We start from the raw sequence: 576,716 nt of genomic DNA, 5'->3' as shown, positions 1-576,716 counted from the left end.
GTATTCATGGCTATTGTGACTACAATTCTTGGAAATACTCCCATAGCAAAGTGCTTCTTCAAAGGAATGTGAAAGGAAGAAATTTAGTCCAATTGTCCAGAAACTGCTCCGTGACTGAGGGAGGCACTGTTCGTGTGGCCTTTTAATGTTCAGGATGCAAGCAACTGCTCCTTTGGGGCTGTGTTTTTCCATTAGCAAACACCACTCTTCTACCTCCAAGAACTTGAAACCAATGTGTTCAGTTATTTTTCTTTTTCTCCTTTGTGAAGCATCACATCTGCTGGAATCCTATATTAGTGTCCCAGGCAAGGTCATGTGACTAAATGTCTTTTGTACATGTTTATGATAGTTGATTTTTTCTAGACTAAAGGAGTTAAATAAAGGATACCATGTCTCCAAATCCCTTCAACAAGGAGGTTGCTTGGATGGAAATGAACTATACATTTCTTATTTTTCTTTTTGAAGTAAATTTTTTATTCAACTATGACATATGCTGAAATGTTTACAAATTGTAAGTGCACATCTCAGTAAAATTTCATAGAACAAATGCACACATATAATATTGCCTATATTAAGAGACAGACCACCACTCCAGCAGCCCTCTTACACAGCAACGTAAATTTGCAACGTTTTTATCATTTATGTGCCAATGCTGCATTTTGCAATCTACCTCATACCACTACTGGGATAAAATTCCTTAGTAATATGTTCTTCCCAGCAGTGGCACTGGGAATAGTGGTGCTGGGAACAGCAACACTGGCATCATTGGGGATATTTATCAGAAATGAAAATTCTCCGGTCTCCTCCCTAACCTACTGAATCAGAAACCCTGGGGGGCAAAGTTGAGCTATATTTTACCACAACATCCTGGTGATATGGATGCATCTAAAACTTTAGAAGCCTTTTTTTTTTTTTTTTTTTTTTTTACTAGAGCAATGCTTGTCTTTTAGACTTTCTAAAAGAAATAGAAATATGTTGGAACAATGTTTTGTTTATTATTGCATTGGTGAAAGACCTAATTGCTTATTTCCTTTTTTACTCACTGTTAAAATTTATTGACTGGCTTTATTGAATATTGTCCCTATCCTATAAATGAGCAAATAGACACTGTTAAAGGTGCAAGTGAATTATTTGGGTTCACAATACCTTATTCTAGGTTTGCCAGTTTTTAACGTGCACTTCAATGGGTTCTGACAGACGTTTGTATTTGTCTCCCATCCCTCATTTCCACTGTAGAGTCTCCCCAAACTCTATCAAATTGTTGGCCTGCTTAGGTCTCCCTTACTAACATGGAGCAGAATTCCCAAACACAAATAAGAAACTTCACAAATATTTGCTGAAGAAATGAATCCAGTTAGATAAATAAAAATCAATGCACTGACGAGACTGAGAGTTGTAGGATGTGGAAAATAGGTGGGTCCAAGAATCTGGTACCAACTCCTTGCCGGACATGGAAACAGACTACTGGTTATAATAATGCCCTGGCAGCTTTGGGCTCTGCTCTACTGCACGCCTGCATGTGTGTGCAGACATTGCCCTGGCCACGTTCCCTCAGCCTACCCAGGAGGTTACTTTGATCAGTTCCCTTTTAGGCTGAACTACTTCCTATGTCTCCACTTCAGAGTCATTTCTGGACATGAGTTTCTTGGTCCACAGGTGGGGCCAGTCAGAAGTTTGGGGAGGCTAAAACTCTAGGAGCAATCCCAGCCAGTAGAGGGCGCCTGGTGGACATAACCAGCTTCCTCCTCCATCTGGGATGGGATCTGGTTCTGAGGTGCTCTCCAGCCACCTTTTCAGGGGTCCAGGGGGTTGTGCCCAGTTCCTGGGATGACCTCTTCAAAAACCAGTGCACCCAAATCTTAGACCTAGGATCTACTTTTGAAAAATCCCAGAGTATGCAATGAGATGAATAAATTTTCTTCTCTTGCTTTGTGATCTCAATGTACTTCTACCTTTGACAGGGTCTACCTGTCATTTATAGAACAGGGATACTATTACTAGTTTTAAGGATTGTTATGTGAAAATCTTATTTAGTACTTTTTATAGGACATTAGGAAACAACAGTTATTTCTAAGGATTATGCACATCTGGTAGACTTTACATCCCTGCTGAAATTTCCAGAAATAATTGACCCCACAGAGGTGACCCTGTATCAGTGCAATCCATAAAGCAGTAGAGGGTTAGAAGGATGAAAGAATGTATAGGAGCCAGCTCTCCCACCTCTTCTAATGTGATTCTGGTCTTACATGCTCTGCAAACCCCATTTCCTTTCTAAGAAGACCCAGGACTCCACAGAAAAACAGGAAGAGATTTTGTTGCCTTAGGTCTGCTCAATGTCTCTGCCTTTAAGGAACTTACATTCTAGGTGTAAGGATTTATATTATTAAGAAAAAATGAAATAAATATATGATATAAGAAAAAGAATTTGAAAAAAAAGGCAGAATACAGAGGACAGAGATTGGGGCACAGAAAAACTATATGTGTCATCCCTGAGAAGAGTAATTTTTGAATGAAGAGTTGATGTTGGTATGGGAGCCAGTCATAGGATGTCTCCAGGAAGACCCAAATAGGTAAGAAGAAAATTCTTCATGTGCTCTGGGAATAGCATGGAGGTCAGTAAGACAAAATGGAGATGCAAGGGAGAGAATGGGACTAGACTGTTTTCCTCCTATGGCAGCTAGGACAGGATGATTTGTAGGTCATAGCATGGGATTTGGGTTCTGTACTTACAGATGGAGAGTGCTGAGCAGAGAAGTAACATGATCTGAATTATATTTAGAAGAATCACCTGGCTATTATGTGGGAGATAGGTTGAAGGGACAAGAGTGGAACCTTGTACACTAGGTAGGAGGTCAGAGGAGAGGTGCTGTGGCTTGGTCCAAGTAGCCATGGAGGCAGTGAGAAAGTGTTTCACCCAGAAGGATTTGCTGCTGATGTACTGAAAATGGGCTCAAAGAGAATGAAAAGGCCCCGAGACGAGCCAGCACTATGGAATACAGGACTGAAAGACTGACAACGTCATCTATGCATCTGAGGAAGATTAGGAAGAGGAAGAGGCTTTAGCTCTAAAGCCACGGATGAGTTTTGGATATGTTAAATTTATAATGTCTATCGTCCATCTCTGCACAGAACAACAGAGTGTTAGTTAAGAGAACAGATTCTAAAGCTCAACTGCCTGGTTCAAATGCAGTTTGATTCATCCTTGTGTGACCTTGGGATATTTTACCAATCTGTCCTCAGTTTCCTTATCTGCAATATGGAAATAATGATAAGTTGCTATGAGAATAAAATGAAAGCACATAAGACGCTTGTGACCATGCATGGTACAGAACATGCACAAGGTAACAATGATTTAGGTAAGTTATTGAATAGTTGCATGAGTTTGGAGTTCAGGATAGAGGTCTGGGCTTTAGGTAGAAATTTGGAGTCATCAGAGCAGAGCTGCTGTTTCAAGCCAGCGGACTGGACTAGACTAGGAAGAAAATAGGGGTCGAAAAGATGAGGTCTCCAGAGATTGAGTCCTGGGGCAACCCAGGGTTGAGAGGTAGAGAAAAGATAAAGATCTACAAGTTGTTAATTCATTTTGAAGAACTTTACATTTCTTGTGAGCTTTCATATTCCTACTTGAAAATTCAGCTGAGTGGTTCACAAAGAGCAGCCTTTACTTGGAAATGTGTCTACAGTGGGCCCTGCAGCAGAGCCTATCTCGAAATAACACTTGTCATTCTAGGAAGACGGCTGGGTGTCAGGAGCTGCCAGCCATGCATTACACATTCTATTCCATGAAAAGCAGGGGTAGAGCAGTGAGACATGATCATTTTTCAAGAAGACTGGGGTGGCTAAAAGAGTGTTAGCCTGCAAGATATTCCCTTAGGGGAAAACATACAAACATACATATTTACCACTTATTTCAGTGTGTTGTTTTCTCATGGACTATTGTAGAAATCCTTATCAGAACAACTAAAAATTATAAAAACATAATTTCTGTCTTTTATGGGTGTTACTTTTTAAATTATATATATATATATATGTATATACATATATATATATACACATACACACACACATATATACAAACATATATTATAAAATTTATAATTCAAACATTTTTAAGTGTATAATTCAATGGCATTGATCCCATTCACAAAGTTGTGGAACCATCACCACTATCCAGTTCCAAAATGATTGCATTATTTCATTACCCCCAAGCTAAAACTCTGTACCCATTAAACAATAATATGCTATTCCTCCTTTACCCTGTCCCTGGTTACTTTTAGTCTACTTTCTCTATTTATTTTGTTATTCTTTTTTTTTAAATTAATTTTTATTGTAGGTTGTTCAAAACATTACATAGTTCTTGATATATCATATTTCACACTTTGATTCAAGTGGGATATGAGCTCCCATTTTTACCCCATATACAGATTGCAGAATCACATCAGTTGCACAACCATTGATTTACATATTGCCATTCTGGTGTCTGTTGTATTCGGCTGCCTTTTATTTTGTTATTCTAGATGAATCATGTAAATGGCAGATATAATATTCGTCCTTTTATATCTGGCTTATTTCACTTGGCATATAATATTCTCAGGGTTTATCAGTATATAGCTTGTATCCAAACACTTCTTTTTATACCTTGATAATATTCCATTGTATGTATATACTACATGTAATCCCAGCAGCTCAGGAGGTGGAGGCAGGAGGATCTGGAGTTCAAAGCCAGCCCCAGCAATGTAGAAAGGTGCTAAGCAACTCAGTGAGATCCTGTCTCTAATAAAATACAAAATAGGGCTAGGGATGTAGTTCAGTGGTCCAGTGCCCCTGAGTTCAATCCCTCATACCCAAAACCAAAAGTTAAAAAAAAAAATCCATTTCTCTGTTGATGAACAATTACATTGTTTCCACTTTTGGGCGACAGTGAGTAATGTAACAGTGAACACTTGCTTGTAAGTACCTGCTTGTGTTCCTGTTTTCCATTCTACTCTAGGACTAGGATTGCTAAAATCATGTGATACTACTATATTTAGCTTTTTAAAGAATATCCAAATTATTTTCCATAGCAGATGCACCACTTTCCCTCCTCCCAGAAATGCTATGAAGGTTTTTGATCTTTCTTCCACATCCTAATCAACACTATTTTCCTTAAAAGAAAAATGTTTTTTAAATCATAGACATCCTAGTGGATGTGAATCATATATCATTGTGATTTTGATTTACATTTCACTATTAATGATGTTGAACATCTTTTCATGTACCTTTTGGCAATTTGTATGACACTTTTTTGAGAAATGTCTGTTCAAGTCCTTTGCCCATTTCTTATTGGGCTCTTTGTCCTTTTGTTAAGTTGTAAGAGGTTTTTTTTTTATATATTCTGGTCATTAATCCTTCATCAGATATGTGACTCCAAATATTTTCTCCCATTATGTAGGTTATCTTTTTCACTTTCATTTGATATCCTTTAATTCACAAAAGTTTTAATTTTGATAAAATTTAGTTTATCTATTTTTCTTTTGTTGCTCATGCTTTTTGTGTTGTATGTAAAGGTTTGTGATCAAATACAAAGTTTTGAAGCTATATCCACTTTTTTCTAAGAATTTTATGGGTTCAGATTTCATATTTGTGTTATCAATTCTGAGTTAATTATGTATGGTGTGAGGTAGGGGTTAAGCTGCAATTTTTAATTTTTTTTTTAAGTTGTAGATGGATACAATATCTTTATTTATTTATTTTTATGTGGTGCTAAGGATCAAATTCAGTGCCTTAAACATGCAAGATAGGAGAAAACTGCATTCTTTTGCAGTGGAAATCTAACTGTTCCAGCACCATCTGTTGGAGAGACAAATTCTTTCTTCATTGTTTGGATTTGACACTCTTGTCAAAAATCAATTGTTCATTGATACATAGGTTTCTCTTTGGACTCTCATTCTGTTCTGTTGACTGATATGTCAATTTCCATGTCAGTACACCAACTGGATTATTGTAGCTTTGTAGTAAGTTTGGAATCAGAAAGTATGAGTCCCCCAATTTTGTTCTTTCTTGCAATGGCGTGAATATTTGAATCTCAGTGATTCATATGTTAGAATTCATATGTTAGAATTCTAACCCCAAAGTGATGGTATTAGGAAAAGTAGTTTTTCCATGGTGATTGCGTGGTGATGTCCATACTCAGAGCAGTAAAATACTGAGTTATCTAAGTCACACATTCTCAGCCCAGATTAGACAAGGCAATGCTTGCCTTCTTGCTTTAGTTCTCATACAATAAACAGGAGTCCTTTTTGTAGTCTATTCAGGGCCATATTTTTCACATTGTTGTGCTTGTTATTGGTGATTTTGGTCTTCAAAATGGCCTGCAAACATACTTTTCTAAGTCCAAGAAAGTTATGGCAAGTCTTACAGAGAAGATATGTGTGTGAGATCATCTTTATTTAGGTTTAAGTTATAATTCTGATGGCTGTGATTTCAATGCTAATGAGTCAACAATATGTTTAAGGTGTCTGTAAACAGGAACATACATAAAACAAGTTTATATGTTGATCAGCTGATGAAAATGTTGCTAGAGGCATTCATGAACCAACTCTGTATTCCTCCTAAAAACAGTGATTCAATATTTTCTGTAAAGTTCTTGGTAATATTATGGAACAGAACTCCTGCAAATAATAACAACTATGTTTTGTTGGGTCTAGTTCATTTATATTGTTGTTCAGCTCCTCCATATCTGTACTAATTTCTGTATAGATGTTCTATCCATTATTAAAATTGCTATTAAAATCTCCATTATTATATAACTGTTTCTCCCTTCAATTCTGTCAATGTTTGCTTCATATATTTGGAAGCTCTGTTGTTTGGTGCATACATATTTATAACTGTATATCTTCTTGAGGAATTGAGTTTTTATCACTATATAATGTCTTTCAATCTCATAATAAAATTTGCCTTCAATCTATTTTCTCTAATATTTCTATAGACACCCAGCTTCCCTTTTGGCTGCTATTTGCATGGAAAATCTTTTTTTCATCCATCCTCTGTTCACCTACTTGTATCTTTGAATTTAAAGTGAGCCTCTTGTACACAGTATGCAGTTCCATCAGGGTTTTGTTTTGTTGCCAATCTGCCTTCTTACTGGGGAATTTAATTCATTATATATGAAAGAACTACTGGTAAAAAGGACTTTCTTGTATCATTGCTCTTGTTTTCTGTATACTTTGTAGCCTTTTTGATTGGTATAAATGAATTTGTGAACTCAACAAAGAAAAAACCAAATAACAAAAAAGGCTTATTGGCTGTTCCAAATAAAAAGTATTGTTCTGTCTTTACCATTCTTATGAGAATACTCTGTTTAACCTTTAAGTAAAACTTGTTCAGAAGGATCCCCTTTGTGAACTTCAGGACTGTGACTTACTATCTCATTACTCATCAGTCCTAGAAGACAAAGCCAGGAGTAAAATTGTAATTCAGCAGCACCCACTCCTGTAACTTTCAAATATCCTATCCCTTAAAGAGAAAATAACCTATGGGGAAACTTCTAGAGAGCTGTGTGAGAGACTTTTTCATTTTCTAATTTTGATGGAAACTTGCACTCAACAGGTAACAGCTATTAACAAGTTAATTCATTTCATTTTCTAAAAAGCATTCTACCACTTTTCTTCATCTACATCTGTAAGTCCTTCAGCTTTTTGAGAAGTGTCAAAGAGTCTTCAGTATTCCTGAGAAGCTTCTATATTCCTTTTCCGATGATGATGATTATTATTTTTTTTTAAATTACTCTGTAGTGTTGAGGATAGAATAGTCCCCTGAGATCTCCCAGAATAAAACAGCTGTCACTCAACTTCTCTTCCTTGTACTTAATTTTCTATGGTATTAAGAATAAAACTAGCAAAACAACTCAAGCACTTTCTTTTTGATCTATAAATGAAACTAGCCTGGAGAGGAGGAATGAGAATTAGCTTTCTGTATTAGAACAGTTGTTTCCAAACTTTCTTTTGAGAAAAATCAATTACCAATAAAAGAAGAAGAAAAAAAGAAAAAAAAAAAAAGACTCCCAAGATATAAAAACATGGAGACTCAGAACTACCCTGTCTGAGGTTACAATAAATAGTCAGCAGGTGGGTGTGTCTGGAGCTGTGGCCTTGCTCCTTAGGCTTCCTCATTGTAGACACAGGAGTTCTCAACCTGAACTGTACATTAGAATCACCAGAGGGCTTTAAAAATTCTGGTTGCAGGTCCTCTTCATACTGATTAAATTAATGTTGTCCATCTGGGGGATAGGATAAAGGTTTTAAAATTTCCCAAGTGAGTCGAAAGTATAGACAAGACTGAAACAATTGTGAGGAAGATCTGAAGCCACTGCAACAGAGCCTATTCTTTATTTGCCTGTAGCTATAGACTTTTTTCTCACCAGGCAGAATAGCCAGAAGAGGTAGGAGTAGCTAGATCAGTATAATTCCTTTCGCTTTGCTGTCATTTTCACAGATAACAGGGTTAGAATACAAAGTGAGTTTTTTTAGGCCATGAAAATGTTAGCAGAACTTTAAAGAATAAGACAGCCAGTATGTTGTTTGGAACTTAGCAACTTGCTCTTCTATAACTTGATTCCCGAAGACAATGTTTTTTTTTTTTTTTTTTTTTCCCAGAGGGAATTATGCCAGAGGTCAAAGGAAAGAGGAAAATAAAAATCATCCCGTGTTCTCTACTTTGAAAAGTTCAATGATTACAGCAATATCTGTGAGGAATATTATTCCCCTCATTTTCTCTCTCATCCATTACATCAGGAGAACAAAGGGAATTAATTTAGAGGCTCTCCATAGCATCATTAACAGAGAACTCCTCTTTGTCCAGTTATGATTCCAAGAGATCAAAATGTTGGTACTCATGAAGATCAGAATTGTAAAGCACTTTTTTTTTTCCTATTCAACTTCAGGGAGCTAATGTCATCCTTATTGGGTGTGTTTGAATGGAAACAATTTAATGATTTAGATACTAAAAATCAAATGTAAAGTCAAAATTTTATAGAAACTGTCAGGGTATAAGCTGGTAATAAATACATTTTGGAAAGAAAAGTCCAAAATTGGCACATAAAGGTATGAAGGAGTCAGGTCGTGAATGAATAGACTGAATAAAAATAGAGAACTTTCCAGAGGAGATGTAGGCCCACTCTCATTTTTAAGGTTCCTCACATTTAAACAAATTTCAACTCCTCCAAGCTGATCCTTTTTTTTTTTTTTTAAAGAGTGAGAGAGAGTGAGGAAAGAGGGAGAGAGAGAGAGAATTTTAATATTTATTTTTTAGTATTTGGCAGACACAACATCTTTGTCTGTATGTGGTGCTGAGGAACGAACCCAGGCCACACGCATGCCAGGCAAGTGAGCTACCGCTTGAGCCACATCCCCAGACCTTCCAAGCTGATCCTTTTAAGGAAATCTCCTCTCGTCCTTTTCTGCATGCAGCCAGTAAGTAGAGAATGAACTGAGGCTGTGCTGTGGTGTGAGTTTTGTTCCCACTCAGTGAATTCACCTGGCCCAGGGGCTAATGACTGTTTGCTTCCAGCTCCCTCAGAGAACACCTTGAACCCAGGGTCTGATGAAGGGAAGCTGGACGACTCTTCCAGCACTGATTTCCACTTTCACATGTAGGCGTCTGGTAGAAATGTTTATATTCCCCGGCCCTCCCATTTCTAGCTTTGTCATATTGTAAAAATTGAATTGACATCAGTGCTGTTTCTTGCAGGTTTTCTGTTGTTTAAGCTGTTTGCAGATTGACCTTTGAAACACGTCCTCAGAGGTCTGAAACCACTACATTGGGCAAACACCTGGCCTATCCACAGACCTAGCTTACATGGTTAGGTTTTGGGTTTCTAGAAAAAGAGAGTTCTTTAAGGCCATAGCTGCAAACTATATCACAAGGAAAGGAAGGAGGAACTAAGGGGAGTGGGAGGGAAAGAGGAAGAGAACTAATGATTGGTGCGTTTTTTTTTATATCTGAGGTCTGATGTGATTGTTCTTGTGTTTGTCATACAGTGAAGACATGGAGTGTCTTGCCTGAATCTGGTCTGCTACAAAATAGGGCAACTGTGATTATACCATGCTCTCCTGGGTTCCAGGTACTATTGATTGCATTATTCTACCCACAGAAAAATTACAAAACAAATGAAACAAAGGTGATATAAAAAGGGAAGTATAAAATGTCACCACCCTTGTTCATTCCTACTACACTGTGGTCCTTCTCATTGTCCTGATGGGCTATGACAAGGACATACCACAAATGGCCAAATGGGCGAATGCGTCTGTCCAGCCATCCTGCCACCACAACCTGCCATGTTAACACAGTCCCTTGGCAAACAGAACCTCTCACTATTGTCACTGTCTGTAGGCTGCTGGTCTCCCAAGGCTGGAAACCTGCTCTGGGATGCTATAGGGACTGTCCTATTGCTGATAATTCTGCTCAAATACCTCTGATGCTCTGGGATACCCAAATTTGGGTAGCTTAGAGTAGAACTTCAGGGTGCTAGAGCCAAGAGTTCAGAAAAAATGAGATGAGGACTTAGCCCCAAGTGTTGGAGCTGCTCAGATAAAAATCATCTTTGACCCTACTAAAAACAACAGCAAAAAAATTAGAGTGGCCTTTTATTCTATGAGAACTATTTTATTTACATTAAAATACTAATGTTATGCATGGCAATTTTTAAAAAACTTCTAAATTTATATATATGTAAATAAATATATATAAAATCTTCATTATGACTCTATGAAGAAATTTTAGCCCCATTTTTATCTGGAAAAAAAAAGTTCAAAGAGGCTAGGCAATTTGTTCAAATACACATAAACCTGGAATCCTAATCCAAGTCTGTCTGTTTCCAGGATCAGTGCTATGCAACTACTCCTTAAATAAGGGGCAAGGTTTGTTTGGGCAAAGCTGGCAACCTAACAACAGATCAACTTTTAATTTTTTTTCTATGTATTTAAGCAAATGAGATCAGAGTGTACCTGTACTTTTGAATATAACATCCCCACATATCTTGAAAATCTTCCAGCATTAGTACATGTTTTCAAGGTTCACCCATGTCATAGCATGAATTAGTACTTTCTTTGTGTGGTCGTGTAGATATACAACCATTTGTTTATTCATCAATAGATGGGCATTTGGATTATATATATTTTCTGTTATGAATAACATTATTGTGAGAATTCACATCCAAATTTTTGTGTGAATGTAAGTTTTCAGTTCACTTTGGGTACATAACTAGGAGTAGAATTGTTGGGCCAATAGAATAAATTGTTGGTTAAAGTCTACATTTAATGTTCTGTAGAACATCCAAGCTATTCTACAGACATGGCTCTACTATTTTACAATCCCACTGAAAATGTACATAGATTTCAATTTCTTTATGTTCTTACCCATATTTGTTATCATTTGTCTTTTTGACAATAGCCATCTTAGTGTGTGTGAAGTGGCATCTGAAGATATTTTTTTCCAGTTTTTTAAATTAATTTTTTAATATATGACAGCAGAATGCATTACAATTCATATTACACATATAAAGCACAATTTTTCATATCCCTGGTTGTATACAAAGTATATTCACACCAATTTGTGTCTTCATACATGCACTTTGGATAATGATGTCCATCTCATTCCACCATCATTTCTAACCCCATGCCCCCTCCTTCCCATCCCACCCCTCTGCCCTATCTAAAGTTCATCTATTCTTCCCATGCTTCCCCTCCCTATCCCACTATGAATCAGTCTCCTTGTATCAGAGAAAACATTCATTTGGCATTTGTTTTTTTGGGGGGATTGGCTAACTTCACTAAGTATTATCTTCTCCAACTCCTGAAGATGTTTTTGACTTGCATTTCCCTAATGAATAATTATCTCAAGAATCTTTTCATGTGCTTATTTCCACTTGCACATCTTCTTTGAAGAAATGTCCATTTGAATCCTTTGTATTTTCTACGTTTATTATTGGGTTGTGTTTTAATTGTCAATTCTAAGAGTTGTCTTATATTTTGGATACCATGTCCTTATCAGATATATGATTTGCAAATATTCTTTCATATTTTGAGGAATGTCTTTTCACTTCCTTGAGAGTATGCTTTGAAGCACGATAGTGGTCAATTTTGATTAAGTCCAATTTATCTATTCTTTTCTTTTGGTTGTTTGTACTTTAAGTGTCATAACTAAGAAACCATTGACCAATCTAAAACCACAAAGATTTCATCCAGAAGTTCAATAGTTTTAGATGTTACATTTAGATTTGTGTTTATCATTCTGAGTTAATATTTGTGTCATGTGAGTTAGTGTGCCAACTTCTTTTTTTTGCATGTGGATATCCATTTATCATAGCATAATCCACAGAGAAGATTTTTTATTGTCTTGACACTATTGTTGAAAATCAATTACCTCTGTATTTATGGCTTTATTTTTAGTCTTTCAATTCTAGTCCATCGATCTACATATCTATCCTTATACCAGCACCACACACTCTTGATTATTATAGTTTTATAGTAAGTTTTGACATTAATGAATATGAACTTTTCAACTTTGCTCTTCTTTTTCAAGAATTTTTGGCTACTCTGGGTCCATATGAATTTTAGGCCCAGTTTGTCAAAGAAATCATGTACAATTTTTGTGTTACATTGAAACTGGATTGGCTTGGAAGAACTGCTATTTTAGCAGTATCAAGTCATTCAATCTCTGAACATGAGCCATCTTTCCCCTTATTCATACTTCATACTTGCACTTCTTTTCTTATTTATTCCTGAGTATTTTATTATTTTGATGCTACTATAAATGGGATTGTTTTCTTGATTTTATTTTCAGATTACACCTTTCCATATTGAATACAACTGATTTTTTTTTGTACCGATGATGTATCCTGTAATTGCTGAACTCAATTGCTGTGGTAAATTTTTTTTTTTTAACTCAAGATTATCTACAAATGAGATCATGTCAAACAGAGGCAGTTTTACATCTTTTCCTTTCTAATCTGAATGCTTTTTTTTTTGTTGTGGTGGTGGCAAAACAACAAATAACAACCAAACAAACACATGAGATCTCTGAAATCTACCCTATTAACAAACTGTTTTAGCAAAGAGTACACCATTGTTAGCTATAAGCATAATGTTATATAACAGATCTCTCAGTCAGGCTAAATAAAAACAGCCTGGTGTATGGGGGCTGTGGGATCCACCAGTAGGTCACATCATGAAAATTCTCAGAAATGAAGCTTTAAGGTGCTCCGGTTCTGCCTTTCCCACTGACGGCAGGGCTGCTAGTTTTCATCATGATGGTGGGCTGTTGGTTTTTAATTTTCTCCAAGAGGCTGGGGGTCAAATCCAGGGCCTGGACCCTGCTAAACACATGAGTGGCCTACATACGCAGGCTGGATTTTAAGGCTACCACGGAGCTGGAGAGAGAACGATGGAAGCCTGGCAAGTTAAAATGCAACAAGGCTTCCTAATCTTTCTAAGATTCTGATGTCTTCTCCTTAGTTTGCAGAATGGCTTTTGTTAATTTCTGGTTTCCTGGAAAAGTAGATTTTTAGAATTTTTTTGTGAGTTTACCCATTACTTTTTTAGAGGAGAGAATTTTCAGAGGTCCTCAGTTCACCATTTTTACTGATGTCACTTTTGCTTTTTTTTTTTGGTACTGGGGTTTGAATTCAGAGGCACTCGATCACTGAGCCACATCCCCAGCCCTATTTTGTACTTTATTTAGATACAGGGTCTCACTGAGTTGCTTAGTGCCTCGCTTTTGCTGAGGCTGGCTTTGAACTCACAATTCTCCTGCCTCAGTCTCCTGAGCCACAGGGATTACAGGCGTGGGGCACTGAGCCCGGCTCACTTTGGCTTTTTTTTATTTCTTTAAAAATATCAATTCTTATTTCCAAACAATTATTTTGCAAATGTATTTGTGGATATTTTTTTCTATTGTGGAGGCCCTAAATCTCATCATCCTTAATAACACAGAGCTAGGTCACAATCACAGAAGTGCCCCTTCTCCATGCTATGTAATCTAAGGGGTGCTGGCAGGTTCTTCCATGTCCAAACCTCTATCTTGGCAGCTTGATCCATTAAACTTTTCACCATGACATGATGAACAAGATCTAAGCATTGCCTAGAAGATTTCCACTAGAAATTCACTGTATCATGAAGCATTCCTAAAATCACTCATTCCTTATAAGATGAACTATTGACTAACATCTTCATCTATGAGTTGATAAAACATCAAACAAATATCAAGATGCAGGAGGGAGTAATAATGCATTGCATGTCCGAATTTGGAGAGCCCCAGCGGTGGGGAGGTAGAATAGAGGTAGCAATAAGTTGGAAAAACAGTGGATATGTCTTGCATTTAAAAAACCTAGCCTCAAATCTACCTACCTAGCTTTTTAACCTTAATTAAATTGCATATCTCATCCAGGCTCGTGGTCTTTATTAGTAAAATGCATAAACTAGTTTTTGCCATGGAGGGTTGTTGTGGGATGAAATGTATGTGGTATTTTCTAATGCAGTAGTTGGCACAGAGGAGACACAGTTAGTGTTATATGAACCTGAGATTCATATCTGATGAGTAAATCAGGGCACAGTGAATAGGCTGAGAATGAGGAAAGTGGCCTACGAATGAGGAAAGTCTGAAATTTTCTTGGAACGTAATCTTCTGTTTTGCCAGAACCTTGCCTTCTAGTTCATCACTGAATCACAGTGTGTAATGCAGAAACTGACACACAGTAGGTGTAGGTGTCTTTTTGAAATATTTGGCATCTTTTCTGTTTCCAAAACCTCCAGCGAAAAAAAGATTCCACCACCTCCATCAGTAATCATTTAGGCATTTAATGATGCTGCTAGGGGTTGCCCCTCAACAGCTTTTCTAACTCCCTCTTGTTGCAGCTAGAAGCCATTTCATCTTACTCAATTCTCAGAGCAGCATTTTCAGTTCCTGTTGTGCTTGAAAGGTGCACTTCTTCTGGCTTAGCTGTCGTTAATTTCAGGTCCTTTTAATAATTAATACCAGATCTCACTCCAGCCAAGCTGACAGACAGGCTCCTCTGCCTCTCCTCTTGCTTTTTAATTGGCACCTTGTGAGCTGCAAACTGAACAGTGCAAATGAGTTAAATACCAGGCTCTGGCTGACATTTCCTTGTTGACAAAATTCAGCAATATCAGCCTCAGGAATGTTCCAGGAAGAACTGCCGAAATAGCTCTGAATGAAGGGATGCAAATGTGCTCAGGATTTTTTTCTTTCTAATGTCTTTGCAATTGCACATCCATGGGGATAAAATGTATGTCAGGGTAGTGATTCCAAATGAAAATACTGAGGGTTGTGATTAGTGCAAATAGTCAAGATGGCGCACTTATAAGTCAAGTCCAGCACAGTCCCCTCAGAGCTACAGCAAATTGTGATAAAAATCAGGTTTACAAGGATCAGTCAAATATTAAATTACTATTAATCTGAGTACTATATCCAGCCATGTCACCTCCTGGAAGCAGTATTGGATGAAGACTGAATAAACTGAGGGGATTGTGGCAATAATATGTCAACAATAAAATGCTCCAGACATAGCCAAGAAGGAGGGGGTGTACTAGAAGGAAAAAGGTTCTGAAGCAGAAACTTGTCGTGTGAGTGCCTATCTATGACGCTAAATTTCATCAATTCTATGCTGAGAGAACTGGGTGAAGACTGGTAAAAGTTCAAAGTTGAGTGCATACTTAAATGAATTTTTAAAAAGCCACTAAAAGTAATCTCACCTTTGATTTTTCAAAAATATATATGTTAGGTGATTGAGTTAAACATGGCTTTTTCAAAATGAGCAGTATAAGTTTTCCTGTGGTTTCAATTAAAAGAAAATAGGCCAATGATTCATATTGAAAATAGGATTTGTTACAAAGAAAGTATTTGTGGAGAATAAGCATTTTTGGTCAACCTGTAAATTATATAAGTTGTCAATTATGTCAACCTATACAAAGATTGAAAGATATATGCTCCCAAAGATGTCCCCTCCCCAATAAAATTGATTAAATGAAATTTTTACTCTGAAATTGAAAGGAAAATTCAATTGACAGTTTTGTGCAATGTTACAAGCAGGGAAAAACCTTTAGACTTTTCGAGTTAGGGAAAGGCCACTTTTATACTCATGTACTCGTGGCTTATATTTTTCTCAGAAGTTGTTCTTGGCATCTGTGTCAGTAAATTTTTCTGTGATAATCCAGGACTTCAAAATCTTTCAGTCCCAAGCACTCGTTTCTCTCATGTGCCACACAGGTGGCTGCAAGTACTTGTGTCTCCTTGTAGTGAGACTAAAGGCTGAAGGCCGTCCCAATTGGGGACACATTATTTTTGTGTGTGTGTGTGGCAGAAGGAGACAGAAAGGAAGCTCCTCGTGTCTTTTAAACAATTCTGCTCAGAAATGGCATGTGTCACGTCCACTCTCATCCCTGTGGTCGAGCATGTCATGCCCCTAAGACCAAATTCAATAAAGTGGTAACTTACACTCCCTCGTGGCAGGCACAGAAGTCCCAGGGCCAGGGCAGGGGCTAGAATCATAAGGGAAAATGCTGGCTCTCCAGTTGAATCTCAGTAACCAATGAAATACATTTTTAGTATAAGTATACTATCTGTACCATAATCATACTAAAATAATAGTTGCCTATCTAAATATAAGCATCCAGGCTTTTCATTTGCTAAATCTTGCAACCTTCTCAGGAATAGCTAATCCTCCTGGAGAGAAGAGAGTAGGGAATCACTGGGGAAAATAATACAATCTAACACTACACCCCTCTACTCTACATTTTTATAATTACATAGCTCAAGGAGTCTGATTGCTTGCTGCTCTCTGCTCCATGAACTTTCCTCTTTGCTGAATTAATCTAATGCCACCTGGCTTCACATTGGGGCTGAAATTACAGTAACTCCAGGCCTCAATCCAAGAACTCAGCTTCCCTAGAAATGTTTCTACTTATTATCAACTGGGAGAGGAGATTCTCACTGCCCATGTCTTAGATTTGTCACTTGTGGACATGGGCAGCATCCTCCGTATTCTTTGCCTCTTCTGCAGCTGCTGCTTGCTGACCTACACTGTTCCAGAGCCATGTGAAGGGTTTCCCCACTGCTGCTCCACCGGGGCCTAGTCTAAGAGCAAGGATGCTGGTTCCAGGAGTCCTCAGAGCTGTGAGGTCCTGGGCCACGCAGCTGGGCTTCTAGGAAGATGGAAGACTTGTCCTTTCTCCACTCTCTGTTATTGGTGCTGGGCCCAGGAGCAGCTCTCAGTATGCCCCAAGTCCCACAGAGCCTTTCTCACCTGCCAGCTTCTGACCTTCACCCTTCTAACTGTATCAGCTCAAGCTTGATTCCAGGGACTTTAGGTTTATGCATCTGTATTAGGGATGTTGGGAATAAAAGTCACCAGATTCTTTGTATGGGCTATTGTACCCACAATGATGCGCTCACTCTGCCTGTGTCCAGTGCCCTAGGACAGTAACCTACTGCCTTCTGCTTCTTCATACACCTTGTGCCTCTGTTTGTCTTTCCCACACTCTCTTTACCCCTGGGAGTTCAAATATATTGATTCCTTTTCCTGGCATGTCTGACTCTACCTCCTACCTTGTAGTAGACTTTGTGGATGATTCTTTAATATCGATTTTATTTGTTCCTCATTGAGGAGCAGCAATGTGTTGGGAGAATTGACCTAAGGATAATCTAATCTCTACTGCCTGTGGTTGGTTTATAGGACCCCACTCTGGGAAACATGACATAGGAGAGGTTTGCAGGAAGTTGCTGGGAAAGGTCTTTTTGCTCTTAAGAGAGAACGATGGGAAGTTATTTTTTCTCACCTTTCAATTTGAACATAAAAGCACACAGTGATGAATGCTATGGTGACAATCCTAGAGCCAAGCGGGGAACCAGAGATCAGATTGAACCGACGCTGGTTCATGGAGCAGAGGGAGGCCAGACATCTGTGTGACATCACTTAACCTATAGCCCAGTCAGCTCTGAGGTCCACCCTACCTCTAGATCCACTCTGTCTTCTAACAAAGGTACTGGTTCAAGCCAGTTGTGGTTTTCTGTTCCTCCCACAGCTGAAGCCATCTGATTAGTACACTCCCATCCCTGTCTCCTCTCCTGGTGACTCCTAGGACTTCAGGATTAAGTGTAAAATGTAATTTTCTTGGGATTGCCTGAGTCTGGGTTAGGTAAACTGTGTTTCTGATTACACGGTCCTTAAGATGCTTTGTCACCGCTTGTGAAATAGTCTGCTTCACTTGCTAGAATATAATTTAAAAAGGAGGAGCTGTATTTGTCCTCCTATGATATCATTGTTACAATGCCAGTCACACAGTAGATGCCTACTAAAGGATCACTTGTTCTGTGATGTACAGTATGGTGACATTCATGCACTCAGACTCAGCTTTCCCACGCTGCCTGGGTCCTGCTCCAGTTGGTTATGGCCAGGCTGCTTGGCCTCCTGATTTAATCCATTTTGATTTCTGGTTTCTGTTTGAAGCCATGCCCCTCACCCTCCACCCAACCAGGCCTTCTGCTTTCTCAGGCTGTCTACTTGCCTTACCTTCTAACTGCCCCTGGGACATAGGGCCAGCTGAGCACCCATATCCTGCCTCCAGTTTCCATCCTCCCTGATCAGCTTTGTCTTTCAATGTTATCCTTTCTCCACATCCCCTAAAAAGGACAAGGTAATTGCCCTGTTTCTCACTTCTGAAGTATTTACAAAACATGAAATAACAAAATTCATATGGGTGCTTTATTGCTTCCTTAAAGCTAACTGATAGGCAGCAAATCAATGGGATAAACGAGGCTCAGATCCAGGGACAGGGAAGTTTGAACGTGTTATCAAGAAATAGTGTTTTTTTTTTTTTTTTTTTTTTTTTAATGTACCTCAAATGGCAGAGTTGGAGACATATTTGAAAACACTAAAACAAAAACCAGAAGCTATCCTGGATCTTTCTCTGACACATAGAAATTAAAAGGCAGCTGCACTGTGACAGACTGCCAGACAATCTTAGGTGACACAAATAGCATGAAGAATTCTCCATTTTTTATGAGCTCACTCTAGGATGGCTGTAATAGAGTTACCAGAAAGGTATTGTGAGAACAAATCTCCACTGGGTTCCACTTCTGCATTTATCTTAGAATAAAATCACATGTGAAAATATTTGTAATTCCTGCAAAGCAAGGAGACTTAAATAATAATATCCAGAGCTTGACTTTCAGGAGGAAAACCAAAGTTTTTCTTTTTACCATGCATTCATTTATGTCAGTAATAATGTGTTCCTTCTATCTGTTTGATTTAACTTAATTACATATATATTTGTGTTAGTTAGCTTTCCATCACTATAACAAATACCTGAGATGAGCAATTTATAAAGAGAAAAGATTTTGGCTCATGGTTTTAGAGGTTTCAGTCAATGATCAGGCAGTTCCATTATTTTTAGACTGTTATTGGGAATGCTAGATGGAAATTTGGGGAAGCATCGGTGAAGCAAAACCATTTATCTTGTGGCCAGGAAGCAAGAGAGAGAGTCGGGGGAGGGTACTGGGGTCCCACAATCTATTTTGAGGGCAAATCACTAATGACCTAAAAACCTCTAATAGGCCACTTTTTTTTTTCTTTAAAGCACTGAACATTGAAGCTAGGGTGCTCTACAATTGAGCTACACATCCAGCCATTTTTGTCTTTTTATATTGAGACAGGGTCTCACTAACTTGCTGAGGCTGGCCTTGAACTTGTGATCCTCCTGCCACAGTCTCCCAGGTGACTCTGATTAAAGGCATGCACCATCGAACTTGGCTAAGCCCTATGTCTTAAAGTTTCCACCACCTCCTTAAATGTTTGGTGTCCAAACATTTAACCCAAACCTCTGGGAGACATTTATCTCAAACCATAGGAATATTTTTAATTTAACTTTTTATAAGATAATGCAAACACATATGAGAAGTAGAGGGAATTGTACAGTGAACCTCCAATATCTATTGCTCAACTTCAATAACAAGCAAAATATTATCAATCCTGTGTCATTAACATCCCATCTACCACAATGTCCTTATTTAGTTCTTTCATTCATAGCTTATACTTCTTCTCAGCAGAGAAACCAGATACATATTCAATCACCAACAATTTACCAAGTCTCGGATGAATGAATGAATCAATTAATTAATCAACTAATACTTCTTGAACCCTGATTTTATACCCACTCTGTACTAGCTACAACATAGACAAAGTTTAAAAAATGGATTATATAGAAAGTGGGTCCCATGATAGCAGTAATTTTTAAACAGCTTTATGGAGGTCTAATTTAAGTACCATAAAGTTCACTATTTTAAATGTATGATTCAATGAAATGTAAGGTGCTTCCAGAGTTGTTCCACCTTCAGTGGCAATAATTTTCGACTGTTTAAATATAATTTAAACCTAATGCCTAGAAGTAGTGCCTGGACTATTATGTGTTCAATAAATATTTATTGAATAGGTGAATTAAAAATATTTATGTCCTCAAGGAGTTTGCCTAATAGTTGGTTAGATGACATATACATATACAAAGAGAAAGTAACATAGTTTAAATAACAAACTTTATTCAGTTATTTATTCAGAAGACAGTGATTGTATATTCTATGCCACATGAAATTTTTTATTGAAAATTTCATTCTAATTTTGGAAATAACGAATTTAAAAATAGTGGCTTATGTGCTTTGTTATTATTGAATACACTTGTCCAAATGAGAAATGTCAGTATTGTTTGACTTTACAAAAAGTTCCTGCTTTTAGGGGAAAAAAAAAAAAAAAACAGAGAACACTGGATGCACATTTGTAGCATCTAGTCTGGACTCTCTACTCTAGATATGCTAATGAAATATTATCTGAAAGAAGACGGCATTCTGGATGTTGGGTCAATGTGGAACAATGCTTCTAGGAATAGTAATCATTTGAAATTTTGGATCATGTGATATGAATTCTAAGTCAGACCCAGAGCCAGGGTTTTCAAATGTAACTTTGACTGTTCAAAGAAATAAATATGGAAAACTTCTCAGTAAATACATTATGGAAGCATTTATTGAACTTCTTAAAGAGAAAGTAATTTTCAAATTGGAGGATAATAATTTCAAAAAAATGTAAGTTTATAATAAATCAGTTCTTTCCAAAACATTTGAATTAAATTTTAAATTTTATTAATTAAATTTTATTGATCTTTGACATCTGACAAAAAGAGTTCTGACAAACTGGAAGTGTTCTAACTTTGTATTTTATCCTCTTAAATGTGGAGTAATGGTTGTAATACAAAGCAGCTTCATCCAAAAGACAGAAAAGGAAGAGAAAAAAAGAAGAAAATTAAAATAAAAGGAAGAGAAATCACACACTTTTTGACTTTGCAAAGTCTGAAATTCATTTAGGTCAGACTTTTGGTGATGGTCTATATCCATTGAGGAAGAGGTAAGGTGGCCCACCATGTGCACCTATATCCTAAACCCCTCAGAATAATCTCCCAATGATCAAAATGTGCCTTTCTGTGGACTTTTAAATGGATCTATTTACTAGAGAAATGATCGTGGCTAATATTTTTCAGTCTTTCTCTCTGTTTCTAAGAAGCACCAAATGTCTCAATACATTGTCTGTGTTCATCTGTGCTCGTTGGTTTTAAATTTCCAGGATGGCGTCCAAATCCTATTTGAGTTTCAGCAATGAAAAGAGCTCTGTCTGAGGGAAAGACAGGAGAAACAAGCTCTCTCTGGGCTGAAGAACTCTCTCTCTATTTGTGTCATTAAGCACAGCAGCAGATGCTCTGAAGAGCCTCAGTGATGGCAACACAAGGAAGCAGTTGTGGGTATTTGATTATCTGGGTTCCTGAATTACTGGCCACGGGAGCAATGCCATAGTCGGGAAAGGTCAGGTACCTGGGGAAGTTGGTAATGGCACATCTTGAAATTGCTAGGCTGTGAACACTCTTTTTACCCCCAGCTAAATTTTTGCTAACTGAGCACATTTATGTGAACTTTGGGGACTAGCTCTTCTTTTCACCCTCAGCTTCTAAAGTCTTGCCTTATTACCAAAAGTGACCATAGAACATCGTGGGACAGAGCACTGACTTGGGGCCAGACAGACCTGGATTTGAAATATAGCTCCACAACTTGTGAGTTTGGGGTTTTAGTGAAATTCCTCAACCTATATTAAACAGGAATGATAACAGTACCTACTCCCCAGGATTATAAAGATCATAAATGAGATGATAAGGATGGTGCTGAATCATGGGCTAGCATGGGATGAGCACGTAACAAGTGAAGCTGCCATGTCATTGTTGCAAAATAGTGTCCAGCTCACAAAGGTAAGTGATAACACAGAGTCCTCAATGTTCTGATCAGCATCTAGGTGATGTCAATCAAGTCATTTTTAAAATAACACAGGATTAAAGGCTAAAGAAGTGAATAAGACTATTTCTGATGTGAAAAACAAGCAAATACTTTGCTCAGAAGACCAATATCCCTATACCTAGCCATGTTACTAATAAGAATGTAATTAAGAGGGGGACCAAAGTCTTGCTAAAGTATGGTCTATGGAACCCCTTGAGTAAGTCTGTGGGCCCACTCCAAGCCTTCCAAATGAGAATCTGCATTTTAACAAGATCCTCATTTGACTTATAGGCACACAGAAGTTTGGCCCAAAGTATTAAAAACAATAGTTGTGTCATGGTAAGAGGTATTGGAGGTAGAGATTAGAAGACTTGCTGATGAGGTTTAGTAAATGCTGAACTTTCAGGATAACTGAGGTTTCAGAGAATCATCCAAAGGACACTACCTCATTCTAGACAAAGGCATCAAAAACATACATTGAAGAAAAGATAGTCTCTTTAACAGATGGAGCTGGGAAAACTGGAAATCCATATGTAATAGAATGAAATTAGACTCTTATCTCTCACCCTACACAAAAATCAACTCTAAGTGGACTGAAGACCTAGGAATTAGACCAGAAACCCTGCACCTACTAGAAGAAAATATAGGCCCAACATGTTGGCTTAGGAACTGACTTCCTCAACAAGACTCCTAAAGTGCAAGAAATAAAATTTAAAAAATCAATAAATGGGATGGTATCAAGCTAAAAGTCTTCTAAACAGCAAATAAAACAATCAAGAACATTAAGAGATAGCCTACAAAATGGGAGAAAAATCACTGTGACTTGCATTTCAGGTAGGATATTAATTTTCAGGATATACAAAGAACTCAAGAAACTTAACATCCAAAAAAAAAAAAAAAAAAAACCAAGTAACCCAATCAACAAATGGGCAAAGGAACTGAACAGACCCTTCTTAAAGGAATAAATCTGAATAATCAGCAAATATATAAAAATATTCTCCAGCTCTAACAATTGGAGAAATGCAAATTAAACCTCCATTCTAATCAGAATGATAACTACCAAGAAACAAGTACCAACAAATATTGTCAAGGATGTGGGGAAAAGAGTATGCTCATACTTTGTTGGTGGTACAGCAAATTGGTGCAATTACTCTGGAAAGCAGTATGGAGTTTCCTCAAAAAACTGGGAATTAAACTACAATTTGGCCCAGTTATCCTTCTTCTCAGCATATATCCAAAGGATTTAAAATTAACATACTACACTGACACAGCCACACCAGGGTTTTTAGCAGCACAATTCAAAAAATAGCTAAGCTATGGTGCCAACATGTGTTCCCTTCAATAGATGAATGGATAGAGAAATTGTTATACATATATAAAGTGAAATATTACTCAGCCATAAAGAAGAATGACATTTATCATGCATGTATCTGGAGACTATCATGCTAAGTGAAATATGCCAATCTCAAAGAACCACAAGTACAAAGTTTTAACTGATATGTGGAAGCTAAACTATAATAAAGGGTGCAGTGTGGGAGAATAGAAGTTCAGCAGATTAGACAAAGGGGAATGAATGAAATGGAGGGGGGATAGGAGTAGGAAAGACAGCAGACTGAATATAACATAATTTTGCTATGCTCATTTATGAAAATGCTTAATGAATCTCATTATCATATACACCCACAAGAAAGTGGTCCTAATCAGAATAAGATATATTCCACGTTTGAATAATTTTATTAAAATGGCTTCTACTGTTATATATTACTAAAAAGAACCAATACAGAACCAATATAAAATAATAATAATTGCTGGAAAAAAAGGGACATTCTAGTCAGAGAAAATGATGATGCTTAGAGAGAAACCATTGGTAGTTCATGAACTGGATTATAGAGAATATGGGATAAAGTAGGAGGGGTTGGGGCTAAAAAAAGTCACTGACAGCACATGGTGACATGTCAGTACCATGGTGCAATCAATACATGGGTACCCTACATAAAATGAGGAGAACTCAGAGATTTGGGGTTGGAGGGACATCATCATGATTTATTTGGATAGTTCATGAAGAGATACATGGAAGATTGACTGGCGTCCATAGCATAGCCAGAAAAGAGACTGTACAGGCAACTCCTTCAAGGATTCAATGAATGAAGAAAGCTTATAACACCAGGTGCAAGAGAAAGGAGAAACAGCACCGGGGACATTTCTGAGGTAGAAACTCTGGGTGTATGTGAATGGTTTTGAACGGAATCAGGGATGATGGAGTCTATAGCTGAGGGGATGAGGTGAGAAACTGAGAGATCAACCAAGATTAGACCACAGAGAAATGGCAGGATTACAAAGAAGATAACTAGTTCAGTTTGGAGCAGATTTGACTTGAAGCTTCTCACAGACATCCATGTAGAGATGCTCAAATAAGGTTGTTTGGGCTGAGAGGAAGGGTCACGGCAGACAGGTAGATTTGAGAGGCATCACTATGTAGATGTGAGTTAAAATTATAACAGTACATTAAATTAGCCAAATAGTGAGTACAGTGTGAGGAAAGAAGAAACAGGCATAAGAACTTGGAGATCATCTAAACATGGATGATAAAAGAAATGACCACATGCTGCTTATGGACACTGAGGACACACTGCCCTCTCCGTACAATAGGACTTTTCCTCTTTGCAGTTGCATTTGATAATAATGGTAAAACGATTCTAAATCCCTGGAGTTTTCCCTAGACCTTGAACCTTGCTAGTAATGGTTCCAAGCCCCTCTTACTTCTGTCGGGAAGGGCACAGGGGGCTACATCACACTCAAAGAACCACAGTAGCCAGCCACAGCTCCTCAGTGACGGGGAACCACTTCGGGCAACAACAAACAATCCAGAAGCTTAGTACAGGATGATTATTACTTTCATTTCTTTTAGAGACCCTCACATGCCAGGTCTACCTCCTGAAAGCTCCAGTATGTTAACTTGTGTTTAGTTTTGGTGCTTTTCTTCACATGATTTCTCATTAATTATTTCCTTTATTTCTGAAAGTAATCTGATGAGCAAAACATTGTTTTAACCTGATTTACAGAGAAGGCACCTAAGGCTCACAGTAATTTTTTGATGTTGCTTTTCCTATTCTATGTTCTTGTCCCGACACTGTTAAGAAATCATCCATATAGGCAAGCTCAATTAGGGGGGCTATTTCTTTCAGAGAAAATGTAATGGTCCACATTATGCTAAGGGAAATAATCCAGGTACAGAAAGCTGACACAATCTCCCTTTTATAGGTGAATCTAAGAAGCAAAACTACTGGCAGCTGAAGATGGAATGGTGGCTGCCAGGAGCTTAGGATGGGGTTGGGGAGGGGAGATGCTGGTCAAAGCGTGCAAAGGTTCAGTAAGATGGAAAGAATAAGCTTTGAAGATCCATTGCACAGTGGTGAGTATAATTAATCCTAATGTATGTTTCAAAGTTGCCACAAGATGAACATCACATTCCATCACATACACTCTATGATTACTTGCCAATTAAAATATAATGATCCAGCCATCTTCTCTACTAGAAACTAAATAATGAATGTATCAATTTCTCTGCTGATTGGGGAAGAAGATGGTACATCTTTATTTAGAAGCTCTCACTGCTGTTAACTGTACTCTTTGTCCTTGAGGCTCCATCAAGGGCATCCTCTATTGATTAGCATATGATAACCACATAAGGTAAGTTGCTAATTGGAATCAGAAGTACATATAAAGTTATTTTTATTCCCAAAGTATACTATAGTAAAAAAGAGAACTTTGTTTCTCAGGATGCTAGAGTTTGGCTTGCCTCTCGCTATAAGTCATGCATTTTTTGTTTTGTTTTTAAAATTATGTTTATTTAGTGTATGGACACATAAAAGAAAAATCAACTTGTGATCCCACCTAGCAGAAAACATGCGCAAACCCAAGGTATATGTGGAGAGGAGGGACCCTGACCTCAAGTTAGCGGTTGGGATGGTGCAAGCATTTTTTTTTACTAGGGAAACATTCTGAAGGCTTGGGAGTTGCTCAAGACCTGGGTGAGGTCTTAAATACTTTTCATGCCAGTAAGAATCTTCATACTAGTGGTGGGGCGGCCAAAAGTCTGCTTATTAAGAGAGGAAAAAGCAATTTGGTAAGAGGTTATTTTGAAGCACACTGTGGCATGTAACACAACCTTTTTATATTATCTTTTTAAAATCAAAACAGTTTTTCCACATCTTACTTTTAGATGATTATAGAAGAACAAATTCCCATGTGTAAAGCTATATCTTTTATATTTAAAAAATGTAATGCACACATACACATGTGAGATGAATTTTATGGAAAGGCATATAGTTTTATATAAAGTCACATGGACTTTTTATACCAATTCTTCGATGATAAGTGATCTTCTGGTGAGGATGAAACTGGATGGAATGAATACGATTTGTTTTAGTCAGCTTTCTCACTGTGGTGACCAAAAGACCTGAAAAGAACAACTGAGGGAAGGAAAGTTTATTTGGGGGCTCATGGTTTCAGAGGTCTCAGTCCATAGACAGCAGGTTCCATTCCTTGGTGACCAACATTATGGCAGAAGGGTGTGGAGGAGGAAAACACCTGGGAACATGTCACCAGGAGGCCAGGAGAGAGGAATTGCTCTGCTCACCAAGGACAAAATATAAATCCCAAAGACACACACTGGAGACCCACCTCCTCTAGCCACACCCTATTTGCCTGGAGTTGCCACTCAGTTAATCCCTATCAGAGAATTAATGCTCCCATAATTTTAAACTTTAAACCATCTTGCATTGTCCTGCACATGAACTTTTGGGGGGCACCTCATATCTAAACCAGAACACAGTTTAAACACTCATTACGGTTCAAGAATTAGTTTAAATTTTTTAAACCCTAATAATATTCTTTCTTGACCTGAGAGTTTACAACTTCGTCATATTATCTTACTACACACGACCATCGCAGCAAGGCTGTACGGCAGGCATTATTCTCTCTTCTCTGAGGGTAGGTGCAGAGATATTGAGGAACTTGCCTCAGATCACAAAGCCAGGAAGAGGAAGCACTGGAACTGGAACCACAAGGAGTCTTCCCTCAAACCAAGATTCCTGCTGCCTTGCTCAAGATCCGGTCATGCCAGCCAGACCCAGAACAGACACTGGGGTCTGCTCCCTCCTTCCTCAGAGCTCTTCTGTTTCACTGTTTTCACGTGGGTAAACTGAACCCGGGGTTAGGGTTAGATTCCAGACACCTAGGCAAATGTTCCAAAGTTTCCTCTCACAAGTTACAGGCTTGGACTTCTAAAATGTGCTTGTCCCTTGGCAGCACAGAGCACTCCTCTTCCTATAATTTCAAACACCACTGGACTTTCAGGAGCAGTGTCACGACAAGGTCAAGGTTGAGTGCAAGTGGCCACGAGCCTTTGACAAAGCTGAAAAAGGGCAGCTGGGCACAGTTCAGGGAGTGCAAACACCCTCATGAGAGAGACCTGGCAAGGGCATTAATGAAGCTGGGTGATTCTCCCAATGTGCTTGCATCGTTAAGGCTGCAACAGCTGAACAAAGAAACAGGGAAAACAATCCTGGCCTCAAATGGCCAACAATTAAACTCACCCATACAGATGGGGGCCAGAGTCACTGAGCCATCTCATCGACACCCAAAGGGAGGAAGGGATGTGGCTGGAGAGTCACAGGAAGCAGCCTGGTGGCCCAGTTACCATCTCTGGAATTAGGGCCTCCATTCATAGGTTAGCCACAGAGTAAATCATAAATCCTGAAGCACGTGTCACATATATATTACATATGTGGTACAAGTATATATTTGAATATGTATTTTTATGAGTCATTTCCTGCTTCATGTTTCTTAATTAAGATAGAAATGTGTATTGCAAATAAATGCACATAAATATGTAAAAATACTCTCTCACTCATTATACATGCCTTGACTGGACAAAATCTTAGAAACCAGTCCATTTCTTTGCATTTACTCTTAAATAAACTAGATCCTTAAAAGGGTAATTTGCCAAAATTACACAGATGTAGATATTTCCAGCAGTACGTGGAGTTTCTATGAGTTAATTCTTTTCACATTACATTGATGCCCACCCTGTTTTCAAAATAATTTGAAGCAACCGGTTGGATAGATAGAGATGGATTTAGAGTATCACCGAGGAAACGGCTCTAACCTAGAATGAACCCAGACTTTGGGCTGTCTATATCACTTTTAGTCCCACAGGCTCCCTAAGGCTGCAATCTGTAGGTCCTGTATTATCTATGAATCAGCACTGTGTTTCCTAGTTCAGCCATACAAAGATCAGTACTGCCGTGCGAAAAACAACTCAAAGAATGCAATTCTCATTTGTTTCTTTGAAACCCTGTTTTCAGGATTTTACTTTGCTGAACCTAGAGCTCTAAATCTGCACTGATATTTTATCTCCACATTTCAAAGACTATAAAGCACAAATAAATATTTCTATTGGTTGTACAATCTCACAAGTTTACTTAAGGATGAAGGGGTGGATCCTTTTAAAATCTAATTTTCCTGGTACTCAGCTAGGGAATTTTAAATCAGACGACTCTTCATAAAGAAGGGTGTTTACTTTTTCCTTGCTTCTTGCTTCAGTATGAATTCCTGAAAGCAGTGATAGTGAATACATGTGCATATCGATTGACCCTAGACACAAATAACTGGTCTCCCAGGGTAAAGTCAAAAAACTAGCAGGTGACAGGGAAAACGTGTGGATAGGGACTCCACATGGTATTCTGTTTGAATTAATCTTTGTGCTCCATTTCTGAGTAGTTTTTGCTGTTGTCTTGTTTATGGTTTGAATATGTTTCCTTCCAAGATTCATATGTTAAAGCTTTATCACTCATGTGATAGTATTAAGAGGTAGAGTCTTCAGAAAGTAATCAAGTCATTAGTGGGATTAGTGCCCTTATAAAAGAAGTGCAAGGCGGCTAACTGTTCACCTTCTACCCTGTGAAGATACAATGAGAGGTGCCATCTTGGAAGCAGAGAACAGCCTCACCGGACCAGATGTGCCAGCACCTTGATCTTAGTGCTAGTCCTCAGAACTATGAGAAAACTAATTTATACACTTTATAAATTCCACAGTCTCAGGTATTACGTTACAGCAGTATGGATAGATTAAAATAGCAATACACTTTTTTTAAAAAAAATTTTAGCTTGGATTATTCTCTATATCAGGTACTGTGCTAGTCACAACAGATATAGATTTCCCAGGTTTCAAAATATCACAGGCCAGCAGGAGAGAGAAAAATTACATAACCATAAACCAAAATGGCAAATTCATTCTTGTCTCACAAAACAAACTGCTGATAATTTTTTAAATTTTTTTTTTTAAGATATAACTTGTGGTGAAAAGAGACTATAATAACCAGTTGACAGAAATTGTTCTGGCTTCCTTGATAATTATATTTCTCATGTAAATGAGCAAACTGTCATTTTGGTTTCTAAATAAGTTTTTGGGAGTTTGGAAAGTTGTTTCTCAAGATCCAAGTGACATGGGGGGAATGTTACCACAATAGGGCTGACTCTGCCTTGCTAAAAAAGTCCTCTAAGCACTCGGTTCCCATGTAGGGTCCACCATGAGACTGATGGGTGTCCACTTATAATTCTACTCCCCAGCAGCTAAACCAGATAAGTGGTCTTTCAGACTCTCAAGAGTGCTTTGACGTAAGTCTCTCAGAGTAAAAGGGAGCAAACATTCACAAAGTCTCTGTTGCATTGCTTTACGTGCTCAGCTTAGAACAGTTTTTAGTGGTCTCTAATCACACATTCAATGAGTAGCATAGTACTTCCCTGTCAAAGTATTCCAAGGACCTCATGATAGATGCACACACAAAAAATGAAGCATGTTCAGGTAGGTGCCATTTATATTATTCAAAACTGGAACTAGAAAGGGAAATGTGGACAAATGAATTAGAGCACAGTTTGATGATGGAACATTATAGATAAAAATTAAAAAATAAATTTTAATGATAGAAAACATTTTACTATGTAAAGTTAAAAAGTAAAAGCAAAACACAAAATTGTAAAGTCTATGATTGCACTATTATTTGAAATTGCACAGAAAAACTACTAGGGGGCTCAGTTCTGGGTGATGAACATATAAGGTGATTTAATTTCTTTTTACATTTCAGAAAATTTTAGATTTTCTAAATTTAAACATGAAATTTGTTTTATAATGATAAAATGTTCTTTGAATAATTTTCTTCATCAAGGCTCTTCATGCAGTGGTTTTGAGGTTTTTAGTCACGTAAAATAATCTAAAGTGCTATTATTCATCTTTACAGATGAGGAAACTGTGGCTCAAAGAATCTAAAAAGCAATTTGACTGAGCTGACACAGTGAGGGTTGACACTTGAACTCTCCTCGTCTACTCTTTCCTGTCTCTTTTTAAGACCCTACATGATTGAAAGACTGATTTAGAATTTCCTACATTCTCTCATTTCTTATCCTCTCCTCTGCCTATACCTCTACCTTTTTGTTTGTTCCTAAAGAAATATTCAAAGCATGTGAGAACTGGTTCCCCATTCCTATCTATATTCACCCATTTATTTTCTCTACTGAACCATCCTCTTCCAACATGTGGACCCACGTAAGGACAAACAATAAATAACACCCCTCTAATTTTGGTTACACATCTCGATTTGTGATTTTCATACATAAATCTCTGAGACTTCACCGTAAGGTCTTTAGAGTATAATGAAGTTGCCCTGCAAATTTTCTAATGTTCAAAGTCCAGAGTGCTGAATTGACAGCTTGAATTGCCTTCTCTTTCCAAGGCATATCTTATTATTATAAAGTTAATCTGTTTTAAGAGAAGTTTTTAATTTGATCTAAGAGCTAAGGTTTAATGTCTTTAGATATATTCCAACAAACTAGTTGAATGATAGTCACTATTCTATTGTACAAAGGACCAAAGCGATTAGTGGCCTGTTGAAGAACAGTAATTACTAGGACTTATAGCTCACTCTTTTTTCAAACCAAGAGATAAGGAAACAGTGCTCCAGACTTCTCCCAACTGATGGGAGATTAAGCAAAGCTACCTGATTAAGATCAATGCTAGTCAAAAGTAGGATTCTTATGGTATCCAAATATCTAAGAGTCTAAGCTGGCTTTCTAAGGATTAATTGAGCAATTATTTGGACTCCAAATTCTGCATCAAAAGTAGAAAGGAAAATTCAACAAAGAGGTGGTGGTTTGGGGGGGGAAATACCATGAAATTTCTGCAATTCCCTCCCATTCAAAACTTGTGTGATAAAATGGATCATTACAAATGTAGTAAATATGCTCAAAATTATTGTTCTTGTGAAAAGCATGGTGAAAAATGAAAATAGGAACTATCCTTGATAACCAAGATCTTTAGGTTAAGAGATCTGAATTTTGGAAAGAACTCGTGTCTTAGCTCAGTTGCTATAACAAAATGCCAAAGTTAATTTCTCACAGTTCTTGGGACTGTGAAGTCCAAGATCAAGGTTCTGAGAGGGTTTGGCTTCTGGTGAAGACTTTCTTCCTGGCTTGCCAATGGCTAACTTCTCACTTTGTCTTCACATGGCCTTTCCTCTGATAATGCACGTGGAGAGACAGGGCATTCTCTCCCCCCTCTCCTCTTTCTCCCCCTATCTCTCCATCTCTATCTCTCTTTCTCTGTCTTTTCTTCTTACAAAACTACAATCCAGTCATGAGATCTCTAACCTTACGATGTAATCTAATCCTAAATAATTTCCAAAGCCCCTACTTCTAAATACCATCACATGGCTGGAGTGCTTAGGGTTTCAGTATATAAGTTTTGGGGAGATTCAAACATTCAGTCCATATCAATTGGTATGGATTCTGACAAGCTGATCAGATTTCCAGTAAGATGTTTCTTTCACTTGAATAGAGATGAAGACAGTCTCTGCCTCCTATTCTGCTGCCAGCTGGAAGAAAATAAAGTGTTCTTGTTTTACGAAGAGAGTTATGCTTGCTGCAACTTTGCTTTCCAGCTCAGAGATTTGCTTTCTGGAGCCAGCTGAGTCCTGTGGCCTTTAGTGCCTGTCAAAAGATGGTACCTAGATCTTGACAAAGGGGCAGGAAAGCAAGGGAAAGGAGGACAACCACAAAGTGAATTGTCAAGAATAAATTAAGATCTGTTGTCAGCCCCAGAACTAATTCCTAGGTGTCCTTTATCCTTGAATAAATCATAAATGATATTCATTTGTATTCTGTGTAGCAACAGTTATAGTTCTACCATTACAGGAATTTGGAACAGCATTCTGAAGTTTAACTTTTGAGAATTTCACATCTTTCTTTTTATTTGAAAGCATCTTATAATTGTAGTTAGTTGAAACAGTTTGCACTTTTCCTTACCTGAAAGAAGCAAACAATAGCATTTGTACTAGCAAACAACATTTCAGTTGTTTTTTTCATGCATCTTATTTAGGAAAGAAAGGCAATGAGAATTATCTCTAGCTGGTTAATTCACTCTTTGAATGGATTAAGTCTGTTCAAGAATATTTTACCTCATGGCAAGTAAACCTGGCTTGCTTTTACTTCTAAAGAAACTGAGAACTCATGTATGCTTTGCAAATCTTCGAAACAATTGAAAGGAAGGCTAGAAAATAAGTATTGATCTTCTATGTTCTCAACATTCACCTATAGATACTCTGCCTATGATTACAAGTTAAAGTATTGTAAATTAACAGATTTTATGACTATTGAATATTTTTAGGGTCAAGCATTCAGAAGTGTTAGAAATCAGATCAGTCTAAGATGATATGAATTATATACTTTATGAGAGAAGAGATAGGAGAAGAGTCCACATATAAACAATATCATCTTTAGTCACAAAAACTTCCTGGATTTGGAAGAATGCTTGGAGATGCCATGGTGACTAAGACTAAGTGTCAACAGTTAGAGAGCTTGATATTCAACTTGGAAGAGATGGCAAATTGTCAGTGTCCCTAGTTTGCTACCTGGCATACTATCCAGCTTCTTGTACAATGACTCTCAAAATATACCATGCATGGGGGTATATCTAATCTTGAAAGAATAATGTTTGCCCATTATAGGTGAATGAAAACTGTAAGGAATTTCTTCTCTGCTTTTGGAATAGAAAATGTAGCCTCTATGAGTAAGCAATCTTATTAACAAGTCTGACCTGCTACAGATTTGCTTGTATTTATGTCAAGAGAGTTATTCAATTTACCTACGCACCATGACATGTGCCTTTTTTGAGTGCAAAAGAGTGCTCAACAAAATGTTTATTGTGGCATGAAGTCTGGATCTAGCCCCAAAATGCACTATGAGAGGAATGTGTGGGGTGAAACATAACCCAGGGTGATACTTCAAAACCTTTTATGATCTTAATGAGATTGTGGTCAGTTCACTCCCACCTTGCTAGCCCTCAAATTTTGAGATGATGGGTTTTGAGTTTTTATATAATAAGTAGTACCTTGTCAAGGGCCCACCCAAATCTGCAGACTATGTCTAACCAAATATACAAAAAGACACTCCTTTACTCAGTAAAGGAGGCCATTGAGTTATCAGCAATATAACATATTCTTGTGTGTTTGTCAGTGCTTCCCATGTTTGTACCAATGATAGGAGCCTAACTACACTGAAGAATAGTCAATCAAAGAAAAACTAATCCAGTTTAAAAGCTAGAAATAATTCAAAGTAACAGGAAATTAAAAAAAAATCTCTCAATAACATTAAATGTAAATGCTCTAAACTCATCAATCAAAAGACATAGGTTTTCAGATTGGATTAAAATACAAGATCCAAAAATATGCTGTCTCCAAGATACTTATAGGCAAAGATATCCATGAACTGAAGGTGAAAGGATGGGAATAAACATCATTCACATGGATCTTGTAAGAAAGCAGGGGTTTCTATTCTTCTATCAGATAAAGTGGACTTCAAAGTTAATCAGAAGACACATACACAGATGGCCACTTCATACTGCTTAAGGGAATCATACTACAAGAAACAATAGTCCTAAATATTTATACCCCAAATAATGAAGCATCTATGTACATCAAATAAACCCTGCTCAATATCAAGAAATCAAATAGACTGCAACACAATAATACTGGGCGATTTTCACATGCCTCTCTCAACACTAGATAAATCATCCAAACAAAAGCTAAATAAAGGACTGACAGCATTAAATATATATAATTAATAATCTAGACTTTATATATATAATTAATAATCTAGACTCTCTCTCTGTATATATAATATTTTATCCATAATTAACTGAATATACTTTCTTCTCAGCAGCACATGGAACATCTTCTAAAACAGACCACATCTTGGGCCACAAAGCAACTCTTAGCAAATACAAAAATATAGAGATAATATCTTGCATTCTATCAGACCATAATAGATTGAAATTAGAAATCAATGATAAGACAAAAAGTACAAATTATTCTAACACCTGGAGACTAAATAATTCATTATTAAATGATGAATGGATATCAAAACAAATCAGAGTGACATAAAGAAATACTTAGAAGTGAATTAGAATAGTGAAACAATATATTTAATCTCTGAGACACTGTGAAGGTGGTTCTAAGAGGAAAACTTGTAGAATTGAGCTCATTAATTAAAAGAACAGGAAGATACCAAATAAATAATTTAACATTACATCTCAAGGCCCTAGAAAAAGAAGAAAAAATCAACACTAAAATCAATAGAAAACAGGGAATAATTAAAATCAGAGCTGATCTCAATTAAACTGAGATAAAAAGCAATTAAAATCAATGAAACAAAAAGTTGGTTTTTTGAATATATAAAAAAACTGATAAAACCTTAGCCAACTAACTAAAATAAAGAGAGAAATTATTGAAATAAATGTTGAAATTAGAAATATCACCACAGACACTGCTGAAATATAGAAGATAATCAGAAACTATTTTGAAAATTTATACTCTTATAAGCTAGAAAATCCTGAAGATATCAACAAATTCCTAGAGACATATTAGCAACCCATATTGGATGAGGAGGATATAGAAAATTTAAACAAATCAATTAAAAGCAATGAAATTGAAGAAGCTATCATCAAGTCTACCAAACAAAGAAAATACCAGGACTGGATGAATTCTCATTGAAGTTCTACCAGGCCTTTAAAGAAGAACTAATGCCAATCCTACTCAAATTATTCCATGAGATAGGAAAGGAGAGAACTCTTTCAAACTCATTCTATGAAGCTGATATCACCCTAATACCAAAATCAGACAAAGACACATCACGAAAACTTCAGACTAATATCCTTGGTGAACATTGATGCAAAAATTCTTAGTAAATTTCATATAAAATCACTTTTAAAAGACAGTGCATGATGATCAAGTGGGTTTCATTCTAGGGATGTGTGGTTCACTCAATACAGAAATCATTTAATGCATTACATTACATAAATAGAATTTAAGACAAAAAACACATGACTACTCAATAGATTCAGAAAAAGCATTTGACAAAATACAGTATCCATTCATGTACAGAACACTGGAAAAAACAGGGATAAAAGGAACACAACTCAACATTGTAAAACCTATATATGATAAACTCAAGGCTGCCATTATTATATTTTTATAAACAGAGAAAAATCTGAAAGCATTTCCTCTGAAAACAGGACCAAGAAAGGGATTCCCTCTTTTGCCACTTCTATTTAACATAGTCCTTGAAACTCTAGCCAGAGCAATTAGGTGAAAGAAATTTAAAAAATTCAAAGTAGAAAACAAGAGCTGAAATCATCTCTATTTGCTGGTGACATAATTCTATGTAGAAGACCCAAATGCCACCAGTACAGTTTTATAACTCATAAATGAATTCACCAAAGTAGTAGGATATGAAGTTAATACCCAGATCATTGCATATCTATATTCTATCAATAAATCAGCTGAAAGAAAAATTAAGAAAACCATCCCATTCACAATAGCCTCAATAAAAACCCCCTTAGGAATCAATCTAAAAAAGAGGTGCAGGACCTTTATAATGAAAACTACAGGACAGTAAAGAAAGAAATTGAGGAAGCCCTTAGGAGATGGGAAGACCAAAGACCTCTTACGTTCTTGGGTAGGAGATATAATATGGTCAAAATGGCCACACTACCAAAGTGCTATACAGATTTCATGCAGTTCCCATCAAAATTCCAAAGACATTCTTCACAGAAATAAACAAAGCTGTCATGACATTCATTTGGAAATATAAGAAGTCCAGAATAGCCAAAGCAATCCTTAGTGAGAAAAGTGAAGCAGGTGGCATCACTATACTAGACCTTAGATTACACCACAGGGCTATAGTTACAAAAACTTCATGGCATTTGCACAAAAACAGACAAGAAGACCAATGGACAGAAAAGAAAACACAGAGAAAAAAACACAGAAACATAGTTCTCATACTAAACAAAGGCACAGAAAACATGCATTGGAGAAAAGATAAGTCTCTTCAACAAATGTTGCTGGGAAAACTGGAAATCCAAATGTAATAGAATGAAAGTTAACACCTATCTTTCATCCAAAGAAATCAACTCAAGTGGATCAAAGACCTAGGAATTAGACCAGAAACCCTGCACAGACTAGAAGAAAATGTAGGGCTAACACTTCAGCATATTGACTCAGGAACTGACTTTCTTAACAAGGCTCCTAAAGTTTAAGAAGTAAAATGAAAATTTAGTAAATGGGATGGTATCAAACTAAAAAGATTCTTCCCGGTAAAGAAAAACTCAAGAATGTGAAGAGGGAGCTCAAAGAATGAGAGAAAATCATTGTCACCTGCACTTCAGATAGGGCATTAATATACAGGGTATACAAAACAATTCAAAAATCTTAGCACCAAAAAAGCAAATAACCCGATCAATAAATGGGCAAGGGAACTGAACAGGCACTTAACAGAAGAAGAAATATGAATGGTTAACAAATATGTGAAAAAATATTCAATGCCTCAGGCAATTAGAGAATTGTGAATTAAAACTACAATGAGATTTCATCTGAATCCAGTCTGAATGGCAACTCTCAAGAATACAAGTAATAATAAATGTTGGTGAAATGAATGGATAAAGAAAAAATGGTATATTTACACAATGGAATACTATTCATCCATAAAGAGAAATGAAATTATGGTATTTGCAAGTAAATGAATGGAATTAGAGACTATCATGTTAAGTGAAATAATCCAGTCCAGAAAACCAAAGCCCAAGTGTTCTCTCTGCTATTCAATGCTAACTAAGAATAAGGAGGGTGGGATTGGAAAGAATAGAAGTAGTTTGGATTAGACAAAGGGGAATGAAGGGCAGGGAGGGGAATGGGAATAGGAAAGACAGTAAAATGACTGGGACATTACTTAATTATGTGCATACACGAATACACAACCAATGTAATTTCACATCCTGTACAACCAGTAGAATGGAAAATTATACTCTACATATGTATCATATGTCAAAATACATTCTACTGTGAGGTATAACTAATAAAAACAAATAAACTAAATAAATACTAGAAAATGTTTGAAAATTAAAAAAATAAATTTGGTTGAGGATGTGGGGAAAATAGTTCACTCATACATTGCTTGTGGGACTGAAAATTGGTATAATCACTCTGGAAAGCAGTATGGAGTTTCCTCAAAAAACTAAGAATTGAACAACCATTTGACCCAGTTATCTCATTCCTTGGCATATATCCAAAGGATTTAAAATCAGCATACTATAGTTATGCAATTATATCAGTGTTTATAAGCAGCACAATTCACAATAGCTAATCTATGGAGCCAACATCGGTGCCCTTCGACAGATGAATGGATAAAAGAACCATGGTATATATACCCAATGGAATATTACTTAGCCATAAAGAAGAATGGCTTTATGACATTTACCATGGATGGATCTGGAGACTAACATGCTAAGTAAATAAACCAATCCCAAAGAACTAAACGCCCAATGTTTCCACTGGTATGTGAAAGCTAAACCACAATAAAGAGGGAGAGGGGAAGAAGAGAAGTTCAGTAGATTAGGCAAAGGGGAACAAAGGGAAGGGTGTGGGGATAGGAATAATAAGGACAGTAGACTGAATCTAACATGATTTTCCTATGTACTTATAGAAAAATAATCTAAGTGAATTTAACCATCAGGTATTCAACCCACAAAATGAATTCAACCCACAAAAATGGCATTCTAATTAAGATACAGTATATTCTATGCTTGTGTGATTATATTATAATGGTTTCTATCGTCATATATAACTAAAAGAATCAATAAAAAAGGAGACTTGGGTAGTTATAGGTATTAGGGAAACATTCTAAAACAATTATTAGAATTTGTAAAATGGTCATTTAGTCAAGTGAAACATATATTTAAGTATCAGAGTGACCAAACTGTTCCCGCTTGCCTGAAAGTTAGATATTTCCAGGAGCTTGAGACTTTCTGTACTAAAACCAGGACAAGCTGGTCCCCCACTCATTATCCACCATGGATTGTGGAATATGTGTTCTTTGAGTTCATACTCTTATTTCAGGAGACAAAAGTAGCATATACACACAGACACACACACAAAAAAAATTGAAAAAGATTTCTGTGTTAAATTGGGTGCTACTACCTCCTAATACAACAGGAATTCTGAGAAAGAAGGTAGTCAGTGTGGGCTGCACATACTGAAGAATTTTATCAATTAGGTGGGACTGGATCCAAGTTTTTCGACTTCCTCCTTTACAAGTAATGTTCTCATACTTTTTGCATTGATGAAATGTGAAAATGATAGGCCATATATTTCAAACTTGTTGGGAAGGGGCAAGGAATAATGTAAGTTTAAATCTAAGTTAACTTTCAAACTTTGATTTGTCCATCATTTAACCAATTACACTGATTTATTTTTTTCTTGCAGTGAAAGACACAGGATGCAAAAGTGAATAAAATAGTTTCTGCCCTTGACATCCTTACAGTCTTGTGAGGTGTATGTGCATCAATATATGAAAAAATAAGTTCCAGCCTATGTGAGGAGGCATGGTAGAAATAGTGGCAGAGAGTTATGGATGCCCCAAAGAGAGACATGAGAGAGAAGAAATTGGGAGTCAATAAGTAAACTTATTTTCTTTGTATTTAATGTCAAAATATGGTTTTGGATATATTTAGCTTTAGAGCAGACAAATGAAGTAACTTGATTAAAGATATGTTGCAGTAAGATAGTTACTTAACGTGAAAATAGATCACGCCACATAATTTGAAGTTCTAATTATTTGAGTCTTAGTTTGTTAGATGCACCCACTGGGCCTACATTAGAACACAATTTAATAAAGTCAGACAAACTGAACAAAGGACAGTGCAGTGGTGTGACTGCAGCAAGTATGTGAGCAAACGCACAGGATGGACATTTGGCAAAACTCAGTGCTGAGCCAGGAATCTGGGCTTTGGAATTCCTGATTTTTGTGGGACTCTGTAGGTAGAAGTTAAGTAGGTAGTGAAGCAAATTTTGAGATTCACAGAAAGTAACTCTTAAAAATGGTGCAAGGTGCTAGAATCTTATAAAAAATGAGTAAGATTTAAGAACTGGTTAGGTTCAACATATGAATTCACTGCCTAGTATGCAAAAATAAATACCACATTACTGATAATAAATGGAGGTAAGAAAGGAAGATAAAGGGTGAAGTTAATATTGAATACGGAAAAAACTAGCCTCATATTTGAAAATATAAAATGGGCAATTGCATTTGGGGGCCCTAGAGTATGGTGAATAGAAAGACTATGAAAACTAAATCCCTTCTTCATTGGCATGGACAATATTTTTCAGAGTGAATTGTTGTCACAGTGATATTATCTCTAGATAGGTATCAAAAACAAGCATACCAAAGAAAAAATCAGACTGGATCAGGGAGCAGCCAATCGACAATTTAAGACTGTTCACTATGAAAGAGTGGAGAGAATTCAGTCCTCTTATCTTAAAGTGAGGTTTATTTCACTAAGGTACCCAACAGAACCAAGATGGCACCCTGATTCCATCTCTAGTATAGACTGCCCACTTGACAGTCAAGTTTTTTGTCTTTTTGTATCTTAAAGGTCTGTACTGTTTGGATCATGGGGAAAGACCAAGAAAAGAAGGAGTGGAGATCATCTTTCTCAGTTGCTCCAAAAGCTTGTGAAATGAGAATCTACCAGCCTGGGAGGTGTAACTTAATGGTGGAGAATTTAACCAAAGTACTCAAGACTCTGGGTTCAATCCCCAGCACTGCAGAAAAAAGAAGTCTGTCTGTCTCTCTTTGAGGAAACCTGAGGACATGTGTCCTGCTTATGTGAATTGTGGGTTCTTTACTGAAAGGCCAACATGCACACCCACAGGCTGACTTTTGTACACACGGTAACATGCATAAGACCACAAAGTGGACACAAGCTTCCTGAGGTTTGTCTGAAAACCACAAGGCAAACTTAACAAGTTGTTTTCATGGGTTTCTAATCTACATTTGTCTTCATGGTGAATGGTAGAACTTTAATTTTATTGCTTTTTTATATGTGCTTTTAGCAGTCAACTTTGAAAAATACAATCATCAAAGGAAAGATGTTATTGCATTAAGCATTTAAATCACATTTCTTGAAAGCGTGCATTTTGGATCTGTCCCTTCCTGATTCAGGCTTCCATGTATCTTGGTCTATGACCTGCAGCATGAGTCATCCTGCTCTCTAGATGCCCTTTCTCTTCTTTATATCTAGATGTGATATCTGGGAGTGGTATTCTGTGCTTTGCACTCTGAAGGTTCTGACAGTGCAGGGTCAAATCCTGCCTCTGCCACTTAAGAGCTCTGTCACTCAGGACAACTTACTTAACCTTTCTAACTATGTTTTCTCTTAGGTATGTTAACAAGAATACACATCACAGAGGATTGAAGAAGCTTATGTATGCAAAGCACTTAGCACATTGCCTGACCTATATGCAGTACTCAATAATGCTATTTTTACATGACCCTAGCACAGGCACCCCTGACTTACAAATATCTGATTTACTGTGCCCTGTACATGTGAAGAGGACAAAGCCATTAGGAAGGCACTTCCAGAGCCTGCTGCCAAGGCCAGAAACCCCACTGTTCTACCTAAACCCTTGACTGCTTCTAAACCAATTACTCAGCAGATGCACAATCCAGTTAGCACAACAGACACATATTTCACCAGTCCTGTCTGCCTACTTCAACTTCATACAATTGACACTCTAGATTAGGGCTTCTGGAGTCCATGTTTCTGGAGATCTGCCCTAGAATAAGGTTTTCTGGTGTAGATGCCAGGGGACAAATGTGCAAATTAGGAAGAGGGACCTAGATAGACCTATTTATGGTACAGTGGGTCAGAGTAAATCAACAGGTTGTCTTATAATAACAACTTAATTAAGTCCCAATAAGCGCTTCCCAAATCCAAAGGGTACATACAAGGCAGACTATCTTGCCTGGAACTGGAAAGGCAGGCTCTCAGAGCTGAAGTTTTATCAGTATTTCTTCTGTATTTTCTATTTATTTAGGGGGAAAATATCCCAAACTATAAAATATCACTGTTAGTGTGTTCCCCTGGCTTGTTATATTTGCATAAACATGCCAATCAGTTCAAAATCCTCTCTTTAGACCTTTCATTTGGTCAAAAAGATAGAGACTATAAAGCAAGCCTCCCTCCCCTGTCTCCCAACCATCTCAGCCTGAGTTCCAAGGCACATCATCTGACAATGGGGAATTTTATCCATTCTAGTTGTTTTCTCTTTGTGGATCTAAAATAGTTTAAGTTATAACAGCATTCCCTAGGCCTTATGCACAAATAATTCACATTTGCAACCAAACCACAGCCACTGCAGCATGGTATCGTAAAGACTTCAATTTTGCAAAAGGCACTAAATTTAATACCAGCCCTTCAGGGGCCGGAAGCCATTGCTTAATCCTTTGCAGAGTCTGATTTAATTAAGATGTTTTATGTCCACTTTTGCACTTTTAAAAGTAGAAATTTAAACATCTATAATATTAAATAATTCTGTCTTTTAAAAGCATATTTTCCTGAAAAAAGCCAAACTGGCAGGTTTTCATTTACACAAAATACTCTAGCATCCAGAGCCAGCTCGTTAGCTGCCAGGCTTCACTTTGTCTCAGTAAATTAGCAGAATGTAAATGAGTCGAGGTCCATGAAAAATCTCCTCATTGATTGCTTCTCCTGGTTTGGCTTCAAACCCTTCAGGGCTCAAATATTCGATGCTACGGTTTCGACTTATGCATTATTTGCATGGAAATGACAGATTTTTTTTTTTTTTTCAATCAGAGTGTCTAGAAAATGCTCAAAAGGTATTTTCGTAGGTCATTAGCTCATCTTTTGTCCGGAACATGTGCCTTGAAATGGTAAAAATTAGGAAGATGCTATCTAAAGTAAGGGCTGGCCACTTAGGGCTTGGGAGCGGTTGGCAGGCCCTGGCAGTCTCTGTCGATGCTACAAAAAAACTTTCTGGAAGTGTGGCCAAAAAATACAGGTTGGCTCATCCTGGCTTAATTTGGCTTTGGTTCTACCCTGCCAAAACCAGGTTTCTGGGCCGTCTCCAATAGGCAGAGCTGAGGTAGGAAGGGGACAGGATGTCATGAAGGGTGGAAGGAAGAAAACAATAGTCTAGGGAATTAGGACCTGGTTTCCTGGCTTCTAGTCCTGGTTCTGACACTGCGTGACCTCAGACAAGTCACCATTCCTGACAGCAGCTTTCCTTGGACTGTGGCCTGGAAAGATTTCAAGTTGGAGCAATTCCTAGCACCCACCAGCGCTGTTCTCTATACTTCTACTGAAAAAAAAAAAAAAAAAACCAACACCAAAAAAACAAAGTCCAAATAAAAGCTGGGTTCTTATAGAGTTAACCTTGAACCCATTTTTTTTTTTTAAGTAAAATTACTTGCAGACTTTGGTACTTTGTTATTACTATCCTACTATGTGCAACACCGCCACAACCCTGTGGTCAAGAATGGTGAGGGTGGCCATCCTCATGGCTGGGCTTTCTCCCTGGTGCTGGCTGCCACCTTTTAGGAGAAAATTCTCTGAGAGAGACTTTGATGGAGAAGCTTGACTACAAAGGTAAATGTTGAACTGTCCTGTCTGTAGAGGGGAATGTTCCCTCCTATATGGTTTGTTGTGAGGAGCATTTAGTTCTACTAAACATAAAATGCTTTGTGGAAGCTGAAGAGAGGTCTCCAAATTTTCAGGGACCTGCTCTCACACAGATGCCAGGACTGGTCTGCTCAGGGCTGGAGATACCGCAGAGAGACCATGAAGGTGGACAGGATAATGAGACGCCTCTGCAGTGGCCCAGGGCCCACTATTGCTGGCAGAACCCCTAGCAGAGAGCTTGACACACAGTAAATGATCCAAAAGTATTAGTAGAACGAATGAATGAATACTTGAATGACCACGTGAGTCAATCAAATGAGTCAAAGGTGGAACACAACCACAATGAAGGAATTCTGGATTATGTGATACAAAACAGTGGGTTGCACTGACTAGTCCAGCTCAGAGCTGTCATGTAGGTTGGTGCGAGGTATTAGAGGGGACAAGTCCAGTGAGTGGGATGCTGCTGCTGAACCCTTTCAATGATAAGAAACATAGAGAGATTAGGGGCAGGGCTCTTATGTCAGACTACCTGGGTCCAAATTCCAGCTCTCCCATGAGCTAGCTGAGATGTTTATCAGTAACACTTTAGTACCTCGGTTGCTTCGTCTGTAATATGTGGTAGAGGATGATAATGAAGATGATGTCATTAAATGGGTCAGTGTACACACTTGGGCAGTGCGTGGTCCACAGTAAATTCTCAATAAAGACTAGACATACATTTGGACAATGAAGGAAACTTTGACACCTGATATGATTTGGATCTTAAATGTTCCACAAAAGCTCATGTGTTGAAGGCTTGGTCCACAGCTGTTAGCACTACTGGGAGGTGACAGAACCATTAGGAGGTGGGGCCTAGCTGGAGGAACTTAGGTAATTGGAGACTTGCTTTGAAGAGGATATTGTGACCCCAGCCACTTCCTTTCTCTTGTTTTCCAACCACCAGGATATGAGCGGCATGGCCACACCATGTGCTCCCTTCCGTGATGCTAGAAATGTCCACAGGCCCAAAGTAAAATGGGGCTAAGCAATCATGTGAAACCTCTGAAAATGTAGACCAGAATACATTTTTCATCTTAAAAAAAAAAAAAAAACCTTAGGTATTTTGTCATAGCAATTTTGTCATAGCAGTGGAAAGCTAACACAAGGATCTAATTGTGTGCACTGTATGTGCGTGTTTGTGTATAATTTACACATAGTTTTCCTAGAATAGGGGACCCCTAACATAAAAATGCTTAGTATTTAAAGTCAGAAACACATAAGGCTTGAAACTTTGCTTGGCTTCTCACTGAGTAAACTCTGACAACTAATTTTTTCCTTTTTGAGGCCCAATTCACAATACCTAAAATGAGAAAAATAATAAGAATACCTCAAAGGGTTGTTATCTGGTTTAAATAGTATATATAAAAGATTTGAAAATCTTAAAGACCACCCCCAAATTATTGTAGTTTTAAAAATTTGCTTTACATTATATAATGTTGAAATTTTTAAAAGCATTTTCACATGTATTGTTTTGGATATACCTGTTTCTATTTCTTCTATATATTTCTGTATTATTTTCCTGATTATGTATTTTCACTTAATGAATTACCTTAACATTCCTATTATTCTGTAAGTTGATGAGGTTCAGCCAGGAGGATCTTCTCGGAGTCTCTTAAATGGTACAGTTGGGTCTCAGCTGTCTTGAGGCCTCCAAATATCCTAAGATGGAAGGTCCAAGATGAGTTCTTCGTCATGGCTTGGCACCTGGGCTGGGATGCCTGGAGCAGCTGGTGGCTTGACAAGCCTCTGTCTCTGTGCTCTCTCCAAGTGGCCAGCTGTGTTTTCATCTGCAGGACAATGTGAATGCAATCGGGCTTCACACCTGAGGGCTCTCTGCCAACAGAATGAATGTTCCAAGTTACCAAGGCAGGAATAGCAAAGATTCTTCTATTCTTACCTCAACATCAGTTTTCTCATATTATATTGGTCATAAGTGGATCACAGGGCCAGCCTGGATTCATGGAAAGGAGATCATTTAAATTCATGAATACAAGGAAACAGGGACCAGGGAATGATGGGAAGCCATCTTTGGAGATTATTATTTGTTATTCTATCACTTGGCATATGACTCACAAATTCAGGAACCTATTCTATACAAAGGTCATTCTTTTCTCTTTTTTTTGTATTTCAGTATGTTGATAAGACTGAAGAACATTATATAATAATAATCTTTAAAAATATTATAGAAAGGCTAAAAAATTTCTTTAAAGAATTCTTAATTGCTTTGTAAGCAAGAATACTGACAGTAGGTGAAATTGATATAAAAGAAAAAAATCCAATTGAACATATAATTTCTTCTTTCATTTAGATCAACAGTTTTCATATCTTAGTGGTTTGGCATCATGTAGCATGAACCTCTCTCTTTTTGTGTATGTGTGTGTGTGTGTGTGTGTGTGTGTGTGTATGTATGTATGTATCATAAGTATGTTTGTGCATGTTAATCTCTTAAGAATGGTTTTCAGAAAAAAAGATAAGTTTATTAGCATGACTAAGTTTCTAACCTTGTGATGCTTGTACCATACAAATTTTCTATTGCAGTCACATTAACTTTCTCCTCTCCAGTCTCCATGTCATAATGCATACCTTACTTCAAAGTCTAGTTCAAGGTATGCTTCTCTGGTGGAGTCTTGGGTATTATAACTTTCAGGGATTTTTCCCTTCTGTTATTCTCATAGTAATGTTCATCTTACTTCATAACATTTACCTGTGCTTCTTGCCCAGACTTGAGTTCCCACATGGATTGACACTTCACTATTAATACCTAAAAAAACTCCCTTTATCATTCTTTAATATTTTATTATGGTTCGGTTTTGTTTCCTGGATTTACAGCTACCTAACAGTTATTGTATCTTTATTTGCTTACTTGGGTTTTATATATTTCACTCAATAGTTTGTAAGCATCATAAAACCAGCAATTTTGCATGTTTTGTTTTATTCCCTGATATTATATTCAGCACCAACAAAAACTTTTGACACAGTTGATAATAAATCTCTGTTGAATGAACTCTAGTGTAACTTAGTCTTTGAGGCCTGTGCATGCCCTTCGAATTCATACCCAGCAGCTTGCTGGTGGGTAAATTGGAATATCTCTCATATCTCAGCTTTTCTGTGTGCCGAATGGATGGCAGGTTACAGCCATCTTATCTTGCAGAGATGTTAGGAAGATGACTGAGTGGTGTCCTAATTTACTGATTAATAGTTCACGTGTTCCCAGAGTGCAGTCACAGTTTCAGTTTGTAAATTGTTCTGTGGTGACTTAGATTGAAAAAAGGGGCATATAATCAGAAGCTGCTTCATTCAAATGTAACAGTGTGAACTCTGTCAGCTTAATTACCCCCTGTAACAGACAGAACAAATTAACCTTCATTATTATCATTCCCCAGTGATCCTATTCCTTCTCACAGCACATTGCTCCATCTAAGCCTTAAAAAAATCTGGGCCTGGGGAACATAGCATACTCCAAATTCAACCAGGACCACTGGTGTTGATTTTTTCGTCTTTGTAATATGGAGTGGCATTATTGCTCCTCAGCCCTGAACCTCGTGTAGGGCAGAAATGGGAGGAGGCTGAGCTGGGTCCAGAGCGCTGGTCAGAGCACCATTTGCAGCACCTGGGGCATCCTGAGCCCTCTAGGTCATGCAGACCCAGCAGGCTATTGAGCTGAAATTGTTCCATTCAGGTATTTTATGTACACTTCAATAAACAGGGCTCACTTTCTTAGGTACAACATTAGGTTTTCCCATCAGCTCTATGGTGAGCAGGGGAAGGGACAGAAGGAAAATTGGGAGCAGAGGAAATTTCTGAAAGACTCTCTTTCTCTTTATAGCCTCGAGCTCTTTTCTCTTTTGAGACTCTCTTCTAGTAAGTCTCCACATCTATTTTTCACATTTAATTATTCATCTATTATTAATTCATTTCTGCAGTTGACATGCATTGAAAGGAAGTCTCCCAGCTGCCAGGCACCAAGATAAATGAAAATATCTAAAGATCAGGTAAGACATAACCTGATTCCTCAAGAGTTCAGAGCATAAAAAGGAGGTTCTTTGTGATATTCCATTTTCCAAGATCCTATTTTCCTCCAGTACTAAGTCATTCAGTTTGCCTCATGTGATCTGAGGATCAGCTCTGTGCAGAGAAGGGCTGCCGTGGTGAATGGAATGGGGAACAGAAATAAAATAACATGTCTTTTTTCTCAAGATGCTCACAGTCTACGGGAAAAGAGCTACTAACAACAACAACAAACTAGTAAAATAGATGGAAGTTTAGTTAAGAGAAAAAGCCAAAACAAAACAAAACAAAACCCCCAAACCAGAAATGCTGTAGATCTTCAGAGGAAGGAGAGTTTACATTCAGGAGGTGGGAACAGAGAAGAAATGGCCAGGGTATGTTTCTTGAAGGAGGAGCTAGTTTCTTTTGGAGACTGAAGGATTGCTGGAACTTTCCAGGCTGACAAGGAGACTTCCAGGCCTAGGAAAAAGCCTGGCAGAGAAAGCAAAGAATCTGTTTTCCAAAGATGACCTTAAATGTTCAAGTAAGGAATTAATGCTTCATTGACTCACAGAGTAAAGTCCCTGGTGACCTTTGAACTGATTGATGATGAATTCTTGGACCATCTCTTAAGGAAGAACTCTCTTTAATCATGTGTAGGCTGGGCTGGTTCAAATGATGAGCCTGGGGACAGTGAGTAGGGAGGAGAAGTGATGAGATGGTGGCAACGGGACCTATGCAAAGACCCAGTACTCAAGTTATGCTTATGGCATTAGCATTTCCAACCTGAGGAGCCTGAGGTGTAGAGAAGTTGAGGAGGCAAAGGCAGAGCTGCAAGAATACTTCTTAACGTCAAAGGGCTTGCCTTCCCCACACTGAATGACTTCGCATCTTCTAAGAGTCTCCTTTAATGCTGCTAATCCTGGTTAATACTACACTCTGCTATTGGACACTAAAAAACAGCAACAACAACAACAACAACAACCACAAACCCATTTAAACCAGTTCAATGGCTTAGATTTATTCACTGCTTAAGTTCTGCCAGAGCTTCTTCACATTAATTTTTGTTGTACTCTTAGACCTTTTGCTCTTGAACTGCTTACACATTTGCTCCAATCTCATCTGTCCAGGCTGTGCACTGCCTAATTGCATGCTGTGGTCCCTCTCTGACCCTCAGCTTCATTTTCCTCAACCATGTTGAAAGCCATCACTTATTTTCATGCTATTCTGTCCAATTGGATAGTGTGTGCCACTTGGATTTCCAGTAGCAGTTGGTGGATTTCTCCTGGTCCCTGAGTTCCTTTTATACTGTCCTTTCTCTGATCATAAGTGTGTGGGGTAAGCCTGGCCAGATAGGACCAATGGTCCTCCAAATCCACAGAGCATAAAAGCTTCCCTGGGTGGACCACCATGTGATTTGTAGCTGACATAGATAGCCCCTTCATGGGGCAATTTGAGGAGCAACGATAGGTCTCTATAGCTCCACATCCTCCCCATAACCTTTAAATGAGAAAAAAAACCTATTATTTGTTATTTAATTTATTAATACACTCAAAAATGTTTATCTCCTTCCAAGTTGATACTTATTCACTCCCAACATTGCAGTTATTAAACCTTACAAATTCTTCCTTGCTGGTTTGTAAACAGCCCTTGCCTAAAATCCTCCTGAGTACCCACCTTGTTCCTCAGGAAGCCCCAAAGGTCTCAGACCCCCTTGGGGAGGGGACCTTACCCCAAGACCCCCTTAACTTCCCTGGAATTCCACATAAAGTCTTAGCCCCTGGCCCAACCTACAGCCAGCATCTATTACAATTGATTGGTGTCCACACTGTACCTGTGGCTAAATACTTCAGATAGCATCCCTGACTTTATCCCCTATCAGGTACAAAATGAGATGCCAGAACCTTTGAAAGAGCTGGACTATGATCTTGCTTTGAGTAACTTCAAGTCCTTATGCAGCTGAAGAAAGTGTGTGAGTGATTGGTATATATACAGGGAAGGTAGGGTAGGCTGAATAATGAACCCTCCAGAGTTAGGTGCCTCAGAAAGACAGAAAGTTCTATGGGCAGCAGGGAAGAGAGAATTTAGTTCTCTTGGAAGCACCAAAGAAAGCTTAAGGGGGCAGGTGGCACTGGTGCAAAATCTAATCCCCAAAGTCTGTAAATGTTTCCTCACATGGTGAAACCTTTGAGATGTGATTAATCATCAGACAGATTATCCCAGATTACCGAGGTGGGACTTGCATGCCATTATGTGTCTGTGAGTAAGAGGCAGAAGGAGATCACCAACAGGCAGAGGAAGAGGAGGAGGTATGACCACAGGCAGAGACTGGAGTGATAAAGCTACAAAGCCCAGGAATGCTGGGAGCTACCAGAAGCTGGAAGGAGCAAAAATGCTTTCTCCACAGAGCCTCTGTTGGGATGTGACCCTGCCAACACCTTGGCCTTGAATTGGTGGCACCGAAATAGGACTTCTGGCCTCGAGAGCTGTGAGAGAATAAATTCCTGTGGTTTTCAGCTTCTAGCAGATTGTATCCCAGGAAACTCATAAAGATCGAGTGCTGTCAGAAGGTTCCATTGCCAGCAGGGGAGGGAGAATTTAGTTCTCCTGGAAGCATCAAAAAATTTTTCTGAAAGCTGATGGAAATGATGCAGGGCCCCAAATAATGAGCATGAATTGGGCACACAGAGATGTTTGGCCAGAAAGATTGTGAGGAATGACGTGCTCTCTCCATCTGCCTGGAAGGCAGCTTGTTTGGACAACCGAAGAAGACCTCAGGGAATGGTGGGCCATACTGAAGAGAGGGTAGGAACACCATGTCTGGAGGTTAAAGTCCAGTTAAAACACACAGGTCTGTGTCCCTATGCTAAGTAGACATGCAGATCCGTGAACTGGGCCAAACTTTCCTGTGTTTGTTTGTTTGTTTTACCTCTGGGTGGGTAAAGGAGAGGTTGGTGACTAGGTTTACACAGGAGTTTGAAGGCAGAACATGGAGAGCCTTGCTGTCAGGGTGAGCAGTTTGATTTGATTGCAGGTGATGGTGAAATTAATCAGTTGGAGACTGAAACGAAAAGAACAGGGCTTCAAGGGAGTCACTTCCTTGACCTAGACAAACATATAGGTATGTAATTTCAAGAAGCTCACTTTAAAAGAGTACATATAAGCTGGAAAAGAAAGGAGACCGTGATGTGGGAAAGAAAGCTTTTCATACAAACACAGAGTCATTTAATGACTACTGAAGTGTCACCTTAAAAGCCCCAAAGGCTGTGCCTAGGAGCAAGTGAGAGTTGACTAGTGTCTGTGAAGCAGAGGCAGTCTCTCAGCAGGCACGATTCTTTGTTCTGAGGGTAGATGAGCCCTTGGGGAGGAAATACTGAGGCTAAATTTCACCCCCCCCAAAAAAAAATTGTTACTGGGGCACTCCACAGACCACTCACAGCCTCATAAACCCCTGATCTACTCACCTGAGCTAAGCTCCACAGAGTCCATTCTACACTTGTCCAAGGCCGGGAGAAATTTATCTCAGACAATTAGAAATTCATGATTGTTTTTATTTTCCAAAACAATGAGAAGAGAAATGGGGCTAACTCCACCTATCTAGGTAAATTTTAAACATTGATTTTAGAGTTCTACCTTAAAAATTACACATCACCCAAGTGATTAAAATCAGCAGAAAGATAGTACCTTTCTCACCCACTTCAGATTGCAATTATTATTATTAGTTGGATTTGGAAGTTCTTCGAACTCAAAATTGACTTTTAATTAAGTGCCAAACTGTTTCCAACTCCCTGACATCCCTTAAGGATTTCTGCACACTTCTAATTTGTTTAGATGCCTTCTAGTACATGAAGTGGCGGTGACACAGAATGCACTTACTATAAAGCTGCTTCAATAACATTGTCAAGCTCTTTTTTTTAGTTTTTTTATTTTATTTTATTTTATTTTACTTTTTATTGTCAAGCTCTTAAAAAAGAGTTGCCATGAGGTCTTGGCCTGATGTCTGTGATGTTCACAGTTACCCACAAATTAATTGAAAGGTTTGGTTTGCAAGTTGGCTCTTAAAATTGTGTGTAAACAAAATTACCCTTGGTGTTTCTTGATATTGTCCTGAACTATACTGTAATATAAATAATACTGACAAATAAATACATGTGTTTTACTATACCGCATATAATTAAATATGAATATGCAAAATATGATTCTATAGTATCCATGTGGTTAAAAGAAGGAAGATGACGGATCAACCGATAAGACACCCAACCATGAGAATGAAGACAGGGAAGGGGGCACAGATTGGCACCGTCAGGCCTTCGTGTCTTCAAAGAAGACACATGCACATTCCCACCTCCAGGCCGTGGTGTTAGAAAAGCTCTTCCCTATTCTGTGCACTCTGTTTAATCTTCCATCGGAAATATGCAAAGAACAGAAATGTGGAGAGAATAGGAAATATGAGAAATCATCAGAGGGGTCTTATCATTCTATACAGAATCAGCCATTTCACTTTTCCTCATTAATTGAGATGATTAATAACTAAAGAGTGCATGCTCGTAGAACGAATAAATGATATTTTCTAAAAGCATGATTCAAATTAGCATGCATTGGCCAAGAGAATATCAATTTCTAAGTATCACAAATTCAAATTTAGCATACTTCTGACTTGTTCATTTACATATCCTGTATTCATTCAATGAGTATTTATTAAAACCCACTTTGACCCAGGCATTTTTCTAAACAAGCAGAATAAAATGAAAAAATAAATAAATAAGCAAAAACCCAAGATCCTTGACCTTCTGAAACTTACTTTGAATGAGGAAGACAGAAAACAAACAAGCAAACAGAGAAATTTATTATGTATTGCCAAGCAGTGGAGTTATTAAAAGAAGATAAATCAGAGTATGATTGTACCGGATGCTTGTCTGTTGGGTCCAAACATCTTTCTGGAGGTACAGATAGTATCTGTCTGTCTAGGGCACAGAATGAATTTAAAGACTCAGTCAGGGAGATATCTGCAGGAAGAGTTTTCCAGACAGAGGAACAAACCTAAAGGCTTGGTCCCTTTGAGTAGAGCGGTCTTACATGGAGGAGGGGGATGATAAACAAGATTGAGGAGGGCCAGGTGGTGGGGGCAGGATGAATAAGGTCATGGTGAAGACTCTATTTTCTTCTCAGAGAGATGGGACAACATTGGAAGGTTTGAACAGTAGTAAGGTGATCTGATTCACAATTGTAAAAGATCACTCAGGTTCAAGGTGGGCACAAACCCTTGCAGGAGAAGCAGTGAGACCAGTTAGGAGGTGAGCTTCTCAACAGAGCTGATGGTGGCTTTGAGTAGGGCGGCAGGAGTGGAGATGGTGAGGTGACTGGGTGTAGGCTATTTCCTGAAGGCAGTAACACTAGAAATTTTTGTTGGGTTAATTTTGAGTATGAAATAAAGGGATAAATAAAAATAAAATGATTCCTAGATTTTTTCACCTAATGAATTAAGTGACTAGTATACAATTAATGAGCTGGAAAGGTTTGGGTAAGTGCAGGCAGGGAGGGGTGAAGTTAGATATCAGTCGTTCCATTTGTGCTATGCTGTATTTGAGATGTCAATGAATATCCAGGTGAAAGGTTGGATAAGCAATTGGAAATACAATGCCAGAGCCTACATTAATTAGATTAATAATATCAATAAGCCTCAAATACATTGTTCTTAAATGATGCTTTATTGTATTTTAAGTCCTATATCTGGAATTGTGACCCTTTCACTATATTCCAAATTCCTACTGAAAATACAAGGACATTAATACTTTTAGTCTTAAGTGCTACTGGACCCTGTTACACATCACCTATCTGGCAGTATCTATGTGCCTCCCCTATACTTTAGAGCCTTGCTGGGTAAGTTGTTAGTTTTGAGTAACTCTTCCTCAGCTGTACTTTCCAAGTTAGATGCTTCTTTCAACATACCTCAGCCATCATCTCCACCATTTAGCATCTTCTGATTATCTCAACTATTCCATGATTGCTCATCTTTAAATTTCTAATGGGCAATGCTTTTATCTGTCCAGTAGTCCTCTTCCACATCTGGGCTTTTCTTAGAGTTGTTTTTAATTCATATTTCATCTTCCCAAATGTTTTGCCTTTGCAACTTTACCACATGATTGTACTATAGTCTTGTCTACCACTAGGTCCTACCTCATTTGCCAATATTCACATATATATACATGCATATGTATGAATATTAACCCATTAGAAGTCTCCTTCAAATATCGTGGAGCCCTTAAATGGCTTTTCTAACAGATTGCAGTTCACAAATGGCTATTACCCATGCTTACTGTTCACCAAACAGTGCAACTCATTAAACCTCATGATTCCACATAAGGTATCTGAATACCCTGAGGATAGCTTATAATAAAAGTATTATATTGATAAAATATTAAATTCTCTTGCGGAATGATTGCATGAGCAAACGTATCATCTGGAGCCTGCCAAATGACAAGCAGTTTTCATATAAATTTCTAAAAATGTTTACCTATTAGAAATTTGCTATCTGGCCAGATGTGATAGCACACACTTGGAATCCCAGTAGTGCAGGAGGCTGAGGCAGGAGGATCATGAGTTCAAAGCCAGCTTCATCAACTTAGTGAGTCCCTAAGCAATTTAGTCAGACCCTGCCTCAAAATAAAATATAAAACGGCTGGGATGTGGGTCAGGGATTGAGTAGACCTGGGTTCAATTCCTGGTACCAAAAACAAACAAACAAACAAATAAAAGTAATTTGCTACCTATAGTTGAATGTGTAGTTGAAGTTATTAGGAAAGGAAAAAAAAAAACTCATAGATTTAGAAAAATTTCATAGATTGCTCTTGTTGCATTTGGACTCTTGTTATGGCAGGGACAGTAGAATTCACATATTTATGGAGTTTCCATTTGTAGCAATTTTAAAATTGAGAAAGTTTGGCTGTATTTCTCTGTATTTTTCTTTTAGCCTATTATAGATTGAACAGCAGGTTAGCCAGGTGAATATTAAGTTTGTACTTTAGACTGAACATTTAAACTTGAACCTGTATTTGTGCCTTTAAAGTACTGTGGAATTTGCAAAGTGTTTCAGTATCATTTCATATCATCCCATTTTCCTGAAATTTTGACATTTCTTAGTTTACCTAAAGAGAACTGAGTATCAAAGAGGTCGCATGTATTCACCCACAATGAGCTCCATGTTCCCTGAGTCCCAGTCCAGTACTCTTTGTCCTGCACCACAGCTGTCCTTGTGTGCACTAAATAGATAAGAGCCCAAATTTTATGTAAAATTTACACTTTAAAAATTGCCCCTATATTTACATTTTAAGTATTTTTTAAAAAGCCATTCATGAACCTGATTAAAGAAAATCCCATTTCAAATGATATACATACAGTGACAAAAGTCTTTCCACACCTGACCTACTAACTTATCTTCCTGGTAGTCACTATGATGGAACTGGTTCTTAAGAATTTTTCCATAATGGGGTGGTGCTTCTTACTGAAATATATACATATCTTGAACTTTACATGTTGGGTTTTATGTTTATTGGTTGTTCAGTACTCAACGGGTCAATCAGCTCTGCAAGATTTGTTTTGAAAAGAAAAATCCACAGCTTTCCCTCCCCGGTTGTTTACCTCTTCCCAGGGGCAATCACTTTCTTCCCTTTCAGCTGATTTTGTTTCTTAAAAACATGTCTTTGTTTTGCTGCTTCATTTCCCTAACACCTTTTCTTTTCCCTTGAGTTAATGATTTTTTTTTGTCATTTTTTGTTTATTTTTCTACTCACTAGTTACTCATCCAACCTGAAACTCTTTGCCAAGTGTCTAAATCTCTCATGATGTTCAGAGATGTCAAGCTTTTTATTAAATTTTCCATTCCAAATGAGTCTCTCCTGACCTGCTTCAACCTGATCTGGTTTTTCTCTGGACTTCACGCTCAACTGTCATTCTGGGGCTCATCTTTGTATTAATCCAGAACATTCTTTGCCTTCATGCCTATGTGGTATTTTCTCTTTCCTATATCCTTAACTTTCCCTCCTCGTTGTCTTTATCTTTTATTTTCTGAGATGGAGCATTTTCTCTGTTAAACTTCACGAGACAGGATTCAGGAAGGCAATTCTTTTTTTAGGCTTTACATTCCTTAAAAATTTTGTATTCCACTCTTCAACTTGATTCAAAATTTGACTGGCTATAGAGTTCTAGGTTGGAAATTTCCTTCAGAATTTGAAGGCATCTCTCTATTACTTTTTCGTGTTTTGGAGTGCTGTTTGGAAGTCTGAAATCATTCTGACTTCTAATCTTTTGCATAGGGTCTCTGTTTTGCTCTTTGAAAGCTTGAAAAATCTTTTTTTTAATTTTTGTTTTGTTTTCCTTGACGTTTGAAAACTTTTTGATGATGTATCACAGTAATGAGTTATGTTTTTCCATTGATCTGGGCAAACAACAGAGTCCTTTAATCTGGAAGAACTTGTCATTTAGTTTGGGAAAGTTTCCCCTTAAATTTTTTGTTTTACATAAAATGAAAGTATTTATTATTTTTCTCTGGTGATATCGTTATTCCCATTCATTGTAGCATGGTTTTAGAAGGGAAATTGAATGCTGTATTTAATCTTCTTTCTTTACCCCAAAGTTGCATTCAACTTTTACATATATATTTTTTGCCATTGTGATAAAATCTCTTGGTGGATAAATAATTCAAATATAATTTGATAAATGTCATGTCTACTTACATTATTGCTTTATTTTACAATTTCCTATGAAGAGCAAAATTTGATATATAAAGATAGAAGTTTGAAGGAGTACTAGCATACTGATAATTAGATGACTCTAGAACACCCACACCTTGTCTTGGTTTAACTCTCCCTCCTCCATAAGGAAATAAAAACATGCACAGGGAAGAAAAAGAAGGTGAATGTAACATTTTATTATTTATTGGTACTTAATCCTGGAATTTGAAGATAACTTTAATAAGAGAGGCTGGAATATAGGGAAGTCTCAATCTTTCATATTTAACTGGGACAAACTATCTACAAGCAAAGAAGAACATGGTTCTCTTCTTTATTAATTACATGTTCACACTGAAATCTGAGATATTCATTGACAAGCACACCCTGAATGCATCTGCAACAGCAGTGGAAAGGAACAAGACAGATGAACCTCAAGGGAGGAAGTTTTCCAGGACCTAAATCACAGCTAGATAGGAGAGCAGTCCCAAGAGAGGTGCTTTATGGGTGTGCAACAAAGGATGAATGGAAAGGCGACAAAGTTGCTTCTGGCGTCCCTGGCTACCACTTGGGCCACTTTGCTTTACAAAGAAGAGACAGAGAATATAGAAATGTTTTAATATCTCATTTTGTTCAAATATAAATGAATCTCCCAGAGGCAGAAACCATTCCTAGCAACATCACCTACTTCCACTCGCCGAAGCCTGATGGTGATCCACATGTGCATGTCATAGTTGGTGACTGGGAACATGGGCCTTTGATGTTTGTCCCTAGCTGCCAACATTGCAATTACCATTATGACCCAGTAAATTGCATTCTGAGTCTTTCTGAACTCTCTTTCTACTCAGTTATCTCTTTCTTCTCTACCTCTTCCCTCAAACCTATTGTGACTCAATGTTTGGTCAGTGCTTAATGTGTGTAGCTATCATGGTAATACTTATGTTTAAAAAAACAAACTCAAGAAGAAGAGAGAAAGAAAGAAGAAAGAAGGAAGGCAAGCCAGTAAATGTTTAGTATCGACTACACACCAGGCACAGTTGTCTTGGTTTCATGCATTTCCCCAGTTACTCTCATAACGTTGGTGCAAGACATTTTTGTGAGTGAGGTAACTTACCACCGGCCAAGGATCAAATGACTTGCTTGAGGACCTATAGTGAACAAGCAGCAGGAGAGCCAGATGAACACCCAGGCCTATCAGACTTCTTCCATTTCAGAAGGGCAGTGCCACAGTGGGTCCTCTTTTCCTTTACATTCTCCCCAAGGAATTCCTACTCTTGGAACTTATGTGTGTATTCTTTCTAAAAGCACTAAGCAACTGTGAGGAAATTACTAGGCCAATATCCAAAGGAATCCCAACAGACATTTTCAAGAAAAACAAAAGCAATTACCTAAATAGGAAAGTTTTCCATTCTCAAATAATTATGTATTTATAAGTATCTACATTTAATTAGCTTTGATGTTAAACTAAAGTGTATTTTATTATTTATTGTAGCTATGGAGTAAAATTATATGATTCCTCTTCCTAATTAATTTTTTTTCCCTTAAGAAATCTTAAAATTTATCTTGACACTTAAATTGCTAAGCCAGCTAGAAAATATTAATAACTGGAATGGTTTTCTCTCTTAAACACATATACCTCTGGGTAGATTGCTGAACTTAAAAACAAAGTGCATGACTATATTCTCATGGTGAAGGTGAACCTAGCTAAATTTTCATTCAGTTGGAGTGTCTGGTGTGTGGTGCATATGGGAATGTGAAAGGACTTAAGCTGAGCTGTCCCTGAGCTTGATTGATCTGCCTTCAGGCACCAATTATGCTTCAATCACCTCACTTTATTCTTTTAAAATGATCCCATCTCCCCCTTTAGGAAAACTTGCCCAATTCACCTTGCAAACCAAAATAGCCCAGCATCCCTCAAGATGTAGGAGCAGAAAGAAGAACACATGCTTTGCTTTTCTTTAAGAAACTTCAGTGAGTGCACTCAGGAGCACTAGCACATAGTAGGTTCTCGATTTGTGTTGCTTTATTTATTTTTTCTGCAAGTTCACTACAGAGAGGCAGAATGGCTATTTCTCATCATGTTGCTGCTATATTATCAGGCTTAGAAAAATCCCTCAATATTTCTTTAACTATTAGTTTGAAGCTTGAACCACTCTTACAGAGAACCCCCAAATGCAGTGTCTCCAAGCATACAGAAATGCATTTCTTTCTCCTCTACTAGTTCTAAAGCAAGCAGTCCAAATTGGCAGGGAGGCTTTCTTTCTTGAGGTTATCCTGGGATCCAGGTTCTCTTTGACATACTGTTGAGCCAACCCCCTAGAGCAATTTTATATTGCTTTATCGCATGGATGAAGCTGAGTAGAGCTGAAGAGTAGTGAAAGAGCATGTGAAAGAGGTGCAAAAACATTTGACATCCTTTGGTTTATAGTCCTTTGGCAAGAATTTAGTCAAAGTTGACAATTAACTGCACAAGAGAGTGAGAAGTTGTCAAATACTTGGGCAACTCTGTGCCTGGCTTCGGTGAAAGAATCATAAAATGGATTTGTATACAGCTAGAAGTCTCAGCTCCATAATTTCATATTACGTTTCCATTTCTACCAAACAACTCATTCTTTGGTACTAGTCATCATGGTAGCCTATGATAGGAGATTATTTTAAGATTATCGTAGGCTAGCCTCTGCTTCGTGAAAATATATCTCTATAACAATTTACTTTAAGGGAGAGAGCCCTGTTAACTTTGTTGTGTGGCTAAAGCTAATGCCAAGCACAACCTTTAAGTATGTACAAGTGCATAGATGAGTGTAGAAAAATTTCCAAGGTAAGCACTTGATGTAGAGAGACGCCTTCCTCAAATTAATTCTAAGGCAAGAAGAATTGGAGTGAGCAGGTGCCAAGGCCAGGACTGCATCCCACAATAGGAAGGGAAGAACCACTGTGGTGACAGGCAGAAAACCTGTGGGGACCGGGAGCAGACCCAGTAGCCAAGCATGACTCAGGAAGAATGCCTCTCTGGGATATTCCAGGCTAAAGTGATGGTCAGGGATACATGATCTGCTTTTCTCTGATCAAGGACTTTGTTGCTACAGGAGAGGGAGACCCAGGACAGAAACAGAGGGTGATTATTGACAGTTCTACTGTCAAAAAGAATTATACAAAAAGGAGAGTTAAAAAGGTAAGGAAGCCTTTGTCCAAGAACATTGCCATGGGAGTCAAAATTTCTCTAATATGAAGAAAAATGAACTCCACTCCATTGAGACAAAGTGGAGTGCAGGTGGAAAAATTAGTGGAGGACATTGTAGGGGAGGCTGGTCAGTGTGATTAGGCATCTGTGTTTGCTAATTGGTGCTGATTGAAGTCAGACTCTCACCTTCCCACAGAGACTGGGAGATAGGAGCCCTGCCCCCTTGATGATTACATCTCAAAGGGATGGTTCCCAGGTCCTTGGGGGAAGGTTTCTGAGAGTGCCACAGGCAAGATGACTGGGACCCAATGTACATGTCAAAGGGGCAGAGAAAGAATTTACAATTAAAATGTCTAATTTATATTGTCTAAGAAAAGAGAACCCAGTAGCTTACGCAGTCTGGAAGAACTCTGTCCAAGGCTTTGTCAAGCTGAGGGGAATATTGAGGTTACTTTGGTTGCTGCCAGGTGGATCTTCTGCTCCCTTGGGCACAGCATCTGCCTATGCACAAGTAGGGGCTGCACCTTGAGCTCACCTCTCCCAAGATTCTACCAACAGACTCTACCAGCTGCTGTCTATCTGCCAGCAATTAATAACTGTGGAATTTTTACCTTTACCTTTAAAAGATAGAAATGGATCCTTAAAAGAGGAATTATTACATATATTTAGCAAATTAAAACGGAAGTCTTCAGATATTAGCATTGTAATGTCTAAAAAAATTGCTAATTTCTTCACTTATGCCTTCCAATAGAGCTACGTGGTAAGATTATATATATATTATATATGCTTACATGTACACATAAGTTCTTTAAATTTTTCCATAGGAATCAGTAAAGCTGGTTTATTACAATTTCAGTTAAGAATATGCAATTTGTAAATATGTTTTATTTTTGGCCATTATGGATAAAAGTACTATTCTTTGCTACAGTTGATTTATTTCTTGGATAGTCTCAGTTGTTGGAAAGTTTTTCCCTATTCTAGATCAAGGTATTCTTTTATATAAAAATTCAGAGGACTTATCTTTGCCCTCTGAAATAAGAATTATTATTTTACTTCTGAGAACTAATCCTGTTGCATCAATGGGCTCCAGGATAAAAGATTAAAAGTACCCACAAGGGAATTCAGGGACCTAGACAATTGTTTTTGATATGCAAAGAGGAAACTGAGGCAGGTGTTCCTATATAGGAAGAGGACCAAAATAAGGGTTATAGGAAACTCCACTTTATTAGCTGGATGGATCTACCATGACTCTTTAATACAATCTTTCAGCTCATCAGGTGTGTCTCCAGGCATGCAGATTCCAGAGTAACAAAGCACCCTCCATTCACAGGTGGAATGAGAGATCTCAGTGATAGATCAGGATTAGATCAGGATTTTAAACCAAGTGCAATTCAAAGTCCTCAGAGATGACTGTTCAGCAAAGCTAGAGAGTCAGATCTAGAGAGTTTGTAATTGAAGAGTTTTAAAATGGAATATTTCAAGAGAGGAAAAGATACAGGCTGTGTTCATGATATTTTATTTCTAAATTTAAGAAGGCAAAAATAAAATCAGTGAACTAAGGTTCCTCTGGATGCATCATTTATTCATTCAGCTAGTTCAATCTACATCTGGTGAGCCCCTCTGGTACAACAGAATTATGCCCGACCCTAAGAGACATGAAGGTAAGGAAGTCTTCTTGCCCTCAAAGAGTTCAGGCCAGTCTGGGTGCTGTTTCCTAAATCTGAGAAGCAGAATCACCTAAGAAGCATCTTTAAAACGTATATCCCAGGAAATTCTCATAATTTTTTAGGGGTGGGGGGTGGGGGTGTGGATCAGGGAATTTTGCATTTTACACCTACCAGGGTGATTCTTATGTACTTCATGCATAATCTGGCCCATAGGAAGAATTTGGATAGAACTGATCTCCAGGTGAACTGAGACACTCTAGGATGATAAAATTACTGAGCCAAGGGTCCAGTTCCTGAATGCACATGGGGAGTCTGTGAGCTCAACAGCAGACTTGGAACAAAATGTGCTGGGAGATCATTGACTGGTCTCTAAAGGGGATGCAAGGATGATGGTCTGGAAGTCACAGTGAGATTCCGGGATAGACCCCAAGATTGGCAAGTATTGCAACTGAAGACTGAAACAGCAATCGAAACCACTGTGCACCTTTGAGATGGCTGCAAGGAGAGCATCCTCATCAGAAGGAACCAGCTTCCTGTGGAGACAAGGAAGATGGTAGAAGCAGCAATGTAGGAATTACATTGAAAGGAAATTTTAAGGTGAGTGTCAAGAAGAAAGGGTGAGAAATGGAAATTAGCAGGCATGAGGTAGACAAGGGGTGGTGACAGCCTGATTGGACAGAGAATGAGTTTGGGAGAGAATAATTCTGGCTGTGGAACACTGAGCTGAGGGAAGAGAGTGTTTGCAGGCACAGAAAATGATTCATCTACTTGTCTGAACTCTTTCTTTGCCACTACATGCAAGCTTTTCCTGGGGGAGGCCACCTTTGTCCTCTATTGTAGCAGTAATGATGCTTTCTTGAAGGAACTCTTGCTATTTCAGTCCATGCCTCATTCTTCTCTCCATAAGTAGAGTGGGATTTCTATCCCTTTCCAGAAGTAGCCATCAGATGTCCCACCCTATATTCACATCACATAAATCACAATTTATGGTTGATATTCACATTGTGGCATGGTACACTGGTTAAGGACATGGGATTGGAATCAGAGGCCTAAGCTTGTATTTGAGGTCCATCACTTGTAGTCACATTTCCTAGATTAAGTTCCCTAACCTCCGTGGGCCTCATGTTGTTGATGAAAGTGTCATTGGACCTACTTTTAGGTCACTGTGAGGATTAAATGGCATGATGCATGCAAAATGCTTAGCAAAGTACAATAGTGCCCTAAAACTTATAGCATGTCTCAGCTGTACAATTATTATCTTATGCAGTTACTTTATTATTATCTAAATTAGCCTCATGAAAACCCCATGAGGTAAGCGTGGTAACTCTAATTTGTGGATTGCTACTAGCAGAGGCAGAGACCTATATGAAAAAGAGTGTGTAAGTGAGTGGATATATGTGTATTAAAACCTCTTATTTCCTATTTTACTTAGGAATGAGGAGGTGAAGAACTAAGGAACTAGGCTAAGGTCTCCAACAACTGTTTACCTCTGTAACCCCTGTATATCTAATTATTTCCTCACTTTCTCTATCCCCTGGGATAGAGAATCCACTTCTATTCTCAGCTTGGAAAATGAGTCACAGTTCAAATCTGGCTTGTTGCCTGTATATATATTTTTTTTACCTACCCCAAGTAAGAATGGCTTTCTCCATTTTTAAATACTTGAAGAAATCAAGAGATTATTTTGTGACACAAAATTTACGTGAAATTCAAATTTCAGTGTTCATAAATCAGGTTTTATTAGAGCACAGCCACATCCGTTTGCTCACATATTGTCTATGGCTGCTTTTATGAGTCAATGGCACAGTTTAGTGGTTTTAACAGACTGGTTAGCCTGCAAAGCCTAAAATATGCACGTCTGGTTTTTGCTTAAAAAAATGAAAAAAGTTTGCCAGCCACTCTCCTAGGGTTGGGGCAGATAATAAATAGGTAATCAAATTAATAAGATAATTATGGATTCTGATGAGGGCTCTGAAGTTAACACACAGGGTGGTAAAATCTCCTACTTTGCATCGGGTGGGAAGGGAGTTAACAGTGGAGCTGAGTCCTGAAGGATGATCGCCCTCCAGGCATACAGAGAGCTGGATGAAATGCATTCCAGGTAGAGGCAGGAACAGGATGAGTGGCGGGAGATGGGAAAGAAGCTGGCACGGCCTCCAAATAAAACAAGGTTAACATGGCTGGAGCACCTGAGTAGGTCGCAGAGAGGACACGGCGAGGTGGAGAGGTGGGCAGGAACGATACCAGAGGACCTCCTGGACCTTGATAAAAAGTGGGGGCTTTATTCTGAGAGCAAAGAGAAGCTGTTAAGGATTTTTAAAGAATGAGATGTGATCAGATCTACATATTTTTTTTTTGTGGAAAGATTTCTCTGGTTGTACAGAGAATGGATTTTAGGGAAGATAAGACTGGAAACAAGGAGACAAAACAGGGCACTATTATAGTCCAGGCAAGAGGGGGAAGCAGATTGGATTCAGGTGGATTTACTGCAGTTGGAGATGTATTTTGAAGGTAACACCAATCCAACTTAGAGACAGACAGGTCTTGGAGGTGAAGGAAAGGAGACTTTAAGACTATTTCTTCAACTTCTCATTTCAACCACCAGGGATAAGGTGCCAGCCATTGCCCAGAATTAATTCATTCAACAAATATTTATTGAATGACTGCTACATTACAGTCACTAATATAGGTTGTAGGAAACAGAACCGAACATAACAAATGTGGTTGATAATCAAATAGACACATAATCTATACAAAATGTCAGGTGAGGATAAATGCAGTGGAGAAAACAAAAGCAGAGTAAGAGGGACAAGGAACAGTGGCATGAGGGTGATTGTTGTCATTATTATTATTTTAAAACACTCAGGGAGGAATTTACTCCTAAGATGTAATTTCACCAATGACTAGAAGGAAAACAGAGGAGGAATTAGTGAATTAACTATGCACATCTAGGGAAAAAGCCTTTCAGGCAAGTGGAGCATCACGAGCAAAGGTCCTGGGGAAGGCATGTGCTTCATCTTTTTAAGGGTCAGCAAAGAGAGAAGAGTATGTAAACAAGGAGATGAAGGTGATAGAAAAATCACTGAAGGGCTCTGAGGGCCATGGAAAGGTCAAGTTTTTATTTACCATGAGATAAAATGCCTCTGAAGGTTTTGAGCCCTGAGGAGTGACAATGGCTAAAATACATTGTACAAGGATTTGACTGGTTGCCATGTGAGGAAAAAGTGCTAGGTCAGCCAGGGCAGGCACAGAGGGACCCATTAGAAAGACTTGGAGAGGAGCAGGATGCAATGATTGGGGCTCAAGTTTAAACAGGTTAGTTTTAACACACTTGTCAATTTTCCAGGTGGAAATGGTGAGTAGGTGATTGGATTATATACTTAAAGAATGGAGGAAGACTCTGGGTAAGAGACAGGTTTGGGGGATCCTGGGCACCATGTGGGTGGTGTTTGCACCACAGGATTGCTGAAATCATTGAGTAGAGAGTCAGATACAGAAGAGAAGTATTAAGGTTGGGCCCCAACACAGGCCAGCAGTTAAAGGGGCAGGTGGGAGGGTGACCCAGCAAAGGACACCAAGGAAGAAGTGTGAGGCAGCAAGAAGTTGGGAAAGTTTGGTGCCATGGGAACAAAGACAGAAGGGTGTGACTAACTGTGTCAAATACTGCTAGAGGTCAAGGAAGGCGAGGTCTGAGAGTGGATGGCTGTGTTGGAGGATACGGAGGTCACCTGCTGTCCCACAAGAGAGGTTTCCAGTGGATCGGAGTGGAGTCGAGGGGTTGTGGAGGAAAAAACAGGCTGATCAGAGTGTTGTTGGAGAGGGAAACGCATCGACAACTCATACTAGAACAAAGCAGAAAGAACTTGACACAGATTTGAGGTGAGGAAAGTGAGGGCAAATACGTTAAACAAGAATCACTTCCAGGAGAAGCAGAGGAATGGTGCGTTAACTGCTAAATACCACTGCTGTGGGAGGCCATGGGAGTGACTGAGTGGGAGAAGAAGGTGATGGTTTAGATATGGGGTCCCCCAAAAGCTCATGTGAGAAACAATGCAAGAATGTTTAGAGGTGAAGTAATGAGAGCTCCAGCCTCTCATAAACTCTCTCTGATGTGGGCTAACTGGGTGGTGAGTGGAGGCAGGCTGGGTGCGGCTCAAGGAAGTAAGTCACTGGGAGTGTGTTTGGGGGATGATTTATTTATTTATTTAGCCTCTGGTTCGTGGAGCTCGCTCTCTCCTCTGCTTCCTGGCTGTCACGTCCTGAATTTCTTTCCTCCTCCCTGCCCTTCCACCATGATGTTCTGTCCCTCTCTGGCCTGGAGGAATGGAGCTGGCCACCAATGGACTGAACCTCTGAAACTATGAGCCAGATTAAACTCTCCTTCCTTTGAGTTGTCCTTGTCAGGTCTTTGGTCACAGTCACACAAAGCTGACTAAAACCGAGGGTTTTGCTGAGATAAGAAAGTTGACACCCCGGGGAGTAGAGTCATTTAGAAGATCAGGAGATGGGTCCTACGGCGCGTTTGTTGGGATGCACCATCTGAAGGAGCAGGAAAGAAAGGCAAAGACAACTGGCCCAGGTGGGGCGGTGGGAAATGTGGGTGATTTCTATCTTTACATTGTGAGTTGGACAGGAGGCGAGGGTCCACAGGAGGCTGGAGAAGGTAGGAGGACATATGGGATGCTGTTTATGTCTGACTCTAGAGCTATTTTAGATAGAACACAACTCCAAATAAAAGACGATATTTCCATTTTCTATTTAGAATATCCATTCTCCTCACAAGATGTTTTTGGACAATTTGTCTACTCATACTATACAATTTAAATACATATATTTAGAGTCTTATATTACATAAGGTATTTAAAATAGAAAGTATAATTTTAAGATAAATTACATAAAATTGACCAATTCCTTCACTATCCATGTCTGATTTTTCTAATGTTACAGAATCAAAAATTTTAATGTACAGTAGCTTTATCATTAGAAATTTGCTTTGAGACCCAAATATAAAGCAATTTTTTCCCTAAAGTATGATTTTGAGTAATAACTAAATGAACCAATAAATAAGAATTTCCTTGTCACATTCAGGTTCATACACTACTCATTTAGGAGTATGGAAAAGGTAAGTTTTTTAGAAGAGTAGAGGAGGAAGGACCCCAGGTAGAAGTCAACACAGGTATGCAGTTATGAATTAAAAGGAAGCCACTAAACCCGGTATTCAGTCTTAGGTGCACAGTTTAGTGTTCAGTGTTAATTTTTCCAAGAGGTCTTAGCCCATTTTTTTGTTGCCATAACAAATTACCTGAGACTAGGAACTTTCTAAAGAAAAAAAGAGCTTTGTGGAACTCATAATTCTGGAGGTTCAAGAACATAGCACTGACATCTGCTCAGCTCTGGTGAGGGCCTCATGGCAGCATTACAGCGGTGGGAGCATGTGCAGAAGGAAGGAAGAGGTCCCATGGGCAGATAAATCCAAGCGACTGGGGAGGGGCCGGCCTTCTCTCTTTTATAACAACTCACTCTTCCAGGAATAAATCCACCCCGACTAGACCTGCCCCAATTCCTCAAAACAGCATTTGTCGATCCACGAATGTGTAGCCCTTTGACCTGAGCACCTTCAGCAAGGCCTTGTCTCTTCCAGGTCCCACCATCTCAACTCCACCAGGCTGGGGACCAAGCCTCCAGCACATGAACCTTCGGGAAGCAGACCATATTCAGAACAGAGCAATAGCAGAGATGAGAAGGGGTCAAAACTTAGTGAGCTTGCAAGGGGGTAGTTTTGGATGATGAAAGACCAAATGACTAATGGCAGAAAGAGGGAAATCCAAAGTGATTTGACTTTTCTTTCTGTGGGTCAGAGGCTCAGGGAAGCTTTGGGGGCGTTGATAAGTCAGTCTTTCAACAAGACAAGGCACAGCAATTCCATCAGCAGAGACTCACTTGAGTGATAGAACTGGAGCGAATCCAATCTGTTCTTTTATTGCCCGATTTAGATTGGGCCTGTGGCAAGGAGGCTTCACCAGCTTGTCAGATTTCCATTGTTTCTGGACTCTCAGTGAGGAATAGAATACAGAATAATGAAATCAGCTCTCTACCATAGGTCAAAGGAAGTGAATTATAATACTAGCTCTGCCATTAGTTAGCTTTGTAACATTGAGCAAACTCTTCAACTTGTGCGAGACACATTTTACTCACCTCTGAAAAGGGGAAGGAAGTAACAAGTGTATCTTCCCAAATTTGGAAGAGTTCTTGGTTCTCCCCCCCCCCCCGGGCACCTGAGACCAGCTCTGGGAAAGGTTCTGAGAGGGTGTCCAGGTGATGAGGCTGGACACTGCTGCCTGACAGTCCTGGCCAGTCCTTCAGGCGGCCTCTGTGAGTCATGGTAATTTCTGGAGGCCGTCCTCTGCGTGCTGAGCACTTTGTATTCTATCGTGTTAGCCTTGTGGGTGCGCTTTTGTATCCATGACTACACTCAGAATCCTTAGCTACAGGGACAGTATCTTCATTTCCTTTTCTTAAAAGATCAAAGGGAGACCGAGACAGAGGTGGGGTGGTGGCATTAGTGAGAGAGTCTTAAAATACATTGGAATACTTAAGAACGTACTAGGAAGATGACATGTTTCCTATTTAAGATGTTTTCCTGTTTTCTGGAAACACAATGTCTAACACTATTTTTATCATATTCAAAAAAATGTTATTTTTAATGGTCATATAGTTTTCCATCTTGTAATTTATTTCATAAACCTTCTAATGTTCAATATCACTCTATCCCTTTTATATGTTCTGAAATCCAAGCAGGAAAGGACAGATATAGGAAGTGCTTCCTGGGACTCTCTACTGAGAAGGGACCATGTGTTTACAGAGTTACTGTGACAGTGAAGAAATGTAAAGAAGGGGCCTGGCTCCTAGTTAGTGCTCCATAGTGGGTAACCGGTCAGAGGAGATTATGTGATCAAAAAAGCAGAGCATGGCCCTTGGGGGATGGCCAGAGCTTGGTTCAAGTCTAACACCATTCCTTGCCACATGACCTTGGTCAATTTAGTTAATTTCTCTGCTTTTTTTTTTCTGAGTTATGCTTTTTATTTTTTTTATTTATTTATTTTTATTGATTGATTGTTCAAAACATTACAGAGCTCATGATATATCATGTTTCATACATTTGACTCAATTGGGTTATGAACTCCCATTTTTACCCCAAATACAAATTGCAGAATCACATCGGTTGCACACTCACATTTTTACATAATGGCATATTAGTGACTGTTGTATTCTGCTACCATTCCTATCCTCTACTATCCCCCCTCCCCTCCCCTCCCCTCCCATCTTCCCTCTCTACCTCCTCTGCTGCTTTTCATGAAAATTCCATAGCTTCTATGTGGAGTGGACCAATGGTAGCTCATACACCAAACTTGGTTTTGGTCCATGGGTGGAGTAGGTGTGGGCGAGGGCAGCAGGAGATGGGAATTAACTTTCAACAGCCACTTGTACCTTTTGGAAGAACAGGTTATGGAAAGTTGAGAAAACAAATGCTTCCCCTGAGCCATTTTTTTTTTTTTTTTTAATTTGAGAAGGTGTCAGTCATTTTTCAGAAAAGGTTAAAAAGCTGGGCAAATCTGAGTTAGGAGACAGGGAGCAGGAGAGGTATGATGAGATTGCTGGGCCAGAGAAACAGGTATCGGAGTCACTAAAGCATTCCTGTGCTCCCTTCCTGTTCATAATGAAATCTATGGTCTCCTTCCTGATGAATCATTTGCTTTATTAATTCTCAAGTTCCGCGTGGTAGAGGCAGCAGCAAGCAATATTGGTTCGTTTCATATTTACAGACATCATCAATCCTCTGGTGGCTTTAATCTTATCTGGGTAATGCAACTTTTCCTGTTATTTTTCATTGAAGTCTGAAAAAAGCAAACTAAGTTATGCCAACCTCTGTGTAGGAAAGAAGATGATATTTTACAAGTAAGCAATCATTTTACCACATTATGACTTGGCAGTAATCCTTTTTAGGAGCAGATATTTATATTTGTCTAATCAGAGAGACAGTATTACACTCCACTGACTGATATGTAAAAATTACCTATAACCTCTACCTTTTCCATATAGACATCGACATACTGGATGAAGCCAGGGTTCAGTGACAGTCTTGACAGATGAATCATGTTTTGCAATGTGTGAGAGAGACCAAAAGAAAAAAAAAAAAAAAAAAGAATAGGCATTAAGATTAGCAGGACTAATCTCTTCAATTCTGCTTCTATCATTTACTAACCTTATTTACCAGCCTTCTGATCTGAGGCTCCGTTTCTCATCTCTAAAATGGAGTCATAGTTAACGGTTTCTCACTAGTCTGTTGTGAGGTTAGAGAATGTTAAATGAGATTATACAGAGAGCACTTAGCACAGTGGGGAAACGTTATAATTGCTCAGCAAGTGTTGACTTCTCATATCCTTCCTCCTTCCCTCCCTTCCTTGCTCAAGGTCATTGAGACAGAAGACAGAGAGGAACAGCAGCGGTAAACCCCAGGACAGCAGACAACTTGGCCATGCATCCCTCCTGGGTTTGGGTCAATGAGTCACCCCTCTTAATTTTTCTGTTTCTCAACAGTGGGGGTGATGCAGTGTGAGTGAAGTACCAGTGGATCCAAAGAAGAAAAGAGTGAGAAAGCTGAGCAGTGGCCGGGCCCTGAATCCTGTGCCTCTTTGAGTAAACATGAAGAGACAGAAAATAGCTTATCTTGGAAATTATCTTGAGGGCAACACTGCATGGTTAAAATCCCGGAGGGCACCATTTTATCCATTTTATATTCCACCAGGAGTGTACAAGGGTTCCAGTTTCTCCACACCCTCAACAACACATTGTCTTTTGTTTTTCTGATAATAACCATCTTAACACGGGTGAGTGGATATCTCATTGTGGTTTCAATTTGCATTTCCTTGATGATTAGTGATGTTGAGTATTTTCTCACCTATTTGTTGGCTATTTGTATGTTTTCTTTGAAGAAACGGCTTTTCAAGTCCTTCGCTCATTTTCAAATTTTGTTTTGTTCTTGTTTTGTTGCAATTAAGCTGAAGGAGTTCCTTATATATTTTGCATATCAGTCCCTTATCAGATATATAGTTTGCAAATATTCTCTCCCATTCTGTAGGTTGCCCTTTTTCACTCTGCTCTTTCTGTTCTGTGCAGAAGCTTTTTTGATTAATGCGATCTGGCCTACCCATTTTTTTTTTTTTTTGCTTTTGTTGCCTGTGCTTTTGATATTATTTTCAAGACCAATGCCATGAAGTTTTTTTTCCCCTGTTTTCTTCTAAGAGTTTTACAACTTTAAGTCTTACATTTAAGCCTGTACTCCATTTTGAGTTGATTTGTGTAAAACAAGGTAAGATGAAACGGTACAGCTGCTATGGAAAATAGTATGACTTTTCTTCAAAAAATTAAAAATAGAAATGCAATTTGATCCAGTAATCACACTTCCAGGCATTTGTCCAAAAGAATTGAAATTAGGATCTTAGATGTTCTCACCACCATATTCATTGCAGCCTTATTTACAATAAGCAAGATGTAGAAATAACCTGTGTGTCTGCTGTGGTACATACATTTGATAGAATATAATTAAGCCTCTAAAAGAAGGATATCATGCATGAGCATGATGAACCCTGAGGACACTATGCTAAGGGAAATAAGCCAGTGAGAGAAGGAAAAGTACTGTGTGATATCACTCTGTGAGGAATATAAAATAGTCAAACTCATAGAAGCAGAGAGTAAAATGATGGTTTCTAGGAGCTAGGAAGAGGAGGAAATGGTAGGTTGCTATAAGAGGTATAAAGTCTCATTTATGCAGGATGATTAAGGTCTACATACCTGCTGTATATTACCCATGTGGTAGATCACATAATTTTAACACTATTAAAAAATGTCTAAGTATACAATATAATAATAACCACATTTTAAAAAATAATCTCTAGAGCAATTTTTAAATTTATTTATTTATTTATTTTTGCATTACAATTCTTATTACACCTTTATACCACAACTTATCGTATCTCTGATTGTATATAAGGTATGTTGACACCAAATTCACATCTTCATACATGTATTTTGTATAGTGATGAGGGTCTCCTTTCACCATCCTTGCTATTCCCCTTCTCCCTCCCTTTCCCTCCCACCCCTATTCCCTATCTATAGGTAATCTTCCTCCCTTGCTCTCCCTCCCAACCCCATTTTGAGTCACCCCCCTCATATCAGAGAAGACATTGGGCATTTGTTTTTTGGTGGATTGGCTAACTTCACTTAGCATAATCTGCTCTAGAGCAATTTTCTTGCTGCATTTTCTGAGGCTATAACAAATTACCAAAAACTAGGTGATATATATATATATATATATATATATATATATATATATATATATATATATATATATATATATAATAGAAGTCTACTTGGTTCATAGTTCTGTGGGTTGGAAGTTTAAAAGCATAGCATCTGTATCTGGTGAGGGCTTCCACACTGCACCAGAATATGGTAGAAGGGCAAGTAAGCACACACAAGACAGAGGAGATCAGACCAAGCTCATTCTTTCTGTTTGGAACCCACTCCCATGATAATTAAACTGTTCCTGCAATTATGCATTAATCCATTCATGAAGGCAGAGCCCTAATGACCTAATTACTTCTTAAAGTCCCACTTTTAATACCATTACCATGGTAATTAAATTTCAATGTGAGTTTTGAAGAGGTCATCTATACCATAGCAGTAGTTGTTCTCAACTTTGAGGGCACTTTGAAAACACTACAGCACCTTTAAAAAAAGTAAAAAGGCCTACATCTCAGACCTGGTGTTTCTGATTTAATTGGTCCAGAGTGTATTCTTGGCATGGGGTGGTTTAAGATTTCCCCAGATGATTCTAGTGTGCAACAAGTCTGGGAAGCACTATTCTAGGACAATCTCAACTGCTGCTTTTAGAAGAGTGTTTCTCAAACTTTTAATGTGTGTTATCAAATTACCGGGAGGCTTAAAATTCTGATATACAATGTTTGCTGTGGAGTCTGGGAGTCCAGATTTCTAATAAGTGACCAGGTAATGCCAATGCCACTAGTCTGTGGATCATACTTTGAGTAGCAAGTATTCAGCAGGAATTGCTATTGTGATCCACAGGCTAAATTCAGCCTGCCACTGTTTTTAGGTGGCTTAAGAATTAAGAATTGTTTTCATTTTGTACAATGACTTTCCAAAAACCAAAATAATAATAATTCTCAACACATGAAAATTGTATGCAATTAAAATAGTCTCCATAAATAAAGTTTTATTGAACCATTATATAACTCATTAAGTTTTATAGCTGGCTGCTTTCATGCTACAAGGTAGACCTGAATAATTGCAACAGAGACTATATGATATGAAAAGTCTGAAATATTTGGCCTTTTTTTAAAGAAAGTTAGCTCTTTATTTGTCAACTCCTGGAGTAGAGGATGACTTGGTTCTCAGATAAATAAATATCCTTCCATTTACTTTTTCTTCATTGTTATTAATTCACAGTAGCAACCTTCTGCCTGATGGCACATCTTGCCAGAACCAAAGATTTTGGCCCCTTTTCCTAAGGCACTGTACTGGGCCTATCAGATCTACAATGCTAGGTAAGTCAGGGCTTCTTCAAAGGCTCCTCTATGAGAATAACTGTCAGACTGAAGCATCCTCTCTTCTCTCATACAGCCTACCTTGTCATTCTTTTAAGGTGTTCGCATACTCAATGGGGGTTGTATTACATGCATGGGGAAAATTGTGATTTAACTCTTCAAAAAATAAAAACAAAGCATTCTCTTTATCCATTGGTGATCCTTTGAAAGTGGACATTAAAAATCTATGTCTTTGAACCTAAAAACAGATTAATCTTTTTAAAATAAGGTGTTAAAACAGGTGTGGTGATCTTTCATCAGCATGGAAGATTGGTACACTCAGATGGTACCTGCTATGGTTGGAATCTCAAATGTCTCCCAAAGGTCCATCTGTTAAAGGCTTTTCTAGCCTGTGGACCCTATTGGATGGCAACAGAATCTTTAGGAGGTGGGGCCTGGCTGGAGGGAGACCCTTGAAGGGGATATTGGGACCCCAGCCCCTTCTCTCTCTCCTTTCTAGCTGCCGTGAAAAGAACAGACTCCTCTGTCACACGCTCCTACCATAGAGCCAAAGCAAGGGCCGAGTAACCAGGACCTGAAACTTCTGAAGTCGTGAGCCAAAATAATCATTTCCTCCTTACGAGTTGTCACATTGACACAAAGCAGGTTAACCCAGGCCCTTAGATCCAATTCTTCTCCCCCCCCCCCTTAGTCATGGCATCCCAATTTTACCTCCATCATGAAAGAAAATGATTTTAGGTTTCTACTTACCTATCTCACTAATATCTTAAAATTGAAAATGTTTAGAGGCATTTGCAAGCGAAATGCAAAAGAGCAGATGACTGTTAACAAATGGGGGGAAAAAAAAAGCTGTGAGGTGGAAGTGAGAAAAACAAGTGCACACCAAGCTCTGGAAATCTGTGCTCCTGAGGCTTCACAGAGCCAGCTGCTGTTCCCCACTAGAGAACAGCTTCCTTCCTTTCCTGCCTCAAGGGGACAACAAACGCTATTGCTTTCAGGGTAGTTATCTTGAAAACACCTTAAAAATTTTAATTTATGAGTCATCCTGAATCCCACCTACGTAAATAAACCTGATTTAGTGTTTCTTCCTAATGGTTCTAGGTCAAGGCTATTCCTCATAGTCGTGTCTTGTTGTGGGACCATCCTGTCAGGAAACCATGGCTGCTGGTGCAAACGATGAGTTCTCTGTTATTTTTGGCTCTCACCAACCATAACTGGTCCAGACGTGTTGACCCAAGACAGCCAAAATAGGTCAGCTTCCGACCAGCTCAGCCACTGGAGAAATTAACGTGTCAAGAAGGATTTAGGAACCCATACTTTTCTGTGAGCTCTTGTTTTCGTGGGCACACACTGTTCTTTCTTTGTTTCAGATACCAGTAGTCAGTAAAAAATATTATTTTAAGATAAACAGAAAAAAAATCTGACTCATTCCTTAGGTCGTTCAGGTGTTTATCTATCATAAATCCTGTGAAATAAGTGAGATTATTCTCCTAATATGTCAATGACTTGCCCAGGGGAATGCAGTTAGTACATGGAAGAGTAGAATTCCAACCCCAGACTCAATGACTCTGGAAGTGACATCTTTCATTTGAAACACAGGTTTAGTCTTTCTCACAGAGCAACTCTGAAGTCTATTGTTAGAGTCTGTTGTCACCTAGACTTGGGAAATTGTACCGGCTGTCCTCTCTTCCAGAAGATTCATGATTACCTTAGCTTAGTTAACAGTTCCAAGTTTATTAATGACCTCTCTCTATAAAGCTACTTATCGTTGTTTAACTCTGCATTTCTCAAATTGTTTTTTCCATGGTCTCTCATCCCCACCTCTCCTGACCTTCTTTCACGTGATTCCCAACAATCTGTATCACACATTTGGAAAATGTGGCACTGAGTCATTCAGGTCCTGGGCATTTGAAATCAACTGAGAAAATATTCCAGGACCCCAAAGAAGAGGAGGATGCAGAGAGGCAGAGAGATTGGGGAAAAGGAGAGGGAGGAGCATCAGGGGCAAACAGGAGAAGGAGGAAAAGAAAAGAAAAAAGGGAAAAATAAAAGGTATAACTTGAATGAATTACAATGTAGGAAGAGAAGCGAAGGATATGTTTTGTCCAAAGACATTCTCTGGCAGATCATTCATAGATTTAAAAGTTTCTGAACATAAATTTATATTTTCTAATATACCAATCATCTAAATAAATTTTTTTTTAAAGTTTTGATAAGTCTCCTTTTCAAATATGCTGAAAGAAATACCATCTTTTAACATGTTTTGAGTTCCTGGTAGGGGGACAACAAGATTCCCCAGGGGATCATAACACATTCAGGCATAAAAGATAAGGACATGGTTCATATCAATAGCATAGAGTGCCCCTGGAAATATACAGGAAGCAAATGTGGTAGTTTAGGGAAGACTTTTTTAGATATGTGACTATGTAGGCCCACACCAGAAGGCCTTATCAGGATTCAGGCTCTTAGACAATTACTGCCGAGAGCTAGACTTCCAGGGTTCAACATAACGCCATTAATTTTCAGCTGTGTGTCCTTAGGCAACCAAACCTATCTGTGCCTCAGTGTCCTTATGGGTAAGATGATGATACTAAGTGAACCTATCTTGCAGGGCAGTTGTAAAGATTAAAATACCTTGAATATTCCTGACACACAGTATGCTTTATGAATGATTATTATGTTATAAGTTACTGTTTGGAATTAATCGATGAAAAGATAATAGATCTGGGAAACGGAGAAAAGTTGTAGGAATTCCATGACAGGCCACAATGCACAAAGTTCTCAGATTTAACTTGAACTGTGTGCAGAAAAGAGGGAAGGAGGAATTCCCAGGTCTGGTGGTGGAACAAATTCTAGAATTGGGATTGGGCAACACAAAGAAGGTAACCAGGATGACCGAGAATCTCAAGGATTGTGTTTAGAGTGAAGAGCAGGCTGACATGAAGGTAAAATGGAGAGAAACATCAGGTTTACCGTAGCCAAAGATACTGGATTCACCTACTCTGGACTATCATCCAACAACAGCTTTGTGGTATCTCATTACACCTGTAAAAGAAAAGATTTAGGAATAATGTAGAAGAAAAAGACCGTTGACAAAGGGCAAAACCTTGGAAGGGAATCAGTCCCCTATGGAGTAGAGGACTGGTCTTGATTTCATCTAAACACACAGGAATTATGTGCAACTAAATTGAAATTATTCTGTTTTTGTTGTTGTTGTTGTTGGCAGGGGGTGGCTTATCATTGTTTGTCCCACAGATGCGTTTGGAAATTGTCAACCAAATTAAAATGCTCAAAGTTAGCAAATCGGTTACTCATTTTCCCAAAAATGTATGCTGAATGTGCTGTAAATGAGCTTGCTTTAGAAAGTTCACTGAAGTATACAGATTCCAGTTACTGGTAATGACTTAAAATAAAGGCAATAAAAATGCCACAGCTGAGTGTGGTTTTCACCCTTTACTTTTAGTTCTTGATGTGGCTCACTGAAAACTATAATTGAAATGACTGGTTGAGTTATGACTGCCAAACTCCGTCTTTGTTAACGTGGAAGGAAGAGAAGGTATGGAAGTAGGGGAAAATGCTAGGGGGACAGGACAGGCTGCCATGGATGAAAGAGACAATTCACTTGTTTCTGGATTCCTCATCATCATTAGTGATGGGTAAATCCCTGAGGTTTCTTCACAATCTGTCTGTTTAATAAAGACTGAGATTAGAGTCTTTCTAATATCAGCTAGTTCACACTGTAATTGCATTCCATTTAAAAATATCTCCACTTGAGCAATGTTACCAAACCTTGCAGCACCAAATTTATAATAATTGCAAGAAAAATTTTGAGTGCTCCTCTATCTTTGCATGGGTCCATATATCCAGAGAACAAATTAAAGGGAAATTCATCCCAGGGGATTTTAAAATAAATTACCAGAGAAAACTGAAACAGAAGGTTGAAAGTAAGGCAACAGGAAACTCCACAAAATGATACTTCAAGAAGCCTGCTCTAAAAAACACAGAATGTAAAAGGTACTGTCTCTGAGTGTTGATTCCTTTAAGTCAGTGGTTCTTAACTGGTAGTCACAACTGGGGGGAGGGAGTGTTACTGGCATCTTGTGGGTAGAGGCCAGGGAAGTTTACATCCTGTGGCAGATGGAATAGTCCTCCACAACAAAAAAAATTATCCAGCTAGAATGTCAGCAGTGTCAGAGTTGAGAATCACTGCTTTATATTAAATGTTTTCTCCAAAATGTCTCTCTAGCTGAAGAAAATGGTTCTGATAATATTAGCCAGGCCCTTTACAGACTTTTTTCCTTTTAAACAGTACTAGGTAACATGACATTATTTAGAAATTGCATTTAGCATGAATGTACAGATGAATGGATTACTAGGTAGTGGACTTGGTCCCTAGGTTTCCTTTGTAAATTACTACCCGAACGTTCACCCTCTAAACACTTCAATTTCTTTTTTTTTTAAATTTTTTATTAGTTGCTCAAAACATTACAAAGAACTTGACAAATCTTACATTTGATTCAAATGGGGTACGTTATCTTATTTTTCCACGTGTACAGATTGCAGGATCACATTGGTTATACAGCCACTTTTATACCTAGGGCCATACTAGTGTCTATTGTATTGTGCTGCCCTTCTTATCCCCCCTCCCCTTCCCTCCCCTCCCATCACCTCTTTCTACCCAATCTACTGTGACAGGTTTCTCTATTTCTCTTTTTTCTTCCCCCTCACACCATCTTATATGTAATTTTGCATAACAATGAGGGTCTCCTGCCATCTTCCATGCAATTCCCCTTCTCTCTCCCATTCCCACACACCTCTCGTCCCTATTTAGTGGTAATCTTCTTCTCATGCTCTTCCTCCCTGCTCTGTTTTGAGTCACCCCCCCCCTTATATCAAAGAAGGCATACTGCATTTGTTTTTTAGGGATTGGCTAGCTTCACTTAGCATAATCTGCTCTAATGCCATCCATTTCCCTGCAAATGCCATGATTTTGTTATTTTTTAGAGCTGAGTAATATTCCATCGTGTATAAATGCCACATTTTTTAAAATCCATTCATCTATTGAAGGGCATCTGGGTTGGTTCCACAGTCTAGCTATTGTGAATTGTGCTGCTATGAACATTGATGTAGCTGTGTCCCTGTTGTATGCTCTTTTTAGGTCTTTTGGGTATAGTCTGAGAAGGGGAATAGCTGGATCAAATGGTGGTTCCATTCCCAGCTTTCCAAGGAATCTCCATACTGCTTTCCAAATTGGCTGAACCAATTTGCAGTCCCACCAGCAATGTACAAGTGTACCCTTCTCCCCACATCCTTGCCAGCACTTGTTATTGTTTGACTTTGTAATGGCTGCCATTCTTACTGGAGTGAGAACACTTCAGTTTCACCCATTTTTCGAACTTGCATGTGGAGTCATGCAAGATGTGTTCTGTTGTGTCTGTCTTTTCTCATCTTAGTGGGTTTCATCCATGATATAATAGTAATACGTACACTTTTAATGCTATCTGTGTATTTTGTTGCTTTATCATCATTTCTCCGCTTGCTGCTGATGGGCATCTGGGTTGCTTTCAGTGTGGAATACTGCAACTCATATTGCTATGAACATTCTTGTATAAGTACTCTGACACAGATGTGCAACTATTCTGCTGGGTTTGTACATAGGAGTAGAACTTCAGAACCACAGGGAATAAGGATCTTCATCATTAGGAGATAGTGTCTAATTCTTTTCAAAAGTGGTTTTGAAAACGTATGTTTCCACATGAAGTATTTAAGAGTATGAGCTGTCCCAATACTGGAGGGGGAGAGGAGCTGAAACATGCTTTTCAAATCTTGCTGTTGTCAGTCCTTTTCATCTTAGCCATTCTGGTTCTATGTAGTGGTATCATATTGTGGCTGCAATTCGCACTTCTCTGATTACGAGGAGGGTTGAGAACCTTTTCATTTGTCTATTGTTTGTTCAGATATCCTCTTTTGTGAAGTGTCTCTTCAGATTTCTTGCCCAGTTTCCTACAGGGATATCTTTCGCTTAATGATTCATAGTTCTTTATGTTTCTCAACACAAAACTTTGTTGCTTATTAAGCTTCACATATGTTTCCTCCTTCTGTGACTTGCCTGTTTACCCTCTTAAGCATGTCTTTAATGAACAGAAGTTCTTAATTGTAATGTGATCAGTCAAAAGCAAGAACCTTTTTACATCTCATTTAAGATGTGCTGATTTTGATGTATGGTGTGAGGTAGGAATCTATCTTTCTGTCTTTTTCTTGTTTGCATAGTCTCAGCAACATTAGCTGAAATAATTGTCCTTTCCCCACTGCTTTTCAGTGACACAGTTATCATAAATCAAATGTCCATGTAAATGTATGTCTCTTTATTTTACTCTTCAATTCTGTTTCAGTAGGATGTCAGTTTTTGAGCCAATACCATGTTGTTTGAATTCCTACAGCTTCACAGCAACCTTAGTATCTGGAAAGCAAGTCTTGATACCTTTTTCTTCTTCAAGAATGTCTCAGTTCTGGGGGCTGGGATTGTGGCTTATTATTAGAGTGCTTGCCTACTATGTGTGGGGCACTGGGTTTGATTCTCAGCACCACATATAAATAAATAAAGGTCCATTGATAATTAATAAATATTAAAAGAAAAAAGTCAACAAAGAGTATTCAAGAAAGAATGTCTCAGTTCTTCATGACCTTTATATTCTCATCTGAAATTTAAAATTAGCTTTTCAGTTTTTTCCAAACACACACACACAATACACATTTTAGAAATATTTATTCTGTTGCACTGAATCTGTAGCTTTTCAGTACTGACTTTTACAATTCAAAACTTATAGCTCTCCATTTAGGAAAGTTTTTCTCAACAATGGTTTGTTTTATAGATGCCCGAGTTAGCACAAAGAGAAGAACTGTCAACTTAGACTCGCTTAAATCATAGATCTTCTTCAACAGCAAACATTACTAATAATTCAAAGGATACAGGATAAAGGATACAAGACACAGGCAAAGTATTCTTATACCACTGCCCCAAGATTCTTCTTCCTCTGTTTTAGGACATATTTTGGTTCAGATTTAGTGTTCAATGTTTAAACAACATGTGTGGAATATTGCTTATGCAGAGGAAAAAATTTTGGTTAGAGATCATCTCCATTTTACACTCAACAAATTATTTAGCTTGTGGAATATTTTCCATCCAGGTATGTCTTAAAAGGTCACACATTTCTAGTTTTTTTTTTTTATACCTGGTTAAAAAAAATGCTACAAGGACTGAATTAGAGACTTACTCTCATTATCTTTCTAACAATACGCACCATTAGCATGAGTACTAGGAGATGGATCATTAGCATGGTTTCAAGGGAATTGATCACAGTCATTGCTTTCTTTCTTTCTTTTTTTTTTTTTCCTGGACATATCCAGGAAAAGAAAGGGAAGTGTATATAAGCCAGCTATTATCATTTTCTACCCAAAGTCTCATTATCTCTTGTTATGTATACTTTTACCTTTTGATGGTATTGGTGCTATTTTAAAAGATATATTTTATTAGGTATCATTTCTAATTGGTAATTACTGGAATGTAGAAATATAATTAATTTTTATATTTACTGTGTTTAGTAATTAAAAATACTTATTAATTCTAATAATTTATCTGTTGATCATGTTGAATTTTGTACTACCTTCCTATGTTATTTGCTGTAATATGAGCTTTCTTCCTTTTCAGTTATTACTTTTTTAATTTATTTTTTCTTATCTTGTTTTATTGATGTAAGCCTCCAGTAAAATAATGAATAAAAGTGGTTTTGCAATCAGATAGAAAGCAAGGATCCCTTTAAAGAAAAATATTTTAATATTTTACATTAAACATGGTGCTTACTAAAGGTTTTTATAGATAACTTTCATCAAAAAAGGAAGTTATCTTCTGTTCCAAATTTGTGAAGCATTTTTATAGTGAATAGATGTTGAATTTAATTAATTTTTTATTCTTTATTTTAGTTATGTGACAAATCTCATTGATAGATTTTTGAATATTTAAAAGAATTTACATTTCTGAAATAAATCCAACTTGGCCACAATATTATATTCTTTTTATATATTTCTGTACTCAATTTACTAATATTTTGATTAGCATTTTTGCATCTGTATGGGTTTTCTTATACTATTCCTTATGAGGGCATGACACCTCATAAAATGAGGTGGTATTCTTCTTATTTTATGGAAAAATATGTGCACTATAGTATTATTTCTTTCTTAGATGTTTGAAAAAAATTTAATTTTTAAATTTATTTTTGGTGCTAGGGATTGAACCCAGATATGTTTTATCACTTACCCACATCCCCAGCCCTTTTAATTTTTTTATTTTAAGTCACTAAATTGCCTTGGCTGATGCTGGTCTTGAACTTTCCATCCTTCTGCCTTAGCCCCCCTACGTTTCTGGTATATGCCACCGCCCCTGCCACAAAACAGTTTTTTTAAATGATCTTAAATAAGCCATCTGTGTTTCACAGACTCTTTAATTCAGGTTTTCTAATGTTGCTTCAGGGCTTAAGTGTTAACGTGACTATATAAAGCAGCAGAAAATAAAGTAGAAATGGTGATTACAATGGTTAATTGGAAAGTGTTCAGTGCATTAAAGAACATATAAACACACACGTATGCACACACACCCTTACACATAAACTTGGACAAGCATTTGATGACAGCCACATTTTCTAGTACCTATCTTAAAGTTTCATCATAAAATAAGTACTATAAAATATTGGGCCTTCAACCTTTTACTATCTGTAGTCTTGATCCTGAATCATTTCTTTTATTTCACTCTAGATAACACATGCCAACTTGTTCTCACACCTAGAAATTTTCGAAGAAATTCCATTCTGAGTGGTGGTGGTGTCTGTCAGACTGAAGCTGCTGTGGATGGGATCTTCTGGAACTTCTTTACGCGTTGTGCCCTTCTAAGAGGATAGAATCAAAATCAAATAGATCAGAACTCTTGGCTTTTCCATTTTAGATTAGCCTTTAAGAATGTTTTGATGGCCTTCAGTAAACCAGTTGAGGAGTTGCAGTGTAGAATCAAAGGCTGATGCTTACTTTGTTCAGGGTTGTTAATAAAAACATCTCTAATAAATGGGTTTTACTTAGTACCTAATGCACACAGGGAAAAATAATTGAGAAAGAAAATAGAATATTTAAATCACTATAATTATTTGCTGATCATGTATCTCTTACACTAGAATCTTTCCTTTATTACTGGCCTCATATTCTAAAATATTCTCACTGAATATAAATCCTCACAACTGGCTCTGATGTGAGGTTCAAGGGAGGTATATACAGTGAGGAATGGGAGAGGAATCCTTGTGTTTGGGTATAAGTTAAGTTACACATATCCTACAGATTCTGTTCAAATTATTTTTCTTTCATGAAAACTTTCTAGACTGTCAGTTTCATGATTTCTTCTGAATGTACCATCTTTGCTAGTCCTAATAGTTCCCATACTATGGAGATGTTCATTTCTCTGGGACTACCTATCAAGATTTAACAGCAAATAAGGAGCAGGCATGGCTAGAATCCAAAGCTTTTGACTCAGCCCAACAGTATTTCCAATAACACCCTACTGTTTCAGTGATGTTCTCCACATTTATTATATATTCAGGGGCCATCAACTGGCCTAAGGGAAAAAAAGCTCTGACATGAGGTTTAAGGGAAATAAGCACAGTGAAGAATGAGAGAAGAGTTCTTGAATTTTTGCATCAGGTTTACATTTTATGTCTTCAATACTACCAAAAATAAAAAATAAATAAAAATCTGAGAAGAAAGCAATTTTTCTTCTTGTCTCTAAGGAATACATTTTCCTACTTGTTCTGGGAAGGAAAGGGTTGATCATTTCCTCACTAGCAGCAAATTATAAAACCCAAAGGAAACCAATCACTTCTTAGTATTGAAGATAATCCTTTTCGTTTTGATAAGCACCTGGTCTTTAGCTGCAGAATTCTGTCTTTTACTCTCTTATTAAACAAATTTTAAAATAAAATCATATTATCCTAATAGGCGGATGGCTCAACTCTCCATGGTAAGCTGACTTCTGCAGCTTCCGTTTTAAGAATCGTTGTCAGTGATTGGAAAAGGAAGTAGAGTACAGAGGCATCTTATAGGTGTGCTGATACACCTTTTATAAATGGTGGCGTAATCAAGACTTAATCACAAAATATCTATAATGAAGGCTTTAAAGAGCCTATTCGTGAATTTGAATCTTTCTTCACTAGAGTTTCTTACCAAATGCTGCAGGAGGCAAAAAGGAGACTATATTTATGGCTCATTAATAAAGATTGCTTTCTAAAAAGCATGTCTTTTACATAATCATGAAGATGAGGGAATTTTAAAAGGAACTATATCATTGAAAAAGAGATTGATGTGTCTGATCAGCAATGATTTCATTCTTAACTGAGATTTTATATTTGAATAATTCCTGCAAGTGTATCTTCTCTGCAAATCCATTTTGGGTTGGTAATAAAAGATGCTACATATTTAGTTTTCAGCCTACAGATTGATCTGATATGATCCTCTGTCTTTTACATGTGCCCTTGATTGGCATTCAAAAAATTCATATTGGAAGACTGCAAAGGAAATTGTCTGACATGCCACCTGAGGGGATAATGTGAAGAAGCTGCAGACAGTGGATACAACAGTCACTCCAGCAATTATGGGATGTGAGAAAAATATGCTTCTTCCCTGAGTTTGGGAGCAGTGAGAGGAATTTCTATTTTCTACATCATTTATCAAAAACTGATCCAAGAAACTTTCAAAAAACACCTATTTACCAGTTTGTAAAATGGTACCATCTAAAAATCTTCATAAATATTTCCAAAGGTGCGCAAGTTTCTAAAGAATATTTCCAGGTTCAAAATCTTGCCATTTGACTATCAGGCTGTCAGGTAATTAATGTTCATCTTAGTGTTCTTATAAACCCTGTCACAATTGCTGCTGTTGCCAGCACCTACATGCAATTACCAGCTGATATTTTTGAGGATTCACCCTGTACCCATGAGGCAATTACATGTATTACCTCAGTAGTTAATCACCGTTATACATGGAACAGGCATTTTCTGGTTCTTTGATTTGTAAGAAATCTAAGATTTAGATAAATTAAGGTAACCCAGGCAAAAAGTGGCAGTGTCAGAGTTTGAACCAAGGCATCCTGATGTCAAAATCCAAGGTTTTTAGCCATTAAGATGTTCTTCTGTTCTGATAGAGGGTAAAAGATAAGTGGTTAAGCTTTTTAGAACTGTGTCTAAATGGAAAACATATAAATGCTGTATTAGGTTTAAGAAATTCTCCTGGAAGCAACATTTCTAAGCTTCAGGGCAGCAGTTTCTAACCTATGTTGGAGAAGCTACAATTATTAGGTCTATAAAACTATATATAAAATAGTTAATAATAGGTTACTGCTAGTCAGATGTACATGCTTTAAGACACCAATTGATTTAAACACAAATGATTTCATTGTCTGTTTTATTGATTAATAGAATAATGTACAACATGACCATATGGTTAAGTATACAGATTCCAAAGCCAAATTGTCTATGTTCAAATACCAGGTCTGTCACTTTCCAGCTTCGTGGCCTTGGAAAAACTACCTAATCTCATGGTATCTTATTTCTGTCATATACCCAATAAGTTTATCAATAGTAAATACTTCATAGGACAATCAAGATATCATGAATTAAAAATTTTGTATCATTTAAAATATTTCCCTGTTCTCATAGGAATCCCTGTGTATTTCCCTGGGTGCCAAATACACAAGAAACTATCCTTATGAGGTTACCCACTTTTTGGAGGGGGTTAATCTGACAATGTTAAGAACCACTGCTCTAGAATAGATGTACTGAGATGTCTTGTTTGGTTGTTTCAGAGACCTGTTTTGTATTCTTCAAGATTATTATTGTTTCCTAGTTCAGTGTGCTAATGAGAGGCTACTCTGTAGTGTTAGGAATTCATGTGCATAGGTTATATAATTAGATGCTAAATCAAAATCAATAGACACCATCTCTGATAATTAACATTTAATGTAAAGGCAACATGGTAGACATAATTTAAATATAATGGACAAAGAAAAATACAAGGAAATATTTTCATTACTGTTTCATTTGTGTATTTAGAGAAATAGACTGTTATCTCCCTCTTTTTATTTTTTGTTTCATTAACCCAGTTTATGCAATATACTTCTCCCCTGCCCACACATATGAATAAATAATTCTTTCATCAAGTGAATTTTGAATACAGATTCTGCATTAATTGCTATTTTTCTCCTCAAAGGGAAACTAGTCCAGGTTCTGAATGTTCTTTGATAAACCCCTCTATTTATTTGTATTCAGAGATTCTGCTGCAGTCTACTGAAAGTCATTTCTTGGCAGCCTGGGGTAATTGCAGATGAAAAGGCTTCGAGAGTAATTTTTCCCCTTTGGGAAAGTGACGAAGTATACTGCTAAAGCTGGCTAGAAGGATTCTATCCCAAGCAAATAAGGAAATAATGAAGGGCAGGAAAACGATGTGGTTATATCACATCTCATGCAAGTTAGAGGATCCTAGGATTTTCTAAGAAAATCTTCATTACTCTGCCCCACCCCCATTCACATACCAGCCTCAATTGGAGAGGAAAAATCAAGGTGGCAGGTTATACAAACATTAGCATCCTGAAGCCTGAGAACCAAAGCACCATTTTGTATATAAGCCTCTCCTGGAAGAACTGAGAGCCAGCCTCCTAAGGGATTTATTCATGGACCATAAGCAGGAACCCTGTGAGGTGATACAAAGAAAATGCTAAGCATTTCCTTCTTACATTTCCTCTGACATGAAAACACAATAAACTCATCTTTAATACAAGAATGGAAAACAAAAATATGTTTGTCTGACGCACATTCTAGAAGAATATTCTGCCTGTGTGTGGCATCAAAGGGGACAGTACCAACACCTGTGTTGTCTTCTGCAATACGCTTTGTGGTTACAAGGTTGAAATTCTCAGCACCCAGAGAACATTTACCTCTCCACATTTCATTTACTACCAGGAAATGGGAAATGTTGGACTACTTCCAAATATTTTAGGATACCACCAAAAAGCCCTCTTTTTTTAGAACAGTGGTTCTCTAAATTGAGTGTACGCACACCACCTGGAAGTCTTTGCTAGAGTATAACTGTTGAGTCTCATCCCTAGAGTGTCTGGTGCGGTAGGTCTGGCTGGGGTCTGAGAATTTGCACTTTTAACAGTTCCCAGGTGTTGCCAATACTGCTGGTTGTGGAGCTGCACTTGGAAAACTCTGGTGCAGAGCCCTGTGATAAGGGCCCAAGGGTTTGTCAACCTTTTTGCACTTTGGAATCGGCTGGAACTAACATCTAGCAAAATCATCATCAAATATCTTTAATGTCCTTGTTCCCTTACCCATTTGTTTCACCTATCTGGGAAACATTTAAAGCTTGAATTAGTCCATTATTATTATTAGTCCATTTTCCATTCTTTGTCTATGTTTCTGTGCATTTATGGAGAAAATAATGTAATCAGATATGCCTATCCATTGGTGCACTACAAATTCTCTGTCTTATACGTTAGCTGGGCCCTCAAGCATTTCTAATTGTCATTATACAAGACCTGATTCAGTTCATTTATTGTCACACTCACTTTCTCCCTCACATGTGGCCTCTTTTACTTAGTGTCATTCCTCATGTTTTTCAAGATCTCTCAATATCTTCAAATCTATCTCAGTAGTGCTCAACCTGGGGCAATCTTGCTCCACAGGGTACACTTGGAAATGTCTGAAAAAAAATTGTTGTCACATCTACAGGCAGATAGCTGTGCTACTGACCTGTAAGTATAGGCCCCAGGGATGTTGTTCAACATCTTCTATGTGCAGGAAAGCACCCACAATAAAGAATCATCCAGGTCAAAATGTCAATAGTGTCATGATTGAGAAACCCTGAAATCTCTGCACCACTTTCCCTTAACTCTCAGCAAATGATCATCACTTGAACTTCATACAGAAAATAGAGCCTACCGTCCTCTCCACCTTCACAGTCACATATACAACCATATTCTTCGCTATTTGGCTTAATTTCCATGGATGAGTCCTAACTATTGCACAAATGTTCCTTTTCCAATTCTTCTATCACAACTGGAAGCTAAAATATCTAAAAATGAGTATTCATTGATTCATTGATTTAAAATATTTATTCTCTGCAATGTGCCAGATACTAGCAACGTGCTAGGCATGTAAAGTTGACCAAACTAGACATAGTCCCTGCCTTAATATATCTTAATTTTAATAAAGGAGATGCAAGTTAATTAAATAATTCCTTAATGAAAACTGATTGTGTAGTGTGGTCCGTACTAAGCAAGCCTCTCACTGGTGAATTTAACCTCGTGCAGGGCCAGAAGAAGCCTCTAGGATAGCAGTGCATCCTGGTTGAGTTTGGTTAGCTGGGCAGCAGGATGCAAATGATGGGAAGAAGGACTTCAGGCAGAGAGAGCACCATGCACTGAGGCCTAAGTCATGGTGACACAGTTTGAATAGTCTCACTAATGGCATGAAAGAAGGTCAGTGCTACTGAAGAATAGTCCAGAGGAAAGAATGCTCAGCTAGAATTAGAGAGAAAACAGGGGGCCAGTTATTTAGTTATTTCATTCAACAAACTAAAACTGAGTACCTCCTGTGAGCCAGCTCCTGTTCTGGACACTGGGGATTTAGCAGTGGAATTAATATTCTTGTGGATGATATGGGCAGCCAATAAAAGAAATCAGAAAAATGTATTGAGAAGTTTTTATCTTAACACTGGTGCTGGCATTTGACTAAGGCCAAGGAGAATGAGGGAGCAGCCTATCTAAATGGAAACACAATTTCTGGAGAGGGGCCAACAAAAACCAAAGCCTGAGGTTCAGGTTGAAAAGAGCAGTGAGTTCTGTAAATTGGGAGCAGAATGACAGAAGGAGAGAAGAGGAGGAGGAAAGGTCGAAATGGAAAGTAAAAGATTGACAGAGCACATTTCAAACATGACCAACTGTCTGCTGTTTACAAATTGCCTTTAAATGTAATGATGTAGGCAGGTTGCTAGTAAAAGGACAGGAAAAAAATACATAATAAAAACATTAATTAAAGGAAGTATAAGTAGCCATATTAAATATCAAATATGGTCTACTTTAGAGTAAAGAAAACTACTAGAGACAAAAAAAGAATATTATAAAATAATAAAAGAATCAATACAGGGAATCCTAGATGTACATTCACTAAATTGCAGAACTGTAAAATATACGAAGCAAAAGCTAATAGAACTAAAAGGAGAAACAGGCATATATACAATTATAGGTGAAGACTTCAAACCTCTCTGAATAAATAAGAGAATTAGAAAACCAAAAAATAAATAAATAAAAATAAAAGAATTCAATAATATTATCAATTAACAAGATCTTATTGAATCCACTTAATGACAAAATACACATTTTTTTTTCAGGTGTACATGAGTGTGAACTAAGATAAACCATATATGGCGCCATAAAGCAAACCTTAATACATTTAGAAAAATCTTTGCTCTTTGGTCACAGTAGGATTAAACTACAAATGACTATAGGAAGATAACAGGAAAAACTCTAAATACTTGTAAACTAAAAAAACATATTTCTCACTAATCCATGGGTCAGAGGCGGTCTCAGAGAAATTTTAAAAGTTTATGCAACTGAACATAAAAATACAAGATATTACAATTCCTGGGACATAGATAATGGATTTCTGAAATGGAATTTTATAGCATTATAAGCATATATTAGAAGATAGAAAAGGTCTCAGTAGTATGAACTCCCATATCAAGAGCTTAGAAACAGGGGTGATATTAGCAAGATGGCAGAACAGGAAGTCACACACTTAAAACCCCCACAATAACAAAAATTCTGCACCCATTTATGGGCAACAGTCTCTTTATGGGAGTGTTGGGATTCAGTTGAAGGGAAATAAAACTCTAGTGAAGCCTAAGAGCTAGGAGGGTTGTTTAGGAAATGAACACTTGTATCCAGGTGACAGACCCATGAACTGTGATCCAAGGTTCAGACTCAAAATGGTTCCATTCCTTAAAGGACTTGACTACAAACCTGTTTAACCTGAGCCTAATATCAAAGTCATTTGCATAAGAGTTCAGGAGGAAACACACACTGGTGCTTCAGCAAATGGCTCATCTGCCCACTCACATCAATCTTTGGCAGTGAACTTGTAACTTGAATTCAGTCTTTCTCAGCTACGGTTCCAATTTGGTACTGCTCACAAAAGGACTCAGCAGAAGACATGCCCATCTTGGCCAAGGCCTGCCAGTCTCCATCCCATAGCATATTCTAAAGGGGCCCCATCTTAGCTCCAGCCCCTCTCTGCTATTGTCAAATGAATATCTTGCATGGACAGGGAACTACTGGGAGATTCACAAATTTGGGCTTTTGTGACAGGCACAAGACACAATAGAACCTAAAGCAGCCTTGAAGCTTGATTCCAGTCACTCTTGGGTATGAGATGAATCTAATTACACTGAGAACTACTGGGAGCCACACCCATCTGTGCCAACTGGCAATGCTAGCTTCTATCCCACAGCAAATACCAAAGGAGTCTTGTCTTGGCTCCAGTTCATCTTAGGAAGCAGCCTTGGAATTATCCTCCTTGTACAGGGAACTCCTGATCAGAGTACATGGACAGGTTCTCTGGCCTGAATTCCATACAAGTTTCTACGGGGTCCCCGAATCTTAGTTCCAGCTTGTCTCAGCTGTGACCTGCAAGCAACACTGCCAGGAAACTGCTGAAATCTCACCAACTAGTGTCACTGATTTTGGTTTACTAATATCAGACCCATAGAAGATTCAGAATTAGCCATAATGCTTAGTTGCAGCCCCTCCTAACTATGGTTGGGAGCAATCCAATTCAGCCAGGGTCCTACTGGGAGACGTACCTATTTGAGTCCTCAGGGCAGGCTTTCCAACCACTGTTTTGTAGCAGATACACAAGTAGCCTTGAATCTTGGTCCTGGCCTTTACTTTCTATAAACTGAGAGTAGTTTTGCCTGATTGGGGATCTGGAAGGAGGCATGCCCAGGAATATGTCTTCAGAAAGATGCCCTGATTTTGGTTCCATTGTATATCTTGATATAGCCCTATAAATTGCCTCCCTCCCTTCTTGACTGTAGTTTGAAAGTACGCTTGTTCACCAAAATTTTTCTATAAGACAAGCCCATCTGTATCTGCAGACCTGAAAACTTGGTTTTAATTGTGGAAAAAATCCTGTCTCAGTGCCAGCCCATCTCACCCACAGACCATAGCAGTACAGCTAACTCAGGGACTTACCTAGCAATCCTTTGAATGGAAAGTTTCCCAGAATCCCAGAAGTCACACTCATGAGTACACCTGGTCACAAACCTACTATCTGCAAACACTGAAGTAGACTATTGTTACAGCATCAAACTCACAGAGTAAGGTTCTGGAGATAGCCAAGTCCATCCAGGGACTAGATAAAACCCACAACACTAAAGTTTGTGGGAACAGGTACAATGATTGTGGTCTCCACTGTGGACCCTGAATCAATGATATGAATCAGATTCTACCTCACTCAACTATGATCAGAGGCAATGCCATCATCTCAGAGTCATAAGAGGAAAAGACTAACTTTCCCAAATCAGGCTTTAAAGACTTAATGAGTGGTCTATGCCATCAAATGCACAGAAGTCATTGTAAGGGTACATGTATAACAATGAATCAGATAAATGTGATACCACCAAAAGAAAATCATAAAGCTCTAATCAACCCTTTAAAAATGAAAGATACAATTTCCTGAAAAGTATTCAAAATAATCATCTTACAGCACTTGATGACATGCAAGAAAATACAGATAAACAACTCAATAGAATTAGAAAAATAATACAGTAACAAAATTAGTGTTTAATACATAGATGAAACTATTAAAATAACCAAAAGAAATCTTAGGATGAAGAACAGTATAACAGAAATGAAAATTAAATAGGGTCAGCAGTAGACTTTATCATGCAGGATAAAGAATTAGCAAATTCAAAGGCAAGTAATTGGAAATTAGTCAATTAGAAGAACAAAAAGGAAAAAAAGGAAAAAGAAAAGAAAAAGTGTGAAGAATAATAAGGTGTGTATAAGACACCATGAAATATGTAAATATACAAATTATTATTAGAGTACTTGAAAGAGAAAGAGAAAAAAATATAAAGTTTTTTTTTTTAAGAAATACTGAAATCTTGGGAACATAGACATATGGGTTAGGGAAGCTCAAAGGACCCCAACCAAGATAAATTGAAATAAGAATACTCCAAGACACATTGTAATCAAATTTTCAAGAGTCAAAAAGATAGATGTATTCCATGCTTATATAATTATATCAAAACATACACTACATACATTAGTCACGTGAACTAAAACAGAATTACAGTTTATGCGTCATCATAATATCACTGTGTGCATTTTTTATCTCTGTAATGTAATGTTATACTGATGTTAGTTACATTAGAAATGCCAAAGGAAAGGTGCTTTTACTTGAAAAAAAATAAAAGCATTGAAGAGAAGAAATTCATCACATATGAAAGACTTCTCCTGAGTGATTGGACTTCTCAGTGGAAACTTTGCTGGCCAGGAGGGAGTGGAATGACATGTTCAAAGTGCTAAATGAAAAAACTGCAAAACAAGAATATTACATTTTACATAATGCCCTATTAGTAACTGTTGTATTCTGCTACCTTTCCTATCCTCTACTATCCTTATGTAAAAATATGGTTGTGTAACCGATGTGATTCTGCAATCTGTATTTGGGGTAAAAATGGGAGTTCATAATCCACTTGAATCTAATATATGAAATATGATATGTCAAGAGCTTTGTAATATTTTGAACAACCAATAAAAAAAAAAAGAATATTACACCTGACAAAGCTTCCCTTCAGAAATAGAGAAAAGACATCCCAAGACAAAGTCTGAGGGAGTTCATCACTATAAGATGGGCTTCACAATAAATGCTACAGGGAGTTCTTCAAGTTGAAACAAAAGAATGATAAATAACAAATATTAAAATATATCAAAGTATAAAAGTTACTGGTAAAAATAAATAAAATATAGTCAAATTTGGAATATTTTAATATTGTAAAGGTGGTGTGTAAATCACTTTTTAAAGAGTTAAATAATAAAAAAGCATTAGAACAACTATAGCTATAAACAATTGGTTAGCAGATATATAATATAAATAAATGCAAAGCATGACATCACTAGCATAAAGTGTGGAAGGGAGGGATAAAGTGTAGAGTATTTATATGTGATTGAACTTAAAGAACCATCAGCTTAAGTTATAATATCATTATTATGTTTTATATAAGCCTCAGGGTAGCCACAAAGAAAAATCTCTAGTAGACAAAAAAAAAAAAAAAAAAAAAAAGCTAAAGAAAAAAGGATCAAAGAATGCCACTACAAAAAATAAAACAAATCACAAAGAAAATCAGCGATGTTGGAAGAAAGAAACAAAAGAACTACAATACTCAGAAAAGAATTAATAAACTATCAGTAGTAAGTCCTTGTCTACCAATAAATACTATAAATATAAATAGATTAAATATTCAAATCAAAATACACAGAGTAGAAATATGGATGTTTAAAACACATTTAACAGTATTCCTTTACAAGGGACTCACTTTAGTCAGAAGGATACACTTAGAGTGAAGGGATGGAATAAGATAGTTTAGACAAATGATAGCCAAAAGAGAACAGTGATATCTTTATAATGTATCAGGCAAAATACACAAATAAAAAACTGTGAAAAGAGACTAACAAGGTAATTTTATTATGACTCAAGGTTCAAATTATGAAGAGGATATACTAATCTTAAATGTATACACATACAAACTCAGAATAAATATATATCATACATAATTATTAACATATTATTGATATATAATTAACTGTTAATTAATTATTAATCAATATAAAAATGAGATAGACTACAATACAATAATACTAGGGAACTTCCATACTGCCTATATTCAATAATTTATTGATTGTCCAGACAAATCAGTAGGGAACAGTGGTCATGGACAATATCTTAGAACAAATGGACTCAACAAAGATATAAAATATTCCATCCAAAAGCAACAGAATATATTTTTTCTCAAGTGCACATGGAATATTATACAGATTAGGTTGAATCATATGAAACCACAAAACATGTCTTGACAGCTTTAAGATTAAAACTATAGTGAGTATCTTTTTGTCCATAATGGGATAAAACTAGAAATCAATAATGAGGAATTTTGAAAAATTCACAAATACATGAAAATTAAACAATATGCTTCTGGATAACCAATAGGCCAAAGAATAAATTTAAAAACATTTTTGATATGTCTTCAGATAAATTAAAATGAAAACAAAGCTTATAAAAACATACGATTCAACAAAAGTAGTTCTAAGAGGAAATTTTATAGCAATAAATAATTACATCAAAATAGAAGGATGATCTCAAATAAACATCTTAATATTCTTCTTGGAGAATAAGAAAAAGAGAAACTAAACCCAAAATCAGAAGGAAGGAAATGATAGACATTAAAGCAGAAATAAATACAGTAAAAACTAGAAAATACTAGAAAAGATCAGCAAAACTAAGAACTGGTTCTGTGAAAAGTTAAAAAGTCAACAAACATTAACTAGACTAAGTTAAAAAAAAGAGAATCTCAAAATTAGAAAGAGGAGCTATTTCGATGAGTATTATAGTAATATAAAGGATCATAACAGACTATTAAGAATAGTTACATGACCATATATTGGATGACTTAGAAGAAATGGATAAATTCCGAGAAATGTACAACCTATCAAGACCGAATCAGGAAGAAATAGAAAATCTGAATAGACTAATTATAAGGAAGGTAATTAAATCAATAATTTTTTAAAAAAATCTCCCAGCAAAGAAAAGCACAGACCCAAATTACTTGATTTTCTCTCTGTATGATCTATCCATTATTGAAAGTGGTGTGTTTAAGTCTCCAACTATTAACAAACTGGATCCTATGTCTCCCTTTAGGCCCATTTGTATATTTACGTGCTCCAATAGTGAGTGTATGTATATTTAGAATTGTTCTTTCTTCCTGCTGGATTATCTTTCATCTGTGCAAGATAAAGTCACCAAGTCAATTTAAGAGAACACCCAATAGATTAACCGCAGACTTCTCAACAGAAAACTTTCATTCCAGGAGGGAACAGAATGACAGTCCAAGTTCTGAAAAAAAAAAAAAAAAAAATAGCTGTCAAGTAGGAACACTATACCCAGTAAATCCCTCAGAAATAATGAAGAAATTAAGACCTTTCAAGACAAAGCCAGAGAATTTATAACCACTGACTTTACAAAACCAGACTGACTTTACAAAAGATGGCTAAGGAAATCCTACATCCAGAAGCAAAATAAAGATAATTACTATCATGAAAGCACATGAAAGCATAAAGTCCACTGGGAATATTCATATATGAGAAATAAAAAATAATTAAATCTTATCACTATAATAAACCACAAAGATGACCAATAAAAGAGGAAGAATAGAAAAAAAATGATATTAAAAAAAAATTTAAAGCCACAAAAGTCTATATATATGGATGGATATGAGTGTGTGTGTGGTTGGGGGAAGAAGCCTTCGATGTAAATGCATTAAATCCTCCAAGATAATTACTATCAGATACTATAGATTGGAAGGGGAGAACACTTTCAAATTATTTTACAAGGTCATGATTACTGTGAATACCAAAATCTGACAAAGACAACCAACAGAGAAAAGTGAAGACCAATATCCCTGATGCACATGGAAGCAGAAATTCTCAAGAAAATGCTAACAATGGTACACCAGAAAGATCACTCCACAGGATCAAGTTAGACTTATCCCAGAGATGCCAGAATAGGTCAAAGGTGAGAGACAGTAAATGAAATACGTCATATCACTGAGGTGTTAATTAACTTGCAGAAATTCCACATTGTAAACACATATAAAAACATCATGTTGTATCCCATAAATTCATACAATCATGTTTTGTCAATTCAAAATAAAATCCAAACAGAGAAAAACAGCTTAGAAAAAAACAAGTGCAAAAATAAATCCAAAACCAATAGAAGGAAATAATTAAGAGAATTTAATCAAAATGAAAACCTAAGAACGAGAGAGAAAACCCATGACACAGAGATGGTTCTTTGAAAAGGCGACAAAATCAACAAAGTTCCAGAAAGATGAATAAAGAAAAATGGACACAGTTTATAAATATCAGAATGAGACAAAATACTTCTATAGATCCTTCAGACGTTGAAAAGAACATAAGGGAATACTGTGAATAACTATGTGCATAGATTTGACAGTTTAGATGTGTGGACCAATTCCTTGAAAACAAAAACTAGTTCTTTCCCCCCCAATATGAAGAATATAATTTGAGTATCCCTCTAAATACTAAGGAAGTCAAATTCTTGTTTTTCCTTTTCACATTTTTATTAGTACGCTATTACAGTTGAACATAATGATGGGATTTGTTATTACGTATTCACACACGCACACAATATAACAATATACATTAGCCAATATCACTTTCCAATACTTCCCTCCTTCCTTTCTGCTTCCCATTCCCCTGGTCCTATTCTTCTACTGATCTCATTTTAATTTTTATTAGATCCCCATCCCCATCTGTCTTTTCCTTTTTCCTCTCTAGCTTTCACATATGAGAGAAAATACACAACACTGACCTTCTGAGTTTGGCTTTTTTCACTGATTTTGGTCTCTAGTTGTTCCATCCATTTATCTACAAAAGACATAATTTCATTTTTCTTTATGGATGAATAAAACTGCATTATGTGTATATAGTATATTTTCTTTATCCATTCGTCTTTTGATGGACACCTAGGATGGTTACATGGTTTGGCTATTGGGAATTGTACTGCAATAAACATGAGCATACACGTATCGCTAAAGTACATAAGGATATAATTGAGTCATATGGTGAGTCCATGCCTAGTTTTTAGAGGAGACTCCATACTGATTTCCATAGTGGTCATAGTAATTTACAATCCTACCAATAACATAAAAGTAGTTTTTTTCCCCTTCACATCCTCTCCAGCATTTGTATTGTTTGTATTCTTGATGACTCCCATTTTGACTGATGTGAAATAAAATCTCAGTGTAATTTTTTTTGAGAGAGAGAGAGAATTTTTTAATATTTATTTTTCAGTTTTCGGTGGGCACAACATCTTTATTTTATGTGGTGCTGAGGATCCAACCCAGCGCCCCACGCATGCCAGGTGAGCGCGTTACTGCTTGAGCCACATCCTAGCCCCTCACTGTAATTTTGATTTACATTTCCCTAACTGATAATGATGGTGAATATCTTTTCATATATTTATTGGCCATTTGTATTTCTTCTTTGGGAAGTGTGTGTTTAATTAATTTACCCTTTAATTAATTGGGTTATTTGATTTTTTGGTGTTTAGTTTTTTAGGTCCTTTATGTATTCTAGATATTATTAATCCTCTGTCAGAAGAATAGCTACCAAAGAATTTCTCCCATTCTATAGTTTTTCCTCTTTACATTCCTAATTGTTTCCTTAGCTGGGCAGAAGCTTTTTAATTTGATGCCATCCTATTTATTAATTCTTGGTGATAGATGTGTGCTTAGCTTTCAGGGTCCCATTGAGAAGTCATTGCCTGTGCCGAGATGCTGGAGTGTTGACCCCATGTTTTCTTTTAAGAGTTGCAGAGTTTCTGGTTTAATTACTAGGTCTTTGATCCATTTTGAGTTGATTTTTGTGCAGAGTGGGAGATGAGAGTTTCTCATTTTTCTATACATGGATAACCAGTATTTCTAGCACCATTTGTTTAAAAAAGGCTGTCTTTTCTTCAAAGTAGGTTTTTGGCAGCTTTGTCAAGCATCAGATGACTGTAGATGTGTGGATTTTTCTCTGTGTCCTCTATTAAGCATCATTATTCTATGTGTCTGTTTTTATGCCAATACCATGCAATTTTTGTTACTATATCACTGTAGTATAATTTGAAGTTGGATATTGGGATGCCTCCAGCATTGCTTTCTTGCCTTGGAATTGCTTTGGTTATTCTAGGTCTTTTATTCTAAGGAAGTTGAATTCTCAATTTTAAAACTGAAAAAGAAATTTCTAGGCAAGGATCATTTCACTGCAACCTTTAAAAAAATATCTCCAAGGAAATAGAGAAAGAAAATAGTACTTTTCAATTCATTTGATGATGATATTATTACCCTGATACCAAAATCAGATAAAGATTCCCCCCTCCCCCCAAAAAAAAGAAGATAGAAGGAATGTTACAAACCACTATCCTGTATGTATATGTGTATGGAAATTCTTAACAAAGTATTAGCAAAAATAATTCAGCAACAACAATAACAAAAACACACTTCATGACTAACTGGGGACCATTACAAGTACACAATGCTGGTTCAATAGTTGAAAAAGTAATCAATGTAATCCACCATATTGATAGGTTCAAGCAAAAAACAAATCACAGGATTTCATTAATCTAAAAAGACCATCAGACAAAAATATAAATCCCATTCATGATAAAAACTCAGAAAACTAGGAATAATAGCAAATATTTAAATTCTCAGCATACTTAATAGTACAAAATTGGATGCTTTCCTCCTAAGATTAGGAAAAATAACAATATAGCTCTCATCACTCTTATTCATACTAATACCAGACATTGTAGTCAGCACAATAAGTCAACAAAAGGAAAAAGGTATTCGGAAAGAAAGAAATAAACAGTTACTACTTACAGAAAACTCCACTGTCTATGTAGAAAATCCCAAGCTATCTATAAAATATCTTTAAGAACTAATACTTAAGTTCAGCAGGGTCGCAAGATAGAAGAGCAATATGCAAAATCAAGAACACTTCTATCTATGAGCAATAAACATGTGGACAACAAAATTTAAAATTATAGTAACATTCCTAATTACACAAAGATAAAATATTTTTATGTGTGTCTAACAAAATATGCAAAGAGTTTATTTGCTGAAAATTACAAACACTGATGAAAGAAATCAAAGGACCTAAATAGCGTTACTGGATTGGTAGAATCTACATAGTAAAAATGCTTTTCACCAAATTGGTATATAGCTTTAACATAATTCATGTAAAAACTCTAGCATGACTTTTTATATAAATAGACAATATTATTTTAAAATTCATTTGGAAATTCATATGAACTAGAATTAAAAAAAACTGATAAAGGCAAGAATACAAGCAACAATAAGTGTTGGCAAGAATATGGGGGAAATATAAACTTATACATTGCTGGTGGAACTGTAAATTAGTGCAATCACTCTGGAAAGCAGTATGAAGATTCCTCAGAAAACTTGGAATGAAACCACCAGTTGACCCAGTTATCCATCCCACTTCTCAGTTTATTCCTAAAGGACTTAAAATCCAGCACACTACAGTGACACGGCCACATCAATATTTATAACAGCTCAATTCACAATAGTTAATGTAGGGAACCAAACTAGGTGTCTTTCAACAGACGAATGGATAAAGAAAATGTGGTATATATATAAACAACAAAATATTACTCAGTCTTAAAGAAGAATAAAATTATTGCATTTGTGGGTAAATGGATGGAGCTGGAGAATATCATGCTAAGCAAAATAAGGCAATCCCCAAAAACCAAAGTCCAAATGTTTTCTCTGATATGTAGATGCTGATCCATAATGACAGGAGTGGCTAGGGAAGAATGGAGGAACTTTGGATAAGGCAGAGGGGAGTAAGGGGAAGGGAGGGGGTGGAGGGTGGGAAGGATGGTGGAATGAGATGGATATCATTACCATAGGTACATGTATGCTTGCATGAATGGTGTGATTCTGCATCATGTACAGCCAGAGGAATAAGAAGCTGTGCTCCATTTGAATACAATATGTCAAAATGCATTCTGTCAGCATTTGTAACTAATTAGAACAAATTTAAAAATATAAATAAATAAATAGAATGTCAACAAGGAAAAAACTGATAAAGGGGGATGAATAAGTCTATATGATTACAAGGCTTATTATATAGCTATAATAATCAAAATTATCTGATCAGGGTGGGGATGTGGCTCCGTGGTAAAGTACTTACCTTAACAAAAAACAAGTAATCCAACTAAAAATGGGCAAATGATCTTCTCAACACAAATGGCCAAATATATATTTTTAAATATTCAATAACATTAACCATCAGGGAACTGTAAATCAAAACTAAAATAAGACAACCATCTAATCCCAGTTAGAATGGTTATAATTACATGAATTATTAAATGTTCTAAAGGATGTGGAGATAAAGGGACCTTTTTCTGCGGTTGGTGGGAATGCATATTAGTATAGCCACTTTCGAAAACAGCATGGAGTTTCTTCAAAAGACTAAAAATAGAATTGCCATATGACCCAGCTATACCATTCCTGTATAAATTCAAAGAAATGAAGTCAGCATACAAAGGAATAACCTTCATACCCATGTTTATTGCATCACTACTCACTACAGTTAAGATATAGATTCTGATTCAGCTTGGGTGCCCATTGACACAGGAATGGATAAAGGTAATTTTGTGTGTATGTGTATGTGTGTGTGTATATATATTCTCTGTGTATATTGTGTGTGATTCTGCATCATGTACAGCCAGAGGAATGAGAAGCTGTGTGTATATACATGGAGAATATACAAGTATACACAGAGAATATAATAATATTCAGCTATAAAGAATGAAATCCTGCTATTGGCAGAAAAACATGGATGGAATTGGAAGATATCGTGTTCAGTGAAATAGGCCAGACACAGAAAGACAAGTATCTTATGTTTTCTCTCACAGGTGTAAACTGAAAAACAAATAGTCATCCTGAAAGTAAAAGAGGGATTACTAGGGACTTTGGAAATGGGGAAGGGAGGGACAAGAGTAGGAGAAGAGCAGATGCTCATGATCAATGATTGATGTATGCATGTATAAAAATATCACAATGAGGGGCTGGGATTGTGGCTTAGCAGTACAGCGCTCGCCTAGCACGGAAAGGACCTGGGTTCGATTCTCAGCACCACATAAAAATAATAAAGGCATTGCGTTGTGTCCATCTACAAAAAAGATTCTCTCTTTCTCTCTCTCTCCTTTCTAAAAAAAATGTTTAAAAAATATCACAATTAATCCTATTAATTTGTATAATTAATATATGTTAATAAGAAAAAAATTTATTTGAGCCAGTGTAGAGGTTTTGTTTTTAAAGAAAAGACTATCATGGTTGTTTGGTTAAGACTGGGTTGTCTAGAACAAGGTTCTAGACAGTATTAGAATAGGGTTCTTAAGCTCTTAAGCGGTGGAAACTCACTGTAGATCAAGCTGGTAGGTGCGTCATTATTAAAGACAGTTTGAAATGGTTCATCCAGGCAAACCATCACTGTTACCGCTTTCGTCATCAAATACTTGTGGAAAAGTTCACGACCTGCATGGCTTTCACAGCAATGCAAGAAATTCTTACAGGGCCATGCAACTCTCTGCACACAAGAGAAAATGCCATTTGTCTATGAAGTATCTATGTAGCCTATTAATGTAACCTATTAAAGGATATACTCACAAATAGAAGATGGCGTTAAAAGTGGCATCTCTGATATTTTTTAAAGAGCTTATCAAAAATGTTCATAGCCAAGGGATTTTTTATATGTTGTTTATAGAAAAGTGTATTAAAGTCATGAACCTTAACATGGCAATTAATTTAAAATGACTGAAAAGTAAATTAATTTCTAGAAGCAATTAAAGTTACATCTTACTAGTAGGAAAAAGAAATGTATGATACATATATTTTATATAACCATAGTGAAACACAATAAAAAATCCAAATAGCATGTGAGTCAGTTGTAGTCTATGAAAGAAAGTCAACCTTGAGACTTTAGATTCAGAAACATGCGCGCGCGCTCACACACACACACACACACACACACACACACATATTAAAAAGCAGACCAAGTAATAGGAATAAAGGTCTTTTATCTTGAGTTTCTTTAGTTTGTAAAATGTACTTTATCTTTTCTCACCTGGGTATTAAGTCTTAATAATAAGCTGGCTGGCTATTAGAAGAAAGCAAAGAAACCTGTTTTGAAAAAGAGTAAGTTTATTGTGTATCTGAACACTATCTTGTAGGTGCCAAATTACAACTACAGCATATAAAAGTAACCCTTCAAAAAGCATGAACTTTTCCCAACCCTCAAATCTTCAGGAAAATTGATGTGTTTTCACATTAAGTACTGAAAACAAGTTCTCATTCTTTTTCCTCTCTGTCCCTCACATGTTCACATCTGTCACCCACCACTGTGGTGGCTGATGGAATCTCTTGAGCTGCTGCTGTGTCCTGTAGGCCACTATTTTCTACTTGTGCAGGGTCACAATGGGGTTAAAATAGTCAATTTACACTTTCCATTTAAAGACATCTAATACATTTTGAAGATGTCAGATGTATATTTTATTTAAGACTTATAGCATGTTTTATCATAAGGCTAAAGATGCAGAATTAGTTCATGAATGTCACCAAAAGAAGGAAAGTGCACTGTGGCTCTCACAAAAAAAAAAAAAAAAAAAAAAAAAAAAGAAAGGCTCTTCCACAGGATCACATAAGTAAAAGAAAAAACTACATTTGGGATTCACCTCTATGGAGAGGATACTCAGGTTCCCACCCTAAGTCCCGTTTCTGACTCCATGAGAGGCCTGTCTTTCGAAATGTTCTTCTGGTAGCTCCATCTGCATATTTGATTTGCACTGGACCTGTGTATCTACACCTCCATTAACCTCCCTTCCCCTCTGCTTTAGCACTGTGTTAATTCATGGCACCTTTGTCTACAGCTCAGATGGGAAACTCAGACCCTTGGGCTGCCACTTTCTACAGTTTCATACCTTGTTCAGTCAGTTGCGCAGTCCTGCCGATCTATTCTCCGCCTGCAACACACTCTGACATGCTTTCCTGTTGCCATTCGCACTGCTACCTCCTGCCACCCAGGCCTGGGTTGCTCTCCTGCTACGAGCAGTCTCCTCCTCCCTGTTTCAGGACATCTGCATGTGCTTGGTCATGCTCCTAGTCTTTGTCTCCAGCTTCTTTCCATCCACCCCTGAGCGAAGCACAAATGGATCATCCTCCTGGGCAATACCGTAGTTGATCTTTTCTTCAGACCAAACTACACATACCCTGCCAGACAGTAATCTCCTGCCAGACAGTAATCTTCACTTTTCTAAAAATATACTCTGAGAAGCTTTCTTACCTACTGTTTCTGCTCTATTTGTAAATTAACCTGCCAAATTCTACTGCTCAACTACTCCTGCTGAAATCCATTCCAGCCTCAAGGACCAGTTTTAAACTGCAGACCCTTCAGGAAGCCTCATCCTACCTCCATGTGGACCTCAGGCAGGGTCAACTCTTCTCTAATTATAGCTTCCCTCATGTTATAGCCGGGTGTGTGGATGGCTTTCCCTTCTCTCCAGATATTAAGCTTCTAGAGAACAGAAACTTAATTTGTCATTGTATTTTCTCAGATGTTCAGGATTGAAAAATTCAACGAAACAGAGATTGTGTATTCATTTGATTAAAGTAATGTGAATTAAAATGTAGGTAAAATTGAAGATTTCTATTTCCAGTTTAACAAATACAGTTACCTTTTTCTTGTTCAACTTTCAAAAATTGTCTTAAAAAAAAGTCTTGCTTAACTGGCACAAAAATACATTTGTAGTTTTCAGAGAAGGTTATTTCATATTACATAGCTGTATTATATATGTAAAGGTAGTTAAAGCTGAGATATCAGTGTCTTAAAACAGCAGGAAATCATGACAAGTTCACATACTAGTTTGAATAATCAACAAATATTTTTAATCCAGACTATCTAATAAAAATTAATAGTTGGTTTGAGACTAGAATTAAATAAAGAAATAAAATTTAATCAATCATCAATTTTTTCCATTACCATGCTGTTAGTCAGATTTCTGTTACTATAACAAATACCTAAGATTAAAAAAATAAAAAACTTATGAAGGGAAAACATTTATTTTAGGTCATAGTTTCAGAGTTTCAGTCAATGGTTGATCCTGTTGCTTAATGGTGGGACTGTATGGCAAACAATGTTCACCTCAAGTTCAGGATATGAAAAAAAAGAGGAAAGGACTGGAATTCTACTATCCCGTTTCAGGGTATTCCCCCAGTGATCAGAAGACCTATTAGGCTTTACTTCTTAAAGGTTCTACCACCTCCCAATAGCACCCCAGGTTTGGAACCAAGTTCTTAACACAGGCTTTTGGGGGCCACTTATATACCATAGACTTCTCTCCCTGGCTCCCAAAGGCTCATTGCCCATCTCATGAAAAACAAATTCAATCCATCTCTAAGAATCCCCAAAGTCTTAACTGTTTCCAAAATTGCTCAGAAGACCCAGTTCAAAGTTTCCTTTCAGTCTCAAAGACAGACTTAGTTGTAAGCTCCTGCAAAATTCAAAAAAGAAATTACATATTTCTGAGATAAAATGGCACAGTGTAAATATTCCCAGAAGGGAGTGAAAGGGATATAATAAGGAAGGATCAGATCAAACAAGACCAAACTCTGCAGGGAAAACATTTAATTTTAAGTCTCCATATCCAGCATTCTGGCTACACTTTGGAGGGTTGTAGGCTCTCAGGTCCTTGGGCAGCCTCATCCCTAGGGTTTCATGTGGCCTCATTTGGCAGGAATTCCATGTTCCTAGCATCTCCAGCTTCCTGGGGTCTCCACTGCATCTTTGGCTTCCTAGGACCATTTATCACCCTGACTGGGCTGCTTGTCGGGACTTGATCCTATCACATACTGCCCGAACTCCCAGGCTTTCCTTGAAGTTTTGTTGGGACCTTCCATTACCCATAACTCTTACATTACGCATGCCTTCAAATCCAGCATGATCTGGATGATACAAAGGTTTGCCACTGGTGGTAATTGTGCCTGAACCTAGTCAGCAGGGCTAAGCAGCTAAGCAGGCCCTGAATGGCTCAGTAGCTGAAGATGGGGAAATAATTTCCTAGGTAGTCCTGGGCAAACAGGGGACCCCTGGGCTCTCTTTTCAAAAGACTGTGACTTGAGAATTCTTTGAAATCAATTTGCATTTCTACATTTCCAAGCCTGCAATGGTGAAGTTTTGCTTATTCCTGAGATCCCTTCAAGACATCTATCTTACTGTCCTGGTGCAAAGTGCTTGGCTTCTTTTTAATGGTATTAACAACCTCAACCACACCCTCCTTACCTGGAACTTTTCACATGCTTTTCTTTTCTAATGGAACTTCAAGTTCCCCAAAGTTTTCTGCTCTGCTCTTCTTTTGCTTTCCAGTTGCCATGAGGTGAGCAGTTTGCTCTATCAGGTGCTTCTTGCCATGATGTGCTACCTTATCATATGCCCCAAAGCAAGAGGGACAATTAATTATGCACTGGAACTGTGAACCAGTCTAAACCTTTTCTCTTTTAAGTTTCCTTATATCAGGTATTTGTTACAGTAACAAAAAGCTGACTAACACATGTACTAAAATTTTAGTTTTTACCTATGGTAACAACTTCTACCCTTCATGCTAGAGCATACTCTCACAATTATTTACATATCATTCATTTTTTAATTCTTCTTATTTAACAATATTGGGAAATTGGGAATAAGGGATGAAAAACTATCCTTACTTTTACTCTTAAGTCTACTACAATTTCATGTGAAAACAGACTCAAAGCTCACAATAATGCATGCCAAATTCTCTATGGATGAAGAAGAGTTAAAGGGACTATAGTTTATAAGGGATTGAGAACATTAATTTCTTTAGGAAAGACAGAAAACCTTAAGGAAATGCTGAAACATTTGAGTAAGGCACCAAAGAATTTCTAGTTTGCCATCCTGACAAGGGAGGTAATAGCACTCTGAGAGAGAGATGGATGTGGAAAGGCATAGGATTGTGAGGTGCAATGCCACAGTTGGAAACTATGGTTCTGTGCCTCTGGGACACAAGCAAGGAAGAAGGGCAGAAAATGACTGTCAGCAGGCAGATGCAGCCAGTTTGGTGAAAGCCTGGTCCTCCCTACTATGATCTTTGGATTTTATCAAGGCCTAAAGTTATGGGAAGATCTTGAGCAAGGGGATGCCTCTGATTTTATTATAAAAACAGCACTTATTATATTTGGGTGATGAGGGGTGTGAGTGAATGAGCACACATTTTAGCGATACATGAATGAAGAGTCCATTGCCACTAATGACGGGTTGGTAGCATCAAAGATCACTCTTTAGAGTATAGGAATGATTTCCAGCCAGCGCAGAGTTTTAAGGCAAAAGAGAGTGAGTTAAATCAAAGTGACATTAGTGACAGTCAATCATTTTCTGAAATGTGAGAAGACAAACTTATCCCATCTTGGCTACGTAGAATTCAGCCCAGATGGGTAAACGCCTATCTGTGTCCTAGATGAGGTCAGAGGAGGAAATGCCATAACCACGCAGGGTTTATAACATTACACAGACCTCGGTCTGGAAATCCCTTTAGTCTAACCTAAATATATTTTCTTGAAATTTAAGCTCATTTCCTCTTTTCCATCCTTGGGGAAGGTAAAGAACAGATGGTCATAAGCCACTAGATAATGACCCTTTATGGACTGGAGATGCATAGTAAATCATCTCTCAAACATTGCTTTCCTGGATTGAATAATAGAAACTACCTATCCATTTTAATCTTAGATCTGTTGTTAAATCTGTATGTTTTCATCTAGTGATTAGCTAGATCTTTCTCACATTGCTTAGATGTCTAACTTACAAATAGGATGAATGAGACTCTTCAACAAATACATAATTATTTCCAAGTACATTGGAAACATTTCTTCTGAGATCATTGAATCCATAAATAGAGCTGAACACCATGTTACTTTTTTTTTAAAGCAGCACGAAACTACCATTTGAGAGCAATAAAATTTCAACATACTTTATGTGAAACTAATTTATCACCTTGTGTTTATCAATGCAAAGCTGTTCCATTTTTGCAAATTTTAGTTTTTTGCTTCCCTTCTTTAAACCTCTCTGCCCCAACTCACTGAACTTGATTTTGTTCACTTTCCTCCTTGCTTGACTTTGCTGGATAATTATTATTTATTCTACTTCCAGTTACAGTCAGAAATTATTCAGATTTCTACACCTTTGTACATCTAAAGATCTTATAACTCTTATTTTCCCTTTTGAAATTATCATGGATTTCCTTTGTTCTAGGCTTCTCTGGTACAGGTGGAGATATCTGGGGAGGGCTAACTTCTGCATTTCTCCACACACTCACCTCTGAGCTTCCTAAAAGAAAGAAGAGGTTCAAATAACGGCATTTATTAAATGCTCACTTTGGACCAGACACTGGAATGGGCAGAAACTGAATGGTCCCATTTCTGCTCTCCAGTAACTCAGAACTTGTGATTAGAGGGACTCCCAAGGGCGTGGGTGCAGCAGAATATCTCTGCAATTTAAAATTTAGATAATTACCTAAAACAATGTATTATTTTTGAAGTATTCTCTTTCCCCAAATTATTGTTAAGTGACATATTTAAAACAGGAGGACAGGTCTGGAACATTGAAAACATTAAAAACAAAAACAATTTTAAAAATCCTGCCCTTTTCTTTGATCCCTTCAACCCTTGCAACCTCTCAGGATTCTTATAGGTTCAGACATCTGAGAAGGCCATTGGTCTGTTGGGAGAGAGGATTTTCCTTGGTCTTTCATGTGCATGACCACCATTTCCAGGTGGACAGTGAGATCCACAGCATCTCTTTCCTGAGTATTTACTATGATAGGTAGAACTAGTGCGAAAGACTTTGCAACTAAAGCCAAGATTTATGCCTGAAGGAACACCATTTATAGGAGGGACTGGGCATTGCTGATCTAGGTCTCATTCTACGGAAGATAAAGGCAGACACCCGAGTTTTGATCTGGTAACCAAATGGTGTTGGGGCTGAAGGAGAGAGTGGTAATTTAAAGTGCAGAGGAGCCAGATGTGGTGGTGTATGTGTATAATCCCAGTGGCTCAGGAGGCTGAGGCAGGAGGATTATAAATTCAAAGCCAGCCTCAGCAACTTAGCAAGGTTTTAAGCATCTTAGCAAGAACCTGTCTCTAAATAAAATATATATATTTTAAAAAAAATGGCTGCAGATGTAGCTCAGTAGTTAAGAGCCCCTGGGTTCAATCCTCAGAACCTAAATAAATAAAGTACAGAATAGTTGTTCTTGACCCACAGCAGTTTCTAGTCTTATCTGATGGAACCACATCTGGATTCTAGGAAAGTAGAGAATAGGAAATAAAATTATAAAAAATTAAATCAATCAAAAAATCTCCAAAAATTCCAATGCCAGCAGCCTCAGTCATTCTCTGACAAGGTATAGTACAAAGGGGAGAGACAAAGAAACCTTTATTGTAGTCTTGTTTGGACCAGAAGTTAGTGAGCCCTGGAGAAATTGGGTAATACATAATCAAGTCCTTGAATGTGAGGCAGGTATGATTAATTTCACTTTATGCACGAGGCTGGTGTGTGATTAATAGTGTGGTGTGCCACTCCAGGGGGAGCCCTTTCTTTATATTCTGCGAGAATGGTGCCCCCTAGAGCATGATTGGCAGCTCTAGACTGGGAGTCTAGGCCTGGCTAAGTGTATCCTGTTAAGCAGACAGTCTGTCTGGATTTAAGCCACCTCACTCTTCAGGAGCTAATAGACCCAGAGACCCAAATGAGGCTTCACAATCAATGAGTCTATAGGATATTTTTCAAGTTAATGCTACGACGGAAGTTCTCTATTTCCTCTGGTCTTGGTGAGGAGATTTTTATCCTTCCCTAGAAATGACTTTGGTGCTGGGCTTTTGTTCTTTGAGAACTCAGCCTTGAGCTTTGTTTGCTTGTTTACTTCCTCTCCTGCATCCTTGTTTAGGTTCCCAGCAATATTTTTCTCCTCTGCTTATTTGTTCAAGAGCAACCGCCTGTGTCATTTCCTTCACCTCTGCCATGTCCCTTGGTTTTGTTTTATTTTTATTGTAGTTTTATTTTTATGGCTTGGGGCACTAACAGGCTGTGTTGTACAGGCCTGTGATCAACTTGGGACATTGTGGTATACAGTGGGTTGACAATGGGAGGGGGGGTGGTCAGCCCAGGACAGTGGGACATGCTCCATTCCTGAACAAAAATAGGCCCGAGTTTCTGCTACAGACAGCCAAGATCATGCCCGTCTCAGTGAGAGGGAACAGACTCCTCACATCCCCTTATGCTTGAGTATTTGGCGTCTTCACTGACTTGTTCACATCCCTCCGGGTCACTTTTCACCCACGCTGATGTCACTGCTGCTGCTGCTGCTATTGTGCATGTTTTCTTTTTAATAAAGGTCACATTTTATCGAGACAAGAATAACTTGAGGTTATTGAGTCCCTTGGCCTACTATTTCAGTCCTGTTGTGTTTTTGCTTAATATCTTCTAAATATAAACTTTAATTATATTTTGCTATAAAAATTACAACATATTAGTTTTGAAAGCTTTGGAAGAAAAATAGAGAAGTTTAAAGAAAAAAAAAAAAGACCAACTCTAAACCTACCACTCATACTTAGCCACCATTATATTTATATGCTACCAGTTTCTTTGAAAATGTGCAGGAACTTCTATTTATTTATTATTTATTTCAGACAAAGCCTCAGTAAGTCACTCAGGCTGGTTTCAAACTTGCAATCCTCCTGCCTCAGCCTCACTGGGATTACATGTATGAGACACCACAACCAGCTCCAGAGACATATTTGTTAAAAAAAGAAAAAAAGGAATGATATTTCTCTTTTACTCAACATAATGCTCACATTTACGGTCATCTATGATTATGTGTATCTGTGTATATTTTAAAGGTGCTTTCCTTTGTTTCACAAATATGTCATGAACATTTTCTGTGTCATTATGTAATCTCTTAAAATTTAATTTGCAATGACAACAGAGTATTCTGTTTTATAGATCTACCTTAATTTATCTCATAAATAAGGTCTTATTTCTAAGTTTGTTATCTCAATGATGTGAAAACATATTTGTGTGCCTTACCCAATTTCTTTGAGAGACATTTCTGTAACAAGACTTAGTAAGTTAAAGGACAGGCAATTTTTTAAGGTATTCAATATATACTTAAACTCCCACCAGCAACATATAAAAATATCTGAGGAAAAATAATATTTCAAAGCTGAGGGAGAATCTCAGGAAAAATCTTGTTCGGTGATCCTTAACCAGTGGGGTAGACGCACCTATGAAGGGCTTTTAAAATGTACCTACATTCCTTCTAATTTATTTACGAAGCTCAAGTACCTGTTTTGTTTTCAGTCCTGCAGATGATTTTTGGTGCCCACTCCATGGTGAGAATCACCTCATTTTACTGATGAAGAAACTGAAGCCAGGAAGGCTCATGAAAGCCTTCTGGTTTCCTATAGTCCTGTCCCTTCACCAGGTGACCTCTTTGCACATTGATTGCCCATTGTCTGGAAAGCCACAATGAGGACAATAACAACAATCACTGCCACTCTCCACCCGCCTCCCAGTAATCACAACCAACCATTAGGTCCTTCCTTGGTGGGCCCAGGACTAACACAGCACTTTAAAGTGAACAACGAGATAAAAGTGCCAGGACCACTTTAGACAACTCTTTAGTGAAAGGGGCCCCAAACAACCTGAAAAAAAGGAATAATTGAATAACCTACTTTGAAGGTACTGCCCAAATCAGAAATAAACTCACCTTTCCCAGGCTACAGCAACCTGAGAATAAAAACTAATTTACAGTAATATTAAACACCACACACGCACTCACAGACACACACACACACACACACGCACACACACACGCACTCACAGACACACACGCACACACACACTCACACACACTCACACACACACACTCACTCACAGACACACACGCACACACACACACACACACTCACACACACGCACACACACACTCACACACACACACGCACACGCACGCACACACACACACTCACACACACGCTACTTCCTTGACTTTGTCCCCTCTCCAATCCCCAACTCCATCTCTTCTTATTCCCCTCATAGGAGACTGAGAAGCAAAGAACTCTCACTCAAGCGTGGTCTGGAGAGCCCTTTACCTCCTGGACCAGGTCTGACTGGTGTCAATCTGTGATATCTACGGTTTCTGCCATCTTCTCCCAGGGCCATAGAGAAGGTGCTGAAGCAAGATATCTTCCATGGCTTCTTCTTTCCAGACCTTGACGGCAGCAGGACAGAACTGCTCTTTGGGCCATCAAGTCCATTTCTTAACTTCTGGGCTCCCACCAGTCATCCTGGGGTAGGCAACTGCCTTTCTTCCAGTTGCCGTCAAGGGCACTGCCAGTCATTTGTCCACAGAGCTCTCAGGGTCTGACAGAGTTTAGTGACTCCATTTTCTGAGATTTCATCCACTTTTGGTTATGGTGCCTTACTCTGTGACGCAGATATGGGTCTGTAGGACAATCTTGTGAATCTGTGCTTTTTTCCTTTAGAGTAAATTCTTCCTGAGGAGCCCTGATGTAAAATTTCCTTCCGTTAAACAGACAGTTGGTTCACTGTCCTGGAGAGTTTTCTGAGCACGCCGGCCTCCTGGGGGGAACCCAGTGTGACTGTCAAGGGTGGACTCTATTTACACCTACCTGGGAATTCTAGGCATATACGTGGATACACTATTAATTCCCCAGGCATAGCATTTGATTTGCAAGGAATCAAGATTTCATATGTAAATCATAAAACCAAAAAAAATAAACTTGCCTAGAGAGGACCTCGAAAACATTGGCAAATAAGAAATTACAAAAAGAAATCCTATAATAGAGACAGATTTTTCCCCACACAAGAATCCCCAGAAATTAGTTGTTAAAAGAAAACATCTTCATGAAATTGCATAAGAAAGAATTAATTGCACCAACAATACCTCAGGGGAAAATCCCCCTGGGGTGGAAACATTGGTCTCTTCTTCCTGTGGCTCTTTCATTGCTGCTCACCCTAGGTCTTTACATATTTATAACTATATGCCCTTTCACAAATCAATATAGAAGAGGTCCTGATAACCATAGTCCTTTCTGATTAATGGCATTTTAGCTAGAACCTTGTTGTCTAGTTACTCAAGGCCCTGTTTGTAGAATGAAATACATTTAATCACTTTTTTAAAAATTGAGAGCATAAAAAAAGAGATGGAGAAATCTTTTGGCTTTGGATGCCCAGAGTCACATATATGACCATGTGGCTGATGCAACTTTCTCAAATCACAAATTCTCACATGTAAACCAGGGACTTTCTGTGTTTTCCCAAAAGTGCTTTAATCTTACCTTGAGCCCTATTTCTGTAGGTTTCTGTAAGGTGACTCAAGGTAGATCAGTGATTTCTCTGTCATTTAAAATTTAAACTCATCAAATTAAAGGGCTGTTTGGCCCAGTAGGAGACCTAAACTAAACCATTTTGGCATTGGTGAGAAGAAGAAATCAATTTATCAAATATTTGTCAAATATTTTATTCCAAAATATTTTATTCCAAAATATTTCTTTCACTTAAGATCAAAGTTTTTGAGTTCTAGTTCCCTCTCCACTGCCACTGGACAAAGTCCACCTTGTCTCCCAATTAAGGCAAATGTAAAATGCAGACCACATTGTATTGTGTTTTTTAGCTAAGCCTGATCAGGGTTTAGGAAGGCAAGCCAACAAAAAGAAAGACCCTGGGAGGCACCCATGGCCCTCCCCACAGTGGGCCCCAGATCACCTCCTCCTGTGATCCCCTGGGAAGGAGATAGAGGATTCCACAGGCTTTCTTTGAGGTGAGGTTGGCAGGAATGGAAGCATTTGTGCTGTGCTGTCAACTTCCTCTAGGAGCTGAAGCCATTTGTCTAGCGTAGGCTGGAAGGCAAGTTCCCTGGACTCCCTTCCCCACCTCTTCTCCCTGTACCTGCTCTCACCGGCCAGGCCCCAGTCTCTCACTACCTCTAATCTAGCCTCACTCCACATCTTGGCCTCACTTTCTTCTGCATCAGGATTTCCATATATAGATTCTGCATTTTCTAAATGTTATTAGTAGAGTTTTATTCTGTAACTTTTTTCATCTGACTTTTGAGTATACTGCTATTTCCACATTATTTCTTCTGATTATGATATCTCTTGACAGACAGCCATAGGCAGGCCCACTGCAATGAAGTGTTGATGTATCTTTCTATTTCTGAAGATGTTAAGTTCCTTAAAGGTAGGGACCATGTCTGATTCACCTCAGCATCCTACACTGAGCCTGACATATGGAGGTGCCCAATGCCTATTTGGAGCATACTTAATGAATGCATCCTCTCTGTTATCAAAGAAAGCCAAATAACCTTTTAAAAGAATTATCTGCTTATCATTCATAAACTCAATGTGAAAGCCAATGGAAATCTGCAGTCACATAAATAATTTATCACTAATCAACGATTTGCTGGTAAATGGAGATATTCTTTAATCTTCTTCTAAGCAATGACTCAAAGACAGCAGATTGAGATTTCAGACTCCTGCAATAAGAGTCAGCTTCCTGCTTGAATTTGTCAAAAGTTACTGATTTATTAATATGACAATGCAATCACCACAACAATATTGGATTCTAAGCTGCTCTCCTGTATTTTTTCCTAAGTCATCTGCAATTGAACTACATTGCAGGTATTATGAATTAAATTCTCTGCTTGCCTCGCCTCTATTATCATGCCACACAGCAATCAAGATGGAGAAAAGAGCAGCATGTCAGCCTCTCTGTTCTCTCCCCAATCTTTACATTGTGACTGGATAAGAGGAATTCCCAACACTTTACAAATTTACAAATCCTTTTAAAATTCTTTGAGTTATGTAATTTCAATAAATACCGGTGAGGAATTTAGCCAAAGTTATATGTGATAGTAGAGGAAAAAGAGAGAATCTTAACTATTTGACTTGCAACCAACCTAAAACATTCTTTGTTTGATTATGTTGTCTCTTGGAAGGTACTCATAGTGTTAATAAGCTTGCGGCGATATTTACCAAATAAATTAAAAACAGATTTAGGCCTAGGTTCTAAATATAGTTCATTCTAGAAGACAGAAGAATTACTAGATCTCAAGCTTCATAATTGTAAAAAACTGCAAGAGTTATTGCAAATACTTAGAAGTCCTGTTTTTATTTTCACATTTAAATATTCACTGAACACTACAGATTTATTTATTTTTATTCCCTGAAATAACAAAAAAGTGACCAATTCCAAAGAAAATGAATGTGAACATTAACTGATTAAGTTTTGTTAAATAAACTTAGCAAAAATATCATTCATAATTCAAATGTTAATAAGTACCAACCAGCCTTTACTAGGGTGAACTTAGAGATAATAATGTTACATATTAATGATTTTCTTCCACTAATGAATAGGGGATGGTTCTCACTGACTAAATAATATTACTCAGAGTTGGAACTTTGGTTGCATGTTTAATGATTTCAAAACTATGTCAAGAAAACAAGCAGAAATAATTGGTATTTGTGTGGCCATCAATGATTTTGAAGTTTTCCCAATAGTCAACCCTCAAAAATGCAGTCTCATTATTCACTGTATCTGACTTGACTGTTAAGACTTGTCTAATTAGATCATGCCAGCTGGCAAAGACATTCAGTCTCTTCCAGAACATCCCAAGCCACTTGGCTATAGTGGAGTTCAGTAGTTTGGAGCCTGGGATTAATCCTAGCTTATTACTTTATTAGCTATGTGGTCCTCAACAACTAAGCATCATTTTTCAGAGCCCTAGTTTCCTAACTAATAAAATGTGGTAAGAATCTTTGTTTTTCTGTGAGAATTAAATACACTAATGTAACTGAAATGCTTGGAACAGAGACAATTTGTGCTCAATAAATGCTATTTAGTAAGAAATTTTTATTGACAGCAAATTCTCAGAATGTGATTCTCATTCTGCATTATCTAGAGCTGAATGTGGCAGTGTTTGTGGTCGGCATGAGAAATCAAGAATAGGGAAAACATTCAACCAATGATTTGAGTAATAGTTATGGCTGAGTAGACAAGGCCAGTGTCAGAAGATGGATAACAGGCATGGAAAGCTACAAGGGGAAAGTGTTTTATAAATATCCAGGAAGATTTAACCTAAACATTTTTATTAAGAGACAGTCTTATTGTGCCAGAAGAACAAATATTTATTTGGAACCTCTATACACAAGGCCAGACACTGTAAGAGACATGCTGGAATGAGTTCGGTAAATATTAATCATGTCTAATCATGCATCAGGCCCTGCTCTATGTGCTGAAGTAGGAGTGGTGAGTAACAGTCCAATCTTCTGCTCTTGGGGAGTTTACATTCTAGTGTAAGAAATATAAAGACATGATTTCTTTCTTGAAAGTTTTTTCTATTTATTTAAGAACACATGAAAGTTTGCATTAAAAAGTACAAAACAGCAAAAACAAACAATCAGAAAGGATTTAAAAAATGTCACTAGGAGACTGAGCAAAGGAGTGGAAGGAACTCACGGTGACCCAGAGACCTGAGTTCAAATCCAGATTTGAAATCCAAGGCACCTTTGGGCCTTGTGACCAATCAAACATTTTATTAGATTCTCATATTCTCATCCATAAAGTAAGAATAATATCAGTTACTTTATAAGGTTGTTATAATGACTGAGATTTTATGTGTTAATCCCTTTGTAGAGTGAGATGGATACATGAATATCTTAATTAAGGAGGAGACTTGGCCAGTGCCTCAAAGGACAGTAATCTCTGGCAAGACAGAGACAAAAAAGTAGATTCTAGGCCAAGGAAAGTGTGTGATAGAAGACATGAATTTGGATCAGCATAAGGAGAATTTGAAAGTAAGTGGAACAATTTGGCTGTAGCAGAAAGTTCATGTAGATAAGAAGAGAAACAACTTAGATGATAGGTGGTCCTTGGATGAGTCTCAGAAATTTCTGAAAGTTACAATAGCTCTCACACATATGGAGACATTGAAACACAGCATAATTAGGTACATTACCCAAGGTTACATCACTAACAGTGAAAGCAGAATCCCAGTGTCCATCTGGCACTGGGTCTCCTTGATGGCCTAGCCAGTGGTTAAGACAATATCTTATCATCCTCCTCGTCAATTCATATCTGAACATTTACAGCCTGTTAGACATTTTCCATAATATATAGCAGATATCATACCCAGCCCTCTAGTTTAAGTGTTACATTTATGGCAAGAAAAAGCAATTCTAAAACAACCAAGGGGAATGAAAAATAAGGGGCTATTTCTCAAAAATGAGATGGTGCTTTGTAAAAATGAACTGGCTTTATGATGCCATCTGGAAAATGCTTTTGTATTCCCGATACAGTGCACTGAGCATAACTTAAAGTTGACTAACCAGCTCTGAAATGCTCTCTTCTGCTTCTTCACATATGGACATAGCCTACAGGAATAAATGTTATTAGTCCTTGGACAGGACATCTGGTGTGAGTTCTCAGCAGAAAAAATAAAAAGGTGTACATTTTTGGGTGAATTTCATCTGAACACATCAGCATAACTTTGGAAACTTTTCAGAGTTGAGCTGGTCCCTAGTGATTGAGCTTGTTGAGAAAGAATCTAGAGTTTCCTATCCAACCTCTAATTAATGAGTTCCTGTTCTCCCTCCTTCCTCTTTTTTTCTCTCTCTCCCTTCCTTCCTTCTTTTGTTCCTTTCTTCCAACATTTAATGTCTGTGAAGTACAATGCACAGACAGAATTAAGAATTTCAAATTGATTTGAACCCTAAAACGTTATGTGGTAGTCAGACCTCTTGCTGCTTATGGTAGCAGATGTTCCTCACAGTTTCTTCCAAAGTAACAATAGTCTTTTTACATAATTTATTGTAATTGGATATTGGAATTATGGACAGAGAAATTCTTCTCTTTTCTAAAATTTTGTGATAGAACCTAATTTTAACACCAGTAGAAAAGATTTAGCGTCTCATAAACGAAAGAGACTTTCATTAATTTAGATAGGAATTAAGCTCACACTAGTTTTGTTTTATAAAAAAAAAGTCACCAATAAAAAGTCTAATGCTTGTATATAGGAACATTTAATTTACTGAAGAGAATTAATTGCTCTAAAACAATTTAAAACACCAATTTATGGACAAACAACTGATATGTTAAATACAAATCATTCTTCTCAATTTATTGAAGAAGCTTCCCAACTCTTTTGCTTGACAACATGTAATTAGCCCAACTTGAATTGCTTTATTTGATTGAAATTAATAGAACTAGGTTTCCTTTTAAAATCATTTTACTGAAATTGACTCTCCCATTTCATCTAAAAATAGTGATGATTAATAAAATATGCTCTTGAAAAGTATATCTGACATGTTGATGGTGAGTATGGTAGGCTTTCAGATGAGAACTGACGATTCGGTTTGTTAGTTTTATGGGCATTTTTGCTTCTTTTTGATTCTGCCCCTTTTTTTGCATGGAAAAGTATCCTTTGCCACTTCACAGACAAGCTAGAAGTAAACATTGTGAGTTTGGCTAGTATCTCAGCATATCTTATAGAAACGTTTGATTGGGGAGAAGAAGATTGAAATGCATATCTGAAATGAAATATTTGTTTTCTGCACTGTGGCACTATGGCTGACAAAGTGATGTCCAGTTTATTAATATTCTAAGGGGCCTAAATAAATGGAAAGTAGAAATACTACAGCTTTTGGATCAGAGTCATTTTAACCCTGGCTTTCCCATATACTCCATCTGTGACACTCAAGCATACCAACTTTTCTAAACCCCATCTGAGTGTTAGGTGCAGATGATTACAGTTATTTAGCAATTGCCAAATCATATTTGTGGAGTGATTCATAGGTGTCAGGCACTGTTTCAGGGTTTTTATATAAATTCTTTCACTTCACCCACCTACCAAGCCCATGAGGTAGATATTTCTATGACTCTATTTTACAGATGAGGAAACTGAGTTACAGGGAGGTTAATGTCTTGCCCAAGGTCACACGCTGGCAAATAGTAGGGCATGGGTTACCGCAGGGGCAGCCTAGTGTCAGACTTCATTTTCCAGTTGGTTCTGGGAGTTGAAGTGAAGACCAAAGTGTTTAAACCGTATAGAAGACTAGCATAGAACCTCACACAGGGTAAAGACTTATTAAGTGGATTTCTCCTACATTACTAATCACTAGTAGCTTCATTTTAAAGCTCTTTTTCCTCTCCTATGCTTCAAGACATTGGAGTGCCTCAAGAGTCTCTCCTGGCCCCTTGTCCTCTCCATTCACACTCTTTCACATCACCTCCTCCATCCCCAAGCCTGTAAACACTGTCTCTGTGCTATTAACTCCCAATTCTCATCTCTAACCCTGACTCTCCCAGCACTTCTGACTTATATTCCTATTTTCTACTTGTCATTTTATACCATGTCTAACAGACTAACTCGAACGTAGGCAGTCCAAAATGGCACACCTGATTTTTCTCTGTCAAGACTACTTTTTCTTTTGTTCTTCCAAATTCTCAGAAAATGGCACCATGATCAGCTCTTTTGCTTTAGATAAAAATCTAAGAGTCATACTTCTTTATCAAATCCTTCAGTAAGTCCCCCAGGTTCTACCTGTACCTCTCTCCATTTGCACTTACACGGTCTAGTCCACACCACTGTCCCCCTTGTTTAGCTCTTCCAAGAATCTCTTATGGATCTCAAGCTTCCTCCCTGGCTTTCTACATAAATCCACTATCTGCACAAAGCAGTGTGTTCATTGTGGAATACAACTGAGATTAGTTACTCTTTTCCTTAACACCACAAATATCTTCCCACTGTATCTAAATTGAATTCAAACTCTTTATCATAGTTCACAAAAACACACAAGATCTGGCCTCTGCCAGTGTTGCTTAGCTCATTCCAACTATTTTCCCCCCACCCATTGTCTCCAGGAACTTTGAGCATCTACCTAGGTTCCCAGATTTTCAGGCTCATGCTGTTTCAGACCTTTGCCCAGCTATCCCCTCTTCAGAGAGATCATCTAATAGTTGGCTTTTTTAAATATCAGAATCCATTTAAAATGTTGCTACCACAGAAAGTCTTCCCAACCACCCAATTTGAAGTAGCTCTGTCACTTTCCTCCTTTAATTCTCTATACCCTCATATTAGTTTTTATTGTCTTCTAACCTCATATTATAACCTCATATTAGTTTTTGTTGTCTGCACCTCTGCTATAGTGTGTTAAATGTCTCCAAAGACCCATGTGTTACAGGTTTGGTCTCTAGTTCATGTCACTATTGGGAGGGGGTAGAAACTAGGAGGTGGGGCCTTGTAGAGGTTTTTAGTCACTGGGGATTTTGGAAATTCCATCTCCTTCTCCTCCTCCTTGCTTCCCAGCCACCCTGAGGTAAGCAATTTGCTCTGCCACATGTTCCCTGCTGTGAAGTACTTAGGGCCTCACCATAGGACCAAAAGCAACAGAGCTGACTGACCTTGAACTAAAAGCTCCAGAACCAAGAGCAAAAGTAAACCTATTCTTTTAATTGGCTGATTAATTATCTTAGGTACAGTAGCAGAAAACTCACAGCCTCTCATTCCAACTTCTGTAACACCTCACGTGTGTACACACTGAAGAATGTAAGTTCCGCTGCAGAATCTCATGCTAAGTGAAATAAGTCAAGGATCACATGTTTTCTTTCATATGTGGAAGCTAGAGATAAAATGGAGGAAAGAAAAGGATCTCAAGAAAATAGAAGGGAAACCAATAGAGTATGGGGTGGAAATACGGGGAAGGAGAACGGGGAGGAAATGGGCAGTACTAGATGTGAAATTGACCAAATTCTGCTATGTGCAGGTATGAATATATCACCATAAAACCTATTAGTATGTATAATTATAATTCACGAATAAAAAAATTTTTTTAAATAATGTAAGTTCCAGTGGTGACAGCAGAGTAAGACCCTCCCGTGGTCTTCTTCTCACAGACATCCCAATTTAAATAGCTATTTATGGAGCAAACTATCTTCACAAAAATTAAGGAAGTCATGTGAGACAGACCATAGTGCATGGTTTCAACATAATAAAGAAGGAAAATGTTGCCTGTGTGGACTCTTCCCCAACTCCAAGCAGCTCAGCATGGTATGATGAGACTTCCCACTTAGTAGAAGGAGAGAAAATTAAGACTACACCTTAGACTTGACCCTATTGCAAATTCCTCTTCAATGAAACTCTATGCCAAGCAAAGCCCCATGACCCCCATTTCCAGGCCCCAGAACTGTGTGAGTCAGGTGACTTTCTCCACTACCCCTCTTCCAACCTCTAGCAGTATAGTAGGTTGCAAGACTCCACCTGCTGGGGAACAGTGTTTAAAAGCCAGCACAGAACTGCTTTGGAACTCAGCATTTGGCCTGCTGCTGTGAGACCCAACACTAGGTATAAACTGAAGGGCCTATAAGCAGGTCAGAGGCTCTAGACCAGGTCTAGCACCAGGCAGAGTGCCAGTGGGATGGATTAGTGTTTTAGCTTGCATGGTTGTCAGTTCTGGTGTGGGCTTTGGTGCATGTGAGACAGTGCAGTTTCCTGTGGCTATGAGACTCAGCTATACTAGTTTTGCATAGGTTATGGTTGCCAAGGGACTGTTTTCGTGAATACTATTGGAACTTTGGGCAGCAAATTTAGAGAAAGACTCCAATTTCTAAGAGTAAGACAAGAAATTTATCCCAGGACTATGCTTTGAAACTCAGTGTGGGGCTGGTGAAACTTAACTCTGAGAAAACCCTAATGGCCTCCAACCCCAAGGAAGTGCACCTAGACAGAGCCTCTGAAACATCCCCAGGGCCAGGTGGAGACATTCAGCCCCAGTCTATTGGACTTCTATTCCAGCTAGTATCACCTGTGGCTAGTTGCAGTGGCCTTGGGCCAAAAGTTTACCTTAGTAGTCATCATTCCACAGTAGTTTGGGCTCTGGTCCACTCAAATGCTGTTCCTGTTTTGATGAGCTGTAAACTCAGGGTATGATACAACTTTGTGGCATTTGTGTGACATAAGAGCTTGGAGCTGGTCCTTCAATGGTGATTCTGCCCAGAGCTTGTCAGAGTCCTATAGTGCCAGACCTCAAGTCAGTGAATGTGGATAAAGCAACTGGGCTGACTCCAGGCCCAAGGAGAAGCTTGGGGAAATGGACTACTATTCTCCTGGTTTATGCTAAACATCACATCAACTGCATATTTTGAATAAATCTGGGCTTGGATCCCCCTTGAGTGTTGAAATAATGACAATATACTAATAGTAGACTCAGAACAAACCTGGACATAGGGCATAACCTAATGCTAAAATAGTGAAAATGAATACAATCTCAGAGAAAATAAGTAGTTGGCTTAGATTTTCTGGAAAGACAGGCACAAGCCAGATTACAGACTAGAATAAATACTGAATCTTTCAATGCCAGGATAACTGTTGCATACCAAGCATCAAGAGCTTACAGGAAGCCATGGTCTCACCTAATGATCAAAATAAGGTTCTGAAGAATGAGTATATAGTAAATAAAATGGGCAGACTTTTGAGCGGGGAATTTAAAACAGTTGTTTTAAGAAAATTCAACAAGATTCAAGAAAACAGAGAATGATTCAATTCTCATACTTAACAAGCTAAGTGTGGTGGTGCATGTCCATAATCCCAGCATCTCAAGAGACTGAGGCAATAGGAGGGCAAGTTCAAGCCCAGCCTCGGTAACATAGTGAGGCCTGAATTAACTTAGCAAGAGCCTGTCTCAAAATAAAAAATTTTCAAAAAGGACTGGGGATATGGCTCAGTGGTTAATCACCCCTAGGTTAATCCCAGTTGCTTTATATTTAAAAATCAAGTAGAAATTCTTAAGCTGAAGAATGTACTAAGCAAAATTAGAAACATGACAGAAGGCATCAACAGTAAGATAGATCAAAGAGAAAGAGTGAGTGAACTTGAAGACAGACTATTTGAAAATGCACAGTTGAAGGAGAAAAAAGAATGAAGAAAGCCTATGGAAACTGTGGGCTAGCACGACAAGAACAAATATTCTGATTAATGGGATTTAAGAGGATCTTGAGAATCCCAAAGCTGTAGAAAGCTTATTTAGGGAAATAATAACAGAAAACTTCCCAAGCCTAGAGAAGGATACAGATATCTAAGTACAGGAGGGTAAAAGATCACAAGTAGGATTCAACTCAGCCAAGTTTTCAAAGATGAAAGATAAGGAAAAAATTCTCAAGACTCAAGAGAAAAGACACAAACATGTAAGGGCAGCCTCACCACCGGACAGTAGTCTTCTCCGACGAAACCTTACAGGCCAGGAGAGAGGCTGGAGAAAAATGCCTGAGGAGAAACAGATCACCATTACCTGAGTGGTTGCCACCAGTGTGAACAGCATCCCAGTCTGCTCAGTTACACCAGTGGCACTACAGAATCCTCTTTCTTAAGGCACTTTGCATTGTAGGATGCTCCTGGATGCTCATATCATATGTTTGAAGGGGAGGACTTAAACTGGTCCTGTGCATAGAAGATTTGTTTAACCCAGAAGAAAAATTAGCTCAGGAAGATTGTTGTTCAAGTTGATTTGAAACCAAAAGATGACCTTTAGTTGTTTGTGTGACACATTCATTGGATTATCACTGTTGTTCATAGAATATCATCAAGCCCATGTACTGAACAATATGAAGGTTCTTTTTTTTTTTTTGGCCTTTATTTTTTCCTGTGGATAATGTCATATATGATAATTATCAGAATCACACCCACTTTAAAACAGATTTTTTTCAGTTTCTAAGGTTCATAATTTAGCCTTTTGTTTTATGTGGTTTTACTCATGCGTGTCCTCCGTATTTTCTTAACATACAGCATCAGATTAAACATGTTTGTCACTCAAATATAGGAGATGCTACAGTTTCAAGTCAATTTGTACCACTTTCTTTTATCTTTCCTTGCTTAGCAGTGAAAAATAGGGTTTTCCCCCTTCAGCAAGCTATTTGGAGGGTATTATTTTTATTCTGTTGCATATAGTGTTTATAATAGACTCATGCATGCAGCCTTTCCTTCTCTTTCTTCCTCCATTCATTCTTTTTTTTTTAAATTTTATTTTTTGGTCTTTATTGACCTTACAAGCTTTTAAAATATTTTTGACCAAGGAGCTCTGTTGCTAAACTCTGAGTCCCTACCCACTTATTCTCATGATAATATCACTGATGTTTAACTCGTTCTTGTGTGGTTTTCTGTGCTAGAGTCTGGCTTAGTCCTTTAATTCTATTAGTCAAAATGTTTTTTTCTGATTTCATGGGAAACAGTGAAGCTACTGTCAGTAAAAAAGAACTAGGTTAATTTAACTTTTAAGGTTTTTATTGATGTATCCTCACCTGAGAATTTCAAAAGAATACTTTATAAGCTTAACAGTTTGCTTGAGCTCTAAGAACTGCCATTGAAAAAAAATAATGGAATGGTAGCTAGTTTATTGTTTAATATACCTATGAAATTCATACAAACGGGATCTACAAATATATTTTAAACTAGGCCAGGTTAGGTATCAATGTGACCCATCAAAATGCTCTACAGTGATTCTGCTTAATGTTAAAATTCAGTTACTAAAATGTATGTTTTATGTGCTGCTTGCAAAGCAACAGGCAGGGCTTTGTGTGTTCACAGAGAGGTACTGATCTGTGCAGTATCTATGTCTGACTGAGAAGGATTGAACCTGGGCTGATTTTTTTCTTGCCAAAGCCTTTTTCTGGGAATTTGCTTTGTATTTTTGTCTTAAAAAGTAGTTTTCTGAATGTATCATGTCTTCATTAACAATAGAAAATTATGGTGTTTACTAAACTTGTTTATTAAAGTTTCCTGGTTGTTGTTGTTGTTTTTTTTTTTTTTGGTAGCCCAATTTCAACAGTTTTTCAAGATAGATTTTTTTTTCTTAGCTGAGATACAGTTGCAGGAAGGAAAGTTAATTAAGCCAGAATTTTGTGTGGAAAAAAGACAGGTTCCTGTCTGGGTCTTTTGGTGTCTGTCAGAGGTGGTGGGAATGTGGTCCAAATAAATCCCCTAGGTTCCTCCTGCAGCATGTGCTTTTAGCTTCTCTCATCACCAAGGATCAAATATCCCTATGTGAGCTGGCCTCCATTCCTTTGATTATGTGTATAAACTTCAGATGATACTATATTTTATATCTACTAGAGCTATTCAAGCAATAGTATTTGAACCACTGGTCTTTTAAATAAAATTCTGCTCTATTGCTAATGTCCAAAAAAAAAAGAAAGAAAGAAAAAAGAATAATAAACATTGACAGGTATAAAACACATTGGAAAGAGTATCTATATAAAATTAGAATGATCTAGTACTGTCAACATGGAACATAAACCATTCATATCTTTAGTATGAAGACTAAAAAAAGAAGTAAAATAACTGCACTGATAAGTGATAAGCAATATAGAAAGGTAAAATGAGATGAAAAATTCAAAATGCAAGGCAGAATAGAGTTATATATTAAGAAGTATAGCATTTATTAGTATAAATTCTTTCTGTTTTTAATCTTCTTATGTTTATAATCATGTTAAGTTGCTATTGTTTCAAACCAGCATGTTGTGATGGAAGATATTTCTGTAAGACTCATGGTAATCACAAAGTAAAAACCTATGGAAAATTCAAATATCACGAGCAAGGAATCAAAACACAGTACTAGAGAAGTTACCTACCCACAAAGAAATACTACAAAATAGTGAGAAAGAAAGAAACTGCAATGAAATTAGAAAGCAAAATGATTGTATTAAAACCGTACCTATCAGTAATTACCTTACATTTAAATGGATTTAATTCTCTAACTAAAAAACAAACAGTGACTGAACAGATTGAATAAAAAAGACCTTACTACATGTTGTTTAAAGAAATTCACTTTATCTATAAAGGATGCACATGGAATAAAATTGAAGGAATGAAATAAATATTCCATGCAAATGAAATTCAAAAGAAAGCAGGGATAGCCATAGTTAGAAAATAGAGACTTTAAATCAAAAGCAATAAAAACAGACAATGAAGGTCATCATATAATGATACAGGGTCAAATGAGCAATAAGAAATAACTCTAAATATATATGCCCCCAATATAAGAGCATTCAAATATATAAAGCAAATATTAATAAATTTAAAGGAAGAAATAAATTCTAGTACAATCATAGTTGGGGATTACATATATAACTTTCAGTAATGAAAAGATCATCCAGACAAAAAACTAAAAAAGAAACAGTAAAATTATACCCTAGATCAAATGTACTTAGCAGATTTCTACAGAACATTTCAACAAATGGCTGCAAAATATACATTCTTCTTATCAGCACATAGAACAGTTTCCAAGATAGAGCATATAACAGATCACAAAACAAGTCTCAACAAATCTAAAACACTTAAGTCATATTGAATATCTTTTCTAAATATAATGCAATAAAACTAGAAATTAATAACATGAAAATCTTTGGAAACTATACAAATATGTGGAAATTAAAGAACTTATACTTGAATAACCAATGGATCAAGGAAAAAACCAAGAAGGAAATTTTAAAAATTCTTGCAACAAATGAAAACGGAGATTTTACATAACAAAACCTGTGGAATACAGCCAAACCAGTCCACATATAGAAGTTTGTGGCAATTGATGCCTACATCAAAAGATCTCAAAATAATGACCAATTGCTGCATTTCAAGGAATAAGAAAACAAACCCAAAACTAAATAGAAAGAAAAATAAAGAGAAGAAATAAATGAAATAGAGACACAAAAATAATACCAATAACCAGCAAGACAAAGAGCTGTTTCTTCAAAAAGAGTTTAAAAAAATGTTTTGACAAACACCTGAGCTAGACTAATAATAAGAGATTGACAGAGGGGCTGGGGATGTGGCTCAAGCGGTAGCGCGATCGCCTGGCATGCGTGCGGCCCGGGTTCGATCCTCAGCACCACATACAAACAAAGATGTTGTGTTTGCCAAAAACTGAAAAATAAATATTAAAAAAAAATTCTCTCTCTCTCTCTCTCTCTCTCTCTCTCTCTCTCTCTCTGTCTGTCTTAAAAAAAAAAAGAGATTGACAGAAAACCAGAGACAAACAGGAAGCATTCAACTGACACCACAAAAAGACAAAGGATCACTTGAAATTATTATGAACTATATATCAACAAATTTGATAACCTAGAAGAAATGGACAAATTCTTGTATACATATACCATGCCAAGATTGTATCATGATGAAATAGAAAACCCAAACACATCAATAGCAAAGTGATAGATTAATTCAATAAAAAGTCTCCTATAATATAAAAGCCCAGTGCCAGGTGGCTGCTGAGTTCTTCTAAACATTTAAAGAAGACCTAATACCAATTCTTGAATTATTCCAAAATATTGAAGAGGAAAGAATTCTTCTAAACACATTTTACAAGGCCAGCGTTACTCTTCTACCAAAACCAGTCAGCATCTCAATTACAAAGAAAACTGTACACCAATATTCTTGATGAAAATAGTTGCAAAAGTTAGCAAAATACTAGCAAACTGAATCCAACAGCACATTCAATAGATCATTCATCTGTTCAAGCAGGATTCATTCCAGGGGCCCCAGGGAGGATGCCTTAACACATATGAAATAGTGAATGTGATGTACCACATCAGAATGAAGGACTAAAATCATATGATCATCTCAATAAAGAGAAGACATTTTGTAAAATTCAACATCCCTCCATGATAAAAATGTTGAACAAATTAGGCATAGAAGGACTATATCTCAATATGTCGAAGAGATATCTGCACTCCCATGTTTATTGCAGTACTATTTACAGTAGCCAAGAAATGGAAACTACTTAAATGTCCCTCAGCTGAAGACTAGTATTCCATTCACAATGGAATACTATTCAGTCATAGAAAAAATGAAATCCTATTGTGACAAATGGATAGAACTGAAGATTGTTGAGTGAAATAAGCCAGATGTAGAAAGACAAATGCCACACAATTTCACTCATATAATAAAGTCCATATCAAAAAAGCTAACATGTAACATTTTATTGAAGGAAAAAAGTGAAATAATCCAAATGTAGAAAGACAAATGCCACACAGTTTCACTCATATAATAAAGTCCATATCAAACAAGCTAACATGTAACATTTTATCGAAGGAGAAAAAGTTAAAAGATTTCTCTTTAAGATCTTGAAAAGGACTAGGATACACACTTTCACCAATTTTATTCAAAATAATACTGAGAGTCCTCATGAGGTCAATCAGACAAAAGAAAGAAATTAAGGGCATCAAACTGGGAATGAGGAAGTCAAAGTATCACTATCTTCAGATGTTATATATAAGAACATTGAAAGACTTCATCAAAATTGGATTACAATTAATAGAAAAATTTAGTAAAGTCACATGATACAAAATCAACATAAAGAAATCAGTAGCATATTATTTGAAATAGAAATCAAGAAAACAATCTCATTCATAATAGCTAACAACAAAAACAAACTCTAGTAATAAGTTTAACCAAAGAAAGAACTCTATAATAAAATTATAATACAATGATGAAAAATGGAAGAGGTCACACAAAAATGGAAAGGTATTCTATGTTCACAAGTTGGAAGAATCAATATTGTTTAAATGTACTACACAAAGAAATTTACAGATTCAATGTAATTTTTATTGACATATCAGTGACATTCTTCACAGAACTAGGAATCCTGAAATTTGCATGGAAGTACAAAAATACTAAATAATCAAAGAAACTTTAAGCCAAAATCAGAAAACATGAGGAATTATATTATCTGACTTCAAAACATATTACAGAGCTAGAGTAATCAAAACAGCATGGTATTGACATAAAAACAGACCTATAGACCAACGGAACAGAATAGAAAATATAGAAGTAAAACCGTGCATTTATAACCAACTGATATTCAATAAAGATGTTAAGACGATACATTGGATGGAATAAGGTTGCACAAAAGAAAAAACAATAAACGGTGCCAGAAAAATTATGGGCCTCGTTTCATTTTGCATGTGGAAAATCATTTTTTTCAGTTACAAAAATCAACTCAAAGTAAATTTAAGAATTAAATGTAAGACCTGAAACAATAAAAAAACTAGGATAAAAACCCAGGATAAATGCTTCAGAACACTGGAAAGGGAAGGACTTTTTTGGACAAGAACCCCAAACCTCAGGAAAAAAAAGCAAAAATTGACAAATGGGATTTCATCAAATTAAAAAAGCTTCTATACAGCAAAGGAAACAATTAAAGTGAAGAGGCAATCCAGAGAATGAGAAAATATTTGCAAACTATACATCTGACAAGAGGTTAATATTCTGAATATATGAAACTAAAACAATAGGAAAAAAGAAGTAAACAATAAGAAAAACCAATTACGAATGGGCAATATATATAAATAAATATTTCTCAAAATAAGACATCCAAATGGCCAACAGTACATGAAAAAATTCTCAACATTAGTAATTATTATAGAAATGGAAATCAAAACTACAATGAGATCATCCTCACTCTAATAAGAATGGTTATCATCTACAGACATCATTATCCAAAGTACATTATGAAGACATGAATTGGTGTGAACATACTTTATATAGAGAGATATGAAAAATTGTGCTCTATATGTGTAATAAGAAGTGTAATGCATTCCACTGTCATGTATTTAAAAAATAAAATCAATTTAAAAAAGAATTAGGGACTGAGGTTATGGCTTAGCGGTAGAGTACTCTCCTAGCAAGTGTGAGGCCCTGGGTTCGATCCTCAACACCACATCAAAATAAAAACAAATAAAAATAAAGGTATTGTGTCCAACTACAACTAAAAAATATTTTTAAAAATAATTAAAAAAGAATGGTTATTATCTAAAAGACTAAAAACAACAAGTACTGACAAGGATATGGAGAAAAGGGAAAATTTGTATACTGTTGGTGGAAATATAAATTAGTACAGACATTATGGCAAACCAAATGGAGGTTCCTTAACATATTAAAAACAGAACTATCATCTGATCCAGCAACCCTGCTACAGAATATATATCCAAAAGAAATGAAATCAGTATGTCAAAGAGATATCTGCACTCCCATGTTTATTGCAGTACTATTTACAGTAGCCAAGAAATGGAAACTACTTAAATGTCCTTCAGCTGAAGACTGCTATTCCATTCACAATGGAATACTATTCAGTCATAGAAAAAATGAAATCCTATTGTGACAAATGGATGGAACTGAAGATTGTTAAGTGAAATAAGACAGATGTAGAAAGACAAATGCCACACAATTTCACTCATGTGAAACCTAAAAATGCTGATTTCATAAAAGTTGCGAGTAAAATGTTTACCAGAAGCTGGGTAAATTGCATAGTGCAGAACAGGGAGAGGTTGATCAATGAGTACTAAGTTATACTTATAGAAGAGCAAGAAGTTCAGTTGTGTTATTGTACAGTAGGGTGGCTATGAATAATAATCATGTGATATGTTTAAAAAGCTGGAAGCAAGGATTTTGAAGATTTCAACCACAAGGAAATAATGTTTGAGGAAATGATATGTTTAGCCTTATTAAATATTATACAATGTATATGTGCTTAACAAATATATGAAAAAATGTTCAACATCTCTAGTAATTAGAGAAATGCAAATCAAAACTACTCTAAGATTTCATCTCATTCCAGTCAGAATGGCAGTTATAAAGAATACAGACAACAATAAATGTTGGTGAGGATGTGGGGGGAAAGGCACACTCATACATTGCTCGTGGGACTGCAAATTGGTGCAATCACTCTGGAAAGCAGTATGGAGATTCCTTAGAAAACTTGGAATAGAACCACCGTTTGACCAGCTATCCCACTCCTCAGTCTTTACCCAAAGGAATTAAAATCAGCATACTGTAATAACGCAGCCACATCAATGTTTATAGCAGGTCAATTCACAATAGCCAAATTGTGGAATCAACCTAGATGCCCTTCAATAGATATATGAATAAAGAAACTGTGATATATATACACAATGGACTATTACTCAGCATTAAAAGAGAATAAAATTATGGCATTTGCAGGTAAATGGATGAAATTGAAGAATATCATGCTAAGAAAAGTAAGCCAATCCCAAAAAGACAAAGGCTGAATGTTCCCTCTGATAAGTGGATGCTGATCCATAACAGGGAGAGGGAAAGAATGGGAAATATGGAGGAACTTTGACTGGGCAAAAGGGAGGGAAGGTAGGAAGGATGCATGGGGTCAGGAAAGATGGTGAAATGAGATGGACATCATTATCCTAGGTACATGTATGACTGCACAGATGGTGTAAATGCTACTTCATGTACAACCATAAAAAAATGTGAAGTTTTGCTGCAATTGTATACAATAAATCAAAATGCGTTCTGTTGTCATATATACCTAATTAAAGTAAATTAATTAATTTTGAAAAAAATCACATGGCACCCCATTAATATATATATATATATATATTTCTAATGTATCAGTTTAAAAAACAATGTTTAAAAATTTTAAGGTCTTTTTGGAGATTAGTGAAAAATAAAAGTTCCATGAGAATGGTAATCTTGTCTATTTTGTTGTTGTTCTGATTCTAACAACATGCAGTGGCCAATAAAAGATATTCATTGAATAAATGTATTCAATTATAGTTGCTATTATTAATGGTCTTTCTGAAGGTCAAGAACAAGCTTGCCTCTCTTACATCTCTTACATATTTTATGACAGGGCTTGCTGGCAAACAATACCAGTTTCCCAGTTCACTGAAGTTTGCACAAAAGAAAAACAACCTATTTGCAGAAACTGTGCAGTCATCTAAACCACTACAAAGAATCCAGAATCTGGGAAAGCAGCCTTAATCTATAAGTGATATTAGCTAAACAATAATCTTCTGTATTTCACCTTAAAATAACTGTAGTCATCAAACCGGGGGCCAGAACTTAAGTGATGAAGAATTAGCAACCGGTGGCACTGAAGTGCATGCCTAGAGGCAGGCAGGAATGAGAGTCTCCCAGGAGGAGCCTAGCCACCTGACTGGCACTCGGAGGTCAGCTTTCAAGCCAAGGCAGGAAATAAAGAATGACAGACACTAAGGGCAGAGCCTCATTTCTAGAAAGAATAAATATTAAATTTGCTAACAAATTTGAGAAACTCAAGCTCAAAGAACATAGTTCTTTATCATGGCGTCATGGCCTAGTTCTATATCATAGCATCACATATAAAGAAAAGAGGTGGCCTTGGGAGTCACATAGAAGCCCATCCCAGGGCTTGCACAGGCTGTGGTGACTCGATGCTGAGGCCCAGGCTAAAGTGGGTTGAGGGAGGTCAGGACACAAGGCCGTGCTCTTAGCAGAGGGCAGTGCGTCAGGTAAGAGGGCTTTATCGATTGCCTTTCACTGCATCATAATGCTGTCAGACATGAGACCTGAGAGCCCATCTTTCTGCCTGCTGCTCTCGATCAATATGATAGATCTTTCCCTCAGAGGCCTGTCTGAATCCTATTATTCTGCCTACACGCATGTGGAGCTAAATTAATGATGATGACTCATGGGCTTCGGAGCCTCTGTAAACTGTTATTATCACCATCCACACCAGCACTGTATTGATCTCCTCTACCAGGAATTGACTCAGTTTATGACTATCCTTTTATACAAAGTCAAAGAGTTAACCTCCTCTTTCCTCTCCACCAATAGGAGTCCCAAGACAGGAGCAGTGGTCTCTGCCCAGCACTGGACACATGACAGCAATAATCAGAGCTGCATATACAGTATAAGCACATAGCTAACATAAACAGAAGCACACTTCTCCTTGATGTTCTTTCCTTTAGGCTCATGGTGAAATGAGTTTCTTAGAGATGAGCTGTCCATCAAACTGGTATATACACTAACTTTGTCAGTCAAATGAAATATTACAGGTGATTATGAATATGCAAGTGTGAATCTAGGCTTGACCACTGATCAACCTTTGTGCACAGATGGCTTAACATGGCTTAATAAAGCTTGATAAAGAAAATATTTCATCCTGTTATTTTGATCTGCTGTAATCTTTAGTTTATTTGTTTATTTTTGTGGGTTTGGCAGGGAGCTGTCCGACACTGTGGTGACTCAGTGTCTCGTCATTAAAGGTTTCATTAGGCTGCCGATGCTTTCTTTGTAGACTTGAATGTCCTCTTCCATTTGGGGCTCTTCAGGGCCTCAGTTAATATCTGGCACAGTGAGCACTCAATCAACAAACATGGAATGAGGCAATGAGTGTTCTTCCCTTGGGAGTGATAATCCTCTGCAACTCATACATGGGTTTTACATGATCATGGCTGTGGCCCAGAAGAAGGTCTGCTACCCTATGAAGGAACTTCAACAAGCAAACCTTTAATAACCATTGGTTAAAACACAATTTCATTAATTCTCTGAGGCAAGACACATACCATAGATAAATGCACAGATGGACATGGAAGCGTGGGTTGTGAATGCATTTCATGCACATACAGTATAAGCACATAGCTAACATAAACAGAGAGGTAGTACAGTATGAGGTTTATTCCTATTATATTCTTGTCCTCTTTTCCACATAGTAAAGAATCTTTGGTTATAACTCAATTCATTGGCCATGCCCTAGGGAAGGCAAAATATTGTTTAACTTGCTGTTCTTCTTACCTACATCTCACTTTACATTTTCAAACACCAAAATTCTGATCTATTCTTAAACATTCAATATTTGTCCAAAATTTTTTGGAGGAGAACAAACTAGAAAAATTTAAAGTATATTTGAAGATGAGAGAAGCATATAGGGTGCTTCCCCATTAGAGCAAATGGAAGGATTTGAAATGGATGCACGCCATCTCAGGGAGAATGGCTGGAGTGAATGCAACGCCATCAGCAAACAAAGGGACCCTGAGGGACATGGAAACTGTCTTTCAAGCCATACTTGATGAAGCATCTTTATCTAGTCAATGTGTCATTAAAACATCACTTCTTTAATAGGTCACTTAAATATTTCCTACTTTTTAAAAGAGCTCCAATGCATATGATAGATTATACCAAAATGTTCCTTTCCTCTGGAGGCTTCTTTATAAATTTGAGTTGTGAATGATAAGGAGGGACTTCAGATGCTACTTCTACTTAAGCATCTGTTCAGCCAATATGTAATTACACATTATAATCTGCTTCAACTACATTTGGTTCACCATTAAACAAAACCTAAAAATCCTGCCTTGCACGGTAGCTTTCACTCTGTTGTTTCCCTAGTTTGAATCTAAGAAAGCACATTTAAATAATTGTTAGTTGATAAGTCCTTTATGATTTTGCTGTGGCATATCCATTTTATAAAGTTTTATGATTAAATGTTATTAATCATTGCAAAAGTAACCTGAAAATCTAGAACTAGAAATCTTAGTTGATGTAATAATTTATCTGTTTTGGGGGAGAATAATGGGGAGTGATAATGGGCAAACTATATTACTGTGTTGTGTGCATGTTTGAATATTTAAGAACAAATCCCATCTAGATACAAGTATATTGTACCAATTAAAAACATGGGGAAAAAGAAGCTTCTAAAACAAGCAAAGAATATATTAAAATATAAAAAAATTATTTTCCCTCTTACTCAGTATATTAAAAATGAAGTTCTATATTACAAGGATGATTGGATAAAAATAAGCAGAATACATTTACATCTTTCTCTATTTCAATTTTTTACAACATAAGATTGAAAATGTTTTCCTTAAATCTATACACCTAAAGTTTATATCTCCATTCTGTATTGTTTTGAAGAAAGTAAATTAGCAGAATCCCAATCTATGGGGTTTGCTGGTTGTATTTACTAGTCAACATTGGCATCAATAATGTCTCACAGATAAACCTAAATGAAAGCCTCTATATCAAGGTCCATCAACCCTTTGTCAATCAACAGTTTCAAATTGTTTTTATTAATTAATAAAAAGATGTTTTTATTTTTATCACTTGGGTTTGCTCCTTTGGTTAATTTCAGCAAAAATAATTAGAACTTTTCTTGTTACTCTTCTAAATAAGTTTTTCTAGTCACTTCTTACAGAAGGGGATTATGTTATGTTGGAGTTCTCTGATCTCTCAGAGGAAGTGTGACAGTAAAATGGATGTGACAGAAGCCTGTTCCAGTGAGAAGTGCCTTTATGCTGATAGTTGAACCTGTTAGCATGAAGGGATGTAAGCTCTTTAACAAAGAAACACAAATGATCCCAACAAGTGAAAATCAAGCTAAAAGAAAATGTTTTTATCAAACTTGCATTAAAAAGAGTGTGTGGTTTTGTATCTGTTTGTAGCACATTTTTAGAGTCAAAGAAACCATGGACTTTATTTCTATTAAAGATGATTGAGGACTGGGAACAAATCATCTTTAGACGGAGTCCTTTCTTTTCTTCCCTACCTGTGAAAAAAGGATGATGTGCATTTGTTATGAAGGGTCTCAATGTTTATTGAGCTCCATAAAGTTTGCTCAATTAAAGCTCAAATTATCCTGAATTTACTTTTAATCAAGGCTCATTGAAGGAATCATTTTCTCATAAGTGGAAAATAAATTGCATATAGCATTAATAAATACTGCTCTTCTCCCAAGCTCCTTCTTGCCTAAGGAACTGTATAGTTTCTCAAGCATGAGGTGGATTATTGATTAATTTCCACAAAAAAATGAAGGGAAGAAATGAGAAGAAATTTATAGACACACACACAAATACACCCCTTGGGTATATATACTAAGGAGGAAAGGATATTTTGTTGTGCATGTATAACCCATTTAATGAATAATCAAAACTTGCTCAGATGCAAGAAGAGAGCTACTTTATTATTTTTCACAGCTTTTGCTTTTAACCAGTCTGTAAAGCTCTTCCTTATCATTTTCTGAATAGAGCTTTCTACCATGTATAGATCTGAACAAATCATATTAAAATCAGATGAAAAGAAAAAAGGCATTTATACTTGAGTATCATCAACATTATCACATGTAATTTCATCTAATGCTTTCTGTCTTTACATTGGTCTATGTTGTGAAATGGACATTGAATTTCATGGATATCCAGTTATCTAAACACAGATTACTCAATAATCTTTCTCTCATGAGCTTAGTGCCATATTTAGCTTATATGGAGTTTTACTATAAACAAAAAAGTATGCTTCTAGACTCTAAAAATGAAGTCATCCCTGGAAACTTCTTACCACCCCCCCACACCTCATTTCTGAGAGTGGAGGAGGTGTGTATTCTCTCCTCCTCAGACTGGCTCTTCCACTTCTGTTCACTAACTGCCTGTGACTTCATAGTTTCACAGAGGAAAGACAAGAGTCAGAGAGCCTACTTCCCTCTGTGTGTCTGACTCTAAAGCCTTCTGCATATAGCAGGGCTCCAGATACTGACTTTTCCTCTTAAATGCTTTGGTGAATTTTTAGAACTATGACCACCAAGGATTTTGTCCAGAAAGTTCCAAGGATTCTTCTCACAACTTCCCCCTCCGACTCTAGCTTCAGCCAGCATATTCCACATAGAATCCCTCTCCTGGGACCATCTTTTGCCTCTTGCCTCTTGGGGCAAGCCAACTCCAATCCTACGTTTGTCAATAGGAGTGTAGATCCCTCCCTCCAGGCCAATTCCAGGGAATACATGTGAGCTCTAAGTGATTTTTTGAAGTCCAACTCTCTTGACTTGAGGGAAAAGGAAAACATCCCCCATTCCTGAAGGATAAGATGGGAAATATACTCCAATAACACATTCTATCTTTGTCTCTCTCTACAAAAGAACTCTCTGCCAGTCTTCCACAACAATTATATTAATGCTTAACTTCCTCTTCTAGATCTTCAAGATGGGTAATGTACTGGTGATGACAGAACCTATTTTAGGCTACCTGATTTGGAAATCTTGTTTGTGCTGGGACAAAAATTGTGAAGGATCAGTCCTCCAATTCTTTCTGTTTTATATATATATTGGATTTGGGGAGGGGCCTTTGCAAAAGAAAGAGGTTACCCAGTTTGCAGGCTCCCTAGAAAAGATATTTACTGGTTGGAAGGCCTTTTTTTTTAGAGTGGGAAGTTGAAATTTTATTAAAGGATAGCAGAAAAGACTTCTCCCTGCAGGAAATAGAGGAGGCCATTATTTTTTTTAAATATTTTTTTAGTTATAGATGAACACGATACTTTTATTTTATTTATTAGAAATGGTGCTGAGGATCGAACCCGGGGCCTCAGAAATGCCAGGTAACTGTTCTACCACTGAGCTACAACCCCAGGCCCAACAACCAGTATTAATATAAGACTTTTATCAAGTTATATCTGACCTTTCTTTTGGAAAACAAACCTGAATCCATGCATGTATCAGCATAGTTCCCTAGAAAATATCACATGAGTTAAATAATGATCTGAATGTAACACAGATGGTTATGACTGACATTATCTAGAAGAAATATCTCTGTACATATTACATGGACATATCATAAGGTAACCTTGGCCAAAGTATATCTTCATGCAATAAGATGGGGACTGGGGAACTGGCTGGCAGTCCTGAATCTCTCTCTACTTTGACTGCCTAAGGATTATTGGTGTATTTGAATTACCATTATAGCTTGAATCTGCTAAGTATCTCTGACTCAGGAGAGTTTTAACTGACTGTGCAGCCTTCTGTATTATGCAGATAACCTAACTCCTCATTTTACAGTGTACAGTTAGTTTAAATTTATAACTTTAGATTACACATCTAAAAAACAAAAATTTTTCTCTATTTTGTAGGTCATAAAAGGGTAATAAAACTTATTAGCTTTCTTTGGTTTTGTTTGGGGCTTCAAATCCAGTATTCGGTTTCTCCTGATCCTAATGTATAGTATGACAGACCTTAAAGGTGGCCTCTAACCGATTTCTATTAGGTGATGAGTTCCTTAAAGGGAGGAAATATGTAGGATTCAGCTTAGGATCACTGGTACTTAGAATAAAGCCCATGTTCAAATAAATAAGTGTGGTGATCTCAGAGTTTAAAGCCTGTTCTTTGTCAGAGTTTATGAATGAAGAATGGACTTCAGATCATATTAAATTTTGTCTCAGGGACCTTATTATAAGGAGCCCAAGCTTAGGGGTTAAAAAAAAAAACAGAGGATACCATAGAATCGTTGACATATGTCTCCCCACTAGACTCCATACACATGTTTTATGCTTTTACAGAAGGGACCTATTTTTGGAAAGTTATAGTGAGACCTGAGACATAAAGTTATTTTGTTTCGGTCACAAATCATACCACAGATTCGGGGAGAAGACACTGTCTCATTTATTCTTTAAGCAATATTGACCAGAAAGTGGACATTAAAGGGAAGATATATATTGCAGAGTACAGTCACTTTGAGGGTTTGACTACTGTGTAAGCACATGGGAACCCCAACCTTGGCAGGAATAAAGTGGAAATCAGTGGTCCTGAGGAAGCTGTTAACCTCAAGTAGCATGTAAGACAGAGGTGTTAACAAACAGAGCACGTTGCTTTGTCTATACCAGATGGAAGAAACCCTTAGGGTTCAAAACATAAACAACAAACTAGTGGAAGTTTTGATTTGGGCAGAGGTGGGAGAAGTTGGGCAACAGGTTCTGTGTTAAGCAGGTTTGAGCAATGAAATATCGTAGTGGACATATTCACTTCCAGGTGTCCTTTGTTATACTCAGAGACTGTTGGGCTCTGGGGAAATAAGGATGACAAATATTGATTGAATAGATAGAAAGGTCCAATTATTCATTTTCTAAGTCCACTCAAACAATGAAAAACGTGTCAGACCCTATTATACAAGAAAAAAATGAAAATGGGCATGGAGTGATGAAAGGAAATGAAAGGGTCAGACTTCAATAGGGATGCCACAGTGAAGTTAGGTAACAGACAGCAAATAAAGTAAAAATAGGTTTAGCATCCTGTATTGAGTGACTTAAGAGACCATCAGAAAGGTTAAAGAAGCAGATTCCAGCCTCAGCTTCCGGGAATTTCTAGAGTGATTGGAAAGCTTCTACCCCAACTTGCAGCAAGCCATCTCATTAGGAAGCCAGAAACCATAGCTTTGCACTGCTTCTCACAATCTGACCAGCAAAATGAGCGCCTTGGGCCCTGCCTTCTTCCCACTTAACTCAGCTTTACATCCAAACCTGGTGTGAGTGCACCAGCTTGGTAGAACTGAAACCACCTCTATAGCTCCAGTGGCAGGGAAATCTGGGATACAAAGCTTTCAGCTTTCTTTCCACTTTCTTTGGAAAACACAATGGAATGAGGTTGGAATGGACGCCCAGAACCATCATGATGAGCATTTAGAAAACCTTCCTCATCCCCTAGTTCACTTTGTTTACTTACTCATGTAAGAAGTGTTTATCGAATGTCTGTCATGTTTTTGACATTATTCCCTGGCTTCAGCCATAAACAAAACAGTCCTTTTCCTCATTTTACTTCTTTCTGTTTCAGAAGTAAAATTTGGCCCTGTGTGATTTGGGGCCAGGTGCACCTTCAGTAGAGATGGCTTTGTCTCTGGCTGCTGTTGGTTAGAATTGGCTGCATTCTCAGCCTCTAGGGAAGAGGAAGATTGGAATCCGGAGGCTGCTGAATACCTCAGCTCTGGGTATCAGGTGGAGAGTAGAAAGGGATTGGGATACAACACTGCCAGGATAGAATTTATTTGGCTATAATGTCCCTTTCATCTTTTCTCAGAAACTAAGCCTGACCCTAACAGCTAAAAGGAAGAAGCTGAAACACTTGGCCAAGAAGAAATGCAAACACAAAACCTCATTTAGCTGGGTACATATCTGCAGCAAATGGACAGTAGTGAACAGAAGGACGTGGACCTCATGCTGGTTAGAATAGCTGAGGCAGTGAGGAAAAGCATGGGGTGCATGTAATTCATGGATATATTCAGAGTCTCAAAAGGTAATGAGACAACCACTTTATAGGAAGATTATTTCCATAAACGTTCCAATTTTTTAGTTCTTGGTTTGCACCATAAATACTGTGAAGAAAACTGGATACCACATCTGCCAAAATTTTAAAGAAAATGTCACAAAGAATTGGGTAGTGTTTTAAGATTTGGATGAAACAAATTATTATTTAAAGGTGAATAGCTTATCTGCTAGTATCTAAATTGATTTTTTTTTTTTTGCCTAGATTGTGAAAGAACTCTGTTATATGGAGTTGTCCAAAATGTCATCGAAGTGCTGAGGCTCATTTAGACTGAATTACCTTGACAGCCCTTTTGTGAGATAAATAAAAGGGATAAAATTTTCCCCCATTTTATAGGTTAGAAGATTATAGAGAAATGGTAAGTAATAATTGCTATTTACTGAGGAACTGCCACAAAGTGAGGGTTCCTTTCATTACAGCAAACCCTCCCAATGCTGTCACGGTAGATATGTTAGTTGCCTTTTACAAATTGTGAAACTAAGGCAGAAAGAGGCAAACTTAATTAACTGCAGGTGCAAAGCTGACAAGAAGCAGGCATCGGCATTTCAACCTATGATTGCCTGATGTCAACACCCATGGTTTTCTAGTCTGTCTTACGGCTGAATCAGGGCACAACACAATTTTTAGCAGTGTGTGTTTTGCTAGCACCAGTTCACTACTCTGCTCTCACAGGTGCTAATAGGCTCAAGATATTAACTCAAGAAAGCTCTTTAATAACTTTACCAATAAATAATAAGTCTATAGATACATAAACACATAAGTGGATAACATTCTTTTGGAACTGAGATGCCATCACCTACTCCTTATAATCTTTTCTTGGAGCTTCTTCTCACATTCTTTATCTTGTTTTTTTTTCAATCACAAAGTAAACTGCAAGGCTATACCTTGCCTTAGAGTAATATACTGCAGCTATTTGGTGACTGTAAATGTCCTCTCAGAATACTAAACTGACCTGTTGCCCATTAATGTTCGAGTCATGTCTTTGTGCATTACAGCTTCAGGAACCAAGATTTTGGTAAGGGCCACGAACTTAACCTTCCAGAACAGAAAGTTACCAAATAAATAGCCAAACATTACATCTCAAAGTCCTAAAAAAAAAAAAAATAGACACCAAAAGCAGTAGAAGACAGGAAATGATTAAAATCAGAACCAAAATCAATGAGATTGAAACAACAACAAAAAATAATTCAAAAAAAAGTTGGTTCTGTGAAAAAAATAAATATAATTGATAAACACTTAGCCAAGAAGAGAAAGAGAAAAAGTTCAAATTACTAAAATTTATAAGGAAAATAAAAGGAGACACAGAGACAAGATGCAGAGTCAGGAAAGGGGAAAAAAAGAGTGGCTGCCCCTCAAAGCAACCACATTTATTTATATATCAAAAGTTAATTAGGTCATTAGTTCCATGACTACATTATTATTTAGTATTTCTTTAATCCCAGGTGCTAGATAACTGAAGTCAAAGTCCAGGCTAATCAAGACACAAGAGCCCTTTTCTCCGAGGATATTACCATAGTAACTAGTTATGCACTTATATAGTTATCTTACTAGCTTCAAGGAGAAACTGCTGGGCATTCCAAGGGTGGGAATCAGAGTGCCTATTTCCATCCCCCAGGAGTTTGCTCACTAAAGGAACAGTTCCCGATACATTTCCACAGTCAGAATAGGTTCAACGATTTATGATGGAAAAGGAAATATCTCAACGGACACTACTGAAATACAGATGATAATCAGTATGAAAATCTATACTCCAATAAAGTAGAAAAAACTTGAAGACATTGAGAAATTTCTAGAGGCATAATACCTATGCAAATTGAGCCAGGAGGAAATAGAATATTTAAATAGATCAATTTTAAGCAATAAAATTGAAGGCACCATCAAAAGCCTATCAAGAAAAAAAAAAAAATCCCAGGATGAGACAGTTTTTACCTTCAAAGAAAAACCAACACCAATACTCCTCAAATTATTCCATGAAATAGAAAAGGAGGAAACCCTTACAAACTCATTCTACCAAGCTAGAATCTCCCTGACACCCAAACCAGACAAAGTCACACAAAGAAAAAAACTTCAGACTAATATCCCTGATGAACATAGATGCAAAAATTCTTAATAAAATCCTGGCAAATTGCATACAAAAACATATTAAAAAGATAACAAAACATGATCAAATGGGGTTCATTCCAGGGATGCAAGATTAGTTCAAAATATGGAAATCAATAAATGTAATTCGTCACATCAATAGACTTAAAGACAAGAATCACATGATTATCTCAATAGTTGCAAAAAAAGCATTTGATAAAATACAGCATTCATTCATGTCCAAAACACTAGAAGAACTAGGGAAAATAGGAACATACCACATTGTAAAAGCTATCTATGCTAAAGCCAAGGCCAACATCATTCCAAATGGAGAAAAATTGAAAGCATTCCCTCTAAAAATTGGAATAAGACAGGGATAGCTTTGTTCACCACTCCTATTCAACGTAGTCCTTGAAACCCTAGCCAGAGCAATTAGCAAAAGAAAGAAATTAAGGGGATTAAAGAGGAAAAGAAGAGCTCAAATTATCTCTATTTGCCAATGACCTGATTCTATATGTAGAAGACCCAAAAACTCCACCAGAAAAATTCTATAACTCATAAATGAATTCAGCAAAAGAGCAGGATATAAAATCAACACCCTTATCCAATTATGTTTCTATACTCAAATGATGACTTCACTGAAAGAAAAATTAGGAGAACTAACCCATTTACAATAGCCTAAAAAACAAAACAAAACAAAACAAAAAAACCAACTTTGGAATCAATCTAACAGAAGGGGTGAAAGACCTCTACAATGAAAACTATAGAACACTAAAGAAAGAAATTGAAGAAGACCTTAAAAAATGTAAAGATCTTCCATGTTCTTGGATAGGCAGAATTACTATTGTCAAAGTGGCCATATTACCCAAAGTGCTATACTTTAATAGATTTAACAGATTTAATGCAATTCCTATTAAAATTCCAATCATGTTCTTCCTAGAAATAGAAAAAGTTGTCATGAAATTCATTTGGAAAAATAAGCAGTCCAGAATAGCCTTATTCTTATTTTTTTATAAGAAAAGTAAAGCTGGATGCATCAAAATATCAGACTTTAAATTATACTACAGAGCTATAGTAACAAAATCAATATGATATTTGCACAAAAACAGGCATGAAGACTAATGAAACAGAATAGAAGTTACAGAGATAAACCCACATAAATACAATTATTTCATACTAGCCAAAGGTGCCAAAAACATGAACTGGAGAAAATATAGCCTTGTTAACAAATGGTGCTGAGGAAACTGGCTATCCATATGTAGCAGAGTGAAATTTAACCCCTCTCACTCAACTCAAGTGGATCATGGACCTAGGTATTAGACCAGAGACCCTGTGCATACTAGAAGGAAATGTAGGTCCAACTCTCTATCATGTCGGCCTAGGAACTGACTTCCTCAATAATACTCCCAAATTGCAAGAGGTAAAATCAAGAATCAGTAATTAGGTTGGTATCAAACTAAAAAGCATCTTTACAACAAAGTAAACATTCAAGAACAAAAACAGAGATCCTAAAGAGTGGAAGAAAATCTTTGCCACCTGAACCTCAGATACAGCATTACTCTCCAGGATATATAAAGAACTCAAAAAACTTAACACCAGGAAAATAACAAGAACAAATAACCCAATCAATATATGGGCAAAGGAACTGAACAGGAGAAGAAATATGAATGGTCAACAAATACATGAACAAGTGTTTAACATCTCTAGCAATTAGAGAAATACAAATTAAAACTACACTGAGATTCTGTCTCACTCCAGTCAGAATGGCAATTATCAAGAATACAAGTGAAATTAAATGTTGGTGAGGATGTGGGGGAGGGGGAAGTACACTTATACATTGCTGGTGGGATTGCAAATTGGTGTAAACTCTCTGGAAAGCAGTATGGAGATTCCTCAGAAAACTTGGAAATGGAACCACCATTTGACTTTGTTATCCCATGCCTCAGTATATACCCCAAAACTTAAAATCAGCATACTATAGGGACACAGCCACATTGATATTTATAGGAGTTTAACTCACAATAGCTAAGCTATGGAATCAACCTAGGTGCCCTTCTACTAATGAATGGATAAGAAATATGCTGATATACACAATGGAATGTTAGCAATAAAGAAGAATGGAATTATGGAATTTTCTCTTAAATGAATGGAACTGGAGACTATCATGCTATGTGAAATAAGCCAATCTCCAAAATCCAAAGGTGAATGTTCTGATATGTGGATACTTACACATAATAAGGGAGTGGGTGGCAAGAATAGAAGTACTTTGGATTAGACAAAGGGAAAAGAAGGGAAAACAGGAGTGGGAATAGGAAACACAGTTGAATGAATTGGACATAACTTTCCATTGTTCATATATGAATAAACAACCAGTGTAACTTGCATCATGTACAACCACAAAAATGGGAAGTTATATTCCATATATGTATGATATGTCAAAATACACTCTACCATCATGTATATCTATAAAGGACAAATAAAAAAAAGAAAATATCAAAAAAGGAATAAAAATTATGATGTCACACATGTGTTCAATCAAGACTGGTCTCTAGAAGGCTCTAACTACTAGATCTTTTAGAAATCAATAAGACTGTCATCTCAATAGATGATATGGACAATAAAAGGAACATTTGAATAAAATGTCAATTTCATTACTAATCACAGAAATGAATAATAAAACAATGTGTTGCCATTTCAAACTGATACAAAATTAAATTATTTAAAAAAACATTTAGTCTGAGAGAAAAACTTTAATCAAAAACAATAATACATTTCTGATGGAGGAGGAAGTGGTTTAGTTACTTTGGAGAAGTTCACAATAATATGTAAAGTTGAACATTTACCTACTCTATGCTTTACCAATTTTACTATTAGATATATACCTTAGAGATATTCTTGTAATGTCAATCAGGAATCATCTACAAGAAACTTCCTTGTTATACTGTTAACAAAAGCAAAATCTATAATCAGAACAAATGTCCACTGATTGGAAAATGGATAATCAGATTTAAAATGTGTAGCCACACAATGGGATTTTACATTGCTGTATCTACCAACACTAATGATTCTTACAAAGCTAATTCTGACTGGAGACAAAAAATCAAGTCCCTGAAAACCACAAACAGATATTCAATAGTACACACAAAAAAGAAAATCTAAATCATCCATTGTTCAGTATAAAGACATATATGGCCAAAAATTTTCTAAAGGAAGAGATTGATATACACAAAATATAGGGTGATTGTTACTCCAAGTGGAGGGAGAAGAATGCTTCTGGGTATAAGAAACCTCAAGGCAACTCTTAACGTTCATTTCCTCTTGCTGACTGGTGAGTACAAAAGTGTTTTAATGTTATTTTCTAAATTATACATGCGTTTTTATGCATGCTTTCTTTTCAGTAAGATATATTCTAAAATAAAGAAAAGTGTTCTCATAACAATTAAAATGATTAAATGTAGCTAATTTTCATAATAATGAACAAATCTCTAGAACAAAGAACTACATTATGAATGAGGAAATTTCTATGTCTCTATTGTCTCATTTATTTTGTACCACTACTGCATTTTGACTTATATTTTAAGGTTTTGCTTTTCATTTTTCCTTCTAAAATTCATTAATCCTTTAATGTTCTGACACTTATAATTATTGCCTGAGACATATTTAGTTTACAAATTATTATTCTTTGTAATAGAAATATATATATGAAAATTGTCTTTCGAATTACTATTCGGACATTTTCCATAATTGACTAATTTTGAATCTCACACTACTTAAGTGCCTTAAGCGAAAGAAATTTATTTGGCAAAGGCTTTCATAACCAAAGGTAGTTTCATCAACAAAAACAATTACAAGAGTCCCAAGGCCCAAAGGCATCATCAGACGAGTCTGTTGATGTCATTTCAGTGTGGCCTCCCAAGATAATGCCCCACATCAGATAGTAGGTGGCCCTGAGCATTATTTCCAAACTCCCTCCTACATGACAGGATTTGCTCCTTTGGCAAGGAGATAGGTGGTAAAATACTGGAGTGACATGGATGCATTTAGTTTCTGAGATTACTGAATAGAACACACACATAAATCTAGCTGACTCAGTGGTTTCCCTTCTCTGCAGCATAAGGCAGGAAAGATATTTTAAAGCGATATTCACAAAAAGATTTCATTATAATGTTTCCCAAAGGATCTGGAAAAGAAAGGGATTTTTTTTTTTTTAAGAGTGGTCTGGGAAGCTCTGCTTCTCACCAAGAACACCTGTGTTGGTGACACAGATTCCACTTTCTTGATGGCTCTCTAATTGGATGCTGAAGTTGCAGAAGCCAGTCAGCAGATACATTGACTCTCAAGGTTTTTGAAAGAACAGAGTTCAGACATTTGTCCTTCTTTGAATGACTGTCTTATTCTCCATGCTTATTTAGCAAAATCTTTAGGGGACTGTAATATCCCAATATTTAGCTCTCTAGGAGGACATAAAGAAGTGCACCAGAGATACTAAAGAGCACATTATCAGGGAATTATGACAATTTAACCCTCACATTTGAAGGTACAAATTTAGATAATCTTTTAAGGAATTAAAATCATCTTTGCAATAAAAGAAATAAAGACATTATTGAAGAATCGTCACATTTGAATACTTAACTTCAGGCTTTGGATAAATTTTATATCCAACCTCCATGGGGTTGTGTTCCCAGACCTCTTAAGATATCTTTATATGGTTATAAGTGGGGGTGGGGGGTGGTGACGAACAACTTGCGTACGTTGATACAGCATACAGCAGGAGTGGAAGCCGTTTATTGTAGGACAGGAGTGGTATTTATACATTCCACACAGCTTATCTTAATTAACATAAACTAGATACATCAGTCAACCAATAAGGAATCTCCACACTTAATGGCTCGCTGGCATTACTTTACAAACCACTCCCTCTGGCATTTTGCCAGGCGCCATCCAGACTTGTTTACAGACTCTAACATTCCTCAGCTTTGATGAAAAAAGTTGGAGACACACCATCCTCACTTATTCCAGGATTAGAAGAAACTAGGTCTCCCTCAAGGACAAATCTGTGTTAAAATGTAAGGGAACACACCAGGGTGCTCCTCTGGGGCCATCTGGGTTTAAAGAGATGAAGTCATCTGGGATAATATCTGCTATAAAGCATACATTTCATTGATGGCAGTAACTATTATTATCATTCCATTGTAACAAAAACTCATAAAGGCTTATGTATGGCAAAACAAACCCAAGTATTTACTGATGCATGCAAAAACTTTGTGGAACATTCTCTACATACATCAAAAAATGTGTCAACATCTAATGAGACACCTGCTGTGAATCACCAGGATAACTTTGTGAAACCTACCATAATACAAGCCAATTTACCATTTACATGGCCCAGTCTGCCGCCACAAATACACTATGAGATGTGTTTGTCTCCTTTCTTTTTTCCATGCTCAATCCTCAAGTAGCTTCTGGTAACCACCTCTACTAAACCTCAGTGCATTTGGTGTTCTTTAAAATTTCCTGATGTCTGACCATGGTTTTATTTACAGTGAAGTTTCCTTTTTTACTAAAGATAATTACCCATCAATTATAAAGGTCCCTGTAAATTCCTTGCTGAGCTGAAGGACTGCTAAATTTTTAAAACTTGCTTTGCACTTGCTTCCAGTTTCAGGTCAATATGCCACGCATATTATTTCCTCTGGCTTGTAAGGATGGCTTTGAAAGTCCAGGTTTGTGGCACAATGTTCTTAGGCCAGCACTTCTCCAACCTTAATGTGTGTAAGAATTGGAGATCTAGTTTAAATGCAGATTACATTGCAAGAGACATAGGATGGGGCCCGGGAGTTTGCGATCCTGGATTGCCCAGGTGTGCCAATACTGAGCTCACATGGAAGGGCAAAGCCCTAGCCTTTAAGAAGTCAGGGTGAGCCATGCTTCAGGCTCATTAACTTCTCAATTCTTGCATTTAATGTCATCAATGAGCAGTTCAGCAAAGCTCTTCCATTGGCTTCCAAGAGACCTACCTCTGGCAATGTTTAATGAATAAAGACTAAAAAGCTGTAGCCGATTCAGGCTGCAGGGATTTCTGGATGCACCCTGGGCCGACGAAGTCATTGAGGATGAGGATTTTGCTAATGAGCAAGGGAAGCCTGTCACACCTGCTTACTGGAAAAATGGCATGGATATTTTATCAAAGTACATTGAACTAGGTATCTGTGATGGCAAGTGATTAAGGAGAAAGTCAACTCCAAAGAAAATTGTCTTTATTAGCGACGAAGAATTTAGCTGACTCATTTCTTTATTCTTCATCTCTTTTATCTTTCTAAAAATCTTGCTTGGCTCAACACCAAATGGCTCTGGGATACTCAGCTCTCAGTGGGGTGAGGAGACAAGCATTCATTCTCCTCTGTACAAAAAAATGCCTTTTCTCCCAAAGGAATTTATTTGAAAGTTCTCTCTGCTGTTTTCACACCAGCCCTGAAGTTATCTTCCAGAAGCGGGTATATACATTTTAATCAGCATTATCCCTAGAGAAAACACTATACTCTAATTAATGGCTCCAACAATTGTGCTGTAACAGTTGCCTGGCCTCCACTGCCTGTGTTAACTATATGGTTGCCATTTGTTTAGTCAGAAGTCCTGCTGGTATCTTCTCTAGGTAAGCAGCATTTCCTTCCAGAGCATCAGCAGTACTAGGTACATTGCAGCCCCTTAGCCTCCAGTGCAGGGAGGTCCTGGTCTTGCCTGCTTGGCACCACCATGTCATGGAGATTATGATAGTGACAGGTTACGTTTTTTTGAGGCTTTAGGGAATTGTAACAAATTAAAGGAAAATCACCATGCCCAATATATTCCCCAACACACAATACCTGTTCTGTCTTGGTTCTCATTCTCCCTACATTTCAGCTTCATACAAGAGAAGCCAACCACCTCTAGCATGTACAGAATACAATAAGCAGAAAGAGTGTTGGAGCATAAAACATGAGCAGGCAATAGCATTTACCAGTGCTGTGCTAAGCCATATTGGAGCCCAAGGCAAAAAGATCCATCAGTAATTACGTGTTTATTTGAAGTTGTAATATTTTGTTCACTAAGGATTTTCTTGGCATTAATTTTTATTTTTCACACATTAAAATGTTATTTATCTTGATCACTGAGTTTTTCTTTAATGTCCCCTAAACTTTGTGTCCAAAATAAGTGTTTCAAGATAGACTTGGCCTTCTTAGAGAGGCAATGATCTATTTAATGGCCAAGAAAATAGGAAAACAAAGAAAAAGCTGAGTTAATGTCGTTACATACTGAGGGGAATAAAAAAAAACCTGATGGGTTATGTTTTCATGAATTGGACATCAAAGCTGATAGGACTGGATGTTTGCACTCAATCTTGCCACTGCAGCAAGGAGAAACAGCACACTGAGCCCTTTCTTGAAAGGCTCTTCAGTGTTTTAACTTTTAACCTGAAGTCATTTCTTAAAAAATATCTTTGTTGTGTTTTATTGGGGTCCCCTTTGCTTTGATAGGTCTTATATATAGTAATTTGAAGCATTTTTCAAAGTTGAACTTTTAGTGCACCTGTTATAAACAGTGAGATCCAACTGGGCTAGTTACAGGAGGCAGGCAACTCCCCAGACACCCTGCAATGGGATGGGTTCATGCTGTCCTGCAAAAAACAGTCTTTTCTTGGAAGTGGCAACCTCTATTCTCATTTTCATCTTAAGGTATTCCTTGGCATGAGCTTGGTTAGAAAATTAAGCTCCATGGAGAAGGCACAGATTTCCAGCTCACAATTCATGTGACACTGGTCAAGTTAAACTATGTTCATTCAGTGTTAGTTTTTACTTAGTTAAGTGGCAGATGTAATATCTACCACAAATACCTTCTTAGGGCATTTTCAAAGTAATAGAAAGGAAGTTGCTTTGTGAAATATGTACCACCATATACATTACTATGAGTTGACCATGTATTTACTAAGGTGTATGTAGAATACATGCATTCAGATATATGCATATGTAATAAATTGTAACTGGGGTATACCTAGAGTTGCAATAAATGTATAGGACTTTATGTACCATCACTCACTACCTCCTTTATTTAGTATAAATTTAGATGGGTCCAATCAAATATGGTCAATCACACATCTGTTTAGTGATTGAGATGAGACCCCCACCCACCCATTCGCAATATTGTAGTGACCTCTGCCTGGTCTGCTCAGCTCCCTCCTGATATAGATTCTCCCAGCCCTTCACTCTACTTATGATCCTTCTCAAACTAGAAGCTGAAAGAGTTATTTTAAAATATCAGTCAAATCTCATCACTCTTTAGCTCAAAATTTTCCTGTGGTTTACCATCTCACACAGCATAAGAGCAAAATCTCTTACAGTGGCTCTGACAACTTCCAAAGCCTTGCCTTTCTCATTACTGCTCCACATTCATTTTTCACTGTCTTCTGCTATTTCCTACATTTCTGCAACACCGGCCCCTTCAGTATTCCTTGCCCCCATCCTGCTTTTGCATAAATTATTTAAATTCCCAGTACCTCAGTTTACTCACAAAAGATGGGCCTAATAATCGTAATAACTTCAGAGAACTTTTGTCAGAAACTAAAATGAAAATACTTAGAATAGGAATCACACATAGTATCAAAATGTAAAAATAATTTTATTACCTTCATCTGATTTTATTTCAGTCTTCAATTTGACTTCTGGATTGATAATTAACCTCAGAAAATGTGACATTCCTTTGTTGTATATTCATACACAGCATCTTGAAGACCCTAACTGTGGAGAAACAAAACTCGTAAGCTTCAAATGCTAGGGTTTCTATGTCCCTTGTGACTATTTCTTAGCTTACAGTTTTCTCTCAATTCTTCTTTGAGTTTTTCCTTTGGGGGAAGTTGTTTTAAGGTTTTTTTCTTCTATTCCCTCGCATGTTCTTCCTCTTCATTTCCATTTAATGTGGTTTTTCCTTTTCGCCTTCATAGTCATAATCCAGTTCCCCCCACTCTTGGCACCCTGCCTTCTGCCCTCTGTCTTCAGTGCTTTCCACAATGTTCACTCTTCCTTCTTAGCTCTCGTGTGGGAGCAAGGGCACATTTACTTAACCTCTCTGGAAATTCTGTGTTTTGGCTTTCTGCAAGTGCTAAAAATAGAGTCATTCCTTGAAGGAATGTGTGGTGGGGGCAGAGAGGAAACTGATAAATGGGACCTGGATCCAAGGCAGAGAGATGTGGCAACAGAGAATACAAAGGGTTCCCCACCTGGGCAGGCATTGGATCAGCAAGGCTGTCTGTGATTATAAGCTCAAAACCAGGGGCTTCATTATCTCAGCCTGGGAGGCAGGAGCTGAGCTTGATAGTGGCAATAAGGCATCCCCAAGAGTGGGTCAGGAGGTGAGGAAAGCTGTACATCTGGTTAGGACAGGAGGGGGCAATGAGCCCATACATTCAGCTGTTATGTGTCAGTGTGACAGTGTCAAATGTCAAAAGCCTATTTGTTTCCCTTCTAAAGAGAAAGGCAGGCCTTTTATATTCAATTTGCATTTTGTGAAAGAGTTTAAACATAATAATTTTAATACTCAAATCTGCATTTGATTTTTCAAAAACACAATTAAATAGAAAATACCTCCTTTAGTGGTTCATACCTACAAGAAGACAAAAGTTTGGATCAAAATACAATTTTTTTTTTTTTTTTTGGTACTAGGGATTGAACCCATTCAAACCCTAAGCTATATCCCCAGCCCCTTTTTAGCATTTTATTTAGAGATAGGGTCTCACTGAGTTGCTTTGTGCTTCACTAAATTGCTGAGGCTGGCTCTGAACACATGATCCTTCTTCCTCAGTCCCCCAAGCTTCTGGGATTTATGGGTGTGCACCACCACACCAGCAAAATATTACTTCTGATTCACCAGCATCAACCTATATCAATAAAATTATAAGAACAGGCCAAGTAATTTGGAGGAAAAAAGAACTTTGCTTGGGGTTAGGTCTTACAAATTCAAATAAAATGAGTGAAATTCATAGTATTTAAGGAACCAGTGCTTGATGTTTCTGTTCATTGAGCCAAACTTCAGGTATTTTGTTGTTGTTGTTGTTGTTCTGACAATGGACATAATGATTACCTCAAGGTTTGCTGTAGGAATTAGATGACATAATATAGGGAAATGTTTAAAACAACAAATATTGATCATTTTGCTGTTCTATCAGAGGTCCTGGCACTGAGTGATTAATTTCTCTGCCCAGGCTCTTGCAAGCCTAGTTGCACTGGATACTTGCCTAGGGAAAGACTCCTTTCTAAACCCATTCAAGTTGTTGGCAAATTCAGTTTCTTACTAGCTTTAGCTAGGATTATTCTCAGTTCCTTGCAAGTCCATATTAGGTGGCCCCTTTTATATTCAAAGCCAGAAAGAGAGAACCCTCACATACCCAAGTCCCTTTCATATGGTTAGTCTCTATGACTTTAGAAAGGTCAGACCTGATTATATCAGGCCTACCTGACTTCTCTAGCTCAGAGCCAACTGATTAGAAACCTCATCACTGTACTGGTATCCCATCATATGCACACATCTGCCTCCACTCAAAGCAAGGACGCCATGGGAGCAGGAATCATGAAAGCCATCTATGTACAACTGTTTACATGAGGTGATTATTATTAGTGGCGGGGAAACACTTCTGGCCAATATAAATTTCAAGGGGTACGGTGAGGTATCCTATAGAAGTAAAACACGTATATAAGACTCCTACAGGACAGGACCTCTGGAAAACGTAAGGGGATCAGGACTCCTTAACTGAGGGGGAGACCTCAGGAGGCTTCATGATGACCCAGTAACCCATGTGGAAATGGTGTTCTGGCATCCAGTGCACAGTGGGCAGAAAAGAACAAACACTTCAGCCAGAGCACACAGTGACAAGACTGTATGCAGGGGAGGACGAAGCTAGGCATAAAGATGGTTAAACTAAAATAAATGGCCTGAGAGACTCTTCAATCGGTATGTCTGGAAATCTTCTCCACTGGGTAAGTTGTCCCATCCCTGAGATGTTTTGAGCACAGTCCTGCCTGAAACCAAGGAGTCAGTGTTGAAGCCGTGTCTTCCTGCCTGTGATCCGTGCCTCCCGAGGTGGCCTGCCTGCTAAAGCCAGCGCTCGCTCGCCACAGGTCCATTGCAATGTTGTGCTGGGTCTGAGAAAGAGTAAGATTAAGTCAGAATTCCTTGATTAAGTCCAGTTAATATGAACATGAGAAGCCTGTGTGCTGCCATCACAGTGTTTGGCAGCAACAAGAGAAAGAAGAAAGAACTGTAATAAAATAACAACCGATGACTTCTGGTCAGCTCATGCCCTCCACCCGCCACATCCCATTTGGAGCCACAAGGCTCTGAACTGTGTACAACTTGGACTTCTCGCTCTAGCAGGTCATGGCTCTGCTGAACCTTCCCAGGGGAGCATGAAGCTCATTGCTCAGGAGATTAACTTTCCAAAGCCAAAATGCTTGACCAACTTGAAATCCATTTGTGGAATTTGTTATTTTCATCACTGAACTGTGAAAAATAAATTCAACAAATAGAGTCCTAATTCTCTTGCCCATCATGAAATATCTCTAATTGCTTGAAGTGTCCAAGAGTTAAGAGGCCTGAGAGAGATATTGTGCATGCTTCCCCACCTTTCTCTCTCTCTCTCTCCCCATCTCTCTCTCTCTCTCTCTCTCTCTCTCACACACACACACACACACACACACACACAACACACACACACACAGATGGGTAGATATAACACATATACATAAAAACACTTTCCTCTTGCTTTTTTTAATGTCTGGAGTTTTTTGTTTGAGGGAGGAGTTGTTCTGATTACTGTCAGTTTCTCCAATTAATGTGGTTTTCTCATTAGAGGCCTTGAACATTTTGTCACCTGAACTTGATAACAAAGAGAAATTACAATAGCTTCCTTTGATATCACTTTAAACCAAACCAAAATTTGATACTAATAGAAAAATGAGGCACAGCATGTGTAATGGTTAATTTGAAATGTCAACTTGATTGGATTAAGATATATCAAGAATTAAGAGGCTTATGGGTGTATCAATGAAGGTGTGTCTAGGAATGATTGGCATGTGGGATAGCCAACTGAAATGGAGACCCTCCCTAAGCATGGGCAGCACCATCCAATAGGATGATGGTTTGGATGGAATAAAAGTTGGAAGAACAAGGGAGCAGCAGATACAAGCTGGATTCTTCTTGAAGGGGTTCTTGATAGCTGCTGCAATCCTCTGAGAATATCAGACTCTGGGTTCTTCACTCTTCCAAAGCAGACTCTGCCAGTGATTCTCCAGAAGCCTTTGGTTTTGGACTAGGTTAGCACCATTGATCCCTCTTGTTCTGGGCTTTAGCCTCTTGGACTGCACAGCTACTGGTTCTCCCTGCTCTCCAGCCTGCAAACAGCCCTTGTGGACTATCCAGCTTCTGGTCTTGTAAGCCAACCTAAGAAATCCCCTTTTGAGACTTATACTTCCCACTGATTCTGTTCATCTAGAGAACCCTGACTATTAAAATGTGTAAGGAAGAGAACAACTATGTTCTTACTTCTAATGAAGAACATAATTTTATTCTATCACCGAAAATTCAAATATCTGGTTTGAATTTCAGTAAGCATTTATGACTTGTTGCTACTTAGAGAACTAAAAGATTATTCCATCAAATATTGTGTCTGCCTTTAAGTAACTCATTAAAGATTAAAGAAAATGGAACATTAATATAAATAGGACAGGCACTAAGAATTACAGACACTGGAGAAAAGGCTCTGGATAAATGACCCAACTGAAAGGTTATGAGTATACTTCAGATTAGTGGTTGGGTATTCTGGGAGTATATATGTTGGACAGTGAGTCTAAGAGGGAAATAATAAATATTAGCAAATATCTTAGAGTTTATAAAATCTTCCTTACTTAGATTATCTCATTTATGGGAGGAAGGTAAGGTAAAGAATATTTATTGAAAGTTGGTGGTGTATAGGTACACTGTGAGGCACTTTTGGGGTACCATCTCATTAATTTCACACATTGATTCTGCAAGGAGAGATGTTACCTGGATTTTACAGAGAATCTCCAGGAGCCTCAAAGTTTTAAGTGCCTGTTACTCTGCATAAGAATTTGCTCCCAATTTTAGGAATTTAAATAACTTTCTTTTCTCTAATATTTTGGTCAGGATGTTTGAAAAGAGTATGAATGGACTGTTCTCATCTAGAATCATCTTGGACAAAAATAGTCAAATATCAGTGGGGCTTCAGTTCTTTTTGCAAACTAGGAGGGGCCAGACTTCTAAGCTGGTTCCTTTGCATAACTGACAAATGCTTTGGCTGCTGGCTGGGAGTTTTGCAGGGTCAGTTGCCCAGAATCTGAGAATGGGCAGACTTCAGATTTAATGGCTTGGCTTCCCCCAGTGCGGATCTTGCAGGGGGCCATGTAGAAACTGCAGGGTCCTCCAGACTAGCCGCAGGACTCATATAGCTTCACTTCTGCCACACTACCCTGGTTGAAGTGAGCAGAAGCCTGACAGACTGCAAGACTCCAGGAGAGATGATGTGATCCTACCCTTTGGTAAGAATATTTGGGGACAATATTTAAAATTACCACACTTGTTCAAAATAAAACTGCAAATAAAAGCCCAGTGAAATGTATAATAACAAAATCTCCAGTAACAACTCTGGGTGTATCATGAAGGATTTTTTTAAATTTGCAAATGAAAGAAACTTAACACAAGTGAGGTTAAAAGAATTTATAGGTTAGTGAATTATATCACAAGAAAGGCAGCATGAATCTGCTAACTCCTGTGGGAGCTTTGTCCTTAAACTGCAACTGTTTCTCTGCATGTTGGCTGCTTTCCATCCCTTGTAGTCAGTCCACTGCCTCACCATCCTCCTGGCATCAACCAAAAGAAAGAGTCTCCTACTCCTTGGTTCAAATTTCACATATTGCAGGGAATTATTCTGGTACCCAGTTTTTGTCACATAGACACACAAGTTCAATCCTGATGGCAGATCCTATATGAGCCTTGGGCATAAAGCAATCATTCTTAGAAGATTGAGATTTGGGAGGAATGGGAGGGAAAATAGTGAAATATGTTCACTGTGTAGAAATAAAGGGAATTTATTATAAATAATAAACTGCCAATTTTTTTCTTTTCTGAGAACTGCCTTGGAAAATTTCTATAAGCTTTGCACAGGAAGGAATCAGTTTTTGTCTTGCAGTGAACCTTTTGTTGTTCAGAGAATCCATGAGAAAATGAAAGGGTATTAATCTGATAGAGTAATGAGATAAATTAGAGTGTGTGCACACACACCTTCATCTACACATTGCTTAACAAGTATTTTCAAGTGATTATTTCACTTAACATTTCACAACAACTAAGAGTTATGAGGACAAGTTTTATTGTCATTTTTCAGGTAAGAAATGAGACCCAGAGAATTTACATGGTTTCATCCCAGTCACATAAGAAAATAAATGTAAATGTGAAGACTTTAACTCAGATTCTTTCTGCTAGTCCAGTACACTTCACTAAGCTGGAGTTTCTTCTGATGGAAAACTTTAGTTGACCTGACAACATGATATATGGGAAAGATCTCCTCTATGGAAGGGTCCATACTGTGGCTTCTGTAGACTAAATTGAATCTGTATTTCGTAGATGGAATTTACAAAATTTTTCTTGCAAAAATTATCCTTCTCAAATATGACATCTCCTTTCACAGAAACTGGTATGGCCTCTCATCAGATGAAGGAAAGGTTTACAAAGCCCTTCATCGTGTCATTACAGCCAATTGGTAAGTCTGCTCTCTAATCTCCACATTACCAGCTCTGACAGGTCTAACTTACCACGGGAATCTCAAGGATTCCTCTGCATACCTGTTCACCTTGTCACTCTTCCTGTCTATCAGAAAGCCTGTATATAAATCAAGGCTGGAAGAGAATACCAGGAACAACACTGAACACTGAAATTTGGGAGAAATCTTCCAGGAGGAGGAATAAGAACTTCATTATTCTAACTAAAGTAAATCATTTGACTTATCTTTTCATCTCCTCCTCCTCCTCCTCCTTCTCCTCCTCCTCCTCTTCCTATATATTTGACTGAGGTGGTAAAATATGCATTGATAGATACCTTCTGCCTAGAAAGGGCCAATGGGAAGGACTAATAGGACCAGAATAGAATCTAATCAGAAGTCACAGGGAATGCATCTTAGGCCAGTCTTTGTCCAGATTGCAGAAAGGGAATAAGGGAAGAAATGCAGCAGGAAGGCAGGCAGGTTAACTGGCCTTACTTTTTCCTATTTCTTCTACTTGGTGAGGTCTAGGAGACCAAGACAGGTGGTGGTAAACCTGAAGAGTTCATGTTGAAGTTATTTACTCATAATCTTCACTAAGGGGTCAAAAGAGTCCTGTATACCATTTACAAATAGAAAAGCTTACAAGATTTGGAAGCTTTATGGGAAAAATATAGAGCTAGAAATAAAATAAGTTTTTTTAAAAATTTTTTAATGACCAGTGTGCAAACATTTCTCTAGAAGACTGTAAGCAGATCTAGACAAAATGTAAGAGGGACACAGCATTTTTGACCCAGGAAGCTTTTATGACTGTAGACACCGAGTACTTTAGTGGGGAGTGCTGAATGTACTACAAACTCACAGAAATCACTTTTACATGTGTGGCTTCTAAATAGTTGTTGAATATATGAATCAACTGGTATGAAATACAGAAAACACACCAGATTCAACTTCCCTTTGCCTGATTCTCAAGAGGAGGGGATTTGGTCAAATGTGTTTCATGGGAAGGTGAGAAACCGACCTTGGATGGGCTTCACAAATTAACTATAGCTCCGGAATTCAAATTTTTCTGATTCAAGGCTGTTGAGAGCCACAGCCGAAGGGGCCCCAGCAAACTTTGAGACTGCCAGCTGATGATTGGCTCACAGCGGCCCCAGCAACATCTAGCTGATTGGCTCCTCTGCGGTGATGCTCATTGGGCTGTTTTCCTGCCCTTTCAGGCCATGGAGCTGCTCATTGAGGAACTTTTTTGGCTCCGCCCATGCGACCCAGCCAATCGGCCTCAAGAGCAGGAGGATTGTGGGAGGTGAGAGGCTGGTGGGTGGGGAGTGGCTTGTGGGAAGCCGGTGGTGGCAGTTGGGCTCTGAGGGTTTTTCCTGAGGAGCTGTTTTGTTTGGCGTGTGTGGTTCTAAAAATAAAGTTAGTTTCTTTTGACAAGTGGCTCCTGAATTGTGCCCAGCCAGACTGCGGCACAAGGCCATCCTTGAATGTTCCCAGATTTTTAGTTAAAAGTAAAACCTGTAGACTAAACTGGGAAACTAAGATCAAAACTGGGAAACCCAACTCTAAAAACAGTATTTGCTTATAAAACACAGTATTTGCTTCCACAGACAATATAATATAGCTTATGCATTGTTTTTCTTTTGAAAGGTTTCTTTAAAAAAAATTAAGTGATCAGAAAGTGATTGGATGTGACCTTTATATAAACATCCCTGCTATGGAGGATTTCTTTAATTCACAGAGGCTTGTAAGAGTTTTGGCTTGGTTAACGTAAGCTAGATTGATCATGTACCACACCAGAAAGTATGAAAATTTCTTCCTTTCATGCTGCAAATCTGAGCTTCCCTTTCTGTATCCACTTTCCTTCATCTGTTATTATGTTCCTCCCTCCACTGAGAGGAAAGTATTCCAGTAAAACTCATGGACAGAAGTGATGAAGATAAGTGCCTCTTCCTTATTAACGTTTAATATTTACAAGTCACTTGGTGCTTATTTTGGAGGTCAGATCAGGCTTTAAATGTATTATTCTTATTTGCCCTGTGAGAGTGATACTGCCATTTCCCCATTTTACAATTGATAAACTCACACTTCCTGTTGGAGATAACTTGTAAAATGTCCCACAGCTGGTAAACGGTAGAGCTTAATTCCAGTTTCTTATTTGTTGAATTCCTAAGTCTGTTTCCATTGTTATTCCAACACATGTTAAAAAATGGACTGCTAAATTAATGTACTACCTGTCCTTACAATACTTGCATTTTTAAAAGACAATATTTCTATTGAATAATAGAAAATAGTGCTGAATAGAAAGTTGAGGATTAGAGCTGGTGCGATTCCTACCGTGATTAAAAGACTAGTACAGAGAATACTTTCAAGTTGCTCAGAAAGTTCCTAGAATCTTCCAAGTTACAAATCACACCACATCGAGAAATTTCCCTCTGATTTCTGTGACTGAAATGGGGATTAGAAGACTCAAATAACAGCACCAGTTATTCTATGACCTAGATCCTGGTTTGCCTCTGTAAAATGAAGAAGGGAATATGAGCACGCACAGGGATTTTCCCAGTCCCCTCACCCCAGTTTTGATGGTCTCATTACATAATAAGTTAGCATAGTAAATGATCTTAAGGCTCTTTGGGAAACCTAAAATCCTTCTTTTTTTTTTTTCCTCCCATCACAACGCCAGTATTTTGAGCTTCAAGTAAAGTCTTCTCTGAAGTGAAAGATATCCTGTAAAACACTGTAGGCAATTTTTCAGTGAGTGTCATTACAACCCTGCAGCCCTGACAATAATTCATCTCCCAACCTACTTTCCCAGGACTTGGTAGTACAACTTAATGCTGTTCCCAGGCCTTTTCATCTTCAAAGCTCTTGCTAAAACATCTAATTAATCTTCAAAATGTCACTAAGGTAGGCACAATCTAAGTGCTGTCACTCCTCTTGCCTTCCCTTCATCTTTGCTTGTCAGTCATACTCTTAGAATGATGGTATTAGAGGTGACCTGCAAGGCTTGTTCAGTTGAAAATCACATTTGGTGCTTGATTCTCATAATCATGCTAGGGTTCATCTAGCAGAGGAGATAATGCTAAAGTGTCTTCTCAGGCCAAGGGAAAAGAACTTCCCTGCTTGTTTTGAAAGTGTTATGCCATCCAATCAGAATCCAAAGCAGCAAGGTGAATTCAGCGTGAACTCCTATACAGTGGCTGATTGAACACAAGCAAGCTGGGCCAATCACAGTGTCCTCTTCCAAAATGAAGAACTGGATTGAAACTACTGAAGTCTCAGGCTGGACTGTTTTCTTGAATAGAATTGATTATCTGGAAAATAGTAGTGGATCTAATTTTCTTTGTGTGGACCAGTCATTAAAAATAGAAATATGAAGCAGATATGAAGCAAGGAATAGAGACATGATAAGGAGGAGAGTACTCACTGAATTTCCAATCGCTTTTTCACTCACTGGTTCTAATATCCAGTCACACCTCTGCAAACTAGTATCTTCATTAATATTTCCAGTTTACTCTTGAGCAAATCTAGTAATGAACAACTTATTTTTTAATCATCTCATAATTTATCTATTCTTCTCTTTGAGTCCAAAAAAAAAAAAGAGAAGTTGCTGGCTATTTTTGGAATAATTTCTGGCTGATTCCATCTTCTTCTTCTTCTTCTTTTTTTTTTAACCTTCTTTCCAGGATGACTGTTACAGAATTCTGTCAATGTCTTGCAGTGTTGTAATAGAAAAGGTATGTATGTAAACCCACAGCCTAATTGATGTGCATTCATTTATATAAACTGAAAGAATGGAAATTTCAAAATAGAAATGAATGCTAATATTTTTTCATACTTTTAGATTTATGGTTTGAGCTTTCTCCCTAATTACATCAATTCTTTAGGTTTATAGATTATTTCAAGCCATGCTTTAACATCATGGGCTGTCAGGCTAAATCAAAACGTTATTTAAATTATATACAACTTTAAATAATCCCTTCCTGAGTCCCTTATTTGATGCAATTGGAAATGGCTGTCAATAGAGTCTAAAGAGTGTATTTTCAATTGGTACCAACAATACCTTAAAATAGTATGAAAATTTAGAGCTTAACCCAAGGTTAGATTTTAAGTGCTCTTTTGCCTTACCTGAAGCAAACTGTCTCCTGCATATCCACTCTGGAACTTTCGTGCCCACCTGTTTTCTGAATGTAACATAAGAGACCAAGTCTGGGTGGTGCCTTTGTAGCAAAGAACAGTATAGCATGTGGATAAAGGATGTCATAAAAAACGAGCAACAGATGGAGGGAACTCTGAGGAATATAGTTCCCTAACCAAACTGTAATTCAACCTCTACCTAGGTGGTGTCCCATCCTAGAAAATGAAGCATCATAACACCTGCCTTCAGACCCCCAAGTCTTATAATGTGTCATCTTTTAATGAAGCAGAGAAATGAGCTTATCCAGTGTGAATAATGGTGTTCCCTTTAAGAAGAAAAAGAAAGGGAAATAGATCCAAGATGACTGCAAAGAAGTGCCCTGCTCCTGACTATACCAGAGGAAAACTAGGGTTAAAAAGGAAAAACTGTATTTTGAGAAGAGTAAGAACTTAAAATCAGCAAGAAAGTGACAGGAAACCCCTAAACAGCATAGAGAGCTGGAAGGTGACCAAGAGAAAAGAACAAAGCAAACTGCAACTTCAGCTTTAGCTCCCTGGCCAGGGGTGACCTTTACATTGCCAGGAAAAGGTAACTGGGAAAGTACCAGCAACCCCTTTCATAGCAGCAGACTGACACTACTAACTGCAAAATTCCACAGCCCTCAAAGACTTTAAATCCATTTTGGGGAGTAGAGAGTTCAAGAGCAACTTTTGGTCTACAAATAAGGAACTCACATTGAATCCCCTTGTTCTCAGAAATGAAGTGGCTATAACAGTCCCTACTATATGCCATCCTGACTCGGGGTAGCAGAAGCCAGAAGACTTGGGCAGAAGTACACGTTTGACTACAAATGAAGTCTCAATAATTGTTAAACTGAAACCATATCATGTATCTTCTCAAAACACAACTGAATAAAACTATAAATTAATAAGAGGAATACAAAATATGCAAACAAATAAAAATTAAATAGCATGCTCCTAAATGACCAATGGTTAATTAAAAATATTAAAAGGGAAATTAAAAATTCTTGAAGCAAATGAAAATCAAAGTACAATATATCAAAATCTATGGGCTATAGAAAAAACTGTACTAAGAGGGAAGTTTGTAGCAATAAATGCCAGAAAAAAATAGAAAATTTTCAAATTAAACAACCTAACAATGAATCTCAAGGAATGAGTAAAGATCAAAGAAGAAATAAATGAAAGATCTGTATAGATACTCTCAACAGATGACATACAATGACCAGCAAATTTATGAAAAAATGGTCAATAATAATAATCAGAGAAATGCAAATGAAAACCACCAGATGTCATCTCATCCCAGTTAGAATGGCTACTTAAAAAAATGCTGGCATGGATGTGGGAGAAGGGAAACTCTTAAATTCTGTTAGTGGAAATGTAAATTAGAACAGCCATTATGGAAAACAGTATGAAGGTTCCTTAAAAACCTAAAAATAGAACTACCACAAGATCAACAATCCCACATCCACAAAGGAGATGAAATCTTTACACTAAAGAGATATTCTCATTCCTAGGTTTATTATAGCACTGTTCACAATAGACAAGATATGGAATTAATCCAGATGCCCTTCAGTGGATAATGGATGGAGAAAATGTGGCATTTATACACAATATATTATTCAGTCTTAAAAAATGAAATATCATCATTTGCATCAACATTATGGAACTAAAGATTATTATGTTAAGTGAAATAAGCCCCCAATACAGACTTATCTGTCTCATTTGTAAAAATTAAAAAGCCGATCTCCTGGAGGAACAGTGTGGAATAATGGTCATTAGGGATTAGCAAGGGCAGGGGAGAAGGTACAGAAAGAAGTTTAATAAGGGGTACCAAACACAGAGGAGGGGTTACATCTGGTTTTCTATAGCACAGTAGGGTAACTATTGGTTAAAGCAACACAATGTGTTTCAATATAACAAAGACAAAATTTCCAACACATTAAAAATGATCAATATTTGAAGAGACAGAAATGCTTAATGCCCTGATTTGATTTTGCATTGTGTGTATAAAGTTATAATGTACCCCATAAAGAAGTATAAATATGTCTCAGTAAAAAACAGAATCAGAAATTCACTTTCAACTTCCCTCTCAGAATACCCTACCAGATCATCTCAGCATCATAACCTTTCACTCAACTCATCAAAACCATTTTCTGATTCAGTTCTTGCTATGGACACTGTTGCATTAATATTTATATAGCTGTCCCTACAGTGGTTCTTAAATCGTGGTCCCTAAATATCTTGGTTCATGTGGGCTGCTATAGCAAAATATCTTAGATGGGGTAATTTGTGAATAATAGAAATTTATTTCTCGCAATTGTGGAGGCTGAGAAGTCCAAGACAAGGCACCAGCAGATCTGGCATCTGGTGAAGCCTCGCTCTGCTGGTAGACAGTACCTCTTGCTGCATCCTCACATGGTGGAAAAGGCAGAGCAGCTCCTTTCGACCTCTTTCAGGACAGCAGAGCCCTCATGACTTAGTTATTTTCTAAAGTCTTACCTTTAACTACTGTTGCATTGAGAATTAGTCTTTAACATATGAATTTGGCAGAGGTGTCCATATTCAGAGAGTATGGCATCAACAGCAGCCTCCTTACCTTGAACTTGCTAGAAATTTCAATTCTTAAGCCCCATCTAAGAGTTAATAAAATTAGAAATTCTGAGTTTGAAGTTGAGCAATCGGTTTAAACAAAATCTCCAGGTTCACTCTGATGTCCTCTAGAGGTACAGACCATTGCTGTAGAGAATGTCGCTTCAGGCAGAGATCTGTCTAATGTGATCCTTCTTATTTATATACTCTACCTTGATGAGTACAGTGATGAACTGTATCAGAACTTAAGGCAAAAGTTAAAACCAATAAACTTAATATTGCTTACAAATTTTAAACATTTTATTCACATATCTTTTGACTTTTCGTTATTAAAATATTTGTCTTTATCTATCCATCTATCTATTTATCTGTCTATCTATCTTTAGCTGGCTGACAATTTTGGGGAATGATCCCTTAAATTTTGCATCTGAAATGAATACTTTACTTGCACTTTTTGGGCCATTCACCCTGAGACTAAGGCAGGTCATTCTGGAGGTGGGTTGAGAGAAACCTCCTCAGCTGCATAGCATAAAACCAAGGGCACAGAGACCTCAGCTGGCCCTTAGCTGTGGGTGATCAGGATGGAAATGCAAGGTCTAGGGATAATTTTTCAATTTCAGGTATTTAAACAATAATTTCTAGAGCAGTCATCACATTCTTGAGGTCTCTCTTCTTTTGAGCACACTTTCAACCAGAGATGATTACTAATTTGTTTATGTGAAACCTTGTTCATGAAGATGAACTAGCTTGATTTAATATAAGTATCATGTGTATTCACAGTTACTTTCCATTTTATCCTGCAGCCATGATTGATCAGTCACAAAATTATGACAAGAGGGTGGTAATTTCCACTGGAGAGCTGAAATTTATCTCCACCTTTAATTTTATTTAGAAAAGGGCAGAACTGCCAATGCTAAGACGCTGGTGTGGTCGATAAACCAACCATCTTCCTTCCTGTCTTTTTTTCATTCCTTCTTCATTTCAAATTACAGAAACAAAAAGAACACACAAGCCATTAATCTAAAAATTACAATCTACAATTATGTACAACTATAACACACCAATAAAAATGTGGGAAAAGAAACAGGTAAGGAAGAAACATAAACTAATAAAATAAGAAAATTTTTAAAGACACATGCACACAAATTATAATTTAAGTGAACTAAAGTGACTCTTTCTAAGTAAGTTTTTTATTTTGGCATAGATGAAGTCTGTGAATCTCTTCTTTGCCCAGCTAAGCTAGTGGGCTCTGAGGACAATTAAACTGCCGACTTGTTCTGGAACCAACTCTGACTCAGGCTAGCAACATATTAGCAGGCTCTGACTCACTAGCTATTAGAGTGGTAAATACTGAGGGGCACCACCCAGATCCTCTCCTTACATCTTATTTACCCAACCCCTGACTTACAGGATGGTCAACTCCTGATGTCTCACAGCTGCGTTCCTCCCTGCCTTCAGTCTCAGATCTGCCTTACTAAAGTTACAACCCCTCCAAAAATGGCAACCCAGAGTCAACAATGTGCTGAAGTGGGGAGATAAGTTCAAGGTCCTCTGGGAGTGAATTTGTAAAGGACATTCCACTCCAAAACTCTTGATAGGATCAGTAAAAGCCTCAGCTGTAAATCAGCTTCTCTTTCTTCCACTTGTGCCTTCCTCATTTCCTTAATGTTATATTTCCTGAAAGCTCACCTGCCACCCTTAATATCCAACTATTCATCTTGGTATCTGATGCCAGAAAACTCAATCTAACTATGGTCGGTAGGTCTTGAATACCAAGTGCTAAGGTCCATGTTGATTTGTTCCACTTGGGATAGAGTAGCAGCAGTAAGAGGAGCCAGAATTTGAGTGACTTTATAATAGTCTTGGTCATTCCCAAATGGGCTTTTGAAGACAGATGATTCTCTAGCTGACTGACAATGAGGATCCCATTAGGATGGAGAATGAGCAGCCTCCAGAATGTTGTCATGGTACAACTGTTAAAACTATCACTGGTGAACTAGGTTAGGGTTTGGGTGGAAGAAGATGTATCGGCTGGTGAATATTTATGGTGCTTGAGGCATATGAAGGAAATGATAACCATAAGAACTATAGAATTTCGTGTTTGATGTTGAGAACCAATGATTAATTGAACAGATAATAAGCTTCAGTTGATAAATCACTGATTCAAATCACAATGTGAAGACAGGAGAAGACTCCTTTAAAATGTTTGCTATCTCTTGAGGCTAGAGGATCTAACCCAACATCAGGCTCAGGGTTTATTTTCACTTAGCAATGGAACTTAGGAGAAGACTGAATTTTCTGCCACATTAGTCTTCCTATGCCAAAATTAGGAGACTAAAAAGGGAAGAGTGGAGTGCTTAGACTTGGTGCAGAGTCACCTGTGTAGATGCATTTTAGAACTTGCATTTCCAGGTTCCTGAGTATACTGGTTATATAGAAGTGACCCACTCACACTTGTTAGAAGATGAAGGTCACTTCCTCATTTAAAGATAATGAAGAAGCACTCATTTGAGGTACTTGCCTTAAAAGAAAAAGATCACTTTGCCTTATCAGAAGCCATACTAACAAAATGGATCCAATGGGTCAAATCTCAGCATATTGCCATAGATGTAGGGTATTATCGTGATGTTTTCTGGAATAAGGTAATTGAGATCTCCAAAGGCTATATTGTCTCTTAGAGAAGAACTGATGGAGCCCTGATACAGGATTCTAAGGGTAGATAGTTTTCTCTGCCAGGCAAAATTCATCTTGTGTTCCTTACAAATTGGTATGGAGAAAAAGGCATTGGCCAGATCAATAGCTGAATACCAAGTGCTAAGGTTCGTGTTGATTTGTTCCAGTAGTGATAATACAATTGGAGAAGCAGCAGTAGCAGGAGCCAGAATTTGAGTGACTTTATAATAGTCTTGGTCATTCTCCAAGATCTATCTAACTTCATCACAGGTCTAAATGCTGAGTTAATGGGAATGTGATAGATATCACCATCTCTGCTATTTTCAAATCTTTGATGGTAGCATCAATCTTTGCATTTTTTCTAGGAATATCATTTCTAGTTTAGTATTCTGATAGTGAAGGGATATTCCAGGTGCTTTTATTCAGTTATTCCTACCATAATGACTATGATCAGAGAACCAATGTTGGGACAAAAGGAGGCCCAATGTAGGTCATATTTGAAGGAAGACTCCATCTCTTATTTGATTGTTCTTATTTGGATCTGGAATGTTCCCAAAGTCTCCTGTATTGAAGGCTTGGTCTTCAATGCAGCAATTTCCTGAGGTGGGATCTTTAAAGTGATTGTATCATGAGGGTACTGACCTCATCAATTGATGTATCTACTGACAGATGAAGAGCTCAAAGGGCTACTGGAGGTAGTGGAAACTGGAAGTGGGATCTAGCTGAAGGAACTGGGTCCTTGGGGGCATGCCCTTGGGAACTCTATCTATTCCTGGTTCCTTTCCTTACCTCTCTACTTCCTGGCCGTTGTGAGGTGAGAAGTTTTGTTCCACCACTCTCTTCTGCTGTGATGCACTGCCTCTCTGCAGACCCAGAAACAATAAAGCCAGCTAGCCATGGAGCAAAACCTCTGAAACTGTGAGCCAAAATAAGTTTTTTCTTCTTTATTTTTCTCAGGTGTTCTGTTATAGTGACAAGAAACTGACTAACACAATTGCTATAAACCTCACTTTGGTGGTCAGGCCACAGTGACATTTTGAGTCCCCAGGAATTCAACATCGGGTTCAGAACTATTATCTAATAATACCCCTAAGGTCTGGCCTACTTCCTAGTGCATTCTCAGTCTAATAATGGCCATCAATTCTGTTTACAGTAAGTACTTGAAATGATAGTATTAGGTTCTTTCTTAAGGGTACTTGGCCTGTCCTTTAATCAAAGGATTCAGGATCTGTGAGTGAACTAAGATCTGAAAAACCAAGAGGCTATGACCTTTCACTGTGGTGACAAGTTCAGTTTTTGACTTCAGAACTAGAGTTCATTATATCCATCAAGAAGCACTCTAGTTGGTTCCCAAACTCTTTAATTCCCTGGGACACTGTAATCATTAGCCAACTACTGAATATCCTTGTAGGTCAAAGCATTTTGATTTCTAGTACATCACTGCAGTGCTGTGTGGTAAACATTTCCACTTTTTTTTTTTTTTTCTGGCTAAGAATCACTATTTGGTCTGATGCCCTTAGAATTCCTCCTATACAGGTTTTCTGAGTTGATGCCCATGTGCAAAAGCAAAGTCTTGCACTTCTTTTGTATAATTTATGTAAGCTATTTTCTCCTGTTATAGCGTGTCCTTGGCTCTTGGCCTGATGGTGCTATCTGACCTTACGGGTCAGATGCCAACAGAGTGTAATTGTCATGTCTTGAGGGGAATGAACATTCATTTTCAAGGCTTCTGCCTCTGGTGAGGTTATCACAGGATTTAAAAAAAAAAAAAAAAAAAAAAGGCAGTTTAGCTCCTCCACACCAGGGGAAATCTAATTTTCTTGGTGACCACTTGAAATGGTCATTCAAAATTATAAGGATCATCTGGATAAAAGCAGATATCCCTATTTTAAGTTTCAGATTCCATTCTTTCCTCATCAATGTCCTAAATGTCATATGAGGAAGTTGATAGGACTGTGAATTGAACTGCTGGAATTCAGCAACCCGTATGATTCAATGGCTGCATTTTATTTACAGCAATATTAGCTCTATGGTGACAAGAAAATGGAAATCTTTTCAAGGTGGTTATGGAAGCCTCCTAGTTCTCATACAGTGACTTAAACTAAAAGTTAAAGGAGATGATCATGTCATTTTAAGCACTCAAGTACACTTTAAGAAAAATCAATGCTAAATCATAGTTCTTATAGTCATCATTCATCCTGTAGAAGTCAAGTACATCAAGCACTTGGGATCCCAAGTATTCACTTGTTTCAGTTGGCACTTTCTCAAAATCAGGTTGTAGTGTGATCAGTTATAACACCACTGGATGCTATAGATTACTAGCTTCCTTGCCTATTGTCAAGGAGTTGAGCGTCACACAATCCAGCCCAAGGGCATTATCTAATCAATTCCCAAATTCCATTTTTATGGGACTACTACCACAACTAATTCTTTCATCAATTGGCTTCCAGGGAGGAGAAAGAAACCACACAGGGAAAGTTTAATATAAAGCATCATTCACTATTGATGATAGTTATAGGGGAGTAACTATATGAAGCTATAAATATGTAAAGAGGACTCTGAAGAATTCCTAGGGCTGAGGGAGAGAACGTGAAGAAGGAACAGACATGGAAGGGATGTCTCTCCCTAGGTATATCCCTTGGATTTAGACCTCATTGGAGGTATGCTTTCCATCTACTCATTTGAGAAGCTCCCTGAAGTGCACAGTACAAGGCAAGCAGGAGATGACCTCAAGGATGGTGGCTGGCTGAGGCCAGTGGGTGGGTGAGACAAAGCCGCTGTCCACATCAAGAGGGCGTGGCAAGGGACCACCTGGCTAGAGTCAGGGCTGGGGCTGCAAGCTTGCCTAGAGACTGAGAGCTCCAGGAAAGTGGCTGGGGAAGAAAGCCACCCCAGTTTCCTTATACACATCACTGGCAGCCATATGGTAGAAGCAAGATGGAAACTAAACAGCAAAGCTGGAGAACTAGAAAGAGAAACTCTACCTCCGCAGTATCTCCCTATGCCCAGTTCCTTCTGTCAACAACATTTAATTCATGCTTTGTGCAAAAAGGAAATATTTAATAACTGGTCCATTTTCCATCATTATAGAAGCTGATCCATGGTGGATTTAAAGCTGAAGGTCAATTGATAACTGACAGATCCCTGCCTTGGATTCTCTCTGCTGCTTTGAACTTGACCTTCAAACCTCCCTTGTTGCCTTCCTTCCTCCACTGTGACCTTAGTCCAGCCACATACACAAAACTATATGCAATGACTGCTCTAAGTCAATAAGCAACATGATTTTTTAGCTACAGAAACCCTGCTCTTGGACTACCAGGATGTACCCCTACCATTTGTGTGTGAATCGTTTGGTGATTTCCCAGCTTTGCTTATTCAGTAGATGGCATATTCTCAATTAGATGGTACAAACACCTGAAAGGGGAGGTTAGCAAGGAAGCAAATGGAAGGAGGAGCAACACATTTAGCTTTTTAAATATATATAATTTCATTAAGTTATATTGAGGCTAAATCTGGTGGTAGCAATGTGATTGTGATCTTAATTCTTTTTCTTACTCCTTTAAAGTAGCCCAAATCAAATACTTTTAAAAGAAGCTGAAGGTATCTTTTCCATTTCTTCTGATTTGCAGTAGCAATGATTGGAATTTATCCCAGAAATATTGTTACAATTACCTGGTTTCCTGGTGGCCTGTGGTGTGTTATCAATTTAACAAGAGGGATTCTCCTAATGCTGGTTGCCTGTTTATGTAGGTCCCAGAGGATAGATGAGACTATTTGCTCCCACAAAATCTGCACATGAACTTTCCCTAACTCAAATCACTCAATAAACTTTAAAGGAATTGTTCATGGGAGATCATCATTGAGATTAATAAGTCTTTTCTGTTAAACTATGCTCTAATTTCAATTGCAAATAAACATTTTCCAATTTCTAAGTCAATAAGCAACATAATTTTTTAGCAACAGAAACCCTGTTCTTGGACTACCAGGCTGAACCCTTGCCATTTGTGTGTGAATCGTTTGGTGATTTCCCAGATTTGCTTATTCAGTAGATGGCATGTGGCAGAGCTGATACAGTAGGTGAAAAATAATAATGGACCCTGGCTTCAATACTATAGATTTTTTTGGCTTTGGAACCCAGTGAGTGTGAATACATAAATACATTTCTCCTCCCACATTCTTTACAAATTTCTCACATGATTTGAATCAGTCAGCATTCTTGATTGCAATCCAATGGCAATGTCTGACAAGATAATCTTATGCCCAAAAGAGAATATACTGGAAGGTAACAAGGACTCAGAACTAAGAGGAGACTGGAAGCCCAGGGTGATGACCTGGGTAGATACCAAGCATGCTCAGGAAGTTGGCAGCAGACACACTTGATCTGTGGCTGTAAAGATGGTCTCTCCTGCTGTGAGACTCATATCATTGTCAATCAGGGTTCCAGGACAGTGAGCCTCAAAGGGTGAACCTAAGATGACTTCTTTCTTAGGATGGTCACATGTTTATCCTGATCCTGCCTATACTGTGGGGATTCCTAATAGATATCAGGTGCTAATAACAATGGAGGATTTGATACTAGACTATCAAAAACCGACAAAGTCCCCTCACACAGCTCCTGTTTACTATCCCCCCTTTGGGGTGACTGGGAAATAAATTTTCTAGGAGTTAAGTCAAGCTATAGCATATGTGCAAAAAATCAGTTGAAGTGAAACAATTTCTAATTCTTCCTTCAGTCATCTATTTATCAAACATGCATCCACTGTGTACAAAGTGCAGGATCCTGTTCTGCATCAAGCAAACCCCATTACCATCCATTCGCATCCACACCTGCCCTTCTCCCCTCATTCCTGTCATTCTTGCCCTTAGATTTTTTAAAAAATTATATAATGGAACCAGTAAATCTCTAGGTGTTTTGCTGCTTGTTTTATTTTTGTGTGGTGCTGGGGATGGAACTCAGGGCCTCATACACACTAAGCAAGCATGTGGACTCTGAATTAACATAGAACTTGGCTTGAAATCTGGCTTCACCACTTAACTACCTGGGCAACTTTGGGCAAGTTGCTTACCTTCTTTGAATATTAATTTCTACAGATATAAAATAAAGAATCATTGTAGTGCTTATTTCATGAGTTTTTTTTACAAGAATATAAAGATATACATGTGGGCTGGGGTTGTAGCTCAGTGGCAGAGCACTTGCCTAGCATGTGTGAGGCACTGGGTTCAATTCTCAGCACCACTTAAAAACAATTAAATAAAATAAAGATATTGTGTAAAAAAAAAAAAAGATATGCATGTAATGCTCTTACTAAGTGGTTGGCATAAACCAGGCACTGTTAATAAGCAGTAGCTATTAGATGCATACACACATACCTACATCCTTGAATTATTAGTTTTGTAACCTTAAACATTCTTGTTAACCTCTCTGACCTGCTATTGTAATTTGACATTAATAACTACCTCCTAGGTTTGTTATTAGGATTAAAGAAAAAGTGCAGTTAACATGTATTGAGCCCTAACTCTTGTATAGGAAACAGCTTCATACAATAGAAAGTTCTAGTCAGTATGAGATTATTGTACATTGCAGCCAGTTAGAGAAATCTCAAAAGAACAAAATTCACATTCATTTCACAATCACCTCTGATTAAAATGCCACTTGGGAAGTACAGACCTTTCATTCTGAAATGATCCACATTCCAAACAAAAGGTTAAATAGCGAGTCACCACTCTGACTTGGCAATCAAAGGTAAGTTCAACCTGTCAGCCTGTATTTATGGGAGAGAGAGGGAGCAATGACAATACCCTGAAATGAACTTCACCTTGTTCAAGAGACACTTTTCTATGGAACATTGAAAACCAATACTCTGAAGATTCTGACACATTTGAACTCTCCCTCCATTTGAAAGAGGGCACAGACCCCGTGTGGATGTTTGTGTAGAGGAAAAGAGATAGAGGTAGGGGAGGGGTGGAGAGAGAGAAGGCTCCCATGTTTGTGGGTCTGGAAAGTGAAATTTAGAGGGAAGGATGTTAGTCTGGAAACTCCAGATCTATGTGTTGTAGTCTGGAGGTAGAATTCTTTCTTTAGGAAACCTCAGTTTTTGCTCTAAAGGCCTTCACCTGAGTGGATGAGGCCTACCCACATAATGGAGGGTCTGCTTTACTTAAAGCTAACTAATTATAACTGTTAATGACGAATACCTTCACAGCATCTAGATGCCAGCAACACCTCGCACCATAACCTTGCTGAGTCGACATACAAAATTTATCATTGCAGTGGAGAATAGTGCTTAATTTTGAGCTTAAAAAAAAAAAAACTCAGAGAATATGATATATGAGTTTTAGACCTTAAAAAGTATTGTAGTGTAGAATGAAGTTTATTTTTTGAGAAAATAAAGAAATATATATATTTTTTTATTTTATATATTTGGGGGGTGGATGAGAAGAGCTATGAGCTATAGTGTCATGTGCTCTAGGAAGAGGTGATTTCTCACCAAAACCGAGCAGTGTGACCCACACTCAGGGAGAAAAAGGAGTCTGGGGCACCTTTTTGAGTGACCTAGAAGGCCACTTTCACCCCAGTCTAGAGTTCCTTTACAGACAACTGAAACCCTTTTAAAAATCTTTAAGCATCAGAGTGACACGGTAAAATCGAAGTTCTAGAATAGTGGTTCTCATACCTGCGTGCACCCAAGAACCACCTTAGAGTTGATAAAAATGTCAATCCCAGGACATTCACCTAGGTTTTACTATCTGATAGGCCTATTTGAGATAGAACGTGGAAGAGATTTTGAATAAGCACCTAACAAATTCCATGCAGGTGTTTTGGAGACTACACTTTGAGAAGCACTGTACCAGGAGGATAACTCCAGCTGCAAAGTGTGATGAGCCGGGGGGCCAGGTGGGCTGTGGTCATAGAGGATGGGCTTTTTCATAGTGGGCATGACTCTCTCATGGGCTTCGTCCTCCAGGGCATGTGGGAGAGATGGCATTCCAGAGACAGAAGGCATCCCAGGCTTATGGCTGTCTCTTCTTGCTCGGATGTCCTTTTATTACAAGTCTAAACTGGCATTTCATTTTTGATGTCTTACGGTAACAATTTCTTGGATTTGCCTAGAACCTGTCCCCTCAGACATGAGTTTTCAGAAGGACAAAGATGGGAGGAAATCTGAGTGGCTTCTAGAAGTCACACTGGAAGTTAAATCCCTACACTCCCCCATCCAATTCTATTTAGGGATTCTATAGAAGGGGCAAAATTAAAAGCCTCAGTTGTCTTTTTATAAACTGAGCTTACTCCCAGATTCCTTGGCTCCTGATACAAAAAAAAGTTCCTGATGGCATTTTTCCACCAGCTCATTCAAAATCACTAAAAATTTCTGTATCCCATTGGGAAACATGGCTTAGGCTTTGGTGGGAACCACAAACCCACATAAATGCCAGTTATTCTGCATAGTGCATCTGCCCCCCGTCTTCCCCTATCTGGTATCCAAGCTAATCTGGTCTAAGCACAAATCTGAGGCCTCAGACCCACCACCAAAGTCAATCCTGCTACTCATGTCTCCAGGTTAGGCCCCCAGTACAGGTACACTGACAACTCTCAGAGTTCCTCTTATCCCCACCATGGTTGCCCAATGGTTGCTCAGGCCTTGGTTTGCTGATAGACACTTCAGTATTTTCCTTGAGGCTGACACTCTATCCTGAACTACATTCTCTCTCAAACTCCCTCCCTGACAAGCCAAGAGGGTCATCAGAGTCTCTATGCTGTAACATGCCTCACTGTGTTCCTGGAACCTGTGGAACTGCACCAGATTAGAACTCCTAGGTGGTGAGAGATACTGGCCAGGATTAAAGCATTTATTTTGTTCCTTAGGGATGTTATAGTTTGCCTTTCTGATCTACACTTCATAGTCACTAGTCCCTCGTTCAAATTCTGTCTTTTCCAAGCTCTATCCCCTACAGGTCTATGAAGAAGAAACTAATAAGTGTTCTTAGTCCAAAGAGGAAGTGTCAATGTGAGTAATCAAAATGCTATGACAGTTCAAAGAGATTAAAGTATAACACTATATTTTAAGTAGACTCACTATGATAAGTCACAAAAATGGTCATAATTATACAAAATACATATATGAAGATTTGAATTTGGTGCCAATATACCTTACATACAAACAGAAAAATTGTGGTATATATGTGTATTAAGAATTGTAATGCAAAAAAAAGAGTACATGTATAATGGCATAAATTGGCATGAACATACTTTATATACAGATATATGAAAAATGTGCTCTATATGTATAATAAGGATTGTAATGCATTCCACTATTGTCGTGTACTTAAAAAATTAATTAATTAATTAAACAATTTAGTAATGTCTTAAAGAAAATCCAAATTTGTGTATTGTCTTTCTGGGAAAACCCAGAAAGCAACCTCCATTCCTATTTCTCCCCCTGAAGCTGGGAAGCCTTGTCAGATGAGAATCTGCTCTGCAAACTAGCCATCTTAAATTCAAGGAAGGAGAATAAGTCTCTCCATCAGACTCCCTGGTGTAGATCATGTACTCAGCACAAATTTTGTTAATAAAATGGCAATCTCCTTTCTATTTGGTGATTTTTCCTTGTGTGTCCAGCTCTTTGAGTTAGGATCCCCCAGGGAGAGAGAGTCAGTGATAGGATCTGGGTATCAAAACCCAACTCTGAATGCTATGATCATGAATGTGAATGTAATTTGTAAACACCAGAGCACTTTTTAAACTGTGATGCCCCAATTGTTTCAGATTCCATATAAATAAATCAAGAATGGTCAATTTGTCTTGGTAAATAGCTTTTTCATTGTCACTCTGTGAGGTTTTTAGATGTGCCCTTCAACTTGATCCTCAGAGGCAAGAGAAGATTGTTACTTTCTACAGTCATAGAGTCGGTATAGATCAAAGGTACAGAGTGAGGGGACATGGTTAATAAATGCTATGAACTTTTCAGCAGTTCAGCAGGTATGTGAATACCGAGTTTCATTATCACTTTACAATGTGCACAAAGGGAACACATTTGCACTGTCACCTTAGAGACCAGGATAAGCACCTGGGATGCTCTGCTGCAGACTCTCCAGAAAAGCTGTTGCATTTTGATAGATCATCAATCTCAGCTCTTGGGCAATTGGCTTCCACCTACGCTGATGTGAAAAATCAATCTTGATTCCCAGAAGGCAGAGCAACTGTTACCAAAGGTCACACACAACAATTGCTGTTGCTTTTCTTCAGGAGTGCAGAGGACTTCTCCCAGCCTTGGATGGATTTATCTCTTTACTCTGCCTTCAGCTCCTCTCCTGGCCAATTTAGGTGAAGAAATAATAGAGTCCAAGTCATTGATGGTAGGAAAGTTAAACAAAAGGGCTATCAATTTTTAAAAACTATAACCGAGGTTAAACTGAACTTAGAAATATGAAAAATAATGCTATTTCAACTTTCTTACATATCTGCCATGGATTCAGCCTAAAGCAAAATTCAGTACATTTCAGCTCCCTTGCACACTCTGATTTCTAACAATAGACCATAGCATTCCATCACAGCACTTACAATCAACTGAGCTTCATCTCAATACTTCCTTTATGCAATCCAACAGACTGAGAATTTCTGTCATTTTTCCCCTTCAGAACATCTCTGCCACCTACCCCTATGTTCCCTTTTTCTCTGGTGAAATAATAATCCAGAATTATATCTAGGTTATTGAAATAATTTGCTTAAAGAATCCCTCTTCCAAGACCATTCCCCTCTAGTCCATAGCTCACAATTGTAGGTCTGCTTTAATCCAGGCATTTCTCTTTTTTTAAATTTTTATTGTTGGTTGTTCAAAACATTACATAGTTCTTGATATATCATATTTCACACTTTGATTCAAGTGGGTTATGAACTCCCATTTTTACCCCGTATACAGATTGCAGACTCACATCAGTTACACATCCATTGATTTACATATTGCCATACTAGTGTCTGTTGTATTCTGCTGCCTTTCCTATCCTCTACTATCCCCCTTCCCCTCCCCTCCCCTCCCCTCTTCTCTCTCTACCCCATCTACTGTAATTCATTTCTCCCCCTTGTATTATTTTTCCCTTTCCCCTCACTTCCTCTTGTATGTAATTTTGTATAACCCTGAGGGTCTCCTTCCATTTCCATGCAATTTCCCTTCTCTCTCCCTTTCCCTCCCACCTCTCATCCCTGTTTAATGTTAATCTTCTTCTCATGCTCTTCGTCCCTACTCTGTTCTTAGTTACTCTCCTTATATCAAAGAAAACATTTGGCATTTGTTTTTTAGGGATTGGCTAGCTTCACTTAGCATAATCTGCTCTAATGCCATCCATTTCCCTGCAAATTCTATGATTTTGTCATTTTTTAACGCAGAGTAATACTCCATTGTGTATAAATGCCACATTTTTTAAATCCATTCGTCTATTGAAGGGCTTCTAGGTTGGTTCCACAGTCTTGCTATTGTGAATTGTGCTGCTATGAACATCGATGTAGCAGTGTCCCTGTAGCATGCTCTTTTTAGGTCTTTAGGGAATAGACCAAGAAGGGGAATAGCTGGGTCAAATGGTGGTTCCATTGCAAGCTTTCCAAGAAATCTCCATACTGCTTTCCAGATTGGCTGCACCAATTTGCAGTCCCACCAGCAATGTACAAGTGTACCCTTTTCCCCACATCCTCGCCAGCACTTGTTGTTGTTTGACTTCATAATGGCTGCCAATCTTACTGGAGTGAGATGGTATCTTAGGGTGGTTTTGATTTGCATTTCTCTGACTGCTAGAGATGGTGAGCATTTTTTCATGTATTTGTTGATTGATTGTATGTCCTCCTCTGAGAAGTGTCTGTTCAGGTCCTTGGCCCATTTGTTGATTGGGTTATTTGTTATCTTATTGTCTAATTTTTTGAGTTCTTTGTATACTCTGGATATTAGGGCACTATCTGAAGTGTGAGGAGTAAAGATTTGTTCCCAGGATGTAGGCTCCCTATTTACCTCTCTTATTGTTTCTTTTGCTGAGAAAAAACTTTTTAGTTTGAGTAAGTCCAATTTGTTGATTCTAGTTATTAACTCTTGTGCTATAGGTGTCCTATTGAGGAATTTGGAGCCCGACCCCACAGTATGTAGATCATAGCCAACTTTTTCTTCTATCAGACGCCATGTCTCTGATTTGATATCAAGCTCCTTGATCCATTTTGAGTTAACTTTTGTGCATGGCGAGAGAAAGGGATTCAGTTTCATTTTGTTGCATATGGATTTCCATCACCAGCACCATTTGTTGAAGATGCTATCCTTCCTCCATTGCATGCTTTTAGCCCCTTTATCAAATATAAGATAGTTGTAGTTTTGTGGATTGGTTTCTGTGTCCTCTGTTCTGTACCATTGGTCCACCCGCCTGTTTTGGTACCAGTACCATGCTGTTTTTGTTACTATTGCTCTGTAGTATAGTTTGAAGTCTGGTATCGCTATATCGCCTGATTCACACTTCCTGCTTAGCATTGTTTTTGCTATTCTGGATCTTTTATTTTTCCATATGAATTTCATGATTGCTTTCTCTATTTCTACAAGAAATGCGGCTGGAATTTTGATTGGCATTGCATTAAACCTATAGAGAACTTTTGGTAATATCGCCATTTTGATGATGTTAGTTCTGCCTATCCATGATCAGGGTATATTTTTCCATCTTCTAAGATCTTCTTTTATTTCTCTCTTTAGGGTTCTGTAGTTTTCATTGTATAAGTCTTTCACCTCTTTTGTTAGGTTGATTCCCAAGTATTTTATTTTTTTTGAGGATATTGTGAATGGAGTGGTTGTCCTCATTTCCATTTCAGAGGATTTGTCGCTGATATACAGGAATGCCTTTGATTTATGCGTGTTGATTTTATATCCTGCCACTTTGCTGAATTCATTTATTAGCTCTAATAGTTTCTTAGAACTTAAATTATCACTATTTGCAGATGACATGATTCTATACCTAGCAGGCATTTCTTTCTACATCTCTGGAGGTAATTATTCTTCATTTTACTGACAAAGTTCTCAAGGCCCCAGAAGGTTGTATTGAACAAAGTTTCTCACCTAATTTGGGAAGGTAAGAACTTGAACCTGGGTCTGCAGATGCCAGTTTCACTATTTTCCATTCTATTACAACTGTGTCCCTTCTGAATTTCCAATGATTCTAAGAATACATGATTTTATACCCCTCTCAAAAATCTGCAATGGCTCACCCATTACTAAACTCCTCTGTCTGCCATTAACTTGGTGCCAAAATTTATGTTATACTCTGATTAGACTGCTGTAACAAAATTGTCCAGACAGCTTCATGGTTCTTAAGATAATGTGGACTAGTTATTTCCTAAACCCTACTTTCTGTGTTTTTGCAACTTGCTCCTTTTCTTGCGGCATATATTTTACTAGTTTTCATGAGGCTAACATTAAATCTCATGACACCCTCTTTCTTCTTTGTTCCTACAGCTAATTCATCTTTAAATTTCTTTCTTTCCCTATGCTTAGTCAACTTGTTTCTCCTCCCCTTTCCCAAAGCCACCATTATAATTTATGTCCTTTTTACCTCACCTAGCTTCAGTATCCAATCTCTAAGGTATTCAACTGATACCAGCCAAATAAGTCTCCCTCCAGGATGCCTTGTTCTATTATAGCCTTTAATGCATAGGTTAGCTCTTTATTTCATAACATTTGGTTCACCAGTTGGGGTGTGTGTGGAAGCCTCATTTGATCTCACTAGATCATAAATTCCATATGACCTTTTGTGCTTTTGTTATCACATGGCTCATGATTCACAGAAACTTGTTGCTTGGTTGAACATCGTCCTCATCTCCAAGTCCTCCAAAATACACACTACCCATTTTAATATCACATTTCTACTTGCTCAGGCTCGTTGCTAAAATTTAAAATCAATTGTTTTTGTGTTTCAGTCATACAAACGCCAACATTTTAAATTTTTTCTACCATAGTCCCATTGCTCCAAACAAGTGAATCTGTACATTCTTACTTGCCCTATTTTTCCCCTAAGGAGTCCCACATTGCTTTTTAACCTGGGTGTGTGAATCCTTGCTGTGTCAGGCAGAATGGCTGAGAGCAGTTGTATGCATGTATGCAGTACAATAAAACAATCACAACACAGTGAGGCGTGAGAATGCAAAGCATGCACCAAAAAGCAGGAAGCAACAGGATATGCTTTGTGTACATTTCCTGAAATCTCAATTAGCCCATATCCAAACTGAAATTTGGCTCATGAATCCAATCCTCATACCAGGCAGAGCAGAGTCACATTTTACATAGGAGTTCCGTTTCAAAGACAGCATGTAAGATGGAAACTATGCAGAGCATTCCTTGGAGAATGTTAGAGTGACACACAATCCCCCAGCAAGTTTCTCCTGTTTAATTTTGTTCTTTAATTGAAAACCAAATGAAATAGTTGGCTGGACTTTAGGACACATGTTGCACACACACAAAAAAGCAACTTTAGCATCGTTCAACTCAGAAGAAAAAAGTTTCCATTATTAAAGTCACATGAAAAATGAGGTAGACCTTGAGAACAGCAAATTTACATTCTAATTTTAGGGTATAAATTCATTGTCAGCAAGGGCAAGCTTGTACTACTTTGCACAAATACTTGGCTGTTGGTTTTCCCAAAGCACAATTTAGAGCATATCACAGGTACTTAATAAATACTCTAAATTTGGGCTATGGCTGTGGCTGTGGCTCAGCAGTAGTGCCCTTGCCTGAGGCACTGGGTTCGATTCTCAGCACCACATGAAATAAATAAAGGACTATTAACAACTAAAAAAAAAATGCTCTAAATTTATTAGTATCATTCTTGCAGTTGAAAAATTAGACCCCTCTGAGGGCTCTCCTTTTTCCCATTTCACCACCTTTGCAGCTTCACTAGAGTACAGATGGGACCTCACATGGCCACTGCTTGCACAGCTTATCAGAGCACCCAGTCATACCAGTCAGGAGTATTTCCTGTGCCTTCTGGGGAGATGTGATATTCATACTCATTTTCTTTATTTGAAGCCAGGAAAAAGAACTGAAGTGTTACCCAGTTAAACTCATTGAAAGCGCTTGTGAAGGAGAGAGTAATTTATGGAGATGTTGCTTATGACAAAGCTCTTTAATAATATTACTATTTTGTATGTCTTAGAAAAACCATACTACCCTCAGGTGAGTGATAAAAACCCATTGAATCTTTAAATTTCCTACCTCTGAGCAGTATTCATGTAGTTATCCTCCCCTTAAATTTTCATTAAGGTAGGAAGAATGTATGCTCTTGTCATGACTATAAAGGCTATCTTCAATTTATGAGTGGGGATATCCCAAAAATTTACTTGCAGTTTACTTCTTTGGAGTTTGAAAGCATTTCCCCATAGAAAAATTGTAGTTCAAGATATCCCATGATGAGCTTTATAACCCACAGTGCAAGTGAATTGAACATATAAAAGCTCTAAGGCTTGAGTAGGGACAGACCCCAGCCTCAGTTGGGTACACAGACTTGGTGCTCATGTTTTGCCATGAATCCCAAGGAGGCTAATATTATAGGATCATTAGAGGGTCCTCAGATCTCAAGGCAGCAAGAGACAAGGCTCAAAAGGTAGAGGGTTTCACAAGCAGCTAGGAAGATTTGATATAATGGGAGCTGTCTTTTGCATGTACCAAATACTTAAAATTGCACAATGGGAAGGAATCTACCATCATTTCTTTTCCTACCATTCTTTTTCCTTTTCTTGAAAAAATAGTGTCTTTCAAATATTCCCTTTCTATCTGGGTGACCTTAGATAACTTTTTGGTGGTTGTGTTCTTTTATGTGATAATAGATATAACATCTAACTTGCAAGTGGTAATAAATATCATTGAGTTGGCACATAGTAACATTTTAATACATTATAGCTAATGTTATTACAATGCTGCCTTACCTACCAAATTGTGTAAGAATTGAAGACCTAGGCAGATTTTACAGCAGGTAGCTTCACTACTGTAGTATTTCTTTAAGTTTAGTACATTAGGTACTAAATGAAAGTACAGGCAGCCCCAGAGAGGAAAGAACAGAAAGAATCATTTTGAATGTAAAATGTTGTACTGAGGACAACTATGACTTTGTGTTTTGAGAGTCCTCAGTTAAATTGGGGTTCAAGTACCAGAGCATCTAGGAGCCCTGTCCTATTTGGGAATGAAACAGACCTGGATGTGGGTGTTTTCAGTGTGCCTTTCCCAGGGTGCTTTTACCTGGTGGGTAGACTAACTCCTAGTTCTCAGCCTGCAAGCAGGTGGTCCCTAACACAGATGCCTTTGTGGCTCTTGTCTGACTCATGCACAGTTGATGCCTACCTGACCATCCCTCTGTGCTGGAAGCCCAACATGTGTTCTCCCAGGTTTCCTGAGAAAAACATGGCAGGGGAAAACCACTGATTCTTCAGATGGGAGGCACAAATCCAATACAGCACCACAAAAAAAAAAAAAGCAAAAAAAGTTCAAAGATTGTACTTATAGATCCTGAGCAGGGACAATCTCCTGAGCAGGGAAAGGAGTCTCCACGCCAGATCATTCCAGGAAGGAGTGAAGAGTCAGGTGGTGAGGGCGAGGGCCAGAGCTTGAGTCTGTGGTGGCCAGCAGTAATGTGCAGGAATGGAGGGTGGTTACTTTAAGGGCAAATACCTGAAAGGTCCAATTAAAGGAAGCAGCTGAAAAGCTGGGAGCCTGATCTGCTAGGGAGAAGAGATGCCTCTGAGTTCTTATCTCTGACCACAAACTGATTTGGTATAGGACTAGAAATTGTGTCAAGGGCGACTGAGCCCTGTTTCTGGTAGAATACCATTAAACCAGTGTCCAAAATGGAAGCCAAGGCAGCATCAAATTAAAAATAATTCACTATATCCACGGAATGATGTGGATGTCCAAAATGGAAGCCAAGGCAGCATCAAATTAAAATAATTCACTACATCCACCATGGAGGATGCTGCCCAGACCTGTCTTTCATATTGCTAAATCTATTGCTAAAACTCTCCTATAAAGAAAACCATCTGCTTCTGATGGTCCTATGCCAGGGAGGTCTGGAGGCTACGACTAATTCCTGTCTTGCACTGATTTTTGTTGATCAAGGTTATTGGTTAACTATGGATCCTTAGTCCTCTATCCATCTGACCTCAGACATGGGACCACTGTAGGAACAGGAAGAGCCTTCCAGTATAACTGAAATGGGTGCCAGCAAACCAGTTGACCTCCACGGAATGTCTTCCTAAGATTTTACTGTTGATGACTGAGAATTCTAAAAGTCACATGGGTGATAGAGATGACATGTCCAAGTCATTAGATGGCACACAGGATCACACAGCCACTGCCTAGGGGAAAGGGTGCTACGTTTCTAAATAGGAAAACTGGGCTCGAATTCTGCTATTATTTTAAGTGTGGCCTTGAGCAAACACCTGGTCTCACTGGACTTCGGCTTCATTACCTGAAATAGAAATCATAACACCTGCTCCAACTACCTCTGCCTTGTCTTCCAGATCAAATTAGATGACAGGGAAGAATGGATTCTGAAAATATAAGCCCACATAAGGAATCACAACGTTGTTCATCACCATCACTGTAAAGCTAAAAGTGAGCCTTTTGGCTCTCTTGGAAGGCAAATGCCGTGCTGACCTCCGTGGAATGTCAGTTACTTTCCCAAAGGACGTGCTGACCTTTTTGATATGGTTTTCTATTTCTTGGTCTATTGCATTCCCTGCATATTGGTCTGTGTCCTGCCTTAACTCAGTAATCAGCTTCCAGCTTTGTTTATAAACTCCCAGCTGTACTTTTTTTTTTTTGACCATATATTGGTATCAATAAACGTTCACTGAATCCCTACTTTATGTACTAGACATTTTAGTAGTTCTTGGGAATGCAAAGATGACTAAGGCACAGTCCCCAGACTTCAGGAATTTACAACTGAGCTTAGGTTCCCATGATAAGGGAAGAAAGAATAGAAGATTCTCAAGGAATGTTCTCAAGGGCTCTGACTGGGAATAGCTTTCATCACTTCCATTTACACTCTATTGAGTAGAAGCCAGAACACATCCCCAGTACAGCAGTAAACCAAGGCAGGAAATGTGCTCTTCCTGTGTGTCTAGAAAAAGAAAAACGAAACAATGTGCTGACCAAGCACTGTTCTGCTGTGTAATGTTCTAAGAAAATATGTTGTTGTCTATGGTATATTCACGCCACTAAGGGTGCATTCATTTTAGTCGGCTGAAGGTTTGTGGAAACTGACATAGAAGTGGAACCTTTAAAGATGAGTATCCTAGAAGGAAAATGCTATTATATGAAGAACAACTTCCACAGGGGAACACCATAGGACAAGCATCAAGATACTAAAATGCAGGCCTGGGAGGCTGATACAGGAGGATCACGAGTTCAAAGCCAGCCTCAGCAAAAGTGAGGTGTTAAGCAACTCAGTGAGACCTTATCTCTAAATAAAATACAAAATAAGGCTGGGGATGAGGCTTAGTGGTTGTGTGCCCCTGAGTTCAATCCCTGGCACCCCACTCCCCCAAGAAAAAAGATACTTAAATGCGCATGCTTTTTTGGAAGAAGAGTAGTTTTATTAAGCTGAATTCCATAATGTCATGGGAAATGGCAAAATAAAAAACTGGAAAGATAGATAGGGGGTAGGTTTCTAAGGTCCTTGAATGCCATGTTAGAATTTAAATTCATTTTACTATGCCATGGAAAGCTATTAAAGACTTTTAATGAGAAACTTTGACATGATTGGAAGAAAAGATTCCTCTGGTGGCAGAGTACAGAGGAAATTTTAGAGTGAGCAACTAATGAGAAATGAGCAATATCAATGGACTCCAAACAGAGTTATGAGCTAGAATTTCCTGAGGAACTTCAAAATTCAGAGGTGAGGGCCCTTCACGAGACCAATTCAATCAGAATTTGGGGGCAAATACTGTATTTTCCAAAACTCACTAGTGATTATCATATAGAGGCATTGCTGAGAGCCACTGATCTGTACCAACGAAATTACAAATGTGTACTTCAGAGCAAACCTGTTTTCTAGACATTTTAAAATGCTGAATTTGTCAATTAGAAAACATGATAGTTTAATAGTTTGATGCCTGCTTCTGGTCATGATTAGGGTTTTTCTAGTGCTGGCTTAAACCCTTGGTTTGAGCTCTGTTGATAGGAATGAATTCCTCTGCATAGCACTGTACATGGGGTAGAAGAAGAAAGCACCACGTCAGACGTTGTCCCCGGAATTCTCAGACTAGAGATGTCATTCTCTAATGCTCTGTGTGTATCACTAGATGTACGTAAGTGAAAAATGCATCAACAACATTCAAACACCTTCTACAGTTGCATCTGAGTTGAAGTATCTACTTCAATATCATAAAAAGTGATTCATTGATCCTCATATTGACACTATCAATTTTTATACGTTCTCTCCTCTAAGGATTTCATGGGTGTTGTAGTTCACATTCTTTATCACTTGCCCAGATTCTTGTCTTCCCCCTCTTCCTATTCTCCTTCTTCTTTTTCCTGAGAGCACAGTTGCTACCTTTCCTCAAGGTGTTCACAATCAAGAAGAGATGATATGCATTTTCCCCTTAAGAATGGAGGTCCTCTAAGCCTGGGGCCCTTTTGGGGAAGGCTTGGAGCAGATGGGGTCCAGATGTTCTTGACATGTGCCTTTTCTCTTGGATATGTGCTAATGTCTTGAACTTGTCTGCTTGGGTGTTTCTTGCTACACTGTTCTACAGGCTGCTCCATAATGTCTCCTGGGCTCCTGTGCAGTTTACCATCTGGTCCTGGAAGCCTCTTATCAGCAACTGGACCCATTTATGATTAGGCTCCTGTCTTACTCTCTCCAGAGCAGTATCTCCAAGTAGTCCTGGAGGAGAATTGCAGAGCTACACAGCTTTAAAACTAGTGAAATCCTCCCCAGCCTTTATACTTTGATCATGAAATTCCAGCCTGCCTGTGTCCCATGGTCTTCTATTCTGCACTGTTCCCTCAGCTCCAGGATGCTGTGCCCTGGCGAGGTACCAGAGACTTCTTTACTTCTTCAGTGCCTTCAGTCAAATATAGAAGTGCCACATTCCTTTTTATACTCTCTCTGCTGATTGAAAAATACATGCATCCCCCTGGCTGCCTGGAACAGCAGTAGGCATCTCTAGATTCCCCACAGTAAATAGGTACATTAAAATTCAACAATGCCCCTGGTTATGGCTGCATTTCTCTATTAACACACCAGCCTCTTTCATGGCAGTTGTATATTTTAGATTATGTACTATATTTGAAAAGTATGAAGATTTTAATGAAACATTAAATAAGAACATGGTCACTAAATTCTTACCTAAATTTTTGTCATCAATGCCCAGAAAACTAGGTTTACTTTATAAAAATTATCTCTTTATGAAGGATAGTGCCAGATGTTGCTTAGGCTGCAGAATTTGCAGCTGTGTGTTAGTGTTCAATAGCTTGTGACTGGTTTGTCACTTTTCTATGGCTTTTTTCTCCTCTTGGGAGCATGAGAGGTGGGGAGAATTGCAGCTGTTACATCTCCAGCTCTCTGCAGAGGTAACTCAATGACTGCCGCTGTACTCAGAGGCTGCATATCAGCTGCACTGCTGAGCAGCTGGAAATGAAGCTGAGGGGAAATTTTGACTATGGTGATTCAACACGTTACGGGTCTTCAAGTCCCGAGTCTTTTGAGAAAACATGAGTGGAATACAAATAGTTGACATCACACTTACATCTCTTGCAATCTTTCAACACTGCTTTCAAAGCAAAAAAATTCCACTTCACAGGAATATGAAGCTGCCAAGTGTGAAGTCTGGTGTTCACATTTGCATATCAGTCCCAGAATGCTTTTCCAGCCTCAGCTCTTCTGAGCTTGCTGTTGTAGGCAGAATAAAGAAAAGGCTGAGTTATCCCTGTGCTTTTCCAGTGTTGTATACTCCAGTGTTGTTTGATATGCAAACAAAAGAAGGAGAACATTTTTTTCCTCTCCCTTAAGTTTAGTGTGACTTCAGATGAAAAAGTAAGAGTTTGGAACAAGCAGAAGTGGCAACATATTCACTTATCCGCCCTCAAAGTAATATTCAAGAACTTGGATTCTAGTTGCATCCAATTTGTTTTTCTCTCTCACTGCAGCTTCACATGTTATAGATTCAGAGTTGTTAAGAAATAGAACTTCATAGATATTGTAATCTGGGGCATCCCCAGTACAGGAAGCACAATCATTTGTGAGACCGCTAAGTCAATTACTGTTGCCATCTCCACTGTCCGTTAAGCACCCTTATTGACATTTGTCTCCAATGTCAGCGGGAGTGAAAACACAGTTACCAGGGGCCACCTCTCGGTGACCCTTCTGCCACCACAACCTGCTTCATGAATGCATAGCTTATGAAATGTCTACATCTTTGATAAAAGTGAAGTGTACACTTTTCTTTACCTTGATTGCTACTCAGAGGGAAGAAAACTAAGGCCAGAGTGGGTTCCCAAACTTTTAGGGAAAGTTGGCAGCATAGCAGTGTCAAGACATAAACCTAGGTCTCTGACTTGTAGTTCAGTGTTCACCCTTCCCTCCACAGAAAGTGGCCATGAGCACCTACCACATGCCAGTCCCTGCCCCAGGCCTGAGAATACAACAGTGACCCTGAAAGAGAAAAAGAGGGTCCAGCCTTCAGAGCACTTAACTCTCCAACCGCAGATAGAGACACAGTTATGAGTAATTGTGACCAATGGCAAAGAGTGTGACCATGGTTGACGTACATTGTTTTTTGTTGTTTTACTGCTGTTCTCTGATTTTCAGGTGGGAAAGGAAGATGTCCCCTCACTTTATTCTTCTTATGGACATCCACAGAAAGCATCCCATTCTTGACAACCCCAGTGTCAAGAAAGGCAATGATATACCGACTCCTTAATCAACTCTGGTGGAGATTTGGGGATGTAATTAGGTCCTATGGATAATTAGGTCCTTGTGAATGGGAATACTGCCCCTTTAAGAAGACAAAGGAGAGATGAACTCTCTCTCCACCATGTGAGAACACAGCAAGATGTCCATCAGTAAGCCAGGAAGAAGATCCCCACCAGAAACTGAATCGATACCTTGATCTTGGACTTCTCAGCCTTAAAAAAAATGTGAGAAATAAATTTGTTTTTGTTTTATTGCCACACACTGTATTATGCAGTAGGAATTCCAAGAGAAGCAGGATAGGATCTCTACCCTAGAAGGCACAGAGTGGAGAGACACACGACTGAATGGATACATAGGATGAAATGTCCTGAATGCCATAGGATGTAAAGGTTTGTAGAGCACATGATGTCGGGGAGTGGCATGCATTTGGACTTTGAAAGATATAAAATGGGGTAGTGTGTGTGGTCTGGACTTAAAATCAGAAAAGCAGCCTGGGCAAATTCCAGACACATCAGGTATCTTCATGGCACTCAATTTTGGTCTGCAGTCTATGTTACTATATCCAATTGTTCACATCACCCAAGAGAGAACCAGAACCTAGAGAAACGGTCTCTTCTCAAAGGTCTATGTAGCATGGGAGTCAGAAGCACATATCCTGAAGCTACACTTCCTGGGTTTAAGTTCCAGTATCGAGTCTTTTTAGCTTCGTAGTCTAAAATTTTGTGTCTCCTAGTTTTCTCATCTTTAAAAAATGGGTGTAGTGAAAGAAGAAAGTCTCTGTAGGAGCTAAATGAATCAATAATATGAGGTTCTTAGAACATTTCCTGCACATACTCAATACATGTTAGTTATTATTGTCTAGACCATGCTGAGAATTACTAGTATGAAATGCTTTGGGAGCCACTCAAAGCAGGTATTTATCACAGTATCTCCTCCTAGAATCCGTGAGAAAAAGCATTGCTATGGAGATAAGCAGTCAGGCAGTCCACTCTGTAGAAGAAATGAGAGGAAAGATTCTTATTACTGAAAGCCTATGTGCTTCTTCGGGGCTGGCATGGGTGGGAATGTGTTTTCTCCTTTCCCATTTCTAACTTAGTTCACTTAGTTCACCTTTTCTTCGAGATCTATTTACAATGCACAAAATATACCACTAAGAATTGTGGGCAGGTCAGGGTGTCCACCAGAGGAAAATCTGGTCAGTGACATTTCTATGTTCAGCTTCAGGTGGCACGCTGAGGCTTCCCCACTTTCTCCCTTTATTCCCTTCAAAGTAAGTTTTTGTTTGGTTTGATTTGGGTTGGACTGTGGTATTCTTATCCCAGTTTTTACCATCTTTGCTCCACAAAAAGTGAGATGCTTTATGTCATTCTGTCAGAGTCCTGGAATCCTACTTGGGTTAACAACAAAACTTTCCCCTTCCAAGATGCTGTTCAAGCCTAACTCGGGGCATAATTTCATTTCAGGAAGCTGGCAGAATACCATAGATGGACTGGCTTATTTCTCACAGTTCTGGAGACCGGAAAGTCCAAGTCAGAGTGATGGTTGACTTGGTGCCTAGTGAGGGCTCTCTTCTTGTTGTAGATAGACAACTTCTTGCTGTATGTTCACACTGCTCTCCTCTGAGAGAGAGAGAGAGAGAGAGAGAGAGAGAGAGAGAGAGACTCACATCTCTTATTGGGTGTTTTAGACCAAATTTCTGTATGCCCCCACAATTTATAGGTTGAAGCCTAATCCTCAATATGATAGCATTTAGAGGTGGAGGTTTGGGGAGGTAATTAGGTTCTATGGATAATTAGGTCCTTGTGAATGGGAGTACTGCTCCTTTAAGAAGACAAATGAGAGATGAACTGTCTCTCCACCATGTGAGATGTCCATCAGCAAGATGTCCATCAGTAAGCCAGGAAGAAGATCCCCAACAGAAACTAAATTGATACCTTGCCTCCAAAAATGTGAGAATAAATTTGTTATATAAGTAACCTGATCTGTGGTGCCATTATAGCAAATCAAACTGACACAGACAGAAGGGCACTAACCCTATTGATAAGACTCCAATCTCATGACCCAGTTACTTCCCAAAGCCCCCCATTCTTCCAAACACTATCACACTGGGGAGTAGGACTCCTGCAGATGAACCTCGATGTTCAATCCAAAGCCAGGGGGGCTTCCCTGAATGTCTCCTCCTGTAGGGGCACAAAGTTTCTCACTCAGTTCCCTATTTAATTCCCCTTCCTTAGAACATCTTCTGTCCTCCTCCCATACTCTCTCAACATTACCATCCAATGTCTCCATTCAAATTTTCACCTGGCCAAAAAGCACTCATAGATAATGTTCTCTTTATATCTTATCATTTACATTAAATGGGGCTACTTTCTCCTTGATTAATTTTTAAGCTTCTCATAAACCCATCTACAACAAAAGGCGTACAAATTAATGCTTCACCTGTAATAAATTCCTTCTCCAGACAGGATAACCCAATACCTGACAACCCAACTCTCCCTGATGGATTGTCAAACTCCGCCACACCCTGCGTCTCTAGCTGCTGACTCTACTCAGATAAATTTTAACACAACCGTAGCCTTTTTACAAATCAAATGCTAGGACTTGGCCATTTGAGGAATGATTCCAGATATATTTATAATTTGGGGAGATTGAATATTTATTGAATCATAAGGATTCAAAGCTCTTGATGCAAGAAGATTGGCTGACTGTGAAAATGCTGACAGTTTAACAGCCATGTTTCATCAGCAATACAGAAGCACAGCATTCCTAAGAATGTATTCTGCCAGGAGAGATAACCTTGCTTTGTGCTTCACTGAAAGGTGACTCGTCTAATTTCCTTAAAATGGTGAGTACTATCTCACAGAAAAATTGCATCTGTGTGTACAAGATGAGTTTTAAAGAGGGAGCTTCTGTGAAACAGTGATGAATCACATAACAGGTAGGAAAAATGATTAAAGGACTCAAAAATATATTTTTTAAAACTCCTTGAGTTTGGTATTTCTCGAGAGAGGTTTGAAATCATGTTTTGTTGAACAGTCAACCTCAGCATTCAGAGCTGTCCTCCCATTTTGCGAAGGCGACTTTGACCACTTACCTTAACAGCTTTCCCAAGTGGATTTGAGACTCACCCTAGACCTAAAATCAGAGCTCAGTCTTTCTCTCTTTCTCTCTCCCACAGACACACACTCACAGAGGGATGTGGACACACTTTAAAAGAAACCAGATAAATAAGTCCAGCACATAAGCCATCAGATTCCCAAGGCTTGACATCTGCTACTTGACTCACTTTGGAGAGTTCCCTGTCCTGATCTTTAGATCTGACACTTCACGAGGTCGCTGGCACAGGATTTTCCACAAGCTCTCTGGCTTTCGTGCCTCCAGTTCTGATGTGAACTTACAGTCAAGGCACATGCTCAGGCAGTGAATTCACCTTGTAAATTTAAAAATCGGTCTGGAGAATAGGGATGTCTGATAGCCACACGTCCACCAGTGCTGAGGAAGTGGGCTGTGCCCCAGGTCCCACTCTGTCCTTTATTTCTTACCCATGTTTACATTCAACATTTACTCTCTCTGTTAAATGTGATTTTCGTTCAGTGCAAACTAGAGAAAAATTCAGCATCCCCAACTGGCAAGGGCAATTCCCCCATGAACCAGTGAGCACCTGACTTTTATGAATTGTCAAATATTATAATGGAGCCACCATTGGGTTATGGTGTGGTGTATCATGTATACTCAAGTAGAGTCAGGGATTTTTTTTTTTTTTGGTGAGTTTATAAACTTCAGAAATTATGGCTATTTAAAAGTTTGATTTTTATTTATTTATGTCAAAGCTATTGCAATATGAAAAGAAAAAAACAACAAGGGATTATATCACAGAATTTATAGATTTAGCCAAATTGAATCCTGAATACAGCATATCTATATTAATCTTTGACAGGAAATTATTGAGAATTTGTAAAGTTTCTAAACTAAATTTATTCACACCTCTTTAATTTTTATTAACCCAATGACTTTATTAGCTTACTGAAATATCAGTTAATCAGGGAATATATTGTTATGGTTCATTGACTTTTCTGGTTCATTGCAGGTTAACTAGAAAACAGTTTGTGCTTCAAATCTCATTGAAATTCTTACTCTCTGGTCACTTTTTATCTTCCCTGCCATTATCACAGTGTTCTAAGTCACCATCTTATCTTACCTGTATTATTGTTGCAATAATCACCTTCTAACTTGTCTTCTAATCTCTGCATCTACCCACTTGAGTCTATTATCAACATTGAAGGAAATCATGTCAATTATATTGGTCAAATCATGTCAATTCTCATTTTAAAATGCTATAGAGACTTCCTGTATTAGCCAAAGTAGGTTATACTGCAGTATCAGACAGAGATGCATCACCTAGCACTACATATTTTATGTCTTTCTCAAGCTACATGTCTTGTGAGAATCATAGGGACTTCTGCTCCACAAAGTCATTCTGGGTACTAGGGAGGTAGAGGCTCTGCCTTGACAGGTACTCCCATTCTTACTGCAGCAGGGGGAAGGAACAGAGAAGCCTGGTACTTTTTAAAGATTTCTTTTTGTACAACAAATTGCCACAAAGTCTCATTGGAATGCAACAAACTTTTTCTTTCTTTTTTTCCTTTTCTGTTTTGTCATATATCTACCCTCCACTGGAGGTCAGCTGACCCAGGCTGAGATAGGCTGGCTGGTCTGCTGAAGTTGCAAGTCCTCTGACTAACAAGTTTCAGGTCCTCCTTCTTGGGTCAGTGGGGAACCAGGGCATGTTGTTTTCAAAGTGATGGCAGAGGCTCAGGAGGACAAGCCACATGTCTATTTATATCCTGTTATCCAAAGCAAGTCACGTGTACAAAACCACAGTAGAGGAGAGCAAAGAGGTTCCTCCCTACAGCGTGCTATGGATGCAAAGAAAGGGTGAAGAATCTGGACAAATAATCCAATCTACCACACATAGACATACCTAGGTTTAGTGGGCAAGGAAATAAAATCCTTCTATGTGCCTGGAAGAGAGTTGGAAATATTTGTTGACTATCACTAAAGATCTTTAGTGGTCAAAGCCAAAGTCCTTTTTAGTCAAAGCCTAAAAAGTTAACTAAAATATGACTTCCATGAAGTTCCTAATTTTATCTTTTACCACTCAACCAAATTCATCCCATTCCATTCCCACACCAACCAAGCTCCTACCTCAGGGACCCTGCACTTGCTTCCTTTCTCTGTACTGCTCTTTTATTGTATATTTGTATGACTTTCTCTCTTAAGTCCTTTAGGCCTTTACTATAGATAACCATCTGTTACGGTTTAAATGTGAGGTATCCCCCAAAAGCTCATGTGTGAGACAATGCAAGAAGGTTCAGAGGAGAAATGATTGGGTTATCCTTAACCCAATCAGTGAATTGATCCCCTGATGAGATTAACTGAATGGCAACTGAAGGTGGTAGTGTGTGGCTGGAGGAGGTGGGTCATGGGAGGGTGACTTTGGAGTATATATTCTGTATCAGGAGAGTAGAGTCTCCCTCTGCTTCCTGATCATCAAATGAGCCCTTCCCTCCTCCCCTCTTCTGCCATGATGTTCTGCCTCATCTTGAGCCCTGAAGAATGGAGCTGGCCTTCTATGGATTGAGACCTCTAAAACTGTGAGCCCTCAAAGAAACTCTCCCTCCTCAAAGGTAGTTCTTGTCAGTTCCTCCAATCACAGCAGTGAAAAAGCTTACCAAAACAACCATCTTATCTAAAATTGAATTTCTTTCCATTACTGATCCTCTTTCCCCTGCTTTTCTTTGTCTATAACCAGCTGTAAATTTTCTTCTCACATATTACATAAATGTTACTTATTTGTCTTCCTCTTCTCACTATAAGCTACACAAGAATAGGAGTTTTGATCTGTTTTGCCCACTGTTCCCAGCATCCATAATTGTTCCTGATAGAAGGCAGGTATTTAATATATTGAATAAATAAATATCTTGGAAGTGGATATTACTGTCATCTGAAATAGTTATTGCATTTGTATTTTTGAAATAAGTCTTAGGGATTCTGATGTCTCCAAGCCTAATTTAATACAATCTGACTGGGTGCCTTCCCCTGCCCCATTAACCTTAATCTCCTCTCTAGGAAACATCACTGGACCAAGGAACCCTTATAGAACAAATGGGGACACCTCAGAGAAAGACAGAGTATTATTGCTAATATCACCTTATGAAATGAGTCGTCCTCACAGGAAGAAGCATTTCTCCTTCAGAGGGCACTTGACAACATGCAGACACACCTTGATCATCCCTCAGGGGAGAAAGGGTGCCGCTGGCATCTAGTAAGTAGAGACCATGGATGCTGCTAAATATCCTACGATACACAGGACAGCCCCCACAACAAAGAACTATGCAGCCCCAAATGCCAAAGCTCTGAGCGTGAGACGTTGTGTCTGAAGGGGAAGGCAGAGGCCCTGGTCTCTGTGGTTCTGAAAGTTGCTTTGTATAAGGGAGGATTTACTACCTATCAGTGTTAGGCTATAAGCACTGTCAGAGCAAGATCCAAGATAGTGTCATGCATGGTGCATTCTGGGCGGTTGGATGGTGCCTGAAACATAGTAGGAACTCAAAAATAATTGTTGAACGCATTAAAAAAGATGCTACCATTTTCAAACAGCTAAACGTGCTCTGTGCACAGTACTATGCAGATGATTAAGTTTGTCTCACTTCCTTTGTTCTATTTTAAGATCAAACTCAGACCTGTACTAGTCACAGTTGTGTCTTTTAGTCTGTTTTCGATTTCTGTGAGAAGAAAAATGAAAGTCACATACCAGTCCCCGTCTTATGCAGAGGCTCATACGGTTCGTTGAGATGTCTGCTGGAGAAATTTCCTCTGACAGATCAAACGGGAAATGATTTCAGTTCCTATAGGACCCAATGTGCTGCTGAAGGTATTGGAACTCAGGGAATTGTCTTAAGCTTGATTTTGAATCACATTTTTTGGTAAATAGTTGACTGAAATATTTCCTTTCCCTTCCCCAGTTACTACTCTTGCTGATTTGATCTGGGCTTTTCTCTACTGCAAGCTCTGGGTGAATGCATGCTGCATTTCTCAGCAAAATTAATTTGTTTAGCATTTATTGTCAGTGCTTTATATTACACTCAAGCGTCTTGATTTAGCCATGTGTATACATGAGGAAATTCAAAATGTCACATAAACCTTCAGCTTTTATGTATATGATAACCAAGATCAGCAATAGCTGACCTTGAGCAAGTCATTTATGTATTTGTTATTCAGATACAGTTTAACTGGGGAGAAAAATATCAGATTTGGGGGAGGACATACTTAGGATGGAATCCAGGACCTTGTGCATGGTAGGCAAGTACTCTGCCACTGACCTACACCTCTAACCCCCTTTCTATTTTATTTTGAGACAAGGTCTTGCTAAACTGCCCAGGCTGGCCTCAAACTTGTGATCCTCCAGCCTCAGCCTCCAGAGTCACTGGAATTAAAGGCGTGCACCTCTGTATCCAGCAGTTCTTTTTTTTTTTTTTTAATTGAAACAAGAGCTTCAGTGAATAACTAAGGTGATTTTTCCTTTATGCTGAGGGCAAACTTTCCAGGAGAAGGAGCTATCAATTTTTAAAAGGTTTGTAGTATTTAGTAAATAGATTATGAAAGCCTAAAGAAAACTCTAGTTTCTCCTCTTCCCCAGCCACCTCCTGTCACTGTCTCCCACTGAGGCAGAGAACTGCTGTACTTGCCAGGAGTCCAGGGCTGCCCTTGGAGGCCATCCTGACCCCTCTCCCTGACATGCCACAGGTAAAGCTTCGCTTCTCAGCTGTATCCTGAGATGGTTGCTTCTCAGTTCCTCACTGTGGCCTCCCCGAGGAAGCACCTCTCCCCCTGAACCTGTATTGGTCTCTCGGCTTCTACTCTTGCTCCCCTGAAGTCACTTCTGCACACACCAATATACCTTGCACAAATATCACTTCCCTATTCCCTTGCTCAAAACTCTCCAAGGGCCTCCCAACATTCTCAGAATCCAAACTCCTCATTATGCAGCCAGATGAGCTGGTGCTGCCTACTTCTTTCACGTCTGTCCTTTCCACCAGCTTCCTCGCCCCTCATTCCGGCCCCTTGCTGCTTCTCATGTCATGCCCAGCTTGTTTCTGCTTCTGCTTCTGCAGGTCCCTTTGCCCAGAGTGCTCCTTCCTGAGATATTTCCACCTGTCATTTCCTCACTTGCTTTAAGTATCAACAAAAAATAAGGCCTCCCCAGAGAGGCCTTCCTTTGACTTTCTAACTTGTTTTTGTTTCAGATCTCATCATTATATCAAATATATTTGTGTTTACTTTTTGATTATGGATTGATATAAATTTAATGATGGTAAGAGTGTGGTGTTTTTTAATTATCTTTTTTATCTTATTTTATCAAGAGCATAGTATTCTGTCTTCCACATAATAGATGCTCAGCTACTATCCGTTAAATGAAGTTGGACTAGAATCATCAGTGTTGACCTCAGGGTCCCTACTTGGGATTGTCTTGTGGATGTGAAGACTTTTTGAAGAAACTCTTCTGTTCTGCCTCCTGTAGGATGATTGAAACAAATGGTGTTAGGATATGATTAGGGATGTGGGTTCCATAGGCATTGTTTGGAGCAATAGCTGGTCTTGAGCAAGTCATTTGAACTCTCTGTGCTTAACTTTTTAACCTTTGCAAAACATAATAATTATAGTGTTGCTTTATAATAAAAACTTTGTGCATATTAATTTATTTCATTTTCATAAGCCCATTTACCATTGGATTATTATTAAAATTAAGTGAATATGTACAAGCTTCAGAAAAATTTTGGCACATCACAAGCATTCAATAAACAGCACTATTATTATAGTCAATATCCACCATTCATAGATTCTGTATTTGCAAATTTGCATATTCAAAACCAAATCAGTATGCAGTGTTTGTGTAGTCATTCACAGATCTGCAGAGCTGTGAAAAATTTGAAATACACATGTTCCCAGCTGAGGTCAAACACTCTCTTATTTCAGCTCTCACACCATAAACAAGTGTCCTTTTCATGATCTATTTAATGTTGTGCTATTCACATTTTTCTGCTTTCTGTTGGTGATTTTGCTATTTAAATGGATCCTCAAGCAAGGTCCAGTCCCACAGCTGAAGTGTTCTCTGGCATTTTTAAGTGCAAGAAACTTGTGCTATCCCTTACACTGAAAATGCATAAGCTTCATTCAGGTATGAGTCGTAGTCCTTACTGACAGTAAATTTAATGTTAATGGCTCAACAGCATATACTAAATAAGATATTTTTCATCAGAAATACCCATAATACAAAGTTATGTATTGATCATTTGACCAAAAATGTAACCAGAGACTCAAAGGAACCTAACCCTGCACTTCCCCTAGGAGCAATAGTGCAATATTGCTAATTCCGAGGTCAGGGAAACTATAGAACCAAGTGTTGCAGATAATGAGAACTTTCCACATGCTAATCAACTTTTCCAGAAAGTTATTCTCACTCCGTTTCCATTCCACTCTCATCACAGATCTTTCCTCTACAAAATCTCTTTATCTTACACCTTCACCACTTGACATTCCTAGACAACCTAATAAAGGGATCTGGCTGGACATTAGGACCAAAGGGAATCAGGGACTGCTTCAAGTCTTGCAGCTACTTTCTGGATATCAGTGTTATTCTTCCCCCCTCTCTTTGCCTTTTGAATTTCCCTGTATTTTGTATTTTATTTCATTTTTGGTTAACATGACAGAAAGCATGGGTGCCAATCACCATTGATTTTCAGAGCCTACCATCTAAAGCCAAAGAGAGATGATCTGAATCTTTTCTCAGGTCCATTTATCTCAAGAAAGCTTGAGTCAGGTGCCCTCCCCTAGATGTTCAGCTGCAGCGTGTGTGTGTGTGTGTGTGTGTGCGCGCGCATGCACATGCAGTATTGGGTGTGGGTATTAGGACTATAATTCTGTGGGTAGTGGCTAGAACCCAGTGCTGCAATGGCTGATAGAGTAACCACTAGTCACATGCGACTATTTACATTTAAATCTGAATTAATTAAAAGTAAATAAAATTTAAAATATCACTAGTCACACTAGTCACATTTCCAGTGTTCAGCAGCCAACTGTGTTCAACATAGCCAGTGCAGCGCAGTGCAGATACAGAACACTTCCATCACCACAAAAGGTTCTAATGGACGACAGTACTATAGGTGAAGAGGAGCTCACAGAGAGGGTTGATGGTGGGGGTTGGAGGAATGTGTCTCAGTAGATAAATCAGGAGATGTCTCCTTCATCTTCTCCACAACGGTTGAGAAAATGACCAGTCCCCTTGAGATAATTTCTTCTCTAGCACTCAGAATCTTTTTATATACTTTGTATTGTTCTGTGATCCTCTCCCCCCTCAATCTTTGTCCTCTTTTAAGGGTGTTAGTGACCATTTCTGTGGCTTTTAACAGTCATGTGTATGACTCCAAAGTTATACCTCATCCTCAGACCCCTCTTTTGAGCTCCAGCCCCACAGACACAACTGTCCTCTTAACATCTCCCTTGGGTATGTCAAAAGTGACTTGGCATTAATAGCTCATGGTGAAATCTTAATCTACCCCACTTCTTTTCCCATGACCCCCATATCAGCACACAGCACTTTCACACGCTTAGTTGGTCTTACCAGAATCCTTGAAAAGCCCTGACATCTTCCTTTACCTCCCTCCAACCCATCATCAACTGTTCCATTCAAAATATTCATTAAATCTAGCCAATTTCTTTTTCATTTGTAACACCACTCTCTCTTCTTCCATTCTTCCTAATATTGATCCAACTCTGTTCCTGCTCCAGTGTCATCTTCTCAAGGAATTTACCCCCACCTTTGATCCAGAGTCACCTATTACTGTCATCCCACATCATGCTTTTTCTCTTTGCCAATATAAACAGATCATTTATGTAATTATTTGTTTAATATCTAACCTCCCTACTCTGGGTTGATAAGGGCAAGACACATGCTCATTTTATCATGTGGTCAATCTGCTGTGTCTACCAAAGCCTGGACACTTGGCCCTCAGTGGGCACTTACTAACATTTTAGACTCATTTTTTTTGGAGCTTTGTGAACGTACACTTTTCCTCTCTTTTCTTTGCTTATGGATGTCCTTCTGGTTCTATTCCTTTATCTTCTAACGGTTGCAGTTCTACCACTATTAAGTCTGACTGCCAGTCAACATTATAAGCTCTGGCCACTTTTCTGAGAGATGGGCTTTCAAAGTTGGCTTCTCCTTCTCATCTCTAGAGATTTCTCAAAAGAATGCTCCTGAATTCTCTCTCACATGGCTCCTTTCTTTGGGATACCCCCAACCCTTCACTCCGCTACTCATTCTATCACTAAGACCTTTGTCTTCTGTTAACCTTTCTTGCAGTCCTAGTTGATACAAATAGCACCCATGGAGAGGTGCAGTGCACTGCCTGCGCAGCCACAAGGTGCACACATCCCTATATGCTTTCCTGTCTCAAACGTCTCCATTTGTCTTTACTGTCTCATCCTAGAACTTCGAGGAGCCCTATCACTTACATTCCTACTTTGATTCTTCTTGTAGACTGCTATTTTCCAAAATGTGGAATAACAGAATTATTCCACTGGGAGGGACCAAAAGAACATCTTACATATCCAGTTTTGTAAATGAGGAAACACGGGTCCAGAAAATGGCAGATTAGTTCAGATGCCCAAGGCCTTCTATGTTTCTGTCTAGCTTTCTAAGGCACTTACAGCCCCCATGGCTTCCTCTCCTAAGTGTTAAGAGCCTAAACTCTTCTGCCATCCATGCAGGCAAGACTTTGCATGATTAGGTAGGTACTTATCTACCATTTCTAAATTACCACCAATTGTTCTACTACAAATTCATTTCCTTTCCTTTCCGCCACTTTTCTCTGCATTCTTTGAACTGAAACTCTCTGAATTTATTCTCTGTACGCTTTGTATTTGCCTTATGCATTTCTTTTTCTTGCTGGAGGAAATCTTTGTTTTCTGTTTATTCTACCTAGAATATCCTTCTCTAGTTTTATACTCTGTTGTAGATCTCACTTGTGTTTTAAACCCCAAAGTATGTCTGATAGATGGTGGGCTTTAATGCATTTATTCTTGAAGGAATGAATGCAATATTTAACTAGTCAGTTTTGCCCATGTTGACTCTGGCTGAATTCCCTTTGATACATATCAATAAATGTCCACTAACTATGATACTCTGAAGTTTGCACCAAAATGAACAACATTGGAAAATATTTACATGATGTCTTTGACTGTCAAGCAGCAGTGGTTTCTTAAACTACCTGGCAATTTCTCCTCGTCAGTTGCTCATCTGGGACACTGTGCACCTGATCTCCTGAAAGGATCCCCACCTCCTCTGCCTCCTAAGAGTGAGCAGCAATCCTGAATTTGTCTGACTGGAAGCGTGGTGGATGGAGGCAGGTGGGAAGGGGTAGGGTATGAGACCAGAGAGAAAAGGAAGCCCTGAAGTGGCTAAGGTGAAAGAGGAGACCTTTGTCATACGGTCTTCACCAAGGAAATGGGTTAGGAAGCCTAACCAGAAACTTCAGTTCTTAAGAGAGACTTTGTACTGCAGGCATTATTTAAAATGTAAATGGAATCCAAGAATGATTTTTAAATTTAGCTTCTGGCCACCAAATCTAACAACCAGTATCCAACGGTTTAGATAATTATAAAGTCGCATGATTTTGTAAGAAAATGAAGATTTTTTTGGCCTATAGCTTGCTGTGTTGAATTCATGATGGACTCAGCTCCTTGACTGTCTTCCAAAGTGATCTGCTCAAGAGGTTTTAGGCTTCTATAGGGAAAGAAAATTCATTTTTTAAAAGGTACAGATTAATTTACAAATTCGGAAATAAAATTTGAACACAAGAAGACGTCTTAACTTAAGCAGTTAGTGCCTTATCTATTAATGTCTAACTATTTTATTTGAAATATCCTAGTGTGCTATGTTAAGTTTTCAGGGCCTATGTAGTCTTTAACTTGATCTTTAAAAACAACAGAATTTGAGTGAAATGTCAATAAAAACCAGAGAATTATAAATATTTTATCTTCTAGAATATTTGATCAGGGCTGTCAATAAACAAAAATGAATTTCCTAGGATTTTAGGCATGAATACTAATCTATGAATTATAATTTAATGTTCTACCAGAGGACCCTAGGAACATATAAACCATTTGGACATCTGTTGAATTATTCTTAGAGTAAAACTGGACACATGCACATTTTAGGAAATTTAATAAAATTCTTAATATATTTGTGCTAAAATATTGTTTAAATATACAGTTATGACTTTTACATGAAAAAACAAGTTATCTGAATTAACTATTATGCACAGAATTATTTGATCCCTCCCCATCTTTCCTCCACACTGTGACTTAAATATTAGCTGGTATTTCTGATGGTGGTCAACTGATTCTTGCCTCAGAATATACATACCCCAGCCAGGCACGGTGGCACACACCTGTAATCCCAGCAGCTCAGAGGCTGAGGCAGGAGGATCACTAGTTCAAAGTCAACCTCAGGAAAAGCGAGGCGCTAAGCAACTCAGTGAGACCCTATCTCTAAATAAAATACAAAATAGGACTGGGAATGTCGTGGTTCGGTAGTTGAGTACCTCTGAGTTCAATCCGCAGTATCAAAAAAAAAAAAAAAAAGATATATATCTCCCTAAATACATTCCCCAAACAATCCGAAACCCTTAAAGTGGCAGAATTTCACCTAACATGGTGCAGATGCTACACTGTCTCCAATAAGATAATACAGACTAAGCTACAAGCAAAAACAAAAGATATTTGCAGCCAGAAGACTCTCTTTATGTTCTTCGCTCCTTCATAAACCATAAACTAAATGCTGTAGGGGAACAGTGCTAACTAATGTCCCTGAAGCCTATCACTGACCCACTGAACCACTAGCTGACCTGGATGGGGAAGGGTGGGGGCTGTGAGCAAAACGGAAACAGGCTGTGAGGTTGTGGATTTCAGGCCCCAAGGAAGAGCATGGGAATCAGGCAATGTCAAAAGACAGTGTCATCCATCAGAAGGCCTGTGGGAGAAAAGACAAGCAAGAAGCCAAGGACAGCAACAACAAGACCATGAAGCCCAAGTCCCATCTCACTATGTGGTGGCAGGATGCGGGACCGAGTGGACGCTTGTTGTCTGGGAGCAGGTTCATTCTTTTAGCTCTTATAAATTGCCCTCAGATATCACCCAATTTTATTGTCATTCCCAACAGCTGGATCCATTTGTGAAAGTATGTTTGTAATATTGTATACCCTTTAAATCTGCAATTGAGTACTAAATAATGGAGTGGTTTTGTTCAAAAGCAATATTTATTTTTCATGAAGATAAGAGGCATATTACATTTGCTATAGAAAATGCTGTGAGAAGAAAAAGCTGCATGTTACCGATATGACAAAAAAACATAAAACATTCTACTTACGAAAGTGTTCTGCTTTATAAGAACATATTGAATGAAAGGCATTATTCCAGGTGAGTGAGCCATGCAGCAATGTGGATTTATTAGGGTGTGTTTTGAAATGTAATTTGTACAGTGAACTTTTTATTCCTTTGATGGCAATGGAACAGATTTATTGGCTACACGTTGGAAGTGCGATAGGTAACAGATAACCAAGGGAGAAGTTTTAATAAACATGCAGGAAAGAAAAGGATAAGTGAGTGAATACGTCTGCTTACATTTCAGCTAATAAATAAAAAGTACAGATAGGGCTTTAACTGAAAACCATCCTGGTTATTGCAGCCTGGGAGGGTTATTGAAAATTGGGTTAGAACACGGAGGATTTTCATATTTACAGCTAAAATGTGAGCTGTACAAGCTAAAGTGAGTGATGTTAACACACATTTTGATTTTGGAACAGGAAGCTGATGTTTTCCCAGGAAAATATGCAAGTAGTCCTGAAAGGGAAGTGGCTCCTAATTATTACTGTCTGCCTGGGCTATTTCTGACTGTGCTCTGGGATTTTAGGAGAACTGAACAACAGAGTACTTTATTTCACCACTTATTCCCTGAGTAAAAACACTGACCACTTTTAGGGGAGTTTTAGAAAGTACATCATCAATAATCGTAGGTCTTATTTCAAAGAGTCAAGAAGAAATAAGCTACTTGAGGACAGCTGACAACTTGGGTCTGAGAGCACTGTACATAAAAGTCCAAATATATATAGGCCATTCATCTGACACCAGGACCTAAACAGTGGGGGCACGTCTCCCTCACCCTAACTGGTTATGGTCAGTAGGACCCTGGACTCATAAAAGAAAATCAGCTCTCCTTTAACTCTCAAGACTGGAGGAAAAATGTGGTCCTCTGTGAGCAACCCTTGAGCTATGTTGATCTCAGTGTTCCCTCTTAAGTGTCTTGCTTTGAGAATGATGAATCATTTCCTACTCCTGAAGTCAGTCTCTTTAAAATAGACACAAAGGAGTCAGAGAGAAAATTTTACTCCAAATATCAATAACAAATGCAAAACAGTTTTCAAGTGAGACAGTAGGGCAAAACTTATACTCCCATAATTCACAGGGGGCTCCCTAGATTTGGAAAGAACAGAAGACTCCAGATCTGACTTCACTTGGTTCAGAAATAGAAATTCAGAATGTTAAGTGAAGATATAATTAGGGATTTAAATCAATAAAATTTGCTTACTTTATTAATATACAAAAGTTTTCAGGTTATAAATAATCCACGATGGCTCACCAAATATAAAATGCCATTGTAAATCCATATGCATATATTGAAGAGACAGGAACACAAAAGCAAAATACATAAAATTATTGGCACAGTTTGGATAGTTTGAATCCATTATTAAATATGGATCCTATCAAATATTCCATCTAATTTCCAGTTATGTCAATATTTCAATGCTTAGGTTTTTGACTTTCAACTGCCCAAATTTTTCAATGAACACCATTTGAAAGGTTCATAATAACCTCCATGCCATTTATTAAAGGATTTGTTATTTTGGAGGAATTTTTGCAGAGAAAAAAATTCAAAATTCTGCTAAAACTTATAAGTTGTTTTTTGAAGGATCATAATAATAATCCTTCATATAATAATCATATAATAATAATAAGGATCATATAATAATAATATGAGCAATATTTTTTGAGATGAGTATTAAATGAATTAGAATGTCTCAGAAAATACATAAAAAGAGAACTTAGTGACTTAATTTCTAAATTTCCTATATTGTTATGGCATGGTTTTGGAGAAAGGCAACTATAGTCCACATTACCAAGCATGTAGTGCATCTCATGGAAAAAATGGTTAGGTAGTTGTCTTTGGCCCACAAACCATATTTTTCCTTTTTTATAATTAAGGCAGATATCTAAGAAAAGCCTATGTGTTCGTGTTTAATATACAAGATGCTTTCTTTAAGAGCTCAAGATCCAAAATGGTTTGTGATTCAAAATTCAACAAAATAAAAAGTTCATCTTCTGAATTTCCTACAGATGTGTGTTATATATTTGACATATCCCTTACCCTTATTTTGGAAAAATATTAAGGGTCTAAATTATTCAGCCATATGTAAGCTCTGGTGTACCTGGTTATACCTACTGAATAAACCATGTATCTATTTACACATATCCTGGACATATGTATATATTTGTGTGTATACATATATATCCTCACATACTACTATAAAATGCAGTCTTACATTCTTGGATATAGAAATTGATGATGCACCTTTCTACTTGCCACAGAACTAACAAAGCTAGGTCGTCTCAGCAATCACTGTATCATTGTATTTCAGGCTAGTAGCAAATTCGGTTGCTGGGGGTGGGGAAAGGGTCCCTTACCATATCCTTCTTAAACTAAAGGTTCTTTTATGCTCAATGTAAGTTTATGCACATTCTTTTATCGAGGTGGTCTTGAGCTGCAGGTACAATCACACCGTTCATGGTGATCCAACTGGATGTCAACAAGAGCCATGTTCTTAGCCAGGCCCCTCCTCTTGATATTGCCAGGTTCAAACTTCAGTACCTAAGAAAAGAAGCATATTTTCTGTTAGAAATCTCTTGGAGTTTAATTGATCCAGATACCATTTACTCATTCCTTTAATAATTGTTTCTTAATTATTTTGAGAATCCAATGAAAACGATTGGCTTACTATTAGAATGTATACATGTAAGCATTTTTGTAATCACTGAAGTTCAAGATTCCACTGATCTCAGAGTAATGCTCCTGTATTATCTACTTGTGGTACCAAGATGACCTCAGGTGTCTTAGTAGGTGTTTAATGATAGCTTTCTAAGGGCCTGATTCATGCTAAGTGCTGGCCCAAATATATTGTTCTTCTGACCAAAGCACAGGTAATCAATAAACACAATACTGAGTATAGTATCAACATAGAAGGGCAATTAACAAAGTTGTGAACATAATAGCCAGTGTGACTCAATGCTGAATTGAAGTAAACAGTCTGGCCTGAGAGGTCATTAGCGGTCTTAAATTACACCATGTTCACGGTCTAACATATTTGTGAAGACACAATACTTTTTACAATTTGAAACATATCAGGTTCCACTATAATTTTTGTATGATAATACATGTGTATCAAAACAGCATTTCTTCAACTAATAAGTATATCCTCGATTTTTAAATCAGTAAGTTTAAACATAACTTCTTAAATTGGTAATTTAGAAACTAACTCTTCTCTGTTGTGACCTTCAATTAGTCAAACATGACCAGATGAATAGAGATTTTGGAATGTTACCTGCTTTTTCAGGCCATTCAGCTGCTTATTTTCTCTATGTTCTTAGGTTCCTATTGGTCTTTTACATCTATTTTGTTCTATTTTCCTGTTAGACTCTAAACTTGATATGGCACCACCAAACAATTGAGCAGCATCTTACAATTTTCAAAGAACTCGCATAACATTATATTTTTGCCATCTGGCAAATATTAAGTGTTACCTAGTGAAGAAGGTATCATTATGCCTAGTTTATATATTAGACAGTTGAGGTTCTAATTGAGAAGCATCACGTGCAGGGTCTTCCAGGCCCCTGGACCAGGGATCAGTTCCTCAGGCTCCTAATGCACTTTGACCCAGTGTTTCTGTAATGTGTCTATAACTTCCTCTTGTGTTTCAAAGGTATGTCTGGCCGTACATGTGAAGCACAGTGGGAACCTGCCTTGCTGTGTTTAGTATACTTCTGTCAGAGACGAAGGCTAGACGCAGGAAAATCACAGTTTAATGTCTTTATAACTTGTCATAGAATCCCCACAATTCTTTTATGAATTATATTCCCAGCCATTTTCTTATCTCATATTAAATATTTAAGGTCTTAAACAAAACTAAAGCCATCTACTAGAAATAACAGGCCCAGAGTACTCAGCACTATATTTTCCAGGCTGCATACTCCTTCCATTGAGCATTTAGCTGTGTTGTTCCACAGGAGTTCTGGGGTGTCAGAGAATAAATCACTGCATTTTTTTTTTTTAATTTAAGCTAGATTTTGATTGAAAAGAATGGTGAGTATAAACTGGGAGAACAAAAGACCATGTGAGAGAGTTCATGAAGGACGCACAAGACACTCAACAGTGGTTGTTATTGGTAAAGCTAGTTCAAGTGCCAGTTTTCCAACTAATTCTATTTTTAATCATTTTCTCCTATTATTCTACTGCAGTTGAAAGATGTATCATACAATTCCACATGATTTATTATATGTTATCTCTCTTGATTTGATTATAATAGCTTTAGGGGCTAGAATAGTAAAAATAATCACTAATATTGAGCACAGACTAGATGGCAGGCACCATTGCAGGAGGCTCTGAGAATATTAAATTATTTGGCTCTTTCTACAAAACTAGGAAATAGAACTTTTCTAATTTAGTTTATAGACTAGGAGAGAGATTGAGTTACATGGAGCTAATAGGTGGTAGAACTGGTCTGGCTTGCCATGGCCTAAGCCATGTCCTTAGTCCTGTATTTAGTATGCACATCTCAACAGCATGTTGGGCACATAGTAGCTACTTCAAGAAATGCATCTGGGTGAACCTGACGGTGATGCGACCAATGCAGAAGACTAGGGAAAGCTTCATATTCTCTCCGTTTTGCCCTCTTCTAGTGTCCCTTCTATTCCAACTGTAAACAAACAGGAGGCAAAACAAGGGGACAGAACAGGGCACAAAACAAAGTGGTCCACATTTTGGACCAGTTTGAATCCTTTTGTGACTTTGATATAAAATTTAAAGTACTAAGTCCAGAGTTACAATGACATTTGCTTTTTCCTTCCATGGGAGAAAATGATATTGCTTCTCAATGAAAAAAAAAAATTAGTAGAATGATAAGAAAAAATAAGTTAGAAATAATAAAGCAATGAGTAAAGAATGTGTTATCTTTTGGGGTATCAAACAGTCCTGCTCATGATAGATATAAAAACCCTACAGCACCATATTTGGTAGGAGTGTTTTGGAGGGGCTTGGGAGGTTGCACCTCTATGGCTTTGTCAAGTATTTCTTCAATATAAATGAGTCACTATTGTCCAAGATTATCTGCATGTAAATCAGGCGTGGGAGCTGGGAGATGCAGGGGAGGGAAATGGTTCCTAAGAAACTGAGCATGTGATAAATATTCTTTGTTTAAGAGAAGACCATCATTGAGGCCTGACACTTTGCAGTGACTACCATCTGTAAAATCAGTGCTCTGTCAATTTGCTTTCTCATTTGACAACAAACAAAAGTGAGAGCTTTGGGATGAGAGCAAAAACCTGAGCAGGTTTTCTAACTTGTCTTCTGATTGTTCAGGGATTTTCTCTGTGTTGTATATTAAGCAACACAAGCACAGTATATATGTGTTTTGCTGATAAGAAGAGAAAAATGAATTGGCAGACACTTTTCCCAGACAAGACAGGAAAGTACTGTTTGAACAAAGTGGAAATTGGACTGCTTTACTGACTGATCACAGCCCTGATGTTCAAAGCTTTCAGACCATGTAATAGTCTTAGGTTCAGGTACACAGCATTGAAAGGAGGAAAAAAGCAAAGCTGATTTGAGGGAGCATGGAAAGTTAAAAGAAAAATGAAAAGCTTTTATCGAGAAAGCAAACTGGTGGGCTACAGGTTATCTGGTCACCTTTAAAGGGAAGGAAGCATTGAATTAATTATAGTAGCTGAAGGAAACTTGCTAATAAGTACCATCACAAAGTGCCTCCCTATTTTCCAAGCTATGAGTCACAGCTGCAAGCACACACATGGAAATAAAAATCCACTGAGGGGTAACCAGGCTTTTCTTAGCACCTATGGGTGAAAACGGAAATCTTGACTCCCCTCTACCCCCTGGAAAACTACCTGAAGCTAGACAAAGTTGACGTCTACTAAATGGAGAGTGACTGAGCCAGTCAGTGGCTTTTATATCACTATACAAAATCAAAGATGCTCGGTTTTGCAAATTACCACATCATGAAAGATATTTAACTACAGTTACTAGCCTTGTTGCCAATAAACCACTGAATGAATCATTGCCATAAAGCCATTATATTAATAAAACAATACCGGGCAGAAAAGCTATCTGCTGAGTTGGGTTCTTGTTTATTGGGAATATAAAAAAAGGTTGTTAAGGCCTTGTAACAGTTCCCAAATTAATGGCTGACATAGGAACACAAGTACATATTTCAGCACAAATGCATTGTATAAACCTGAATCATTAAGAGTTTATTTAAGATTCTACTGAACTTCTAGAGCAGGTAGCATTCAACACACACACACAATCACACAGTTTCTTAAAAGAAAAGAAATTTCATTTTTGCTTCTAATTTGACTTCTTTCAGGTGCATAGAATCAAAATTTTTACGGGTTGACAGTGAATTATTCCAAAACCTAAGTGACTTCAAGCCAAAACATTCGGAGAAGGGATAACATTTTCTTTTTTTTTTTTTGGAGAGAGAGAGAGAGAGAGAATTTTAATATTTATTTTTTAGTTTTCGACAGACACAACATCTTTGTTTGTATGTGGTGCTGAGGATCGAACCCGGGTCGCACGCATGCCAGGCGAGCGCGCTACCGCTTGAGCCACATCCCCAGCCCAAGAAGAGGTAACATTTTCTACCTGAGCAATCACTCAACGTGCAGGCAACAGTTGTAGCTGAGGCTGAGCATTATCACAGAAGGACTGATTTCAAATCATAAGACACAGCACTCAATAAGAAAGATCTGAATGACAAACAGTTCAGCAACATTACACTGAGAAGTTTGAAGGTGACGAAAGGCTGGGTCAGGTAGTGTTTATAAAATGCTCATGAATTTTGAAAATGCAGTCTTAATATCTGTGAATATTCACTTCTAACCAGAAGTTTTATATGAGCACTGTGGGGTTATTATGGGGAATATCTTGTCGATAGTTCCGACCTTTATAGAAAAAAATAATCAAATGATCTTCATAGCACTTTAGAGAATCAATGCCTACGCGTTTAGCCTGTCCGCTGCGGAGGACATGATGGGAGCCTGGCTGAGCAACTAATTCCAGAGCATGACATTAGCACAGGGTCTCATTCATGGTACCGATGGGCCTGGTCTGCTGGGAAGTAGCTTGCCCAGGTCAGGCTTGCCAAGCTCTGGCAAGAAGGCCTGATGGAAGCTGGGTCAGATGGGAAAGGCTGTGCACACTCCGTAGCGCTCCAATGGAGGGTCTTTCCCTTGGCAAGGAAATCATCAGGGCTGAAAGGTAATCAGAACTGAGAAAGTCAGACCAAACACTTCCACGCATGCTTGTCTTGAGCTTTACAGTGTCTGTTCTCATTCACCTCCATCCTCACGTGGCGAGGAAAACAGGTGTTGTCATCACCATTGAAAAGACGGGTGAATTAACTTGTTATAAGCAGCCTGTAAACATTAACTGTGCCACATCATACCTCTGTTCTTTTGTATTTATCCAGCACTTCCACCACCGACCTGTTTATATTCCTTATACAATTTCAGTAGGATGAGATCTTGAAGGGAGAGTACAGTTGTAACAGCTAATGGATTTCATGTAACTTAAGTGCTTCCTGGGAACCTGAAATTGTAGGTTTTTGTGGGGATTAAGAGAGAAAAGCGGCAGTCTGCAGGGCTTTGGTGGCTGAACCTGTGTGGCCTCCTCATTCGGCACAGCCTGAGCCAGAATCATCTCGTCCTCCTCTTTTCCCACTCTGTTGCCCTCTTTCTCAGTAGGAAAACACAGGAAAGGCGTGAGTTGTGGTCTCATTCAAAGGCACAGAAAGGGAAAGGAGCAGGAAGACTCCCTACAAGCTCTCAAAATGCCATTCCCACAAAAATAGTTGAAAAGCTTTTCTTGACTTATGTTTGGTTACAATCATGACCCACAAACTTTAGCCAGAGAGTAGAAATTTCTGGAACAAAATTTTCGTCTCTTTGGTCCCATTTTGCAATGTTAGATAAGCGTGTTTCAATAACAGATGTTTCAACAGATAATGTATAAGTACTATTTTTTTTTTATCTCAAGTTTGTAGCTCAAAATTAATTTCTCAGCGTAACACAGATGAGTGACTTGTCATTTGTCTTTCCAATTGAGGACCAGGTCTTAGGACTTGATACCAGTCCTTCCATTGTCTACACTGTATTACTCTAATGTTCTGTTTCTCCTAGGTCTCTAACTATAATAGAATGCAAATTTTAGTGCAAAATTCTACATTAAAATAAAAGGAGTCCTCTATTTATTTTTATTTTCTAGAGAAAGAATGATTCTAGAGGCTGTAAATGAATAAGTAAAAAAGAACTTTTAGACTTGTGCTGTCCAACACAGTAGCTACTGACCATATGTAGCTATTTACATTTCAATCAAATTAAATACACTTTAAAAAAATCAGTTTCTCATTGTGTTATGCACATTTCAGGAGCTCAGCGTCCACCTGTAACAGTGATGACCATGTGGGACAGAACACGCATCAGTGTAGACAGTTCCATTAGACCGTGCAGGCAGTTGGCATTGTGACAAAAGCAAGAGAGGAAGGATTCCTATCTTTCTCCCTCCCTGCTTTCTAACCTGACTGAAGAGTCATTGTAGCCTGGGTAGCGAATAATGAAAAACCATAGGTATTAATTTAAAAGGTCACCGTATTTCTAGGGGATATCCTGTTCCTATTCCAGGGAAGAAGAGAACTGAAATGATAGGATCCTGTTATGTCTACACAATATGTTTTATTGAACCCTCCCTTTCATAAAAATCACTACCCAAAGTACCTTTCAAATCAGCAAAAGCTGTCTTAAAGGCCACTCTCATCTTCCCCTTGTCCTTCTCCTCGGAGGAAGGAGGCTCCGACTTTGCCCCGAAGCAGGACAGAAGGCCCTCATGTGAGCAGAGCTCTCCCTATTGCCACAGAAAAGGAGTACTGTTGTCTTTGAAGACAAAGGAAAACGAGGACTCCCAGCAAAGCCCCCCCCACCCCGTTTATTCCCACTAGATTGCATTTGTTATCTATCATTTCTCCACGACCATCCACCCTTCAGCATACCCATTACAGGAAAGCCATTCAGGTCTTCATTTCCTTATGAAGTTTCCTGCATCCTTGAACACTTATATTAAATAAATTTACATACTTTTGTCAGTCTGCTTTTTGTTATAGTGTTCTCAGCCATGAGCCCAGAATGAATAGAAGGAAAGATGGTTTCCCATCCTTACTCCTAGACATTCCAGGAGGCATAGAACAACTGTTAGGATGGAGGAAAAGTACTCCACAGGGAGCCCACAAACTTTTGAGAGGAGATAATACTGTACGGTAGTGCACACTGTTCAAACCCCCACAAGAAAAGAAGTGTGACCTGGGCCATGATATCAGCTTCATGAGGAGCGTTCTAATTTTGCATATTTTAATTCCTTAATGTTGAGCATTGAAGTATTTGTGGAGAATCGCATAGGCTTGCTCTGTGACAAGTTCTCATTATTCCCTTAAGGGTGTCATCTCTCATAGAAACTCATTTCACATCTCATCAGTTGCAACCATGAGCTGGGGAAACTGCGTTTTCATTTCTCAGAGGCAAGAATAAAGAAAGAGGACTAATAGAGAAATGGACTAGAATTTTCCCTTAATGAGACGAAGCTCAAGCAAACCCCCGTTTCTGGAAATGGAGTAAGCTTTCTGCTGCTTTCTGCAGGGCACTTGACGGTGATAACTGTGACACATTCCAAGGGTATTTTAGGAGTCGAGAGGAAATATGACAGTGTTTGTTCCAGGTATGCAGCTGCTGACTGAGTGATTGATGCTGTTTTGTCTTTTTGTCTAGCACTTGGCAGAGTGAATTCATATAGAGCTCTGCAGTCCTGGAAGTGAAGATATTAGGACACATTTTAAAGAGATGCTTTAGAGTGTACTTTCAAAAGGATGCCAACATTGTAGACTCACTCATGACAAAGAGATCAGAGGTTTCCCCCTCTAGATATTAACTGTGAACAGAAACTTATAGGTGACCATTATTGTGTGCCGAAGAGAAAGGAGCTAAGAGGAGGAGGGTAACAGGGCTCTTCAGACTTCTCAGAGGTAACTTTCAGGGGGATGGGGGAGTGGGGGCCCGGTGAGAGTCCTTCTGGTGTATGATCAACTCTGCCATTTCTACAATGAGAAATTTAAAAAAACTAAGCTGAAACTTTTATCTGAGCAGAGAGTCAAGATAAAAATAAAGCATCAATACATCAAAGCCCTAAACTTGAATGCTTTTCCTCACAGTTATTACTAGGTAGAGATCTTGTCACTTCCTAGATTATTTTAACTCTAACCTGATTGTTGCATTCTGCATTTATCCTCGGGGTATGACTAAACATTACAAAACTCAGGTTTTTAAATGTGAAGGGCAACAGCCAATCTAGAGTTCATCAGTTCAGACAAAAATAAAACACAATGAATACAGACCATGGCATTCTCTAGGTATGAGAACATTTTTGTTTTCCTTTGAAATCAGTGGGGTGGAATAAGCAATTCTTCTGACTAAGAATATATGTTCTATGTAGGTCTGAAATAGTGTTTCCACTGCTTAAGGTGGGCCTGGATACTGTGACAGGACCTCCCACATTTCCTAGGCTATAAACATCAGTTATGACATGTCATTTCATCCAACCCAGAAATTACCTCTTATTAGTATTGTATTATTTTCAGGATAAAAATCAAAGAAACTCGGGCTCAGAGTATAGCTTGGTAGTACAGTGTATAGCTCTAGTACAGAAGAGAAGTAGCATGTATCAATGCCTTGGGTTTCCGAGCACCATAAGGGAAAAAAAAAAAAAAGGTCCATCCACAAAAGTCAGTTTTTCAAAACTGGAGATCTTATTTAGAGAAAATCATCTATATATTCCTTTACTTTGTTGAATATTGCTGGAAAGCAATGCAAATGATATCTCCTAAAAATAATGTTTTCTTCATATTTCAACTTACATATTTAAACATTTCTACGTGATGTTTTATACATTGCAAAATGCATTTCATGGTTACTGTTTTATTGGGTTATCTGGTATGACTTCTCAGTTTATTACACATATGTGAAAACCAAGTCTCTAAACTTGAGCAGCTGACAATCAAGAATCAATTAGAGCTACTCTCAAAGTCAGGGGCAGCTCTAACACCCTTAATTCTATTCTTTTATGTTTAATACGGTGCCATATGTTTTAATAGAGAAAGCACATTACTAGCAATAAGAACACAGACACACCAATCAGGATGGCAATTATCAAGAATACAAGTAACAAAAATGTTGGCAAGGACGTGGGGGAAATGGAACACTCATTCATATATCACTGGTGGAACTGCAAATTGGTGCAACCACTCTAGAAAGCAGTGTGGAGATTCCTCAAAAAACTAGGAATGGAACCACCATTTGACTCAGTTATTCCCACTCCTTAGTTTATACCCAAAGGACTTAAAATCAGTGTATTATAGTGACACAGCCACATCAATGTTTATAGCAGCACAATACACAGTAGCTAAGCTAAGGAATGAACCTAGATGCCCATCAACAGATGAATGAATAAAGAAATAATGGTATACATACACAATGAAATATTAGTCATAAAGAATGACTTTATAACATTTGCCAGTAAATGGATGGATTTGGAGACTAACATGCTAAGTGAAATAAGCCAATCCCCAAAAAACAAAGATTGAATGTTTTAACTGATATGTGGAAGCTAAACCAGAATAAATGAGGGAAGGGAGAGGAAGAAGAGAAGTTCAGTAGATTAGACAAAGGGTTAGGAAAGGAAGAAACAGGAGATAGGAAGAGGAAGGACAGTAGAATAAATCTAACATAATTTTCCTATGTATACATATAAAAATACCTAAGTGAATCCCACCATTGTGCTCACCCACAGAATGGGTCCTAATTAGACTAATATTCTGTGCTTGGATAATTTAATAAAAATGGAATATACTTTAAAACTAAGAATTAATTAAAAAAAAAAAAACACAGACTCTGGAACCAGTTGATGGGGGTTCATATCCTGGCTTTATGATTTGCTGACTATTTTATGCTGGTCAACTTACAGATCCTCATAGGCCTTGGTTTACTCACTCATAAGGAGAACAAAAATAGCACCCCCTTTACAACATGGTAGACAAGCTCTGAAGCATACCTTGTAAGTGCTCATAGAGATTTGTTACCAGTATTATTAAAGGTTACTACTCTCCTTCAATTGCTTTCCTTCTCCTTGTTTATTTTTGTATGATCCAAGAACTAATTCCCAGGCAGGGCTAACCAGTATTTAGCATTTCAGAAAAATAATCATTTTAGAAAAAAGTACTTTCATATTTAAAGAATGAAAAGGTCTCTGATAATTTATATTTTGCCATTGTTGTTATGCTTCCTTTTTGTAAATAATTAAATTAAAGTTTGGTCCTTACCATTTTCTTACTGAAACCTAAATTTTCAGTTGTCCTGTATCTGAACTGCATCATCTTTCCCAAAAGGAGTCCAGCTAAGCTGTGAAATTATTGTACCATATATTATATGGTATTATATATTCTAACCAGGCTATTATTGACCACATGGTACATTTTGAAAATTAGAAAACAAAGTCCCTTTTTCAGAATAGATTAGCCTTTCGCCAGGATACTGGCTTGCAAGACTAGCTGGGGTAGAATTTCAGCTCTCAATCATCCTGGTGGCTGGGTGAATTACCTGAACAACCACATTCAGCAGCACTGTCTCCATTTGCCCCAAGGTTACAGAGCTGATGTAGTTAGAAAAGAACTCAATGTAGCATCAGAACAAGAAACTGGCGAGTGACATACCTCGTGATACTTTTTCACAGTTTTCCCTGAATTGCACCTGCAGGACTTCGAGTTGGCAGTTCCACAGCCACAATTTCCTCCACAGCGCTGCACGAGGAGGCAACGTGGAAAGAAGACCGCGTTGGTCAACTGCAGCTCCTGTCTTAAATTGACCGAGTAATTCCTGGGAGTGCAACTGTAACGCTTGACATCATCGTTGAGCCTGTCCAGGTCAACTGTGGGCAAACGCACACACTGTGTGAGCAAACACACACTCATAAGCACAAATGATCAGCATGTGTTTTGGGAATAGAGTGGGAAGATTGTGCAAAAGACAACCCAAACTGAGGGATTAAACCTGTCCTTGGCTTCTCAATTGCAGGGCTCCTCAGGTAGAATAACTATTTGTCTTTTGATCCTATCTGCCCTTCAAAAATAACTACAAAAACAAAACAAAACAGTCTGTATCTGGGCTCAAATTTTCTGGTAGCTTTTTGTATGCAAAAAAAAAAGAGTTCTAAGGAAAGAAAATGTAATAGTTGGCAATTTAAAATAATCGCCTTTATCTTCAAGAAACACAAATAAATTGCTTCTTGCTTCTAAATAAATCCTGACTCAAAGTCATTACTCAAATACAATTTTAATTATATCAATGACATATTAGGGACAATCACTCCAACATACGTATGTGGCAATGAAGTTTCTACCAGGAAGCATGAGGAGAGAAAAGGTTTTAGTTTTATTTTAACCCCCAAGTTAACCAAAATGTTAAAGGAAATGGTCTTCTGTTGTGGGCATGATGCATGTCTGTGCCCTGGGTCCTCGATGGCAGTCCTCCATGGTGGGAGTGCCTGAGCTCTGCAGGGAAATGACAGACAGCTTTACACCGTTGTGCCTCCTTTTAGTGGGAAAGTTGTTTATTGACTCAGACCTCTGTTTCCTCATCTATAATATGTAAACATTTGAAGGGGTAAATACAGAGTGTGCCTGGTACTCATTTAATACCAGCCTTTTTTCATTCATCTTGATTTATTTGATTGCCTCTACCCTCGTTTTTTCCTTTTAAAATATGGCTGACATTTAAAAAAAAAATCAAATCATTTCTCCCTCTTTCTCTCATTTGGTGATGACTTCATGCAAATGATTGTCAAGGACTGTGGTTGATGGGACTACAATGAATTAACAGTGTCATTCGAAAGTTTCAAATCTAAGTTGTAAATCTTTTCTTGAATTAAATTTGTTGTTGTGTCCCATAAAGTGTATTTTAAGTGGTGTTCTCAAATCCATCCCACCATCCATCGTTTGCCATTCAAATCCTCTGTCTGGCGCGCACATACACAAGTGTCTTCTCACAAGGATGCGGTTGGAAGGAAGCCCTTTTGTCTGCACAGGTTCCACCACCACTTCCCTGCCACAGGAAGAAGACCACATATGCTGGGCAGGTTTCATCATGCTGACCCTGGATCTAGCCCCGGAAAGTACCTTAGTCTTAACCAAAACTGCTTGAGGAGCAGCAAGGAGGTGACTTTGGGGCCAGAGGTCAGAAACCTAGGATGTGGTCAGTAGAATGCATCCGAGGGGTTGAAGGACATGAAGGTACATGGTAGGCTGAGTCCATGAACTCCACATAGTCAGCAAATTTCACTGAGAATAAGAAAGAGACCAACCATATGGCTAGATGACCCCTTGAATAGGAAATTAAATGGCAGCTGGATTAATGTCCTGCCCCGTGTGCTTTTCAGATGTGCAACTGTGCTTCGATTCTCAAGGGCATGGATTTTTCTCCAACTGATATATGCTGAGTCCAGGACACTGTGGGGACTGAATAAATGCTAAATAATCACTGTGCATAATTTATTGCTGTTTTTTTTTTCTTTCTTTGTAAAGACATGTCATAAGTTTAGCTATAATCAATCCAGATTTAAATTGAATGAACTCTGTCTTGGGAAAGGAACCATTTTATTGCTGCTAAAGCCCTGGAAATAACTGCAAGCAAAGCAGGAAGGATTACATAAATGGATTAAGAAGTGCAGCAATCATCCATTACAAGTGTCACCTTGAGATAAATACTGTTGCTGGCCTGTGCAATATTGGGCTTGTGGACAGGGCTGGTGCAGAGGGCCAAATCTGTTGGCTGTGATAATGAAAATGTATTTGTCTAACAGGGAGGAGTAAAGAGGTGCAATTAGCAAGAAGGGATCTTGATGCATGTGAAGGCAGAGAAGGACAGGAGGGAAGAATCAGAAGAGTTTCTACTTTAGTTCAGTTCCCTGCTGGGCGCCTTACCCATTAATCTACTTTTAATGTGGTCCCCACCCTTTCAAGGTGGGTGCTATTTAACCAAGGTGAATAATAAATGATAAAATTGAAGTTAAATCCTTTCTTCCTTTTTCTCCATATGCTCTTTCACACCAAGCACAGCAGGGATGGGGTCATAGGTAACCCACTGCTTGAAGGAAGAAGACTGCATCACTAGGCAAACACCTGGCTTTGCTGTAGGATGTTGAACTGGAGTTGGGGCAGTGAGTGGCTACATCCTTGGCTCCAGGAGATCCAAGCCAAATTCTAGCATGCCTCTCCTCTAGGAATTTAGCCAAACCCCAAGGTGCCCTTACCAATAAGGATAAGGCACACGCGCCTTATTCCCCTAAAAATCAAACTCCTCACATTGTAGAATGTAATGCCCAGCGCTGGTTACTGTGTTTCTTACCTGCATGAAGAGATTTACAGTGCTGTCAGTTTTATGCATCAATTCACTGATGTGACTAAGGACTGTGGCCTCCTGTGACTGCTATAGAATTCAGCTGCCCTACATCTTAGGGGATTGAAACCACCTAGGAACTCAATTTAGAACTAGAACTAAAAGGTGCTTCTGACTGGATGCAAATAACTTCAAAGCATGATTGCAGGCTTTCTGTGGGGGATATTGAGTTTCCAGCCAAAGAAGACTGATTAGGCAGCATGGCACAGCAGGGAGCCAGAGGAGGCTGAGCAGCAATTAAGGCTTCTGGCTCTCCTGTCAGAAGGAGGCTTCTGGTGTGTACCTGCTTGCAGGGAGGCAGGGCAAGTGGTACAAATCCAGGAAGAAGGATTGCCCTTTCCATTTCTGCTTCAATCTGTGTGGTTGAACATGGTTGAACGTTACAGAGTAGCAAGGATATACCAAATTTAATTGAAAATCCCATTAATTTCACCTGTCTTCCTTATTTCACCCAGGTATAAAGAATGCCTTAATATCTCTGTTACTCTTCTCTTGAATTTGAGTCTTGCTTTTTCATGGATCCTCAAAATAAGTTTTGTTTGTTTGTTTTGGATTTTTTTGGGGGGGCGGGGGGAGCTGTGTATCAGCAATCTTTCAGAAGGACTAAGAAGGTTCCACTGTCTCCGAAGACTTCCTCTAGATGGGCACTGCACAGTGCACTAAGGAGCACCCCTCCTTCTGCAGCCATGGCCTCAAGGTGCTTCCCAGTTACAGGGATTCTTTGGGTTGCAGTAAGAATTCTGGGCTAGGAGCACTGTGTGGAGATGTGAAAGCACACCCTTGATCAGTTCCTAATAGATGAGGGTTTAGGAGTGGAAGAAGGGAGAGTCAGCCTGGTCTTTTTGATGCTGGCCATTAGATAGCTAGTGCAGGATCCCTGAAAAGCTCCTCACATATGAATGTGTGAAATCCACAGAAATGCTATGAACTGTAGACCATCATCACTCTTAAAGTTGAGGAACTTAAACCTTTGGAAAATTAAGAAAAAATTTTGTGCACATCTTCTCTTGGAATTGTAAGGTTGCCAAGCGGACTTCACCATCTTTTACCCCTCCTCTCCTAGTGGTTGGCCCACACCAGAAGGTCCAAATGCAACCCATTTAAGCTCATTTTTTTTTTTCTAAAATCATGTGGTTTCAACATTTAGGAGCAAGTTACTGCCAAAGGAAAAATGACATCATTGTTGTGCCAGATTTCTTTGTAAACAATAGGTATCTTTACAAATGAATCCAACAAACCATTTTTTTAATTTAATTTTTATAGTCATCAAGAAAGGAAGAAACTATTCAAACTTCTTTTAGGGACCATGTATAGTACCATCTTGTATATTGAATGGCTCTTTTCTCTAACCTAATTTGGAGTGGAGTGGAGTGCAAAGGTGTTAGGCTAAGGTTGAAAAACTAAGGTTCTAGAATCAGCTCTACCAAGGAGCCACCGTGATGCACAAAGATGAGGGCACTAAGACCAATGGGATCTACAAGCAGTGCACAGAGGGGTAGAGCCTGGTGCCAAAAAGGCTGGCTCTCAGATATCTAGCCCAAGGTTCTAAGGAACACGTCCTTCACCAAATGGGAACTAGCACCACAATCTGTTATGCAAATTGCAAAACACTTCACTTTGATGTCACAACACTATATTTATGAAGCTTGGTGTGGGGGTGAGAGGTGAGAGGAATATATGAATAACTGTACTTCTACGACACACAACCAGGGGCTCTCCACCTTTTTCAAGGTTCATAAATTCCCCAGGAGGAGTCTGTTCATCTTTATGGATTTTACAATCTCACTGTGATTTTCAGATTCCCTCGTCTATAAATCAGACATAATTGTGAAAATTGTTTTCACATTTCGACCTCAATTTGGTAGAGCAAATAAATCTGGAAAGAACAGTTTATACTTTCTAATGAAGGAACATCAGGATATTTTAAACTTAAAATCATAAAATACAATAAATTTCATAAATATTTCACAAATATCTTCAATATTACTATTCCCACTTTACAGCCTAAAGTCAATGATCGTATAGTAAACATTCAATAAATATGTACTAGGAAATGTGTGGATGACTAAATGAATATCTGAAGACATTAAGCATGAAGTTGAAACCATCTTTTTTTAAATATATGTACCTTTATTTTATTTATTTATATGTGGTGTTGAGGATCGAACATGGTGCCTCAAAATGCTAGGTGAGCCCTCTACTGCTGAGCTGAAACCCCAGCCCAGTTGATACCATCTTGTGGAGATTTGGGGAACCCTAGCAACTCATGAACTGGGGAGATGTATGCAACACATCTATGAAATGAAAAATGAGAAAAAAAGTTAGGAGATGATAAGGAGTCAAGGAAGTCTGTAGACCCCTTTTTCTCTCCTTAAAGACTGGGAGTAGCTAAGTTTTAGACACCATGGAGTTCCCCACAGCCTGGGCTTTGCAGCTAATTGGGCCAGGTTCATGCCATGGCTCTCTACTCTCAGGATGCCACAGAACATTTCTGAATTTATTTCTTTTACTACATAAAATGAGAATAATAATACTTTCCTGTCAAGAAATTTAAGCACAGGTCCAAACCCTAGCTCTCAGGAGGTATGCCCAATGTTATTGTTACAGTGAGTAAAACAGATGAAGTCATCATTCTGCAGTTGGTGATGATCAAGGGAAGGAAGGTCATGGCCACCTTGATTTACATCACAACGTGATAATATGGGTGTTCACGTAAATTTCATGGGACTTAACACTGTTCTTTGCATGTAAAGATACTTGAGCCAGATTTCTCAACCCCAGCAGTTCTTGCATGTGTGTGCACTGTAGGACCAGGGCAGTGTCCTTCACTCAGTGGGTCACAGAGCAAAAGGATTTTATACTGGTATCCCCTTGCTTCACAGAAAACCTGGTTACAGAAGATACAAGGCACACGCATTCACTTTTAATAAGAACTGCTGTTCTCCCACACACTAAAAGTGACCTACGTCTTCCCTCTGCCAAGTGATATTTCCCATCAATCTACATGTGGACATAGATATGCCTAGATGGGAAGGAGAACTCTGATGAAATGTTGGGTTAGGATAGTCCCAAAGATGGACAATCTCCTCAAGGAGAAAAGAGAGGAGACACTCAGAATAGAAGGGAAATGGCCTTGTACCTTTGGTGAGATTTTCTTCAAATACTGTGAGTGTGTGCCTTCCTAGACACATGCAACATCATAAAAACAAGATGGTTTTATTAATGTTTACTTGGACACTGAGTGAGTGGGGAATCTAGATACTTAAAAATCATATGGGTCATAAATACTGGCTAAAGAATAAGGGGAAAAACGGATGCCAGAAAGTTTCTGTGTAAATAATATCCCAGAAAAGTTTAGTACTTGGCAATAATTTTGTAAACTTTTAATGAGTGTACTGATTATGCAGATACTTAAAAATGACAAAATTTGGATACAATGTATGAGGTTCCCCAGATTACTGATGATTATCTTAAAGCCTTAAACAGAAGAGAGCAGAGGAGTTCAGAGAAATATCTTGGTTCTCTGCAGAGTTTTGCAAGCAAATAATAATAATAGTAGCTGTCATTTATCAAGGTCCCATCAAGTGTGAGATATTCTGTTATTATCTACTCCTAACACAATTTTGTAAAGTGTTTATGATTATAGCCATTTTTTAAAATGCAGAAAACAAAGGAGGTCTGTGACTTCTACAAAGCTACTACTTTAGGATTTGCGTTAGAATTTTATTACAAGTTTGCTTGACTTTCAAGTCCATGATCTTTGCACCACAGCATTCTTCTTTCTTTTGCTCCATTTATGTCAAATTTATGTAAACAACTCTAATATTCCTAAAACTTGATGCATAACACATGGGTTCAGGAAACCCCATGAAGCTAACCCTATTTCAATAATAAAAATTAGAAATATAAATCCACTGTGATTTGGTGTCCCCAATACCTCTGCCTGTTTAATTTAAAGAGAGGCAGCTGCAGAGGGCTGACATCTCAAGACTGATTTAGCCAATTCATAACTGGTATCAGTCAAGGGATTTTGGAAAGTTCTCATGCATGTATCAAATAAGAAGAGAAAGTTATAAGAATTCAATTTCTTTTTTTCCTCAATATCTTTTTAGTTGTAGGTGGACACAATGCCTTTATTTTTATTTATTTATTTCTATGTGGTGCTGAGGATCGAACTCAGTAAGGCTACCTGTGCTAGGTGAGCACTCTATCACTGATCCACAACCCCAGCCCCAAGCAACCAATTTCTAAAACATATATATGCCTTAATATATTTTGAAATGATTTTCTATATTCTAAATCATTTTTAAAAAGCAAAACTTGTATTCATGTGGTAATCATGCAATGGCAAGAAAAAGAAACAACAGTACATTATTTTCTTTCTTCTTTTTCTTCTTCTTTTTTTTAAAGTATTCTGACCTAAAAGAATTCAGAAGCAATTTAAATCATATCTTGATATGAAACATATTTATGTCACTTATTCCTCAGCTTCTTATGTCAGTTATTGTTATTTACTTATAAATAATTTGCAAATTAGAGTCAAATGTTTTTGATCTTAGACCAAACTGTCATATGAAAAATAGCAGAATTGGTATTAGATCCTCAGAAATAGGGTAGTAACTGGAAACATCTAACCATTTAGAGTGCAAAATTCATACATCTCAGACCTCATTCATTGTTATTAATTGAATATCTAGAAGTCTACTACAATTAATATTAAAATATTGACTTTTTTAAAGAGTGGTGTACATCAATTTTAGCATTATACCTAAAAATGAAAATTATTTGAGAAATAATGCATGTCACTAATAACAATTTTGTTCATATTTTAATCACTACCTCTAAACTTGCTCCCCCCCTTGCCATTGTGTGTTGGATTTTCAATGGCAAACACACTTTCCATTCTAGAAAGCCAAGTTCTGGAATAAGCAAAGGAATAGGTTTCACACTGTTATCTACATAAATCACCTCCCAGTTACTGTCCACTCTAGTAAAGCTCAGGGCTGATTACTTCTTAATTTAGAAACATTGAAATTTTTGCAATGAGCTTGATGAAATATACACCGCCCCCAAGTTCATGTGTAGAGCTTCTAAGTGAATCATAGTTTAGCTTCAGTTCGAACTACAGGGCTCATGCCATGGCTTAGGTGGTAATTATACAGCTTCTAGAAAGAACATCCATATAATTTTACCTAATTTTGTGCAAATTTGCTATACTCATTAGCATACCCATTAGAAAAAGTAAATGAAACTTGAACTTCAAAAAGGATTTTTTTAAAAACTTTTGAGCATCTTTGATGTTAAAGCAGTAGGTTGAAATTATTGGCAAAAATTGGGTTTTGCAACTCAGTTATCTATAGATTGCAATTACATTTGCTGCCCTTCCCTCCATTACCCCCTAGGAAACTGAAAGCTGGATATATTAACTTGTTATATTATCTTCAGTCCAGAAGGTTTTATAGTCAAGTTTGAGCTTATCTGTTACTTGAGAATTTTATAAAATAGACCTTATGCATCAAATTTCTAGCTTAACATTGTTTTCTCTCTCCTCCCCAAACTCTTACTCTCCTCTTGTTTCTCATTTTCAACTCTCAAAGAGAACTAAAACCTATCATTAATGCTCTCTTCTATCAAGGGAAAAAACCAGAAGCAAAATACAAAATTTAATTTCAAAACATTAACTCTTTCTGGTTATTGTGCAAGTTCTTTACCCAATGTGATCTTATTTCATGGTTTATAAATCTCTGTGTTTTATATATTCACATTCAAGTGTCTTAGAATCCTGCTCTTCAGAATTATGAAAAAAATGCCAGTTTTGATCTGTCTGGGCAAATCAAAATAAAAAACGCTCACCAGATTAATAAATGACAAGCGTGTTTCTGCACGACATCACTAAGCCGTGATATTAACAGCAGGGAAGGTTTGGAGATCCTATGCGGCTCGTGTTGTAGCTGACATCTGATGGGTTCCCATTATTCATAGCTGTTTTTCTGTTTCACTTTATTCACTGTTCCCTTCTTCAAATATTAGGACACAAGCCATAAAGTTTGTATTTTTAAGTTCTAAAAGCAGAAAAGACTAGCTGAAATATTAAACCTGGCTTCCCTGGCTTTTGTGATACACACAGGTGGTTCATCATTAGAAGAATGATAAACAAATCAGCACATTTATACAAATGCAGAAACTTGGCAGGATTAAATGAAATGGTACAAATCTGCCTTCAGGGCATTTTAAACAAATGATTAAGAAGTGAAACCTAAGCCAACTGGGGAGAGAGATGATATTTACTCTATCACAAACATCAAGTCGAATGTCACCTTGAATGTTCTTACAAGGTTATTTCAATAACCAAAGGTATTCTTAATGAAACTACATTCCTTGGCCTATGGGGTGGATTCCTGTAAACTTTAGAAATACACTGGGTTGATGGTAGAGTTCAGTGGTGGAGCACTAGTTTGGCCTGAACAAGGTCCTGGGTTTGATCCCTACTGTCTCTTGTCTCTGTCTCTCTGTCTCTCTCTCTCTCTCTCTCTCACACACACACACACACACACACTATATATATATATGTGTGTGTGTGTGTATATACATATTATATATATGTATATACATACACACATACATTTTATATATATGATGTTAATTATATATAAATATATATATTATATATATTAATTCTATTATATATATATATTAATTCTATTTATTAATTTCTAAAATACCGGGTCTCTTAATACTGGATGCCTCAAAATATTTATAAATAGAATTAACATTCCTGCCCCAACTTCCAGAGAGTCTTGAGTTCTTGTGCCTGAGGTGAGCAGGTATCTGTATCTCTTTAGTGTTCCTTATATGATTGAAGTATTCAGTCAGAGTTAAGACCCATAGGAGGTCCTGGGATCACATATTCCCTTAGAGAAAATGCAAAGGTAGAATAACAAGGCAGCAATAGGATATAGAGGGTGGTGTGTCACAGAGCTCCTAACTGTCTGGGCAGGGTAGAGGAGCATCAGAAAGACAGGAGAGATAAGGAGGGTTTCCTCAAGAAAATGCAGTGGTTAAGATGCTTAAAGAAAGAGTTGGATCTCATTATTGTTGAATAACCTTTTTTTTTTTGGATACTGGAGATTGAACCTAGAGGTGCTTAACCATTGAACCACATCCTCAGCCTTTTTTAAAAAAATTTTTTGTAGTTGTATATGGACAGAATGCTTTTATTTTATTTTTTATTTTTATGTGGCGCTAAGGCTTAAACCTAGTGCCTTACATGTGCTAGGCAAATGCTGTTCCACTGAGCTACAGCCTCAGCACCTCTCAGCCTTTTTGCATTTTATTTAGAGATGGGGTCTCACTGAGTTGCTTAAGGCCTTGGTAAGATGTTGAGGCTTGCTTTGAACTCTCAAATCCTCCTGCCTCAGCCTCCCGAGCCACTGAATTACAGGCGTGCGCCACCGTGCCTGGCTGTCCAATAACATTTTAAATATTTTTCCTGGGGTTTTCAAAACATGAGAATATTTTACTTTCCTTCAAGTTGACATAGTAGAGGCCCCAATATACCATGCCTTACAGAGAAACAATTTTTGCTTTGAATTGAATCCAATCTGAGCTCTGAGGAGGTTCATTTTGAGGGTCACAGTGATCTGCACATGGCATATCTCCATAACATCAGGGCCCCTGCGACTCTTTTGTCCCCTTTAACTGTGGATTTTAAGTATAAAGGATTTATAACCTAAGTTATGAACAGAAAGCCCTGGCAGGAGTTTACTGGTCATATTGGCTCAAATGTTCTTATTGGTTACGTTAAAGCAACCCAGGTTCAGTTCTTAAAAGTACCCTTGATATTACAAAGTATGGGAAATAAGCCATATCTTAGCTAAACATCTTCACATCTAATGATGCAAGCCAGCCTTGTGAGACTCGTTAGTTTAAATTTTAATAACAAATTTTATCAAATAAAGCAAAGATAGAACAGACTAGAAATTAGAGTTTTATTCAGCCAGAGGTCATTTATGTCATTTCTATATTAATTTGAGTAATACATTCAAATAAACATTCTTTTCCTAAGATCATATCACTTAGACATTTATTTTTAGAGTTCTAGTATTATTGTTTTAACTCAAGATGTTTTCTCTGCCTGAATGTTTCCCTCTCTTTTCTCTTCATTCTATTTTGCTGAAACTTCCCATTGAACATATGCTCCTCCAAACTATCCCATGCCTTCTTTTCCTTTCACTTGGGACATTTACCTTTCATGTATGTGAACTACCTTGGTACTAAGAACACAGTAGATCTTGACTAAATAAATAAATAAAATGTTTGGAATGGACCCCACATATATCACATGCATAAAGTTAAAATTTTTCCAACTGAGCTTTGGCCAGGGTTTTAACAGGTTACTCCCCTGCCAATGACGACAGTTCTGGATAATGCCAACCCTCATCTCTGACAGAAGGGCACAGTACGTTATTGCAGAAGCACAGCCAAGTGGGGAAGAGACCAGGATGCTCACTTTTCTTCCCGATGTTAACTAGCCATGCATGCAATCTTGACAAGTTATTTGCTTCCCCTGACTCTGGTTGCCTCAATTGTAAAATCAGGGCTAGTAATGCCTTATTTATCAAGAAGCAAGAAGCCTAAATGTTTTTCATAAGGACTCCAAACTATTACAGATCTTTGAATCAAACCAGTTTTATCATATACAAATACAATTTGAGCATAATACAGAACTTCATTTGAAAAACATATGTGTGATAATGAATTGACTGCAATCATGTATTTAAAATGAATTAAATATGTCACATCACTAATTCTCACTTATTGTTAACACTTCTATCCCCCCTTAGGAAGAACCCCCAAGCCTCTGTTTCTTACCTTTTGATTTCCGTTCATGGTATGACCTGCCTCGATAATGAGAAGTGTCCAAATACAAATTCTCAAGATCGTCTTGCCATGACTCTGGATTAAAGTGCTTGAGCAGATCTTCCACAGTATCAAATTCTGCAACTTTTTTGTCCAAAGCCTCCACAGTGAGAGCAGAGTCCTTTACAGATGAAGAGCGATAGGATACCCCCTAAGAGTGACACACAGTTCAGTGTACTCAGAAAAAGTCCAATGATGTGAAATTCAACACTTATACAGCTATATGGAAGGAACATATACAGGCTCATGGTTATAATACATCATTTGTATAAATAACATGCAAAAGCAATCTGGCACCATCATGTCTACTCTAAAATAAGAGCAATTAATTGGTAAAAGACAGTCATTCAATTTTTGGAAATCAGAGCTAAGCTGATCATAGAACTTCTAGTTCATTTGAACTGTAATCACTTACAAAGATATAGGCTGTGTGGAAATATAAAAGTTAAGTCATCAAACTTCTTGGTTCAAGGTCCCTAGTCATCCATATATCAACTAATAATGGTGAGAATTATAATTCTGAACTCCATCCAAGCAAGTTTTCTTAATTCATTCTATTCTCCCACACTTAGCCTCTGCCCCAGGTCACCTAGCTTTACAGATATTGTGTGAGCATTGTTTCACTAGACTCTAGGGATATTTTGATAAAATTTTTCACTTTAACCAATTTATTTACTGTCAACAGGATAATTAGCCATGCAACTCTCTTGACTGACAAGTGCAAGATTCACAGGGAAAACTTATTAAAAGGGGAAAAAAAGTGCTGTGGCTTGCTAGTGATCTCAGTTGTCATTAAAAAATTCCTGAATATTCTTTAAATGAGGAATATAGCACCACTGGAAGACTGGAAAGGATTATATATTTTGCCATGGAAATAAAACATCCCCACATAAGGTTTCCAAGCACTTACTTCACTAACCCTTGTACAATCTGGAGGTAAATGAGCCATGATTCAAACATCTCTGTAAAAATTCATGACCCATTAACAGGGAAATAGAAAGCACACAGCCTCAAATGATTTCTAAATGTCTTTAAAGAAACTGCCAAACAAATAAGATCCCCTAAGGGCAAATAGCTCTTATCACTAAGGGAGAATGGAAATTAATGAAAACTTGCTTTCCTGAAACTTAACTGCAGTGTCCTATCAAGAAATAATATGCACTATAGAGTCTCAGATAGCCAACCTCTCAAATTATATTCTCACTCTCAGGCCACGTTTCCTTTCTTTAACCACTCAAAGTCCAAAGGCTGATAAGTGATTTGACGAACCTGAAAGCATTAATCTACCATGAGTATAACACAAAAGCAGTTTTTAAAGATGCCCTGCAGGTAAAAGGAAGTGGGGGCAGAACTGGGGAGTAGGATAGAAGGCATGAGATGGTTTGGTGACTGTGTTGGCCAGATTGGGACAGTCTTGATGGTGGTGGTTGTTTTTTACTTAGAGAAAGCATATATCTGACGACTTTCAGTAAGCCCTGTCACAGTAACTAGACATTCTAATCCTAGACCAACTTTTTCTGCCATGCTACTTTCATTACTTGCATATGAGTCCACTCTATATTCTGCCCAGGCATGTTCAGATAATCACTTATCTTTGTCATAAGTTACTGAAGAGTTTAGAGATTTGTTAATAGTTCTACCCAAGATAAAGACACCTTCTATAGTCATCTTGTTGATATGACTCTCATCTGGGTGCCACCATATTTGTTCCTTCTGTTTTTGATAGGTGGTTCTGTTCTTAACTCTTTAATCTAGCGCTCTCTCTCTCTCTCTCTGTTTGTGTGTGTGTGGTATGTGTGTGTGTGTGGGGGGGGTTAGCCTTGATGGAAGCACCTAATTTCTGTCTTTCCAACTCTCTTGATACTACATGCTAAGGGTAGATAACACTTACAATGCCGAGGAGTCCTCATCCAACTCATGTTGTTCTAGATAATTTAGTCTATTTGATTCATACTTAACAGATGATTTATAATTAGCCTTGTATGAAAAAATTCGAGTGTAGGAGTCCAAAACTCAAAATGAGCTGACCAAAATTAGGAGCATGATAACACACAAAAGCTTTGAAATTAAAATGCTTTCCTCTGTTTTGAAATAAAAGTTGGGATACAAATCAAGTCATTTCCACAAATGTGAAAGCTTCTTGTAACAGCTCTGGGGAAAACAGCTGCAAGGAGTATTCTGGGACAGCCCTTAATAGTGCCTGCAGTATAGTGTGCACCTAGATATTGAAGAGAAAACTCCGAAGTTACTCTCAGTCCCTGAGGGGGAGAGGGAAGTCTAATCTCTTCTAATATTAACCTGAAGAGCAAATCCACACCATAGGTAAAATACAAATTTGTCCTTATAGATGAGATGTTTTCAAGTTTTAACTTGGGGTAGTTGATGGACACCGTGATGATAGTTAAGAAAATATTTATGAGTCATTAGGGGAGCTAATGAACACACAAGAATATTTGTTTCTGAAGTAAATATTTAAAAACTATTTTTGAGATAAAGAGCCAATTGGGTGTGCCTCCTTCAGCTGCACTATACATTTAATCTCATTCAGTGTTCGTTATATATTAAAAAAAAATCCTTTCTAAAGTTAATCAAATTCCTTTAAAATTATAACAATTTGTGAAGAATACTCTGTAAACTCTTTTAAACAAAAACAAAGTTGGTTTATATAAAACTTAATGAGAGGTCTAATAACCCTTGATCCTACTCCAGGAGGTTCTTGAAAACTAGGTTATTAAAAAAACAAAAAAGCTATTTCTTTTTTGATCTTCCAACAGGGCCAAGCAACACCCTGATTTATAGTTCAAGCCAGAAATTTCCACTGGATAGGGGCTCAGGGATAAACTTTCTCAGATATTCAAACAGAGGAGCAACCCCTCTTTCTGAGTACCTGTGCTACAGTTTGGATCTTGAATGTTCCTATTATGGTTTAGATATTAGATGTCCCCCAAAAGCTCACATGTGAGACAATGCAAGAATGTCTGTAGGTGAAATGATTGGATTATAAGAACCTTAACCTAATCAGTGCATTAATCTGCAGACAAGGATTAAATGAGTGAAAACTGTAGGTGAGTAGGGTGTGACTGGAGGAGGTGGGTCACTGGGGACATGTCCCTAGGGTTCATATTTTATTCATGGTGAGGGAAACACTCTGCTTCCTGCTGGCCATGTTCGGAGACACTTTCCTCTACCACACTCTTTCTCCTTGATGCTCTTCTTCATCTCACGCCCCAAGGATTGGAGTCAGCTCTCTATGGTGAGACCTCTGAAACCATGAGCCCCCAAATAAACTTTTCCTCCTCTAAAATTATTCTCATCAGGTGTTTTGGTCCGCAGTGAAAAAGCTGGACTAGAATAGTTCCCCATATGTTAAAGGTGGCCCCCAAGGGTGGTGCTGTTGGGAAATGGTGGAGTCTTTAGGAACTGAGGTCCTTAGATTGTTGGAGATCTGCCCCTGAAGGGGACCGTGGAAATCCAACTCCTCCTCTTCCCTTCTTTTGCTTCCTGGCTATGAGGTGAGTGGTTTTACTCTGTCATGAGCTCCACCATGATGCTTGCTCCAGGCTCAAAGCAGTAGAGACAAATGATCAAAGACTAGGACCTCCAAAACTGAGAGCCAGGCATTTTATTACAGTGCTGAGAAAAACGACTACCACAACCTGGATTATCCTTAATTAGTTAAACCTCCTTTAAAGTGTAATTCTGCACGTGGTAGAGGAATAATTGGAAAACTCTGAGCTATTATGCATAAGATGCTTGAGAAGCTGGAAGATCCCTTGATACTCAACTTCGTTGTTAAAGCTGATGCTGGCATTTACCTTGAGTTATCAGCCTCAGGCTGCCACTGCCCAGCCCTTCTGCTTAGCTTTATTCTATTCTGATTTTCACCCATCTGACAATGATCACATACTCTGAACTAGGTTCAGATCATACATTCCGGAATGTTCAAAGCAAACTAATAAAACATTCAGACCACCATCTGAGACCTCACTGATCTCTTGAACAGATGATGTTCTATCTAGTTCAGCAGCCAAACCGGGTGAACTAGAGTCACAGAATCCATAGCTGAAGAAATCCTGCCACATGAGTGAATTTAAGAAAATCCTCAAAAGAGAGTATATCAGTGTTGAAAAACAAATCAAGCCTGATTTGGCCACATGGACCCACTTCCTTTCTCCATGTTCCTGACCTTTATATGAACAACTGCATTTATTACATTGTGTTTTGTTGGTACATAGGTACTACATGTAAGATCGGTGAAAACAAGTTCTGCTTTTTCTGTGCAGAGTAGATAAGGATACAGAAAACTGAGAAATGACTAAATTTGGAGGAAAAAGAAAAGAGGTGTGAACCATTTTACAGCCTCGGGGTGAGTTACGTTTTATATCCAAGTCAAATAGAATACTGTATGCAGCTGATTTGTGAAACTACTCACCTGCTTACAGTTATCTTACTGTAAACACTGGGATTTTTCAAGCCTGAAATGACCCTTGAAGTACAAAGGTTAACAGCTTCTCCTAAAATATTCAGAAAGCCATTTCAAAATTACCCACTTGAACTGGGGCCACAAATCACTTGGAGAAGTCTGAACAGTCATTTTGTTGAAATGCTATTCTTTGAAATGGACAAATATTTAAGTCATTGTCTATTCCAAGTTCCTACAATGGTATATTGGCAATTCCTGAAAGTCTTTGTAAAAGCCCCAAAGCGGTGTCTGACAGAATGCATTCTAACCTGATCAAAATGGAAGAATATACCCTGCCTGAGATGCGATGTAGGGTCAAGCAACAGGTCCTTAATGCAGCTGGAGTCCTTCTGGACTTGACTTTAGCTGTTGCATCAGTTTCTTTCACTGGCAATGGATTAATAAATTACTTACCGAGTTCGAACTTGTGACCGATTCCCAGTTGGTGTCTGAGGCTTCTGCAGGTTGGAAATCTTTCTAGAAGGCAAAGGAGCATTCATGTGCATCAGTCAATCCTCTGTATAACTCATTATGTGCAGGGTTTCAACAACTTAGCATTCTGAATCTTCTTCCAAATAAGTGACAGCAGAAAAAGAACTACATTCTTAGTGAACAGGTCACAATTTTTCATCTGCTCACAAGAACCCTCCTCATTTAAGACATGAACAACTGTATCAACATTCTCTTGTAAGTATTAGTGAAAAAGAAAATGGTGCACACAAAAGCTCATATTTTTACTGGACCATCCACTGGTATGTGACCTCAGGTGACTTCCTTAACCTCTCTATCCTCCCCTTCTTCCTTTACAAAGGGTTGGTATGAAATGCTTAAACTTCAGGATTGTTTTGAGAATTGAATGTATTAATTATGCAATTATAGCTGGCACCTAATGAAGTGCCTAATAAAGAGTAATAATAATAATTATCATTATTGATGCTTGCTTGGTTTAAACTAGATTCTGCATCATGTTTAATCCTGCCTGCTGAGATAATCCACAATATGTCTGATATTTTCAAAGATAAACTAACTTCCATAAGCTATTCCTGACTCTTATAACCAAAGTAAGGAAGAAAGGAAGGGGGAAGAAAATGACTATGGGAGTGACCAAGTACTACCCACTGAAGGAAAGATAATCAACAACAGTTCTGAGAGGGTTGTCTCAGACAAGTCTGAATAAATTCAAGAGAGCAATGGATCTCTAAGTCAGAAGTTTCTCCCCAAAGGCAATCTTGTCTCCCATTTGTATGTAACTTTCATGAGAATTATTCAAGCACCAGTAAATTAAAAAAAAAAAAAACAACATATAAGAAGAACTGATTCTACCACCAGTCTGACCAGGGAGTTGGAAGAATTCAGAGATGATGCTGAGAAATACTCAGCCACTCAAATATGACAGCTTATTTACCTAAGTTTACTTACTAAGTGAGAGCAAAGTACCAGGTCTAAATTTCATTAACATTTTGAGAAGTTGGAAGTGCATTTGTTAATTGCTTATGATGAGACTGGTTTATATATAAATGTCTATGTCATAGAAAATTTTAGCTGCTTACCAACAGAGAACTGAGTCAAATATGGGGTTTGAGGAATGACTATACATTGAAAACTGACTAGATACTCGATATCATTATAAATAATCTCAACCTCAGGGAAATATGTCTCTGCACTCTGAAAAACATAATACATATTAAATGAACACTAAATTCTCATAGTGGAAGGATGTATATAAACAAACGAAGGTTAGCATTGATGAGTTTTCATAGTTAGGTGAGACTGAGAAGAAGAGCAAGCAGTCAATGGCTTTTCTATGTCTTGACAAGACTATATGAGGTAAGGATATATGCCAGGTAAATGAATTCATTTTTCATTATTATAACAAAAGATCTGAGGTATTTTATAAAGAAAAAAGGCTTATTTAATTCACAGCTCTGGATGCTAAAAGTCCAAGATTGGATAACTCCTTCTATTTGGCCTCCTGTGAAGGTCAAATGGCATATGGCATCATAATGGACACCTGTGCGTGAGAGAAATCACATGGCAAGACAGAAGACAGAGAAACTGAAGTCCCAAGAGAAATACATTATTCCCCCAGTGACATGAGGACCTCATAGTAGGCCCCAACTTTTAAAGGACTCACAACCTCTGGATACCACCACATTGAAGACCAAGTTTCCAACACTTGAGCCCTGGGGGGTCATATTCAAAACATGTTCAAGCCATAATACCAGTTGAGATAATGACATAAGCAATTCTTAAATCATATAATTTTCATTTTCACTGGATCATTTAATATTTGTTAATCATGTCCCATGTACTAGTGTGCTTTCTAAGCTAAGGTTGAATAATAAGGAAATAAGCAATTTCTGCCCAGAAGGAGTTAAAAATGTAAATATATGAACAGGTACAATAAGCTCATGCTCTGATACCAGTCTAATCCATATAATACAAAAGATCCACAGTTGTACTTCCATGAGGTGAGTTTGAAGACTTCACATACCAAACTGACTCTTTGAGTGGAGGCTTAAAAGGTATTAATAGATGAAATAAACAGGGGATAGAAAACTCAAAGAGAGAGAAATGTTAGATACTGTGAGAAATATATAAAGAAAAAGGAGCAAGTTCCTGGGGAAAGTTAATAATAGACTTGGAATGTTTCAGGTGTCTGTAGGATATTTAGGTAGAGATTCTCAGAAGGAGTTTTTTTTTTTTTTTTTTTTAATGAGGATTAACCGAATGAGAGAGAGATTTGAACTAGAGATCTGTAGATTAATTATCAACACAAAAATGACAAAGCAAGTAATGGATTGTGTTGACTACATGTGAAAATCAGAAGCATGACATTTTTAAAAATCTTGGATCTGGAAATAGGTGTAGGGCTATCTAGTCCAATCTCCTCATTTTAACAATAAGAAATTGGGTTCTCAGGTAGATGGCATGTTCTCATCATGTAGCCATCCTCTGGTCAAGCTAGAACCATCAATAGAAACTGTGTGGTGATTTTTCACATCCTTGCAGCTAGCATTGGAAACATTCTGGAGAAGGAATAATGGAACTGTATCCAAAGGAGGAGTCAACACAAGCACAGAAAAGCTATGAAGCAGAGGATTGGTGAATATTCTGTAAGGACATCATTTGAGATCTCAAAAGTAACTATGTTCTGTGACTCCGTTTTTTTTTTTTTTTTTTTGCATAGACACATGGTAAAACTATTTTGTTAAACTTTTTTTTTTCAAGTGTAAAAGGTCTTTCATATTCAAGTTCCTAGACAAATATTACAAAACAACTTTTAGCTTCTTTACTGTCTGGGTTATAAGGTTTCAGCCAGAAACTTTAATAGGAACAAATGATAAAGGATTTCATTAAATCCCACATAAAATTTAACTTTATCTTCTCCTAGTAACATGAATATTAGACATTTAAAAGCAACCAACTTTCTTTTATGTTACTTCAAAAGTTTGCCATCATTTATAAGTGACATATTTGAAATGGGCTTGTAAAAGGGAACTATGTCCCATAAAAAATGTGATTTGAAACCTCCAAGATTTTAGCCCTAAAAGCAGAATCTCAGCACAGGGAGGAATATAATGATTTTACTTTCTAAATATATCCTCAATGTGGTCATTTCTCGTCTCTTCCATCACAACCTCCTAAGTCTATGATATCGGCAAGAATCCCAAAACCCTGTTAGCTTTTGCCATAAGTCCATACTCCTCATAGCAGCCAGAATAATCTTCTTGAATGCTAAATCAATCATATCTGTCTTCTGCTTAAAACCCTCAAGTAGCTTTCCATTGTACGTAGTATCTGTCCTTGTAAGATCTGACCACTGCTTGCTTCTCTGGCCTCATCTCTAGTGTCCCACTATGATCTGATGTCCTACATCTCCCACTAATTCCACTCTGCTTACACTGGCCTTCCTAGAGTCCTTCATAGTGCTCCAAGCTTCCACTCCCCTTGGTTTTAATCTGCTGTTGTTCCCTCTGCCTGGATGTGCTTTCCCCCAAATGTTCCAAGGGTTGTCTCCTCATCATTTAACTATCTGCTCAAAATTTGTTCTCACATCTTTAGAGAATGTCCTTGAGCATTCCACTTAAAATACCCTCACCCTTGATCACTCTATCTACTTAACCTGCTTAAGTAGATTTCATTTAAACTATGGCTACCCATACTTTAAATGGTTTTATGTTTCCTTGTTGATTATCTCTTTCCCTATCTGGAATGGCAGAGACCTTATTCATTTATTTTCGACTTTAATCTCTATTTTCCTAGCTGAGTTTTGGGTATACTCTGTAATTCTTCTGGCTTACAGTGGTCACTTAGAATGGTCAGTAGTTCATAGACAGAGACCATTCTATGTCATGCTGTTTGTTATACATTTTAGGCATCATTCTGGTTAGATTGCTTGCTTTTTCAAGTTCTAAGCTAATAGAAGACTAACTTTTTCCCCCCATGGATGTTTTTAGCAAAGCATGTTCTTCTATCACGTTAAGAAATGCTAAAATAGAACAGTGAATAATCATTAAAAATGTGTCATAACAGCTCATCTTATAAAGAACACACTTCTGTTATTTGTTAAAGCAAACTCACATAAGTGCTTTAAAAGCCATGGCCTGCTCTTCTTAGGAGATAACTATTTGCTAAGAATTTGCTGTACATTGGCACTTGATTTCTTTATCCCCAGCTCTGGAATTACAGTATCTTCCATCTTAAAATTAAGGACCTGATAATTTGATTATTTTTTCCCCTGAGTCCATGTAGGAAATCTTAACACTTTGATGCTATGCATACCTTACTTTACCTTATGGATATCATCTAAGGAGTCCAGTGACCTCCTTAGAAAGATGAGCAGACTGAAGCTCAGAGATCAAATGAACTGCCCAGGATTCCCAAACGAATTACTACCAGAGTCAGGACTAGACTTTGCTATTGTGTACCTCGCAGTCCCATGCTCTTTCTAACTCAGCTAGCAACATAACATATCATTCTATAATTGCAGGTTTCTTAATCAGCTTTGCCTTAATCTAATAAGAATTAATTTACATCATTAAACATAATAATTTATCTTTAGTTTATGTCCTCACCTTAAAATGGCTCATAATTATATTTTGGCAGTGAAACTCATCATTTGGCAGTTGAAATGAGATTCACTCCCCCATTCTCTGCACTGTTATATTTGGAGTAGTTTTGAAACCATAGATATTATTCTCAGATATTTGCTTTTTAAATAGCTTAGTGTGCAGAGTTTGGCTTGTATGAAAAAAGGTTTTATGGACTAGAAAGTTGGGGAGGTATGTAAAAATAAAATCTTAAAATGCTGCATGAAAATACAGATAAATATTTATATAAATGTAGTTGGGAGGAAGAATTTCTAAGCAGCAATGTTAAAGTCAGAAAACACAAACATTGATACAACTTGCATATACAAAAGGTTGTATAAATCCAAAGGATATAAAAAATAAGATTAAAAGCATAATGACAAACCAATTCATAATGACAAAATAACATAGAGTCAATATCCTTAAAATAAAAGGAACTCTGATAAATCAAAAGGTGGTAACAGAGTATGTTCCATTTTGTACAACTTTACTAGGAAAATATATAGATAACTGATTGAAGCAGGACTGAAAACCTATGTACAAAAAATTGATATTAGTTAGACCTGAATGGTATGTAATTTTTATTTTCTTATTTTCATTTATGTGTTCTAAAGTTGTTATAATAAACATTTAGTTTTAATAAGAAACCAGTAAACTATTAAAACAACAATGAAAAAGAAACTGTGTCATCATTTACCCCTCAAAACCGTATCTCTTATATTATTATAACATCTATTGAGTGGTATCACCCATGTATTCCCTGCTAAAAAATAAAAGCCTTCTCTTAGAAATGCTTTTCACCAATTACTAAATGCAGTATCCAAAAACTTCAATGTAAATGGTTCTAGAATAAACAAAATTGGCTCCACCTAATGCAACACAAACTTTTAATGTCTTTAAAAACAGCTATGAAAATAAGTAATTAACTATCAACTGAGGGTTAGATAGGTATTTATTTGTCAGGCTGACAGAAAACAGTTGACCTACAGACTGAAATCAAATACAGCTGGGGATAAAATAACTGCAGGTAATTCATGTTTTCCATAACAATCCTTGCTCTTAAAGACTAAGATTCAAGTGGGAATTTCAATTTTCAGAGAGGATATTTTCAGGTAACCCTTCCTTGCTGCTGGTTACAATAGGCCCATCTCAGAAAAAGCAGGTGGTATATTACAAGCTAAGAAAAACACTCCATTCATTCCTTCACCAGTTCACACTGGCAAACATTCATTCATTAAGTGCCTGCAATGGATGTTCAAAGGAATCCCTCTTCTGTCCCTTCATAGTGGAGCTGGGGATGCTTGTCTTTGGAGACAGCTGTTGCTGGGCCAGTATTCCAAACATTTGGGATGATTAGTTGTACCACCTGTTCCTGGATCTCCCTGAGGACGGTTGTTCATTTTTATCCTAGGTGATTATGCTGCATGTGAGTAGATGAGCCATAAACTATTCATTGCAACAGAGATGTATTTCACCATAACTTAAAGAATATGCAGTTACGGGGAGGTTTTTAAAGTTCTCAAACAAAATAATCCTTAACCTACTAAGGACAACTTATTTTGAGAGAGTTTAAAAAGACATCTGTCAAGTGTGTTTTTCCTTATATTGAAAATTTTTCTCATTTGCATTTTATATGCATTTCTCAGAGACAGAAAAGAAATCTCTCTCCAAAATGTGTCTTTGCTTCTTGATTAAACTAATGCTTAGAGGTATTTCTTTTGGAATCTGAAAATACACATGGTGCGACCTGGTTTCATAGGACAATAATTAACAAACATCTACCAACATCTATTTTTTAAAAGAATTCTTTGTTCATGACATCCTGCTCTGTTTTTGACCCACTAAGGGAAATTAAAATAATGGTAAATTTGGAATCCTGTGTCCTGAGACAGCTCCACAGGGAGATCTTTTAGAACAAAAGCTTTTGAACTTCAGTACCTGAATTTCTGGCATGCAGTTCAAACAATATATGCAGAAATGATCATACATCAATGTCCTAATGTCTATATGGGTGGAATAAAGCAAATCAATCAGATTCTATGATCCAACCAAGCCTTTACAAGTATACTTTGTACAGAATCATCATAAAACCAGCTCTTCTATAAATGGTAAGGAAAAGGCCTTGGCAGGAGGCCAAGTGTTGTTGGTAAGAATATTTAATACAAAGATACCAAGAGTCCCAGAATCAATAACTAAAAAGAAATCAAAGAGCATCTTTCTAAGTCAGAGAATCTGCCTATAAATTTTAGTAAACTTTGATTCTTAGAGTTACTAGAAACCCAGGATATGAGGCTTCTGTGATTGGAAAAATGTCATTAATTAAATAAATATGGCTTTAATTATAAGTATCTTACAGAGATAAGACATGTTTTGAGATTTATAGTGATTTAAGAGTTAATTTCACAACTTTTCATTTATCTTTAGTGACAATGAAGTACCTCATTTCAAGCTAGAACTCTGATTCAACTAATCATTCATATAATCTTGATGCTAATGCCAAGCTATTTTTTAAAATTTTATTTTTAATCTTATTTTATGAGACAGGAACTTTATATTTGCTAGTTTCTGATTTTTTCAGACTGAACATAGTCTGGGGAGTTGCTCTCAATAATACTAAATGAATAAAGCAAACCCCAGCTTAGTGGATAAAGAAGAAAGTTTCTCCAGGGAGTCGAAAAGGGGTAATTAACCTGGAGGAGGTATGGGCACAATTCTCAAAGAAGAATCAAGGTGCACTTGCAGATAGAGGCATATCAGATAGAGACAGGGTGAACCATTGGCAAGCATTGTGTGTGTACCATAACTTGAGGACAACATGATGATCATGGAGAGAAGACATAAATGGTCAAGAAAGTTGTTTAAAGCCAATTTTTACCACATATAGCGAAGTCTTAGCAAGAGGCTGGACATAAAACTGTAGACTGCAAAATATGACTTTGTCAAAAGCTTCCATCAGGATCCAATAACAAAGATCAAATAAGAAGTGAACATTTTATGTACATTCTAGGAAATACTATCAAAGGTCGTCTCTTTACAATATGTTACTTAGAAGCTAGACACGAGTTTAAATTTTGTGAATGTTTCCTTAGTCTTTAAGAGAACTCTGTAATTATTTTGCAGTAATGTCTGTCATTCATTTGGCATAGATTTTGTACTGGGTACCACGTGAAAGACTTTCTGTACATTATCTAAGCCATGATTCTTAAACAGCTTTTAGAGACAAGGAAGCTCAGAGACAGGATGCTTAAGTAATTTGTCCTCAAGGAAGCATGCCTGGTTATTAAGAGGCCCTGCAGATACTCAAACCTGAGGCTGACTTTCTGTATTCTTTCATACTTGCTGAACTATTCCCCTCTTCATTTGTAAGGAATCGTTTTTATGAAGCAAACAACCCCCTTTGATTTGTGCTAAGTAAAGGTTTTCATAGATTTCTCAAATACATTTCAAAGAGAACATTTGGTTCAGTTCAACATGAGCCTGAGAATTATTAAAGATTATACTTTTGATATCATAAAGCTAATAGTCAAGACCATTTACACTACTAAGCTAAAATAGATGGCTAAGGAAATTAATCTGCTACCTTAGGAAAATTACAAGTTTAAAATGGAAAAAAGAAACACTGGCCTGATTTTATTTGCATTTTCATTTCCTTGTACTTAGCACAATGTCTGGTACATAATGAGTACTCTTTTTGTCTGTCTGTTTTATTTTTGTTATTTTAGTTGAAAAAGGAAATCTTGTTTCATTTTCAAAATTGAATGAAATTCAGAATTTATGATTCTGTGCTACAATTCATATTCTCAAGAACAGGTAATCTTTCTTTGTTCTTAACTGACATTATATAAATAGATTTTCTATGTCATGGCCAAAAACTAGTTGCATTGTTAAAACAAATATTACAGAAAATGGGAATTATAAACAGTATGTCACTAAAATCCCTTAGCTAAAATCGTTATCTCCATTAACTCAAATTATTCCATTGCTAATTAAAACTTGTAAGATCTAACTTGAGAGAGAAAATATCGTTTAGAGTCCAAAAAGACAAAACCACAGTAAACACAGCCTGCACTGAATCAGGAAGAAAAGGACTCATTAAACATTATTCAGCAAATGATAGATTTATAAAATAATGGGGGAAATGTAGTAAGAAAATCAATCATAAAGCATACAAGGAGCTGCTCATTCTTTTTAAAAATATGAATGTTGCTTAGGGGTCTGACTTGTGTTGTCTGACACATTTTTCCTCTACAAATTCATGATAATCTTTACACGACTAGTATACATTCATCAGAGGTGCTACCCACCCTAATTATTATTTGACATTATGGGTTACCCTGGCGGTAAAATATTTAATATCCAGGTTAATATTATAGTACTATGTAAATGAAGTAACAGTTAATTCAAAGTACCTTTTTCTTGCTCTGATCCTTGTCTTAGGGAATTTCCACTCAATTATGTGGCTAAACCAGAGAGACTATTAATATAAAGTTTGAAACAAATGTGCAGTACTCAGACCCTTTCAAAACTCTTCTGACAAAAGGTGATGCTAGTATATTCTTGACCTTGCAGTTCCTCTTTCCACTTCCCCCTCAACTAGCCACTAATCAAAACAGTTTGCATGTTTCAGATCTCAAAAGCAGACCTGCTGTCTGCGCCCATTAGCTGAGCTTGCTGGAGTCAAGTGTCAAGTACACAGGTCATGGGATACATTGTGATGAGGGCTGGTAAAGCTTGGCACAGAGGCAAACTCAGTAACATTGCCAAACTCTGTGGTTAATGCCAGTGAAAGAGACCTGGGAACAAATGTATAACTCAAATCGAGGCCTTCATCATCACTCCTGGGTGAAAAACCTAAAGTCCTCTACTGGCAGGGATTATCTTTTCTGAACAGGACAAATGGTATCTCAGTGAGTGAGCCTACTATTGACTCTTGTTACTTTGTGTTTATGGGCTTTATCATTCCTTTTTGCTTTTGGTTATCACCAGTTAAATCAGCTTCCTTATGTTTACCTGTCACTACTTGAGCAATATTATTCAGCAGTGTGATGAGTGAAAACATTAGGCTTTGCACAGCAAAATTTTAATCCTAGATTGGCTCTCCTTTACTTCTTGCTATACTTTTTTGAACAATTACATGCTGTGAACTTAGAGAATGCAAATTAATTTCTGCATTCATCTAAGCCAACTATAATTACAAAGGCCATATTTGCTGCCAAGAAAGAAAAGTACAATGCACTCCAAAGTTAAAGGGAAAATATTCTAGGGATTGGGGAAACCATTGCTTCTCTTCTCCTAGGCCAGGAAAATTTCAGAGCTCAGTATGTTGTCACCCAGGCCCATGGGTTAGCTCTATACTCCTTGGACATAGATTTTTTGCAGGCCTCATGTCTCATGCTTACATGTTAGACTCATTTCTTTATGCTTAGCAGCACAGCCTGTGTTAAAGAGAACAGAAATTGATTTCTCACAGTTCTGAAGACTAGGTCCAAGATCACAATGCCAGTATGGCTAAGTTTGCATGAGGACTCTCTTCCTGGTTTGCAGATGGGCAACTGCTATGTCCTCACATGGTACAGAGATGATTTCTCTCATGTCTTTTCTTAAAAGAGCACTAAACTAACCCCCTCACGAGGGTTCCACCTTCACGTCTTAATTGCCTCTTGAAAGCCCCACCTGTAAATAACACCATATTCAGTCCATAGCATCGTGTTCATTTATTTAACAAGTTTGTGTCAATTCATTAGAATACTAAGCCCCTTCAGGATAGTATGTTTTCTAATTTTCTCACAGTTCTATTCCTATTACCTACAACAGGGTCTGTTAACTAATATACAGTCAATAAATGGTTAAATGAAACAGTGAAGATTAGACTGCCATGAGGATCAAATGACATGATTCATGGAAAGCCATAGCTCATTGCTACACAGTTGGTGTAGATAAACATCCGTGGAATAAATAAATGAATAATATAAGACCCAGAGAAATAAGTGCTCTATCAGGGTTACAAGTAAAGTCAAGTAGATCTAACAGAGGAAAGAATGATTTAAGTCCATTTTGGGGGACTGGGGGAAGGTTTGAGAAGTAGTGTTGGAGTTGCTCTTTCAATGATAATCAAGGCTTTTGACAGTCTGGGAATAGGAAGGTGGAGACTAGAGGATGCACAAAGACAGAGAGCTTCATGATCTTGGACAAGTGTGTCCTCTGCCCAAAGGACAGGAAAGGAAATGAGGCTGAATAGGAAGGGGCAGCACAAACCAGAGGATGTTAAATACTAGGCTTAGAATTGTTTTTCTTTGGTGAGGGACAGGGCATTTAATCATTCATTTGACTGGTATTATTGGACTTCCACTATTGCTGATTACATGGTTCAGGTGTTGGAGAAAAAACAATGAGAAGAATGTCAAAACTCTCAAGGAGAGTTTTTCACCCTGCTTATCCTCTGCCTGCATACAGAAAACCAGGTCCCCAAAGGATTACATGTCAGTGTTACTGGCAGATCTGGTGCCTGGATCCGAGGTCTCCTGACGTACTATATTTCAATGCATTAGCACGTAGGGAGCTGGTTCTTAATACAGTCACATCTCCCACCCATGCTCATGTGCCCCACTTACAGTGTATATTAAATAAAGAAAAGAAAACAAAGAAGACTTTCTCTTCTTGAATTCAGTGGACTTAGGTAACATTGGATTTCCTAGAAAACAAACAAGAAAAAACAGATAGCTATTTTAAGAGGTGAGTAGTAGGAAAAAAAAATTGAAGGAAAGAAATTCAATGTTGTTGGTTGGGAAAAACTTTTTGAAATATCCATAATCTTCTTAGGCAATCTTAGAATTAGGAGTCATTCTTTATTTTAGTAATCAAACTCCTAAAATGATAATAGCATTCTCCACTCAAATACAATTTAGTCCCATCTTATCCCTCAGCAGGGTACAGAATTACCTTTCTTCTTCAAATAAGAGTTAAAATGTTTGCCTGATCAGAAAATGCAGCAGATGAGAATTCCTTAAGTACTTTAGGATGACCCCTGAGGTTGGTCAGCAGGAATTGATTTGGTGGGATTACTAAAAGCTATCTCTCACCCCAGCAGGGATCATGGGATCATAAAGATGCTTGAATACAAATGGCCCTGGATGACTTCATCAGAGGATCTTTCTAAGTACAAACAAAATAAAAGCAAACCCCATGCCTTTAAATGAAGAGCAGAAAAGTTGAAAAACTCCTTTGCTACTCACCTTGCTGGATAAGGACTGCAGTCATTTTGGTTTGTAGAAAAGATTTGATAATCAGTGTGTTAAAGCATTTTTTAAAAAGTGGTTTTGGAGACAGAACATTCAGAATTGAATTCCATAAGGAATATTGTGTGACTTTACCCAAGTCACACTGTATACATAAGATTGCTGATTTGCGAAATGCGAATAATAACCCCCACCATACACATACAGGCTGCATTTTAGGATTAAGTTAGATAAAGCATGTGAAACTAACTAACCCAGGTGGATGTCTGTTGCACTCTTTCCAACTTTTATGTCTTTCTAACACATTACCTTTCTCTTTGAGAGACAGCTATATTAACACATCCTCAAGGGCAGGAAGCACCTGATATACATTCTAAAGTCAGACTATCTGGATTCAAATTCCATCTTTACCACTTACCAGAGTCCTTGTGAGGTAGAATGGAAGGAATAAAAAACAGGTAGAATGGAGACATAAAGAAACAATAAGGGAAAAAGATTTTAAATCAGAAGTTCTCCATACCTTTCCAGGCCTCTCTACTCCGCAAGTCAGTCTTTCTTCCAGGCCTGTTACTCCAAAAGTTCCTGGGAAATCAGTAAATCTACTTGTGCACAGTTAGTTAACACCCTCCCCCCTCAAATCTATTGCAAATAGATCAAGCAAAGAGATGTAATATCTTGAAGAATCTATAATTTGGGGGACATTTCAACACTATCTGCTGATCAGATAATGAAAACCACATCAGCTTACGGAGATCACCAGATTGATATCACTACTATAAGCCACACGAAATTTTCTCTAAAAGAAGAGCCTGGAACCCCGGAAGTAATCTTCCCTTGAATGTGTATTTCTTACTTTACCCCACAAAGTGTCTCTTTCTTGAGACTGTCCACATTATCCCTTGAATATGTATCTACTCTTCTAAACACACCTCTATCTATGCCTGTAACGAAGATGTGCTGACATTCTTTTTCAGTTTGCAAGGTAAGAACCCCACTGGTCCTAAGCTAGGTTCCCCTTTCTCTCTGGGAACTCTCTGCAGCCTTCTTCAGACATGCCTTCTTCCATGACACTTACACCATCACTTAAGATCTTTGTCTTCTATTTTTTATTTTTGGATTGAACCGAGAGGCACTTTATATATGTGTGCCTCTATATTCTTATCTGAAAATGGATATAATTCCTAGTTCAAAGGGATATTTTAGGGATTAAAAAGATCCCTACGCATAAAGCTCTTAGTTTCTGTCACACAGAAACTCCTTAGCTTTGACACACACTTTCATATTTCTTTCTTTGGAAGAAATGTTGGGTACTTCATCTCACTTATGGTGACCTGATGCACTGCCACATTAAATGTGCATTGAGATTTTCATGTTTTCTGAAAGCTTTAACATCTCTTACTTTATTTTACTGTCCACCTTACCATGTGAACTGGGTACAGGCATAGATACATTGGATAAATTATTTGGGCCTACTCAAAGAGAAGATTTCTGGGTTTTCTGTATAGTGCTTTCTACCACCATTAGACAAGATGATGTTTAATCTCTACAAAAATATTTCCTGTCTACTCTCCATCAAATTATCAAGGGCCACTTTTTGCTAGGTACTGTCCTAGGCATGGGAAATATTTGGTAAACAATCTATACATGGTCTGTTTGGTCTTGTGAGATAGGTACATAAAAGTACTAATTAGCTATAAATGACCATATATATGAAAATACTATTATTTATATAATCTTCAAAATACCAAACAAAAAAAATTTAAGAGGGTGAGATAAAAATATTGCTTTACATATATTTGATGGAATTTCAAGTTAAAAACCACCTACTCATATGCAAACAGATTTATATAGGAGTTCAAGTAGTTCTTTGACGTGGTCATTGTTTTAGTCAGCTTTTTTTTTTTTTTTTTTTGCTGTAACTAAAAGACTCAACCAGAACAATTGTAGACGAGGAAAATTTATTTCGAGATCACAGTTTCAGAGGTCTCAATCCCTAGACAGAAGGCTCTATTCCTCAGGATTCAAGGTTAAGGCAGAATATCATGGCAGAAGAGTATGGTAGAGGAAAACACCTCAAAGAATGATCAGAAAGTAGAAAGACACCAATTTCCAGATAACAAATATATACCACAAAGGCATGTCTCCAGGCACCCACTTCCTCCAGCCACACCCTACTGGCACTCAGTTAATCCCATCAGGGGATTAATTGACTGATTAGGTTAGAACTCTCATAACCCAATGTTTCTCCTCTGATCCATCTTGCATTGTGTCACACATGAGCTTTTGGGGGACACCTAATAGCTAACCCATAACAGTCATCTTCTAAGTATCCCCCAATCTCTTGATAAAACATTTTCACAATCAAACATGGCTATTTCTAACTCATTCATTAAATTTTGCAGTTTTGAAGTTGGAAGAAACTTCACCAATCATTTATCAGAGCTTTCAGTGTACAGTATTGTGCTGCCTTACTCTCCTGGGTCTGTCTTTCTCTGTCTTCTTTCTGGTGCCACCCTTGTGAGAAGGGTATATGTTCTGTCTCTCTGATTGCAGGCTTGACCTGTGACTTATTTTAACCACTGGAATATAAGGGGAACTGATCAAAGTCATAACTGACCAGAAACTTTAAAATACATTATGGAGTTCTACTATTGCTCTTTTCCCTCTTTTGTAATAATAGAATATTATAGAAGGGGAAAGATCCTTCAGCCAGGATCCACAAACGAAGAAGTACATGGGTCATAGCTGCAGGTGATCAGTAGCTGGCATGTATCATGGGTGAGAAGCAAACTTGCTTTTGTAAGCTATTGACTCTTTGTTTTTTTTTTTGTTTGTTTGTTTTGTTGTTTTTGTTGTTAATGCAGCATGACTTGACAAACCTTAACTATTTCAGGAATCAGAGTCCAGAGTTATTACTTTTCAATGAAAATGCATCTAACTCATGCAAGAGCCAAAACTCAATCCATCTCTTCTGCATTAGTCCAGGATTAAAAAAAAAACAAACAAACCCTGCATTTTCCCATTGTAGCACGTTTTAAGAAAATGAGGTCTTTATATTACTCAGCCTTAAAGAAGAATGAAATTATGGCATTTGTAGATAAATGGATGGAACTAGAGAATATCATACTAAGTGAAATAAGCCAATCCCCCAAAACCAAAAGCTGAATGTTTTCTCTGATAAGTGGAAGCTGATTCATACTGGGGTGGGGAGGGGGTGGGATAGGAAAAAAGGAAGGAACTTTGATTTGTGTAAAGGGGAGTCAGGGGAGGAGGGTTTGTGGGAATGGGAAGGAATGAGACAGATATTATTACCCAATATACATGTATGATTATACTCCTGGAGTGACTGTGCACCATGTACAGCCAGAGGAATGAGAAGTTGTGCTCCATTTGTGTATAATATGTCAAAATGCATTCCAGTGTAAAATTAATTAATTAATTAAAAACAAAAGTTCGTTTTTCAGCCTTACATTTTTTTCTTCCCCATAAACACTGCCCTTCCTAGTGGTATCCTCTCAGTTGATGCCTGTTTTGGTTAAGATATGACTTTACGGTTTTCAAAAGCACACTTGTAAAAACGTTGAAAGTAAGTTTAGAGATGAAAATGGCTAGAGTATGAGAGCCTTAACCTAATCAGGACACTAATCCACTAAAATGGATTAAGTGGGTGGTTAACTGTAGGCAGGTAGGGTGTGGCTAGATGAGGTGGCTCATTCAGGGCTTGTCTTTGGGTATATACTCTGTCCCTGATGAATGGTGCTCACTCTTTCTGCTTCCCCATGCCAAGTCTTGAGCTGCTTTCCTCCCCCACATCCTTCTGCTCACCTTGGGCCCGGAACAACAGGGTTGGATGTTTCTGGACAGAGAACTCTGAAACTGTGAACTCCAGATAAATTTTTCCATCTCTAAAATTTTTCTTGCTAGGTCTTTTGGTCATAGCAGTGAAAAAGGTGACTAAAATACTATCCAGCCCTGCTCATAACCTATCAGGGTTGCAGCATAAACAAGGGAAAACCATGTTGGTTCTAAAGATAATTAATAATTCTGCAAAGATCAGCTGCTATCCTCTATGAAGTACACAAGGAGCAGTGAGGTCTAGGTGGAAGAGAGAAGAGGCAATAGTACTGTTGGTCCAGGGCAAGGTCACAACAACACTGAACCCAAGCGCTACTTCAAGATTTCTCCTAAGCTTTGTGCTCTGCTAGTTGCAATACAAAGCAAACTTCTCATAATATTCAAAAAATATCACCTTAAGTAATGTTTATATTTATGTTTTCAAAGTAGGAATAGTCTACAGGGTGATAGAGTGGGGGGAGTCAACAACATGTATGTAAGTTCCCTCAAGGAAGCACCACTGGCACTTCAAATAAATCCTCTGCAAAAGAAATCTTTGCTCTATATAAAATGATAACACAGGGCTTGACATACAGACACTAAACCACATTCACTATGTTTTCTCTGCATGTGACATGCGAAAAGCCCCCAGGGGAAATGTCTTTCAGTTAAGATGACTATTTAACAGCCATATTCAAAGAAATACTTTGAAGCTACAAAAAACACATACTATATAACCACATTATCTTTCCTTTACATAAAACATCAAAAAGGATGTTAAAGGTCACCTAGTTCATAGTCCTACAAAGTGCAACAATTGTTTATTGTCATCAGAGGTGGCCAGCCAGATGCTGTGTCTTTGCTTTCAGCCACGTGAGCTCTGTTTTAAAATAAGTCCAACAGTAGTAAAATTTTCTGTTGCTTTCATTTGAATTGGATGCCACATTTTGCACAATAGTGCGTGCACTGCTATATTGATGAGATACTTTTGGACAGAAATGATACAATTGAAATTGAAAACTCTTAGCTACCTGCAGTAAAGAATCTGGTACCCACGGGAGTGGATGGAGGGTTTGGGAGTGGATAGAGTTAATGGTCGTGCTCACACCACCCATTGTGTTCAACTGCTGACAACAGTAGTCTCAATCTTAATGTGAAATTCATTGTCCTTGAGAGGTCTTTGGTGAACTCCTGTCATTCTCATCGACAGGTCTAGAGGCGCATTCCTTAGTAATAAGAACACCTGTGCTAAGCAAAATGGAAAACCCTGACACTTCAACAGCTTCTGTCTATCCAGGTCAGGGAGGAAAAGGAAGGTGGGAAGTAGTGGCTGCTCTCAGGTTCCCTGTCATAGACCTTGATACAGCAAATTACAGTACTGAGTGTTCCTTCCTTCGACACTCACTTATCCTCAAGGAGAAGAAGGAAAGGCTGGTGACCCTTTTTGTGTCCCTTAATGATGCAGGGAGAGAAATGCATAGTGATATTTCACACAGAAAAGCCCAAAATGACTTAGGTCAGATAAAAACCATCTAATTAGAATCACTGTATCCTTGGCTCTATTCAAGATGCTTCCTGTTGAGTTATGGAGGAGAGAATGAAGGACCGAATAAGCAAGGAGGGAAGGAAGAGAGTTCAATGCAAAACAAGATTGTATTAAGTCAAAGTGTCAAATGATATTGGGTTAGGGAAGCTTGATATTTGATGTTTTCTGTGGCTCCATTAATATTTGCTCTTTTCTTCCTCAGATAGATCTAGTCAACTACTGCAGTTATCTTCAGCCAATGCATATATTAGATTTTATCAGGATAAATAAAAAAGAAAAACATCCCCAATAACCCTATGTGGAGAGTGGAAGATACTATCTTTTTAAGAGCAACACCACCAACAAAACACCATAAACTTTTATAGAAGATAAGAATATAAGGGAACGAAGATCTCTGCTCTCAAGAGAACACTGCATTATCTTCTGCCAACTTCTTAGTTTACTGATGAAATCAGAAGCTGATGATTTATTGTAAATGGTAAAGAATATTGCTTTTGGGAGCTGTTTTATCCTGGACTCTATATTCTCTTCAAAAATAAAAGAGAAACTTTAAATTGGATTTCTGACAGTGCTTGAGTGTTTTCAGTCTAAAATCTATTAAGTAGATTAATTTTAAAATGGGGCACCATAAGCACAATCTTACTTCTGAGAGGCTACCGCTTCCTTCGCGATGCCCTCTAGACCCCAAAATCATTGCGCACATAACCCGGACACCCTAGAAGCCAGCACTGAGAGCTCATCCTTCTCTGCTGTAAGCAAGGCTTCACTTCCCTCAGGAGACTGGTGCTCCCCGTAGGCCTGTCAGTCAGAGCTCTTCCCTGAACCCCCTGCAAGCAGGGAAACGTGGGTGTGGAGTGCCTCTCTCCCAGCTCCATTATGGGAAACCTCTGAAATTGTTAGTATAATATATTCATAAGTTACCAAATCTAAAAGTTATGAGTGGACTGCCACTCAGAGGCAGTCAGCATTATCTTTCTCTTATGTATTCCTTTAAAGATATTGCAGGCACATACAGGCAAATGCATATATATATATATTACATGTAGTCTGCCTCTGAAACTCAGGCCTCTCATCTATTATTCTCTGCTTTCACCTTCTATGTTGTGGCCTCTACTGAGTTACTTCCTCATATCCACTAAGGATCATGATGTGAGTCAGCATTTCATCTCTGTGACCAAAATACTCGACAAGAACAAGCTAAAGTAAGGAAATGGTTTCAGTCCATGGTCAGTTTCAGTCCACTTCTCTGAGTCTGAGATGAGATCGAACACCATGGCAGACAGGCATGGCAGCTGGCAAGCAGAGAATGGGCCAGGGATAAGATATAGTCCCTGAAAATATACCCTCAAAGACCCACTTCCTTTAACCAGATCCCCACTTCCTACACTTTCCACCATCTCCCAAGAGTCCATTCAGATGATGACTCCCTCCATGGATTAATCCACTGATGAGGTCAGTGTCCTCATGATCCAATCACTTTGCAAGGACCCCACCACTGGATACTGCTACACTGGGAACAAAGCCTCTAATACACAAGTCTTTGGGGGCACGTCACATCCAAATCATAACACTTGGCATCTGCATTCCTGTATTCATCTCCAACTCTTATTGCCACCATTCTGGACAGTGTCAGAGACCATGTAATTAGCACAGAGGAATACTTCTGGTTAGTAGTCCTTTGATTCTTTCAACTCTAATGTAGCTTCCTATGTATCCCATTGCAGCAACTCCCTCTTAGTCTGAGATCTTAGATGCTTAGGGTGCTCTCTGATTATGCCATCCATGTCCTTGCTTGCTCTTGAATTCTCTGCCACACCTTTCCTCTTCAGCCTCATTGAGCTGTCCAGACACTTAAACCCCTTATATTCCCAGTTAGCAGCTTTCTATTAATCTTAGAGATCTCACAATCCATCGCTTCAAGCCCTCTCTTATAAATACTCCCTTACCACCTAGCTGTACAGTGGTATCCACCCTGCAAAAGGCTACCGTAATCCAGTCAACATCTGGACTCCTTTATCTGGATTTCTACTGGAGAAAAATTACACAGCACACTGTGTTGCTTTTCTTTCTCCTGTGTCTTTAACCTTTCTTGTTTGTTTTCCCCTGGCAACTTACAGAAAGTTTGTCTCTAGCATCTTGAAAAACATTTCTTCAATTTTAATCTCTTCTCTCGGTATCATTTCTGTATATCAGTGAGTTTTACACACAAGCATCTTGAAATACTTTACTCTTGTTGATTCACTCTTTATGGGTATTCTCTCCCAGCCATATATATAGAAGAATTTTTTTTCATATTTTCAACAGCTTCTGAATTGCCAAACACAATGACTCTTTTCGAGCCATTGCTATTCCTGATCTTTTTCTCCTATGTAATGCAACTGCTGACTCTTTTCTTAATACTCCTTCCTTGCCTTTTGTGATAACATGCTCTGATGTTCTGTTGTTTCTTTCTCTATTTCTTCTCTGTATTCTCTCTCTTTTTTTTATAACTTTATTTTATTTTATGTGGTGCTAAGGATCCAACCCAGTGCCTCACGCATGCCAGACGAGCGCTCTGCCTCTGAGCCCCAGCCCCAGCCCCTGTATTCTCTCTTTTTAATATCTCCTCAAGTGTCAATGTTTCTCAGGATTCTGAAGCTCAAGGCTTGGCATCTGAGTAAACTCAATGAACTCTCTGACATCTGTAATTATTTATACATGAATAATATCTGACTCCATATTCCAGGCCAGAGAATCTTTGCTGAGAATCAAATCATTCTGCCAAATTATATCTGGCTACTTCCCATCAGATGCCCCATAAGCTCCTCAGATTCAAGATGTCCAAAATGTTACTACTCGTCAAATTCCCCACAAAACCTGTGTTTCCTTTCCTAGAAAAATACCATCCCCTTCACCTAATAGTGCATCTTATACCAGAAATCATGTTGAAATACTCTCAAATTAGCCACTAAATCCTTATGATTACACTATCTTAATCTTTCAAAACTATGTCTTTAAACTTGCACTCTGATTCCAGTTTGTTCCAACTCTGGATTGCTGTGATAACCTTCTAAGCAATCTTCATTCATTTTTGCCCCACTGCAATCTGTTCTCCACTGGCCTTCAAGTGCAAAATCAAAATAGAGAGCAAAAAGCCATCTGTACAACTTCCAAGCTCCAAATGTCTCAGAGGTTCTGAAGAGCGTGCAGTCCTTTGATAAATACATCAATTCATTATCTCAGTCATCTTCCTCTTTAACATCTTTCTAGCCAGTTATTCATACCCCTGGCTTTCAGAATTATGTCATGCTTTATCAGTTCTTTTCAGCCTTTGTAGGTGATTGCCTTTACTTGCAAGGTTCTTCCAACTCTTTCCCATTCAGCTAACCCCACTTTGTGTCATTTAGAACACAGATGAAATTGAATGTCCTTCGAAAGCATCATTAGATCTAATGTGGCTGCTCCCTCTTCTCTGTTCCCAAAGTAACAGAAACTTTTGCTTTCTCGTTAACTTCCGGCTTCCATAGCAGCCCATCCTAGGCTCTCAATAAAGACTTGAAGGATGAAGGGCTTCTAGGATGTGATGTGATACTTATCCTCCTCAAATTCTTAATACTGATCCACTATCTAGCAGCTGAAAATTTAATTAGTAAAGTAAAGCCTATATTTCCAGGTGTTTAACTCAACTCATTTTGAAGTTAAAGGTGGGCTTAAGGTTTAATATTATTTCTATTCTTACACATTACTAAATGTGTGACAACTAAAGGTTCTGTGAAGCCACGTTCTCACAGCAAAACCACAGTTAACATTTAGTTTTATCTCAAAGGTGTTTCTCTTCTTGGTAAACTGTTGCGGTATCATTCTAACAAGAATGTTAAGCAGGTCAGGTAGCAGATGAATAATTCAATTATTTAAAGGCTGCGTGAAAAGAATATTTTCTCTATATTTCTGAGTTTCTCCTCCAGGGTTTTTTTAGTATTGACATTTAAGATACTGCCATGATTCCTGTAGACTCATCTCTGCTAACAGGCTCAAGGTTTTAAAAGACTTATTCATTACCCACATTTTAGATTAAAATATAGATTTTAGTAGAAATAAAATTCTCAGACAAAACAATGGTGGTTTTGGCAATAACATCAATTCTGGAGACTGGGAACTTTAAAACATGAAAGTTATGGAAACAAAGGGTCATCTTAGCAGACAGAAAATATTTATGTTTAAAAATAAAGAAAGGAATTTAAAAGTTTTCCTGACAGATGATCATGACTAATCAATCTGAAGAAAAAAGGGAATGTATCTGTGTCATCTATGCACACTATTCACTTCATGTGTGGTGAATTACTTGCCTGACAAAGGTCCTTCAGTGACTTCAATAACTTGTCCATACACAGGTCTTTGTGGGGGCAGATAAGTGGAGTATTTTAGATATTTTTTTACATGCAGATATTGATATTACATTAGAAAAATGAAGAGTTGGGAGAACACAGAAGTTAGCAAAACTACTTCTCTAAGTATAAATAATAGATGCAAAATGGCTGTTACAATATATCGATATACTATGGTGGGAAGTAAATAAGTTTTAATACAAAGTTGTTTTGACTTCTCGGTATCATTAAATCTAGAAATTTTAATTTTTACCTGAAATTTCAAAAGAGAAAGTTATTCTCTGAAATCTAGCATGTGAAAAAAAGCTATGAGGAAAATGTTGAGAAACCTCCAAGGTACCAAAAAAAAAAAAAAAAAAAAAAAAGCACTCTAGTCTGAAAGTAGGAATCAATTATTATCTGTGCAGTGCATTGATAAGATGGGAATCACATTACCAAATCATTTCACAAGTACTTTAATATAAGATGTTGGCAAACCTGAGAGAATTTAAAGAAGAGCTGATTGATCAACAGGCTGGGAAATGACTTATGAGACAAGATTATGAAAACTAAATATACTGTTCATTGACTAAAGAATTAAGTACTTGATGTACAGTACATGCAACATTGTTCAGAAAGTGACTTAGGAGATATGATACAAATTTCCAGGAATTCAAAATGCCTCGCAAAAATGGAAAGAATTGTTAGTGAGGCTCCCTTGGGGGGTAACTGGAAGTCAGGGCATGAAATTGAATAGAGAAAATGTAGGCTCTGTATCTACAAAGTTTTCCCAATAGTGATATCTATTAAATTGTGGAATGGCCTCACAATGGAAGCAGTGGAAAAGCCATCCTGTAAGTCATTTCACACAAGAGTGGACAAAGTATTCAAAGATATACCTGTGGAAAGAAATCTGCCCACTGCTGTGATGGAAAATATAATGAATGACTCACTAGAGCGTCCCATTTCTGCCTTTAGGAGTGTTCTGCATTTTAACTGAGCATCTGTCTTCTATTGTGAACATAATTCATGGCACAGCTTTGATTTTACGTTCATCATTTCAATCTTTTTTTTTTTTTTTTGCTTTTATTTTTCAAAAAGTTTGTAAATCTGTTTTTTGCCTACTGTATTTATACTTCAGTATCATGAATTCTGCTAAGGTAACTGTTCAAAGGAAAAGGCAATAAAAGCAGTAAATATTTTAACCCATTTTTTGACTCATCTTAGAATGTATACATCCAATTCCAAACTCTTGCCCTTGAGAGCTGATAAGAGACCAGAAAGAAACTGCTATATTCTCTTTATTGCTATAAATTCCACATTGGAAATCTTCTCATTGAACCACTCATAAATATGAAATTTCTCTATATTTAATGAAACAATTATATTGCTTTATGGGCACTTACTAATACTAATTTTATCTTACATGACAATTTGTGAGAAATGGATTAGAAGCAATGCTTATAAAGAAATAGTTGAGGCCCTGTACATTGAAAATAGCTGCTTAATTATTTAAAATAATCTTAGATCACACATAGTTTATACATACACAAACACACAGAGCTCATAAAATAAAAAAACTTAGCTAGGTGAGAATTCATTGTAAATTTCAAACAATTGCCCCTAAACAAGAACCTAGGACATTATCCTTGTATAAATGTTAACATTTCATCTCATGTATATGATCCTTTTAAACCAAACTAGGAATTTTCCTACTATAGAGCTGCTTCTTACTTCACATTTGCAATATCAGCAAAAGGACTCTTTTCATGTAAAATGGAACACACACCATATCAACTATATTATAATTTGACATAATTAATGATATCAATTTCACATTGCTCACTTTGGGAATATTCATGGCATGATTGCATAGCATACAGCATGCTTATAGTGAGTCCTAAAATAGGGTAAAAGAATGACCCTCTTGTAGAGAGGGATGGTGGTTTGCACAGACTTTCATCAAATTTCTCCCACATTACATAATCCTGTTCCTTCCCTCCTGTTTAAGTGGAATGGGTCCATTTTTGTCTGTATTTCCCCTAAAGCCTGTGTCTCGAAAATACTCCAGGAAATCACAAGGTTAACTTTGGGCAGTTAAACAAGCACAAATGGCTTAGAGTAAGGCTTCTCAAACTCAGTACTTGGGCTGGAAAATTCTTTGATGAGATGGTGGATGGGATGTCCTGAGCAGTGGAGAACACTGACTGGCATTCCTGACTAGATACCCTTCTCCCCAGTTGTTATGACCAAAAAAAAAAAAAAAAAAAAAAAAATGTTTCCAGATATTGCCCAAGATCTTGGGCCAAGGAGGTATAAAATCATCACTGGTTAAGACCCCTGATAGAGCAAAGGGCAGAGAAGAGGAGGAGCCACTTATCTCCCTCTCCCTTTTGCTCTTCCTATTTTACCTCTCCAAGGTTCTATGGAGAATGTAGTTGTCAGAAGGATGAATTAGGGTTCCTTGCAGAAAACAATAGCAGTCAATATGCTGGCCACAAGACATTAGGGAACAGGATTTTGAAGCTCAGTTTTGTGAAAACTCAACAGGAGGTACAGATAAGTAAATATATTGTTTCCCCAACAGGAGACATCCCATATCTACTTATCAAGAATGTGCTGATAATGGCAGGTTCACATCTAATTATGTGACAGAATGATGGGAGGTAACATGAGATGGTGTAAATGTCAATACTTATTGATACTAGTGAGAAAAACCATTTACCTAGACGTCACTACTTAGTGACACACGTGTTTCTTTTGGGGGTATTTTCAGTGTTCTGAGCTGCAACACAGGGATGTTTTTGAATGGAAAATTCTTGTTTCCAGTTTTTGTCTGTCTGGCTTCCCTGAACAGCCAATATCAAAACAAATGTCTACGTAAGTCTGTTGAGAACAATTCCTTCGTTTGACCAATATGCATAGTATTGAGTGTCAATTCTGTGCAAGGATCTTCATCAGAGGCTAGAAAGATGGAAACAAGTAAGATAGGACCCTTGTGGAATTTGAGGGTTAAAACTAACAAGTAAGTATTGTAAATTACTATTTGAGGGTTAAAACTAACAAGTAAGTATCGTAAATTACTACAGATGCTTAGTAGAAGAATGCATGTGTGGTATACAGAGGAGGAGATAGTCAGTTCTAATTGGGGCTTCAGAAGAGATCCCAATTTAAGAGGTGAGGCTTGGAAAGAATTTTGAAAGATCCGAAATAGATGATAATCCTGCACACCTGTGATCTGCTCACCTCTGTACCAGGACGTATTATCTCTGTCTTAAGGACTCTGTTGGTCACTCTTATTTTTTTTTTTTTTTTTTTTTTTTTTTTTTGCAGTTTAACTACGGCAAGACTCAGACTAGCTCAAGGCTCTTCAGTTAGTAAGTAGCACAGCCCAGATGCAAATTCCAGATTGTTTATGGAGACTCTTCTAAGCAAAGAAAGTAATATAATTTGCAAAGCCTGTGAATACCCCACACGTATTCTTGGAAATATGTGATGCACATGTGTTTGGAGTCAGGTGAAGGTTGGGATAGGGAAAAAGAGCTAAAGAGCTGACAGGAATAGATCAGAGAATACTCTGCTACCACGCTAGTGTTTGGATTTCATCACAGCCAATGGAGAGCCACTGAAGGGTTTAAGGAGTTGAAGGGCACTTGTTGGGATTGAGCCTGAGAAACATCCTTGGGCTGCTGTGGTTAAAAGGAGCAGAAGGGCACTCCTGTAGGCAGAGAAACAAGGCAGTAGCAGATTCTTGGTTATTTTCCGGAGAAGGGATTATGGTCGTCATATCCAGAATAGAAGAAAAGGGAGAAAAAGTGCTTATTGAGAAAACACATTAAGGAAGTAAAAAGTTACTCACTGATGAAGAAAAATCTCAGCACTTTTCCAACAGTAATAGAAAAGACAATTGCCTGTGGCCTCATTTCCAAGTTGTCTTCTACTGCCCAAATTGTAGCAGATGGGATAGAGACTAATGGTGGTGGGATGTCAAAGTCCCATGAAGCAGTACTCCCTTCTCCTGAAGTACTGTCACCTCCTTCAGTGCAGTGAATTCTGTTCACCCCAGTGAGTGACTAAATAGCATTTCCCCACACTTCTTTCATAACCTGTCCCCATCTTAACCATTGCTACTGTTAAGTAATGTCTTAACTCTCCTTGGAAGGTGGGCTAGGTCCCTGAATTTCCCCCTTCTGAGCCTACAGTAGGTATGCATAGTTATTTATTGAATCAGCCACTTTAAACCCACTTTTAATTGTTACAGTATATGAGTGTAAACAGATAAATCAAGTACTACACATATTTCTTTATTCAGTTTTGTTTAAAATATACCATGTGTGTTTAGGATGACCTTTCTTCACCTATAAAAGGAGGGGAGGATGAGAAGGAACCCCGATTACTTATGTTTTTTCTGAAAATAATGGTATTTGTTTTGTATGGAGATGTTTTTCTTTCCTTTAAAAATATGTTGCTAAGGCCAACAGTCCCAATAATAAGATAAGGCATGCGTCATCCAAACTGGAATGGGATGAGGAGCCATTAAAGCAGAAATTATGAAATTATTAGAAGAGGGGAAAAGAAGGCTGACACTGTACAGCTGCTTGGAAAAACCAGCTCACACCAGCCCACAGCAGGGGAGAGCCAGGGGTGGCACTGCTGTAGCTCCCCACCAGGCTCCTCAGCACAGAAGTCCTCATTCCCTCTGCAGACAGCAGAGAAAACAGGCAGCGGGTGGTGTGTTTTCCTCTGCAAGTAAACCTCTTTATAATAGTGAAAACGAATAACTTTTCTCTCAATTGAAGGTAGGTGAGGTGAGGTGGTGTCCTAAAAATGAAATACAGTTTCCAAAGGGAAGAATGTGTTTTTAAGGCAATGGGCTGCTTTGTTTTCTTTTTTTGTGAACATAACAGAACACAAATATTGCCCTTCAAAGTGGATGACTGGGGTACATGATAGCTCTTCACCGACAATTAACTAATAACACGTGTGAACCAGAATGCTGTTTGAGTTGTAGATGGTATGGAATTAAGAGGAAGAATCACGAGATCTCTTTTAATGGGACTTAAATATGTTTAAATTAATGTAAAAGTGTGAACTCAAGAGAGAAACACTGGGCTTTCAGAAGGGATATTTCAGAAACACTCCCATAATTTGCAGTGATATCTCAAAAATACGTGGGGTTATTATGATTTGGACCTTTAAAGTCTTCCCTAAAAGCTCCTGTATTAATATAGAAATGTTCAAAGATGAAATGATCAGATTATGGGAGGTGTAATGTGGATTAATCCATTTAATGGATTAATAGTTTGAATGGACTACTGAGTGGTAACTGCAGGCAGGTGGGTATGACTGGAGGAAGTAGGTGACTGGGGGCATGCCCTTGGACTCTCTCGTTCTGGCTCCTTACTCTCTTTCTTTGCTTCCCAGCTTCTATGGGAAGCAGCTTTTCTCTACCCTACCCTTTCCCCATGACCTTCTGCCTTGTCCCAGGCCCAGAGCAACTGAGTCTGCTGATCATGAACCCAACCTCCGGATCTATGGGCCCAAAATAAACTTTTCGTACTCTAAGTTGTTCTTGTTAGATATTTTAATAGCAATGAAAAGCTGACTAATAAAGGAGCATTTACAGTTTACAAAGTGATTCTCCATATCTCACTTACTTTAATTCTATTGTGTGCTTGGTACATAGCAGGTATTTTAGAAATGTTCACAGATTTTTTTTTTCCAAAAGGCTTCTGAACCAAAACATGAATTCAAGTAGGACATGTACCAAGGAACTAACTTGTGCCCTGTACTAAATCCTGTAATTGTCTCTGAAGTGTCTAATGACAAAACTCATGCCAGAAAGCGAGTCCAGTGAGCTCCATGCGGTGGAAGCAGTAAATGAAGACCATGTGAACTTGGAGATAGTAGCATCAGACAAGGCGGTGAATTTTCAGGCTCTTTTCTGCTTTAGAAATGTCTATCAAGGAAAATAATTCTTAATGGGCTAGCACATCAGAATCAACTTTAGACTTATTTTTAAAATTAAGTTTTTCATAAAATATAGTGTTTCAGTAAATCTAGGCTCAGTCTTGGGTATCTATATTTAAGAAAGAAAAAAATTCTTAGATGATATTAAATAGGTTACAGATCATTCTCACGGAATTGTGATGATTTCTGCTGGCTGAATTAAACTCAATAGTTTAAGCCTGAACCGCCTTTGGCCAACTTTCTTCCCTTTAGCTTTTAGGCTTTATTGCTTTTAAATGCAAATAACTTGGGATGGGTAAGGCTTCAAACTGTTATCAGCCAGTGACTCATTTTTGTTCTCTGGGCTTACACTGAAGGATGCCCCACCTCTTCCTTGGGTCAGCTACTGCTTTCTCTGTTAATCATTTCCTGACCACCTTCTCTTTCCTTGGGACACAATTACTTTCTCTTTTCTCCCCTCTTAGGAAACCCCTCAGTTTGTATTACAGCGATGACTTATCCGACATCTACCTCACCTGACTGTCTGGAAGTGGGGCAGGTTTCATTGCTTATCAGCAACCCCAGGACTAGGGAGGAACCTGGCATAGCAGCTGAGACCACAAAAAAATGTTTGCAGAATAAGTGACTGAATTAATTAGAAAATCAACGTACAGCCTAGTCTACATGCAAGGTCTGCTAGTAATTTTTATTTGCAAGGAGACATCTTTCAGGCATTTGATGAGGATGGAATGGGAGCCACACAGATCTGTAGATAATGGCAAGAGGAACTTGGGGCCATGAAAGTGAACCTGTTTTGCCATTCTGCTGGCAACTGGCCTCAGCAATATCATTTTATTTCAATATTGATGCATAGCACATAAGTTTTTGTTACACAAGGGTCATTCTTACAAAAGGCTCAGAAGAAAATGGAATCATTCACAGTTGTTTATACTAATTGTAACATTAAATCAAAACGAGGTACTGGCCTGAAATTTTAAATCAGATCTCTGCCTTTATAATTCTGATATTCTTTCAGAAATAATTTCTTGGTTAGGTCTCTGTATTCATAGTTTTATTTTATAATAGTTAAGTATCTCTTCCCAAGCTTGGTGATCTATCAAAGCTAAATGAAATCATTCTTAATTAATTATTCATATTCCATTTTTACCTGTTATAGAGATTGTTTATTGTAGAGATTAAAATTGTAGGGGTTTTAGTGTCCTTTGTTTTCTTGTACAAATACCTGGTTTTAGCTTTTCAGCAAAAAGAAAATTCCAGAAAATCACATGGAGTACTTGTGGACTTGAACAACTATTCACTTCAGAGACCTGTCTAGTTTTGGGGCCAAAAGAACATATTAAGTGCTATTTGCACATATTTGCATAATGTTTTGAAGAATTATATGGGGAGTGAAAGCCTTTCTAGAGCTATGACATCAAGGAACTTTTCAAATCCCAAGCTACTATTAAAATTGGAATCTTAATCTTAAAGGTCTATTTCAGGATTATTTTCATTAACAGTTCAAAAAGGATTCACCAATGGAAGGCACATTTAATGTAGCATAGCTGAATGGAGCTTTATTTTGGTTTCTGGTCCTTCTCACACTGCCTCAGGGTTGTGTGTTGCTTAACTACAAAGTAGGTTGACACTGCATAGCTGCTCTTGGGTAAAATCCTACTCTAATGGTCTTCCCTGTGTTTATCTGGTCCCATGACCTCTTAAGGAAACTTAGATATGTTACTGTCTCTATTTCCATGCCCCCCCCACTCATTCCCCACCCCTGCTCATGTTCATACAATGATACCCTAATCCTCACTGTGATATGCTGGGAGATGGTATGTTGGGGAGTTAAGTCAGAACATGGATCCATCATTAATGATTAGTGTTCTTAGAAAACATGGGGAACTCTCTCATAGTGTCCTGTGAAGATACAAGAAGGCAAATTACAACCCAGAAGGTGGCTCTCACCAGAACAATACCAGTACTTTGACCTACATTTCTTGTCTCCAGAAATGTGGGAAATAAATTTTGTCATTTTAAGTCATTGGCTTTATGGCACTTTAATTGTAGTCTGAACTAAAACAGACATAATTTGATTCTAACACTCCAAAGACATTTAATAAAAGCACTAACACTAGCTCTCTCTTTTGTCCAGACTCCCTACCAAACCCATGGAATTTACAAATGATCCTCTAGCAGCCTTATGATGCAGGTGGACCCACCACATCTTACATATGGAGAAACAGCAGCTCGGGCAGTTGAAACAACAGGTCCCAGGTCATCAGTGCTTCTGACTCCTACATTATCTACCCTGTACACAAAAATGTCAAAAAAATAAAATGAACGTCATTGGAGTCCCTTAAAATTCTGGAAAGCTCTTGACGGTTCAGCAAAACCCTCTGGAATGGTAGACTTTGAGGACTCCAGAGACGTTTCATAATTGTTCAGGATCCCTGAGTCTTTCCAGATTGCGAATGCTGTTCATGAAGAAGGCTGGCTCAATGCCATGTCCACGAAGGACCTGAATCGAGTCTGCTCTGATGTCACACTGGCACAGCCTGACGTAAGGCCAGGCTGTTCTTGATGTACCTGCCTGCATGTCTCCTTGAGGTGCACAGGTTGTGGAGACAGATTTCACCATCACAATGGTTGGTTAGGGTGACATTTCCACTTCACAGTTCCTCTGACTGACATCTGCTGCTCCTCATCCTCCCTCCTATGCCACCTCTCCCCTCCACCTCCTCCAACGTCCAGTTAGTTCTGAGGCAAAGCCACATGAGACAGGCAGCAAGACTTTCAGGTTCCTGCAAACCTGGTCCACGGTTTATTAGGATTTTTCTCTTTATACATCATTGAAGATTTTTTTTTTATTGCTTTTACTTCAAACTATTAGATGAATCTTAGCTACTCAATGAATGCATGTTGATTCAACTCAAACATGGTAACCCTGTTCAGAGCAATGCCCCGTGGTAGACCCTGTAGGAGTAAGCCACCCTGACCTTCAAAGAGCCCTCACTGAGGGAGAGGCAGTAAGACATACTCATGGGCTTTTATGGGTTGAAAAGACTGGAGAGAAATGTGCCAACGTATTCATGATGGTTCTGTTTGAACAATGAGAACTGCAGGTTCCTTCATTTTTTTTTTCTATTTCTTTTTTTCTTTTTCTACATGTCTTAAAAATGTATTTGGGCTATGTGTATATTTTTTTTTCTTTGAAAGTCCAAAATGTTGATAAAGAATAGCAAGCTGGGTGTTTAACAGAAGGAAAGAGTTTATGTGGTTGAGGAGCTAAGGACAAGCAATGTTTCTGACATGAGCTTGACTTTGACAGGTAAAAAAGGGCTTGAATATTTTTAGAAATATATATGGGAAATTTAACTGCCTGGAATGACAGGTGGGAAGTCACGAGGTGGTGGAACATCAGGGAACAAGGCCTTTTGTCTAGACTGAAAAATATATACAGAAAGAAAGGAGAATTGTAGCTGGAATGTTAGGTTGAGGACAGAACATGGAAGGCTCTGCTTTGAGTAACAGAGCGAAGCATCCGGAGAGTTCTCTGTGGGAAACTGGAGTGGTTCATGAGTTGATTTTTCACCTGGAAAATAATGTGATCACTGCTCTACTTTAGCTGGCAACCATGCACAGGATGGATTGAGGGTAGGGAAGATTAAAAAGCTAGGCAGAACAATCAGGAAGCGATTAGCAGGACCCAGGCAAGAAGCCATGATTACTTGATTATTTATTCCTATAGTTCTCTTTTGTAGAGGTGGCTCCATGCCTTTCAATCTTTCTTTTTGATTTTTTTTTCCCTGTCTGGCTCCAATTTTCAATTGCAAAACAAGGGAAGAGTCACTTTGAATCAGTAGCTCAATTTTCTTACAGGTGAAAGCAACACTCTTGAATGGAGGTCAGCTTAATCTGTCACATTCCCACTGATAAAGGGAACGTTAAGGAGAGCTGTTTTCAAGGCTGGAGGAGTCCCACCTCCATGATTGATTTCTAATTCCTATGTCCACCTGGGAGAAGACTGATGTCTCTCCACAGTTCCTGACAGACTGGGGGGGATCCCTCTAGGGAATGGAACAGGTCAGAGAGGTCTCCTTAGAACCAGAGTGGGTAGAATTGAGTTTCTGAGGACTTTTACCAAAGACAACAGCTTGAAAAGCTAAAATGTAAAGAACCCTTTGGGTTTACATAGCCATTTGCTCTTCCATAGAGGAAACCTTTCTTTCCATATCACCGCTCCCACCCACAGGTATAGAGACACCAACCATCATTTTTGTCTCTTTAAGTAACTCTTCCCTTCACCACTTCTTCCATTTCCCTCCCTTTCCCGAAGCCCACCACTTCCACATCGTCCTCTTGGGCAGCCGACTTTTGGCACTGACCAATGGGAAGGGTCGCCTCACTCTCCTCCACTTCCTGAGTCCACCTGCTAAGCTCACCTGTGCTGGGCATCTACCTGCCTTGTCAGACCTCCTGCCTGTTTGTGACTGTCTATCACCATTTGTGACCAAGCTAGTGGTTTCCTCCGTAGTGGGAGTAGTGTGTGTACCCATCTTTTATTGACCTCAGAGCCTTTACAAATATCCTTGGGTCTGAATTTGTATCGCAGTTAGTACATTCCCACTTGGACTTTTTAGTCCAGACAGTTCTCAGTTGTAGTTTTACCAGGGAGTCCTGAGCTTTGGCATTCCTTGAAACCCAGAGATTAAAAACCATCATCTTGATGTCCTTTTGGCTTCCTGTTTCTCTTTTCTACGGGCAGATGGTAAGTGGTTAGCTACTCCAGCAACACTTTGAATGGACTCCTCAGGGTATTCTGAAATATTTCCCTTTTTCTTCTTTTTTGCCCTCATTAAAGCAACACACTCTTCCTGGGATGCTCTCCCCTCCCTGGCTCAGCTGAATAATCCCCATTTTTATGAAGGTAATTACTCCTCTTCCTGTGTGCTGTAAGCATTTTATCATAGCTACTCACACTGTCTTATAATTGTGCACCTTTCTCCCCCATAGGACTCTTATTTCTTTCTTCTTATACACAGTGAGTTTTCAGAAATATTTGTTAAATTTATAAGAAAATATTAGGAGGAGTTGTTTTTTAACTGAGATTCCCGTCAACACTTTTTCACAAAGAAATACTGCTCTGTCTTAAGTGTGTCTTAAATATGCAAGTCATTTTCTAATGTAGTTGAGTAGCTTTTATCTTCATTTTTCTCATTTTCTTCATCTTCCAAAATAACAATACACCAAAGGCACAGTTACAGAGAAAAGGTTCTCTGTATATAAGGAAGTATAGTCATCTAAAACAACTACATCTTTCTGGTTTTCAAGGATGAAAGTTCACTTGTAACATGTCCATATAATTAAATACTAGATAAACAGGATACTGGACTTTGCAAGTGTCATTACACAGCATCCCTCTCAAAGCTGGAAATGTGTTTACTCAGCACCTGGGGGAGTCATTTGCTCATGTGATTAACAAATGGAGTTTATGAGGAAAATTAATTATAGCAGTAAAGTATTATTTCAAACAAAAGGACTGCTCAACATGCAAGAAAACATTCCCAAATTCAGATAATACAGAGGCAAGATGTGTGTATGTGGGGGTGTTGAACAGCATCTGTGGATCCATGAGACATGGATTAGATTCAGGGCTCCCTAAAATTTTGTGCACACGTGGGGATATATTTATTTTTATTTGAAGTACATCCATAGCTTTTGTATCTCAGGGGTAGCACTTATGTATGATCTCTGACCACAGGCAACCATCTAAACTGTGTGCTTACTAATTTGTAAAATTATCTAACCTGTATTCATTGCTTCACTTGTAAAGTGAAAGGCTTGGCACAGGCATAGATCTCTGCAATGCTGGTTCTAAATTCTACATTTTTCCTAAGCCGGTCTTCCTGGGAATACGTAATTCATGGCTTAATAGCAGTAGGTTATTTATGGCATATGAGGCGCTGTATTAAGCACCTTACATACAATGCCTCATGTATTTAGTTCTGACAATAATCCAAAATGTTAGATTCTATTATTATTCTTTTATAAAATGTTTGTTATTAGTAGTATCAGGGCTGTATCTACTAAGTTATAAGTTATACAAAGACAGGAACTTAGTCTGTTTGTTTTTCACTACTCTCTACCCAGTACTTATCTTAAGGTATAGCACATAATAGGTGCTCAGTAAAAATACTGTTTAATAATACATTGAAACAAATGAATGATTAGGCAAGGCCAAGCAATACTACTCTGAGATTTTAGATCTTGCTCCACCTAATTTTTATCTCTTCCCATTCTCTCTCTCTCTCTCTCTCTCCCTCCCTCCCTCCCTCTCACCCTCACCATGGATTGAATCTCAGGGCGCTTAATCACTAAGCCACATCCCCAACCCAATTTTTATATTTTATTTTGAGACAGGGTTTTACTAAGTCGCAGACAGTCTCGCTAAATTGCTAAGGCTGGCTTTGAACTTGTGATCCTTGTGCCTTAGGGATTCGAGCCTCTGGGATTGCAGGAGTGTGCCACTGAGCCTAGATCTCTTCTCATTCTCTCAACACTTCCTCCTCTGCTGCTGCCTTCCCCTACAAAAGCCCAATTTTCCCTTCATTCTCCTTACCCATTACCATTTGTTTATAGACCTAGGTATGTCTTTGTCGAATTATCCTTTGCTCCAGGGTTATATTAAATTTTGCTCTTTACTCTCCCATGAACTTTATTACAGTTCTGATTATGTATGTTTAAGGAGAGTAATCTATTAAAATAACTCAACCATCCCCAACAGAACACTAGTTCATCAAAATGGTGAAATTTAAGACTATTATTGAAATATTAAATAAGAACTCTTTCCTACCCTTGCCCATAAAATGCTGCAACAATGAAACTCTCTTCATAAGAAAACGTGCTTCCACCAGTATCCACGAAGCTCCCAGCCTTGCCAGACCTCTGCAACAACCACTCTGCAGCTTGAGCAGAAATTTGGCCCTTGTGGTCTGCGGTCCTCCTGTCTGACCCTGACCACTTCCAGGGTTTAATTTATTTCAGTACATTGTTGAGTGTCTTCTTGATAAGACTGAGTGTGCTGTGTCTTATTTCCAGCATCTGACCTTAGCTGACCTTTTGGCTTTAGCTATCTTATCCCAGCCAAGTACTGAAAAAGTTACCTGATATGTAAAATAGGTTGAACTGAGATAAGGAGGTGAAACACCCCTCCTTACTCTTACCTGAGGGAGGAGTTAGCTACAGTTCTGTTTCCCTCTCTTCTGTTTACTTCCTTCTAACTGAATGACAAGGTGCCAAGGGAACCACTTAGGAACCAAAGAAAAGAAAAGATGCCTTCTGCTATTGTTGCAGCCTTTTCAGTTTCAGTGCTTGCTCTTCTTTTCCTACAGCTTCCCATGATTGCCTCCTTTGATATTTCTGTTGCCAGTTTATACCCATTGATGTTCCTTGACCCCTGGCTGGATGGAGACCCTTTCCAGTCACTCATCAAGTTGCTCTCTTTTATCTGCCTTTATTGAACTTCAAATAATCTGTTTCACTAATGTGCTTATTTCCCTGCTTACAGTTGAGTGTCTGTTTCCTCTCACTGTCATGAGAGTTCCTGAGGGCAGTGACTCTGCCTATCTTCCTCCAAGCTGTATCTCCAGGCCCTTGGACATGCCTTGCCTGGCTTCTGGTGGGCATTTATGAAACGATGTCGTGGCTCTTGTGGCTCCAACACCTCCAGTAGGAGACAACTGAGGGGTAAGAATGGAGATAAGCAGAATCTGCTGTGGGCATCACCACCTATGCCTTGACAGTTCCAGGCTCTACATACACTCCTGGCTGAAGTGGCCAGAACACCTGTGGATTTTCAGAACATTTTTATCTGGCTCTGCAAATGAAGATGGAATTTGCACACATTTTTGCAGTTGAGGAATTCCTTTAATCTCTAGCTATTTTTTTTAAAAAGGATTTAACTTAGAATGAGCATGAGTTGCATACTTTTATTTTGTTGTTGATGAATTTGTTTTTGTTTCACTAACTGTTGAGTTTTAGGTGAGGAAAAATTAGAATCTGTAAAAGTTATTATAATCACTCTTGTTCAACTCCTAGGTTTTCCTATTCTTCCTCCTCCATCTTCTCATTTTCTTCTTTTCCATCTGCTCCCTTTTCTTCTTTTTCTATTTTAAATAATCATATTTGTGCAAGATCATCATTCACTTCAATTTTATTCTCAATGGAATTTTTAAAATTTTTGTACTGGGAACTGAACATAAGGACACTAACCTACCGAACCACATCCACATCCCCAGCCCTTTTTACACTTTATTTTGAGACAGGGTCTTGCAAAGATGCTGAGGCCTCAAACTTGTGATTCTCCTGCCTCAGCCTCCTGAGCTTCTGGGATTATAGGCATGTGCTACTGTGCCTGGGCTCAATGGAAATCTTAACTGAACCACTTAATTAACTCACTGCAGAGACATTTAAGTAACTGGCCTGGTAAAACTGCATTTTTCTTTTAGAAAGTATTAACAGTGAATATTAGCAAACTACAACTTATGAAATAAACTAGACTTAATAAAATGAAAAATTTTGAACAGCTTTCCATTAGCTTATTTTTGAATTTTAAAAAGTACTTCCTTATTAAATGCATACATGCCCATATACATAAGCACGCTGGATTGCAAAATGAAGTTTTCATGCTTGTTACAATGTACAATGTTTCTGCCATGGATAAGGAAAGTGAATTATTATCACAGGGCACACACACACACACACACACACACACACACACTTAAACATACTAATAACTAGGAGATTAGAATAGGATTTCTAAGCTTACCTGTCACCCGATATGTTAATTATACCAATAATAACTATAACAGCAATGTTATTTATACCAATGTTAATTATACCAATAATAACTATAACAGCAATGAGTAATTACTAAATTCCAGGAAGAGTCATTTATAAAAGTTATCTAATTTAATTCTCACAACTACCTAATGTCAGATAGCATTATCCCCATTTGTAGATGAGGAAACCAAACCAGTAAGAAGCAGAGCTGAAGTTCATAATCATGTCTGTTCACTCTCTGCACAGTACCCACAGGCGCATTATAATTGGACACCTTTCCAATAACACACTTAGTCATCCTCAAGAAAAAGAAAAGATTGTGCAATGATTCTTTTATTTCCCCAACCAACTAGATTTATAGAGGAAGATCCTAATATATTTAGATAATTATATCAAGCAAGTGTTTTATAACATTATCTATTCTGCTTAATTATGCATTCTGAAACCATCTACTCTTTTCAGTGAAGTGAAATTAGAAACAAAGGCTGAACAGGAGAGAAAATGAAATTAGGCAGTTCTTATGAATCATATTTTCTCAGGAAAGTGTCAATTCACACACATAATCTAGTATAGCCACTGTGTAGAATCCATATGAGAATAAGATATTTCTCCTACCCTCAGAAAGTTCATTGCCATTTATCTATATATGTATATACACATAATGTATAATCCTCATTACTAATTATGTAGTCAGATCTGTATACATGTAGATATGTACAAGTGTGTTTATATGAAAACATATACACACATTCACAGACACACATATAAACATGCAAATATTTACGTACATATATACATATATGCATATATGTGCCCATTATTAGTAATGGTAAGGGTAGGATCATGATTACATTTATTGAGCACTAACTCTATCCTAGGTACTGTGCTAATAATTCCTATCATTTTTAAATCTCATACCAATTCCAATTATAAAAAGTGTTTAAATGGTAAGAAAGTGGTTCAGTATCATACCATTAGTAGCTGGTGACCTCTGCTTTCAATGTTAAGTATGCTTTATAGCACAGCTCTGGGAGGAGACTATGACAAGTCTATTTCTACTTTCTGAAAAAGGTAAAAGATTGAATTTCAAATACATCAAACAAAGTTGGAATATAGGAATCATTCTCAACCAAAAATAAGTCATCTTAATGTTATCCATTAGTCTCCCATGGTTTGCTACAGTGAAAAATTGACTAAAACTGTATACTGGGTTGTTTTAAAAGCATTGGTCACAGACCATACATACTTTATTGAAGGGCAGTAGATCTTGAGGTCCTGGGCACCTGTTTGCATACAGCCTCAGAAGTCCCTATGCACTGGACAGTTATTGAGGTGGGAAAAACAGAGAAGCATGGAAGGAAGAGGAGGCAAGGAAGTGGAAAGGGAGACAAGAAGAGAGATGATCTTGACCTCTCCTTATAGCTATTTGCCATTTCCCAAGGGAACTTGGCCTTGCCAGAAATTATTCTTAAGGCTCAAATTTTCCTAGTACCTACCATTCCTTAAAGTAGGGTTACCAAGAAGCTGTGTCCAGTTCTGAAGATGTTTAGCATTCTAAAAACCATCATTTAAATGCATTTGATAAGGGCTTGCCATTTCTAATTTCACTGCCTTACTATTTATTTCTCTCTCATCCACTTTCAGTTTTGAGCTTTGGTTATTGAATCTATAAACCCTGCTTTTAAAGTTTCTTCAAGTAAAATATTAACATGAAATAAAAAAAAGATTTTTCCCAAAACAGTGGTCAAGACATATGTGATATCGTCTGTGCCTATCCATGAAGAATCAAACAGAAGAGTTGTATCCAAAAGCCACATGCCCAAGGTCTCTATATATCAGAAGATGATTTTTGCCTCTTGGGATAAGTGGCCAAACACGTTAGGCCAAATTGACCATATTTGGTGCCAGAAGCCTAGTAGGAGGGGAAACAGATATACCTCTGTAGAGCAGACCAAGAGGCCAATAGGAAAATACACAAAAATGTTCTAACTATTGCCATTTAGTTACAGCACAATTGAATGTATGGGTGGAAGCAAATGTCTGAGGAAAGTGACCTTGAACAATTTCCATCCAAACTACAGAGCCTCTACAATATTCCAGTTAACACTGGCTGGGGAAATTAGTGATAAGTTCTCACCATAACCTTAGACACCAAAAGCAAGAACATTCATTCCTCCCCTAGCCCATGTTTGTACTGCTCTCCATAAAAGGAGTGGTGTGGCCTTAAAGATGTTATGTTAAGAGTCAAGGTGTTTCTAATTGACATTTAGTTTAGTCATAAGCCAAGCATCACAGAAAGCACATACATTAGTACTGATGGTGCTTCATACTTTGTGGGACATAAAGGTCTTTTCATCATTCTAACATGCCAAGCCTGATTTTTCCATGAGCAACTGAGAACGGACACATCACTGAACACATTAAAAGGGAAAGAAATGTAGAAACCAAGCGTTGACACTTAAATTTTAATGCTAAGCAGCATTGCATGATTCTGCAATAATGTAAACCATGCTTGATGGATTATTTTCGAATTAAAACCGGAAGAGGTGCCACATGCTATTTTTTCATTTATAATGTTCTGATGTGGAACTCACATAGTGTTTCACAGCTCACCATCATGCAAGAGACTTTAAGATTACAACAGTAGCATTTTTTTTCCTATTCTAAATTTAATTCTTAAGAGGAAAAAATCCAACATATTGATGCCATTTACAGTACTGTGTTCTATTTTGAATCTTTTCTTGATGCCAAATGAATGAATGAATAAAAATACATGCTTTGAGTGATCTAACAAGTAGAATTAACTGTTGTCAACATGTTGGCTAAACATGAGGCTGAACATGTTCTAACAGTCAAAACCTTCCCCCAATCCATGTCTGTACTGCCCTCCACACAAGAAGTGGTCCTGGAAAAGGCTGCTGAGTGTTTTAAGTAAAATCGAGTGTAGTCAAGCAGGCTCAGACTTTCAGGTCCGGTGTGATCTAATGATCTTGCAGACATGTGTCAACCCTGAGGCTCTGTGTTACAGCATGGGCTCTTCCCAAATCTGGGTTGTCACTTAAACTAAAATCATCAGGACCTTTTTTTTTCTGTGATGAAATTTATGGTCAACTTTTCAAACAAAAAGGGGAAATATTTTCTTTAGTTTTAATTCTTAAAACCTGTCCAAGGCTCACATACCTTCTTATTTAACTGTACCTTGCTTCAGTTGAATCAAATGTAATTTTGTATCACTTCACTATAATTTTACTTTTTTTATTTACTATGCTTTCTTTCAAAAATGCATGGCCTAAATATTTATGTACTAGATCCAAAATGGCATTCATTACAAAAAAGCCTTTAGAGTTTTGACCACAGGATAGGAACAAAACACACCATAAGGAATTAATAAAGTTCGTTCACCCTCACACCACTGTATTTAATCTCAGAAAATGATCTCTATCCTTCATGAAACCAGTGTCTGCTTTTAATCATAGGGTGGTTTAGCTACTTACCACAAAAGAATAATAAATCCTGAATCCAGGTTTTGCCACAAAGTAGTCATCAGACTTGAATGTTATTTTAATTTGGTTTGTTCTTGATGTTATCCTTGGAGGAACTTCCTTGTGTCCACACCATCGTCCTCTAATAACGGTACTGGTTTCAGATACATCTTCGACTTCCACAAAATCGTACCTAGGATCAATTTGACATGAATAAATATGTTTTGATTAAAGTAGATTTTGAAATTCATAATTACACTGAGAAATTAGAACCAACAAAAGTGATTTATTGTTATTTTTACCAATTGAGATGACTAGCGTACCTACAGAATTATTAAAAGGAAAGCTGGTTAGGGACAAGGTTTTCCAAACTCAAACTTTGGTAATCTAGTCTAAGAAAATCTGTACATGCATTCAGTTACTGTTTTTAGATCACCAATAATCCAAATGGGCTACTTTCTGAGCGTCTAGCTTAGAGATTCCTTAGAAAAACTAACAACTGCAATCTGTTTGCAAATTTTAGGTGTAGCTCAAATTATCTGCCCAAATGTTTATTTTATAAGTCTTTAAAACAAATTTACTGTTTGAATTAATTTAACACATTCAGTTCTTCCTTGAGGACATGATTGATATATATGTAGCTTATAAAATCAGTATTCTCATTGCAGAAAATAAACAAATATGGGCACAATTTGTTTCTATTCTCTTCATGGAAACCATATTATGGAAGGATCACATCATAAAGTATGACATTTGTTATAAGGGAAAGCATTTAACTTTGAGGAAACGTATGTGCAACTCCTCCTGGACCAGTCTGGCTGGTTAAACCGTGTGAACTGAGGACCCTGGGCTCACCTTGAACACTGGGCAGAGAAACATGGGATCCAGGATGGAGGAAAATAGCCAAGGCCTGTTTAGTTATCCCATGTGACCATTCAATCCTTGAAGTTCCTCTATACAATCCTATCACAGTAGGATATCTTCAGTGATACAGTTTCCATCTTCCAGTGGTCATTTATTTTATTTCCAGAGCCCTGAGATCTGCTTATTTGGCTGAACTATCTGACTTTCAGTTCTGGTCATTACTATCTCGTTCCTGAGCTCTGCCTTTCTCAAATAACTTCAGATGTCAAAGTCATAAGCATAGGGTGGGCATTCAGGGTGAACAGTGGCAGAAAAGTCTGATGCATCTTATATTTTTCTGTCATGGTTACCAGAAGGAATCTGCATAAGAAGCATCAGAGCTAAATATGAATAAAACTGGTAAGTATGGTTTACCAGTTTTACCCATGAGCCTCTTACTTGATTGAGAAGGGTAATCTAGGGAGTAGGTGAAAAATATTAACATTGTGACTATAATTTCTTTGACAGTGATTTATGAGGCCCTTATGTCCTTTGCCTCAGTTTCCTTATGGGCAAAATAAGAAGGCTTATATAATTTTACCAGCTGGATATCTCTTGGGTGCTGTGTAAATTAATTACTTAACATTTATATGGTGTTTGGAAGGTAAAAAGCACTAACAAAACATCATTATTTAGGCAATAAAATATTACAATGTAAACATCACAGAGGCTTTGGAACAGATGGTAGGAAATCAATTGCATTTCATTTTATATACAGTGTATGTAAATCATATTTACTGCTCAAAGCGTAACTATACTTGAAACTTTGTTAATAACACTACAGGTCACTTTTGTTTACAAAAAACAACATCAGTTTAATTTTACTCAGAGTCCAAAGTGAAGAGGGTACCATGTTTTTTCTTAGGGAGGATTTTGAGACAAGTAAATGATCTGCTTTTTCCCCTTTCTCTTGCTTCTTTAACTCATTCTGTATATTTTGAGACCCAGTGAGATATGAGGAAAGGTCCATAAAGAAAACCATCCTAACAGTTAATCTCCTATTTTCAATACCAGGATGCCCAAAGGGCTCACTACTAGGACTAAAAGTTCATTAGTGGCTTCCTTTCTGTGGAGCTGTGCGTGGTTCCTATCCAAAATCCCTTGGAATTTGAGTGATGGATGAGAAGATCATCTTTTATTATTCATAGTAAGCCCCTTTCAGTCACAACTGAATTTATCCTGATGTGATGACATTTGGCAGGCCCCTAGATAGCTTCAGGATGGAAGATGGTCACCCGAAAGACCAAGCTATGATCAGAGGGTCGGAACTTTCAGCCCCACCCTGAACCTCTTAGCTTAATCACCAATAGCCAATGATTCAATAACCCTTGCTTCCATAATGAAACCTCCACAAGCCCTCCAACCATGGGTACAGAGAGCTTCTGGGTTGGTGAATACGTCAAGTGTTTAGACAGTGATGCACCTGGAGACGGTGCCCTTCCATATACTTGCTCTGGAGAGCTGTAGGACCCCTGATTGACCAGTTGTTCCGTTAGAAATGGGGGAGGCCTGGGATCTGCAACTGAATTTAATGTAGGGAAGGCTGTGGGATAGATAGCTAACTCTAAGCAGATGGTGGCAGAGTTCATTTGAATTGTGGGATACCCAGATGGTGGTAGAGAATTGGTTGATGTGTCGGGGGGTAACCCTACACGTTTGGTGTCAGAAGTGTTCTGTGGGTAGAAACGGATCATGGTATCTTCTGTTTCTCACCTTTAACAATCTCACCTTCTGTCCTCACCTTTTAATAGTGTTTTTCCCCCTAGGATTTTTTTTTTTTTTTTTTTTTGGTGCATGTCAGTACAGAAAATTAGTTCTCTTTCAAGGTTGAAAAGACACAAGATCAGCTTTAGTTTATTCTCTTTGTAAATATTAACTGGCTCTCCTTGCATGTATTAGTCTCTGTTTTCTGGCATACATTACCCTCTGTGGTCCTAGAAAGTAATAGTCACTGCTGTTATTCTTGGGAAAGTAGCAACATAATAAAAGCTGTCAGCATAATAAACATGCAACAAAGGACGTTCAAATTTGAGACACCTCTTTTTTATTATTCAAAGGAAAATAAACCTGCTGAAAGGATTTAGCAGTTCAGTAGTTCATTGGCAATGCAGAACAAGTGCATGCAGTAAAGTATGAAAAGGAAAGAAAAATCCCTCCCAAGCCTAACACATGATAATTAAGTGAGTAAGATGCTGTGGGAGGACAATTCAAAGAACAACAGCCTGGACTTTCTCTGAAATGTGCTAAGAAGGGAGAAGATTATCAGGTACAACTTTCATCTTCCATCCCTGGCCCAGAAACCACAGGAAACACGTGCTGTAGGAGCACTGATGCTGTGGTTGCTTTCTCTTCCTTCCCATACATATCTGAATTCTTAGAAGTATGAATTCAGACTAAGGTCCTGACCAGAACCTCAACTTCCATCTTCTCTCAGCTTTGGGAAAGTCATGACTACAATTGTCTTGGGTCAATTCCTGATGTTGAGTTGAGGGTTATGCTCCCTAACCCATGGCAGGTTCCCACACTCTTACCAGGTACAGCTGTTGCAGGTGACTGAAATATTGGATGCATCTACCTGCTCACAATGCCTATTCTCTGCTTGGAAGGTCATGGACCTCCAGATTGCACTCTTCTTTGGAAGTCAGAGTCCTAACAGTTGCCAGAGTTAACATGGCAGGCTAACAGGCCCTCGGTGGTAGCATATCTACACTTTTTGTCTGTAGGGCTAATAAACAGCTTTTTGGGAAAAGAAGGGATACATCTTAGGTAGGTCTAAAGGGCTCAAAATGAATGCTGATGTAATGTTTTAAATTCATCTTTTTTCTATACTTTGTACCCTATAATAAATATTTTCCCCACACTTACCTACAGATATCATTTTCTGCTTCCTCTAATCCAAATTGATTGTCAAATGCCAGCTGTATCCTGGTTTTGTCTTGGGAATGGAGCCGCCATGTCAGAAGCAGGTTCCTGGGGTAGCTATTCGGGAAGCGTGGACTCTGTACATGACCGTTTCCTGTCACTTGGATGGTTTCTTCTTTTCGGTACAAGTCTGTGAGGTGATTGCTCTCTGTTAGTAGTCACAACTTGTATAAATTAGTAGGTTGCTCCAATTACAGGAAAGCAAAAAAAGAACAATTTATAATACAACATGATATTTCAAAGCACTTTGTGATTTTCTTTACAAACATGAGACCAAATAGTAGTATTCAGATTAAACTAGCAATATTTATTTCTATTATCTCCACCTCCCCAAATTCTTCACAAAGTTTAATGCCCCAAACTTCCTGGTTTGGGGCCTCTCTTACCTCATTCCTGACAAACAAAAATTAACAACTATTTCAAAACTCAGGTTCATTTTGATTAGAATTAAAATCATCAAATAATTCCAAATAGTTCAACCTTTCTCTTTTCTATGTAATTCAAATAAATAAATTTTATCATGCTGACAATGTAACAGTATATTTCCAGTGGCTAACATAGTAGGTACCTGATCAATATTGTTGATAAATAAATAACTAAAAACAAATTAAAAGACTCTAGTAGTGTTCAGTGGCCATTTATTTTCTGTGCATATTGCATTTTTTCCAGTGAGTTTCTCTACCATAAAACTACAACACATATATAGTTTTATGGTAGAAAAACTACATACATATGTAGTTCTATGGTAGAAAAATACATTTTTTTTTTTGGCCGTGGTTTTCTGTTACTTAAAATAGATCTGATTTTTGTGTAGCATTTTGTGCATTTTATAATAAAGAATTTATGAGGTCTTTGTCCTGGGTTTAAGGAATGAATCAAACCCTTGGAATTTCCCAGGTGGCAGGACTACCTTTGCTTTTCATGGTGGGTCCCTGAGATTTCATGTACTGTGGGTGTCTACATGGTTTCAGGATTGGGGCTGGCCATGCCAAGAAGACCAACATGGAATTGAAGGAGGCGTCCAGCCCCTTGAAACCAGCCTGACCTGACAAACTTCAGGACAGATGTAGGGTTGGAGGCTGATGGTCATGTTGCTGATTATTCAGTCAATCATGCCTTCATAATGAAACCTCATTAGAAACTCTGGATTGCAGGGCCAGGAAAAAGCTTACTGGTTTGTGATACACATTAAGGTACCAAGAAGGTGATGTAACCTGAGGACAGAGAAACTTCACTCATGGAATCCTCCCACACCTCACCCGATGTGTCTTTTTATCTCACTGGTTCTAATATCTGTCTTTGATAATAAAATTGTAAGTATAGGGTTCTCCTGAGTTCTGGGAGCGATTCTAGGAAATTATCAAAACTTAGGGGCTTTGGGATCACTGAATTTGAACCAGTTGGTCAGAAGTACATGTGGTCTGGGTCCTCCAAACCTACAGCTGGTTCTTCAGTGAGGGCAGTTGCATGGGGTTTGTACTCTTAACTGATGAAATGGGACTTTAAGGAGTTTAAATCAACATGGGATCTCGTTTTCATATCACCCAGTATTCAGAGTTTTTTTCCATTTTAGAGGTTGGCTTTTTAGGCCTCACCACAAATAGACCTCAAGCCACAGTCTATTTGTGTTTTCCTGCAGAGCATTTACTTTGAGGTCTATAATTCATTGAGCCTGGGCAGTGAGACTAAACTAGCTGGTGGAAAGTACTATAAAGTCAGGCTGCTGAGAGTGGCTATTACAGTTTCCAAAATAAGAGAGGGAGAACACACAGAAATTGACATGCCAAATACAAAAGCCTGTCTACTTTACATGATTTTGTGCACATAGAAATTTATTTATTTATTTAACTTTAGCTTGATCAGGGTTTCATCTGCAGCAGCTTGCTCAGCCAGACTTTGTGTATGAGTGAGAGACCCAGGAGGTGCATTGGTAGGAGAGAGATGCCCCACTCTCTGCCTCAGGATGACAGCACTGGATATGTAGTAATATTACCATCTCCAGTGAATCTGGCAACTGGACAACCTCAGAAGAACCAAGAAACATTTCTACCCATTGATCTACCAATTGATTCTTCTCTTCCCTTGACCTTTTGCTGAAAATGTAACTATGAAAATTATTATCTGCTCATTTCATCGTAGGGGGTTTAGGAAATGGGTCTGAAGACTATTTTCTAGGTTGTAGGATGTGAGTCCTCAATCACTCAACAATGATGGAGTAAATGCAAACTCTGACCATATGTACGGCAGTATTTTTGAGGCTTATTTGAGGATTGCTTTCTTAATTCTTTCCATATTTTCTTAGCTCTTAACTTTTCTTTCTAAATAGTGTTTTTAATCAAAACCAAATTTGATTTGCTAAAACAAAACTTTATATCAATAACATCCATGGCAACTGGATCCCACATGCCATGAATAGAAGGACATTATATCTAAATATATAGCTATTATGTTTAAAAATATCCATCTAGGTGATCAGATTATTCCTTTGTATAATAAGGGAGGGGGATGACCAGATGGCACATTTCTCTTAGATTTCTTTCAGGGTTAACATTCAGTGGTTCTGTGTGTGCTCATTTCCTGTTTCAAGTGCTACTCTAGATTCAGGTATAACTTAAGAACATTTAAAGAATGATTCCTGTCTTCCTACACCTGGAAAGAAAGTGAATGCATACCAGGCACAAATGCTAAGTGCTGAATGTAAATGCAGTTGCAGACCTAGATAGTGGTGAGTATAAGGGGTGTTCATGGCATCATCGTCAGAGGCCTGTCCAGAGGGGTCAACCTGGCCCAAGGGAGACAGGGGGAGGAAACAAGCTTTAAATGCAAACTACAGAAATACCTAAAGGCCAGGCAGAAGCCATGCAGAAGTGTCTGCACTTGATGTAATTGAAAACCTGAAAGCTGTGGAATGGGAAAAGAGCTTGTTAAAAGTGGTTCAGAAGTAATTCCTGTTTCCTGAGAGGTAGCTACTAGGGTGATAATATTCTAACCTAAAGAAGGGCAGTTGGCCATGAAGCTGCATCAGGGAAAAAGTCAAAAGGAACATGTAGTTAAGAAAGGAATGCAAAGGGATGGGTCAGAGTCAGTGGCAACATGTTAAGCCCAGGAACTGGGTCCAGCATGGTATTTTTATACTCAGGGGCATTGCAAAGAGAAAAGGTTTTAAAGACATACAAGTTCAATTTTGATCTGGTGGTGAAGAATTCAAGTGGAAATGTTAATAGGCTTTGTGGATATGGGCAAAGGCTTGAGCTGAGAGAATGGAACAGATGTGAGGCCTAAAGGAAGTCTTAGGAATCTTTCAGAGAGGAAATATACCCTGAGTAGGGATGGCTATGCCTGGTGCCTAGGAGTGGTAGCTGATGAAAAAAAGAGTTGGGGACGTTAAAAGTGATGGCTGGGAGTGAAGCCAAGTCTAAGTTAGACTAAGAAAAGGAATGATTTCACCATTACTGATACAGTGGTCAACAGAGTCAAATGCAGAAGCAAAACTAGGGAATTTTTTAAGTATAAAAGGGATTTGTCTCTTTTTTGTTTTAGGATGTCAATCAAGTCTAGATTATCTTAAAGATACTAACTCTGGTTATAAGTGAAAGGCTAATTATAATTTGATGATGATAAAGCAGGTAGAAAGAAGTATTTTCATAAACAAGTGTTTATGACAGCACTTGTTTCTAATTTTGTAAATACCTCACAGATCTATGCTCTACTATTAATTTTTCTGATTTATTTTTCTTTAGAAATAAAATTTTGCAAATATATACACACAGTAAATATGAATAACAAAAAGCTATATAAATATTTATTTTGAACCAGGCATTGTTGTAAGCATTTTTCTCATTTCATTTACAGGGTATAATCACTTTATATATGCTCTCCTGTGTGTGTATGCTTGCACAAGCATGCACATATATGACCATATGCACTTATAACAATTCTCTGAAATGTGTGTTATTATTGCCACTATTTGACATGTGATGATTCTGGAGAGGTCACAGAGCTAGTTAAAGGTGGAATCAGAATACAAACCCAGACAACCTGGTCACATAGTTCTTGACTACTGAGCTATATAAAGTGTTCTTCCCTCTTAATCTGAAATTTGCTATGTGCAGTTTTAGATTCTTGACTATCTGGAACACATTTTAACTTCTGAATCACACTGTTTACATATAATTTATAACTTCATGCCAACTCATGCCTAATCTTAGCATAGGACTTACAGAGAATTATAGGTACAGAGAACAACTTATCAGGTTAAAACTGAGATCACTACCAAAATACTTTAGGCCAAGTCACATTCCTGAAAACATACATTTACTCCAGTGTTCCAATAGCAGCTAACATTAATGGAGCAATTATTATATGCTACGCACTCCGATATGTGGTCTAAAGCCACTACTTCACTTAATCCTCCCAACAGCCCTGTGCAGTTGATACTATCCTCACTATACAAAGGAGGCTCTTAGAGTTTAAAGGATTTGTGACCTCAAGGCCCAAAGCCAGTGGTAGAATAAAGATCTGACTGTAAGCTGTCTACTTTCAAAGTATACATGCTTACCACAGTAAGCACTGTATATTAGTCGTTAAGCCACAAAAATAGGAAACAAATCACTTTTCATTGACAGGGAATAATTTCTGAATATGTTTTTATAGCAAGAACATAAAGTCTTACTTTGCATCTTAAATACAGAAAGAAGTTCATATTCTCATAAACTCTGAACTATTCATTTGACTTACAAAATGAAATTTTTCAAAAAACCAAAATATTATACTTATATCCAGTCATCCCCAATCTTCTAAAAAGTATTCCAGATGAAACGTCTCCATAGGCGCTATCACATATCTTTGAAGTTCATTTAGATTAATGGTTCTCAGTGTGGCTCCCAGACCAGCATCTTGGGCATCACCCAGGAACTGTTAGAAATGCCCGTTCTCAGGCTGCACCACAGGCCTACTAAAAGAGGTGCCAGGAAGGGAGTCCACCACAGGCATTAGTAAGTCCCCCGGCAATCTTGCACCCTAAAGTTGAGAACCACTGAACATTCAAAATTTCTACTACCTTGCTTCTTATTCTCAATTTCTCTGGTTCCTCCAGCTCCTTGCTTTGATTCTGTACCTCACATCTGGCTTTTGGTCTCACCTCCTTGGCTGATGACCTTTCCTGGACTCACCGTCCTGTATTTGACATTGGAACGTCCTTCAGGACATCATATCTGGTATACAATAAGGGGGTACGAGGCTACCTATCTCTTTGTTCTTGACACTAATCAGCTGGATCTTGTGCCTTATCTCAGTTATCCGTGTTCATGAAAAAGTCATGACTGATCCCAACAAATACATATAATCCATCACATATAATAGTGTTTAATAAGAAATGAAACTATGAATAATGGCAATACATTCTACCCTCTGCTAGAACACAATACTGTCTATGACAATGCAAGATGCAAAGGGCAAATTCTAAATTGTAGAAGTAAGGATTAAAATACCTGATCAATGTTTCCATAGGAACAACAATGATATAGTTTGCAGCTGTGCCACCTCACACAAATTCAATGCAATAGTACAGACATATCCCATTTGCCTCATTTTTCTGTCCCCATAAGACAGCCAGGAGGCAACAGCATGAACTCACAAAACTTATGACTACAGCTATAAGCCCAAAACAAAGAATAGTCAAGAGTCAGGAAATTTCCAACTTGCAAAGGGATTATTAACAAATTTCATTTGTAAATCGACTGTGTCATTATCCAACAATATGTCAAAGCAGCACTATCCAGCATGCAGTTAAATGATATGTAAAACATACAGCCCAACTTCTGCTAGTAAACAACCACAGGGAAGCTCCATTTGTATGGGGTGAAATATAGTTCATTCAGAAGCATTTTATAAGTTTAACATAAAAATAAATTGACCAAAAAATGGGACATAAATATCATTGCTTTCATCCTTTTTTTTTTTTTTTTTTTTTTTAAAGAATCTTTGTTGTTGTTTTTGTTGTTACTTTAACAGGTAACAAAACCAACAGAGAAAAATTAAAATGATTCATTGCAAGTCAAAAATAATGAAAGTCTGGTATAGTATGTTCAAGCACTGAACCCTGAATTCAGCTTTACCATGTTCTAGTCTTGGTAACTTTCCCCAGAACTACAAATAGCGGCACTAGACACATCATGTCATCTTTCTGGTTTCTGTTTCCTAATTGATGGATCTGGACAAAGTAGCATATATGATTTTGTGTTTTTTCAGGTCCATGATGATGTGACACTCAGAAGTTTTTTTTTTTTTTTTCCCAAGGGGACAAAATTGTCAGTGGTTTGACGAGGCTAACAGGCAAAATGAAGCAACAGTGGGACAGTGGAATCTGAAACTCCAAATTTTTAGTGGGAAAAATCATTACACCTTTTACACCTAAAAATGATATTGTATACAGTCTTATGCTATCATTTATAGTAACAGTATAAATTGATGATTTCAACAAGTTAACCAACACAATTTTTAGAAAAATCTTTGCCTGTCACCAATTTGAAGAAAAGTGTCCCTTGACATAATTATCCACTCAGCACATTAATTTTTATAGAATATGTTATGAAGGAATTAAAATAAATCTTTTAATTAGATATAATGTATTTTTTATGTTTTCAAAACTAAGGAAAGATTTCTCTCTGAAGCTGGCTAGGCACATGAGATAAAAACAAATACTCAAAGTTGCCTTATAATTTCTTGGAAAGTTTAATTGGAAAGTAAAAAAACATTGTATTGCAGAATATTAAATTCCTTATGGAAAAGCCTTCATCTTGTTTATGAAGGTAACCTCGATGCCTTGCCTGTTTGGTTATATGGAGACACTCCAAATTTTCTGTTACATACTACATGGATGAATGGCTACAGCACATAGTTTTTTAAAACTGAAAGGCAGATAACAGCAAGTAAGATAACAAATAAAAGACAATTTAATAAAAAATAAAGTTGTAAAATGACTCAAATATTGGAAATTCAATTCCAATGTAGCTGGTGGCTCTGACACTTGTAGGAGCACATTTAGTATGAACATTAAAGGATTATTTTTTGAGAGAGTTTCACTCAAATCATCCTGTTTGCTATCTGGCTTAGATATTAATTCTGAAATGACTGCTTCCTACTCCAGACTATTTCAATCAAGTAGTCCACTTACTGTACCATAGCCAGGTCCTACTACACTTGAAATTTGTAACCAGAAAGGAAAGGACAGCAAGATGGAGTGATGGTGGGAGAGTTTGCTGTTATATTTGTGGTCTGTTCTCAAATTTTTACTATTAAGCAATATATTAAATCAGGTGACTAGTTCCTACAGACTCTCATCCTAGGCAAGCATCCAATTTAGAATAGCAAGCTTGGCAGAGTGAATCAAAAATCGGTTTTGTGTTTTAGAAATGTATCATCATTATTACTATCCAGCTGTTTCTGATGATTTCTGCATTGTCTTTTGACAAATAAAAACTCAATACAGAAAAGTGTCCTAGGATGAACAACCTTAGTTGGTGAGACCTGCGCAATATATTGTTTTAGCAGTGCATGCTCGCACGCGCGCGCACACACACACGATGGAGTAAAAGGAGAGTAGGCAAGTCCCTAAATTAAGAATGAATAAGTGAATTTGTTTTATTCCCCACTGTTTTTTTTTTCCTTGTGCTGGAGACAGAACGAGGGCCTTTCACATTCCAGGCAAGTCCTCTACCTCTGACCCACCCTCAGCCCTGAACAGGTCACCTTATAGAACAGACCTTAAAATACCCATTTGCAAGAAACTGAATTTAATTAGATTATATTCCTTGAATTATTTTCTAACTTAAAAAGTATAGGGCTGGAGTCTCACCATGAGAACTGGTAAAGGTGAAAATTAAACTTTAACAATATTAGCTTGAAAATCAGCATGTAGGCTTAATGCCCCCTCAGTGTTTGCTAAGGCACCGAAGCTTACAATCAATGGACTGAATTCCCTCTGGGACCATTAATGGGACAATTTTCATTAAGGAATTGTCTGTTAACACCTTGCATATGTTCCTAGTGAGAACCAGTTTTCCAGTAGCCCACATCAGCTTTGTTAAAACAACATTCACCTCTGCTCAATCTATGGCCTACTTTTAAGCACTCCAGAGTAAAGCTGATTAATTACCAGTAAGCTATTTAGAATTCTCCATCAAAAGTTTTTCTGAGAAATCAGTAGTGATACAAAACCTTTCTCTTTATGATGATTTGGCAAAGAGTTGATTGTTTGCCAGTTATATATTATTGTGTATACATTTTAAATTACAGCTTTTTGGCACCAACTCTTGTGTTAATGTTTTATAGACAAACTTGTTCCTAGTAGCAATTTGGAGACAATGTTTTTAGAGAGTATATCTTGATTATTTCCTGAGCCAAAAATTATCCAAGTATCTTAACTCACCAAAAAAGTAAAAAAGTTTTGAATATTTGCCAGAAATAGTTCCCAGGAATATAGTAGTTCCTGAACATTCTGCTGATAATCACAACCCTTCACCCCATCAGGGGTTTTAATATAAAATCATTTGTTTTAATGGGACTTACTTAAACTAAAAAGTTTTTTCTCAGCAAGAGAAACAATAAGAGAGGTAAATAGGGAGCCTACATCCTGGGAACAAATTTTTACCCCTCACACTTCAGATAGAGCCCTAATATCCAGAGTATACAAAGAACTCAAAAAATTAAACAATAAGATAACAAATAACCCAATCAACAAATGCGACAAGGACCTGAACAGACACTTCTCAGAGAAGGATATATAATCAATCAACAAGTATATGAAAAAATGCTCACCATCTCTAGCAGTCAGAGAAATGCAAATCAAAACCACCCTAAGATACCATCTCACTCCAGTAAGATTGGCAGCCATTAGGAAGTCAAACAACAACAAGTGCTGGCGAGGATGTGGGGAAAAGGGTACTCTTGTACACTGCTGGTGGGACTGCAAATTGGTGAGGCCAATTTGGAAAGCAGTATGGAGATTCCTGGGAAAGCTGGGAATGGAACCACCATTTGACCCAGCTATCGCCCTTCTCGGACTATTCCCTGAGGATCTTAAAAGAACGTACTATAGGGATACTGCCACATCAATGATCATAGCGGCACAATTCACAATAGCTAGACTGTGGAACCAACCTAGATGCCCTTCAATAGATGAATGGATTAAAAAAAAATGTGGCATCTATACACAATGGAGTATTACGCAGCACTAAAAAAGGACAAAATCATAGAATTTGCAGGGAAATGGATGGCATTAGAGCAGATTATGCTAAGCGAAGCTAGCCAATCCTTAAAAAACAAATGCCAAATGTCTTCTTTGATATAAAGAGAGTAACTAAGAACAGAACAGGGAGGAAGAACATGAGGAAAAGATTAACATTAAACAGAGTCATGAAGTGGGAGAGAAAGGGAGAGAGAAGGGAAAGCATATGGAAATGGTAGGGGACCCTCAATGTTACACAAAATTACATATAAGAGGTTGTGAGGAGAAAGGGGGGTAACTAGGGAGAGAATTGAAAAACAGCAGATGAGGTAGAGAGGGAAGATGGGAGGGGAGGGGGGATAGTAAGGGATAGGAAAGGTAGCAGAATACAACAGTCACTAATATGCCATTATGTAAAAATGTGAGTGTGTAACCGATGTGATTCTGCAATTTGTATTTGGGGTAAAAATGGGAGTTCATAACCCAATTGAGTCAAATGTATGAAAGATGATATATCATGAGCTTTGCAATGTTTTGAACAACCAGTAAAAAAAAATAAAAAAAATAAAAATTTTAGCTCAAATTCACAAAACAACACAAAAATAAATAAATAAATAAATAAATAAATAAATAAATAAAAATAAAATCATTTGTTTTATTCTTGTATGCTAGTGAGCAATCACATTCTTTCCTTCAAAACTGCTTGCATTTTATAGGTGGATTATAGAAGTGAATGTATGAGTATATTAAAATGGAAATCATTTATCTTTCTGAAATGATTTTTAATCTGTTTCTTGAAAATTAAAATCTAGTTAAAGAGCTATATTTTATCACATTGTGGTAGTTGATATTAGTTTATTCTCTGATATTTCCTTTCTTTCACTGTAATCTATGCTGTGATATTGTTCACATGTGAAAGATGTGAAAATAAGAAATAATTACACTCAGAATTGTGGCAGATGGGAAAGAAAATGTTGAATGACCTGACAAAGTACACTAGAATCAAAGACTTCTGGATAGAGATACTCTTTTCCTTTTGGTACTGAGGATTAACCCAGGGGCACTTAACCACTGCGTCACATCCCCAGCACCCCCCCCCCCTTTTTTGAGACAGGGTCTCAGTATATTGCTTAAGGCCTTGCCTACTGCTGGGGCTAGACTGGAACCTGCAATCCTCCTGCCTCAGCCTCCAGAGTCGCTGGGATTAGAGGCCTGAGCTATCATACCTGGCAAGAGATCTTTTTAATTATACTAACTTGCCCAGAAAACAAGACAACTCCTGCCAACAGAGCTTGGGAACACAGACGGATAACAGGCAAAATAGAATGAAAAGTACACTCAGGAATAACTAGAGTTAGCATGTAGTCTACAGAACATTTAGTATAGGAAAAGCAACTGTCTTAGCCTGTTTTCTGTTGCTAGAAATACCTGAGACTAGGTGAGTTATAAAGAACAGAAGTTTATTTTGGCTTTGTCTCTGGAGGCTGGGACATCCAAGAGAATGGTGCTAGCACCTGCTTGGCTTCAGTCGCTTTCAAGAGAATTCTTTAGTCAAGCTGCTCCAGTTTACAGCAGAAAGTAGAAGGGCAGATGGGCTCATTCTAAAGAGAGGGAACATGAGGGGCAGCCTTATGCAGTAACTAATCTGGTCCCATGAAGGCAAGAACCCACTCAAGCAAGAAAGGCATTAACGACCTACTTACCTTTACAGGCCCTACCTTCCAACACTGCCACAATATAATCAAATTCCAGCATGAGTTTTGGAAGGAGAAACCAGATTCAAATCACAGCACCAAATTTTTATAAATATTGTCAAGAAAAACTATATGTTTCAAGTGTGAAATTTAAGCATTCACAGAGAAGAAGGATGTTCTAAAATCAAGAGGGAGTAAGTAATCAAGCTAATATAAATGGTAAATGGATTAGACAGTGTGGAACAGAGAAGATGATCATAGTATACCCTAATGATAAAAAAATTGATCTCCATGGACCCAGATAAAGGCAATTTCTTAGTCTCTTCTGACTACAGGGCTCACTAATTCCTAGAAGAAAACTAACTAGGAGTTAATATAAGAACCACATCATTTATTATTTATGGTATGGTTATATCTATGTCTATATTAAATAATTACATATGAGTTACACATCATATAATGAGCATATTATATATATTTATAATTGTACTTAAATATTTATTAAATTATGGCTTGAGTGCTGTGTATGAATTTAGTTGTTTTAACACCAAATTTTACTGGAATTCTAAAATATTTTTGTAACATTTTTTAATATTTCAAAATAGAGAAATATGATTAGTGTTAAAAGTTATTATCTAGCTATTAGGGAAGAGAAGCTGGGAAATAATTATTATAGTTTGTGGTCTATAAATTTAGTCACGCTAAAGAGATGATTACTCATCTTCTTTCAATCTCAGGTATTTCTTTAATAGTTCCCAATATGGATGAAGTAGAACTATTTGGATATTTAAGTTTAGAAAGTTTTATAAAGTCATTTGTAATGCCTTTATAAAGACTACACTATGATAGGATGCAGCACAAAAGTCAAAAACATGTTATGTGCAGATAAATGTAAAATGAGACAAAATGTAAATATACTAAAAGATGGAGAAATGACATAATCAAATACTTTATGGGACCAAAGCTGGGAAGATACATATAAGTAAAAACTATATTTTGATTTGTCATTGCTGCTCTAGGAAATAAATTCACGGCCCACCTCAGACAATAAAATTAAAAGAACTAGAAATTATAAAATATCTCAGAGTAAGTCAAAGAATTGTCAAAGCTATGAGAGATTAATGTAAATAATTCATGCATTATGATGGTGCTAAATATTTACCTGTCAAAACTGGTCGTTTTCAAGAGAATTATTTAGTCTAGTGATATGTAATGCAAGAATGCTAAAAATTGCATAATTAAATAGAAAACACAGGCATAGTCACAGCATTTCTCTGTATTCTTCAAAATTCTTTGATCCTAAAAATGGCCACTAAGCAAATCAAGATAACATATACTGGTTATGAAAAAGATCCTATTACCTTGAAGCTATCAATACCAAAGGACAGTAATGATTTAAAAGACTTTTGAGAGAAAAAGGCTCGAATTTGGGTGTTATTGAAATAATAAGAGATCATACTTTTCTGGATAAATGTATGTGCAACTATCATTTTATTAAAAAGACTCCTGTGTGCTTTTAATGCAGATCTCTTTTTCTCCCTAATGTAATTACTCGATCAGTGCAAGATGGTGTCTTAGAATGGAACAAGCTTTTTGTTTCCTTGTCAAGTATGATGCCAATGTATCTCTTTAAATATTGTTATGTGGACTGGTGAGCTTCCCGCAGGGACTTTGTCCTGCACTAGGTATACTCAAGGAAGAGTATCAGTCAAGATCTAGTCAGCCTAGATCCCAGCGGTGTCTACAAAAAGTTTATTTTATTTTTTTCGCATTACATACTCACTTGGGATTGGTGGGATTTTGCTTCATGTTTTATAACTCTAAAACTTATTAATGAGGTTTCATCCTTACATTAAGCATCATGGAGGGGAGGGGGATGCCAGGAGATGAAGACTTTCCCACTCATTGTTTTTCCGTTGTTGTTGTTTTGTAGAGTTGGGGAATGAACCCAGGGCCTTGTGCATGTCAGATAAATGTTCTGTCTCTAGTTACACCCCCAGACCTGCCCATTAGTTTTTAAATGCTTGCGGTCACTTTTATTGGTCTAAGAAAACCACGTGACCAGACCTAACTTTCAACAAAGAAAGGGAAATGGTGCTGCTGTGTTAGGAAAATATGTTTGAGTAAGTGGTCCTGAGTTTTTTCAGAATTTTTGTCTTGCTAGAGATGGCAATAAAGTAAACTTGGATGCTGATGGCTTCTCTCTCATAGTACCATCTTAAGAAGGAATCTCAACTCAAAGTGGACCAAGGACCTAGGCATTAGACCAGAAACCTTGACTAGAAGACTAATGGAATAAAATAGAGGACACACAAAAACCCAAATAAATGTAGTGACCTCATATTAGACAAAGTTGCCAGAAACATACATTAGAGAAAAGACAGCCTCTTCAACAAATGGTGCTAGAAAAACTGGAAATCCATTTGTATTAGAATGAAATTTAACCTCTCTCTCTCCCCCTAGGTGTGCTTTTAATACAGTGTAATTACTTGATCCGTGCAAGGTTATACATAGATGGTGTCTTACTTTTCAAAAAGTATCATGTCAATGGATCTTTAAATATTGTTATGTAGACTCAACTCAAAGTGGATTGAAGACCTAGAAATTAGACCAGAAATCCTGCATACACTAGGAGAAAATGTAGGCCCAACACTCCAACATATTGGCTCAGGAACTGACTTCCTTAATAATACTCCTAAAACACAAGAAGTAAAATCAATCATCAATAAATGTGATGACATAAAACTAAAAATCTTCACAGCAAATAATCAAGAGTATGAAGTCGGAGCCTATAAAATGGGACAATATCTTTGCTACCTGCATCTCAGATAGAACATTAATTTCCAGGATACATAAAGAAATCAAAAAACTTAACACCAGAAAAAAAAAACTCATAAATAACCCAGTCAATAAATGGGCAAAGGAAATGAACAGACACTTCTCAGAAGAAGCAATATGAATGGTCAGAGAATATATAAAAAATGTTAACACCTCTACCAATTAGAGAAATGGAAATTAAAACTACACTGAAATTCCATCTTACTCAAGTGAGAATGGCAATTATCAAGAATACAACTAACAATAAATGTTGGCAAGGATGGAGGGGGGGGAGGGTATATTCATACATTGCTGGTAGGACTGCAAATTGGTGCAACCACTCTGGAAAGCAGTATGGAGGAGATTCCTCAGAAAACTTGGGATGGAACCACCATTTTCCCCAGCTATCCACTCCTTGGCTTATACCCAAAGGGACTTAAAATCAGCATACTATAGTGATGCAGCTACATCAATGTTTATAGCAGCTCAATTCACAATAGCTAAGCTATGGAATCAACCTGTATGCCCTTCAATAGATGAATGGATGAAGAAAATGTGGTATGTATACACAATGGAGTCATATTCAGCCATAAAGAAGAATGACTTTATGATATTCACCAGCAAACAAGTGGATCTGAGGACTATAATGCTAAATGAAGTAGGCCAATCCCCCACACAACAAAGGTCAAATGTTTTCTTGATATGTAGAAGCTGACCTACAATAAGGGATGGGGGGAAAATAGAAATGCAGGAGATTAGACAATGGTTAGTGAAGGGAAGGGAGGGGGAAAAGACAATGAATCTGACATAATTTTCTCATGTACATATGTGAAAAGAACAAAGTAAATCCCATCACCATGTACATCCATTAGAGTGGAACTCTAACTAGAATAAGATATATTTGATACATTCTATGTATGTATAATTATATCAAAATGGATTCTGTTGTCATGTATAACCCAAAAGAACCAAAAAAAATTTAAAAAATAAAAGAAGTCTGAGCCTATGTCTACATTATGGAACAATCTAACAAAGAACAAACAAAGCAAAAGGCTAATTAATAATGTCTGGCATGTGCCCAGAAAGAGAATCAGAAATACATTTTTGTCATCTTTTATATCACTAGTGAGTCATATTTCATATCTCCTGATTACTCTATAATTTTCCTTTTCTCTAGCCTGTTCAACAAGATTATACGTTTCCAGATAGAAGTACTATTCATTGTAGGTATCTAAATATTACTTCTTGGATGAATATTTGTTTGGAAGTAACAGAATAAGTGGTGATATATTTAACTAAAAGCAAATAAATCTCTGGGAAAAATTACATTTATGTAGCAATTCATACACTCTTCAGAATCTCCAGGAATGTCAAATTAATACTTTTCACAAAAGTTAATATTGCTAAATATGAGCTAGGTACCACAGTGTTTAATCGTTATTGGTTCATTTAAAGCTCAAATCAACCCTATCCATTAGTTCTCATTATTATCAATTTTTCTGAAACACTAAGTAACTTGTACAAAACAATTAAGATTTCTATAACCAGTTAAGCATATCATGTAGGAAGAATGAAACAAATGAGGCTAATATTCTCTGGGTTTAATTCTTCTCTTCATCTCAGTACTGCATGTGTGTAGCTCTGCTGGTGATGCCACACACGACAGCCTGGTACTATAATCCTAGTACCATGCGTAGTCTCTCTCACTTAACAGCTGTCAATTTAAGAGTTTGCTGCATGAGGGCTGGGGATGTGGCTCATGCGTGTGGCCCGGGTTTGATCCTCAGCATCACATACAAAAACAAAGATGTTGTGTCTGCCGAAAACTAAAAAAAAAAAAAAAATATATTAAAATTCTCTCTCTCTCTCTCTCTCTCTCTCTCAAAAAAAAAAAAAAAAAAAAAAGTTTGCTGCATGAATAAATGAAGGAACTGCATGAAACTGGTGTTACATCAGAGGAGACTGTTTTCCATCTCAAGATTATACTGTTTAATCTCTGTAACCATCAATTTTAAGAAAAAATTTGATAGTAAATAACATTGTCTTTGGCAGGAAAAATTAGGTTAAATGACTCAGACAGGGTCATATAATATTCAGAATGTAAATGCCAGATAGAGTCACACTGTCAGATAAGGAACTTACAAATATTCTAATACATAGTATTCTTCAGAAATTATTCTAAATTCTCACCACATATCCTTAACCTATGAAATATACATTAGTATAAGGGAAAGTTGCTTTTTTGTTGAGCTGCTCCATGGTAACCTAGATTAATTTTTCAGATCACTTGGAAGTAACAGGTGTAATATTTAATAAAGGACAATATAAACTATCACTTAATTAATTTTGAGAAGAATGGGATTGTGTGTAATGTATTGGTAAAAGTAACCTATTTGTGAACCTAAACAGCCATCTTAGAGATCTACTGTGGTTTGTGCTAGAAAACTGGAAGGCTTTAAGGAAAAAAAAAATGGCTGATAATATACCAGCATCTGCCTTGTTTCTCCAGGAGCCCACATATTAATAATAATCAGATAATCTCTTACATGAGCAGAAAAAAAAAAAGGCTAATTTCTGGAACAAGATCCCAAGTAATCCATCACTCTGTCAGCATTTACTGAGATCTTATAGCATGCGGGTGAGAACAGGAGCTTCATTAGATAGTGGAAAAAATTCATGCTTTCATCCTATGTGTGATACCACCAAGTGGAACAGGCAAGCTCTTGTTTCTTCTCTAATATTTTTGCAAATGAAAAAATAAATAAAACTTCCTATTTCCATCATCTGAAAACTTCAAGGATATTGCCAGTGTATCTGTTGTTCCAAACTCTGTCAATTAGCTCTTTATTTAAATTTAATTCATAAACCCAGGTTTAAACTATGCTTTTAAACTTTACTGGATTTATTCTGGAGCACATTTAATAAGGTTCTAAGTTTTAAATTGTGTTAGAGTTACTAATCTTCTGTGAGATTTTCACAGATGCCATGCTGTGAGAAACCAGCACCTGAACAATATTCTCTTTTTCAATTTAGATTGACAGGCTACTACTTGAGAAAGAAATGCAGATGTTGCTTATTCTTAAGGGGGTCTCAGGTGTGAAAAAAGCTACATTTTAAGTTAATCAGAGAAAAAGATCAATTTCAGAATTGAAGAAGTACAGGCCATCTCTTTTGGTATTTCACAAGTAAAAAAGAAAAGACAGCATTGCCTTTGCACTCAAAATTTTTTAAAAAAAGCATTTTAAAGCACCTGTGCACATAAGAAAATTACCTATTTAACATTTTCCATAAATAAAACAGCATATCCAGAAACAATCATTTTCTAAGTTGCATATGTCTCTACATTAGACCTCAAAACTATATACTGAACAAAATAGGGTTTTGATAAGTGTGAAAATGGAATGAATTTATAAGTACCAGAATATTAGTATACATGAAACTCTCCAGAATGGCACATTTCACCAAATGATGATACAATATGATAGTTTTGCATGGTTGTCCAATTTAGCGATTCACATATTTTACATTTCTATTTTCACTTTTAGTTAAAAACAGGACATGGTCCTTTCATGCATATATAGAGCTCACATGGCAGCACTGCATTGAATACCAGCTGCTTTTCACTATTAATTTCATGTTCGTGCTACAAAGTCCAAAATCTCAATAGGAAAAAAAAAATCTCTCTGGGTTTATTAATTTTCTAAGAGTAGTAAGCTCTCATGGACTGCCTGTGTATAAATCTGACTGAAATTCTGCATGCAGGGAGGAGCCTTTTGTTTTATTTGTAGGGCACTGTGTGTTTAGTCAGACCACTGATCTTATAGACTGATTTTGGCTGCCAAGTAACAGATGACCAAACTGCAAGTGACTTAAACAATAAGGGAAACAGGCCAACTCACGTAGGCAATCAGGAGGTGGACACTTCCAGGTCTTGTAAGTGCAGAGTTGGCTGGGCAGTCATGGGCCTTTCCACCTCTCTGTTCTGCCTTCCTGGGGGTGTTGGCTGCTGTCTCAAAACCAGAGAGTGGCTCCAGTGTTCTCCCCTTGACAGGGTTGGACTCAGAAGCTAAATAAAAGGCTTTTTTTTTTCCATTTGGATCTCAAAAAGCAGAACCTTTCTAGAACCTCCACCCTCATCTCCAAGTCCACTTTCCCTCTGCCTCACTGAGTATATTCCCATGTCTGTGTTAGTTCAGGCAAGAGGAATGGAATTACCAAGGATATCCTGGGGTGCGGGTAATGACACCTCCCACAAAGATCAGTCCACCCATCAGAATTCTGTTAGTAAGGAACAAAGGGCAAGAGGGGCATTTGGGATGGCAACCAAGGAGAGTGATTTAACAACTGGCAGGTAAGTCTGTATTTTTATCAAGGTTTAAAAGGCCACTTGGAAGTGAATGTTGCTTCAACATGGACAGGGCATTATGACCACTGTGGGAATGAAGAAAAGTAACGTCACATAGTTCTTTCTCTGACAAGGGTATTTATAACCTGCTTAGTACAAAGACAGTTTAGTAGAAAAGACTTTCCTTTAAGTTCACCATGTAACGCCACTAAAGAAATGTTAGTCCTTTTGAATTAAGATTTGTAAGAAATCTTCCCTGATTTTTTGTCCCTCAGACATCTCTTTGCTATAGCTGAATGTATGTGCCCTCTCCAAATTTATATGTTGAAATCCTAACTCCCAAGGTGATCCTATCAGGAGGTATGCCTTTGGGGAGGTACTTAGATCATAAGAGAACAGCCCTCATGAACAGGATGTCTCTCACCCCTTCTGCCAAGTGAGGACACAGTGAAAAGGTGCCTCTCTGAACCAGAAAAGGGAGACCTTCACCAGACATGAATCTTCTGGTACCTTGATTTTGAACTTCCCAACCTCCAAAACTGTGAGAAATAATCTTGTTTATAAGCAACCCAGTATGGCATTTTGTTATAGCAGCCCAATTGGACTACTTAGATCTGTTAACAGTCCTTGGGCTGTTAACAGATATAAACAAATACAAAGGCATTAGATGTGAACATTAAAACTCTATCATAAACTGAGTCCCAGTCCTTGTGAGACAAACTTTAGTCTTCATTCCTACTTTCTTCAGTTCAAATTTCTAGTATAGCAGTAAACATATTCTTGATCACTGTTCTGTCAAATTCTATACTTATATCCATTACAAAAAATACTCCTTCCAAGTAGTGATTTTTATAAACCCAAAATACTCATACATGAAAGTGTTCAATAAACAATAATTGAATTGTGGAAGTCTAAATCTTTTTATCCACCTGCGAGAATCTCTGTAGATGCCTGACTTATTCTTTCCAAAGGCTTACACTGGGGACATTGCCTGGGTCTTAATCTTATATACTGGGATGCTAACTTTTGGTGGGGGAGGTATGTGGACATCTTAAATCTGTACGTGCCATAGAGACTTACACAAAGTCACTGCACAATGTATGTTATGTCATAGATAAGACCCTTGGTATCGCTTAATGTAGTGTTTGATGAAGGTACTTCACTGCTATTTCTTTCTCCAGAGAGATGTGAAAGTCTAGTACAGTGACTTGCCGTTCTCACTGGTAATTATGAGATGAGGATTTTTAGATGAAAGCAAATAAGAGTATCATGATATGGTAAGTGATGAAGGGAAAAGGGGAAAAAAAAACATTTCTTATACATTGTGACAAGAAACTTATGTGGTCCTTTATTGATACTTCCTGAAACATTCATCCTATGCCTAGGCCATGTCTGCATTTCCCAGACTGAAAGCTTCTGCAAAATAAAACCTTCACAGGTTCTCCTTCACTGTCAGATCAGGAGCTTATGGGAGGTAACAGGAACTTTTCATAAGAATCTATTGAACAAATGCATAGAATCCAGAATATTCTTGAGGCAAGATATTTCTGTGCATGTACACAAGGAAACAGTACTGGGAAGATAAACAGTCAGTACATTTGTTAGCTGTGTAGGGTCATTTGCAGTCTGGAAACTAGAATTCACAAATCCTGCAGCCAAACTCATGACATGTGATCCTGCTGGACTAAACTGAGATGTCTCCTGAGAGATTTGCCCAAGTCATGCGACTCCCCATCTCTGAACGGAAATCCAGGAGTTCCTCAGCAACCCCTATTCCTCAGGATGAGCTCCAGCCAGCAATGTTTGCCACCTTTCCATCAGTTTGCTATCCTATGTCCTTTTCTGTGTGCCTTTCAAGCCCCATGTATGGTTTCCCTGATAACTCTTTGTCTCTTAAGCATATCCAACCCTGACTCTTGTTCTCAGATTGTTTCATTTTTTTTTCATGCAATATATTGTATAGTATTATTGTTTTTGCTAATTATCATCCCTTTCCCCTACTGGACACTGTAGTTCTTTGAGGGAAAGAGGTGTGGCTCTCGCCCTTGTTTCCTCTCCTTTAGTAACAATGGTCTTCCATATCCTCCACTGTTCAAAGCTCTTCTGTCTTAGGATATCTTCACAGGTCCCCTGTGAAGAGCTCTCACCTTTCAGTTCCTCACCACTAAGCAAATGTCTACTTTGGCTTTTGTGTGTATCATTTTTTGCTTTCATCATATCCTTCTCTTTTCCTAAGATACTTTGTATTAGCTATGTGGATATCACTGTTTCATAGCTGATTCTTCTAGCAGTTCTTAAGCTCAGCAAGGTGAAGGATTATACTTGTTTTATTCAATATTGTATATCGAGTACCTAGCACAGGGTTGGCATGGAAAAAATGCTCAAAAATGTTCATTAATAAGTTAATCCTTGAGTCCCAAATATATAAAAGAGTGGCTGGCACAGATGAATCAAATAACTTCAGACAAAGAAATTATACAATAATGATTAAAAAAACCCAACTTCTTTATGGTCTGCCACATCATGACTTCCACCTAGTTAACCATACATTATTAATATTTATTTATCATTTTTTTGGTGAAAAGTACAATAGTATCTGTTGCAGGAGCAGAGATATGAAAGTAATAAATCCTAGCAAAACATAGATCTGGAAAAAGTCAAATATATATAATCCTGAATGTCTAAGCCAAAAGATTATAATAGTCTTCCTGAAGTAGTGTGTTGGAAGAGTGTCATGTGTAACTATTAATATCTGTCCTGAGCATGGAAGGGAAATAAATGGCTGAACACATGTTATATTTGTCACCCTAATGTAGAACTAACATGTAGAATTAACGTACTTTAAAAGAAAATGTGTTTGGAGTGTTCTCCATTACTCTGAAGCTTTGTAGCTTTGGTAAAAATTACCCAAGCTAGTGTGGGTTTCTTCATTTCCAAAATAGGGATAACATTTACTTCTCTATGAAGGTGCTAAAAGGACCCCCCAGTGTAGAAATGTTTTATCAAATCTAAAGCAGTCTGAAAATGTCATTAAGCTAAACAGATATATAGAAAATAGCACAGAGGAATAAATAAACACCAAATGAATTGCTAGGCAGCAAACATTTTAGGATTTCTGAGGATGGAGAAGCAGTTTCTTAGGATAATTTATTCCTTCAGAGAACAAGAGTAAAATAGATAATCAAATGTAGAGATGGAGACATGTACTTAATATTTTAAATTTGTCTTTCTTTGACTCCATTTCCAGAAATGTTAGTCCCTGAAGTTTTCATTATTTTTTTCTAATAAGTTTAGGATGACAGTGAGTATGTCGATATAATACACTGAAAATATAAACTCCATAGAGTATGATATGATTCTTCTATTCTTTTATCCATTTAATTTCTCCCAAAGATATTACAAATGATTTATTAATAGCTTCTAAATGAAAATAAAAAATTTAAAAGTTCTAATCTAACAAGAATGAGGTAATATCTATGGCAAAGCATATAGTTATTAATAGTAGCAATAATTTATTATATCACATATGTATTTTGAATAGGTACTTCACAGACATCAAGGGACACGATAAATGTTTCCAGAATGTTTTGAAAGAGGCAATGAAAATTGTATTTGTATTTTTAATAAAACATTATAGTCATACATATTAGTTGGATTCATTTTAATGGAAAATGTAATTTTTCTATTTAGAATAAAGAAAATGTGTATAGGAATATTGGATTGAGGGAATAGTCATATTTTACACTCCAATTTTATATGTATGCTAACATTGTGCTTTTCCCTGAATAAGTTTGTATCACTAATGAAATGGATTTCAAACAGACGTAAATGTCAATATAAAGCTACTAAATTAATTATGTTTTAACATCAATTCTGGGGATTTGTGTGATCTATAGTTAGTGAAAAAAAAAAAATTCTGGGTTAAGTCATGTATTTTTCCAGTAATCAAAGTGCTGGTCTGCTGTGTTGAGCCTGGGAAAAACCAAAGGAACTGTTTCTCTCACGGACAACTTCTTGCTGCATAAAATAATTTTAGCAAACTCAACAAGCATTTAGGGTCATAGTTCATGTACATTTGGTATGAGTTCTTTATCTTGTTCTCGACTAAAAGCAATGGGTTCGTATAGTGGCAGCTGATCCAGGGATCACATTTGAGCTGCAAATGGTCTCAGGATAACTAGCTATGAATTGATTCTCTCCAGTATGACCTACTGAATCACCACTTTTATCAGCTGGAGAATCATTCTGGGCTGCCTTGCTCAGCATTGTTTTGAGAGAGAAAAGGGACTTGGGCCAATTCTTAGGAGCATGCTATGGTAGATTGCATCATGGCTTTCATTCTTCATCTTTCTGTGGTTTTCATTTTCTTTGCTAAGTGACTTTGTAGTACTCTCTCTCAAGTCAGCCATTTTATTTTTCTGCCCCTTTAATATTGGGGTTGATAATGTGACCTGACTGATAACAAAATGCAGGCAGAAGTATTGGTATGCTAATTCTGAGCCTAAAACTTAGGAGTCATCCAGTGTTTCTACTTAACCCCCTTGTGCTTCTGCTACCACCATGAGAAGCACATAGACTGGGTAGCTGATGAGGCCAAGGATGAGAGACACATGGAGAGGATCTGATACAACCCGGAACTAGGAAGCAGCACCACCCAAACCCAGTCTAGATCTGTGAAACCCCACTTGGCTCCAGACACAAGAGAGAGAATTAACCATTCCTATTTTAAGCCACTGAGTTTTGGGCTGATCATTATACAGCTCATCCCATTAAAAGCTAACTAACAGCACATAACAATACTTTCCAAAATTCAAGGTAGAAAGGGCTGCTAAGATGCATAGTGTTGGGAGGGGCATATGCTCATGTTGCTATAAGCACAGTAGAAGCGTAGATGATTGAGGTTTGTGAGTAGCACACTCAGGCAAGTGTTAAAACTCCACAAGTTCTGAAAATCCTCTTCAGGGCTCTGACAGAAAGAAACAACCATCTTTCCTTATTTTCTATCCCAGTTAGTGTAGCAAAGAACAAAAACAGATGGCAATGCACAAAGACCAATGCTTAATTAATGGAAGAAGAATGTTTCAAACTGGAATATCAGACTTTAATTACTTACTAAAGAGTAGGAATTTTAAACTAATAGTACAAGACATGTAGACTAAAATATATTAAAATATGCTATTTATTTTGCTTTGTTAATGTAGTTTTGCTAAAGTAAAAATAGTGTTTACATTCCATAGTATGGACTCAATTGATCTCCTACTATTTTTTGTGTTTTCCTTTTAAGTTCTAACCTAATGGATCCCATCAGGATATTGTTTAAGATAGTGATTGGACTCCGCATCCTTAAAAAAGACAACTGCATTAACTTGTACAGCCTCTGTGAGTAGACTGGACAAACAACTTCTAGAAAACTGTTTTTATAATTACTGTCTAGAAGTGTGATATTACGATAACCTCTACCTTCTTTAGTACTGATAAGTAACAAAGTTTACCACTCCAATTTCCTAAGGTCTACTTCTAAAATATTTGTTCCTAACCACACTGCAAGAATGGAAAATTCTGACCTTAAAACTTACAAAAAGAAAAGCAATGGAATATTTTATCTTAGTTTCCATTTCTGCTATGTGAAGCCAAAATTTAGTGTATATATCTGAGCCATAACAAACACTTCAATTTAGGTATATATGCAAACACACACTAAATTTATAGCCCATTTCTGTTGTTGTTAAAGTTTCCTGAATACTATGTGGGGAACAACTATATAGAAATGTAAAAACTGTGTTTTTTTTCCTTAAAGGTTTATTGTTTTATACTTTAAGATAGTCAAAAATGAAAACTACGGAACAACTATTGCCCAAAGGAACAGAATACATACACAAACCTTTGATTTAGCAACCATAGCCAAACTCTGAGGTGGTTCACTTAATAAAATGGCTACAGTCATTCAGGGGCTCCCCAGGGTGAAACGTTCTACTTTCTATAGCTTTGTATATAATTAAAAATCTGCTGCAACTATGACCTTGAGTATCTTCTGGAAAAAGGTATAATTAAATAACCAAAATCTCTAGTAAATAAGAGCTGCAAGATAAGCAACAAAAATGCCTTCTGAGCAGTGTTTTATTTACATCTTTCTGAATTACAAACTGCTTTGCTCCAATGTATTTCAAATAGAATGTCAGCCATCCTGTCTTTTCAGGGAGTGCTTTATTTCTAAAGCATCAATGGTCTTTTTTTTTTGTAATTAAGGTGAAGTTTCTTCCATCTCACTCAATTTACCAAAGACAGACTTAGATAATCATTCTAGAAATGCTCCTACGGAGCAACATTTAAGAAGTGTTGATTTTGAGTATGGGGAAAAGGATGTCATTGACTACTCTTACATCAATAGTTCTGACTTCAGTATACAAAAGCACATTATTGACCCATTCTTAGTAAATTGCACAATTTCTCCTTCTGTCCAGCCTTAATATCATGCAAGGACAATCCATTGTTAAAAAAAAAGTTATATCTTTTTCAAGAGACATATTATATAGCCATAAAGTTAAGTAAATACAATGTAGAGATCTTTGGAGACACAGATGCTTAGCATTTTTTTCTGTGACAATGTACTTCTCTTTCAGCCAACTTGCAAATGGAATTTTACAGGTTGGCCAAAACCCTATTATATCTTGAATATATTGTGAGCTATTTCCCCGTCTTAAAGTCAAATTCAGAATAAAATTATCACCACCTATATCTGTTACACTGGCCACATATTAATATATAAGCATTGCTAATATAAAGAAAAGAAGGTGTACAAACTTCAGACACAGTGTCTAGTGTTAATCCTACACAATTCTTCAATACCTCTGCTTTTGACAACCTTTTACATACTTAAATACATGTGTCATCTATACAACACTGACTAATCCTTGGAGGAAAAAGTCACATGACTGAAGAGGTGTTTTCCTCTGGAACAGAATGGACAAAGTTCCCATAAAATACACAGACTAGTATTTAGTGTCAAGAAGAAGTTCTTATTTTGGCTATAAATGAGGAATACCAAATAATTAAGTCAAAGAAGTATCTCCAAGCATATGCTTCAAGAATACATTGGAATGTGATGACAGGGTTCAAAGAAAACTGAAACACCACTTTTGCTCATTGGTTATCATGTTTCTATTCACATTGCACCTGTAAAGCAAATGGTCAGAGAATGTGAATTTTATTCAAAGAGCCATAGTAAGTTGACTGAATTGCATACAAATAACTGATACTTAAGTCAGTGTCTCTCTAATGTTTGCTAATATTGTCAAAACAGTGAGAAAGAAACTTTGGCCTCTGTCAAAAATCTACATACAAATTACCTATTTTCACACATAAGTGTCAAATCTGTATAATCTATACTGAAGAATGAATCTCAAGAAGTTGTGGGCAGAATATGGAACATGTCTTTACCAAGTTACACTGCTCAATTTAATTTTGTATCATAAGTGATGGATGCTTTAAAATAAGCCCTCAAATCAATGTCAGGTGGATTTCCAATGTGTCAACAAAATATCAACATTAAGATTTTCTTTAAAATGGAAAGGAATTTATGCACAAAACTGAAAATTTCAAAGTTAGGTATTAAACCTTGTTATATCCAAAGTCTATGACCTTAAAACTTATGCCAAACTATTTGCCTGTTATGTTTGACTATATGTTATAATTATCAGATAAACATATAAAACTCCGAGATTTACTGAGAGGCCACTTTTAAATCTGAACCGGCCAATTTAGAGAAACAGTTGAGGACAACATATGGAATAATTATAATTAATAAAAAGATGCATAATCATGAACCCTGATCCAGGCACCAAGATTTTGACCAGATGGTATGAGTTGCAAATCCATTGTGTTTATTGTTCTGTAAAACCTCCTAAATTAATTGAAACTCTAGAAGAAATGACATGAAACAAACAAACACAACACAATGAATAAAATAAGTTAAACTGCTAAGTTCAGTGATGGCTTATTTCTCCTCAGAAGCTTAACTGGGGCAAGGATATAGATGTGCAGGGATGTCTTTCTCCGGGAGGTCATCCCAGGGGGTACAAGTGGGAAAGAGAATAGACTGAGATAAGAATTAGAGTTGTCCCTGTCAACATGAAAGCCCCACTTCTTTCCAAGCTGAGGTCTGAGCAAGCTCTCAGGGCACAGAAACAGGAAGCTGTCAGCATGTATAGGGACATAACATGGGCTCAGGGAGAGGAGGTGGGGCAGTAGCTGTGTCTGCTTTGAAAGTATAAGCATCACAAAGTCACAGGGCTCTATTTTTTTTTTTTTTTTTTTTGCTCACTAGTACTATTTTTCTAAAGTACAGGTCAAATTCCTCCTACTGAAGAGCAGAGGCTCATCTCCCACTTTGCTCCTGGACCTACCCATGTCATCTGACCCCTGGGTACCAGATGAACTCTCTCCAGAGGATGTCAAATGCTGGGTGCATTTTTGTCTCATGTGCCAGGCTGGGGAAGGCGGAGTTGTGACCCTGGTGCGCCTGCCATTGTTACCTTTACTCCCAACTCTGGCTATGGCTGTCACACCTTTTCCTGACCTGATGAATACTCTATTGAGAGAGTCTGAGAGGAGCCTAAGAATGTGCCATTATATTCATGGTGCTCTGCAATGCCTCTCAAGGATATGCTTTCTCTGCCTTCCTATTTTGATCCTAATCCATACCATTTTATGAAAGTAAGTTTGCTTCTTGGCTATAACCTCAAAGTGTCAGACATTAATTATCCTCTAGTAGTCTCAAAAGTGAGGTTCTTATACATTGTAACCCATTGGTGAAAGCAGGGAAAATAGTAGAAAGTCTATTTGCATTTATTTTAATTGACCCATTTACAATTTCCATTATTTTATATCCTATGTTATATGATACTACATGTAATTCACAAACATACATACCTTGATTGTGATAAAAACTATTTTTAACTAATAAGGTTCATCATCAAAAAAGATGGAAGGTCCATTTGAAAACACTCCATCCAATGCCCTGGCCTCAGGATTGAAGACCCCTGCCCAAATCCTAGGTCTTTCAGGAAACTCCTAGACATCAGCTATTAGTCGTCTAGAGGATTACCCTAGGTTTTCAAGCCCTCATGACCTCGTGGTTACACTGTATAGTCCCCTAAGGACTACGGACATCCACTTTAAGTACTGGATCTGCTCATCTCTGTAATTTGCTTGGAGGGCTTGTTGGAAAAACTAACAAAGGAAAAAATCTTTGAGGAAAGTGGCCTAGGGAATGAGGCTCTCTCTGTGTCCATCTAACAATCATCTACAATAGTGATACCATACCATAATTTATTATTATGATTTATAATATTCTTTTTTGGAGGGGTACTAGGGATTGGACCCAAAGGCACTTTATCATAGAGCTACATTCCCAGCCTTTTTTTCAAGCTTCTTAAAATTTTGGGCCAAGGTATAACCAAACTACTAAGGCTGACCTTGAACTTACAATTCTTCTGCCTCAGCCTGCTGAATTGCTGGGATTACAGGCATGCACTCCTGCATGCAGCCATGTTTTATGATATTCCTGACGTCAGTCTAAAGAGTTTGGTGGCACATAACATCAGCAATACTAACCTGACTTAATATACAATTCTTTCATTTTAAATTGTGGTGAATGCATTATCTTTTTTGCTGTATTCTCTCTGCTCAATAATTATGTAAGCACCTTATAAATAGAGACTTTGTTGTCTACTTTTTCTTTAACCTCCAAGAACACCATGTAGACTGCTATGTTAAATATGACCTTCCATAACTTGTTGAAATAATGCACTAATTCAACTCTTAAAGGATACTTTCTGGTTTTAAAACAAGATTGGTAACCAAATCTTGCTACTAACTATCCAGGGCATCTAGGAAGGCAATGTCGAAGGGAGCAGAGATGACTCTTAAAAACCAACAGCATCCAGTCCAAGTCAGCAAGGAGGTAAGTACTAATCTACACACCTTCTTTGAGATTTATAAATGTCACTCTCCAGGTTACTTTTTACTTTTCCAGGTTATTAATTATCACTTTATACTCATGTGAGAAAAAAATAACTTTGGTAGAGGGCTTTTCTACTTATAAGACAAATTCAAATTATTCATTGAGTCCACATCCAAATCCCATGGACGAGATTATTGTAATCATCACCATTTCACAGAAGAGCATAATGAGGCTAAAAGAAATTGATGCTTTGTCCACAGACATTTAAGTAAGTAGTGACAAAGGCAGGGAACTAAAACTCCACTCTTCTGACTACAAAGCTCATTAGCTGTTCATACCACAGACCTATGTATTTTATCCAATTCTCCTATAAGTGCCTGGGTGTAGTAAGGATTGTCTTTTCAGAACTGCAGATACAGAAAACTGTCATTTTATACAAAGATAGGTTAACATATCACAATCAGTAATTTTTTCCTAATTTTGAAAGATACCTGTATTTTGTCAACCATTTTTGGTCACAATAGCAGACAACATCAGAGTGGGTATTTTCTTCTTAATTATTTATTTATTTTTGAGTGGGTATTTTCTTTTTTTTTTTTTTTTAAGAGAGAGTGAGAGGGGAGAGAGAGAGAGAGAGAGAGAGAGAGAGAGAGAGAGAGAGAGAATTTTTTAATATTTATTTTTCAGTTATCGGCGGACACAACATCTTTGTTTGTACGTGGTGCTGAGAATCAAACCCGGGCCGCATGCATGCCAGGCGAGCGCGCTACCACTTGAGCCACATCCCCAGCCCGTTGAGTGGGTATTTTCAAAAAATTAATCTCTTAGTATTCTTTGTAGGAAGTGGTTAGCTTAAAGCTTATGATATTAAAAGTACAGAAAGAAATCTTTTTTTTTCTAATTGAAATATCTTGTATCGAGGATGAACCTAGTTATTCTAGATAAAGATTTTAACACCATAAATGAATGACTTACCTAGGTCTTTAATAAGGAGGGTAGAGACCTGAGATTAAATGCTAAATCAATTTGTTATATATCTACCCCTCCAAACACAAATTCTACCTCATACTTGATTTTGTTATTGTTGTCTTGCTGCAAGTTTAGTAGCTGATGATCCTGCTTCATTTACACTTCGTATTAAAAAATGATCTCAGAGCCCAATTTTAACATCAGATCTCTTGACTTTAGTAGGACTTCACTTTTTGAAGTCAATTTGATGCTACTCTATTTCATGCAGTGTAAACAGTAATTTACAATTATCTTGAGAACACTGGGTCCAGTGTTACTTAACCACAGGCATGCAGGCCTCACCACAACTCTACATTCTAGATGAAAACACTGCAGTAAGTGCATGAAATAAAACCAAGTCTTTGTTTAAACTTAATAATGTTTCAAGTTGTTTTGAAGTTCAAACAATGCAGAAAAATAAAAAGAACTCAAAAAGAGTTTTCTTATCGTTGCTTGAGACATTTTGTTCCATTTCACTTAAAGTTTGTAAAGAAAAAAAAAATCAATGATGCTATATTCTCCTCGATATCATAAATCGGGGCTTTGCTTTTGAAAGCTGTGGTACATGTTTACTCTGATTAGTTCTCTCCCTCAGCAGGCCTCCAAAGAGAGATTTCAGTGAATAAGCAGCACTGAAATATTTTACCAATATAAAGTGAACAAAAGCACATCAGCGGTTAAGCACATGTTATGAGAAGAACTAAGTTACAAAAAATATCACTAAGTGAAATGGAAATGACAATGGAACAGAGAACGGGTGTGAGGGTTCCACAGAAGAGAAGCCCACAGAGAAGTGCAAGCTCCTAAACGATTCTGATAACAAAAAGGAAAATGCTCCAGACCCCTCATCACTTAGAGGGTCTGAAAATTCTCCTTATATTGAGGATGCTAACTTTAATTTTTCTGAGAAAAATAGAAGGTAAATTGATTTATGTTTTACCTGTTATCTTATAAAATAAAGCTTTTCTTTGTCAGACTTTGTTTTCCACTTTCGTGGTTGTAATGCAATTAAATTCTATAGACAGATGGGTGTTAGCCATGTTAATTACCACAACAATCAATTAACTTGGATGCTGTTTGGAATAGAGAAAGCCTTATAAATGAACATCTGAAAATTCTGTCTGTTATAAGATCATTGTAGAAATATCATTTATCATGCATAGAATTCATAAAAAATCCAAAGGACCATCATGTTGAGATACAATGGAATTTTTATTCATTTAAGGCTTTTGAATAACCTGCTAGAGAACTAATATATAGCTATTATACAAAAACAGACCCAATAGATCACCATACATGAAGTGATTTGCCATATAACTACATTTTGAAGTATCTCTGGCTAGTGGCTGGAGGCATCAGACTCTTCCTGTTAGGGTAGACTTCATTCAATTACTATATCCCCTAAGGATAGGACTCTCATGTTTCAGAGGTGAAAATGTATGGATTGTATGAAAACTGGTTACTTCAAGTCAGTTTTGTACTATGTCCTTGATAAGAGTGTAGCACAATTAACACTTTTAAGATTAAAAGTAAGGGTTCTAGTAATCATTACATTCACATTAAAAGCACCCACCAAGACTTTGCAAATTCCTGATGAAGGCTCTACCTATTTTGCAATAAAATTATCTCCATAGTCTAGGAGATATCAGAGGCTAATACTGCTGGGCAATATAGGTCAAAGTCAGGAAGGGATCTTCACTAATTCTAAAGCAGGTGAAGGTGAACTGAGGACAAGACCTATTCAGGTTTCAGTTCAGGATGTTGCACAGGGGCTGGGGATGTGGCTCAAGCGGTAGCACGCTCGCCTGGCATGGGTGCGGCCCGGGTTCAATCCTCAGCACCACATACAAACAAAAATGTTGTGTCCGCCAAAAACTAAAAAATAAATATTAAAATTCTCTCTCTTTCTCCCTCTCTCTCACTCTCTCTTTAAAAAAAAAAAAAAAAAAAAAAAAAAAAAAAAAAAAAAGGATGTTGCTCAGGCTTTTTCTCATAAAATAAAGACTACCTTTTAGCCCAACCAACAGAAAGAAACTTTTGTCTGTGTGGGTGAATGTTGGCATGAAAGGGACTGGTTTTTTTTTTTTTTTTGAGAAGTCTGACAATTATTCCTCCCATATACATATCCTGCCATCTTAATGCATCCAGGTAGGTATAGCATCTACTAGGAAAAACATGAGCAAGGAAGTATACACTCCAGTGAGGAGAAGGAGAAAGTGATACAATACATCAAGGAGAGAATTCCTCCTGGGAACCCAGGTAGGAACAACTTAACCAGGGCTATGACATAGTCATTCTTCCAGGCCCACTTCAGTGACACTTCCTCTGGAAGGATTTCAGATTTTTACTTGCTAAAGGCAATCAAAACATTTAATTTACACATCTATCATGACTTGTTAATTTCTGTTACATAAAATAATTCAAAGTGCATAGTTTTATATTCCTTGGTAGATTACCTGTTCTATAAAGGGGGAAACTCATTCCTATTCATTCTTCTGTCCTCAAAACCCCAGATGGATGCCTTATTCATGGGAAGTGGTCATCAAATATTTACCATGAGAAATTATTATGCTATACCTACCTAAGTTTTTCTGAACTCATCTCCAAATGGTGGAAAACAACCAGTTTATACATACTAAGCACATCTATAATTTACTCATTACATGTATTTCTGGGTAATTAATGGGACCAAGCCAAGATGCTTCCAAATAATGATGCTGCCTTCTACTTGTTTTCTACTAGGACAGACTATTTGGGAAAGACAGTGAACACACACACACACAAATAGAACTAAATAGAAAACAAAAACAAATAGTAGTTTTGAAGCCTAGCCACTTCCTCTTACAGCAGTGAGAAAGGACTCACTGTAGGTAGATGAACAATTTTAGTTATGGGTAGACTCTGGTCCAGGGTGTAGGTCTGTGGTTATTTTTATATTCATTCAAACATGAGCATACATTATGATCAAGATCAACGTTAAGAACTTCAGAGGTTTCAAGTTTGAGTAATATTGAAGCCAGATTTAAAATTAGGTAGTCAGTGTAGTTAAGTAAATGGGGTCTAATATCATATGGAGTGAAATCTAAAATGGAGGCCATGCTGATAATGATTCTGGGAAACGCAGGACAACTCATGGAATGTTAATGAAGTCCCGAAAGGCCCTAGGCCAAAGTCCACCCCAAAGAAATGTTAATGGAACCCAGCAAACAGCCCCCAACAGATTTGGAGATAGCCCATCCCAAGAAGTGATAATGAAGTCCTTCCTGCCCAGATTACTTGTTTGGCCCACCTGTGTCCCACCCCTCGGGCCTTCCAACCTACATTCCATCACCAAAACTATAAAAGGGGAGACAACTGCACTTCCATGGATTCCACCTCTCTGGTCCCCTTCTTCCTCCGGGAGAAGTCTTTTCTGCTGTCTCAATATACTTCTAATTTCTACTCTGACCTTGCCTCTGCGTGCTTCTTTGGTGTTATTCTTCAACATTGGGGAAGCAAGGACTCCTCACCAGCCAATAGCGGTAACAATATGAGATATATGCATCAAAAAGAAAAGAAAGAGGAAGAAAGGAAGGAAGGAAGGTAGAAAAAACTAAAGGAGGAAACATCTCATGAAATAGTTTTAATGAAATATAAAGATAAAAATTTCTAAAAGCATAATAAAGATTAAATGAAGGTGCTGACTTATAAACCTCTTCACATTGTCCTCTCACCGATGTTTTAGCCTTATGTATACTACTGATTGAAGATTAAAGAACATGCTCAAATACACATATTCCCTATCAACTATCTTAGAAGAGACAGGCACTTAGAAGGTTCTCAAAAGGTAATATTTTGCTCATTGAATATTAATACCACATGAGAGGGAGCTAGCTCATTTCCACATCTTCAGGATAATATATAATAACCTAAATGCAAAGGCAAATTCATGTAGATACTAGCATTAATATACTGATAAACAAAATCTTTGACGAAGTTATTACAGTGTATCTGAATTTACAAATATAGACCATGTTGTTATTTCTAAACTATAGTGACAGTGATTTTTAAATGAGATGATTACATATCATTACAAAGCATAAACAAACAATGGTTCTAATGATTTTTCTCAAGCACAGCTAAATTCAAAACTTCAGGCCCTATTATCAGTATAACTATTTTTGTATTACATGGTTATTTTTCACAGAGTCATCACAGGAATATGTGAACATTCCTTTTCTAAGGTATATTGAAAGTCAAGAAACAAAATGTCAATCCACTAAGTCATAAATCCTTATTATACTGCTTTTAATTTGTTTATTAAATTTATTTAATCTGTAAATGCTTACCACACAAATTAGAAATATTCTTCAAGTCTTTAAGGCATAAGCCCTAGAGATCAGACTGATTTTTATTCTACAATGGAGACATCAGAAGGAACCCTAAGAACAAAATCATGGCACGAAAGTTTCTTTTACACACATACATACACACACACAAACATACACACACACACAGACTTAGGTACATATTTTGAAAATGCCAAAAGTTCTCAAGAGATTAAATTTATATATTATCTCTACATGAAGTATGTAACTTACAATGAATCTCTTTTCATGATACATAAAAACAAATAATTTATATAATGCATCAATAAAGTGTGCCATGAAAATATTTCTTGCAGGAAAATGACATAACCTTTTAATTGTACTTTTAATGTATTCAAAACTATGTTCTGCAACTGGTGACCTCTGTGTTTCTCTTTTTCTGTGTTTCTGTGTACATATGTGAGTTCATTTGTGTTTATCCTCTATTCAAGTTTTGTATTATAGTGAAGAGACACCATTTGCTGAGCTCTTAACAGATTGACAAAACTAAATTCACAGGTCTCATGAGTTCCTTCAATCATATATGTTTATATGTTTATTTTACAGGTCTTATTATGACATTTAAACTTCAAAGACAGGTAATAGTAAGATTTTTCATGTTTTAATATATCTATTAAATAATTAACTATCTGATGCAATAATGTTATTCATTCATGACTGTTTTACACAACTTATTGTATTATTGTAAAACAAATGGAAGAACAGTGGAAAAATTAGTTGTTTAACCTAAGGCTACAGCTTTGAAAATTCTACCTCTTTCCTAAATTGCATTGAAAATATAAAATGATAATTTTCATGCCTTAATAAGTCTTGGTTACACTTTAAAAATAATACCATGCACATATTTAAAGGAAAGAATCCCAATAGAACAAGAGTGTGTGTGTACATATATACATGTGTGTATACATATATATATAGTTTTTATTGTATTTATTTCATAATGACTTTTATTCAAATACTCAATTTTTCATCAAAAACCCACATTTATTTTACTTTGTAAAGCAATAGGCAGTGCTTTAAACATCGACTGATTATACTAAATGGGACCATCAATTGATATTTTTGCTGCATTAAGTTTTTAGAAAGAGGCAAATTATAAAACGTATTACTGTAGGTTTACTCCAAAAAATAACTTTAGGGTTATTTACTGAGCTAGTATAAAAATCACTGCTGTCTCTTCTATTTTCCGCGTATTTAGGCTATACAATGAGAATTGATTTTCTGAGTGATAGCCCTGAGACCTTGCAGGAGTCTCACTTATCAAAGAAAGATTCAATTATGTTCTTATACTGCACTTGCCAAGGAAGAAAAGCCAGTGAAAATACTTAAAGAACTCCTTGAGAAAAGTTGTAATAGCCTTCAGTTACCAAGATTAATAAGCCTGGATAATTCAGAGCAGCCACTCCTAAGGAGTGTGTGCAATAGGGATTTATGGTTTTACCATGTTACACAGCATTTCATATTTAGGAGTATTTATATATACTCCCAAGGATTTTCAAATTTATTACATAATCAGATGGGGTTTTTAATTAAAATGTGAGTTAAGAGAATTACACATGTGCTATCACCAATAGTGCTGAGTAAAATGAAAGAATAAAGCACTGCATAACACAGAAATATGAAACATCCCAGGAGACTGCTTATCTCTTTAGAATTCAGCTGTTTTGCAACAGAGGTTTAAAGCCTGACTGGGTGGCTGGACCAGAGGACCTAAAGGATTCCTGCCAATCCCGACATCCTGTGATTTATGAAATAATGTTAATTGGCCAGACATTGAAGCTTTTTACTTTTCAGTGTGTGTTCTCAATAAAAGGTAAAGTATTAAAAATAACATAACAGTAAAAGGCCACCAGAAGTAAAGAGTTACAGCAAGATAATATGCACACTGCCAGGCGCAGTGGTGCATACCTGTAATCCCAGTGGTTTGAGAGGGTGAGACAGGAGGATTGCTAGTTCAAAGCCAGCCTCAGCAAAAGTGAGGCACTAAGCAACTCAATGAGACCCTGTCTCTAAGTAAAATTCAAAATAGGGCTGGGGATGTGGCTCGGTGGTGGAGTACCCCTGTGTTCAATCCCGGTACCAAAAAAAAAAAAAGATAATATGTGCATTAAGTATAATTATGTTTGGTATGGTAATATGGAAGAAAAAGGTATTTGTTTCTTTTATGGACCCTCATTTTTGCTTTACAAAAGGAAAATTATCCTATAAAAATAATTTCACTTGTTTGAAAAAACAAAGCCCTAGTAGTAATCTATTTAACTGAAGACAAATCTGCTTGGGGAATTAAAAAGAAGAAAACTGAAACTAAGTTTTGCTAGCTTCTCGGTCTGTTCTTGAGTAGTTTGCTTGTGCTGTCTGATTGACCATATCTGCTCCCACACTCAGGAGAAATCACACTGGTCTCTGATGACCTCATCAGGATGCTAAGAACCACAGAAGAAACTGAAAAACATGATGTTACTGGGTCAAAGTTCTATTCACCTTTAAAACCAGTGTAAAATGTCTCTAAATAACTCAATATTCTATAGGACATTATAATGTTATATTTTTTACCCTAAATTTTTTTATAAAATATTCATGTTTCAAGGTGCTGCCTTTCTACTAAAGCCTGCAAACAAGGCCAGCCTCTTCCGGAGCCTTGATTTCTCCACCCCCTCTCATCTGTGCATGGTTGACTCCTTGTCATCTTTCTAAGCCCCGTCCTCCCAGCAAGCCTTCCAGACAGCCCTCTGCAGCTTCCAGATATTGATTTCTCCCACACTGTGCTGGCTTCTATCATGCTATTGTTTTACCTCCCAAATGTGTGTGTGTCCTCTTCTCAAGAGCGAACTCCTTTAAGAACCAACCTGGATTTGACATTCATGTCAGTCTCCCCAGGATCCAGCACATGCTGCACATACCCTGACATTTAATCGATATTTCTAATGAGAACAAATGTATGGCAACATTATGATAATTAGAGAAATAGATGAGACACAGTCTTTCATTTGAAACAAACAGATGAAAGAGAACCAATGATGATGATGATGATGATGATGATGATGATGATAATCATCTTTTGGCCTGAGCAATACCCTTCTCTATATAATGGTGCAGGCCTTCTGACAAAACATGAAATGAAGAAAGAGGTCTAGGCAGAGGATGTTGACTATCTTTTGGTTCATAAGTACGCATACTGGGGAGGAACGAGCTCATGTGAGAAATAATCCACAAGATATGGAGAAAATACTGTACCATCTACATAGAAGGATATTATACCTTCATCCTGAGAGCCTTTACTGTGTGTGTGTGTGTGTGTGTGTGTGTGTGTGTGTGTGTGTGCCCACGCACGTGCATGCATTTGCTTGTGCTATGTGAGGTATGGAGGTGGTAGTTTTGCCTTAGGGTCGAGAGAGGCATATCTGACCTTGAAGGAGGTATGCATTTTACTACAGAATCAATGTGAAATTAGTCATCTCAAAGTTCTCACCTGTCCCTTCAAGGGAATGGCTTATTTGTACTCAGTCTCCTATTTTGGAGACCCTCTGTTATCCACATTCTCTGTCTGACAGTTTTCCCATCCAAAGGATAAAGATGTCCTTGTCCACTCTGCTCAAGAAGCCCATTTCTTCTCCACTGCTTGGACTTCAGTTTCCTTGGGTCTTCAGGTGCTATCAACAGTTCTCTCCTTGAATGATTGAAAAAGCCTCCTAATGGGCTCTTCTGCCATGCTATGTCCTCTATATGTTGCAAGAAGCCTCTTTATTTAGTCGATTAAATGAAAAAAACACAAATACCAGCCTCAATTTTTTCCACACTTTTTCTTTCTCCCTTCCTTTCTTCCATCTCTCCTCCTCCTCCTTCTTCTAGTGGTGATTCTTGATAATTGATAACTTTTAAATTCCTTGGCTTCAATATATGACTTTATAAATTGGTCCAATGGTCTTCTTCAGCTTCATGAGCTACCACTAAAACTCAGACCTGAATTTCTCCAATTACATTGAGCATCTCACCTTTCTTTCTCAATAACAGACCTTGTCATGAAATCTTAGTGTCGTACATGCAGCTCCTTTTGTGTGGAGTGACTTGCTACTTTTCACCAGGAAAATGCCCATCCTTCAACATGCAGGGGGAACATCCTCCTTTCTACTGGTAGTACTAGAGTACTGAACAAGTCTTAGTAAAAGTACTTACCTCCAGGATTATGATTTGGCGATTTACCCATCCACCCTTTTCCAGAATGTAAACTTTTCAAGAGTAGGCACCACACCTGACCTATCTGACTAAGTACATAGCATGGTTCTTGCCATGTAGGACACAAGCCCTCACTGTTTGGGGGAATAAATAAAAGTACAAAGAATATAAATCCATTATGAACAAAGTCAACTTTAATATGCTGTTCAGGAAGACTTGAAGTGATCTTTTCATATCATGCATTAAGTAGAGTTTGAAGGGCTTGGGCTTGGAATCTAATGGCCTTGGGTTTCTTTGTATCTATGGAAATAGGCATTCTAAGTTCCAGTGGCACATATAAAAGTGAGCTTGTTGCCTCAGGGCTCCATGGGGCCCAGTGGCTGGCACTGAGGCTGGGAGGCAGCCCCCAGACTGGTGAGTGGCTGTACCTCTTTGAGAGGTGAATGAGTCTGAGCAACACACCAAGTCGTGAGGAGCAGCCGTGTCATCAACAGAAACCAGCTCCAGTCAGCCAGTGAACCATCTGATGCTTTCTACCCATCTGGCCTCCCTGGGCCCATGCCATGCTGATCACTGTGTACTGTGTGCGAAGGGACCTCTCTGAGGCAACCTTCTCCCTCCAGGTCAGCCCTGACTTTGAGCTTTGCAACTTTCGGGTCCTTTGTGAGCTTGAGTCTGGAGTCCCCGTCGACGAGATCCAGATTTTCCACATGGAGCGAATCTTGGCAGACGACCACTATTCCCTGGGCTCCTATGGACTCAAAGACGGCGATGTTGTTGTTTTACTTCAAAAGGATAATGTGGGATCTCGGCCTGTAGGACGGACCCCAAACCAGCCCCGAGTAGATTTTGGTGGGACTGCAGTGCCTGGGACTTCAAACTCTAGGCAACAGCACCAACACCAACACCAGCACCAGCACCAGCACCAGCACCAACACCAGCACCAGAAACGTGCATCATCTGTACAGCAGTCCCATGGCCTGGCCTCTGGAGAGAAGATGACTTCTTCTTCTCAAGGTCTGGACAGCCCCACTTTAATCCGCAGTATGCTGCTTTCCAGTCCTCACGATCTGTCCCTGCTGAAGGAACGCAACCCAACCTTGGCGGAAGCACTGCTCAGCGGAAACCTTGAGACATTTTCTCAGGTCTTGATGGAGCAGCAAAGGGAAAGATCCTTGAGAGAGCAAGAGAGACTTCGCCTCTATTCTTCGGATCCATTTGATCTGGATGCTCAAGCCAGAATAGAAGAAGAGATTCGGCAGCAGAACATCGAAGAAAACATGAACATAGCAATGGAAGAGGCCCCCGAGAGTTTCGGACAAGTGGCAATGCTCTATGTCAACTGCAAAGTGAATGGATATCCTTTGAAGGCTTTTGTTGACTCAGGAGCCCAGATGACCATCATGAGTCAAGCTTGTGCTGAGAGATGTAACATAATTAGGCTGGTGGACCGACGATGGGCCGGAGTTGCTAAGGGAGTGGGCACACAGAGGATTATTGGCCGCATTCATCTGTCTCAGATTCAAATTGAAGGTGACTTCTTACAATGCTCTTTTTCCATTCTCGAGGAGCAGCCCATGGACATACTTCTAGGACTAGATATGCTCAGGAGACATCAGTGTTCCATTGATTTGAAGAAAAATGTGCTGGTGATTGGAACCACTGGCACACAGACTCACTTCCTTCCCGAGGGAGAGTTACCCCCCTGTGCTAGGCTGGTAAGTGGAACTGGGCAAGAGGAGTCTTCAAATAAGGAAGCACCAGATAAAATGAAACGTTCAGTCATGGATTCAGGACGCAAAAAGCATTGAAGCAGGTTATAAATATGCTACCATCTTAAGGGAGCCTCAGGTCCTGGGAGATTATAAACATGAGCTCACTGGCAATGCAATCATTAAAAACATCAGTAACAACTAAACCCGGCCTCAGATTAAGTTTTCAGATGGGTAAATGTAAATCATAGCTTGATCCTGCCCCTCTCTTCATTTCCCTTACTCAGAATCAATGAAGCTCATCCTGGAAAAGCCCTGGAGGTTCCTGGTGGTTTCAGATAATCCATGAAAAGGAAAACCAGCCTCTTCTGTCAAATATAGGGTGGCCTGTCCAAATGAACTGCTATTTTGCAGAAGTCTCTAAGAAAGTCACTATTAGGCATTTACACAAAACTATTTCATGTCGGCACTAGTCATTATTTTATATTCAGAGAAATATGTCTATTTTAACAGATCTTGTTTGGGAAAGGTATGAGAAATGGTAGAAATTATGCTCTTGAGTTGCTTAATATTGATAAATGTCTATTTGGGGCAGCAGGAAGGCCAATTAACTTACAATTTATATCTTCCCTTCCTCTGGATTCCCCTGGAGTCATGCTTACTAAAATCCACTCCTAAAGGCTATTTTTGACACACTTAAAAGCGGAGTTTTCTGATATCCTAGAATAATTTTCTTTTTCCTGCACTCAAGGAAAATGCAGTTGTAAAACAATTAATGAATTATTATTTTTAATTATGGTATTACTTAGTAGCTTAGTGGTTGCATAGTGGTTAAAATGAGAGATAGGGCCAGGAAAGGTCTAGAGTCCTAATACTTATTTCAATATTTGAACTAGATCATCTAGTTTAAAATCTGGTTCATACAAAGGGTTTCAGTGTTAAAATAACATTTTGGAGATTTCTGAGTAAGAAGACCTCTTAGGCCTCGTTCGGTTCTATGATCCATTCTGAAAAACCTACTATACATTGATCCTATTGATACTGGAAATTACAATATTATAGACTAAGTTGTGATCCTTGGCTAAAATACCTGAAGGAAAGGTTCGGTTGCCTGTGTGGCCATCAGATGTAGGGGAAAATATTTGTGGACAATTATTTATCATTAGAAAAACAGATTCAAAGTCAAGAGCTTACTTTCTGATCCTAGCTCTTTATTACTTATACAATCACCTATTTAACAACTCAATTCCCCATCTATGAATTGGTTAAGAGCATGCAGATACTTTTCAAGTGTTAAAACTGCATTATGATCTAGAGTATTCTTTGAGTCATTTGACTTTACCGAGAAGATGTAAAACTACTTGAAGCAATCCCTAAAAGGCATAGGAAAAAAATCCTCTCCTATAATCACCATAACCCCTTTTTGATTTAATTCTTGGGGATACTGTCATCTTCCTTTAGAATTAGCACGTTCCTTCCAGAAGCCACTGGTTCCCCCTGTCCCCTGCTTTCTTCCTTGGAGGTATTCCATGCATACAACCTTCAATCCTGTCTACACTTGCTTCAAAACTCACACCAGTAGAACTGCTAAAAATGACCAGATGGACAGACTTCTTGTGTACTTATGTTTGTAATTAAGTACTCAAAACAAATGAAATTAATAACAAATGGAAGATGCTCAGAGGAACATCAGGGGTAAGCAAAGTGGTTATAAGTTTATGAAAATATGACCTGAAAAAATCAGGGATTCTTTTTTTAATTTTTTTTTAGTTATAGATGAACACAATACCTTTCTTTTATTTATATTTATGTAGTGCTGAGGATCGAACCTAGTGCCTCACATGTTCTAGGCGAGCACTCTACCACTGAGCCACAACACTAGTCCCAAGGATTCTTTTATAGATGAAAACATGCAAAATCTTTAGCCTTTCATTTTGGATTTAATTTTTTGTTCCACTTGTGCAAAACATACCTGATTTGCATATGTTACAATATCAAATAAAAGATTAGTATATGGCCTATCAGGATGTGTGGCCTATAAAAGCCAGTCTAATAGTCACAAAATCCTTAAGGTAAAAGACAGTTTAGATGACATGCAGTCTGACCACATGCTGCGGGTCATCTCAGAGAAACATCATTCTGAGGTAGTTATAATGATTCAGGACAAGTGTCAAGTTTAATTCTGTCCAGTTTTGAGCTGAATTCTATTATCTCATAACTTTCAATAAATTGATATTCATTCTTCCTTCTGCCAAGAATACATTTAATTTTTCTGGCATGAGGCAACCTTTTCCATGTATGAAATTAGTATTATCCTACATAGGATTTTTTGTATGCTTTCTCCAGATTCTTTAACTGCTCTTCATAGAAAAAGTTTCTTCTCTTCAAAAATCTCTTGGTCTTTCTATTTCACTTTTTAAAATATTACTTGAGTGAACAGATGATTAAATTAAAAACACTTTTATTGAATTGAAAAGCAAGGACCTCAAAGAAAAAAATCAATAAACAGTGAATTAATTAAGCAATGCTTTTAAAAAAATCATTCTCTTATGAAATCATTCTCTTACAAATGAGAAAGTATTCTAAAAATTTGTTTCTTGAATTTAAAATCTTAATGCATTTCTATGCACATTTGAAAGAGTCTTAATCAAATAAATTTTAAATGTATTAGGTCTGATAAAAAAATGGAAGCTTTTGCTTGTATTCTACATAAAATAGGTACTCTGCAAGTACTTTATATATATTACTATTATTAATCTTCAAGATAAACTCCCAAAATAGTTACCATTAACTCCATTTTGTGGATGGGGAATTCCATGCTCAAAATTGTTCAAAACATTCAAATGCCCCAAAATCTGTTTTATAAACATTTCTTTTACAACAGCCTAAATTTTGCATTGCTACTCAATTAAACACAAACATACACACACACACACATTCACTCATTCATATATTTATTCATTTTGCAGGGGAGGGCCAGTGATTGAACTCAGGGGCACTCGACCACTGAGTCATATCCCCAGCCCTATTTTATTTCATTTAGAGACGGGGTCTCACCGAGTTGCTTAGTGCCTCACTGTTGATAAGGCCGGCTTCTAACTCACGATCCTCCTGCCTCTGCCTCCCAAGCCGCTGGGATTACAGGCATGCATCACTGCACCTGGCTATTTCATACATTTATATATAAAGAACTAAAATTTTAAAAAATTCTAGAAATAATATGAAATATTTTATCCTTTCCTAATCTCTTTACTTAAAAAATTATATCCTACCAAGATATCTGCAGCACAATTTATAAAACACTGACTGACCTACTACATTGCCCAATTCAATCTTTCTGATTTTAAATTCTAAATTCTTTCCACTAGGTAAATTTTTTGCTTCAGTCTTATTATTTATAAAAGGTAAAAATTTCTTATGAAATCTAATTTTGTGGAAACCAGTAAGCTACTAGCAATAAAAATGACAATGGAGTAGCAGTCAGAATAAATTCCACAATTATTTACTGAATACTCATGAAATAAGCCCTGTGATATGATTTTATAAATATGGAAGCACAGGAAGTTACAGGTTTAGACCTCAAGGCAATTATAACCTAGTGAGAACAGGAGATAGACTTGTAACCAACAGAACAAAAGGCATGGGCATGAAATTATTCATATGCTGGTACAAAAATAATAATTTTATTTTAGGGTTATTTTTAAAATAAGCAAGCCAGTAAATGCACTTCCAATATGTGTAAAATGTACATCACTAACACTAAAAGAAAACTTATTCTCCTCTTAAAATTTTAGGCTGCTAACATACAACTTGTAAATATCTACAACTGGAAATTTACTACCCAGAAAAACAAATTGTCATTTTCTTTCTTCTTCTTAGAAGTTACAGTAAAGTTGGTCATATGATGAAATAGATCTACCTTTTTAAAATAACAAGCCATTTTTTAAAAATCCATTGAAACATTGGTTTCACTTAATGCCCCCTTAATCACCTATTTTTACCCAAAAGAAAAATCACTTTTGGGATAAGCATGTGTGTCAATACTACAGCAATGTTTTCTACTGCAGTTGGGTTAGAAGACTCGTATTATTAAAATTAAGTAGAACATATATATAATCTTAATCTCCTTCTTAAAATATTAGGTCACAAAAGTTCTTGTTTCTAAGTGTAATTCACTCCCCAAAGAGAAAACATAAATGGATGATTGCATGTATGAATTCATCTTCATCGTGGGTACAAAACCTTGTCCTTTTAGTTAAGAGAATATTGTATTTCCTTTGGAATGTCAATTGTAAGAAGGTCATTTGCTGACATCAACATTCCATAAAGAAACCTTTGAGTAAATGATTAGAGTGCTCTGGGATTCGCACCAGGAAACTGTTAGTGAAGATATTAATCAATGCTAACATTCCTAGTTGTGCTTTGAAGTTAGCAAGAGTCTGAAAAACCCATGAAGAGGCACAAAGTTAAAGATGGGTAGAGGAATAAGAAAGAAAGAAAAAAGGAAAAGGGAGAAAAATTGTGGTTGATTTTAATGGGTTCTTAGTTTAAATACTGTTTTATATGGAGGGTGGGTGGGCCAAGGGTAAAACCACAGGTTATCAACCATGGGTCAGCTATCATTCCACCACACTTTATTATTTTATCCCACAATAGAAAACTGTATAAAAACAAAAATATTTTTATTACTTTTATACCAGAGTCTGAGTCAACCTTACTTTTGAACCCCAGCTTGTTTCTTCGCCTGGGACCACCTGTTAGAATCTCAGAATTTCTAAGACTCTCTTTAACAGGGAAAAGGAGAAGAGCCTTTCTGTGCATTCCTCATGTTCCTCACAGGATCCATTCCTTGGGCTGCAGAGGTGGGTACTCCTGGGATGGCTTTGTCTCCTAGTACGGCAGTAAATGTGTTCCAGTGACTATTTCCCTTCTTCCATCCTTGCTTCTTTCATTTTTTTTTCTTTTTCTGAAGATGTTTATGAATCCAGTTTTTCTATATTTCTAACTAGTAAATATTATTTTAAGAACATCCTCAAGAAAAAAATCACAAGGTAATTTCCTCCTACATTAAGGTCCATAGAGGGCAATGTGGCTATGCTTCAGGTGAAGATGAATGGTACATTTTTCTCCTGTTAATTGATGTATTGATGATGCATCCAAATAAAATAGACAACAAGTACCAATGTGGGCACATTCCAGCTGAATAATCACTTAACCCCATCAAATTCTTCCCATACAACATCAATCACCATCCTGAAATCCCTATCAGAGCTAAACTATAGGTATGAAAGGTACCATTTTTGGTACTGAGCTTTCTCAGTAAAGCAACCAATTTCTGGTATCAACTGGTACTTTGAGCTATAACCAGGTATATCAGAGAACTTATCATTTCATCAAAACTTGACCTGATTTTTATATAAAAAACATGCAACTACATCACACAGCGATAATAGGATCATCTTCATAAAATTGGAATATGTTCTAGGTTAACAATATATTTACATGTATAGATTTGAATATAAGTAATCTTTTAAAAATCCTTGAAAATCCCTTTAATAAAGTTGTCAAATATTCTTATTGTATAATATCAGTCACCATTCTGAAATTGTAGTCTATCAGAACTTTATTACAAGGATCCCTTGGGATAAAGAGGAAAATCAAAATTATATCAATTCACATAGTTTCCCTTCAAACTCAACATATGTCTAGGAATGACATGTCTAAAGTCGTCAAATATTCTCTCTAAGGGTGATTTAACTAATGTTTACAGGGGCCAACTTTTCCCAGTTTGCCTGGGACTATCTGGTTTAAAACAGATATTCCTGTTTTCTGGTAAATCCCTCAGTCCTGGGCAAAACAGAATGGTTGCCTATTCTACAAATTTTGAAAACAAATTTTAATTTAGATGTTCACAAGCATGCTATGTACCTCTAAAAAAGGAAGCAAATTTAATAGGCCCGAATGATCAATGATTCACATGATTGGTATATATCCAAATATTGAAAGTAGAATGTCCTAATGATGTATTTGTATAGAAGAGAGAACCTTATTTAAACTCATTCATCACTCATTTCTAGACTGGAAAGCTAATCATTTTAAACATTATAAGGGGGAAACATTTTAAAGGAAATACTGAAAAAATTTAATCAAAGTACTGTATATTTTTTTTAAGAAAGTTCACACTATAGCTGAAGCTGAAGAATCTAATTTTGAAAACTTCTTGGAAATGGCATATATTTATTCAACTAAAAATGATAAGAGTAGAAAATGAAAATCAGAAAGTGGGGACAGAATATACCAAAAATAAACACAGTATTTAAATAATCTATGAACTTGGATTATCCTGGAAAAGCACTGATAGAATTATTTGATATGCCCCAATGGATAGGGATAGACTGAATTTGTCTCAAACCTGTTGTCCTAGGAATTTCCAAGGAATTTGTCCTAGGTTTTGGGTTTTTCCAAGGAAATATCTGAACAATAGAGTACAAATTTCAGAAAAAAAAAATGAGCCGGTTTTTGATAAACAGATGTACTTATGAACAACACATGATGCTTAGAAGCATCAGCTTTTCTGAGTGAGAAGGAGAAGCACAGAGGCTGATGATTCTACAGATCTGTCAGGAGTCTAGGAACTGTGAGCAGGGAGGGGAAATTGTAAACAGACTGTCACGTTGCCATGGAAGCAGGGGTCCAAGAGCATCCTAAGGAAAAACAAGTCAGCCAACAACATCCAGTTTGCCAAACAATATAAGAAAAGCAAAATGGCAAAGTCAGACCTGTACTCTGCCACTGGAAGGGCAACAAACCAGGGAGAAGGGGTAGTTCTCAGGGAATTGGAGAAGAGTGGCACAGAGAAGCAGAAGACATCATGGGAACGTCTTTTGTTACTATAGTTGAGCCAGGTCTACAATTAAGTTTAATAACTTCATTGGTAGTCTACCTCATCATGAGTTTAGAATTAAACGGTATTAAGAAAAACTTATATAAATATTCTGGAGCCAGGGCTGTAGGCTTTATTTGATCAGAAATAACTGCATAAATTAAAACAACAGATGAGCAGTTGGGGTGAAACAGAAACAAAGATATTCTCGGTTCAAACACTGCCAACTACCATCACTTAGACTCCCAAAGCAATAATTGACAGAAAACAATCTCACTGACGATGCCATAGCTATAGGAGTCTAGGTCCCCATATGGCAAGGTCTGTGCTGTCAAAGTCTCACCACGTGACCACTCCTAAGTGTCTGGTCTGAAAATGTCTTCACGAGCACAAGAAACCAAAGCAGTGCATGCTCTATTTTAGTGAAGTGTTCAATAACAAATCTGTTCAAACTTTATGTATGAAAATTATAAAAACTCTTCTCAGTGATTTGGCAAAAATTCCAAGTAAGAATTATGAGAATGTACTTTTGAATTTTCCATGTGAAAACTTTCAAAACCTGTTTCATATTATGAAGAAGTGCTATAAAGGTACATGTTGAAATTCCAAATTTCTGTTACTTTATAACTTTCAATAGTTTTGTGAAGGTGTGAAAACTTGGCAGTAACAAAATGGGTGTATTAAAATCGGTTCTAAGAGTAAGTTCTTCATTCATTCATTCTTCAGTGGACATGACAGAATGGGTCAAGGTGACTGAAACAGACTAAATGTATTATGTTCATTCATAGATGGCCAAATCATTAGAGTCCTTAGCAAAGGGTAAATATGTTATATATATTTGATAGTAAATGAGAAGCCATTGCTACCAAAATACAAGTGAATAATCTAGTAAACATTTTTGAGGGGACCACTGAGACTCCTGTACTCTCTATATACCACCTCATCTCTACAAGCTGAAAGGAATTCTCCTGTGGGGACATTTTCTATATTACAGTTTTCTGTATTGTGGTAAATTTACTTGATCCTCTAAAAAAGCACAGATATTCAAAAACCCTGTTCTTTGGAGATCATGACTTCAGGTAGCTGGTAATATTGTGGACTCAGATAAATCTGATCTACTAAGTATAAATGAACATTCAATTACAAACAGAAAATATTCAAACATTTAATTTCCTAAGAACACATAAATGACCATAAAAGCAAACAGATAAAGCTAAATATTATAATCACAATTCTAATTCTGCCATTCATTCTTCTGCTCTCTTCTTCCATTTATAGCAAAGTGAGTTCTTTGAACTTGCTCCTGTTCTGTGTCCTAATTCACCTGAAACATTCTGCACCTTTCTGTTCCTTCCATGGTGTCCATTTGAGTGGAAAGGGATTTACACAAACCAAAATCAGTGGAAAGTTACCAAACCCTAGATAACTAGAGTAGACCTGGATGTTTTACTTTACAAGTATTCTAAGTCACTTCTGGTCGACAAATAAACCTTTATCATTCCCAAAGATACCTTGTTTTCAGGACACAACACAGTTTGAGAATACACTGAGACATCAGTCCAATCAGTGGCAAGTCACACATTTGCTCACTTTTTAACTAGATACCGAGTTACACTGCATAAGGCACTGCTGCAGGGATTGCAAAAACAGCACTGCTCAAGGATGACAAAGAAGTCATTCTCCCAAAGTTTATTTCCCAATGAAAGTTTCAAAATATTTAAAAATAATAATGATAATACCTACCACTCATGTAGCACTTAGCAGGTGAGTTGTTTATTTTAAGCATGTTATACATTTTAACTCATATCTATAACAACGTAAGTGTTAAAGGGCATCTTCATTTTAAAGATGAGGGCACTGAACAATGGAGGTTAAGTGACATGTCTCAGGTCACACAACTAGTAAGTGGCTGGCTGCGTTCTGGAATTTGGCATCTAGCATCTAGGTGCTTTATCACTCTATTATATTACCTCTCAATGAGAGTACGTAAATCGATGTTTAATGTGAAGTACAGATATGTTCTAAGGTTAATAGTAAAGCAATATAATGTAAAATAAAGTGACAGAAACAGGAAAGACACCAATCAGATAAGAGAGTCAGGGAAGGATGCTCTGAGGAGAAACATGGATGATGAGAAACAGAATTCTTGGGGAGATGTAGGCCAAGAGCATTTCCTACAGAAGGAGAAACCACTGTAGCAGGAGTCAGCAAGGAGTGACAAGGAAGAGCAAGAAGGCCAGCAGTTAGGGTGAAGTAAAGAATAATCTAGAAGACGCTTGATTACGTAAGGGCAGTTGTAAATGAGGGGTTGGATTTCATTCCAAGTGTTCTGGGAAGCTATTTGAGGGCTGTAAGAAAGGCAGAATCATTTTTTATTTCTTTTTTAAAAGCTTTCTCTGGTTGCTTGGCTAAAACTGGAAGGGCAGAGGACTGGACCCGATATCTAGTATCTGTAGGTTGTGCAGAGAAAGAGGAATGAGAAAAGGAGTCAAGAAAGAGTAACCAATGAGATAGGAGGGAATTTTAAAAGCATGCCAGAGAAGCCTAGTGAAGAAAACGTTTCCCCAAGAATGTTGCGGGTACCACATCAAACAGGTTGGGACATTAGGACAGAAAGGAGCACAGATGGCAGGCAGAGGCCATTGGGTACTTTGGCAAGAGTGGCTTGTGAGGATGGTGGGGGACCCTATGGTCCAAAGTGGGTTCAGGAGCCAACTGAATTATAGGAGGTGGGACAGCAAGCACTAACATTCTCTAAGAAAGAGTTCTCTCAGGAAACCACAGAACATCATGGCAGATGAAGCGGCCAAATGGGCCATGAGAGAATTTCTGTTGAGACAAAGGTAGCTCAGTATGTAAAAATGTTAATGGTGAAGATCCAGTGGGGAGGGAGAGACTGAAGCTGCAAGAGAAACCAAAACAACTCAAGTAGCACTCCTTGCACAGGAGGGAGGAACTGCATTGCAGATAGGAATGAGAAGCCTTGGTTGCTAAGAGGAAGGCGGACAGAGCACCCGGTGCAAGTGTGGGCAGGCTGGCAGGTTTGGTAGTGTGCGGATGAGATTGTCTTCTGTCTTCACTGTACAGGAAGAAGCAGGGAGTGAGGAGATGTGGGCAGTACTGGGGACTGAGGAGTAACAGAAGGTACCCGACAGCCCTTACAGAGCACAAGAAACCAAGTAGGAAATGGTAATTGAATATTAGACCAATCCTGAGGGTTCGTTTGAGATTCTAGTCCAAAATGTGTAATTGAAACTAGCTCTGCTGACAGAAGGAGCATTGGATGAGTTCTGGTACTGATTTACCACTTCCTGGACATGTGCTTTAGGCAAGGCCCTGACCTCTCCAGCCTCATTTTGTTCATCAAGTAAAGTGAGAGCTGCCACACTTGAGATGCCTAGAAATGTGTGGGGAACTCTGGGCTGCCCTGGGACTGCCAGCTTTCAGTGCTCCAAATACAGAGGTTCTCGATGGCCTTTAGTGGATTGAAGAATCCTGGAGACAAATAACTACCCCTCCCAAATCTCCATGGTCCCCACCCTTGTCAAGAAAGACAGGATCACAGCATCATACCCAGGGCCTCCCAACTCTTAGACACTGATTATAACCTTAGGTGCATATTTTGGGGGAAAGTACTTATGCTCATATAAACCATGCATCCACTTAATTCACCACTATTAATCCTCACTCTTGTCTCCCAAAGTATTTTTTTAGACTAAAAAGAGGTTGTTTGTCAGACAAAATGAACAGAAGTTGAGTATACCCTTGTTATTTCCTCAGGCCTTAGAGATACTAATGAGCCGTGGTACACTCCACAGATTACAAACAATGAAAGGAAGAGCTGGCATGGGGTAATCCAGAAATAAAAACTTAGCCCTCTATTACTATGGAAATCATTGTCATTATCTATTAAACATAAGTGCTGCCAGCAATAACAACCAAATGTAGAAAGAAAGTTTGGGTCTCAGGTGTCACCAATATGGTGTTAGATAATATCTTACTACCATAAAATGAGAAAAATTAATCATAATTGTATTGACCACAAGGCCTCCAACATGAATTGAGAATTAGTTGACAAGGACAGGGCAATTATTAAAGGCAATATATCAAATTCGACTCAAATGATCAGTGGGGTGCAGCAAGCATTGCTGTTAGTGACCTTTCTGGTTGACACCTTCATTAATGATGTGTAAGAGGAAGCATGTGAATAGATTTTCAAAAATGACTCTTCCCTGGAAGCTGCTCCAAGAGCGAGCTTCCAATGTCACAGTAACACTGTAAGTGGAAACAAATCTAGAGGTTCCTGGGAAGAAACAAAATCCTAGGAAGGCAACAGTATGGTGAGATAACCAGACAGACAAATGGACACAATTCTAGATGAAAATCCTTAGTAATAAGATGGTGAGTTCTGACAAACAAAATCAGCAATTAAGCACTTCTCTAACAGTTTTATTATTGACATTTATTGGATAAAAATGCCTGCCAGATATTAGAAACTACTGTTTCATTTGTAGAATATAAACAAATATATTGGTACAAATATGTAACCAGTGTGTGTTTTTTTTTTTAATTTTCAGTAAAAAATTAAAAACAAAACAAAACGTTTTTCTGGTACAATTTTAAAATTGAGGTTAAATTTACCTAACATAAAATTAACCATTTACAAGTGAACAATTCTGTAGAGGTTAATATATTCATGATGTTTTGCAATTACCTCCTCTACCTAGTTTCAAAATATTTACAGGGCTCCAAAAGGAAATCCAGTGCACATCAAGCAATGGCTTCATACTCTCCTCTGCTCCTTGCCATCAACCTGCATTTTCTCTCTATGGGTTTATGTATTTTGGATATTTCATTTCATAGGATCATACGATCTGTGACTTTTTGTATTTGGCTTCTTTCACTTAACATAATGTTTTCCAGACTCAGCCCTGTCATAGCAAGAATCAGTACTTTAATCTATTTTGTGGCTAAAGCCCATGAGCTTTTCAAATGTAATATTAATTTCAAATCATGACATGAACTGGCATTCCAGTTCTGAGTGGCAGCAACAAATAAAGTCCATAGAAATTTAGCTAAATAGATCCAAAGCTGACTAATAGAAATCTTAAGGAAAGAAGAGCAAAAAACACCTCATTTAATCAATTTTATAACCAGGATTTCTTCAGGAAACTGAACATGCTATTGTTGGAAAGCCCTGTTTTTAAAAGTGACATTTAGATCTTTACTAATAAGACAATAAGTAAAATACATTAGTTATTAATGAGCTGAAAGTTTTGGAATTTCCTGGCATGCTATCTATGATGTAGGAGATACTCAGTAAATGTCTGTTGAATAAGTGCACACATAAGAAAAAAAAACTGTAGAATTTCAGAATTGCAAGACTCTGTGGGTTTTGTTTGTTTATGTTCAGTTGAGGCTAATATAATGTGATTGACACAGATGCAGGTAGTTGTTTCTGGTTTTAGTATCAATTTTATTGACTCTTGGAGTTATCATGAATTTGTTTCTAAACTGATAGCTGTTAGGTCCGTGGTGGTGACTTTGGGGTAACTTAGTGGCAACTTAGAACAAAGCAGCCTGCGCCGAAAAGAACGTCAATCAGATGCCAGCAGAAATGCCTGTCAATCAGCCAGATCTCCTAACTAACACCTGTCAATCAGCAGGACCTCCTGGCCAATCCTGGAGTTCAGCCAACTCCCCTGACCAACTCCAAGGGAGCAAGGGACCCTAAAAACACCTTTTCCTGTCCCAAGCCCTTCCCTTCCTGCTGTAAGCCCCATAAAAGTCCGGTCGAGCTTCCACACGGTTTCTCCTCAGACCCTTCCCTTGTCCCCTCTGTGGGTCTGATCGAGTTCTGCCCGGGAGTGATATCTCAATAAAGCCTGTTCAGCTGCCTTTTTAAATCTGCTTCCTTTGGTGGCTGCCTGCCTCGCCTGATCTGACAATAGCCTCTCACTCCCATCAATACCAGGGCTTGTAGGACTGGTTGCTTTTGCATGAAATGCCTTGAATAGGCTCTAGAAAAATTCAGAGAAGATCTTTCTTCTTCCTTTTCCAATTTATAGCTTCACCAAAACTTTCTTCCTTCCCTGATAGCTTATCATCAGGAAGACCCTGTGGGGTCTTTAATCTAACGATAGCTAGTATGGAATGTCTGTATTTTATTCAATGTCAGAAGCACAGTGAAGTCCTTTATGTGATAAAATATTAGACTGAAGTGTTACTTTTTATCCTATGGTTTATAAGTTATGCTTTTCCTATTTGGTTCATGGGCTCATGACTTAATTGAACAAATACTTTCTTATTATGAAGCCTGGAATGGTGTGCTCCCCTGAAGAACTGCAGTCTATTGAGCTGAAGTGGAGTAGCAATCTAACTTGATTTCCTAATAATACCTCTGAGGGGAAAAAAACAGGCCCATTTTATACTGCAAGAGTTTGAATACAAAGAAAGAATACTAAGAAGCTTGGAGTCCATTTGCAATGTATAAAGTTTCCTCCAAGGAGGCATTATTTTGTTCTCTTTTGTATTTTAGCAAGTTGGGCAAAGGCACTATGCAAAATAAATGAAACTCAACTCTTTTTTTGTGCCTGTCTTTTCATAGATTGGACTGCAATGCAGTGTGGTCATATTACTTACTTAATTCAAGTGAGATGGCATTAATTACTGCAGAAATTAAGGTTTCTTAAAGAGTTTCTAGAACATAATGCTTCAGACTGATAAACTGTCATGGTTTGAGTGTGTCCCCCAAAACTTTATGTGCTGAAATATAACTCCCACTGTGAGGCATTAAGGAGGGAATTTCAACCTGATCATGGTAGTCAGAGGTGGTGCTTTGGGGAATTAGAGGAAGTCATTAGGGCAAAACCCCCATGATTGAATCTTGGTGGCTTTATAAGAAGGCAGAGAGAGACCAAAAGAGACATATGAATGTTCCCCAGCTCTTGCCATGTAATGTCCTGCATCCATTTGGAACATTACGAACAAAAAGATCACCACCAGATGTATCCCCTTCAATCTTTCATCTTCAGAACTGAAAGACAAAATAAACTAATTTTCCTTATAACTAACTTAATCTGTGGTATTGTCTCAATAGTAACCAAAAAGAGACTAATATATATACTGCTCTTATAAAAATGTGTTAAACAGCTGTAATAGGTTTAAATTAAAGATCAATTATAAATATATGTGTGTGTATATGTGTGTGTACATATATATGTGTGTGTGTGTGTGCATGTGTATATATAATATATAGTATATATAGTATATGTGTGTGTGTGTATATATATATAGATATATATAAAGTCCTTTACTGTAAATTCAGTCATCTGTAAGACCAAATTGCATTCACACAAAAATGCATTTGTGGGGCCAAGTCAACTCTTTGAAATATGGTTCATTGTATTTGTTACACAAAGTACAGAACAAGAGCCTATATATTCAATAGAGTGGGATTTTATAAACATTTGCATAACACAAAGAAATCAAACCAGACATAATGCTGAGACACAAAACAACACATGCTCACTGTAAAATCTGATGAATCTATAAAATTGGATGGAACAATGCCCCAAACTCCTGAGGCTTCCAAAATTCAGGGCAGTCTTCGTCATGATGCTACTTTGCCACAAACCACACATAAAAGAGATTTACAGTCTAGCAAAAAGCAGAACAGAGACATTTATGAAGGTAGAAGATTCATGAATTATAGAAAAAGTAAAAAAGGCCAGCAAAAAAGGAGGCATGATGTTTTCACAAGATAAACTGCTGAAGCCCACAGCAACCATCATTCCAGCACAACACTGTTAGACACACCGGTCAGTTTCCAGAGAGCAAATGCTGACAAACCAAATCACATGTTTACTTCATCACTGGATTTTGACTCTCAGGAACTGATTTCCACAAAGAAGGAAAACTTCATGTTTCTGGTAAATAAAGTTTTGGTAAAATTACAACTGCGTATTTACACAATATCTTTAATAGTTTGCTCAATGTTTTCATCTACACATACCCTGATGACCTTGACTCATGATCATGTATTAGCTACTTAAGTCTGCCCAATGTTGATCAAAGTGATGAAATCTTCTATTTCCCCATTAAACATGTGATCATTTAAGAGAAATAAAGCTATTACAACAAATAAATCAGAAAAAATACTCGCAAAAGCAACACAACACACAGAGAATGAATGGGTAAAGGATACAAAATAATGTTCAACCATACTAGAAATAAAAACAACATGTAGGCAATAGGGTGTCATTTTTAGCATCAGACTGGCAAAATGTTTGCAAAAGATGATAAATAGCAAGGGAGAAAATAAGATAGAGATGGTGGGAAATAAAAGAGGAGAAAAGGAGTGATGCCAAATACAGCTTTCAAATGATTTTGTTTCAGAGGAAGAGAAATAGAACATTAGCCGGTGAGAAATAGAAGAGTAAAGGGAAAAGTATTTACTTGGTTTTAGATGGGAGATACTTGTGTAAGCTGAAATGCCTAAGAAGCTGCTAGGTAATGGGAAACAGAGTAGAGACAAGGAAACAGAGGAGTACCAGATTAAGAACCCTGGGACAGGAGATGACAAACCATCCACATGTGCAGGGAAATGTCTTGGGCAAGAGGAGGGACCACTTCACAAGGAGCAAGGATCAATATTTCAAAGGCTTTGAGCAGGTTCCTTAATGTTTTTAAACCTAATTTCTTTCCTTTAAACTAAGAATAACAATGCCTATCACTTACAATATATAATGCAAATAGCATCATTGTTTTCAATTTACAATTTTAAATACAATGTGTATCTATTCCTCAAGAGGCTTTTACACAGGGGTCTTGCATATTCAAAAGCGAATTTCCAGGGTCAGAGGTGTAGCTCAAAGGTGGGTGCTTGCCTAGCATGCCTGAGGCCCTGGGTTCCATCCCTACCACCTCAGAAACAAAAACAAAAAAACAAAACAAAAAAAGGAATCTCCCTGGCAGAGAATAGGATATGCCACTCCACTGTACCACAAAACACTTGTTCATTTCAAATGATTCATTTATAAGATATTAGCATGACAAAAAGACCAAAATGACAAAAAGAAACAGAATTAGCAGTAGCTAATTCTCAGAAAGAATATTGAGTTTAGAATCACATGGACTGCATTTGAATTCTGACCCTGTGTGTTTCTAAGTCAGTCTTATTCACCTCCACATGTTTGATAGAAAAATATATTTGTTGAGTGAGTAAATAAGTAAAATTTTCTTAACTTTGTTGATTTTCTTAAGGGATTAAGGTGTCAGAGCAGTCCATGAGCTGGGTGTGGACTGTTGCACACAGTAGCCTCCTGAGGGCATAGGTCTGGCATTGGGAACTCCTTGTAGCACTCCTTCAGGGATTGATCACCTGATGCAGGTGAACCTTCCCCTCAAGCTCTGCCTAAGATGCCACACAGCACTTGAGATAAGATTCCACCCTTGAAACCTTACCCCTGCCTTTGATGTACCCTCTTAAATACAGCTCAGGAGCCATTTCGTCTTTGTCTAGTTCAGGAACCCATGTGGACTAGATCTATCCAGGACTTCACTTTTGAAAATATATTTCTAAGTGTTTGTGTTTTATTTTTTGTTAATTATTTGAGATATTAAGATTTCGAGTGGTATTTAGTGTGGCTTGGATTTGTAAGACTAGAAAAACACCGCACCACACGACACAGACCACCAAAGAGGTTTCCGCTTTATTACAAAAGGCTGTGTGTTTATATAGGTCTAAGAGAGGTAGCAGGGGCTGAGGTAGATAACAGGTCGCCCGTTTATTGGCAAGCTCTTCTATATGTCAGTTCCGGAGCCCAAGAAGTTAATTCTAATTGGGGCTAAGGCTTCCCACCAGCAGGATTTGAATGTTGGCCCCAGTGGGAATGTTTCCCGCCAGTGAAAGAAACAAAGAGGAGAAAGAGGGTCGTTAGACGCCACGCTGGGGTTTTTCTCTGGGGTGCATCTGCCGTTATGTTTTCCCAACAGGATTCCTCTGGGCAGAAGAACCCTCCAATGAGACTCTGGTCATCTTCCCCTCAAAACTAAGGTAATTCAAACTCCACTGTTTTACAAGAAACAGAAAGAAATATTGAAGTCAAAATACAGTATATACATAGTTGGATCTATGTAGTAAGTATCACTTTTGGGTAGTAATAGAAAAAAAATATTTCAAGAATTAACAGAAATGTCAAATATTGATTATAATTTTATTATTTAAAAAATCTGATATGTACTATTAAGTTGATCAACTTAAAATATTTCTTACTTGGGAAAACCTCTGTAGGATTTGTGCTACCATGACATAATAGATGCTGGTGTGTTGTCTTTTGGAGGTGACAACTCCAGTGGTACAACATGCAAGAGAAAATACTACTGAAACACAAGCATGGTGGAATTATTGCCATAAAAAGGTTATTTTGAGACTCTCTTCATTCGGATGTACTTTCTTGATGTAAGGGTAAAAAAAAGAATGCCCCCCCCACACACACACTCCGAGTATGTTCTTTTTCACTAACATTTTTTTCTTTCCTTTTAAAATAATTTGCCTAATAATGAGCAAAATCAACAAGCAAACTCAGAATATTCATCCCAAACTCAAAATTAAAAGGTTAATCTATAATCCATGACATAAAATTGCTAAAAATCCCTACTCCAAAACCTATATCTGTTTTAACTTATATAAAACCTATTAAACATAAAATATTTTAAAAATATAAATAAAAAGAGGGACATAATAATCAGCATTCATTTCATATTATGTACAAATATAAATGCATCATATGTCCAAGTTATAGCTTCTCTGTCCTTTAATGTTTGCTGAAAAATGACAGAATATTTAACATGGAGTAGTGTCTTTATATTCAGTTATTCTTTATCTGAACATTTTTAGTGATTTAAGTAGTGTCCCCCCAAAAGATATGTCTAAGTCTTAATCCTTGGTACCTATGTGACTTTATTTGGAAACCTTTACAGACTTAATTAATTAATTAAACCTTTACAGACTTAATTAATTAAAGATCTTGGAATGAGATCATTCTGTTTTTAAGATAGGCCCTGAATCCAAACCAGTCCTTGTTAGAGAAAGGAGAAAGTGATTTGGGACACCGAGACACAAAGGAGAATGGCACGTGAAGACGGAGGCAGAGATGTAATGTAGCTACAAGCCAAGGGGTGCCGAGGATTGTCAGGAGCCTCTAGAACAAGGGGAGGCATGGAGTAGACTGACCCTCAGAGGCCTCCCTCCCCCGCAAGAAGCCAATTCTGCCAACACCTTGCAAACAGCCCCCAGAACTATGAGAGAACACAATTCTGTTGTTTTAAGCCACTTAAGTTTGTGGTAACTTGTTTTAGCAGTTCTAGAATCCAATGCAGCAGTCAAGAAGGAAATAGAATAGAAGCTAACTATTATTGAACCCTAATAATGTGCCAGAAAACATGCAAATTCCTTTGCATTTATTACCTTGTTTAACCTCAGAAAACCTTGGGAAGAAAGTATTATCATTTTTTAACAGAGAAAGAATTAAAGACTTAGAGAAGGGACTTAATTAATTTAAGGTCATCCAGTAATCTGAGGTAAGAGCTGAGATTCAGCTCCCAGAACTGCTTGGCTTCTGAGTTTATTTCCTTTGCTCCAAGCTGCCCTTTCTAAGGTCACCTTACTTTTAACAAGGGATTTTCCACCTTTCACAAAGATTTCTGATGGGGACAGGGTTAGGAGAGTAATTGGAGAAAGGTAATTGGAGAAAATATGTGTCTTGTTTTGCTCATGATCTAGAAATTTAAAAAAACAAAATTTTAAAAATCATCTCATATCACTTTTAGATTCTAACACTAATTATAATTATGGATTAAAGTAAAAAGACTTTTTATTTGAGTGTTACCCAAACCATCATGGCTTAAAGACAAATTCTCCCTTTACAGTATAACAGTGGCATCTAAGAAAAAATACATCATAAAAGTTGCATTTTAAAACAATTATATATTTTCATATTTGTATTTTGATAAAAAGTTTAAGCCAATCATTTCATTCAAAAATTAACTGCATTCTTATTTACTAGCAATGAATACTTTAAAATAAATTTTAAAATTTTTTCTCTAAAACAACATTCTTAAAGTTGAATCTAACAAAATATGTGCAACATTTGTGAGCAGAAAACTACACAGCATTGATATGAAAATTTAACACTGAATTGTAAGATCTAGTATTGTTAAAACACCAATCCTTCATAATTTGATATACAGAAGCAAAAGTCATCCTAATTAAAACCCAACGGGAATTTCTTTTCGGTAAAAATTGACAACATGACTCTATCACTTACACATAAAACAAAGAGCCTGGAAAAGTTAAAATGATTTTTTTTTTTTGTACTAAGGAGTGAACCCAGGGGTGCTTAACTACTGAGCCACATCCTCAGCCCTTTTTTATTTTGAGGCAGGGTCTCGCTTAGTTGCTGAGGCTGGCTTTGAACTTACTATACTCCTGCTTCAGCCTCCTGAGCTGCTGAGATTGATTACAGGCATGTGCCACTATACCCAGTTAAAATGATTTTGAAAGAGAAAATCAAATTTAGAAGTCTGAAACTGATTTCAAAACTCAATATAAAACTGCAGTAACCAAGATACTTTGATTTTAGCAAAGATTCAGCTATATGTATCTGTAGACTACAATAGACTTAAAAAACAGACCCTTAGGTAGGTGGTCAGTTGATTCTTAACAAAGATATAAAAATAATTCAATAAAGACTTTTCCTAAAAAATTTTGAAACAGCATGTGCAAAACTTGAGCCCTTAGAGCCTCACCTTGTACCCAACCAATCATCATCATCATCATCATCATCATCATCATCTCAAAATGGATCATAGACTTAAATGTAAAGCCTATAAAACTTTCAGAAGAAAGCATGGGAAAATATTGTTGTTACAAAGATTAGCCAATATACAAAGTAAAAGATTATTAGAACACAAAAAACAGGAGTCATATAGAAAAGAAATTGAGAAAATATTCTCATCGAATGAAAACTTTTAAAATAATTTCTACAATTCAATGACAAAATAAAAAAATGATCCAATATGAGTAAAAGATCTGAAGATAGTTCATTAAGGAAGAGATTTGAGTGTAACGTAAATACAAGATGCTCAATATCAATCATAGTAAAGGGCAAATTTAAAAAGCAACAATGATATATCAAGATACATCTACTAAATTGACTAAAATGAAACAATTGCACCAACGTAGATAACTGACAAGAAAGAGTGCTAGCAAAGTTCTGGACACCTGGAACTCTCTTACATTGTTGGCATGAATGCAAAAAATCAGTCAATGGAAAATGGTTAGGAAATTTCATGAGGTTAACACATACTTAGCATACCTGCAGAAAGAAATGGCAACAACCAACCTGGACAATAATGTTCATAGTAGCTTCATTCATTATAGCCAAAAGCTGGAAAACCCCAAATGTTCATGGGCATTTGAATAGATAAATGTAATTACAGGTGATTGCCATTCAGTGGAAAAATCACTCAACAGTAGTAAAGGAATATAAATACACATGCCAACATAGATAAATCTGCAAAGTGTTCTGCTAAATAAAGAAGTCAGACACACAGGCTAAACAACGCATGGTCCTGTTTATGTGACACTCATGAAAATGCAAAACAAAAAGACCAGTGTCTTCCAGAGCACGGGGGTGGGTACCCACTTTAAAAAAGCAGCTAGAGACATTTGCAGGTAATAAAAATCTTTTAAATCTTTACTGTGGTGGTGGCTATACAACAGTTCGTATTTATCAACACTTGACCTATATACCCCCAAATGATGAATTTTATTATGGGTAAGTTATACTTCAATAAAGCTGTTTAAAAAAAAATCAATATCCAAAGGGAGTATATTTGTCCGACTGAAGCTTTTTTACTAGAGTAGGGGCGGTTGTTATGTTATTTGATTATGTTGCTGGGACCTGAATCCAGGGCCTCACCCATGCTATTTTCTGAAGTTTTATGAACATTGGTGTGTCTGTGTGTCCTTCAAAAGTCTGAAATCCCTGGGAAAAATGAATATTAAACATTCCTAATGAATGCAATCTAAATATGTATCTTTCGCTGAAATAATAAAGACCTTTTTCTTTTACTGTCAGCACGATCATTAACATATAATTCTTAAACATCTTTATACTTTGATCAGCCATTGTTTTGATAAAATAGACACAAAACACCTCTTTACAAGTGAGATTCCTTTTTCCCCAGATGAACATTCCTCATAAACATTTAGATTGCTACGGTATTATTATTTTGAGATCAGTTACTGCAGATTCAATTCTTTAATTTATTGACCTTTCTCAATTTACATTATGAAAGCTCCCACTTAATATCACTTTTCATATTTTTTGCCCACCCCTTCTTCTCCTCTTTAGAAGCCTGTCTGCCTAAGGAACTTCAACTCACCCTTCAAGACAGCTTGGGCAACCCTCCTTCCTGAATATTCTGCTCCTATATGGCATTGATTTAATAATTTCTCCCCTGTATTCCAGAGAACTTCATCCATTTCCAGGATAGTACCACTATGGCATTTATTTGTCTCTTCTATTAAAATGAGAATGAGGATTCTAGCTTATATATCTTCATTTTCCTAACCCTCAGCAAAGTGCCTTACACCTAGATGTTTCTAAATGTAAGTTTGCTTTGAAATATATCATTTTAAATATCAGTTTTGATTTCACTATATAGAAGATGTGGCCTCCGCAATAGATTGACTTGAATGGGTGATGACCTAAGGAGAGACTTCAGAATAAAATGTCATTTGAAAGACAATATACTAAACCTTACTTGGATTTTTGCTTGCTTGCTATTTATAATGTCAGAATGCCATCCCCAAAACCCAACTAATGGGGGTTTGCATCAAAAGTAGGTGCTATCAGAGCTGTAAAGGACTGTACTGATCCATTACGCTATGAATCACATTTTGAATGTGTCCTGGAACCTTCACATCTAGATCTGGGTTTTGTCCAGATCAGCAACCCACAGAGGATCCAGGCATCCAGGCCTATTTGGGTATAGCTGCACTTTTCCGACCTTGACTCCATTCTGATCCATGTGACCTCCTCCTTCCTGTGCTTTACCAGTCCCTTACACCAGGGAAGCACAGTTTTCTCTATCAGGAAGCTGCCCAGAAGTCTGAAGGAACACAGTCGATAGTGAACCTGGGCACCCATCAGGGGGTTAAGCATGGAGAAGGTATCACTTATTCCCTCTCAACATAGAATGGGGAAGAGCTATAAGATTGCCTCTGAGTTGCTAATTCAGTGTAATTATTCTGCCCATGGTAAAATCCTGCTGAGGATGGCAGCCAAGGGGAAGTCCAACTGGTTCACTAGTAATACTTCTATACACATTTTTGCATGTTCAGCTTATTAGCAGAGTAATACATGCTTAATACCCCCTTTATTAGATGAATGAATGAACCTATTATATATGTGGGCTTTTAAAAACATACTTTGAGATATTAACATACCACAGAATTCACTGACCGAAAGTGTACAATTCAATAGTTTTTCACATTTTATACTACTAATTTTTAAAAATTGTGGTGAAATACGTTTAATATAAAATTTTACCAATTTTAGTGCACACTTCAGTGTGTAATCAACACTAGCTATTTCCACAATTTTTTATCACTTCAAACAGAAACCATATAACTTCCTATTTCCTATTTTCCCCACTCCCTGTTTAACCTCTGACCTACTTTCTATATCTATGAATTTCGGGTATTCTAAGTCCTTCATATAAGTGGAACTATACAATATCTGTCCTTTAGTATCTTGGTAATTTCACTTAGCATAATGTTTTCAGGTTTCATCCACGCCATAGCATTTATCAGAATTTCATTTCCCTTTATGGCTGAAAAATAATAGGTCAAAATATAAAAGATCAAACTGTACAACCTATAAAACAGAGAATTTCTTTATGATGTGTGGATAGGCTAAAAATTATTATTAAAAGTACCAATCAAAAAGGTTGAAAAGAGATAAAACTGAACCAATTAAGAGACACCAAAGTAAGAAAGTGAAAAGTCTAGGCAGAGCAGGAGAGGATATTGCAACATACATAACTAACAATGTGATAGTATCCTGACAAGCATTTTATTACCCATATAAGACAGGGAGGAAAAAAAAAACATGGATGCCTTAATTTTTTAAACTGACAGAAGCCCCAAGTGTCCATCAACAGATGAATAGTTCAACAAAAGGTGGTACAGATCACAATGAAATACAGTGTGTGGACTTCCATTACATTTTACATTAATGTTCTGTGGCATTTTTGCTGTTTTGAGTAGTTGCAATGTGAAAACTCACATGTTCCAGATCAGGCAGGCACTGACCTTTCCAACCCTAGTATAATTCAGGCTTGTCTCTGTCCCTGCTCTCTGTTCCCATTCTTGGCGGTGTTTCATAGAATGTTTTGCAATAGAGACACCATCCCTTCTAGTCAAAGCTAAGATTTCTAAGGCAGGGGAGGCACCAGAAGCTTTTCTTTGAAATTTTCTTTGGAACTGGGGGCGTAGGGTGGTGTCAGTGATTGTCCCCCAAAGTTACCATTACTCAAATCCTAGACAGTACCTAGTTTGTTTGTTTGTTTTTCTGCCACACAAAAATGATTCCTTAACCAGCATTCCACTTACCACCCTGGACCAATTCTTCCTGGCATATTTCTTCTTATCCCTGTTCTTCTGGGCCACAGAAAAGGCCAACTCCTCCATATGTCCCTTCCCAGTCTGCCATGGAATCTGGCTTGAAGTAACCTTCTTCTCTGACTCCATCTAATAAGATTTTTTTTTCTGAATCCAAATAAAGTATGTGAAACTATCTGACTGACATTATCAACTGATATGAAATAGCCCATTTGGGTTGAGAATTAAATTAATTTTTATTAGTTTTCAAAAATATCCAGGTGGTGGCTCACTATCCCAGAATTTGTTAGAAATTATTACTTATATTAATTAAATATGCCATCCACCCACGAACATCCTTATTTTATTGCAGCATTAACCAATTGAGAATTGCCACAAACATCCTCTAAATGTCTGTAGTTAAAAAAAAAAAAAAGTCAGTTCAAAGCCACTGCACTGTGAAAAGAGATATGTTTGAAACTTCATGTTAAGGGTAGAAAACAAAATGTCTTCAATCAGATTAATCACTACTATTCACAACAGATAAGCTAATGAGTTCACTATCAGATATGTAGCCTCATTTAGAGGCACAGATATAGAGTGTCAGTGCTATCAATTTTATCTCCCACATATTCTTATAAAACTTTGTGAACCTCTATCTTCCTGAACAACAAGAACAGCAATAAGAACAAGAAGTCTCTAACTTTGGACATTCCCATTTTGAGGTTATATAAACACTTTGAGGCACTTCCCTTGATATTCAGTAAACTAAGGCAACTGTTCCAAGCTTTGGAAAGGTTGGATATCTCTAACATATATCTATTCAATAATGCTTCTCAGTATTACAGAATGAGGACGGGTTTGGGGTCTAACAAAGGTAGTTTTCTTTAGGTGTAAAGTAAAAGGTCTAAAGAAAAAGACCTTGAGGATTTTCTACAAATACACATACTGAAGCAACACACACCCACATCAGCATCAATATGAAGGCAAAACAGAAAACCTCTCAAAGAATCCATCAGTGATTCTTCATCTTCCATGATGATGTTTTGAAGCCAGGAAGAGAAAGACAGAGAGAATAACTTAGTATAATAAAGTCAACATGAAGAGGGGGAAGAGCAATGAGTCTGGGTTCTGCAATAGACATGTGGTACTGGGAACACCATTGCATCAGACTCTGCATCCTTACAATGAACAGATCTTTTAAAAATCATTAAATCTATCCCTATAAAAAATTCCAAGCTGCCTCAATAGGCAGTGAAAGAGGAAGACCTATGGAAAAAAAGGAAAGAACGAACAACTGAATTCAGAAAATATGAGTAACTTGTTCAGGGTGTTATGGTCAATAGTAGAGCCAAATTTGAAGTAACAGCCCTCAGGGCTTCACAGCCTTCACTCTGAACCTACCCATGCAGACCTTGACTCTGATCTCCCACCTGAGCTGTGAAGTAAGTACAAGAATATTTAGGTCATGCAAAATCTTTCCTTGGTGGTCTACTTTACACATTAGTTAGAAAATAGAGTAGTGCTGCCTTTAGGATGTGTCTTTTCCAACTGAGCTCAAGTACTTAATGGAAATTGCCTAAAATTGCTAATGCTAATGTGGGTTCATTCACTAAACTGTCACACGATACATACCATCCATGGGCTCACAGGGCAACCCAGTAGAGGTGCTGACAAGTGTCCTATATACAGAAATATACTTCCAGAGTATTCTTCAGGAGTATGCCAAAGCCTCTTCAGCCCGTGAGAACAGTCACACCACTGTCTGGCCTGCAGGTCAGGATGAAATTTTTGCAACACCCTCACAGACAGAAATGCAGGCAATGATGATGTTCAGAAGGCCAGCGTGGTGCACAGTGAGACAGTTAAATCTCATTCCATAACTGGCATTTCCATTACAAAAAGGATTGAATTTGAATTGTGTTCAATTTAGTATACTGTATTCATAAAGTAAAAGAGACCATAAAAAGTGAGTAAATGAGGTAAAAGAAGTAAAATGAAGGAAGAAAATAATAAGGAAGGCCTTACTTATAAGGAAGTAGGGAGGCCCTATTCTGGACCAGTGGACACATTTACTTCACACTCTGCTTTCAAATTTAATCCTGTATATTGTCTCCTTTTAGATTGTATATTCCGATTTCAACTTCAAATTGAGGTAATATATAATCGTTCATGCTACATATTAACAGAACCTAAAGTTAATATGAGATAAAATTACTGGTGCACCATTTCTATCCTAAACCTCAAACACACCTTTTTTTAGCTTATGAAACGTTTGGGTTTTGTGGTGAGTTTTCAGCATAAAAATTCTCATTATGAAGCATGAGATTTTAAACTATTATAAATATTTTTGTCTTATAAAAAAACTGGCTTAAGGGTTACTGGTAAAGAAGTATCAATAACAGAATACACAAATTCTTAAAACTGGCTTTTAAAAAAAATATCCAAAAATCAAATGTTAATAGAGAATACTTCCTTGTAATTCACTATTGAATTAAATTCAATATGGTAGTGAATATTCAAAATGCAAACTTTACATAAAGCCATTTTAAATATGTGTGTAATTCTTTGTTCCACCTTTTTTCACGAAGTTGTTGTGGACAGCTACTCTCAAATCATTTGAAAATGTAAAACATCAACTCCTCTAGTATTATGCCCTATCTATTTACCAGGGCACTTGTTGTTGTTGTTGTTGTTGTTAAAGTGTTACAGATCATTTATTCTGTCCTAAGGTATCTCTAGCATATATTTAATAGAGTCTAAAGAGATGAGAACAATCAATTAACCAACTTTAACCAGTAAATGAAGGAATGAAAATGTAAATATCTGAATTGTTCAAACCATTATAAATAAAATATCTGGCTGGTTACTTAAACTATTTTCATTTTTATTTGGAAAAATCTCATGTCATATATATAAATTTTTACAAACCAATAAGATTCAAAGTATAAAAGTATGTTTATTGTTGAAACATAAGCAGCAGCAATACAGCTGCTGTTTTGGACGGGAGAAAAACAGTTTTTATAGTGGAATGTCATGCCTTACTTATCAGCTAGAGCTTTTGATATACCCTGACAGGAATTACAGTCATGATTTGTTAGGATCACCAAAAATCCTTTCTCTGGGGTTTTATAACAAAAGCATAAAAATAAATTTTAAAAACACTGGAAAACCCCAGTTGAATTGAATTGGATGTAATGCTTTATCATGTACAGTCATAGAGGTTAGAAATGTTCAGATACTTCAATAGATAGAGAAGTGCTAACAGTGAATTTTAGATGCTGGGTCAGGTCTCATTACTGTAGAATCTGAAGAATGAAATCACAGTAAAATCACTAAGTGAAATGATACAAACACCACTTGGATAAGTTTCTGACAAGCTATGACAAATATCCCTTTACATAGTAAGAGAAGTTAGGGTTGTCCAACACCCAGACATAATACAGTGTAAACAAAGTATTTGGATAAATTAATACCTGTTACAGTTTTTGAAGTGTATAAAGGAATGCTGAGGGTATTCTGAGCATTTTCTTCAACGTATCTCAGAGTGTAGTGATATAAAAGTCCCTAGTGTTATTGTGTAAAACTCTAGGTTTGATTAGCATCATTGCTGTTATGAGGTGTCCCTCAAAAGTTCCTGTTAATTAATATGGAAATGTCTGAACGTAACATGATTGGATTATGAGAGTTGTGAAGTAATCAGTAAACCCTAGTTTGAATGGACTGACAGGGTGTTAACTCTAGTCAGGAGGGGGATGGCTGGAGGAGGTAGTCACTCTGGGTGTGCATCTTTCCTGTGGCTCCTTAACCCCCACCATCTCTGCTGAGGGAGCTGAACAGCTTTCCTCTGCGGGGGTTGGACACTTCCCCCATGATGGCCTACCTCACTTGAGCCAAGAGCAATGGAGGCACCATCTATGAACTGAGATTTCTAAAACCATGAGCCCACAATACACATCTCCTCCTCTAAGTTGTTTTTGGGTATTTTAGCCAGCTTTTACTGATGAAAACAATTGCTTTATGCCAGATGCTGGCAACATTCACATGATCAAATCTTCCTTGCTTCAATATTCCCTTTTCTTTAAGTCTTACAAATTCCAGCAGAATTTATTTTGCCCATCTTCAAACACTTACTCTTCCACTCTGAGTCATATATTCCAATTATTCCCACAATTACTGATGATCAAATATGGGCTGTGCATTGTGCCAGGTGCTTGCGGGCAAAGGAGAGTGTGGTGCAAACACCACATATCTCATCTCATGACTTGAATGTGAGGATTCTGTCATTCATCTACTTTTCTCCATAGAGTACAAGATGAAAACTATATATATAAAAGATATGCATTAGTGCCATATCCGCTCTTATGATTATGTACATGCTTTCAAATATATGTTTAGAACAAAATGTCTAGAGATATTTCTGTATGTAGACATTCTGGGAAATGTAACAGATTTTGTGAGGCAGAATCAAACAAGGCTGTGATGTTTCTCAATTACACTTTGTAATTACTTCTTTTCAAGTAGTAGGTATCTGCTAATTTTTTATTAATGGACTGAATAACTGTTCTGGGAATATTAGTCATTTGAAAAGAATATAGAATCATTTTTTCTTATTCCATAAATACTAAAGAAAGAAGTATTTTTCATGTACTTGTTGACTGATTGTATATCCTCCTCTGAGAAGTGTCTGTTCAGGTCCTTGACTCATTTGTTGATTGGGTTATTTGTTTTCTTATTATTTCTTAATTTTTTGAGTTCTTTGTATACTCTGGATATTAAGGCTCTATCTGAAGTGTGAGGAGTAAAGATTTGTTCCCAGGATGTAGGCTCCCTATTTACCTCTCTTATTGTTTCTTTTGCTGAGAAAAAACTTTTTAGTTTGAATAAGTCCCATGTGTTGATTCTAGTTATTAACTCTTGTGCTATGTGTGTCCTATTAAGGAATTTGGAGCCCGACCCCACAGTATGTAGATCGGAGCCAACTTTTTCTTCTATCAGATGCAGAGTCTCTGATTTGATATCAAGCTCCTTCATCCATTTTGAGTTAACTTTTGTGCATGGCGAGAGAAAGGGATTCAGTTTCATTTTGTTGCATATGGATTTCCAGTTTTCGCAGCACTATTTGTTGAAGATGCTATCCTTCCTCCATTGCATGCTTTTAGACCCTTTATCGAATATAAGATAGTTGTAATTTTGTGGATTGGTCTCTGTGTCCTCTATTCTGTACCATTGGTCCACCTGACTGTTTTGGTACCAGTACCATGCTGTTTTTGTTACTATTGCTCTGTAGTACAGTTTGAAATCTGGTATCGCTATACCTCCTGATTCACACTTCCTGCTTAGAATTGTTTTTGCTATTCTGGGTCTTTTATTTTTCCATATGAATTTCATGATTGCTTTATCTATTTCTACAAGAAATGCCGTTGGGATTTTGATTGGCATTGCATTGAACCTATAGAGAACTTTTGGTAATATCGCCATTTTGATGATGTTAGTTCTGCCTATCCATGAACAGGGTATATTTTTCCATCTTCTAAGATCTTCTTCAATTTCTCTCTTTAGGGTTCTGTAGTTTTCATTGTATAAGTCTTTCACCTCTTTTGTTAGGTTGATTCCCAAGTATTTTATTTTTTTTTGAGGATATTGTGAATGGGGTGGTTTTCCTCATTTCCAGTTCAGAAGATTTGTTGCTGATATACAGGAATGCCTTTGATTTATGTGTGTTGAGTTTATATCCTGCTACTTTGCTGAATTCATTTATTAGCTCTATTAGTTTTAAAGAAAAAAGTAAAGGTACTTTGTGTTGGGATTTCATCCGGTGTCTGCACGTGCATGCATGCACATGCAAGCACATGCACATGCACACACACAAACACACACACACACACACTCACAATTTAAAGGCCACTCAAAATATTACAAGTGTACCATAAGAGATGTCCTGATCTGTTATTAAGATTCGAGACTAGAAGAAAGCAAGGTCAGTTGGGTGCATTTTTTGTTGTTGTTGTTGTTTAGTAAATCAGGATAATTCTTAAGAAAATTTGATTTAAGTAGGACAACAAACATCTTAAGATATTTTGAAGAAAAAAAATGGCCTCTGTTCATGCCTGTGGCCTAGCTAGAACTAAATGAATTTCTCACCTTGAATTTCCTGTAGATGCCTTTCTTTGATCAACTAGAAGATTTTGAATACAGAAAGCAGTTTTGCTCATCTGGTATCTGCAGCAATGGCTGATAAGGAAAATGCATTAAACCTGAGTTAATTAAAATGCTTTTGCTTTACTTCTATGGCTGTTTCATGGGAATAAATGCTAATAAGATTGCAGGGGAAAGAGAATTATATGTGTGAAACTGCCACAAAAATTTCAGTTAAGAGAAAGAGAATAGTGTGCTGTTACACACTTAAATGTGAAAACATTAGAGAGTAAGTTTCTTTTCCATGTAATTGGTTTCAACATATGAGATCAGAAAGCAGCTGGTTCAATTTTATCACTTCTCTATTTAGAAAACTGAAGCAATAACAGTCCTGCAACCCTACGCTTCCTCAGGTTAGCTTATTAAACTATACCCACATCTTATGTGGTAGAGATCACTGTCCCTGTTTCAGAGATGAAGTATGGAACTGGAATTTTTCTGTCTTCAGAGTTCTTCAACCAACCACCAAACTGCTTTGTTTCTGACTACCTTCTTCAGACAGTGGGCAAATACTTAACCCCAAATGAAGAAATATATTTTCATTACAGATAATCAAACACTAATGGCTATTTTCATCCTTTGCTGTGACTATCTCTTCATATAGCATTTTCAATATGGAAATTATGTTGGAATATTGATGAACTTATTAAAAGTTTAATAAGCAATAGATATTTATATATGTGTGTATCCTTTTACAATATTGAGATTTAATTTCAAAATTGTAAGAATAGTATAAAGAATTTATGAATATCTTTCATGAAGATTTTGACATCTTATGGTGTCTGTTTTTATCCTTTCTTTTTTCCTCTTCATCTCATTATGTGTGTGTTGTACCTAAACTTTTTCAGGGTAAACCAAATACATGATATTCTTTTACCCTTAAGTATTTAAATGTGTATTTTCCAAAAGCAAGGAAAACTCTTACATAACAGTGCAATCATAAAAATCAAGAAATTGACATTGATACAATACTGTTCCCTAATTTACAGATGGTGCAAACCTCGTTCAGTTTCACATTGTTCCAACATCACACTGTTCTTAAAAGCAAAAGAAAATCCAAGATCATGTATCTAATTGTCATGTCTCTTCAGCCCTTTTAATTCTGAAATAGTTTTGAGTCTTTCTCTTTCATCACACTGACAGCTTTGAAGAGCACAGGCCAATTATTTGGTAGAATAACCATCAATTTGGGTTTGTCTGATGTTTCTTCATGGTTAGATTCAGTCTGTTCACTTTTGTAGGAATACCACAGAAATGCTGTCACATCTTCTTCGACACATCACTATGAGGAATAACTTGTTGTCAATTACACTCATAATGGAAAATAGTATTTTTGATTATTTGGTTAAGTTGGCATCTTCTGTGTTTTGTCACGTTAAGGTTATAATTTCACCATTTGTAATTAATAAGTAGCATGTGTTATGGTTTGGATGTGAGGTGTGTCCCCCAAAAGCTCAAGAATAAGACAATGCAAGAAGGTTTAGAGAAATGAGAGTATTAACACAATCAGTGAATTAAAACCCTGATGGGATTAACTGAGTGATAACTGAAGGTGGGTAGGGTGTGGCTGGAGGAGATGGGTCCCTGGGGGTGTGCCTTTGGGGGCATGTATTTTGTATCTGGTGTGTGGAGTCTCTCTACTTTCTGGACATCATGTGAGCCACTTCCTGATGCCTCTCTCTTCTCCATGATGTTCAGCCTTACCTCAAGCTCCGAGGACTGGAGCCAGTGTCTATGGACTGAGATGTCTGAAACCATGAGCCCTTAAGTAAACTTTTCCTCCTCTACAATTACTCTTGTAAGGTCTTTTAGTCACAACAGGAAAAAGCTATCTCATGTTATGGGATATTTTGAAAAATGTATTCTTTTACTTCTTAACCTTATTTCTTTTACATTGATGTTGCTTGCTTGAATCAATTATTACTATGACTGAGAAAAGGGATAATTCTTTGAATATTTCCTTATCTTTTGGCACAAAGGCTGATCTAGGACTTTCCCAGCCTTAACCCTGGAATCAATCTTTGGTTCTTTAGTAGAGAATGGATTTATAGAAACCAAAATCTAGGTAGTGGGTCTATTACGACTGTTAGTGTCCCACATTCCCTGTCTTCTCAGAGAACACAGCTAGGGAGCAGATGTGTCAACAGTGTGTACTTCAACCTATTATACTCATAACTCAAACACAAATCTGTTATTATATTCATAACTCAAACACAAATCTAACACCACTGTTTTTTCTGTCCTCCTCTGTGTTTGTGTTTATAACTACCTTGTCTAATAATGAGAAATGAGGCTCCCATTATCCACCATATATTTACCTATACTTGCTAAATCACAGACAATAGCAGGATGTTGTTGCAGAATTGTTAACCCATGTCTCTAAATAAAGAAAATGCTAGAGTGTAATGTGTGTTTAGATTTACTTTTGCCTTTAGACCAAGGGGAATTATTGGGTTCTAAATTAACTTGGATTAGTCTTTTAATTTCCCCATTCAGTGAAATCATTTTATTCATTTGTGAAATGATTTCATTGGTTTTTGCTTGTATTCGATGAGGTTTTCCTCCATCCTTTTTTTTTCATTTATTTTTATTTTTGAGTATATGAGATATTACCATGGTTCTAAAAGTCAGGACTCCACACGACTCATATACAAGGAAGAGATAATCCCCTTCATTTTAAACTTGCTATGTGTTCTTTAGGTCACCTATCTCAGTAGTGTCTGGTATTTCCTATGTTTCATTTTAGTTTATAAGGAAATGTTTGCATATTTACTTATTTTTCCTTCTTCACACAAAAGGTAGTGTATTATAGATATTATTTTGTATCTCACTTTTTATATAACAATATATTTGAAAATAACTCCACATCAATTTATATAGATCTTCCTTATTTATTTATTTATTTACTTACTTTTTTTTTTACAAATACACAAAAGTCTACCATGTGGAAGTGTTATAGTCTATTCAACCATTCTCCTGTTTATGAACATTCCAAATGTCTGACATCTGTAATTAAGGAATTACAAAATCTGTTAAATGAATACTTTGGTGAATTTTCATTTTAATTATGTGTGGAGGTACATTTTCAGAATAAAATCCTATAAGAGGACATGCTGGGTGAAAAGGTAATTCCAATGCAGATAATGTTAGATATTGCTAAACTGCCCTCTGTAAGAGTTGCACTAACTTGGTCTTTCCCAGTAGTGCACAAGAATGCTTCTTTCTCATAGTCTCAAGTTGTAGACCATGTTTTCATTCTTTTTTAAAGTTGTTGTTAAAGGCCTCGGGATATGGCTTAGTGGTAGAGCATTGCTTGGCATGCTCTGCATCACAAAAAATTAATAAATAAGAGAAAAAAACAGTTGTTAAAGAAAATTAAACAATATAGCATGATATCTACTCTCTTAAAATTGTAAGTGTGTAGTATTGACTACAAACACACTGTTGATCAGCAGATCTTCCTAACTTTTTCATCTCTCATGATTGAAATTTAACACCCATAAGTAAAATGGTATGTCTAAAAAATTTTAACTTGTTACTCTTCATGAGTTAACTTGAACACCTTTACATGTTTAAGAAATACATGTAAATACTGTAAATATAGTCTTATGTGTTATTGTTGGAATATTTTAGAATATTGATTATGGTAATTTTGTAAGCCTGCTTACTTATTGAAATCTTATATTACTTGAGTTAGTTTTATCACTGATTCTCTAAAGTTTTCCAGATACACAATCACATCATTATAGAGACAGTTTTATTTCCTCTTTTCAACTTTGAGTACCTCCAAAGTGAGTTATCTTTTCAAATTGCATTAAAGGATACCTCTGGTACAATGCTGAAGGGTAGCAAAAACAATAAGATATCTTGGCTAATTTCTAATACAAGTGAGAAACAACTTGTGTGTTTCCCCCTTAAGTAAAATTTTGGTTTTAAGGTTGTGTGTGGGGGATAGAGGAAGGGAAGAAGGGAAGGAGGCAGGGAGGGAGATAGAGATCATATTATTAGGTTGACCACTACTTTCTATTTAAAATTTTCCTGGAATGGATGATAAATTTTGCCAAAAGCTTTGTTCAGTATCTTTGAATTTTAAAAACAAATGTTTGCTTTTGCAGCACTGTGAAAGACTGGATGAGAAGTGTACACAAATAACTAATAGTGAAGCATCTTTGAAATTCACTTGACATTTTCTCCACAAGTTGGATAATACACAGAAATCAAAAAATCTATTCTTTAAAGTTACAAGTCTTTATTCTCTAATCAAGGAATAAACATACATATAAAAAAGTTATGGATAGATATCATTATACAAAGTACATGTATGAAGACTTGAATTGGGTGTCAACATACTATATAGAGAGAGATATGAAAAACAGTGGTATATATGTGTATTAAGAATTGTAATGTAAAAAAAATACAAAGTACATGTATAAAGGCATAAATGGGTATGAACATACTTTATATTCAGAGATATGAAAAAAATGTGTTCTTTATGTATAATAAGAATTCTAACGCATTCCACTGCTGTCATGCATTTTTAAAAAATAAAATCAATAAAAGATAAAAAGAAATTGCCACAGGGGGTGGAAACAAAATAAAATATGTGATAAAAATAAATAAATAAATATAAAAAAAGAAGTTATATGACAAGATTGGCTTTTATAAATATTTGAAAATTCTATATATGAAATCATGTTTGGGGAAGGATAATTATATAATGTGATCATCCTATAATGCAGTCATTAGTTTTGTCCTCCAAATAGCACACAAAGAGATTCTATTATATAAGCCACAGTTGAAGATAATTTATGATACCAATTTTCTAGGGTTACAAGATAACTGCAATTTAAAAACACATGATTTCAATGAAGTATAATTAAAAACACTATGTAAATGAACAGGATTCCAGTTAACCCAAACGACAACACACTTCCCAGCACAGCTGGACTGACTCAGTTGCACACAAACAACCATGGCATGGTGGTAGGGTGAACTCCAAGACACTGATAGCAGCCAGTGTAAATGAACAACAGCAATAGGCACCAATATGGATGAATTGCAGCAAGATAAGTAAAGAATAAGACCAGAAAGATACCCACAGAGTGATATCTACTTGACACTTAGAATCTGCAACTAAACTGTTTAAAAAGAAAAGCTGGGCAATTATGAGCAGAATTCACGATGCTGATTACCTTGGGATGGAGCAAGCAGAAGAGAAAGGCAATAATACAGTGAAAGTTAGAACTTGTAAAAATAGTTTTTGTTGTGCAATATGTTCATAAATTCCTAACACATTATTTACAATTTAAGTAAATTAATTCAAAATAAATCACTAAGTAAAAGCAGGCCATATATGCACAAAAAGTAATGTTCTGCTATCTGAGAAGTGTATCTGAGAAGTGTATTACAAAATGAAATGGTATGACAAAAGTCACATGGCTACCATATAGCTTACTCTTACTGATCCCCCCAATGTTCTGCAATGCATTAACGTGAAAATGTTATCCTTGCAGACATGGCTAGGATAAAAATGGTCACCCATCACAAGAAGGGCCTGTAGTTTGCTCTCCTAAAAGAGTCCACATATTTAAGCCATTACTTTCTGATACACAAATAATTAGGTGAAGTGTGCTACTGATAAATATGCAAATCTCATTGCTCTAACTATATTTGGCTATATATGCAGAGGAGTTTAGCAAAATACATAAAGTCTATTTGGACCTTTCAGCTTTTTAATTTTAATTGGTACTAAGTCAAAGGGACAGATATTCTCTTTCTTCCCTGTTGTTAATATGAGATTTACTTATGTAGTAGATTAATTTTTATACTTTCAAAAGCTGGGTAGTTGTCTCCAAGTTGAACTGTCTGCCACTTGTTCTTCTCTGTTGTGTTGTCATTACACCTGGTATATATCTCTCTCATGCCCACTGCCAGGCACTTTGGTTGTCTCTCCTCTCTTAGACTAGTTTCAAGGAGATTTTTCCATGCCTTTTCTATCACACTTTAAGTAGTGTTTCACACCTGAATTATTGCAATGTTCTCTTACCAGTAATTCCTCCTAATAGGTCTAGGTTCTACCATTTAAACTATTCCCAGAGATGTTTATTATTACAATATTATTAATTTTTAGTGTGACCTTCAGGTTGCAAACCATCAGATGCTTTCAGTTAGGCCATAGAGCAATGTTTCACCTGCTGTTGCAGAGGCAGTCTCAGAGGTCTGCAAGTTTATATGAAAACTTTTTGAATTCTGTTTTCACTTCAGATTCATCTTTTAAAAATCAATATAAATTCATACTGGAATTTTTAGATCAGTTTTTCTTAACTTTGCAATATACTGGAATCTGTAAGGAAGCTTCAAAAATATCAATTCAGGAAGCTCTCACATCCAGATAGTATATCTGTTCTGAAAGATTGGCTAAACACCTTCAGGAACTTGGACTATATTCACTAGGCATTGGGTTTCTGTAGAAGCAGGAAGAATGAAGAATTCTTTTAAGAATGGGGAAAGACAGGGGAGATTTATATTTGAAAAAGCATTTACAGCAGCTCTGTGGCTTAAATGCCTGGTAATGATCCTGTAGTCAGGGAGGTCAAGACGAAGGCACTGAGGTCATCCAGGTTAAAGACGAGGAGGGCCAGAATTAAGGCAGTGGGTACAAAAAGTAAATATGAAAGAGAGAGATGTTATGGAGTCAAGGAAATATAGTTAGGCAAACTCTGGCTTGGACTGCCCCTCCCACATACACCAAAACAAAACAAACAAACAAACAAATAAAAACAGGGAACAGTAGGATAAGTGAGGATTTGGAGAGAGATAAGTGGGAGATAATGAGTTCAATGTTAGATGCAGATTTTCTGACATGCTTGAGGGATGTCCAGGTGCAGAAGTCATGAGGAAAATTAAAATTAAAAATGAATAGAAGAGTGAAACTTTGTCAGTGTGCATGATTGTGCAAAATATCATAGCTTCTTTCATTGTTTGATATCACTCCAAGATCTCCCATTCCAAGGGATAACTGGGGGAAAATATCATGCTAATTGAATACATTTCAGTGTTTTCAGTCGGAGTGTTGTTTTGTTATAATCAAGCTTTTACAGATAAGTATTCAATCAATTCAAAATTCAGATTCAGATTCCCTAACTTTTTTTTTTTTTTTTTTTCACTCTGTCTTTCAAAATGGCATCTGGGTGAAGTAGAACCTTATGGGGCTTAGGAAGTTGTTGTGGGAGCTGTGAAGCTGTTCTGTGGTCTCTGCAGGCATGTCCCCTGGCCTCTCTTGTCTCAGAGTACTGATCACAGGGAATGTGGGGTGCTGCTGTTGGTCCTCTGATCTTTGAAGTGGATTTTCATTTGTTAGGGGACTTTGGACCTTGCTATTGTCTCTCAAGTCCTGCAGTCTCAGTGTCCACTTCTGACCACTGGTCGGCACTAGTCAGCCAGCCTACTAAGCACATTCTTGACCAATGAATGGGTGGGCTGGAGGGCTGTGCTGTGGGGAATTCTCCATGGAGCGCTCAGCTCTTGTGACCATATAACCAGAAGCACTAATTCAGGCTGATTTTATGGGCATCTTATTTAATTAGGGCTTCCCTATTGTTTTTGAGACCAGTTGGACAAGGACCTCACAGATCCCACCAACTCTATGTCCTAGGAAACCAGCCACTAGCTACCCAGTTCTCAGATTCCTCTTTTTCTAGTACAATCTATTTGTAAACTGAATTTCCCCCTCCCTCCTTTCTCTCTCCCTCCCTCCCTCCCATCTCTTCTTCATTCACACATTCTTTTACCCGTTCCTTACATCTGGTAGGGATCTCCGAGATTTACTTCCTCCCCAAGGTAGTGCTTTTCTTTCTCCCTACTTGGACCATATTGCATAGGAGGAACACATTGGGGAGTGGGGGGAAGGAAAGAAAGAAATTCATAAAGGGAGATGTCTCAAGAAGTATTCCAAAAATTAAAAATATCTTTACTTTCCTCAAAATAACTTCATAAGCATTTTAACCTTCATTTTAATGATTAAGAAACTGAGACTCAACGAGATTTAGAAACTTCCCACTCTAACAGCACAGCAGCCAGAAGTTAAACCAGTTACAGAGGACTTCAAAGGTGATGTATTTCCACTGCTCCAAGCTGATTTGGAGGGCCACCAAGGTAGGACACAGGTGGCAGTGCGGATCTCAGCTCTACCTCTGAGCATGTACAGAGGGAGATTTCACAACTTCAAAAGGCCCCCTCATTGCCCTACTGTTGCCCAAAGGCAGAGTAAAGATGGCTCAGTGCCTTGGTGGCCTTGGCATTTTAGTGAGCATCTGCTCTCTTTTTGATCTACTAATCTCTACTTTGAAAGGATTTATTTCTATTTTTCTTGTCATTGTCTGTTTGCTTTTCAGTGCTGGCGATCAGACCAGGGCCTCATGCATGCTAAGCTTGCACTCTACCACTGACATACATCTCCCACCCAAAAGCATCGACTTATTTTTCCGAATAGCTTATTATTTAGTCCATGTGGTTTAGCTCCTCATTCTGAAAGTCCAACAAAATGTCATCTAAAATTCTTATGTGTTAATGTCAATCAATGTGCAATTAATGTTGACTTCAGAAGCCATCCACCACATATCATTTCATCTTTTTTGAGGGGGGGGGGTAGGGTGCTTACCAGGGATTGAACTCAGGGACACTCAAATACTGAGCCATATCCTCAGCTCTATTTTGATTTTTTTTTTTTTTTTTTTTTAAGAGATAGGGTCTCACTGAGTTGCTTAGCAACTTGCTGTTGCTGAGGCTGGCTTTGAACTCACAATCCTCCTGCCTTAGCCTCCTGAGCCTCTGGGATTACAGGCATAAGCCACCAAGCCTGGAAAAATATTATTTCATCTTAATAAGCAGATTATATTTCCACCAAAAACTAGTCTTAATTATCCCCACAGTGTTAGAGTCTGTAAACAAGTCAGGATGGCACCTGGCATTTTGCCAGAGGGAGTGGTTTGTGAAGTAACGCCAGCAAGGCATTAAGTGTGGAGATTCCTTATTGGTTGACTGCTGTATCTAGTTTATGTTAATTAAGATAAGCTGTGTGTAATGTATATATACCCCTCCTGTCCTACAATAAACGGCTCCCACTCCTGGTGTATCAATGTACACAAGTTGTTCGTTACCCCCCGGTTATTTTGCTGCAGCCGGACTTCGGCACCACAGTATAAAATATTTAATGTTATATATTTAGCTGTTGACAAAGGAGGGAAGAAATACTATTTTGGGTTATTCTATACATTGTATATATGTTTCCTAAATATCAACATTTTATAATGTGCAGGCATAAAATCAACATTGTGTAGGTCTATTTGTACTTAAAGCTTCCATTTATCCCTGGCAGTCTAAGCAGTGTATTTTTCCTTGTGATGCTCCTTAAACTGTCCCTTGAGTATGCCTTTAAAACAATTGGTTAAGTTGCTATTTTTACTACAATAGATAGTGTTAATTTTTTCTAATTCTGAAAATCTAAAGGACAGACAAGGAAATATTTTTAAAAACCCTCATCCAGTGAGTTCAAACCAATGTAGATGTATTAGCTTAATAATTCAGGCTCCGCTCTCTTGTCAAGTGTGGGGAAGAGTCTGCCATACTAACTTAGTGAGCTCATCATGAAGTATAGGTGACAGTATTTACTCAAGATAGACATATGAAATTGTAATAAGCCCCTAAACCACCTGACCCTCTTCCAAAAATGATATAAGTAATTATAAAATTATTAGTACCCTGGATTTCTCGAATGGATATGCTAATTCTAGACTAAGGGCCACCTTGATCCCTTTAACTCATGCTTTGTCCATCCTTACCAGCATGCACAGGGTCAGAGTACTTCTAATCTGAAAAATTAACCTTTACATAAATACCTATGTGTCACCACATCTATAAATAAATTTTTATGGCAAAGATAAAAAGAAGGCTCAAATATGATTTAACCCCATTTGTGCATAAGTCTCTTAGCAGAGCAACGGACCTTCATAAATTTATGTTTTGTACATGCTCTGAAGCATATGCCACGCTCTTTGAATTAAAAGATAATAGTGAATTACACAAAGGGGAATAAAGAGAAGAGAGGGTGATAGGAATGGAAAAGAGAGAGGAATGAATCAGACCTAACTTTCCTACGTACACATTGAATATACCATAGTGAATATCAACGTCATGTATATCCACAAAACTGGGATCCTAATTAGAATAAGATATACTCATTATTTGTATAAATATGTCAAAACAGACTCTACTGTCATGTATTATTAAGCAAACAAATAAAATGGTAATAGTGCTGATAGTTTCTTTCATTTTCCTACAAGTGTGGCTGAAGAGCTTGATGAGTTACTTAGTCCCAGTCACTAATTCCATGCTACATGGCACTAAATGAAGTAAAAAGAAGATTGTTGTAGTGTACCCTCTTTAGAGAAAAGAAAGGAGTTTTATGTCTGCTTCATTACAATCAGTTGTTAACATTGTCCTGATCTCAAGACAGGATCTCCAAATACAACAATTCATTACCTCTTTGGTTTTTTAGCACTTCAGTCTTTCAGTGGTACCAACAAGAGAATAAATGGTTTGATATACATGTGTATCAGCAGTGGATAAATGATGTTAAGTTGAAAAAAAAATATTCCAAGTAATGTCAACCTTCATCAGATCTGAAGAAGAGGCTAAAATTTCAAGTACTTTGAAACCATGCAGGCAATTTAGTTATTATGTATGATCCATCTTGTCCATTGATTCACTAAGCAAATATTTATCAACAGTCACTCTACTGAAGCATGGTATTAGATGTTAGGAATATCATAGTGAACTAGGTATAGTGCTTGTCCTAATAAAGCCAGGAGACTGGTGGGCTTTCAAAATTGAAGCAAGTTCTCTGCCACAAAGGGGCAATTATGACTGTGTTGTTCACCTTTAAAGGAAGAGAGGGAGCAAAAGCATGGACAGAAGGTTGTTTGAATGAAACCACTGAAACAAAATAAAAACAAGCTTCTAGTACTAGAAATAAACTATTTTAGAGTACTTCACATTCCATGCAATCAAATTTACCAACAAAATGTCTTGTACTTGGTGCTACAGGGAGTCCAAAGAATAACCTTGTCTTACAACATTTTATTGTTTAATTAGGAAACCATGAATTATTCAAGGCAGGATTCAATTTAATTGTTAAATGGGTGGTACAAGCAATAAAGCACTACAGAAAATAACTGAAAGAGTGATCACTGGTGTTCTTTTTTTCATAATAAGTACAACAGTATGACTAATATTTCTGTCGATAAAAGCAATCATGCTAAGGATTATATGAGAATGAAGAACCAAAGTAGCAAATCTTTAATGTATTAAAACCAATTACACTCTAAACTGAGATCAATGAATGACAAATTACAGAGCTGAACTTTTTATTTTATGAGTTTTATCTTCACTCAAAGAAAATATGGAAAAGCATGGACATGAAATGCCTACCTTTCATATCATGATAGCTTATCATAAGAAAACAACCGTGTAGGTTTTGTACTGACTACAGATTACACCACAGACATCCAACAAATCATTACTGAGTCTCCTAAGTGTGACTGTGTAATCACAAGATGGGAATTGTAGCTACATGAAAGAATCAAAATAAATGCTACAGGGATTTCAGACAAGCCTGCTACTGCAGACACATCACCAACCTCCCCTTCTCTTCCCAACCCCTTCCATCACAGAGCCCCCACTCCACTCTATGGACACAGGAATCAGCAAGCAATTATGAAGGGCAAGAAAAGTATCTGTGGAAAACAAAGCATTTAATCTTGATTTCGAAATATGAAGAAGTTAGACCCATGCAGATGGTAGTGATTTGGGGTAAATTTAAAAACAAAACAAAACACGAGGCTCGACAGAAAAGCAATTAAAATAAAAAGAATGAAGATTTATAGGAAACATATTCAAGACTTATGTACCAACAAAGAGTAGCATGACTTTGGACTTAACTTCCAGATATTCAGAATTAGTTAGGCAGTCAAATTTCCTAAAATAAAGGGTTATCTAAAAGATAACTTCTTATCTTATCTGCTTCTTAAATTTTCTTATTAAATAGAAACTAGAATTTCTTTCCCAATTCTCTAGGCATTGAACCTAAATGTGACTGCTTTTACAAATTCCATGAAAAGTTAATCAAAATTTGAATTTTTAAAATCAAGGATGCATTAATATTAACATGATAGTTTATAATACCTTTCAGGAAACAAATAGAAATTTTGGTTAAACAAAATATACTTGTAATGAGTCTGAAATGTCTCAAAAAAAGGGCTGAATTGATGAGATTTGGCATTCACTGAATATCTGTTTAATTACCTAGAAAATGTATTGGTTCCCTATCAGCCTTACATGAATATACACTGACATATATTGAAAAAAAAAACAGCTTCTAGGATGCCCTTTATTTGTGATCCTTGTTATAGTTCCTTTTGTTATTTGTTTGGTACTGAGGATTGAACCCAGGATTATTTTACCAGTGAGCTACATCCCCAGTCTTTTTTTTTAGTTTTTAGTTTGTGATAGGGACTCGCTAGGTGGTTAAGAGACTTCTAATTTCCTGAGGCTGCCTTTGAACTTGGAATCCTCCTGCCTCAGCCTCCTGAATCACCGGGATTAGTTTATTGCTGTTGTATAGCATTTTCACATGTTGGTGACCAGTATGACCAACAGATATTGAAGAAGTGACTGTGCACAGCTTCTGAGAATGTGCCTTGAAAGATATGCCAGTTTCCATGCTAGCCTCTTAGGTGGCTCTCTTTAGTCTGCAACCAGCTGCCTTGTTATAAGGGGACTCAAGCATGCCTATGGAAAAGACCATATGGGGAAAAGATGAGGTTACCAGTCAACTACCAGCACTAACCTGCCAGCTACATGGGTAACCAATGTGGAGACAGATTCTCCAGACTCAGGTAAATTTGCAGACAACTGTAGCCTCCACTGACAGCTTAACTGCAATTTCTGAAAAGAACCAGAGTGAGAACTGCCCAGAAACCATCCTAAATTCCTGACCTATAAAAACTGTAAAAGATAATACATCATGCTAAGTGAAATAAGCCAATCCCAAAAAACCAAAGGCCGAATGTTTTCTCTAATATGTGGATGCTAATTCACAGTAAGACAGGGGAGGGGGGTACTAGAGAAGAATAGTGTTACCTTAGATTAGGTAGAGGGAAGTGAAGGGTGGGGAAGGGATGTGGAAATAGAAAAGATAGAAGAATGAAACAGACATAATTACTTTAAGTGTATATGCGGCTGCATGACCAATATAATTCTATAACATGTACACTCAGAAAAATGAGAAATTATATCACATCTGAGTATGATATATCAAAGTATATAAATGCATAACTAATTAAAACAAATTTTTAAAAAACATAATACATGGGGCTGGGGATGTGGCTCAAGCGGTAGCGCGCCCGCCTGGCATGCGTGCAGCCCAGGTTCGATCCTCAGCACCACATACAAAAATACAAAGATGTTGTGTCCGCCGATAACTGAAAAAAATAAATATTAAAATTAAAAAATAAAATAATAATACATGTTTCTTCTTTTTGTTTTTTCATTTTATAAAGACTTTTTTTAAAGAGAGAGAGAATTTTTTAATATTTATTTTTTAGTTTTCGGTGGACACAACATCTTTATTTTATTTTTATGTGGTGCTGAGGATCGAACCCAGCGCCCCGCACATGCCAGGCAAACATGTTACCGCTTGAGCCACATCCCCAGCCCAATAAAAACATTTTTTTAAAATCAGTTTTAGGTGTACAGCAAAACAGAGAAAAAAGTACAGATATTTCCCATCTATCCCCTACTCCCACATAGGCATACTCCCCTGTTATCAATATTCCCCACCACAATGGTACATTTGTTACAACTGGTGAACCTATACTGATGCATTGTTGTCACCCAAAGACCTCAGTTTACATTATAATTCTCTATTAGTGTTGTATATTTTATAAGTCTGTACAAATGCCTATGATGCCTATGGATACATATCCATAAGTATAGTATTTTTTAGTATACTTTTTTATTGGTTTTATTTTTTTAAATACATGACAGTGGAATGCATCACAATTCTTATTACACATACAGAACAATTTTTCATACCTCTGTTTGTATATAAAGTATGTTCACATCAATTCATGTCTTCATACATGTACTTTGGATAATGATGTCTATCACATTCCACCATCCTTGCTAATCCCCTGCCCCTCCTTTTCTCTCCCACCCCTCTTCCCTATCTAGAATTCATCTATTCCTTCCATATTCTCCCTCCCTACCCCACTATGAATCAGCCTCCTTGTATCAGAGAAAATATTTGTCATTTGTTTTGGGGGATTGGCTAACTTCACTTAGCATTATCTTCTCCAATGCTATCCATTTACCTGCAAATGCCATGATTCTATTCTCTTTTATTGCTGAGTAAAATTCTATTGTGTATATATGCCACATTTTTTTTTATCCATTCATCCACTGAAGGTCATCTAGGTTGGCTCCACAGTTTATCTATTGTGAACTATGCTGCTATAAACATTGATGTGGCTGTGTCCCTATAGCATCAAAAAAAATAATAATAATAAAATAAAATACTTGGGAATCAATTTAACAAAAGAGGTGAAAGATCTTTATAATGAAAACTTCAGAACCCTAAAGAAAGAAATCAAAGAAGACCTTAGAAGGGGGAAAGATCTACCTTGCTCTTGGATAGGCAGAATTAATATTATCAAAATTACCATACTTCCAAAAGCACTATACAGATTTAATGCAATTCCGATCAAAATCCCAATGGCATTCCTCATAGAAATAGAAAAAGCAATCATGCAATTCATCTGGAAAAATAAGAGACACAGAATAGCTAAAGCAATCCTTAGCAGGAAGAGTGAAGCAAGTGGCATCACTATACCAGACCTTAAACTATACTCAGAGCAATAGTAACATAAATATAGTATTATACTGAATGCTTTCACCATCTAAAAATCCTATGTGGTTGACGTATTTATCCCTTCTTCCTGCTAAGCCCTGATAAAAACTCATCATTTTACAGTCTGCATAGTTTTGCCTTTTCCAGAATGTCAGATACTTGGAATTATATAGTATGTAGTATTTTCAGAATAGCTTCTTTTACTTAGTAATATGCACTTAAATTTCTATCATGTCTAGTCATAGCTTGACAGTTTATTTCTTTTTATGCTGATCATCACTAATCCAGCATTGTCTGGATATAAAAAAATTATCTATTCACCCACTGAAGGGCATCTTGGTCACGTCCCAGTTTTGACATTGTGAATAAAGCTGCTAAATATCCACCTTCAGGTTTTTGTCTGGACACGAATTTTCAACTCCTTTTGGGAATTACCTAAGAGTTTCTAATTTTCTTATGCCATTAACTTTTAGGACAGATTGTTATGCACAATAGATAAGTAATGCATAAGTGATACAGATGACAAATTGTTTTTTGCTTCTTTATGAACTATGTCAAGGCAATACCTGAAAAAGCACTGTGTATAATCCTCACAATATGCAGATGGAGCTATGTTTTTCAGTCTACTGCTGATAGAAAATTCATTGTTAATCTTCTTGGTAAGAGGTGAAGTTGCTTGTTTTATGTGACAGATTGAAAAATTCTCTGTATCACTGTTCAGTTTGTTTTTTAATGTCTTGGAAAAAATAAGCCATCAAAAGTTATTTTTCTTTCACTAAGAAACCTATAATTTCTATCAAATCCAAATGAACTAAGAACCATAAGGATACATAGTCCCTATCATCAGCTCTCTTCATCCAACTATAAAATTTCAGTTTTATTGTAGTAATGTTGATATAAACAGTAAAAAACAGTTCAGTTTTGCAATTGCAGCTGTGGATAAGACTATTTAGCTATAAAAATATGCACAATAAACCAAGTTTATGAGAACAAGGAGATCAGCCATTTATATAGAACTTTGCTTTTTGTCATCATATCCCATATTTTCCTTTTCAGAGAAAAACAACACTTCAAATCCAAATTTGAGCATTTTAACCACTTCTCTTACCTCAATATATATGTTCCTAAAATGTTTCAGAATTCATATCAAAATTCATTAAAATTCATATAAAAAATAAGATATTTATATTGTGTTTAAATGTTCCATTGAAGACACTAAGAGAACCACAGCTGAATTTTTTAAGGGAGACAGGTCTCAATCAATGTAGCATTGGACTTGATGGAGTCTATTGAGTTTCCAAATATTTGCTGTTTATGGAGCTATTAATTATTGCCAAACTTTCTCCGAGTTGCTTATGAATCATAAAATACAAAGTTTAATGTATCTTCGCTAATGTCATTCCATATATTAAGAAATTAAAATGTTAACTTTGAGATCACCCAAATCAAATAAGTACACGGGCACAAACTGAAGCTCTCAACTAGCTGTTTAGGTACATATTCTCTGCTGGTATTAGAGGAGGGTGTTTTCCTTTCTGAGTAGCTACCTCTTTTTGATTCAGAAGAGTTCAACCTTTCCCATTATTTTCACCAGATTTCTTCCCATATATGAAAATCACTAATTTTCAAAAGTCTTTCTGAAAATGCCCTTAAATTAAAAGGAACGCATTATTTTCTGGGTTTGGTTATATCTTTCAACATATAGATTAATATTTTTCTTTCAGTTACTAAAAATTCTAGTGCTTTTTACTCGAAATTTGGATTTTCAGTTTGTCTGTCTGAAAGATCAGTACAAACCACTAGCATTAAGGCTTATTATATCAACTGCCACCAAAATATGAATGTGAAACAACTTAATAGGTATATATAAGACATAGAGACATCAATTTTGAAAGAAAAATGGCATAAGATAACCTAGTATCCTCTGGGAAATGTTTCAGATAATGAACATAGAAAAGTTCATTCTGAAGGTGCTGAAGGTTAAAATCCCATCCACAGGTTCCAACACAGCCATGTAACTGCAGATTCAAACTTTGATGTGACACTAAAGAAGGATATGTATGGATGAAAGCATTCATGCCACAAATATGCACTCAGTTCCTGGGCTCTCTCCAGTACTCTTCTACTCTATAAAAGCAGCAGCGAGTGCACAGGGCTGTCTGCACCTCTCGAGCTCACAGCCTCACCCACAGGTGATGCTCCAACACAGAAACAGCAGATGTGCACTGGTAGCAAGTGTTCAGATGAAAACCAAGCAGTAGAGAACCCAGAACATGACCAAGAAGCAGTTTCATACACATGGTCAGGGAAGCGCTCTAAGGAAATGCTGTTTAATCTAAGATTAAATGAGATGACAATTGAAGAAATCTAAGGATATGATTTCCAGGAAAAAGAGAAAGTTGGTACAAAGGCTCCAAGTTCAGTATAATGAAGAAATAGAAAGAAGAAGAGTGTAGTCAAAACATAATAAGGAGAGGGCGGTGAGCCTGAAATGCAGGTGGTACCAAATTTATTTATGGCAATGTTTACCAAACGTATTTTCTGAACCATTTACAATCTTTTACAAAATTAGATTCATATATATGCATATAATTTATACATACAAATTTTATTATTATATAATACTTTTATATAATATATGGTATATCTATACAAGATATTTATTTACACACAACAGTAGAAAGTTACTACATATTATATCATTTCCATTATAATACCTTACATACCAATATACCTTTCAAAATAAAGAAACTGAGTTAATAGACTACTACTAACTCAGATGTAATTGATAAAATAAACTAGATCTTATTAAAATTCATCAGTTTGCAGTTCAGGAGGCTGAGGCAGGAGGATCACAAGTTCAAAGCCAGCCTCAATAAAAGTAAGGTGCTAAGCAACTCAGTGAGACCCTGTCTCTAACTAAAATACAAAATAAGGCTGAGGATGTGGCTCAGTGGCTGAGTGACCCTGATTTCAGTCCCCAGTACCCGCCCCCCAAATTCAACAGTTTGTACTTGTTTTGGAATAAATGTCTATTAAATTGCCTCCCTCGTGTAGATCTGTATAACCACATTACAGTGTTCCATCACCACAAAGAAGATCCCTGTGTTACTCCCTGCCTGCAGCCTTAGCTGCTGTCAACTACTGATGTTGTCCTCCATTTTCCACTTTGCGAATGTTATATAAATGAGGTTTTCTTTCAATCAGCACAATGCCCTTGAGATCCACTCAAGCTGCTGCATGTATCAATTGTTCATCCCTTTAATTGCTGAGTAGTGTCCTGGGTAGGCATGAAGCACAGTTTTCTTATCCATTCACCCACTGAAGGACATTTATTTATCTTTATAGTCCTAAAAATTATTGAAAACTCCCAAGTAGCTTTTGTTTATGATGCTAGAAATTGAGAGAAATTTTAAAATCTTAGTTTTAATTAGCTTAAAGTAGCAATAACAAAACTCATTACAAAATACCTATATTTTTCAAAATGAAAGAAATTGATAAAAAGAATAGCATTATTTTACATGTTTAAGATGTACTTGCTGTCTGGCTCGGCAGAAGGCTTCTGGATTCTCACATCTCCTTCTGCATTAAATGTGTTAGACTATCACATGTCATGTGAGCTCTGTGGTTACAGAGATGTGTATATGTGAAGCAACTTAATAGACATATATTCCACATGTTCATGAGAGAATGAGACAGGAGAAATAATGTCCTAGTATTAAGCTTAGTATTATAATGAGAAATGTTTTGACCTCATAGAACTCCCTGTAAAAGCCTCAGGGACTCCAGGGAACTCCCGAGTCACTGAGAACCACTGAGTTAGGTCTTGAATAACCAAGAGTTTGGATTTAAAGGGAAAGGAGGTCCACTGTAGAGTCTTAAGCCAGAAGGAAAAGGCTTTGATTCATCTTTTGAAAGAGCACTGTTTTGGATTCATCCTGCAGAATGAAAGTAAAGGCTAGTGACAGCAAAGGATGAGGCAGAAGAGGGTGGTCTAAGGGCAGGGGTGGCATTGACCAGGGGACTAGATGCTCCCCTAGAAAATGACAAGTAGTTTGGACTACAGGGTTAATAGCAAAAATAGCACTATGTGTAGTGATTTAGTACATCTTCAGTAAGTAGAGTCTATACACCTTCCTGATTGAAGCAGATGTGGGAGATGAAAGAAGGAGAAGAAATAAGGATAATTCGTATATTTTGTACCTGGGTTGTACTGTATGGAGAAATCCTGGATGAACGTCAAGTTTTAGGAAAATTTTGCAAAAAATAGAAAAGTGTGTACATTGAATGAGATGTGTATTTCCTCCCTCTCCCTTGCCCTCCCTTCCTTCTTTTCTTGCTTCGTCAAGGCTACTAATAAATTGATGGTGCATCTTGTCATCAATGACATCTCATATTTAAGGGATCACATTATTTTTTATTCCAGTATAGTCTAAAAACAGATTAGCACGAAGTATAGACTTCAAGAGCAGTTTTACAAGTAGGAATGCACAAATGTTTAATGATTCCATTTTTCCTCTCAGTGTTGTTGGTATCTTAGTTAGAAATAAACATAGCATCAAGATTTCAAAGTTAAGACCAAAGGATATTAACATTAGGTAAACACATCACCCAAACACTATAATAATACTCATTTTTTTCCAGATACCTATCTTATTCAATTCCCTTAGAGGATGTTATGCAAACAAAATTATCTTATTGAAGTGAAAAGAGAGGCAAACAGTTTGACCCAGATGTAAACAGAGAAGACTCAGCATTGGCAACATAATTAGTGTCCCTGTTGCCAAGTAGATCAGATAACAGATCCAAGTCATGGCAGAAGTAGAGTCCACATCCTTCAAGAATAAATTATAAGCACAGAAGTAGAATTAGTGGTCTTTATAATGCAGTGCCTGTTACTCCACTGATTGAGAGTGAAAGAACAGTTCCCTCTTGTAACTAGGTTCTTAGGGCTTTTATTTTTCATCTTTTCAATGTACCTGACACAAGGTCTTAAGAAACAAAATCTATCCCTAAATTACCTTAATTATGATCATGCAGAATCCAATATCGAGCCATTTTCCCACAAACTTCTGTTTACTCATCCCTTCCTTGTCTTCCCCTAAATCAGTAGTGAGTAGTAGAATCTAAGATTCAGGATTCCCAAGGGGCAAGTTTTGAAACATTTTACCTTCAACACAATAAAACCCTGAAATATGAGAATAATTTGAATAGATGATAAATGCTGAAAGCCAGAGAATAAATTCATGCTGGATTTGGAGCCACAGTCGTAAGGCAGGAGAATCAGGAGAACATCTTCCCCTCTCTGAAGCACAGAGATAGAACATTGGGGAGGCAGTGATAGTAAGGTTGGAGCCAGACTTGTCAAAGTGACACTGTCAAGCAAGGATTCATAGTTAACCATGATGTGTTCAGTTTTCTACATACCTTGGTATCTTTTTATGTGAGACTGATGTTAGAAATCCCAATTTTATAGAAAATAATAATTCACTTGTAAGACTGATATAACAACATACAGAACTTCAATTGTATCAGGTCATTCTTGCTCTTGTAAGAATTACATCAATTGATGTTCAGCCACCCTCATGGAAGCTATTCTCTTCACCCTATGGATGAAGCCATGGGTCACAGCAAGACTAAGAGGCTCTTCCATGATTGGCCAGGTAGTAAGAGGACCTAGACCTGCAATTGTATGCACTTTTGATCTTATGGTGAAGCCTTCTCCACATGAAAAATTTATCAATTTAAATAAAACAGCTTTCTAGATACATGTGAAGCATAATCAATTTGTCATAACAAATTTAACACAACTTATCACTAACATACCTATCACAATATTGTAAAGGAAACATAATTGCACAGATTCAGCTAAAACTGACCACTGCTCTCTAGATACAGGCTTTTCGGTTCACTTGTCTCAGAACCAGAGAGAAGAGTAGAATATACAACTCCCTCCTGCCAGTTAATGAAGACCAACAATGAGATACATTAATGTACCTATCAATCAAATCTATAAGTTTTAGAAGATTGATTAGAGTGTCATCATTTTCTTGAAGAATGGCGGTGGAAGGTAGACAAAAAAGATTTTAATTATAAATCCTTTTTCTTTTCCTCAAAACACTTCTTAGAATTATATTAAAATATTGACAATAAAGCAAAAAACTATGCATTTTCCAGAAATAGATTTTTGACATTTTATGTTTGTGGCCTTCAAGCCTGTACAAAAATTACCAACTACATTTCAGCATTTATAAACTCATTTTGAGTGCTAAAAAAATGTTTAACACCAAGGTAGAGCATAAAAAAGGGGCTATGGAAAATCTGACTTTAATTGAAAATAAAAACCAACAGTTTCTCAAAATATCATTTTCCAGCAACATTTACCTATGATGGAAAAAGACAGTGAAATTCAATAAATGACTCTTTATCTTCTGTGGTTCTACATCCCAAACAGTCCCAGCACTGAGAAGTGCCTTCCCCCAATTCTGCCTGGAATGTGCTACACTATTGATCTCCTGGGTCCTCCCAGAGGCAGTGCACACAGATGTTGCAGTAGTCATTGTGTCTATGATGCAGTTTATATTATGGCTCTGAACAGATGTAGTAACTTGGCCTGCAACTAGTGTCTCAAAAGCCCCTCAGGCAAACTATCAGGTCTAGTGTTGAAATCCTAAAGCATTCCCCAAGGCCTCTAAGTCAGTGAAAGTGATGTAATTTACACAGCTATACAGCTGATGCCTTAGGTGTGAAAAGCAAGAAGCATTGTAAATTGTAGAGTCTCTCTAACAGTTTTGGACAAAACCATGCTTGTGTATATGTGCATAAGCACACTGCAGAAATAGTTTTACAAATGGCTATTCAGTTAAACATATTTAGAAATAAAAATAAAATTGATAATTTATTTTTCCTTTCTTAAAAATGAAATGCTTAATACTATAGACTCAACTACAAAATATTTTCTTCGATTTGATGGGATAGATACCATTAGGTTTCTAAGGAAGAGATGCCTCCTTCATTCAATACTGTAGGTCCCTCAGCCCTGCTCTGCTTCTGCTTGAATCAGACAGAGCTACTATCGCAGCAAAAACTTGACCCAATGAGATTAAGCTAATGGCCCCTGGAGCATGTATTCCCAATCTAACTCACATTTTATTCAGTGCAGCAATAATGCTTTGAGATATGCATGGCATACTTGCAGGGAAAAGACTGACAAGCCTGGTTTTATGAATCAGTTCATGCAGTTTTCTGCAATGGTTCCCTCACTATGTCCTATACAGAGGCCTACTCCTTAGGAGTTAGGTTCCATGTACTGAGAACAGAGCTTGCACTATTTACATGATCAATAATCATGGTGATCATTATAAAACTAATGACTTCATAATCTTAATCTTGACTTGCTTCAAAATCTACATCTCATTGAGAAAATGACCTAATATTCAGGGACTTGCAGGTGCATCAGACCATGGAGATACAGTAAGCTATCAGAAATAACTGTAATCACATCTCTGAGAATGGAAACACGTCTGGCTATCAATAAAGGAAAGGCTGACATTATGAAAGTGTCCCTGGTAAATGTTAATCCAACATTATATATACTGCTTTCCCATATATTTTCTATATATGAATACCTGAAATTGTAATAACCAGCCCTTTGAAGTCTCCAAGCCTGTAAGTTTAGTAAACCAAGGCTTAGAGACTACAGTGATGTTCCTAAGCACATACCTATTATATATTGGCATCAGAATTTGAATCTCTAGACATATGCCTCCAAAGACAAAGATTTTTCAACTACTTCCTGTGGCCTCCTAATCAGTTCTGTAGTTTCTTCATATGTTTAAACTGGCTTATGATTACTTCCCACCAGCAGTAGCCTGTTTCTCTGAGTTTATCAATTCATTAAATGCTTGGGAAAACCTCATGAAAGTGGTCATTTGATTATACTCAATTGAAAGAAGAGGAAAGGAAAGACCACCTCTTTTGAGAGCTCACTGAACACAGAGCCCACCCCCAATCCAACCTTCATACTCCTCCAAATCTCTAGGTACAAAAGTAGCAACAAATTAGGAACTGGACCTATCACTTTTTAAGATTTTAAAATAAACTTGAATGATATTCTGAGATTAGAAAATATCTCAAAGGATAAGATTTTATAATTAAATCATAAAATCATGCTCCTAATTCTGGTCATCTTTAAATATATATTTATTATGTGGAGTTATATCCCTAATAAACAAATAAGAAATTATTAAAATTTTGAGAAACATAATCCTCTTTTTAAAAAAGGTACATCTATGATGTTGAATTTCCTGACATGAGTCAATATGCCGAATAACATAAAAAAGTAGAAAAGTTAGAAAAGAAGAGAAAAAAAAAGAAAAGAAAAATAAAAAATAAAAAACAAAATATAATCATCTTAGGTTTTTAAAAACTTGTCCTGCAGTCTCATTCTTTGGCATGTTTTCATAATTGACCCAAGCAGAGAATGAGTCATTCCACACATGGCGTGGGCTGAGAACATTCCATGTCCAAGGTTTTCTTGTGACATTAAACAATTGCTTAGAAAAGCACACTCACTCCACTACACAATTGTAAAGCGGAGAGCGTCTGTGGTGCTTCTTTTCCCACGTGTTCTCTCAGAGTGTGAATTTTCTGCTCTTGTGGTTCCTCAGGTACTAGGTACAGGCATTTATGTAGCTAAAACCCCAGTTTCTCAGGCTAGTTGGCCTTCAAAGAGAATTCGACTTTTCACTGAGAATTCTGGATGCCTTCAAGACAAAAAGACAAATTTTACTGATAAAATTTTAGGGGAAAGTGGTGTGGGGAGGCAGTGATAGGGAATTTGAATCAGCTTACAGAGGTCAGCCCTGGAAGTGCAGGCATGAACAAGCACTCAGACACAACTGTGGCAACTGACTATAAACCTCTGATGAGAACACAGACACATTTTCCCTGATTAGGTATCTTCAAACTGAATGCTTTGGTTGCAACTGGGCTCCTTTGGGGCCATCCTAATAGTGAGGAGAAAACTGAGTAGGCAAAACTCTGCTCTTCTCTCTCACGTTCAACATTTTTACTTCTTTGGTAAGTTTATGTACCAAGGTTTCACTTAGTATCCTCCTAGTAAGTTTGCATTTTCTCCCACAAGCCTCTCAAACCCTCTATTTGCTTCACTCTATCACTTTCAGTAAGTGGAACTTCTCTGTTCACTGAAAAAAAAAAATAAATTTCATGAGGTTACACTTCTCTCATCAAATTACATCACCAGATTACAAAATACTATGGGCATCTACCTAACTCCATCTTCCCTTGCAAAGGCCAAAGCCTCCTATTCTTCTGAATCTTATTGTTCTATTGTCTTTTGGCAAAGTCTTTGGTCTTCAGGTTACCTTCTCTCTTTCTAGCCTGGTATCTTCTATCTTAAAAAATAAATAAATAAAAAAGAACAACAACAACAAAACAAATACTTTCTTCTTAATTTTACAATATTCTCCAGTTTTTGCCCACTTTTTTGACTTCTTGTTAGAGAAAAAACCCCAAACCATGAAATTGTCTACACATGCTGCCCTTGTTCAGTCCCTCCCCATGCTTTCTTCTCATGTCAGTCTTACTTAAGCCTTTACTCCATCAACTCTTATTTTAAACAGTTTCTTAAATCTAACTGGATGTGTAACTGATTCCTACATGACCAGCCCTCTCAACAGCATTGAGCAAGTTAGCCTCCCCTCTATCTTCATAGCTCTTTACTGGACACTGTATCAGTTCAACTTGTTGGTTTTCCACTCTGCTCCTCTAGCGCACCAACCCCCACCTCTTTTAATGGCACTCCCCATGTTCCCTTCTCCAACCCAACTTTAAACATTGGAATTCCTTGGCAACCAGTTCTGACCTCTTCTTCTCTTTTCTTTCTGTGCAGTCTCCCTAGGTTGTCTTATTCATATATCTATACCAAAACTTCCAATATTTATAAAAATACATCAAAATCATGTATTTGAAGGCCTACTTGAGATGCACACTTCTCACACTTACCTTTTCAGTAATTAAACTCTTCACCTATTACCTCAAAGCTTGTCTTCCCAGTCAGGTAAACAGCATTGTCATGTACCAAATTATTCATAAGTTACCTACAGGTTACCTTTAAAATCTCTTGCTCTCTCATCAGTTTCACTGAACCATGTGCCAAGTCCCATTCATTTTATCAGCCTTAACTACATTTATATAGGCAGTTTTTTAGTTTTTGGTTCAATTGCATTGCCAAATCCTTCATCATGACATCATCTATTACATGGTCTCCTAGCTAGTTCCCCATCCACATTTTACCCCCCGATCCATACTGTCAAGGGATATTCCTAAAATGTACACCAGATCTTGGAGGTCTCATTTTTAAAGCCCTTTCTTGGCTTTCTAGGAAGTTGAAAACAAAAATAAAACTCCTAAATATGTTCACAAAACTTTCCATGACCTGACACCTCTCAGTTCACAGTACACCAACCAGACTGGTATTCTGGATACTCAGATGCATCAATATCTTTCCTTCCTTTTCTTTTTTCCTGTAGGTTTCTCTATCTGGGAATCTCTTTAATTTACTTTTTTTCTCAATGACTTCTACTTACCCTTCAGATTTCAGTTTTAATATTACATTCTCAGATGCCTTCTCTGACCACCTTTCTAACCTCAGTTAGAATCCTCAGTATTCTCTCACTCCAATACCTTTATTTATTTATTTATTTATTTATTTATTTATTCATTCTCTCTTTACTCTTTTGTGACATTCAACTAAACTATAATCTCCATGATGATAATAATTAGATCTTTACTTAATGTTTTATATCTAACACTTAGCACAGTGTACACAGGCTATGCCTCCAAATTATGTATAAATTAATAAAAGACTTTGCTTATTGAAAATCACTGACCCCACTAATGTGAGCAGCACTTTCAACTACAGCTGGACCGAATAAGGAGGATGTAGGTGAGATTTACAAGCTCCTGCTTTCAGTCACAGTAAGATTCTGCCATTCATGCCTAAAATTCCCATTATAACATCTGCTTCCTGTTACAGTCACTGACTACCTTCAAGACATTTTTTTTTTAAAGGGAAAAAGAAAATGAGAGGAGGAGAAAGAAAAGGGAAAAGAAGAAATCAAGAAAGATTTAATTTTTTGCAGTTGAAGCACATTTGATATGTAAGGAATATTCTCACCATTTTCCTTTTTAAAATTTGGTCTATAAAACATATCCCACAGAAAAACCTATCATCTCTCTAATGAATACTTGCACATGCAATCTTCATTACTGTTAGCATTTGGAAAGGCCAAATATACAGCTCCAATCTCTAGAAGGAAGCATTCTATAAACTCTAGTATCATATTTATCTCTTCATATTTCACACTAGAAATGAAATTCATTCTACTGATAGATGAGGAGATAAAACTATGAGTTAGCCATATTAGTTCTGAAGCAGATTATTCCACAGCCCCTACTTTGAAACCATAATTTGTTCAATACTCCCCCAGTGGCCTGAAGGAATTAATGCAATCTGCAGATGTGCCTAAACATTACTGTTATTATAGCAAATTTCTCCACAGGGTGCTCCTTGAAGAGACAATAATTGAAGTTTATAAAATAAGCAATAATTTGACTTTTCTCTAAGCAATTGTTTAAGTATCCAAATGTCAAATAGCTGTTTTGTTTTTCCTTAAAAAAAGAATGCAAAAGAAGCTTTCTATGTATAGATACCAATTCTTACCCACAGTTACCATGATGTTGGTAAAATCTAGGTATTGGTATGAATATTGGGAATGCTGACAATCAGCAAATGAAGAGCACTACATTTATTGTGTAAAGTCAAACGGTCACACAAAAATAAAAAACATCTATGGTGTGTTTATTCAAATCTTGATTTCATTTTAGAATGAAAAAAGAAGTAATGAACTAATTATAATTATCAATAGTCCTTAAATCCATTTGTAGCAAATATTTGCTAGTTTGAACAAATATTTGCTTCATGTAGCAAATATTTTTAGACTCCACTAAACATCAGGCACTACCCTTGGGTGGGAAGGGATGCACAGAAGAGTCACAGTCCTTTTATTCAATGTGTCATGCATGCAGTCATTCATAGACTCTGTTAGTAACGCCTGTTTTGTATAGGTTTCTGGGATCATGAATTATGTTGCCTTATTCAATCCAGACAACAATTCAAGCTACCGCTTATTTATTTATTTTTAATTTTTTATATTGATTTTATTTTTTTAAATACACGACAGTGGAATGTATTACAATTCTTATTACACATATAGAGCACAATTTTTCATATCTTTCTATATAAAGTATGTTCCCGCCAATTCATGTTTTTATACATGTACTTTGTGGGTTTTTTGCATTACAATTCTTTTTTTTTTTTTTTTTTTACTTTTTCTTTCTTTCTCTTTTTTTTGTGGGGGCGGGTACCGGGATTTCACTCTGGGGTACTCAACCACTGAGCCACATCCCCAGCCTTATTTTGTATTTTATTTAGAGACAGGATCTCACTGAGTTGCTTAGCACCTCATTTTTTGCTGAGACTGGCTTTGAACCTGCAATCCCTCTGCCTCAGCCTCCGTAGCTGCTGGGATTACAGGCATGTGCCACCGCTCCAGGCAGTAATGGTCTTCTTCTGCAGAGAACTCAAGTTTATCCAAGGAGGTCTTATGGCTCTCATTCACCACCTGCTTTATTTTCAAGTGTACAGGAGAAGCATTACAATCTTATTACACATATATACCACAATTTTTCATATCTCTGTTTGTATATAAAGTAGGTTGACACCCAATTCATGTCTTCATACATGTACTTTGGATAATGATGTCCATCACATTCCACCAACCTTGCTATTCTCCTGTCTCCTCCCTATCCCTCCCTCCCCTCTTCCCTATCTAGAATTCATCTATTCCTCCCATGTCCCTCCTCCCTACCCCACTATGACTCAGCCTCCTTATATCAGAGAAAAAACTTGGCATTTGTGTTTTTGGGATTGGCTTACTTCAGTTTCAAGCTACCATTTATAATAAGCACATACTTGTATATGGAACTGTGTAGAATGTACAAGTGGTAGAAAATATGAATGGAGTAGTTTTATCCAATGGCTTAAAGCTCCTTCTCCAAAAGCTAGAAAACTTCAGTTGTGCTAAAGAGTAGTGTGTGGCCAGATTAGTTAAAAAATTAATTATATGATTCAGGCTTGAATAATCACAAGTTGACTCAAGTGAGGTCATGATTTATTACCTCTTATCTCAACACAGCTTTTCATACTAAATAGCTTTGTTGTCCAACAAGTGAGGCCTTACAGTACTCCTGGAAGCCATCACTTCTGTACTCTTGAAAGAGAGGGTAAACGAGGTCAAGAGGTTTGCCCCTGACCTCTGCAAGAACCACACACTCAACAGAGCTGCTGATCTTGGTGCAGAGCTGAGAAGATAAGCTCATGTGGTTTCAAAACAGTCATCAGCACACCAGGTTATCCACCTCTACCAAACACTCTGTGTGTACTTGGACATTTGTTAGGGCTTTAGCATATCAATAGTTTTTACACCACAGTAATTACAAAGAAAATTTTATCATGCTCTTTCAAGAAACATGCCTGTCATATGCAGAAATTTCTAACCCTTAAAAATGCAGCAGTCATTCATGAACATTTTCGTATTAACCAGAAACTGAGACTGCATTCCTCTATTCTGACAGTCCATCTGTGGCAAGGATACAATGACAACTGCAGGTTAGGGTTGCTGATAAAATAACATGAACATCTAAAACAATGCCTGGCATCTACAAGGTGCTCAGGAAATGGTTAGGATGCAGGCCCCAAACACTTACAGACGTTAATATTACATTGGGAGTATATTGATACTTCATTAGCAACAATGGTAACAATAATACATCTGTAGATCAGTAATTGTGTTCTATTGTGCTACGTGCATCACACAGATATTTCTAACAATCTCCAAAACAACTCAGTGAGGAAGATACTACTGTTATTCTCATTTTACAACAGAAGAAACTGAAACTTAGTGATAAATTTGAGAGTCCTTAATCTGAAAATCTGAAAAGCTCCAAAATCTGAAACTTCTTGAAGGCTGACATGACACAAATGGAGAATTCGACTCCTGCCTTCATGTGATAGGCCGACCTGCACCAGGTTTGTCTGAATCCCTTGTTACTTCAAACATAAAGTTGCTTTCCTTTCCAAGATCTGTCATAAGGAAGCATTTTACCAAAAAGGAAAAGAAAAATGCACACAAATAATGTGATCCCCTAGGCTTTAAACTCTCAAAAACTAGGTATTTGAAACATTCCTGCCCTGCCCCCAACATGAGTACAAATGCAAGCTGACACAGCACGTCTCCAAATTTCAAAGTTTAAATCAAGAAACTTGTTTGGTGAAATATATTTCATCTTCCTACCTTGAAAATACCTTCAATAGGTTTACTGTTTTGAAAGTTTGATTAAATTGTGTTGTCTTTGTAATTATTGTATAAATAAAAATACTTGAAATTCTAGCATAAACGCCCATCTAGTCACCAATGTGTCATACTTCATGTATTTTATACCTTAGCTCACGTATGTATTTTTAAGAATAACATGGACTGGTTTATTTTTCAAAATGCTAATTAGTATATTTTGAATCCCATGCTAATTCATTAAGGCCTCTGAAACCACAAACTGGATCATGCAGAGAAGAAGGAAAATGGATGCTCATTACCAATGGAGAGAAATGCTTTAATGCAAAGTACACCGCATATAGGACACCTGATAAGGTTTTAGACAGTTAATCTTTTTTCCTAACTGAAGCACCTCTGCTACTTGTATCCTTAGAAAGAGTGTTCCGGTGCCAGTGGTAGCCACATACCTCTGGACTTTCAGACACAAGATGCTCTGCTGAGGACTCAAGACAAGACACGCACAGAAACACAAGTGATTCCTGGAGTCTGAGCTGCTACAGGTGACAGTGCCCCAGAACAGGGCAGAAGCTTTTAAGGTACCAGATGCTCAAGAGCTGTTTAAATGTTCTTTAATGTAGGTGGCCCAGTAAGACAAGGTGCTGGGGCAGGAGTCTCTCTTGCTTGGCTCTGAAAGGGGTACTGTTTTGTTGTATGAAAAGCACTTAAATGGCTGCTGCTTCTCCTTGAATCAGCATGCTGGCAAGCAGCAAAGGCTCTGGAGCTATTCTACAAAGCTACAAATCCCTGTTCCCCCATATGTTGGCCCTGTGACCATAGACAAGTCACTGGATCTTTTCTGGGTCTTAGTTTCCTCACTGCTAACCTGGCAACATTAACAATGTCTATCTCATAAAGTTGTGTTATGAGGACTTAGTGAATTACTATACTTGAAATATTGGAACAAATGCTGGCATATAAGAATGGTGTTATGGTTTAGATTATGAGGTATCCCCCCAAAAAACTCGTTTTTGAGACAATGCAAGCAAGTTTAGAGGTGAAACGATTAGGTTATGAGAGCCTTGACTTAACCAGTGCATTAATCCACTGACATGGATCAAGTAGGTGGTAACTAGGCAAGTGGGATGTGGCTGGAGGAAGTGGGTAACTGGAATGTGATTTGGGGGTTTATATTTTATCCCTGGTGAGTGGTGCTCTCTCTGTCTTTGCTTCCTGGTGACCATGTGCTGAGCTGCTCTCCTCTTCCACTCTCTGTGGAATGAGACCTCGGAAACCATGAACACCAAACTCTACTTCCTCTAAAATTGTTCTTGTTGGGTCTTTTGGTCACAGTAATGAAAAATATGACTAAAATAAATGTTTACCTAAATGTTCACTTTTTAGTTCTATAAATAACCAGGGTCCCTTTTGTTTTTTTCTATTCACATTATAGTTTTACAAAACCCTAGTGTGTGTCCATTTGTAGCTAAGTCTTTTGACAGAACAGATTTATTTCCCTTTCTTACTGGACAAAATATCCAAATAAAACATATAATTATGTGTGTGTGTGTATGTGTATACATATTAAATATTTGTATACCTATATATGCATTATGCATATATATGAAAGAATTAGCTAAAACTCTGAAAATATTCTGTTAATGATTTCCCACACATATACAAACAAACTTCTCCAGGGAAGGAATGCCCTAAGTTTCTGAAAGATATGCATTATCAGGAAAAAAAAAAAAAGAAAGAAATAGGTGTAAATATTCAAAAGTATCTGTAAAACAGCTGTTTGTTACTTTAAATTCCGATAAAGTATGCGAATTCATATCTATGTACGAGAACAATACATAGAAAAACTTGTTTTTCACTAATAAGGTCTTCCCTCTTGCCACTTACCATATATACTATTATCATAAATGATAATAGTTAAGTTTAAGTGAAACTTATGTGCCAGTCACTGGTAGGCATAACTCATATATAGCGTACAGCAATCATGACAAGGGGAGGTCCATGACCATCATTTTACAGGATGAAGAAACAGGTTAAGATCAACCAGATGGCAACCTGTCTGAAATCACACAGTCGTCAGCTGATCTGAGGCCTATGTTCTTCCATGTGTAGCTACAGCAAAACAGAGGAAGACAATATCATGTCTAAAACTTTTAGTCCTCATTATGATCATGGTATCATTTTTTGTTAGCAATGGTTTTCTTAAAGTATTAGCTAACTAACCAGTTGTAGGTCTTTATAAAATGACTGCTAGATATAGTCACCTCACTCAGACTAAGGGATCAGGGCTAGGAAGAACCACAAAAAGATGAAAAATAAACCATGTTTACATGGGTAAAGGAAAGTATTCAGTCAGTTCTCTATCTAGTCCAGATAAAACTATTTCTGTAAAAGAGAAAAGATTGTATCTCCAATAATTCAAACTGTCTGGTTGTGAATGTTTTCCTATTTTCCAATGCTTATTCAGCTTTACGTGCTATTTTTCTCCATGTGGAGTCTGATATTCTGACAGCTCATGTAATTCATCTGTACAAGCCTATAATTTCCAAAATGACAGTAGGAAAATAACATCCCTCAGAAGATGCAGGAGATGGACAGCAGAAGCAGATGAAGTACAAAAACTACTATGTGAAAGAATTCCTAGAAATTCTTCTTAGAGTTTTGCTGGAGAAGTCCTTCTACTTATTCAGAGGAAAACTAGGCTTCTCAGTTTGTTATGTGAGCAGATGTTAGTACTATCATGAACTAGAAGAAAAAGAACTTGAATTGGAGGGAGGACTGTAAAGACATACAGAAAGGTACACGCAGATGTCAGAAATTCCTATTGTGGTGATATTTTTTTTTTTTAAGTTTAATGTTTACAAAAAGAGTTACTGTACAAGTATTGTTAAATATTCACTTAAAAACTTAGGCCAGACCCAAAATTATACATTTATTAGAAACATACATTTGTACTAAGAATGAGAATAAATCACTGGCAGATCATTTAAATGCATTCTGACAATGTGCCTTAGTAAGCTCTGTAATCTCAAAGCTTCATGCAGGGCAGTTGTAAACAAGATGAGGTAATTCCGATTTTTCAGCACTTTGGCACTATTTATTTGCAAAGTTCCTCATGAGCCCACTAATTGATAGCACATGTTTACATTTTTTAGCTCTGAAGAATGTGAGTGATCACCAAGAAGCACAGCCAAACTTTTACCATAACAAATGGTTGTTACTGACTTCCCCCATCCCCTGGAACAAAATCATTAGCTCTGCTTCAGCACAACTTCCAACAGTAATAGCAGAGACTGCTGTTTCTGTTTCTAAAAATAGACATAATTGTTATCCATACAGATCATATGTTAATAAGGACTCTGGGTGAGAGGCTGAAATTGAGACAAAAGACAAAAAAGGACACACTCATACAGTCACTCAGAAAGGCATTTTGTTATATGCAGCAGGCAAAACAAAGATGGATAGTTGTAGGTAGGCCTTTCCCACACTCAAGGTACAGAAGTGCAGGTGAAGCAAATCCTCTAGTAAATTGTGGTAACTAACCATAATTCTAAGATGATTCCCAGTGACTCAGATTATTATAAAATCCCTTCCTCTGTGAGGATGAGGGTTATTATTCTCACGAGTCAGTTATAAAATATGGCAAACATTAAAAAAAAAGTTGCAGATGTAATTAAAGTCACTAATCAGTTGGCTGAGTTAATCAAAATGGAGAATAAACTCCAAAGGATTAAATAAAAGAGGGTTTTCCTATAGGTAAGAGACATGAAGTAGCAGGGATACCATCTTGTTGGTCTTAAAGAAGCAAACTGCCATGTTAGGAAGAAGATTATGTGTCAGGGAATATTAGATGGCCTCTGGGAACTGAGGATAACACTCCTACAACCACAAAGAGCTGGATTCTGCTGACTAGCTTGGAAGCCGAGACCAGGCTTCAGAGGAGATTGTAGCTCCTGTTCACATCTTGATCTGTACCTGCAGAGAAGACCCAGATAAGCTGTGCCTGGACTCTGGAGCCACTAAAACTGTGAGATAACAGATAAATGATGTTTTAAGGTGCTAAATTTGTGATAATCAATGACAGCAAATAAATAAATTAATACAAAATCAATGCCAATTAAAATTCCACAGAAATATCAAGTTTTCTGAGTTTCAGAAAGAATGTTTCTTCCCTATTCACTACTACTAGAGGAAGAAACTCAAGAGTCAGACTTAATAGCTGTGCAACCTTTGATGAACTACTCAACTTCTTTGTGCCTCAGCTTCTTCACTTATAAAATGGAAATGATGATAGGTGCCTGTGAGGGACCACAGTTCTAATACTAAGTCAAACTTCTGTCACAGAGTAAGCTCCATAAAATGCTATAATTTATGTTATTGCTTTGCTATTATTATTATGATCATTATTAATTAAGGAAGCATATCTGTATGTCTGCTCTATTCCTAATACTATGTGGGGGGGAGTGAATGAATGAATAAATCCAATAGAATTATGAAATAGCTTTACAAAGATTATAGATGAAGCTCTCGTGTTATTGTCAGCAATACTTATATATCCTTCGCTAATTAAAAAATAAATATTGGTCTATTCTAAAATCCTCATCATCAATGATGCCAATGGCAGATACTTTTAAGTAAGAGGTGTAGGCACTGGAAACAAAACCTACATGTCATATGGGAGCTAGAGGCTAGGTAGAGACAGAAACCTAAAAGTACTCAAAACCTTATAAAGAGTGCCCAGCAATTTGGTGAGCACAGGAGACTAAATCAGATCTTCTGTGCTGTGTCTTCCACTCAAGCTCCTACCTATAATTCTAGGTTCACCACAGTAATGTTTGAGAGCTCTGATCATGCTTGGTAATAGCAGCATCTGGAGTTTCATGTTGGGTCTATTTGCATTTTTGTCCCCCTTCTCAATGATAAAGAGAGTATGAGAATTTTAGGAAAGTATCCAAGAAAAACTAAAATCTCAGGATAAAATATTTTAAAAGCAACTAGAATAGAAGGTATAAAATTTTAAAAATTTATATTCAACCATTATATACGTTACCAAAAATGCTTCTTAATCCTAGTGCAAACAGTTTCAAGAAATATATGACTTCTGTTTATCGAGTGAAATTCTACAGAAGACAAATGTTCCCACAGTGGTTATTATTTCAAAGTACAAGAATTTTAGGTATTTGTTAATATAACAACAACATTGACTATTACTACACAAATAACATGTGTTCACATAGATTCAAGATTTATTTTCTACCTTTCTCCAATTCTTAAAAATGTCATTTTGGAAAAACTAAAATATTTTATCTAAGGAGTCTGAGTAGCAACTATATCAGATATAATCTGTTTAAATTATTTTTTTCTGTGAAAAATTAAACCCCATTCCATGTTCTATATATCTTAGGTAGCATTCTACTCAGAGATACTCAAGCTGGGCAGAAATGTGAAGATGAAAAGGAAAGGGCAAATTTTAGGCATATACACACTCTACAGTTTAGATAAAATAGTCATTTTAGAAAAGTAGGGTAAACAATAGAAGATTGCTTGAAACATAAAATTCATAATTAAGTGCATATAAAACTAAGCATGATTTATAAATCATGGCAAAACAGCTCAACATTTAAATATATCACTGCATCTATACCTACTCCAAGGAGTAACTTGTAATCTGTACCACTTGCTATAGAACCACACATCTGTAAATTTCAGGTCTTCAGGAAAAGTGTTTTATTGGCTATATGCTAATTGTACTTCAGACTCAAATCAGTGCTTGTTCAAAGAATTTTGTCATTTCTGTGATGTCTGTAACTTGATAAAATTATAAATGCAAAAATATTTATTACATTTACTAATTCAGTTAATGAAAGAAACTGTCAAGAATAATTAGTAAGATTAAGTCAATGGTGTGATTTTGCAAGTTAAGTATAGGACCTATAAATGAAAAAGGGCACACTTTGTTCATAATGTTTGGCTGGCATTTAAATCACATTTTAGGATAGGAATTTGAAAAGTTAATTCCATGGAGGAAATAGTCTATACAGTTGCATAACTTCTATGGAAATCAAGAAGGTACTGTTAATTCATTTTTAGACAATGATTGAGCGCCTATTTCTTGCTGGATACCTTAGTGGGTTCTGGAGATCTGAGCATGTCCAAATCAAAGCTCCTGCCCAGAGAGCTTCCTTGTACTGAGGGAAGAAACAAACCTGCAGCCCAAGAGCAGAGTGTCAGAGGGGCTCAGGAAAGATAGAAGAGTGGCACAGGGCAAGGGGGTAGAGAATGGAGTGGTTGAAGGAGGTATTAAAACCCAGACACAGCTAAATTATATGTTACCCTGTAGGTCAGTCAACCTATTTGTAGAATTCTACAAAAATCTTTTGACAAACCATGAATATGAACCTTATAGCACTGTATCAACTGATGCTAGTTAGTAAGAATTAATAACGTGATTTATCAAAAACTAGACAAATGAGACTATTTGTTTTCAAATTGAGGAATGCACCAAATATTTAAGAATAAAATACAAGTATAATTCAATTTGACTAATTTAAGTTCCCTTAGGGAAGATATTATTGTTAGTTTGGTTCACTTCTATGTCTCAAATGCTTAGAATAGTGCTTGGCAAACAGAAGGTCTTTAATAACCATTTGTTGAATCAATATATCAACAAACCAATACAACAAACAAAAACTGAGCAGCTCATATTTATAAACAGCATTAAGGATAAAGCAAAATCATATAGAAAATTATTCCTTCCATCATATAACTGAGAAGCCAGTCAGGGGAAGCATAACTACTGATAAAACAAGGCAGAATGTAAGGACAGCTCTTTGAAAGCACAGTGAGAGAAGGGCAAGGAAGGAAGGAAGGCCGATTCATTGACTGATTCAAAGGGGGACATGGAGAATGAATTCAGAAAGGCAGGAAGTGGGCATTTGTATGAGCAGGTTCAGTAAAGAAGCCAGGGAAAGGCAAAGGTGGAGAGTGTTACACACAAAAAGACAGGATGTTTAAAAGCACACAAAGTGACAAGGACTATTCTGGGAAGAGCTATTAGCTCATAGCTGAATAACACCACTCCATTCTTTTTGCTTTCATTAAAAAACCTGCCACATTTCTCCACCCCACATTCCAGGTAATATTGTTATCCACTTTTCCTTCACATGACTTTCAATTATTTCTATATTTGGAAATTCAGGATCATGGTTACAAAATTTTAAAGTAAAGAGAATTATGGAATCTTGCCAGTGGATGGAATCCTATCCTATCTCAGCGTGAAGTTTCAGGGTCCCTCTCTTGCACAAGCTCTATTGAAGGACTCAAGAGAAACCTTAGCAATGAGGTCAACACAGTCAACACAGTATTAGTAAAATTTGCAAAAAGGATATTTTAATATAATCCACAACTGCTGACTCCTTCCATTCTTTTTGATGTTGTACCATGTGTTATGTAGTGATGGAGTGTGTGTAGGCATGTAAGATCCTACTATGGGAACTTTGAGTTGGGGATACATTTAGCTTGGGTTAAAAGGGCAATACGGTTCACAGCCACATCCTTGTAAAGCCATGTTGTCGATAACAGGCCTGTGATAGGCATGGCTTCCAGAAATGTTTCTACAACCTACTGATCCAAATCACCACACACCTAGTTTTAGGACATGGACTTGCAAATCCACAGATTCTATAGGCATATTAGAAAGGTCATCTTATGCCTTTTGGAGAAAGAACAGAAGTAGTGGAGAACAAAGTGTTCAATGTATGGAGCCAGCAGCTGTAACATGGAGTAATCTTCCTTGCAGCTCACACGTGAAACACATTCAATGAAGGTGTGCAACAATCTTAAAAATCTACAGGGTATTGCTGATAAAAACTAGGACATCCAGAGAAACATTCCCAAACATCCAGTAAGTTAAAAGAAAGAAAGAAAAAAAGAAGTTTAAAATTTTGATTAGCTCTGCTAAAAGAAAAACTGCATGATCATTCTGTTTTCTTCACAGAATATGAAATGACACAATCATGGTCATATGAGGAAATGATCCAAGAACATGTGATATAAATAATAGAAAAGGCATATCATTTTAGTTAATTTAAAAATATATCAATTTTCTGGATTTTTCTATATTAGTGGTATTTTTAAGCATCTTAAAATTTGTAACTTGTTATTAACTTGCTCATAGTCACTTTTTTTTAGTTGTTGATAGACCTTTACTCTCTTTATTTATATGTGGTGCTGAGAATCGAACCTGTTGGCCTCACACATGCCAGGCAAGTGTGCTACCACTGAGCCCCAGCCCCAGCCCCTCATAGTCATTTTTTAAAACTACACTTCTATTCTTTCGTTCAAATAGAATGCCACAAATTATACAAGCTTGAAACAAGACAAAATCAGGATCGCTGCTCACTCTGAGGCCTGATTTACGATTCATATCTCTTGAAGATTTCATATGAGAAACTCTGAAGGTAACTCTTTAATAGCTGCTTTTTTTTTTTCTTAAGTTTTAGGTTTACAGTAAAACTAACCAGAAGGTACAGATATTTATCTTATATTCCCTGACCCTACAAATACCTTGCTTCCCTGATTATCAATATTCCTTCCCACGGTGGGACATTGGTTACAATTGATGAACCTATGTTTGATACATTTTCATCACCTAAAGTCCACAGTTTACATTAGAGTTCACTTTTGTTTTTTCTACAGGTTTAGACGAATGTTATGATGAAGGGTTTCAATCATTACATAATTGTACAGAGTATTTTCATTGCCCTTAAAATCCTCTGTGTTTTTCCTAATCATCCTTTTCCACTCCCGACCACTGACAACCACTAGGCTTTTTGCTGTCACCATAATTCTGTCTTTTTCATATAGCTGTACTAATATAGTATGTAGCCTTTTCAGATTGGCTTCTTTCTTAATGCATATTAATATATTTAAGTTTTCCTCCATATCTTTTCATGGCTTGATAGCTTCTTTCTTTTGAGCACTGAATAATATTCCCTTATCAGTATGTGCCCTGCTTATCTATTCACCTACTGAAAATCATCATGGTTGCTTCTAAATTTTGACATTTATGAATAAAACTGTGAACATCTAGGTGCAGGTGTGTGTGTGTGTGTGTGTGTGTGTGTGTGTGTGTGCGTGCGTGCATGCGCGTGTATAATATTCAACTTGGGGTATACACTAATACGCATGATTGCTACTTTATATGGTTAGAACATGCTTTCATAAGAAAAAATGTCCTCCAAAGTGACTATACCATTTTGTATTTCCACCAGCAATTCATGGCCTCCCTGTGATTCTATATTTTAAGAGTGATTGTACAAAATTAATCAAAGTTAATATAACTTATTCATAAACATTTTGGTGGAATTCCACCTGGTGCTTTTTCTTTTTCTTTTTTTTTTTTTTGAAGCTTTTAAATCATTGATTTAATTTTTTTTTTAATATGTAAAGGCCATTAATGACTTTACATTTCTTCTTGTTTAAATTTTGGCAGATTGTGTCTTTCAAGGGATTGGTTGATTTGTTCTTTCATCTAGGGTATCAAATTTGTGGACCTAACATTGCGCATAATATTTTTCTATTATCCTTTTAATAACCATAGGATCTGTAGTGATATATTTCCTCAATTTCATCACTTGATGCCTAAATCACTATAGTTGCCAAGTATCTGGTTTCCAGTTATCCTCATGGTCTAGTTTATTTTTATTGTGCCTCTGGATGAATTTTTCCCAACCCTTTTTAAATTGTCACTCCTGGTTTTGTAATGAATCTCTATTACTTATAGGACAGAATAATTTCAAATTTTTAATTTAGTATCCAAGGCCTTCAGCCATTTATCCCCTCGCTAATTTTTCAATGCAGTTCAGCATCCCTTACCCAAGATGCATGACACAAAACTGTTTCAATTTTTAAATTTTTTATTATTTTGGAATATTCACATATATGTCATTAGATCTTGGGGATGGATATGGGTAGTGTGCCAGCATCTTGACTGCAGCCTGCCAAAGGAGGTTCACATGTGGCATCTTTACTTGTGACATCAAGTTGACACTTCAAAATTTTAGATTTTGAAATATTTGGAATTTTGGATTTTCAAATTAGAAATATTCAACCTGAATTTCCTTTTACCATTTTCCCAACAAACTTTGCAGCCACCAAACTGTATGCAAAGATAATTTTATGTGCATTTACTGTCAAGGGAACTTCAGGTTGCTCTTTTCTCCACATGGCAAGCTCTCTTCTTCTTATCCTCTTATTCTTCTCTCATTAGAGTCATTCCTACAGGGGGCTCTGCATTGCTCTTGAAGGATCTTTATTTCTTTGGAACTCCTTGGCTTTTACAACTATCTTCTCACAGGAAGCAGCAACTGGGACTCTTCCTGTGTCCATTCCTTACTCCCTAACTAGATTAGAAGTCCCCTGAAAGAAAGACTCATATTTTGTCTGTGTTTTCCAGAGCCCAAATGCAAAACAGACTTTGGAACACAGGGAGCCAACAATAGCACGGTATGGACTAACTTGACCACCCACTGCAGGTACATTTAAATGACAGGAAGCAGCGTTCTGGAGAGGAGAATGATTTCCTTTTTTAATCTAACAAAAGCACCTGGAGATACAAAGTGACAGCACACTTCACCTTCCTTTTGTGGTCTCCCACTGCTTTGCATTAACAACAGATCTTTGAATCCAAATAAATTAGATTTTAAAGAACAAATTGAAGTTTAATTTGATTGTCCACAATGCAGACACATAGTTTTCCTCAGGCACCTGTAACATCGCTTTTAATCCAGGTAACAATGTGAATAAATGGAAGATATATATGTTTGAAATTTTAATTTAGTGAAACAATTTTCTCTTAAAAATATCTGTATCTGTTGAGTATACTTCATAGTACTCTAAAAAAAAGTGTACAGATTATCCAGAATTAAAGAAATTTAAAACTAGAAAGAATATTTTAGAGATCATTTAGTGCAGTAATACTAAACTATCTATGGGAATTGACTAGCATTTATTTTTATGTTACTGATCTGCAGTCTGCTACAGATGAATAATTTTGTAAAAGATAGTAAAATAAATTATTAAAAGTGAAATAATTAAAAATACAAAGCCTTTAGGAATACAGATCCATTTTTTTATCATTAGATTCAACAGATATAAAATTATTATGACAAATTAAGTAAAATTGTTGTGTGGTTGCTCTCAATCTCTGTGCTTAACACATCTAATACCAGTTAGTTTATGGTCTGTTACTAGTTCTCAAATCATACTTGGAGTAGTACTTATATAGTGCCCTTGTTTGACAGATAATGAAAATGAGACTCATAATAATTTCCAATTGATTTTGAGATCTGACTATGTATCACACATTCATGTAGGCTTTTCATGTGTATTTTTTATTCTAGTCCTCAAAAGATCCTTTCTCCATAAACACAGTTGTGGAAACTGAAGCTTGTAAACTATGACACACCTGATGACAAAGCAGCAAACCTGAAGATAACCAAGCATCTTTATTCTGGTCCTATAATAACATTTAAAATAACAACTTGCAATGTGTAAAGGTCCATCCTTGGGCTAATGAAAAGTCTTGTGAAAGGAGAAACAAACTTGCCCTTGATTTCAATTTTGAGTCTTTGAGTTTGCACAGCTGGCCTCCATCCTGAAAACTGTGTGTGTGTAAGAAGAACAAGGAAGAAAAGAACAGGTGGAGAGAAAGCTGACACAAGAAGGAAATGTCTTCTAATCCAGATGAGGACTCATAAGGACAGGGATCATTGATGCAGGACCCTGGGTCTCCCACCCACGACATGCAGCTGTGTTTGTATTTCATTCTCCCCTACTAATGCTAATCCCAACAATTTAAACCATTAGGGAACGTGGGGAGTTTGTTATTTCTCTCTTTTTTTTTAAAAAAAAGATTTTCTTTTCCAGGGATCTTCCATGGGAGTAAATATTTATTAAATGTTGTATCTTATTTGGGAAATAATCTCCTTTTGTTTCATAAAAATAAATAAATAAATAAATAAATAACTCTAAGTAAAAGACCAGCAGCATTGCATTTAGCTGGGAATCTGCTATTGACCAATGATGGCTTTTCCTATGTAAGAGGGTCTGGAATAAACAAAACTTCACCTACTAACTCTTTGAATATAAAAAGCAGAAAAGGTACCTATCAGGGCAATTGTTTAGACATTTCAAGTAAAAAGTTTTTAAAGTGTCTAGCTATTGTCTCAAATCACTGCTTTATTGGTTGCTAGTGAATGGTAAATAATGAGTACATGCATGTATTATTCATAAGCAGTCTATTAATTTTTAAACCTGGTAAACTATGAGACAATATTATCCTGAAGCTATAAATTCAACTAATTAAATATGTTTAAAGTGGCATTCTTTTGTCTTTATTCTGGACTCATGAAAAAGAGGTAATAAAGTAACTTCTTAGCAAAGCTTACAATTTTGATGCAAACTTTGAAAGATTTTTCAAATGCCCTTTGGGCTGTCCATAATACCTGTATTCCTCAGTCTTAAATTCCTCATCAGATTTGGTATTTCTTTAATGTGACTTTGCCTTTGTTTGTTTTAGTATCTACTGTAGTCATTGGGTGCTGATTCCAGATAACTGAGAAAAGTAATAAATATTTGTTTCTAGTTGTCAAAGCCCCAAGTACCACAGTCCTTCTGAGGCTATTCATTAAGTTACAGGACCCAGATGAAAGATCACATTTGGCAGGGGGCTGAAAAATAACTGTTTTAGTCATGTGGAATTTATGTGACATGGTGAAAGTTCATGATATTGGTGAATTATGGAAGTAGAGATGTCCAGTAAGCAGTCATACTAAGAGTTGCTATGACTGCCCCTAAAGAATGTGTGGGAAGAGAAGAGGGCCTAAACAGAATCCTAGAGAACAGTTCCCTTAAATCTATCAAGGCTTTCTTTTAACCTTCCTCTAACAATGCCTTCAAGTGCACTGTGCCAAGCTCCAAATACTGGTGTCCCAGGTGTTTTGTTTACAGACCCAAAGCCAACTCAAGTCCTCTTCCTCCTCCCCTTCCATCTCAAAGCAACAGAGAACCTTTGTACCAGTCTCCTCTAACACAAATATAACAAGGACAGAGGGCAAAGAGCAAAATGAATGCCAGTATTTTTTTTTTAAGCATTGTCAGATAGGAGGAAAGAAAGGTTCATTTTGCATATGTGGCTGTTGAAATAGAAATCAGAGTAATCTGTGGGCAATTTCAAGAGCTATATTCCACTTTAGAACACAAAAGAACTTTGTTATTATTGAGGTACCAACTGTGTTTGGGCTGTATAATAGGTGTTGGGTTGTTTTGCATCAACATCCATTAGAATGGTCAGATTCCTATGGGTAGATGACTAACAGACATTTAGCTCCTCATCTCCACTAAGTGTAAATATTACAAATGTTTACATTAATTAAACCGACTCTGTTCACATATTTCTTGTTTATTCAGACCAAGTTCGTAAAATTGATTTTATTTATCAAAGTGGCTAGAAAAAGTTTAGATGCTTTTTACTGGTTTACAGTGAAGCAAAGTCTTGCAGACAAATGCAACTGTTTTAATAACTTAATAAACTATTTTTTTTCAGTATTGACTCCAGTCCAAACCATTGTGTGTCCAAAGACTCTACGAAAATGAAGTTTTCCCTCCCTGGAAAAGTTGCCCTCCACAGGCAGGCTTTTTGTGCACATAAGCTGTGGAATCAGTTTCGACAAACGGCTTTTGCAGTCCAGAGCAGTTAGCAAAATCACTTTTTGTTCATCTTCCAGTAGAACACATTAAAAAAATCACCATTTGGCTAGCATTTGTTTTAAATCAAATCAGTCAGAAATACTATTTTTTAGACTTCCTTCTTTTACTGTTGAAATTGCTATAATAAAGAAGTACTCCAGTGGTCTTTAAAACTAAGCTTACTCTTTTTCCTAAAGACTTCCAGCATCACCCTTGGGCCTTCTGCTACATTTCAGGAATAGCGAAAGCTTGGCAGCTCCTTCCGTTAACCAGAAGTGGGAGAGGAAGAGTTACAAGAATAGTAGATTTGCCATGGGCAACAATGATGCTGGAATGGGTTAGAATGGAGTCTACTGCACAGGTACCTTAGAGCAGAAATCTCTGAGAAGCATGTCCTTCACAGGCTGAGCTTCCTGCTTGCAGCTATTTGACCTTGAACAAGTTACTGAACCTCTCTAAATTTTAGTATCTTTATCTGATAGTAGGGCTAAATATATACCTCATAGGATTGTTTCTAGATCAAAAGAATTAATAAATAAGAGAGCTTTATGTAACAAGAACATGGTTATGCACCCTCTTCCTTTTTACTTTTTTTAAAGAGGTAACATTTTTAAATTTTTTTTTTTTTAGTTGTCGATGGACCTTTATTTTATTTATTTATATGCAATGCTGAGAATCAAATCCATTGGCTCACACAGGTTGAGCAAGCACTCTACCACTGCGCTACAAACCTAGCCTCCCTCTCTCTTCCTTTTTATCATTACCATGCATTATTCTGAGAGGGTTTCTACTTTAAATAATGTACTTGTGATAAATCTTAGCTTCAGACTTTAAAATTGCTTATAAAGTTCAAATGAAACCACATGACATTACACCAAAGTTTCTTGTTTATAGACTCATGAAAATGTTCCACTATTAGGAACAAAATGTTCCTAATTACTATCAAATTACATGTTATTATTTTACTGAGTATTTACCAATGTGTCTTCATAAGTCCACAAAATATTCTTATGATATTTATTTGTGAAAATATCAAACTTCCTATAATCCTATTAGCTAGAACATGTATAAGTACCCCTGAGGCTGAAATTGGGCAGTGGGTAAAGCTGTTCATACCAAGGCAGACAGTGCAACATGTTCATTTCAGGATACTAGCACAATGGTGACACCATCGAATAAAGCAAGTACCAATCATCCCTCATGGATCACACCAGGAAGACCAAAGCTCACTTGGAGCTGCAGCACCACAGAGAGACCCCCTGTGGCCACAATGGTGGTGGGGAGGAGGGAGAATGCCTTTCAGCCAATCCTGCTATTTCTTTCCCTGTGGAGAGAACTCCACAGCCTCAAGCCCCAGCCTCCCACTGCTCCCTTACTCATTCCCAAAGAAAAGTAACTTGGTTTTTACACAGTAAGTTTGGGATAAGAAACTGAGCATGCGTAGTTCTCAATGTTTCTCTCCCCAGCACGCACACACACACACACACACACACACACACACACACACCTTAGATGCAAGTAGCCTGCAAGCAGGAGGCACAAGATCAGCTGGACTCCCTTTTAGAGTTCACTGGAACAGATGCACTGGGAGGCAGTCCCCACTCCAATATCCTGGCACCTAAGACTCTCCTCCCATGAGCATCCTCAACACCAGTTTTCCTAGTGTCATCTGCCTTGCCCTTTTGCCTGTTTCTCAGTGGTTTCAGAAACTAGATGCAAAGATAAGTATTATTCAGTAGATCTGATTAAAGTCCAACAAGATACAACTGTTATTCAGGTGCTTTTTTTAGGTAAGGGGAAACTTTGTTGGGCACTTATATGCCAGGCATTGCACTGGAGGCTAAAGATGTTTAAGATATAATTTCTGTTCTTAAGGAGATTAAAGGCTAGCGAGATGCATAAACAGAGCATATCAAAACAATGTGGCAGGTGCTATACGACTAGCACACATGCAAATCATTTGTACAATGCTCTGCTAACAGAGGCAAAGAGAAGTGCTCATTCACAGGTACCAGCTACAATTCTACAATATCCCTCCTACACAGCAACACAAACTGCAAGTAAAAGAAGTTATAGGAGCCAGGCGCCATGGCACTCACCTGTAATCCCAGGAGGCTGAGGCAGGAGGATCGTGAGTTTAAAGCCAACCTCAGCAAATGTGAGGCAGTAAGCAACTCAACGAGACCCTGTCTCAAAACAAAATACAAAATAGGGCTGGGGATGTGGCTCAGTGGTTGAGTGCCTCTGAGGTCAATCCCTGGAACCTCCCCCCGCCCCCAAAAAAGTAGAAATTATAGAAATAGCTGTGAAAACACTCTAGGGGAGGGGAATTAATTTGCAAATTATTGTTACTTCTCTTGGAGTAACATTATGTGGGCTCTCAACTGCATATAAAGCTTTGGGCTACAGCAGTAGCATTTAACTTCTACCTCTGGAGAAAATGGGGAAGAGGGGAAACACACAGAGGCTTTCAGAGACTCGAGGTCCTCTAGCAACATGAATCCCTTGCCCACTCCCACCCTAGCTCTGCTTTTTCTTATTTTATTCTACAAAAGAGTTCTTTTTTAATAGGTTCTTTTTTAGATATGCATGACAGTAGAGTGTATTTTGACACATTATATGTACATGGAGTATAATTTATTCTAATAAGGATCCCATGCTCGTGGATGTACATGATGTGGAGTTTCACTGGTCGTGTATTCATATATGAACACAGGAAAGTTATGTCCGATTCATTCCACTGTCTTTCCTATTCTTATCCCTCTCCACTCCCTTCATTCTCCTTACAAAGGAATACTTCAAAAGAAAAAAGTTAAAGAAAGAGAAAAGCTATTATAGATGAACTTTAACCTGTGAGGTAGGAAGTGGCCAGAGCCAAGGACTGCCTGGGAGCTGCAGGCCAGGCCACACAGCCCACTGTCTTTCAAGCCAGCGAGTCCCCATTTTGTAGTACATTAGACTTGCCTGGGTGTTGTCAAAAACACGATGTGATGTCTAGATCCCACCCTCACACCTTCTGATTTAATTAGCATGGGGTGTGATCTGAACATAGAGATTTTTTTAGTTTCCAGATGATTCTAATATGCAGCAATTTAGAAAACTGCTGCCATAGACAAAATTCTATTCACTTTCCAAAGGCTCAAACATGTGTCATGGGAAAGTCTGAACTCTAATCTGGTTCTAACAAGCATTTAACTCCACACACTTAGTAAATTCTAAACTTTGCAGAGGTAACTGCACAGAGCAGCTTTTGACAGTCCTGGTACATGGATACCCTAGTCAAGGGTTTTTTCTTTTTTTTTCAAGCAAAAAAAAAATGATGCTGGATTCAATTTTGAAAATTCATGTGTCTGTATGTGATGACAAAGAGCTCCAAAATTTAAAGAAGACTATGAACAAACAACCAGCAGTAAAAAGGAAAGGACTAGGAAAGCTCAGAGAACGTCAGCACAGAAATTCAGGGACCTTCTCCTGGTTTCCAGCACAGCCACTTACTCATAGTGTTTCCTAGTATTATTAGCATTTAGTGCTTCCAGATATTTAGTGTCTGTGCTTCATTACATCCCTGTTATAAACTCTGAGGAGAAAACTATTAGCCCAGAATCCTAGCTTCCCGTTTCTCTCCAGTACATTTTGTTAACTGTTAAGTTACCTTGTTCCACCTAGAAGGGAAGGAGAAGGAGAGATTGAATGGTGCACTACATAAAAAATGGATTAATCTATCAAAGATGCTGTGTAGTTTAAAACATGTGCCCACACAGCTTCATCCAGAGAGAAGATGCCCTTATTCTCTGGCCTATGTCCACTGAAAGTCATTCATGATAGCAACCACAACACCTTTCACACTTACCAACACCTCAAGGGTATCAGTGTCATCCCAGCTGAGATGCTTCGGATACATTGTAAAAAGGGCACAAGTGGGAAATTCCATGCATGACTGCATGCATGTTTCTCCTTTCCTTTCTATGCCCACCATAAACAATGAATAATAGATGTTGATGACATAAAGAAAAAAATTACTGATTAATAAGCATCAGTGTAGAATTTTTTTCTGAATGAGAAGGATCTGATTTAAAGTTCCAGCTTTTTGTTTTGGAAATTTACCATAACTCACTAGGTTCCAATTTATTGAATTTTAAAATGATGATAAAAATTGTATCTTCCTGGAAGATTTATTCCGAAAATTAAATGAGATAATGCATATGAAGTTCTTGGCAGTATACACATACAATTATTTTTTATTATTATTTTTACTATTGCTGGTCCTATTGCTGCTCATAATTCTTTTTTTTTTTTTTTTTTTTTGCTTCTATTGATCTTCATCTTCTATAATGGCAAATATTATTTGTACCAAAAGAAAGAAACAATAAAGGGTGTTTAATTATAATATTGGATTTAGAAATCAAATTACCCTCATGGTGACCTAGAAATGCCAACCTCATACATCTAGTGAGGCAGCAGCATGTTCAAATCAATAGTGTGACCACAAGTCTTAGAGAAAACATTGCAAATGTTCTGCAAGTGTATCTTGAAGTTTTTAGAATCAACTAGAAATCTATATGACAGAAAACTGAAAGGAAATTGGCAGAATACACAGAATCCTGCTTCCAACTCAAGCTCTGCATTTTCATGTCAACTAAGGACTCACTTTGTCACTGTCATCTCTGTTGTTTTTCCTTTCTCCTTTCTGCAGGAAACATCTTCCAGGTATCACTATGTGGCAGCTATTTCACACCCTGCAGACTGGTTTAATGATGAGGAAACCCTGGCCCATCATGCAACACGAAGATTGTACAGCACTTCCCAACAACTCTCTCCTTAATCTGAAACATTTCTTCTTGTGGCCATCTTGAATCATGAACAGACACACAGGAACAAACACATGCTTTCTAGTCATGTCTCTAGGAATATCTTCTTTTGCTTTTCTAGTTATAACACTGAGGAACAAGAAAAAACAGGAGAATAAAACCTTGCTGAGAGGGTTACAGGGGCAAGTGTGCACCAACATCAGCTCCTACTTGGCAGCAGCAGCATGCAAAAAGTAGCATCTTAAAAGTTGGCACCGAACATGTAATCAATGGAATATTATTCAGCTACAAAAAATTAAACCCTATGATTTGCAGTAAAATGCTTTTAATTGGAAGATATATTAAATGAAATAAGTCAGACATAGATAGACAAAGGCTGCATGTTCTCATATGTGAAAACTAAAAAGTTTATCTGAATGTAGAATAGTGATTTCTAAAGGCTGTGAAGGGTGGAAATAGAGGAGAGAGAGGGAGATTAGATAACAAGTTCTAAAATGTAGTTATATAAAAGTAATAAGATCTAGCCATCTATAGCATGTAGAGTGCTTTCAGTTCATAATAACCTATTATACATTGTGAATAACTACAACAGAGGAGCTTGAAGACTGCAAATATAAAGTAACAATAAGGAGCTAGGAATATTCATTACCTACATTTGATCAGTATAAATTGTATACATGTATCTAATTATCACACTGCATCCAGTAAATAAGTACAACTAAAATTATAATTTAAAATGTTGATACCAGAGTTTCTCTTAAAGCAAAAATTTCAAGTTAAGTAAGGATAGTTCCTACTTAGGATGGTCTGACTTAATGATTTTTCAGTTTTACAATGGTGAGAAAGCAATAAGCATTTAGCAGAAGCCATACTTTGAACTTTTAATTTTGGGCCTTTCTTGGGTCAGTGATATGCAGTATGACACTCTCTTGTGACATTGGCAGAGGTGAGCTATAGCTCAAAGTCAGCACATGATCAGTATCACAAAGGTAAATAACTGATAATGCACGTAAAGTATACTGTGTTCAGTGATTACATGGGGTAGTCAACACTCCGTGATCAAAAGAGCCTTGGTTAGATGATTTTTCCCAGCTGTAGACTAGTGTGTTTTGATCACATTTAAGCAGGTTAGCTAAGCTATGATGTTTGGTAAGTTAGGTATGCATGTGAAATGCATTTTTACTTACACGCATAGCCTATGATGGACTTATCGGAATGTAATCCCATCGTAAATTGAGGAGTCCCTGAACCATGATCAGTTTCTTGGAGGTGGAAAGTGAGATATGAAGGCAAGAGTTGAAAAGAGATATTAAAAGCAAGAATGATCCATGGCTTTGAGTTAAAACAATCTTCAAGAAAACAGTTCAATTTTAATCCCCCATTTTGTCCTGCAACTTCAAGTGGAGCTGAAGTTTTCGTTCTGGTGATCCCATACTCCTTGACATCATGTGAGACTGTACTGTAAAGAGGCACCGGCATCACCAAGAAGCAGTGGGTGTATTACAAAGAGAGGGGCAGATGTTTGGGCTTCTCATGGTGACCTCCCCCAGAGTGAATGAGGAATGGCCCTCACAGGGCGGGCCATGGTACAGAAAAAAGCAATTGAACTGGCTTTGGTGGGCATGGGGGTAGCCCACTCCTCCAAATGGCTGAGAGGTGATCTTGGCTACAGGTAGGGTAACGTCAGAGTTTCCTAAGTCAATGCCTCTGGCTGTCATAGGACAGAACATAAAAATGCCCTCACATCAGTCTTTTGTACAACCAACTCTACCAGCCTTCCTTACTGCTTGAATGAATTACATGTGGTCCTGCAGGGCTACTGACCCTACTGTCCCTCTTCTTGAACACCCTTCTTGGAGGATGGCTCATTTTTGTCATTCCAGTTTTGGCTCAAACAACCCTAAACAGACCTTCTCAGATCACTTGTCTAAAGTATCTCCCTCCCTTGGCTCCCGCAATTTTCTCCCACTTCACCATGTTTTTTTTTTTCTTTTCTTAACTTCCAACAACTTCATTTTCTTTTATTAAACTAGTTTATTGAATCCAAAAGGTCATTCAATATAAATTTTTCCATCCTGTACAATCTCAACCAAGTTACATCTGTCAGTTACACTGTAACATATTTCCTTACCATTTTGATTGTATACATAATCAATTTTCTTACAACCCTAATTTTCTGTATTTTTAATTGGAAGAACTCTTGTAGACACATATAGACATGATTTTTATCACATGTCACTTTTGTACATACACAATAACAAAATATAAATGAGATGTGTTTTCATTTTGCAATAAAATGTAAACTTGCAGTAATTCTTTCAAAAATGAATACTGTTATCACCAATGTGAAATTTAGGTCCCACTGCTCTGTTTCGTAACTTTTTTTTTGTTAAATCATAATGTAAGCCCAAAGACATCTTCAATGGCACTGAAACTCAATGTATGTAATGCAACCAATGCACATAATGCAACTGAAGTGGCCATCAATCTGCCCCTCTTTGAACAAGTCTGGGTATAAGCCCCAGATGACAGCTATAGGCCAATGATGAGAAAGACACCTTTCGTTGTGAGCTCCATATGACTTCAAAATAGGAAAAAGTGTGTATCTTAGAATCATTGCAATAAGCTAATTGGTTGTTTACCATCTTCCTCACTTGTTTCTCCATCACTAAAGCATAAGGTCTGTGAGAACAGGGAACTTGCCTACGTTTTTCTAGAACCTAGAAAATAGTAGGTACTCAAAAAATATGTATTCAGAGAATGAAAATGTGCTCTCTCTTAAAGCTGGTTCTTTTCCACCCAGAGTGATGTAGCATGGGACGACAATTAAATGTAATTTCTCTGTCAACTTACAACAAGTGGTTTTTCTGGTTTAGTAATTTTGCCTTGAAGGTTTGCTGTCACCAATGAGGAGAAATGCTACCTAATCTGCCAAGACAGAGACATTGTTTCAGTGTTTTCCTTCAAATATCCTAGATGGCAATGAACTGTAAAAAAGTAAAATAAAATAAAATAAAAATGGGATGCTTGGTGATCCACTCTCTGATGTGATAACCTCTAGGCTGAAATTCTCATTTGCAGAAGCCTGCTAAAACGGAGATAAAAGTGACAAGTGGCACCACAATGAATCTTTGGATACATGCACTGAGAGGTTCCATTAAAAAACACATACTATCCCTTTCAGGTTCAGGAAGTCTAGAGATATAAATACCTGCTGACAGGTCAAGCACGCCAAAGGCCAGGAAAGAACCAGAAATCCAGGTAGTATTATATAAAACTCAGCTTTTTATCCAACTGTATGAAATTCATATCACTTATTCTTAAATCAATTTTCATTGTTTCCTCTGACTTGATACTCTCTTGGCATGTTCCCTCTTTATAGTTGGCTAGGTAAAATTGTACTTAATAGATAAATAAGAACTCTAATAAAATTCATTTGAAGCCATTCATCCTTTCAAAAGTTCTACACAAGTAGTATAATCTTGACATGTACATATCCAGTTAAATTTCAGATATCACTGTAAGAGTTTTTTTTTTTTTTCTTTCTTAATACATGCAGCCAAAGATCTATCGTGGTAGCACCTGTCAGTTTTATCTCCACTTTCCCAGGCTTCTGCAAATGAGAATTTCAGCTTTGAGGTTATCACTTCAGACAGCAGATCACCAAACATCGCATTTTTTTTTTTTTAACAGTTCATTGCCATCTAGGATATTTAAAGGAAAACACTGGGATGATGTCTCTGTCTTGGGAGATTAGGTAGCATTTCTCCTCATTGGTGGCAGCAAACCTGCAAGGCACAATTACTAGACCAGAAAAACCACTTGTTGTAAGTTGATGAAAAAATTGCATTTAGTTGTTGTCCAGCATTACATCACTCTGGATGCTAAAGCACCAGCTTTAAGAGAGAGCACATCTCATTCTTTGAATGGATTTTTTTCTCTTTTTTTTTTTTTTAGTACCTACTATGTTCTAGGCCCTAGAGGTACATAAGCCCTATGCAGAGATGTAATGATGTAGTCATCTACTTTTCTACAGACAGACATAAAATGCTCAAAGACCTCAGTTTAGATTCCTTGTAGCTTCTTTTCTAATCTCTTTACCTGAGACTCTTGTTTTGCGTTGATTTTTCTTGATGTCTACTAAGTATCTTTCTAATTCTCCTGTGTTCCTTATGTTCTCTAACATAAATAAGGCAGCCTTATAAAACCATTCTGCAAAGAAAGTAATCAACGAATTACTACAGATTATATATATATATATATATATATATATATATATATATATATATATATTTTAAAAAATAATTTTTTTACTTGTCATTGGACCTTTATTTTATTTATTTATATGCATGCTGATAATCGGACCCAGTGCCTCACACTTGCTAGGCAGGTGCTTTACCACTGAGCCATCACCCCAGTCCCAAGTAATATATATCTTGACATCATCATTTTGAGGAATTGTCCATGCTGAATTTTTATGTGCTCATCAAGACCATTTTTCTCTCCTTATCTACCCATGTCACTCCCCAGTACTAAACCTACCTTTTTGTGATACTCTGAGAAGATAACAAGTTAACAATGTGATGGTGGGACAAGCTATGCAGTGACTGTATCAGGACAGGATAGTCTATGCTGTAGTCACAGAATCACCATAGCTTGATTCAAAGCATCGATTGCTCACATAAATTCAAACAAATTTGGGTTACCCTCTCCCAGCTTAACATTTGGAACTCCAAGGTTCTGTAGTAAATGAAGAGACTGTGGAAGAGGCACAAGTCTTAGCTGCCTCAGCCCAGAATGTTACTTGACTAATGTTACTTCTACTACTATCCACCAGCTATAATTAGTGGATATATATTAATAAAGGATAATTCATAAAGTAATGCCTACTTTACAGCAGTAATTAATAAGGTTTATTTATTATATTCAAATATTATTTAAATTGTTTCTATATTAATATAAAATCAAAATATTATCACTATGAGAATTATCATGTTATTATATTTAAATAACAGTTTAGTTTTATGCATTGGTTAGTATTTATAGTCATTTTATAAAACTATTTTCCTAAATAATGAGAATTGAACAATATGAGAAAATTTTTCCATATCCTACTTGGACAATTAAACAATTCACATAATTTTTCCAATTTTATCCTTTATTTGTAAATTACAACTGGAAATAAATAGGTAAGCTACAAATATTCAGTTTTAATCAATCACTTTAAGCATAATCCTGTTACCTCCAATCACATGAAAATGGATTTAACTTGGTTCTTATAATATTTACAGTATACATACACGGAGCCCTGAGTAGCTATGGAATTTCCAAGCACCTTGAGAAGAGGAACTGTGCTAAAATACTTAAAGGAGGCATGCATGAATTTGTACATTCCTTAGGATCCTCAATACATTCCTTCAAAATCTAGCATAAGAAATTGTACACTGCCCCACACACTTAATCACAAAAAGCTCAGTCTTCTTCCAATTGTAATTGAGCTGAAGATATTTAAAATATTTTAGAAAAATAGAGCTGGGGATACAGCTTATTGGTAGATCACTTGTTTAGCATGCAAGAAGCCTTGGGTTCTATCTCCTACACTGCAAAAAATAATAATAAATCAATAAATGAACAAAAATGTATCTTAGAAAAATGCCTTGAGGAGACTCCATAAACAATTTAATTTGTTTATAAAAGGAAAGAATTATCATTTTTCCATACTCCATTGTTACCAGGATAAACACAAATGGGTATTTTACATCTAATTTTATAACTTTACTTACACTCTTATTAGGATACCACAGTCCTTAGGTCTCATATCCAAGTCCATTAGCAAGTTTTATTCAATGTTTCTCGAAAACATTATGTGAATTCATCTACTGCACTCCATCTCTCTGTTCCCATCCTAGATTGAGTCAACATTATTTCTTACTTGAACTGCTTCAACTGACCTCTAAATAGTTTTTATCCCACCCTTGACTCATCCTTATATCCTCCCCATCATAATCTATTTCTCTCTGATACCTGACAACCAAACTGATTTAAGATTCTCCAATGTAATATCTTTCCATTTCATTTCAAATAAATGTCAGTTCTGTCCATAAAACTGCTAAAAGATCTTCTCATCTACTGTCACTCTGGTTCTTACTCATTGTGCATATTTGTTCCCTAAGGCTATTGCAACCCATTATCCCAAACTTCATGGCCTAAAACAATAGTAATTTATTCTGTCACAGTTCTAGAGGCCAAAAGCCTGACATCAAGGTGTTGACAGGGCCACCCTCCCCCGAGAAGGCCAGAGGAGGCTCTATGTTCCTTGTCTTTTTAGCTTCCAGGTGTTGCCAGCTTCCCCTACTTGTGACTGCATCACGCCAATCTGCCTCCATCTTCACATCTCTTCCTCCTTTTCTGGGGGGTCTCCCCTCTTCTGTATCTGTGTAGTTCCCTTCTGCCTCTCTCTTATAAGAACATAAGTGATGGGATTTAAGCCAAGCCTGGATAATTAAGAATAATCACTTCATCTCAAAATCTTTAATTGAATCACATCTGCAAAAACTTTACCTTGAAAAATAACATCCATAGGTTGCAGGAATTAGGACCAGATTCCATCTAATACAAGATGTTTCAGCAGGCTGGCCTTCTTTCTGTTCTCCAGCCTTTGGGTATTTGTACTTGTTCCCACTTCCTGGAAATATTCCTGCTTCTAGCATTCACAAAGCCTCCTTTTTACTATTCATTTCAGATGACACCTCCAGAGTTTGTTATTCCATCACCCACCTAACATTGGCTTCTCCACCCCATCCACTGTCACAATGCCCTGTTTATTTTCCCTCTAGTACTTCTGGAAATCATCTTGCTTCTTTTTTAGTGTCTTTTGCTTCCCCACCCCTAGTAGAAAGCTAGTTCCATGGAAGCCTGTAATTTGTCTCCCTTGGCTGCTATTGCACATTGAGGACCTAAAACATTGCCTAGTATGATGGTAAACATTCCAGTGTTTGTTAGATAAATGAAAGATTAAATGACTGCCAGCAACTAATAAAATGCCATCCAATAAAGTCATTTCTCCAGTCTCAATTATCATCTGGAATCTAGAAATCATGAATAATGAAATAGGAATCATGAATAATTTTACCAAGATGTTTTTAATCATGATTTTATAAGCTAATGAAGTTTTACAAAGCTCAAGGAACTTCTGTAGCTGAACTTCAGCCATAGTGATAGGCATAGTTTTAAAGCTCTCAGTATATTTCCAGTTTCTATATTGAGGAGCATAGAGCAAAGATGCCCAAACATTTACATATTTGGAGCTATCTAGTGTCTGCGATACTCGATATTCAAGTGTATGTTTTAGTAGTAACAAATGTTCAAGTTCTCTGCAAATGCTGTCCTAATATAGGACCTTATTGACATGTTTCACTATGTGTATGTTATTTTTAATTCACAGAAATTACATATCACTGTTTGAATAAACAGCAATAAGAATTACAAGCATTTACTAAGATATATATTGAGATACTGCTATGTGTAATATAATGTATCACACAAGTTCAAAAATACAAAAGTTGTGTTATGAGTTCCATTACATGCATCAGAAAGAAAGAAAGAAAGAAAAAACAGAAAGAAAGGCAAGCAAGCAAGCAAGAATGAAAGCCCCAAAAGAGAATACAGCATGCTAATATGTGGCAATGCTATGGGTCCTGGTGTGCCTTACATCTGGGATCCAAGCATCTTATTTTCTAGGGACACAATCTGGTAACAAGAAAGTTTTTCTAACAGTCACAAAAATGAGAACCTCTTAAATGATGACATGGCCCCATGTCAAGGTAGATATCTGTGTGGATCCACATCTGTGTGGCACATAGCTGTATTTATCCTTGTTTCACCTAATGAATTTCTAAGAACCACATGCATTTCTATAGCATTAATCTTTCCCATCAGACAGTACTAAAATAGGAATCATAAGAGTAGCAATTACAGTTTTTTGAAATTTCTGTTTCCTCTACCCTTTCCAAGTCTAAATGTAATTGTGCATATATCCCTGTATGTTTAGGGATCACACCTACACACATATATATACCCTCAAATGAGTGCAACATCACTTTTGGAGTACTACATACTAGGTAAGTGCTGAAAAATCAAGTAATGGATTACATACACTAAACATCAGCCTTATTTTTTTCATATGCTAAGCATCTCTAAAGAAATACTTCTCATTAATCATAATTAGAACTTCCTAAGTACACTATTAAAAGAAATGATTGTGTTGAATTAGAAAATTTATCACATATGCAAAATGTAATTCCAAATTGGAATAAGATAGCCTAGGAACATCAGGTAGAAGTCACACTGTGGTTTTGAATGTCTGAAGGTAGCAAGCCCACAGGAGAGATTGTTGCATCATTAACCCATTCATTCATTTATTGAGCCCCCCAGTGTATCAGATCATGTGCTAAGCTCTCAGATGTCATACTCCATTTATTCAAGAAATTATCAATCAGTATTTTGATTAAGATCAATATCTTAATTAAAAATAATTTGGTTCAAGCAGTAGAACCCACTCATTTTGCTCAGGTAAAAGGGAACTTTGGGACAGACACAAAGAACCCCAGGCAGTATGTTTATTTACTTAGGTCTCTTGAGGGGCTGAAGCCCCTTTATCAAATTGAAACAGAGCTCTGTTGAACTGAAACCTCATGTCCTTTGTCTCTTCTGACTGGCTTTTCTTGTGTGTGCCCCAAATGGAAAGTGGTATATTCCTCCCAGCTTAGCCTTTGCTGACCACATATCTCACTAGAGTCCACTGAATTAGAACAAACTGGCCTAAATCAAAATGCATACTTGGATGGTGAGTTGACCCAAAGGGACTCTAGAGGTTGTGAACAAAAATGGAGCTTGATATTACAAGCAGACTGGAACTAACCTTGAATATATACTCTTGTAGCTAAGTAACTAAGCCTCCGCCAATCACAATGGCTGACCCTTAGCCAATCACAGGCTGAAGGCTGCCAAATTGTGTCCAAATAAGGAAAATGCCTACTGTATCAATCAAGTAATCTCTGTATGTCATTTCCTGTCCTTCTGGTTATAAAAGTAGCTCAACACATTATAAGAGGGGGCATTTAGAACCATCTTTGATCTGGAATGCTGACCAGCTTTAGAACTTTTTTCATGCTCAAGTAAACTTTGTTAAATTAAACTGATCTCAGTTTTTCTTTTAACTAGTCTCTGAGCCTAAATTCAAGCTTTCTATGAGAAGGAATCTGGTTAACTCAGTCTGAATCAAACATCTGTCCCTGTTCAATGTCTTAAGGCTAGGATGACAGGACAGAGGTTCTACTACACTGTCAGCAGGGCTGTCATTAATCTCCAGAGGACAATAAGGGGTATAAAGGTACTAAAAAGACTACCATAACTGTTATATTAGCAATTCAGTTGAAAATCACATTTAGAAGACATAGTATCTATAAAACAGCACATTACCTGGCACAAAATCAATCCTAAATAAATGGCAACAGTGGTGTGTGTGTGTGTGTGTGTGTGTGTGTGTGTGTGTGTGTGTTTCTTTTTTTTGACATTACTTATCTTTTTACACTGAAGAGATGATGACTTGTTGGTCTGGGGAAGAAAAAAAAGGTAAATATGCTTGCTCACTCTTTAATGCTTAACTGGAAGCCTACAAATGAGATCTGAGAGAGCTTTTATTTTTGTTGTTATAGAATCTTTATAGACAGCAGTTAGTACATTAAGTCATAAATGCTACCATATTGGATGTTATAGTGAAGGAAAGCCTAAACCTCTGGACAGTCCAATGCAGAAATACCTGTCTGTTTTAAGGAAATCTAGAAAGGCTTTCAGAATGACCTAGTTAAAGATGAGAAGGAAATGCATATAATGATGTTTGTGTGGAAGGTAGGGAAATAAGGTAGTCCAAAATGGTGATTTATGTGTGTGTGTGTGTGTGTGTGTGTGTGTGTGTGTGTGTTTTCTAAAGGTGAGAAAAAACATGTTCTTTTCAGAAAAAAATTAAGTGGCCTGGTATAATAGAAACTCAGAGTATATATTTGTGCAAAAGCTAAGTCAGAATGAGGCTTGAGTTTGAGGAAATCAGATTTTGTGACTTACTCAGAAGGCTATTAGGTGGCACTGAAGGACTTTAAAAAGAGAAGTGATCTGATCTGATCTTATCTTCACCTGATCATTACAGTATGGGAAATGGTGGATCAGAGGTCAATGAGAGGTAAGATGCCTCAGTTGATGAGTTTCATTTACCAAGAGAGAATAGTGAAGGGACAACTACTTTATAAAAGGTTGGGGTGAGCTGAGTTCTGCACTTGAGGAATTTGAGGTACTTGAAACATAGTAATAAGACATCTATATGGGAACTGCATGTAACTCAAGAGAGAAAGGTCAACAAAAGTGGTAGAGAGCTAATGAGAAAACATAAAAATAGTTACCAAGATCCGGGAGAATACAGAAGTGGTGGCAGCAATGTTCTGGAAGCCAGGGGAAGAATTCTCAAAGAAAGTAATTCTGCATTGGAGTGTAGGAGGAGAGTAACTCTAGGCAGACAGGTGAGATGGGATGGGAAGAGGAAGAAGGATATGCTTAGCATAGGAAATAAATGCAGAAAGAACTCAACAACCCAGTAAATCTTAGCTTTGGAATCTGAGAAAGGAGGACATCAGACATTACTCAGCTCCCTTTCTACAGAAAAAAAGACCTGAAATTGTCTTTGTGATTCAATCTTTAGAGATCGGATGGGCAAGACAGCCAAGGCTACCTATGACTTAATTATCTAGCTACTGTCCTATAAGGAGTCCACAGAAACAAATATAAAACACCTCTAAAATCACATTTTCAGTTCTCCAGTTAAGCATGACAGATTGAACAGTGTGTTTACCTTCCTTTCCTCACAAAACCCACAAATCACATCTCTGAGTACAAAAAGATAATAAATTGACAAATCTAGGAACAATAGTCTATGGGAAGAAATAACAAAACAAAGACCAATTAAGGAAAAAATACCCAGTCCTCTGGGAATTGGGACTTGTACATATGAAGGGATTAGAAGGATCACTGCTCATTATTATAAAACCTAAGGGACGATTTTATTATTCTAACTATGTACAAGTATTACTATGGAAAAACATATTTTAAGGTGGGGGGGTGACTCAAAAATGGGATAGGGAGGAAGAGCATGAGAAGAAGATTACCAATAAATAGGGAAGAGAGGTGGGAGAGAAAGGGAGGGAGAAGGGGAATTGCACGGAAGATGGAAGGAGACCCTCATCGTTATACAGAATACATGAATGATGATGTGAGGGGGAAAAAAAAGAAGTGTGCCATATTAGATTGGGTAGAGAGAAGTGATGGGATGGGAGGGGAGGGGTGGGGGGATAGGAAGGACAGCAGAATAAAACAGACACTAGTATTGCTGTAGGTATATACGTGACTGTATGACCAATGAGATTCTGTAACCTGTACACTCAGAAAAATGAGAAATTATACCCCATTTGATTCAAATGTATGATGTGTCAAGATCATTGTACTGTCATGTGTAACTAATAAAAAAATAAACTACAATATCAATAAAATGAGGATAAGATTCAGCTTGAAAGTAACTGTTCATAAATACACCTTTTCCAATAGCAAAGAACATGAAAAGCATGATTATGCCATACTAAATCTACTAAATCATCAGGACCCTAGACAGCACTTTATTCAATTTCATCCAATGGTAACATCTTACACAACTGTTGTACAATATCACAACCAGGATATTGAAATTAACTGTATTGTCAATTTGAGTGAGTTTTAAAAAAATGTCTATTGTTTAGAATTTCAGTAACCAAAGAAGATTCTTAAACACTGGGCCCATACAGGACTGCATCCTAAATGCAGACAGTTCTTTGGCATTCCCCTGATGACATGGCCATGAACAAGAGAGATTCAATACTTGCCCTTCTATTACTTATCAACACACATTCCAATGGGAAAACAGGAAAATTCAATAAAAATATGGAATAGAGCAAGATGATTGTCACTAAGAAGAACTTCATGAGGACTGAAATATATTGCAAAAACCTGAAATCACATGTATGTCTATTGATAGAAATTTGCAACAGTGTTTTTAGAATAAAAGAAATAAAGAATATTTGTTAAATGTTATGATTAGTACAAGACAAAGCTACAATGCTCAGAGGTTCTGAGTCTCTTTAGTATTCCATACTTTATAAAGTTATAGTGAAGTTGATAGATATCACTTTGTTGCCATGGACCATTTATTTATAAAATTACTGTTTGATATACTATTGACTTCTATATAACAAATTCTATGCTATTTGATTATAATCTTCATTATACCTAAAATTATTCTGTGGCTATGCATGACACCTTTTTGTGCCTTCTTATCTACTGAATGTCTAGACTTCTCTGCCTGGAAATCTGTCTATCACTCTGGGACTACCTACCAGGCTCCCTTAAAACCCAGGATCAAGCTGTTTCTGCAGCCTTTGCAGACACACCCCTCAACATTCTCCCAGACCCACCCTCATACAAAGCCCAAGCTGTCCCTCTGCAGGGAAATGCCAGGATTTTCCATTGCTTGCATAAAAGTCTGCCTCCACAGCAGAAAATGAGCTTCTGAAATCAGAAACTATACCTGTTTATCTTTATCTTCTACATTTAGCCAACACTTGCTGAACTATGGGTACATAAGCTGACATAGAGTATGGATATGAATGTTGCCTGAGTATTAAGAATTGTAATGCAAAAAAAATACAAATTACATGTATAAAGGCATAAATTGGTGTGAACATACTTTATATAGAGAGATCCGAAAAACTGTGCTCTATATGTGTAATAAGAATTGTAATGCATCCCATTGTTGTCATGTATTTAAAAAAAATAATAAAATCAATAAAAAAAGAACAAATGGTACCAGGAGTGGTGGCATACACCTGTAATCCCAGAACCTCAGGAAGCTGTGAGTTCAAAGTCAACCTCAGGAACTTAACAAGACCCTAAGCAACTCAGTGAGACCCTATATCTAAATAAAACACAAAATAGGGCTGAGGAATGTGGCAAAGTAGTTGAATGCCCTTGAGTTCAATACCCAGTACCAAAAAATAAAAAAAAAAAACAAATAAAACAAACAAACCAAAAAGAACAAATGGTATAAATTCATAAATTGTGATGGCTATTGTACCATGAGTTAAAAAACAAAATAAATTTATGTTTATTACCTGAAATTACCATTTGTACTGAATGGAGAAAACATTGACAACTAATTCTAATTTATAACTTAACTTTTATTACATTAAAATTCCACTTTTAGAAACCTCAATATGGAAATATGCATTATAAAGATTTATTTTATACAAAAATTGCATTTTAAAAGGTTTCATTATGGAGCTCATAGGGAATACAGCAAACTCTCTGGTTAGATAAGTTTTGTTTCCTGGTTATTTAGCCTATCTAATATTTAACCTATTTAGATAGGATAAATAACATCTCATAGATCCTATGCGTATTACAGTAAAGCACCAGTTCCTTCATGTCTTGCTACTAAAGTGCAATCCTCAAAGGAGCCTCATGGACCTCATCTGGGAATGGGCTAGATGCAGAATCTTAAGTCTTCCACAGACCACCTCATTCCTCAAGCAGTCTGGATTTTAACATGATCCTGGAGGAATTCCATTGCACAACAAAAATTGAGATGCACAACAAAAATTGAGATGCACAACTTTAGTCCATCTGCCTTTCCTTTTTTGTGGTCTGACTATGTCATTTCAAAGTAAGATGACTTGAATACCTATCATATTAAACATACAATTTTATGCCATACATTGTATGGTGTTTAAATTATTTTACATTATCTACTCTAATGACATTGCACAATGATATTCTTTTCAGTTTACAGATGACACAGAACCATTATGTAGACAGTGAAATGGTAGATAACGGAGCATAGGATTCCTTAGGCAGGAATCTGCTGCCCTATTCTGCACCCTCAGAGCCTCACAGCACGTAATAAGGGACTAAAGGAGAAAATACAACTTCTAATAGAGAAGGCTGAAAGGTGCAATAAGTAAAAGTAATAGACAATAAATGGGAAAAGGTGAGCACCAGGTGCTCTAGGAGAAATTGCTTTCTGACAAGTGTTGAATGAACAGGTTTATATGGATCTGGATAAGCTCCTGGGACAACAACCCAATCACAAACACTAAAGACTAAAGACTAACACAAAAGTTAGATATAGAAGCTATGCTTTCAACTGGATGTAAGATAATCCAGTGATTTTTTTCACCTGAAACAACAAAACTTCACACACAATGACATTACTGGAGTAAAATATATATTTTCCTTGGTTAGTAAACAACATTTTCTTCCCAGAAAAATCACCAGTAACACTACACAAAATGGCAAAGCTTTGGGCTCTTGTCATGCCTTAACAAATAACTTTCTCCAAACCAAAAAAGCCAAAGGAAATATCAGTATAGACAACTACTCAGGCTGGTGTGCAAATTAAATCCTAATTAAACCATTTTGAATATCAGAATAAATATAGCACAAAATTGTAATGCCAATTAGCATTTTGTTTATCAGTCATTACCATAAAACAAAAAGCAAATATAACCATGTTACTTTAATAAGGTCATAATTAGAGAAAATTACTTTAGCACAAAATGCAAAGAATCAAAGTGCGATTCACACATCAGCATTTAGGCAGAGACAACATACAGAGATTGAGCCCTTGTGTAAGCATTCAATGCATGAAAAATCCTGTAAATCCAACAATCCTCTGTGTCCATGGATTAAGTTGTGTCAAGAAGTGCCCAGAATGCACTTTTTCGAAACATAGGAAACATAAGAATGTGGCTTCTCCTTTTTCGTCACTTAAAATGTAAAGGAAACAGCCCTTAGGACAGTCCCTTGAAAGACATTCTCTTCTTCCTCTTCTCTCTCTCCTCTGGAGCCTTATACTTCAGAACAGATAACTGTAGCATCAGGCTCTCCTCTGGAAACCAACTCCACATTTCTAAAAGCGTCTGAATCTTCTGGATGTCACACTGGCAACAGAAGCAACCCATCAAACCTAAGTCTTCTCAGTTATCCCTGCATCTGGAAATATCTTCAGTGTCTTCTAAAGCATATCAGTTACAAATTCCATTTGTTGGTTTGACTTCAGAACTCTTTCCTTCCTTTACAATCTCATAGCTAATAGATGCAGGTAGACTTTGGGGAGGTCTCCAATGAGCTGTTAATAGACTTCCATCTCTTGCTCACTAGTTCTCCAGTTCATTTCACTGTGGCTTCCCTGGAGGAAAGAACTTCCATGGCCCGGCCCCAACTTACCTTTGCTAGCTCCTCCCTCTCCTCCAAACACAACTCATCCTGCTTCCTGGAGGCATGCCTCCTTGTTACCCAGCATGTTTTGTCTTTCCTGCCTCTGTTGAGCCTAGTTTCTCAGCCCATAATGCACACCCCAAATTCAGTTCTCTAAATGGTTCTCATCTGTAGGGAGCTGAAAGTTGTCTTCCTCACCCAACTCACACATGCACACAAAAGGTGTGATTAAATTCAGTATCTTGAGAAGAGAGCTTATTCTGGACGATACAGGTGAGCTTTCAATGCAATCTCAATTATCCTTATAAAACAAAGGTCAAGGGCTATTGGGCACACACAGAAGAGAAAAAGACAAAGTGACCATGAAGGAATGTGGCCAAAGGAAAGGAATGCTAGCAGCCAACAGTGAAGGAACAGATTCTCCTACACAGCCTCCCTAGGGTATACGACCCTGCCAACACCTCATTTATGGACTTCTTGTCCTCAGAACTGTGAGAGAATAAATTTCTGTAGTTTTAATCCATGGAAGTTGTGGGAGTTTGATACAGCACCTTAGGCAACTAATATACCATTTTTATAGTCTGGTTCACACACCACTTTTTTTTTTTTTTTAAAGAATGCTTAACTTTCTGGGGTTAATGGCCCTACCTAGTTGAACTGCAGCCGCCTCATGTTTTAAAACTTAGCATACCAATTACTACCATATTAATGGCACCACATGGGCATCTTTATAATATATGTAACACATGACACATCCAATTTCATAAACGTGTGCCTGTATATATACATCAAAAATTATCATGCACCTGGGAATATGTATGTACTTGTGAATATACATGTGTATGTATGTAGAGAGATATAGATTCACATGAAGAGAGAGATGATTTGACATATTTTTAAAATCTCTGTTATCTGTCTGACATCGTGCTTTGTTGCTGATGATCAAACCCAGTGCCTTATATATCACACATGCTAGGTAAGTGCCCTGCCCCTATCCACTACATTCCCAACCCAAGAATAGATTTCATCCTGATCTCCAAGTGTATGTATGTTATTGTGTTTATACATAAAAAATAGATGGCTAAACAGTTTAGTCTGCATGCATAGGCTGCACAGTTGCATGACCCTGACTTTGGTTGAACACACTCCGGCAAGTGGACACTGGAAGTTAGGCTTATAAATAAGAAACAACAAAAAAGGATAAACCACAAATTCTCAATTTGTATAACTACCCTTTGATTAAATTTTCTAAAAAAAAAAAAATAGCCATTATGTTTACCACATAAAAATCCAAACTGAACATAACGTTGTAGGGAAAGGTAGACATACTAAAACCTCCACCAATAAGGGGATGGTGAAGCCACTTTTACTTTTCCCATTCATCTTCACCAAGATCGGCAATTGTCATATCTACTAACAGACAGGAACATCTGAAATACTGTAGAAAGATGAGAGGACAGAAAACTTGTATTTAATTCCTGACCCTGCCAGTGTGTGACATCAGGCAAGACACTGCTCCTTTCTGTTTATCAACCACAGGAAGGAAGGAAGGAAAGGAAGGAGGGAGGGAGGGAGGGAGGGAGGGAGGAAGGAAGGAAGGAAGGAAAGACTATCTCTAAGTAGCTTTCCGGTGATAAAATTTGGTGAGTCCAAGAAGCCCTCATATACATGCGCTGTAGTCATAGCTGTTAGTACCACTTGTACTAAGATAGAACTTTAATCATTTATGGTTTAATCCCAAAAATGTGGGAATGTGAACATATCACTTACCCAACATATGACTAAATATGGGCATCTGAATGCCCTGTGATTTATTAAATGCTATTTCTCTGACACTGCTAAATGTTTTACATACACTAACTGTTTAATCTTCACATTCATTTCATAATAGACGTGGCTGTATCACTAATTTCTTCAGAGGTCTTATTACCCTTAATCATTATTCCATATGGTCTTTCATCAGGGTAGATTTTCTCTTCAGGTTAATGAATTTCATTAACCTCTGCTGGTACAAACTAGATGAAACATGATACAATACAAGCATCTCTTCAAGACACTTTTTTTTCCATACACACAATGGAAACCCTTTTGTTTAACATAGTTGATACAGTATTGGATTAATTTCAAATGCAAGTTGAAATGGGGAGTTTCACATTTTACTTTAGTTCAAGACTTATAAATGTGCATTCCTGTGACACTTCTGATGAGATACACAGGCCTGTCTTCTGAGTATGTCTTAATGCTGCTAAAATTCTTTGTAATCATTCTTGAATAAGCCATTTTCATACCTTACCTATGCATTTCAATTTCTCTTTCTTAAAAATAGAGAAAAAGGTAAAGATGCCTGTAAAGCAATTTACATATAATGCCTTTTGGCCTTTTTAAGTATTTTATTTTATTTTCCAACTAGGCAGAACAGTTATCTAACACATTCTTAATCGTTAGGGATCCCCCAACAATCACATGCTGAAATCCTGATCTCCCACTGTAACTGTATTTATGGACAGGACCCTTCGAGAGGCAATTAAAGTTAAAGGAGGATCCTAAGGGTGAGATTCTCGTTATGTAGGAGAAGCATCCTTATAAAAAAAAACAAGACACCAGAGCTTTCACCCTCTGCACGTGGAAGAGAAAAGACCATGTGAGGTTACAGCATGAATGTGACCATCTGCTCATCAGGAATGGCAGCCTCACCAGAAAATGAATTTACTGGCACCTATATCTTGAACTTCCTAGCTCGTGAACTGTGAGAAATAAATATTTGCTGTTTAAGCCACCACATCTGTGGCATTTTGCTATGGAAGTTCAAGCCGACAAATTCAGTAAAGCAATAATCTTTTAACCAACTCACCATTGATGTTTGGGTAAAGCATCCTATTACATATTTATAGAGATAAAACTCCTTTTTACCTTCATACTTTGCTATATCACATGATACTTAATTAAGTTATGTAACTGTACAACTGGAAGACATATGTTTGGGAACATATACAACAGACCTCTGGGATATGCAGGTCTCAGTGGTGGGAGCAGAAATGTGTGACAGAGAAGTAACACAAGAGCATCTCAATCACTGTGGGCACTGGTCACTTAGCATGTTTTGTATTAAACCAAACAATGTGGTTAATCCAGATTTGGAAGTAACAGAGCTTCTGCTGCATTAATTTTTTCACCAGATAGAACATAGTTTCAATTGTTTCCACATTTCTTCAGAGCAAATTTTAAATGACAAGGCAGATAACAATACCCAGGAATTACCCAAATTTTTGTGGAGTCTGACACTTTTACAATGAATACACAATCTGGTAGTAGGGCCTAAATGCAGTAACCCAGACAGGAGGCCTAAAAGTTCAGCCTCATCAGCATCAGTTAGGTATCTCTCTCTCCCCAGACATCTCCAGTAAGCTTTGAGTTTGGACTTTAGCTGCATTGCACCCCGATATTGCTTCAATCATCCAGCAAATATTGACTAAATCCCTCTCTCCCCTAGCCACACTCCAGGAGCTAGGAAATAAAAGGCAAAATCTTTATCCTTATACAGTTTACATCCTTGAGAGAAAACAGAACATAAACAAATAAAACTAAATGATCTAATTTCAGGTAGAGATAGGTGAGAATGGTGCACACCAGGCACCAGGGAATACTAAAACTGTTTAAAAAAAATCACTTCTTTGCTGAAAAATGAAAAGTGCCTTCCAAATGAAATGTTTTCAACAACATAAGAGTCATGCTGTGTCCTGACACACATAGAATTGCTGAAGAGATTCTGAGCTTGTGAAGGAGTTTCTTCCTTAGAACGAGACTTTTCAATCCCATGTGGTTATTCTGAAAACTAGGTACATGGTGTGTGGTCCTTCATGTGAAGAGACATCAAAATGGGCGACTTAGATTGAGTTTTCCATATACAGAAGAGATAAATTTTACAGCAATGGAAGTTTTACAGGGCACCATTATATATGAGTCTTTCATGGAACGAGAATCCAACAAGATGTTTCTAAAGTCAATTAAGGAAAAACAAGTCAGCCCTACAAGCCATTTTATTAAATAGAATATTTTTGCTTGCCCAAATTGTAAGTAAATTAAAGGCCATGTCAACAAAGACCCAACCAAAAGCTTGCTTGAGATATGACACTTAACAAAAGCAGGAATTATCTATATTTCTATAATAATCCTTTTTTTTTCTTTTGGTACTGGGATTGAATCCAGGGGTACTTATCCACTGAGTCACATCTTCAGCCCTTTTTATTTTTTACTTGTGACAGGGTCTCCATAAGTTGCTTAGGGCATTGCTAAGTTACTGAGGCTGGATCTGAACTTGCAAATCTCCTGCCTCAGCCTCCCCAGCTGCTGGAATTACAGATGTGTGTCATCAGGCCTGGCAACTTTGTATAATAATGTTTATTAATCACTTTTAAATTTTGGGCCACATATTATATAGGTGATCTGAAAAATGAAAATGCCTAACAGTTTTCACAATACTCAGTTTTGCTAAAAATACATACTCCAAATACGTGTTGTCCAAGACCTCTAAATCCAAGGAAACATAGTTCCTTTGTTAAAATCTTTATCAAATATCAGATAGAGTCTGGGGTTGTGGCTCAGTGGTAGAACACTCGCCTTGCAAGTGCGAGACCCTGGGTTCGATCCTCAGCACCACATAAAGATAAATAAGTGAAACAAAGGTATTGTGTCCAACTACAACTAAAAAATAAATATTTAAAAACAAATATCAGATAGTTAACTCTCCAACAGATATCAGGATTCTGCTGTCCACAAATCATTTACTAACTAGTCAGAAAGAACAGCTCTTTAAAATGGTCAAATGATAAAACTCATTATCATTTTTGAATCAAATTAAGTTGGTAATGAAAAGGCAAGGTCAGTGCTAGTTAAGCACAGTTTTCCCCAATCAGAGAAGAAATACGAAGTGTCAGCTTCTGTCAGCCTAAGAAATTTCTCAAATATCAGAAATTTTGCACCTGCCATAAAAACCAAGTATCCTAATAGACTAAGTTTATTTGAAAAAATGTGAGTTACTTTTAAAGAAAATATGAAAGCAAACAGAAATGTCAATTGTACCAATGTTGATATAATAATAAAACACACTATAAACCACACACTTTTTGCCCATACAGAATTGCTAATTTTCCTAAAAAGTGACTCATTTGACTGTGACATATGGCAAATAAGCTTTCATAAATTAATTTTTATACTGGAAATTAACCAATCATAATGTGGGTTGGTCTAAGTAAATAACCTCAATATTCTGGAGCTGTGCCATCTAAATTGGTAATGACTAACCACATACACCATTGATTATTTGAAATGTAAGTAGCCTGAAATCAGATGTGTTAAGTATGAAATTCATGCCACATTCTAAAAACTTACTATGATCAAAAAATCCTAAAAGAAATCTCAATAATTTAAAAATACTGGATACTGAAATAATATTTATACATATAGAAAATAATATTTTATACATATAAAGCATAAAAATTAATTTCCTGAATTTTTAAATATTTATTTCTTTTAGTTGTACACAACACCTTTGTTTTTATTAATTTAGTTTTATGTGGTGCTGAGGATTGAACCCAGGGCCTCGCATGCACTAAGTGAGCACTCTACTGCTGAGCCACAACCCCAGCCCAATTTCCTGCATTTTTTAAATATATTTTTACTTTTTTATTTTATTTTTTTTAATTAGCACTTTATAGTTATACATAGTAGTTGGATTCATCACAACACATTATATTATTTTCATGTCACTGATAAATATTTTTTAGTAAATGTGGCTTGTGTTACATTTTTCTTGGATAATGATCACTTAAGAAGAGCAGCAACAGTTGGGTTCAATTACAGCTAAGAGCCTTGGGCTCAGAAATTCAACTTCAGTTCTCTGTTTCCATCCTGTACTTCAAATTACCAATAATTTAATATTACCAAATATTTCATCTAGATATAGATCTTCTTTGTTTCCATTTCCTAATATATACTTTTGTCATTGTGCTTAAATATTTAATATACATCAACATTCTCTAATAGTAAGTACTTTGTAGATGATGGCTATTATTACATGATTATCACAGAATTAATTAACAAAGTAACTATCACATAATTTTCAACACTAAGTCTCAGACAGAAATGTACAGTGGGCTCATAACAAAAATTCATAAGTAAATAACCATAACAGCCAACAATGAAATAAATGACATATTGGGTTAAAAGAAAGTTTTAAAAATCAACTATAATATAAAACATAGGAGTATTGCCCCTTTCATCAACTGCATAAGGTAAGATTTGGAGTCAAAATTTTCAAAACTTTACTAGGGAGGTAGAGCAGAAATTAGGCTTGTCTTACTACAATATTCTCAAGGGAAGAGATCTGAACTGATCTAAACCATTGAACTGTCAAAATCAATTTACTGGGCCATGAAGTTTTATAAAGAGCTGAGAAGTTGGGCTCAAAAAATTAGGCAGTTCATCTATTCATTTTTCATATTAAAGACCCTGTATTAGTTTATTGGGCTGCAATAACAACACAATGCACTTGTATTCTTTTACAGTTTTGGAGGCTGAAAGTCTGAGATAAGCTTGAATAAACCCAAACCTAGCTGTTGGCAGGGCTATGCTCCCTCAGGAGCTTCTAGGGAAGCTTGCCTCATCTAACTTCTGCTGACTGCTCGCATTCCTTGGCTTGTGGGACCATAACTTAAATCTCTGTCTCTGTGGTCACTCCGCCATCTCTTCCTCTACCTGAGTCAAATCTCTCCTTCAACTCTCACATATAGACCCTTGTGATTCCATTTAGGACCCACCCAGATAGCCAAGATCATTTCTCCATCTCAGAATCCTTAATCTTCAAAATCTTTACCATATAAGGCAACACTGAGAGGTTCCAGAATTACAGTGTCAGTCTTTGTACTCATTATTCAGCTTAGTATAGACTTTAGTACATGTGTTTCCAATCTGCTTTAAAACAGTCACTAGAAATAATCAGCTCTGCATATCACTTTAAATTTGAACATAACCAGGTTTCTTTTTTTCTTATGTGTAGCAATCTTGGCAATTGTACACCCACAAGTGATTACTATTCAACAACTTGGTAGTGAGCTTCAGGGCTTAACCATTCTGTTCTTACACCTTATTTCATTTTTCACCACTCTGCCCCACATTTTCATAGGATCTTAAAAATCACAACATGAGGAGATGATTATTTCTCACTTCTGATATTACAACCATGCTTTAGTCCACCAAAGTCAGTCATTTTTGATAAACCATTCATCTGGCAAGTAACGCGGAATGGTCAACTAGCTAGTCATGTGTCCAAAAAAAACTTGTCAGTCAATGACTACATACATGCATTCATTGTTTAGAAAACTATTTTCAACTAATCAGTGTTTCTAAACTGAATTTTTTTTATCTTTACACACACATACAGCTGGACACATAAAGGATGCAAAGCAGTAAAACAGTTATCTAAACTGATTCAGTATGCGTTAATTTATTTTGAGAGTTTACTGATATCATACAGAATAGAATAGTTGCATATTAATGATAGATTCCCATTATTCTTGATTTTTAAAAAAATGTATTTAGAAAACATGAGAGTTCCTTAGTTTACAAAGACAACCAAGATAGGGAGGAAAAGAAAATATGATGCACAAAGCTACCTTTGTCTACTGCCATCCAGTGGTCAAATAATCTTACTGCATATCACACATTACAAAGTACTACTGGGTTACTTACTGAATCCTTATGTTCACTTTTATGATTCATGAATATTTAGCCCAAGAATTGAAAAGACAGGAGACAAAAGTTAAGATAGTATTTAAGAAAATACAATTAAAAGTTATTTTTCTATTCAAGTTTTTATCAATATAATAATAGTGATTACTAAGAGATTTCCCTTTCATTTTCAAATAATATTGTGTTTAATAACAGCTTAATCATTATTTTCTTTTTCTGAACCCACATATTAGGATAGATGATTTGTGGTTATAATTTGATCAACAGGACACAATCTTAATACTGATATTCTTAAAATAACCCAACAAAACATCAACTGCCAAAAAAATAATAAAATACCCTAGGTCACAAAATGTTGACACTCATGTTGTGCCGTCTTGCCTTGTATTTAATCATAAGTGCATTTTCCCTGTTCAGCCAAAGTAGAAGCTTTAAGTGAGCAAAGACCAAACCTTAGGTTTAACTATTGCTGCTCTACAGTTCTTCATGTAGAGCTCTGCATTTAGTCAGTACTCAAAGAACATTTGTTGAATGAATGAATAGCATTTTTTATTACATCTGGGCTCAGAATCAAAACATTATAATGCCACAGTAGCTTTTTTTTTTTTTTTGGAGCTATTTAAATAGTATTTACTCTAGTTTTTTCTTAAAAGAGAGAGAGAGAGAGAGAGAGAGAGAGAGAGAATTTTTTATTAGTTGTTCAAAATATTACATAGCTCTTGACATATCATATTTCATACATTTGATTCAAGTGGGTTATGAACTCCCATTTTTTCCCTCTATACAAATTGCAGAATCACATCGGTTACGCATCTACGTTTTTACATACTGCCATACTAATGTCTGTTGTATTCTGCTGCCTTTCCTATCCTCTACTATCCTCCCTCCCCTCCCCTCCCCTCCTGAGAATTTTTTTTTAATATTTACTTTTTATTTTTCGGCGGACATAACATCTTTATTTTTATGTGGTGCTGAGGATCGAACCCAGCGCTGCAGTGCATGCCAGGCAAGCGCACTACCGCTTGAGCCACATCCCCAGCCCCTCTAGTGTTTTTTTTTTTTTTGTTTTTTGTTTTTTACATTATTTTGTTAAATCCTTTAATTTTACGCTTAGTAACTTTATCAATAAAGTTTTGTGATTATAAAAATTGTACACCTTCTTCCATCAACAACTCTCGTTTTATCCTCTGTAAAATAACATATATTGTGAATATCCTTCTCCATAGAAAACTCAATATGAAAAGAAGATGCATTAATCTTTCCTCACCTTTCTAAAGTTTGCCATCCAGATTGACTTGCTCTTTGATAGATATTTTCACCTCTTTCTTTTAAGCCCTTTTATTAAGTAGCAAAAATTTCATGTGAAAGTATTCAAATAATAGTGGTAAGATGTACCAAAAAGGATCAGTTTCATTAGTATTATGTGTATGGTATTTTGACTTTTGTTGTTGATTCTATTGAGAGAGTTGAGAATACTCTATATTTCATTGTTATTTGAATTAACCCAAGATGTCAGGCTTTCACCTAAGGTAGCAGTCCAAAAAAAGTAATCTTGGAATTATGAACCAAATTCTTTGGATATCAAAGTACTTTGTCATGTTAAAAATCCTTCAGAAATATGAGGTATTATTATCATAGAGCATTTACTTTAAAGACTTAACAATATATTCGGTTATTTCATGAGCATTATGAAAGCGTTCAATGCAAATATGTATTTCTCTCTTGATTTTCTGCCTCTAGGTTTTTCCACATGGATGTGTACAAAAATTAATTTCCTATTGCTATGACCTTCTCTCTTTCTTGCCCTTATGTTCTCTCTCCTGGTCAATGATATAACAAACACCAGATAATTAAGAAACCCAGCAGTCAGCCTAGATTCAGAATATTTAAGCCCAAGCATTGAAAAGACAGGATTGAAAGAGAAACACCTTTTCTCCTTCAATCTGATAGTGAAAGGGCTCGTATGATCCAATCATTTGTCATAAAAAGAGAGCACCCGCTAGTAAATTCACACATTCATCAAACCTTCATAAGCTTCTCCTATGTGCCAGCCAGTAAAGAGGAAAAGGAGAATGTTTGGCTGCGTTGAGTCCATTGGCACACACAAATAAGCAGATATTAAGTATACAAATAAATAAGTCACACTTCAAGCATTATTATAGAAATGCTGGATAAAGGAGTAAACAATTCCACCTGGGGAGAAGTGAGAGTCAGGAGAGACTACCCAGTGTGGGGCATTTCCTCTATTCAAAACGTGACATCTGATCTGTGCCTTCACTGAACAGTTCACACAAAAATGATTATGACTGGCTGGACACACAACAGCGGCAACAAAAGGATTCATAATGTTAAGGAATCTGCCACTGGATAAATAGTCTAATATTTAAAAAATGATTTCACATTATTATTTACTGAATTGGAGGATTTACATTAGGTACCAGTGGGATCACTCATTATAGACCTCAAGCAGTGAAATAAAAAGACAAGTCTACGGCCCAGTAAAGAGGTCAAAGCAGAAAGTAGAGACTCATGAGTCATTTGCATGTTAAGTAGCCATTAATACTTTGGACAAAGTAAGACTCTCCAGAGAGAGGATCAGTGAAAAAAGTGAGAAAATAAAGTTAAGGTTAGTGCCTAATAAATAAGGTAAATCCTATACAGATCAGAAGACCAACCAAAGAGATCTGGGCAAGGTACAGAAATAAAAGTACTCAATAATATTAGGGAGAGCTGGGGTTGTGGCTCAGTGGTAGAGCACTTGCCTTGAATGTATGAGGCACTGGGGTCAATTCTCAGCACCGCATATAAATAAAAATAATAAAAGTCCATCAACAACTAAAATAAATAAATAAATAAAACTTTTTTAGAGAATAATAATGTTAGGGAAAAATATATATGTGTGTTCAATGTCTATTTTTAAAACATTTTTGTGTTTTAGCCACAAAAATGCTACTGTTGTAGAACTTGATAGATTATAATGTGGCATGACTTTTAACTTACAATGTTCTTTCTTTTTATATTAATAAGATCCCTTAACATTCAAAAATCTCTCCTACTCCTTTCACTATTTCTATCAGTTACAGGGAAAGAAAATAACATAAAATTACACATTTTCAGGCCTTCTCTAATCTTGCTTTTCCAAAGAACCTAAAATGAGTACTGTGGTAGTTTTGGCTTTGTTTCTACCACCACTTCAAACCCGTCATTTGATAGCACAAAGAAAGAGCAGCCTCCAGTCAGGGAAAGAGAATGTTTCAAGAAGAGACTAGGAATCATGGTGACCTAACCCAAGACGGTTCCCTGGAACAGTGGGAATGATTTCAGATCCCAAGGGATGTGTTATGGTGAGTCTAAGGAAGTCTATATGGTGTTAAAATGAAGAGTTTGTTGTGGAATGGTACAGAGAGATGCAACATATTTGTTGGCTAAAGTGATGGAGCCAATAAGAATATTTCAGACAGAAGAGTAGGGAACCTTATAGTTTCATGTCAGAAGCCGATGGAGCCCCAAAGAGATGGAATTGTTTAGAGGGGAAGGACCAAGAGCACATCACACTCGGACTCATACTGTGCAGGAGAAAGTCCGATGTCTAAGAGTATTGCTGCCCCCAGATTCTGACAATGTGGTAAAGCTAATACCAGATGTACATTGTTGTTGAGCAGTTACATCATTTGTTGAAGCAAAAGATTTGTTCAACTAAACCAGTTGGGAGATAAATACAGTTATTGACATCTATCCATATATGCTACCTACAGGGGACTCATTTGATAAGAAAAGACATACACAGACTGAAGGTGAAAGGTTGGAAAAAATCATACCACTCACATAGACCTCGGAAGCAAGCAGGGATGTCCATACTCATATTAAATAAAATAGACTTCAAGCCAAAGTTAACCAAAAGGGATAAAGAAGGACACTAAAGGGAAACATTCACCAACAAGACATAACAATCATTAATATATATGCAGCTATGTTCATCAATCAAACTCTTCTCAAGTTCATGAGACAAATAGACCACAACATAATAATCGTGGGTGATTTTAACACACCTCTCTCACCACTGGACAGATCTTCCAAACAAAAGTTGAATAAAGAGACTACAGAACTCAATAACACAATTAATAACTTAGACTTAATTGACATATATAGAATATATCAAGCAGATCTACTTTTTTCTCAGCAGCACATGGATTCTTCTCAAAAATAGACCATATATTATGCCATAGGGCAACTCTTAGCAAATACAAAGGAGTAGAGATATTACCATGCATTTTATCCAATCATAATGGAATGAAAATGGAAATCAGCGATAAAATAAGGAAGATAAATTCCTACATCACATGGAGAATGAACAATAGGTTACTGAATGATCAATGGGTTACAGAAGACATCAAGGAGGAAATTTAAAAATTCTTAGAGGTAAATAAAAACACAGACACAACATATTGAAATCTCTGGGACACTATGAAATCAATCTATCAATCATAGTAAGCTGATGCTAAAATTTTGCAGCTGTTTTTATTTTCTAGACAAAGAGATAGACTTTGCATTTGTCCCTGTGAAATTTCATACTGAGAAGATGAGTACATCATTCCAACTCAAGAACATGTGGATTGTCTGCAAACTGGCCTATAGCCAAACTGTCCATTTTTGTAAGTAAAGTCGTAAAAACATTTATTAACATTTTGCAAATTTTTAAAAGTTTTACAGCCCTCCCATTCATTTATGCAATTTCTATGTCTGCTTTTATGCTACAGTGGTAGAACTGAGTAGGTACAACAGAGACCATATGGCATGAAAAGCCTAAATATTTACATTCTGGGCCTTTACAAAATGTCTGCCAATTCAATCCATTCATCTGGTCCAAACTATTAACTTCCCAACTAACATATGAAGGCTTGGTAGATGTGCTTCCTATGCTCATCATCAAGTTATTAAGGATTCTGAACCCAACAGGTCTAATCCAAAGGGCCAATAAAATCCTTACTCACCTCCCTCTTGATAATACAAATCTTTTAGTTACCATTAAAAGAATGATAATTATAGTTTGTTATCATCCTGGCTCCAATTGTTCTTTTCCACAGGGTTTCCATAGTAAACACTGTCAATTTTCTGGTTGAACTTCATATTTTCTGAAGTTGATACCTGGTAAATCTATCAGTCATATAATGTGAACTTTCCTTTCTGGCTCAAAGATATCATTTTAAAAATCAACTACTTCACTGGGTTGTAATATAGTAATTTCCTATTGACATATGGAAATAGGTTGGAACTGTTTTCACTTAATTCAATTAGGAACCTAAGCCAGCTGTGCTTGCTTAGGTCTCATGAAAAGTTTCCAAGGCCTGGAAACCTAAGAGGAGGCAGGAAAATCACTGGCTGTCACTGTTCCATGCTAGTAGTGTGAATAACCAGAACCAGTCCTCATCCTTCTTCTAATACCACACTCCCATTCTATGTGGATATGGAAACCATGAAAGTGAAGAAAAATGGTCATTTAGTATCCACTCCACTAATCTATGAACTCACTTATACACAGTTATCACTGCTTTTAACTTATAAGTGAATTTGCTGACTATTCATTGGTTCAGTCAATTTTGTTTTCTATAACTAAGGTTACTGAATAGCTAAATTCCATAAACCGGGTGGCTGCCATGTGGCTTATTTAATCTTTCACAAGATGCAGAACTTGTTAGGATCTTCTCCCTTTGGGTCTGAAAAGACTTGCACAGAACCAACATAAAAACTTTAACCCTCACTCATAACCCATACCAGCCACTGCCCCTGAGATCCTTCTGCCCAGAGAAACCATGCTGGATTTCAAATTTTAAAAATCAAGAATGTCAGTATAGATAACATGATGACTACAGTTAATAACAATGAAATATATCCCTGAAAACTGCCACAAGAGTAGATTTTAAACATTCTCTCCACACACATAAAAAGGATGAGCTAATTCATATATGCTAATTAGCTTGATAGCCATTCCACCCTACATATTTCAAACATGTTATACTCCATAAATACACAAATATACATAATTTTTTGTTAAATAAAGATAAACATTAAAATAAACTTTCTTTAAAAAGAATTCTAATATATGAGGTTTCAAATCATGTTTGATTTGCTTTTAAGACAATGCATTACCTTTAAAACTATTCAACCTCATAAGCACACTCCATAAAAAAGGGCTCAAGTTTAAAGAAATCGGAGGAAAAACCACTCCTCATGATGAAAGACCACTCCTCATGATGAAAGGCAGTTCAGGTACCTGTATTATGGTGCTTCCAAAGACTTTCCTACCTTGCAAGTATACAAAAACTCCACAAATCACAAAAATGCACAGCATTAATCTCTCAATATTAAATATACAGATGTCAGCACACAAGGTGAAGATAGGGAAGAGATATATTACTATATGCATCATCAGTGCTTGTGAGAAACAAAGCATGCTTCATTCTTGCCCTGGAAAAAAAATTCTCAGAAGAAAATATTTCTTCCCGCACGTCCACCCGTGCACTGTCGGTCCCATAGGCTTACTCCTTTATTTATGACTTACATTTGGTCCTGAAATACTGTATGGGGATACAGAACATTTTGCGGCAGCATTTTTGTTGGATTCTTTTCTTTTTGGCATCTATTACCCCTGTAGATTCTTGCTGAAACTGTCCTTCATACAAAAGTTAATGTGAACATGGTCCCTTTTAAATTACACTAATTCTGAAGTGTATGTATTTGCAGTACTACATGGACAAACACTAGGCAGGTCACTTGCACCCTTTACCTTACTTTATTGAGACCTCAAATAGTGTTAAAAAAAATAACATCTGCTGTGCTGATCTCCAGAGAGGCATCTTGGGTAAGGAACACCAGGAATGTCATAAGGCCTAGGCCACTAAGTTTTGGAGATTTGGGACGAGGAAAGACATTCATGTCTTCTATTACCATACTTCAAATGAAATATTCCAGTGTGTGTAGCTGTTCACAGTGGGTATGCAGGGAGACCAGTCTTCATTACAGCTGGCCTGGCTACTCCTCAGGAACACTGTCAGTGTTTTCAAACCCAGAAAGGGGCCATGCATGTCCCAATTAAATCCTTCAATGACTTCCCATTGCACTTAGCACTCTGGCCAAACTCCCTCACATTATTTCCCAGGATTTTCACTACTGCACACTTGCTTATTTGAATTTTTCACTTCCATATCTTGGCAAATGTTCTCTCCACAAGGAAACTCCACGTGCATTCCCCATGGCTCCTGCCTCCTGAACTCCATTCATCCTTCACGCCTATGTTGAAGTGCTTCTTTCTCCAGAAAGTCTTTCTCAGTCTCTTCTGACTGCATTAAATGCTCCTTGTAGATTCTTGTGACTGAATGCACTTCCCCCACAAAAGCACCTATCACACTATATAGTGCTTTTACACTCTTAAGTGTGAAATAAATTTTTCAAACAAAAATTTTATGATGAACTCGAAGACAGTATGTAAATCAAAAGTGTGGAGATATATGTGGAATTGTTCTGTTGAAGAAGCAGTAGAAAATCTGAAGCTAACGTGTTCTGAGGTCCCCTTGCAGGGACCTCTGAGGCACTTGGCCCTCTTCAGAATACATCAGAAAGTTAAGAGCAACACTTGGAACTGACTAGTTATTTGTCCATTTTGTTCACTAGATTGCAGATTCCAGGATGGCAGGATCATGTATGCTTCATTCATATTGTGCTAAACAACTGAACATCTAGGACAAGACATGGCAGATATGACGGAAGCAAGAAATAACCATCGAATAAATAAATAACAGTGACAGCAGGACTTAGCAGCAGAGTGCAGGATAAAAAACTATTTGTTTACCATTTGTCTTTGGAAAATAGATTAAGTAAAGAGTCACTTGAAAAGAGATAACTTTGAAAGAGAATAGGCAACTTAGCTACTAACTCAATTCTACTCTAAAACCATCTTGTTCCCTTGAGAAAGATCAGTGCAATACCCAAATGTCAAGGCATAGATGAGTTAGAAACATCCTACCTCTGGTTCACCTAAAAGACTTTCCTGTCTTAATAAAAGGAAGGCTTTTATTAAGGTATTCAGGAACTAGCTTTTTACACTAATGAGATCATTTCAAAAAAGAGAATTCAAGAGTAAGTTCCAAAAGGAAGATGATTTGCACTATGACTCAGCTCTCAAGGGCATATCCTTCCAGACTCAGGATGATGGGGCTTTGAGACCAAATATGCTCACAGTCTTGCGTGACAGAGACAGCATGCTTATGTTTCTTGCCGGTCAGAAAAGGTGGATGGCCCTGTGAGCTCTGCTCCATTGTTTGACTCTATTGTTCTGAAACAATACAGTTTTACTCTTATGCACTGAAAGGGAAAATCCTGTAGAAAAATCCACTGACATTCAGGGACTTCACAATGCCATTACTGGCATCCTCCACTTGCATGGCATCCAAACACCTGGCTAAACTGTACTCTTTAAAAGAATCTTAATTAAATATTATTACCCCTGGTGGCAATTCAAAGTTGTTGAATTTACAATATGTAATCTCCACTATGCTTCATAAGATTGGGAGTCTTAAATACTATTAGAGTATTTAAAGTATTTATATTTAAAGTATATAAAAGAAATTATAAATTCAGAAGAGCAGAGAATTTAGACACTAATCTGATTCTATTAAAACACTTAAAAAATAATTTGTTTATATTTTCCTCTGTTTTGTTGCCTTCCCTTAAACTCTAGTTTGTTTGTTTGTTTGTTTGTTTTTTAAATTGGTATCAGGGACTGAACCCAGAGACACTTAACTACTGAGCCTCATCCTCAGCTCAGCTCTTTTAGTTTTTATTTTGAGACAGGGTCTAAGTTGTTGAGGCTAGCATCCTCCCAACTCAGCCTCCCAAGTCACTAGGATTACAGGCATGCACCACCACACCTGGTTTAATCTCTAATCTTTGCACCAAAGTCAGTATACTTCCATTGATGACAATAGAAAGCCGCATTTAAAAAAAAAGCTTGACTACTTTAAAATATAAGCACAATTACTAAAACTGCAAGCCTATCATTAGCTAATGATAATGTAATAGACAATTCAAGTTCTGGTATATTTACCAAGCGTAACTAAATCATTCATCACTGCTTACCAGCAACACCTTACTTTCAGAAATCAACAAAAGGTCAAGAAAGTATATTCTTAAATCCATAGGCAGAAAGTTAGATTTTTAAGTAAGTAAGTGTCAGTTAATTGCTACTTTTACACTTCTTGATACACACTCTGAGCAATACACACTTGTGACCAGTTATTATCACAAAGGCATGGACCGTATAGGCACTAAAACAAGAGTGCTATGGTTAAATTGGGATTTTTTGTCTGTGTTCAAAAAAAATCTTGGTCTGAGCAAGAACAATAAAAACTCTGATATAAGAATAAACACTCAATAATTACCATTAATTATTATGTTTTAGCATACAGCCTAATTTCCTCCTAGAAAGAGGAACCAAATTCAACCACACTTCTCCACAGGGGCACTTATAATCATTCTGCAAATGGAAGGGTTCTGGTGATGTCTCTTTAGAACAAGAATAGATTATGATGGAGATTTCCAGAAGCCAGAAGATGAAAGCCAGCCAGCCTCCTATAATGACTGAGAAAGACTATCATTTACAACCCTAGCACTACATATTTGCATATCATTTCTTAGCTATCCCAGTTATCTGGACCTATTAGGCACAATAGATCACATGTGAGTTTCTGTATCAAGCCAGACAGAATGCAATACACCTGATGCCCTTCTTACAGGACATCTGCTCTTGTTGTTCCTTTTTGACCACAACTGGAGGCAGCACCTATTCAGCCTGGCAGGAACAAATGAATGACATTCACATGTGAAGATAGTTCCATCATCAGGTGATGGTTTCTACCATCCCTCCCAAGAATCATGGCCAATTTATTTTTTCTTGTGATATCCTATGCTTTTTAATCTAAGGGCTAGATTTCCTAAAGGCCCTAAATTGGTATTTGAAACTTCCTTATCTACATCTCCCTGAAGTTTACATCCTACCTTAATTTTATATCCAAAATAAAAAGAATATTTTGTTCTTCAAAGGGCCATGAAGAAGATTTGAGAAAGCAAGCTGAGAAAGCTTGGAGTCAATTTAACAAGTTATTACTTTCTGACAGCTCAAATATGGCCATTAGAGTTTTCTAGATGACGTCTAGACCTCTTCAAAGATTCTTTAATTTTGCACTCTCACCAAAATTCTCCAACAGTGTTTTTCAACCTTCTCTTCACCATTACCAACCTCTGTCAGTCTTTTTGAACAATTTTTTTCTATTCACCTTCCTTCCCCATGAAATGTTAACACCACTGATATACTCTATATCTGTTTTTATATTGTAGCCCCTTAGAGCAACAGAAATCATTGTAATAGCTAAGAGTTTTCACCCCTAAAGCCCAATCTCACCCCCTTAGGGGAATCATATGCACTTAAGAAAAAGCTGCCATTTGAAAATTTAACTAAAACCTCATTAGAGTGTTAATATTTTTACTCCCTATAAAATGATTTTCTGTGTCTAGCTTTTCTTCCTTCACAGCATTGTTTATAAGATGAAACTGATATGGAGGAAAATATTTAGCAATCTGAGCTAATTAAAGTGTGTGTGTGTGTGTGTGTGTACTGTTAAACTGTGTGAGTAACTGTTAAATAGACCTGGCTACACTATAAAGAAATTAAAAACCCATGGTAGTTTTCAAAATTTTGCTAGAACAAAATATTTACCAAATAGATTAGACATATGGAGTTTTAGCAATAAAAAATAAAATAAGAGTATTCCCTACCCCAAAAAATAATTTTTAAAAAATTCTGAGCTGCAGCTGCATAACTTGGTTTTAGACAGAATCTTGGGCTAATGGAAAATGGTTACATACTTTTCATTTTCTGTCCTTGACTTCTTGTAACTGATACTTGGGAGGCTAAGGATTACAAAATTTTGGCTATGAAGTCATGCAAATCATAAGTGGCATTTTACTCTATGAAGTTAAAAGGGCATATAAAGTACAAACATGAACAAACTTAAAAAATCAAGTAGGAGAAGATATGTCTCTAGTGGAAACCTTAAAGAGTAAAACTATAACATCTTGGTCTTGGGCCTAAATGGTTTGTTAATTTTACTAAGAAACTTTTGTGCTTTATCTAAGATAGCAGATTATTAAAAATGCACTGCTGGAATATTTCATATGAAATACTGTAATAAAGTAAGGTGACTGGGGCTTCCCCCACAACATACCTTACCACTTCAAATGACTTGAACATACTGAAATCCACAGTCTTTTTGTTATCAGAAATATAGTAAAGTTTATACTTTCCCTTCAAAGTCCAAAAGTCTTTCAGTGAAGTCCAAAATAAGAACACACCAAGAATGAAAGTGATATGGGTATAAAATAATTAATATGAATTTACAAGTAAGACAGTCAAATGTCACCAGCTCAAACAGGGATGCTATAAGATTAGGCTGGTAATCTTCCTGGGCGGGGGGTGGGGGGTGGGGGGGGTTAGAACTTGAAGAAAGCAGGAGAGATGATACTGACTCAGGGGAAAACAAAACCTCAAAACCTGAGGGTCTGTCTAGGTGCATACCAGAAACAGCTGCAGATGACCGGAACATTAGCTACAGCTGGGAACTGAAGAATAAACCAACTTCAGATTGTCCGTGGAAGCTCCAGAAAGTAAATAATCTGAAGTTAGAGTCTCTGAGACCCAATGACCCAGGTGTCCTCCAGAGCAAAGGAAAACAAACAAGCTGCTTCAGGAGTTTTCTCCTTCCAAATAGTGTGGAAGCCTCCCACACAAGAGCACTAACAGCAGAAGCCAGGTCCCCCTGTGGTGACAGAGGAAGCCCCAGAAACCCTATCTCCTAGACTGCTTTTCTGAGCCAGACATAAGTTCCAAGAGAAAGTCACTTAAGGGGTCTGGAAGGGGCAACATTGAACTTCTCCTAATAAATAACTAATATATAAATAAATTGTCACCTTGCTCCAGATAAAATTGCAGTACTGAAACGCACTAAAAATACATGCATAATTAAGTTAAAAAATCACCCAGAGAAGGTCACTCTTGACTCCACCTATCACAAATGCCTGGTCTTTGCTAGTTATAAGTCCAAAAGGTTAAGAGCCTCACCAAGGGGTGGCGTAGTCTACAACTTTCTCCAACTCCAGGATGAGGCACAGCATCCTGGTGTCAGACTTCTGGACACCAAAATGACTTTTCCAGGGTGCAGCAAGATGAGCCACCTGATCCATACTATGCCCTCCTGCTGGCGTCCCACACCCGTCAGCCCCATTCTGGAAGGAGGGGCTGAAGGAACTACAGACAAGCAGAACAACTCCGTAGCCAAACAATGCATTCAGTCCAAATTCATGTGAAGGATTTGGGGAGGTGGGCAGAAAGAACAATGACATCAAACGTGACTGTTTTAATTAAAAATTAGTAAATAAAATGAGCCCCTTACCATCTCGCCTCAGGTTGGCGTTGCGCAAAGCTTTGATGGATGCGCTTTGCGGAGTTGCATAAGTGTCCCGATAGCTGCAGAAGTTTGCGCAGGCCAGGGTGTAGACGAAGATGAGCCGGTGCATTTGGGATTAGCGACTTCGGGACAGCTTCGCTCCAAGACAAAAACCGGGATCTGCTCGGGACGGACGCCGCGCCTCCCTGCGCTCTCGCCGCCTGCGCTCCCCAGCGCTGGCCCGGCCCGCTGAGCTAATCGCCGAGCTCTCCCTAAACTTCCTGCACGCTGAACTTTCTGAGCGCGTGTGGGTGCCGCACTTCCTTGTGGTGCTGAGAGTTGATAAAGGGTGACTGGACAAACAACAGGTTGACGTTTGTTCGCCCCCTCCTGTGGCCGGCAGCAGCAGCACAAGCTGCAGGGGGCAGGCGGCGTCGTGTCCGGCCAGGCCCGGGTGGCAGCGCCCCCTGAGCTGCGCGCACACAGCTCAAAGCGGCGGCGCGAGCACCCTGGCTCCCTGGGCCAAACCTGCACTGCCACTGAGCATGCCCAGTTTGACAGTGGAACAGGACTCTTTTTACTATCCTGGGCTTTATGTTTGTCGGACCAAAAAGGGTGCAGGGAACAAGGTGGCCACAGTTCTAGCCTTGGTGATGGTGGGATTTGGGAAGAATGATTGGAGTTGGGAGTGGTTTTTTGTTGTTGTTGTTGTTGTTGTTGTTGTTGTTGTTGTTGTTTTGTTTTGTTTTTTACTGTAACCAAAATCAGATTGTATTGAGTCAAGATTTTACTATATGTACAATGGAAAAGTGCAAGGCAAAATGAGCTGATTCTGAGTTTTATTTACTTTGGACCCCAGTTACTGTGACCTTAGTTGAGTCAAGGGTAGTTTCTCAGGGGAATAAACAGCCTGCCCTTCTCATTTCACAGAGATGTAGTTGTGATGGACTCAGGTGGTAAAATGTATAAGTGCAACAACCAGTTGCTAAGAGCGCTTTCCTGTGTCCTACCTCTGTCCCCTGCACAGTAGAAGGGCTTAGAGGACAGGGTGGATTAATGATAGAATGGGCAGAGTGAAGAAATTGCGTGAGAACATAAGGTTCCTTTGCCTTCATAGTCCCTTAGGAAGAGGCGGGGGTAGGGGCCATTCAGGCCTTGGGGAATCCTCCTTTTTGTGGGTGCCTGGAAACTCAGCACTGCAGAGGAGCTGCCTTTATTTCAAGGAACTTCTGCACTACGCATCCTCATCCTGTCTCCCTAGGAAAAGCATTGTGTGTAGAAAATGAGTGAGTCAAGACTGTCTGTTTACTAGTGTGTCATCTGAACAAATCACTTCACCTCTTGAGACTCAGTCATTTTACTTACAAAATAAGGACAGCAATCTTAGTTTGTATGATTGTGGGGGAAATTATATGACAGAATTTTAATATATTGTTTTGTTTGCAGTTGAATCCAAATCTAAATTTACATAATTTCTCAACTTCTGACCAATGACATCTAGAAGACAAAATTTCCAACTTCTTGTAGGCCTTCCAGCTCCCAAGAGCTATGGTATAGGGAATAAGTGATAACCATCTATAGGGAATTAGATGCTGCTGCATAGGTTAGGAAGGTCAGCAAATTATAGACTTGACAAGTAATTAGCTATCCAAAACCACCTAGGATACATGTGTTCCTTCAAGGTACCCAAACATTAACATGATTCACCACTATTAGCATTATGACCTAAAACAGTGTTTTTGCAAAATGCAGGTTTGTGGGTCATGAAATAAATTTCAATACCTGCATTATTTTTAACTAAATAGGATGGATTCAAGAGCTTAGAAATATAAAGACTGGGTTTTTTGAAGATCATAATTTGGTTTCATGAATATTTTGTTGTATACTTGTGCAGGTGCACACACACACAGAGGGTAATATAGAAGATAATTCTATGGGGGGTATGATCAAAAAGTTTGAAATCCACTGGAAAGTAATCTGTTTCTAAATATAATCAACTCCTGGAAGAGGCAATGAGGAGAGAGGCATAGAATCTGTGTTTGCATTTAATCATTCATTCATTCAACAAGTATAAATTAAGCATTAACATTTTTCTTTTTCCTACTCTGTAAGCATCTTGAGGATGAAATAATGAACAAGAGAGACAAAGTTCCTAATCCCATGGAATTTAGAGTCTAATGAATCAGAGGAAACCATAGAAAGTAAAAGTAAATAGGATTTTTTAATAAAATTATTTGAGAGTGTGAAAGATCTGTTTCAAAGATAAGCAATACTATTGCTTCAATTTATTTTTCACATCTATGTCAAGCTAATTTACCAAACATTAAATTAACCACTACATTTTAAATGATTATAGGTGAAAAGAACATGAATCAATACAATGAAAATTGACTTATAAATATTTATTACTATTCCAATGAATGTAAATTAACTAGTATATATGAAGCCATTGTTCAATGATATTCATATAATAAAAGTATATCTATTATTCAGAAAAATTTAAAAGAGTAACTTTTAATAGGTCCAGGTATAATGGTATTTGTCCCAAACAAATACTCTAGCAGTAAAGATTCAATAAAAGGGTAGGCCAGAATGTGACACTATTTTTATCAGGTACTCTTTTCCTTAAATGAATTGAACCCACGAATGGTATTTTCCACTCCATTTTCAAATCTTCTTGGATTTTTTACTACTTACAAAAGCCACAATAGAAAAGGAATGAAAGGTAGTGTGAACTTTTCAAAGTCTTTTCATCTCTGGAAGTGGTTCGACTGGTGTTATTCTTATTTTTTTTTTTTTTAAATTAAACTTCAACCAGTCTTAACTAGCAACTCATACAGGATCGCTCTCTTGACAATAGTTGTCATTTTTTTTTGAAGCCTATTTTATTCAAAGCAGATATTCCTTTGTTGTTCATCCTTTTTTCTCTAGATCTCAGAAAACCAAAGTACTATACCGGGACATCCTAATTTCTGATCTGCCTCAAGGCTACCGAGCTTGTTGAATACCAAACTTTCATGGAACTTCAATACTTCCCTACAAAATGGGAATATTGCACTGGATTATTTTAAAGAACTATTTTAGAATTCTCAGTATTTTATTTAAAAAATTGTGCCTTCACTATGTGCTACATGTATAGCTTTATCAGGTCCAAAGATACTTTAAACCATTTTTTATTTAAAATGGCTAAGTATTTGATATATAGTTTATTAAAATTATGATGTAAATTTAGAAAAAAGACAAAATTGGCTCTGATGCTTTAAGACAATTAATGATCAGATTTTGATCAATGATTTGGCCCAGGAGAATTGGATTAAATTTAGTTTATATTTGAAATTAAAAATAAGATAATGTATGAGTATTCTGGATGCCAAAGAATGAAATGAAATATTCATAAAATGACAGATTATGGTAAAATTTCAATAGTATCAAATGACTTGAAATACCTAAAATATTGACATCATTGTGAAGTGTTTTATATGAAGTATCTGCAAAATACATTATTGTATTGTTTTATCAACAAATAGCATGCATTTATTATCACCCATTCCATGATTTTCTCTTTACAATTACACTTATCCTATATTAAGTTCTTTTCTTTTCTTAACTGACTGCTTTTATGGGTGTTTAAAACCTTAATTTCAATGGCACATAATAATTCAATGCAATTGGTAGGGATGTTTCCTTCTGCTTTACAGATTCAAATGCAGACCTAGTCCTATCTCTGGTCCTAACTTGAGGAAAACCATAGTCATGTCAAGTAGTCATTAGGCTGGTTGATTTCCAATTTATCCCCCACACTTATACTTTATCTATAGGCATTGTTGGTATACAGCCCCACATATTGTTTGGAATTCTACATAATAATGTCAAATACAGTTCACCAAGCTATAGCACTGACACATGGTAAACAATATCTTCCAGATATGATCATTTGAAGTTGGTTGTGGTTAAAACTATCAGCTTGACCATTGACAAGTAGTTGGTCCCATCAGTCAACCAGGTAGTCTGTTCCTTTACTGTGCTGAATGAACTACTGATACACTTAATCAAATGAGTCATTGAGTTATTTATTATGTAGAAGAACCCCTAAATCTATATTTTCTTCTTTACCTCCATATATTTTTCATCTCCATTTACCCATTCTTGAGCTGCATTATCTAAATTTAAGGTTTCAAAGATGAATATGTTGCCTATTCTGCAGGATTTCTTCCTTAATTGATCTGGGATGTCTGCCAGTCTTCTTTAGAATTTTGCACTTTTATCTTTATAAGACTGGATGCTATCCAGTTGCTTTCACATTTCAAGTTCTTTCTTACTTTGCCATTTTTTAAGCAAGAAATTGATATTGAGATCTTTACAGGTTCCTTTCCTTGAGTAAGAATTTTAATTCAATAAAGAAAAACTTTTCTTATATTTATGTCCCTTGGAATTTTATATTACACATTTATTCTCTTTTTCAGTTGAGCCCACACTGAATTTATTAGCAAGTCAATATTTAAAACTGAATTGGTAATATTTAATTACTGATTCTCTTTTCTCTAACTCTTCCAATATGAATTCCCCACTCACATAATTGCCCCTAAGAGTTTGAGAGTGGATCTATCCTTTGTGTTATAAAATCTTGGTTATCTTTTCTAACTACCTTCTTTGCCATTAGTCTTTAAAAGAAAACAAATGGTATTGTGGAGGAGAAAGAAGTATTAAAAGTGCTGTACAAAATCAATAGTATAGTGTACCTTTAAAAACCTAACTTGTGGTAGAAATAAATTGCATCATTCGATATTTTTATTGGTTCTTCTTAGTTATACATCACAGTAGATTCCATTGTGATATAATAATAAAAGCACGGAGTAGATCATGTTCTAGTTCAGACCCCAGTGCCTCTCCTTTTTACCTTCCCTCTGTCCACCCACTGTACATCATTAGATATTGGCCCTGATTCTTTGATTTTTTACTTTTTACTTTTGTTTCCTAAGACTGGAAGTGTCCCTCATTTGAAATTTTTAAACTTCCTTAAAAAAGGGAAACTGCTTAGATTATGCTAGACAATATTGACTAGTCACATCAGGATAATCCTATGAGTATTTTTCAGTAATCATATACTGATTAATTAAAAAATGTTTCAAGCAACTCTAAAGTGTAATTCAATTTCGTATCTTTGAAAGGTCATAACACACATTTTATAATTGTGAGCTTTATGTTTCAGCAGAGGCCTGTGGTTCAAACCATTTCTTGGCCATTTAGGAGTTTGGAGGGAAGCTCTATAGCTCTCAGGAAGTTTGAAAATATATGCAAACTTATTGACTTTGTGTTAAATAATCAATGAGACGCAGCCTCAAGAATGGACTAGACAAAATAGGAAACAATTAAAATATGGCAAAGAAAGAATGTGGGGAACTATAGGGAAGAAGTAGGCTATTTCAAGGCCATGGATGTGAAAAAAAAATCTTTTAATTCCTTCAACTAAAGTTTCCAAAACATTTATCTTTAACATCTGTCTCAGTGACATATATAAAAGAGGATATGGAAAATCTAATATGCATGCTGAGGAAACCACAAGAACAGAGAATTATGTGAGTATAAACCATATTTTAAGAATGATGAAGATAAAAGCTTGAGATGGGTGGACATAGAGGAATTGGAGGTAGTGATGACAGGTGCAGAGAGACAGAAAAGTCATGTTAAATACTTGAAGGTTGTGAAGATCCATCACGTGGCAGAGTAAATAAGCTCCCCATCCTCTATAATGCATATAGATCTAATGGCTGGGATTTACAGGAGGTACATTCCAACTAATACACTCTTTTTAAAAAAAAAAAACTTTTTAAATTAAATTATTTATTTATTCTAGTTTGTTACACATGATGGCAGAATGGAATTCATTTTATATTACACATATAGAGCACAATTTTTCAAGTCACTGATTGTACAAAAGTATTTTCACATACTTTGTGAAAATTCGTGTCTTCATACATGTACTTAGGGTAATGATGTCTAACTCATTCCACCATCATTCCTACCCCCCAGCCCCCTCGCTTCCCCTCCCTCCCCTTTGCCCTATCTAAAGTTCCTCCATTCCTCCCATGCTCCCCCCACCATTGCCATTATGAGTCAGCATCCTCATATCAAAGTAAACATTTGGCCTTTGCTTAATTCTCTGGAAGTCAACTGAGTGGGCTCTCTCTTGTCCAGCAAGGAGGTCCACGGGTTAATACAATCTTTAATAAAGAAAAAAAATGACTGGAGCTGTTTATTGGAATGAATTGTATTTGAAGATGGAAGATTTCTTTGAGCTACTAAAAGCATTAAAACGGGAACTTCATGAATAGTGAGAGACTTGAAAATAAAGTTCCTTCACTCAGGTAGAATTTTTAAAGGCCATAAAAGTTTTCTTTCATTCTAGGATTTTTGTGATTCTATAGTCATATCTCCCTAAGATAATTTAGTTTTTGAACAGCAATCCTATCATACAGTGCAGCTGGGAATTTGAAATCGTTCTCTTTCAGACCCTTTTCAAGCATTTTAGTTATTGGAAGTGTTGTCTAGCCCATAAAAGAACAGTAGCAATCTTAATTACTTCAGGCAAATACAGGATAATCTAATATGGAGAATGAAAACTATGCAAAATCATTTTCTTCTTAAACTGGCCAACATCTTGAATTGTGCTATGACTACACATCATGTTTTTCCCCAATGCATTAAAGTTGATATAATTGTTTTTCTGACACAATATTAATTTTAAAAAACTTGGGAAAATGGTTGGCTCCATTTTTAAAGCCAAAAACAAACATAAAAGATTTTAGTACAGAAAATATGAAAACATTGAGGCCAATAATGTCTGGTATGACTTTTTAAATGTTGTTTCAAAAGTAATTTATTCAGCATTTATAATAAAGAAAGAACTATAGTAAAACTGAGGCACAGTCTCTGCTCAGCCAAAGTCCATGTTCTGAAGAATGATTAGTTTGAAAATCTATATACTTTACTATGTATGAAATTTTTAGGCTTTCATTCAGAGACAACTTGGTTACTTTTTTTATAATTTAACCAACTCAAATATCTGATTTTTCCTTTGAATAGTAAATTGAGGTGGAGGGAAGATTTGTTGATAATGTATAAGAAGAAAAATATTCAATATGATAACCTGGATTCTATAAAGCTTATAAACAACCTTATATATTTTATATCTCTTTGGACTCATGGATATTTATAGAATTTGTTTATTTTAATGTTTTTTTCATGGTGCTAAATTATCATAATTTTTTTCAATTATATTGGTTATATTTTACTTACTATGGCAGAGTTTTGAATTGCTGATATGGAAATTTAGTTTAAAAACATTTGGATATTAACTTTGTGATATAGATGTATGTATGTACAAGTTAGCTACCATTTAAAATTTTTGAAAAAAAATAAGTTAGAGACTCTAAAAGTTGAGTGCATAAAGTCTCATGTATCTTTATCCAAATATACACAAAAGATTTTTGTTAATTTATATAAGCAATAACCAAAATGAATGATTTACTATATGTGATTGGTAGAAAATTTTGATTAGTCCCCTACTCTTGAATAAATGAGGTAAAAGAATGCAGCAAAGCCACCAATTAGTTACCATTGGTGTAAAGAAAAGTCAGACCAGAGCTTTCCTGGACTTGCATACCCCACCTTCACATTTGTCAGCTGACACAATTACAAAGTTAACTAATACTAGTGCCAGCATGTCTCTATGTCCCACTGAGAGTGAACCTGTCATGCAAGGTACTGGTTGGAAAACCTCGGCAGTCTTAGGCTTGCCCCCCAGGTGCCAGAGACGCTGTAAGAACTGGATATTTATTTTGTCCTTGTTCACTAATGATATTTACATGTTTGTCTTATACATGCTTCCATTATTATGTTCCAAGCTTGTAGTAATGTTGGGAATGAAATAACATTTAGCCTATACAATATTTACCCCAGAGAACAATATTTACCAGAGAACAATATTTACCCCCAAATTCTATCATTTGCTCATGGTTTAGATCAATAGTTCACAACATGCAAATATATGTGATAGAGATGTGCAACCACACTGAACAATAGAAGGCAAGCAAAATTGTGCTTAAATCAGACTCCATCACCTTCATTTTTATCAGGACTATTTCCTTTGATAGTGTTGGATAATAAGTAGGGAATTATCTGTATTAAAGTCATATTTAACCCCAGATTTCCAGAAATTTAGAGTGCCACTTAGCAAAATGAACAAAGTACAAAAGAATATATTAACTAAAAGAATCCTACCCCAAAGGGTATTCTTCAAAACACAAGCTTATGTTAAAAAGTTTCTGTGGTCTAATAATTTTCAGAAACATTTTATAATTTTTCATTGTTGAAAAGTCACAATGTAATCAATATAGTACATAAAATGAGAAAATTGCATTTAAGAATCTTGTTAACTTTGCTTAGTCATCATTTCTACATTATATGAAACATCAGCTTCAGAAATGGTCAACTAGAAAGAAGCCCCACTTGAACTCTTCTTTAAACTGAATCTACAATCAATATCTGGGATGGACACTAATAAAACTAACCTGCATTTAAGATGACGACTGGAAAGGTAACTAGGAAAGAATATTGAAACACTAAAATACATGACAATGTAGGATACAGATAAAAATAAACTTTTTGTACAGAAATTATTGTCCTGGATAGGCAAAACAAATACCGCTCAAGTATCTTTGACAAATAGTATATCATATATCACCAGTTATATACCTCATTTTTTCACTCATGATAAGTCTAAAATAAAGATAAGTCTTAAAATTAATTGTTCTCAAATGCTATTGGCCAAGTGGCAACTCATAACATGTTTGATATCATTTGAGATCTCCAGTAGAATAAAAAAAATCCTAGGAATTAAAATTTGCAGGGTGGATGTTATTGAATGAGGAGAAAAGTACAATATAATAGAGGATCACTCTTAATAGATGCTGTATTATCACTTCTCTCCATGGTTCAGAAAATGGCATTATATGGAAAAATAGCCAAAATATTGATTTAAGAGTTGCATTCTACATCAGAAGAAATTTCATGAATACTGAAACTTGGTTGTTTCAGTATTATTATTCATTTTGTCACTTTCCATGGCTATATCAAAATACCTTACATAATTAACTTATAAGAAAAAAGACATATTTTGGCTCATGTTTTCAGAGGTTCTAGTATATAACTGGGATGACAACGTTTTTAAGCCTGTGGCAAGGCAGCAAATCATAGTATAAGTGCATGACAAAGCAAAACTGCTTACCTCATGGCCAGAAAGCAAAAGAGGAAGATGATGGGACTGGAATCCCATAACCCTTTTCAAGGGCATGCCCCTAATGACCTAAAGATCTCCTAAATAGGCCCTGCCTCTCAGAGTTTCCAACACCTCTCAAAAGCTGAACCTGCAAACAAAATTTTTAACATATGGACCTCTGGGTTACCTTAAAGATCCAAACTATAGCATCAATATATTTTATCTATATTTTCTTTTTATTTATGCATAGCAATGATTTTTAATATTGTAAATGAATAATTTTGCAATAGTTCTTTTGAACTATACTGTAAGTATAGCATTTCTAAAGATAGCCCAGCTTTGATTAGTGTGACAGATTTTGTTTGTTTCTCCAGAGTACACAAAATAAGGACATAACTAAAGACTATATTATAGCTTTGTATGACTGTTGATTTTCAATGGATGCTAGACTTTTAAAATATCCATATTGGAATCAAATTTCATAAAGGAATTTAGTAACACTTTTACTAAATCATCTTTATTTTTTTGTCACACAGACAGGTGTGTTCAAACTAACCATTTGTAGAAGTCATAGAGACCTTGACAGGGATGAAAGATGTCTATAGAGTGAATAAAATAGTTTATGTTCTCAAATATTTGAACTCTAACTGATTGTTTTTTAGTATGTTGGCTGACATTGCTACTACTGATATTGAAAACAGAAAAGCTGACAAAAATGCATTAAAGAATTACTGCCACATGAATCTGAAATTGTATAATAAATTATTTTTTGAAAATTCTGTTACATGAGTTTCCTTTCTAAAATCTGTAGTGAGATCTTTGTCTATTTGGGGTCATCAACTGACTGAAACTCTCTGTAGACATTTCATTTCTTTATCCCTCTTTATCACTGACTGTTGGTTATGTTATAGCTCAGTGTATTTCATATTCAATAGTAGAAAAATTATAACCTCAAGAATATATACATTCTTTTCAAATTTATTATATGTGTTTTCCTCTTACAAATCAGGAACTTTAACATTTTTCCTTTTACAGGGAGTTATTATAAATGAAAATCTTACCATACATTAAAGAAGTTATGCTTCAGTGCAATATTACTATAAAATCCATCTTCATCTCCAGGGAAGGTAATGAATTAACACAAATGCCTTCGTAATCCAGTTTCTTATCCTTCCCCCTCTTCTAATAAATATGCAAAGATATAAGCTCAAGATGCCTCAAAAGAAAGTAGGACTTTATAGAATTTATTCTCATCAGTTTTGTTGGTGAATAATGAAGAAAGACATTTATTTTGAGAATCAAAAATTAAAATATTTATTGAGAGAATTTTGATCTGTAAATGTGCTATAGGTTATTGTTGGTTAGGAATGTCTGAATTCAGTCAATCTCAGAAAGAATATCATGATTAACTTGTAAAATACTAAATATCATGATTCTCTCTTTTTTTTTTTTTTTTACTTTTCCTGGCTTTTTTACATTAATGCCAGGTAGTTTATCTTTAGCCTTTATGTTTAAAATGGGCCAAACATATCATAATGGAAATGCAAATATCAGTGTCCTTTAAAGTTTGTATCATTTTAAACTTTGTATTTATTGTTCTATTTAATAAGTACATATACCTAACAAAAATTTGCGGGGAATGCCTGGAACATATGTTAGTGTCTTCCCATTATGAAAATAACTTTGCCAGATTAATGAGCCAATAATTCCATTTTGAAACAATGTGTTTCTACAATTTTATGTTGACATTGGCTGTAACTACTAATGCTGACTTACCTGTTACTTCTTAAAAGTGAAGTTGGGATTTGGAGTTTCTTTAACTGTCAAGCCAAGTATTTTGAGTGAGAAAAAAAGAGAGAGATTTTTGAAATCAAATGACATTAAGAACTACACAAATAAATAAAATATTCCTGTCACTGGGAATATTTTAAGACAAATGTAAATGTAGGTTGAGTTTTGAAATTAGTACTGCTAAATGAAAGAACAAAGGTAGATGTATATGAAGAAAATCTTGGGAGGATAGTGCATCAGAACTAAGGTCTTGAAATGTTTCAAAGATGGGACAATTTCACATAAAGCTATCTGATATAGTGTTGGTAGGAGAGGGTTGAACACTGTTTATGCAAAATGTGCAGCTCTGCAAGCAGATTGAGGAGGATTCAGGAAACTCACTCAGTAATTGTTTTCTTCATCTATAAAATGGAAAAATAGCATTCCATTTGAGTTTAGTTGTCTTAGTACTTATCTCACAGATGACACTGAAAATGAAAGTCATCATTTTAGCTACAAAAGGTGCTAATAATTCAAACACTATCAGAGTAGTAAACAGAGCACTTCATTTGGTCAATTAGAGTTAGTTGGCACGTATTCATCTAGAGGGAAAAGAGACTAAAAAGTGTAAAGGAGACACCTGGAGAAAATATTAGAAGAAAATTGAGTGGATTAGAGAACCCTGGGAATTAAATTTTGTACATTCTGTCATTCAATCAGTATTAATTGAATGCCTGTTATGTGTTACTTGTTCCAAATAAGCAAAATGCTCATAGAACTAGCATTCACATGTGGCAGATAAAGCACATAAGAAAAAGAAAAGATGAGGACAGAAAAGGAAGGAGTAGAATTATGAACTGCTAGTAGCTAAGGGAAGGGGCTGCAATGTTGAGATTTTAGACAGATGGCCTAAGAAAGGTTTTTCTGAGAAATTGACTTTAAATAAAGAACTTAAGGAAGTAAGAGCAAGCCATGCACATATCTGAGAGAAGAATGTTACAGACAGAATAACAATTGCAAAGCCCTGGGGTGAGATTGTGCCAACATGTTCCATGAAGAGTGGGGAGGATTGGGGAGGGGGCACTAAGGACTGAAGGGTGGAGAAGTGAAATAATAGTAGAAAAAGCAGTCAGAGGGGTAACTGGTGCCCAGATTACAGTAAGGCCTTACTTTTGCTCTGAGATGAGAACTGAGTTTTGAGGAATAACATGACCTTGACTTATATTTTCACAAGGTCACTCCAGTTGTTGTAGCAAGAATACCATAAAGAGGGAGAGTGAGTAGAAAGAAGATGATCATGCTAAGTGAAGTTAGCCAGTCCCAAAAAACCAAATGCTGAATGTTTTCTTTGATGTATGGAGACTGACTCATAGTGGAATAAGGAGCAGCAGCATGGGAAGAATAGATGAACTCTAGATAGGGCAGAGGGGTAGGAGGGGAAGGGAGGGAGCATGGGGTTATTAATGATGATGGAATGTGATGATCATTATTATTTAAAGTACAGATATGAAGACATGAATTGGTGTGAATATACTATGTATACAACCAGAGATATGAAAAATTGTGCTCTATATGTATAATAATAATTGTAATGCATTCCACTGTCATATATAAATAAGAAAGAAAGAAAGAAGATCAGTGAGGAAGATTCAGATCATCTAGTTGAGAAATGTGGGTGGCCTCCACCAGAGTGGTGAAGTTAAAGTGGTAGAGAGTGTTCCGATTATATATAAAAATTGAAGAAGTGTCAATAGGATTTGCTAATGGATTAGATCCAGGGTAAAATCAAAAACTAAGGATTTTGTCTAAAGAACTGGAAAGATGAAGGAGACTAAAGGAGAATTGGGTTTGGAAGTGTTATAACATTTACCATTTTGGGGCTGAAAAGTTTGAGGAGATGTTCTCCCTGAGGATAACAAGCAGAAACTTATATACATAAGTCATGAGATAGATAAGACTAGTTGAATACTGATATGCAAGGACTGAGCCCTGTGCACACCAGTGTTGAGAGATGGGGGAGATAAAGAGGAACCAGTAAAGGCTGCTAGTGGGAGGGTATGGTCTGAAATATGAGAGGAAAAGCAGAAAACTGTGTGTTCTGGAAGCCAAATGAAAATGGTTCATATTAGCTATAAGAATAAGAAAAGAGGGACTAGGGTTGTGGCTCACTGCATGGCTTGCTTTCTTACTTCAGTGCCTGGCATGTGTAAGGCCCTGGGTTCGATCCTCAGCACCACATATAAATAAACAAATAAAGTGAAAAATCCATTGGCAACTAAAAAATATTTTAAAAAGTAAGAAAAGAAAAATTGTAGGGAAAAGGGATAGCTGAGACATATAAGCACTATTTAAAAACTTAGGGAAAATAATGAATTTTAATAAAAGCAATAATAGAGGGAAAGATGATTCAAATAATGCCCTCCTTAATTAGACAGAAGAAAGAAAGAACAGTAGAGCTGTAATGGTGCCTCAGAATGTTCCAGTGCTGTCCATGTGCATCAGAATCACTTGAGATTTTCATTAACTCATGTAGATTCTGGAATCAGATATTCTTAATGGCAGACCCAGGAGCATGCATTTTTTTTAAAAAAAAAACACTGCAGATTATTCTTATGCACATTCTGAAGTATTTTTTTCTATAGTGAAATAGGGAAATACACTTATGCACAGTGGAAAACATTCCATGTATATGTGTAGCTGCAGGTTGTAAATTGGGATAGATCAGTAGCTTGTGATCTGTATTTTCATAGAAGAACAGGATTGAATTATAGCTGTGCAGAGAAGGGATGAATTTGCTTTATTTTCAAACTTAATATCCATCTCTGCCAAATATATTAGAAATCTCAAATTGACGTTTATTTTTCCATTTCACTCATATGCTCTGTGGGGGGAGGAATCGAAAATTGAAATTTGCAAGGCTTCCCGTAGGCTTGCCTCAGCCTCTAAGGCACACTTAGTCAACAAGTGCAGTAGAATCCAACTTCACATTGTTCATTATTCCAATGATTCCGTGATTTTGCATGTCAAAAAAGATCTCCTTCTCTCTAACAATCACCTGTCCATGCTTCTGACATTTGAGCAGTGTCTGAAAAATCCTATGGTAGGATTTATGTTGGGCCTGTGGAAATCCATTCCAGTGGTTCATGGGCAATTTAAATTTCTCATATGTCAGACTGAGCTTTTACCTTATCTTTGGGGTTTTGGGAGATCTCTGCTATATGGTATCAATCAACAAACTGATAGCCTGTAATACTGCAGTTATACAGAAGGAACACTAAAACCCATAAAGTAAGTTCTAATTTAGTGAGTTCTATATGGAAAGAATGGAACAGATGAAGAGGTGGTAGTGTATACATTAGAAAATAAGGTCTATGGAAAGGACCACAAATAATTATTTTTCACTTTCTTATCCAAATATTGCTCTCAGTACATTTGCCATCACATTATATCCTCTCAATTTTGGTAGGTAGATGTTATTTGTTCATTTTGTAGATGAAGAAACTGAAGCTCATTGGCCTAGTGTGAAGAGATAACAAAATTAGGGTTTCTGTGTAAGATGGAGTTTTCTATGGTTTGTCTTTTCCACTGTACCATGCAAGCTAGTTTGCAATTCAGTGCTACTACTGAAACTTCTGAATTAACCTACAGATCTTGCATTACATTTATACATATCACGACTATTTGTGTTACATCATGAAGATGCTAGCACATCAAGCATGCTGGAAACATGAGTGAAGTAAATTATCAGAAATAATGATGATAAGCTACTAATCCATTTTAAAAAACAAAAATAGCCTACTGCTGCAAGAAAAAAACCTTGATGAAGACAATATTAATCATCTCAAAGATTATAATTACTATATTTTCTAGGATATTAGAAACAGCAAAGACAACAACAACAATAACAACAACAACAACAAAAACACACCAGATACATTCGTTCCCTCTTTATTAGAAGGGAATACTTTCCAAGACCACCAGTGGATGCCTGAACTGAGAACAGTACCAAACCCCATATAAACTGTGTGCTTTTTTCCTGTATGTAATAAATACAATGATAAGGTTTAATTTATAAACTGGCACATTAAGAGATTAAAACAACTAATAATAAAATGTAACTCCTTTAACAAAATATAGTACTAACAAAGAATAATCCTTATATACAAAACCACAGGGAAATGAGAGGCATGATGTCCTTATAGACATTTTCTCTAGGCTCCAGATGGTTTGATCTTCTTGCAGACAGTGGAGGAGTTCTAATTACACTCCTGCAGATATATTCTGTGGATGAATTTGCATGAATACACTTAAGAGCTGCTCCTCCAGCCAGTATCATTTAAATTTTCAATGAGTCTTTCTTCTTGGCACTAATATCTAATAGCCCACAAAGGGTTACATTGTGATTGTTTACCTTTTCATCATCTTTAAATCTCCTTCAATAAAAGCAAATATCTTCTCATATATTAGAAGTTTCTCCCAACCATTTATTCCATCTTTTTCTAACATAGCCCTTGCCCAGATGTTGGCCATGCTGCTGTTAGGTAGGGAGGAGACATTCTGGGATTCTGCAAAATGGCCCCAGAAGCAAGAGATGAAGATTTTAGTCCAGTTCTCACCCTGAGCTTATTGTTGGGTCCTTGGAAGGTGTCATGTCTTTCTCAGATCCTTATAATAAGGTATTTTGTCTGAATTCTTCTCATAGTCCTTACACAATATATTGTCTATAGTTTTGTTATGAATTTTTGTAAAATGCAAAAAACTATTGTATCTTCCTTGCCTAGTTCTGTCTACAGCCAAACAAGTTGTACCTACAATTCATCATGCAGACAATCCATTATAGGCCATATTTATAAAAAGCAATAAATTGTTAGATGCAAACTTTCTTAACATTGTATGTTTCTCTCACTCAAAAAACTGGAACATGCAGAGCATATAAAGAAGAGTATAAATTCTTCAACCTCATACTATTATTGATTATGTTTTAATTTTCTTGTTTGTTTGCTTCAAATTTTTCATTTTTTAAAAAAATAGATTTGGGACCATGTTATTTTGTATACTAACTGCTTTTTGCCCTTTGACATATTATCCTGAGTATTTCCTGTCTCATTAAGAAATCTTTGAATACATTGTTTTATTTATGCATATCATCCCATATGATATTGGTATCATACTAATGCAATAACGTCTATGATTGTACATTCAATTTAACATTGTGTCATTTTAAATAATAGATGACTGTATGAATGTCTGTCACAGGTGTACATTTTTTCAATTATTTCATTCACACAAAGTCCTGAAATTGGAATTGCCTGGTCAACTATTATAAATATGTATTCAGCCTCTAGTTATGATTTTTATCTTGCTCCCCAGAAAAGTAGTACCTATTTTCACTCCTACCAAAATTGAAAACATCAGTCCATTGCTGTTTTCTCCAACGTGTGTATTGTCATTAGTCCTTTGCCAATTTGATAGGTTAAATGATTTCTAATTATATTTTTAATCCTTATGTATGTCATTATTGGTGAAGTGAGATTATTTTAATTACATTTATTGCCTCAGTTACCTCCAGGCACAATAGGCTCTAAATCATCTTCATTTCCAACCATCTTTTCTACATTTCCTCACTGTAGTCATATGGACCTTACTGCTCTTAAACTCTCCTGGTCTGAATGTCACGTTTTTATGTTTAAATGCGATCTAGTATATGTTACTAGTTTTGTATCTGTTTTCTCACTTAGGTCTCCTAGGAACAAAGGCAGTAAAGTAGTAGTTACATTTTATAGATGAAGAAACTGATGCTTTAAGAGGTTAAGAACACTCAACAATTGTGTAGATAGTGAAATAATTCTGATATGTGGGCTCTCAAAGACTATGATAAAAAATGTAATTGAAATGGTTGAGTGACTGTTGTGGCTTTGTTCTGAACCAAGTGTGTTGTACAGTTTGTTTCATTGTACATTTCCAGAAATTTATTATACCTGTTTGACAGATAAGATAATTAAGATTTAGAGACTTGCTCAAGGTCACACAACTACTATACTACACTGCTTCTAATAATACTGCTTCACAATGATTTAATCCTTCAGATAAAAGTGATTTCAATTGGGCTGGGGTTGTAGTTCAGTGGTGAAGCATATGCCTTGCAAGTGTGAGAGGCACTGGGTTCTATCTTCAGCACCACATTCAAATAAATAAATAAAGGCATTGTGTCCATATACAACTAAATAATAAAAATTTTTAAAAAGTGATTTCAATTAAAGATCTGTATAAACTAGAGTAGACTCACTCTTATAACATTAAAATCCAAAAATACATAAAGGTTAAAACTCAATTAGGTGCTTTAATGAAAACTCAATGCATTCATTCCTAAAAAAAAAAAAATCTATTCTACAAAATTTCCATGTTGATATAATATGATTTTTTTTAATGGAAAAGCTAGAATTGAAGAAGACAGCTCCAAAACTATAAAACTTTGTAATCTTAATACTAAAAAAGAAGAAAGAAACAAAAATGCATTAGGATATTAAAATAAAAATAGTCTTCTTGTTAAATGACATTATGGAAAAGGCCAAATTTGGAGAAAATAGAGATACCAGGGATTTGTAGTGTTGAGGAGTGACAGAGGGATGAATAGATAGAGAACAGAGGGTATAGAGCACAGGGGTAGTATTTGAAATGATGCTGTAATGTTGGATGCATGGCATACATTTGTCAAAACCCAAAACTTTAACCCAAGATAGAACCCTAATGTAATGAATAGACAGACGTGAGGGGTAATTATGAGTCAATTAAGGTTCACAGTTTGTAACAAATGTGCCATTTTTATGGGGCTTAGGCTGTCCACTTGTGGAATATGGAGTGAAAAGGATCTATTATAGTTTGATTTGCATGTGTTCTGTACCACAAAAGCTCATGTGTGAGACATATGCAAAAAAAATTCAGAGAAAATGATTGAGTTATGAGACTCTTAACCTAATAAGTTCATTTGTCCCCTAATATGGATCAACTAGGGGGTAACTGTAGGCAGCTAGGGTGTGGCTGGAAGAAGTAGGTCTTTGGGGTGAGACTTTGGAGGTTACATTTATGCCTGGGGAATACAGCGGGCTGTCTCTGCTCAGTGGTTGCCATGTCAGGAGCTCTTTCCTCGGTGGTCATGCCCTTCTACCACCATGTTCTGCCATGCCTCGGGCCCAGGGTTTTAGATTCAGCCATCTATGAACTGATACCTCTGAAACCACGAGTCCCAAATAAAATTTCCCTTCTCTTTGTTGTTCTTCTCAGGTCTTTTTGCCTTGACACATGACTAAATCAGTCGGAGTCACTCTAGGTGAATTGGGCTGGCGAGAAATAATCACACAGAGAAAATACCTTTTTCTTGGGGCTCAGTGTCAGCTCCTTGGCCCCAGCTCCCACAGGGGAAGAAAGAGAGACAGACAACACACACACACACACACACACACACACACACAGAGAGAGAGAGAGAGAGAGAGAGAGAGAGAGAGAGAGAGAGAGAGATTGCCTGAAGCCCTATTTATTGAGGGGAAGACACTCGAGAAAAGAGAAAGATCCACCTAAATAAGGCAAGAGATTGGATTTCAGGGGGGTATAGTGCAGTCTCATTGGGTAACACCCACTCCCAGAGCTTCATTCCCCTTCTGAATGGAAGTGAGATCCACCTGTTTCCATGTGCAGCCACAACCAGTCTCATACCTCAGTCGCTCAAGGATAAGGGTCCATGCTCGCTCCTTACGTGGCAGCTCCCGACACTTTTGGCCAAAGCAATGCAAAAGCTGACTTTAACAGGATTTTTCTATATTTTCTGTCCACTTTTTCCATAATTTCAGAACTTCCTTTTAGAATACATATTAATTTCCTAATTAGTAAAACCACTTGGAAGCTACTTTTAAAAAAAAGTAGAATAAGCATAATGGAAGGTGTATAAAGAATAATTGATCTTTAGTTAGGAAAACAGAGGCTACCAAGAGACCATCCAAAGATGATGATGACACAGAAAAAGTGACCAAGCTGGACTTGGAGTAAACTTTGGAAAGGATTTTCCTGGACCAGTCTTTGAAAAGCTATTTATCACTTCCTCTTACATTATGTCAGCTGTGACTTAAATGATGATGTGGCACGATGAATGGAAAGAACATGGTTAGGTCCCAGAAAGTGGAATTCAAATTCTTGAATTCCATCTGTGTGATTTGAGGCTAAACATTGACTATTCATAGCCTAAGATTTCTCATCATCATAGAGATGATGGTACTTAACTCCATGGGGCTGTTGTGCAAATAAAATGAAATTGCTTTATAAATTAAGGATTTGATTAAAAGGCCAAGAGCTTTGGAATCAGGACAAGTGATGGTTTTAATCCTGGATATACCATTTATTCGTTATGCCATATTATACAAAATATCTCACCTCTCCAAGTTTCAGTTTCCTAATTTATAAATCAAAGTGGGTGTATATCATCTAATAACACACCTGGTGCATAGATATTTTTTGAGAAGTATGAAATAGTTGCCTGTGATGTGACCATTGTTATGGATCTTTGTGGGACAGCACTTTTAAAAAGAACAATGCCCATGTCTTTTACCTTCTATAAAGGATTGAGGGGAAGGAGAAGACATAAAATAAGCAAATAAACAAACACATAAAAAAGAAAGATTCCAATAACAACCAAGGATTAAAAAAAAACTTGAGTAAGCAGGAACTTACTTGGGGAGGATACCTTTATTTTCTTGTGTGAATATTTATGTTTCCCTCAAAATTATTAGCTGAAATTGCAAGTACCAAAAACTGATATTAGGAAATGAGGTTTGGGGAAATAATTAGGACAGGAAGGTAGAAATGGGATTAGTGTCCTTATTTTTAAAAAGGCAGAGAAAGGTCTTTATTCCCTTCCATTATACGAAGACACAAAAAGAAAGTACCATCTGCAAACCCAGAAATGGACCGTTACCAGACACTGCATATGCTGGCACATTGATATTGGATCTTCCAGCCTCCAGAACTGTGAAAAATGCATTTTTATTGCATGTAAGACACCGAGTTTCTGGTATTTTGCAATACCAAGCTGAACTGACTAAGATAAGCTACTTTCCTTTGGGTAGTGATAGAAATCATCTTCAAGGAGGGAGGTAATACTTGAGCTGAGAACTGAAAGACATAAAAGAGTAAAAAAGTGACCATCAAAAGAGTCTTACCCAAAGAGAGAATGGTTGATGCCAAGGCCTTGTGGTTGACAGGAAAATGCCGATATGACAGATGTCTTTCAACCAAGGCAGCAGAGAAATGGGAAAGGTGGCTGCCTCTGCAGGCCAGGTGAGAGGACTTGTTGCTTTGGACCAGAGAAGTAGGAGGGGGGAGATGTGAGGAAGTGTTTTGAGGTATTGCTAGTGAAGTATAAGTGGGATCTAAATAAAATCAATGATGAACATGTAATTTTTGATGTGAACAATGTGGAATAATAGTAGTTTACAAATGGTAGAGGAGTTTTAAGTGGTAGTTTTCATATAAAAATTACATAGCAAAGTGGTTTTCCTTAAATTAATACTTGATTAATCAGATAAGTCATTTCCCTTATCCCATCTCCCTTCATCTCTCTTTCAGCTATTCAGTCAGTGTCTTTGGTAGTTGATGTGGTCAAATGTTTGGTTTCCCTTTTCATGCTACTTCTTATGAAAAACTATAGACATTGTGAAATAGACGAGGAGAATGTGGAAAGGATTGAAAGAAAACAAACAAACAAAAATGACAAGAAGGGTCTTCCAAAAACAATGATGTAGCATCTAGAAGTACTGAAGGTAAGGTTCTCAACTCCCTGCCCCTGAAGTTAAAAGTAAGAAAGGTAAAGGTATAGTAATTCTTGAATTTTCTCTCATGTCTTAAAATTATGCTTCCATTGTGCAATATAACAGTGTTCTAACCTAAAAGATTTTCATGTCCTAGTGAACTCTTTCCCTCCCCCTTTTTGATAATATTGTGATACTAAAAGGAAAAGCATTCCTCTCAATGTGTAGAAATACAAAGTTAAAAACGTGCCAGTTTTAATGATTTGTTTTCCTTCTGCAATATTGCTGTGTGTTTCCATAAGGGAAAAAGTGATTTCAAGTGAGGCATAATGAAAAGCAACATTCATGTCCACAAAGAATTTAATTTGAAAAGCAGAATTCTTGACTTTTGCTACACATTTTATGATCATGTTATTTCCTTTATTGTGCTATTTTCTTCTTCTCAAAAGAAATGTTCTAGTGGTCAGATACATGCAATTATAGTTGAATGTAAGGGTAAAAGAGAAAAAAAAGAGTACTTCATTATGCAAAATAGAATTTCCTTGTGACCTGAATTCTCCTCCCCATAGTCTACCGGGATAAAATAAATCATAAACATATCAACATAATTCATTATGACCCTTCATGATTAATATAAATTTCAATATAGCAAAACATTAAGTTGACTTCTTTTAGCAAGTTTAAATGGAGAAGGAGCAAACCCATTGTAAGCAATCATGCAGAAATATCCACAGATATATTCAACCATAAAAAATATCACTCTGGAAAATGAAAATGAAGCACTTGTCTGGTCCTGATAATTGTAGCACTTAACATGCCAGAGAGTCAGGCATTCAACTTAGATGAATATAAATTATTTATGCTTAACTTGGCTAGGGTCTCCAGACTACAAGCTTCATCTTTAAAATTATAGTTTCTCAGTAGGAGGAAAAAGTGTATCAGTTTCAAAGCTATGTGCCTCTTAATGATTTTTAATAGACTTCCATGTCTGTATTTTGCATAAATAGCTCTGCTATTTTACCCTAAGGTAATTCTGAAGCTTCCCAGAATTTACTATAAAGTTGCTAAGCATGAAGCTTAGCAATTGCTGTTTACTTCACAGAAGTTTATTCTTCCATATCAAATCACAAAAACAAATGTATCTTTCAGCAAAAGTTATACAATTATATACAATACTTTGGATAAGTTGAAAATCTGTCATAAATTTTAAATAATTTAAGTTTATAAAATATATATAGACTATCAGAAAGTGTGTTATAAAAGTATCTTGTCAACCTCTTTGCTGTGATTTTTATTGTACTGCCTAAAATTCCTTTAAAAATGACAGAGAAATTGGAATGAATGGATTCTGGGTTCCAGAATCAACAAATGGACAATGAAAGCACCCAGGAGAAGATAGTCAATTTATGACGTAGGTCCTGCCAGTAAGGTCCTAGAAAACAAGCACAGCTCTAGTGATGGTCAGGGCATTTCTTAATAGAATTAGTTTTCTAACATATGAATAGGTTTTCAGAAATCTCCTCATATTATTTCGTGTAACTATAGCTCAGAATATTTTGATATGGGCAGTGTTGGGCAAAGTGATTAATTTCTGATGATTTTGAGGTTGAATAGTAGAATTGATAGCTCTACAAGTACCTAATGTAAGAAAAGGCCCACAATTCACACAATGATTTGTGGTATAAATATGAATGCTCATCTCCTAACAACTCCCAGGCAACCGTTCCTCCACAAATTCCTTTATAAATAAAAAATTTTGAGGTTTTCTGATTTGAAATGCAAAACCTGCAGTTCAGTTCTCTTGTCCATATTAATATTATTCTTTTGTGCGTTAGACTCTTATTCAGATTTGGTGCTTTTTTCCACTTGTTCTTGAGCACAGCATGAATATTCACAGTATATGACATCTACTCTAAAACATGCACACAGGGTGCAGTCTTTCCATTCCAAATATGAATTGAGCGTATGGATGAGCTTAGTTCTAGATCATTTCTGTTAATTTTTCTGTCTCCATCTGTTTTGTGCTGCTGTAAGAGAATATTGGAGACTGAGATTAGGTAATTTATAAAGAACAGAAATTTATTTCTCACAGTTCTGAATGCTGGGAAGTACAAAATGATGGTGCCCGCAGGTTTGATTGTTGCTAAATGTTCATTCTCTCCTTCCAAGATGGTTTTTTGTATGCTGCATGCACTGGAAAGGAGGAACATCATTCCCCACAGGGGAAAAACAGAAAAGCGAGAACCCACTCTCAAAAACCCTTATATAGTAACACTATCCCATCCATGAGGGCAAAACCCTTCTGAGCATTGCCATGCTGGGAATTAAATTTTAACATGAGTCTTGCAGGATACAAAACATTCAAAACAACAATTTTAGAGCATGATGTCTTTATAAATGGCATGCTCATGAGTTTCGAGTACAAATTAATTACTGACTACTATATTCTAGTAGACTATTAAAAGCCTCTCCCATTTCTTTCTTTCCTGAAACTGTAATCTAAAAAATCAAAATGTATTATTTGTTCTATGTTTTTGTTTATGGGTATAAATAATAACCTGAAGGACTACCCATCATACGACACCCCTAATAAATACCTAGGTTCTCAAAAGCTAATGTAGTTATTTACATCTAAGGCCATTTTTTCAGCTGCAATCTCATTCAAGCTTGCTCACAAAGATGAAAATTTATTTTAAGGAATCATAAGAGCTCCTTGATATCCAGGATTGAAAGTAAAGTGAAGTCAGGCCTCCCTAACTGGAGGCCAGGACCTGGGAGTTGAGGGACAGGGAATGCTGGTTTCTTGGTAGCCAAGGACCTAATATCCTGCTTCTGTCCAGGTTTTGACTTCTTTCTCTTCTGTCTTCCAGTCACTTCCCTCTGAAATTCTCTTCTTGTGATGCTCAAATGCTTGCAGTCTTTCATCATTCCACAGATTCAGTTCTACAAACTTTTTAGAGCAAGTGTTCTTTGCTGACAAGATCTTCCCCCGTTATGACATGGCTCAGATTGCTGTGAGGTAATCTGATTGGTGCATCTTTTGGAACTAAGTCTCACAAGTGACAAATGCTAACATTTGTAGATGGGATAGGTTTGTCACAGTCTTTAGTTTTATTCAGTCAGCTGCCGCAGAAATACTTGGGGAGGGACGTAGAGTGGGGTTATGAGGACATTTGACCTGATGACTGTTGGCTGAACAGAGGTTTGGTAATATCTCAGAATGAGAAGAACAGATAATGAGTGGCTTTTCTAAATGGTTTTTAAATTTAGACACTCAAAAGTACATCTTTATTTTTAAAGAGAGAGAGAGAGAGACAGAATTTTAATATTTATTTTTTAGTTATCGGCGGACACAACATCTTTGTTTGTATGTGGTGCTGAGGATCGAATCCGGGGTCGCATGCATGCCAGGTGAGCGCGCTAACGCTTGAGCCACATCCCCAGCCCCTCAAAAGTACATCTTATAGCAATTATGCCATTTCATGTTCTGTTTGATATACTCATTGATAGTTTAAGGCTCATCCATACTCAAGAATACATTTTTTGGGGAATAGTAATAATGTTTTTTTCTCCAAGTTTTTATTAAAAACCATGCTAAACTGGGATAGATGTCATACCAATTGCCAACATTTACAAATAATATTTACAACCAATGTCAGCCTGGAAAATAACAAGAAAAATCTCTTCATATGCTTGTTAATTTGGAAAATGAAATATTTTATATGTTCTAATGAATAAATAGATGATATGAGAATAGTCCATGCAGTATGAGATTAAATATTTATTGTACAAAGTGCAATGTGTTCTTATACAATGATGTCGGCAGACTATACTCATTAAAGTATTGATAGACTATACTCAAACACCAGTCAACAAAAAATTATGGTCCCATAAAAATGTTTAAAATTGTTTCTTGTTCTAATGTGATGGGCTATACAAGGCAGAGCATCTATTTGGTATGGCGTATTCTCAACTATAAGGGGTGCCATAACCACTGAGTTGGGTATTTCTCTATATGATAGAAAGAGGCAATAGGTACCATATTCCTTTACTCTTTTCAGACTTGTAAATTTACTGTAGTTGACTTATTAGCCACCTTGGGAATAATTTGTGAACTGAGTCGAAACTGTTATATTTATCACCATAACCCTCACACTGAGACTCTGGACTGGCATGATACAGTTACTTAATATTTAATTTTCTAAAAAAAGCATGCAAAGAATCCCTGGAAGTATTTCATTCCATTCCATCTCTCTCTGCTTTTAACAGTCGTCGTGTCAGAAGTGATTCCATTTTTGTTTATACTCTGATATGCATTTTCTACTTGGGACAGATCACTAAAGAAGCACATTTAAAAATTTTCTTTTAAAGGTATAATAATTCATTTCTGAAAATATAAGCAAGAAAACTATGGACTGGGGAAAAATACTAGCTGAATGCTTTATTTCATTTATAAAATGGAGATTTATAAAAATATGAACCTATGGTTGACCTTTTAATTTTAAAGTGCTTCATTGTTGGTTAGCTATTCAAATATGTGAGTGATAGTGTGGGTGGTAGAGTAATATTTTTATTGGCATGAAAACTGACAACATTCTGAGATATGTTTAGTACTGTATGGCTGCTTATTATTTCTGGGTTGCCTGCCTTCCCTCTGTAACAATAAAAAAGCAACGAAACGGAAAAGTGCCTCCTCTACTGATATTGTTAAAAACAGCCAATTTGACTGTAACTTTTATTCACAAACCAACAGGCATAGTGCACTAATGTGGAAAAAACAGAAGACATGAAAAGCATAGAAACCATGGTCTCAGTTTAAAATGCTTCAGTGACTCCCCTTCTTGCTTATAACAAAATTGAAATGTGTTAATGTGGCCCAATACATTGCACCATCTGGATCCTGACTTTCTCTCCAACAATAAATATCTCCTCTCTTTCTTGCCCTGGCTTTCAACATGCAACACACACTGCCTTCCTTTTCTTTGTGTGAACACGTTTGACTCTAACACAACCTGGAATTTCTCATATAATGGTTCTTCTTGTGTGATTATTTCCTATGCTCTTGTATACCTGGCTTCCAATCATTTTGATCTCAATATTTTGTTGTGGTGGTGATGGCCATGGTACAAGGAATTGAACCCAGGAGTGCTCTATCACTGGCCTTCCTTCACAGATCTTTTTACTGTGAGACTGGGTCTTGCTAAACCGCTGAGATTGGTCTCAAACTCGGGGTCCTCCTTGGGGACCTCCTGCCTCAACCTCTAGACTAGCTGGGAGTAGAAGTGTTCTCAACATTGTTACAATGGAGGGAAATTCCCTTTAACATCAGAATACTTCCCACTTTTCTCTTTGGTGAATTTTAACTCTATTTCCATTATAGCACTGTCATGATTTTCACTTATTTTATTATTTGATTGTCATCTTTGCTGCAGATAATTTCATAGCACAGTTAATATAGGCCAAGATTTTAAATGGCCTTTCACATGCCACAAAATCTCAATAGATTGGGACTATTATTATCAGGATATTGGCTACTTCAGAGCATGATTTCCAAACCTTGTATAATGTTCAGCACATACACTTGAAAAAAAGCCTTCAGCATTGTCCTAAGAATTAAGGTGTAAAGATGAAAATGAATGAAAATAATCAATATTTTCCAAATGATTGTTATATTTCCATTTGTAGTCAGGGTCCCTTGAACATATGGCATCTTTTAATGCTACATCCATACAATATGGGTATTTTTATCTCCATTTTACATACGATGAAACTGAAAAATGGATCAAGTAACTTGTAAAGCTAGTAAGTATCTGACTTTTAAAGTCTGTGCTTTTGAATGAACAAGTGATTGACAAAAGAAAGGCATAAGGCATGGATTAAAGCACCTCACCTGATGAAAGTAAATTTCCAAAGGGAAAGAACTTTGCATTGAGTGATGACTCTTGGGCATCCTTTCTTCACTTCATAGCAGGTATACCCATCATGTTGAGATGAATCTTAGAACTCATACAAGATTTTCTATATCAGAATTCTGGAAGTGAAGCACTAGGACTGTAGTTTTAATAAACACATTCAATGATTCTTGGGCACATTGTAGATTGAGATCCATTACTCTATTTATTTTCTTACTTTCTTCATTTTCCACTATAATTTCCCTTCCCATCTAGCCTCTTATGGTTTAGATATGAGATATTCCCCAAAAGCTCATGTGCAAGCCAATATAAGAAGGTTTAAGAGGTGAAATGATTGGGTTATGAGAGTCTTATCCTAATCAGTGCTTTAATCCCCTATTAGGGAATAACTGATCAGTAACTGTAGGCAGGTAGGGTCGGTTGGAGGAGATGGGTCACTGGGGGCATGCCATAGACATATATATTTTATCCTTATTGAGCAGAGTGCCCTCTCTCTCTCTTCACACCTCTCTCTCTCTCTCTCTCTCTCTCTCTCTCTCCCTCTCCCCTTCTTGGTGCCATGTCTGGAGTTGCTTTCCTCTGCCCTGTTCTTCTGCCAAAACATTCTGCCTCACCTCTGGCCCAGAGAATGGAGTTGGTTGCCGCAGTCTGGCTGGGCAAAATAACCAGGAGGTGACAAGCAACTTGAAGGTTGAAGTGGGAACTGCTTTATTACGGAACAACAGGGTATATATACCTAACTAATTACACACAGCTTGACTCAATTAGCATCATCCAGATACAGCAGTCAGCCAATAAGGAATCCTCATCATCTTAATGGCTCGGTGGTGTTGCCTCACAAACCACTCCTCCTGGCAAACTGCCAGGCGCCATCTTGACTTGATTTGCGGTCCCCAACAGTTGGTCATTTATGGACTGAGACCTCTGAAACTGTGAGCCCCAAATAAACTTTTCTTCCTCTAAAATTGTTCTTGTCAGATCTTTTGGTCACAGTAGCAAAAATGCTGGTTAAAATATAGTCTGATTCTACTTCTCTATTGACCCAACATTGAAGAAATATTTCATGGTATTAGAAACTCTTGCATTCAAGAGTTCAATGCATTCAATGTTTTGTCCTTTGGTTACATCCTCTTGTAAAAAATGTTGAGTCAGTGTCTCCAGTCTTGTCCTGCTTTTATACCTGATATCATGGATATCATTTAAAGCATTCCCAGTTGGGCAGATGAACCCAACTAAAAATCTGTGGTCACTAATTCACCTAGATGCTAGGAAGTCCTTTCATGCATGCTTAATAATTCTGCTCCATTGTACATAAAATTTTAATTTAAAAAATCCATTTTTAATCTTCCTTCACCTCTGCCATCCTCTTTTTTCTTTGAAAGTGTTTTGCTTGCTCATATCCCTGAAACTCTGCTCACAGTGTTCCCTCTACTTGAAGTCCCCAACCTTGTTTTTACTTTTCTGGTTCATAGCTACTTAAGTTTCATATTCACTTCACATATTTCTTTCATATAAAATCTTTCCTGACCTCCTCAGGTAGACTTAACTGCTCTGTCCTTTGAGATTCCATTAATATTTCTGGCATACCACTGTGTTTATCATCCAACCGAGGATAGTTTAGGAAGCCAAAGGATGCTAGCAAAAATTATATTGATTCAATAGGTTTAAATTGTAATTTTTTTCTGAGAAAGTTGGAAATGGTTATTGCTCTATTTGTGACTAGTACTTATGTGTTCAATATGAACTTTCTTCTCCTATAAAGGTCCTGATTAACAGTCCCATGTTTACCTTTTTATCTACAATTTTTAGCAGAGTCCCTGGTAGGTTAAATAATGAATGAATGCATCGGATATATATGAACAATGACCAGTATCAAAAGGATACAAGAAGAATCACAGGTGCCCAGGCAGCCAGTGAACAAGCTGGTGAAGGTTTTTAGTTCTGACCGTCCACTTTCTTGACCTTCTTCTCTGTCTGGCACATTACTCATTCCATTCATTGTTTATCATTCTGTTTTGCTATTTGCTCTTAAGCTGGAGATCAGGAGTTGAAAAAGATATAACCGGAGATAGCTCTTAAATGTCAAATAAAAATGTCCTTCTCCTGAGGTTTTTCATAACATTGAATACTTTCTTATTTTTATTCTTCCTTGCCAAATAGTTTAGAAGACCAAAGTTTTTTTTCCCTTAAAATTGCTGTACCTGAACATATTTATTTCTTTGTTTGCTTTGAAGCAAAATTGTACAAAGTATGCTATTGATTCTTGGTCTCCTAATGCACCAAGCATTAGGGCAAGCTCAGTGAATAATTTTGAAATAACTGAAATTGCTGAACTTTTCTGTTTTTTTTTTTTTTATGTTTCTGTACCCTCATTCACTTATCATCTCACTTGCATTGAGGGTCCACTGGGGATAAAATACCCATGCAAGAACTGGGTTTTCAGGTTGAATGAGGTAGAGGATCTGCCCTCATTGAGTCTACAATCAAGCAAATCATTGCTCTGGATATATTAAACCACTAACTCCAAAATACTACTTTAATCTACGTTAGTGGATTATGTTTCACATATTTCTTTCTTTTTCCCTCCCCAACCCACCACCACCACATTAAAACATATGCATCACTTGGACCATTTACCAGAAATTTCCATGTGAACTGACACAAAACTCATGGTAAAAACTAAGAATACCATTAGATTAGAAGAAGGCTAAGGTACTCTGACCAAAAGACCACATAATATAGTGGTGGCCTGGTAATTGAGGAGTAAAGGGGAGGGACAAGAAGAAGGGATCCATGAGGGATTCAAGGAAACTTTGAGGATAATATATTTATTATTCATTGTTGTGATTGTGCTGATTGTTTCAAAGGCATATACTTAAGTCAAACTATAACAATTTTGGGTGGGGGGCTACCCGGAATTGAACTCAACCACTGTGTCACATCCCCAGCCCTATTTTATAGTTTTTTTTTAAATTTAGAGACAGGGTCTCACTGAGTTGCTTAGCGCCTCGCTGTTGCTGAGACTGGCTTTGAACTCACAATCCTACTGTCTCAGCCTCTCAAACCGCTGGTATTACAGGCATGCACCACTGTGCCTGGCAAAATGTAACAATTTTTCAGTTGAAATATCTGCAGGTTATTGTATGTCAAATATGTATCAATAAAGCTATTAACATATGTAGCTCAAATAAGATGAGTTTATTCCTCTATCATGTAAAAATTTGTTCTGTATAATATGACTTGAAAGTTCCATTCCTTAGATGATTCAGGGATTCAGCTTCTGCCAATGTTTGTCTTTTCGTCTGGCTAGGTTGTTGTCTTCATCTGCAGAGTCAATATTGGTTTTCTGACTGTCCTTCTGGTATAACTCCATGAGAAGGAGAAAAAGCCAAACTCTAGAAAGGGCGAGTTATCTCCAAGGAGAAATGATGTGGAAGTTCAATTTATCTCTTCTATTCATTGTCCTTTCACAAACTTAAATATATAGTCACACCTATTCCCATGGAAAATTAGAATATAGGGATCATTGTCAGATGGATTTTTTTGTTCAACTAAAACTATTTTAGAAAGGAAGAAGGAGAGATGCCGTTTTGAGAGGTAACTAAACATCTGCTGAAGCAACTTCATTTGCTGAATTCAAAATCTGTGCTAGGCCCTGTGATAATTACTTTAGTATATTATGTAATTTGTTCTTCCCAAGCCTCCTATGAGCAAGATGCTATTGTTGGCTTTATTTAACAGATGCATGAACCACACGAGCCACACAGGTTCCATATTATATCATTCTATAGTTTTAATTCATACAATCTGTGTAATGAATGGTGCCTCTAGAACTGTGCAACAAATGGTCTTCACAACTGAACTCTTGGACCCTGTCTAAGACTTAGTAGCATTATGAACCTCTCCTAGTTACTCGCTCAGTAGGTAAGTGGCAGAGCTGGGATTTGAGCCCAAGCATGATGGTTCCAGAGCTTAAATTCTTACCACACTAAATTCTTAGCACACTAAATGTGCTAATGGACTAGGAAGTGACTGTAGCTTAATGCATTAATCCTCTCAACTAATGAATTTTCATCTTAATTGGAATTTTTTTTTCTTCTTTAATAATTGGAACTTTATAGAGAAAACTCTGCTTCTTAGCTAGATCAGTGGTTAGCAGTTCCCCATCCCCCTCTCCCCCTTTCCTGTAAAGGATCAGATAGTAAATACTTTAGGTTTGTAACCATATGGTTTCTGTCACAAATGTTTAACTCCACAATTGTAATATGAAAGCATCCATAGACAATATGTAAATGAACTAGAATGGCTGTGATTCAGTGAGAATTTATTTTCAAAGACAGGTGCTGGGTCAAAATTGGCTCATCAGCAGCAGACTACTAATTCCAGATTAGATAGTAATTTTAAGCCAATGCATTGTACATTATGGCAGGTTGATATTTTGGGCACTCCTCACATAAAACTCAAATGACTTTTATCTAGATGTTCTGCTGGGATTTACTGTTAACTCCTACAAAAATAGCAGCTGTGGCCTGGCATGTTAACTGCCCTAAGTTATTCTACTTGCCCACAAACAGCTTAACTCTCCAATTTTAAAACTTAATTTCTAGAATTGAAACATAACCATGTGAAATCTGTTGTCCTCTTTTAAACATCAAAACATTATTGTATGAAATTAAAGCTCTAAGAGACAGAAATAATGTAAATTATTTTTTAATTGAAATTTATTTTACTGATGTTTACAAATATAACATGGGATAACGTGGTGATGTTTCAATACATGTATACATTTTATAATGTCTATATCAAGGTGACATATCTATCTCTTCCAACATTGTTTTTTTACAGTGATGCTTTTCTGTTTTTTTTATTGATGTGCATTAATTGTACATATTAGTGGGATTCAGTGTGATATTTGAACATTATACATGTAGCATACACTTCACTGATGGATCATAGCATTTTTGTTGCTTATCATTTCATTATGTTTGGAGCTTCAAACTCCTCTCTTTTAGATATTCATTAAACCACTGAATAGGTTCTTGTGAATGATAGATATCCCTCTGTGCTACAGAACAACAGAACTTGTTCCTTCTGTCTAACTATGTTTCAGTATCTGTTACCAAACCATCCTTTATCCATAGTTTCCTTTTTTATGATGCCCTGTCCCTTCTTGCACACTTTGTGCTCTGTGTCACAACTGCTCATCATGTCTTCAAAAGAGGATGCCTCTCATGTTTCCTCCAAGCCACTACTGTTGCCATGCCTACAAGATTAGAAGACTGGGGGCAGGGTGCTGGGGTTGTGGCTCAGTGGTAGAGCACTCACCTCGCATGTGTGAGGTCCTGGGTTCGATCCTCAGCGCCACATAAAAATAAATAGATAAAATAAAGATCATGTTCAACTAGCACTGAAAAATAAATATTAAAAAAATATTATAAGGCTCTTCCTTTCCTCTCTACTTGGTCAATCCTTAACCATCTTTTCAGGCCTGGAGCAAATGGCACTTATACTCTGAAGCTTCTACTACTGGCCTTCCCTTGACTCCAAAAGCGAATAATTCTTCCCTTATCATTACTTCTAAAGTATTTCTTATTCTCTCCTTGAACCAGTTGCACACTAGTCTGTCCTGATGAAGGGTGAACATCTGACAAGTAGATCTGTGTTTTAGTCAGCCTTTTCACTGACGTGACTAAAAGACCCAACCAGAACAACTACAGAGGAGGAAAAACATATTTGAAGGCTCAGGTTTCAGAGGTCTCAATCCATGGAAATCCATTCTTCCGTGCTTGAGGGGAGACAGAACATCATGACAGAATAGTGGAGCAGAGGAAAGTGGCTCACATGATGGTCAGAAAGCAGAGAGAGACTTCACTCACTGGATACAAAATACATATCCCAAATACCTTCCCCTAATGATCCACACCCCACCTGCCTACAGTTTCCAGTTAATCCCATCATTCACTGGTTGGGTTAAGACCCTCATAACCCAATCATTTCTCCTTTAAACCTCCTTTTTTTAAAGTTTTATTTTAATTGATGCATAATAATTATACATGTCTCTGGGTCACATTGTAATGTTTTAATATGTCTACATGTGCAATGATCAAGTTATATTAATTGGCATATCTATCACCTCAAATATTTATCATATTTTCATGGCATGAACAAAGTTCTCTCGTGTAGCTATTTTGAAATATACAACACATTATTGTCAACTACTGTCACCTATAGTGCAATAAAACACTAGAACTTGTTCCTCCTGTCTAGGAACTTGATGCTCACTGATCAACTTTTTCCCATATTCCACACCCTCTCAAGCCTCTGGGAAATACTACTATTCTACTCTACTGCTATGTCATCAACTGTTAAAGATTCCACATGGGTGGAATTATTGTCTTTCTGTGCCTGGCTTATTTCACTTAACACAATATCTTCCAGCTTTATCCATATTGCCACAAATGACAGGATTCCTTCTTTATAATGGCTGACTAGTATTTAATTATGTTCATATACATTTTCTTTATCCATTCATCCACTGATGGATATCTTGGTCGATTCCATATCTTGGCCATTGTGAATAGTGCTCCAATTAACATGGGAGTGCAGATTCCTCTTTGACATACTGATTTCATTTCTTTTAGATGTTTGTCCCGTAGTGGAATAGCTAGAACATATGATAGTTCTATTTGGGTTTTTTAAGAAACTTCCATACTGTTTTTAATAATAGCTGTACTAATTTATATTTCTACCAACAGTCTGTAAGAGTTTTGTTTTCTCTGTGCCCTAGTCAGCATTGATTATTTCTTCATTTATTGACCTTTTTGATAATTGTTATTCTAACTAGGATAAAATGGTATCTCCTTGTTTTGAGTTGTGTTTCCCTGATAGATCTGTTGGCCATTTGTGTGTCTTCTTCTAAATATGTATTAGGTCTACTGACGATTTCTTAAATTGGATTGTTAGGGTTTATTTTGTTTTTGCTCTGAATATTAACCCCTTGCCAGATATACAATTTGCAAATATTTCCCCCCATTGTGTGAGTTGTTTCATTGTTGTCTGATTCCTTTGTGTAGAAGCTTTTTAGTTTTATATAATCTCATATGTCTCTTTTTTGCTTTCTTGCTGTGCTTTTTAGGTCATAGCCACAAAATCCTGTCCAGATGAATGCTATGAAGCATTATTTATGTTTTTTTTTCTAGTAGTTTTATAGTTTCAAGAATTATATTTAAGTCTTTAATGCATTTTGACTTAATTGTAAACGTGGTGTAAGACAAGAGTCCAGTTTTAATCTTGTGTATGTAGATATACATTTTCCCAGCACTATTCAAAAAACTGTCCTTTCCTGAATGTGTGTTTTTGGTGTCCTTGTCAAAATATTTGACAGTAAATGTGTGGATTTATTTCTGTGTTCTGTGTAGTGTTCTGTTGGTCTGTTCTGTTCATTCTGTTTTTTTTCTTTATTACTCTCTATGATAATTCATCAACCTCACTTTAAGCTCTGATATTCTCTCTTCCACTTGATCTAGTCTATTGGTGAGTCTTTTAACTGATTATTTTATTTGAATTGTAAACATTCGCACATTCAGGATATCTGTTTTGCTCTTTTTCAGAATTTCTCTTTATTAAATTGATCTTTCATCTCCTGCATTGTCTTCTGTAATACATTCAGCAGTATATTTATTTATATTCTTTTGTAATTCATTGATCATTTTAATATCATTATTTTTGAATTCCATTTCCATGTTTTTGGAACTTTATCTTCTTCCATATTTTTGGAATCAGTTATTAGAGAGTTTTGAACTTCTGGCAGAATCCTAATGCTTTGTTTTTGCATATTTCTTGTATTTATTTTTTGACATTCATGGCTTCTCTGGCTGTAATTGGTGCATGTGATGAACACAGTGCATACTTACTTGAAGCTGGAGATACCCACTTTCTACACAGGTCTTCCAAGAGTTGGATTTCTCTCTGGGCAGTGTGTTATAAATAGCAGAGTGTATGGGATGCACTCTCTGTTGTTACTCCTCCAGTCTTGTCAACAACATGCTGCCTGTCCTGAGGTCCCTCATAGGCGCAGTGTTCACAACAGTTTTTGTTATTTCTCTTTGCTTTCACTATGGATGTGAATATCCAGGAATGGGACCTCAGGCTTTCCCTAGCCTTGCCTACTTGGGTACAAGACACTGGCTTTGGGCTTTTGTCTCCACTGTCCTTTAAACTGATGTATCCATTAAGATTGGAGTTGGACTAGGTCACGCCAGGAGCAAGGTGCAATTCCTCTCAACCTGGCTGTGGGTATAGCTCAGCAGCAAAACCCCCACCAGTGTGTTCAAGGTGCTTAGATTAATCCCCAGGTGCACTCAGATCAAAAACAACAATAACAATTGCAACATAGAAACAAACCAGATGTAGAAGTAGAGTAACAATACATCACAAATGACAACAACCACAACACCAATAGCAGAGAAAGGAACAAAAATGTCATAAAATAAACTAAAAAGTTGAAAATTTGTAAAAACTAAGTTTAAAAAGAGAAAGGGGAAATGAGATTGTAAAGAGAACGATATAGAAAATCTTACTAAAGGATAATGGAAAAATAAGATACAAATAAGAATAAAAGAGTTAAAAAATAAATAAATGTAACCAAAAGTAGAATGGACATAGGAAAGAAGGGGGGAATGGGAAAATGAATAAAATATTCCTCCTAGTGAAGGTACTTGAATTAGAAATGCTTCTTTTTGTGTATTCTAAAATCAGAATCCACCAGGTGTGGATGGTTGGTGGAGATCTATTGGAATTCCTCTTAGTTCCCACCACACAGGTTGGTGCCATATATAGGATGAGCCCTGCCCTGCATCTCCCATTCAGTGGTTTAAGGTGATGTCCTCTGTGGTGAGGATGGATTCACTCCAGAGCTTCTATGCTCTGTGGGTGGGTAGAGCTCACTCGCGCTGGATGCTGTTTGATGGTGCAGGCCAGGTTGTGGCGAGATTGCTGTGAGCCTAGAGGAGCTTTGGGGTACGTGAGCCAGTCAGATGCTCCATTGGCTCTCAGACTGTGCATGTGGAGTGTGGCGAGAACTGGAGCTGCTGCGAGTCCCTAGGGGATTCCCTGTCCTGAGGGTTGGCCAGGTGCTCACTTGCTCCAGTTATGTTCCACTGTGCACTGGAGCTTGTGGAGAATTGGAGCCACGGTACAGTCTGATGAGCTTTGATGGTAGGTGGGCCATGTAAGTGTTCACCCACTCCAGAGATTCTCAGTCTGCATCTCTGGAGCCATGGCAAAAGTCCCAGCTGCCAGCTGCGGTGTATCCCCAAATGCCTCAGGCAGGGAAAGTAGACAGACCACTGAGTTCTGTGTTGGCTGGAGGCAGGGTTTGTGGGAACCATGCAATCCTCTGGCTGCTGTCTCCGGCTTTTAGCTTGCCCCCTCTCTCACCCCCACACCTGTTAAACTTCTCAGCAGTTTGGTGACAGACACTCCCCTTCACTACTGTTTCTATTGGTCATCATTCACCCAGTTACTATGACAGGTGACCCCAGAGACCATGATTTATGAAGGCCATGTTTTTCGATTCCCAGAGAGTTAGTTCCTAACAGCAGGGTCCCTTATCAAGATGGCACTCTGAGAAATGGAGAATGAGATACTGGTTTTTCTCTTGAAAGCAAAAAAAAAAAAAAAAAAAAAAAAAAAAGGCTGGCACGTAATACAGAAGTGATTTTCAGACCATAACCCATTAGTAAATTTAAAGTTTGTGAGAACTGGGATTCTTCTGTGGCTTGGACTGCTTGTCTGTGAGCACTGGAGTTGCCTTGTCCTCTCCCAGCCTACCTTGAGCTTGTGGCATTAGGTTCTCCTCTTCTGTCTGGGAGCTGGAGTTGGAGTTTCTGCTTGCTTCATGTTTTTATGAGTTCTCTTTCTGCTTCTCAATGTTTTTTTAGTTTTCCCATCACTTCTTTCTTGATTCCCAGAACTGTTTCTCCTTTGTGGCTCTGAATATTCTTACCCAAATAATTGTGTGATGGATAACTGTATTCTGCCCCTCTACCTTGTTACCTTCAGTACCTTTTTAAATGTAATTTTTAAAGTCTAATACAAGTTTTGTATAAGGGGTAACTTGGTTGTTTAAACCCATTAATAGTTCATTCCCTCTCAGAATGAAGTCCAAACTCTTTAATGGTTCTCAGCATTGGTTGCACATAAGTATCAATGGGAACTATTAGAAGACGCCCATTTAGAGCCCCAGCCCAGACTGATTCAATCAGAAACTCTGGGAGGGGCACTCAGACATCAGAATGGTTTGATGCTCCCCAGGATTCCAATAAGCAGCCCAGGCTGAGAACCACTCAGAATGACCTACAGATACAATTCTCACCTTGGTAAAAACTGAAATTCTAACTTGAACATATTAGGAAGCACCCTGATCTGCCTCACATTTTAAAAGTATCATTGGTTGTTATGAGGCAGTGCAGATAGTACAGAGGCAGCGGTGGAAGATAAGTGAATCAGTTAGGTTATTGATATAGTATGCTATAATTGTAGCTGAAAATGATAGTAAACAATTTTTTTTTCTGCTTAATGCTCAGTTACTCACATAATTCAATTAGTGAGACATTTTTGGAGCATTACAGTGAATTGTAGTTTTATTGTACATATATGTCACATTTGTGATACCATATGTTCCTTTTTAATTATTGAAGGACCTTATACACACTAAGTATTAAAAGCTTTATGTAATTATATCTGACTTGTAAACATCTCACATGTGTAATATGAGATAGCCACTAACATAAACTTTTATGGTGCATTTTCAAGCATGTAAAATTTAATATGTTTTAAAATAATCACTTTCATTTAAAATTTCAGTAGTTACTAGGCATGCACATTTAAATTTAATAAGAAGGTAAATGCCTAATGTATAGGAGGGCAAAAGATTGCTGAATTAAGAAAGAAGCATTTTTATCACACATTTCATTATGTTTCAGTACTGTTGTGTGACTTTTGGATATTGATGCTTCCAGCTGGTCCTCCTGTTTCTAAACACACCAAGATGTGTGCACTATAGCTGCCTCTGGTCCTTCCATCCCAACCCAATGAGACTTCCTCTAACTGAAACACCACAAAGGTCATATAGATGTGCTACCTACTTATTCATTGAAAAAATATCTATTGAGCACCTACTTTGTTTACTATACTGTATTAAGTCCTGTCATTGGCAAATTTAGCATAATCTTTCAATGATTGCAAAAACAGGATCTGGAAGTTATGCAATCTGATAAATTCATGTAGTCAACAAACATTTATTGGGCCTCTACAAGATTTAAAGAATATTACTAAGAGTTTGGAGATTTTCAATAATTCAATAATTAATTGAAGACAGAATGAAAATAAAAACCTGTCAAATAACGTGTAATAAAGAAATTAACGTCAGAATGTGAATCAGTGGCTCATAAAATCCAAAGTGTTATTTGTCATAAGGCATGGGCAGATCAAGTGCTATTGGAATACAAGGGAGGGAGAGATTGTAACAACTGGAGTGTTGAGGGAATTGAGGAGAACTTCATGAAGCTGAAGGCATTTGGTCATAGACCCTGAAGGATGAGAAAAATTATGCATCCAGAAACAAGTGGGAAAATGTTACATCTAAAATACTTACATGAGCGAAAGCAAGGAGGTAAAAAAGTACAATAAAGTTGAATTGTGCAAAATTTTTTAAAAAATGTATAACTTAATTTGCAATTTTTCCCTAACTTGAGAAATAAGAACAAGTGACAGTTTTTTTAGAAGGTTTGACTGTCAAGAAAAGTGACTCTTGATTGCAAAACAGCCATTCTCCAAAATGAGACATGTTCAGAATTAGAATAAGTCACTTCTCAAGTTTGTCCCAAGTTTTCAGTTGAAAAATCTGGGTTTGATTCATGTTGAGTTATTGACTATAATCTAATAATTCTCATGCAGTTAGAATCACTTTTTTGGCATAATAAGTTCATTTTTTGGTTTCTGAGTATCCTTAAATATTGCATTTACACATAAGGCAAAGTAGTCTTTTATGTGCTATTGTACTATAAAGTTAGTCCTACAGTAGCCGTAACCTAGATTGTGGTATTGGGTTAACTGCAGCATGCAGTACAAAGCTGATGACTGGAACATGTTACACTTCCTGGTAGTCATAATAGCTACATTTTTGTAGATTTTTCTGTGTGTCAGGCACTCTTCAGAGAACTTGACATTCATGACTTAACATATTTCTCACTTCAGCCAGATGGGCTAAATACTAATATTTGTCTCATTTTACAAAGAAGACTATTGAAGCTCTGGCATATCAAATGTCTTTACTAAGGTTATGATAATTAACTAATTATGATAGATTTAATTTGGAACTAAAATCTAGGTCCACATTATGCTCACATCCACATTATGCCATGTTTCAGAAGAATTAAGACACTTTCCCCTAGCTCCTCTCATTTGCTTCAGTCCATTTTCAGGTTGTAATGCTAATAGTGCCCAGTATACCTTATGCATACAAGACTTGAATAGTTATAGCCCTTCCATCTGGATTCAGTATCTCCTGAGCATCAGATTTAAGCATTCAGTTATTAGGTCAGTGAGGCATTGGAGAAAAAAATCAAATCTCTCACCAAAATGAAAGAGGTTTTCCATAAATCAACAAAGTTCAATATTATGGCTAAATTGCAAAAAGCAGTCTCAGCATGGTGAAATCTGAGGGGAGAGGCACAATGCACTACCTGGAAACTTGACATTTGTCAACTATTGGACAGTGACAGTTGGCTCAAGTCCCTAGATGCATGTAGGAAGAGGTTTCACAATTCTGGAACTTTGTTTTAATGGGCATGAAACAACTGTTTTCCAAATAGAAGGACTGATTAGTAGTTACAAAGAACATTAATAAGGAGATATTAGAGGACAGGAGGCTAAGTCACCATGATCATAGTAAGAGGACCACAGCTTCGGATAGAGTAAGGACCAAAAGGATGGAATCATAGATTTTGCAGCCAGAAATCTGTCTGGATCCCAGCCTTATGAGTCATGGCATCCTGGCTCACTGTGCAAAGGAAGGGCATTTGGTGAGCAATTCTGCTGTGCTACTTCCTCAGCTTCTATTTGGCTGGGTGCCATGCAGAGCGATTGCTCCATGTGCAAACCAATTTAAAACAGCCCAGTCAGCGCTCTACCATTTCCAATGAATTTATGAAGAAGCTTAAGGGCTATAGAGACAACACAGTTAGGGAAAGAAAACGTGTTAAGAAAATAAAAAAATAAATAAATAATTGCTATTAGTAAAGAGTTTGAAGTCAATGTGGCAGTAGAATAATAATCACCAAGACATCAGCATTTCCACATTGAAGAGAAACTCAGAGTTAATGAGGGAAATAATGACCTATTTCTGTACTGCCATTTTATTTAACTGAGTTAACAACTACTTATGAATCCAATGGGGTCAATTCTAAATTCATATGAAATTCAAGTCTACAGAAAAATGGAGATCTGTTAAAAGATGTTTTAGGAAATAATATTCTACACCCTTAATTTTTTTTTTTCCAAATTTAAGAGACAAGGTCTTTCTATGTTGTCCAGGCTAACCTCAAACTCTTGAGCTCAAACAATCCTCCAGCCTTAACCTCCCAAATTGCTGGGACTACAAATATGCCCCACTGTGTGTGGTTTTAAAAATTATTTCAATAAAATATTGGCATATATAATACCAACATATTCATATTCAAAAATAAATGTCACAAGTGTTTTTACATGTTTGAGGCTATACATGTGTTTCCACAAAATGTTTTTGATAGAGTACATACAGAACAATTAAAGTTCATATAAGTGGACAAATTTTGTTAGGCAACCAGTTGGACCACCCTGAAAGTGTTCTTATATTTTTCTGTGACCCTTCTACCCTGGGTGCAGTGGGAGCTCCCTCCAACACCCAGTTGTTACAATATTATGTTTACTATAAAATAATGGTTCCTTGATAATAATGACTTATTGTGTGACTTTGTAAGTTACAGGTAAAAGTCTCATTTATTTATTTGTTCTACAAAAGTTGTATCATTTGTTTAGTTTATTTATTATTTATTTTGTACTGAGGATTGTCCCAGGGTGTTCAACCAATGAGCCATATCCCTAACCCTTTTTATATTTTATCTTGAGATGGGTCTCACTAAGTTGCTTAAGGTCTTGCTAAATTGCTGAGGCTGGCCTTAAACTTGTGATTTTCTTGCCTTAACCTCCTGAGTCACTGGGCTACACACAAGGTATCTTAAATATATTAACTTAATTTTACAAGTACTGAAATTTAGAATGTCAGTAACGTTAGAGACTGGTTGATAGAAAAGTAAACAAGATACAGATTTTTGCCTCATGATTGACAATATAGTGAGAGAGATGTACAAGAAAAAAGTTAACACATGTTTTGTACTTCTAATATTATCAGGGCATCAAACTCTGAATAGGATGGAGGAAGATGTCAGGAATATTTTAGGATCAATCAGTTAAGAATTATAATGATCTGGGTAGAAAAATGTGCTATCATTTGGGGCACCTGTGGGCTGAGCAGGAGAATCAGTGTATTCTTTTGTTTAATAATGGCTTTGCTTTTCTGATCAGCATATCATCAGTTTGAAGGAAATGGCAGCATTCTGCCTTTGCAAACCCTCAGGAGGTTCCTAAAATCTGGTGTTAGTGAGCTACAGGTTAATGGAAAGATGTAAACTCACTCTCCCACTTCTGACTCTCCTTCTGTATTCTTCTAGTTTATGTTACTTAGTTTGAGTTTTAACAGTAATGACTTGCAGCATGGAAGGGTCCTGGGAATCCTTAGGAGTTATACCATAAACATTGGTGAACAATGGTTTTTACACTAATTTGGCCCATATTTTCTCTACATATGTTACCTATGGAAGAGTATGTATGCATATGAAATTTTAGCAGATTAGAATTAGCACGGAAGATAGAGTTTGAAAGCCTGGATTCATATTCTGATGTATTATGTGGAATTTATGATCTCCTAAGCCATTAATCACATGGTGATCATCATCCATAGCTTCTGAATGACTTCTCTAAGGGCTAAAATTTTCTATCATATTATGCAAAATCCCAAGGATCCTGGGTACCAGACAGAGATTATACAGGGAGGACAGGAGAAAGCAAGAACAAATCTCAGACTTGTATGTAGGAAATGCACAAAGTGATTGTAACATAAGACACTTCTTGTTAAAAAGTTATTATTAAATTGTAGTATAAAGGTGTATTAAGAATTGTAATGCAAAAAAAAATGAATGTAATGCACTCCACTATTGTCATGTAAGAAATAATAAAAAATAAAAATAAATTTAAAAAGTTAAAAAAATAAAAATAAAACAAAATATGTTACTCAAAACAAACAGAAAAAAAAAGAATTAGGCAACTTGTTTGATTATTACCAGATATGATCAATCTATATGTCAGAGGAATATATTCTATTCTCTGCTTAAGAACTATTTTTTGGTCTTAGGAAGAGGTAAGCTGGAATAGAAACCCCAAGAATAAAAATAAATAGCATGAGAGAAATATTAATGAATGTTTCAGCCAAGTTACTTAGAGTAATAATGAGCAATACCAGATACTGATAATGAATGGAAGCTATTTTACTTTTGCACCCTAATTATTTTTAGTGTTGTATAACTCATTAGTGAGGGGCAAATAGAATAAAATATTCAAATGACTACCATTGTGTGTGTATGTATGTATGGATATATATATATATATATATATATATATATATATATATATATATATATATAAAATTTTAATCATGACCTCTAAAAATCCTTATCTTATGATTAAACAAGAAAATTTATTTTTAAATGGTCTTCTAAATGCATACATACAAAATTGGCCCAAGTAAGTATAAGACTGTCAAAACTTTTTTTTTTTTTTTCCAAGAGGAATGATTTGGCTAGATAAAAGTCTACAAGTTGCTAAAAGTTATTATCTTATGTCACAGAAGTCAGGAAAAATGCAAAACCAGAGGATAGCACTTCAGATAAATTAATTCTAACAATATATTATACATGTATTTTTTGCTCAGCAATAACCTCATGTCATCACTGTCATTTATTAAGGTGGTTTGGCTTTAAAAGGTCCCATTTCTTTACAGCCTTACAAACTGAGGAGAGAGAAAGGCTGAATTTACTGTTAAAGATAATAAAGACACTCAAATTAGCTGTGGAAAAGTGTATTGAGAAAATGTAATAGTAATATAATAAGTTACTGCTCTTCTTAATGATACAGTTATTTATGGCTGTGACATTCCTGTGAACTAGGAAAACCCGCCCAAATATTTCTGCATCCAGAAAACACAAGAACTTAAAGAACTTAAGTATATATCACTTAATTGAAAATGCCCTGGCATAGAATATTTTCCTTTTTTCTTTAGTGAATATATTCTCTTTACCTGAAATATCATGCTCTTTGGCTTGGCTGCATTCTGTGCATTAGCAAGAATTGAAAAATCCCAGGTGAATCTGTAACAGAGACTAGTAGACAGCTCAAGAAGGTTAAAAGTCAGATGGAGTTGGAGTAGGGCACAAAATCAAGAGCAGGGCAAAGAAAATCGTTTAAGACAATTGTGGGTCCAAGAGAGTGGGATTTTTATTGGAGAATTTCCTTTTAGTGTTCATTGAGTTCAGCCTTGTTCAAAGGCAGCTATTGAACTGACAACTAGACCACTTATTGATATTTTTTTCTTCTGAAAGTCTTTTGCTGAAATTAATGGTAACACTTGGTTTTCACAGAAGTGAGAGGTGTATTACTTCTTGGAAACTTTTTAAAAATAAAATGTAGTCTAACATTAGCATACAACACAGGTCAACACAGATGCCTTTAAAGACAGGCCAATGTTTTTAAATAAGACACATACATTTTCTCATTCATTAATTAGTTTAACAAATACTTGAGCGTATCTTTTGGCCAGACACTGAGCCAAGTCCTGAAATCAGGTAGTGACCAAGCAGACATGCTGCTGTGACGAAGTCAAAGCCAGTGAAGGCAGCCTGATTAAATATTCTTGACCTAGTTATTCACGAGTACATACCTGCATTTATTTCTCCATGTTCATGTTAAAATTCCTCTCTAATCAATTCAGTTTTTCATAATCTATTTTAATCTGTGTTGACTGTGAACTAAGTTCTTTGGGAAAATATGCATGCTACTCATGAGATGAAACTACTAGGATGTGGTTGAGTTTCCTAAACCTCAATGGAAAATTGAACTGAATGTACCCTGAATTTTACTCCTGAGTTTATTTCTCTAGCAGATCTATAAGCTCTGCTGAAAGCCAGAATTACTTACTTATGGATCAATAATAAAGCTGAAGAAAGATGGATGTTAATGAAATGGCTGAATATAAAACACTCCAGAAACCTGAATAATGCTGTAAATGTGAATAAAAATATCATATTTTGTGGTGAAGTATATAAGCAAAAGGAATCAATAACTTTTCAGGTGAGCATGATAAGCTCCAAGTATTGTCAGACAACACTCAAAACCAGTCACTGAGACATATTCTCCCAGGATATTTTATCACTGTTAAAAATTTAAAAAAAAATATATAAAGCCAACAAGAGCAATCATATCTTTGCCTCCTATTGGACACCATCATGGCATTCTAACTTGATTAGGTCCTGAAAATATGCAAAGCATTTCAAGAGCCCTCCATATGTGAAGGCAGATGTTCAGACCAAGACTGCTGAGGAGATGGCATGTTCTGATGAGTCCTATTGAAGTAGTCCAGATACATTGGTCAGTTTTTTCCTTTGACTAACAAACTCAGAGACCTAAACTCAGCTGTCCCAAGTGCCTGTCACAGAATTAGACCCATGAGGGATTCATGGGATCGATGAGAGAGACTGCTGTAAATTAGATTCCCCAGAAGCCGATCCTGAGAAAGCAGTTTGGATAAAAGTAGTTTATCTTGGCTGTGATTCCTGAAAGTACCAGGAAGGGAATGGACAGTGACCAGAGGAGAAGGCAAAGGCAGTAAAATGAATGCTATCTTGTAGGTTACTTCTATGGGCAGTTGGGCTTAGCCCCCCTGGGGACTTGCTGGAGACAGTATACTACATGCCTCAGAGTTCTAACCAAAGGGTGACAAAGTTGGGAATTTTTTCTCCTGCTCCCCATCTGTCATTGGTTTGATGGTTTCCTCTAGTGACAGTAATTTTCTGGCACTTCCAACTTGCTCTGCATGCAGACCAAACATATTTCCTCAGTCATAAAAATAAAAATAACCCATTTGTAATTGCAGTAAGAAGACTCCATCATTTAGAGGTGATTTCTGATGGGATATGAGACCACAGTATCTTCCACAAAGGTATACAGCTGAAATATCTGTCCTGTCAGGTATAATTTATGAAGGTTGGATGAGAGCTGAAAAGCCCTGGGTTTAAATCTTGATTTAAATTCAAATCTGGGTTTAAATCAAATATGTAACCTTGGTAAAATTCCTTACGTTTTTTTAGCCTCTGTGTCCTCATTTATAAACAGATAAAGTCTACGTTAAGGGGCAATTGTAAAGATTAAATGGGACTGTAGATATACAGATCAACACATACTTAGGCATTTATTAATGCCCAGTGACTAGAGGTTTATATATTAATTCATTCAGTAAATATTTAAGTATTTACTCTGGGCCAGGCTTGTGGTAGATAGTGAAGTCATAATGGTGAATGAAACAAAGAATAGCTTAGCTTGTGTTTCTCTGGGGGTCACATATATTGGGAAAACACATAAATACTTAACCTGAATTTTTTCTTAAGACACTTCTCTAAAAGGCCCTCTTCTTGCAGCAGGAAATTTATCTCTGATTCTCTCACAATTCTTTTTGAGGTGCTTGTCCTTTTGCTAGAACCTCTTCTACCTCTCCCTAGGGCTCACTGTTGCTGTTCTGTGGTTGCTCAGGGTGACTTTGAAAACTGTCCCTAACCTTCTTCCTGGGCAGTGTTCCTAAAGCGGAACTCTCTTCACCTTCCCTTCTATCAAAACATACATAGAACATTTTGTTTTGTAGGGAAGTACTTTCTGTTTATTTGTCCAACCAGGAACATTTGGAGATAGTCATTCTAAATCAGTAGTCAATGGATGATTTATTTGCCTTAACGAATTACTTTTTTTATAGAATTTTCTGTCTTTGAAATTTCAGGTTAGTAGAGTGGGCTGTTTGGATCAGGAAGTTCTTTGTGATGACTGTCTACTCTGTGTGAAAGAGCCGGGAAGGGTGATTTAGGTGCTTGCCATTGAATGGGCAATATATCTCAGCCTTCATAACCACTCCACAAGGTCGATATTAATATCTATGTTATATGAATGAAGATGTTGGAATTTAGAGAGGTGTTGACTTGTCCAAGGTCATTAGGCCATGACCTGAAGAGATGAGTGTTGGAAATCAACTCTAAAAACCATGTGCATTTTTCTAAAGCATGGTTATAAGGCATGTCACAACGTGGAGGACTATGGGGATATAGGGTCTCTGGGATGGGTAACTAGAATGCTCTTGTTTTTTGGTGGGTTTTTTTTTTTTTTGAGTGTCTAGCACATAATTCCCTTGTTTTTGTCATGGTGACGTTTGAGAATGAACACATTTCTGAGGAGCAAAGGCATTATTCAACAGAGATGAATCATATGGGCTGATTTGGAAAAACAAAAACAAAAATCATGCACACATATATTTCTAGCTTGTGATTGCTTTGTCATTTGGTTATAATTTGGAGAAGTAAAACTGTTTGACAGAAGAAATGCAAAGTTCCACGAGAGATGCCATTTCCTGTGAAGAGATGTCATCTGAGTGTGATCCCCAAACGGTGGAACTGGCTTAGGAAGTGGCTAGGCTAAAGAACATTTTCTAAGAAATGTAGTTTGATTACCTTCAAGTTCAAATGCTAACACCACCAATATATGGATAAGAATGAGAATGAATGTGAGACAGAGAGAAAGACAAACTTCAGTCTAAAATCATAATCTCTCAAGTCACACAGTTCCCAGCTTCTTTTATATCACACAGTTAAAAGGTGGAAGATCTGAGATTATAAATCCATTGTGAATCAGAACTAGAATTCTTAAAAATGTTCAACCCCACTTGCTTATCAACTGGAATAGTGCTTCAGGTGAGATGTAACCCATGATCCCACTCACAACCAAAAGAAAACCCTGAACCTGACCCCATATTGGCTCATGGCTGCTGGAGCACTGGACTCACAACTTGATTCTCTAGTACTGTGGGTGGAGCCTTTCCTCAATGCTTCAGCTGTTCCTAAGGGTCCAGATTTTGTTATCCATTGCTGGGGTTTCAGTTCCCAACCCAAACCACTTCTACTATGCTCCTAAGTGTCCAGCATCATCTCCTCCTGTCACTCTTCAAATTAGAGTGACAATTCCTTTCTCTTCCAATTTTCACTGTCTTTACATCTCTTCCCTTTTCCACCAAAGCTATACTTTTTCCTTTTTTGATTTCAAAGTTCAGATTAAACATTAGATTAAATATTAGATTCATGAAAGGGCATAGTCCAGAACTCTTGTCAACTGTTTTCCTCACAGGAATTAAAGTAATTTCTAGGACAATTTTCAAGCACCAGGATCCATTTCTAAGATAGAAATTGTTACAAAATCTGCAGAAAGTTTTGCTGGGTGGAGTTAATCTTAGACACAAAGGTTAATTCCCAGGCCCTCCCCAGGTGCCAGCTACAAGAACCACATACAGTAAAAAGGCAACTGCTTTTCACTCACCTTGGTGCAATTACCCCGGCTCCGCCTTGAATGCTCAGCTTTAAGACTCTGGTCTTTATTCCTATCTGATTTTCAATCTTCAGACTTTTTATTGAATGCCCCAAAGGCCTTCCTAAAAGTCATTTGTTTGGACTGATTACCTTAGTGTTTTTATTTGCATTTTATTAAGAACACTGCCTCTCTAACCAGCCTCCTGGATCTCATATACTGTCCTGACCCATGCTATCTGGGCAGTAAAAAGTACATTATTATTGTTATTGTCATATAAAACTGTGTGCCACCAACTGCTCAAAACTGTTTTGTCTACACGTCCTTCTGTCTCTGCCAGCACTCTTCCCTCAGCAACCTTCTGTCTCTTCACTCCTTTTACCTTGTTTTCTTGCCTTCAACTTTCACTGGGTTTGGCAACCGGGTGTTGGGTTCTTTTTTCTCCTTGTCTCTGACTCTGCTTTTAGGTTTCTTAGATGAGGTGATGTTGAGTTTTAGACTTTCCTTACACACTGACTACATCATCAGGGGGTACTGACTTCCTCTTCTCCCACCTGCTGCGTGTGATTAATCTGTTCCAATCCATCCATCACAGTGTTCATTGGAAGAGCATGAGCTGAAGCTCCAGATGGAGATTACACATGTTCTTCATTTCTCCTCTAGAACTAAAGGTAACTGTGCAAACTCTAGCACCTGATCTCTCCCACAGCTTTTGTTCTAATGTCCAGCTGAACCAAATCCAGCCTCTTTCAGGGAAGACTTTGGTGCTATTCAAATGGAAGGCATTGTCCTTGAGGCAATCTGAGGTCAGTGGGACAAAGTTCCAATCATAGTGGATTAAGGGGACAAAGATCTTCTGGGGCTCTGGGTAGCTAAAGAAAGGAGTGCTTTCCCCATTAATGGTGATAATGAAGGAAGACATTTCAAATAATCCTTGAAGAATAGGTAGGTAATATCAATCATTAACATAGTTGTGTAACACATTAAAATTAGAATTCAAGTGAAGACCTGGGCATAGGGTTAAATCCTAAGTCTTAGGAATCCTCTGCATAGAGCTTAATAGGCAGAGGGAAAGAGAAAATTCTTCCAATGACAAATCAATGAAGGCACAGATGCAGAGCTCAGAGTATGCTCAATTTAAATGGAAAGGAGGATACATCATTTGAAATAGCAAGAGATGAAAGTAGAAAAATATTTTGGAGTAATTTTCAAGCTCTTTGAACCATTTGTCAAGAAGTTTGAGAATAATTTGATCTTTAATTGATTCAGAAATTTTTTATTGAACATTTATTAAGTATGAGGCGTTAAGAATGCATTAGTGAATGAAACATTTGCTAATATTGAGAAGGAAAGGGATAGAGTAAGGGCTTGAACGAAGTTCATGATGATTGCTCTGGAGGCTGTTATAGGAGCTTAGCTAGAAATGAGCAAATAAACCGCTGATACTTATTCTGTAAGCAGTTTCACAACTACAAGTACAGGGGTAGCACTCACAAAGAGTCACATGAATACCACATTTATTACTATCATTGAAAAAAAAATTTAATGACCTATGTACATGTGGAGCAGAACAAGGTGAAGAAGCAAGTTCAGTGTTTTTGTCTTTCAAAAGAGCTGCAGGCAAGAAAAAAATAGCCTAAAAGCAAAAAAGAGAATGCAAGGTGTTATTATCCTGGAGAACCAATGGTGTGTGATAAAAGATGGCTTTGATTTTTCTGCCTTTGAATGCAGGGTGTACATTTTATAAGTTTGAGTTATGGAATTTTACATTAAGCAATACGGTTGTAAAAACTAGGAGGCTTTTCTGCAGAGACCCAGGGTTTTTACTACTCAGCAATATTGACCAGCTGAAAACCACCAGAGTCATCATGCTTTCAAAACAATTGCCCTTGCATTAAATACCACATCTTCTTCCCTTCCCAGTTTTTCCTTCCCTCTCTTTCCTTCCTTTTTTCCCATAAAACAGACAAATATTCTTTGAACATTTTAGTTATGCTGTGAGCACTGTTGTGTAGATTACAACTCCTTAATTTAGTAATGACTGTAAGATTGTTGGAAGACATTTATGTTCTTCATTGCTTGATAATGTATAGTGACATTCATAAACCACTAAAATCATAAGATAAAAATTAAAGAGAAAGCATCCATTCCAGTAGTGAATTTTAGCTGGGCATGGTGATGCATGCCTGGTATTCTAGCAACTCAGGAGACTGATACAGGAGGATTGGATCATAGATCAAAGCCAGCCTGGGCAACAGTGAGATCCTGTCTCAAAATCATAGATAAGATGGCCTGGGATGTAGCTTATTTGTAGAGTGTCCCTGAGTTCCTTCCAGTATTGCAAAGTAAAGAAAGAAAGAGAAAAAGAAAAAAAAAAGTATGTAATTTTATACAACTGTCTCAAAGCCAATACTGTTACAATTCTAAAGTATACTGCCATATTACCATCCAAAAATGGGCTACATTTAATCCTCAGATCAGATTTGACCCTTGTTAGAAATCCTCCAAAATTTCTCAAGGATTAATGTCACATAGCTCCTTTTTAGTTTGACTATGGATTGCTAAATTGTCTGGTAGACATGAAGAGAGAAAGCAGGAGTAAAATTTATTATAAAATGAAATAGAGCTTGACTAATTAAAAATAAAGAAAAGCATTGAAGGACAATGGAGTTGTAAGGTCGAAGATTTCAGGGAATCAGTATTTTACAAGGTGCAAAGGCTACAATGTTTAGGGTAAGAGGAAACATGGTTTGCTGACCAGGAATTCTTTAAGTTGTAAAAGTACAACTTAAAAAGCTAGATTCGCCCCACTTTTAACAGACTTGCCGAGCCTTTTTTTTTTTTTTTTAATATCCACCAGTTTGATTCAATAATCCCTTTAGATTTAACATTTTTCTCTAGACCAGTGATCAGTTCCATTAGAGTTAATGTCCTCTTTTTATGATTCTCTAGATCAGTGCTCAGTCCTATTAGACTTAATGTTCTCTTTTTATAATAATTACTTCTTTATGCCTGCTTTACAATTCTGAAATGAAATTAACAAATGATAACCTATTTATAAAGAAAAAATTTTGAAAATCAATATAATGCCATAATTATCTTCCAGGGATATAGTCACTGTGTATTTCACAGGAAGTTGAAGTTCAACCTTATTATACCAAGAGTTTTCATCTTTGAAATTCAAATGACCTACAGGAACATTGCTTGTAGTATTTGAGGAGAGAACATAGCTACAGCATTCTGAATTTGAAGTTGTACATAGAGTCATATATTGGGCTGCTTCAATATGTCTTCAAATGTAGCCATGCAAGAGTGTTTACATCTTGAGATGCATATTACATTACTTGATTTTTATTTCTCATTTGTAGTTAGAACAATTTTATTATATCTTGAAAAATTTTGTATGTAGATGGATTATCTATTAATTTCATTTTAGAATGGTAAAACAGGCCAGGAGTATAGTAGTCTCAAGACTGAATAATTCATTCATTTGGTTATTGGCAAGATTTTGTTTCTTGTAAACTATTAGACTTATGACCCTAGCTTTTGCAATGTACACTCCTGAATGGGGTTGTTTACAACATGGAAGACTGATTCCTTCAGAGAAAGTAATAAGACAGGACAAGAGAGGAAGAGAGAGAAGAGAATTAGAGAGACTGAGAAAGAGAGATGAGACACTTGGAGGGTATACCATGAAAGATCAAAGGCTGGGATCCAAGAAGAAAAACCAAGGATACATTTAACCTAATTTCCTAAGTGGGATCCCTTTATTCTGCCACTTTCTATTTACTAGATACAACTCACTAAATCCAGCCCACACTGAAGGAGAGATCACACAAAGGCTGGAACCAGAAGGTGAAGGTTATGGGGCCATTTCTGGGCCAGCATGCTACATGGTGGTCACCGGTCCTTCAGAGAAGGGAAGAGGAGATGGAACCCATGTCTTATCTTCAGCTTCTGAGTTCCTTTGCATAACTCACCATTCTTGCTTTTGCTTATTTTTCCTTCCCTCAAACGTCCACTCAGTTGATATCAGCAGGTTCCTTTGTGAATGTATCCCTCTCTGCCTTTCCCTCTCATATTAACCTTGAGAAATCCTCTCTCCATTTTTCCCCTTCTTTCTTTCAATCTCTTCTAGATATATAACAGATCCTACCTGGTCACAATTTACTGATGTCAGTATTAAGGAAAATAAAAGAATAACCTCATATTTTAAGTAAGATTTATATTAAAGAAAGAGAATGGCACCCCCATATTACCATTTCTCCTAGTCTTGGAATATTTCCTGAAGTTGACCACTAAACTTTTACAAAGCTTTATCACCTTCCTTATATTCATCCACTCTTCTGCAAGCACCTTTTTTGTTTTGTTTTATTTTTTTAGAACTGTGTATCAGATATTCTTTCTATTTTGTTCAACTTACCTACTGCCATTGAAATCATTCCAAGAGGATTGTTCAATTCTTTCTAAAAAGAGCCTACACTCCATCAACATTTATGGGATAACATATTGTAGTGGCATAAATACTAATCTAGCAGTCCTAAATCCCCAGTTCTTACTTTGATGCTGCCTGGTACTAGTCTATTCCCTGACCACATTGTGAAGCAGATTTGCTGTAAACTGGTTACCAACTTGTCTGAGTTCAGCAAGATAGACTACCCACAAACAAGAAAGTATTAAAACAGATTTATTACTTACAGATAGGCAGCAAGGGGCAACAGAAGGCTGGGATTCATTGCAAGCTGACTCTCATGGCTCAGGAAATCTTTGCCCAGGATGGTTGGAGTCCCACTCATACTGCAACTAAAAGACCATGGAAAGTAGCCACCCTGAATTTATACCCCTGGGGAAACATTGAAGAACATCCCGTTTCTGGAGAAGAAAGGAATAGAGCATATGCTATTCTAAACAGTTCCTCCTTGTCTCAGGATGTTGAATTTCCAGCACATTCTGCAGTCATTCTGGAGAACAATAAACGAAAAAGGAGGGAGAAATGACTTAACCCAAGGCCTCCTAGAGAACTTCCCTGTGCACATTACCTTGAACAAGTCACTATACCTCTGAGTCTGATTTTTGATGATAAGTAAAACCACAACACCTACTAAACTCTTAATGGGTTTCTTCCAAGATTGAAAAAATAATGAAGATATATTTGAAGCTGACAGTAAGGCTGCTTCATATTACTGTAATAAAATACCTAAGGTAATTTATTTATAATGAAAAAAAGTTTATTTGCCTCAAGGTTATGGATTTCCCAGTCCAAGATCAGATAGCGTCATTGCTTTGGATCTCTGGTGAGGGCACTGAATGACAATGGTCCGAGTGCATATGAGACCAAAGTGCCCATAGACTGAGCCAGAGAGCAGAAATAGAAGAAGAGGGTCTCACAATCCCCTTTGATGGCATTATATCAAGACCTCCCAATAGCACCACCCTGAGGACTGAGAATTTAAAACATAGGCCTTTGGGAGAGACCATCCATATTCAAACCATGGCAAAACCTTAGGGAGTTATTTATATTTACACAATTGTTTCTATGAGGAAAACTTGAAGTTTAAAATAACACTCACGTGGATAAAATTAGAAAAAAACAATCCATTTGTATGTTGGTAGTTTCCTATATTTAAAACTTATGTTTATATAGATAAAATTGAGTAATTTATATATAAATCCTGAGAAGGATATTGACAAATATTTTTATCCAGGTTAAATTTAAAATTTTTTGCCTGAATTATTTTTCAAACTCAATAATCATGTCTTTAAAACACACAAGATCGGGCTGGGGTTGTGGCTCAGAGGTAGAGCACTCACTTTGCATGCATGAGGCACTGGGTTCAATCTTCAGCACCACATAAAAAGTAAATAAATAAATAAAATAAAGATCTTGTGTCTACCTATAACTAAAAACAAAACAAACGAAAAATGAAGAAAGAGAAGTGAAGATACAAAATCTTTCAGTACAAATGTTTTACTTTGGTATCACAAGTGCATAGTGCAAACATACAATAGGCAATTAATGAAGGTCTTTCATGGAAGGCAAGTTTAGTCACACATGCATAGCCACAGGATACTGTGAAGTATAGAAAACTATTGTTTTTTTTTTTTTTTTTTTTAGTTACCTGGGTACCTAAAAAAGAAATTAGTCACAATGCGCTCTCAAAATAGCCTCTAATACAGTTAAATTGGTGGAAATATTTATTATTCCTTATAGTCCTCATACTTTGAATCAAAATAACTTCTGAGTTCCTATGTAAAATGCAACTTTGCTGATAAAGTTAGCAAGAGACATGACGGATCATTCTTTCAAGACCTGTGAGGATGTTTGTGACTAGTGGGAATGATTCTTAACCACGTGGACTAAAAGTTTTAAGTATTTTCACGTTAACTAAAAAATGCAAGTCTGATTCACTATTTCTTAAACTTCATATTCTGGTTGGATGCAAAGGACAGGCAGAGAGCCACAAGTAAGGAATATTATACTAGTCAGGATATATGTTGAGGATTTGCCAGCATCATGACCCTGATGATCTGACCATTATCACCATTATTGACCATCTAACCAATAAAATATTACATTGTTCTGGGTTATGAAAATAGGCTTATTGCCAGAGAAAACAAAATTAGTTTACAGACAGATGATAAATTAGAAAATATTGGAGTTAAGTGGACTTTTCTTTGTACAGATACATTTTTAAGCAGAATAAAACTAGCTGAAAGATAAAGTGAATAGTAAAGCCTTAAAGTTTAGATTGTAGGTACAACCTCTCTCGTAGGACTGCTCTTCCTTACACTCCTTCCCTTAAGTCTTCAATTTCTTCCTTCCTTTTTTATGTATTAAATATTAATGCTCAGGTTCAATACCTAACATTTTCCAACCTCTGCATAATCACTCAAGTGCATTCCCATTGTTTAACTTCCATTTGCATGTTGATGATACTGAGCTCCTGCATCTATCCCAGGCTTCTCTCCAGACCACTACATTTCATTGACTCTTAGATCTCTGGACCCTTGTAAGCTGTCATTCATTTATGTGGACTGAGTACCTTTCCTTGAAGGAAAGGTATTTTTAAATAGAATTAATTCACAATAAGGTGGAAACACAGGAAAACAAAATCAATATTATTTGAGAAATTTTTCAGAAGCAGTGCACAAGATGGTACAAGATCAGCAGAGCACACTCTACTGAATTCTTGAAAAAGGCAAGAGAAAGAAAATTCTGTGACTGAGTCAAGTTCAGAGACAAAAGAGAGGAAAGGGAAAGGGTAAGGGTAATATTTGCAGTGGTTTAAAGAATTCAGTTCAGGGAAAATGGTAATGTGCTTTTTTTCCCTCTTTATTCACATCAGCCCTACCCACCTTTCTTCAATACGTGCTTGAGTCAAACGGTGGTTGCAAAGTGATTTACTATCACATAGAAACAATGAGTATTGGAATCTCCTAGAGAGGAAAAATAAGGAATCCTAATGACTGGAAGATGAACTAATGGCATTAGGGTTGTTCCTGGCACCAAACTCCACCCCTTCTGTGTAATAATGGAGGAAGGTATAGTAAACAGATATCTCATCCTTGAAAGAATAGAAAATTCTATGATTCCTAATTACTTCAGGAAAATAAACATGGAATAGAGGTGATACATTTTATAAGAGAAAAAATGCAACCAGAGAAACAGAACTGTCAGAGGAAACAAAGGAATTCCATAGACAGTTATCTCAGATGCATAAATGAGAACATGTATTAGTTTGACTTCTCTGATGTCAGGACTAAGGATGAACCATAGTTAAATTTTAAAAGGAATTTATTAGCAGCACATGACAAATGTTAATAGAGTTAATCTGAGGCAGAGACCCAGGATTAGAAACAGAAGGCCAGGGCCTAATAAACAGGGACTCTTCTTCTTCAGAGATGGCATCTTCAAGTAATCATACTCCACACATTTTTTTTTCTCTTTATTATCCCTGGGAATCCAAGTTCTGAACACCAATTAATAGAATTACATGGAGGACCAAGAGACCAGCGAGGAGTTAATAATGAGGTTTGGTAGACAGTCTTTTCATGTCATTATTTCAGTATATTTCCTATCACCATTACCTTTTTGACCTACGGATCATTTGGGTATTTCTCTAGTTACATTATTTGATTTCTACCTTAATCATATTATAGTTTGAGAATATCCACTAAATGGTACCAATTCCTTGGAGACTGTTCCTTTGACTGGGATATAGGTTGCTGCATGTTGTGGATTTCCAAGGTGTTTCAAAAGAGTTCTGCTCTGCCATCTCTGAACAGTGTTCTATCTGTGACTATAGGGTGTTAAGACTGTTAATTGGGTAGTTTAACATCTACGTTCTTATCAACTTTTGTTTCTTATATACATTATATCAAATTTAGCTCAATTACATTTCATATTATTTAGGCTATTGTGATATTTTGTTTTCAAGTTCGGATTATTCATCACTAGTGTACATATGAGGTCTGTAGACTCCACTCATATGTGGAAATGCAACTGATATTTATAAGTTGATTTTGTATCATATAAACTTGCTAAATTGATTTATTCATTCCAGTAATATTTCAGTTGATTCAAAAAGATTTTCCAAGTGGACATTCGAATCCATCAATAGAAAATTACTAAATAGAAAGTTTTACTCTTCCATTCCAAACTACATCATTTTACTTATTTATTTGTGATTCTACTGCACTGAAAAGAACAATACAACATTACCTCTAACACACTATTGGATTGAAAAATTGAGAGTAGACATTTCTGCCTTGTTCCTGACCTTTGGAGGAAAGCATCTGGTCTTCAGCAAATATTACTGTGAGCTGTAAATTTTTACAGATTGCCTTTATCTAACTGAGGAAATTCCTACCAACTGTAGTATTCTGAGTTTTCATTAGGAATAGATATTGAATTTAAAAAAATTTTCTTCATCTGAGAGGGGATAATATAGTTTTCTTTTTTAACTATTAATAGTTAATGATGTTGATTCATTAAGGGCTATGCCAATCTTGTATTTCTGGGATAAACCCTACTTGAACATGATATATTATCTTTGCATGTGCTGATGGATCCTACTTGTTGAAATTTAAAAATATTTTCATGTATGTTCATGGTGGCTATAGGTTTCATTTTATTTTTTGTAATGCCGTTGGCTTTGCTATCAGTAACACTAGATGCATCGAATGAGTTGGATAGTATCCCCTATTTTATTCTTTTTCACAAGTGCAGAGTATTCTGTGTGTCTGTGTATCACGGTTTCTTTACCCATTCATCAGCTGATGGACACTTACTTTGTAAATATTAATATTATTTCTCACTTTATGGTAGCAATTACTTTGAAGATCTCTGGGTCTAGAGATTTTGTTTTTTGTCTTGTAGGAAGATCGTTAACTATAAATTCAATTTCTTGAACTTGGTTATTCAGGCTATTTCTTCTTGAATAAACTTTGTGGGAGAAATGTGTCCATTTGATTCAACTTATTAGATTTATAGGAATAACATTCTCTGACTTTTTTCAAAGTCCAAAAAATGTATAGTGTTATCAATAATATTCTTAGTGATTATTTCTCTGCCTATTAATTATTGAGAAACTGGTATTGAAATATAATTGTTGATATATCTATATCACTCCCATCAGTTTTTTTTCATTCTTTTTTTCCCCATACTAAAAATATTTATAGCCTCAAACATTTGACATCTATTTGTGGTAAAAACATTCAAATTCTATATTCTACCTTTTAAAACATATAGTACAATTTTGTTCTTTATAGCTACCCTACTGTGCAATAGCGTGCTAGAACTTTTCACTCCCATCTATTTGTTACGTGGTACCCGTGGATCAACCTCTCCCTGTCTCTCCCCCAACTTACTCTCTCCAGCATCTGGTAACTACCATTCTATTCTTCTATGAAATAAAGATATTTTTTAAAGTTCACATGTTAGTGAGATCATGAGGTACTTCTCTTTCTGTGCCTGGCTTATTTCATTTAACATGATGAACTCCAATTCCATCCCTGTTTCCTGAAATGACAGAATTTCATTCTTTTTTCACAAGTGCATAGTATTCTGTGTGTCTGTGTATCAGCTTCTTTACCCATTCATCAGCTGATGGACACTTACATTTGTTCCAAATACATTGTTTCCATTTCTTGACTATTATGAATAGTGCTGCAAAGAACATGGAAAGGCATATTTCTCTTTAATATACATATTTCCTTTCCTTTGGATATGCTAATACATCGTTGGTGTGCTGTTCAGAAAGAACCAAGAGAATTTCTAGAAAGAGTAGTCTATTCCCACAGGCCTCCCTGGGGCCAGTATAGGCCCAGATGCCTCATCCCCAGATACAGGCTTGTGGTCATGAATTGCAGGATTCAGTTCAGCTCTGGGTAGAGTCACTGAAGATTAAGCAGCCCCAGGCTCATGTTACACTTTGGCCTTCAATACCACCAAGCTGAGTCATATCCTGAGCTCACAGCTGGCTACCAGCACAACACTGCGGGGAAGACCAAGGCCCACACTGTAATCAGCTGCCTATTGCTGAAGTAGACTCATGGCTTAAGACCACTGTAGTCACCCACAGGTGATGGTAGCTGAAGTAGTCTAATAGACTGGGCCTATGAAACTGTCACTGAAGCTGGTTTAGAGGTTTCACTCACAGGCATGCCTGGGAATAGTGATTATTAATATCTGCCCAGTGTTAAGTTTTACCATCCCAATATTAAGTTCCAGGGCAAAGTTTTGTGCTCTTACTTTCCTACCCCCAGTAAATGGCTCTCATACCACATTATGCTGCCTGAGGTTGAGGTAGTGTTGGTAAAGGCAGTCTCTTGGCTACTTAGGTAGATGCTAAGCTGAGGCATGCCTGAGTCTCATAGCCATAGGATCCTTCTCAATCTCAGGGATGCACCAAGCCCTCTGCTGGTAGTGATTGCAGGTCAAAACACGAGTCTGTCCCACTTAGACTTGTAACCCAGTACCAGGCCTGCCACAGTGAAACCCAGTCCTGGGCATAGTCCTATGACCACTACTGCCCATGCAGTACTTGTAGACTAAATCACCCCTGGTGCTGCATTGGCTGTGTAGCTTCCTCCTCCTCCAACCTCCAATCTAGGCTTAATATGTTCTGTCTCTCTACCAGACACTGGTCTTTGACTCCTAAAGGGGCAATTCTAAAGGCCAGCTCTATCTGTGAGCACTGGCCTCCCAGAAGCTGTCTGGAGTGGGCAGGGTGGTGGAGACAGTCACTTCCAAGACTAACAAACTGGGTGGCATCTGAATCTCACTGCTACATGGCCTGTACAGCCTTGGGTCAAAAATTTTATCTGTCCCCCAGGCACACAGGTCTCTGGCATATGTTACATTACGGGGCCTTTGGTTTCTATTGGTAGGTAGACCTGCCACTTGGTTCTAAAACAAAAGCCTTTGCTAGCTAGCTTTCGTGCCCTGTTCCCAGTGAGCAGAATTTTGGCTCCATCTGTTTACCCAAGGTTGGAGGAGGAGTCATTCTCCTGGCTCATGCAGTTCCAGAGGTTTAGTTGCAGGTGTCATGGGGTTTTGCCCAGAACTGAGTTTCACTGTGTCAGGCCTGGAACGGGGTTGCAAGTCCCAATCTTGAACTTAATTTTCTCTTCACATCACAACTAGGAAGCATCTCTCTCCTGGCTGAGTTGCCTGGAATTGAGGTGGGGTAACCCTGTTACCTCTTTCCTTCCTTCCTTTGATACCTCTTTTCATTTTTTTGTACTAAAAACAGACACCATTATTTCTCGCAGGGGATAGCCTTTGTGAGGGTAGTTTGTGCATGAATAGCTGTTCAATTTGGGGTTTCTGTTGTGAGATGATCACTAGAGGATCTTAGCTGCCAGGTTGTTGGGTCTCCAGTTTCATTATTGATCCCCATTATTTATGTTCCTGCATGTGGGTTTATCAATTTTATTGATTTCAAAACAATTACATTTTTACTTCATTGATTTCTCTATTTTTAAAAAATTTCTGTTTTATATCACTTTTCTGCTGAGAATACCTTTAACAGACATAAATTTCTGCTGGTGATGAATAATTTCAATATTTATATGCTTGAAAATTTATATTTTTTCATTTTTAAGAGATGTTAAAATATAAACAATGATAGGTTGCTATGGTATATCTCTTAGTGCCCTTAAATATTGTTCCACCATCTTCAGGTCATATTATTTGGGAAGAGAAATCTGCTTTTCAACTTTATCTTTGCTCCCCTCTCTATAATGTGCCTTCTTTTCCTGGCTTTTAAGATTATTTTCTTTAACACTGGTTTTAGGAAATGTGATCATTAACATGCCTGTCTTCTTGGTGTGACCCTAAGGGCTGCATCTTTTATCCACCTGTTCCTTACATCTAGTAGAGTATCTGACTAGTATGTATTGATTACACAGTAAACACTTGTTAAATGTAAATAATTCATGAATATAACAATTTCTCAGAGATTTCAACCTTTTCCCTTCAGTGAATGTAAGTTAAGCTACCTTAAAATTTGATATTTATTATTGGTATTGTTAAAGAAAACTCTCTTCAAGGAGGAATGAATGATAAAAAAGAATATTTTTCCTTTTGGCCTTACCCAAGGAGGTCATGCCCTATACTTTCAAAGTGGGTAAAATCACAATATTATTATTAAGGTCAATTTAATTCTCATGGTCCTGGGGCTCTTTAACTGTAATTACCTTCTTGTACTACTAATGAGGAAGAGAAAAATATACACAAAGTAAGACATTCACCTTGACAAAACCAAGTTCCAAATAATTCTAAGGTCTTCACTCTTTCCATGGTTATTATATTTTTAAGGGGTCAACATTAAAACAGATTTTATGTCAGGTACTGTGGCACAGGCCTGTAATACCAGCTGCTCAGGAGGCAGGAGGATTACAAATTCAAGGCCAACTTCAGAAATTTAGCAAAACCCAGTCTCAAAATAAAAAATAAAGAGGGAATGTAGCTTAGTGAGTTCAATACCCAGTATCCCTCTCCCCCACCAAACAAAATAAATAAATGAAAAAAAAAACAAAGCAAAACAGATTTTAAGCAAATATGATCATTTCCTCAAGCAAATATGACAAAAACCAAAGAATCCAATAACATTTAAATTTATAATCTCTCTCTATAATCACTTAATCTTTTATAAATGAATTGTTAAAGTTGTAATTGATCATGGCTTTCATTAAAAATTATTTAAAGCTCCCTTTAAGTACTAAAGATAACAGAAAATCAAATAAATTTCTTCTGTGGTTAAAAAAAAAGAAATGTGGTTATTATGTTATGTGCCTTTTTCTGATAGGCTCTTCATGGGTTTATAATTTTAAATAAATTTTTAAGTATTCTTGGTTTCTCTCCCTCCTAACATCTACTGGTTATTCTTAAGAGATTCTAATTATAAATATTTTACTTCCTTGAAGTTGTCCTTAAATTCAAGAGGATCTTGTTTATGCGTACATATAAATACTTTTTTTAAACTCTTATTATTTTTATTTTTGGTACTTTTTATGACAGGAACATTTTTCTTGTCTTTCACATTGTATAATCTGGATTTAATATCATCCAGGGCAATTTTTCATTTCAGACATTGTATCTCTGCAAGTTTGGTTTGGGGCTTTTTATTTTTCGATGTGTAGTTTAAATGTATAATATTTCTTCTACCATTTTGAAAGTTTAGAATACTGTTATATTGGCAGTTTTAACCTCCTTGTTTACTCATCTTGTCCAGTCTGTTATCTTTCTCCTCATTGTGAGCCATATTTTTCCACCTGTGTGTCTTCCTGGTAAGTTTTTGTTGAATGCCAGATCTCATGAAGTTTACCTTGCTATGTATGGCCCTATATATTCTTGAGCTTTATTCAGGGATATGGTCAAGTTAGTTGTAATAAGTTTGCTGGTTTGGGGGTCTTGCTTTTAAGCATTGTTAGGAAAGACTAGACCCTTGCTTAGTCTATGGTTAATTTTCCCCTAATTACTAAGGTGAGAGGTGGTAGCTGTAACTGAAGCTCTTCAAATTATGAGATTTTCTGCCCTGCATGTTGGCAGCAGGCACCATACCAGCTCGGTATGTTTCAAGCATCTTTCTTCTGTAGGGTTCTATCTCTTATTGTAGGAACTTTCTTCATCTCTGTCAGTATTTTTAAGTTTGTCTTTTAAATGTTTTATATAGTAATCCCTTTTGCATTTTAGTATGTATCTCATACATTTTAGTATTAAAGGTCTGTTTCTTTTTTTCTGCTAATTCTCAAGCATGGCATCCTTTTTCTTCTTGTGTGGTTACTTACTTTTGATTGTGAATTTATCATTTTAAAATTTATTATTTTGATTGTGAATTTATTACTTCTAAAATTGGTGCTGATTTCTCTGAGGTTTACAAAGTGGCTTCCCCAAGAGATAATGTGATTTTGCTTTTGCTAGGCATCTAGTGGGCACTACCAATATAAATCCTCTGTAAGATGAAAGGATTTTTGAGTCTACGCAAGTGAGAATTTTGTTATCATTTTAAGTTTTGATGTCTCTATCTGCTCAGTGGTAAGACGGCTTTTCCCTATAGTGATGAAGGTGGGGATGGGTGGTTTGTGTCTTTGGTTTATCTTTATATTTTGGGTGCATCTCTTTGGGGTCCAAGATAAAAGGGGAGAGGTTATCTTGTTAATAGTCTCACACTGGAAATAGACTCAATTTGGGATTCAATTCAGCTTTTACTAGTGTATCCCAAAGTAGTAGATGAACAAAAGAACCACATCTTACAATAGCATCAGCTTCTTCACTTTTAAGTAAACAACAGCAGTCTGTTTCCTATGTTCCATGTGTCTTCTTAATTCTGGTATGTAAACTTGGAGATTTAATCTAAAGAGCAAAGTATGCCTTATTACTAAAAACATAATACTTAGATTTTCTTGAATTATACATGCTCCCTCTCCCCCTGCACACACTAATTGTGGTAAAATATATGTAATGTGAAGTTCATACTTTTTAACTATTTTAAGTGTATAGTTTGGTAGTATTAAATTCATTCACTTCATTAACCATCACCAACATTTGCCTCCAGAACTTTTTTCATCCTGCAAAACTGAAATTCTTAACTGGTTAAACAACTCCTTATTTTCCTTCCCCAGTCCCTTGCTTCTGCCATTCTACTCTGTTTCTATGAATTAGACCATTCTGGATACCTTGGGTATGTGGGATCATAAATATTGTTCCTTTGTAACTGGCTTATTTCATTTAGCATAATATCATGAAGATTCACCCACGGAGTTATAGAATGTGTTCAATTCTATTACTTTGAAAGGCTGAACAATCTTCCATTGTATGTATTTATAGCAGTTTGTTTATCCGTTCATCTGTTGATAGACCCTTGGGTTTCTCACAGCTCTGCTGCAATGAATATGGGTGCATAAATCTGTTTTGAGTCTTTGCTTTTCAACTCTTTTAGGTACATACCTATAAGTGGAATTGCTGGGTGACACAGTGACATTATTTTCAATTTAATGCCAATTTTAATTCTCATTATTAGGAACCTACATACTATTTCCCATAGTAGTCATACTATTTTACATTATTACCAGCAGGGGTTCCAATTATTCCCCATTTTTGATAACATTTATTACCTTCTAATTTTTATTAACAGTTGATATGTATGACATGGCATCTAACTGTGCATTTCATTTGTATTTCCCTAATGATTAGTCATGTTAAATGTTTTTTCATGTGCTGATTGGCCATTAGATGTCTTTTATTATGAATGTCTATTCAAATTCTTTCTCCATTTTAATTGGGTTATTTTTGTTATTGTTATTGAGATGTAATATTCTTTCTATATTCTAGATATCAAATCCTTATCAGATATATAATTTATAAATATTTTCTCCTTGTAACTCTGCTGATAATATCATTTTAATGTAGATTTAAAAAATTGTCATAGTCCAATTTATGTCTTTATAGGAGAAGCAGTTTTACTAGTACAAGAAATTAAAAGGAAAAGAAGATTTTCTTTATACAAGGTTTATTAGACTCCTTTGTATTCTGAAAAGTTCATCCAAATATTTAAACTTTGAACAATTACATTTTAATAAAGACAAATTTTCATGAAGGTATTTAGCATGAGTCAAAATCAGCCCTAATTTATCCAGTATTTTAATTTTGATGACATGTAATACAATTAAAAAGAAAAATTTATATATAGTTTTTTTTTTGTTTTTTTTTTTTGACTGATCACAGATCTTTCAGCTATAGATCAGCAGGGAAAACTTAAGGGCCCCTCCCAGCTCTCCTGTGAGCGCAATAGCCAGACCGAGGGCGGCACGGGAGCCGGCGGCAGCTGCGGCTGCGGCGAGGGAGCCAGCGGCAGCCGGGGCAGCGGCACGGGAGCCGGCCGGAACCGGCGGGAGACGCAGCAGCGGCGCGGGACCCGGGGGGAGCCGCGGCAGCGCTGGCACAGGAGCCGGCAGGAACCGCGCGGCGCGGGACTCCCAGCTACCGCTCCCACCAGTGCTGACAACTGAGGTCTCTTACACAGACTCGCCTTGGCGTGGGACTCACGGCTACCGCTCCCACCAGTGCTGACAACTGAGGTCTCTTGCATCAGATACGGGGGCGTGGCTACCAGAAGGTAAGCAAATTTGCTGGGGGTTCTCAGCCCCAAGCTCTACAAACTTAGGGCCTGAGGGAGGCAAACAAGGAGAGTGTGCCCAGGCACTAATGAAACAGCTGCTCCACGCGTGTGCAAGGTAGGCGGAACTGTGACCACCGACAAAACAGGCCCAGTGGACTGCCAGACACATCGCTCAGATTGGGGGAGGGGCAGAGCCGCAAGTTACGCAGACCTGCGAATCACCAGCAGATCAGGCCCAGCAACCGCGGAGCGGCAGAGCCACCCCCGGGCCTGCAAGGTAGGGGCACTTGCCACCCACCGGCAGGTCAGGCCCAACAATCTGCGGAGGGGCACAGCTGCCCCACGAGCCTGCTAGGTAGGCAGAACCCTGACCACCTACAGAACAGGCCCAGAGGCCGGCCAGACACATCGCCCCGCCCCGGTTGGGGGAGGGGCAGAGCCGCCGGGCGCCTGCAAGTTAGGCAGACCTGCGAATCACCAGCAGATCAGGCCCAGCAACCGCGGAGCGGCAGAGCCACCCCTGGGCCTGCAAGATAGGTGCACTTGCCACCCACCGGCAGGTCAGGCCCAACAAACTGCGGAGGGGCACAGCTGCACCATGAGCCTGCTAGGTAGGCAGAACCCTGACTACCGACAGAACAGGCCCAGAGGCCGGCCAGACACATCGCCCCGCCCCAGTTGGGGGAGGGGCAGAGACAACGGGCGCCTGCAAGTTACACAGACCTGCGACTCACCAACAGATCAGGCCCAGCAACCGCGGAGCGGCAGAGCCACCCCCGGGCCTGCAAGGTAGGCGCACTTGCCACACACCAGCAGGTCAGGCCCAACAAACTGCGGAGGGGCACAGCTGCCCCACGAGCCTGCTAGGTAGGCAGTACCCTGACCACCAACAGAACAGGCTCAGAGGACGGCCAGACACATCGCCCCGCCCCGGTTGGGGGAGGGGCAGAGCCGCCAGGCGCCTGCAAGGTAGGCAAACCTGCGTCTCACCAGCATATCAGGCCCAGCAACCCGCGGAGCAGCAGAGCCACCCCCGGGCCTGCAAGGTAGGCGCATTTGACACCCACCGGCAGGTTAGGCCCAGCAACTCTCGGAGGGACACAGCTGCTCCACGCACGTGCAAGGTAGGCGGAACCGTGACCACTGACAAAACAGGCCCAGTGGACCGCCAGATACATCGCCCCGGTTGGGGGAGGGGCAGAGCCGCCACCAGCGCCTTTTAGGTAGACAGACCTGCAACCGACAGACAGAACAGGCCTAGTGGCCAGCGGAGGGGCAAAGCCGCTGCTCACGCCTGTAAGGTAGGCGGACCTGTGACCACCAAAAGAACAGGCCCATCGAAAGTACAGGCACAGCGGCCTCCCGGCGTGGTAGGCACATTGCCTCAATTGGAGGAGGGGCAGAACCACCACCAAAGCCTGCGAGGGAGACTTTGCAGCTATACAAGAGCAATATAAATATATAGGGGGAAAAACCAATAACACAACAGTTTCACCAAGCAGAAAGAAACGCGATCAATATGAAAAGACAAGGAAAGAAAGGACCACAAGCAATGCAGGTCAACTCAACTTTAGAAGAGGTAATATCTGCAGCAGATGGAATATCAGATAAAGAATTCAGGATATACATGCTTCAGATGATCTGGAGTCTCAAGGAAGACATTAGACAGCAAAATCAGATAATGAAAGACCACTTCGACCACTTTGACAATAAAGTACATAAACAAATCCAAGAAGCAAAAGATCAATTATACAGGGAGATAGAGGTTATAAAAAACAAACAAACAGAAATCCTGGAAATGCAGGAAACAATAAACCAACTTAAAAACTCAATTGAGAATACTACCAGCAGAGTAGAACACTTAGAAGATAGAACATCAGATAATGAAGACAAAGTATTTCAACTGGAGAAGAACATAGACAGCTCAGCAAAGCTGTTAAGAAACCATGAGCAGAACATTCAAGAAATATGGGATAACATAAAGAGACCAAACTTAAGAGTCATTGGGATACAGGAAGGTACTGAGGTCCAAACCAAAGGAATGAGCAATCTATTCAACGAAATAATACGAGAAAACTTCCCAGACTTGAAGAACAAGACAGAATCCCAAATCCTAGAAGCCTACAGGACGCCGAATGTGCAAAATCATAAGAGATTCACACCTAGACACATTATAATGAAGATGCCCAACATACAGAATAAGGAGAGAATTTTAAAAGCTACAAGAGAAAGGAAGCAGATTACATTTAGGGGTAAACCAATCAGGATAACAGCTGATCTTTCAACCCAGACTCTCAAAGCTAGAAGATCCTGGAATAACATATTTCAAACACTGAAAGAAAATGGGTTCCAACCAAGAATCGTGTATCCCGCGAAATTAAGCTTCAGGATGGAAGATGAAATTAAAACCTTCCATGATAAACAAAAGTTAAAAGAATTTGCAGCTAGAAAACCATCTCTTCAAAACATCCTCGGCAAAATATTACAGGAAGAGGAAATGGAAAATATCAATGAAAACCAACAGCGGGAGGTAGTACAGTAAAGGGGGGGAATAATCAAAGAGGAAAACAAACCATGTTTAGTAACATAAATAAACAAATATGGCTGGAAGAACAACCCATATCTCAATAATAACCCTAAATGCTACTGGCTTAAACTCACCAATTAAGAGACACAGGCTAGTAGAATGGATCACAAAATAAGACCCAACAATATGCTGCCTTCAGGAGACGCATTTGATAGGAAAAGACATACATAGACTGAAGGTGAAAGGTTGGGAAAAATCATATCACTCATATGGACTTCAGAAACAAGCAGGAGTGTCCATACTCATATCAAATAAAATAGATTTCAAGCCAAAGTTAATCAAAAGGGATGAAGAGGGACACTACATACTTCTCAAGGGAACCATACACCAACAAGACATAACAATCATAAATATATATGCCCCAAACAATGGTGCAGCTATGTTCATCAAACAAACTCTTCTCAAGTTCAAGAGTCTAATAGACCACCATACAATAATCATGGGAGACTTCAACACACCTCTCTCACCACTGGACAGATCTTCCAAACAAAAGTTGAATAAGGAAACTATAGAGCTCAATAACACAATTAATAACCTAGACTTAATTGACATATATAGAATATACCACCCAACATCAAGCAGTTACACTTTTTTCTCAGCAGCACATGGATCCTTCTCAAAAATAGATCATATATTATGTCACAGGGCAACTCTTAGAAAATATAAAGGAGTAGAGATAATACCATGCATCTTATCTGACCATAATGGAATGAAATTGAAAATTAACGATAAAAGAAGTAAGGAAAAATCATGCATCACTTGGAGAATGAACAATAGGTTACTGAATGATCAATGGGTTATAGAAGACATCAAGGAGGAAATTAAAAAATTCTTAGAGATAAATGAAAACACAGACACAACATATCGGAATCTATGGGATACATTGAAAGCAGTTCTAAGAGGAAAATTTATTGCTTGGAGTTCATTCCTTAGAAAAAGAAAAAACCAACAAATAAATGATCTAATACTTCAACTCAAAATCCTAGAAAAAGAAGAGCAAAACAACAGCAAAAGAAGTAGAAGACAAGAAATAATTAAAATCAGAGCTGAAATTAATGAAATCGAAACGAAAGAAACAATTGAAAAAATTGACAAAACTAAAAGTTGGTTCTTTGAAAAAATAAATAAAATCGACAGACCCTTAGCCACGCTAACGAAGAGAAGAAGAGAGAGAACTCAAATTACCAGCATACGGGATGAAAAAGGCAATATCACAACAGACACTTCAGAAATACAGAAGATTATCAGAAACTATTTTGAATCCTTATACTCCAATAAAATAGAAGATAGTGAAGGCATCGATAAATTTCTTAAGTCATATGATTTGCCCAGATTGAGTCAGGAGGATATTGACAACCTAAACAGACCAATATCAATTGAGGAAATAGAAGATACCATCAAAAGACTACCAACTAAGAAAAGCCCAGGACCAGATGGGTATACAGCAGAGTTTTACAAAACCTTTAAAGAGGAACTAATACCAATACTTTTCAAGCTATTTCAGGAAATAGAAAAAGAGGGAGAACTTCCAAATTCATTCTATGAGGCCAACATCACCCTGATTCCTAAACCAGACAAAGACACTTCAAAGAAAGAAAACTACAGACCAATATCTCTAATGAACCTAGATGCAAAAATCCTCAATAAACTTCTGGCGAACCGGATACAAAAACATATCAAAAAAATTGTGCACCATGATCAGGTAGGATTTATCCCTGGGATGCAAGGCTGGTTCAATATACGGAAATCAATAAATGTTATTCACCACATCAATAGGCTTAAAAATAAGAACCATATGATCATCTCGATAGATGCGGAAAAAGCATTCGACAAAGTGCAGCATCCCTTTATGTTCAAAACTCTAGAAAAAATAGGGATAACAGGAACATACCTCAATATTGTAAAAGCAATCTATGCCAAGCCTCAGGCTAGCATCATTCTGAATGGAGAAAAACTGAAGGCATTCCCTCTAAAATCTGGAACAAGACAGGGATGCCCTCTCTCACCACTTCTGTTCAACATAGTTCTCGAATCACTGGCCAGAGCAATTAGACAGACGAAAGAAATTAAAGGCATAAAAATAGGAAAAGAAGAACTCAAATTATCACTATTTGCAGATGACATGATTCTATACCTAGCAGACCCAAAAGGGTCTACAAAGAAACTATTAGAGCTAATAAATGAATTCAGCAAAGTGGCAGGCTATAAAATCAACACGCATAAATCAAAGGCATTCCTGTATATCAGCGACAAATCCTCTGAAATGGAAATGAGGACAACCACCCCATTCACAATATCCTCAAAAAAATAAAATACTTGGGAATCAACCTAACAAAAGAGGTGAAAGACTTATACAATGAAAACTACAGAACCCTAAAGAGAGAAATAGAAGAAGATCTTAGAAGATGGAAAAATATACCCTGTTCATGGATAGGTAGAAGTAACATCATCAAAATGGCGATATTACCAAAAGTTCTCTATAGGTTTAATGCAATGCCAATCAAAATCCCAACGGCATTTCTTGTAGAAATAGAGAAAGCAATCATGAAATTCATATGGAAAAATAAAAGACCCAGAATAGCAAAAACAATGCTAAGCAGGAAGTGTGAATCAGGCGGTATAGCTATACCAGACTTCAAACTATACTACAGAGCAATAGTAACAAAAACAGCATGGTACTGGTACCAAAACAGGCGGGTGGACCAATGGTACAGAATAGAGGACACAGAAACCAATCCAGAAAACTACAACTATCTTATATTCGATAAAGGGGCTAAAAGCATGCAATGGAAGAAGGATAGCATCTTCAACAAATGGTGTTGGGAAAACTGGAAATCCATTTGCAACAAAATGAAACTGAATCCCTTTCTCTCGCCATGCACAAAAGTTAACTCAAAGTGGATCAAGGAACTTGATATCAAATCAGAGACATGGCGTCTGATAGAAGAAAAAGTTGGCTATGATCTACATACTGTGGGGTCAGGCTCCAAATTCCTCAATAGGACACCCATAGCACAACAGTTAATAACTAGAATCAACAAATGGGACTTACTCAAACTAAAAAGTTTTTTCTCAGCAAAAGAAACAATAAGAGAGGTAAATAGGGAGCCTACATCCTGGGAACAAATCTTTACTCCTCACACTTCAGACAGAGCCCTAATATCCAGAATATACAAAGAACTAAAAAAATTAGACAATGAGATAACGAATAACCCAATCAACAAATGGGCCAAGGACCTGAACAGAAATTTCTCAGAGGAGGACATACAATCAATCAACAAGTATATGAAAAAATGCTCACCATCTCTAGCAGTCAGAGAAATGCAAATCAAAACCACCCTAAGATACCATCTCACTCCAGTAAGATTGGCAGCCATTAGGAAGTCAAACAGCAACAAGTGCTGGCGAGGATGTGGGGAAAAGGGTACTCTTGTACATTGCTGGTGGGACTGCAAATTGGTGCGGCCAATTTGGAAAGCAGTATGGAGATTTCTTGGAAAGCTCGGAATGGAACCACCATTTGATCCAGCTATTCCCCTACTCGGTCTATTCCCTAAAGACCTAAAAAGAGCACACTTATAGGGACACTGCTACATCCATGTTCATAGCAGCACAATTCACAATAGCAAGACTGTGGAACCAACCTAGATGCCCTTCAATAGACAAATGGATAAAAAAAATGTGGCATTTATACACAATGGAGTATTACTCTGCATTAAGAAATGACAAAATCATAGAATTTGGAGGGAAATGGATGGCATTAGAGCAGATTATGCTAAGTGAAGCTAGCCAATCCCTTAAAAACAAATGCCAAATGTCTTCTTTGATATAAGGAGAGTAGCTAAGAACAGAGTAGGGACAAAGAGCATGAGAAGAAGATTAACATTAAACAGGGATGAGAGGTGGGAGGGAAAGGGAGAGAGAAGGGAAATTGCATGTAAATGGAAGGAGACACTCAGGGATATACAAAATTACATACAAGAGGAAGTGAGGGGAAAGGAGGAAAAATATAAGGGGGAGAAATGAATTACAGTAGAGGGGGTAGAGAGAGAAGAGGGGAGGGGAGGGGGGAGGGGGGATAGTAGAGGATAGGAAAGGCAGCAGAATACAACAGACACCAGAATGGCAATATGTAAATCAATGGTTGTGCAACTGATGTGATTCTGCAATCTGTATATGGGCTAAAAATGGGAGCACATATCCCACTTGAATCAAAGTGTGAAATATGATATATCAAGAACTATGTAATGTTTTGAACAACCTACAATAAAAATTAATTAAAAAAAAAAGAAAAATTATAATTTTGTAATGGTTATTTTGTGTGCCAACTTGATAGAGTTAAGGGATGGCTAGATAGCTAGTAATTATTTTGGGGTGTTTCTATAAAAATGTCTAAGAAGAGATGAGCATTTGAGTCAGTAGGCTGGAGAAGACCATACTTACCTGACATCTTCCAAAGGTGATGCCATAGAGTGGACATCATCCATTCTGTTGAGGATACAAGTAGAACCCAAAGGAGGAGAAAGTGCTCTTTCCACCTGAACTGAAGCATCCATCTTACCACGTCCTCAGACATTAAAGGTTATGAATATCTGGCCTCAGAGCTTTGGACTGGAGGACTTAAACCAGAATCTTCCCATCCCCAGGTGGTCAGACCTTTAGGCAGACTGATTTACACCACCATCAGCTTCCTAATGGTCTAGCTTGCAGATAGCATATCATAGGACTTTTCAGCTTCCAGAATCCTGTGAGTCAATTCACAGGATTTGTCACTCTGTCTTTGTCTCTCTGATCAGTCTTTGTCTCTGTGTCTGTCCCTGTCTCTCTTCTGTTGATTATATTTCTCGGGAGTACCCTAACTAATATAAGTCCTTTGGCATCACATCTTTATGTTGTTCATTTTTCTGGGAGGGCAGACATTTATGAATTTCAAGAAGCTCTACAAATTTTCAGCAATTTGATTAGAAGGGTCTAATTTACAGAATTTTCTTCTTCATTTCCCTGGTTGCAACAGCAAATTGAGCTGAGAGCTTATATTGTTGATATTTTATTTTTAGGTTAATCCTGCCCTTCCACACTAAGGCTTATGGTATATAGTGTAGTTCCTTTCGAGAGAGACACAAAATAGGAAAACATCTGGTATTGTAATTCTATCAATTGGGGAGGTACTTAAAGCTGCTGTTTTTTTGCTGCTAAATGAATATTGTTGAAAATATTTTGTCTTTTCTTATTATTTATCAAAAAATAGTTCCTTAGGGAAATTTTTCAGATAGCACTGATGTGAAAAGACTGTTCAATGAATTAAGAAGTTGCATGGAAGATTTTTGCCTAGAGTATACTTTAAACATTTTTCTGAAATGTAATCTCACCTATTACGATTGATATGTTACTCTTTGTGCAAAATTTAAGCAATAATGCCTATTGAAGTGTTCTTAGTATTCTATGAAAACACTTTGTTTCTAAGATGAAGCTGTAACCTTCAAATAATGTAGTTTCTACTCTGAAGGGTCAATGCATCATTATGCCAGTGGAGAATTACAGGGTGTAGAGTAATTGGCATGTCATTTATACCAGTCAGATAGTAAAACACCTAGTGGGCTTTCTTATTTCTCTTCTTCATAAACCATTCATGGACCAGAGGATTTTGGCTTTTAACCATTCATTTCTATGAGTATAAGATGTAATTTATTGAATAATCTTTTCCTTTATCACTTTCACATCTGATACATAAATAGTTACAATCTGACTTTTAATTTTTCCCTTCAGGATATAGTTTAGAATTCAAGAGATAGGTTACATGAGAAAATGAGCCTATTGATTTAAGATCTGAACCAGAAATGTTTGACTGAGTTCAGCATCTGGGGTGAACAATCCATTCAACTTATATTTCTAAAATTACTATTTTTAGTAAAGTTTTTACCCTGAAAATAACTTTGGTAAATGAACGTTCCTTAACATTTTATAGGAATGTTTATTTGAATTCCACAAATTTTATATTTCAATTTACATGGCTGGTGTGGAAATGTGTTTTTTTTCAGATGTGGATATAACCAAGGCTTTGTAATTGAAACATTGATTTAGTCTAAAATTATCAGTCTAAAGCAGATATTTGCTATTGATAAGCCAAAAGAAGAGGGAGGAGCAATCTCTAGATGCAGAATACTATCTTTCTTCCCATCTTACTTAAACCCTTGAGAAGAAAGAAAAATAAATTGCTCCCACCCACTACTATATAATTACGGAAAGAATTATAGTTAAAAATTACAGTTATTTCATTCTGGATATAAGTAAATTAATATTAAATGAGTTTTCATAAGGAAATAGTGTTACTACAACACCAAATACTTAGAGGAAACCAACACTGAATATGAGAGAAATGCATTATTAAAAGGGCATGTTGAAAACCCAGGAGGTTTTTGAGAAAGCCAAATACTATGAAAATGCAAAGTATGCAATATTAACATTTCAGAAATAAGGAAAATGGAAAGATATAGATTATTAAATCATTAAGTACATTGTTTGATATTATTTACTTCAATCTAACAACACACACACACACACACACCCCACACAGTGTTCACTGTGCTTCAGGTGGTGTTTTAAGTGCTTTACTAAAGAAATCATTTATTCTTCATTAAACCCCAGAATGCAGGGCTATTCTCATCTCCACTTTAGAGAGGAAGCTGAGACACAGAAATCCTTGGTACTTTGCTCAGGAGGTACCAGGCCGAGGCACCACCCATAGACGCACAAGCTGTGTACCCTCCACAGCCAGAGCCACCATTCCATGCTATGGGGACATGGTTTTCACTGCTTTTGTTCCTAACTAGTATTCATGTTGCGTCTTATAAATGCCTTGCCAATGACTGGAAGTCAGTCCAATTACTTATTATGGCATTTTTCTTCCAAAAATAATATGAGAGATTTCCAAACATTTATTTGATACCTCTAAGTTTTCCTGATATTTCAACAAATAATGACCACTTCTCACATGCCTGATTCTATGAAATCAGTTATTCTGTGGTACATATAGGACATGGCTATATACAAGGAAATTAATTTTCACATATGTGTCACAGAATTCCTTCCTATTGCCAACTTGTGCACAATTCCAGTTATGAAGTATTAAATGTTATTTAATATTTTTCACAGAAATGTATTTATGCTCTACATATAATGTATGAAGTACTTTTTACTTAAAAAGCTTATAATTCATTGTTGAATTTAACAGAGGCTTCACCTAGAAAGAGGAAGGTCCACCTCATAAATTTGGCTAGCTGCTCATGAATACATAGATGATATATTCTTTGGATACAAGATATGATTGAAATACCAAGCTTCTGTGTTCAAATTGAAGTGGCTGATATTCTACAATTTAATTCTAGCCAAGGCATCTTCATTAATTATTAAATCATACACTTATTAAATTGCTTTCACAACTATTTATTAAAGTGGTTCCTGCTAGTTTCCAGTCTTGTTCTCATCTACTGAAACTTACAGAAACATGAGTGAATCTTGCAAACATTATCCTGAACACAAACAAAACAAAATGAAACAGAAACAAAAGGGTACCTATAGTTTGAGTGTATGAGTCTACTCTTTTATAACTCTAGATGAGAGTAATCTCATCCTTAGTGACAATGGTAAATTAGTAGTTGCTTGGAGTTGAAGGTAGGGTGTTATTGTTCAGAAAAACCAGAAGGGAACTTTTAGGAATAATTGAAGTATTCTTTACTGGGGCTGTGGTTGTGGTCACAAGAGTGTACAATAAATTTGAAATCATCACATAAAATGGTTGCATTTCATTTTATGCATAATAAATCTCAATAAAGTTTATTTCAAAATATTTGTAATTATTTGTTTTTTTTTAAAGTTAGATGTTTGTTGTTCTTTGTAGAAATATTAGAAAATATAAAATGGTAGAGTATGAGAGTTTATGATAGCACAGCTGCAGACCCCTCATGCTGCTTCTTGGATAATTTGTTCTAATCCTTTCTTTCTATGTCCCTATTTTTCTGAATGCAAATATTTACTCCATACCTTTATATATTGGATACTTGTAAATTCCTTTTGATATTTACAAATCAAAATAGCTTTGCATACATATATTGATTATAAAGCCTGTTCCCTAATCATCTCAGATGCTACTGAATAGTTAAGTAAAAATAATAATAAGTAAAAATAATAATCTTTTTATTGGAAAAAAAACTATTTTGAGTTTTTGTAACTACTGCTTCCAGATCAGACCAAATTTTTACTTCCAAAAGGTTAATATTTAAAGTGAGCTTTGTTGTTTCATAATACTTTAACATTTTCAGTATTTATGGAGAGTGGTTTTTAACAATGATACACAACAGTATTTTTCAGGAGTACTGTACGAGAGCTGGATAAGTGGGAGCAACCACAGTGTATCTGTTGTATTTGTAGTTGAGGTTGTGTAAGAGAGCAGTTTACACCCAGATTTTTCTTTCAGTTAAGGAGACTGAGAATTTTTCCTCTGTTTTTTAAAAAAAACAAAAACAAAACAAACAAAAAACAACAAAAAGATACCTTATTGTATCAGAATAGTTTTGATTTTAATTGCACCATATTAACGTGTATGAAAACATCTGTAAGCACAAAAGTGCTATAAAATGCCATTTCCTATTTTATATTATACCTTATTCATATTTTAGATCAGAACTAGATAACAGTTTTATTTATAGTCTGAAATAACTAACAGTAAAAATTATCACAACTACTTAGCAATTACACAGTTTCAATCTATAAATTTTCAATTGATTATAACTTTCAGCTCAGTCCTGCCAAAGTTAGGAATTTGCTCTGTATAAAACCTACATTCATTTATAGATGTGTCTAATGCATGCAAAAAACCATTAAAATAGCTTTAAATAGCAAGAGTAGAAACAAAGCATTCATCTTAAGAGGTGGGATAAATTATTACAAAATGGTGTATAATCATAGAATTTATTACTAGCATCTTTAAAAGGGAATGAGGTACAAGGAGTGATAAATCCATGTACCTCTTATTAAATTAGGAAAAATATTGTAGAATTAACAGTAAGCATGATCCTACATAATAATGATAGATATGTAGACAGATAAATAGACATACAGACTCTTATTCAGACATACAGGAAAATTTGAGAAAAACAGAACTGCTAACAGTGGCCTCTGGAAAACGGAAATGCAGACAGGTGTTTATCTTTTATTGTTTTAAATCATTTGGCTGTTTAATATTTACAGTACAGAAGTACAGTATAAATTTTGTACAAACATATAAAATAAACAATTACTTAAAATAAAATTCCACTCTCAAATACCTAAACTGTGTGGTATTTAATCAGAAACACATTAAGAATCACCAGAAGTCAAAGTTCAAACTCTGGAGTCTGTTGCATTGGACCCAAAAATTAGCCCTCAATGGTCTCTCTTGCCTGGCTCTGCAAAATTGAATTTGACCTTCCAGGCATCCATAATACATGTAAGTTCAGGAATTAAACATGAAACTGCATGCATTTTTTGCCTTTGTTCTTCTGGCATAATGTCTTAGCAATTCATTTTCTTTGTCTTTACTTCAATAAGTGCTGTCATTCTCCTCAAGGTCAACCTATTGCGGAAGACTGACACTAAGTCAGTTCCTGAGTCCTGGACTCCCCTAATTCTTAGTTCGTTCTATGGTCGCTAGAATGCAACAATTGCAGAATTTACCTTCTTTTTCTTTTGTTAATAATTTATTTATTCATTTTTTAAATTAGTGCATCGTAGTTATATAAAATATTTAGGTTAATTTTGATATAATTATAAAAATATGAAATATAATTTGCTCCAATTCAGTCCCTAGAACTTTTTCTTTTTCTACTCCCACCCCCGACTCATTTCCTTTCCTTTACTGAACTTTCTGGTATTATTTATTTATTTATTTATATTTTTCTGAATTAGTGCATATGGATATACATAAAGGTATAATTCACTGTAGCATATTCATATATGTACATAGGAAAGTTTGATCAGGTTCATTACATCATTCCTCTCTTTTCCTCTTCCCTCCCCATCAATTCCCATCCTTTATTCCACGTTCATTTTTCTATTTTCATGGGATTTCCCTCTTCCTCTTTTTTCCCCCTAATTTTGCTCTAGCCCCTCTGCATATGAAAGAAAGCATTCAATCTTGACTTTCTGGGTCTGGCTTAGTTCACTTAGCCTGATGTTCTCTATTTCCATCCATTTACCAGCAAATACCATAATTTAATTCTTCTTTATAACTGAATAAAACTCCATTGGGTACATATATCACAGTTTCTTTATTCATCTTTTTTATTCATCTGTTGATGGACATCTGGGCTGGTTCTATAGCTTGACTACTGTGAATTGTGCTGCTATAAACATTGATGTGGCTCTATCCCTGTAGTGTGCTGATTTGTATCTTGATACATAGCAAGGAGTTGGATAGCTAGGTCTTATGATGATTCCATTCCTAGATTTTTAAGGGATTCTCCATACTGCTTCCACAATGGCTATACAAATTTGCATTCTCACCAAAAACATGAGTATAATTTTTCCCTCACATCTTGCCAACATTCACTGTTATTTGTATTCTCAATAGTTCCCATTCTGACTGGAGTAAGACAAAATCTCAGTGTAGTGGTTTGTTGTTGTTATTGGTGGTGGTAGTGGTTTTTGGTTTTGTTTTTTTGTTTTTGTACCAGGGACTAAACTCGGGGATGCTTAACCACTAAGCCATATCCCCAGCCCTTTTCATATTTTTATTTAGAAGCAGGGTCTCGCTGAGTTGCTTAGGGCTTTGCTAAATTGCTAAGGCTGGTTTTGAACTCCTGATTCTCCTGCCTAAGCCTCCGGAATTTGGGATTACAGGCATGTGCCACTGTTCCCTGCTTAATTTTTATCTTGAGACAAGGTTTTGCTAGATTGCTGAGGCTGACTTTTAACTTGCAATCCTTCTCCCTTAGTCTCCCAAATTACTGGGATTATAGGTGTGAACCACCATGCTGGCCTCAAAGTAGTTTTGATCAGCATTTCCCTGATTGTTAGGGATGTTGAACATTTTTTCATATATTTGTTGGCCATTTTTATTTATTCTTTTGAGAAGAGTATCTGTAGTTCTTTTGCTCATTTATTAACTGGGCTATTTGTTTTTTATATAGGTTTTTGAGTTCTTTATATATTCTGGTTATTAATTCCCTATCTGAGGAGCAGGAGGAAAAGATCTTCTTCCATTCTGTAGGCTCTCTTTTCATGCTCTTTTTTCCTTTGTTGTGCAGAAGCTTTTTAATTTGCTCTCATCCCACTAATTCATTCTTTGTTTAATTTCTTGGGCCTTAGGGTTCTTGTTAAGGAAGTCAATGCCTGCGCCAATAGGTTAGAGCATTGAGCCTATGTTTTCTTCTAGTAGTTGCAGAATTTTTGGTCTAATTCCTATGTCTTTGATTCACTTTGAGTTGACTTTTTTTGCAGGGTGAGAGAGAGGGATCAATTCTTTACATGTAGATATCCAGTTTTCCATGCACCATTAATTAAAAAGACTATCTTTTCTTCATCACAGTTTTGGATACATTTGTCAAGTATTGGATGATCATCTATATGGGTTTGTCTCTGTGTCTTCTGTTCCCTTGGTCTTTGTGTCTGTTTTGGTACCAATACTATTGTTATTATAGCTCTGTAGTGTAATTTGAAGTCTAGTATTGTGATGCCTCCAGTATTGTTCTATTTGCTTAGTATTGCTTTGACTATTCTGGGTTTTGTATTCTTCCAAATGAATTTTATAATTGATTTTTCTATTTCTGTAAAAAAAACATTGTTAGCATTTTGATAGGAATTGCATTGAATTTGTATAGTGATTTTGGTGGTATGGCCATTTTGATAGTATTAATTCTTCTATCCAAGAACCTAGGCTGTCTTCAGTTTCTTTCTTCGGCACTCTAGAGTTTTCATAATAGAGGTCTTTTACCAATTTATAGACTTTTTTTCCTAAGTATTTTTTTAAAGTTATTGGGAATGGAGTAGTTTACCTAATTTCTAATTCAGCAGATTCATTTTTGGAGTATAGGAAAGCAATTGTTTGTTGATAGTTATCCTGTTATTTTGCTATATTTATTTATTAGTTCTAGAAATCTTCTGATGGAAAATTTGGGGTTTTCTAAATATAGAACCTGTCATCAGCAAACAGATAATTTGACTTCTGTTTTTCCTATTTGTATCCCTTTCATTTTCTGATCTTGTCAGATGGCTCTGAATAGAGTTTCAAGGACTATGTTGAATAGCAATAGTAAGAACGGGCATACTTGTCTTGTTCCTGTTTTCAGTTTTTCTCTGTTCATTATGGGGTTTGCCTTTGGTTTGTTGTATGTAGACTTTACAATGTTAAGATAAGTTCCTCCTATCCCTGGTTTATCTAATGTCTCAAATATGAATGGGTGGTGGACTTTGTCAAATGCTTTTTCTACAACTATTGAGATAATCATGTGATTTTTGTCTTTAATTCTATGTGATGAATCACATTTATTGACTTGTACATGTGAAACCAACCTTGCATCCCTGGGATGAAACTCACTTGATCATAGTGTACTTATCTTGTTAATATGCTTTTGAATGTGGTTTGCCAATATTGTGTTAAGGGTTTTTGTATCATGTTTATCAGAGATATTGGCCTGAAGATTTTTTTTCCTTAATGTGTCTTTATCTAGTTTCGGTATCAAGGTGATGCTGGCTTCATAGAATGAATTTGGCAGTGTTCTCTCTTTCTCTATTTCATGGAATAATTTGAGGAGGATTCAGCCTTTATCTTTTAAATTATTATTGTGCATAATGGTTTTCACTGTAGCCACAGTGTTGGCAGGGGTAATTTTTTCTTTTAATTCTATATCCAAGTGCTAATTTCAATATGTAATTCTTTAGATGATTGAGTTAAACCTAAGAATAGCTTGAATTTTGTATTTAAATACTTACCAGATATAAAAACATGAGATAATCTTGATTTTCAAAATACATGTTTCCATTAGACCCAAACTTGAAGTATCTTTTTAATAAATATCTTAAGTGAAGAATGCTAAAAAGATCATGAAGGGAAATTGATATAAAAGCCTGAGTTATGTGAAGATATAAATGAAGTAGAACTTTGGTGACCAGGAACTGGGCTGAGGGATGGATGGGGAAAGGGAGGTGCTAGTCAAAGGGCACAAATTACAGTTAAAAAGGAGGTCTGGTTTCTTGTGATATAGCACAGTGACTATAGTCAATAATAATGTATCACATATTTCAAAATAGCTAAAGGATTGGATTTTAAATGTTCTCACCACAAAGAAATGATAAATATTTAAGCTGATGGATATATTACTTAGCCTGATGTATCAAAGCAATACAATATATGTATTTTACCTTACAAATATATAGAGTTTTTATTTGGCAATTAAAATAAATAGCAGAAATTACCTTTCAGGATTCCTGTGTGACAATAGAGCATTGAATATAGAAGCTCTATGTAAATTATTATTAAAGAAGACATTGGTATTTAGTTATAGTATGAATTTAAAAGACCTTAGTTATTTCTTTGTATAATTTGGATAAAGGGTACAAATATATTTATTACTTGGAGTAAGTCTTGTCCTTTTAGGAATTTTCCATTTTTAAATTTTAATTTTAAATTGGTATGATTATAGTACCAGCTATTGAAACAGAATTGTACAGGAAATGGGCAATAATTGTTAGAGAAATGTAGGCTAATTACCGTACTCCTTGCAGCACAATGTTGAAAGCGCTGACAAAACAAATTAGGAGGTTTTCTCATCACCACAGCAACAATTTTCAACTTTGTTTTGCTTTTCTGAAAATATAACCAGTCAAGCACAGTTAATTTAACTTGAACAGAGTGAAAAATTGATTTTTTTTAGTGATGCAATTAGGCTTTAAAAAAATCAAGTTAAATAATGATATGCACAGTTTAATTTGTTTACAAACCTTTAGGAACTCTTTTTGAGTTATAGCATATAAAGAATTGACTATAAATATGGAAAATGATCTGGCTAGTGAAATGTCTTATTACTTTTTGTTAGTGTCACTCATTTGAAATCAATGGTTGATATAAAACAGTAACATCATTTGCTATATTATGACCTTTGTAAATTCTTCTATTGTCCATCTATTAAGTGGCACATTAAAAATTACTCAACCAGTTAACCTGAAATAAATATGTTTTCTCCTAAAGAAATTTATATATTCCAAACAAAAATTAGGAATGCATGGCAGTACTGTGTCTTTGAAATCAGGAATATTCAAATTCTGTTAATAACATAATCAGCAACTATAAATAAATAGCAAAGATTAAATGTGATAGTATTTAAGCTCAAAATTTGTTTTGTTGAAGATTGTTATGTGTATCTAAGCCATTTAATCTTAAATGATATAGAAGAAGTAAAGTACCATTTTTCAGAGAAGATTATGTTATTGAGGTTCACCAAGAAGATTCTTCAATTTTTTCAAGTTATGAATTCTTATGTTTTCAAAAGTTTTCCTACATAAGTAAATGTATCTTCTGACATTTGTTATATTCTCCCTGTCTGACATTTTCTTCTGTCACTTTTTCATATGATTGACTCAACCTCTCCCTTTACTTTTTGATATAAATGTCTTCTACTTTAAAAATCTATCCTTATCGCACTCCCAAAAGGCTTGCTTCATTTTCTTTCATTAACTTATTAAATTTTTCATTATACTTACCATAATCTGTCTGCATTCAGTTCCATATGGGAAAGTGCCATAAATTAATGAATGAATGAACTTATGACTAAAGAGAGTTAGAATCTTAGCCTGAGTACACATATCCTCCCATCTCCTAAAAGAAGCAACTCAAAAGTTAGTGGTATTTATGAAATGCCTTCTATGATTTCAAGATAGTTATAGAGGTACGTGGAATAACAAATTATCTTTTATGCTCTGATTATGAATGTACAGGTGAGACAGGAAATTATAGCAAAAAGTAGAAAATTTCATAAAACTTTATTGTAATTAGGAGATATTTCAAGACAGAGGAATTAATGCCTTAAAGCACAAGTAGATTTTGTGTTTTCGTATTTTGAGTGCTCAGTAAGTTGGAGAAAATTTGGGAATCCCACTTTCTTTAATCCTATTTTAGTTGGTCAAAGTCTTATTTATTAATAAAGATAATCTGAAAGATGGTTTAGAATATTTAATATTCTGCTACTATGTGTCATGCTCAAGTAATTTGAACTCCAGGTACCTCACCATTATCTTATTCCAGTGTTGATAATTTATTCTCCCTGAATTCATGTACGTCTAGCAACATATAGATCATACATTTTTATCTCAATCAGTCCACATCCAGGCTTAATAATGAAAACTATGGTTACAACATGATCTCTACTTTCCCAAGAGCATGCTCAACATTTTGCATTTTACTAGTGACAGTGTCTAGATTTCAGTTTCTTTTAACATTCCTCTCAGTATTAGATCTTTGATAACCTATTTTACACCCCCCCCAAAAAAATCAATGCCTACATTAATTATTGATTTAAAATTATGAATAATACTTACTGTGATAAATTCACTGGTGGCTTTAAATCAGTCACATACATATTTTCTTTTACCTATATTGGAAATAATTTCTGCTTTAATAAATGTTATCAAAATGTCCTTCCAGAATTATTAAATCCTAGGTATGGATTTTTTTTTTAATTAGTATCTTTAAAATCAGTATTTGTTTCAAATACTTTGTTTAAAAAATTGTAAATTTTATATATTCATACTAATTTGGAGTTCAATCAAACAAAATTAGTTATTCTTTAAAACTGATTAATTATTTCCTGTGAACGGTAATGTTTTGAAAATGACAGAGAAGCAAATGATCAAATAGGATACTTCATTTACTGAGAAATCTATTCCTTCATATAATTCCATGGATTTTGTATTTGATGTGCTTCAGTATGTACAACACTGCTTTGCTATGCCTTTGTGGACAGCAATGTTGTTTCTGTCTTTCAAAGGTCTGAAACATGAATCGATTCCTTTGAAGTGGATGACTAAAGTGCAAAATTAGACTGTCCTGTTTGAGAATGTAAATTCTATTTTGTATTTTCACTGCTCAGTCTAGTGAACTTTTTCCTGAAATGCGGTATAATCAAAAGATTATGAACTTTGGAGTCACCAGAGATCAAATGCTGACTCTGTCACTTACTTTCTGTATGACCCTCATTAATTGATTTCACTTCAGCTTTATTGTCTATATAACAGCAAGAATTTTAAAAAGAACAATACCTATCACTAAGGTTGTATTGAGGTTATAAGAGCTTGGCATATACAAGGTACTTAGAAATGTTTCCGGGTTCCTCTCTTTATAACTTCCAGAATTGTCTCACTAAAACTCAGTGGTATAATACAAATAATTTTGGATGAGGAGAAGTGAGTTTTTATCGATATTTTTTCACAAACTCAGTCATTAATTAATTTTGGTTGCTTAGTGTGTCAATTAACAACTCACCCACTCAACTCCACATTCAACTCCACCTTCATTATCTTGCTTCATAAGCAGAGGGTGCTGGAAGGACTCTGAAGGTGAGGGGGCTCTTCTTAATGCATGGGTGCTAAGTTCACTACTAGCAGGATCCTTGAGGGGAGAGAAATGCATCTTCCAGCGAAGTAGATTTGGGACCTTAGAGGGCAGATTTCAAGCATGCTCTAACACTGAGCGCCTCTGCGAAAACCCCTGTTGTCCAGTGGCCCATGTCTGCATCCCTCCAATCAGTGCCTGGGCTCAAGCTCTGAGAGAGCTCTTGCAAATTGTTTACTTCCTTAGGTGTGGTCCCTTAGATCTAGAGGTAGTGACTGCCCCTCACTTATTATTATCATGTTCTTCAGTGTTCTGAGCTCTATTTTCTCCTAAGTAGCTAGTCACTTTATATTGTTAATATGTCTTTTATTAAAACTTGCCTATTTAAAATCTTTCTCTTGATTAACACACCTAGCAAATGATTAGTTTATATTGGATTATCAGTAGTTGATTTTTAAGTAAATTTTCAGCTCTTATAATCCATAAGATTTAATGAAATATGTTCTTATATGTTCTAGAGGTGTGCCTCTTGTGTGTGTCCTGCAGAGGCCCATACCTAGTTGGACATAGGTTATTTTGTTGTGCTGCAAGGGAGTAATAAGAGGTTGATGAAGTAAGAGAAGAGAAATGGAAATAAGGGAAAAACAGATAGATGCCTGAGAATCAACAATGGTTATATTTGATATTAAGGCCATTTGATTTGGGCCACTAGTTTCCAATCTGTGATAGTTGTAATAATCACATGGGAAATATTTAAATAAGTGTGTTCAAATTTTAATCTACATGGACTGATTAGGGGTTGTGAATTAGCCCATATATTTTTAAATACTCTGTAGGCTATTATGATATATGACTCCCTCCTCATCCCCACAAATCAATTAACAAAAAAGAAACTATTCATGGAAAATCTATTATGTGCCAGAGACAATGTTAGGTATTATAGAATGTCCCAAACATTCACACACACACACACACACACACACAAAAAAAAAAAAAAAAAAAAAGGAAAAGGAAAAGAAGAAAGAAAGAAAGGCTTATGCTTTCTTTTTCCAGTTTCTTTTTCTTTTTCTGTTTTTCTATTTTCTATTGCAAAAACAAGGAAACTATACCTTAAAGTCACACAAAACTTCTCCACCTTAAGCCAGGCATTGTGCTACCATTTTTCTTGTGTATTCCTTTACTTTTGAAAACTCAGTGAGGTAGGTAAAAATTATTAAAAACATTTATAACCAAGGAAATTGAAGCTGAGTGGTCAAGTGTCTTTTCTTGCTAGAGATACATACAAAGTGTTATTGGTGTTTTTAATGAGGAAGAAAGAAATTTCTGTATAAGAAAGTGGGCCCTAACGCTGTAGTACTAATATTTTAAAACGGTAGCATTCAAATTTTTTCTTCTAAGAAATGAAAACTTGTTTGAAACTTGGATTCTTGTTATTTTTCTCTATCTCTTATCTCACTAAATATTTTGTTTCACTTAATTGTAATTCAGGTATTCTCCTTGATTTAAGGCTGGGTATAAGCCAAAAATAAGTGGGAAATGGGAATGGAGGAGGACTATATGTAAGATGAGTACTCTTGGTCTAATAATATTCAAATGTTTTAAAACTGAGATTTAAATGTGTGTGTGTATGTGTGTGTGTGTGTGGTGTGTGTGTTTGTGTGTTGGGGTGGGGTAGATGTCATATCAAAAATATTTACCAGGAGTTCCCAACCTCCCAAGTCTGTGTGAACAGAGAGGGATGTTAATAGAGTTTCATTTAAGGTACTCATTTTTCAACATCAAAATGAATTTTTGTTTTCACTTTAAGTTCAGTTTTTTTTTTTTTTTTTTTGTAGGTTTCTATTTTATAACATGCTTCTGTGAAGACTAGACAATAGAAAGGAGTGACATGTAGTTTTGGGGCTGTGGTGAAAAGAGAAGCACATGACATTTTATGAGATCTGTGGTTGTTCTGCATGTTTTCCTTGAAAGACTTTCTCTTTTCTGTTCATTTATACAACCATTCCATGGTGGAGAGGATATACAATTGTAGGTCTACCTGACTCTAAGCCCAGAGTCTTTACTTTAAATGAGGTAATTTATATGAAGTTCTACATAGATTGAGAAAATTTAAACACAAAGGAAATCTGAAAATATCAGGAAGTCCCAGACAGAGAAGTGGTACAAATATTCCAGAGAAGGAAAAGTGAGTTTAAGTAGGGGGAATCAAGAAAAGGATCAAGAAGCTGATTGCCTCTGAGATGGCTCTTACGGATGAATAAGCTCTGATAGGTGGGGTTTGGATAGAATTATATGCACAAATAATATGATAAAAATGGATTGAGGAAGGAATATCTGGGTCACGTTCAGAGAACACAACTTATTGAAACTATACTAGGCATCAGGAAGAGAAGGTAAAGTCACACGGGTGAACTGGAGTCAAAATACAGTTGAGAACTTTATGAGCAGTGATTAACATGGATGGGTGTACTTTTTAAGAAGGACAATTAGATACTGATGTGACAACATCAGAGAAATGAGAGAGGGCCTTCTTGTTGAAGTTGGACAGGTGAGGCTGGATGCCAGGAAGCAGGTTTATTGGCTTCAGACAGGTTGAAAAGGAGGGCTTTTTGCCTCCATCAAACCACCCCTCTGGACCCGAATTCAGAAGGTTTTAGAACTTTATACCCAGTGTGTAAGGGGAGTGGCTCAGAGGCTCACAATCTGTAGCAGTTCACATAAAAGCAGAATTTTCATTTTTCTGGGCACACAATTCAGGCCAAGGACACTCTCTGTGAAAATCAGTGTTTGGGAAAGGGAGAGTCCTCCTCCCCTTTCTTCCCACAGGCTGGCTCTGCAGGACCTGACCATAGTCCTTTGAGATGCAAAGGCCTCTGGGTAGGCTCCAGACCCAAGCTGGAGGACTTGAATCTTTTATCATACTCTGTCTCTGCAAACACACCCTCCACCTTAAAACTTGTAGAAATTTTTGCTGATAGTTTAAGAACAATTCTGTTATACAGAAATTTTGAGGGTCTCTGGAGAAGCTTAGTTATGGCAGGGGGCAGGGATCTTCTGGGTAGGGGTCTCTGGCCTGCTTTAGGGTGAGTTAAAAAAGGTCTGGTGGGTGGGTGTATAACAACAGGAGTGGAAAGACCTTCCTGTGTGTGTGTGTGTGTGTGTGTGTGTGTGTGTGTAGTAAAATTGATGAGATTTAGGGCAGAGTCAGTGATACTTGCAAGATTTTGAGCCTCTTAATTAACAGCATACTGAATTTCATTAGCAGGAAAGTCATGCATCTAGCTTAGGGTAGAGAGAAATAGGAGTTAAAAATATCTGTTTGTGACACATTGAGGTGGAAACAGCCATTGTAGAGATCCTACAGGGGGCCAGACACATAAGTGTGGGGCTTGGAGAAGGGTAAGTAAGCTAGAGAGATATGTAGGTGTCTTCCGTGCATGGAGATAAACTAAAATCACCGTAGATTTTTAAATTAGGAAAGCTGTAAAAAGCAGAGATGAGTGGCACAAATTTTGGGAATATGTAGTTTAGGGATGTAGAAGAGAAGTAGAGCTAGAGAGGACAGTGATATCAACAGTCTTGGAAAAGGAGGGGAGGACAGTAAATTATTAATGAAGCAGAGGGAAAAGAGGGACTTATGTTGAGATTTGAGGCCAGCTGTTGCATTTGGTGACATTTAAAAACAAAGTTTTTAGCATTTGTGAAGGTGGAAACCAGATTGTAGGAGATTAAGGTTTTTACTGGGTGTTGAGGAATCCAAAGCTGGGAGAAGAGCCTGATCTTTCAAGAATCCTGAGCATTGAAATGCAGGGGAGAACTGGGACAAAACTTGCCTACTTTGAAACATTAAGGAAGATACTGTTAAGATAGAAGTGATCCAAGTATGTACTGAAATGGAGAGGTACATGATAATATCAAAGGCCTTTTGCAAGAGTTTAGATTAGGACAGAGTATGAATTCAGAATAGAACCCTGCATGGAGAAGTAACCTCTGTCCCCAAAGCTTTTATCTTATTCAGGATAGTTTGTGTTTGTACTAGTAAATTTATTTTTAAGTGGTTCATTTATTTTGAGAACATTGTGTCTTATACCCTTTCAACTTTGAGCAAGAGTGAAAGAAAAAAAACACACACATATCTGAGCGTACGTGTTGGTGTACATGTGAGAGAGAAAGAAAAGATAAGGATAGGAGACTCTAAGAATGCTAAATAATCAAGTACGTCCAAAAGATGCCACTGTACCTGGACATGCAAGCGACTATGTTGCTGCTCAGGTAGTTGACACTTGGTGGCACCTTACAACTTCCATACCTGGTTCTCAAAAACTTCACAGTAGAGGACATTCTTTACAAAAATGAGTTCAAGTAATGGCACTGAATGGATTTTTTTTTTTTTTTCCCTAAATGCGTCATGGTCAAACTCATTGATATGTACATCTTGAAAGGGCTCCAAAATGCGTACTCAGTGGATGCAGAGAGATGAATCAATGTTTTACTCGATAGACTTTTCCCTTTATCACTAAAGCTTTACATAATTTAGAAGAGGCACCAAAAATTCCTTTTTAACCATTCTGAACACATTGAAGATGGTTTCCTTGGGAATCCTTGGTGTAGCTCTGGAAGAATAACTGGCAGTCCACCTTCATAATGATCAGATAATCATCCCTACTGGTAATAGGAGGCCTGAAATTATAGCCAAGACCTTGACGTTGCCTTCAAGTCAGAAGCATGACACTCATTGTTAGTAAATGATGACAAACTATTGCATTGTTAGAAATCTTAAGATTCTCTGGAGTTTACTCTTTTACCTAGTAAACTCTATGGTTTAACTGGAAGGGATTCTGTTCTTTGACAGGTTTACTGTAGACCCGAGGAGGTGTGCCTTTGTGTGTATGTGTAACATCAATTCCATTAAAAAGTGGTCTTAGTTTATTTCAGCTCATGTATCTGATTCCCCCAAGTGGGTCTCCTTCAAGTATGGAATCAAAGCTTGGACTGTACAGCCATGGAATGGTGGTGGACCATATGCTGTGGATAATCCCAGGGCTTATTTCCTTGCTGTTTGTTCTTGGAAATCAGCCATCAGACTGGCCTGCTGTCACACACCAATATCATCTTGTCTTCACTTGGGAGGATTAGGAAAATTAGATGAATAGGAGATTAGATGAAAGCCAATTTTCCAAGGCTCCTGATCAGCTCTCAATTACATAGTAGGAAGAACTGCAGGGACAGCATGTGGACACCTGGGTGGAGCCTCTGCTGCATGTGCACTGTTGGCTATACAGATGTGACTCTTCTAAGTCCAGAGATTTTATCATCCTCACCCATTCTGCCAGGGATACTGTTATTTGTCCACCTTTTATTTGTTTTTATTAGTACGTTGTGATATTATCAGCTTTATCTTTTTTTATAAGAATCATATACAATATTGTCTTTTTAGCTTATCTTTGAAGTCTCAAGAGTCTTATTTTGGCCTTTCATCAGAGACCTTATTTTGCAATTCCTTTCCTTGGTCTATGGTTGTACTTTTCAAAAATTGTGACAACTTTAGTAGAAATTAAAAATTTAAAGGATCCAGAACTGCATTAGGATTGAGTTCAACTACGCGTTACGCAGCTCTGACCATGAAACAATAAAACCTCATGGTCTGAGGCTGGTGCATGGAGGTTGTACTGTTAGACATTTAGCAGGTTTTCTCTCTCTTTGCTGTTGTCCTTAGTGTATAGATTTATTCACATGAGCACTTGGAAGCAGGATAGCACATTTACGTCCAATCTTATTTATTATCACTTCTCACTTGGAAGGAAACAAAAAGAAACCAGAAGGAGACTGGTCGTATCAGGAAAACCATGCTTTCCCAGAAACCTCCTCCTCTGTTTCATGGCTAAACTGTCTCCCACAGTTGCTTCACACATACGCAGCTGGAACACTAGGGTTAGGAGGATATTGCTGTCTCAAACAAAATGAGGGTTCCCTTAAAAAAAGAAGGGGTTGGGCTGGGGATGTGGCTCAAGCTGTAGTGAGCTTGCCTGGCATGAGCGGGGTGCTGGGTTCGATCCTCAGCACCACATAAAAATAAAATAAAGATGTTGTGTCCACTGAAAACTAAAAAATGAATATTATCTCTCTCTTTAAAAAAAAGGTAGAGGTAAGTGGGAGTAAAAAAGATGGTGAGTATTTTTTTAAATGAACATCCTTCCCCAAAAAGTTATGTACAAACTTAGTTAATAGGTAAAATGAAGTTTCATAGGAACACAGTGAGGAATAATTGAATAAAGACAGAAGTCACAAGGTTTGATTATATTTGATTAGATTAGATCAGGCAACAAAGTGGATTAGACCCATCAAAATGATATAAAATCATAGTGATATTTACCTATTAACCTAATTCATGGCATGTCACTGTAACATATTTTGTTCTGTAACCTGAAGGACTTTTTGACTAAAATTATTACTTTTATCCTTGTAGAGAATTTTCTCTAAATTTCTTTCTCATTTTTTTGACTTCTAGATATGGTAGATATCTATATCTGATTTAATTTATCTGATTTCATTGGGATCAGAGATTTTTTCATTATCTAAAAATTTTCTTTAAGAAATCATAAACATTATAGATGACTTCTTTACAATGACTTTAGGTTTTACAAAAAAAATTAAAAATGGGAAAAGGAGTTGAATACATTTCTCCACATTTTAATTTATTATTTATTTTATAATTTATTATTTATTATCTCCACTTTTAATTTATTATTTATACAGAATAATGTGTGTAACCTAAAACTTACCATTTTAACTTTTTTTCAGTGTACAACTAGTGGCATTAAGTATAATTCTACTGTTTTACAACCATTACCACAATCCACTTCCAGAATTTTTATGTTATCCCAAATGAGAAAACTATACCCATCAAACATGAACTCCTCATTCTCTCCTTTTCCCAGCTCCTGGTAACCACCATTCTATACCATGTCTCTAGAATTTGCCTTTTCTAGATACCTCATGTGGTTGGAATTATACAATGTTTATTTCTTTGTGTCCAGTGTATTTCAATTACTATAATATTTTCAAATCATTCTGTAGCATGTATCAGATTTTTAATTGCATTTAAGCCTGAGTAATTTCATTATATGTATATCCAGCCATATGTTGATAGACATTTGTAATATTTCTACCTTTCACCTATTGTTATTAGTGCTTTGTGAATGTAGGTGTACAAAATCTATTTTGTTTTTGCTTTCAACTCTTCAGTGCAACTGCATAGAAGTGGAATTCCTGAATTCTATCACAGTTCTATGCTTAACTTGTTAAGGAGCTTACAAAATGTTTCCCACCGTAGTTGTAGTCTTTCAAAATATATCCACATTGCATAGGCATCTCAATTGTTCCATATCCTTCCCAATATTTGTTATTTTAATTTTTTTCTTTCCTTTTTAATTTTTAAGTGATATCCTAATGGGTGTGAATTGATATCTTATAGTTTCGATTTGCATTTACCTATTAGTGATATGGAGCATCTTGTTGTTTATTGACCATTTGTATATATTCTTTGGAGAATGTATATTCAACTCCTTTTCCCATTTTTTAATTTTTTCACTGTTGGGTTCCAGGAGTTCTTTACATATTTAAATATTAATCCCTTCTTCAGTATGTGATTTGCAAATATTCTCTTCCATAATGTGGACTGTATTTTCACATAAGGGAATATGTGAAATTTAATAATTTTGAGGTTTTAACTTTATCTTTTTGCTTCTATCTTTAAACTATATACTAAAATATACTAATAAATGTGATTTAGTTCAACTTTGGAGGAAGAGATGGGCTTTTTCATAGCATTTGCTTTGCTTGGAATTCTCTACGGATTCTCTAGCAAAATGCACAGTCAATCTGATTTACACTTTCATGGTTTTTAAAGCCAAATAAAACTGTTGTGAAGCAACCCAGAGACAGAATTCTAGATTTTAGTATTTTATTTCTATTATTTTATTTTCTTGCTCCTACATAATCTTATACAAATTTTAGCAATTTATCTTTTCTGTATTTTTTTTAGTCTTTGTAAAGCATTCACTTACTTTTCATGGTATTAAGAACTATTCTATGTACATGATTCAGTACATCACAAAGTGCTTTGCAAAAGGTTTGTGATGATTAATCCCTCATTTCCTTCGATCATAGAGTTATGATTAGTTTAATATAATGAAAATAAATTCTAGAAAGTGAAATATAATTCATTTTTGTACAAAACAAATTCTAATTTTTGTTACTAGATTCAACAGACATAAAATTACACACACACACACACACACACACACACACACACACGAAACAATCCTTAAGGAAAAAGAAATAATATTACAAAATCTTTAGAAGTCATCAATCGAAATGGGATATATAGAGAATTAATATGTAGAACTACTATATTTATAACTGTTTCTCTGCATTTGTGACTAACATATCAAAGGAATGATAATTATGTATGTTAAATACCTTGATGGGCTGTTTGAATGAGAATCCTGCATATGAATATTTAAAATTTCAGTGTGACAAATGCCCTTGAATCTTGTTTTAAAAGAATTTGAATTGATACTAATGTAATCACAGGGGATAATATACATTTTAAAAGTTTCCATTTTTCATTTTAAACTACAAGAGAGAAGAATGGAAGATATTCTAAAACAATTTTAGCAAACTAAATAAATTATTTTTAACTTTTTAAAAATGATGTAAATGGTGCTGTATTTTCAAAAATTAATATTCAATTTCAACAGTACCTAGTTCAAATATTCCTATAAAATAAATTATCTTTTAATAAAAGAAAATTCCATACCTATAAATTTCTTAAATATGAGTCTTCTTTTGATAGAAAGTAAAATCCAAAATGTTCTTTGAAGTTTATGTAATATTTGGTGATAGATTTTCATCAATATGTATTATTGAAATCATTATCTGCTCCATTAATAAATGTTAAATTATAGAATACAGCATAACATCTCTAGAATTTCTGTTCTTTCAACCTTCTAATTTTTGTTTTGGCCTTTCAATATGTTCTTAGCTGCCATTTAAAAAATATGTTCTATTTTTACATGTAAGTGTAAAGATTATTTTAAAAGGACCCAAAATCTCAGACAATAAACATGTTTTTGTTCTCCATGGGAATCAAACTTGATATTAGAAATCTTATAGAAACATTATGAGTGTTAATTGTGTAGTTCAAATATTCCAAGTTTTCTGCTTGTAATCATGAAACTCCACAAACAATGAATTGGTTACAATTAGCATTCATATTATTATGATAAAAGTAATAATTTCAAATATACTAGCCTTTATGTATTAACAATTTGTACCATAAAAATAATGATAATATTTCACTGAGCTTGCATTTTTTTTTCATTTTTTACATTGATTTATTTTCTGGCATGAATTCCTTACTCCTTGGTAACTACATCAAATTACTTCCTTTCATTGCTTTTGAACATCAAAAGATGTTTTCACAAAAAATAAAAAATATAAATGCCAAACCACATGCATTGACCTCTGACCCTTTTTATTTATTTTTTGAAGCAGCACATGAAATTGCTATAAAAAGTTCTTAACATTCTCAATTTCTATAGTAACCTCATTGCAGTAGAAGTCAATGGCCAGTATTAATCTGCAGACTACAATGTGAGTAGCACTGATGTACATAGTATTTAATATTTAACCTAACTACAGTAATAAGCACAACTGAGCTTCACTGATGAGAAAATAGACCACTATCAACTGGTCAGTATAGAAATGAATTCTAGATAGGGAAGAGGGGAGGGAGGGAAAAGGAGGAGTCAGGGGATTAGCAAGGATGGTGGAATGTGATGGACATTATTATCCAAATTACATGTACGTACGAACACACATGTATAAAGTAGGGTGTCAACCTACTTTATATACAAACAGAGATATGAAAAATTGTGGTATATTTGTGTAATAAGAATTGTAATGCAAAAAAATACCAAAGTACATGTATAAAGACATGAATTGGCGTGAATATACTTTATATACAAAGATGAAACATTGTGCTCTATATGTGTAATAAGAATTGTAATGCATTCCGCAGTTGTGTATTTTAAAAAAATAAAATCAATTTAAAAAAAAAAAAAGAAAGAAGAAAGGAATTTAGAGCCACCACTTAATAGAAGGAGAGGAAAAAAACTCGGGTCCAGTTTTCATTCACTAATGTACATAACCAGTGCCAGCTATTGACATTATTCCTACATAAATATAAATATACTTACCCTTGTAAAGAGTTACATTTCATAATAGAGTAAGGCTCATAGTCTGGTGTCTAATCTAATCAAGTTCAGTCATGGATGAGGTTTCTCTGGTTCAGATCAACTATAGGAAGTAATCTGCCTTCTTCACACAAGATAAACATGATGTGGTAGGGAAAATAGATCTTCTCATTCAATAGATGTGCAGTGAAAGACAGACTGCCACCCTGTTTCATAACAATTGTTAAATCAGCAGGGCATTCTATCTGTGTCCTGCTCCTTAAGAGTAGTTCCCTAATATTGTTCTCCACACACCTTTACCCCATCCTCTTTGGTCTTGGTTTTACCTCTGAGTTTTCTTCCTTTTCCATGAGAAATCATTCAAGTTTGCACTTGAGAAGCTTTCTCAGTTTGCTTCCTATTTGTAGAAAGTAAATACTTAAATATATACTTTATCTATCTACCTATCTATCTATACACATATCTGTGTGTGTGTGTATGTTCTTTTAAAATAGGAAGTAATTTGATATAGGAGTAAGGAATTCACGGAGGAAATAAATCAATGTAAAAAATAAAAAAAATGTGAGCTGAACAAAACAGTAAAATTATTTTCACGGTAAAAACTGTTAATATGTAAAGGCTAACATGTTATATTTGAAATTATTGTTATATTTGCTACACATTATTACAAATGTTTGTAGCTTTAAATGACAACTATTTATTCTCTCAGAGTTTTGTGGCTTGGGATTTGGAGTGGTTTTGCTTTAGGATCTTTCATATGATTGATGCTAGGATATCAACAGAAGCCATTGTCATCTGAATTCTTGAACAGTGCTGAAGAATCTGCTTCTCTGTTAGCTTACACCCAGAGTATTGCTAGGTACAGTTCATCACTGGATGCTAAGTTTCATTTCCCAAACACATGTGCCTCTTCACGGATGTCCTCCTGAAATGGCAGCTAACTTTCCCCAGAGGAAGGAATCAAAGAAAACAAGCAGGTAGTCCTGGTGCTTTTTTATCCTTCACTATTTATTGTAATAGTAGTAACAGTAATAATAATAATAATAATAACAATAATAATAATAATAATTTGTGGACTTAGAGTAATACTACTAAACGGGTCCTGTAGCCTTTTAATTTTTTTTTTTTTTTTTTTTTTACATACCAGGGATTGAACCCAAGGGTACTTAACCATTCAGCCACATCACCAGCCCTTTTTGTTTTACTTTTAGAAAGGTCTTACTAAGTTGCCTAGGGTGATAGGGTCTTACTAAGTTGCCTAGGGTCTGACTGAATTGCTGAGGCTGGCTTTGAACTTGTGATCCTCCTACATTAGCCTCCTGAGACACTGGGATTACAAGCATATACCACCATGCCTGGCCTCTTGTAGGCTTTTATTTGAACAGTCTTAGGTTGATTAGAAACAAATTTATTTACAACTTTGTGGGATTCCTGTGAATCTAATTGGAGTTTATGCTATGCATAAGAACCACATTCATATATTTTTAACACAGACCTCTCTGATTTGGGTGACATATAAGGCACATGGTATTATATCCTTTTGATTTTTAGAGATCATCTAGGTATCACTACTAAACTTTCAAAACTATCTAAAAAGTCATATAGTCAAAGTCTTGATTTGTGCTTTACTTTCAACTAATTGCTTGCTTGAGAGTTTTTTTTTTTATTTCTTTCTTTTTTTTTTTTCCTGAAGAGATTAGGGATGAGGATCATACTACTGTTTTTCTACTATAGGAACTCCTGGGCGATTGTATATACAAACCAAAAATTTCTTTGACTCATTGAACTTTTCCATTACATTATTTTCAGTGTTCCTTGACATGCAATGGAATTTTGTCCTAATGAACCTATTTTAAGTTGAAAATATCTTAGGCTGAAAGTGCACTTCAGCTTCTAATTTACCAAACATCACAGCTTAGCAACACAGTATGAGAGGGTAAGTGTTTGCTCTTTTTTGCATAGCCGGCTGGGAGCTATGGCTTGCTGTCTCTGACCAGCAGTGCAAGAGAGCACTTTGCCACACCTTGCTAGCCTGAGAAAACATCAAAACACAATATACAAAAAGCACCATTTCTACTGAAAGATTATCAATTTCACCTCACGTAAACTTGAAAAACTGAAAATAGAACCATCATAAGTTCAAAACCATCTGTACATTCATGTAAAGGAAAATCAATTGAGAATTTCAATAGTGTACCTAGGAATCTCCTTATTTAGTTCCACAAGTTTACTTGCTATCCTCAACATTATTGTGGATAATAGTTTTTCTGTTTTCCTTCTTCAAAATGTGGTTTCTATTAAAGGGATGAAAAAAAAAATCTCTCCTGTGGAGGTTCAATATTTCAGATTAAGAAATTAACTGGAAGTAGTCAGACTGACAGGAAAAAAACCATGTAAATTTATTAATGTGCAAACACACAGGGGTCATACAAAACTCAAAGAAGTACCAGATGGTTGAAGCTTAAGTAGCATTTTGACCTACAGTAAGTAAGGATTCTGGGTTGCTAGCAGAAGGTGGCAACAGGAAGGAATAGAAACCTGATTCCTCTAGAAGGAGATACAAATCTTGGGAGGGTGAGGGGAGAAAATGCATAGTGCACAGACTGTTGTGCTAGGCAAGCAATCTCAGGTAACAGCCTTTAGAAAAATAGATGGTTGCTTGTGGAAACCACCTTGCTTGTCCTTTGGTCTCCTTTTGCTATGGAGTTAATCTCTTCTGTTTAATGAGATATCACAGAGGGAATCCATGATGATCCTATTCCTACTGTGGAATTTCCCTTAGGTAAGTGAACTTCAGAGAAAGTCTTTCCTTGCATTTGCCTATTTTTAAACTTCTTTGGTGTGAAGTAATTTGCATACTACAGAGACATATTGGAACATCATTTTCTGAGCTTCACCACTATCTTCTAATCTGTCCAGTCTCTAAGACCTGTTTCTGGAGTAAATGGCTAATATTTTCACTTTTTATTACATAGTACCTACTCCCACATATCAACATATATTTCTGTTTCAAACAAAGACAGGATTGACAAGTGTGTGAGTATTAAAGTGTGGAAATGATAAAGGCTTCACTCTATTTTTTCTATTTTTCTGTTTTGTTCCTGGGGATTGAATTCAGGTACAGACCCCATTTTATTCTTTGTTTTGAGATAGGGTCTTTCTAAGTTGCTGAAGGTCTTGCTAAATTGTTGAGGCTGGCCTTGAACCTGTGATTGTCCTAAGTCAGCTTCCTGAGTCACTAGAATTACGGGCATGTGCCACCCTGCATGGCTTCTCTTTTGCTTTTAATAATCTGGTAGCAAAACTCTTGATTCCTTACTCACCAGGTTTAATTCCTGCAATAAATCCCACATTCTACGACAGTTATTATGACTCTGCTCCCTTTATCTAATATTAATTTATATAGCACAATTTGAAATGAATGAAAAGGCATTGTAGAAATGTTATTTTAATTTTTCTTTTTATCAAAAAGCCTTCAGTCAAGTGCCCATGAATAGCAGATATAAACAGCATTGTTTTCCTCTCAGAGGAAAAAGAATAAGGAAACTACTTTATTGATATATTTTCAGTTGCTTTTAGAAATATAAGAATTAAATGGAAGCTGATTTTTAGAAGGAACCAAATAACTTTCATTTTTCTTTAGTAACAGAAGAAATTACATTTGTCACCAAGACTCTTAGAAAACTAGAAATTTTTGTTTAGCAAAATACTTAGAAAACGTGTAAGTTTAAAAATGAAACATTGAGGTCCTGGGTTGGCTTGAAAGGAAATATCTAATGGATGCTGTAGAAGAAAGAAATGGGAGTTTTGGGTGTTTTTGGCAGAACTGCAGGTCAGACAGGACAGGAAAGAAAGAAGAATGCAGAGGTCAGAGAAAAATGAGTAATGTGGAATATTTGCAAAATACATTTGTGTGAAAATGTGTTTAATAATGAAGTTGTTAGCTTCCCCATGAAAGAAAACTCTTCCATCATGTCAAAGTTTCATTAAATTGAGTGTAGAAATAGTTTGTGTGCAATTCCATCCCACACCCAGAATCTTTGAGAAGCTACAAATAGAGGGTTCAATGAGTTGGAAAGTACTGTTGGTGTGGGTACTGTAGAGGAGGCCTTGAAGCCAAGATAACCATGGGAGGTTGTTACTGGGAATATACAGAAGGGAGTGTGAGGAAGGGAAGATCTGAGGATTTTAATGGGTCACAACTATGCTCCACTACAAGCATGGCATATTAAACATAAGATACTTGATAATGTTTGCTGAATAAATTGATGAGTTAAAAATGTCAATCTTTATATGATTTAATGCACTCAACAAAATTACTTTGCAGTTGTCAAACACATTAATATTAATTCTCCATCGATTGTCTTTTATGCCATATTATGGTAAATTAATAATTTACACTTTCTGTGTGACATTCTTTTTCCTCAGTATAGAGCTTTGCTTTGTTTGAACAACTTATTCTCTCTTATATAATGTGGAACTGATTTAGTGAAAAATCATTGAGCTATCAGCTTTGTAATGTGTCCTACTCTGAGACATTAAGCCATCCTTCTCCTTCAGTTAAATGCATCAATACAGTGTCTGAGGAATTATAGTCAGAAATTAACTCATTTATCTTAAGAGATTGTGATTTTGAGATTAATTATGACATTTTTCTTCTCATCTGAAACTAGCTTATCAGTACATCCCTATGATCTTGGAAAGATGAATTTTTTTTTTTTCATTATAATGAAGAAAAAGAATTCTCAGGTTGACACGATACCACACTGTGGAGACAAGGGTTATACCCCTGTTTCCAGTTTTGAATCTCAAAGGTTCTACTGTAGTAGTTTCCTATTACTTTTCAACACATGATCACTTTCTGTGGCTTAGCCTTTGTTTAAAACTTATATGTATTCTGAATATTTTATTCTCATGCCCCAAAATTAGTGAATTTAAAATAGTTATCCTCAAAGCCAACTCAACTGAACTCAGTTGAATTAAATGTTTATTTCATGCCAACATCGAAAGAACTGATTCTATTGACATAAAGATTGGGGAGGAAAAAGAAAATTATGACAACATTTTTTGGTAGGTTTTATATAGTTTATGCCATTAATTAGTTAGGGCCATTACAAAAAAAATGTAGTTGCTTATTCTATGTTAAAATAAGAACTTGAGAATTAATTTCTTTTTAGGTTTTAGGGAGTAGTTGGAACTGGGAATGTGTATATTTCAGTTAAAAAAGTTGTAATATAGAAAGAAATGCTCATTACCTTCATCAAAATAGTAACTCTCATTCATTTAGTAAGGAAGCTTAAAAAATGGGAAGTAAGGACTCCCATTGGGAAATCAATGCAAGCAAACATTAATTCACACCTGTTAACTGAAGTGGATTGGCCTGGAGACAGCACCAGGTATGCTTTTATTTGTTACTTGAAGTAATTGAAATGGATTGTTTTGTGTCCTTAAGCAATTTGAGGTTAAATTGACCCACTGAAAATAACTTCATTTTCTTTCTTTCTTTTTTTTTTTTTTTTTTTTTTTAGTTTTCCTCTTCATTTTGTAAAGTTTGCACATTTTCAATGATAGTTTTTTTCCCCCGACAAGGTATTAAAATATGAGAACTGAATGGTTGCTTATAGTATTTGTGGAGCTATTTTGTTAAAAAAAAAAAAGAGTAACAAAACTGTGTCAGCATGAGCATTTGTCTCTAGGGAACTGTTTTATTATTAATTTAAAACACTGAAAGATATTTGGTAATGTTTGTTCATTTGAGATGGAATAAAAGGGGGCATGGCAATGGAACAGGAAAAGAGTAAGGGATTTATAGAAGGATCTAGAATAAAGTAAAAGTGGTAAGCAAAAAACAAAAATATGCCATATATCGTTACTGATTAAATTGCTATTTTATTCTGGGATGTCTATTAAATATGTGATTAAGAAAAAAGATGGTGTTGCTAATATGATATTAAGATTTTAAAAATTTGTTCTTTTTAGATATATATGATGTAGAGTATATTTTGACATGTTATGCATACAGGGAGTATAGCTTATTCTAATTAGGATTCCATTCTTATGGTTGTAGCTAATATGGAGTTTCACTATGGTGTATTCATGTACAAACATGGAAATTATGTCTGATTCATACTGTTTCCCATTCTTATCCTTCCTCCCTTTCCTTCATTCCCCTTTGTCTAATCTTGAGTATCCAAATGATATATATAGGTAGATGCGTGTTCACATCATTTTGGTCAAAAATACTTTGGAACCTAGATTGTTCAATTAAACTGGCTATGTTTATAAGGGCAGATGATTGTGAAAACTAAGAAACCAAACTATCATAGCTCAGTTGTTACAAATGAATTTTATGTCTCTTATGTGTATGACATGAGTATATGTATGGTATATATAATGTATAGTTGGTATATACTATCATAGGTAGGATACATATAAAATTGCATATATAAGTTGTTGTAACTGAGGTTAGCTATTTGTCTCAACTTTTAAATATTTTATTGAAATGAAATTCACAAAAGATATTTAAAGAACACTCTGGCAAGTGCTGACAAATAGAAACACATGTAATCATTACCATTATCAAAATATGAAACATTTCCATGACCTATAGCTTCCCTTGAGCTCATTTACCCTCTGTACCCACTACCCATTTCTAGACCCACATAACAACTGGTATTCTTTCTATAAGTATAGAATAAAATTGCCTTTCATGGACTTTCAAAGAAAAAGAATCATACAATGCATGGTCTTTCAGCCTGACTTATTTTTCTCAAATAATATTTTTGTTCCCCATTCATTTCTATGTATAGGAGTCCATGTCGTGGACACTCTATCATTTTCTATCCACCTGCTATTGAATATTGTTTTGTTTTTCTGGTTTTTGTATGAGTAAATTTTCTGCAGACACCCACATACAAGTCTTTGTGAGCATATGCTTCTCTGCCTTTTAGGCTACTACCTAGGAGATGCGTTATTTGATTGCAGAGGTCGGCATATGTTTATCTTTTTTATAAACTAGAAAATATATTTTTTCCAAATTGGTTATATACTTTTATATTTTCAGCAGATTTATGAGAGTTTTGGTTGTTCTGCATCTTCATAATCATTTAGTATTGTCAGTCTTTGATATTTCAACCATTAAATATTTTGATTTAAATTTGTATTTCTCTCATGAATAATAATGTTAAAAGTTTTTATGCTCATTGGTCTTAGTTTATTTTCCTCTTAAAAATGTTCAGATATTCGTCAGTAACTTAGTTGGGGTCTTTCTCATCATCCAAATGATACATAGAGGAACTCTTTCAGTACATTTTCATTTCATTAAACAAATATTCTTGTGATCAAATCTCTGTCACCTATTTTTTTCTAATTGTTTCCTATTTTTCATTTGCTATATCAACAATCTTCACTTATCCCAAAATTAAAATAATATTTCCTATGTTTATGCTAAAAATTTCATAGTTTAACTTACACATTAGGTCTGGGATCCATTTCAGTTTAGTTGTTTTCCATTATTGCCTCATGCATTTATAAGATAATTTTTCTTCTTGTGACTGTTCTGTCAGTGTAGCACCATTTGTTGGAAAACCCTTCACTCAACATTGGATTATTTCCATATATTATTAGAAATCAAATGACCCTATATGTGTGATTAATATTGCTTTACAATAATCTATTTTTCTCTTTTTTTACTAATACCACAGCCTTAATTAGAAAATTATAAAATCTAATAGTGTATCTTCTCTTATTTCCCATTAGTCAAAATTATGTGGCAAGGCTAGGTTGTTGGCATGAGTCGGATTATCAGTTTTTATAAAATGGAAGCTGATATTTCAATTCAGATTGAGTTCAATCTATAGATGAACACACACAGAAATGGCTTGTTAATCAATGAAGTTTCTAGACCATGAATATGGTATATTTTCCAATTTACTTATCTTTAATCATTTCTTTATGTTTTATAGTTATTTTAATTGTATGTCTTGAAGTTTGTTAAACACATTTTGTTAAGTGATCACCTAGTAAACTGTTCATGTGTATTTTATCCTTTAGTAAGTTAGTATTCTGAAGTATGTTGATTTTTGAATGTTAATGGAGCTTGTACTACTTGAATAGACACCTTATGTTCATGGTGCATTATCCTTTTAATATAATCTTGGATTTGATTTGTCACCATTTTTTAAAGCATTCTTGTGTTCTTGTTCATTGTTCAGTGGAAGATATTTACCTGAAGTTTTATTTTTTTGTAATGTCTTTGTTTTGTATTGGTATGAGTAATACCTAAAAATTAATTTTTAAAGTGTTTTTTAAATAAGTACAAATATCTATAAGTATTTAAATTTTCTGTAAAGCAAAGGTGAGCTTTCTGGATCAGTACCAAACTGTTTCCACAAGTAATTGGGACTGCATATGCAGAGAGGAGATATTTGTACTATAAGAGAGTTATTCAGAAACTATGAATCTGGGAGTTTTTAATAGAGTATACAGAACCTAGTTGCCCTTTGTGTCTCTTAAAAAACAGAGAAATGTAATCTTTTTAATGTAAACAAGTATTAAACTGGAAATTAATAAGGAGGCCCTGAGTTTATAACTCTTTGGAATGTGAATGATTTGTTTGGAGCCTCTTTGTCCTCAACATGTCAACTCCAGCATTTGGGTCTGATGTTAAAATGGGAATATTGCATGTTTCTTGGAGACATAGGTGATATTCTCTTTCTTTATAACTTGTCAATTTCCATTGCTTAGGAGACTGGGTTCCTTTACTAAGAAATACTAGGAAGATTGGCTTCCACATTTCCCTTGCTCTGATGTATAAAATAGGTTTATTATTAAATAGGGTTTATATTACTTTTTCCTGCATATTGGGCACAATTCACCAGTGAAGCCATGAGGGCCTGATGCTTTCATTTACCTTCAGGTTATCATATATGTGATATCTTTTCTTTTGTCTAATTGAAAGATAATTTACATGAGGTAGTTTTTCTATATAATTATACAATTTTAAAGTAAGTATATTTACAGAGTGTATAAAAATACCATGATCTGATATTCTAACTCATTGTGCATAATCTAATTTTTTAAATTCATTCATTTGATTTGCTAACGTTTTAAAAAGTATTATTGTGTTCATGTTCGTTGTTCAATGAAGGATATTTACCTGTAGTTCTTCTGAAATGCCTTTTGTTTATGTTGGTGTCATTTCATCATTCCTCAGAGAAACTTTGTGCCCTTCAATAATCATTCTCCATTCCTCCTCTCTATGTCTATCTCCAGGTCTAGAAAACCATTAGTCTACTTTCTTTATATAGATTGGTCTACTTTGGAAACATTTGATAATATATGGTATTTAGTCTCTGCTTTTACTTTGCATAATGTTTTTGAAGTTCATTGATGTTGAGCCTGTATCAGGACATGGAATATTATTCCATTGTAGATCACATTTTGTTTATCAATTTATTTCTTGAACATAGGATTTCATCAAACTTTTGGCGATTATGAATCATGTTGCTATTATACTCATGAAAAAATTGTTGTGTTGAACATGTTTTCATTTCTGCATACATTAAATTGCTGTTATATCATATGATAATTTTATGTTTCAACTTTTGTGGAACTACCAGACTGTTTTCCAAAGTAGTAACAATGATAGGTAGCAGAGAGATATGAGTGTGGAAACATGATGTGAATGAGATAATTCTATGAACTGAGTCTACTGTGCCAACTCTCATTTAAAATAATGGTTATTTATTTATTTATTTGTTTGTTTTTTTAAATTATTATTATTTGTTCAAAACATTATAAAGCTCTTGACATATCATATTTCATACATTTGATTCAGGCAGATTATGAACTCCCATTTTTACCCCGTATACATATTGGAGATTCACATCGATTCCACATCCACTTTTTTCCATACTGCCATACTAGTGTCTATTGTATTCTGCTACCCTTCCTATCCTCTACTATCCCCCCTTCCCTCCCCTCCCCTCTCCTCCCATCTTCTCTCTCTATCCCATCTACTGTAATTCATTTCTCTCTCTTGTTTTTTTAGCCTTTCCCCTTACTTCCTCTTATATGTAATTTTGTATAACAATGAGGGTCTGCTTCCTTTACCATGCAATTTCCCTTCTCTCTCTCTTTCCCTCCCCTCTCTCGACCCTGTTTAATGATGATCTTCTCATGCTCTTCCTCTCTATTCTGTTCTTAGTTGCTCTCCTTATATCAAAAAAGACATTTGGCATTTGTTTTTTAGGGATTGGCTAGCTTCTCTCTCTTTCCCTCCCCCCTCTCGACCCTGTTTAATGGTGATCTTCTCATGCTCTTCCTCTCTATTCTGTTCTTAGTTGCTTTCCTTATATCAAAAAAGACATTTGACATTTGTTTTTTAGGGATTGGCTAGCTTCACTTAGCATAATCTGCTCTAGTGCCATCCGTTTCCCTGCAAACTCCATGATTTTGTCATTTTTTAGTGCAGAATAATACTCCATTGTGTATAAATGCTACATTTTTTTTTATCCTTTAATCTATTGAAGGGCATCTAGGTTGGTTCCACAGTCTAGCTATTGTGAATTGTACTGCTATGAACATCGATGTAGCAGTATCCCTATAGTACGCTCTTTTAAAGCCTTCAGGGAATAGTCCGAGAAGGGCAATAGCTGGGTCAAATGATGGTTCCATTCCCAGCTTTCCCAGGAATATCCATACTGCTTTGCAAATTGGCTGCAGGAAGATGGAAAAATATACCCTGTTCATGGATAGGCAGAACTAACATCATCAAAATGGCGATATTACCAAAAGTTCTCTGTAGGTTTAATGCAATGCCAATCAAAATCCCAGTGGCATTTCTTGTAGAAATAGATAAAGCAATCATGAAATTCATATGGAAAAATAAAAAGCCCAGAATAGCAAAAGCAACTCTAAGCAGGAAGTGTGAATCAGGCGGCATAGTGATTCCAGATTTCAAACTATACTACAGAGCAATAGTAACAAAAATAGCATGGTACTGGTACCAAAACAGGCAGGTGGACCAATGGTACAGAATAGAGGACACAGAAACCAATCCACAAAGTTACAACTATCTTATATTTGATAAAGGGGCTAAAAGCATGCAATGGAGAAAGGATAGCATCTTCAACAAATGGTGCTGGGAAAACTGGAAATCCATATGCAACAAAATGAAACTGAATCCCCTTCTCTCGCCATGCACAAAAGTTAACTCAAAATGGATCAAGGAGCTTGATATCAAATCAGAGACTCTGCATCTGATAGAAGAAAAAGTTGGCTCCGATCTACATATTGTGGGGTCGGGCTCCAAATTCCTTAATAGGACACCCATAGCACAAGAGTTAATAACAAGAATAAACAAATGGGACTTACTTAAACTGAAAAGTTTTTTCCCAGAAAGAGAAACAATAAGAGAGGTAAATAGGGAGCCTACATCCTGGGAACATATTTTTATTCCTCACACTTCAGATAGAGCCCTAATATCCAGAGTATACAAAGAACTCAAAAAATTAAACAATAAGATAAAAAATAACCCAATCAACAAATGGGCCAAGGACCTGAACAGACACTTCTCAGAGGAGGACATACAATCAATCAACAAGTACATGAAAAAATGCTCACCATCTCTGGCAGTCAGAGAAATGCAAATCAAAACCACCCTAAGATACCATCTCACTCCAGTAAGATTGGCAGCCCTTATGAAGTCAAACAACAACAAGTGCTGGTGAGGATGTGGGGAAAAGGGTACACTTGTACATTGCTGGTTATTCTTTTAAAAAGCAATTTACCTGAGACCACTCTGGTCGTGTGATGGCTTAAGTGTTTGCGTTCCTCAGCAAACACCTGTTATCTGAAGGAGAAATACAGACCCAAAGACTCCTCTGCAGATAAGAAGAATACAAGTCATTTTGAAGTGGAGGATTTGTGACCTTCACATAAACTAGATTCCAGGACTCAGGGAAACAGGATATTTAGACACAAATCCCTAACCATAAAATCTGTAAGAATATATTCCAATTAGAACCTGTCAGCTTTGGTCAAGTTTTCCCAGAGTCACCTTGGATCTTTTTTTGGGGGGGTATTGAGGAGTGATTCTCCAGATACATAACCACTAAGCCACATCCCAAGCCCCTTTTTTTTTGTATTTTTATTTGAGACAGGGTCTCACTGAGTTACCTATGGCCTCACTAAATTGCTGAGGTTGGCTTTGAACTCGCAATCTTCCTGACTCAGTCTCCTGAGCCACTGAAATAACAGGAGTGCTCCACCACACCTAGCTCACCTTGGATCTTTAGCAAGTCATTATAATAGTAAAATGTTTTGTCCATGGCATAGGCAATGCATCAGGTTTACTCAGAAGATTGTTGCATCCTGATTTCAGTCAAGAGTTGAAAGGTAGACCTGGACTTAACTCTACAAACTCCCCTGGAACCCCCATTAAACTGGAGTGTAAGAGGGATGCACCCTCTCTTTCCTTTCTGAGAAGACTCCTTCTCTTCTTTCTTCCTTGAAAGTATCCTCCCCCCCCTTTTTTTTCTGTTTTCCTATCCTTTATAATAAACTAATGCCTGCTACTAAGAGCAAATTGCTTTAAATTCTTCAGTCACGATTTCAAGACACAGTGCACACAGACCCTACCAGCCCACAGGTTCTGTGGGCAGATTTTACTCTGTGATGACATTATTTTATATTCCAACTATCAGTGGATAAGGGCTCTTTCCCCCACCCCCCACATCTCACCAACTCATTATTAACTCCTTTGTTGTATCCACCCCAGTAATTGTGAAGTAGTAAGACATTGTGACTTTGGTTTGCATTTCTGTTAATGTAAAGTCAAACTTTGTCTGTGTTAAGCAATTTTTCATGTGCAATCAGCCATTCTATTCAAATGCCCTGCGCATTTTAAATTGGGTTGTTTATAAAATTATTCAGTTGTAAGAATACCTTATATATTCTGTTTATAAATCCCTTCCTAGTTGTAGAATTTGAAATTTCTTTCAGTCTATGAAGTTATCTCTGTACTTTCTTGATGGTATCTTTTTAAGGACAAACATTTCAAAGTCTGATGTAGTCTAATATAGCAATCTTTTTATGCTTTTTTGTGTTGTATACAAGAAATTATGTCCTACTCTGGGTCACAGAAATTTACTCCCGGGTTTTCTTTCAAGAATCTTAAAGTTAATTTTAGGCCTATGATTCACTTTGACTTAATTTTTGTGTACATGTGAGGTCAGAATCCAGATTCATTCTTTTGTATATGAATGTGTAGTTTTTCTCAGTATTATTTGTTGATATCTATTTCTTCTTGAATAGGGTTTAGTAATTTTTGTTATTCAAGAAATGTGTCCATTTCACTTTAATTGTCAAATTTATTGGTGTAAAATACTCATAGCCTTTTATCACTTCAAATCATTTAATTGGTCATTCTGATCCTTTTTTAATCCTGACATTAATAGTTCATTTTATATCCTTTTCCTTAATCACTCCTAACTAGATTTGTTGAAACAAACAAACAAACAAAAAACAAACTCTTAATGATAAAAAAAAACTTCATGATCTGATTTTCTCTATTTTTTTTTTTTTTTTGGTACTTCATAGCTTCTGTTACTGGGGGATGATTATGTTGGTTTTTTTTCTTTGTATAGATTTTTTTTTTTTTTTTGTACTGGGAATTGAACTCTGGGACACTCCACCACTGAGCCACATCCTCAGCCCTATTTTTGTATTTTATTTTGAGACAGGGTCTCACTAAGTTGCTTAGTGGCTCACTGTTGCTGAGGTTGGCTTTGAACTCATGATCTTCCTGTCTCAGCCTCCTCAGCGGCTTCGATTATAAGCGTGCACCACCTTGCCCAGGGCGTAGCTTCTTAACAAAGATATTTAGACTATCTATTTTGGAACTTTTAAATTTCTAATACATTTTAGCTATAAATTTCCCTCCAACTATTGCTTTAGCTGCATAACACAAATTTTTATTCTATACAAAATAATTTTGCATGTTTTGGGGATGCAGTGTGATATTATAATACATGTATTTAATGTATACTGAGGAAATCAGAGTGGTTATCATATCTATTACCTCAAATATTTATCACTTCTTTGTAGTAAGGACAGTAAAAATCTGTTCTTCTAGTTATTTTATAAAATACAATGAATAATTGTTAACTATAGTCACACTACTGTGCTGTGGAGAACTTGAACTTATTCCAGCTATCTAACTATAGCACAGATTTTGATACATTATGATTTCATTTGAATTGGGTTAAAATGTTCATTGTATATTCTTGTTTAATTTAGTGATTATGTTTTAGTTTATATTTATTTTCCAATTGTTTGAGATTTTTCAGGTATTTTTCTCTATTTAATTCTATTGTAGTCATAGAATTTCTTCTATCTGATTTCAATCTTTTTAAAATTTATCTGAATATAAACTACAATCTACATAAAATCTATTTATCTGAATTCTTTGTTCAGGAATCCTTGATGATAAAATGTACTCTTCTATTCATTTGTGGAGTGCTTTATAAATATCAATTTGGTTAAATTGGTTGATAGTATTGTTTAATTAATATGTTGATTTCCTTGTACTTGTGGCTTCCAGGATTTTTTATTCCTCACTTTATATCCATCCTCCTTTCTCAACTATCAGACTTGTTAATATCAAGTTTTAATATCATACACAAAGACAATGGCCTGACAGAGACTGCTTATGCAACTCCAATAATTATGTAAAATTTCATATTGTTTTAGCTTGTCTAGTTAAACCCTAACTTATACAACTTTTTTTTCTTCATTTTGTTTCATATCCTGATTTCCATTGTTATTTGTTTTATTGTACCAGATATGTTTAGGAATTAGGAAATAATTGGAGATCCAGGATGGATTTTCTTCTTCATGGTACATAGGGGATATGAACATTTCAGGATCAATGTAATTCAATTCTAGAATTTAAATAATTCAATGCCAAACTTCAGTTCCTCACATAGATTTGTTAATAGAAAAGTTTTTGTGCATTAAAATTTTAAAGAGTGCATTTGACAGACAGCAATTCATAGGATGGGCAACTTTGGAGTGCAAACAGTTTGAAACTCTGCTAAAGGGACACAGTAAGCAAAGAAAGGCAAAGAGAAGGAAATACTTGATTGATCAAAATACAACAGTAACCTTTATTTAAAAAAAAAAAACAACTTTGAACAATTAAATTTGGCAGAGTTTATTTGTGCAAGAATAGTTCAAAACCAGAAGAGGTTCAGAGAGCTCTGCTTCAGCAATATGAGCAGGCAGCTTTTATAGGCTGAAACAGAAGCAAAGTTTAAAAATTATTTGATTTGCTACAGCTTGGCATTTGCTTTGTGTATAGTACCATGGAAAGTCACTACCCAAAGGATTAAATACTAGTTGGCTAAGTTTGATTGGTTAATCCCAAGTTTGTTTCTTTACTGTTTACATTGAATTGCATATAGTTATCTTGCCTAGGACCAAGGTACTAGAGTTATCTTAATGGCCTCCAAATAATTATTTAAGTACATTACTTAGCTAATTCCACTGTAAAGTTCCAGGTTGGCAGTTTCTGACTGGTTAAGTTTCAGTTTTGTTTTCTGGATTATGACCATTTATGCTGAGCTGTCTTTCCATTTGTTTATGTAGGAACCCACATAAACAAATGGAAAGAGCGGCCTTGTCTCGTAGCCTCCCAATTATTTAACAGGCTGTTTCCATCTTGTCCTTACTCTGTAGGTGCAGGCTTTCTGATGTTTGACCAGAAGTGTTCACCAATACTCATGACACTTCATAGGCCCTGGAATCTGATTAATGTCCCCAGCTCTTCAAGGCTCTCATCTCTCAGAATCCCAGCCAGCGGACTCTGGAAAAGGCAAAGCTGATTTACCCCTGGGCCTCTTTTCTTTCCCAGATACAAATATTAATTATGCGCTCTCTTACTGGTACTTTGATGCCTGCCTACAGTTGAATTTTTAATTATTTTCCTTTTTAATTAATTGCTTTCAGTCTGAGGTCAATACAAACTAGCAATTTTAATTGGAAACACAAGTGCCTTCTACTTAAATTCACTACATTTTGTGTTATCTAAGTCTATTTTTTATTTTTAGTTGTAGATGGACACAAACCTTCATTTTATTTATTTATTTATTAGTTTGTTTATTTATTTATTTTATGTGGTGCTGAGATCGAACCTAGTACCTCACATATGCAATGCAAGTGCTCTATCACTGAGCCACAATCCCAGCCCTAGATCTTTCTAATTGGTCTTTTATTCCTTTTTTCCCCCATCTAAGTACAAGCCAATTAGCAATAATGTAAGCTCTAAGCTCAGATTCCCTGTGTTTTTATTTCTTTTGTTGCAATGCACTATTATGTGACTTTGCTCAAGATACTCTTTGCTTCATTTTATTCATGAGATTGTTGTGAGGATTAAGTAAATTAATACAATTAAGCCCTAGGATATTACCTAGAGTAATTTTTGAGTGCATGATGTTCATTAGATATTATTACTTGTTACAAAGTAATTCCAGCCAAAACTTAAAGTCAAATCAATAGGTGAGTCAATGTAGTGGGCAAGGAAACTTGTTTTAGTTTCATTATTTGAGATAGCTGAAAGAAATTAATATTTCAGGTTTTACTAATACATTTGTTTCTCTGTGCTCTACCCATAATTTCCAGATGCTAATGGTACACATTCTTTTAATTTCCCTATGGAACTGAATGAATTACAAATGAGTTTTTTATTCATTCCAACTAAATATGTTCCCATGGCTCATGTTTTAGTCAGCTTTTTCATTGCTGCAACCAAAAGACCTGACAAGAACAGTTTCAGGAGAAAAAGTTTATTTGGGGGTTCATAGCTTCAGATGATTAGTTCATAGATGGTGAACTCTTGCTGTGGGCTCAAGGTGAGGCAGAAAGGTAGTGAAAATACCCTGGAGGAGGAAGGCAGCTCAGGACATGCCATCAGAAGCAGAGAGACAGAGAGACAGACAGACAGACACATACTACTCACCAGGTATAAAACATCTGTCCCCAAGGAATACCCCCAGAGACCTATCTCCTCCAGTCACACACTACTTGCCTATAGTTACCACCTAGCTAATACATTCAATTATATTGATATCCTGTAAGTTAAGGTTCTCAAAAGCCAAACATTTCACCTCTAAACTTTCCTTGTGGGTACCCCATACCTAAACTATTATAGCTCAAAATACCTTGGTTGCAGGTGTTTTTGTCTCTGGCACCCATTTGTGGGTAGTAGTTGCTGAAAGTTAAAGGCAAACCTACGTGAAACAGACTATCTATTTGTTCCTGCTTTCTAAGTTTTCAAGCTATCAGAAAAAAAAAACTAACAAATCAATAACTTGTCTTTCCATTTTTCTACATACACACTCAATATTTTTGATTTGAGCTAAGACTTGTCACTCCTGTTTGTAATGAGGAAAAATCTGTACTTTCTTGTACCAACAATTGCACATATAAGAATCATAAGTGGTTATATCAGAAAATGGAAATTTTAGGACATGTTTCAAACTGTGGCATAATGGGTCAGAATAAACAGAAAAGAATTTAATATAACTTTCTTTCACCTTTTTCTAATATACTGCATAAACCAGTACAATGGAAATATAGTCATATTGCACAAAAGTTCTCAGTTGCTAGTATATTTAAGAGACTGAATTTTCATAATGATTTTATATCAAACTCCTTTCAAGTTAACAGAAGTTTTTACTGAGAAAAAGCTCATTGAAAACTTCTAAATATCTTTCAAACAATAAACATTTACCAAAAAGTCTAGCATGATTTCTACATGGATTTTCAGGTTATCTGCATGCATTCACACACACACACACACACAGTTAATTTCAAATTCTGTACACAACATATCTCTTAAGAAATGCTAACCTAAATGATTATGGATGAAAAATGTTTTTGTAGTCATGTCAAAAAGTAAAGATATATCTGAAATTACAAATAAATGAATGCTCTGACATTTTCTGCAGGTTATACCCTCTACAAAACATTTCTTTTTATAATGACCTGGGTTTGCTCAATCATGCATGTGCAATAGCAATGTTGAAAAATGCCAGTTAGAATAATAGGTATTATTCAGGTAATTTCATCTATATAAATTTTAAAATGAAGAGAAAATAGTTTTTCCTGAAATTGGCATTCATTCAACATCACCAGTGAAGAAATTCCATTTCCCCCCCTAAAATCTTTGGTTTTGTTGTGAAAGTTCTTAATAATGGGAGTAACAATCAATGGCTACTTGTTTTGCATCTGAAGTGTTTGACAATTTATTGTACCAGCGTTCTTCTAGTTAAATGTGACAGACAAACAGCTAGGGTGAAGGGACAATATTATATTTTGTTTTGTTTGTTCACTCATTCACCAATGTTATAGGAAAATCATATCTGTAGTTGTGCCAAAGAGGAGCTTGAATTTCTTATCCTCTGCTCTTTCTTGAGACATTGATTTCTCTCTCTCTGTAAAGTGACGTGCAGGTATAGCAAGTTTGAGGTCCACCTCATTTTGCTTCTCTAAAGACACTGAAGGAAAGTTGCTTTCCCTGATTTTGCAATTTTAGCAACCTAAGGGAAATGCTCCTTAACCCAGCTTTCACTGCAGCCTACCCTTGTGGGGAGGAGCGGGGTATCCTCCTCTCCTGCCAGCCCATCCTGGGAGGAACATGATTCTATTGTCATCATTTAATACTAACGTCCACTGTGCATAAGGAGCTCTCTACCTCTTCATTTAATTCAGTTAACTGTATTAAATGTTCATGCTTTTCTTTTTATTATCTCTAATATACCTTTACACCTCATCTTCAGAGTTTAAAAAAATATGTGCACAAGAGCTTTGTATGTGTTTGACCACTTAGCTTTTCAAATGATGATGTGGAGATATGTCTTTATTAGCATATCAAAAACTAGGGGAAATGCCAAGGTAAGGCAGTAGGGGAGAACTTGCATCTCCCTTCTTAAGCTCTGGGTGGGAGGTTGGCAGTCTGTGGAATGTCTGTGATTTTCACTTTGACAGGAACTGTTCAGATTTCACTTGTTGCGTAAAGCAGTGTGTTCAAACTTTCTAGGTCATGAATATCAACTAGACAGTTGGCTAAAAATATAGGTTCTCTGATCCTACCTTAGATCTACCTGGAAGAGAATCTGAATACTTATAACAGACAAGTCTACACAACATTTTGGAAGAAATAAAGGGTGTTTAGTGAGCTAAATTGATTAATTTGCCATTTTCTCCTTTAATATGGTAATTTCACTTATTGGTATAAGCAGAGCAGTGAGGGATTGAAGTGGACTAAATGATTTGCTTTCTGGTTGTTTAGCTACATATTTGTTTTCTTACTTAAAATATTTTCAGGACAATTAATATTATTTTTAATTTTAAAACTTTTCACGAGTAGCCTTGTTAATAAAAAATATTATATTCTCACATTTTCACAGAGATGTTCTTTAAAACTACTAAAAGAATTCTAGTAAATACTACAAGGTAGGTTTTGTTTACACATCTCTTTACTTACAATGACTTCATTTGATCTTTCTCAAAACTCTGAGATTATTAGTGTCCGTAGCTTCTGGTTTTAAGAGATGACAGTTATCAAAGTTCAAAAAGATGACATCATTGCTTAGAGTGACTGCAGAGCAGGGCCAGCACAGAGATTCCTCACCAAATTTCTTCACTCCCTTTTTGCAGTCCCAACAGCAATGTGTGAGTGTACCTTTCTCCCCACATCCTCCCCAACACCTATTACTGCTTGTATTTTTGATAGCTGCCATTCTGACTGGGTGAGATAAAATCTTAAAGTAGCTTTTATTTGCATTTCTCTAATTACAAAAGATGTTGAAGACTTTTTAATATATTAGTTGATTACATGCATGTCTTCTTCTGAGAAGTGTCTGCTCAGTTCCTTAGCCCATTTATTGATTGTGTTTTTTGATTTTTTTGGTATTTTTTTGAGTTCTTTATATATCCTAGAGATTAGTGCTCTATCTGATGTGTATATATGTGTGTGTGTATGTGTGCGTGTGTGTGTGTGTGTGTGTGTGTGTGTGTTTATGTGTGGGAGGTGTGTGTGAAAATTTCCTCTCATACTGTAGGCTCTCTCTTTACCTCAATGATTGATTCTTTTGCTGAGAAGAGGCTTTTCACTTTGAATCCATACCATTTATTGATTCTTGATTTTATTTCTTGTGCTTTAGGAGTCTTGTTAAGGAAGTCAGGGCCTAATCCGACATGATGAAGATTTAGGTCTACATTTTCCTCTATGAGGCGAAGGATATCTGGTCTAATTCCTAGGTACTTGATCCACTTTGAATTGAGTTTTGTGCATGGTGAGAGATAGGGGTTTAATTTCATTTTGCTACATATGGATTTCCAGTTTTCCCAGCTCATTTGTTGAAGAGGCTATCCTTTCTCCAATGAATGTTTCTGGCACCTTTGTCTAATATGAGATAACTATTTATTGTGGATTGGTCTCTGTGTCTTCTATGCTATACCACTGTTCTACAAGAAAAATTGGAATGGAACTACCATTTGACCCAGCTATCCCATTCCTTGTCTTATACCCAAAAGACCTAAAAATCAGCATACTATAGTGACATAGCCACACCAATGTTTGCAGCACCTGAATTCACAATAGTTAAACTGTGGAACCAACCTAGATGCCCACCAATAGATGAATGAATAATGAAACTGGTATATATACACAATGGAATATTGCTCACTATTAAAAGATTATAAAATTGTGGCATTTGCAGGTAAATAGATGGAGTTGGAGAATATTATGCTAAGTGAAGTTAGTCAATCCCCCCCAAACTAAAGATTGAATGTTTTCTCTGATTAGTGGATGTTGATCTATGATGGGGGGCAGGCACTGGAAGAATGGAGGAACATTGAATTAGGTAAAGGTAAGGGTGGGGAGGGGTTAGGAGGGTAGGAAAAATGGTAGAATGAGATGGACATCATTACCCTATGTACATGTGGGATTGCACAAATGTGCATCTCTACACCATGTACAACCAGTGAATTGAAGTGTTGCACTCCATTTGTGTATGATGAATTTAAATACATTCAGCTGTCATGTACAACTAAGTAGAACTAATGAAAAGAAAACAACAAAACTATACCTACTGGGAACTTAAGTTGAAATCACCTCAACTCTCTCTCTTTACCTAGAATGGTTCAAGGTCGATTTGCCTGATTGCTTTAATTCTCTAATGGTGCCAATACTTCTCATCTTTTTCCGGAGGGCCAAGCCCAGTTTCAGTCTGGTTGGTTGTTTTACTATGTCAACCTTTCATGGAGAGCAAACTAAGTAGCTTAAAACCCACAGTATCACCTTACCGACTTTAGCAACATAAATGTGTGAATTCAAAACACCATGGCTTTATTTTATCCCCTTTGTATTAAAAACACAGTGCAGGAGGGAAAATATGAGGCTGTGGAAGCAAAACATCCTATAAATGTAGACTTGGCTTCCTAAACTAACAAAAAGGCCAGTTTACCTGCGTGTTCACCCTTGTGGAAAGCAGCTTTCCATATTTACCTTTATGAAATATGGTTTTCCAACTCTCACCAAAGCCCACTGGCACATTAAAGGCTGTGGAGTGGCGGAGGGTGTGTGTGGGGGGTTTCCTCACTCCCAATCCCTACTTCTTCTTCCTGGTATAAGTTTTCAAAGTTTAAAGCAGGTGGTATGATGATTTGTTTTAGGGATTTGGAGACCTTCCTCTCCACACAATTTGTCACATCTCTCTTCTTTATTTTTTTCTATTTTCTTTTATTCTAATTAGTTATACATGACAGTAGAATGCATTTTGACACATAGATAAATGGAGTACAATTTCTCATTCTTCTGGTTACACAGGATATAGAATCACACCAGTTCTCTTATTTGTGTTAAATATAAGTGACTCATTTTGAAATTATGAGGTAGATAACAATTTAATATAGAATGAGGTCTATGGAAATATATGCATGGACCTCAAAAGACAAAGAGTAATGAAATCTGAAACTGGCTCTTCCAATAAAAACTTATATGATTTAAGCCATTAATTGTACTTTTTGAGTCTTTAAACTTAATTTAATCTATATTATTTCCTAAGTATAACAGTTCATATACACTTTGATAGTAAAGACAAATTTTGCAGTTTTGTTTTATTCATATGATTTATTTTTTCAAAGATTTTCTTCAATAGGAAATCGCATTAAAAGATGATATTATTTTTCTTCTGTTTAATCATAAGATATATGACACATGTGCATATGTGTTATATATATACGTTTAATCAGAATTTATTGGGATGAAATAGTTATTCACAGCAATGGAAAAGTCAATTCCAGGTGTAAATTTAAAAAACCTGGCCTACTATTTGGTCTATACTATTTGGTATATTTTGAGCATATCTTATGCCTCTTTCTATTGTGACTTTATCAGTTGCTACTTGGCTTCTACTCGACCAGGTAGTCTCTTACAGGACCAGTGTATGAGTCCATAAATTTTAATGGAAATCATCAAACTCTACCTTGAGAAAAAAACCTGGAAACAGGGTGAGGGTGTGGGGGAGCAGGGAAGGGTAAACAAGGGATTATATTGGAAAAAATGAGAAAATTTGGTAAATTTTCTTTATCTTTAGTGTGAAATGGCAAGCAATTTCATATTATGGAATATTTTCAGCATAAATATTCTCTTGGTGAAAGAAACTCCCCAACAAATAATTTTTACATACTTATTTCTGCTAGACTATGGGATTTAAAACATTTCTTGGAATATCTAAGAAGGAAAATTTTAAAAAAGAGATACTGCATTCCTTCTTTATCTATGGTTATATTTTCCGTAATTTCAGATTTCAGTTACTCATGATTTTAAATTACTAAATGCTAAATTCCAGAAATACACAATTTGTAAATTTTAAATTGTGCACCATTGTGAATGCTGTAATGAAGTTTTATACCATCTGTTCCATCTGCCTGAGTTGAGTCACCTCTTTGTTTATTGTACTCATATTGCATATGCTATTTGCCATTTAGTCCCTTAGTGGCCAGTTATCTACCATGGTTAAAAAAAAAAATCCAGGAGATAGACAAAAACAAGGTGAGGAAATTATTAACCATACCTGATAACACTCGTGTAATGGTCTTAGAAAAGCCAAAGAGTTCCAATCCATACTGCCTGGGTTCTCATACTCATTCGCTAGTTTATTAAATGCTTATAAAAGTATGGCCTTTTCTAGCAAAGTAATTTCTCAACTTGATAAATTTTACAAGCTATTCCATATAATTTTTTCAGTAGGAAACTTTTATGTCATATCACTTTTCTCCCCATAGAGAGGATAAGTCTTTTCAATTAACTTTGTGAATAAATGAATAATCTATTAAAAAGGGATAAAATCATTTGATACAAAAGTTAATACAGGATTGAAAACTCTTCCTTTTACTATTCATTATTGCCTTAGATTCTTTGAAAAAACAAGAATAATGTTAACATTTTATTTTATTTTATTTACAAATTCTTGCTGACTTGGATAAAAAATGAGAGAGGTACCCAGGGACCAAGAAACTCCAAATAAAATCACTGTCCCATAGATGTAAGCTTATACCAAGTATGACAGCGGCCAGGGTCCATACTAATGCCTGGAGATCTAAGCTTTGGTTTATCAGTCTAAGGCAATTAGAAGAGCACTTTGCACCCACTCAGTTGGGTTTTCTGGTCATAAACTTGATAAAATTTGAATTTCTAAAAAGTTATGTGCAATCTTAGAGAAGTATTAAATTGAGAGAAAGAAAAAATTAAACATACTACAGGAGATAGCAAAAAATTATGTAACTCTTGGTCTTGGCACTCAGTAATAAAATAAAAACTATTCGTTGATATGTTTAATCATAGCCTGATCCCTCTGCATACTTGAGACACAAAAGAATCAGAGGAAACCGGGTACACCTGTAATCCCAGCTGCTCAGGAGATTGAGGCAGGAGGATCACAAGTTCAAAGCCAGCCTCAGCAATAGCAAGGCCCTAAGCAACTCAGTGAGACTCTGTCTCTAAATAAAATACAAAATAGGGCTGGGGATGTGGCTCAGTGGTGGAGTACCCCTGAGCTCATTCCCTGGTACCAAAAAAAGGAAAAGAAAATTGATGGAAGTCTACAAATACTCAAGACATTGGAATTATTTACATAGACTATATCTTATTTTTATAATCTTAAATAAAAGAGAGATTTGAGAGTATGAGTAACAACAAAAGTTTATAATTTATCAGGTTAAATGTTAAAGCAAAAACAAAAGAAAATTATGAAAGGGAAAAGTTTAAGAATGAAATAAAACTCAGGATGATAAATATGTTCTAAATTGTGGTGATGGCAATTAATTCCTTGAATATACTGAAGATCATTGAGTTGTACACTTGAAATGGGTGTGTGGTATGTGAATAATATATCAATAAAGCAGTTATAGATAATGTGCTATGTACACTTTTGTAGTTTTATAGAATTTATTCTTCAGTTGCTTTATGTGACAATATGTTTCCTGGGAGAAAAATCATGAATTTTGGGAAATCTTGAACTTTTTGAGAGAGAAAAGGAGACACAACATCAATAAAACTGAGAGGAGTTAGATTAATTTGAATTTTCATTGTTCTACATGTGAGTTTGAAAATCATGAATTTTGGGAAATCTTGAACTTTTTGAGAGAGAAAAGGAGACACAACATTAATAAAACTGAGAGGAGTTAGATTAATTTGAATTTTCATTGTTCTACATGTGAGTTTGAAATGAGAAAAGAATGTGGTATAAAATATAGAATTGGTCTTTTTGGAAGACAAATATGATAGATCAAACCTAGAAAATTAGATTTTTTTTTCCTTTGGAAAATTCAGTTTTCCTGGAATCAGCCTTCCTTATAAAGGCTTAAAATATGAATTATGTGATCAAGTGTATATGCCAAAAGAAGAACCAAAATAATTGGCATACATACTTAATATGGAGGAGTTTATATATTTGGATTAATTTGCTCAGCAGATAACTCTGTTTCATGGTATCACATGAAAAAAATCTTTAATTTTTTAAAAATTGAAGTAAATTTACATTCAATGAAATGCACAAATATTAAATTCAGTTAGATGAATTTTGGAAATTGTAAAAAACCATAAAGTCTGTTACCTATACATTATTATGTATATAATTTCCATCAGCCCAAAAAGACCACCTGTGCTCCATGGGAGTCAATCTCTGCCTCATCTGGAGACATTAATATTTTGAAATCCTTGATCAGAGATAATATCCTGTGATTATATTTTTTCTTTTATTTATTTTTAAATATTTAATTTTTAGTTGTACACAACACGTTTATTTTGTTTATTTATTTTTATGTGGTGCTGAGGATCGAACCCAGGGTCTCGCACATGCTAGGCAAGCGCGCTACCACTGAACCACAACCCAGTCCATATTTTTACTTTTATTAAAGTAGATTTCATGCAAGTAGAATGATGAAGAATGCCTTTATATAAGGCTTATTTCATTCAACAAAATTTTGGGGAATTCACTCATGTTGTTGAGTAGCTGATGCCTCTTCACTGCTAAGTAGTACTCCATTAAAGAGAAATATCATAGTGTGTTTGTCCATTCTCCAGTTGATGGACAATTGGGTTATTATTATTTTTTTTGACAATTTTAAATAGAGCTTCCACGAAGCAACACATTCCAGTTTTCTGGGTTTGTATTTTCACATCATCTGAGTAAATGATGACTACATTCCTGAGAAACTTCCAGATCAATTTCCATATTGGCCAAGCCACTTCACCTTCCCACTAGCAATGTAGGAGAGGTTAGCTATTCTACATTCTTGCTATCATTTGTTATTAGTCTTAATTTTAATCATTGTGGTTGAGTATATGATAATATCCCATTGCATCTCTAATTTGCATTCCCCTATGACTACTGAGGTTGAAAACATTGTTCATGGGATTATTAGTCATTGTGTATAAGCTTTGGTGGAGGACCCACTTTTATTTAGGTGGTTTTTCAATTCTGCCATTCAGTTTTAGAAAATATTTATATATTTTTGATGGAAGTTTTTGTAAATAATATTTATTGTATACTTTTCTTTTGTGTGTTCATTTTTTGTTTAAATTTTAATTTGTTGTATATGACAACAGAATGCTTTACAATTCATATTACACATATAGAACACAATTTTTCATATCTCAGGTTGTACACAGAGTAGAGTCACATCCTTCATATCTTCATACATGTACTTAGGGTAATGATGACCATCGCATTCCACCATCTTTCCTACCCCTATTCTCCCTCCCTGTTTCCCCTTTGCTTAGTTGGTAGAGAGCTTGCCTTGCATTCACAAGGCCCTGGATTCAATCCTCAGTACCACACACACACACACACACACATACAAAAAAGTGGGTTGTGTGTTTTATATATATGTGTATATATATATATATAAATTTTTAATAGTATGAGCAAAATGTTTTAATTTGAATAAATTTATTAAATTTTTTTTTGCTTCTGATCATACCTATATATTTTGTTGCCTTCTCCAAAGTTCATCCCAAAGTTACAGAGCTAAACTATATTTTAAAATACAATTAAAAGTTTTATGTTTAGTTTTTTCAATTATCTCAAATTAATTATATGTGGTTTTAATAGGGTTGATTTTCACCTTATAGTTAACAGCCAGTCGTTTCATTAGTTTATTCAACAACCTGACCTTCCCAGTTTAACTATTTTGACACTTTGTTGAAATCTCATTGTTCAGCTGATCTCTTTGTGTATCTTAAAGCCTGCACCAACACTTCATTGTCTTGCACTTTGGTAAATCTTGAAATGAGAGTGTCTGACCTCTTCTTTTCCTTTCAGGATTGTTTTCACTGATTTGCATTTTCAATCTAATTCAAAGACATCTATGGAGACTTTTATTACACTTAATCTGTGTGTGTTGATTTGTTGACAATGAAATTTGAAATGATAATATTGTAAGCTATGAATATAGTATGTTTCTCTGTTGGTGTTTTGTGATTTCTTTATTTCTGGACTAGTCTAACTAGAATTTTATTAATTTATATTTCATTAATTTTCTCAACTCTTTACCCCTTTATATTTGATTACCTTCAATTGTTTTCTTTATTCTTCATTCTGCTAATTCTGAATCTTAAATTTGGTTTTTATTTTTTCTAGCATTTTTAGGTGGAAGTTGAGATGATTGATATTAAACCATTGTTGTTTTTTAAAAATATTTTTTACTTGTCAATGGATTTTTTTACTTTATTTATTTATTTCTATTTATTTATTTATTTATTTATATGTGGTGCTGAGGATTGAACCCAGGGCCTTACACATGCCAGGCAAGTGCTCTACCACTGAGCCACAACTCCAGCCCCTAAACCATTTCTGTTTTTATAAAAGGAACATTTTATTAGTTTGCTAGGGATTCTTTAACAAGATGCCATAAATAGGTACCTTACTCAACAGATATTTTGTGCTTTACAGTTAGTTCTAGAAGCTCTAAACTTGAGATCTGGCAAGTTCTTTCTGGGGCATTTGAGGTTCTTCCTTGGCAGTATGTTATTCTTTGGCTTGTAGATAGCTGCATTCTTCCTGTGAGCATGACTGTGCAAAATTTCCAAGTTTTATAAGGACCTCACTATGATCTTGTCTTAATTAATAACATCTGCAGTGACCTTATTTTCAAATAATGCATTCCAAGCACTGAGGTTCAGAACTTCAACACATAAATTTTAGGGGGAACAGTTCAACTCTTGGTAAATTCAATGCTACAGCTTCCCATCTAAGCATTGCTGTGGCTGCATGTAAAGTATTTTTATAGGATTTATATTTATTTAGTTAATTTTTTTATTCTAATTTACATGGTGATTTCTTCACTAACCCTTGGATTTTAAAATACTTGAGGTTAATTTTGAAACAGTTTTCTTAGTATACTACTATAATTTCTAATTTATTTTTATTAATGTTAGAGAACATGCTACTTATGTTTTATTTTTTAAAATCTTATTGAAGTCTAGATAACATGATATAGCACACCTATTGTAAGTGCAAAATTTGGTGAGTTATAAATATCTGTACATCTTTAAGTCTTCACTAAAATTGAGATAATTAACATATCCTTCAGTAGCAATAATCGTCTCTCTTTGGGAATGCTTTCTCCCCTACAGTAATCTATTTTGTATGATTTTCAATTGCTTTGTATGATTTAGAAATATATATAAATGCTATCATACATAGAATTCACTACTTTTTGCCTGACTCCCTTCTTTTAACATAACTATTATAAGAGTTATCCATATTGCAGCATGAACAATAGATGGTTCATTTTATTGCTAATTAGTATTCCAGTGTGTCTCTATACCACAATTTATTATTCTTTCACATGCAAATATATTTGGGCTGTTTCCAATATTTAGTTATTACAAATAAATATTATGAAAATCCGTGCAGAAATCTTGATATAGGCATATACTTTTGTTTATCTGGGATAAACACATTGAAGTGGGATGGCTAGAACATATTGTCCATGACTGCGATATACCAGTTGTATAAGTTGATAAGAAATTGCCAATTTATTTTGTAAAGTAGTTGTACAATTTAATACTCCAATTGGTGGGGAATGAGAGCCACAGTTGTTCCACATTCTTGTTTATACTTTGATATGAGCAGTGTTTTAAATTTTAGGCTATTCAAATAATAACTGTATCATGGTATCCCATTTGTGATTTTAATTTATATTTTCCTCATGATAATGATGGGAAGCATATTTTCTTTTGCATATTTGCAACCTATATACTCTTTGGTGGAGTGTGTGTAAACATCTATTTGAGTATGTGTGTGTGTGTGTGGGGGGGTGGTTAGCCCTCATATAAGTCAGCTGTTTTTCTTAGGCTTTACTTTTTAGAGCAGTTTTAAATTTAAAGCAAAATTGAGAGGGCAGCACAGAGATTTCTCATAAACCCCTTGCCACCAAAGATATATAGTTTCCCTATTATCAACAGTGTCCACCAAAGTGGTACATTTTCTGCAACTGACTTACCTATGATTGACATATTATAATCATCTAGGGTTCAAATTTATAGAGGTTTCATCCTGCATGTTGTACATTTTCTGGGTTTGGAATTTGTAATCATATCTACTGTTGTAGTATCCTACAGAGTAGTTGCACTCTCCTAAAAATACTCTGGGTTTCAGCCTACTCATTCTTCTTTGCCCTGTGCTCCCAGCAACCATTAACTCAATTTTTTTTTAAATTAATGTTTTCAGTTGCCAAATCACTATTATGTATGTTTATGGAATAGAGTGTAATGTTTTGATATGCATATAGTGTGCAATGATTACATCAACCTAATATATTCATTACTTTGCTTGCTTATTTTGTGGTGGGATATTTGAAATTTATTTTTTTGATATTTTGAAATATATGATGCATTATTATTGACTATAGTCACTCTTCTATGCAGTAGATTCCCAAACTTAATCCTCCTATCTGCAACTTTGTACCCTCTGAACAACAGTGGCCCATTTGCCCCTATCCTCCATGAGCGATCATTCTGTTCTCTGCTGCTGCAAGTTCAACTTTTTTAGATTCCATAAGAAAAGTAAGATGTGTGCTATTTTTCTTTCTGTGTGTGGTTTATTTAATTTAGCATAATATCCTCCAGGCTCATCCACATTGTCACAAGATGACAGTACTCTGTCTTTTTTTTTCAGGCTGAATTCCATTGTGTGTATATGCCAATTTCTTTATTTATCATTGAAGTTTACCTAATATCTGGGCTATTGTGAATAATGTTACAGTGAACATGGGAATACAGATATTCCTTCTGTCTATCAATTTCAGTTCTTTGGATATATACCCAGAAGAAAGATTACTAGATTTTATGGTAATCCTATTTTTAGTTTCTTGGGGAACCTCCATACTATTTTCTAAAGTGGCTATATGCTGCAGTTCAGCTGCAGCAAAATAATGGGGGGTAACGAGCAACTTGTGTAGATTGATACAGCAGGAGTGGGAGCCGTTTATTGTAGGACTACAGAGGTATTTATACATTCCACACAGCTTATCTTAATTAACATAAAATAGATGCAGCAGTCAACCAATAAGGAATCTCCACACTTAATGGCTCGCTGGTGTTACTTTACAAACCACTCCCTCTGGCATTTTGCCAGGTCTTTGTTTACAGACCCTAACATTTCTCTGGCAAAATGCCAGGCGCCATCCTGACTTGTTTACAGACTCTAACAGCTATACTAACTCATGGTTCATTTACACCAAAGTGTTTAAGAATTTCCTTTTTTCCACGCATTCTCCAGCACTTGTTATTTTTCATTTTTTCTATAAAAGCCATTCTAACTTTGATGATTAATGATGTTGAGCATTTCCTTGTACTCATTAATATTTTCTTCTTTTGTATGCCTTCTTTTGAAAAAAGTCTTTTAACCATTTTCAAACATTTGTTTTCTGCTGTTAAATTGTATAGAACTCTTTATATATTTTAGATATTTACCCTTGGCATATACAGTTTGCAAGTATTCTCTCCCATTCCGCCAGTTATCCCTTTACTTTAATTGTTTCTTTACTGTGGATAGGTTTTAGTTGGTTGAAATCTCATTTGTCTATTTTATCTCTTGTTGTCTGTGCACTGGAGGGTCATAGAACAAAACAGAATAACCTGTTACCAAGACCAATGTTGTGGATCTTTTTATTCTGTTTTTTTTTTTTCCTAGTAGTTTTACAGTTTTACATCTTATGTTAAGTCCTTCATCCATTTTGAGTTCACTTTTGCATGTAGTGTGAGATAAAGAACCAATTTCATTCTTCTGCATGCAGATACCAGCTTTCCCAGCACCATTTATTAAAGAGATTATCCTGTTCTCTAATTTTTTTTTTTTGGCAACTTTGTAAAAAATCAATTGACCACAAATGCGTTGGTTTATTTTTGGGCTTTCTATGCTGTTGCATCGCGTAGGACGTGTTTTTATGCCACAGCCATGCTTTTTTGATGACCATTGTTTTATAATATATTTTAAAATCAGGGAGTGTCATTCCTCCAACTTTGTCCTCTTTGTACAAGACTGTTTTGGTTATTTGAGGTCTTTTTTGGCTCCTTATGTATTTAAGAGTTACTTTTTCTATTTCTATAAAAAATGGCATTGCAATGTTGACAGAAATTTTATTGAATCTTTAGATTTCTTTGGGTAATATGGATTTGTTTTTAACAATATTCTTTTAATTCATGAACATGGGATTTATTTACTTGTGCATTTGTCATTTCTCAGCATTTTTTTCAGTATTTAGGTATTTTATGTCCTTGTTTGAATTTTCACTTGTTTTACTTTCTCCTCCCTCCCCCACCCTCTCTTTCTTTCTTTTTGCTACAAATGGGATTTTTCTTGGTTTCTTTTTAAGATCATTCATTATTAGTATATAGAAATACTACTGATGTTTGCATGTTGATTTTATATCCTGTAACTTTACTGAATTCAATTATCATGGCAACCACTGATCTCTTGGACCATCTCCATAGTTTTCCCTTTTCCAGAATGAATGTAGAGCTGGAATCAAACAATATGGAGCCTTTTCAATCTGTTTTCTTCCAACTTCTAATATGCATTTCAGTTTCCTCCATAGTTTTTCATGGTTTGAGAGTTTGTCATTTGTGTTTAATGTTGAACAATATTGCATTGTCTGGGCTTATTTGTAATTCATTTATCCATTCAACTGCTGAAAAACATCTTGGTCTCTTTCTAATTTTGACTATAGATGTAAAACTCTGTGTGGAAGTTTTTGCATGAACATAAGTTTTTAACTCTTTTGAATAAATACCAAAGCATAATTTCTGCTTTGTGTGATAAGGGTAGGTTTAGTTTTGTAAGAACTGCCAAACTATCTTAAAGTGGCTGTACTTTTTTTGCATTATCATCAGAAATGTGTGAGAGTTCTTTTTGCCTCAACTTCTTATTAGAAGTTGGTGTTGTCAGTGTTTTGGATGTTAGCTGTTGAAAAATGTATTTAGTAGTTTTTCATTGCTTTAGTTTACATTTTCCTGATAAAATTAATGTAGAACATGTTTTCACATGCACATTTACCATATGTATATCTTCTTTGATGAAGTGTGTGTTAAAGTCTTTAGCTCATTTAGTATATTGGATTATCTCTTATGTTTCAATTTTGAGAGGTTTCTTTGTGGATATGTTTTGGATGATAGCTTTTTATTAGATATGGCTTTTGCAAATATTTTTCTCCAATTTGTGGTCTATATTTTCATAGTCTTTCAGAGAGTACGAATTTAAAATTTAATGAATTCCACATTGTCAATTCTTTCTTTCATAAATCACGTGTTTTTGGTGTTGCATCAGAAAAGTCATTGCCAAACCATCTAGGTTTTTCTGCTGCTGCTTTCTATGAGTTCAGTAGTTTTACACTTTACATATAGTCTATGTTCCATTCTTATGAGTTAATTTTTGTCAAGAGTATAAGATCTGCATCTATTTTTTTTTTGCATGTGACTGTCTTTATGCTACAAATGGGATTTTTCTTGGTTTCTTTTTAAGATCATACATTATTAGTATATAGAAACACAACTGTTTTGGTCATGTTTGGAAAGAGTATTTTTTTACCATTGTATTGCCTTTGAAACTTCATCAAAGATCATTTAACTATACTTTTGTGGGTGTATTTCTTGGCTCTCTATTCTGCTCTACTGATTTATTTGTCTATTCTTTCATCAGTACCACACTTTTGATTCTGATAGCTTTATAGCAAGCCATGAAGTTGGGTGTTGTCAACCTGTCAACTTGGTTCTTACCTTTCAATATTTTGTTTTTAACTTTGGGTATTTTCTCTGTCCATTAGGCTATAATTAATTTGTTAATATCCACAGAATAATGTCCCAGAGTTTTGATTGGCTATTGCATTGAATCTGTAGATGTAGTTGGAAAGAACTGACTTCTTGACAACAATGAGTATTTCTATTCATGAACATGAAATATTTCTCCATTTATTTAGTTCTTTGATTTATTTCATTGAAGTTCTGTAGTGTCTCTCATATATATCTTGCATATATTATGCTAGTTTTATACTTAAATGTTTCATTTGGGAGGTGCTAAAGTAAATGGTAATTTATTTTTAGAAATTCAGCCTTTTTATTTCTGGTGTATTAGAGAGAATTTGACTTTTGAATATTGACTCAAATCCTGTAAACTGGTTGTAATCACTCGCTGATTCTAGGATTTTTTGTTAACCCTTTCAGATTTTCTACATAGATGATTATGTAACCTGTGAACAAAGAGAATTTTGTTTCATTCTTCTGAATCTATGTACCTTTTATTTCCTTTTCTTGTCTGTTTGCATTAATTATGACTTCTGACAAAATTTTGAAAAGCAGTAGAGAGGAGGACGTATTTGCCCTATTCATGATCTTGATAAAAGAAATTATAATCTCTCACTATTAAGTAGAGTGTTAGGTATAGGTTATTCTTCATCAAGTTGAGATAGCTATCCTCTATTTGTAGTTTTTAGAGAATGTTCTTTATAATCATGAATGGATGTTAGATTGTGTTAAATGCTTTTTCTGCATCTACTGATTTGATCATGTGGATTTTTTTTTTAGCCTGTTGATGTAATAGATTACAGTAATAGATTTTTTTCATACTGATGTATATTTGCATACCTGTGTTAACTGCCAATTTGCCATGGTATATAATTCCTTTAATACATTGTTGAATTCAATCTGCTACTACTTTGTTAGGAGTTTTCATGTATGTTAATGAGAGAGATTGGTGGGTGGTTTCATGTTCTAGTAACTCCTTTGTGTGGTTCTGGTATTAAGGTCATGCTGCATTCAATGAATATCCTTCATAGGATAGGAGCACATCCTCTACTTCTCACTTTTGAACTTTGGTGAGCTTGGTATACTTTCTTCCTTTAATATTTGATAGAATTCAACAGGGAACCTATCTGTCCCTTGTGCTTGCTATCTTGGAAGGTTATTAGTTATTGAGTCTATTTCATTAATAGATACAAGCCAATTCAGTTTTTGTATTTCTTTTTTTTTTTGTGAATCTCAACAAATTGTCTTTCAAGGAATTGGTCCATTTCATCTAGGTTATGCAGTTTGTGGGCATAGAATTGTTCTTTCAACCAGTTTTACTGGATTATTTGAGTGTTTTTTATATGACATTTTTAACTGCTTTCTCTCTGTCTATTGAGTTTTAGTAGTGTCTTTGAGGAACAGAAGTTCCTAATTTTAAGGAATCACAATTTATCTCTTTTTTGCATTATGGATCTGGACATTGCAAGTTTTAGGCATAAAATCTTTGTTTAAACACATATCACAATGATATTTCTTCGGGAATTTTAATAATTTTAGGTTTCATATGCTTTTTTAATTGCCTCAATTCTATATTTGGAAGTATTGCTCTGTGTGTGTGTGTGTGTGTGTGTGTGTGTGTGTTTAAAAGAGGATGTTAAGGTCTGTTTAGGTAGACAAGTAATTTAATTACAGATCAAGGTTTTTTTCCCAAGGCTATTTTTAGACTTTGGTAGAATGGATACACAGTAGCATTTGCAGAAAGTTCCAAGGTGATTTATTTTATTTTATGTTTGTGGTTCTTACTAAATGCTTGACTGATTCAATGAAGTCTCTTCTCTCTGATTGCAGGGAACTCAAATGTCCTTATGACCAGGGAAAACTCCTATCTCACATTTTCTTTTATATTATTTTTTCTGGGAGCTATTTCTTGCCTAGTATTAAGTATTGCCCTAATGAAATGCCCTTGCATTTCAGTGTTAAGCTAAAAACTCAGGAGGTATCCCATGATGATTTCTGGAACTAATTTTTTAATCTTCTTTCTGGTACCCTGCCCCTTAAATTCCAGTCCCCTCAGAAGCCCAAAATGCTGATTCTGTCTTTTGGACTTAGTGAGACCAATATATTATGTCTGAACATTGTCCCCTGCACATCTGTCTGGAAAGGGGCTCCAGGCAAATGAGGGGCTCTTGTGGAACTGGCTTTGCTTTTTTTCCCCTAAGATTACCATTATGAACTCCAGGCTATAAAACAATTGGAAACACTTATTTCATGTACTTGGACCAGTTTTCTGGCTGCTCATATTTGAGTACAGTTCATCATCACTCACGGCAGAAATGCCAAAGCAAGTTTTAAAACAAATCGTTCAGTTTCTGTGGTGAACAATTTTCCCCAAGTCACCTTTCCTTTCTAGTCCTTTTGACTCTCATTTCCCTTCTTGTTATAGCCTATTTTCAACTCTAAGCTTCATGGATTCAACTTTCATTCTCATTTCCCTTTAATAAAGACATGTACTTCAGCTATGTTGCCAATGCCTACTCTAAATAAATATGTTGTTGTTTGGGCAATTTGTATGGACTCACAAAGGTGACACACTGTTCAAGTTTGGGCATCATAATAATACAGGATATGTTAATGTTAGGTAGAATTGTCTAGTGAATTATTGTCCTTGAACGATATTTGTCATTGAAGCTCCCTTTCTAAATAAAGCCTTGTCATAGTAAAAGATAATAAACAGTCATATTGGGGAACAATCTTAATAACTAACAATTAAAAACACTTCTAGCATTTATGTAGAGCCTAAAGAAAAGATGTAGGTGGGCTGGAGTTAGCTATAAGATGCTCTTGATGTAAATTGGATGAAATTTGTAAACTACAGAGTTACTGGAACAGTCAATGCTCTTTAAAATTTGTGAGTGTGCATGGAGTTAATGTGAGAAATCAATTTGTGATACTACCTGGGAATACATGGGTTTGGTTGTGTGGATATTAAGAATTTACATTTAGCTTACAATGTCCATTATGCTATGGTCTGGTAGTTCATCTGTTTTGCAAGTCAGGGTGTACTTTGTAAATTTATTTCTCCATTCCTTCTGTTCAGATGCCAGAACAGCCTTTTTCATTTCATCTACATGCAAAAATTATGAACTGTTTTCTAGATATTGCATAATGGAATTTAATTCCGAAGTTCAGAAAGAAATGAAGTATAACCAAATTCAGAATCTTAAGAAAATGTCTTTATGATTAATAATATTAATTTTCTGAAAGCAATTCAGACTTATATTCCCAGCACCAGACGTTTATTGAATGGATGAATGAATGCAATTTTCAAAAGGTTATGAGACAAGAGACAGAAATTGATAATGTGCATAAGCTTTTATTCTGATATACATAATTAAGTGAAACACATATACCTGAAATCTACCATGTAAGAACCAATATGAAATTAAGACACCTCAGGAAGCTTCTCATATGAGAGAACTGAAGGCACATCCAGAGAACTGAGAGCACACTCAAAATGATTCACCTCTTGATTGTAGCTCTGATGGAGTAATGGAGATATGGAGAGTTATATAGTTAACAGTAATTACCATGGTAATTCTATTAGTAGTTGTAAGAATTTGGGGAAAGTAAGAATCTTTCATAGTCTCAATTCCTTCCTCTGAAACTTAGCACAAAAGGAGGGGATTTAAACGATTAACGGTATATTTTAGTCATATTGAAACTGCCCACAAACTATTGCTCAGCTTCTCCTTCCTTTTTCATTATTACAATCAATATATAAGTATTTTAAAGCAATCTTGTTAATAAAAATTACTTATTACTCTTTTAAATGTAGATATCCATTCCCAAAACTAAACTCTTGAGGAAAAGCAGAAAAGGGAGGAAGGGAGGAAAAAGGAGTGAGAGAGGAAAAAGAGTGCTGTATGTATGTAAAGGTGTATCCCACAGTCTAGACACATCTCAAGACATATATGTATGAAAACACAAATTAATGGAGAGATAAAATAGACTGTCCTTTTTGTGTGGGTGTCATTCATTCATGCAATTGATTCAACTGTTATTTGCAATCACTTACTAATGCCGGGCACTATGCAAAATGCTAATGATACAAGAAATAATTGGAAAAAAGTAGTCTGTCCTGACAAGGCTTACAGTCTGGCAAGATAGATGCAAGATTCCTAAAGGATCCTGATACAAAGGAAGCTTTGGTAATGGGGAAATATAATTAGTGAGGGATCTTCAAACTAATTGGTAGCAGACATTAGAGAAACATATGTGGAAGGAGTGTTTAAGTTGAGATTTAAGCATTGGAAGAATTTTCTAGGTCACAGGATTTTCTAAGAAGTAGTGCAGGGATAGCATGCTAGGGGAAGGAATTATCTCTGGAAAGGTCCTGAGTAAAATAAAGTCTGGTTTGCACAGACTGAGGCAAAGCTGGCATGAATGGAACCCTTAGTCTGTAAAGATAAAGGTGAACAAGGAGGTATAAGATGCAGACTTATGAGGATGTTTAGCACTAGGAATCATTGTGAAGCCACCCAAAGTTTTCAAACCAGGGAAATGTAACTAATTTATGTTTTAGATAATCTTTTTCCATAGTTGGGGGAAAAATGTTTTGAAGAGTGAAAAAAAAAAAAAAAAAAAAACTTAGGCAGAAAAGAACCAGGAAACTGGTAGATTCATGCAAGAGAGAGATGATGGTGGTTTGCATTATGGTGGTATCAGTAGACATAAATAGACCTGGATACACTAAGGAGGTAGTTAAAAGTTAGTATTAACCAGATTTTGCCCAGCAGGTTAACTCTACTTCAGAATGCTTGTTAACATCTTGTACCCTTTCCCACCTAAAGAAGTTTTAAACATTCTTTAAGTTTAAGCTCAAGTTCTAACTGAATTTTGGTGATTTTCCTGTAACAGGAAAAGTTAGTAACATACAATTACAGCATCTGCAAATGCATCTTTCAAGGTAGTGGTTTTCAACCATGCATATACATTAAAATCATCTGGGGAACCTTAAACCATTTCCAATGCCTGCCTTCTGGCCCAGATATCCTCCTTAGGAATAGGAACAGAGCAAGATATTTTTAAAAATCTCCCTAGGTGGTTCTGATGTGTATTCAAAAATGGAAATAAGTGCTTAAAAACATTTAGCATACTAGCATTTTTAACTGGCCTCTCCCCGAGCCTATATGCTCATTATGGTCCAGGACTGTTGACTCACAGTTTAGATCCTGATGGGTTAGCACAGCAAGGATGCATATTAATACATTGTTGAGTATTTAAATAAAATAAGGAAATTGAATTACTTTTAGCCACCTGGGGCCTCTCTGCCAGGAAGATGAGTGAGAATAATTCAGGAAGATGTATGAGGAGTGTAGAAACCTGCTTCATTAAGATGAAAACAGACATTTAAAATCATATTGGATAAAAGGTATAAAAAATATGTAATTGTTGCCAAAGTATAAATTTTATTGCTTATAGCAACAATTCCTCATTTGGCTTCTGCCTAAGAGTATTTTCCCCCTATATAAAAAGACAAATATCTTACAAATATGTTTGTTCTGATAAATACACATCTCTAAAGTACAGCATCTAACTGGATATTTATTCCTGTGTGTTCTCACATATAGAGACAATCTGCAAATACACAGGAGTCAAAAAGGCAAAGACTAACTTCTTTTTTTTTTTTAAAGAGAGAGGGAGAGGGAGAGGGGGAGAGAGAGAGAGAGAGAGAGAGAGAGAGAGAGAGAGAGAGAGAGAGAGAAATTTAATATTTATCTTTTAGTTAAAAAATGGCAGACACATCTTTGTTTTGTATGTGGTGATGAGGATCGAACCCGGGCCGCACGCATGCCAGGCGAGCGCGCAACCACTTGAGCCACATCCCTAGCCCTAACTTCTTTTACCTATACCCATTTTATCTAGTTTTGGGGGAAAAACAAAGCCTGATTTCTCTGAAAGTCTTGCTATATTACTGATTTTGGAATGACATTGCAGCTTTTCTATTACCACAATTCATGGAGATGATTTCTGCTGGTTGGTAATATAGCACTTGCTCAGGTTTTAAAGAAGCCATTTGATCCCATCATAAAGTGATTGCCCATTTTAACATGAAGCAGAATCAGCTTAAATGAAGGCCAGAACAAGGCATGGAGGGACACTTTCTATCCTGTCTGTAAAACTTTGGCCCCATGGGAAAGTGTCTGAACATTTGTACAGATAGGTACTGAAATGAATCAGTGCTATCATTTTTTTGTCTCATGATTACATAATTTGCAATTTGAGAAACTGATTGTACTGTCATGGAAGGAATAAAAGGACTAAGTTAGAGGCACTGCCTGTCTGAGAGGGCGGATGTGGACTGGGCCTCCTAAAGGCAGGGCTAAGTGTTGACCAAAACAAAGGGGGACTGTATCTGGTGGCCAGGGTACAGATAAATGTAGAGGGATGGGGTGGGATTGGGGGGTGACTACAGAGCTGAGGCCAAATACAAAGCAGAAAATCTGAAATAGAGGACAGACAAGAGACTAAGAAGCAAGTATGTAGGCAAACCTCTAGCAAGTACCTGGCTTTGTGATTGCAAATAAGAATAGTGTTTTTCTTTCTTTCCTTTACTTTTTTTTTTTTTTTTTAATTTATGGACTGTCTAAGTTTCACATTAAACCTTTCTAACTCCATTAAATTTTTCCTCTTTGGAAGCTTAGATGCAAATTTCTGGTACCACTGCAGGGCTTCATAGCATGACAGTTTTTATACTAATCTTACTGTTTTTTTTTTTTTCCTAAAGTTTTCTATCATCATGTATCAAAGTATCATAATTTTATTTGCTTAGAACATATACATTTATTATCTCACAGTTTCTGTCTGGGCACAGGCTAACTGGGTCTTCAACTCAGGGTCTCACAGGTTGTGATGAAGCTGCCAGCTAAGCTGTATTTTCATCTGGAGCCATCTTTGGGCAGTGATCCACTTGCACGTTTATTCAAGAGATTGGCAGAATTTAATTCCTGTGTTTGTAGGACTAAGGTCCTGGGCTTCTCCAGGCCACTTGAAGTTTCTTTGCCACGTGGACCTCTATGCACACAGTTCGCACAATATGACTTTTTTCTGTTTTAGCCAGTAGGAGAACCTCTGCCACTTTCAATTTCTCTTATTTCTTCCACAGACTCACCTTATAGGTCAGGTCTGTTCTGGATAATGTCTCCATGTTAAAGTCATTGTACTAGGACACTTTGATTATACCTGAATGATCCCTTCAGAGAAGTTCCTAGATGTTACTCCTCCACATATAGGAGAAGGTATTTATACTGGGGGCTGGAAATCTTGGGACCATCCTGGACCTCTTCCTATCATATTTCCAATTTACATTCTTGACAGTCTTAATTTGGCTTTGCCTCATATTCATACCTATTTTAGATGTTTATCTTGGTGTATTGGTTGTATCTTTTAAAGCTACCTCAATTCTATTTTAGAACAGGAATGATTGTGAATAAATACAGTGTACTAATGCATCTTTATAGAACCATGTACTAAATGTCAATTTTAGGACATTTAATCTGTACAGTTCAAAAAGATAAAAACAAAAAATATAAAATTTCACAGTCAAGGAGTTTAAAATTTGATAGAAATGTATAGTCAGTTGCATGATCCTATGGTTTGGATGAATGTCCCCCAAATGTCCATCCATGTATTGAAGACTTGGGCTCCAGGGTAGCACTGTTGGGAGATCAGCCCTGGTGGGAGGTTTTAAATCATTGGGATGTGCCCTTGAAAAAGACTGTGGGATCCCAGCAGGTCCTCATTTTCTGTGCTTCCTGGCTTGTGATGTGAATGGCTTGGTTTTACATACTCTTGTCATTGCCCCATGAAGATGTCACCAGAGGTCCAAAGCAATGGGACTTATTGATCTTGGACTAGAACCTCCAGAACTGTAAGCTTCAAAAACATTTTCCCTTTATCAGGTAATTGCCTCAGGTATTTTATTGTAGCAATATGAAGCTAATACACCTGACATATGACTAACCAAAAGAGAGGTTTATGCAAAGTATTGGAGGAGTTCATTTCCTTTCGAAGGAATCAGGAAAGGCTTCATGTAAAAAGTGGCATCTAAATTGAACCTGAAATGTTAAAAATAATGTACATGGGTGGAGAAGAAGGCACAGGGAAAATACTGCCCTAGGACAAAGGACAAGATCAGGTAAAAACACTTGAGATAAAATCTGGGGAATATTAAGGCAAGATTTGATTTAGACTTGGATCTTTATGGGCCTGAGCCTGAATAGAAGAAAAAGAATAAACTTACATCTACATCAGGATTGGTCTAAATTGGTGTTAATAAAAATTTCACTTTTGTACCAGGGATTGAACTCAGGGACCCCTAACCACCACTGAATCACATCCCAAGCCTTTTTTTTTTTTTTTTTTTTGGAGACAGATCTCACTAAGTTTCTTAGGGCCTCAGTTGAGGCTGAACTTTCAATCCTCCTGCCTCAGTCTCCTGAGCTGCTGGGATTATAGGTGTGTGCCATCACACTCGATTCACTTCTTATTTTTAAGTTATAAATTAAGCCACTAAAAGATTTTGAAAAGGGTCAGGACAGATGCAGGGAATCTGTAACATATATTAGAAATGCGAGAACCTGGAGACCTGAAAGTTAACTAACAGGCATCAGCAGGAGGCAGAATCCAGGTATTCTGGTCACTGTTGTTGCCCAATATATCACCCAAAGCTCAGTGATTCAAACAATCATCATTTTAGGATCTCTTACAGTCTGTGTGAACCAACTCCTTTTCACATCATCCCTACATGCAACGGGTTTGCAGGGTAGTTTTGCATAGGTCTCTCTTTAGATTGAGGCCAGAAGGTGGCAAGAGCAGAGTAGTGGGGAGCTGGAGAGCATCCCTGTCCCCACTGGGCCTCAGGGATTCAGCTTGTAGTCCGCCTATGGTATGGTTTTGGCTTTCCCATGGAGTGGTAGCTCAGGGCAGTTAATTCTTTCCCTGGTGATTCAGGACTCCAGAGTAGGACTTACATGGAATTTGTATCATCATTTGTAATCTAGCTTATAATGTCATTTCGTGTCACTTTGGCTGCTTCCTATTGATTTCAAACATTTCCAGAGTCAAGGTGAAAATAATTTAGATTCTAGAGGTATGGGAGAATTTTAACGGATCAGAGGTAATGGAAGAGGCATCACTACCCCTTTGAGCAATGCAATATGCTACAAGAGGGAAGTTGTATTTTATGGTGAAACATGAAATCCCTGTCAAGGAATGCATGCATTCTTAACTAACTTAGGAAACTAGAAAGTCAGGATAAGGGCCATCTGCTAAGACATTTGACATTTTCATGAACATCATATTTATATTGGTTGGTTTATTTAAACACACAAATCCTCCAGTAGGGGGCATGAAGAGGATCATGTGTCTAGGACCAGAAGTGATGTTTATGGAGTTCAAATATGAATGCATAAGTTTTCTACAGAATGTCACTTTGGAATATTCAAATGAAAATATCTAAAAGAGGTTTAAAAACAAGATTCTAAAGTCGAGATGAGAGACCATGATTAAAGATAGAATTTTGCGGAATCATTTCTGTGACAAATGTCCTTGAACTTGTACAGGGAGGCCAATTCACTTGTTTGGGTTTTCATTAATTTAGGAATGTTTGAATCAGATTATCTGCATGAATGTGATGTAGCTTACAGTTACTTTTGTCTGTTTATTTTGTGGCTTATTTTCCTTTTTTTTTTTTTTTTTTCTATCCAGAGTCACAGTAATTCCATTAAAGGAGATACTGAGAAGCCAAACTCAGGCTTAGGCTTAGCTTCTCTGTTTATTCAATCACCTTTAAGGACAAAGTGGCCAGGATATTGCTGCTTTTATACAAAGTAGGTTTTAGGTTTTAGTGATGAGCAGGATTTGCCTTGAATCCTGTTAGATATTGCCTATGTGACCTTGGCCTAGTTATTTAATCTTTTTGAGTCTGGGTTTTCATCTGTAAAATTGGGAAAATAATACCAGGGAGAAATGAAATGAGATTGTGAATATAAAATGTGGCACTATACTCTATACATAGAAGTTAATCAATAAGTAAAAGTGCAATCTTCTGGCACAGTCTAATTATCAGGATGATGGGGAAAAAAACAAATGTTTGATCTGAATATTTGAGCCATTGCAACAGTGGCATTTTGTCAGCTCTATGTTAATTCACAAATTGTGAAGCTTCACCTATAAAAATACAAAAAAAATTTCCCAGATTCTACCTTAAAACATGAGATTTTATTCCTGTATGTCGCTACTAGCCAAGTGAAAATATTTATTGAGTAAGAAAATGTGGTGATCATTCTGCTTCCCTGGACTTAATGCAGATTCTACAGAATACCTGATATAATCGTTGGGTATATAATTATTTTGGTTCCTTAAAATTAAGGCACAATTTTTAAGGCCTCCTTTGGGTTTAAACTCAACTCTTCCTGAGATGTATAATTCCTCATGAGAAATATTATGTGCACAAAATATTAAATCATGCTTTCTTGTAATATGTTGCTGAGAGGGACTTAGGAAGCACTTGGCATCCATTTGACAAAGAAACTGCCACTGTACCCTCTCCATCTGATGTCCCCTGATTCATATGGAGTGCTTTCCCTGATACACATTCATTTCCCAGGTAAAATTCACGAGAAGGCACATGTTCACAGAGAAAGCTATCTAGTCTAATTTGTCTCTAAACAACTTTAGAACATTATTATGGAACTTCTAGGCCTTAGTTTGCTCCTTTAAGAAAACTTCTGAAATATTTGTTTTTTAATATGTTATATTGGAAAACAGTTGAAAACAATAATGCTTCCTGACACTAAATAGACACAAAAAATAAATTGTTGGGTGCCATATTGTCTTCTGTGTGCCTGGATCTTGCCTCCAGTGACTTTTCCTAGGCTCAGTTCCTCTGCTTTGCTGGACCAGCCACTGCCTGATTCCCTTTTCTGCTTCTGTGCTTCCCAGCTGCTTTAAAGCTGATTCATTGCAACTTTCACTGATCACTCATTCAAATCATATTTCCATCCAGACCTGGGAACAACTCTTGTCCATCCTATCCTTGTCTTCTTAAGGTGCAGAAGTAAATATTTATCATGAAGAAATAAAAAATTACAACTTTACAAAAGTAATAAATATCATAAACATCCATAATCAAGTCAAATGAGAGAATTTTTATATTAGTTCATTACTTGACAACAATTTAATTTTATCAATACAGTATTTAACTTTTTATTTGGGGGATGATGATTGACAATATTTTTTTATTGGTTATTCAAAACATTACAAAGCTCATGACATATCATCTTTCATACATTTGATTCAAGTGGGTTATGAACTCCCATTTTTACCCCAAATACAGATTGCAGAATCACAACAGTTACACATCCACGTTTTTACACAATGCCATATTAGTGACTGTTGTATTCTGCTACCTTTCCTATCCCCTACTATCCCCCCTCCCCTCCCCTCCCATCTTCTCTCTCTACCCCATCTGCTGTAATTCAATTCTCTCCCTTGTTTTTTTCCCCTTTCCCCTCACAACCTCTAATATGTAATTTTGTGTAACAATGAGGGTCTCCTTCCATTTTCATGCAATTTCCCTTCTCTCTCCCTTTCCCTCCCACCACTCGTCTCGTTTAATGTTAATCTTTTCCTCATGCTCTTCCTCCCTGCTCTGTTCTTAGTTGCTCTCCTTAAATCAAAGAAGACATTTGGCTTTTGTTTTTTTAGGGATTGGCTAGCTTCACTTAGCATAATCTGCTCTAATGCCATCCATTTCCCTGCAAATTCCATGATTTTGTCATTTTTTTTAGTGCTGCATAATACTCTATTGTGTATAAATGCCACATTTTTTAATCCATTCATCTACTGAAGGGCATCTAGGTTGGTTCCACAGTCTAGCTATTGTGAATTGTGCTGCTATGAACATTGATGTGGCAGTATCCCTATAGTATGCTCTTTTAAGGTCTTCAATATTTTAATATCATTTTCTGTAAGTAATAGGTAATTCAGACTTTCCCCTCATAGGGTTTATTGAAATATATTGTTTTATTATTAATAGTGAAAACATGTCTTTCCTCTTCAAAACTTATTATTGTTAACATGACACAAATCTTTAGGATTATTACAAAGTTTGGAAAAACTTTTTTCAGATATGTTCTCTAGCCCTATATCTTTCTTTCACAATTCCAGTTGAACTGGCTCACAGGTGATAAGAATATTGCAAGAAGCCATGCCTAATTCCAGCTATCAGTAAGAGCTTCCTCAATATGACTAAAAAACTATATAGTACATAATTATCTCACTAAATCCTAATTAAATGTATCCCTATCTTAATACCTTTTCAGCCATGTTTCATGATTACCCACTGCCACACTAAGGCCACTGGAAATAAGGGGAGGTATAATCAAGGGGAAGTGACATTACAAAGATACAGTAGTCCTACATGCAAAAAAATGTTATAGTTGGGCATATTTTACAAACTATGTAGCAATGTGAATACCTTGCTAGGGCTCTCCTAAGACCTAAAAGAAAATCATGCAAGTGACGCATCCATGAGCAAAAGTTTTGTTGGTATCATCCTAAAATGTCCTTTGTTCCCACTCTTTGGTTTTGGACAGGTGACCACTGATCCCTGAAATCTCCTTCTAGGACAATTGTTCCCAAAATCTTGGAACACAGACTGTGGCCTGAGTACTGATTTTAGTTTTTTCACTCCTACTATTTATGCTAATGAGTCACATATCTCAGGCAGCTGTTTGAAGGTCTCACCTCCTACACAGATTCCACAACTCCATAATGACATAATAATCAAATTGACAGACAGCAGCAGCTCCATAGACACCTATCTTATTCATTCTTATTATGTTTTGCTCCCTAAGTTGTAAATTCTACTGGTATTTATTCATCACTGAATATGCCCTATAGAGTCTATATCAGTCGAGATTGGTTCTGGTTTCTTTCTAAATCCCTATTGTCAACATACTTTGACAATACTCATGCTTAACAGTTACAACATTTTGGTATTAAATTTAACTTTTACTACATCCTGAGCTAAATGATTTGTGATTCTCTCTATACATGATCAAAGGGTATTATATCAGAAATATAAAATATGTATCTACAATATAATTCTGTAAACAATCATATAATTGTGTTATGAAGCAATGAAGAAAACATTCTTTCTCTCAGTGAACATCTTCTTCCTATTTTCCTCCTGTCAGATTGCCTTGGAAAAATCAGTCAGTCAATATTTATTTATTTATATCTATCTATTATCAATCCATCTGATTCTTATTTATAATTCTTACATCCTATACTGAAATAGTGAATATCAAAACATTGATCCTGGGAACATACAGAATCGGGGTCCTGCAAATGACTGATCACAACATTCCCTCAACTGATCAACATATAACCTTGCTTTATGTGTGTTTTGTTTAAATGCTTTTAGTTAATGTAAATTGTTATTTATTGGGCTTGTGGCCAACAATGCTAGAATTCACATCTGTAATGAAGCTTATCTAATGTATATTTTCTCTGTACGAAATGTCACAGCTCTTCTTGCTCTTCAGAACACTGGATGGTATTTAAGTACTATGCTTAGGCCCTTTTAAGAAGAAACATTACAAATGAAAAACTCAGAAATGAAAAAAAACCTAAAGAATACTTGTTTACAGTATGAAAATTGAAACAAGAAGGTAGAGTGTCACTTTTTCAACCTAAAATGGGAACATACAGGTCAGGTGACAGTTTTTTTTCACTATGTTGCACATGTCCATAGATGATGAAAAAAATGTTGATTTTAGGAATACAAATAAATTTTAGTGGGAAGATGAAGTCACACATATGCAATCCATGAATCATGAGACTTGATTATACATGTATACCTATGTACATAAATTAAATTTTCATTAGTGTCTACTATATTGGTTATGCTTGGGAGAGATGGGTGGTGCAGGAAGAGAAGCCATCTCTTCCCTGGTCATGAATATATGCAGGCATCTCATCCTCATTGGAGATGAGAGAGTCTGGGGAGAGCAACTATCTTAGAGATCTGTTTGGTGGCTAATCCCCCAATTCGTCCTCCCTCGGATGTAGGTAGAGATATTATTTGTGAGAAAGGGGAAAGCTTTTTTTTTTTTTTTTTAAAGAGCATTTCACATAAATTTCATACATAAACAGAACCCCTCAATTAAGGAAACAGCTTTCCACAGATGGGAGCAGTAAACTTCTTGTGGACTGTTTTCAAGACAATCAGAAACTTGTGCAATACCATCCATTGGCATAAGATGTTTTGAATAACAAGCATGATGGAGCTTTAGAAATATCTGTTTGTTAAAAATATATATATCATCCATTTAGGAAATTCTAACTATTCAAAATGTGCTGAGCTGAAATCTGTTTCCCTTTCACTGTCTGTGGGCCCTGGTTCTCTTCTTGGTAGCTATGAAGAAGAATCTAATTTATCTTCCAAAGGACAGGATACCACATATTTAAGGACTCCACATTTCTCCACAGCTGACTGTGAAACTCATACTCTGCTGAAACCTCCCTGTAATGTGAGATGCTTATGTCATATCACATCCATCTTTTATATGCATAGTTGGCCCTTTGTACTCAAGAATAGGGCTTTGGCTAAATATCAATAAACCTCAGTTTTAAGCTCTCAAAATCTTTCTGGACTGAGCATATTTGCTCATTTCTATCACCTGAATGTGGTTATTGATGTTTTGACAAAATGTTAATTTAAAAACATTGTAGCATACTACTGGAGACATAAATGTTGCTGGTATCTTTGTAGAAAATTAGAAAAATATCACTTCTGTTTAATAATAACATGCATTTATTAATAATATACATAGTTGTTTTATATACAGCTTAAATAATAAAAATTCAAAATTCAATCAAACTGAGTGAGTTTTTTAGAGTCAATTTTTGTAAAATATTTACATATCTTGCTTTTATAGAAAGAGAAAAGTTTGACATTTCCAATTATTCATGTTGTTTTCTTTTTAAAAAATGATCACTGATGTGAGTGTGGCAGTATAATTTAATCCCAGCTACTTGGGGGGCTCATGTAGGAGGATCTCAAATTCAAGTCCCTAGACAAAACTTAATGAAACCTTGTCTCAAAATAAAATACAAAAAGAGCTAAGGATGTAGCTCAGTGGTAGAATGCCATTGTTTAATCCTCAGTACCAAAAAAAAATATATCTTTGAATTTATCTTCTTTTTCATATAATTTGCATCTTTTTAAGTGCATCAAAAGTTGGTTGGCTATTTCTCCCCTTAGTTCTGTCAGTGTTTCCCTCATATATTTCGGGGCTCCATGACTAAAATATACATTTTGTAATTTTATCTTACTTACAAATTGACTCTGTTATCATTAAATTTATTATGGTGAAATCTATATTTCAATACTAAAAATGCAGACATGTTCAATATCATTTACATGGTATAGATGTTTATCTTTTTTTACTTTCAACCATTCTATATCACCAATTCTAAATTATGTCTTTTGTTCATAATTTATCAATGGGATTGAAATAAAAATCTAGTTTGACATTCTCTGCCTTTTAATTGGTTTAGTGCATGTATTTGTTATAATTTTGACTATAGTTAGATTTATGGTTTCTACTTTGCTATTTGTTTTTCATGCATCTAATATTTTTCCTTTGTTTCACCTTTAGTACCTTTTGGTGTTAAGAAGATATATTTTAGTGTGCCATTTATTTTTTTACTCAAATTTTGTGTTATTTTCTTAGTATTTTCTCTAGAGAAATATATAATTTAGCACAATATTGGTTCAAGTTAATGCTGATTCAATTTTTATAAAATGATAAAAACTTTCCCCCAATTAGTTCTAAATTTCACCTTCTTCCTTTATGCAATTATTTTAAAATATATCACATATGTGGTGTTGTGACATGTATTCAACAATATCATGTCAATATATATCCTTTTTTGTTTTGCAGAAGTGATTGTTGTGTCTTTTCAAGGCAAATTTTAATTTTGATTGCTTATTACTGATAAGCCTATTTGTTAAGTAGATTTAAAAAATATTGGAATTGATTTTTTTCTGTATTTCAATATAGTCAAATCTATGTAAACTTCTTTAGAATAAATTAATGAAGACAATGTAATTATTTTCTACCATTAAAACAATTTTATATATTATTGTATTTATGAATATGCCAAATGTGTATTGTCTTTCAGAAAAGTAAAATGTTTTACATGAGCGTCCTAGTTTTTAACATGCCAATTATATGGTTACATAATTGGATCAGCAACAGTCAATTCTCTTCTGTTTTTGATCATGTTGTACCAAGTCTTAAGAGCCTTTCTAAAATCTTTAAGTATTTTACAGATATTTTTTAGTTCACAATGAGTCCCACCAATTCTCTCTTTTCTTTTCTTTCTTTTTTTTTTTTTTTTTTGAGGGGGGTATCAGGGATTAAACTCAAGGACAGTTGAGCCCTGAACCACATCCCTAGCCCTACTTTGTGTTTTATTAGTGACAGGGCCTCACTGAGTTGCCTAGCACCTGGCTAAATTGCTGAGGCTGGCTTTGAATTTGTAATCCTCCTGCCTCCTCCCCCCGTCCCCAGCCACTGGGATTACAGGCGTGAATTCTCTCTTTTCTGAACTTCTAAGAAATTGCTGTTTCATTGATCTAGTTATAAACACGCTACTTGAGTAGTAATATTTCTTTTTATATCCATTTTTTCTCAGCTCAATAACCATCTACCTCATCATGTGCACCATCATTAACATTTATTGAGATTTCTCTTTATTACATGCATTACACCATTGAATCTTTACAACATTTCTTGAGGTAGGTACAAATGATATTTAAAATACTGAACAACTTGCACATCATAGGCACTGACCAGTATGAAGGGATGCTGACCATCAGTGACATCACACCAACCATAATGATGGACCCTGGAGGAATTACTAGCCAGAGTATTGTTGTGATAATAATTTTAATTTTGTAAATATGTCTTTTTAAAAAAATCCAGAGAAGTTAGCCTATGTCTTACAGAAGGCTCTGAAAATAAAATATAAATCAGAAAATCCTGGTTCTCACTCCCATGGAGTATATATACTAGTTGGAAGGAATAAATAATAGGACCTTTATTTTTATCTTATTTCCAGAACTAGATGAAGGATATCCTAATAATAGAAATTAAAAATATTTGTGAGTAGTAATGATAATGATGGCATGGTTGGGAGCTAAGTTCTGAAGTAGCTATTTTCCATCTTAATAATGTTTTCAAAGTAATAGTCTGACTCTGAAATTGTCTGTATATCTGTAAAAATAAATACAACAGAGAAAGGTCCAGTGTTACGAATTGTTTTCTGTTTAAGTGGCTAATCTCTGACAATTTGGCAAAAATGGAAATTGTATTAGTAAGAGAATAAAACCCTGTATCCCTGTATCCCCAAAAATATTCTACATACCTCCCACACTTTTAGATGGAACTACCTGCTGGGAAATGGCAATAGTTCTTTACCCTCCAGTCCTCTTTGTAAGGATAATGAAGTTCTGTCAAATATTTACATAAACCCATTAGTTCATTTTTGAAATACTGCTAAATAATCATTAAATATTAGTAGGCATCTTTTTTTTTTCTGATCCAAACCAAAGTACTTCCATTATTAATTAGGTATTCAGTACCTAGTTAAACTAAATTAAAAATCCACTTCAAATTAATCCTAGAGGTACAAAAATATTTTAAAAACAAAAATTCTATTGTAGAAATAGGAAAGTGAATTGCTTTCCAGGGCAGGAACTTCTATGTAGCAGATGTATTTCCTGGCTTGCTTGTTTGCTCTGCCGGGCCTCGCCTTACCTCTCCTCTCTTTCCCCTCCCCTCCCCTCTCCTCCCTTTCCCTTTCCTTTCTTCCTCTTCTTCCTTTTTCTTACAATAACCATCTTTTCATCATGAAGAGTCTGTTGTGCTTTGCTAGAAATAGTAGGTACTTCTAGCCATAGGTCTCCTGTTATATGTTTCTCTCCACCTCCCCACAAAACCCATTGTTCAGGACAATGGTGACTATAGATCTGACATTTCAATTAATGAATATGGCTGAATCATTACAGAATATTTTATACTTTAGGAAGGATCTGTGTTCTTCTTTTCATTTGCAAAAAAAGTGGCATATCCTGACGATGAATTGTCAAGGGATTTGATGTCAAAAAACCTTAATTCAGGTCTCTGCTATGTCATTTGTTAGTTCTTGAAGAAAACATGCTGTTGAACATGCTTCAGTTTCTTATTTAACTGCCAAATGAGGAAAGTACTCCGATGTACTTACTGACATCGCAGAGGTGTTATGATGATGGAATGATGTGTAATGTACTTCCATGAAGTGTAAAGTTAGATAAATGCATAACATTATTTAAATAGCATTATGTATTATGTTATCAAGTACAATGATTACATGTTATTCAGTCACCTATCATCTCATTTAATTTTTATATCTTTCTGAAGTAGGCATTATCAATCTTGTGTTAAAGATGATGGAAGCTGAAGCTCTGAGAGATGAACATTGTAGCCATAGAGCCAGGACTTGACAGCAGATTTTTAATCCCCAAACCATTTCCATTTCACTGCAGATATATGTTCACCAGGGATTTATCATCAAGTTCAGGGTAGGAGGCCTGGCAGGTGGCAGGCTGCAGAGGTTGTACCTGTGAGATTTAAAAGAAGTTTAGGCAAAGGCTTTTCAGTAAGGAATCTTAATTTATAAAAAAAAATCATGAAGTATGGAAAAATGTTCAGAAGAGCCTGATAATGATTGAACTTACATGACTTTGAAAGCTGACATACATGCAGCTATTTTGTTTTATGTTAAATTATGTGCAACTATAAATACGCTTGCCATGATCTACCTCTTTGTCCCTGCCACACCACCATTAGTGTGTGATGGGTCAATTGCTTTCACTGTTGTGCACTAGTTCATTTATACTCTTCCTGAGTGGGGGAGATATTTTTATCCAACTAGATCATAGGTATTGTTGTTGAAGATGTATATATGGGATAGTGAGGACAATATAAAAAAGTAGTTATATTAGTTTTCTTTTGTTGCTATAACAGATTACCACATTTAGTGGCTTAAAACAATGTACATTGATTATAATGCAATTCTGGAGATCCGATATCCAAAATTAATTTCACTAGTCTAAAGATGTAGTGCTAGCAGGGCTGGTTCCTCTTGAAGAATCAAGGGAAGAATCTGTTGCCTTGTCTTTTTCTCCTTCAAGAGATCAATTCTTCTTTGGCTCACGGTCCCTGCATCTTCAAAGCAGGCATACAGCATTTTCAATCCTCTTTCTTTTCCACTGCTTCTGTTGCCATTTTGCCTTCTCTCCTTTGATCTTATTTCCACCTGTTAAGAGTCTTTGTGATTACATCACCAGGAAAATTCAGGATAATCTTCCCATCTCAAAATGCTTAATCACAACAGCAAGTTTGTTTTCCCACAAAGGACATGGACTTTTGGGGGCAGGGGGACAGGGTAATTATTTAGATCGCCATAATAGTAAATTTTAAAATTGATTTCAAAGTATTTTAATTTGTGTCTAAAATTTGCACTTCTATCAGATAACAATGTAAAGTGTCAATAGCAAGTCATTATGTTCTGTTTTTCTAATAGTGAAAAGAAAACTTAATGGTAGGTCTCTCTAAAGACACAAGGTAACCCTCTATTTCATTGGTTCTGTTCACAAAAATTCTGTTCTTGCTATTTAAGTGAGATGCAACACGTCTACAGTATACACAGTGATGGGTTTAGTATAGTTCTATTGACGTGATCAGTTGCATTTTATTAATGAGTTCCATATTTATTAAATTTTTCTTCTCCAAATATACTATAGAAGTAGATTTTCCTTCTTTACAGTGTATTCCAACAATCTTAAATGATATAAAATCTATAACAAATAAACAACATGTTGTTTCTAAACTTATGATCAAAATACATAAGATTCATTAAGTCTTCCTCAAAATAATCAAAGATAAAATATTCAGAATGTGTAATTCATGTGTGTTTTAGTATGAAAAATTGATACTGGAATTCAACCCAATAATGGTATCACTTTTCAGTTGTGCCCCACATTTAATATTAATATCAATAATTATTTAGTTTTACATATTTAAATGTTCCTTTGTCCTTTATCTTATTTTATCCTCAGGTATAACATCTTTTAATTTCTGGGTTTTTGTTTCAAATAAGAAAAGCACATAAGTACAACCTATTTTCCAGGAGTACTGAGAACATGTTTTCTCTTGAGACTTGTTTGTGTATAATGTGTGCATATTTTAATATTCATGTCCAGGTTGTCCCTTCATTTCTGGCCATAAAAAAGTTCATGGTCTTCTAGCCTAAGGGTATTTGACCCTTCTTTTCTTTGGACTCTGGCTGGAGAATACAGCAGGGCAGCATCTTTATATGAATCTTATAGCCTTTGAAGAGACTCCTGTGTCAAGAAAGGATGCTTTTCTGGAATTTTTCTAACTCACATTCCACATGTTTTTCCCAATTTATGTCATTCTCTTTAGGACTTCTACCAGGACCCATGCTTACAGTCATCCCTCATGATTGTTAAGTTAATGTGTTTTATTCCTTTCTTGATATAAACGTTTTGCAATCAAGTTCAAATAAGCTCTTAATACTGACAAACAATGTGTTTATGTTGTTCTAATCCGTACTCTTCTCATTTACAAAAAGAAAAAAAAAAAAAAAGAAAAAATCTACAAGTTTCTTTCAAACTCTGAATCACCAGATACTTTCTTCAAAAAAGAAAAGCCAGGGCCTGGGGTTGTGGCTCAGTGGTAGAGCACTCGCCTAGCATGTTTGAGGTCCTAGGTTTGATCCTCAACACCACATGAAAATAAATAAATAAAATAAGGGTATTGTGTCCAACTACAACTAAAAAATAAACATTTAAAAAAGTAGAAGCCAATGGATGCAGATTTTCTTAATGTACTAAGCATAATCACTTCTTACCATTTTTTTTGTACCTCCACTTGTGAACCTTGCTTCCTGTCCTGCAGGAGCTCAGACAGGGAAACAGATTCAGAGTTCCAGCAGGTGAAAGGAGATGTGCGGCACAGTTGGAATAGAAGACATGCTTTACTGAGAGGTGGCAGCAACCTCCTGAGTCTTTCCATAGGCCTTTTTTATATGCGGGCCAAACAAATCAGGCACAGTGCTAACAGGTTAAACAAGTGGGTCCATGCTCACAAGCAGATGTTTATGACCTTGAGTATGTATGCTGAATCAGGGTTAATAACCTTGACTACATACTAAAACATAGCTGGCTGGAAGTCTCAGCAAGGGCACCTAAATATAGAGATCTTGGGCCTGCTCTATACTTCCTCATTTCTAGGCAATATTGTTCAATTGACTATTTTGTATGGCCACAATATTCCCAAGATTTCCTTGACCTTTTTCATTTGGACAAATCAAGTCTCAATCATCTAAAAAATAAAACAAAGATAACCAGGAGGGAAATCAAGAACATGTGCTTGAAATCAGAAAAAATTTGAATCCAGGATCCACAATAAGGTGATGAACCTGACCTTGATAGTTTTTTAGACTATCTGTGACTCTGTTTCGTCTACTGTAACATTGGATAATTATAGTGCACTTTTAAAGGAGGTTGAAAAAGATTACATAAAATTATATATATATATATATATATATATATATATATATATATATATACATATATATATATGTATATATATGTATATATTTATATATAATATATATAAAATGCTGTTTATATATATATAAAACAAATCAGACACAGTGATATATATATCTTACAATAGTGCCTCGTAAGTAGTTAACAATCAAAAACTTTGTTGTAGCTTTCATTCTTATTTCACAGCACATATGAAACAGTAAATGTTTCCTAAGATATTATTATTTTTATGACCCATATGCCCTGACATAGGATAATTTATAAATTAAACTCTACTCATAGTCCTTTCTTATCACTTCATATTGTCCTTGGGACACAATCCCTGCATGATCTGATATCTCACTACCACTCAGTCTCATTCCAAACCACCACATGCTTTTGGTTTCTTTGCTGCAGCGGTAGGTATTGAAGCTTATTTAAGCTGCTTATTTTAATACTTCTAAAGCACTGGTGCAGTGGAGTAAGGACTCATTCACTGCATGCAAAGTATTATTTGCACTTTACTATTATTAGCCCCATCAGACTGGCTACCTCTCGCCTGTACTCCTTTGTTGCAAAGCTCTTCTCTCTTCTCAGAATGCCTATTGTTACAGTTAGGCTGATTTCAATTTCTTATAGTCTCCCCTGCTGAAAAATTGTTTTTATTTTCTTTTTGAAAGAGAAAAGGAGAAAAAAGTAGAAAGATAAATGTGTTTTGTTTTTAAAGAAAAATGCACTTTGTCTTGCAGATTCCTGGCTTTTCTTGTCGCTCTTAGGCCTGGTATACCCTTCTCTTCCTTACTTGACTGATTTACTGACTTCCTGCTTATACTAGCCCAGCTGCTAATGCTTCCTGGAGCCCTTCTTTCTCTCTCTCTCTCAATGGCTGTGAGCTATCCTCAGGGCACCTATAACCCATGTGTTTATTTCCATCAAAGCATATATCATACCATATTGCCTTCTGGATGTTTCCCATACTAGATTTAAAACATACTGAAGGGGGAAAAAAAACCCACATTTTTTTCTCATCTTTCTTCTTTTTATTTCTAGAAGAGCATCTGACTTTGGTCTAGCCCCAAAGAAGCTGAGTATAAAGCAAGGATGAAATAGAATTGAATACTTTCATTTGCAGTTTCCATCTTCCTTTAACTCCCAATCAGCCTATTTCTAGAAGCATTCTAGTCAAATTACATTCCCATTAGGCCACTCCACAGTTTAAGAAGGTTATTCCTGATTTCTCAGAATTTAGGTATAGTTAACAGAACGTATTCTCAATAGCAGCAAATGCTGTTCTCACCATGATAATCTTACTCTGTGGTTTGGCTTGCCACTAGGGACTTGAATCAGGTATGTGGGTCCTTCCTTCTCTCCTCTTCTGCTTAAAGGCTCATAAGGACATTGATTTTCTGGGAAACATGAAGTTGGGTGGAATATAATTGCTTTCTCATTCTGCTAGGTTCTTTCTGGAACCTTGGAACAGATCTATAACACTCACCTGAGGTGGAGAAGGGAAACAATTATTCTGATAGCCCAGAGAGAAGGTGAGAGCTGACTGCAAAGCTGGCTGTGAATTTTGAATGAAATCCTACTGAAGAGCTCAAAGCAAGCAATGAGGAGATGAAATTCCATAAGTGTGTTTTTACAGCTTCTTTCTAATATCAATTAAGAAAATCTAAACCTGTGGGGCCTGAAAGATTTAATTAAAGTTATAAAGCCAAAATGCCTCTTTTTTCCCTCCCTTTCCTTCACAAACCATATTCTAAGGACTGTTTTCTTTTTCCTCCTCCTCCTCCCTCTTCATATTTTTCAAATTCTCCTTTCACTATAGAAACCCCAAGGAAAGCAGATTAAGCTAATGAATTATGAACATGGAATATTAAAAATTGTAACTAATGATATCCCCTCTTCCACTTCATGCAAAGATTACCATTGGCATCAATTACACAGGGAGGCCACAGTTTGATCAATTCTGACTTTGGCAGACTCTATTGGAGATTTTATTTATATATATATATATATATATATATATATATATATATATATATATATATATATATCTTAACTTTCAGTTTAAAATGATGATAATGATAATCTAGTCAAAGAAGGTTTTTTTGATGGTAACTCTCTTTTGGATCCTGTAGATGCAGTGAAGAAATTCACATAGAGAAAATGACAATGGGTCTTTAAGAACAAAGCAATAAAGGATTTCTTATACTTTGGAATAATAGACAAGAGCCAGCTCATGTCACTCTGAGAGTGTGCTTGCTGAAGAGTGAGCTCATCCTTTATTGATGTGAACCCTGGGCCTTCTTTTAAGACAGCTGGTTGAAGAATTCCTTTCCTGTGGTCTTTTTGCTTGTCCCAGATTCTTGATGATGTATTATTTTTTCACAGGAAAACATTTAGCTTTGAACTAAGGTAAATTTATTAGTTGTAGTGAATTAAAAGTGGATTTTAAGCTTTGCACCAATAATTCTTTGAATATCATTTGGTAAAGACTGATGTTGCTCAGAAATTTGTCATCTCATTTTATGAGTTTCTATTAATCCAACTTCTCATGGGAATGTGTTTGTTTTTGATTCTTGGTAAGATATGGAAAGTATTTTAGCATTAAATAGGTTAATTAAATAATTGACATAATTTTTGTATGTATGATGGTAAAAGTAGATAAAATCATAATATGTAACATAGTGTGCTAATCCATTTCAAATACTTTAAGATTAATTTTCAAAATGCATTAAATAAAATATTTTATACTATATTAAGTTTTTAAATTTAAATTCTTTAAATTTAAAGAAGTAGAATGATTATAATTTATTATTTTTTTAAAGAGAGAGAATTTTAAAAAAATATTTATTTTTCAGATTTCAGTGGACACAACATCTTTATTTTTTATTTTTTTTTAATGTGGTACTGAGGATAGAACCCAGCGCCCCGCGCATGCCAGGTGAGCATGTTACCGCTTGAGCCACATCCTCACCCAATATAATTTATTATTTAATACACAAGCAGTATGTTGGAATAGAAATAAGATAGGATTGCATGCATACATGGCTGTAAATCCAGTTCCACCATGTGACCAGTAATAAGTAACTTTGCTTTTAGTACCTGAGTTCTCTGAATGTAAAATAATCCTTATCATGTTTTGGTCTATTTCACAAGGCTGAAGTATCAACTAGATACAATCCTGTGATAAAAGCACATTTGCATGGCATTATTATTGTTTTAGATGGTAATGATAAAATATAGGAGATATATGTTTGGTTTGAAGAACTTCAGTCATATTTTTTGGAAACAACTTTAAGCAGAATCTGCATTGTAAGGTCGTAAGATTTGGCCTGAGAGGCCACCTAACGTCCTAGAATTGTGAATCAATGAGTAGTTCAATTTAATACAGTATATTTCAGAGAGAAATTATCTGCTTGTTATTATACCAGAGACTAAAATAAATTATAATCTCACTTCTTAAGGATTTTATGACATAGCTGTTGCTGGGCAATAATTTATTTCTATGAAACAATAAAAAATCATGTAGGAAGATAGAAACATAACAGTGATCTTTATAATAACTGGTTTAAAATTAGTCCGTTCCATGATTGA

General features: G+C 36.7%; 2 protein-coding genes across 4 annotated transcripts; one reads left to right on the top strand and one right to left on the bottom strand.

Moving 5' to 3' along the window:
* Positions 1 to 199,171: 199,171 nt before the first annotated feature.
* Positions 199,172 to 425,402, bottom strand: Pdgfd (platelet derived growth factor D). Of its 3 annotated transcripts, none has more exons than XM_076843822.1 (7): positions 424,961 to 425,402; positions 272,300 to 272,504; positions 268,544 to 268,724; positions 228,620 to 228,682; positions 223,696 to 223,894; positions 212,085 to 212,299; positions 199,172 to 201,859 (listed from the first exon to the last, which is right to left on the bottom strand). In XM_076843822.1, the coding sequence occupies exons 1-7, from the start codon at positions 425,082 to 425,084 to the stop codon at positions 201,734 to 201,736; spliced, it is 1,113 nt and encodes a 370-aa protein (XP_076699937.1). In that variant the 5' UTR covers positions 425,085 to 425,402; the 3' UTR covers positions 199,172 to 201,733. The 3 variants fall into 3 exon arrangements, with proteins under 3 accessions (XP_076699937.1, XP_076699939.1, XP_076699940.1); XM_076843824.1 differs by having other exon boundaries at positions 272,300 to 272,486; XM_076843825.1 differs by lacking the exon at positions 228,620 to 228,682.
* Positions 310,511 to 311,758, top strand: Ddi1 (DDI proteasomal shuttling factor 1). The gene has a single exon (XM_076843821.1). It carries the CDS (start codon positions 310,511 to 310,513, stop codon positions 311,756 to 311,758), a length of 1,248 nt encoding a protein of 415 aa, XP_076699936.1.
* Positions 425,403 to 576,716: the final 151,314 nt, after the last annotated feature.

Source organism: Callospermophilus lateralis, chromosome 2 (genome assembly GCF_048772815.1).
Source record: "Callospermophilus lateralis isolate mCalLat2 chromosome 2, mCalLat2.hap1, whole genome shotgun sequence".
Taxonomy (NCBI): Eukaryota; Metazoa; Chordata; class Mammalia; order Rodentia; family Sciuridae; genus Callospermophilus; species Callospermophilus lateralis.
This window is presented reverse-complemented; position numbering and strand designations above follow the sequence as displayed.

Bases quoted from the DNA above. Each gene is read 5' to 3' on its own strand.
- Ddi1 (XM_076843821.1), top strand. From the start codon at position 310,511: ATGCTGATCACTGTGTACTGTGTGCGAAGGGACCTCTCTGAGGCAACC.
- Pdgfd (XM_076843822.1), bottom strand. From the start codon at position 425,084: ATGCACCGGCTCATCTTCGTCTACACCCTGGCCTGCGCAAACTTCTGC. The intron at 223,895-228,619 runs GTAAGTAATTTA...TGTCACTCTTAG, and splicing joins CGGTCACAAGTTCGAACTCG to GGGGTATCCTATCGCTCTTC. The intron at 212,300-223,695 runs GTAAGAAACAGA...GTTTGCCCACAG, and splicing joins CCATGAACGGAAATCAAAAG to TTGACCTGGACAGGCTCAAC.